The sequence below is a fragment of the Diceros bicornis genome, chromosome 26 (assembly GCF_020826845.1).
Source record: "Diceros bicornis minor isolate mBicDic1 chromosome 26, mDicBic1.mat.cur, whole genome shotgun sequence".
NCBI lineage: Eukaryota > Metazoa > Chordata > Mammalia > Perissodactyla > Rhinocerotidae > Diceros > Diceros bicornis.
This window is the reverse complement of record NC_080765.1, coordinates 22,695,491-23,269,448: the sequence shown is the minus strand read 5'-3', so window position 1 is coordinate 23,269,448 and position 573,958 is coordinate 22,695,491. Positions and strand designations below refer to the sequence as shown.

The 573,958-nt window shown below is 49.2% G+C and overlaps 6 protein-coding genes and 1 long non-coding RNA gene across 15 annotated transcripts; 5 read left to right on the top strand and 2 right to left on the bottom strand.

Moving 5' to 3' along the window:
* Positions 1-85,552: 85,552 nt before the first annotated feature.
* KDM8 (lysine demethylase 8) lies at positions 85,553-106,534 on the top strand. 6 transcript variants are annotated; one of them, XM_058569806.1, is made up of 8 exons: positions 85,553-85,681; positions 91,642-92,167; positions 94,149-94,315; positions 95,561-95,693; positions 98,623-98,667; positions 104,142-104,291; positions 105,253-105,345; positions 105,442-106,534. In XM_058569806.1, the coding sequence occupies exons 2-8, from the start codon at positions 91,673-91,675 to the stop codon at positions 105,604-105,606; spliced, it is 1,248 nt and encodes a 415-aa protein (XP_058425789.1). In that variant the 5' UTR covers positions 85,553-85,681; positions 91,642-91,672; the 3' UTR covers positions 105,607-106,534. The 6 variants fall into 6 exon arrangements, with proteins under 6 accessions (XP_058425789.1, XP_058425788.1, XP_058425791.1 ...); XM_058569805.1 differs by lacking the exon at positions 85,553-85,681 and adding an exon at positions 86,082-86,404; XM_058569808.1 differs by lacking the exons at positions 85,553-85,681; positions 104,142-104,291 and adding an exon at positions 86,082-86,404.
* A 5,528-nt stretch (positions 106,535-112,062) lies between these two features.
* On the bottom strand, positions 112,063-149,544 carry NSMCE1 (NSE1 homolog, SMC5-SMC6 complex component). Its single transcript, XM_058569811.1, has 8 exons — positions 149,465-149,544; positions 142,801-142,947; positions 121,193-121,314; positions 120,086-120,163; positions 118,714-118,860; positions 113,748-113,864; positions 112,811-112,931; positions 112,063-112,291 (listed from the first exon to the last, which is right to left on the bottom strand). Exons 2-8 carry the CDS (start codon positions 142,934-142,936, stop codon positions 112,212-112,214), a joined length of 801 nt encoding a protein of 266 aa, XP_058425794.1. The 5' UTR covers positions 142,937-142,947; positions 149,465-149,544; the 3' UTR covers positions 112,063-112,211.
* Positions 149,545-185,329: 35,785 nt separating this feature from the next.
* On the top strand, positions 185,330-224,257 carry IL4R (interleukin 4 receptor). 2 transcript variants are annotated; one of them, XM_058569802.1, is made up of 10 exons: positions 185,330-185,416; positions 204,999-205,080; positions 206,852-206,990; positions 208,551-208,702; positions 209,671-209,822; positions 214,466-214,622; positions 217,316-217,415; positions 219,308-219,386; positions 220,812-220,861; positions 221,667-224,257. In XM_058569802.1, the coding sequence occupies exons 2-10, from the start codon at positions 205,017-205,019 to the stop codon at positions 223,204-223,206; spliced, it is 2,433 nt and encodes an 810-aa protein (XP_058425785.1). In that variant the 5' UTR covers positions 185,330-185,416; positions 204,999-205,016; the 3' UTR covers positions 223,207-224,257. The 2 variants fall into 2 exon arrangements, with proteins under 2 accessions (XP_058425785.1, XP_058425786.1); XM_058569803.1 differs by lacking the exon at positions 185,330-185,416 and adding an exon at positions 201,540-201,773.
* A 12,720-nt stretch (positions 224,258-236,977) lies between these two features.
* LOC131422952 (uncharacterized) lies at positions 236,978-239,547 on the top strand. The gene is made up of 3 exons (XR_009224158.1): positions 236,978-237,311; positions 238,268-238,388; positions 239,465-239,547. It is a non-coding gene; the product is annotated as an uncharacterized LOC131422952 (long non-coding RNA).
* Positions 239,548-256,299: 16,752 nt separating this feature from the next.
* Positions 256,300-291,635, top strand: IL21R (interleukin 21 receptor). Its single transcript, XM_058569801.1, has 10 exons — positions 256,300-256,374; positions 256,715-256,859; positions 277,407-277,470; positions 280,319-280,421; positions 282,780-282,979; positions 285,603-285,748; positions 286,755-286,932; positions 287,395-287,494; positions 288,586-288,670; positions 290,411-291,635. The coding sequence occupies exons 3-10, from the start codon at positions 277,422-277,424 to the stop codon at positions 291,173-291,175; spliced, it is 1,626 nt and encodes a 541-aa protein (XP_058425784.1). The 5' UTR covers positions 256,300-256,374; positions 256,715-256,859; positions 277,407-277,421; the 3' UTR covers positions 291,176-291,635.
* Positions 291,636-298,649: 7,014 nt separating this feature from the next.
* Positions 298,650-378,167, bottom strand: GTF3C1 (general transcription factor IIIC subunit 1). The gene is made up of 37 exons (XM_058569797.1): positions 377,947-378,167; positions 375,239-375,448; positions 370,720-370,896; positions 369,942-370,085; positions 367,339-367,435; positions 363,373-363,496; positions 348,628-348,795; positions 346,884-346,999; positions 345,455-345,770; positions 344,623-344,840; positions 341,819-341,955; positions 340,296-340,449; positions 337,128-337,231; positions 336,130-336,314; positions 334,496-334,774; positions 334,095-334,240; positions 332,695-332,792; positions 332,087-332,183; positions 331,792-331,969; positions 328,808-328,958; positions 328,257-328,392; positions 327,724-327,805; positions 327,404-327,592; positions 325,259-325,416; positions 323,188-323,330; positions 320,969-321,050; positions 319,016-319,128; positions 316,676-316,738; positions 315,834-315,927; positions 309,446-309,618; positions 307,339-307,626; positions 306,314-306,573; positions 304,837-305,117; positions 302,765-303,320; positions 301,954-302,005; positions 300,835-301,027; positions 298,650-299,817 (listed from the first exon to the last, which is right to left on the bottom strand). The coding sequence occupies exons 1-37, from the start codon at positions 378,165-378,167 to the stop codon at positions 299,605-299,607; spliced, it is 6,396 nt and encodes a 2,131-aa protein (XP_058425780.1). The 3' UTR covers positions 298,650-299,604.
* KATNIP (katanin interacting protein) lies at positions 378,091-565,119 on the top strand. Of its 3 annotated transcripts, XM_058569800.1 has the most exons (29): positions 378,219-378,456; positions 398,691-398,746; positions 429,703-429,779; positions 437,529-437,698; positions 439,308-439,405; positions 451,076-451,207; positions 455,922-456,050; positions 474,875-475,142; positions 481,634-481,765; positions 493,057-493,235; positions 494,238-494,303; positions 495,831-495,937; positions 497,547-497,649; positions 501,368-501,583; positions 513,160-513,297; positions 529,696-530,575; positions 536,870-537,595; positions 538,403-538,608; positions 541,090-541,168; positions 547,556-547,733; positions 552,121-552,286; positions 555,486-555,643; positions 557,759-557,823; positions 559,076-559,186; positions 560,863-561,002; positions 562,900-563,001; positions 563,548-563,708; positions 563,817-563,905; positions 564,560-565,119. In XM_058569800.1, the coding sequence occupies exons 1-29, from the start codon at positions 378,450-378,452 to the stop codon at positions 564,616-564,618; spliced, it is 4,998 nt and encodes a 1,665-aa protein (XP_058425783.1). In that variant the 5' UTR covers positions 378,219-378,449; the 3' UTR covers positions 564,619-565,119. The 3 variants fall into 3 exon arrangements, with proteins under 3 accessions (XP_058425781.1, XP_058425782.1, XP_058425783.1); XM_058569798.1 differs by lacking the exon at positions 455,922-456,050 and having other exon boundaries at positions 378,091-378,456; XM_058569799.1 differs by lacking the exon at positions 429,703-429,779 and having other exon boundaries at positions 378,104-378,456.
* Positions 565,120-573,958: the final 8,839 nt, after the last annotated feature.

Below are 573,958 nucleotides of genomic sequence, written 5' to 3'. Positions count from 1 at the left end.
CGGAGCTCATTCCACTTCCCTCCTGCTCGCTTGTTGTGCTTTGTCACATTTGCCTCCTTCGAACTCATTGAGCACAGTCCTGCCTCAGGGCCTTTGCACTTGCTATTCCTCCATCCTGGAATTCTTTTGACACTCTCGCCTCCTTCAGCTCTCCACTCAAATATCACCTTCTCAAGGATGCCCTCTCTGACTGCTCTATTTTAAGTTACTGCCTCTCACCAGCTCTCCCATCCCTTAACCCGGATTTGTTTTACGCTAATTATTCATGAATTGACATCTATATCTTCCCCATTTATTTTATCCATTGTCTTTCCCACGAACTCCACAGGGGCAGAGATTTTAGTCTGTTCAGTGTGTTTGTTCAGTGACTAGAATTCTACCTCGTGCTTAGTAAGAGAACTCAATATTTGTTGATTACATGACTTAAGAAATGAATAACAGGTCATGCTTGGCCCTTGTCTTAGTCAGCTCAGGCTGCCGTAACAAAATACCATACACTGGGGGGGTTAAACAATTAAGACCCCACCCTTATGACCTCATCTAACTTTAATTACCTCCCAAAAGCCCTATCTCCAATTATGGTCACATCAGGGGTTAGAGCTTCCACATACGAATTTGAGGGGGACATGATTCAGTCCCTAGCAGCCCTAATCTTTTTCTCCTCACATCAGCCATTGGAGGTGGGTATTATCATCCTCATTTTACAGATCAGAAAACTGAGGACCCAAAAGACCGCCTGACAGACTCAACGGCACACAGCTCAGAAGGGCAGAGGGAAAATTCAAACCAGGCTTGGTCCCCCTCCACCCTGCTGCATTGGCTTGCACCTGCTGTTCCCTCTGTTGGGAACGCTCTTATGGCCAGCTCCTTCTCCAGCTCCATTGTCGCCTCCTCAAAGGGGCCTTCCCTGACCTCTCTATAGGTAACAGCCACCGCCTACTTCTCAGTTACTGTCACTTTGCTCCCTTCGTTTCCCTCCAACCCACTGGACATTCTGAGATTACCTCCTGCCTGCCTGTCCAGGTGCAGGCAAAATGGTGGAGGCCCAGGATGGGTGCTGTTTGGAGGGCAGGGAAGTCCCCGGAGACGACCTCAGGCTCACGGCAACAATGACCTCTCAAGGGACTTTCACAAGTGCATAGAAAATCAATTTGCCAAATGGCCAATTTACCAGGTAATTGATTCACTAAAAACTTGTTTCTATTCTACTCATGAAGCTTCATCAATGTGTGTCACAAAATGGTTTTGGCAGCCTTGGAAGATTTTTCGAAGTCCTATTGTAGCAGAGGGAGGGGATTTCCCTACGTGAGGCCCATCTGCCTCTGCCCTCAGAACAGCTGGGAATGTGCTTCGGAGGCCTCCCCTCATACGGCTGCTGAGGCCACAGCCCTGGGGCGGGGTGGTGGAGGGGCATGGCCTCCTGACCAGCACTCGGGCAGCTGGACTCATCGCAAACACATGCTCCTCAGCCAGAGAGCCACTACCACGCCAGGCTGGGTAGTTTAAAAGGCTGCAGGAACCAGGGCCAGAACTAGAGTGGGGCAAGTGAGGCATTTGCCTCATGTATGATATTTATAAGGCTCAAAAAACCCTCAAATATCAAGATACATATTTTAAAGCAATATTTCTTAAAAAACATCAAAATTAATGCAAACATCCAAGATGAACAAAATTAAAATGTTTTAAGTAAAGACAGGGCCAGTAACAACGCTGTGGCAAGCCATACTGGAGCATAAGGCAAAAGGAAAAGTCAGTAATACTGATTCTGTCTTTATGTAAAATGTTTGAGTTTTGTTCATCCTGGATATTTTTTGCATTAATTTTGATTTTTACAAATATTGCATTGAAATATCATTTATCAATGCACGCTTCCAGGAAGATGAAGGAGGTGTTCTCTTTCCTATTCTTCCTACTCAGTACAACTAAAAAGCCTGGTCATTATATACGAAACCATCCTGAGACTCTGAAAGGTGAATGGAAGGAGGCAGAATGGCTAAGGGCATTGGGACCCAAGGCACCACAAGACCGTGAGTTCCCTGGGTTTTCTTGGGCCTCATATATCCCAGACTTGGAGCTGAAGAAGCCAGCAATCCAGAAACATCATCAGCACAGACCAAAAGCCCCCAAAAGCTGGTTCTTTCTAGCCAAAGGAAGAGGAAACGGCAGCCTAACAAGGCAGAAAATGTGTAGACAATAACCACTCTACTCCAGCCCAATACCACAGAAAAGCACCAGACACTGTCCCCACCCATGCCAGCAAGGCCGAGTGGGGAGCCTAGACTACCACCCTCCCCAGGCTGGAACCGGGCACCCAACGGCTCCCAGGGACAAATAGGGAACTGTATATCCATGGGGTGGTAAAGAGCTCCTCATCACCTTCAGTATCAGTGGAGGCCACATGGAGAACTTGAACTTCCATCAGACAGTAATGAGGCACCTCTCACTGTCCCTATGTCAGAAATTTCACCACTGTCCAGTGATGATGAGGACACCACGCCCATGGTGTCAGTGGAGGCTAAGTGGGCACCAAAAATGAGGCACTCTTCTCCTTCCCATCCAGGGGGCTATCAATGGAGACGTAGTGAGGAGGTGGACTCCCACTCCTGCCCAGCAGTAACAAGGAGCCTCTCCCTTGGGTGTCAACAGAGGTCAAGTGGGGAACCTGGACCTTTCTCCCCACCTGGCAGTAGTGAGGTTGGGACCCCCGCATCCCCTGCTGGAGAAATGTCAGAGGAAGCTAGCTAAAACAGAAGGTTTAAAGAAGATTCAGAGTCTCATAACATAATACAAAAATGTCCAGGTTTCAATTGAAAATCACTCATCATACTAAGAGCCAGGAAGATCTCAACTTGAGTGAAAAAAGACTATCAATAGATGCTAACACCGATATGACAGAGATATTATAATTATCTGACAAAGATTTTAGAGCAGCAATCATAAAAATGCATCCAATGACATCAGCATCATGATGGAGTGCATTGTTCCCTTTGTCTCTCCCCACTAAGTTAGAACGAGGGGGACATCCATTGACCAACAGAGGACTCCTTGCACAGCACACCAGAATGTCTGAGAGATCCAGGCATCTACACATGTGAAGGTAGGTGAACTGGACCTCCAGGAGGCAATGGAACTAGAGGATCCTTCCCTCAGTAGTGGTGATCCAAAATGCAGATGCTCTCAGCAGGGGTGGTGGTGTTCCAACCTAAGGTTTCGAGGAGCACACCAGTGTGTACTGGCAGCCAGAGGCTGCAAGAGCAGACACACCACTCATGGCTTAGCCCCTGCTCTTCCCAGAGGTGGCAAGTGACACACATGACCTCAGGCTTCAGGAAACACAGCAGTGCAGGCAACCCAGCCCCTTCCACTCCTCCAACAGTGGCACTGCTCTTTCCAACAACGGGGACAGCATCCAAAATGTGGATATCCCCAGCAGGGGTGGTGGTGCCCCAACCTGAGCTTTCAAAAAGCACACAGTCGTGCATCAGCAACCAAAGGCTGCAGGAGCAAGCAGCAATGGAACTCGCAGCTTAGCCCCTGCCCCTCCCCCAGCAGTGGCACCTGAGACCTGAGGCTTCAGGAGCCACAGCAGAACCCATGACCCAGCCCCCAGTGGCAGCACCCCTGACACCAGCTCTACCAGCAGCAGGGGCTGCATACAAGAAACCAGGCCCCCAGCAGCAACAGTGACACCTGTTTACCCAGTGCCCCTGGCACTGGAGCTGCCAGCACCCCCAGATAACCCAGAAGCAGCAGTGCAGGTGGTGCACAGGGCAGCAGCACCCAAGCCTACGGAGAGCCTATGGAGAGCCAGTGGGGGAACATGAGACCCAGGTGACCCCAGAAACAGCAGAAGTGCTCACAGCCTGGTGACCTTAGACTGCAGTGACACTCTAAGCTGCAAGGCACCAGCAACCTTGGAGGCACAAGCAGCACAAGGAGGGCACTGATGACGCCTCTAACAGAGGCAGTGGAGGGTGAAAAGTGCAGGCTCTCACATACAACCAGAAGCAGCTCAGAACCAAAGTAACCAAAGACTTACTGAAATAAGAAAGGTGGTCACTACCACAAATGTGCTGGTAGAGGAACAACTCATCAAGCACCATGAAGAACTACAGTAACATGGCAGAACAGAAAGAAAATGACAACTCTCCAGAAACCAAACTTGAAGTCACCTAAGATTGTGGTCTGACAGAGAATTTCAAAATGCCTGTCATGAAGAAACTCAATGAGTTATAAGAAAACTCAGAAAGACAGTTCCATGAGCTCAGGAATAAAATTAATGAACAGAAGGAGTACTTCACCAAAGAGACTGAAACTGTAAAAAAACAAACAGAAGGGGCCGGCCCAGTGGCATAGCGGTTAAATGCACGCGCTCTGCTTCAGTGGCCCAGGGTTCACAGGTTCGGATCCCAGACGCACACCAAAGCACTGTTTGTCAAGCCATGCTGTGGCAGTGGCCCATATAAAGTAGAGGAAGATGGGCATGGATGTTAACCCAGGGCCAATCTTCTTCAGCAAAAAGAGGAGGATTGGCATTGGATGTTAGCTCAGGACTAATCTTCCTCACAAAAAAAGGAAAAAAAACAGAAATTCTGGAGATGAAGAACACATTAGTGACATGAAAAATAAAGAAGAAAGCATTGGAAATAGAGCAGAACATATGGAAGGGAGAATTAGTGAGCTCAAAGATAGAAATCCAGAAATGATTCAGGTTAAGAGGAGAGAGAACTAAGATTTTAAAAAACTGAAGAAATTCTAAGAGAAATATCCAACCCAATTAGGAAAAGCAACAAAACAATGATGGGTATCCCAGAAAGAGAAGATAGAAAGAAAGGAGCAGAGAGCTTATTCAAAGAAGTAATAACTGAGAACTTCCCAAACCTGGAGAAGGAGCTGGATATACAAGTACATGAAGGTAATAGAACTCCTGATTATCACAATGCAAAAAGACTTTCTCCAAGGCACATTATATTAAATCTGTCAAATGTCAATGACAAAAAAAGAATATAAAGTGTGGCCAGAGAGGAGAAAATAACTTGCAAAGGAACCTCATCAGGCTGTCAGCAGATTTCTCAGCAGAAACTCTACAGGCTAGGAGAGAGTGGAATGATAAATTTGAAATCCTGAAATACAAAAACTATTAGCGAAGAATACTGTACCATCAAAGTTATCCTTCAGATATGAAGGAGAAATAAAGGCTTTCCCAGACAAACAAAAGCTAAGGGAGGAAATTGCCACTAGACCTGCCTTACAAGAAATGTTGAAAGCAGCCCTCCTACCTGAAACAAAAAGGCAAAAGTATACAAATCTTTGAGCAAGGCGATAAATAGACAGAATCAGGAAATTGCACAGCTATATCAGAATAGGTTTGTAAACACTTAATTATAACATAAAGGTTAAAGGGAAAGAAAGCATCAAAAATAACTATAATTACTTCAATTTGGTCACAAACTCACAGTACAAAAAAGGATAATTTGTGACAACAAAAACATAGAAGGGTAACAGGAAAAGGATACAACCTGCATAGGCTAATGTAGATAAGATGCTATCAGCAGAAAAAGGACTATCTCATCTATGAGATCTTTTATACAAACCTCATGGTAACCACAAAACGAAAATTCAGAGCAGAGTCACACATCATAAATAAAGAGGAAACTGAGAAAAATGTGACAGAAGACCACCAAACTGAAATGGCACACAGAAATAAAAGGAAAAAGAAACAATGGAAATATAGAACAAACAGAAAACAAAAGATAAAATGGTAGTATTAAGCCTTCATTTATCAATAATCACTCTAAATGTAAATGGATTGAACTCACCAAACAAAAGACACAGAGTGGCTGGATGGATTAAACAACAAGACTCAACAATATGCTGCCTCCAGGAGACCCATCTCAGCTCTAAAGACAAATATAGGTTCAAAGTGAAGGGAAGGCAGATGATACTACAAGAAAATGGAAACCAAAAGAAAGCAGTTGTAGCCATAGTTATATCATAGTTATAGCAAGCCTAAAAAGATAACAAGAGACAAAGATGGACATTATATAATGATAAAATGGATAGTCCAACAAGAAGACATAACACTTATTAATATATACACAACTAACATAGGAGCACCAAAGTATATAAAGCAACTATTAACAGACCTAAAGGGAGAAACTAACAGCAACACAATAACAGAAGGGGAATTTAACATCCCACATATATCAATAGATAGATCATCCAGACAGAAGGTCAACAAGGAAACATTGTCCTTTAATTAAACACTAGACCAGATGGACTTAATAAATATATATAGAACATTCCATCCAAAAGCAGCAGAACACACATTCTTCTCAATGCACATGGAACATTCTCAAAGATAGACCAGATGTTGGGAAACAAAACAAGCTTCAATAAATTTAAGAAGATTGAAATCCTATCAGGCATCTTTTCCAACCACAGTGGTATGAAACTAGAAATCAAAAACAAGAAGAAAGCTGGAAAAGTCACAAATATATGGAGACTAAACAACATGCTACTACTACATCCAACAACTATTGGATCAAAGGGGAAATCAAAAAATACCTGGAGACAAATAAAAATGAAAATACAACATAAAACTTATGGAATGCATCAAAAGCAGTACTAAGAGAAAAGTTTATGGCAATAAAGGCCTACCACAGGAAGCAAGAAAAGTCTCAAATACACAATCTAACACTATAGCTAAAAGAGCTAGAAAAATGAAAACAAACAAAGCCCAGTCAGTAGAAAGAAGGAATAATTAAGAGCAGAAAAAAAATGAAATAGAGGCTAAAAAGGCAATAGAAAAGATCAATGAAACTAAAACCTGGTTCTTTGAAAAGACAAACAAAATTGACAAATCCTTAGCCAGACTCACTAAGAAAAAAAGAGAGAAGACTCGAATAAATAAAATCAGAAATGAAACATGAGAAATTACAATCAATACCACAGAAATACAAAGGATTGTAAAAGAATACTATGAAAAACTATATGCCAACAAATTGGATAACCTAGAAAAAGTGGATAAATTCTTACAATCATATAACCTTCCAAAACTGAATCAATAAGAAATAGAGAATCTGAATAGACCAATCACAAGTAAAGAGATTGAAATAGTAATCCAAAACCTCCCAAAAAAGAAAAGTCCAGGACCAGATGGCTTCTCTTGTGAATTCTACCAAACATTAAAAGATTTAATACCTATCCTTCTCAAACTCTTCCAAAAATTGAAGAGGACAGGACATTTCCTAACTCATTTTACATGGCCAACATTACCCTGACACCAAAACCAGACAAGGACACACAAAAACAGAAAATTCCAGTGCAATAACGCTGATGAACATAGACGCAAAAATCCTCTACAAAATATTAGCAAATCGAATACAACAATGCATTTAAAGAGTCATACATCATGATCAACTAGGATTTATTCCAGGGATGCAGGGATGGTTCAACACCCACAAATCAATCAATGTGACACACCACATTAAAAAAATGAAGAATAAAAATCACATGATCATCTCAATAAACACAGAGAATGCATTGACAAGATTCAGCATCCATTTATGATTTAAAAAACACTCAATAAAATGAGTATAGAAGGAAAGTACCTCAGCATAATAAAGGCCATAGATGACAAACCCACAGCCAACATCATAGTCAATGGTGAAAAACTGAAAGCTATTCCTATAAGGACAGGAATAAGACAAGGATGCCCACTCTTGCCACTCTTATTCAACATAGTATTGGAAGTCCTAGCCAGAGCAATTAGGCAAGAAAAAGAAATAAAAGGGATCCAAATTGGAAAGGAAGATGTAAAACCATCACTATTTGTGGATGACATGATTCTATATATAGAAAACCCTAAAGAATCCACCAAAAAACTGTTAGAAATAATTAACAAATATAGTAAAGTCACAGTGTATAAAATCAACATACAAAAATCAGTTGCATTTCTATGCACTAACAATGAACTAGCAGAAAGAGAAATCAAGAATACAATCCCACTTACAATTGCAAGAAAAAGAATAAAATACCTAGGAGTAAATTTAACCAAGGAGGTGAAAGACCTACACACTCCAAACTGTAAGACATTATTGAAGGAAATTGAAGAAGATATAAAGAAATGGAAAGATATTCTGTGCTTATGGATTGGAAGAATAAACATATTTAAAATGTCCATATTACCTAAAGCAATCTACAAATTCAACACAATCCCAATCAGAATCCCAATGACATTTTTTCATGGAAATAGAACAAAGTATCTAAAATTTATCTAGAACAACAAAACACCCCAAATAGCCAAAACAATCCTGAGAAAAAAGAACAAAGCTGAAGGCATCACACTCCCTGATTTCAAAATATACTACAAAGCAATAGTAATCTAAACAGCATGGTACTAGCAGAAAAACAGACACACAGATCAATGAAACAGAATTGAGAGCCCAGAAATAAAACCACGTAACTATGGAAAGTTAATTTTTGACGAAGGAGCCAAGAACATACAATGGAGAAAGGAAAGTCTATTCAATAAATGGCTTTGGGAAAACTGGACAGCCATGTGCAAAAGAATGATAGTAGACCATTATCTTACACCATACACAAAAATTAACTCAAAATGGATTAAATGTAAGACTCGAAACCAAAAAACTCCTAGAAGAAAACATAGGCAGTACACTCTTTGACATTGGTCTTAGCAGTATCTTTTTGAATATCATATCTCCTCAGGAAGGGAGACAAGAGAAAAAAATAAACAAATGGGACTACATCAAACTAAAAAGCTTCTGCACAGTAAAGGAAACCATCGACAAAATGAAAAGACAATGCATCAACTGGGAGAAAGTAATTGCAAATCATATATCCAACAAGGGGTTAATTTCCAAAATATATGAAGAACTCATACAACTCAACAACAACAAAAAAAAACCTGATCAAAAAATAGGCAGAGGGTATGAACAGACATTTTTCCAAAGATAATACAGGTCGCCAACAGGCAGATGAAAAGACTTTCAACATCACTAATTATTAGGGAAATGAAAATCAAAACTACAATGAGATATCACCTCATACCCATCAGAATGGTTGTAATTAACAAGACAAGAAATAACAAGTGTTGAAGAGGATGTGGAGAAAAGGGAACCCTCATACACTGCTGGTAGGAATGCAAACTGGTACAGCCACTGTGGAAAACAGTATGGAGATTCCTCAAAAATTTAAAAATAGAAATACCATATGATCCAGTTATTCCACTTCTGGGTATTTATCCAAAGAACATGAAAACACTAATTCAAAACAATATGCACCTATATGTTCATGACAGCATTATTCACAAAAGCCAAGGCTTGGAAGCAACCTAAGTGTCCATCAACACTTCGATAAAACATTTGGATAAAACACTTGGATTAAAAAAACACTTGAATGGGTAAAGAAGATTGGAATATATATACATATACATATATACATTGGAATACCACTTAGCCATAAAAAAGATGAAATCATGTCATTTGTGACAACATGGATGGACCTTGAGGGTATAACACTAATGAAAATAAGTCAGACACAGTCAGACCATATGATTTCACTCTTATGTGGAAAATAAAAAAAATACACATAGATATGGAGAACAGATTGGTGGTTACCAGAGGAAAAGGGGGTGAGAGGAGTGCAAAAAGGGTAAAAGGGCACATATATATGGTGACATATGGAAACTAGACTCTTGGTGGTGAATATGATGCAGCAGTCTATACAGAAGCCAAAATATAATGATGTACACTTGAAATTTACAGAATGTTATAAACCAATGTGACCTCAATAAAATAGAATAATTACCAAAAAATGCATCCAAGAGCAATTACAAAGTCACTTTAAAAAATGAATTAATAGAAAGTCTCAGCAAAGAAATAAAATCTCTCAGCAAAGATATAGAAGATACAAAGGAGAACCAATTGGAAATTCTAGAACTTAAAAGTACAATAAATGAAATGAAAGAACTTAAATGGACAGGCTCAACTTCAGAAAGGAGGACACAGAGGAAAGAATCAGCGAACTTGAAGATAAAGCAATAGAAGTTAACCAATCTGAACGACAGAGAGAAAATAGACTTTAAAAAATTAAACAAAGCCTCAAGGACCTCTGGGACTATAACAAAAGATCTAACTTTGGAGGTCCAGAAGAAGAGAAGGAGGGTGGCGCTGAAAAAGTACTCAAAGATTTAAGGGCAGGAAAATTCCCAAATTTGGCAAAGGACATAAACCTGCAGATTCAAGAAGCTCAGCAAATCCTAAACAGAATAAAACCAAAGAAATCCACAACAAAACATATCATATTCAACTTCTGAAAACTAAAGAAAAAAAATCTTGTAAGCAGTGAGAACAACAACACTTTACCTATGGGGAAAAGCAATTTGAATGACCTTGGCTTTCTCATTAGAAGCCACATAGGCTAGAAGGAAGTATCACAACATTTTTCAAGTGCTGTAAGAAAAAAATTGTCCACCCAAAATTTTATATCCAGCAAAAATATCCTTCAGGAATGAAGAGAAATCAAGACATTCTCAGATAAAGGAAAACTAAAAGAATTTGCCACCAGCAAACCTACTTTAAAAGAATGGCTAAAGGAAGGTCTCTAAACAAAAAGAAATTGATAAAAGAAGGAAACTTGGAGCATTTAGAAGGAAAAAAAGGCAACAAAAGAGTAAAGATATGGGTAAATGCTGTATGTTTTCTTCTCCTCTTAAGTTTTCTAAATTATGTTTGATGGTTTATTCAAAAATTGTAACGTTATCTGATGTGTTTCTAAATGTATGTATAAGAAATATTTAAGACTGTTGTACGGTAAAGGGATGTAAAGGGAGAAAAGTTTTCTACACTTTGCTTGAACTGGTGAAATATTGACACCAGTAGAGCATTAAAAATGATGTATATATTGGGGCCAGCCCTGTGGTGTAGTAAAGTGCGCGCGCTCCGCTGCTGGTGGCCCAGGTTCGGATCCCGGGTGCGCACCCACACACCGCTTGTCAGGCCATGCTGTGGCAGTGTCCCACATAAAGTGGAGGAAGATAGGCACAGATGTTAGCTCAGGGCCAGTCTTCCTCAGCAAAAAAAAAAAAAGAGGAGGATTGGCATGGATGTTAGCTCAGGGCTGATCTTCCTCACACACAAAAAAATTGATATATATATAATGTATATCCAGAGAACACTAAAAAAGGCATTTGAAGATATACACTCAAAAACACTGTGGATTAATCAAAATGGAATTCTAAAAATTGTTCAAATAACCCACAGGAAGGCAGGAAAAAGAAAATAGAGAAATGAAAAACAGAGAAAACCATCATAAAATAGCAAACTTAAGCCCCAATATAACAGTAATTACATTAGATATAAGTAGTCTAAATACATCAATTAAAAGGCAGAGATTGGCAGACATGCTGTCTACAAGGAACATCCTTCAAATATAATAATACAGGTACATTAAAAGTAAAAGAATGGAAAGATGTGCATCTTGAAAACCTTAACCAATAAAGTAAGGTATATTAATGGCAGATAAATTGGACTTCAGAGCAAAAATAATTACTAGAGACAGAAAGGAACACCATGTAAAGATAAAAGAGCCCAACTACCAAGAAGACATAGTAATCGTAAATGTGTATGCACCAAACAACAGAGCTATAAAATATGTGCAGCAGAAACTGATAGAACTGAAAGGAGAAATAGACAAATACACAATCACAGTTAGAGACATCAACCCTTCCTCTCAACAACTGATAAAGCAACTAGTCAGAAATCAGCACAGATGTAGAAGAACTCAACAACACTATTGACCAGCAGGATTTGGTTGACATTTATAGAACACTCCACCCAATGTCAGCATAATACATATGCTTTTGAAGTGCCCACAAAACATACACCCAAATAGACCATATCTTAGGCTTTAAAACAAACCTCAATAAATTTAAAAGAATTTAAATCATACAGAATGTGTTCTCTGACTGTAATGGAATCAAACCAGAAATCCATAACAGAAAGAAAACAGTAAAATCTCCGAACATTTAGAGACTAAACAACACACTTCTAAAATAATCCATGAGTCAAAGGAGACATCTCAAGGGAAATTTAAAAATATGTATTGAACTGAGTGAAAATGAAAACACAATATAACAAGATTTATGGGCACAGATAAAGAAATGTTGAGAGAGACTTTATAGCACTAAATGCTTGCATCAAAGAAGAGTAAAATTCTCAAACAATAATCTAAGCTACCATCTCAAGAACCTAGAAAAAAAAATAGCAAAATAAATCCAAAGAAAGATAAAAATAGAAATCAACAAAGTTGAAAACAGAAAAACAATAGAGAAAATCAATGAAACTAAAAGCTGGTTCTTTGAAAAAAAATTGATAAATTTGACAAACTTCTAGGAATACTGACAAAAACAAAAAGAGAGAAAACACAAATTGCCAAAATCAGGAATGAAACAGAGATATCACTACAGACCCTGCAAATATCAAAAAGATAATAATAAAGAAATACTACAAACCACACACACAATCTACACACACAAATTTGATAAAATAAATGAAATGAACCAATTCCTTGAAAAGCACAAACTACCACAACTCACTCACTATGGAATAGGTAATTTGAATAGCCCTATAACTATCAAGAAAAGTGATTTATAATACTAAAACTCCCCCAAAGAAGTCTCCAGGCCCAGATGGTTTCACTAAAGAATTCTATCAAATATTTAAGGAAAAATTAATAAGAATTTTACACATTCTCTTCCAGAAAATAGAAGAGGAAGACACTTCCAATTCATTTTATGAAGCTAGTATTTCACTGACACCAATATCAGGCAAAGACAGTACAACAAAAATGAATCTATGGATCAATATCCCTTGTAAATATAGATGCAAAAAACCTTAATAAAATATTAGCAAATAGAATTCAGCAATATATAAAAAAGGACACACCTTGACCAAGCATAGTTTATTCCAGGGATGCAAGGCTGATTCAACATTGAAAACCAATCAATGTAATTCATCATATTAACAGCATAACAAAGAAAAATCACATGATCATATCAAATGATAGAGAAAAAGCATTTGACAAAATCCAACACTCATTCATGATTAAAAAAAAAAAAAAAAAAAAAAAACCTCTAAAAAGAGAAGGGAACTTCCTCAACGTGATAAAGAGCATCTACAAAAAACTTATGGCTACCGTTATATTTAATGGTGCAAGACCTAACACTTTCTCCCTAGGATCTGGAAAAAGTCAAGGATGTCCACGCTCACCACTCTTATTCAACATAGTGCTGAAATATCTAGCAAGAGCAACTAGGCAAAAAAAAGGAAATAAAAGGCATACAGATAAGAAAGGAAGAAATAAAACTGTCCCTATTTGCAAAAGACATGATTGTCTACACAGAAACTTCCAAGGAATCTACAAAAAAAAAAAAAAACAAAAAAAAAAAAACTCTTAGATAAGTAAGTCTAGGTAGCTTGCAGGCCACAAGATAAACACCCAAAAATCTATGCATTTCTGTATACTAACAATGAACACATGGACACCGAAATTAAACACACCGAAATTAAAAATACAATACTGTTTACAACTGTCCCCTCCACCAAAAAAATGAAATACTTAGTGTAAATCTAACAAAATACATATAGGATTTTTGTGCTGAAAACTACAAAATGCTGATGAAAGAAATCAAAGATCTAAATAAGTGGAGAGAAATACCATTTTCATAGACTGAAAGAACTCAGTGTAGAAATGATATCAGTTCTTCCCAATTTGATAGACAGGTTTAACACAATTCTTATCAAAATCCCAGAAAGAGTTTTTGTAGAGATAGACAAGATTATTCTAAAATTTATGTGGAAAGGCAAAGGAACTAAGGATAGTTAAAACAATTTTGAAAAAGAAGAATAAGGTGGGAGGAAGAGCCTACCAGAATTTCAGCAATCAAGTACAGCAATCAAGACCCTGTGGTATTGATGGAGGAAAGATAGCCTGTCACCAAATGGGGCTGGAGCTGTTTAGACATTCATAGGCAAAAAAATAACTTTGGCATAAAACTCACACCTTCTACAAAAATTAACTCAAAGTGCATCACAGACATAAATGTAAAACATATAACTATAAAAAATTTTAAAGGATGATATAGAAGAAAATCTTCGGGATCTAGGACTAGGCAAAGAGCTCTTAGACTTGATACCAAAAGCACAACCCACAAAAAGGAAACATTTATAAGTTGGACTTCATAAAAATTAAAATCTTTTCCTCTGTGAAAGACTCTATTAAAGGATAAAAAGACAAGCTATAGATTGGGAGAAAGTATTTGCAAATAGTATATGCAACAAAAGACTAAGATCGAAAACATATAAAGGATTATCAAATCCAACAATTAAAAAACCAATCCAATTAGAAAATGGGCAAAAGACGTGAGCAGATATTCCATCAAAGAGGATGTACAGATGGTAAATAAGCACATGAAAAGATGTTCCATATCATTAGCCATTAGGGAAATGTAAATTAAAACCACAAGACTGCATACCTGTTTGAATGGCTAAAATAAAAATTAGTGACAAAACAAAAAGCAGGCGAGGATGTGCAGAAACTGAATCACTCACACACTGCTGGTGGGAATGTAAAATGGTACAGCCAACCTGGAAAACAGTTTGACAGTTTCTTACAAAAATAAACATGCAACGACTAGATGACACAGGAATTGTCCTCCTGGGCATTTATCCTAGAGAAATGGAAACATATGTTCTCACAAAAACCTGTACACAGATGTTCACAGCAGCTTAATTCATAATAGCCAAATAGCCTTCAACAGGTGGATGGTTAAACTGTGGTCCATCCACACCCACCATGGAATACTGCTCAGCAATAAAAAAGAATGTAACAACTTGTTACATGTACAAATACATGTAACAACTTGGATGAATCTCCAAAGAATTACGTTGAGTGAAAAAAACCTCAAAATGCTCCATACTGCATGGCTCCATTTATATAACATTCTTGAAATGTAAAATTATAGAAATGGAGAAAAAATTAGTGGTAGCCAGCAAAAGGGCAATACAAGAGACCCTTGTGGTGATGGAAATGTTCTGTATCTTGACCTTATCAATGTCAATACTCTGGTTGTGATTTGTACACAGTTAAGGAAGATATTACCATGTGGGAACCTGGCTAAAGGGTATACGTATGATCTCTCTGTATTATTTCTTACAGCTGCCTGTGAATCTACAATTATCTCAGAATAAAAGGTTAATTTAATTTTTTAAAATCACATTAAAAAGATTCTAAACTATCCTACCTCACCCTAGTTCTGGCCCTGGCAGGAGTTGTCCTAGACTCAGTTTAAGATCTTTTCCTCAGGATTTTAGCAAATTGACCATTATATGGATGACCGGTTTTTAGTGAATGGTTTTTGATGACTCTGCTTTGGATGAACTGACCTACACTCCAGTTGCTCGGGGGTAGAAGGGAACAGGCTGGGGTGTAAGTTAGGACTGGATACTATCAGGCTTCAGAAACCATTTTAGGGAACCTGGGCACTGTTCTTGGGGAATGGGGAGTATATCAGTCAGCTCGAGCTGCTATAATAGACTGCCACAGACTGGGCAGCTTAAACAACAGAAATTTATTTTCTCGCAGTTCTGGAGGCTAGGAGTCTGAGATCAAGGTGTCAGCAGAGTTGGTTTCTTCTGAGGCCTCTCTCCTTGGCTTTTAGATGGCCGTCTTCTCCCTGTATTCTCATATGGTCTTCCCTCTGTGTGTGTATGTGTTCTAATCTCCTTGTATAAGGACACCAGTCAGACTGGATTAGGGTCCACCCCCAACGACCTTATTTTAACCTAATTACCTCTTTAAAGACAGTATGTCCAAGTACTGTCACATTCTGAGGTACTGGGGGTTAGGAGTTCAATATATGCATTTGGGAGGGAATGCAGTTCAGCCCATAACAAGGAGTTATTAATGGGGTGAAGCAGGGGTTGGTGAGGTGGTTCATATTGTGTTGTTTGGGTTGTCCTCTGGATCCAATGGGAAAAGTGATAGAAGGTAAGAGGTGAGGCAGGGAGACTGGTTAGGAGGCTGTCACCATCATCCAGATAAAAGATGATGGGAGTCTACACTGAGGCAGAAGCACTAGAAGTGAAGAGAAATTTACAAATCCAAAGGTCTCTTAGTCAGGGCTCCCCTAAAAGCAGACAACAAGATAAGGACTTGGATGCAGGTAGTTTATTTGGGAGGTGATCTCGGGAAGAACTGTGAGGAAGTGGGGAAAGTGAGACAGGAAAGGGAGATGAACTGATAAAGGGTATCTCAAGGAGCAAATTATCCCCAGGGGCACCTGGAGCTCAGCCCCACTGGGGACCATCTGAACTGGTCCCACTGGAGACAGATTGGCCGATGGGAGGACAGGGAGCCTGAGGAAGTCCCCTCCTCCATTGGTTGTAGGTAGCCCCTGGGGGTGTTAGCTCCCCTGTACCTCTGCGTAAATATGTACACACACAGCTGAGTGCCCCTTGGAGGCTTTGGAGCAGTGCTGTCTAATAGAACTTTCTGCGATGATGGAAATGTTCTGTATCTGTGCTGTCCCATATGGTAGCCACTAGACACATGTGGCTACTCAGCACTTGAAGTGTGGCCAGCCGGTGTGACTGAGGAATTGAATTTTTAATTTTAATGATCTTAAATTTGTATATTCATATGTGTTGGTGGCTGCCATATTGCAGAGCACAGCTTTGGAGAAAGCAAAGCAGAAACCTCACAGTGCGCTTACAATAAGGGGCGCTGGCAGGAGCAGAGAACTGTCCACCATGGCAGTGCTGAATCGGGCGGGCGGAGTGTGTCTGCCACAATGAGAGACAGAATCAACAGGACTTGGTGTTTAATTAGATGTGGGGGCAGGTGGCTCCAAGTAGGGTCAGCTAGAGATGGCCAAAGGTTATGCAGGTGATGTTTCCGGGGGCTGAGCTAACCAGCGCCATGGGGCACACTTTGGGCCCTTAACTCTGCTGTTAGGAAGGGTCCAGAGCAGCAACAAATGGTTCCCTCTCTACTCTTCCAAACAAGACTAAGCCTCCCTCGCAAACGGCAGAGCAGTCAATTCTATAGAAGGCAGTCTAAGGGGAGAAATATTAGTGCATTTGCGTCTCTCGTTTATTTCGTGGTGCTCTAAAAGTGAACATAATTAAAAACAGCATTTCTTTCAGAAAAGCAAAACAAGGTCCCTACCTAAAGAAAGTGATTTGGGTAGACTGTGCTGATAATAGACTAGGCAGTCGTCTCACGGTGCCTACATGCTGACATGTTATAATTTTTTCTTGATAGTTAGACACACTCTATTGTTATTCAATCCGACTCCTCTGAAACTGTTGCCAATAGCCCAATTAAATAGTTTGCTAAATATATTAGTGGCACATTGCTGTGTATTTGGCCCTAATGAGGTTTATGGGAAACGCGTTTCCAAGACAGCAAGGGTTCCAAAGGTGGAAATTGCTGGTGGCTTGGCTCTCCACGGCCGTAGCCACTGGCCCCAGGCCAGCGATCCCTGAGGAAGGCTGGATATGTCTATAATAAGATAATCCAGTTGATGTCCTTTGCCATGTGGATCATGGTGGGGGGCAGGAGGTTGGGAACCACTGGTCTAGACTAACCAGCTGTGTTGATTTGGGGACACCCTCTCTCAGGACCGAGATGACAGCTTGAGGTCCACCAACCCAAACCTGCCTCTTCACTCAGGCCACAGCCCAGCCTCTAAGGGTGCATCTCAAGTACCAGGGTCTCCACACACCCCATACACGCACATAAACACACACATACACACATATGCCCACATTCTCCCAAGACCCCTGGGTATTTCTGACAGTGCCAGTCAATGGGCAGAGACTGGGATCCTGGCTCAGGCCATCTGGACTCCTTGGGGTGAGGAGCACTTTGTTCTTGCACAGGCTCATTCTACCATTCAGTTACCCATTTTTCTCCCAAATGCACCCCTCCTCTGTGCCAGGCCTTTTGCTTGGCACAGGGGGCCCAGAACGAATGACTACCGCCCAGTGGAATGATTGCTCACAGCCCAGCAGAGCAATCAGTCATGGGAATAAGCAGTGCTGTGTGATGTGGTAGGTGCCAGAGGAGAAGAACAGATACAAGTCTACGTTTCCAGAAGCAAATGCCAGGACTCACAGTCTCACAGGTACAGCCTCACTCATGGGAACATGATCAGGGATGGGAAGACTTTGAGGGATGGAATATGGCCAGTGATGAGGGTGGTTACAGACAAGGGCATGGCTAGATATGGTCAGAGATGGGAATGTGGTCAATTTGAAAGTCTTTAGGGTTGTTCAGATATATTCAGTTTCTCCACTTTCTGGTTATGTGGTAGGATTGCATCTCCTTTACATTAGCTGTGTCCACATGACTTGCATTAGCCATGATGTGTGAGCAGAAGGTATATATGTCACTTATGAGTGGGCAACTTGGGATGCCCCAGACGGTGGAGGATCTGTCCACTGGGGTCCCTGAGTGAGGAGGAACCTATGAGGGACATGAAGCATGAGGGAGGATGAAACCTTTGTGGTTACAAGCCGCTGAGACTGAGATGCAGGGGGATGTTTGTTACTGCAGCATTACACAGTCTGCCCTGACTGATACAGTCAGGGAGGGAGATGGGGACACAACACTGAGCAGGGATACAGAAGGGGAAGGACTGGGATTAGTAAACTGTGCTTCTCTCCTTTGCACCTCCCTCCTCCCCGGCCTGGCCCCACAGAGTCGCTACCTAAGCCACAGCCACAATCCAGGTCCCTGACACTAAGGAAGACAGACAGGAAAAGATGTCAGCTGTCTGCATCTTCATTCCAAGAATTTCACTTGATTTCCCTAGAAGGGGCCTGGGGAGCGCTCTCTCTTTCTCTTTATTACATTCCAAGGATTCCTCACCCCCTCCGTGGAGCCTGCGTTTATCCTGAATTCTATCCGCTCCACTAAGCAGCCATAAACCAGGAGCTGTCAGAAAGAGAATCTGCAGAGAAGAAAGTCAAAGCCAGGTTCCTGGGGCACAGAAGGGGCTTCTGAGAATGGAGCCCCCAGGATGGTGCCAGCTCCTCCTCACCAGCAGGCTCTGCAGGGGGTCCAGGCCCCCCCCCGAGGCAGCTAACAATGGTAGCAAATTTTGCCTCCTGGGATCCACGGGGACCATATTTCAGCAAATCTAAGATGCCATTGATTGTAAGGCACATCTTTATGTACCACTAAGAAAGAAAAAACACTGCCAATTAAACCAAGACACGATGCTTTATTATCACTTGGGATTTTTATTTTATGTGTATTGAAAGGGCTCTCTTAGACTTATTTAAACATAGATTTTTATCATAGATCACTATTGTGCACTATAAAATGGAAAATATCAGCAAAATAAATTAGTCAAGTTATCCTAAAACATCTTCACATTCAGAATTCAACTCTTGTGAATCTCTTGTCAACTCAGAGTCATCGATGTTTGTGTTTTTCACACAATATCATCTTCTGGGACATCAAGAGTGTAGGTCATGCAACATTCCTTACAAGGGTGTTCCACCATTGTCCCTGAGATTTTATTTCAAGTAGATACTCATTCTTCAAATTTTGATGCTGGCACTTTTTTTTTAATCTTGCCAAAGGTTTCAGGCAAAGATGACTGTGTCACACTGCCACCAGGCCAACAAGGATTGTGAGATGCCACTGATTATAAGATGAAACCTGATTCCAGAAATGTTAAAATGTGTGAGTGGATGGGGGGAAACCCGTGTCTCTGAACCAATGGAATCTGCACCCCACTTCCCTGATTCTGCTTCTGATATAATAGATAAGAGGCTTTGGTCAGAAAGACATGGATTCAAATTCCAGCCACTCCACTTCCTAGCTGTGTGGTGTATAAACCAAAGTGGGCTAGGGTCTGCCGCAGTAACAAACAATCCCCAAATCTCAGAGACTCAACACAGTAAAAATCTGTCTTCATGGAAATCTACTCAAGATCAGGCCACTCAGCAGGGATCCGCCCTCCAAGTGCTCACTGCTTAGAACTGCGGTTTCACCACCTCAGCAAACCCACCTGGGTGGGTGGGGGAGAGAGAGCCTCCATAACTACGCAAGGGCTTTCTCTCCCTCAGCCCGGAAATGACGCTCAGTACTTCCATCCACGACTCATCGGCATTGGCCAGAACTAGTCACGTGGCCCCACGGAACTGCAAGGGCTGGGAAATGCACTTTTCTGTGTGCTCAGGTAGGGGAAAAGACAAAAATGTTCATGACAATAGTAAAGTCGAGACAGTGACACCAGGCAATTTGCTAAACCTCCCTGAGCCTTCGTTTCTCGTCAAAAGGAGGGAGATGACTGTGCCCACTCTTGGGCTGTGTGATGGGTGACGCATGGCACACACTCTGCACTGGGCCTGGCACATGGGAAGGGCTCAGTGGACACTGGCTGTGACATCCCATGACCTCCTGAGGTCACGTAGAACACCATTCCTGCCTGGAAACAACTATTCTTGCCCCACTGCCCTCCCCAAGGCCTCTCTTCTCTCAGCTCCCCAGATCCTTCTCATGATTGTCAGACCCTCCCCATTCAGGTCTCTCTCCGAAGAGACTCTCATAAGAACTAACCACTCCTTCTCTATGTCTCTCTTATCTGACAGCACTGAGTCCTGATCCCAGTGTCTCCAAGCACATGCTGTGTGACCCTTGCCAAGTGCATAGCCCTCTCTGGGCCTCAGCTTCCTTATCCATAAAAGAGAGTCTCAGCAGAGCTCCCCACCTCAAATGTGCCCAAGGCCAGAAGTAACATCAGTGAGGAGACAGGGCCAGGAGTCTGAGAACTGAGGGGGCTCACATCCTGTATAACGGAAGGTCACTCCTTGCTTTAGCCCACTGGTGCCAGGTACCGGGGGACCCATGTTGCCATAGCTCTCCATTTTTCAAGAAAGGGTGAAAATCCCCATTTTTGTTTGAAATCTGCCAGTTTTTTAATGCTGACAACTACTTCTTAGGAAAAAAATTAACTCTATGAATGCCAAACAAAACGTTTCGGTAGGGGGTTTGGCAAGTCGACCAGCTCTGGGTACAGCCTGGGTCTGTGAGAAGCTGGAGGTAGGGCCTTCTCCTTTTGAATAAATGTCCCTGGGCCCACAGACCTGACTATTTCCCTTCTCAGGAGAGGAGGAAGCAGTCTCACCCAGAAGGGCCACTGGACAGCTGGAGGGCTGAGCCTGGGGGAAGGCGGATAAGTGGGTTGGATTTGCTGGTGACCATGTCAGCTGGTTTGAGGGAAACCCAGCCCTAAGAGCAGAGACATCAGTGAATAAACCTCTATCAGTGTCTACTCCAGGCCAGGCTTGGGGCCCTCAGAAGAACCCCTCAGGGGTTCCAAGCCTTGCCCTCAGGAAGCTCCCCCACACAGCAGAAGACAGACAGGAAAACAGACCACTGCAACAGTGGATGTGGGTGCAGAGGAGGGGATGCTGGCAAGTGTGGCCAGGGAAGCGGCGTCAGCCCAGGTGCTAAGGTGTTTTCCAGGCATCGGGCAGAGGGGACTGCGTGTGAAAAGGCCTGGAGGTGTGAATGTGCTCGGTTCCTTGAGGGAAAGACGAGCACTGCACGGAGGCTGGAGTCTCAGGGACACTAGGGGAGTGGGAGGAGGGCAAGGTAAGTCCCCACTCCCCTGCATTCCGCTGGCACAGAGCCTGGCACTAATTGGTTTCAATCAAACAAAGTTTTCCCAGTGGCGAGTCTCCATCCCAGCTGCCCATTAGAATCACCTACAGAGTTTTCAATAATTCCAGTGTCTGGGCTCCACCAGGGTTTCTGGAGAGGCCCAAGTAACTGGTATTGTTTTAAAGGCTCCTCTGAGCGATTCTAATGCAGAGTGGGGGAGATGCAGCTCCGTGCAGCCGGCGCTCACTAGGTGCCAAGTCTTGCGCAAGATTCCTCTGTGGACCACAGAGCATGGCTCCATCCTCACAGCAGCCTCGTGAGGCTGGTCCTGATGTCCTCATGGCCCAGATGTGGAAAGGACGATGCAGAAAGTTCACAACTTGCTCAGAGACGCTTGGCTGGTGGTGGAATGTGAAGTTAGTCCGACTCCAGAATCCAGAAGGAAGGAAGAGACGGAGAGATGGATGGGTGGATGGAAGGAAGGAAAAGGAAAGGATGGATGATGGATGGACAGACAGAAGAATAAAAGAGTGGTGGGTGGAGGGGCCGGCCCGGTGGCGCAAGTGGTTAAGTGCGCGCGCTCCGCTGCAGCAGCCCGGGGTTCGCTGGTTCGGATCCCGGGCGCGCACCGACGCACTGCTTGGTAAGCCATGCTGTGGCGGCGTCCCATATAAAGTGGAGGAAGATAGGCACAGATGTTAGCCCAGGGCCGTCTTCCTCAGCAAAAAAAGAGGAGGATTGGCTGATGTTAGCTCAGGGCTGATCTCCTCACAAAAAAAAAAAAAAAGAGTGGTGGGTGGAAAGAATGAGAAGGAAGAAGAAAGGAAGCAGGAAGGGAGGGAAGAAAAGAGGTGTGGGAGTTGAAGGAACGAAGGAAGAAAGGATGGATGAATTAATGAATTACGGGGGAGATGAAAGGAGAGAAAGCGGCGATGAGCTGCTGCCCACGGCGAGCTCTGGTCATAGGGTAGCAGGGGCAGCCAGAGCGGAGGGTCGGGGGAGGCGGGTCCCTGCAGCCGAGAACCCTGCTCCGGTCGCCGCCGCCGCCGGCTTCTCCACCAGCCGCCTCTGCGCGGACGTGGTGGGCATACGCGACGCGGAGCGGGCGCCGGGCATCCGCGGGGCCTTGCTGCGCCCTAGCGGCGGCGCGCGGCACTGCAGCCCGGGGCGGCGGCCGGACCCCGCGCGGCCACCCTCCCCGGGGACCGGCCGTGCGCGCCGCCCGCGCGTTCCCTAGCAACCACGGCCCTCGCTCCCGCCGCGGCGCGCCGACTGCAAACTTGAGCATCTCCAGGTCTGGCGTCCGCCGGAGGGAAGCGAGAGAAGCGTCTCCCGTAGCCTTTGCTGAAAAGATTTTCTCTTCTCTCCTCCGTGAAAAAGGATAACGAGGTGGGGTGGAGAAGGAAATGGCTTAAGTTAATTTAAACTGTGTCTGCCGCAGGCAACAATCCGGGAAAGGTTTTTCCGTTTTTAAGAGTCAGGTTTAAAGCACTGAGAGAAGCTCTTTGCTGCAGCCCAGCGGCCGCTGCTAGACCTTAGGAAGTGGAGGCGGAGGCAAGGCTTAGACAGAGTCTCAGGGAGGGGCGCCACGGCCGTCGTGGAGACCGGTGGAGTAGTCGGGACTCGGTTGAGGACCCTTGACAGGGCGAGGCTAACGTTGACTGAGGGCTTCCTCTTTGCCAGGCGCTTTCCTATGGGGGCTCATTTTATCCACCGGAAACCAAGAGGTTGGTAATCTTCATCCCCACTTCTCGGAAACTGAGGCCCGGAGGAGTTAAGGACAAAGAGCCAGTGAGTGGCAATGCCCAGGCCAGCCATGAAGGCCGATCCAGACCTCACAGGCTAAGGGGCTCCGCCACACCGCTAAAAGTGGCTGCCGTGCCCGTTCCCACCCTACAAATAAAGACTGAGGCCTCGAGAGGCTTATTCAAGGCCACTTGTCTGCAGTCTGCTGCCAAGACACGCCATCCCACTCTCACACCTGAAATTCCCCCTGGACTCCAGGAGCTGACCTCAAAGAGCTGCCACAGCTGGTAGGGAAGTGTTGGGAGCCAGCCTCCAGAGTGGCTTGAGGCTGTGGTCCCTGCTGGGGGTGGGGGGTGGGGGGTGGGGGCGGTGCTGAGCCCACCTGTCTCCTACCTTCCTCCTCTCTGTCCAGAGGCACCACACTGACACATGGGGCTTCGTTTCACCCAACAGCTCATTCATACATTCAACCAGTGTTTACTGAGTGGCTACTGATGCCAGGCTCTGTGCTGGACAGCGAGGGGACAGTGGTGGACAGGGTACTTAATGATGAAGACAGGCAGCATACAAGTCAACCAATGAAGGCACAAGATGATTTTGGATACTAATAAGTGCTGAGAAATAAATGGAACAAGGTGATGCACTGAAAAGGGCTGAGTGGGAGCCACTGTTGTCATCGCTTTTATTTGAACCCACCTTGAGAACTGCACCTGTTGCATTCTGATGTGCGGGCCTCTGTCTGCACCTGTCTCCCCCACCAGGTGTGACAGCTTGAAGGCAGAGTCTGTCCTCCCAGCCCTGAATCCCCACCCCCAGTGCCAAGCAGCATCTCAGGGAAGGGAGCAGAGCTGATCTGGTACTTGCTGAGTAAGGAGCCCAGAGGTGGCTGAGGAGTCTCCCACAAGGCTTTGAGCTTGACACTGGTTTCAGGAAGAGAGATCATGGTGATGGTCAAAGGCTCTGAGCCCTTGCTCTGCTCAGTCATTTGTGTGCCTCATCTCCATCAATCTTTGTTAACAGCCTTCAGATAGATACTATTACTAACCCCATTGTACAGATGAGGAAACCGAGGCCACACCTCTATTGAAGGAGAGCCAAGATTTGAACGAAGACAGCCTGGTCTCCATGCCATGCTTCTCATCATGGCACCCCACAGTCTGCCACCAGCGGGCCTTACACTCAGCAGGAAATGCTTTAGGGAAGAGAAGCCGTGGGTGTTACCATGAGCAGTCTCTTCCTATCCTCTGAGCCTCCATTTCCTCAGGTCTGCACCACACAGGGGAAGCACGGTGCCTACCTTGGCTGGATTGTTCATTTTAGGGATTAAACGAAATAATGCAAGTAACCTGCCCAGCAAGAAGCCTGGAATTCAGGAACAGGTTTGTGTGTGTGTGTGTGTGTGTGTGTGTGTGTGTGTGTGTGTGTGTGTGTGTGTGTCTGAGGAAGATCAGCTGAGCTAACATCTGATGCCAATCCTCCTCTTTTTGCTGAGGAAGACTGGCCCTGGGCCAACATCTGTGCCCGTCTTCCTCTACTTTATATGGGACACTGCCACAGCATGGCTTGACAAGTGGCGCATCGGTGTGCGCCTGGGATCTGAATCTGCAAACCCTCGGGCCGCCGAAGTGGAGCACGCGCACTTAACCGCTGCGCCATTGGGCCGGCCCCCCAGGAATGGGTTTTTGAATTAAAGAATGAATAAATGAATGAATGAGCCTCATAAATTTAGTTCTCTTCCTTGTGCCCCAATTCTATAATAATGAAAAAAAACTAAAAAACTTCTGCAGGGGCTGCTCTGCCCAGATGCCTGCAGGCCACAGATGGCCTTGTGTTTCCCTCAGGCAGCCCCAAACATCGAGCACACGCTGGTGACGTGCTTGCCTGTCTCCAGGGCGGAGCTCACTGAGCAGCACAAGCCCCAGCCTGTGGCTGCAGCGTGAGGCGAGAGACCCCATCCAAGTCCCTCTGCACAGGCTGTTCTTAAATGAGACGGACCCGGGTCCAAATCCACATCTGCCCCTACCTGCTGTGCAATCTTGGGCAGATGTCTTAATCTCTCTGATGTCTGAATTCTTCACTTGTTAAGAAGACACCCGCCACATAGGGTTGTCCTAAGGTTGTCATCCAAATCCCTTTCCCTGTGAAGCGGCGAGGGCGGAGGAAGGGGACAAGTCCAGAGGGTGAAGTTTTCACAGGCACATAGCCGTGAGCTTCCTGAGCTTCAAGTGAGGCTGAGATTGCGTCGTCCATTATTCTCTTCCCCACGCCCCTTTCTCACGTGGCCTTACCCCTCCCCGCGTCCAATCCAACAGCAATTGCTGTCAGTTTCACTGCAAAATATAACCCTGAGCCCACGCTCTTCTCTCCACCCTGGCTGCTCCCTCTCCGGTCCCCACTACCTTTCATCGCCCCCCTGGACAACTAGAACGGACTCCAGACTGCTCTCCCTGCCTGCCCCTCCCCACCCAATCCATTCTCCAGGCAGCGGCCAGAGAGGTCAACACAGTTCCCGATCAGATCACCCCCCAGCTCAAACCCTCCACGGGCTTCCCACTGAACTGAGTAAAATGCACGCTGCTGCCACCGCTGCCACCACTGTGTTGGGTATTCCGTTCGTCCTCCAGTTCACTCCCCATCCTTCTCCACCTTGCTTAGTGCCCCAGAGGCTGACCTGAGGGGACCACATCAGCCTTTGCTCTCTGGCTTCTGGTGGGTTCAGCCAATAGGAGGTGCCAGTAGGAGACTAGGGGGTGGGTGCAGAGGGGGTGGGGGTATTGCTCCCCCAGCTTCCTCCTGGCGTGTCCTGGGTTGGCAGTGGCCGGGTCCCTCTGATGAAAGCCACAGGTGGGCTCCCAGAGCCATCACTCTTTCTGGGTTCCCCTACGGCTCCTCCCTGGTCCCATCAGGACTAGGGGTGGCAAAAAGGGGCCCACAGCAGCTGGTGCCAAGGTGTTTTGTCACTCCTTGTCAGTCTCCTTCAACCCCACACACACCTGGAGAAACAGTTCTTTCATTAAACTTTCTTCAGTTACTCCGAGCGTGTCATCTTTTCCTGCCTGGACAGTGATGGATACCAAGACCCCCTGGCCTAGCCCCTGCCTGGCTCTCCAGCCTCTTCTCTGTTCACTACGCCCTGGCCACACCTGGCTCCTTTCTGTCCCTCCAACACACTAAGCTTGTGGCCTTCTCTGTGCCACCGCACTTGCTGTTCCATCCAGCCTAGGACGCTGTTCCCAGATCTTCACACCGCTGGTTTCAACCCAAATGTCACTCCTCAGAGAGGCTCTCCCTAACCGCCTGTCACACACGCTCTAAACTGTTTTCACTCCCAACACTTTGGGCACCAAGATATGTGGGGTTTTTCCACATCAACAACCAACTCAGCTCTCCAGATGCCAGCTGGTGTCCCACAATTCAATTCAATTCTGACACTAAGCACCCGGGGTTGGCGCAGACCCACCAGGGTAAGGACCTAGTCCCACAAGACCGCACCCACTTCAGACGCCAGTCTCGAGTGATGGGCCTCCGGTACTCTGACAGACCAGCTATAAATCAGGGGTCCCCCGACCCCCACCTCAGGTTTCATAATTTGCTAGAATGACTCACAGAACTCAGGAAAGCACTTTACTTACGATTACTGGTTTATTATAAAGCATACAACTCAGGATCACTGGAATGGAGAGATGCACAGGGCAGGGTGTGGGGTGCACGGAGCTTCCACGCCCTCTCCAGGCACCTCGATGTGCTCACCAACTTCGAAGCTCTCCAAGCCCCATTGCTGAGGGTTTTTATGGAGGCTTCATTACACAGGCACGGTTGATTAAATCACCAGCCATCAGTGATTGCACTCAACCTGCAGCCCCTCTCCTCTCCCTGTGGGTCAGGGACTGGGGCTGAAAGTTCCAACCCTCCAATCTTGCCTTGGTCTTCCTGGTGGCCAGCCCCCATCCTGAAGCCATCTAGGTCCCCCCCACCCCCGGTCATTCGTCAGCATAGAAAATGCACTCATCACTCTGGAGATTCCAAGGGTCTTAGAAGCGCTTGCATCGGGAACCAGGGACTAAAACCAAATATTGTAACAAAAGATGCTCCTATCAATCCCATGACTCAGAAAATTACAAGGATTTCGAGAGCTCTGTGCTAGGAACTGGGGACAAAGACCAAATATATATATTTCTTCTTCTATTACAATATCGCACCCCCTAATCCATTTCCTTTACTGGACTTATACCAGTCCAAAATTAGGCCCCTCATTTATTTGTTGGCTTGGGTTTTGGTCTATTTCCACCTGTAAAACTGTTCGTTCCACACAGGCAAGCTTTCTGCTCACTGCTGTAGCCCCAGAGCCTCATGCCATGCCTGGAACATATGAGGAACTCAGTAAATATTTATGGAATTAATACAAGAGCTGCCTGTTCATTTAGAGGGAGAGACTGAGGACACTCACTCTGGAGCCCTTGAGGGCAGAGGGAGCACTTGGGCATCTTCCAGGACATGATCATGGCTTTGTTGCCTCAAACTTCTCCACGAGTCCGCTCCGGGCCCCAGAACTCCTGCAGTTCAGGAACATTCCCAGGTGTGTTTCTGGAGAAGTTGGTGGATTTTGATGAAAGAGTCTAAACTCAGAAGTCAGACACCTCTGGGTTTAAATCCTGGCTCGGTTATGCCTTTCACTTCTCTGGACCTCAGTTTCACCATCTACTCAAAGGAAATGTAAACAGTACTCAGGCTACCCGGGGCCACGACGAGGAGGAATGAGGTCTGTACGTGAGGCTTCCAGCACCGCCCTGCCCCGGCACCACGACTGGGAAAGAGGGAGAATTGACTGGAAGGGAAGCAAAGGGAATATGATGCTGATGCGTCCCTGAGAGAGGGCCCCTGGGCTGAGCCCCAGCTCTGCGCCCCCACTCCTGGGCAGAGTCCGAGGGCACAGCTGGGTGGGCGTCTAGACCGACACAGCAGAGCAAGACTTACAGAGCCCTCCAGGGTGCAGGCACGGAGTGGAGTGGCAGGATGGGTCCCAGGCACCAGGGCCATAAGGGCACAGTGAAGGGGCTTGGAAAGGCTTAGAGGGGCTCCCTGACTTCCCAGTGGCTTCTCACCGAACTTAGACTGGGGCGCCCCCCTGACCCAGCACACCCAGGAGCTGGCACATAAGGGTAGCAACAAGCATTCCTCAGACTGGGACGGCAGCAGCACACGTGCCAACGCAGCACAGGTACCCTGCCCTTCAAGGACTTGAGGAGAATCTCAGGGGATGATGAGTTTCCCTCCCCAACACCACGACTCCCCACAGAACCTAAAGGCAACTCCAAGGAAAAGAAGAAACCCTAAATTAATTGAGACCTTTTTCCCACCACCCAGAAGAATGTGGCTCAAATCACAAATTATGATGAAGTGAATGAATAAAGAAGGTAGCATCTCTTGCACACCCGAGTCTGGACTGGGACTCATTCCCTCCACACGGCACACTGCCAGGAGCCTCCAAAGGGCATGTGTCTTCTTTGCACCTTGAAAGAGCCAAGCTGGAGAAGAGAAGTCTCGAGAGGTCCTGGGCCTCTGAGGGCTGTCCTGGGTCAGGGACTCTGGGAGGGGAAGCATGAAAATGGCCAGAGGGGAAAGTGTCATCTGATTAATCACAAGAAGAAGCTCCTCATAGACAGAGCTGCCTAGTGACGGAAGGGACCACTTTGAGAGGAAGTGAGCTTCCTGTCCCTGCAGGTATTTATGTAGATACTGTCAGAGGTGTGGAGAGGTGACTCCTTCCTGGGGAGTCAGCCTGACCAAAATAACAGAGACTCCTTTGAAGTTTAACAGACTGTGAGTCTATAAGCCCAGAGTGATGGTGAGTTATCAGAGTAAGAACATTAGTTGAATGCACGGGGAAGTGAGGAAGAGAAGGAAGAGGCACAGAGGGGGAGAGGGAGGAGGAGAAGGAGAAGGAGAAAATAAGGGCCTCACTGGGAAAGTGACGTGACTTTGGAGATTCAATATTGATAAAGAGTTCTTCAAAGACAGTATTTCCCCAAGTGTGGGCCACGTGTGCACAGTCAGAATGGCCTGAGCTGTGCTGTAGTAACAAATAAACCCTGAAATCTGAGTGCCTTAACACAAGTTTCTTCCTCACTCATGCAAAGTCTGGATGTCCCCGTGGCTGTGACCTCCAAGCAGAAGGGAGATGGAGGAAGTACACCAGCACTTTGCCACAGCCCAAAAGTGACAGATGACACTGGCACTCACAGGCCCTTGGCCAGAACTAGTCACATGATCCCAATCATCTGCAAAGACCACTGAGAAATTTCGAACAGTACATGGATATCTGGAGAGCACTGATCTTCTCTACCACAGACACACACCCATAAAGGGACACAAGATAATTTTTGGTGCAAATGGACAGAGCATTAAGTAACACTGAATTGCATAATGTAAAAATAGTTCCCTGTTCCATTATCTCAAAAGCCTTGTAACTATAAGAAAGTCTCAGTTTGGTATTATGTCTTTAACTCCTCCCTGACACTGCTCATCTCTTTCCTCAATAAATCAGGGGCTGGCCTTAGATTCAGAGCCTGTAAGAGAAAAAAAAGGTATCCTCTTTAGTTTACAAAGTTAAGTTTTTCCCGTCACATTCATTTTCGTGATTATCAACTCTATATGGCAAATGACACCAATTTTCCTTTTAGGATGGCAAGTTTCCTTCTCAATAAATCCATCTATTTTTTAAAAATTGAGGCTATTTAAAGAAGAATATTAAGATAATAAGAGGACAGGTGGTACATGAAAATGACAGAAAATGTTGAAGATGGAGTGTGAATGGTTGAAGTTTGGGAAATTCTGTTCCAGGTCAAACTGTGTGGCACATACATTAATATTTACTTTAGAAGAGGTAATACACACTTTAAAATTCAAAAAGTATTCAAGTATCTGTAGCGAAAATTTTCCCCGTCAATCCCATTCCCCAGCCACACAGTTCCCCTTCCTGGAGGTAAGCAGTGTTAATACTTTTTGTGAATCCTTCCAAAGATATCTGAAGGACACACAAGCTAATACATAGATACATTCCCTACCCCACACTCATACCCCTTACACAGCAGCAACTGTATTAGTCAGCGCAGGATATGCCATGCTGCAGAAACAAGCAAATCTCAATAGTTTAACTCATATATTTGCTCACACAAAGCTTGCTGTGAGTTCAAGGACTCCCCAGGCAACTGCCCTCCATGCAGTGACCCAGCGATCCAGGCTGACGGAGGAGCCACCCTCCTGCAGCCAGACCATCTGCAACACAAGACCCCCCTTGGTCAACATGGCAGGGAAGAGGGCACTGACAACCCCCGAGACACCGATCCAGTGACACACAACACACGCACTCCCAGCCCACTGGCCAGACACGCTCCTGTGACTCTCTAACTGAAAAAGAGACAGGGAAGCGCAATCCTCCCATGTTCCCCAGAAGAGGGGAACCAGATATGGATGCCCCCTAGAATCCTGTACCACAGCAGTACAGATATTATTCCCCTGTTATCTCTTGTCTCTTCCACTTAAACAGCATATCTTGGAAATCATTCAACACCCTTACATTTTTCTTTTAGCTGCATACTCTACCAGAATTCATTCGACCACTCCCCTGCTGAAGACATTTAGATTGTTTCCAGGCTTTTGCTCTTGCAAACAACACTGTGATGAGAAACGCTGTGTATACTCCATTCGGCATGCTCATGGGTACCTAAAAGATAAATCTCTAGAAATGAAAATTCTGGTCAGGCATATGCATTTATAATTTTTTTTTGGTGAGGGAGATTAGCCCTGAGCTAACATCTGTTGCCAATTCTCCTCTTTTTACTGAGGAAGACTGGCCCTGGGCTAACATCCGTGCCCATCTTCCTCCACTTTATATGGGACGCCACCACAACATGGCTTGATAAGCGGTGCGTCCGTCCTGCCCAGGATCCGAACCTGTGAACCCCAGGCCGCCAAAGTGGAGCTTGCCAACTTAACCACTACGCCACTGGGCCAGTCCCTACATTTATAATTCTTGTAGCCGGGTTTGGTACATGACTGCTGTGTTAGTAGGACAGGTTTTCAGCAGAGCTCCTACTCAAGGCAATTTGGACCATACACAATTTCATTAGTTTACTCAACAAACATTTGTAAGCACTTGTTCTGGGCTGGGCCTTGTGCTGGGACCAGGGAATAGAAGGATGAAATTGAAGGAGATAGAAGGAAAAATCTATCTCAACCTCAAGAGTCCACTACCTAGTGGCAGGAGACAGACGTACAAGCCAATTGTTCTGGTTTTCTACTGCTGAGTAACATACCACCCCAAAACTTAGAGCACAGCAACTGTTACGCTTATGGATTCTGTTGGTCAGGAATTTGGAAAGGGACACAGCCAGGATGGATCTTCCCTGCTCCCTGATGTCGAGGCCTCATCTGGGGTGACTCGAATGGCTGGGGCAGAGGATCCATTTCCAACTTGGCTTCTTCACTCTCAGCTCAGTTGCCTGGGCTGGGATGATAGAAGGAGAGGCTCAGCTGAGACTGTCAACCAGAGCACCTAACACACGGCCTCTCCAGCAGCGCAGTCACAGGGTAGTGGGGTGTCTTACATGGCAGCTCAGGGCTCCAAGCGCAAGTGTTCTAGTGAGCACAGCAGAAGCTGCACAGCCTTGTATGACTCAGCCTGGGAAGCCACAAATTATCATTTCCACCACAAGCCAGCCATGATTCAAGGAGAGAGATAGAGGAGTGTTTCAAAGTGGCCACTCTGCTAATCATAAGATAACACAGGATACGTGTTGTAGTAGAGACAGGGACAACAGCACAGAGAGCCTAGTACAGGAGTGACAGCTTCATTCCTTCTGAGGTGATAAGAAGAGACTCAGGGAAAGCCACTGAAAGGAGGTGACACTTGAACCGAGTATTGAAAAATAAGAGGGATGTTACCAAATGCTAAAATGGGAGTGAGAGGAGGATAAGAGCATTCCAGGCAAAGGGAACTACATGTGCAATGGCTTAAAAGTGTTTTTAAAAGGAGTGTGCGTGGAAAGGTGAGCAACTTAAAGCCGAGTATAAGAGGCCAGATGTGGAGTCATTGACCAGAGTTGAGATCTTCGCTCTATCACTTGCTATCTGTGTGATAACAAATGAGCCTCAGCTTCCTCACCTATAAAAATCCCAGGGGTCCTGAGGCCCACAGGATGATTGTGAGAAATAAGTGAGATAAAACAAGGCCTGGAATAAAAGTGCTGAAGGCATGTTTGCTATTGAAGTCATTACAAAAGTTTGGCTGCACATTGGAATCACCTAGGGAGCTTTAAAAAACACTGATATAACAAAAGTGCAAATCTCATACTCTAAAAATTACAAAAGACTGTTGAAGGAAATTAAGGAAGACCTAAATAAATGAAGACATGCCATGTTCATAGATCAGAAAACTTAATCGTGTTGCCATCTTGGCAAGGCTTCTCAAATGGATCTACAGCTTCAATGCAGTCCCTATCAATATCCCAGCCGACTCCTTTTCAGAAACTGATAAGCTTATCCTAAAATTCATATGAAAATTCAAGGAACCCAGAATACAATCTTACAGTCTTGAAAAAGAAGAAAATGTTGGAGGACTCACATTTCCCAATTTCAAAACTTACTACAAAACTACAGTAATCAACACAGTGTGGTACTGACACATATATCAATGGAATAGAATTGAGAGTCCAGAAATAAACCCACAGGTCAAATGATTTTTGGCAAGAATCCATTCAATGGGGAAAGAATAGTCTTTTCAACAAGTGGTGCTGGGACAACAAGATAGCCACATGTAAAAGAGTGAATGAAGTTGAATCCCTACCTCACACCACACACAAAAATGACTCAAAATGGATCAAAGGCCTAAATGTAAGAGGTAACTATAAAACTCTGTGAAGAAAACATAAGAGAAAGCTTTTGTGACCTTGGATTTGAATCTTAGATATGACACCAAAATCATAAGCAACAAGAAAAAAACTAAATAAATTCAACTTCATCAAAATTGAAAACTTTGTCCTTCAAAGGACACCAACAAAAAAGTGAAAAGACAACCCACAGAATGGGAGAAACTTTTTGCAAATTATATATCTGACTTGTATCTAGAATATATAAAGAACTTTTACAACTCAATAATAAAAACAAATAACCCAATTTTAAAATGAGCAAAGAATCTGAATAGACATTTCTCCAAAGAAGCTACAAATGGCCAATAAGAATATGAAAATGATGCTCAACATCATTATCCATCAGGGAAATGCAAATCAAACCACAATGAGATACCACTTCACACCCAGCAGGAAGGCTATAATCAAAAAGACAGATAATAACAAGTGTTGGTGAGGATGTGGAGAAATAGGAACCCTCTTACACTGCTGGTGGGGATGTAAAATGGTCCAACCACTTTGGAAAACCATTTGGCAATTCCTCAAAATGTTAAACTTTGCCATGTGATCCAGCAATTCTACTCCTAGGTGTATATATATACCCAAGAGAAATGAAATCGTCCCCACGAATCTTGTACAGGAATGTTTATAGCAGCATTATTTGTAATAGCCAAAAAGTGGAAACAACCCAAGTTTCCATCAGCTGATAAATGGATAAATAAAATGTGGTATAACTATATAATGGAATATTATTGAGCAATAAAAAGAAATTAAGTACTGATACATCCTACAATATGGATGAACCTTGAAAACATTGTAGTTGGTGAAAGAAGCCAGTGACAAAGGACCACATGTTATATGATCCCATTTTTATGAAATGTCCAGAATGGGCAAATCTATACAGACAGAAAGTAGATTACTGGTTGCCTATGCCTAGGGGTGGGGGATGGAGAAAGATAGGGGGATTGGGGAATGACAGCTAAGGGGTGCATGATATCTTCTTAGGGTAATGAAAATACTTTTAAATTGATAATGGTGGTGGATGTACCACTCTGTGAATATACTAAAACACATTGAATTATTTTAAAAAAGAGAGAAATGAAGGAAGAAAAAAAAGAAAAAATGCTGATGGTTGGGCTCCACTCCAGGACAGTCTGCTTTAACTGGCCTGGAAGGCGGCCTGGGCATCCGGATTGTACAAGGTCCCTGGGTGATTCTACTGTCCGGCTGGTTGAGAGCCACTGGTCCAGAGAAATGAGGAGCCGAGAATGGAGAGAGATGAACAGACTGGTCAACAGAGCCTAGCTGTGCACTCACTAAGTTAACAAACAGGCATCAGGTGTTGACCAAGTGGTGGGCGGTATTATGACAAGGGATTCCCTGTGAACATCAAGCACAGCCACTGCATGCAGGCAGCCCTGCAGGTTCCCTCCTACGCTGGAGGACGCGTGGCTGAATCCACCCAGGCTCTGCTCACCAACCCCGGAGCCCACAGGGCTGATCCTCCCAGGCAGCTCCTTTTTCTGACTCTCACAAGGCCCTGCGAGGATGGGTGATGCTCCCGCACTGGCTGAGTCCTGCCCGCACAAAGCTAGCCTCCCACCTCGCGATCCATGAGCCTCTGGTGGGGCTGACCCTCCCTGGTCCAGGAATAAACATATTACCCAAGCCTGGCCAATCAGAGTGCTCCATCCCCTTGGACACAGTGATTGGCTCAAGGATAAGAATGTGACCTAAAATGATCCAATAAGATTCTCTCCCCCAAGAACTTGAATCTCGAAAGAAGTGACACAAGAATGGAAAGTGGTTCCAGGGAATTCACCCTGATGGTGAAGCTGCGAGGAGAGTGCCGCCGGGCCCTGCCTCCCAGACCCCCAGGCCAGCGGTGGGGGTTCAGCAGTTCCTCCAACAGTGAGCCAGCCCACCCTTCCGATAAAGCCTGTGTTTGCTGCGTATGTTGCCTTCTCTTGCTTGCAAACGTGCACCGCACCCTGATGCTCTGTCTGCTCTGCTGTGGGGTCTCCCCAGCCAAACACCCCCAGGCCCAGCCAACTGAAGCTTCCTCTCCACCGCCTAGGACGTGTTTGTCTCTATGCGCTTCTTGGTACAAGGTCAATAGCGCTTTTTAGCAGTAACTCCGCCAACTGGCCGGAAGCACTTCCTGGTCTTCCTCTCCAGAGTCCTGAGGTTGACCTGATCCACAGTGCCTGCCAGGGAACAGACCCCGCCGGGCGCCAGCACTCTAGTGAATTGTGAGATTTGGGGCAAGTCATCACCCCTCTTGGGTCCTCCGTTTCCGAATCAGAAAAATGAGATGCTCGGACTGGACCTCACAGATCCCATTACAGAGACAGAGAGGGGCAGGATGGCAGAGTGGTTAGGAGCTGCAGACTGCCTGCTTAGAATCCCAGCTCTGCCCTCCCTCACTGGGTGGGCCTTGGGCCAGTGACTTCCCCACTCTCTGCTTCAGCATCCTCCTCTGTAAATTAGCAATATGTAGAAATAGGAACCACCTCATTGGGTTGTTCTGAGGATCAAATGATTTAATATTTGTGAAGTCCCTAGAACAGTGACCGGCATGTAGAAGCCTCACCAAATAAGTGCTACTAGCATTACCAGGCACTTTACATTATATTAAGAGCTGTGTGTACATTGTCTATTTCAAATATCACAAAAACCTGGGAGGATGGTTCTATTATTACTATTTTATAGATGAGGAAACAGCTCAGAAACGTTGAATGACTTACCCAAAGTCACACAAGCAAGAAGGGGAGGAATCTGGATTCTTAGAGGGACTGTTTGACTCCAAATCCTGTGACTTTAACCATCATGCCCTTTAAGCTCTGACGTTCTCAGCTACTATTTCCCAACGTGTCGCCACTGATGGGACGCACGATGACTTTAAGTCATATATGAACAGTCTTGCTTTTTAATATTATGCATTATTTTCATGGTGACCTTCTGTACATGGCAAGGGAATATAGGCTTTCCATTTACTGAAATTTATTTAAGTAAAAAATTAAGTCCATTGTTTTAAAAGTAGTGTGATAGACACTATTATTGTTGAAAACATTTGCTGTTCTTCTCTGGGAGGAGTGTACGTTTCTGCCCGTTGACATCAAGCTTGGCCCCGTGACTTGCACTAGCCAATCTAGCCAGTGGAATGTGGGCAGAAGTTTTAAGAGCAGACACATAGTTCACCATATGCTGTCTTCCCTCTTCATCAATGTTCCCGATGGAGGCTGCTCCTTCAGCCTGGGTCCTGGAGTGAAGATGACAGACAGCAGGGCCACAGCCAACCCACGTTGGCCACATAGCTTGGGGAGAAATGTACTCTTTTACTTGTGAGGCACTGAGATTTCAGGATCGTTTGTTACTGCAGCATAACTCGGCCTATCCTGACTGATACAGATAGTAAATAAACCAATGTTCAGGTGGCACGAAGAAATGATGAAAATCATGAAGATGAAACTGAAATGAATGATGGGTGTTTAGGACTCTGGATCTACCAAGTAAGGAGAGTGGAAAGCTGCCATTATCCTGCCCTCACAACAGCCATTCTGCAACCCTCATGACCCACTGCCCCCCCCGGCTAAGGGCTCCTCTGGCCCAGCTTGGGACAGAGAAGAGCAGGATCTCACAGGCATGTCACCCAGGTGTCTGTGTTCAGGTTACTCACTTGGTCCTCTGTCCTCGGGTCCTACATGTCTATGAGGGGGTAGGGAAGGTGGTTCTGGGTCTTTGGGCTTCCAAGGCGGCAGCCATCTTAGACCTTCCGTATTTTGCCCCTTCCTTCATTTGTGCCCATCTCCAAGGGCTGCAGGATGACAGAGTGGGAGTCCTGGAACCCCCCCAACAGCTTTTCTGGAATGATGAGGGAGACTTCTGGAAAGGGGAAGAAGGCTCCAGGAAGCAGTTAGGTTTTCCCATGGAAAGTGTACGAGTTTTGGAGGCAGACAACCTGAGTTTGAAATTCTGGCTCTGCCACTTTCCAGCTGTGTGACCTCGGGCAACTTCAGTTCTCTCATCTGTAACCCTGGGAGACCAACGCCTTCCTGACAAGTGCAACTTGTGTTTTCACTCCTTTCAACTTCATGTGGTGGCAGGCATCTCCCCCTGGCCTGGGTGAAAACTACCCCAGGTCCCGCGGCTCTTCTGCACATCATTGTCCTTCTCCAAGGCGCCAGCACTGGAACGGTGGCCCCACAAGACCAGGCTTCTGCATTCCATTTGCCAATGTAACCCAGCGGTCAACAAGTATTTGTTGAAAGAATAAAATAGAGTCTCAATTCAATAGACAGAGTGTCCAGACCAAAGTCTTCATCAGACTCTGAACTTGATTTGCCACCAAACCTTGAGGTTCTCCCAGGCCAGGCCTGTGTCTGACAGGAGCTCAGCCCTGAGAAAGGAACATGACGGGCTTCTCCTGCCTCCACTCTGCCTGCCCCTCCTGGCACGCCAAGACTTCCCCCTGCTGGGACCAGTGCATGGAGAGGGAGGAGGGCAAGGTGGTAGGAAAGGTGTTTCTGGAACTTCTACTGTGCCAGCTGGCCTTGCCCCCTCTAGACCGGGCTGATGCTTAATACTGGTGCTTCGACAGGGGACTTGTCAGTGCTTTGGAGTTCCCTGCTGGCGCCCCTCCAGCTGAAGTCTCCCTGCACCTGTGTGGACACATCTCTACCACCAGTGGTCTTCCCTTAGCCCCAGGCGTTCACCTCCCTGTTCCAGGAGGCCCTGTCGGATGGGACCCACCATGATCCCATGTCAGGTCTCCCTCCCCTGGCTCGTCCATGGGAAATAGCCACACACTTCTTGTCCTGACAAACTCTGGGAGTGCAGGCTGAACCCAATGGGGCTGTCCTGGTGCCATTGGCTGCTTTAGCTTTCTCAGGGGTAAACAGTCAGGCACTGGTGTCCGTGTCTCCTAACTGCATGGAGTAAACACATTTCAAGCTCTCCTGGAGTGGGTAGTGCTCACCAAATATCTGTGTGCTCCTGTGTTTCCCAGGCTCTCTTGCAGTTGGATTGAAGCCATGTGATAAGTTCTGGCCAATGAAGTGGACAGAATTGCCATGTGTCCCTTCTGGACTGAGGCAGTTAAGAGCTGGGTAGATAGATGGTGCTTCCACCATCTATCTCTCCTGCCTTGAAGGCCATGTTCCAGACAGCACTGCTGTAAGACGAAAGAGGACAGCATGAACTGTGCCAGACTTCAGCCCGAGCAGGACATAAAGCTTCGTGGAATTAAGCCACTGCGATTTATGGGTTTATCTGTTACTGCAGCAAAGCCTGTCCCGTCCTGACTGATACTCCCCACACACCAGTCTTACGGCTGTACTCTGCACACCCGTCTCTAGATGGAAGATGAAGAGGGCAGGCATCATCTACTGCTTAAGACAGGGAGATGATAAGGCTCTCAGGACAGATTTCTGTAAAGATCTCTTCCTCATAAATCCTTTGCCATCCTCTTCACTCTCAATCTTTTTCTATTTCTGAAGTCGGTAAAAGGGGATTGAGAGCTATGGTACATGTTTCCCACTATTTCATCTGAAAGTCTGCATACAGTGAATTGGCACCTCGCTTTGAAATTGCACATCTGTCTTATCTTGGTGCCTAATTGAAACCTCAATTTTAACATCCTGTTACACGAGACCGTTGTGCAGATAACAAGATTGAATAAGATTCATTACCATTCTACAAGTGAAGTTATGCTAAGTAAGGAACATTCGTTATCACATCTAATCCTTACCGCAACTCTTGGAGACAAGCTACTATTGTTATGATCCTCATTTTACAGAAGAGGAAACCGAGGCTTGGTGAGGTAAGTGTCTTGCCCAAAGGCACATACTAGGAAGCAGCACAACAGAGATTTGAACCCGAGTCAGAGGCTAAAACCCTCGCTGTCGTGAAGTTCTTCAGTAACAAAGTCAGGAGACTGAAGTCCCCTGGCGTCAAGTGTCTACCTGATGGTCAGCCGTGGTAATGCAAAACTAGCATTTGTACCCAGGTCCCTGTCACCAAAGCTGGTGACTACCTTGCCTCCGTGTTTGTTAGGCACCTGTACATAGTAGGGACATGATAATGTCAGCACCCCCTTCCATCCACAGGAAAACTAACCTAGTTAATTAGCCAAGTGACTTTCCTTTCCAGAAGTCCCCATCTCCCTGGCAGACCCAGCAGACAGATCCAAGGTTTCTTAGGATTTGCACACACACATACCCATTTCCATGACCGTCCCTTAGGAAGCCCCATCTGTTTCACTCCTCAGTATCCTCAGAAAGACCTCATCCTGCTCTCCCTCCCCCCAGCGCCCAACAGTGCCATCCTCCCTGGGCGCTCACTCCAGACGTATTATTCATGGTGAACTCATTTGTCCTGAACGCAGATGTAAGATGTAATTCCCCAAGAATTCAAATGTAATTTAAAGTTATTTTCCAATATCTAATTTGTCTTTTATTTATTTCAGGCAATATTTCAGCAGGAGCCTCCCAGCCAAAGTGCCAGGGTTTGTTTACAGTGCCAGGCCCAGCCACGGCGGGAAGCCACACGCCCCAGACACAGACGTTACCGATTAAAAAAGTAATTACAACACTGAACACGGCCTTAAATAAAAGCGAAAATGCAGGAGACAGGAGGGGAAGCAAAAACATAAATTGGGAACAATGCCGTTTTCCCCAGACGTTCTGTAATATTTGCAGCCTGCCTGGTACTGGCTCCCAGCCCTGGCTGCTTCAGACGTGAGCAAAGCAACCGGCAGGGAAGGATGGGGTGGCTCTGCCCTGTAAAGAGGTGGAAAGAAGTTCCTAATTATCAGAGATCATCTGTCTGCCTGTTCACCTGTCTGTCTTGTAGTTTAATGTCTTTCTCTAGTGAGAAACTTCTCACACTGGTTGTCAGGGGATGAATTAGTAGACTACATTATGACAAGTGACTGAAACTCAACTCAACTCAAAATGACTTAAAGAGAAAATGGGTATGTTCTGGCTCATAAAAGACCATCAGTAATGTTAGCTTCAGGGACAGTTGGATCCAGGTGCTCAAAATCTTCAAGAATTTCTCTGTCTCTATCTCTTGGCTCTGCTTCCTGCAGAGTTGACTTCATTCTCAGGCTTTCTCCACCTGGTGGTTTAAGATAAAATCCCGGTAGCTTCAAGCTTACATCTTACCAGCTCAGCATTCCCAACAGAAAGAGAGTGCTTCTCTTCCCATAGTTCTAGCAAAAATCTCAGGTCAGGCTGTCATTGGCCCTTCCTGGGTCACATGTAATCCTTGAACCAATCACATAGCCAGGGAGTTTCAGTCCTCTGACAGGCCAGGGCTGAGTCAGATTCCCACCCCTTGAGAACAGAGGTAAGACCAGTCTTGCCCAAACCATATGGACTGAGAGTGGGGGAGGGGTGGGTCCCAAAAAGAAAACGGAGGTTCTGTGAGAGTTGAAGGAGCAACAGGACACTCGGCCGGCAAACACAACAGATGTCCACCACAGATGTGAACAATTTCTGTCTGTTTCCAAGACCTTACTCCTTCCACATTATCTCTAGACCACATTTTCAGATTTGTGAGCATTGCAGGGTACTCTACACTCCATTGTTGGGAGTATAGTAGGACTCTCCTGTAGAATATCAAACTTGTGGATTCCTCCCTCAACTTCACCTAAAGAAGCCATCCCTTACAGCACAGCGTGACTATGAATGGATGACAGCTTGTAATCACCAAGGGTAGTCTACAGTATAAGGACAGGCACAAAGCGAGCAGCCCTTCAAGTGGATTTCCTTTAAGATGGGTATAACAAGAGCGTCGAGGTTTGAATGAGTGAAAGAATTGCTATATAACTGTCCAGTACTTAGGTCACAGGGAGGCAGGAGGTAATAGTTCTATGTAAAGGGCTCCTGGGTCCAGCTTGTACCCCAGGAGTGACCATGAATGTGAACTGACAGAGCTGACCGTAGAGATGTAATCCGGGGGCCAAATGTGTGTAACTCTTGGCCGAGCGAAGCTCTGAAGGAGTCAGATCATCCTCTCTCAACAGACATCCAGAAACTGGATCTGGCAAAGACAGACCAGCATCCACAAGACTGTGCAGAACTTGGCTCCAACGGCAACCCCTTGGGTAACAGGAGGCAGCTGCAGCAGTGGACCAGCCAGACTCCTGTTCCTGCTGTGTCTGCATTGGAGGTGGACAGATTCCCTTTTAAACTAAGAAATCCTTTGGGCTTCAGATCATTCAAGGGAGGGGAGGCCTTGAGGGAAAGAACCTTAAGAGAAAGGTGATGAATGTCCTACTATTAAGGCAGGTGAGAGGTGAGGGTTAAAGCAATTGATCAGAAAACAAAAGTCCTCTGCCTTCCTTATGCCCCAAGGTGGTGGAGAAGTTCTTGCCAATCACACAAGAAATAAATGAGACCAGAGCTAAGTTGCCCTTCCTGGTACAGAGTCAATGCTATTATTATCGTTGCTTGCCGGGTACCATGAGCCTCTCTTACCAAATACTACCTCATTTCATTTAATCCTTTCAGAAGTTCTATGAGGTAGATAGTCTTATTATTATTCATCCTCACATGACAGACGAGAAAATGGAGGTTCAAAGAGATGAGACGATCTCCCCAAGTCACAGCTTGCTGGAGCAGGGGCTAGAACCCAGGTTTCTTGCTTTTCCCTCTAGCACTTTCACTAACAAAAGGCTTTTTGTTTTTGAAGGCAGTGGGCAGAGGGAGATAAGAAATCTGTGTTTACTGAGCACCTATTATGGCCCGGTGCTGTCCTTAGCACCTGCACATAGTCCTGTGGGGAAAAAATAATAACTATGTTATTATTACCCTGCTTTATTATGGAAAATGGGGGCTCAACGAGGTGAGGTGCTTTGTCTGCGTTACTTTACCAGTTTGGGTCTCTGAAGGGATTCAGAATAAGAAGAAACCTAGAAATTCTCCAGGAAGAGAGGAGTCTCATCCCTTCCCCTTCATCCCGAGACACCATGGGGCTGCCCTTCGCTTCCCAGGAAATCGAGTCTATGCACGCTCCAGGGCCCTCTGCTAGCTGGGTCCATCCAAGACGAGAGATGTCTGGGCTAAAATTGTGATGCCGGGGGATTCCGGGGTAAAGAGAGAGACAAAGAGACAGTCAGAGACTGAGAAAACTGACAGCAAGCCTGGAAGGAGAGGAGGACCCGTAGGGAGAGAAGGGGGAAGATAGGAGAGAAAGGAAGGAACGAAGGAAGAGAAAGCGAGGAAAAACGAGAGGTGGGAAAGGAGGTGGCAGAGGAGGAGGGGAAGAGAAGGAGTTTGGGTGTAAACATACATAACTTTTGTAATAAAGGGAAAGTTACAGTTCTTTGCTAAACATATTCAGCCCCTAATCTGTATCTGTGTCTGTACCAAGCATTGCAAAAATAAGGTCCTTACTCTCGAGCGTGTATGTGAAAAATTGTAAAATGGTGCATAATCAATGCTCTGATGTAGAGGAACCAGATTCCCCCAAGACATCAGATAAGTCTTCACTGAGCTGCGGGGGGCGGGGGGAGGTGCCAAGAGCGTGGAATAATTTTCCACATGTATGAAGGGAGGAAAGGCATTCCAGACAAAGGGAACAGTATATGCAAAGACCCAGGAATGTGAGAGAGTGCGTGGAGTCCAGGAACAGCAAGGAGCTAATTAAGGCTGCAGGGAAGAACGGGACAGGGCTAGGAACAAGGCAGGGCCAGATCAGGCTAGAAATGGGATTTGATCTTGAAGACCGCATCTAAAACTGCCATTAAAGGACCCCCAAGAGTTTGCTGATTTACATTTAGGGTTTTATGAGTGTTCAGCAAGAACTTTCAAAATTCTGGTGTGTTCACCAAATACTAGCACGTTCGGGATCGTCTCCCTGACAACCAGCACAGAATGTCAGTGACCATGCAATGCTTTTGTCATATTACTCTGGGGTCTAGTAATAATGTTTTAACTGTCCCGGGACAAGGGGAAAAGAAAAGGGGTAGACTGATACATAAACGATGTGTTTGTGCCAGATAAAAGCCAATTGACGGCTTGCTATGACAATTAAAGTTCTTAGAGAGAAGAGGGTAGGAGAGTCGAGTCTCCACACCACCCAAATAATAAAGGCAGTGGAACCCAAAAGAACCTGCACTAGAACAGCAATCCATTTTTAGTACATGGCAGTTTAGTTTCAGCAAAACATCATCTATCATATTAACTAAATAATATTAATTTGAATTTTATCACTTTTATTTATACTTTGTTTCTAATTTGTTTTAGTCGTATAGTTGTTTATGAACTTCTTTTGTCATTAATTCTAAAACGTAATTTTTGTCATGTTTTGACTCTGAAGTTGGGCTGCATCTTAAAATCTATTGCCTCTTGCAATTACAATTGACAGTATTTTCTCCCTCTTATTGCTACATAAAATAATAATGCATCTTACAAGTGATGGCATTTTAGATTCAATGAAACATAGGATATGCAGAATGAGTTGATACCTAGTTTTGTTTGCAAACAATGAAAAAACATTAAAATAAATAATGTTTAAGTCAATATAGGGTCCATAGAATATTTTCCATAAAAACAGTTTATGTCGTACTCAAGTTGGAGTATTACTGATGCCGATGCAGCAATGAAAAAACTTTTAATCACAGAAGTCAGATTTCCATATTAGAAAGATACTCTAGCGCTACCTTGGATAGAAATAGAGAGACCAGTTTTGCAGTAGATCAACTGAGGAATTATGAGGACCTAAACAGAGGAACTATAAGGGAAGATGAGGACATAGCTTGAAGAGACATGCAGGAGGTGGAACCAACAGGATTCGGTGATTGATTAGATGCGTAAGGGCAAGGATGTGTGGAGAGGGAAAGAGGGAAAAGGAAGACTCAAGGATGATGCTGGGGGGCCGGCCCCATGGCTTAGCAGTTAAGTGCGCGCTCCGCTATTGGCGGCCCGGGTTTGGGTCCTGGGCGCTCACCCAGGCACCGCTTGTCCGGCCATGCTGAGGTGGCGTCCCACATACAGCAACTAGAAGGATGTGCAACTATGATATACAACTATCTACTGGGGCTTTGGGGGAAAAAAGGAGGAGGATTGGCAATAGATGTTAGCTCAGGGCCAGTCTTCCTCAGAAAAAAGAGAAGGATTGGCATGGATGTTAGCTCAGGACTGATCTTCCTCACAAAGAAAAAAAAAAAGAAAAAAGGATGATGCTGGGTTTCTGGATGGGAGGGAGTAACAGCCCCAAGGTACAGAAAGGTAATGAAAGTTGAAATGGTGCGGTTGTGGTAGTAATGATGGTATTGAAGGCTGTGGTGATGAAGGGGTGGTGGTGGTGATAAGGGTGATGATGGAAATGGTGATGACAGAGGTGGTGGTGACAGTGGTTATAGTGTAATGGTGGTGGTGATGGTGATGGTATGTGATGGTGGTGGTAGTGATAGAGATGATAGAAGTGGGGATGACAGAGGTGGTGGTGACAGTGGTTATAGTGTAGTGGTGGTGGTGATGGTGATGGTGGTGATAGAGATGGTGGAAGTGGTGTTGATAGAGGTGGTGATGGTCATGGTGGTGATGGTGTAATGGCAGTGGTGATGGTCATGGTGGTGATGGTGGTGGTGGTAATGACAGAGATGATGGAAGTGATGATGACAGAGGTGGTGGTGGCAGCAGTGATGGTGTGATAGTGGTGGTGATCTTCATGGTGGAGGAGGTGGTGATGGTGGTGGTGATGATAGAGACGATGGAAATGGTCATGACAGAAGCGGTGGTGGTAATAGTGATGACGGAGATGATGGAAACGGTGTGGCGGAGGTGATGGTCACAGTGTGAAGGTGTGACGGTGACAAAAGTGGTTTAAGTAGTGATAATGGTAATCGTGATAGTGGTGGTGGTGTTGGTAGTTATGATGATGATTAATGTAGTAGAATTATAATCATGTTATCACCAGGAGGCCTAGATATAAAAGTGGCCACACTGGGGATTGGCCCCTCCAGTTGCCCCATCTTGATACCAGGCACCTTCTGGGGAAGATCCTGCCTTCTCCAGACCTCATCCATGAAGTGAAAATCACACCTCTCTCCTCCTATCATGACAGTAGGTATCACTCTCGCTCTTTAATCACTCAATGGGAAATAAATTATAAGTGAACACTGGAACCACCGGATTCCCCCCACAGCAGGGAATATCCATTATTTACCCATAAAAATATTTCAAGGGTTATTAGCATGCAAACTGCCATTAATTAAATTCACAACAATTATTCCTGATGCATGCAAATGAAGTGGTTCCTGCTGGGTGAAGTTTCACTCTCTCTGCAGCTGCTAGAGGAGACAACTGGGGTAAGTTACTCAACTCATCTCTTTCTCCAGAAACTTTGGAAAAAATAAAACTATAGGGTCCATCTCAAACACAGTTCAGCCCTGAGCTCTTCTAGACTCATCCTTCTAGGTCAGGTCTACACAGTTAAGAGGATAAGTTTGGATGCTGGTTTTCCTATTTGGGAGTTTATTCACACCCGTGATCCCTGAAGGGGCCTGAAGGTCATAGAGCTTCAAGGAACTAGAAGGGAGAAAATCAGCTCTCTTTTAGTCTACTCTGACTACTGAATCCAGGAAAAGGCCTAGACTAGCTCAAAGTTACATTGACTCCTTTCCAGGGCTTTCTGTATGCAACCCTAAATTCTTACAGGATTTTCATGAGATCAACAAGATCCTGGATTGCCCCCTCAAAGACCGGTGGCCCAGAATCTGTGGCCAGAAGAAAGGGGCAAAGGAAGATAGGGGGCCAGACTGAGCTGCGTGTAGTGACCTGCAGAATTCAAATGGTTTGCCCATCGTCTCTGCCTTTTAAGCCTCCCAAGATCCACCCGGCTGACTCTCTAGGCATTTGATGCCACTACGGGCCCACAAAGGTTTCAATTATCCAAGAACACATCCAGTGGGTCCCCAGTGCCCACCCTGGTGCGGACAGACCTCAGCAAGGGCGGCTCTCCCTGCAGCCTCTCCATGAGTTCAGTCTTCATTTCTCCAACCCCAGCAGTGCCCACCTCTGCACAGTCATTTGCCCCCATCGGGTTGTCTGGAGAAGAAAAGGACTGTGTGTGCCTAGATGGAAGTCCCAGTGAGGTCTGCATCTCAGAGAGGCGCTCTCTCTTACTAGGACCCACCCATACCCAGATGCAGTGAACACAACTGCGGGAGGCCAGACACTCTGTTGTGCATTTTCACATCCAGCCCTGAGGGTGATGGCATTACTCAGCTTTCCCAGATGAGGAAATGGGGTCAGCCATGCCTTGAGGACACCAGCTGTACCAGGTGCGTTGGACAAGATGCGCAAACTCCCCAACACAGGCCACAGTGCCCCACCCTGTGGCCAGCTGCCAACATAACAAGATGAGGCCAGAGTTTCACTCCCCTGCAGGGTACTTCCTTAATTATTGAGGGTGGCCTTTGGCCCAGTGTTCTGGGATCTGATTGTTAATCCTCTGCACCATTTCTCCCAGAAGCCCATGAGACTGTTTTGAGGGGGACAACCTGGAGGTTCTCAGACGCAACTGAATGGGAGAGGCCTTCTGAAGGGATGGACGGAGCCTTGGGTAGGATCAGGACGGGGAGACGGAAAGACTGACACCCGAAGTCAGGACAAGGGAGTCAGGGAGTGCAGAGCCTGGCCCAAAAGGGGTCACAGAGACATGACTGTCCCTAAGTCTGGGGACCTCAAGCAATCTCAACTCATCTCCCACCCAACAGGCCTGAAGAGCAGTGCACCCACATACCGGGAACCTCCGACACCAAGGAACCTGCCAGGGATGGCGTCTGGACAGCTGCAGGGTCTGTGAGGGGGAAGTCTTGACAAGTGAAGGTTTCAGGGGCCCGAGAATAACCACAGAGAGGCCTAATGGTTAACAGAATGGGGAGAAACGAGACAGAACACCAGCAGGAAAACTTTCAAATCTCCTTTGTGTCTAAACCACTCCATGACGCTCTCTCCATGCAGAACGAGCCTGAACAATCCTAGACTCGCATCCCCAGGTGCCTTTTGTCCTTCTGGTGTGCAACCAAGCTCTTTGAAAGACTCCACTTCTGCTATTTCCCCACATCATTCCTGCCAATAGGGTTCTGGACTTCTCTTATGGGAACCCTGCCCTGTTACTTCATAAATAATGTGTAGGTAACCTGGGATCTTCACAAACTCAAGGCTAACATTGCACTTGACTGGGCTGGTGTCATGGATGGTGGTGGTGGTTCCAAAACCTGGTGGGCCATCCAAATCACCTGGGGATATTTTTTTTCTGTTATTAACGAAAAGTTATATGTAAGAGAGATACATGGTCATACATGGAGGCAGTCAGAGGGCATATAGTCAAAAGGTAGTTTTCCCACCTAATTCAGTCACCCTGTCCCCATTTTTGGCCCCCATGGGTGACACTGTAACAATTTTAGGGGTCTCCCTTCTAGAGAGAGTCATGTATAAACAAGCAGACATGAGGCTATCCCTCAACTTCCCCCCTTCAAATGGAGGCATGCCATAAAGATTTTCACCATTTTGCTTTTTTCACTTAGTAAGTTATTGGAGAATATGCCATAGCAATATGTGTAAATCTGTTTCATAATTTTAAACAGCTCTGGATAATCATAATTTATTTAACGGGTGCTTTTCTGATGGGCTTTTAATCAGTTATTAAATGCATCACGTTTAATCCTCACAACCACCTCATGAGGCACAGGGGTTATTCCTACCGAACAATTCAAAGCAATTGAAAGGCCAGGTCTTTGTACCACCTACAATGATTTGAAAAGGAGTCCTGTGATGTTGTGATTTATAAGAAATATACATTTGGTCTTCATCCTCATGAAAAGATTGATAAAGGTGTCTTGATATTCACAACAAACCCCTTTCAACCACACCTGAGTTTATGCTAATGAGGTGACATTTGGAAAGCCTTAGGTCACCTAAAGATGAGGGCTGGCTGCCAGGGGAACCAATCATGTGATTAGAGGGATGGAACTGTCAGTATCAGCCCCAACCTCCTGGGAGGCGAGGAGCTGGAGGTTGGATCAATCCTCCAATGGCCAATGAGTTCATCAGTCGTGCCTATGTAATGAAGCCTCCTTGAAAAACCAAAAGGACGGGGTTCAGAGAGCTTCCAGGTTGGTGGACACGTGGAGGTGCTGGGAGAGGGGTACAGACAGCGTGAAGTTCCACGCCATTCCCCATACCTTGCCCTGTGCATCCCTTCCATCTGGCTGTTCCTGAGTTACATCCTTTTATGGCAAACGAATAATCTAGTGAGTAAATGAGAACTAGTTTCTCTGAGTTCTGTGAGCCACTCTAGCAAATTAATCGAACCCGAGGAGGGCATGGTGGGAACCTCTGACTTGTAGCCAGTCCATCAGAAGCACAGATGACAACTTGGACTTGCTGTTGGTGTCAGAAGTAGGGGCAGTCATGTGGGACTGAGCCCTCAATCTGTGGGATCTGATGCTATATCTGGGGGGCATAGTGTCAGAATTGAGTTGAATTGTGGGACACCCAGATGATGTCGCAGAGTTGCTTGGTGTGGGGGAAAGAACCCACACACTGGAATTGCTGTCAGAATTGTAAATCCCCAATCCTGGCAGCTCCTTAGAATTCCCCAGGGAGCAGACTGCCCCTCACGGGTTCTGGTCCTGCTCCCCACTCTGGCCTCAGCTGCTGGAGTCTGACAGGCCTGGCCAGGTTTTGCGGTGATCAGTCAATCCATTTTTATTTTGTATTAAAGTTGCTATTACTGCCTGCCGCCACTGTCTCCAGGCTATTTCTCAGGACATTAACCTTTATGGCTGTCCTCTGCCACTGTTTCTCAGGGTGCCATTTGACTTCACCCAGGAGACCTGGAGACATAACAGCAACAACAACAGTAACCAGGCAGCTAACACTCCAGGACTCCTGACGGCTGCCCTTCCCAGCTGGGACTGGTGGCCTTTGGTTCAGTCCCCTCAACTGGGATTTGGAACCTGACACAAATGCAGAAAAAGGCACCAAGAGGGTAGAAAGAATGGAGACAGATACCCAGAGAGGCAGAGAGACAGAGAGCTATGCCCTCATCCTCTGCTGTACAAAGATGACTTACATGAATTGGCTCAACAGCATTTTCAACCAGATAAATAAATCAATCATTTATTAAGACACTGCTATCAATAAAAAGAGTTACTATTACTGAATGCCTACTGAATGCCAAAGGTGACAGACATTGTAACTGCGGGACCAGCTCAGACCAGTCCTGCTGCAGCATAACAGGATGACCAGTTGTTTTGCAGATACGACAGAGCCGAAGGTGCAAGTCATGTATCCTGTGTGTTACAGGTTACATACATGTAACCAAGGCGTGTGCAGAGGAGGAAAATCTTAACCTCAGATAACACCTGGAACCAAAGATCTTCCCCCACATGGGACATAAAGGACCAGGACGTGACCAGAGCTCAAAAGACAGACCCTTTTCAGAAGCTAGGTGTCCGTTGTCCAGGAAGATCGGTGTTAAAGCCGATCCACCTTTCCACACCTCACCATCTTGTCTTGTCTGGAGTCCTACCAATCAAAGCCTGTCCCACCAGCGCTTCCACATACCAGCCTGCCCTCCCTAATCACTTAAATTTTACTCTAAACCCTGGGTCAAGGAGAGAGGTTTTAGAGCCTTGCCTCCTGTCTCCTTGCCAGTCGACCTCACAGTAAAGCTCTTTCTTCTCTCAAAAGCCGGTGCAATAGTATTGGCTTCCATGCACATTGCGTAGCGAGCCCTTGCTCCGTAACAACCTCATCTCTGCTTCCGTCTGAAACTCTAGAAGGAGTTATTATTGTGAAGAAGCTACAACCCAGAGAATTAAGTGCCTTAGCCCAAGTTTTTCAGTCAGGTATAGGTAATAAACAACCCCAAAATCTGTGGTCATAAACAATCCCAAAAATCTAAGTGGTATAAAACAACAGAGAGCAGAAGATCAGCTCTTGCTCAAGCTACATGTCCCTGGAGGGTTGACAGTGACTCTGCTCCATGTCACCTTCTTCTATGGACACTGTGCTCCATCATAAAGACAGCCCATGAAGGATGAAGACCTGCTCCCCAGTAACGTGCAGGTAAATGTTTAATAACGGTTGTCTGGGGGAAAATGTATGTGTATATAGAGATACAGGTACAGAGAGAGAGATGGAGATATATAGATATATATAAAGATGCTTATATTGATTATAAATTTTGCTGATATAAAGGATGTGTAGTGTAGAGTTTCTATATAATAATAAAACATCTACTACTCTTTATGGGAAATTCCATACAGCCAAATGATCCTCACACAAGGCTTTCACTGATTTTTACTGAACTCTTATACCCATAGTCCCCCTATAGTTGCCATGCAAGTATGACTTGACAATTTATTCTGCTATTCACAATAGCAGCTACCAATATGACACTTTTTAGATTAATTTGCTTTTTCTCCATCACTGTCTCAAGTCTAGACAATCAACCAAAGAATGAATAAAGCCCTGATGTGTAGTATTTGCCAATTTCTGTGGTATAAATGCTTCCACTGTGGCCAATTTCAAGCTAACGAAGGTCACTGAATGCAGAGGTGGAGACGTGTGACAGCACAATATTGTGTAGCATTTCCCCCATACAGATACAGCCGACATAAGCTCAAGAACTTAGGTAATAGTGAAATGTAGTAAAACCATTAGGAAGTGATGAGTTTTGGGTATTCATTACCTTTGTTTTTAATAAAATGTGTTTAACTATAAGTTTACATAATTTAATTTTTAATGATGACTGTATTTAATAACTGGCTCACAGCATCTCTGAACATTTAATAATCGGCTCTCGCGGGCTGATAGAAGCCAGCTCCAGCCCCACAGCCACTCCCCAGCTGCTGAGAGGGCTGCCCTCAGCTGTCATCCTCCTCCAGGAACTGCTCTCAGCTGAAGAGCTCCGTCTCACCCAAGATCACATCCCCTTCCTGGGGTAACTCACATCCAATGAGTGGTTGACACAGGGGTATGAAATCTCCAACCACTGCTCCTACTTGGGACATCTCTGAAGGACCACCCAGCTTCAGAGCTCTCTGTAGAGCCCAACTTCTCCATCCACCCAATCCTGCTTCCTTCCCTTCACCCTGAGTGCGGATTCTGAGACCACCTGGTGAACTCCATGCATGTTCATCTCCATCTCAGAGTCCATGTCCCAAGGATACCAACCTTCACTCTGGGGTCCAAGTTGATGGGGCAGCACCATCTGGAACATGTGCTGGTCATCATGGCAGAAGGAGAGAGAGGTCTTTGAGGGTCTCACTTCTGCTCACAATCCATTGCTCAGAGCTAGTCACATGATCCTACCCAACCATCCTACCTAGTTCCCCTAAAGTGGGAGATCCAGAACACTTGGCAAACAGCCCTGGTGATTACCACTGCACCATCACACAGCTTTGGGATGGAACTCCAGGTCTCTGACCACAGAGTCTACGCTCTTTGCTCCAGGACATTTGGGAACTGAGACTCCTTGCTAGGTCCTGAAAAGATGAAGATGAATAATATTCGTTCCCCACCCTGAGTCCACTCTGAAGCACCTACAACGCTAAAGCCGATGCACAGATTTGTCAGGTTAGATCTCCACCAGGAGGGGACAATGTCAGTGTGCGAGTGCTGTGGGCATCGTGTTTGCCAGCATCCTGCTGGCCAAAGGCCGTCACACGACCAAGCTCAAATCCAAGGTTTGGAGACTGAGAGTTCCCTTCTCAATGAGAGAAGCGCATTGCATACAGGGATGGGAAGATTGTGCCCGACTTTGTTGCAATCTACCACAGTGGCTGAGTCAAAGAATAGATGAATGAACACAAAGGCAGAAAGGGCCTAACGGAAAGGTTATGTCCAAGTTGAGCAGGTCCACGTGCTTAGCTGAACCTGGGCCTCTGCAGACTCTCCTCCCCAAGGCCCATGCCCCGGCTAGCCCCAGGGAGGAGAGACATGCTGTGTGGTCTTCAGGCCTCTGTGCACCCCCTGGGCTCCCCCTCCCCCAAACCTGCATGCCTGCCCCTTGCCCAAACCATCCCTCTGCCCACCTGAGCATTCTTCCAAACCCCTGTAGTGCCCCTTGTGACGCACAGCACAGGGAGCGTAATTGCTGTAGCGATTGCTTACAGCCATTACATTGAGTTTTTAAACGCTCCCTTCAAATTGAACAATGTTTTTTCAAAGTCAACAGCTGGTTCACAGCTTGAATGCAACCATTAGGATAAATTAAATAAAAAGGGTAATAAAATCACAGTCTAAATTTAATTTCTGAAGAGTGCATAGGCTCGAAAAAAAAAGCATTTAAAAAATGTCTCTAAAATGCAGCCAGGAAAGCAGAAGTTAATTCACTCCCTGATTATGTCAGCTAATGGGCACACTGGTGCAATTAACCACATAATTGCCCTGGTGTGGACAAAGCCCCGAGCTCACTCCCCGGGTTCTGCCGTTCAGACCACAGGCTCCACGTGGGAAAGGGTTATCAAACAGGGGGCTTGTCTATGCAGGTGTCCCCACAAACAGGCTCAGAAAAGGGTCCCTGTCCCTTGAAGCAAAATAACAATGAGGATGATGTCCATGGCAAGCCTCCATCCCAACGCATCTTCCCATTACCTGCAGCTCCCTGGAGCCACCTGCCCTTACCTGTCAGGATGACTGGAGCTTCTTTGCACTTGCTTGTACACAGCTTGCAAAATTCAGCCACCGAAACCCTCTGCCTCTGAAGGGTAGCTGAATACACCGCCCCAAAACATGCCACTTTGGCATAAGGATTATTTTGTACTAAAGGCAACTGAGAAAAAATAGATACGAGAAAAGCTCTCTGCCCTCCCCCTATTTGCCAAAATGCAGGACATCAATTTGTAAAGGTGTCCCCCCTCCCCTCTCTACCAGAAAGGACAGAAGTTAATCACTGGAGACAAGTCTACACCCTTATCCGCAGAGAGAGGCACCAGAATAATCTACATAACAAACCTTACTAACTAGCCCTTATCTTCCATTAATTTCCCCATATAGTTACCTTCCCACAATTCACCCCCTAGAGACAAAAAGTCCTTTTCCTTTGTGAGGTCACTTCTCTAACAATGTATTGTTCTTTTGTTAAGATGCTATGTAAGCCAAGTTCTAACCCCTCTTTGAGTTACTCAGCACTGGGTGCTCCCATGTGTGTACTTGATGCACATGTTAATAAACTTCTGTTTGGTTTTCTCTTGTTAATCCGGGTTTTGTCCGTCTATTCACAGGGGCCCAGCCAATGAATCTAAGATGGATAGAGGGAAAAAGAATTTTTTCCTCTGCTTCTTCTCGAAGGCAACTCACCTTGTGACCCACCTAGAAAGACCTGTCCAACACTTCCCCCGCCTCGAGCCTGGACTCCAATGCCACCTCTGCCGTTTGTTTGCTATGTGACCTTGGACAGTGACCAGCTCATTTCTCGGAGCCTCAATTTCCTCCTCTGTAAAAACGGAACTCATTCACTCTTTCCTAGAGTCAATAGACAGTTACTGAGCACCTAGTCGGAGCCAGGCCCTTCCCAGGTACCCGGGAGACAGTGAGCCAGCCGGACAGAAATCCCTGCCTGAAGGAGCGTACATCCTAGTGGGCGAGACAGACAATGAACATCATCAGGAAGCAGTATGTAAAGAATGGGAGAAGATAATTCGAGTTTGGGGAAAAAGAAAGGAGGGGAAGGAGGGAGGGGGGTTGTAATTTTAAATAAGGGGTTTGGGGAGGGTCCCACTGGGGAAGGCCGATTGGGGTGAAGGCCTGAAGGAGGGCAGAGAGCCAGCCCCGTGGATACTGGGTGAAGAGTGTCTGGGCAGAGGGAAGAGAAATGCAAAGGCCCAGGCCAGAGTGTGCCTGGAGGGATCTGGGAACAGCAGGAAGGCCGGTGTGCCTGGAGCAGAGGCAGCAGGAGAGTTGTGGGAGATGAAGTCAGAGAGCCAGAGGGGAGTGAGAAGATCCTATTCAAAGGACAAGTCATTCTTTCAACTAGCGTTTCCTGAGTGCTTAATACAAGGCAGACAGACCGGATGTTGTGAGGATTAAATCGGATACAGTGAGGGCGGTTCCTGGCACACAGTAAGCTCTCAGTAAATCTCATCTGCTCTTTCTGCAGAGAAGTGGACACCCTGCATGCTGGGCAGGTGGGTTGGAGATACTGTCCAGGAGAACCTGGGTCCTGGCTCTGCGGTGAGGATGTGGCCTCACTGCCAGCGAGGCTGGTTCCAAAACCGTCAGAGTCAGAAGGTGTAAACTGCCCTTTAATGGAGTGCCCAGGTGGTTAGGGCATTTCTTCCCAGCTCTGGGTCCAGCCATGGAAAGTCTGTGTCACAGCAATAACACGGCTGTCCTCTCGGCTCTCGAAGGATGGAAGCTGCATGGAGGGGGCACAGGCAGCTCGGCCCCATGGAGGGAACGGGGGAGGGCATGACAAATAAGCAGAAGGGACTCCTGCTCTGGGGAACCACCCGGTGCAGCCTCAGCTAAAGAAATTGGTCATAGCAAGGTGTGCATGTGCGCATGCATGCACACAGCACACACGCGTGTGGTCTCTCTCCTCCAAATCCGCAGCCCACCTGCAATGCTACAAGGATTTACTCTTTTTTCCGTTGTTACCACTCAGCCTGGGCGCCCCGTTCCAGTCACTACCCAGGTCGGCCACAAGGGGGCACTCAATGCTCTCCTTTCCCCTCCCATCAACTATCAGGCCAAACACACACACACACACACACACACACACACACACACACACACACACACACACACACACACACTCCTCCCACTCCATCCTCTCTCAACTCTCATTCTTGAAAGTCCTGGTCCCAGGGTTGGTATGGTAAGAGGTAACCTGGGGTCTCCTGCTTTTTAAGGACTTGCACGCTGGAAGGCCTGGTGGGTCATGCAGAGCAATTCCACGTCACCACTGGGGCAAATGCTTCCTTGTCCACCACTGCGGCCTAAGGTGGTCTTTCCTCACCTGAGTGGTAAGATCTTAAACAAAGAGCAGCAAGTGCTTCCTGCTTTTAAGACTGGAGATTGGGATAGACGAGGCCCCCAGGTGCCCTGGCCCCCACCTGAGGCTGCGGCACAGAGAAGGCTGTCAGGGAAGCTTCTCAAACACAGGAGCCATCTGGGCGTCTTGTTAAAATGCAGACCCCGACTCAGTAGTTCTGGGGTGGAGCCTGAGAGTCTGCATTTCTAACAAACTCCTGGACATGCTAAGGTAGCCACTCCAAGACCACACAGAGTGGTAAGGGTAGGGGCTTATGTGCAGTGTCCTTCCTTGTGGCTGCCACAGCTTCCCTTTTCTCTCCTTCTCAGGGCAGGTAGCAGGAATCCATTGAAGCACCAATTATAAAAAAACAAAAAACAAAAAATAACAGAATATTTGAAACAACTGCACTATCCACGTATAGGAGACTGGTTGACTAAACCCTGACACAGCCGCACAGTGGGTAGAGTAGTGTGAGCGTTTAACCACCAGCTGTCTGAGAGGGGATGTCCTGACTTATAGAGTCGGCCCATTTCTGTTGTGCAAACACTTCCTCCACAGCCAGTTTCAAGCCACCAACACAACACGAATTGGCTCAGAAAATTTCCGACAGTTTAACAGTCAGTTCTTCAGAGCCAGTACAAGCTGATTCCAGCAACCCCACCACGCAGCTGTAAAAAAATATTAATAATAATGAGGAAGCTCTCTCTGTGCTGATACGGAAAGAGCTCCAGAATAAACTGGAAAGTAGAAAAAAGCAAGAGAGAGAACAGTATGTATAGTTTGCTACCTTTTGTGTAATAGAGGAGGAGTGATAACACACACACACACACACACACACACACACAGACGTGCACGTGATTGCTTATATCTGCATAAAGAACTCCTGCAGGAAGACACAACAAAAGTAATAAATGTGGCCATCTAAGGGGGAGGGAATGCAATGCACAGACAAGGAGTGATGCTTTTTTGTAAATATCTTCTTATATTACATTGATTTGAGAACTATTAAATACAATACAGGGTCTATTCAAATCATTAAGAAAGAAAGCATATCAAAAGTGCAAGCAAGTGACTTTGACACTCTTATTGGGGCCACAGGTATGAACTACTCTACAACTCCTGAGGTGCAAGATATGTCTCATTCTTACACATTTCTAAATCAAGTTATACCCCTATTAGTTAATGTAGATAATAAGTTCAATAGTAGTCAATTTCCAAAGTCTGTCCTCTCTGTGGGTCTTATAAGCATCCCAGGGTTTGGTCCAAAATAATCAGAAAGGATTCAGTCTTCATTTCATGAGCACCAGGACCAAGAATAGACTCTATAGCTTACTGTCTAAATTTAAAAACCAGCTCTGCCTTTCACTGGCTGTGTGACCTCGGACAAGTTGCTAAACCTCTCTGTGCCTCAGTGTCCTCATCTGTAAAATGGGGGTAATAACAAGACCTGTGACTTAGTGTATTTAATACAGTGAGACCAGTGCCTGGCACTAGTGAGCGGCTGATAAATGTTGCTACTGACATTGTCACCATCATGCACAATGCCCCATCAACAACTGCCCTTTGGGGTGGGTGACAGATGCCCCTCGAGGGTCCTCTCCACTGAAGCAGGCCTGTTTTGGGCACCATGGACAACATCCCCAAGGCTTCAGGACTGGGAATCCAGTTTTCACAGGCCTCTTGGACCACTGCCGTTGGAGGCCCCTTGGCAAGGGAGCCCACCCGCAGGGCCTCCACCTTCAGAACCTGCAACAGCATCCCCTCACCCAGTCCCAGATGCCAGAATCCTCCTTCCCCTCCAAGCAGCAGCCCCCTTCCCCTCCGCCCCGCAGGTGAGGCAGCTACATTCCCCCTCAGGAACACCCAACATTCTTACCTCCCACATCAGAGCCCCTGAGGTGCCTGTTAATAATGCAGAATCCCAGGCCCCCTCAGAACCGGGGGCAGGACCCCGGAGTCTGTATTTTCAGCCAGCACCCTGCATGTGCACTTCTGCACTCTGGGGTGGGGAAACCCCCATGTTCTCAGGAAGGTTCTGGGGAAAAGAGAGGAAAGATTTCTTTCATTCCTTTCTAATGAGCCTAAAGCCATGAGAACAAAGGAAAAAAGACACCAATTAATTTTTCAGTAACTCACATTGCTCCTTAGAAATATCTCTGAATCAGCTCTAATTTTGTGAAAGCAAATCCTTCCTCGACCTTGGTACTTTAACTGCTTTTAATGTCAAATGATTATGACCAAACCTCACCTCTGATCACAACCCCACCACAGCCTAGAAGGCCAGGAGCAGGGCATGAACTTTTTATCCTCAGAAAACTTTCTGCCCACCAAATCATGTCCAGAACCCTGACACAACGTGTCCCATTGTATGCAAATTTGCATTATGTGACTTGGAAATTGGGCAATTTAAAAATATTAATAAAGACTCACCGTATGCTCAGATTTTGAAGCAATGCAAATCTTCCTTTACGTTTATCCCTCTGGGAAATTTTGTCCTGAATAATGCATAGCTTCAGGAATGAAACCCTTGCATAAATCTGATAAAAGCGATCTGCTGTGATGGGGGGAGGTGGGGGAGCCCCCCAGTTCATCCTTTCTCCTCCTGCACATGTATCTCACAGGGACTGTGGCCTGGGCCCCCTCGGGGGTTCATTTAGCTTTGTAGCTAAGATTTCTTGAACCGGTCACTCGGCAGAGACCTGCCCACTCACCCACTCCATACAGATCTGTGAGGCACCTACTGTGCGCGCATAGGTAACGTGGGCGTACCATCGTCGTGGAGTTTACACTTGGTCCGGCCCTCCCGACAGCGTGAGAAGCCGGGATTTTTGTTGTTCCTGTTTCAGGACGAGGAAACTGAGGCTCGGCCTGAGGTCACACGATAAGGAAGCTGTGCAGAAGTCACGTTTGAACGCAGGTCGTCTGACTGCAAAACAACCATTCCATCTGCTGGTTGAGGAGGAGGGCGTGTGGGAATCCCAGTGGGAATACCATCTCAGGTCAGCTACATGTCTGCTGGAAGGTCACTGTGACCGTGATCACAGTCATACGAGAGCCCTGGAGAGGAGGGTGACACCCACGTCACACGACCTCCCTCACTGCAAGGGGGAGCACCCTGCCGACTCCCCCCAAGCTTACACACATCAGAGTTCTGACCTCAGAAGGGGGGTGGATACTGGTAGGTAGCCTCGAGTGTCTGCGCAGACAGGAAGCTTGAGGAGGGCGCTGGAAGAATGATAGGAATGTTCCAGTTAGCCAAGGGCGTGGAAAAAGGCAAAAAGCTCCAAGATGTTTAACATTCCGAGGCAGGAGAAGGCATCCATTGTCTTTGGAGACTCAGACGGAAGAGGGGAGGCCGGGGGCAGAGACCAGGAGGGATGACAAGGCTGGGGGCGGCTGCCCTGAGTAAGCATCTCCACTGTCTCCCCTTCCCAGCAGGCAGGACCCCGACTAGAAGGGCCAGGTGCCTTTGCTTCTCCCCACACGTGTATGGACTTCACAGATGGACGGGCCATCCCCATGCGGGGGTGCTATGAGCTCCCAGGAGTTAAGCCTCTTATTTATAAGAGCAGGGAATTTCCTCCCTCAGAAAATGTAGATTCTATGAAACACTACATTTTACTTTGCTTCTGTAAAATCAACCCAAAGTCTTTCTTGTTCTTCTCCCTTTGAATTCTGCATATGTTTAGAGCGGAGTACGCTCCCTTAGATAAAGGAAAATAGCAAGCTACCTGGGATCCTGGTGCCTGGGAGGGTGGGGTGTCTCCGTTCAGGCCTGGTACTCTGCAGGTGCTGAGTACAGGATCTCGGGACCTGCGGTTGCAGGGCCCAAGCGCCTGATTGCAGCAGTGACCGGGATCTACCTGCTTTTACAAGAACTTTTGCCCTCAAGGATCCTATTTTTCCATCAGTGGTATTTATAGGATGACCCAAAGAGTATTCCCGTGTACTCCCAAATAGACCTGAGCCCACTGGGAGTGGCTGCCACCTCGCCAGGCACCAATGTCCCCACCACCCAGACCTCCAGAGGTTGCTGCCGTGTGTTCTGCAGTGGAGAGGGAGAAGGGGGAGAGCAAAAATTGATTTTTTTTTAATTCACTGTTACAACAGCCTCACGTCAGAGCCACTTGGGCCCCGTGTGTTCCAGAATGAAACAGCTCTCTCTCTTTTGACTTATAGCCTCTCCAACCCCGGAGTGAGAGGCGCCCACAGGGTGGGGCCACCAAAAAGATGAGTGGCCTCTTTGGCTTCGGCCGCAGAAATTTTCTTGACTGTGGTCAATCTTTGGGGATATCTGCCCAGCTCACAATGAATTCTCCTTCCCGAGAACTGCCAGCGGGAAGGGACACAGCGAGAATGTGTGCACCATGTAACTCCACTCCCCGGACACAGCGGTGGGACTGGCACGGGCAGCTGACCCATGCGGGGCCATTCAGATGCATTTCTCGCAAGAATTTGGTGCTGGGGCCAGGAGACACGGGGTCTACTGCTGTGAGGGGTGGACCATGCAACCATGGCCCCAAAATGAACAGAAAATATGAGAAACCACACCCGTGTGCATGGACAGAGAGACATAGAGATGAGAGGGAGAAAGAAGGAGCCTGTTGCTGCCTTCCACTTCCCAGCTCCAGGCCTTTACTGCCCTGGACTTCCATGAGGCCTCGTGTGGTCTATGCTCACCCCCCACTATCACAGTTCAGTTAACAAAAGCAGTTCTTTCTTTTTTCCTCTTTTTTTTTTTTTTTTGGTGAGGAATATTGGCCCTGAGCTAACATCTGTGCCTATCTTCCTCTATTTTGTATGTGGGACGCCGCCACAGCATGGCTTGATGAGCCGTGTGTACGTCCGCACCCAGGATCCGAACCTGTGAACCCCAGGCCAGCGAAGCAGAGCACGCAAACAACCACCATGCCACCGGGCCGGCCCCTCAAAGGCATTTGTCAAGCGACATTCATGGAGTCTCCAGAAAAGCCAGAGAATCAAGCTTGGAACAGTCCCCAAATCATGATGCAAAAATATTACAGCAAAGACCACGACCACTCAGGCCACCAGGGCTGGGCCCATGGCACTCCTGCCAGGACCCTCCTCCCATGGTCCTGAGAGCTTGGCCTGCACCCCAGCGGCAAGGGAGACTGCCACACAGCACTCCTGGCTTCTATCTAGGGAGGCAGGGCGACTAAGGCAGACAATTTCCCAAAGGGGTTCAAAAGAAACGCCAGCGCGTGACAAACGTCTGCTACCTCGCTGTAGTAACGTCTGTCTTTTTGCTCCTGTTGGTGGCTGCAGCAAGGTCTTCGGATGGAACTCTGTACTCAGCATCCCAGCCCCGCTCTGACCCTCTTCTCAGAGTCAGGACAAGCAAAGCGCTCAGGATGCAAAATTGAAGGAGGCACTCACTCTCGGGCTTGCGGAGGTGCAGGGCCAGCACCTGAGGATGGGATCCTCCTTAAATTGGGCGTCCTGGGAGTCCTCCCTTGCCTCACTCTAGTCCAGGCCCTGCTCCTTGCTGCTCCTGAGGGATTTGCTCTCCAGATGTCTCTCAGGCCTTAGGCAAACACGGATGGGTGACTCACCCCCCACCGGTGTTCCTGGCACATTTCAACATGTTTGGATCCACTTCGAATCCACTGGAACCCCTAATACATTTGTTTGGTTGACTGACTAATTAATAATAACAGGAAGCACTTACTGCATGCTGACCCTGTGCCAAGCACTTAAGTACTTAATCAGCACCACAGCTCTACAAGGTCGTCACAACGATTATCCCCCTTTTATAACTTCTGAGGCACAGAGAGGTTAAGGGGATTGCTGAAGGTCACACAGCCAGTAAACAGTGGAACCAGGATTTGGACCCAAATCTCTGCACTTCTTCTGTCAAGCCCCCTTGAAGCAGAGCAGCTGCCTGGCTGTGAGAGCCACAGGAGCGGTGGAAATGACCATTTTTAACTCACGCAAGGCATATTAGAATGGCCACGGGGCTATTGAATCCTCGGCCTCTAAATCCGCTAATTATTGTCATAACTAATAGCCCCCGTGTCAGCGCCTGTGCTATTACTATTACCATGACCTTGACTGTGGAGCAATTACTCGGCTTTGGGTGGGTAACCTCGTGCCACCCTCCGCACAAGCAGAAGTACAAGCAGAAGAGGTGTGATTATCCCTGTTTGACAGTTGGGGAAACCGAGGCACAAAAAAGTCCAGTAAGCTGCCCACTACCACATACCTAGGAAGTGTTGGAGCACATCAGAGTACAATGCAGGTGGAGGTACAGGGGCTGGGGGAGGGTGCAGACGGCCAAGAAGAGCTCACCAAGCATATCCGATCCACCAATCACAGGCTCTTACAACGGACTGAAATCTGCCTCCTTCTGACCAGTCGTTTGGGGCCAGACCGACGCCCCGGGCTCGGCGCCTCTTCCCTCTCTGCTGCCTGGATTGGAGGAAAGTTCATTTTCCTCAGAATCCCCAAGCAGTCCTCAAAAGACAACAGGCTTCCAGAGGCCCCACATAACCTTGGCGATGGGAAGTAGATTTCTCTCATCTTCTGCTTTCAGCCAAGTGACGTTTAATTAAGGCTTATAAAGCCCACTTAACATGTGATATTAATGATATCACCGTATTGGGGCTGGGAAGCATTCAAGTCCAGCGTCGAGTTGGTCAGACAGGCACGAAGAGGCCTGGAAAAGGGTGGGGGGGGGGGAAGGTTCTATCTGGTGACCCCCAGAAAGCCAACAAGAAATCTGCGGGTTGGACTGGGCGGGGGGGATGGGGGGAGGGAAAGCTGGAGCTGAGTTCTGGGGCATGTTGTGGATTAGATGCACTCACAAATTTTAAAAGATGCTATTCTTCTCAAAGCAATTATTGAGGCAAGGATAGCAATTAATATGGCATTAACAAGGTTCCACTAATAACTGGTGATGGTAATGATGGTGAACATGAATTATAGTCCTTTATTTAGTCATGTTTACATCTTGACATCTTGGCATTTAACACAAGCTTAAAATACAGGAGAGACTCATAAAATATCTATGACTTATACTGAGTTGTATTGGTGGTGATGAAAATATTGGTGATGGTGGCAATAAAGGCAGTGGTGGAGGAGATGGTGGTGCTGCGGGTGACGGTGGTGGAGGTGGTGGTGATAGTGGTGGAGGTGGTGGTGATAGTGGTGGTGGTGGTAAGGGGATGGTGGTGATGGTGGTGGTGGTAGTGGTGGGGGGATGTGGAGGAGATGGTGGTGGTGGTGATGGTGGTGGTGGAGGAGATGGTGGTGGTGGGGGTGACGGTGGTGGAGGAGATGGTGGTGGTGGTGATGGTGGTGGTGGAGGACATAGTGGGGGGGTGACGGTGGTGGAGGTGGTGGTGATAGTGGTGGTGGTGGTGGAGGAGATGGTGGTGGTGGTAAGGGGATGGTGGTGATGGTAGCGGTGGGGGGGTGGAGGAGATAGTGGTGACAAGGAAAGTCAACTGGTAGTGACAGTAGTGGACTATGGTGAATGATAACAGTGAACAGGCTCACCGAACGGGGGTGGTGATGAGGACAGTGTTGGTGGGATTGATGATGGTGATGGTAGTGGTGGTGATGGTGTCATAATGATGGCAGACATGGTGGCATTGATGGTTTGGTGATGGTTGCAGTGGTCTGGTGAGGGTAGTGTGTGGTGACGATAATAGTCCACAGGCGATGGTCATCACCGTAGTCATAATGTAACAAGGACAGTGGGCCGGTGGTGATAGCAGTGGAGCGTGGTGAACAGGGATGGTTATAATAGGATGGTGGTGCTTATGGAGGCTGTGACAATGGAAAGTGAGGGAAGATAAAGGAGGATGGAGAACGGACGGGAGGGAAGAAGAATCCCAGAGCATTGATGTCATCAGCCTTGCTGACAGGAGCTTAGTTCCATTTCTTACTCTTTGGCCACTGGATGTCATTGTCCCCCAGGCTAGAGAGCTCCTCACCACTGCTTCAGTTGGAATGTACAACCTTGATATCTCCCTGTGGAATACGCTTCCTGAGGGGAAGACTGGCCCAAACCAGGTTCCATGAATGCATAGATGCCCTCCCTGTCCCCAGCCGTTTATTGTCTGTATCACCAAGCATGTTCCCAAGAGAGTAGAGACAGAAGTATGATGTGGCAGTCAAGAATCTGGGCTCCGGAGTTCACTTGGATTTGAATTCTCTGTTGTGCTGTGTGACCTTGGATAAGTTACCCAACTTCTCTGAGCCTTGGTCCCTTTGTATTGAACATGAAGCTCATAACAGTACCTGTCTCCCAGGATTGTTGTGAAGATGATCGGAGACAATGCTGCAAAACATGGCCCAGTGCTTGGTGTCCTGCAGGACTCAACAATGTTAGTTATCAGTATTATTATCCACCCCTGCTGTTAGACAAGCAGAAGAGGCTGCAATAAAGGGTCTGGTCCCCAGGATTCTATGGGGCAGGGAGAGGGAGGTTGGCATCGAGAGGCTCCCTCTCCCAGACTCTGCATGCTTTCCAGGGCCGTCTGTCTGTGGGAACACGCCCACCAGGACAGGAGAGGCATCCTGCTTCCAGAGTAGCCGCTGCACTGGTTACGGCAGGAACCCCATAGGACTGGGTTGCCTCTGGCTGGGGACGGCAGGGAGAGGGTGTCCACCAGAGCCATCTGATGGTGTAATTTAGGTTTTCCTCCTGCCTGTATAGCTTCCCCATCTGGGGGTAGCCCTCTGGAAATTCTGTGATCTCTTGAATCACTTTTTATTCCTCTGCTACTTAAGATTGCTGGAGTGGCCTCTGGTTTGCAAGAAAGAGCCTTGACTGACACAACTGAGCTCCATGGCTTACAGCCCGTCTCCTCCAAGCAGGCACTGCTTGGGCTATGTGGCTTCACCTTGGTCCCCAACCCTCTCCAAGGCACAGCCCGGGGCAGCGTATGCAGAGCCTGCATGCCAAGCCCCAGAGGACTGGGCACCAGCCACCATCTCACTCATTCACCTGTCCACGGTATACTGAGAGCCTGCTATGCATCAAGCATCTCACAGCGCGCTGGAAAAGTGCCGTCATGAAGGGGCGTGGGACCTGTGCTGGGACAGGGGCAGCAGTAAGAATGGGGGTGATAGTATCAGCTAACGTTCCTGCAGCCCTTGCCAGGTAGCACACGTTTTTCTAAGCACTTTGACTCATTTAATTTCCACAAAAACAACACTATGAGATAGATGGTATTATTCTCGTCTTATAGCTGAGGAAATTGGGGTACAGTGAGGTTAAGCCACTTGCCCAAAGTCTCACGGCTTCTAAGTGGCAGGCCAGGACTTAAAGCCCAGCGGCCTGAGTTCAGCTCACAACCACGCCACCATACTGTCCCTCTAAGGTTATTTCAGAGCACATGACAGAGGCACCTGACCTCATCTTGGGGGACACCGGAGGAAGGAACTGCTGCCTGGAATCAATGGTGGCTCCCTTGAGGCCTGGAAGATTAGCAGGAGACAGAGAGGTGAAGGAATGGGGAAAGAATGCTCTTGGCAGAAGGGTTAGAACAGCCTGTGCGAAGGCCTGGAGGTGAGAGGAAGCCTCAAGTAAGCCCCACTCATTTTTCCGAGCTTTTTCAAATTAAAAAAAGCTGTTGTTTGCTTACCGTGTACTAGGCATTGTGTTAGTTAGGATAAGTGGTTAGGATAACTCTGCCTGCGTGAGCGCAAGGAACATCCTCCCAATGGGCCCTCCTGCTTCCCCTCCAGCCCCTCACTGTCCTTTCTCCACCCAGCAGTCAGAGCCTACTGTAAAATGCAGCTCCAATCCAGTTACTGTCCTACTTAACACCCTCTAGTGGCTGCCGCTGTTCTTAATACACCATCCAGAGGCCTTGTCACAGCCACGTTCATCTCCTGCTCATCCCCTGTGACTCCTCAAGCTCTTGCTGGTCCTGCAGCAAGCCAAGCCTGTTCCTACCTCAGGGCCTTTGCACTTGCTGTCCCCTCTGCCTGGGTCATTCTTCCCTGGATATCCACACTTCTTGTGACTTCAAATGCCAGCTGCTCAGAGATGCCCTCCCTAACTCCACGATCTGAAGGTGTCTCACCTCATTCCCTTCAAAGCACTGTCACAGTCTGAAAGTATCTAGTGTATTTGTCTAATTGTTTATTGTCATTCTCCCCCCAGGGGGATGTCAGCTCCAAGAATTCAGGGGCCGCGTTGTTGTTTCTGCTCTCCAAGATGGCGCCTTGCATATTTTATTTCCAGGGTTGAGAATAACCTATAAATACTGGTTGAAGGAATGTTGATAAGGAGGGAGCTTCCATCTTCATCGTCAACCATCTTCCATCTTCAACAACACTTCGAGAAGCATCCCAGCTAGGATGACCCGCTGTCCCAGTTAGCCCAGGGCTGTCCCAGTGTCAGCACTCGAAGTCCCACCTCCCTCCTGGGACGGACCCTCAGTCGCAGGCAAACCAAGACGCCAGTCACCCTAAGCACAGGACAGTGGTTGGGAGCACAGACGCTGACGCCAGGCCACTTGCACGCACTGAATCTCAGCTCTGCCGCTCACCAGCTGTGGGACCTTGAGCCATTTACTTAGTGCTTTGTGCCTCAGTTTCCCCATCTGTAAAATGAAGATAATAGTGCCAACCTCATGGCGTCGTGGTGGGGATTTAATTAACACTTGCAAAGCACTATGGGAAGTGTGAAGTGTCAGCACAGTGTAAACGTCCTGTTGAATAGATAAATGACCTGCTGCGCAGGCCCCACTTCCCCCCTCGTCCCCAGATGAATCACCAGAGTCAGGAGCTTGTAGCCCTTCCTCTCTCTCTGAGAGTAATAGCCCTGAGGTGGCACTGTCTCTTGCTGGTCCTGCAAGGCAGCCTGTTCAAATGCCCACTGCCACGTGTCACCTTAGCTGGGGGAAAGTTGTTTTACCTGGTAACAGCCCAGAAATCATGATGCTTCTCTGTTCTACACGGAAGTACAGGCCGGGGCCATTTGTAAGTTTTGGCACCTGCCAGTCTTGCAGAGCAGATGGCAGAGAGAAAAATCCGGGGCCGGGAGCCGGCCTCTGGTCCACAGCACTTCTTCATGCTGTTTGTAGGCCGAGACGTGGGCGAAATGCTTCAGGCCTTTCCTGCTGCAGACCCGTCTGCTCGCTCAGTTGACGTGCTGGCTCCCCAAAAAGGGCTCAAGGTCAACCCCAGCCCAACCCTAAAGGTCGTCTCCCAATTAGAGACCCTGGACCCCTTCACTCCTTAGTAAGGAGGAGATATTAGTCAGTCCATTCTGATTGAAAGTCAGTGTCATAGAAGGCGGTCTCAAGCCCGGCTGCACAGGAAAATGACCTGGAGACTTTTAGAAAATACCTCTGTTCCAACCTCACCCCCATACAAATGAATAAGAACCTCTTAGGGTAGGGACCTGGCGTGGGGCATTTTTTAAAACTCCCCAGGTGATTCAAATGTCCCGTCATGGGTGAGAACCCCAGATGCAGATTTTAATTCAGATTGAACTAACACGTATTGAGTGCCAGCCCGGGCCAAATGTGTTATCTTATTTTACCCTCACAAATAACCTGGCTAGACAGGGGTCATCATCTTGGTATTACAATGAGCCAAGGCTCACAGAGAAGTGACTTCCCCAATGTCACACGGCTTGAAATGGCAGCAAATGTCTTAACACTGCATTCTTGGGCTCCAAGCCCTGCCTCTGCCCACTGTCCCTCTAATGTAGCTCCCCATTCCTGGATTATGGGGGCCCGGTTGACAATATTCACCTCACTGTTCTCAGGCTTCCAGTCCTATCTCTCCCCTCTCCTTCCATGGGAAGCTGGGTACCACTGTGCTTAGGAGCCAGGAGCCCAGGGATCAAAGTCCAATCCCACTGCTGTGCAACTATGTTAATAACGTCTCCTTCTGGGGTGTAAATGGCATTAATGCACGAAAGAACCAAGGCAGAGGCTGCTTGGAAATCAGCAAATCCCATTTCCACTTTCCCCTGGGTGCATAGACAGACTATCTCCCAGCCTCCCTTGCAGTAAGGTGTGATCACGTGACCGAGTTCTGGCCAGTGAAAGTGAGCAGAAGTGATGTCATCACTTCCAGACCCCGCCCATTAAAGCCCGCCAGGTGAGCTCACCCTCTTCCCCAGCCTGCTGCTGGGGTGGAGTGGAACTGGTTTCCTCACCTATAAAATGGGGTTGACGAGGATGACGGGTCATAATTTAGCGGGCTGCTGCGAGGACTGGAGGATGTAAAGCTTAGAACGATGCATGGCACATGCAGACACTGTGAAGTGTAAGCTACGACTAGTAGTCTCTCCACCTGAGTGAGGAGTCAGGCGCAGGCACTCCCACCTCCCCCCCACCCCCCTGCCCCCTCAGATACATCACCTCTGCAAGGTCAGGGAAGCGTGCGCTAGTGGCTGGCTTGGCTTCACAGGACAGGCAAACGGAGTGGGCAGTGGTTAGGAGCTCAGGCACACAGACCTGGGCCCAAACTCTTATGACCCTGAGCAAATTAACCCTTTTTGTCTTCTTTAAAAAGGAGATGCTAGACTCCACCTAATAAGATGATGAGAACTTATGAAGATGATTCTCTAAAGAGTGGTTCTCCAAGAGTGTTCCCTAGCCAGCAGCATCAGCAGCTGGGAGCTTGTTAGAAAGGCAAAAGTTCTTGGGCTCCATTATAGATCCGCTTACTCAGAAACTCGGGCTGAGCCGAGCAATCCGTGTTTTAACAGGCCTTCCGGGTGATTCTGATGCACACTCAAGTGTGAGAATAGAAAGAGGTCATTACTATGTCTGTCATGTGATAAAGAACAGGATTTTTGTCTTTGGGGGGATAAAAAGGACCCAGTGAGTCTGTGTGGCGGCAGCCTTGCATCTCATCCACAAATTGAGTCGCTCAAGAAATATACCAGTTTTTAAAAATCCTCTGTAACCCACTGAATCTCTGCCTCTTGCCCTCCATTTTGCTGTGCCAGCATAAAAGTAAACGTCTATCCTTCCCTCTCCTTTCTGGGGTTGGGCCTCGGTTCTTGGGTTTCACACAGTGCCGAGATGTTACAGTGGGTTTCAGCGGGGTGTGAGTCGCCTCCACGTCTGCCCGTGGACTGAGATGTCCATCCTTCCCGTCCACATGACCCCTTCTTTTTTTTTTTTTTTGTGAGGAAGATCAGCCCTGAGCTAACATCCGTGCTAATCCTCCTCTTTTTGCTGAGGAAGACCGGCTCTGAGCTAACATCTATTGCCAATCCTCCTCCTTTTTTTTTTCCCCCAAAGCCCCAGTAGACAGCTGTATGTCATAGTTGCACATCCCTCCAGCCTCTGCATGTGGGACGCGGCCCCAGCATGGCCAGAGAAGCGGTGCGTCGGTGTGCGCCAGGGATCCGAACCCCAGGCGGCCAGTAGTGGAGCGCACGCACCCAACCGCCAAGCCACAGGGCCGACCCCACATGACCCCTTCTGAAGCAGAAGCTCTCTGTTGCTTTCGGAACATGCTTGAGACCCAGAAACTTCACTGAAACTGCCTCTGGCACCATCACCCAGAGCTCAAGAACTCAGATGCCCACAGGGGCCAGGCCAGTCAGGGAAAGGAACCAAGTGGATTGGCTGTGACCCAGTAGCAAGAAGTGAGGGCTGTGGGGCAGTAGCAAGTTCATGCCAGGCCCACAGTGGGCAGCCTCATGGGAGGGCACACCCACTGCTGCCAGATCTCTTGTTCAAGCCAAACTGCAAAGCTGGATCCGAATTTTCAAGAGAAATTTGAAATATCTAGTCATCTAATCTCTTAAATGTTGGCAACTAATTAAAAAAAAAATTAAAACACTGCATGGGGCAAACCAAGCATAGCTATGGGCAGGATTCAGCCCAAAGAGGGGCTGAGTTAGGGTCTCTGGCCTTAGAGGCAGCCTCTTCTCTGGACCTTGCTGCCTCCTCAGGGAGGTGCCCGGAAATAGAGCCCAGGCTCACGGGTCAGGCCCCAGCATACCCCCCTCTCCTCGCCCCTGCCCCAGCATGCCCCCATCTCCTCTCCCCTGCCCCAGCATGCCCCCTCTCTGCTCACCCTTGCCCCAACACACCCCCTATCTCCTCTCCCCTGCCCCAGCATGTCCCCTCTCTGCTCACCCCTGCTGCAGCACACCCACTCTCTGCTCTCCCCTGCCCCAACACACCCCCTCTCTCCCTTCCCAGGGAAGGGGAATCTCTCCACAGTCTGGGAGGGGTCCGTTCTCCCCACTGTTGCTCCAAGACGTTCCATGATGCCTTGAATCCCCTGCAGCCTCTTAGTTCTTCCAAGAAGCTCTAAGTTCTCCTAAAAAAGAAGAAAAGCCAGAAAGACTTATGGGCTATTTCTTCCTCCCCTTCTGCTCTATCCCTCCCCTGAGGCAACAGCTGCCTTCTTTGATGAGAAGGAAAAGGGGGAACCGGAGGAAGGAGGAACAACAAAAGAGATAAAGTAATATATCAAAATATGGTGCTGCTTCCTGAACAAAAGCAGATGGGAGGAGGCAGGGGAGAGGCGGGACAGAGCGCAGTCAGGACACAGGGACCCAGCTGGGACTCAGGCCACGCCTCCTCCAGCCATGCCTCTCTGTGGGGCGGGGGGATGGACTGGGTTCCTGGTCTACATGGGGTGGCCAGGGAAGGCCCCTCCGAGGAGGGGACATTTGAACTGACACCTGAAGGATAAAGGAGCCAGTGTGGAACCAACCAGGGAGAAGGCCTTCCAGGAAGAGCAAGCGCAAGGGCTCCCAGCGATGCTCAAAGGAGGCCAGTGTGGCCCAGTGCAGTGAGGGCGGGCAGATAAGCCAGGCCCGTGTGCAGGACCAGGTGGCCGCAGGGAGGAGTCTGGATGTTGGCATAAGCCCCTTTGGGAGAGTGGTCAGCAGGAGACTGGCACCAGCTGACTGACAGTTTTGTGAGCTCACTCTGGCTCCTGTGTGGAGAACAGACCGTAGGGGGCGCAAGAGTAGCAGCTGGACAGGCTAGGAGCTGTTGTAGTTGCCTGGGTGGAGGTGGTGGTGGCTCAGGCCAGGGGACTGATGGAGGAACTGGAGACTGGTGCTCGCACACAAGGCATGTTTTAGAGGAGCTGCGGGTCAGACTTTCTGGTGTTGGGCAAGGGAATAAAACGAGTAGTCTGGGGGCTGGCCCAGTGGCATGGTGGTTCACGTGCCCTGCTTTGGGGGGCCAGGGTTCACCAGCCCAGATTCTGGGTGCAGACTTACACATGGCTCATCAAGCCATGCTGTGGTGGTGTCCCACATAAAAATAGAGGAAGATGTTAGCTCAGGGCCAATCTTCCTCACCAAAAAAAAAAAGAGGAGGAGTCTGGATGGCGCCTTGTTTTTTGCCTTGGGCGTTGTTGAGTGTCAGCTTGGGTCTTTTAATCATCTCTTTATTCAACAACTATTTATTGAACACCTACTGCGTGCCAGGCTCTGGGCAGGGCCCTGGGGAGCTACAGAGATCAAGAATACTTGGGGGGCCAGCCCGGTGGCACAAGCGGTTAAGTGCACGCGCTCCACTGTGGCGGCCCGGGGTTCGCGGGTTCGGATCTCAGGCATGCACTGACGCACCACTTGGCAAGCCATGCTGCGGCGGCGTCCCATATAAAGTGGAGGAAGATGGGCATGGATGTTAGCCCAGGGCCAGTCTTCCTCAGCAAAAAGAGGAGGATTGGCAGATGTTAGCTCAGGGCCGATCTTCCTCACACACAAAAAAAAAGGAATACAGGGTTGGTGTCCCCAGAGAGCCACCCTAAGTGACCTGAGCTTTCTATGACCCATCCCCAAGTTGCAGAGAGGGAGAGTAAAAAGGGGCAATGTGTTCCCCCAAATGAAATCCTTTCATTGAGTCAGCAAATATTTCCTGAGCACCTACTGTGTGCCAAGCACAATTCAGCAGTGAACAAGACAGAGGAGGTCCCTGCCATCATGAAGCTTCTATGGAGTAGACAGAAATAAACGTTAGAAAGGTTGTGAGGGCTCAGGAGAGAATTAAACACGGGAAGAGAGGAGAGGATGCTCGAGTCGCAGAGTTAACTGGCAGGTTCTGAGAAGTGACATGGAGCACGGATTTGAAAGAGGAGAGAGAGCAAGCCCTGCGGAGAGGAGAGGCAGGAGGGCTCCAGGCAGGGGAAGCCGGAGCCTCAGGGGCCCTGAGGAGCGGGAGCACCCAGCACGTTCTAGGAGCAGCAAGGAGCCGGGAGGCTGGAGCAGACCGAGTGGGCTGGCAGAGAGCAGAAGGGGGTGAGGGCAGAGGATCATCAGGGCCCACATCCACAGGGCCTTGAGGACCATGGTAAGGACTTTGGGTTTCACCCTGAGTGAAATGGGGACTCATCAGAGGGTCCAACTCACTGAGGTCCACTCCCTTCAGCTACTCTGCTGCCCTCCCCCACACATCCGTCAGCCCCCTTGAGTCCCAGGGCGAGTCAGACACAGCCACTCACTGTCACAGGATTTTCCGGCTCACCCAGCTCGCCTGCCGTCACTCTGGGGCTGGCAGCGTATGTGATTTACAAGTCCCTCCCCAGGCTTGTGTATCTGGGGACATCTGTTCCGTTTTTATTGCTTCTGGCCAGGGCTTTGGTATTCCTTCACAGATCAAATCCCTGCCTCCCTTCCCCGCTAATTCAAACAGCTGGGTACCGCTCGCCAATTCTCCCTCTCTAATTGCCAAGGGAAGAATTATAAATAAATGTGTACAAGCAAACAGATGCTGTCATTTAAAAAATCGATCCATCTAGCAAAAATGCCCCACTTAGGACTGAAGTGGCATACTGCGGAGCATGTGTCTTGGTGGCGTTTTTGATGAAATCAGAAAAACAACGGCGGAGCTCACTGATAGATTCCAAAGGAGCAAGTAGCCAAGGACGGAGGGAGGGAAGAGGGGGTGTGGACACACTCTGGGGGCTCCAACATCCGGGACTCAGAGCCTTAGAAAAGACGCAGGGCTCCATTGCTGTTCTGTACTTGCTTCTCGCCTTTCTCCTTCTAACCGACCTTCCCCTGCCTCTTCAACCTGCTATGACATCAAGCCAGACTCATTCGTTATTATTTTGTGAGTCTGAGAAGTGGTTGGTGAACCTCACTTTGTGGTTTCTAGGAACCTCAATCCAGGGGGAAGTGTCATCCTCTTTGCCTCTGGGCACACAGCTAGACCATCTCCCAGCCTTCCTTGCAGTCAGGTTTGAGAAGCCGCTCGAACAAGAACAGAAGTGACCACTGTCAGGCCTGGACCATAAAAATCTCCCACACGAGATCCACCACCATCTTTCCCATGCATGGGCTGAAGGAAGAGGCCTTTGAGGGCCCTGCAGAGGGTAGAGCCTCAGCTGGAAGGAGTGTGGGTCTCTGAATGACTGCATGGCGCAGAGCCTCCTGTGCATCTACATTGGGATACAATGGCGGCGAGAAATAAACTTATTGTCTCAGGCCAAAATTCTGGGGTAGTTTGTTACTGTAGGAATCCTACCCTGGCTATAAATAATTAGTCCCAGAAATCACTCATTCATTCATTCACTGAGCACATAATAAAAATAATATCTAATGATCTCCTTCAGATGTCACAACAATCTGGTATAAGAAATGGCATGAGCCCATTTTTCAGATGAAGAAACTGAGGTTCAGAGAGGTTAAGTAACCTGCTAAAGGACACACAGCTGATAATAATAATAAGAGCTATCAGGGGCCAGCCCCCTGGCGTAGCAGTTAAGTGCGCGCTCCGCTGCTGGCAGCCCGGGTTCAGATCCCGGACGCGCACTGATGCACCGCTTGTCAAGCCATGTTGTGGCAGCATCCCATATAAAGTGGAGGAAGATGGGCATGGATGTTAGCCCAGGGCCAGTCTCCCTCAGCAAAAACGAGGAGGATTGGCATTGATGTTAGCTCAGGGCTGATCTTCCTCACAAAAAAAAAAAAGAAAAATCTTTAAAAAATAAAAAATAAAAGCTATCATTTACTGAACACTTACTATGTGCCAACCACTGTGCTAAATGCCTCATATGCAGTATCTTCTCTATTCCTCATAAAAACTCTCATGAGGTATTGTTATTATCCCTATTTTACAGATAAAGAAACTGAGGCTTAGGGAGATCAATCAACTTGCTCAAGAGAGGGAGAAAGGAGGGAAGGAAGGCAGGCAGGAGGGAGGGAAGGAAGGAAAGAGACAAGGAAAGAAGGAAGGAAAGTAGGGATGGAGGAATAAATGAAAGCAGTAGGATTCAAACTGGAAAGCTCATACTGCCTGTTCTTTTAATTCCAAGAAGTCTCTAATAATAAGTCCACACTGTATCTTAAAATACCAGCTTACCTCAAATCAGGCCAGCCCTAGAGATCTGGAGAGCTACACACACACACACACACACACACATGCACTCCATAAAGGTTAAACCATTACATCAAAATAAAACATATGGCCACGCAAATCTGCATTTATTACATCTAATTGGAAGAGACACAGTCAAGTACATGAATATTTTAGCAGTTTCCAACATGCAAATCACTGTGCCAAGACCCAATTACTCACTAATCGGCACATGCCCGGCTTCGGTACTGGGTTGGAATGACACTCCACCCTCTTGGCTGCAGTGTTTGGTGGTCTCTCCTTTTGAGTCAGTTACCATTTGCTTCTGCCTTCAAACGGCTCCCCGTGAGCAGAAAGACTTGAAAAGCTCCCACTCACCAGGTTTATACCCTTGATCAGCATCTGGGGAACACTATAGGCAAAGGCAAGCTATTTGGCTCTGAAATCAAATAGCAAATTCAGATCTTTTCATGTAATCTCTGACTAATTAGCTTCAATGAAGAGATTTTGGTGATTGTTGTTTAAGCCACAAGACATCCAGGAAACAAATGGGAATTAACAGAGATTGACTTTCTGGCCAATTCCAAAAAAGGCCAGAGTACTCATGCAGAGAATAAGATGAGAACACAATGACAGTATTTCCCCAAATGGTAGTCATTTGATCCCTTGCCCTGAGGATTTTCCCCATGTCTGATTATGACCTAGCAAATTATTCACCTAGTATTTTTCTTTGAACCAACTCACTTTTTTAAAAAAAATAAATTTTATATTACTGTGTAACTGAAAATTCAGTATCACTTGCCTATTTAAAAGGCATATTAGGAAAGGCCAGGCAAGGCAGCCATAACAGTTGATCCCAAGAGTTCAAAGGTTTAACACACAAATGTTGCATCTCCAATGTTGGCAGAGGGCTCACTCCATTCAGCCAGTGAGAGTCTCAGGCAGAGGGAGGCAGTGCCATCTTAGAACAGGAGATGAGAGAGCTGGAGGGTCTCTCGACGGCTTTTAAATCTTTCACACACAGCCCATTGGTCAAGGATAGTCATATGGCTCTGCCCAACTGCAGCGGGTCTGGGAAACGTGGGGGAGCCCACACACACTGGTAACAGTAAATGTCTCTGCTGCAGAGGGGAACTGCCTAAGTAAATAAAACAACATGAATAAATTCTACATAGAAGGCTGTGCTGTAAGAATGCTCTGAGCCAGAATGTTAAAAAAAGAAATTAGTGAGTGTTATAAATGTGTTAAAGACATTTATAGCACCAAGCCAAGACTCTCTCCTTGACTCCAACAAAAGGATTAGGAGAGAATTGAGAAGGAAATGGTTATCTTACAATGTGATTCAGTGTTACTTAAAGTGTGTCCCTGTATCAACTAAAACCATCTTCAAGAAAAACCAAACCATGGAAAGAGTTTCTTTGAGGCAAAAGAGAAACCAACAGGGATGAAAGATGTTTTAAGTAAAATAAGAATCCTTGGGTGTGCAACAGCATCACTGATGTGACAGATGGTATTGTCCAAAGATGATGACACAATATATCCCATCTCATAAGCTCTTACAATGTGACAATGACAGACCCCCATCAAGAGGTGAAGGAGTCTATGTTGTCTCCCTTTCATTCTGAGTGGGCCTGTGATTACAGGAGAAGTGAACTCCATGACTTGCAAGACTATGTTTAAAAATGTGACACACCCCGGTAGCAAGGAGAACACCTAGCCCCCAGATCTTGGTTTCTAATACCATTCTCCAATAAAAGGAACCAGTGCTCCTCAGAGAAATGGCTGATTCCAGACTGGGGCAGGAAATAAACATGATGAGTCTGGAACATCTTGTAGTGCCAAAAGGTAAAGAAGTGCCCAAACACACACACACACACACACACACAATGATGGGGGAGTGGAAGGGACACGGAGCCAATCTGAAAGAGCTCCCAAGGGCCAAAGCTGGAAGCTGTCAAGCAACATAATAAATAACATACTAATGGATTATTACCCAAAGTATAAAATAAATAACCATGAGTCAATACCGATATAAACCAATGATTGCATAAATAAATAAATGGAGGAGAACAGACAAATCTCCCATGTAGAAGAATTCCAAATAATTTATATAGAGACTCTACCCTCAAGACAATGGAGCATAACTCTCCACTCCTGAAGTGTGTGGGCTGGGCAGTTAGTGACTTCCTTCCAGAAAATACAGTGTGAGAAAGGGGGCAATAGTAATTTTACAGTGGAGAAACCTAACAAACACCACCTCAGCCAAGTGATCAAGACTGACACCAGCAGTGATCAGTCACGCTGATGGTTTGCACCCTCAGTATGATCTGAGGAGAAGGGCACCTCACCTCTGTGGTCTTCTTCCCCCAAACCCATAACCCCAGCCTAATCAGGACAAAAACATCAGAAAGATCCCAACTGAGGGGCATTCTACAAAATTCCTCAGGAGTACTCCTCAAAATTGTCAAGGTCATTAAAAATAAGGAAGGTATGAGAAACTGTCACAGCCAAGGGGCCCTAAGGAGACACGATGACTCACTGCAATGTGGTCTCCTGGATGGAGTCCTAGGACAGGAAAAGGATGTTAGGTAAAATCCAAGCAAATCTGAATAAAGTATGGGCTCTAGCTATAAAAATGTATCAATACTGGTTCATTAATTGTGACAAATATACCACACGAACCTAAGATGATAAGGAAAACCAGATGTGGGGTACATGGGAACTCTCAATATTATCTTGGCAATTTTTCTATAAATCTAAAACTATTCTAAAATTAAGTTTTTATTTTTTTTAATGTGATACAGCTTCCTCCTGGTACTCTCTTTCTTGGGGCATACACCTTAGGCACCCTGTGCTGACAAATAGAAGTCCAGGTCCCTGACACCACCCTGTTGAAGAGACCATGTAGAGAGACCACATAGAGATAGAGATGCCCAAGGAGTCCCAGCTGTTCAACCCACAGCTGCCTGAGTCTTCCCAGCCCAGGGGCCAGATAGGTATGTGAGGGGCCTTTCAGATGTCTCCAGCCCTGGTCTTCTAGCTGCCCCAGCTGACAAGTGGAACATAGACAGGCCGTCCCCACCAAGCCCTGCTCAAATTGTAGATTCATGTACAAAGTAAACAGTGTCGTCTTAAGTCACTAAATACTGTGGTGGTTTGTTATACAGTGTTAGATAAATGGAACACCTGGTCTGCAAAACTGACTTTGGTGATTGATTGATTGATTTCTTCTACACATATGTATTGACCTCTGCTAGGTGCTGGGCAGCGGAAACAGCGATTCACAAGACCTGGTCCCTGCTCTTGAAGAACTCTCATTTAAACGGAAGAAACTGAGCCCCCTGGGAATCAGAACAAATGATGACAATAGCAGATTCAAGCAAAGGAATGGATGCAGTAGTTTAGAGACAGAGAAGAGAGTGAACGACCCCGGGGGATCCTGGGGATGTGAGAAAAGAGGAGAAAGGTTAGGCATTCACTGAGCACCTAAGATGTTACACTATTCTAAAGGTGTCACAATATCCATATGAATATATCCTTCTAACTAACCCTATGATGTCATTATTATAAGCATTTTACAGACGAGGAAACCAAGGCACAGAGAAGTAAGAGGCAGAGATGGGACTGGCAGGTTCTCTCAGTTTTCCCATTTATAAAATGAGGGCATTAGATAAGATGCACACCAAGGTCCCTTCTGCCTCTGAGGCTTGTGTGATGCATGGGCTTTGCCTGCCAGCATCTGTCTCCCTTCTTCCAGTAACAACGCCCCAATTTTTGTGAGCAGTGCCCAACCTCCACTCTCAATTAAGGGGGAACACAGACCCCATCTTGGCCAATCACGGTATCACATCCACCTTACACAGTGATTGGCTCAGGCATACGCAGGGGGTCTCAAGCCAGGCCAGTGGGAGTATTCTCAGGAACTTTTGCCAGAACTCTTAGGAAAGAGGCACTCTATTTCCCCTGGAGCTGCTAAGCCTAGGATGTAAATTGGGAGCTGCCAGGGACCATCATAAGAAGACAGTCCACCTGGAAATAAAACCAGTTCAAAGGTAAAGAGAGGCCAAGAGATGATGCATCATCTGAGCACCTAGGTCCAGCCTTGCCTGAAGTCAAGTCCATCCCTGGGATTCTCCGTCATATGAGTCAATAAATGTGACAATTCGAGTTGGAGTTCTGTAATTGATAACCAAAAGACGTCTAATAAAATTCAATGACGATGATATGTGACAAGGATTGTGGCCTTATTTTTATTCTCCCTGTTAAATGTTAAGTTCCCTGAGGACATAAAATGTGCCTTTTTCCTCTTTGTAGCTTCACCCCCACCCCCACCAGTGAGGGCTTGGGAAAATATTTGTGGAACTGCACTGATGGGCATCCCTGATCACTTTCACCCCAAACTTCCCTGGCTCCTTCACTAGATGTAAGCTCTGAGGTCTGAGCACCTGAGCTTTGGTCTGATTCCCAAGGAACACGAGGCTCTGAGTAATTAAAGTGGTTTCCTGCAGTTTCTTTAGGCTGCGAGGACTAGAGGGTTGGGGCATGGACAAGACAGTATGTCAACGCAATAGTTTAAGAGCATGGGTTTTGAAATCAAACTTTTCTGGGACCATATCTCTTCCCACATCTTACAAACTGTGTGCCCTTGAGCAGGTTACTGCCTGAGCTTCCGTCTTCCTTATTTGTTTGTTTGTTTATTTATCTATTTATTTAATTTATTATTATTTATTTACTTATAAAATTGGTTTATAACATTGCATAAATTTCAAGTGTACATCATCACACTTCCATTTCTGCTTCTCTTATTTATTTATAACATTGGTTTATAACATTGTATAAATTTCAGGTGTACATCACTATACTTCCATTTCTGCATAGATTATATCATGTTAACCACCCAAAGACTAATGCATCACCACACACACGTGCCTAATCATCCCTTTCACACTCCTCCCTCCCCACTTCCCCTCTGGTAACCACCAATCCAATCTCTGTCTCTATGTGTTTGTTGTTGTTTTCATCTTCCACTTATGAGTGAGGTCATATGGTATTTGACCTTCTCCCTCGGACTTATTTTTCTTCTCATCTTTAAAAGGGAGTTTTACTATCAATGTCTCCAGGACCACAAGCAAAGATAAAATGTGACCATGTATATATATAGCACTTAGTTCACAGTAAACACTCAAGAAATGGTAACTATTTCCACTGTTGAAAACAATGGTAACCATAATACTAACAATGATGATGTTAAAGGCCCCTTCCAGTCCCTGTGGAAAATCTGTCTGCTAAGCTCTTTGTCTATATTCGCCCCCTCACTGATGACGGGGGGTGGACACAGGGCGAGGACAGGACATACTGTTCCACTCTTCCTTCTGCCACATCCTCAGAGGCATTAACACACCAGGCTGGGCTCAGCTCCCAGAAACCTTCTGCAGCTGGGGGACAGCAGAACACAGAGGCAGCCAGGCTGAGCTATCTGGAACACTCTGTGAGGAGCAGAGCCCAGGCTCTTCCCTCTCAAGACAGCTCCGAGTCGCAAGCTTCCTCCCTCCCCTGCTTTCAGTCTGGACTGAAATTCCTGGAGGAAGACAGAGCAGTGGAGGCTCCAAGATCCCAGGCCCATTCAGGTTGTCAGAAGGAGCCTGGTGGGCCCTGGAGACGTGAAAAGCACAGGCCGGGGGTGGAGGTACCGGGACCTGGTTCATGGCGCTTACTGACTGTGGGGCAGTTTGCAAGGACGGCCAACAGGCCTCCCCAGGCAGCGCCTCCCTGCCCTCTTGCACGTGCCCTCTCCCAAGCCGTGCATCTGTGAGTTCTTCCCAAGCATCTCCTATTCGCCGCCCCCCTGGGCAGCTTTTGCCATATTCTGCCAACCCCTGATATTAGTATTGTTTTCTTACCCCTCTTTATTCTAAGATTCTTTCCACACTTAACGTGTGAAGTCAGGATGCGTTTTGCAGACAATGTCATCCTGTAATTACTGTAGACCAGGCAGCAGTTGTGACAAAGATGTCATTGCCTACACACGTGCAAACTGGGTGGCTATTCTTGAAGGAATGACTCCAACAGCAACGCCCCAACATTCGCCCAGCATGGAAGAAGACGCCTCCCCAGGCACCCCTCGTACCACCTGTGGGAGCACCCACACTTTGGGAACTTTGCTCTAAGTCACCCCCGTGGTCTCTCCTGCCCCACCCCCTTGCAGAAGGCTGTGTTCTCTGCCTGGAACACCCCCCTCTCACGGCAAGGTGTCCGAGTTACTCTTCTTCTGGTTATTGGATGCTGAGCTACCATAAAGCTTAGTAGCATACGATAATTCATGATATCATGCTTGCAGATTCTGTGGGGTGGGAAATGGTGTGGTGGAGACAGCTCGTCTGCTTCATGATGTCCACAGGGTTCAGCTGGGAAGACTCATTTGGCCGGGGCTGGAATCTTCTGAAGGCTCATTCACTCAAGTGCCCCGTGCCTGGGCTGGGATGACTTGAGGACCAGGCTTCGGGGTGGTCAGACATCTTACGTGGCAGCTCCAGGCTCCTGAGAGTTCCAGTGAACAAAGCAGAAGCTGCACGACTTTCTAAGGCCCAGCCCCAAGAGTCCCAAAGTGTCACTCCTGCCACATTCTATCGGTCACAGCGGTCAGAGCCTGCCAGAAACAAGAGCTGGGGCACACACTGCACCTCTCCAAGGCAGGAGTGTCAAGGTCTGTGGCCATTTTTAAAAACTGGCAGGGCTGGCCTGGTGCCCTAGTGGTTAAGTTGGGCGTGCTCCACTTCGGCAACCTGGGTTCAGTTCCTGGGTATGGACCTACACCACTCCTCAACAGCCATGCTGTGGTGGTGACCCATATACAAATTAGAGGAAGATTGGCATGGATGTTAGCTCAGTGCAAATCTCCAAGCAAAAAGAGGAAGATTGGCAACAGATGTTAGCTCAGGGCCAATCTTCCTCAGTAAAAAAAAAAAAAACCTGGCACACTCCTCATGTTTGACTTGAATCCGTGCCATGTGCTCGTGGCTCCCTGTGCTTCCCCTACCGTGACTCTCCTCACAGTTATTGCTGTTTATCACTCCTTTAATTGTCTGGCTTCTCCTCCAGGCTGTGAGCAACTAAAACCTCACCCAGATCATATCACTTGGATCACGTCACTCCTCTGCCCAAAACCCTCCAAGGGCTCCTATTTCACTCCCAGTAAAAGCCTAAATCCTCATGACAGCCAGCACTCCGGCCCCCACTTCTCTCTCTGACCTTGGCTATTCCCACTCCCCCACTTCACTCCCTGACTCCAGCCACACCAGCCTCTGTGCTGTTCCTTCTGCCTTGGAACTCTCTTCCTGCAGATGACCACAGGGATTAATCTCTCACTTCTTTCAGGTCTCTGCTCAGATGTCACCTTATCAAAGAAGTCTCCACTGTGTAAAACACCCCACACACATCTGGCACCATAGTTTTTGGGCCAATAGAATGTGACTTGACTTAGCCAATAGAGGTGATCTGTGCCACTTAAGAGCCTAGGCCTCCAGAGCCTGGCAGCTCCTGTACCCTCTCTTGGAATCCTGCCACAGTCCTGTGAACAAGCCTAGGCTAGCCCCTGGGTGATGACTGACTACTAGTCCAATGGTCTCCACTGCCCTGGCCAACAACTAGCTAACCACCAGACACGTGAGCCAGGCCATCTTCACATGAGCGAGCCCCACCAAGATCAACCGAGTCTGACCCAGATAAGCAAATCACCCAGCTGATCTGTAGTCCTATTGTTTTAAGCTATCGAGTTTAGGGCTGGTTTGTGACACAGCATTATTTGCGGTAATAGATAACTGATACAAGCATTGAGCCTAATGCCTGCATGGAATATGTGCTCCTTAAACATTTGCAGTACAAATGAATCAATGAATGAAAAAAAGAAAACAGTTGTCTTGTGGGCCATTAGTACTCCAATACTGAGCACAGTGCTTGACATATATTGTTGAAGGAATGAGTGGAGGGTGACAGGTCCTCTTATCAGGACAAAGCAACCAGACAAGACCCTTTGTCTTCCAACGACTTAAAAGAAAAATCTATTGGGGCACACTGAGGGAGGGAGGGTAGTAGTGTTTAGTCTATGAGGGAGTGATGGGGTTCAGGGCAGGCCACCCCAAGATGTGCCATTCTGGTGTGTGGATTATTTCAAGCCAAAGACAATAAAGGCTCAGAAGACTCTGAAAGAAACTTTGACACCCGCCCCCTGACTGCCTAAAAGGATTTAAGACAGACAGCCTGTGGGGACAGGCCATCACCATAGATATCTCTGGGTATCAACAGACTGGGAGGGTCCTTGCTAAACCCATTCTTATCAAAGTTCTGTTTACCAAACATTTACATTCATAAGGGAAATCTCCATTAGTAAAGGTATCTCCCTCTCTGTACTGGGAAGAGGGGGGGATGACCTCATCTCTCAAAACTTGTCAATGCGGAAGGTGAGGTCTTAAATCGGCATAATAACCCTACTCTTGTTTACTGTGCTTTTCTGGTAATCTCCCATAACTGACTCCCCCCAACCCCAACACCCTCCTTTGTCTTTAGCTGAAGATATTATTTAAGAGGAGAAGCTCTGCCATTTTGTCCAGTTACCCAGTTTTTCCAGGTCTCTCCCACGTATACGTGTAATAAAGCTTTGATTTTCTCCTGTTATTCTGTCTCATGTCAATTTAACTCATATCCCAGCCAGAAAGGACCCAGAGTGGGTCAAGGATAGTCTTCCTCCCCTACAGGATGTAGGTTCTCATACCCATTTCACGGAGGAGAACACTAAGGTAAGGGAGGCAGTAAGTGTCCCAGGCTGCCTGACTTCACACTGGAGACTTTTTGATTCCACTCCAATGGCATCTACTCAACAAAATACTTTGTTTTTTTATTCCCAGTCTTTTAAGGTCATTTTAGGCACACTAGCTCCTTGCTGAGGTGGTGAAAGTCAGACACTGAAGTAGAATGAAGGCACAGAACAGGTAAGTGACCAGCTCTAGGTCACCCAGTGAATCGGTGGAAGACCCAGTATGCGGGAGGTTTTCACACCACCTTTAGGCAATTGGAGTCAATTAAACATCTCTTCTGTGGCCTAGCTAATGTTGTTTTCCAGCTTGCAGTTTTGTTTGTACGTGCCTATTTTAAATAAATGTGATAATTAAGTCACAAATGTTCCCAGCACACTTGGATATATTTAAATTATAGGCTGGTGATCAAATGGAGAAAAATCATAAACACGGACATAAACAATGCCTTTTGTTTGTTTGTTCAGCACCTTTTGCAGCACTCAAATGGGTCTGTCAGCTTAACAGCCAATTCCAAGGCTGCTGGGAACGCAGGGAGGTGGGGAGACTGGCAGTGAGACCACAGGAAGAGAAACCCCATGGCGAAAGACTGTGGTTCTTTTCTTTTATGAAAACATTTCATCTGCGTCTGTAATTCATCTCAACGAGCCAGTTCTGAAAACACAAATGAGCTGGCAAAGAGGGTGTTTGTCTCCGCCTGGCTCGCGGCACTCCCTACTCACTGCAAACGGCCAGAACCCTACTCCTGATCATTGTGGAAGAGAATCAGGGGCTCCTTCTGGAATTAGAGGGTCCTGGGTTCAAATATCCTTTGGCCCCTGCTGTGGGGCCTGTCTGGGCTCCTAGAGGCCAAGTGCCCACCCTACTGTGGTCTCTGCCCATCCACTGTTAACTGAAAAACAAAACCGGACTTCAGGTTTTGTAAGGGGAGACTTTTACTTGAAAGGATGATTGCAAGCGGGGAACGGGACTATTGCAACAGAGAGAACGCTGTGACCATAAGGTCTGCAAGTGTCTTAAGGGCTAGGCAAAAAGAATTTTTCTTTTATAGGGAGAAGAAAACAAGGCTAGAAAGACGAGCGGCCCCATGGCTTAGCGGTTAAGTGCGCGCGCTCCGCTACCAGCAGCCCGGGTTCGGATCCCTGGCGCGCACCGATGCACCGCTTCTCTGGCCATGCTGAGGCCGCGTCCCACATACAGCAACTAGAAGGATGTGCAACTATGACATACAACTATCTACTGGGGCTTTGAGGAGAAAAAGGGAAAAAAAGGAGGAGGATTGGCAATAGATGTTAGCCCAGGGCCAGTCTTCCTCAGCAAAAAGAGGAGGATTGGCATGAATGTTAGCTCAGGGCTGATCTTCCTCACAAAAAAAAAAAAGGCTAGAAATAACTGGAAAGTGGGATGAAAGGGTGGTATCATGGGACAGTAGGTCAGAGAATGTCTTACCCCGAGGCCAGCCTATGCTCAGGAGGGGTTGTCAGCTGGCTCAGGCTGAGGGTGGGCCAAAGTTTAGAGGCCTGGAGGAAGGAGAGAATTTAACCAAAGTTTGGTTAATTTTGCTACAAGTGATCAGCGGGGACAAGCAGTTCAGCTAATTACTTATGAGGCAAACAATGGGAATTTAGGGTCTGTGGCTGGCCTTGTCATAGGTAACAAGGGGGACACACGTGAATCTTATCTAAGTCACATGGGAAAGGGTGTCTCTTTGCAGGAAGCTGATTTCTACAACACAAAAGGGTGAGGGGAGTTCCATTAACCTTCACTGGTAAAACTCAACATTGTCACCACTCAACTGAGGATGATAATCATAATAGATATCTATGATTATCTATGATAATATTTTTCAAGTGCTCTGAAAGTGCCAGGTGTGTAGTAAATGCTCAAAAAATATTTGCTAATCTCATTTACCTGCGAGATCCTTGAGGGCAGGGGTTGAGTTTATCTAGCATGTTTTCTCTGGTGCTAGCCTAGCACCTTGATGTGCTAGGCAGACAGTCCTTTGTCTGTAAATAAGACATAATCATCTCCACCTCACCCGGTTGTTGAGAGAATTAAATAAGACTGAGGAGTCTAAGGAGCCCAGACCATGGCTGACACATCCCTGGTGACCAGGGATCTAGACCCTTTTCTCGACCTACTCTAGTCAGGCTATTCTGAGTCTTCTTTCTGACTAGGCCTTGCCCTTGGGCTCTGTCCTTGGCCTGTTTAGACTAGTTTTAGCAAGAATCCCGCTGGGTCAGTTTAGCAAAAATCCCCCACCCTTGATATCTGATCAAATTCCCTATCCTTCCCCCTTGATATATTATCCCCCTGGCCTGCCTTCAGCAAAAGTCCTGTGAAGTCGGTTGAGCAGAATTCCCCTTACCCCTGATGTTTCCTCTTAATACTCGTCCATCCACTGACCCCCACCCTGCTCCTTGGCTACAGAAATCGTTACTTGTCCTTGTTGTATCCGGAGTTGTGCCCCATTTCTCTCCCCTATCACAAATCCCCACTGCAGCAGCCCCCTGAATAAAGTCTGCCTTTCCGCCTCTAACAAGTGTTCTGAATAATTTTTTCTTTAGTACCAGCAGAGGAATCCCTTCCCTTTGCTACCCAGACTCCAAACATAGTATGAGCAGAACTGCCTCTGTTCGACGCTTCAAAAGCCCTGCGTCCTTGAGGCCATAGGGGGTTTGCTCAAAACTAAGCATCTGGGTAGCGGCGGCAGGAGCGGGGCTCTGGCCTCCGCCTGGAAACCCAGTGCCTTCTCACTCCCACAGGCCGTGGATGCAGCATTTCGGAGAGCAAGTTCAGAATCTGTGACTTCCAGCAGTACGAGCATTTGCCCTCTTTATTTCACTGAGCCTCAGTTTACGCCTCTGTAAAATAGGCACACTAATAATCTTAGTGGGAAGGATTAGATGAAACAGTGGATGCGCAGCCCCCCCACCACACGAAGTTATCGCCGCAGAAGGAATCGTTACCCACGCCGAAACACAAAAAAAGGAAAAAGCTCAGCGCTCGCACGTCGCCTCCTCCCTCAGGCCTTTCAGATGGGCGGGGCGGGGCGCGGCATCGATCACTCGGCGCTCCTCCAGGCCCTCCGTCGTGATCGGACGAGCCGTGAGTGATCGAGACTCCTCGTGCAGGCCTCTGACTGTCACTCGGAGAAGGAGAAAGCTGGAGTGTTCGACCAAAAAGGAACAAGTCGTCGCCATTCCCCGGGCGACTCGACACCGCCCACACGTGACAGGTTAGCTCGAGCAACTCAAGGGGCCACGCCTTCTGGCCCCTTAGAAGCGGCAGGCAGGACAGCGCAGGCGTCGTGTTAAGGCGCGAGGGAAGAAAGGACAGCCTCGCGCGTGCGCCTTGGAAAGCCCGGGGCGGCTCTTCAAAGAAGCAAAACTGAGGGGTGGTGGGGAGGGAGAACGGAGCCAGCGCATGCGCTCTGAAATCGCCCTGTAGCCGCTCTCAACTCTCCTGCGCAGCCAGGGATAGGAGTAGCTCCGCGCGTGCGTAGTGCTCGTCTTGCGCAGTAATTTGTGTTGCGCATGCGTGAGGCCAGGCAGTGGTGCGCCTGCGCAGTTCTTGGTGTCGCCTTGGTGCAATTCTAGTGCGCCTGCGCAGCCCCCACCGCCACCCCCACCGTGAATGAAGTGGCTGGTAGCTGCCGGCTGTCGCTCCCCGGCCAATTGGCTTTTGTTATCGCCGTGGAGCTAGGCCGGCGGGAGACTCTTGAGCCATCGGGTCCCGAATATGGGCCGCGAGAAATGAAGCCCCGGGGAGGGAAAGGGTGTGAGGCCTCGGGGTGGAGGGTTGGTGTGGGTCCGCAGAGCCCGCCGGGCCGCCGGCCCTGAGGGCCCAGCGGGGCCTGTGCGTGGCCGCCTGCAGGAAGAGTTCTGAGTGGATAGGAGTTCCCTCTGAGCACCGCACCGCGGTAGCCCCTCAGGGTCTCTGCCCCTCGGGGTCCGGCCAGGTAAGTCCGCGCTCAGCAGGGTGACCGCCAGCCGAGGTACCGAACCCACACTGGCCCTTAGAAAGCGCAGGGTGCCCGTGCGCCCGCGAAGAAAGCTTCCCGGGAAGTTTCCAGACCTCTGGAAAGTTGCTCAGAGCTCTCTGGAAAGATCTTGTTTTTGTGGACTACTGCTACAATACAGAATACAGGCTTGTCCGGGCAGCCTGTTCCCAGAAAGCCGGAGAAGGGGGATACGCCGTGGAAGCCCCCTGTGGAAGGCGTTCTGGCGACCGGCGGGGCGCTCTGGGGGTCGCGGTGAGGCTCCCAGAAGCCGCTTGGCCCAGCCGGTTTAACGGCTGCTCTGGGAGGTGCTGTAGGTTTCTAAGGATGGTTGAAGAGAATTCGGGGGTGATGGGTGCGTCCTGGACGGTTTTATGTCAGACCGTCTCCTGACGGCCACCCGCGGGCCAGCTTACACAACGTGCTCTCTCTGGAGGGTGACTTATCGGCTCAGGACCCGAGTCCATCCCGCTGTCTCCTCCAGCCTGTGCTGAGCTCCTCTGTGTTCAGTGTCGCCAACAGGAAGCCTTTTAGAAGGTTCACGTTGGCCGGTTTATGAGCCGAGACAAGAGCCGCTCCGAGAGGTTGGCTGCTGCGACCTCTGACTGACCCGCTTTCCAGGAAGATCACTTCCTAGGCCAGCAGACGGGCCTTGATGTGAGCAGCCAAGAGAGTGCCCTGGGAAAAGCTACTTCGTGCGGCCCCGACCTGACCTTCCCCGGGAGTGGTCCCGTGTCGTGAGGTCACTAGCTGTGGCACTCGAGAAGGTCCGCTTACAAAGCCGGGACGCAGCACCTCCACCCTCACTCCCTTCAGGAAAAAGCCTGTGACCAGCAAGAGGTCTTTAGGGCCCGTGCCTGGTCGAGCTCTAGGAGATGGACTTTAAAGTGAGGACAGAAGGCCACTCAGGCTTTTCCACATGGCCTATGATTAGGGTGACCACAGGTCTCCGTTTGCGTGGAATAACCCCAGTTTGTGTCTTGTCCAGTCATAAATGTTAAATATTATGTTATGAAATATTATATATATGTTAGCCCTGAAGGCCGCTAACAGCACTCCCAGTATTCGGTTTGTGCAGAAGTGAAAGTTCCAAACAATGAAACACATAAACGTTGGAGAAAATGATGAGAATAAAGAAACTTAAAAAAGAAAAATAAATGTATACTTTACCAAACAAAAAAAAAAACATAGCCTCTCTGTAGCATCCTAGTTTGTATCATAAACTCGGTAGTTAACCCACCCGTGCCTGACCACCCGAGGGCTGCTTACACAGCCTGCTCATGCCCTTTGGTATGGGGTTCTGGTAGGCCAGTGTAAAGACCAGGCTACAGCGCCCCTCTGAGAGGCTGTTTCACACACTATCCTTGACTCCTTCCTCTGAAAGCCTGTTTGTTTAATACAACGTTTTATGAAAGGCAGTTCAGTGAGGACCTCTGGGAAGCCAGGCCACAAGGCTACTGGGTTTGATGCCTTCCTCTGGAAAAGGAGGCAATTGGAGACGATTATCAGGAAGCCTTTTTATGGGACCAATACGTGGGGAATGCCTGAAGGCTGATATGTAAAGCCAGGACGTGAGACCGTTCAGAAAGGCAGTTGCATGTAGCCTTTTCCTGACCTTCACTGGAAGTCCCTATCGAATGGTAGGCTGTGTGAAGGCGGCTGCTTACAGCCCACGTGAGGCCAGCTTCTCTGGAAGATTGTTTCGTACAGCCAACGAGAAGGTGTTTCACCCGGCCCAGGGAAGGCCCTCTCTCTAAGGCCATTTCACATGGCTAAAAGGAGCTAACGTGAAGCTGCTCTCTGGAGGGTTGGTTGATAGAACAAACAACGCTGTTCTGGCCCTATAAAGAAACCATGGAAGATTGGTTTGTAAATCTCGGACAAAGTCTCAGATTCACCTTCCACTCAGACAAGGGCCCAATATTCAATGTTGTAAGGGAGCCTGCTTTTGAAACAGGTCATAAGGCTACTTTGGAAGACTGTTTCATATAGTAGGGTATGGCGCCTCCCCCAAAGGCTGTTTGATATGGGAACTATTGAAAAGGCCAAATAAGTAAAGGTTCTGGGAAGCCTGTGGAACCAGGCTGTAAGGTTACTCAGATGGATAATGGCCAGCATGCCACCTCACCAGGTAAAGTTGCTTCATGCTGCCAACATAAGACCCTCTGGGAGGCTAGTGTTTTGAGATTCAATCATGAGGTCCTTTGAGAGGCCATTTGAAGGGGCTAATACAGACGCAATCTGAAAAACCCTTTTGAAAATGAACTCAGCTATCCTGAAGCTCCCACCTCTGGAAGACTATGTCATACAGTGTCAACAGAAGTAACTCTGAAGGTGTTTTTGTAAGGCCGTTCACTGAGGAACTCTAGATTAAAAATAAATTACTAAGGGGGGCTGGCCTGGTGGCATAGCGATTAAGTTCGTACACTTTGCTTTGACAGCCCAGGGTTCCCAGGTTCGGATCCTGGGAGCAGACCTATGCACCACTTAGCAAGCCATGCTGTGGCAGTATCCCATATATAGGAGAGGGAGATGGGCACGGATGTTAGCCTAGGGCCAATCTTTGTCAGCAGAAAGAGGAGGATTGGCAACAAGATGGTAGCTCAGGGCTGATCTTCCTCTAAATAAATAAGTAAGTAACCAACTAACTAAGGCTGTTTTATGTGGCCAAGAGAAGACTGTTTTGTACAGCCAACTTGAGGCCCTCTTTCCCAGAAAGCTATCTCACATGGCCATCTGCATGAGGCCCTCTCCAAGGACAGTTTGCAAAGCAGCACATAGGCTGCCTTAGGAGGCTGGTTTATGAAGACCAAACATGAGACCACCTTGGGAGGCCGTTTTGTGAAGCAGCATATGAGGCCACTTGGGAAACCCAGGTTACGGAGCAGCACATGAGGCCACCTTTAGAGGCTGGCTTTCTAAGGCCTTTGTGAGCTCTATGAGGGGCTATTTTGTAGGGTGACCCTGGGACGCCAGTTACAAAGTCCATAATCTGCATCTCTGGAAACTTTTATAGTTTATAGCCCATTTAAAACCCTCTGGAAAGCTGTTTTATAAGGCCACTAAGAGACCAATTTAGAAAGCTGGCACATAAGGCCCCTGTGGAAGCCATTTTTATAGCAAGGCAAATAAGTGGTCTTCTGGGAGGCCTTTTTATAGACCTTGGTGAGAAGCTGGGATATGAGGCCTCTGAGGTCTTTTGGATGCTCAAGATGAGACTTTTCGATGTTGCTTTATAAGACATGTGAGACGCTCTGAGAGGACGAGCCGTGTAGCCACCCAGGGAGGCCGGTTGATGGGTACACATGCTATTTTGTGTGTGTCTAGCGGATAAGGCCAAGCTGGAAGGTTGGGCTGTGAAGCTCTCCAAGAAGGCTGTTAATGAGGCCAACACAAGACATTAGGAGGCTCGAGATAGAAATCATCCTGGCAGGCTAGGGCCAGGACACTCAGGCCCTCTGAGTCCCATCGTTCACTGAGCCAACTAGGAAGGATATCCATAGTGAACCAAAGACTAAGCTAGGATACAATGGTCCAACTAGTTTCTTCATCAGCAAAAGAGGGTGAGGTTGTAGGGAAAATGATCACATACATCTTTATCCATTTCACAATATCGTGAGGAACGAATAGAATTAAACGGAGAGGAATGGTTGGGAAACCATGGTATAGATTGTAGAACAGACAGCAGCTCTAAATTATTGCTATTACTTTAGGACAGGCCTGGAAAGAGGTACTTCAAATATAGTGACAAATGGGAAAGATATGTCCTTTCCTTATGTGAAGTGATAGGGTTTTCTCATCTGTAGAATGGAAACAATAATTCCTTCCTCCGAGTTTTCTGAGAAACAACCTAAATTTCCAGCTTCATCACATGCTAGCTCAAGATCTTGTGGCTCAGTTCCTTCATCTATAAAATGGATTTGAGGGCCTGACTACCTGAGTTTTAAATCTCTGCTCCACCTCTTACTAGCTGAATTGCTTTGGGCAAATCATTTAACTTCTCTACTTTAGCTTCCTTATCTGTAAAATGGAGATGATAATACTTTTAGAGTTTCTGTAAGAATTGAGTGATGCATAAAGTGCTTAGAGCATTCCTGGCTTACAGTAAATGCTTTGTAAATATATTATCAGCTTCCTAGGGTCATTGTGAGGATTAAATGAGGTAATCTATGTAATACTTCCAGTATTCTGACTGCTATTATTGTTATTCCTGAGCGGGGGGGGGGGGGGGGGGGGGGGGGGGGGGGGGCTAAAATGGAGCCCAGAGATAGGGATGAGGTTGTCTAGCCTACTTTCAGAGACTTATTTCTGGCGTTCTTAATATGTCTTTGCTTTCCTATCTACTGCTGACTTCTTCATACACGTTGGAGCTAAAGGAAGCCATGCTTTCTCGTGTTCTTTTGCGTGAGTTATAGTTGAGTCCCAAGGTGTCCAGGAAATCTGGATAGGGGTGTTTATTAGTTATCTTATCTATTACTGCATAACAAATCACCATAAACTTAGTGGCTTAAAACAACACACATTTATTATTTCAGTTTCTGTGGGTCAAGAGTCTTGGTGTGGCTTAGCTGGGTCCTTTGCATCAGGATCTCTCACAAGGCTCCAATTATGGTATCAGTCAGGACCAAGTTCTTATCTGAGGGCTCAACTGGACAAGGGTCTAAATTCCTGTGGCTGTTGGCAGAATTCAGTTCCTGGAGGGCTGTTGGACTGAGGGCCTTAGTTTTTGGCTTACTGTTGGCTCTAAGCCATCCTCAGTTCTGTGCTGTGTGGGCCAAGTTGGCCATTTGCTTCATCAATGCATACAAGCCAAGGGGCAGTAGAGTCTTCTTGTGCCAGGCCCTGAAGATACAGTGGTGACCTCAGACAGGTGGGGGCCCCTGCAGAGTTTATGCCTAGTAGAGAAGACCGTGGTTGAAGAATCGTTACAGATGAGATGTGCGTTACAAAGGACACCTATAGGGAGCTGTGGGAACTTAGAGGGGTCCAAGTCTGTGCATGGTCTCACTCTTTTTTTTTTTTTTTTTTAGGAAAATACTTTATATATGTTTTAAATCTCAGTGGTTGTCGCTGGCCACTGGATGTCATCACAGATCTAGCTTTTCTCCCCCAGTTTTATCTTATAAAAATCTACAATTATATATATTTAGGTGTATAACGTGGTGTTTGGCTATAATTTTTATTTCTTCCCCCACCAGCACCTGTCAGACTGAGCTCACGGTGGGCCTGATGGCAGAAGATATCCACCGAGACCCCCTGGCGGGAACAGGTGCTCTGTGGGAGACCCTCAGGGCACTCCTGCCCCCCACTAAAGAAGAATTGAAGTTGGACCTCGGTGAGAAAGTGGAGAGGAGCGTAGTGATGCTGCTGCAGCAAGCCACCGACCTCTTCTATGGGGACAGAAGGAGCGAGTGTCTGCAGATCAGCGAGGCGGTCATTGACTACTCCTGGGAGAAGCTCAACACAGGGGCATGGCGGGACGTGGACAAAGACTGGCGGCGGGTTTATTCCTTTGGCTGCCTTCTGAAAGCTGTGTGTCTGTGCGAGGCATCTGGGGACGCTACCACTGTGGCCGCAGCCCTGAAAGTCTGTGACATGGGCCTGCTGATGGGGGCAGCCATCCTTGGGGATATCCTCATTAAAGTCGCTGCCATCCTCCAGACTCACCTTCTCTCTAGAAAAAGGCCTGCCCAAGGCCCGACCCAGGAGCAGCCTAGCACAAAGGTATCTGGGTAGGATTGTTACTGACCACACCTGACATAATCTAACGGGCCTGTTTTTCTAGAAGTAACGAGTCAGCTCTCTCCTGAGGTGAGGCCTTGTGGCATGCCAGCCTCTCTGGCTGAAAGTAGCATCTCCATTGATTTGGAAGTGGAACAGCTCAGTCTCTTTTCTCGATTTTTTTTTCCAGTTTCTGCAAAAGCAGTGCCCTTTCAGGAGAGAGGGAGGGTGGAAGCTTTGTGGTTACTGAGAGAAGCAGCTCAAAGAGATTGTGTGGGTGAGAGCTGCTGCAGCTGTAGCGTGCCTCTTTCAGCTTTTTCTTGGTCAGCTGGTTGAAGTATCACCCACTTTTCTGGCTGCCTGTCTCTGTGCTGCTGAGTTCAAATGAGATACTACAACTAGCTCTCTTCTGTTCACTGGGCTGGTCTGTCCACCCTTTAGATCCTCGCATGTGTCCTTACTGGTACTTAAGTGCATGTGCCAAAGAATACCCTTCAGACACTGAGGGTGACACCGAGAAGGCTTCAAATCCCAGAGCTGACTGACGCGCAGACCTCACTTAGAATGCCTCTGGGCCAGTGTTCACGACGAGGAAATGGATCTATTAAACATGCAGGAAAATGTTCAGCCTCACTTCTGGTTTAAAAAAATTGCAAAATCAGTGAAGCAGACATTTTTTGCTATGAAATTATCAAACGAGGTTTTATACAATACCCAGTTTTTCCAAGGGTGCCATGGGGCCAAGGGCATGGTGTGTTGGTTGACCTCTTAGAGGGCAAGGTAGACATGCAGATCAAGGGATAAATACCTGTCCCCTTCGACCCAGGGGTTGCACTGCCCTTTCCCATGTGAAATCTGTCCCAAGGGAATATGGAGGTGGCTTCATGCCCATGGTGGTGCTCATGGTGTGGGTGGTGGTGGGCAGTGTGTAGCTCGGGGTAAGAGCTCGGGCTCTGGAGTCAGCCTGCCTGGGTTCATGTTCCTGCACTGCCACCCACTGCCTGTGAGTCAGGCAAGTGTGTTGGCCCCTCTGTGCCCACTCCATTCCCACTCTCTTCCCTTGCCTGTAAGAGGGGCTTTGCTTGCAGCTTGCAGCTTCACTGAGCACCGGTGGTGCCCAGATGTACAGAGGGCCTGGACCCTGTCCTGGAGCTTACATTCTAGTGAAGCTCTAAAAGAATGTCTTCTCTTGGGTGGTGAGAAAAGCAAGGAGAGGCAGCTTCGTGTAGGGTGGTCAGGGAAGGCCCCTTGGATGAGGGAGTTTGTGAAAGTAAAGGTCTGGCGCATTGCCTGCAGGGAAGTATGTTGGCTGCTGCTGCCACCACTGCTGCAAAGGTTGAGGACTGGTCGGGGTCCAGCAGTGGGGAGCAGAGGGAGCTGACGTGTGCCAGGCAGGAGTCCTGGTACTTCACAAATGACATCTTGTCTCCCAGTAGTTTAACAGTGAGGAAACTGAGGCTCAGAGATAGAAACTTGTTCAGGTCACTCAGGTGGGAGATGGTCAAGTCATTTATGATGCAGACAGTCATAAGACATTGCAAGGAAGAGGGACACTGCTTTAGGTAAATTATTGGATAGATGAGGCAGAGTTGCTTATTCATCGTGAATATTACTACCAGTGGATCAGAGCTATGTATGTGTGAAAGATGGGAAAGAAACACACAGTAGTGAGAAAGAATACTTAGACCTTAGATGGTGGAGTTTGGGATAGTAAGTTTTCCTCTATTGCAGAATTTCTGTGAAAGCAATATATTACTTTTATAATTGAACAAACATTTTAAATGAACTGGTAAAGAAAAAAGCAATATCATGAGGAGTAAATGGTAGTAGTAGCAGCAGTAATAATGATGACAAATATTAACTACTATTATTGTTATTAATGACACCTAAGCTGCACTACCATTGATGCAAATTCCTAGCAGAATGCCTCAAATTTTGACTTTCTGTAGTTGTTACCATTTTGTTTTGTTTTGATTTTAAACAGAAATCAAGGAATGACCATGTTTGGATTCCAGATATGAAGTCAGAAAGAGCAGTCCCCCGGCTTCACTGTCCATCCCTCCAGTATTTCAGGAAGCACTTTTTGGTTCCAGAGAGGCCTGTGATCTTGGAAGGTGTGGCCAACCATTGGCCGTGCATGAAGAAGTGGAGGTGGGTGGCTGCTGAGGGCAATGAGGTTCCTCTTCCCACTTCAGCATCCTCAAAGACTCCCTGAATTCCTCCCCCATCATCCCCAGGTAAACGCAGCCTCACAGACTCTTCACTACCAGCCCCTGGGATGGATTGCCAGGGGTTAAACAAGAATTAAAACTACTATACTCTGAATTTATGGCAAAGGCCCTAAGATTCTCACCTTCTATAGCTTGCTTGCCCTAAGCAATTTTTTAATGATTGCTTAAGTGTCAGTGTAATGTTAAGTCTATTATGCAGTTTTGCAAGATCTTAGGAATTCTGTGGACTTTCTCAGCGGCCCTGAGGCTTAACAGTAGAAATAAGAACCCAAGACACAGCTGCCTGGCCCTCTCCGTGGGGCTCTCTGGGCTCTTGTGTTTGCTCCCTCCTCACGTCTTCCTCCAGTCCTTCCTCAGATTCATGGTGGAGAGATCAGATCAGGCAGCTGGACAGTGGCTGTAATGGCACAGCTGTGCATAATTTTGGACACAAGAAGGTGTATCTAAGGAAGCTTGATCGAGTCAGCTTGTCTTGTGGTGGTAGTTTCATGGAGAGAGTGGTTCCCACTAAGACTTGTGTGAGGAGGAATTCCAACTGCAGGAGCCATCGCCCCAGCAAGCATTCATTGTGTGTTTTACTATGTATCAGGCATATTACATGTTTACTACATACCAGACACCAGGAAAGGCACTTGCCATGTTTTCTCTCTCTCTCTCCCCCCTCCCTCGTTCCCATGAGACAGGAGCTGTCATCATCCCCATTTCCCAAATGGGGAACAAGGGCTCGGAGAGGTTAAGTAACTTGCTAAAGGTCCCCTGGTCTGTAACAGGCAGGGCCTGGAGTCAGTGCCTGGCCACTGGAGTTCAGAACCCAGGCACTTCACTACCTGCTGTGCTGTCCGCCATTTCCTCCAAGAAGGTTTTTCAGCTTAGTGACAAGGTGAGCAAAGAGAGAAGTTGGCAAGCAGGGAACTAGAGCCACCCAGTAAGAACTTTGGCAAAGCAAATTTATTGGGTCTCTCTGCAAAGCTACACAGCGCCAGGTGGGCAAGTAACCTCACCTCTCTGTGCCTGAGTTTCTTCGACAGGGAAGTGGGGGAGAACAGTAGTCTCCATCTCGTGAGGTTGTGAAGATGAAAGGAGACTAGTGCAAAGCACATTTAGCAGAGTGCCCAACAAGTCTTAGCAAAAATGATGATGGTGACGATACCTGTTTTTCTAATAGTTTGGCGTATATCCAAGAAATTGCTGGCTGCCGAACTGTCCCAGTGGAAGTTGGTTCTAGGTACACAGACGAGGAATGGTCCCAGACACTCATGACGGTCAATGAGTTCATCAGCAAATACATCATGAATGAGGTAGGTCATTTGACTCCTTTCCCTAATACACGGGAGAGAACACATGACATTTGGGCAAATAACCTCGATGCATTGCAGTGGGAGGTTTTGGAGGAGTCATTCTTTAGGAGCCTCTGGTCAGTAGGCTGACCAGAGTGAGGAACGCAGGCAGGTGGGCAGGCAGGACGTTAGGGACTCATTTCAGGTCTTTTGTTTTGATACAATTCAGTGGCTTTTTAGTGTATTCATAAGATTGTGCAACCATCACCACTATCTAATTCCGGAACATTTTCATGATTTCCAAAGAAACCCCGTACTCATTAGTAGTCACTTCCCGTTCCCCATTCCCCCTGTCCCCAGGCAACCACTAATTTGCTTTTTGTCTCTGTGGATTTGTCAATTCTGGACATTTCATATAAATGGAATCCTACAAAATGTGACCTTCTGTGTCTGAATTCTTTCACTTAGCATAATGTTTTCAAGGTTCATCCATGTTCATCCATAGCATTTATCAGTCCTATACTTCATTCCTTGTTATGGCTGAATAATATTGCATTGAATGGATATACCACATTTTTTTATCCGTTGGTTGATGGCCATTTGGGCTGTATCCACTTTTTGGCTGGTGTGAAAAATGCTGCTGTGAACATTCCTGTATAAGTTTTTGTGTGGACATATGTTTTCATTTCTCTTAGGTATATACTAGGAGTGGAACTGCTGGGTCATATGGTAACTGTGTAACCTTTTGAGGAACTGCCAGACTGTTTCCAAAGCAGCTGCACCATTTTATCATTTCAGATTCTTAACAGTAGGGACAGTGGGCAGCTTCCTCTTCCTGAGACCAGGGTGACAGAGAATGTAGATTGTCTGCCCTAGAGTGCCTGAACCATTCCTGTGGGCTGGGGGCAAGGGAAGCCTGTAAGTGGGTGCAGAGACCCTTCAGGGGGGACGATGTCCTCCCAGCATCTGTGATCCCAGCCACCTGTTCTGGCCCAGAGAGCAGAGTCCTTCACAAGGTGTGCGAATTGAGCGTCAGTGGTTTGCAGTTCTTCCATGCGCTCCCCAACAACCCACACCCCATGGCAGCCCCAGCTCCAGCCACTGTACAGTTCTGATCAGATTTAATCGTGGATCTGCTGCAGTCAAGGGGTCCAGGTTGGCGACCGTGCTGGCTAACAGTTTCTTCCATTCGCCTTCTCTGTATTGTGACTGTGAACCCCTGAGGGAGCGCCCCACCCCGCATCTCTTTCCTTCCTGAATTTCCAGCCTGCTCCACAGGCACTCAGTGCAGTTCCCCTGGCTGTGGCCTCCTTCGTCAGTGCTCACAGACGTGTTTCCCTTCCTGCTCCTCCTGCGCTGCTCCCCTACCCCCACTTCCACTCAGTTCACTGTCACCTGAAGGCCTGGAAAAGGGAGCCGTGAACTAGAGATGCACCACGTTGCCATGTCCACCTGTGCTTCTGGGAATAAACCCACTGGAGAGGCTTCATGCTGTCTCCCTCGGCTGGCAGAAGCCTGGTTCCCAGAGCAGAGAGGAATAACCAGGGTCTGTTCTCAGAGTCGGCAGGAAGGTGGGCTTTGGATTGAGCGGAGCAGTGTTGGATCCAGCACTGTCGCTTCCTGGCTATGTTGTCTGGGCTGGTTACTTAGCCTTTCGGATCCTCAGTGCCTTGACTTTTGGTTAGTTAGTGTTAGTTGGGGTTGGTTAGAGATTACTAACGCCTATTTCCTGGTGTCATTGTGAGAGTAAAATACATCAAGCTCTAAGCACAGCGTGGCCAGTGCTCAGTTAACGTAAGCAGTTAGTGACCTACGGGCCAGAATATCTGTGAGGGTGGAGATCACATCAGATCTGGCTGTGCCCAGTGTGTAGCACAGGGTCTCGCATTTTGTAAACTCACAGTAACATTTGTCAGAAAGAAGAGGAAATGAAGGAGAGGGATGGAAAGACGGAGAGATTGTCGAGGAATCCTAGGGAGGAACCTTCATCTGCTTCAACACTGTTTTAGCCTCAAAGCCTGTTAGACCGAAGCCGACTCTGCTCTGGCAGAGTTGGAGGGAGTGGTGGCCCGCGTCCTGCCTGCTCCGCCCCCATCTGACCCTTACAAAGGCCCTCAGCCATCTTCAAAGAACCCCTCAAGCGTTGTGGAGCCCAGTCTTTAAAGCACTGGTGTTTTCACCCATCTGATTGGCAAAAATTTTCACAAAATGATAATCTCCAGTGCAAAGATGTAGGAAAATCAGCACTCAGATTAATTGCTGGTAAGAGTATAAATGACTTGACTTTTGGGAAAATAACCTGGCAGAGGCTTTTGAAAGTGCATATACCCCTTGACTCAATTGTTATACTTTTAGAAGCAGATAGATGTAAGGACCAGAATGTTAGGCTGTTTTTTGAAACACTGTGGCAAAACAACCTGAATGTCTACCAGTAGGGCAATAGTTGAATTAATCATGATGTATCCTGTCTATATAACATGTTTCCATCAGAAGAATGAGTCACATATGTATGTATTGATCTCAAGAGATATTCGTGATATATCATTAAATGAAAAAAGTGAATTTCAAAGTAATACCTATAGTATGATGCCATTTTTATTAAAAAAAAAAATCCTCCTGAGTGTGTAGCCCCTTCATTTTTCATTTGAGGAAACAGCCCTGGGGCACGGGGTGACTCACTCAGGGCTACCTCAGTGGCAGAGGCAGCACCAGATCCTTAGTCTCCTTGTCAGCCCAGTTCTGCTCAAGAGGGAGCTAATCGCATTAGCCCCTGGGTCAAAGGAGGGGAACCAAGCAGGACAGAAGGGGGGCCTTCCCGGGTGGCAGCCCAGGGCTGGGGCGGGGGTACACCAGGTGCTGAGAGCCAGCTAAGCAATAGCAGCCCCCAGAGGGTGTCCGCCACCACTAACCGGCCTTTCTGTGTTGCCTCTGGTTTTTCTCCATGCATTAGCCGAAGGACACGGGGTACCTTGCTCAGCACCAGCTCTTTGACCAGGTGAGTCTGCGACCATGCTCCTGTGTCCTTCACCCTCTCACCTTCTCGCATCCCTTCTTGGGCTCTGACCCCCGAGGGCAGGAAAGGGTGGAGCGGCCTGTTTCCTGACCACTGGTGCTGCTCCCTGCAGTGAGCAGGGAGGCGCTCTGTGCGTCGTCCTGTTCCCTCCTCACCAGTGGGCAGCAGGAGGGGGGGCGAGGCCACCGGGCCTGAGAGGCTGGGTGTGCTAAGTCCAGTGTCCCAGGACTGGGGGCGGGGGAACGAGGAGGCCACAGGCATCAGGGTGGCCTCGGGGGATGGAGTCAGAGGTCCTGGTGTGGTCAGGACTGATGAACGGGTCCTGGGGAGCCAGGCGAAGGTGGCAGAGTGAGTCCCTGCCTTCCCTGATGCAGAGTTCTCTGGGCAGGTCCTGGTACCATTCTCAGCACATCTCAGTTGTCCACTTATGAGGCTGTGTCCCCATGCTTGGGCCTATCCACTTCTGGCAGAGGCCAGTTTCAATTTCTCAGGGTACCCAGCCCTGGCTGGCCAGATGGAAGACCCTCAGGACAGACTGGTTGAAGACTGAAAGAGAGGGGGACTCAGGCTGTTGCTGAGAGGAAGAGGGGCCTCTGTGAGGCGGGAGGCAGGAGGACACTCCCAGTGAGCAGCGCCTCACGCACCGAGGCTCAGAGGGCAGAGTGGAACGAGCCCCATGGCAGCCTGGGAGGGTTTGTTCAGAAGAACAGAGCAAGGAGAAGGAGGCGAGGGCCAACTGAGGAGGGCCATGAAGGCCAGGCCAAGAACTCGGATTCATCTGGAAGACGGCAGGGAGCCCTGGGAGGCTTTGAGCAGGAGCGTTCCCAGTAAGAGGTGGTGTTCCCGGAAGAAGCCAGCAGGAGCGCGAGGGTGCTTGCGAGGGAGAGTGCCCGGGGGGCAGGAGGAGAGACGAAGCTGCAGGGAGCAGAAGTGCTGTTCCTGCTCTTTCTCCTTCACAGATCAGCCCCCTAAGAAGAGCCCATCAGAGTGTGGCCCTGGACCAGCACTGGCGGCACTGGGAGCTGTTAGAAATGCAGTCTCAGTCCCAGGCCCCACCCAGACCCACTGCATCAGCGTCATCTGTCACCCAGGGCCCCGGGCTCCACCCATCAAACACGGAGCTCACAGAGGGGTCGTGGCAGCTTGTGGACTGCCTCCCTGGCTTTTGGGAAGTGAGGAAATCAGGATGCGTGACGATATACAGAAAGATCTTAGCACTGTTGAGAAAGGACAGGAGGAGATGCCACAGAAGATTAACAGTGATTGTGGTGGTGGTGAGTTGGGGAGTGATTTCTCCTTTTTTCCTGCAGTTTCCACATCATGTGGAATAAGTATGTATAATCATAATGAGAAAAAATAGGCTATTTTTAAATGCAAACAAAGCAAGAGAACAAAGTGAAGTGTAGCAGGAATCAGGGGGCGTTCTGCATTTTCAAGGCCGTCTAGTTAGGACGCTGAACAGTGAGGGGAGGGCTCATCCTGGGGAGATAATGGAGCAGTGTGGCTTTCTATCCACCCCTCCCCCGGCCCCACTCGCTTCTTCACTCTGTACTCGGGTGGCTGGGGCTGTGACCACGGTGCACGGCGGGAACACTGCCCCCGCGCGTGGGCTTCTTTGTAGGCCCCTCGGCACCAGGCCCTGGGCTCAGCCCTAGGCACAGGGATAAAGAAGACCTCCTCACTCCTCTTCCCCAGTGGACCTGAAAAGCAAACACATCAGACGGTGATGAGGGCCTGAAAGAAAATACAAGAGGCGGCCTTACAGAAGGTGGCTGAGGCAGGCAAGATGGCTCTTTAGATCAAGTGGGCAGGGAAGGTTCCTTGAGGAGGCGACGTATGAGCAGTGGCTAGCCATGAGAGGAGACGAGAGCAGGGGCGTGCCAGCTAGGAGAGCAACACAAGTGAACTGTCACCTTCAAAGGGCAGAACAGTTCAGTGTGGGGTGCATGAAGGGGAGGGAGGTGGCAGATGGGGCTGAGAGGGAGGTGGGGGCTAGATGAGGAAGAACGGTTTTCTTAATGTGATGGGAAACGTTGGAGGGTTGTGTTGCCAGGAAGGTGGTGGCCACTTTCTGGAGATGAACTGAAAGTGGGCAGATGTGGAAGCAGGGGGACCATTAGGAGGTCCAGGGAGAGCTGATGTACATGGACTTGCAGAGGTTTTAAGATGAGTGTGAACTGTTGGCACCTGACACGGGCAGATATGTGGAGGTTGAGGGAGAGGAAGCAATCAAAGAAGACTCGTAGATTTGGCACCCAAACGGCTCGTTAGATGGAGCTGGAGTGTCCAGGGGGACTTTGCTGGTGTGGTCTTGGCCAGGACAGGGACACCCACGGGGAGCTCAGCAGGAATGCCCAGGGAGGGCAGCACTTGGCAGGAGGCCAGGACAGGGGCAGAGTGCGTGCCCTGAACAGCGGAGACCTGGGTGAGTCGGGTCAGGACCACAGCCGCGAGGGGGCTGGGCCCTGTCTCTGCCAGCTCTGCCATCTCTACTGCTGAGGCTGGGGCTTCACTCACTGCCTGTCCCAACGGGGGGACCCAGGTCCAGTTGGGGCTGTACCAACTTCCAGGAGCTGCATGCATGAAGTTAAAGGGGGCTGGGGAAGATGGGGCTGGTGGCTGTGGTCTCCTCCCCAGGCCTCCCTGTAGTAGGACTTGTAGATCCTGCCTCCTGTCCTCCTCTCTTGCTAAGTGAAGAAAAGGGGAATTCTAATTGATCAGTCCCCTACTGTGTGATTCCAAGAGACCAGCCTATCCCCTGATCTCAGCCATGCTGGGCACAGCTTCCCCACCTTGAAGCCACAGGTGAACTTGGCTCCCTGTCCTGGAGCAGCCGTTTTCCATTTTACTCGAACAAGAGGAAGCAGTTTTAGTAGAAGGCAAAGTTCACAATTGTTTTTAAGACGAACCAAGACTTGGAAGACATTTTGTCTATTGGAAGGCCACCTGGGTCTTTATCTCTGGTCCCTAGAGGTATGTTTTCACCTCTGGTTGAGAGTGCCTCAGGGGGCATGTCGGAGCACCCAAGCAGCCAGCAGAGGGGGGAGGCCCGGCAGGCCTCTGCACTGCTCTCTGGGGCCTGGTCTGCCTACACGAAGTTCAGCGGCTCCCAACCAAAACCTCTTGCCCAAAAACCTCTTAGTGGCTCTCCTCCCAGGGCCCCTATGTTTTAGAAGATTTTGGCCACCATGCTAGACCTGCCTTGAATTATCAGTCACATCGTGGGAGCATTTCTTACCTTGGGGTCTCTGAATCCTTGGCCAGTGGCTCTGATTACACCATCTAGTCAACCAGTCACCTTACAGAAATCCCAGTGATTTCATGAGGAGCCAGTCAGCTTCTCAGCACTCCACAGGGCCGGGGTCTGGTGTAATTCCAGTCAGGAGCTGCGTGTGGTGTGACAGTGAGCCTGGTGGTGGAGAAGCAGGAGGTTCCGAAAGGCCTTGTGGGATCTCGCACATAGCTTGAGGGATCCCACAGGACAGGAGACCTCGGATTGTGAACTCTACTTTAGCCCAAAGCAGTGGACACAGCAGCAGTTCTGCGTTTCTCTGTAGGCTGAGACAGAGTCTCCAAATACAGAACAGCAGTATCGGGCGGGGCCCAAGCTCCCTGCAGGAGGGCATTCCAGCTGGTCTTAGTGATCATTGGTTGGTTCCTTAACCAGCAACCTGAACTTAGAGTAGCTACTACTGAAGGAATGGCAGGTCACCTGCAGTGTCCCATCAGCCCTGGGCGTGCTTCCTCTGAAAATACCTGAGTACAGTAGCAGGCAATCCTGTTTTCCTACCTCTCGAGCTTGAAAAATACTGCTGGATTCAGGGATTGTCCAACCAGGAGCTTGTGAGTTCAGGTGCCCTGTGGGTGGGGCTGGAGGCCCGCTCTGGTGGGTTCAGCCCTGGGCCTGCCTTCTGAAGGTCGGTTCAGGAAATGGTTTCAGTCAGGGTGAGCGGTTCTTCAGTGTGAGACGCTGATTCTTTCCAGGTGAGGCTGGACCACCGCAGCCACGCCCAGCCCCAACCTTCAGGATTGCCCACTGTGCTGGCAAGTGGCTTGGAGGCTTTGGGAAATTAAATGGAAACTTCAATTTAGTCCCTAAGAGCCATAAGAATAGATCTGATTGCGAGCATCAGTTGGGCTGCACTTGAAGTGGAAATGTCAGTGAGGTGGTCTCCCCCTCGCTGCACTGTGCACATCTCCAAGCACAAACTCAGGCCCGTGCCTGCTTTCTCATCGGCTGTTTCTTTGCCCAGCCCATTTCTGCCAGCTTGGGAAACAAAGGCTTTATGCCCACGCTCAGCTTTTTAAAGTGGGAAGCCAAGAGCCCACGTCTTGGTTATAAGTTTCCTATATCTTTCCCAGAGGCCAAGATGTCGGAAGGCCTAGCTGTCCAAAAGAGGGTGTGTGGACTGGGACAGAGGTGGGGGATAAGGAAACACCAGCGAGTCACAGCGCTGGCTGTTTTGAGGTACACCTTATCAGACTCGTTCCCTGACGGTGCCGGGGCAAGTGAGCCCACAGCGCCTGCTTTCTCATCAGTCCGTGAGCCCCAACATCACAGCCTCCTCGAGGCCCCAACAGCTCTGACACAGGAGCAGAGCACAAGCTCACTTCCAACAGGGTCTGAGCCTGAGCACGGTTGAAGACTTCCACACGTTGCCCCATTGCTGTCTAGGTAGTTTCACCCCTTGATGCCTCCAGCAGCCCTGCGTGAGGCTGCCCCTTTCACCACAGCCTCACCACCACTGTGCATTATTGTTGTTAGTCTGCTAATTTGATTAGCAGGAAATGATGACACTTAATTTGGATGTCTTTGCTAATGGGACTGAAACCCTTCTGTGTATCTAATTCATTTTTATGTATTGCCTGGTTTTTGTCCTTTAATTATTTGTGTAATTTAAGTGTTGGGATCTTGGTGTTTTCCTTATTATTTTGTATGAACTTTGTACGTTAATCCTCATTTACCACAGTTAGTTCAAGTAAGTTTCCTACTTTATTGGTCTTTATACTAATTTATTTAAAATGTACCAATTGTGATTTCTTTACCCTTAGTAACTTTTGGGAAATCTTCCCCTCCAGAGATGTGATAAATGCTCAATCCCATTTTCTTTTTGTTTTTCTTTAACTTGATTTTCTAAAATATTTAACTCTTTAGAAAATTACAAGCTGGTTTATTTATAAGTACAAAGTAGAGGTATCAGGTTTTTAAAAATGGAAACAAAAAATGCATATGGCATGGAAACAAATCTGAAAATAAAATTATAACTCTTCCCTAGTAATTATATATATTTTTAATTGATTTTTAAACTCCTATACAGTAAAATGTGGATATAGTCATTTTATTACACAAGAAGACAGTGTGTATTTGGCGTTGCTGTCAGATAGTCAGTTGACTTCTAGGCTGGGGTGCCCACAGGCCTGCTCTTGACCTTCCGCGTCTGCTCCGACACCCACAGATCCCAGAGCTGAAGCAGGACATCAGCATCCCTGATTACTGCTGCCTGGGCGACGGGGAGGAAGAAGAGATCACCATTAATGCCTGGTTTGGTCCCCAAGGAACTGTCTCCCCACTTCATCAGGACCCCCAGCAAAACTTCCTAGTCCAGGTTGGAGTTGCTCCAGAACGTCGGCCTTCCCCTTTTCCTGGTCCAGCCCGTGGCCTGGCCACGTTATCCACATGTAAACACCAGAGAAACGAAGCCCTGACGGGCATGTGGACAAAAATGAAAACAGAGAACTGGTGCCGGGCCTCGGGCTGGGGCCCTCTCCCTAGTCGGGGCTGCTTCCAGGAGTCGTTCCTGGATCCTCTGGGATCCCGGCCACCTCACTCGGGCAGAACAGGGCTGGAGCACCATCTTGGGATGGAGAGAGCACCCTCACGGCTGCCTCTCCTCTGTCCTCCCCCTGCCTGCCATTCCTCAAAACCAGGCCAGCTTCTGCCTGCCAGAACCCTCTCTCCAAATAAGGAGAGGTTTCTCAGCCCTTAGACAGTTTTTCTGAGACCCAGACAGAGGAGCATGTGTGTGTTGCAAGAGGTGGGGTTTCTGTTGTAAAACCACCTTATTTTTCATAGGCAGAGGGGTCAACAAATGACAATATTCTTCTAGCCAAGTGGACCAGTCCACAGAGGCAGTAGAGAGGCTGAGAGCTGGGGCTTGGGAGCCGCACTGCCTGGTGTGAACACCAGCTCTGTCACCTAACAGCTTTGTGAACGTGGGCTTAACCTCTCTGTGCCTCAGTTTCTTCATCTGTAAAATGGGGGTGATGACAAACCACCTCAGAGGGTGGTTGTGAGGCTCGGAGTTAATACACACAGAGCAGTTAAACAGTGGTTGCCACAGTCAAGTCCTTAATTATTAACTACAGTAATGAAGTTATTGAGGAGGAACAAGCTTGGCACTCTTAAGCACATGTGTGGTGGGGATGGGGCAGACTGGGTGCAGGGAACAGCATGTGGAAAGGCATGGAGAGGCGAGGGAGGGTGTTGGGTTCAGGGACCTGCAGTCAGTGAGGGTTGCAGGGGGAGGTAAGGGCAGCAGTTGGCTGACGGGGTCACTCTCTTCCCAGGTGATTGGGAGGAAATATATTCGGCTATATTCCCCACGGGCGTCAGAGGCTTTGTATCCGCATGATACGCACCTTCTTCATAACACAAGCCAGGTGGGCATGCAGGGCACAACCCAGTGTGACGTTGCAGATTCTCCCCCACCCTACCCGTCTCGAGACTAGGCAGGTGACTTCCTGTGCTTTTTTCAGGTTGACGTGGAGAATCCTGACTTGGAGAAGTTCCCGAAGTTTGCCGAGGCCCCCTTCCTGTCCTGCGTACTTTCTCCTGGAGAGATCCTGTTTATCCCTGTTAAGTATTGGCATTACGTGCGGGCTCTGGACTTGAGCTTCTCGGTCAGCTTCTGGTGGTCGTAGGCAGGATGGAGGAGGGTAGGGCCTGAAATGCATGCGGCACTCCCGGATTCCCCCAGTCACTGCACTGTGCCCGGCTGCGCTGGGCCTGGAATCCAGAGACGAGCTGACCAAGCCTATGCCCTGAGGAAGCCTTCGCTGAGGCCTGAGCTCGGGCACTAGGCAGACACAGGGCGAGGAGCGCCGGGGCAGGGGCATGCTCCAGGCCAGGTGTGTGTGGTAGAGGCAGGTGGGCAAGACTCCAGAAGGACATTCCAGGCCCACAACCCACATGGAGACTTGTGGGTTGAGGTTGGCTGCCTGGATTCAAACCTGGCCCCATCGCTTAATTGCTGTGTGATTTGGGGCAAGATACTTTACCGCATGTGTCTCCATCTGGAAAACAGGGCAGTGCTAGTCCTCACCACAGAGGGTTCCAGAGGTGGTGCATATGCAGAACTGCTCCCCAGTGTTAGCTGCTGACCCTAATCTTAATAATTATTATGATTTTTACATACTTTTTGTCATGACTGGGCCTGTCAGGACAGCCACCACCTGCAGACTCTGGAGAGAGGGGGACGTGGCCCTGGTCACAAGGGAGGGTCCTTCTCTCCTTGCTCAGTTCAGACCTCTGCTGGGCAGTGGGAGTCTTGGGGAGATTTCTGTTGTCATCATTACTGAAGCATAACCTGCCTTCAGAGAAGTACATGGGTCTTCTAGCTTGATGAATTTGCAGCTGTACCCCCTCCCTGTGACCAGTTCCCTAGTCAACGGAACCACCACCTGCACCTAGAAGCCCCCCTCCTGCCCCTCACTGTCTCCATCCCGCTAGGGGTCACTACTCTCCAGAAGAGGGTTTTAGGCCAGGACAGGCCAGGCTTCAGGCTTTCCATAAACTTGTTTGTTGTGTTTGTATAAAACGTGGTTTGTTTTGTTTGTGTTTGAACACGAAGACTTTTCCCTCGACTGAAGACAGGCAGGCCTACCCCAACAGCTGGCACCGAAAAAGCCCCCTCCCCCACTGGCTGGGAGGATCACAAATTGGTACACATTGTTTTGGTCTTCTCTGGGTTTTGACAACATTCATCACACCAAGTGACCATGAGGTAAAAAAAAAAACTACAATCTTACTCAAAAATAAGCAGGTTAAAACAAAGATAGGCACTAAGTATGCAAAGATATGTAAAACTCGTGCTCGATGTTGAGGAAGGTAGGATGTCCTGATGGTGGGAGTTCAGCTTGGCAGAATTTCTGCAGACATCAGGAACCTTCAACACTCACGCACACCTTTGGGTCTGGTGATCCCACTTCTGGAAGTCCACCCTGAGGGAATGTCAAAAAGGTGGGCACGGTGTGTGTACACAGATGACCGTCATGGCTTTATTTGTAATAGCAAGTGTACAGGAATACTCTGTGGGTTTTCTGTGGGTTTTCTTTATACTACACACAACACTCTGACTACTACTGGCACTTCTGGTCACTGTGTGTGTGTGTGCGCGTGTGTATGTGTGTTCCCCACAGCAAGCAATTGTGCAACTCCGGCTGGGTGTCCCACAATTCAACTCAATTCTGACACTATCTACGTGGAGATGGCGTCTGACCCCACAGGTTAAGGGCTCAGTCCCACAAGACTGTTCTGGGGCAGGCGGCGTACGAGGCACCAGGGAGAGAAGAACAGGATGCCCCCAGTTCTCGGGGAGCAGGCAGTCTCGGCGGGGAGACCCACAGGTCGGCAGTAATCGCCGTACTAGCCGTGGGAAATGCTGCGGGTGGTGGAAGCCATGTGAGATGGTCACACCGAAGAAGGATGGGATCATGGTGGTAGAGGCCAGAGCTGGATCTGGAAGGACACACAGGAATTGCCAAGAAACTGGGAGAGTGGACCTGGAGGCAGAGGGAACAGCTGACTCAGGGACTGCAGGAAGCTGCCATGAGGGAGGTGGTACAGGATGAAATGGATGGTGTGGCAAGCATCTAGGTTGTGCAGGCCTGACCCCCACGTGGGCTGGGACTCACTTGGTTGTGATAGAAACACACCTCACACTAGTTTAAGTGAAAACCAACAACAAAACAGGTATCAGCTCCCTGGCAGGAAAGGCTGCTGAGGGAGGTGGGGAGGGGCGCACAGACCTGCAGGAAGAGCTGCGGGAGGAAGCCGAGGTCAGGCTTTACCCGCCAGGCTTCTGTCCCTCCCCGGCCACTTGTCTCTGCTGGGCTGCCCTGGTTTCCTTCTCTCCCCTCTCGCAGATAGCCTCCCCACCAGGGGAGATGGTGGCCCTGGCCAGCCAACTCCATATTCTCCCAGCACCAGGACCCACAGGCTCAGAAACCCCAAGGAAGATTCTGACTGGCGGGCCTGGGACCCATGCCCAAGGGGTGATCCTTGAGGGGCAGGGGAGATGGCTGCTCTGATTGGTGTGGCCTGGCTCACACACCCACCCTGGGGAACGAGGAGAAGTGGGGATGGGAAAGTATTGAGCGGCTGGAACCAGCTACTCGTGTCCTCTGCAATCAGGCCAAGGAATCTGAACTGTAACACGTAGGTCTTGCAGCTTCAGAGCTGTGAGCCGAGACCGTTAGAATGTGCATTGAGAAAGCTGACGGGAGGCAGGGAGGAGGACAGGCAGACATGACCCCTGCAGGGAGGCTGTGGAACTCATCCAGTGAGTGAGCTCGGGGCGGGCAATGGGTGTGGAGGACAGGGGCAAACACAAGAGGTATTCAGAAAGTGGAATCGAGGGCTCTGTGAGCAACTGCTTGCAAGGAGATTGTTTATTCCCCTATCTGGCATTATTAATAGTTATTTACCTAATTTTTCACATGGAAAATTTACACTAGATATCAATGCTGCTGAAGGTAGTGACGCATAAAATAGGAACGCCACCATGCCTAGCACGCTTGCCATTTATGAGGAATGGCGGCTGCCTAGCTGCAGAAGAGTTATAACTCAGGGGCCCGCGTGCATAACTTACAGCCCTTCCCCAGCTGAGGGATGGCTGTGGCTCCAGCTGCCACCAGCGGCCCCGCCTTTACGATCCCATCTATCCCAGCTGGCAGGTCCCTCCTGCTCTGGCCACTGTTGAAGAAAAGCCGTTCATCCGTAATGTCGTGATTCTGAAGTTAGTTAGGGACTAGAGGAAATGTTCATTAAAACGTGACATCGAGGACTGGCTGCCTCAAGCAAACCTCCCTTGTCAGAAGAGGAGGACAGCAAAAGAGGAAATCTTTATATGCCATCTGGGCAAGGCTCCAGCGTTGCTGGTAATCCTAGCTAGAGGGCTGGCTTTAGCTCTAAGGAATGTGGGCTGAAGTCAGCTTGGAATAAAAGTGTTAACCAGCTGACCACAGAGCCAAGGAGAGGTGCGAGCACGAGGGCCCATCGGAGATGCACAGAGGCCTGTTCAGTGCGCAGCCCTACGCTAGTCACGGCATATCTGAGCCTGATGAGGGCCCTGCAGTCATGTGTCACACTCTCTTCGGGGGCGGTGAGAAGATGGACAATAAAATAAGATGTGCAGACAGTGATGAGTGCTATGAAGGCAACAGAACAGGATAACAGGTCAGAATAGGACAACAGGAGATGGGTTGGTGGGGACATGACTTTTTGATAGTAGACATTTGAATAGAAACCTGAATGACAGGAGTCGAGGTTTGGCCGAGATTTGAGGAAGGAGCTCCCAACAGCAGGCACAACAGCCCTGAGGCAGGAGGGCCTTGGCCTCAGGAGAAAGGAAGGGGCCCATGCGGCTGGAGCAGAGGGAGCCAGGAGAAGGGGCGGAGGCAGGCGGGGTCGGCAGGGGCCTGGACCGCGCCAGTGGTGGGAAGGATCAGGGTGCTAAGCTGTGAAAGGCGAGGTCTGATGGTGCTGCTGCATGAGAAGGGCCTGGAAGGGGAAGACTGGAAGTGGGAAGAGCGGTGAGTGTCACTGGTCCAGTTAGTAATTCTGGAGTGACAGTCGGGCAGCAGTGGGAGAGCAGAGCAGAGGAAGGCTGTGCAGGGACGCGGGCAGCGGGGCACAAAGGCCTTAAGTGCGAGGCAAGGACTTTGGAATTGTGTGTAAGGGTTTTGGTTGGGCCATGCCTAGGAGCCCTCAGGAAGTTCACGGTGGTACCAACACAGGGGAGACTGGTTGCCAGAGGGCCAGTGTCCCCAGCAGCAAGGTGCTGAGCTTCCTGGGTCACAGCTGGGACTCGCCTGCACCTGCACAGTATGAGCCTGCCTCTCCTTGACCACAAACCACTCCCCGGACAGGTGGGAAGCTGGCTGTGTGTAAATTGCAGTGTTCTGGTTTGCTTTTGGCCCCTTGGTATCCCTTCTCCCTTCTTCCGGAACAGTATCTTGGAGCATTGCCTTCCCCCAGGGAGTGCAGTCTTGGAGAGTGTAAATCAGGGCCCCCTTGGTAGAATTGCATCTTGAGAGCGCACTGGGAGGATGAAGGCAACAGCTGGAGTTGATCTCCAGGGCAGCAGCGCACGTTGTGACTGAGGAATGGGACTTTCCATCCAGAACCCCCGAGTCCGAGGTCCGTCTTTTCTAGACTGGTTCTCCTGCCTTTCCGTCATCTCTACAAGCTTCCTCAGACCCTTCCCAGAAGCCCCTTCTCTGGTGAAGCCAGCTGGGGATGGTTTCTTGTGCCTACCTGACACACCACAGACCTTCCCACCCAGCTGGGCGTGCCCACAGGCCTTTATCAGGGGGCCTGCATTTGCCTTCAGAGGCTGGGCCAGGATCCCCGGCTGGCTCCCGGAGGCTTCAGCCAAAGGCCTTCTCACCGCTGAGGAGGTGGGCACAGGGCTTGGGAGCCAGACCTGAGGCTGGAGGGTGAGCCTCCCAGAGCAGGTGTCACTCATTCACCATGCCCTAGGCGTCTGCTCTGCACTGGGTTTGTGGAGGTGAACCAGGCAGAGCAGCCCTGCCTGCACGGGTGGAGGCTACCCCCCCCCCCAATTCGGCACCCACAGGTCAGCCCCCCTCTGCCTGGTAACAGCACCTTCAGTTTGCTTAGGGGAACCCCCCCCCCGAGCCACGCGGCTTGGGAGGGGCTGCCCACCCATGGCTCAGAGGTGAGCCCTGATGAGCCAACGCCAGTTGGACTGTTCCCCTCCCCACCTCCACAAGTATCCAATTGGAGCTGTAAGCCATGAGCATGTTTGCTGGGGCAGGGGGAGCCACTAAATGAAACGTGCCCTCCTCCTCCTGACACTGGGGCATGGGTCTGTGAGGCCTGGAAGTATGGCAGCCATTTTGCTACCATGAAGAAAGTTGCTAAGATGTTTTGGGAGACCATCTTGTAGGCCCCGAGCATTGAGGCCAGCCTGATGGCAACAGAGACAGAAATATGGATGCTTGGTGACATCACGGGAACCACCAGGTCAAGCCTCTCCTAAAGGACCCCCTCTGGCCAAGTCCTTCCTTGTTTAGGCCAGTTGGAGTTGTGTTTTCTGTCATGACTGAAAGGGTCCTGACTCATTGGGGTGGAAGAGAGTCGGGGAGACAGGAAGTTAAAATAGTGGGGCAACTGTGATGATCAAGGAAGTGCGGTGAGGTGGGGGACCGGGAGCCCAAGATCTAAAGTGGGGACAGGTGTTAGCCAGCAGAGGCAGGACACGAGAGGGGGGAGTACGCAGGCAGAGGGAACAATGTGTGCAAAGGCCTAGAGGTGAGGAACAGGACGTCTCGTTCAGGAACTGAAAGAAACGCTGCAGTGCTGACAAGGGGGGCAGCGAGAGGCGGTGAGCCGCGCAGGGGCCTCGCTGTCCGGCCCTCGTGACCCCTACGTGTCCAGACCCGAGCCCTTGTGCAGTGACGGTCACCAGGGTCTTCACAGGGGCTCGCCGTGCTAACTGGCACGGTGGGAAGATCGCTGTGGCAGAAGAGATGGGAGCAGATGGGCAGGTTGGAGCCAGGAGCAGTGGGAGCCGGTGCAGAGGTGGAGGGGGACCTGGCCTAGGGCAGCGGCTCTGGGGCTGAGGGCCATCTGGCAGGTGAGCTGCACAGGATTTGGTGACTGGTGTGATGCAGGAGGGCCAGGGAGGAGGAGGCTTCAGGCTGACTCCCTGGCTCCCGCTGGGGCAGCTGATGGGTGGGGCAGCCAGTCACCAAGACGGGGCAGAAGGGCCTGTGAAGAGAGCACGCCTCCAGCCCAGCCTGCGCCTCCTGCCCGTTCAGGCCAGTGGCATCTTGGGCCAGAGCAGTGTTGGGACTGTGGAGTTGGGGAGGCCAAGGCTCTCACACGTCCAGGCTGGGCTGGCCAGTGCGGGTGGGACAAGTGACCGAGGCTGGGGACTGAAGGCAAGGCGGCCCAGAGCAAGGACAGTGAGCCGCCCTGGGCCAGTGCTGTCAGGAGGAGCTCTGCCCACGTCACCTGCTGGAACCCAAACCAAGGGGCTCCCAGGCACCAGCGAGCTCCGGGAAGGAAGGGAAAGGCCAGGCCGCGAACCACTTGCAGAGGGGCGCATGACACAGACTGAGGCCAGCCACTCCTTGGTGAGCTTTATTCTACACCTGTCGGTAAGTGGACACAGTGCACAACGGAGCGTCACGGGCACCTGGAACACGGACGCCGCTCTTCCCGACAGGGCTGCAGCAGTCGTCCCCCGAAAGCAGTGGCCCTGCACAGCGCGGGCCAGCTAGTGCTGCCGGGACCGCAAGGACTTTTTGTTCGATTTGGAGATGCCAGCCTCCCTCTCCTTGTCAGGGTCGAAGACTTCTGCACACAGAAAAGGCCGAGAAGAGACTGAACGGCAGGTGGTTGCACCCATAACATCAGCCCATCCGTGTGCCGAGGGCCTGTCCCATGTCCAACACTCTGCAGTGGAACCCTCCTCCCCTACCACAAGGAAGGCAGAATTAGCCCCAGTTCACAGATGAACTAACTGAGGGGGCTGTGCACGCTGCTTTCACTTCCCCCTCCTGAGATGGCTGCCAGGGAGACAGCCCCATCTCGACCAGAACCCCGATACTTCGGAATTTCTCCTGGGTTCTAGAGAGCCTTTTAGAACTGTGTAGTGAGGTCAGCCTTCACTTACTGCAGAAGCTGCATCAACTTGTGGGGTTCAGGTCCTGCTGGTGTAGACCTGCACACGTGTGGAGCCCTTGTCTGAGCACTCCCTGTCCGCAAGTGCCCCCTTAGTGCCAGGGCCTGGTACTCAGGGACATGCGCTCAGTCTCGCCAGTCCAGACCCTCCCAGAAGCCAGGAGAGCTCGTGAACGGCTCAGGGACACGCACCTGGTATTTCATGGGGCCAGTAGTCATTACAGTGGGGGCAGCGTGGTTCAGAATTCGACTGGAAATACTTGGCCACGCAAGGTAAGTGCATCCTGATCCCACAGGTGTCGCAGCTTTGACCCTGAAACAAGAAAGGCGACAGCTGTGGAGCCTTGTACACACCTCCATGTTCACAAACCTTCAGGAAATCGCAAGGAATATGGCCAGCAGGCTATATACTTTTGTCTTCTAGGCCCCAGATTGATAATGATAATAATCCCAAAGTCCTCAGTGCAGTGGGTTTTATTAAAGAATTCCGACAAATGAACAGAGGTGGAAGCAGCTCAAGACTCCCAGCAGAGCAGCCAGGCCGTCTCGAGTCTCAGCTCCCTGCTCACGTGGGCCCTCAGATCCTACAGGGAGAGCACGTGGACGGCGACAACTTTTCAGAAGGCGATGTGGATCAAAACCTTTAAAAAACGTGCACACTCTGTCCCAGAAATTCCACTTGCAGGAATTCAACCCAAGGAAATAATCACCAGGTTGCCCAAGGACATCTGTGCAAAGAGGCTCATCCCAGTGTAGCTGACAACTGCAAAAAGATACAACTTAAAGACGAGGGAAAAGACAAGTCCAGCACCGGCCCAACCACTGCAAAGCCTACAAGTACGCAGTGTAAACATGCTGCAGGAAATCAGTGGTCAACACAGAGACCTTCACCACACCACTGCCGACAGTGCGGGCTACGCACAAGGCTGCAGAGAGTCTGTCTGGAGAAAAAGAGAATAAAAAGAACCCATGGACTAAAACAGAGAAACCAGCAAGGAGAAAAGGCAGGCATTCACGTGGTCGTCCCGGACACTTCCGAGGAGGTAAGGGAGTGCCAGAGGCCCGGGCCAAGGGGAGAGTGCTAGGAAGTGCCTGTGGAGCCCGGGGGAGCGGGTGCCCCACTTGGTACCTGGATGAGGAGGCTGTGGCAGATGTTGCAGACCTTCATGGCGTCGGGGTACGTCTCCCGGATGTACTGCTCCATCTCCAGGATGGCCCGGCTGTGCAGGGTGAACTCCCCTTCCTTCTGCAGGACAGAACGGGAGGCGATAAGCTCTCAAGCTACTGGCAGGCCAGGCCCTTTCCGCACTTGCACCTCTGTTCCCTCTGCAGGCCCACAGCCCAAGGCCCAGGGAGATGCAAAGGTGTGGACGCCCCTTGCACTGCAGACTTCACCAACCTCAGCCAAGAGGTGTCCACACTGGCCCCTTAGCAGAGCCTTAAGCAGGGAAAACGCAGGAAAAGAGGGCCGACCCGGTGGCGCAGCGGTTAAGTTCGCGTATTCCGCTTCGGCGGCCTGAGGTTGCCAGTTCGGATCCTGGGCACGGACCTACTCACTGCTCATCAAGCCATACTGAGGCAGCGTCCCACACAGAAGTAGAAAGACCTACAACTAGGATACACAACTATGTACTGGCGGCTCTGGGGAGAAAAAAAGGAAAAGAGGAAGACTGGCAACAGATGTTAGCTTAGGGCCAATCTTCCTCAAAAAAAAAAAAAAAAAAAAAACTTAGGCAAAGACCTAAGAGGAAATCGAGGCTTCTCGCCGCCCTGCATTTTCTCAGCACCTTACTGTGCCTTCACACATGTGGAGGGTGAGTCTGCACAGCAGCCGCATGCACGAGGCACTGTCCCAGCCCTCCTCAGATGAGGCCTCAGGCCAGGGAAGGGAGGCAGTCTCCCCAAAGGGCGAACCCAAGACAACCCCTATCGAGGCGTGCACTCCTTCCACTCTTCCCCCAGCCCACCCCACCCCCAGAAAGCAGCAGATCAAGTGCCCCCCGGCACTGCAGCCTGGAGCCCCTGCAGGGACCATCCGAGATCACTTCTGGTTACATCATTTTACAGACAAAGCTGGAAACGGTTCAGAGGAGGCAGGGACAGGCCCCAAAAAACACCATGGTGGTGTGGGTGATGGGGCCTCCTGGTTTCCACGTCTGGGCATAGTCCACACACCACGTGACCCCAAAACCCTGGGAAAGCCAGGAAGTGCGTCAGCAGCTCAGATGCGAGCACTGACCCTATCGCCAAGTTACGGGAAAGAGGCAGGGTGAGGGAGACCCAGCACAAAAGGCAATGTCACAGAGCCAGGAGTTGATTCATCAAAGTCAACTGATGAATCAGGATGTGAACCTATTAGCCTTTCTGTTACCATTGATGGGAGGAGGGAGGTGCCCTGCCAGGACACTGCAGCCTGCTGAGTCTCCCCGAGTGCTCTTTCCCTTTTCTCTTATCTTCTATCAAATTCCTAGAACAGGCAAGCGCTGTTTTTCCCATTTCTGACAGATATACACCCCCTCCCGCTTTGTTCTTGCCTCCATCCCCACAAGGAGTGTTGAGGCCAACAGTGCTCATGTAACCACGCCAAGGGTCACTCTGGGCCACCATGGCAGGGCCAGGTGACCAGCCGGAGGGAGAGATGGGGCAAATGGGCACGGAGAGTCAGAGAGCCAGGAGAACTGACTGCAGGGGAGGGCAGGCGGGAGGCAGCCCGAGAGTCTCAGAAGTGGAGGGGGGCTGCTGCACGAGGCTCCCAGGCTGTCCTCGGGCCTGTGGCTATTACCTTCTCCAAGGCTCACAAATCCATAATGGCACTCCATCTCCATGGCCACCAGCCTAATCCAACTCACCCCCTCCTAACTGCACTCCAGCCCACTCCTGCCCCTCTGTAACACTCTCCAGCAACCTGGTCTGTGCAAGCCTCAGCACTGTCACTCTGCCTAAATTCTCAGGGCTTCCCACCATTCACAGGCTGAAGAACCAAGTCCCTGACGGACCCACCTCCCAGGCTCACCTGTTCCACTCTCCTTGTGCTCAGGGCGCCCTGGCCTTAGCTCCTTGAGCACACCATGCTCCCTCTAGGCACAGAGGCTTTGCCCAGGCTGCTCCCTCTCCCTTGGGTAATCTTCCCCACTCAATTCCACGTGCCTCCTACACAGCCTCGAGTGTCACTTCCTCAGTTGAGGGCAGTTTCCTTGGTTCGAGTTGTTATAAAATCATGTTTCCTTTCTGTCTGTAATTCTGCTTCAGTGAGATGTCTGACTAATCTGGCTCCTTCACCAGACCATGAGCCCATGAGAGCAACGACCAGGTGTGGCTTTCCTCACTGTTGTGTCTCCAGCACCTGATGTGGGGCCCAGCACTTGGAAATCCTAGAAGCACCTGAGGGAAGATTAAGTAGACCTCGCAGTGATCCCAGGCCCCAGCGAACAAGTTCAAGGTCAGAGTCAGGCTCAAGCTGTATTTACTAAGCATCTACTGTGCCCAGTGCCCAAGCTCTGAGGATCCACACTTTCTCTGAGCCCTCCTCCATTCTAAGGCCTTCTCTCACTGACCTTGGCCACTCTCCACTCCAGGGCCTTCTGACAGACCACGCAGCTGACTCAGCACCTCCATGCCAGGACAGAGTCTTACACAGAGCACAGGAGCAGGGCTCTCCAGGCACTGGAGAGTCTCTCATTATCCTAATGAATCAAGTGCCGTTGGGGTGATATGCCCCCATGCTATTACTTCTGTGGAAAATCCCATTTCTGGGAGGCAAGGATCAGACTCAGATATGGTCCCTCTGATCACGCTGCTGCCCCCAAGGAGGCTGGTCAGGGGGCCAGCCAGCACTTACCCCACAGTCCCTCAGCTGTTCCTCCAAAGTGCCACAGAACTCCCGGCAGCCCTCACCAGGCCGCCCCCTTCAGAAAGCATTTGACCCTCATGAAAAAATACCTGAGGGCAATCAATACCCTCATTCTTCAGATGGGAAACACAGGCTCAGAGACGAGAAGCCACTCGCCAGAGGTAGTGGCAAGGCCAGAGGAGAAACGTGGACGTGTCTCTCACCTCCCGCTCCAGGTATGCTCCTTCATCCCCATGAGGCCAGAGAGGGTCAGTCAACAAGAGGACTCCCACAAGGGCCGCAAGGGCGCCAGAGCTTTGGGAGGCTGGCATGCTCACATCTACAGTGCTCGTCCCCTCGGCCCCCACAGAGCCTGTCTCACTAGAGCTCAGAGCCGCCCCTGAAGAAGGTGGTACCAGCATCCCCATTTTACTGAGGAAAAAGCAGAGGACAGGAGCCTGGACCCGAAGCTCAAGTCCAACAGATCCCAGAGACATGTTCTTTTTCTCTGTTGCCCAGCTTCTCTGGGCAGCAAAGGGCTGAGGCCAGGGGAGAGTCTGACGATAAAGTCAGGTGCACAGCCCTGCTACCGTGACGTGACGGTGCCAGCACAGGCATCGCACGACAACCCTCGAGTCCCAAAGCCTGGGGCAAGGGTGTCCTTAGAGTGGTTGAGTGGTCAGCTCTAGCGGGTGGGTAACAGGTGGCTTCAGCATGTTTCTTTATGACTACTGATACTTCCTAATCTTCCTAGGAGGAGCAAGTATTTCTTATATCACTTTTTTGTAAGCTTTCAATAAATTCTGTTCCTCCAAAACTTGATCCACCTGCCCAGTCATCCATTCAGCAAGCATTCATCGAGTGCCTTACAGGTGGGACAAGTACAGTGATGAAGAGGTTGTAGCCTCTGCCCTTAAAAAGCCTGGCCTGAGGAGAGAGTGTGGTCAGTTATAACCTAAGCTGCCCAAGAACGCTCCATACTGCCAAAGCCTCCCCAGAGAGGAAGAAAAACTGTGACAAAGCAATTGATGGGGAGCTGCAGTCACCCAAACTGGGGCCTGCACATGGCTCTGCCATGTGCCGAGTGCGGGACGTCACCCAGACCACAGCGTTGCAGTCTGTTCAGCTAAAAAAGCAGAGCTAAGGGGCTCTCCGTCGGCGCTGGGAGGGCCCAAGGATGTGATGGGCATCAATGTGCCCAGAGATCCTGGTGCTCACTAGGAGCATCCTGCTGCCCTGCCCTCACCCCGTTGTGACCTCTCCAGCCATCTTCCTCCATCAGGAAAGTACCTCAGGAAGTGAATATTTCTGGTCTGACTGCCAGAGACAGCCCCCCCCCGCAGAGGTCAGTAACTCAGAAGACTGTAACTCTGACTACCAGAGGCAAGCGCTCCCTGAAAAGGAAGTGAAGAACCACGTCAGCCACAAGCAGCAGCCTCCAGCCATGAGTCTGACCACCAAGTGAGGAAATGGAGGGTAGATCTGAGCACGTCCTACACGGACACAGGAACTCAGAGGGGCAGAGCTGTGGTAAACCGGGCAAAAGCTGAGCCGCCTTGGCTCAGGGTTCTTGGAAACAGTGGTGCCTTTTGTGGAAAATGAACTGAAACATCTGTTCGGCTCCAATCAGTAGAACTAGACATGGGGCGTCTAAAAACTTGAATCTGCAATCTGGCCCTTTCACAGATTTTCACAGCTCCTCTCCAAACGTGGGTCTATTCTTCCCCTTTGCTCCTTAAGGGCCACCATCTAAGTGAAAGAACCCAAGAGCTCTGGCCCTGAGTAACACAATGCTGACAATAACCACGACCAGGACAGCAGTTCCTCTGGGCGCCCAGCACGAGGCACCTCACATACGCGAATTCCCACTCACACAGGTGCACCCGTGAGGCGGACACCATTACTCCCCTCGTACAGGAACACAAGGCCACCTGGACTGGGATTCAGGCTCAGGTCTGACACCAGAGCTGTGCTCCTAACCACTGTCCCCACTGCCTCGCAGTCTGTGGACCAGAGGCTCGAATCCTGGAGCCCACAAACCTGGGTGCGACTCCTGGCTCTCCACTTCCGGCTGTAGCTCCCTGGACAGATCCAGGGAGTGAGTGAACAGGAGGTTGCGAACGCCCTCACAGGGTCACTGTGGGCATCCAAGCAGATAAGAGACATGCTCAACAGACATCAGTTGGATACAATATGGTTTTGGAGGAAAAATTGTTAATTCATTCTAAAAAGTGAGGCAAGCAGGGGAAATCCTGGGACAAAGTACCTCAATCAGCCATTTGTGTTGTACAAACTTCTGCAGCACTTGCTCAGCCTCCTTCTTCCTCATCTTCTTGCCTTTAAGTTGATCAACCAGGTTCAAAATATTTGTGGAAGATGCAAAGCCAGTTTCTGAGTCAATAATCAGTTCCAACTGGAAGAAATAGCAGGTACCACGTTCATCTATTAAATCAGCAAAAACAACTTTTAAGCAATAATACCAATTCTGGCAGGGGTGGAGTAAAATTCCTCATATCACAGGCAGAATTGCACACTGGTACGATCCTTCAGGAAAACAATTTCATAATAGGCGTCAAAAGCCATAAACAGATTCAGTTTTGACTCAATGGTCACCCCTGTAACAGCATCCCAAATGGATGATCTTAATGCACCCAAATTAAAAAGGGCCACCTCGCTTCTTGCGCCCCCACCTCCCTGAGATAGAGAAGCTGCGAAATGAATGAAGGAATAGATGAGGCAGCACCCCTCCTACTCAGAGGCGGGCAGGCCGTCAAGGCTGGCCTGAGCGGCAGGCTGCAGCCTGACAGGGCAGGAGGCAGGCGAGCTCAGCAGCCACCGAGGCTCTGTGGGCCGAGGGCCGGGGAAGGCTGACAGGCCAGCTCCCTTGAAACGTCTGCCCACAGCAGGGTGCAGCCACTGGGAAGACGGGCTTCCCACACACACAGCCGCGTGGCTGGCATCTTAGAGCTTGCTTCTCAACCTCGGCTGCTAATCATCCCCAAAGGAGGCTTAGGAAGGAAAGACTCTTAAGACTTCATGCCTGGAGACTTGGACCCGACAGACCTGGAGTGAGGCTGGAATGCCTGAACTGTTTTTACCTCCCTGGTTATTATAATATGCATCCAGGGCTGAGAAGGACTGTCTCAGCCAGGTGAGTGACAAGACGGCTGAGTGAACAGCTCTGGAAGCCAGGTAGGCAGAGCAACACCTCTCAAAAGTGACCATGCAAATGGTTTAGCGGGCACCTTGTTAAAAGGCAGACTCGGATTCAACAGTCTGGGTGGGGACTGGGATTCGGCCTTTCTAGCAAGCTCTCAAGCACTGCTGCTGCTGGTCTGGACCGCATCACAAAGTAATACTTGTTCACCTGCATCGCACATGCATGAGGCCCACTGTTGCTCAGCCAGCTGGGGTTCAAACCTGGACCAGCCCTCCTTTCCCAGGCAGCCATGGCGACCTCCCCAACAATCACTAGGTGGCTGTGAATTCCAAGTGAGGCACTCAGTGACATCCCCCTGCAAAGGGCTTTCTCAGGCAGCACTGGTGACGCTGTACGACTGCAGTTTCCATTCTAATGGTGAAGACAGAAGTTCCCATGAGAAGCCTGGCCGACGGGCAATGGGAGTTACTGTACTTACAGCTTTTCTAAACAGATCCAGTTCATTCTCCGCAAAATCTGAGGCCATTTTGGAAACTGAAGTTGTTGCAAGATTCACCTAAAAAATAAGTCAGCAGGAGGGTCAGGTGTGCCCTTCACTTGTCAGTTAATTCACCTGTTGGCACTCACTGAGCACCTATGCTCAGGTACTGCGGCTGCAGGGATGGATCTGTAACCAGTCCCACATCACAGACTGAAATCTTAAGCTCAGTCGACATGTCTGATTCTCAGACACTTTAGAATTCCAAAGGCTGGGCAGTGTTCTCCAAGCTCAGATAAATTTGAGAAACCTGTCTGCATGCTAATGGAGCTTCAAATGCAAAAGGCACTGAGAGATCAGGCAGTAGAGAAATCTGATCTACCTGTTTAATCCAGCTTTCCACAGTGATATGACTCTATAGCCCTTTCTTCCCAGGAACAGAGTTTGAGAAACCCTGGGCTAGAGCCCCTCTCTGTGCGGGCCTGGCTGGACGGAGCCCGACCTCCTCTGATGGCTTAAAGTGGCTCCCTAGCCCAGGATGCGGAGCCAGTCAGCTCCTCTCCTATATTTCCCCTCATTCCCTAGCATGGAGGGGAAGTCTGAAAACAATAGGAGGCCCCATATGGGTCTCAATCCTTAGTGCCCCCACACGTTTTTTCTTTTCACAGCTTCTATGTCTTGTTCCAAATGAAAAAGCATTTTCTCCCTTTAATCCTAATATTCCATCCATTTGGGGTGACTTCTTGCAGAGAACCATCAACAAACAAAACAGAGCCAAACGCTGCCATGTCTCGGGCAGCGGCTTCGTGTGGGCCAGTGAGGTGAGCACTGAGGGTGAGAGCCCAGGTGCAGGTTCTGGTCTCCACAAACCAGTAACCACAGCGGATACCACAGATACTGCAGGCCACAGAGGCTGCGGCGCACAGAACGGGGCCGGAACGGGGCCGGGTCAGGGCGGCGGGCCTGGCTCAGTGTCTCCTCCCCCATCTCAGAGCCCTTGCTGGGGTGGGGGCACCTTCTTTCTCTCTCCACAAATGAGGGCACTGTGTGGTTGTCTCAGTCCCAGTTCCTCACAAACACCACTAGAGGGCTCTGTCTTGCACTTACCAGGGCATAGATGGGTCTCCCGTCATCTTCTGTGACCCCTTTCTTTATCTCAATATACAAGGACTCCAGGACACTGTTAATGTTGTTGATGAAGTCCTCCAACTTCTCCACAGTAGCATTGCCTGGAAATAAATAGGCAAAGAAAAGGGTGGGGGAGACTTCATGTAAAAAGTGTAGCTTGTTTCAATCATTCCATCAGCCTCAACATGTGACAGCAAAGCCAGAATCACGCGAAGGCCCCGGCCCTCTTGGGTGAATGCCAATACTGTGTGGCTTCTTTCTTCCTGGAGTCTTCAAAGAGACAAAGGGTGCTGTGAGGCAGAAAGGCCCCGGGAGATGGTATCTGAGCCTGCTGTGGTCTTCCTGTCTTTGCTCGCAGCCCCCGCCTGCTTCCCCCTTCACACTCCCTGCCGCCCGATCACCGTTCCACACTCAGCACCCTCGGTGCACTGCTCGAGTGCTCAGTCCCTGCAATGAGCCCCCACTGCACGCACCAGCCCAGCCCAGCCCAACTCCTCCACCTCGTCCCTACTTCCCCACGCAAAGCCTCAGTCCCTGCACATCCTCACACATGAGTCAAGTCTACCTCTACTCCTGTCTCCCTTGATTTGGCATCCAAATGTACTGAACACTTACCTGCTAGGCCCTGTGTGCTGGGCCCTGGGGTGCCACAGTACAAATACCCACAATCAGGGGAGGGCAGCGGCTCACACTGAGCACTCACCCCCAGAGAGGCCCTGGGTGAGCGCTTTTCACACAGCAGTCATCGATCCCGCCAAGAGCCTCCCAGGCAGGCACCAGCATCCTCCCCAGTTTCAGGGGAAGAGGCCAGGATGCAGAGAGGGGTCTGACTCCCCCAGCATTACACCACCAGACACAGTGAGCAGTGGTGAGCCCCCACAGCACGGCTGCAGCCCTGTGCTCTCACCAGCACACTAGCCCACCTCCCCACTGCCCCTGACAACAGGAGGTGCACAGCCCAGAGACACACACTGTCCGGGGCCATCAGTCCATCAGAGGAGGTGGTATGTAAGAGCCCAGGGAGGGGCCACCCAACCTAGTACTGCAGGGAGCCGGGGTGAACGCACCGCCGACTAGCCCGGGAGGGCAGGAGGACCAAGAGGGCCGATGAGGCTGCAGTGTAGGGCGGGAGTCAGACTGCACAGGGCCCTGTCAGCCAGGGGAGTGGTGACCTTTCTCCTGTGAGCAGTGGGGAGCCTTTCAGAGTCGGAAGCAGAGGAGGGCCATGGTCCGCTTTGTCTTGGAATTACCCTCTGTACTGTGATACTGGTTTAAACCAAGAGTATGTATTACTGTGTGCACTTATTAAATAGTTTAAAAAGATTTGTGCCTTAGAAAATCACTGAGAAAAAAAACAGCAGAAAAACAGAAAATATGATACCACTTATGATAAAAGCAGTAAGAAAACAACATTGCAAGAAAAAGGCCTGGAATGTTACCAAGAAGCTGATGACCAAGACCATCACTGGGAGGGGCTCATCCCAGGGCACCTGAACTCTATCTGTCTGATGTCTTACAGAGAAAGGCATTTCTAAGCTCCTGCATACCTACAGATTATTACAGTTGAAAGAATAAAGGATCACACTGGTGGCAGTAAGACACGGCCGCGTAGGCCATGTGAAGGAGATAGTTCCAACACAGGTGCAGAAGCACTATCAAGGGGCTTCTCAGTACTAAGGGGCCCAGAAAAGCTAACGACAAAGATCACAACAGTAATACTAATATGCAAATCACGGGGGATCTAATCTTCCTTTTTAAGTAATGTTCTTTAAGTTAGAAAAAAGCAATTTAAATAAAAATCAGTAATAATAAACTGGTGGTACATGGACATGGAAAAATCGTGATGGTGGTATGACAATGAAATTTGGCCACAACTGCTGAAAAACTGTGATCAGAGGAGCGAGACACGATCGTGTTTCCTGCCCCTGTGCCTCTGCTCACAACTCTTTCGTTTCTGAACTGCCCTCCCTCCCTCTCACTCCCATTTCTGCTTACTAGTTACAAAAGCCAACTCAAATGGCACTTTTTTCCATGAAATGTTCTCTGCTGCCCCCAGTGCAAAGTGCTTTCGTGCTTTCTTCCTCTTCCACACCATGCAAAACATCTCACGGCGGCGCGTGGGCCTGCCCGTTGTGTACAGGCCATGCCCTTGGCTGCCGGAAACCCTTTCTACCCACAGGGTAGAAAACTCGGGGAAACTGGGGCACATGGTAATCAGGCCTCAAGAACCATCTCTCACTGACTGACTGACAGGATTCTTCATGGGCAGGAACCACTCCTGTCCACCCAATATGACACAGTGGCAAGTCCCACCTCCCTCTCAAAGTAATAATTCATAATTTCCACTGAAAAGGCCTCTCCTGGGGTGTCATTCAGAAAAATGTACTCTGTGGGCAGATCAAAAGCATTCTAATACATCGGACTTTCCAGATACCTCGTCCGCATAAAGATGAGCTAATAGCCACTCGGCGCTTTCCCCTCTTCCCACCACCTCTGGTTTGTTGTCCAGTCTCATTTGTCAGAAACATGAATGTTTTCACTGTATTTTCATTCAAGAAAAAACAAACCCACTTCCTACCGCTGTCCTTACTGACTGCAGAAACCAGCCATCTGCTCAGTTGTTCACGTTCTCTTGGGTCGTCCCCTCTCCTACCACACAAGCTTCCTGTCAGGACACATCCACGTCCCTCTCCATTGCTGACTGTCCATGTCTCTCACAGACGCCCCATGCTGTACTGTCTCTATTGTAATCACTACCTGAGAATAAACTTCTCTTCTGTGCAGCAACACCCCCACACACACACACTTAACTTTTTGGTGACAACAGAGGCAGCGTGGGGCCAGCAGCAGGGTTTCGTGGCTCCAGCCCAGTCCTGCCCCACCTCTCTGTGGGACCCCAGGCGAGTCTCCCCTTCTTTCATCTCTGAAGACCACCCAGCACCTTCCCTCCAACTTCACACATGTCTAGAACACTTCCCTCTGACCCTCTCTCTCCCACCACCCCTGGCCCCAACTACCCCACCTCCCCATCTCTGGCGCCCTGGACACATGCCCTCCCGTACAGGCCTTCCCTGACCAGACTAGCTGAGGTTCCTGTGCTGTCCCCCCACAGTTCTCAGGCACTGCCTTCCCCATCAATGACACTTCGTTCCAGTCCCCAAATCTGGCTGCCCCACTGCCAGGGTCATCTGGTCATGTTCGGCTGCCCAGCAGCCATTTCCACCCCTAACCACACCCTAGCTTTAAAAAATATTTTTTTAACTGTCTTTCCCCTATACGTTTGGTTTTGGTGGGAGAATAATTCCCATATCTAGAGAACTAGAGGGCGCGAAGCTGAAGGGGCCAGATCTTAGGTCAGCCAGGAGTGGGCCCAGAACCCGTGCTCACCCTACCAGGCACTCTCAAAGGGACGGCTGGAGGTGGTGGCAGCCCAGCCGCTACAGAGGGAAGGTGGCTTTGGCCATGAGGTGCTGCTGTGCTTCCTGCATCCTGGTGCCCCTTGGTTCCTGCCCATTTCCCAGCCAGGGCCCTAGTTGTCAGTCAGGCCTCGGTGTCCCTTTCCCAATAGCCTCCCCACACGTTCCTTTTCAAGTTGGCCAGCACTGGGGTCTCTTTCTTGCCACCAAGATCCCTGACCTGCCCCTTAAGTGTCAAGGTTACACCAGATTGGTGCTTCCCAGTATCAGGTCTTCAGACAGGTGAATTTTCACAGCTCTGCCCACTCCCTCCGCTGTTCCTGAAGCCCATAGTGAAGAAGCTACACTTGGCAAATCTGTAGGGACAAAATGCACTAAAAGAGTGTCTGAGAATCCGTTTGGCCCCAAGATCCTGAGTCCACGTTCATGATAAAATGCGTGAGACAAAGACTGTATTACACGATGGTTCCACACCTTGAAGGACTTAAGAGAACTAATTAATAACATCACTACTCCCTTCAGAAACCTGAACCAATTGAGAAAAACAGACAAACTTGATGTAAGTATCAAAATACCAGTTTTTTTACAGGTAGAGCTGGATCAGAGGCTGGGTCCCTTGACACCACTGACCTGCAGTCAGCAACACAGGATGAGCAGCTACAAGAAGTGAGGAACGAGGCCCTGGACCAACCACAGCTGCCTCTTCTCAGAGAGCAAAGAGACACCCTCCCAGGACACTTAGCACCATGTTTGAACCAAGCAAGGCTCTATCGATCTTAGGTGCCACCTGTGTTCTTGTAAGCACGGTCTACCTGTGCATTTCTTGTGGGCTGCAGTGAAGCTGCTATTGTTAGGCTGAAAACAGTGGGCCCACAAACGTGTGGCTGGAATTCACCTTAGTATGTGCTGGGCACTATTCATTAGCTTGATTCATCTCATAATTCCGAGAACAATAACTCCATAAGGTGAGTTATTAATATCTCTACGTATAAGAGGCTTGGAGAGGTTAAATAACTTGCCCAGAGTTCCCATAGCTTGGAAATGGAGCCCAGGCCTGCCCGACTCCAGATCCTTAGTGCTCCTGGGCACTAAGCCACATAGCCTCTGTAGAAGAGTGAATGTTCTCTGAGAACATTCCCTATACCAGACCCTACCAGAGCCATATGTCCATCCCTCCTGAACCTGGCACTGTGCCTTCAGCGTCACAAAGAGAGACTCGGCCAATATAAAAAGATGGAAAGTGCTTGGGCAGTGCCTGGTAAAGACGCCAGAGGCGGTGCTGAAGACAGAGGGCTGCTCTCAGAGGACACGTACCGGGATCTGGGCCCGGCCGACATCCATCATTCCCTCGGCAAAGAAAGGAGGTCCAGCCCTGAGCACTGGCCAGGTCACGGGGGTCAGCACACACTACTGCAGGAGGAGCTGAACTAAAGGCCAAAGACCCAGGAGAGGATGGAACGGCTCTTTCTTAAATAGGAAATGCCTTTCCATCGGGGCAATTTAAAAACAGGACTCAGGGCAGTTGACAGGCTAGGCAGCACTGAACAAAACAGGACCCTTCTCCCCTGAGGAGCGGGGGCTTGTTCCGTTCATTTTGAGGGATTGTTTCTCCTGACCACCTCTGTACATATTTATCTCCTTTTGTTTTAAAATTACATTTTAATTTAACCAACAAACCTCTTCTTGCTAATCAGGGTCCCTGCTTCTCAGCAGGATACCAGAACCTGGGGCTCACTGCATACTTGGGACAGCAGGCAATCAGGAAGTCTGCTGCCCTAACTTCTGAACAACAAATAGCTCTGTTCCAAACTAGGCATCACAGATAGGAAATACTATTTTGGGGCAGAGGAAATAACAGCAAAAAATAAGAACCCAGGGGACCAAACCACTTGTGGGCCAACTTGCCCTGTGACCGCCCTCTCATCTGATGGGGCCGCTGGGCGGTCCTCCTGAGTGCAGCGAGGATGGGGCAGCCCAGGCCCTGGCTCGGACACAGGTGCTGGGGCACATCAGGCCTGAGAGAGCAGACTCCTGGGCTGGGAGAGCCTGGCAGGCAGGGACACTGGGCTGGAGAGGTGTGTGTGTGGGGGGGTCACTTCTCTGCCTCCAGCTTCTGCATCAGTTGTCTGGGGAAAATGATTCTCTTGATGTTTAGACAAGGGAGTAGAAAGATGGGAGCTGACAATGGCACTTCCAAAGTATGGCTAGTGAAGAGTGCTGAGAAGAGGAGACACAGAAGGAGAGTTGTCTTTTACGTGGCAAATACATTAGACAAGTGCTTCTCTACATCTGTACATCAATTCACCATGTGCTACAGCTCTGCTCCCTCAGGACCTCTCAGACCCTCATGAACAACCACCAAGGTGGGCAAGGATGTGGTACAGTCTGTTTTTCAAAAGAGGACACCAGGGGTCACGGTTAAGGACGTACCCAGGATCACAGGGCCAGTAAGTGACAAAGTCCAGACCAGAAATCAGACGTCTGGCCTTTAGTCTGGTGCAGTGACAAAAGGATTCAGTATTCATTAAAAAAATAAAAAATTCTTATGGATAAATTCTTAGACTTATACAACCTCCCAAAATTGAACCAAGAAGAAATGGAGAATCTGAATAGACCAATAACAAGTAAAGAGATTGAAATAGTAATCAAAAACCTCCCAAAAAATAAAAGTCCAGGACCAGATGGCTTCTCCAGTGAATTTTACCAAACATTCAAAGAAGATTTAATACCCATCCTTCTCAAACTATTCCAAAAAATAGAGGAAGATGGAACACTTCCTAAATCATTCTACGAGGCCAACATCACCCTGATACCAAACCCAGACAAAGACAATACAAAGAAAGAAAATTACAGGCCAATATCGCTGATGAACATTGATGCAAAAATCCTCAACAAAATATTGGCAAACCGAATACAACAATACATTAAAAAGATCATACACCATGATCAAGTGGGATTTATACCAGGGACGCAGGGATGGTTCAACATCCGCAAATCAATCAACGTGATACATCACATCAACAAAACAAAGAATAAAAACCACACGATCATCTCAATAGACGCAGAGAAGGCATTTGACAAGATACAACATCCATTTATGATAAAAACTCTCAATAAAATGGGAATAGAAGGAAAGTACCTCAACATAATAAAGGCCATATATGACAAACACACAGCCAACATCATACTCAACGGGGAAAGACTGAAAGCCATTCCTCTGAGAACAGGAACGAGGCAGGGCTGCCCACTCTCACCACTCCTGTTCAACATAGTACTGGAGGTTTTGGCCAGAGCAGTTAGGCAAGAAAAAGGAATAAAAGGAATCCAAATAGGTAACAAGAAGTGAAACTCTCACTGTTTGCAGATGACATGATTGTACATATAGAAAACCCTAAAGAATCTGTTGGAAAACTATTAGAACCAATCAACAACTACAGCAAAGTTGCAGGGTACAAAATCAATCTACAAAAATCAGTTGCATTTCTGTATGCTAATAATGAACTAACAGAAAGAGAGCTCAAAAAGATAATACCATTTACAATTGCATCAAAAAGAATAAAATACCTAGGAATAAATCTTACCAAGGAGGTGAAGGACCTATACAATGAGAACTACAAGACATTATTGAAAGAAATCCATGATGACATAAGGAAATGGAAAGATATCCCATGCACATGGATTGGAAGAATAAACATAGTTAAAATGTCTATATTACCTAAAGCAATCTACAGATTCAATGCAATCCCAATCAGAATCCCAATGACATTCTTCACAGAAATTGAAAAAAGAATACTAAAATTTATATGGGGCAACAAAAGACCCCAAATAGCTAAAGAAATCCTAAGAAAAAAGAACAAAGCAGGAGGCATCACAATTCCTGACTTAAAACATACTACAAAGCAATAGTAATCAAAACAGCATGGTACTGGTACAAAAACAGACACACAGATCAGTGGAACAGAATTGAAAGCCCAGAAATAAAACCACACATATACGGACAGCTAATTTTCGACAAAGGTGCTAAGAACATGCAATGGAGAAAGGAAAGTCTCTTCAATAAATGGTGTTGGGAAAACTGGACAGCCACATGCAAAAGAATGAAAGTGGACCATGTGCTATCGCCATTCACAAAAATTAACTCAAAATGGATCAAAGACCTGAAGGTGAGACCTGAAACTATAAAACTCATAGAAGAAAATATAGGCAACACACTATTTGACATTGGTTTTAAAGGAATCTTTTCGGATGACATGCCTACCCAGACTAGGGAAACTAAAGAAAAAATAAACAAGTGGGACTTTATCAGATTAAAGAGCTTTTATAAGACAAATGAAACCAGAATCAAGATGAACAGACAACCAACCAGCTGGGAGAGAATATTTGCAAAACATACATCTGACAAGGGGTTGATCTCCATAATATATAAAGAACTCACACAACTGAACAACAAAAAAAAACAACCCGATCAAAAAATGGGCAGAGAAAATGAAGAGACACTTCTCCAAGGAAGATATACAGATGGCCAATAGGCACATGAAAAGATGCTCAACATCACTAATCATCAGGGAAATGCAAATCAAAACAACACTAAGATACCACCTCACGCCCGTTAGAACGGCTATAATCACCAAGACAAAAAACAACAAATGTTGGAGAGGATGTGGAGAAACAGGAACCCTCATACACAGCTGGTGGGAATGCAAATTGGTGCAGCCTCTATGGAAAACGGTATGGAGATTCCTCAAAGAATTAAAAATAGAGATGCCCTATGATCCAGCCATCCCACTACTGGGAATCTATCCAACGAACCTGAAATCAACAATCCAAAGAGGCTTATGCACCCCTGTGTTCATTGCAGCATTATTCACCATAGCCAAGAAGTGGAAGCAACCTAAGTGTCCCTCGACTGATGATTGGATTAAGAAAATGTGGTATATATATACAATGGAATACTACTCAGCCATAAAAAAAGACAAATTCGTCCCATTTGCAACAACATGGATGGGCCTGGAGCATATTATGTTAAGTGAAATAAGCCAGAAAGAGAAAGACAAACACTGTATGATCTCACTCATATGTGGAATATAAACCAACACATGGACAGAGAAAACTGGACTGTGGTTACCAGGGGCAGTGGGGGTGGGGGGTGGGGGCTGGGGGGTGGGGGGTGGGCACAAGGGGTGAAGGGAGTCATATATATGGTGATGGACAAACAAAAATGTACAACTCAAAATTTCACAATGTTAGAAACCATTTAAACATCAATAAAAAAAAATTCTTACATAGATATGCAATGATGTCTGAGAATTACTTCAAAATAATACAGGGACAAGTAGGTAGGAATACAGGATAAAACAAGATTAGTCCTGAGTTATCATCATTTTAATTGGGCAATGGGTATATGAGGCTTCATTTTATTATTCGCTCTGTTTGACTTTTCCAAAACAAAAGGTTAAAAAATATTTCAATGTTCAACAACAATATAACTTGACTCCTTAACCCTCAGGAGTCTGAATCAAAAAAGAGAAAAATGACAGTGTCCTGTGACAAGGTGGATTAGCTCAGGGCTCTGACGGTACAGGGACAATGGACTTTTAATAACGGACTGTTTTTAAATCTATTGTTCAGAGATCTGTTTCCAAGTACATAAAGATCATTTTTTTAAAAAATCAAGAGATTATTTCAGTTAGAAGGTCTACTCTTTGGCCTTCCTTCAAATGACAGTATAAAACTTATTTTACAGTACTTGGCATAGTTCCCGCATCTCAGCCACATGCGTTAAGCACTCTAATACCCATGATAACATGGCTGGAGTTGTGACAGGGACATACGCCTACTGTCCCCATATGTGCAGTAAACCCACCATCGGCCATTCCCCTTGCCAGAGTTCTACTGGTCAGGACTCCAGTGGAGAACAGAGTGGCGCTGACTCCATCCCGATGGTACTGAGGCAGGGCCAAGTCCTGCATTACAGTGTGAGTCATCACAGAAGACTAGCCCACTTTCAGCAGAACTTCACTGCTGATACTATGCATGTGCATGTCATTTTCATCTCACCCTTTGAAAACAGGTGGTCCATCTATCGTTGAGATGAGTGGCGGCCCCCACTCCTCCTCACGCCAGGGAACCTCAAGGAGCCGATGAAGGTGCTCTGCAGGCGATGGCTGCCTGCCCTCTCTGAAACCAGAGCAGCTCTGCTTTATCCCCGGTGTGTAAGCTTCTCCTCCTTAGATTTCATCTGAGCAAAGCTTGATGAGACTGACAAATCCGATGCCCACAGAGGCCAGGCAGGAAGCACAGATGTGGACAACAGCAGGTGAAGTGGAGGACACGTGTCCCATCGAAAGAGGCAGGGCTACTCTGCTCCAGCCATGTGCCTAATCTTCAGATTTTTATGCAAAATCTCCTGTTTTTTTTTTTTAAACATGGTAATTAATTTTTAAAAATTAAAAGCCCTGTAGGCATGCCTGTAAGCTAGACACCACTGCCATTCCACCAGTTTTCAAACGCTGTTGTGGGCCAGAACCCTGCTGTAACAGGACACAGTGACTAACGAGGCCACTCTGTTCCCTGACCCACCAGATAAGTGGTTGTGGTTTCTCACACAGGCTGTGCTGTGAACAACTCAAAGGAACAGACTGTGTCACACTGTTCTTCTGGAGACTGAATATGCAAATGGACAATGGACGGACCATGTATAGAAACAGGGCTCTGACCCACAATCTGCAGCAACCAGCCCAGGGAACCAACCCATTACCTACAGTAACCAGCCCAGGAAGCCAGCCTGCTCCCTATAAATCAGACTTGTAGCTGGTCAGACACTATCTCTAGCAAACTGTCCAGGAAGCCAAACAATGACCCCTGTAATGATCGGCTCAAAATGACCAAGACTTGATTAATAACTGATAGGTTCTCTAATTTTTGTCCCTGCTGCCAAGTTTGGACCAACTAAAGAAAGCCAAATATGCTTCCCTAACCAATCACAGGGCGTGCTGCCTCTGGTTGGCCCGCCTCCAGCTTCCCCGTGCCGACAGCCTCCAATCAGGGCACACTGGAAGCTTTCCATTGTCTCCCACTCCTCTGCTTGCCGTTGAGTCTCTGCCAAACACAAGTGAAAGTGGCTGACTCCCTTGCTAGAGCAAGCTCTGAATAAATAGCCTTCGCCTGCTCTCATTTGGGTGGTCTTCGCTTATTTCCATACTCCTAGGTGCAGGACTTAGCCTAGGGCCCCGTTCCAGGCAGGGGTTAGGAAGGCAGTTGAACGGTGTGAGCAGGCCTGTGGTGCTGTCGGAAAGATGACTCCAGACACTTTTCTCCAGTTCACTACAGCCCTTTTCTGAGCCCCCTCCACCTCGTTCCTGGAGCATGGAACAGCCTCCTTCGGTCTCCCAGCATCTACTCTAGCCCCTACACCTGTTCCACATGCAGCCAGAGCGGGGCCAGATCTGGCACACACACCACCCCCCCCCCCCCGCCCCTAACAAAGCCACTGGTGGCTCCCATCACCCTTAGCCACACTCCTGCACGCCGCCCTGCTCTACACTCCAACTGCAGTGGCCTTCTCTCTATTGCTCACACGCGCAAAGCTCCTCCCCACCTCAGCACCTGCACTCGTGATTTCCCCCCACTAGGAAATGGTGACCACGATTTCTGGATTTCCTGAGAAAATCCCAGCATGAGAAGTTCAGCCCTATGGTCTACATAATAATTCCTTTCACACTATTTACCTACATTATGAATCTTCTGATAGTCATACCCCCACTCCCAACCCCAGGACCTGGGATTGCGTGACACAGAGAGGGACACAAAAGGAAGGAAGGGGCAGCAAGTAGCACATACTAAACATGTACCAGGAAGGACTCTGTGCCAGGCACTTAATAAGTTGCTTTGTTTAATCCTCACAACTTTTCCATGAGGTAGATAAGATTTCCTTTATAAAACAGAAAGCAGAGACTCGGAAAGTATAAGAACTTTCCCAAGTCCCTCATTTGAACCTGTCTTCAAAAAATGGCTTCACTATTCCTGCCAGTGGTATTTGTAGTAATCCTATTGAATTCTTTCCCAGTCCTCCCACAACCACACATAACCTCCCTCACGCTTGGGATCCAGTACTAAACACATTCCAAAACAAATGGTGTCCACACTCGGGAGAGGGTGGAGCACACAGGAGAACTGGGTTGATAAGTCTGTGTGGGCCTGAAGGGACTGCTGGGGATCAACCCTACCCTGAGTGCCTGTGCCGCACCAAGTCCTCAAGAGCGGGCTGGGATTGGACACATCTCCGCCTTCAAGTGCCAGAGACGCAACAACATTAGTTTCCTCATGGTTCCAGCGCTTCCTGAACCCAAAGATTCCTGTCACAGCTCATAACAACTGCCTGTTGTGAAATTCTGTATGTTGAAAAAGTCATCAAGTCACATTTTAGATGGCACTCTTCATGCTAATTTTATGCCCCTTTTCAGTTATGATCACAGACCTAATCCCCCTTGATTAACTGGAAAGGCAAGCAGGCTCCGACAGGGGTAAGCTTATTAACTCTTCTTCACAGCCACAGGGGAGACATGTACAACGAAATCATTACAGTAGGAGGAAAATTTATTTGGAGCCAGCTTCTAATTATCACTGAGTGCTCCTTGGAAAGAGAAGGTGCTTACAAATATGACTGCAGATACAAGATGGCATACTAAACCCTAATGTCAACACCATAACTGTGACTCACCACTAATGCACGCCGAATAACAACGTGCGGGACTCCCAAAATATACATCGAGACAACAAAGCAAATATAGTCATGCAAATCAGCAAGAGAAAAACCAACCCAGGAGGAAGGCAGACAAAAGGTGTGACAAAAATGGAAAATATCTATCATACCCCAATGTTCCTCTGATACTGTGTTCACGGATCTATTTTTGATACATGCATTTCAGTTAACTGGTTTTTTGCCTGAATACCATATTATTTATTTTGTTCACTGAAAGAATGTCAGATCTTAATTTTTTAATCTAAAATTTTAGATATTTTACCTAATTTGTCCTTAGGACAATAGATAATTTTAAAATCCACTAAAAATGAGCATAAAACATAGTAATATAGCATAATTAATTACAAAATGTTAGTGCTAGAAAGTATAGAATGATACCTCACAGCAATTTGGCAACCATTAAAGAATGAATGAATTTAGGGAAGAAAGACCAATGGATGCAAAATCATGGGTAAAAGTGGGATATTGAACCTTGTCTCCAAGTATTTCTCTGTAAAATACTTATTAATCACATAGGAAAAAGAGTAACTTGTAGTAGAGAAACCTGGCAGACACCACCTCAGTTAACACTGTATACCACCAGATAGGAGGCAGAGAGAACACACCACCATTTCTATATCATTTCTGCAAAAGTAAAAAGTATAACTTGAATCTAATCAGGAGGAAGCATGAGACAAACCTAAACTGCGGGACACTCTACAACTGTGCTGTCCACACAGCAACCACGAGCACACGTGGCAACGGAGTGCTCGCAATGCGGCTAGTCCCAATTAAGATATGCTGTAGGGGTAACACACGGGATTTCAAAGATGTATTATAATAAATGTAAAGTATCCCATTAATAACTTTTTATATTGATTACACGTTCAAATACTATTATTTTGGATATTCCTACCCGTTTCTTTCTACCATTTTTAATGTGGCTACCAGAAAATTTTAATTACATGTGGCCCCCACTATATTTCTATCAGACAGCACTGTTCTACAAAATAATTAGCCTGTGATCTTCAAAAATGCCAGGGTCATAAAAGTCAAGGAGAGACTGAGGAATTACTCTCGACTGAAGGAGCCTCAAGAGACGTATGTAACAACTACAGGCAATACGTGACCCTGGGGTGGACCCTTTGCTTAATAAGACAATGCTGAGCCAACTGGAGAAACTCGAATGGGGTCTGAGGACTGGACGGTAGTAATGTATCAGTGCTAATGTCCTGATTTTAATGGTTATCCTGTGGTTATTTAGGAGAGTGTCCTTGCTAGAAGAAAACGCTTCCTAAAGAATTTACTGGTGATGGAACTTCAAATTGGTAACTTACTCTCAAATGATTCAAGGGGAAAAAAAGTTCTTTGTACTATTCTTACAACTTTCCTTTGAGTTGGGAATTAATTTCAAAATAAAAAATAAATTTAAAAGCAACCCTAAGAGCTTCAGGCAAGGAAGCCACTCAGTGGATCCGGCACTGATTTGGAAGGCAGCACTTGGCAGTGGTGGGGCCCGGAGCCACCGTGAGAAGTGACTGGACAGGGAACCAGCTCCTACGGGCCTCTGCTTCCCAGTTTGTAAGATAAGGAGGCTGGATCCAAGATTCCCTAAAAACCCAACTTGTTCATCCAAAAAAACAGACCAGCCCCCAAACATTTTAACACAGCAAATAACTTTGAGGGAATCATTGCCATGTAACTGTGGACTATGGAAACTTTCTGCTTCTGCTCAGTAAAGCCACATGATAAATGAAATAGGTTCCAACCAAGAATCAGGCTCAGGTTTGGGGCACCTTCAAGCCCCAAGCTGGGCAACACCATTCCCAAACAAAATCATCAGGCTTAAGCATCTACTCCCCAAGGGACCTTGCTTCCATGTTTGTTTTGTTTTTAGGAAACTGAACTAAAGAAACTTTCCATAACTACTTACCAACTCTCTTGTGAGTCAGACTTCAAAGAAGGTGCCTCTCCAGGTAAGCCCTGGATACAGGATAGAAAGCATCCTTTCCTGGACGCTGCATCTATTTTCTCAGAGTCCCACAAGACGACACAGGGCCTTACCAGACCAGGAGAATGAGCTCTATTTTGTAATTCCCCCTACCTTTCACCATTTATTGGGCACTTACAGGCTTGAAGCACAGGCCACACAATTACATTAGCAATCTGTACTAATCACCCTGAGTGGCAGATATCTCCAGTCCCACTTTAAAGCTGGCAAAACTGAAACTCTGAGCTTCAGTGACTTGGCTAAGGTTAGACAGCTACCAGCCAGCCCTGGTGGTTTAGTGGCTAAGATTCAGCGCTCTCAAAGCCGAGGCCCAGTTCGTTTGCTGGTCAGGGAAACACACCACCTGTCTGTCAGGTATCATACTGTGGCGCTGCGTGTTGCTGAGATGCTGAAAGCTATGCCATTGGTATTTCCGATACCAGCTGAAGATGACGGGGAGAGGTTCAGCTCGGCTGTGCACAGGGCCACTAGGAGTTAGAATTGACTCTGTGGCACTAACAACAGGACAGCTACCAAGCAGCAAAGCGGGTTTAAATTCAGGTCTTTTTTTTAAACAGCCTTGTTGAAATATAACTGACATACAATTAACTGTACATATCTAAAGTGCACAATTTAATAAGTTTTGACATATGTATACACTATTGAAACCATCACCACAATCAAGACAATAAACATATCCACTACCCCCAAAAATTTCCTCATGCCTCTTTGTAATCCCCCTCTCTAACCCCTCGAAACTCTCCCTTTCGCCATCCCCAGGCAACTAGTGAACTAGTTTATCTACCACTACAGCCAAGTATGTGTTGTCCAGAACTGTATGTAAACGGAGTCATACAGTACACGCTCTCTTTTGCCTGCTTTCTTCCACTCAGCATAATCATTTTGAGATTCGTTCATACTGGAGCACGAAGCAATAGTTCATTCCTCTTTATTGCTACATAGTATGCCATTGTATGGATAATAACCACAGTTCATTTATTGATTCGCCTGTTGATGGACAACTAAAGTGTTTGCAGTTTGGGGACATTACAAGTGAACCTACTCTGAATACTTATGTACAAGTCGTTGTGTGGACAAATATCTTCCCTTCTCTTGAGCCTAAAAACACATACACGAGAGAGGACCGGCTGTGTCATGAAGCTGCCACACTCTTTTTCAAAATGGCTGGACCATTTTTCATTCCCAACAGCAGAGGAGAGTTCTAGCTCCTCCGTTTTCTCGCCAATACTTGGTATGCACGGTCTTTTTAGTTTTAGCCACTCTAATAGATGTGTAGTGATATCTCACTGTGGTATTAGCCTGCATTCTCTAATGCCTAATGATGTCGAGCATCTTTTCATTTGCTTATTCGCCATCCACATAACTTCTCTAAGTGTCTGTTCAAGTCTTTGCCCATTTTCTAATTGTCAAGTTTTGAGAGTTCTCTATACGTTCTGGATGCAAGTCCTTTACCAGATCAAAGATTTGCAAATATTTTCTAGCATTTGGCTTGTCTTTTCATTCTCTAAATAGCATATTTTAAATAGCATAAGTTTTTAATTTTGAAGTCCAATTTATCTTTTTCTTTCTTTTATGGATATTTTTGGTATTATATCTAAGATATCTTTGCCTAACCCAAGGTCACAAATGTTTTCTCCTATATTTTCTTTTAAAAGTTTCATAGTTTTAGGTGTTACGTTTAGGTCTATGATTCATTTTGAGTTAATTTTTGTATATGGTACAAAGTATGACTCAGGGTTCATTTTTTGTGAATATGGACATCCAATTATTCCAGCATCATTTTTTGAAAAGACTATCTCCACTGAATCGCCTTTGCATTTGTCAAAAATCAGCTGTTCATCTACATGTGGGTCTATTTCTAGACTCTATGCTATTCTATTGATGTTTATCTTTATGCCAATACCACACTGCCTTGTTGTGGTAGCTATAAAATAGGTCTTCAAATCAGGTAGTTAATATTAATTGACCTTAATTAACAGGTAATTAATCAGTGTTAATCCTCCAAATTTGATTGTCTTTTTCAAAGTAGTTTTGGCTCTTCTAGGTCCTTTACATTTCCACGTGAATTTTGGAATCGGCTTGTCAATTTCCACAAAAAGCCCTCCTGGGATTTAATTGAGATTGAGTTAAATTATAGATCAATTTGGGGAGAACTGATATCTTAACAATATTGAGTTTTCCAGCCCGTGAACATGGTATGCCTCCATTTATTTAGATCTTCTTTGATTTCTCTCAGCAATATTCTATAGTTTTCAGCGTATAGGTCCTACAAATTTTTGTCAGATTTATTCCTAAGGTTTTCATATTTTTGATACTATTATAAATGGTGCTTTCTTAAAATTTCAATTTCTAGTGATTCACCACTAGCATACAGAAATACAACTGATTTTTGGATACTGATCTTGTATCCCGCAACTTTACTAAATCCACTTATTATTTCTAGTAGCTTTTTTGAAGATTCCATCAGATTTTCTACACAAATGATCATGCCTGTCAACAGACAGTTTTACCTCTTCCTTTCCAAACTGGATGCCTTTTATTTTTTTCTTGCCTGAGTGTACTGGCTAGAACAGAAATGACTAGAATGCCATTCTTGTCTTGCTCCTGGTATTAGGCGGAAAGTATTCAGTCTTTCACAGTTCAATATGATGTTAGCTGTTTTACATAGATACTCTATATTGGGTTAAGGAAGTTCCCTGCTTTTCGACTTTGCTGAGGGTTTTTATCAGGAATAGACGTTGGATTTTTAACTGTGCAGATAATTGTTGATTCCTCTCCCCTGCTCTAAGCCCCGAGGTCCTGTTTACCTTGCTTATACTCTGCTTCTTAGGATCTCTTTAGTTTTCTGTAACTTTTGCTGCATCATGCCAGGGTAGATATGAGATTTTGTCAAATGCTTTTTCTGCACCTACTGAGATGATCATATGGTTTTTCTTTTTTAGTTTGTTAATATGGTGAATTACATTGATTGATTTTCAAATATTAAACCAACCTTGCATTCTTGGGATAAACCCTACTTGGTCACATCATATCATCCTTTTTATATATTGCTGGATTAGATTTGCTAAAATTGTGTTTAGAATTTTAGCATCTATACTCATGAAGGATCTTGGTCTTTAGTTTTCTCTCTTTGCAATGTCTTTGTCTGGTTTTGGTATCAGGACAATGCAAGCCTCACAGAATGAGCTGGGAAGTGTTCCCCCCCCTTCAATTTTCTGGAAGACTTTGGGTGGAATTGGTATTACTTCATCCTTAAATGTCTGGTAGAATTCACCAGTGAAGCCATTTGGGCCTGGAGCAGGCACTATTCCCAGCCCTGTGTGAACATCCGGCATTGTTTCTCTCTAATCCTTTCAACTGGTTCTTTCCTTCGCCTCAGGTAGCTCCCTTGGTCATCAGTTCTCAGCTGGATCTTTGATGCAGCGTGAAAGAGGTGGTACTAGTTTTCTCTCTGTGTATCTCTATTCTCCACTACTCGATCCTGCAAAGTCTGGCTGCTTTCATCTCCTTGAACTTTCATCTCCATCTCCTCAACTCAGACAGTCTGTCTAGCTCTGGTTGGGTTTCCCCTGTGCCATGGCCTGAAAACTCTCTCAAGGCATTGAGCTGAGGCAATCGTAGTGCTCACCCCACTTTTGCCTGTGGTATAAGAAAGATACTAGGGTCTTTGTCCTCAGTTCCTGGCACAGAGTTCCTAAAACCCTTGGAATTTCCTGAGTGATAAGGGTGATAAGAGTGTTTTTTGTTCTAATGAGGAGACTCTTGGCAGGTCCCTAAATAACTTCAGGATAGGGGCTAGTTGCCAGAAAGACCAAGCCTTGATTAGAAACTTGGAACTTTCAGCCCTATACCCCAACTCTGGGGAGGGGAGTGGGGCTGGAGATTAAGTTAATCACCAATGGCCAATGATTTAATCAATCATGCATATGTAATGAAATGTCCATAAAAACCTTTAAATGGTAGGATCTGGAGAGCTTCTAGGATGGTGAACACATCAAAGTGCTGGGAGGGTGAAGCACCCAGAGAGGGCATGGAAGCTCCATGCCATCCCTGCTCCCCATACCCTGCCCTATGCATCTCTTCCATTTGGCTGTTCCTGAGTTGTATCCTTTCTAATAAGCCAGAAAATGTAAGTCAAGTGTTTTCCTGAGTTCTGTGAGCCATTCTAGCAAATTATTGAACCTGAGGAGGGGGTCATAAGAACCCCTGATGTACAGCTGGCTGGTCAGCAGTAAGGCTGGCCTAGGACTTGTGACTGGCATCTGAAGTGGGGGCAGTCTTGTGGGATCTGATGCTACCTCCAGGTAGAGAGTGTCAGAACTGACTTGAGTTATTGGACACCCAGTTGGTGTCCAGAGAATTGGAGAGGTGGTATTAGAAAAGACAATACATATTTGGTTTCAGGAGGGAAAAAAACCCTCACTGCCTATCTCCCAAGACATCACTGTCCTTCACTGACTAATGTTCAGTGTTTCATATATCTTGTCCATTTTTCAATTGTTTCATACAGGAAGGTAATTGGTCCCTGTTACTCTATCTTAGTCAAAAGTGGAAATCCTCAAATCCAAGTCTAAACCATCACTCCCTAGGCCTCCTATACCTACTTCCACCAAGGGGGCTTATACTTATCTGATTTTGTGTCTGTATGATTCGTGAGACCCAAGGCAAAGCAAAAGCTTTATCTCTGTGTCACTGGTCCCTAGCACAGAGGACTGACCCACATGAGATCTTAGGAAGTTGTGCTGGATGAGCACATACATGGACACAAGCTCTGGCTCAAAATCTAAGGTAATCTAAAAACACAGGTCCCCAGTGCCATTCAGAAAGGCCAGACCCAAGGCTTTACACCAGGACATCAGAACAAAATCAAAACTCTTTGCTAGCCAGGAGAACTGGGGAATTTGTTTTCCCCCTAATGACAGTAAGAAAAGAGCCCAAACCAAAGCCCAGAATAGGAAGTGCTTTAATAAACTGGACCAACACTGTGGGAAACTGCAATTGGAATAACTTGCAGTTTCAATGACTCCTTTGTTTCATAATTCTCTTAGAAGCTAAATATTTTTCCAGTTGGTAAAAGGGGACTTTCCTCGGCATCTTTTCAAAAGATAGGAGATTAATGAAATTGGGTCTTTTAAGTATTTACTTAATTTGAGATAATTTCTTTTCATCATTTCTTGTTTTAAAATCTCTCAAATAACAATAATGCTTGGGAACAAGGTTTTTTTTTTTTTTTTTCTCATTTTAATGAAGGGTAGGGGAAAACAAACTACAGTTCTAACCTGATTACCCTAGCCATACCACATCTTGATGCACAGAAATGGCACATAAAGTGTGAAGAATAAATCAATTCCTAGACACATTCTACAGGACTTTCCTAAATTAGATCATAACAACTTTAAAGGTCAAATAAAGGCAAAAACACTTTCATTTTTAGTATTAAAGCATCATATGGCTCCTTGCAGTGAGCTATGAAACTTCCCCATCAACATTAAAGATCACACTCAGGACTTATACATGAGAAACTAAAAGGGAGAAGGAATGAATTGTCATATAGATAAAAGATTAAGAAAAGCATTCTTATGCCCATCATTGGAGGATACTGAAGGGTAGGTTTCAAGTCCTGTTGTGCTTTTTAAAGAGCAAGAGAAGTTAGCTTAACAGGTATAATACTCCCTTTCCATAAAGGAGGCTCCCACCAAAGACCCCTATCCACCGCAGTGCAGGCAATTCGAGCAAATGTTTTCACCAGAAGGAAAGTTCTCAAACACAGCACCAATTATGTCACTTCCTGTTTCAGATCTTTCTAGAAGTCCGCACTGTCTATGGAATTAACCAAAAAAAAAACACCAACCCACCACTATGGTGTACATACTATGGGTTCTTCATGATCTGTAAACCTACACACCAAAACAACCTATTTTCTTCCCACACATCATATATTCTTGTCTAGGCATATATTCATGCCTTTTCCAAGGCATGTTATTTGTAAGTCAACTAAGTTTGGATACACAGGATTAAACCAAGTTAAACAAATTTCCTTACTGTAGGACCCCTCCAGACCTTTAATTTGTTAACATGCACCATTAAGCTCCCAGAGTCTCCCATGGGATGCTTCAATGGACCAGCCACTTCAAACCCTGCCTCTCCTCTAACATGCCACCCTCTTTCATCTTCCTTCTTCTGCACATCACAAAAGAATATTTGTTTCTGTACTCACTGTCTCCCCCTTCTTACTGCCACTCATCCCTCAGCTCTCTGGGATCTGGCTTCTGCCTCTATCATGCTGCAGACTGAAGCTGTCTACAGGTGGCACCTTTTCTCGTGTCCCCTCACCTGTGTACTTCGCCACCCTCCCATACCTTTCCTCATCCCTCTGGGCTTGGCTCACCTCGATGTTTTTTCCGCTTTTCTTCTGAAAATTAAAAATATATAGAAAAAGACAAAAACATAGAATAAAACCTATATTCTCATTAATCAGAAGTGACAACCATTAGACTATACTAATAATGTCATGTTTGCTTTAAGTCTTTTTTTTTTTAATAAAAGAACAAAACAGGATAAAGTGTCCTTTGATTTCTAGCGAGAAACCAATCTGCCCCTCTTCTCCCCAAAGGCAAGCACCTCACAAGTGTGCTGCGTATCCTTCTGTTCCCATTTACGTGTAAAGGTATGTATTCATGAACAATGAAAATCGTTTTGTACTTTACAAAAAGCTTAACACAATGACATCATACAATAAGTATAACTTATCGACTTTCTTTTTCACTTAATATCTACCCATACTGACACACAACTCAACAAGATCTACCATACTGATTTTACTGATCTATCAACATTGATCCTACTGCTTCTACCACTACCTTCAGTTACTGAAAAACAGTATGTTCCAGATCCTGTCTCTAAGCGTTTCACGTGTACCATCTTATCTACTCCTCCCAACAACCCACCAAGAAGATGCTCCAAATGCCCACAGCTGGCACAGGGCAGGGATGGCACGTTCTCTAGCTTTGGCAGAGTCCAAGGCTATCCCCTTAACCACTATGCAAGCTGCCCTCTTACTATCAATAGCCAGCTGAGCACCTTCCCTGTGCCAGAGGTTGTGTATGTATCATGTCTCCTAATCCTCTGACTCTGTGTGTCAATTTCAATTAATTATCCTCATTTTAGAGACAAGAAGCTCAGGCTGGAGCCTTGGTGTGAACCACAACTATACAGCTCTAGAGCTGTATATGAGCTGAATGTCAGATTTACCCAAAAAAACAAAAAGTCGAAGATGAGAGTAGAAAAACGGGCTGGCGTGAGATTGTGCGAGACTTGAATGCCTAGCTCAGGAGTACTGGTTGACTGATACTATACCAATGTCAGCAGTCTCTGATCACACAGTACCCGAGCATCCTGGGAACAGGGAGACGATACTCACAGTCATGGACCTTATAGCAATGCTTCTGCAGGCGCTTAACATCCCGCTCCTCCAGCACTCCGTGAGTCATCAGCAACTGGAGGAATCGCCGGTGGACATCAGTCATGATGCCCATTCTTCTTGTACTGCCCTGCATGTACGAAGCAACTAAAAAAGGAGTCAATGAAACCTAGTCACCTCTGAGCACACCAAAAGCAATGTTCTAATTTACATGAACACATATTACTTTGTTATGGTTTTTCAAATCAAGTTCAGCGTGCTCAATAGTACAAATGTGAAAAAGACACAGTCAGGGGCTAGGCAAGTCAGTACTCGGCAGTGGTGAGACGTGTAGGTTCTGGAGCCAGCCAGAACGCCTGGATTCACAGCTTGGCTCCACCACTTAGGTGTGTGAAATTGGGACACACCCTCCATCTGCTTCAGTTTCTGATCTGTAAAATGACAGCAATGATTGAAACGTCCTGCAAAGAATTATTACAAGGACTAAACAAGTTAATACATATAAAAGCCTGGTAACATACCACGCACCAAATACGTGTTGGCTGTTTTTACTATTAGACAATTCTGGGTCTGAACCTTGGCTCAGCCAATTACCAGATCTACGGCCTGGATAAATTAAGCTGAGGCCCCATTTTCTCACTATAAAAGTAGAATAACGTTCGTTGCTTAGAGAACCGCTAGTAAGCACTTAGCAAATGCTGGCTTCCTTCTCCTCTCCCAAACCACTAATAAAATAACTGTCATGGTAGGCCTGTAGGGTATTTTTAAATCTCCTGCTCTCTACTAAAACGCTATCTTTCCACAAACCACAAAGATCAGAGCCGATAAAAGTATTACACAAGCCCTGATCAAAAAGCCTGCTCCTGCCACAAGAGGTGGCACAGTGCGGGGGCTAAGAGCGTCAGTTTAGAACGAGACAGGTGGCATTGAGACTAGTGCTTGCCAGAGCTGCCTGATCTGAAGAATCACCCAACCCACGCATGAAAATACAGATTCCCCAGTCTCTTTCCTGGAGGATCTGACTATAGAGGGGCCTGGAATTCTAAGGTTTTGACATTCACTTCAAGTAATGCCATGATCTGACAAGAAATTCACCGTTACCTTAGGCAAATACAGCACAAAAACATTTTTAGCTAACATGTTTAATCTCCCCAAGCCTCAGCTTTTTCATCTATAAAATGGGGATAATAATAACTATCTTAAAGGCATAGGATGAAGTTCTTGGGAAACCAGCGGTTTCCCAAGAACCTGGCACACAGGAGATACATACGGGAGAAAAATGCTGAAAAAACCTGGCACACAGGAAAAAATGCTAGTTACTGTTCTTTTTAAACAGCACCATCAACTGGACCTCAGAGCGGGGAAGATGCACTATCTCATGCCCCGTTTCTCTGCCTGCTAGATAGTCTCGAAAATACCTCACCAAGCATCTCAACCTCAACAAATCCTGAACTGGACTCATCTCCTTTACCCATTCTCAATCCTTTTCTTCCCCAAGTCCTCTTCTCGAATCATCTGGTTTAGGTGATACGGTCCATGCAGTCAAAAAAAACACCGCAGACCTGAGCGTCAAACTCTGATCCTCCTCTCCTTCAACCTCAGACCCAGCCAGTCGTCGAGTCCCGTCAAATTTACTTCCTGTCACTAGGACCAGGTATCTCCGTTCATCTACCTCGTTTTTATGTATAGAGCACCACTTATTTGCCAGTGGTTGTTCTGGGCACAAGGACAGAATGTGCCAGGCTAAGGAATTTGGACTTTTATCCTAGAAACTTTAGAGACTAAGGCTCTCCAAACTAAGGGTCTTTAAGCAGATGACACAGCCAGACTGTTTCAGATAAAAAACTTGTCAAATTGAATAATGAATAAAATGTAGCTATATGATTATAAGAGCTACTTCTAAAACATAAAAACACCAAAAAATTAAAGGGATAGAAAAATATATACTCTGCGGACTAACCAAAATAGAGCTGGTATGGCTATATTAATATGACACAAAACAGACTCTAAGGCAGAAAGCATTACTAGAGATAAAGACAGTCACCACAAAATGATAAAAAGGTTCAATTCCCAAGAAGATATAACAATTCTAAACGTTTATGCACCTAATAACAGAGACTCAAAACAGTTAAAGCAAAAAATGATCAGAACTACAAAGATAAACATACAAATCTGTAACCAGAGTGGGAGTTTTTAACATATCTCTTCCAATGATTGATAAAATGAACAAAACAATCAGTGAGGTCAGAAAAGATTTGTACAACATAGCAAAAAGCTTACTCCGATGAACATGCATAAAACACTGTGCCCAAGAGCTACAAAATACAGAGTCTTCAAGCATATCCAGAACAATTATGCAAATTGCCACATGCTAGCCCAGAAAGCAAGTCTTAGCAAAATTTAAAGGACTGGCCTCATATAGAACATGTTCTCTAACTACAATGCAATAAAGTTGGAAACCCAACACAAAAAGATAACTAGAAAAATTCCATTTAGAATTTCAGAAACACATTTCTAAATAATCCATTATCAAAGAGGAATTATTGGAAATTAGAAAGTATTTTGAACTGAAAATAACAAAATTTTATACACAAAAACTGGTGGGAGACAATTAAAGCAGTTGAGGGAAATTAATAGCCTTAAATATTTATATTTTTTAAAAAAGGGAGATGCGGGCCGGCCCCATGGCTTAGCGGGTAAGTGTGCGTGCTCCGCTACTGGCGACCCGGGTTCGGATCCCGGGCGAGCACCGATGCACCACTCTTCCTGCCATGCTGAGGCCGCGTCCCACATACAGCAACTAGAAGGATGTGCAGCTATGACATACAACTATCTACTGGGGCTTTGGGGGAAAAATAAATAAATTAAAAAATTAAAAAATAAAAAATAAAAATAAAAAGGGGAGATGTGAAAATTAACGAGTTAAGCATCCATCTAAAGAAGCTATAAAAAGAACAGCAAATTAAATCCAAAGAAAGTAAATAATGAAGAGCAGAAATTAATGAAACAGAAAATAAATGCATACTTGAGGAGATTAACAAAATCAAAATTATTCTGTGAATAAAACAATAAAAGTGACAAACCTCTGACAACATTTTCCCAGAGAGAGAAAACTTACACATAAACTATTGGGAAGGAAAAAGGGAAACGAATTGCAGATACAAACTGCAAATTTAAAAAGATATTATAAACAACTTACAACAATCTGAAGTTTTAAATATGTGCAAAGTCATAGGAAATTCATTCAAAACTCACTACAGAATTATTTGAAAACCTAAAAGTTTCTTAACCACTGAAGACATTTTATGGGAAATCCATCTTCCCACAAAGAAAATTTCAGGTCCGGATGGATTTATCAGGAAATCCTACCAAACATTCTAGAAACAAATAATTTCAAATGTTACACAAACTACCCCAGAGCCACAAAAAGAGCAAACCGTCCCCAAATTATCTGATAAGGCTGACACAAGTTGGGCACTAAAACCTAACAAAGACTTCAGAAGAAAGAAAAATAAAAGGCCAATATTTTACACAAACATAGATGAAATCGTCCAAAGCAAAACATTAACAAACCAAAGCTAGGAATGTAAAAACGATGATAAATCATCATCAAGTTGGGTTTATCCCAGCAATAGATTATCATTTTAAAATCATCCAATGTTATATGTCAATAATATCTCATGAAAGCTGGGGGGGATCAATCAATGTGAGTCACCACATTAACAGAATAAAGAAGAAAAAGCATACAATCATCTTAACAGATGCAGCAAATACAGTTGACAAAACCCAACATTTAATTCGTACTAAAAACTCTTAACAAACTTGGAATAGAAGGCAACTTCCATTATCTACTAAATGACATCTACAAAAACCCAGAGCAAACATACTTAAGGATGAAATGTTGAAAGCAATCATTTTAAAATCCAAATTGATCCAATGCAACTGAATCAATGCAATTCCTATCAAAATCCCAACAGGCTTTGTGTGTCTGTTTGTGATTTGACAAGACAATTCTAAAACTTACATGGAAAGTGTAAAGGCAAAACAGCAAAGGCCTTCTTGGAGAAGATAAAGGCAGAGGACTTGTCCTAACTCATTCTAAAGCTAGGGTAACGAATAAAGTCTGGTAATGGTATAGAAATGGACACACAAGACCAATGGAACAGAACAGAGAACTCAGAAATGTATGCATATGTAGATACTTGACATGTTGGAGAAATGGAACTCCATTTCAAAGCAAACTTTTCAATAAAATGTGCCAGAACAACTGATTATCCATATGTGAAAAAAATATATATAAAACTAGACCCTTTCTTTACACTATGCACAAAAATCTATTCTTGAGGATTAAGGTCACAAGAAAGGAAACAGGACAAAACTTTTGGACAACAATATAGGAGAATATCTTTACGATCCCAAGGTAACGAGGGATTTCTTAAAAAGACAAAAAAATTCCAAACCATAAAGGAATATCAGTAAATTCAACTTTGTTAAAATTAAGAACCTCTGTTCACCAAAAATACCAGAGAGTGAGAGAGAGAAGACAAGCTACAAACTGGAAGGTATCTGAAAAACATTTAAGCCACAAAAGATTCATATTCAGAACATATAAAGAACTCCTACAAATCAGTAAGGGGAGGACAACCATAAGAGAAAAATGAGCAGCAGAAATTTCACATACAGGATACACAAATGATTAATAAATACAGAAAAAGATGCTCAATCTCAATTTCATCAGGCAACTGAGTATTCAAACCACAGTGATTAATGTCTTACCCATCACCAGATAGGCAAAAATTCTTGAGAATGGCTGAGCCCGCAACTTTCATCCACTGCTGGTAGAGTATAATCTCTTACAACCACTTGAGACAATTTGATATTACTAGCAAATTTGGATATCCCCAGAAATCCACTACTAGGTATATAACTTAGAGAAACTTTTCCACATTTGCCCCAGGAAATATATTTGTAAAAGCACCATGTAATAGCAAAAATCTGGGAACAGTATAAATGACGATCAACTGAAGAATGCCTACATAAAGCACTTATAGTCATACCATGGAATTCAAAACAGCAACGAAGATGAAGAAGAGCTACTCACATCAACATGGGTGCATCTCATGTACATAACCTTATGTGCAAAAATCAAGTCACACAAAATATATACTAGGATCCTATTTATACAAAATTCAAAACCTAGCAAAACTGTACATTGCACTCATCAGAGATACAGGGCGAGTAAAAACTACAAAGAAAAACAAGGGAATGAGTAACCCAACATGCAGGGCAGAGGCTATCTTCAGCGAGGGGAGACAGGATTCTGTGGGGCTTTGAGGATAGACAATGTTCTATTTCTTAACTTGGTGGTGGGTATATGGGTGTTCATTCTAATTCTTCAAACTTACATTTTCACACATTTTTATCGGCATGTTATGTATCTTGATAAAAAATAAGAAAATGATATAAATATGTTAAGTAACAGCCAAAATAAATGTCAGTAAGAACACCGTATAGAACACTCTAATTTGGGGACAAGAGAAGGGAAATAGCGTGAAAGATACAGATAGGCTTGTTAATGCATAGAAGTCAGTTGTCTTTATGAAGAGGGCCAGGGTAGGAGAGACTGACCATGGACATGTATTGTCTACTCAAATAACCATAAAATAGAAATGTTTATGGAATAAGCAAATCTCAATCATAATCGTTTGAGCTATGTGCTAGATGCAGTGTTAGTGCTTCACATGCACAGTTGCATTTAATCCTCATCAGAACCTTATGAGGAAAGCATTACTGACCCCATTTTACAGACGAGGAAACTGAGGCTGAGAGAGCACAAGGTGACACACAGTTAGTGATGGAAATAGCCAGTGGCCATACAAAAGCAGAGTTCAGGAACCGTGGCACCTCCAGTCCAGAGAAGCGAGAAATACGAGTGAACAGTACAATTATGATCCAGGTCCCTTATCTGCAATTTTCAAATCTAAAAAGGTCTGCAAACCACGTCTTTCAAGTTTGAAAACCTGATCTGACCTAACGTGAGGCTATTTATGGCTGTTCTTTATCCCCTTTCGTGTAAATGTGCACGTATGTAGCTGCGGAAATATTAATGTATTTGATTCCAGGATGCTGCCCTAGACCCCACGGAAGGCATGACATAACGGAGCATATATGCACCATTTTACCTTTCGAAAATTCGAGAAATTTGGGATTCTGCACACATCTAGCCTCAGGGCTTTAAAATAAGAGGCTGTGGACTTGAACAAAGTAATTAAGTTCTGCACACAAAATAGGGGTGAAGCACAGAGGAGGGCGAGAGTAACTGAGAGTGGGGTCAGCGAAGGCCATAGTTACGTACTGTTTTGATAACATTTTGTATTTTGATTTTTCAACTCCGATGATTAAAAGTACTTTTTCACCTAAGATTACGATTTTAAAATGTCTGTGTGCGTGAGGGACTCGGTGCCAGCCCACCTGCCTCTGCCGCCCGTCTTCGGGCCTCAGTTTCCCCACCAGGAAATGCGAAGTCCGGAGCCCCCGGGCCCCAGCGCCACACTCCTGCCCAGCACGCGGCAGGCCCCGGGGCCTGACCCCCGCCTCCGTCCTCCCCTCTCATGCCCGGACAACACTCCCCCTCCCCATCAGCCCCGCGCCCCGGGGTACCCACCGAGGCCCCCAAACGCAGCCCACACGGTCCCAAGCGACGGCAGAAAAGCGGCCTCGGCTCCTCCTTCGGGGCGGGGCGAAGGCGGACGCGGTGCTCCCATTGGTGGCCGTCGCAGGTTCGTCCCGCCCACCAGTGACGCACTTCCTGTTCGCCGGCCCGCGCGGTTGCCATGGTGTCGCAGAGTCTGTTGGTGAGGTCCGGGGTTACGAGCTTTCCGCGCCGCTCTCGGTACCTTACCGGGAAGGGCTTCTCCTTGTCGCCTGCCGCTTCCTGGCCCGCGGTGGCGCCCGGCGACCCGAGAGAAGAAGGGCAGGAGTGCAGCGTGCCCCCCCACCCCGGGCCGCGATCCCACGGGCACAAGCTAGTGCCTCAATTTCCCCATCTGTAGAACTGACAGTGTGACCTCAAGGTCAAGAATGAGGGTCTGTTGTCACACAGCCTGAGCTAGAATCCTGGCTCTGCCACTTGCTAGTTGCCGGAAATTGGGCAATTCCTGAGCTGCGCAGAGCCTCAGTTTCTTCTTCTGTTAAATGCGGATAATCACAATCCCTATGAAGTAGTGTGTTCGTCAGGTTTAAAAGGTAACGCGCGTGGAAATGCTGATTGAATGTTAGCTAGTCTTACCTAGGGATTGTTGTGAGAAGTAACCGAAGTTACCAATAGAAGTGAAGGGACTGTTTTTGAGTCTCCAGGGCACTCCTTTTACAAACATTTGTACTCCAGTCTCGTCTGAGAGCTGGGTATGCAGTCTAGCAGGGGAAATAGGTAGCTAATTATAGGGACAGTAGAAAGTGCAAGTATCTATCTCTGTGATGAAAGTTTCAAACCCCTACTCGGCGGGTTACCACTCCTGTGAGCTTGGACAATTTCTCAACCTCTCTGGACCTCAGTTTCCTCCTCTGCTGATGGGGAAAGCAGTAGAGTGTAAGGGTTAAAGGCTTGAGCTCCTGAGCTGGACCATGTGGATTTGCATCCTGGTGCTTAAACTCAGTATCTCTGAGACCCAGCACAAGGTATTGAAGCTCTCTGCCTCAGTTTGCTCATCTATAAAGCAGAGATAATAATAGCACATTGTTGATAAGATTAAATGAGTTAATACATGCAAACCACTTAGAAGAGTGGCACATAGTAAGCCCTCAATAAGTGTGAGTTACCATTCTAATAAAGTACTTTATAAAATGCCTTAGGGGGCAGGCAAATAAGAGAAGAACATCCCTAAGGAGGACCATCCATGTTTTGTTTGCCCTGCACAGTTTTATAACGTTTTGAATTCATTATCAATATTTAAAGTTGAGGCATTTCACATAAAACCCTAGGGTATTTGACAGCTCTTGAAAAATGAGGCAATCTGGTGACAATCAGCCAGCATTCTCCCACTTGATCAGAGCTTAGTAAAGACTATGCCCCTTTGTAACAAAATGTGTGCTTGCCTACTGTGTAGTGAAATAAAAACTGAGGACCACGAATAGAAAAAGCCGGGACACTGACATGTCAGGATCAAAGGGCCAAGAAAGGAGGTAGAAAGAAAAGAAAGGGATTCAAGATTGGGTGGTATCGGAGGCAAACAGGTAGGAGAGAGTGTTGAGAAGCAGAGTGTGGTCTGAGTTGTCAGTGCTCTGGGGAGGTCAAGAAAGACATGCCACCGATTTGGAATTTGATGGCTGGTAAGAGCCCATAGAGACAGAGGAAGCTAGATCAGCCTCCAAGAGGAGTGAATGCAGGGAAGCCGAGGGAGTGGAGAACGAGTGCTGACTGCTTCTAGGAAGGATGGTTTGGGAAGGCTAGATGTGAAGACTTGGGAACAAAGGGAGTAATCAATAGAATAAAAACAGGAGACAGGAGAGGACGAAGTCGAGGGCATATGGAGACAGGATTACTTTTATCCTAGACAGAAAGAGAGACACTTCTGAAACAGGAGGAAAGGAGGCGAAATGGGATAAAGGCTCACCCCTGATGTTTTCTATTTTCTCTGTAAAGTAGCAAAGTATCATTCTGCTGAATAAAGTGGCCAGGGAGATGCTAGGGGATTTGAAGGGAGTCAAGAGGTTTGGAACAGATGCGAAAGTGAGGTTCTGGCTAAGGCTGAAACCATCAATGTGTAGAGAGGACAGTCGCTCACCTGATCCCCCCACAATCTCCCATCCCCATGCCAGGGGCCTCAGAGCAGAAGCTTGGTGTGGATTCATCCTGGGGTGGGGCTTGGTTGGGCACATGCAGCTGTGGCTAGAAGGCAAAGCAACTGGAGAGCGTTGGTGGGAGGGTCTTTGAAGTGACCCGTGGTGGTATGGGCAGGCAGGGATAGGAAGTAGGGACGGTGCTGAGAAATTAGCATGGAGGGATACAGCAACCAGAGGTCTCAGGGAGGTGGATCGGGCTCAGTAGGAGCAAGTAGTGAGTAAAGACTGGAGTTCATGACTCTACCCTCAGAAGACAGCCCATTCTCTAGTTGGTTCAGTGAGTATCTATTAGGACCTTTGATGTGGCAGATATTGGACTGCCTGCGACAGACAACTTTGACAGTTCAAACGTTCTTCTGAAAGTTGACCCTGAAAGGTACAAGAGCTATGTGGACATAAATTTGTTGTACATAAGGGAGGTGGCTGAGGCCTTGGCTAGAGAGGAAGCCTGAGGCCAAATCATAGGCTAAAGGGGTTGGTCTTTCACCTGAAGACCATAGACGCTATCAGAGAGGAAGTGATGGGATCAGGTTTGTCTTTTAGAAAAAGAACATCAGCACCTACGTTCTTTTCAAACATACTTGAAACATTTACAGAAATTGACTATGTACTGGCCACAAAGGAAGCCTCAGTGAATTCCAAAGAATCTATAGACCACTGTCACGAACCGCAACGAAGTAAAATTAAAAGTCAACAACAAAAAGAGAGCCAAAAGGAAACCCATACAACTCACAGAATACACCTTAAGTTAGTAACTGCAGTTGCTTCTAAGGAGGGGCCAGGAAGACAGTATGATTTGTTTTTTATCATGTACATCTATTACTTATGAAAAATAAAAAAATTAAAAGCATACATTTGAGTCTTATTTCTTAAGCTAGGTGTTCATTATTTTAATTTTAGATCTTTTTTATGTTAAAAGATTTTATAATACATTTTTTTGTGTGTGTGTGTGAGGAGATCAGCCCTGAGCTAACATCCGCCAATCCTCCTCCTTTTTTGCTGAGGAAGACGGCCCTGGGCTAACATCGGTGCCTATCTTCCTCCACTTTATATGGGACGCCGCCACAGCATGGCTTACCAAGCAGTGCCTCGGTGCGCGCCCGGGATCCGAACCAGCGACCCCGGGCCGCCACAGCGGAGCGCGCGCACTTAACCGCTTGCGCCACCGGGCCGGCCCCTATAATACATTTTTAAAAGAAAAAGAACATACCTTTTGGAAACTGAAAAATACGTACGCATGAAAAAGAAAACCAATATAGAAATTACAAAATATTTAGAAATGAATGACAATAAAAGCCTGCCATAACAAAACTTGTGGGATCCAACCAAAACAATAACCAGAGGGGAATTTATAGCCTGAAGTGTACCTATTACAAAATAAGAAAACAAAATTTAAGTGTTCAATTTAAGATGTAGAAAAATAACTAAATAAGCCCAGAGAAAACAGAAGGAAGGAAATAACAATAAAGCAAAAAGCAGAGATAAGTAAAATGAAAAACGAAAGAAAATGGAAACCTAAAGTTGGTGTTCTGTTAAAGACTAATAAAATAGACAAATTTTATTTGATCAAGAAAATGACACAAACAATATTATGAATGACAAAGGAAACATACCAGAATAAAAATGTTAGAAAGCATAAGAGTATACTAGGAACAACTTTATGCCAATACATTTGAAAACCTACATAAAAGGGGTAATTTTTGACAAAAATACATATAAAACTTGGCCCAAGAAGAAAAGTAGACAAATATCCATCAATGAGATTGAAAAGGTAGCAGAACTTCTTCTGCTCCAGCTCCCCAAATGCCTAGGCCAAGACAGTTTTACTGGAGTGATACACACAAAAAATGCAAAACCCAAAAAAACAAAACTATATCATGCAAACTGCACAGGAATATGAACAAGACAGAGAAATCCAACACATTCTGTGAAACTATTCTAATCTTGATACCAAAACGAGAACAGCAGAATTAAAGAAAATGCCAAGTCTGTCTATATCACAAACGGATGCAAAAATTGAGTTTCCCAGGGGATCAAAAGACTGTATCTTCCAGAAGAGGACATTCAAATGGCTAAAAAAATGTGTGGAAAGCTGTTCGACCTCACTGTTAGTTGGAAATAAAAAGAAGACACCAATTTTCCCCATAAGAATGACAAAATGTTGCCAAGGGGGCCGGGAAACCTGTATTCCTACATGTATATGGTGGAGTAGTAACTATTACAGCCGCTCTGGAGAGCATTTTAGTGTTATCAAAATTGAAAAAGCTCATCTAGCAATTCCACTTCTAGGAATTTAACTGGAGAAAACCTTCCTCGTGCTCTTGAGATCTGCTGCAACAGTGTTGGCAATACAGGAAAAAATGAAAACATCCTAAACATCCATTAATAAGGAAATGAAAAAGCAAAATATTCATTTACAATGGACAATCATATAACATTAAAAGGGATGAATTAACTCACAAATATCTACATGGATGAATCTTAAAAGCATAGAGTGGAGTGGAAAAAAGCAAGATACAAATATGATGCAGCAGAATTACCATTTATCCAAAATTGAAGACATGCAAAATAGCAATATTTTATATTTCCAATAGATAAATATATGCACATAGAAGTATTTCCTTTTTAAAGTTGGAAATATTGTCACAAAACTCAAACTCAAGGACCTCTAGAAGGAGGCAGGGGGTTGGAATGGGATCAGAGGGTAAAAAAGTCTTGATGTTTATCTGTGGTGTTCTAATTTTAAATTAAAATAATAAAACTATATGTTTATAGAGTGTGTAATTTTTCAAATATTAACTTTAAAAAAGGGGATAGTGTTAAAATGTTAACAGTGGCTAATGTTGGATGGTGGGAAAATGGATGGCTGTCATCTTTTTCACTTTCATTTTCCTGAATTTTTAAAAATTTTTAATAAGAAGAGTGAAAATATGAAAAAGAATGAAAACCATATTTTTAATTTTTTAAAAAGTATATGGCAATAAATGGAGAAGAGAGTGAAAAGGGGAAGATTCGAGATCAGGTTTTGCCACAGCCCAGGTCAAACCCTTTCCATTTTTTCATAATAGTCCTCTGTGGCATCTATATACTCACACAATTTTTGGATTCATTACAGTTGAAGTTTGATCCGGTGGAGGCGATGGGTATGAGTTGGTGGAGCAGAAAAGGAAAGTGATTCCCCTCTACTCATCCCTCATCTTACAGAGCCCAAAGGTCAACTTTAAAAACGGTTCCTGTTTCAAGTCCGGGGAAGGCTCAGACATGGGACTGAGAAATATGCACACTGCTAGAGGCAGTTTAGACTGTTCAGTCTTTCTCAAGGGCAATTGGCTGTGCTCATCAAGAGCCTAGACATGTCATGTTCTTTGACCTCATAATTCCACTTCTGGTAATCTAGCCGAGGAAATGATCAGAGATGCACACAAAGGTTAATGTACAAAGAAGTGCATCATAGCCTTAATTCTATCAGAGAAAAATGGCAAAAACTTAATGTCTCCAAATAGTTAAAAAGCAGAATGGTTGGAACAAGTAAAAATTCTGCAGAATATTATGTAGCCTAAAACTCATGTTTTCAAAGAATACTTGAGGTCAAAAAAAAACCCAGAATGCAGAATATTTTAAGAGAGAGAGAAAACTAGAGGAATATATACCAAAATATTATCGGTGGATATCCCTGATTGGGGAGATTATAGGTCAATTTTCTTCTTGTCATTTTCTTATATTTTCCACCTTTTCTCCAAAAGCATGTCATTTTATAATCATAAGAAATATTACTTTTCAAAATAAATTGAGTCTGTGTGATCATAAAGATTTTAGATATAATGAAATTGATACTATATAAAATTGAGTTATAGTTACAGCCATATTTATCCAGCATCATCAGAGAATTGTTATACATCAGCGAATTTTCCATTTAACTAGATAATCCCTTTAAGCACCAATATTTTAAAACATTTTTCTATTTTCTGAATAATTCTAAAATATATACTTATCTGCCATCTTAAGCAAACAATGACTTTTCTTGATGAGTACAGGGAGATCTTCGAAGACAAATATTACATCTAGGGCTTTTTGCCTTTAAACAAAACACCCCAAGACTATCTCAAGTTTTTAACTATAGCATCAGCTTTTCATAGTATTTCCATTCTTCCCTCTGTCAAGCTACCAGCAGTCCTAATCTCTTCTTATAATTGCCTTCTTTTAGTGCCTCCTGCCTGTGCAAACAAATGGGGAGCCTTGTTGGAAAAGTGGCAAAAAAAAAAATAAGCTAAAAATCAGTAAAGCACACACGTTTTAGTGTGTAGAATTTGTTACACCTATTTTCACTTCTCAGGCCTCTGTTTTGCCTGCTTCTGTGTACACAACTACTTTCTAAAGAGATAGTGAAGTTACCAGAAAAGTGATTTCCAGATAAGATACAAGGTCATGGTGATTTCCTAACCGACTTAAAGAACACTGATCGAAGGTTGAATTCAGGGCAACTTGATCCAACCCCAACATTCATTGTGGTCCCAAGGAGGCCTTTTAAGAGCTCTTGAATTGCAGTAGCTATTCTTAGCACACAAGGAGCATCCTACACTTGCTCTTCCCAGGGTGGTCCGTGGACTAGCAGCATTGGCATCACCTGGGAGATTGACAGGCCTCTAACAAGATGAGTCTGAGGCCCCACCGTGACCTACTAGAACAGAGTCTGCATTTTAACAAGACCCCCAAGTGAATCACATGCATGTGTAAGCTTGAGAATCACTGACTTAGAACATACTTAAATTTATTCATACATCCCATGTCCCATGCCCTTAAAGGTTATTCCAACAAAAACATTTTCTCTCTCTTTCTCTCATTGGGAGCAGGTTGTAAATCATTTTCACTTCACGTATGTTCCTTTTAAAACAGACAAAAATAGAGAATTCCCTCTTCTCCATGGTTCTTCTTCATTGGTCCAGCAGCTTCCCAGGACACTTTTTTTTCTGATCTGAAAATTATTAATTCCCCTGAGAACAAAAGACAAATAGTTCCAAACTGCAACTTCTCCCTCTGTCTACTATACGATGTTAAATATCAGGATTGGGAGGGCAGTGGGAAGATGACAAAATTAAAACTCTACATGTAGTGTCTGTCACGAATGAAGAGCTCAGTGAATATTATCATTCTGATGTTTCAAAAGTATTTTACTCTTTTGCATTTAATAAAGTTTTTTGAAGTTATGACAACCAATTATATGATTGAAAACATATATACATATATATTTGTATATATATACGTGTATATGATGCCATCATCATAAAAATAGAGGTGCAATCATATTTTTAAATTTCTTTTAATTAAAACTCACTTGAAAATAGCTTTGGAAACCAAGGCAAAACAGCAAGTATCTATTTGACTCATCAAATTTTTCATTTTCATTCCGTTTTTGCATTCATCCTAACCAATAATTACCAAGAGCCTTATAAGTGTGCGGTAGTGTGATAGCAAGCAAAGATGAATCTTAACAGTCCCTAGAGTCAGGCTGCTCTCAGCCGATGAAAAAAGTAAGATAGATGGACATTAGTAAGTGTAATCAAAGAAGAAACTGCTAAGTTCTAAGAATTTATCAGTTATGCTATTTTAGGTGCAAGAAAATGACTCTGGGTAATTTAAGCAAGAAAAAGTTTACAGGTAGGATATTGGGTATATATTATTCAGGATAGGCTCGGTTACGGTGCTGTAACAAACATCCTCCAAATCGTTATTTCTAGGTCATGTGACATATCCCGTGTGGGTCAGCAGAGGCTCTGCTCTGCACTCACTCAGGGACTCAGACTGGCAGAGGGTCCAGGATCTTGTAGCCATGTCACCTGACACATGAAGCCTCCTTGGTGACCAGACAGGGTCTCTAGAGATTGGAGGTTTGCAAGGGGCTTTTTACTGCCTCAGCCTGAAAGTGACATGTGTCATTTCTACTCTAATGTCATCAGTCAGAACTGGTCACATGGTTTGCCCCAACTTCGGGGGGCTGGGAAATGTAAGGGGACAAATGGAATAAGGGGTGAGCTTACCATCTCTGCTACAGGGGGCTTCAGAGATGCAAAGGAAAGGTGAAGCATCAGCTCTTGCTCTGAACAGGGATCAGAGCAGCTTGGGAGACCCGCCCAGCAGGAGCTGATGGAGATGTGGTCAGAGGTCAGCCATTTGCAGAGCCATCTCCCATCTCAGGAGTTGCACTGGAGGGACAGGACAGCTGATTGGCCCAGTCTGGTTTTAGGTCCCACCCAGGTCAGAGGTAAGTGGACAACTTGATTGACAGTTCCACCAAAAGGGAGAGGGACCATTCATCCAAACAAAATTAGTGTGCTGTTACAACAGAAAGGGAGGGAATGCAGGTGGGCAAAGACACAGACCCGCTCCAGAGCTGGGAAAATACCCAAGGATTCAGAGTTGACAGAATGGAGGTTTAGAGAAGAGGTGGCTTTCAAGATGAGTCTTTTTTATTTCTTGAGGAAGATCAGCCCTGAGCTAACATCCATGCTAATCCTCCTCTTTTTGCTGAGGAAGACCGGCTCTGAGCTAACATCTATTGCCAATCCTCCTCCTTTTTTTCCCCAAAGCCCCAGTAGATAGTTGTATGTCATAGCTGCACATCCTTCTAGTTGCTGTATGTGGGATGCAGCCTCAGCATGGCCGGACAAGTGGTGTGTCGGTGCGCACCCGGGATCTGAACCCGGGCCGCCAGTAGTGGAGCACATGCACTTAACCGCTAAGCCACAGGGCCGGCCCCTCAAGATGAGTCTTGAAGGGTGGGATAAATTTGAAGAGAAGGAAAGCTAGTCTAAGCTGAAAGGGCAATATAAGCAAAGTGGGGACACAGAGGAGTCATCTGCAAGGAAGAGAAGACTAGTTGAGTTTGACTGGAAGAAGTAGTTTCAGTTAGTTTTCCCCCGATGTACCCAGCTTGTCTTTGCTCCGCATGGCATCAGCTCAGAGGACACAAGCAGGAGGGGCCAGCTGGAATGGCTCAGCCTGCAGCAGGAGTTGGGGCCTGGGCCGCCGTGCTGGCTGAGATTCTCGCTTCTCCTCCCCTGTGGTTAGCTCACACTTCCTCATGGCACAGGGGCCTTGGCGCGGTTGGACCGCTCACCTCGCGGCTTATGGCTCCTGAGGGTGCAAAAGCCACGTCTGCTGGGTCGTCCTGGCCCAGACTGGCACAGCATCAGCCTGTCTGCATTCTAGGAGTCAGACTACTCCACAGGACCAGTGTGGATTCGGAGTGGGAGGGGGCTGTGCAAGATGATGAATCCTGGAGGACGGGGTTAATTGGGGCCATCTTGGGAGCTCAGCCACCGTGGAGGACATACCTGCACTTGGGCTTCCTACCCACAAGCTCCAGCGAGAGGTATGTGGTGGGCAGTGGGCAATGTTGGAGGAAAGAGAAGTTGAGGGCTATGTTGTACAGCCTAAAGAGTTTAAACTTCTAAAACAGAAAGGAAAATGATGGTAGTGTGTATGGGGGGATGGGCAGAGGTCTTTTGCTTCATGGGCCTCTTTCCAGATTTCCCCCGGATGTCTTACTGGCCAGAACTGAATCACATCAGCACCCCTCCTGCAAAGCAGCCTGGGAAAGTGAGAATCTGTTAAAGGGAATGGGCTTGCTGGCTTCAGTCAATCACGATTCATTCTCCAGGCGTGGGCCACTGCAGCCTGAACGCAGTGGGAGGGCAGAAGGGGTACAATGGTCCTGGGTAGGCTTTAACAGAGGCTGCCACCAGCAACAAAAAGCAGGGAAGGACGTTACTTTAGTTCAGGTGAGAGGGAGTTAGGGCCTAGACTAGGGCAGAAGCAGCAGGGAAAGCAAAATAGGCCAGATGTGAAAATGAATACAGAAGTGGAGTGGACAGACTATGGTGGCTCATGGCCATCTTTCATGAGGGGGGGGGAAAGAAAGAGAGACAGAGAGGGAAACCAAAGATGACAACATCGTTTCCAGCTTGCTTAACTGGATGACATTATTAATGGAGGCTGAGAACACAGAAGGGGAAGCAAGGTGGGAGAAAGATAACGACCTTGGTCTTGGGCATTTGGAGTTTGAGGGGTCTGGGAGATAGCTAGGGGGAAATGGCCACAAGGTGTGGGTCGTGAAACACTAGGACATGGGAGGACCGGCAGGGCCAGTGTGGAGACTGGGAATTATCAACAGTGAGCCGTAGTCAGAACCGTGCTATCGATTTACGTCTCAGCTTGTACAAGGTCTGAAAGAGTGCACATCTAAATACTCAGAGAGGTTCCTTCTGGGAAGAGGGATTGGGCAGAGGAGGTTAGATCCAGGGGAAAATGTTCACTGACTTGACATACTTAAATATTGTTGAAGCTTTGATAATAGACATGTGTCCAATACGGAAAAGGTAATTTATAAATGAGCTGAACAAGAAGGAGAATGCTCCAGGGAAAACAAGAGGACGAGGTGAATGATTCCATTTAGAGGAGGATGAAAGGTAAGAGAAAAGGTGATCAGAGAGTCAGTACTGAATCTTGTAAATCAACGCACGAGAACATCTCATGAAGAATGAGCGGCTGCAGAGGTGGAGGAGACTGGATGAGAACTGGAGAAAAAAGCCTTTGTGTGTATGAAGCTGTCATGTTGACCCTGGAAAGTGCAGTAAGTATGGAGATGAAATATGGTCATAAACACAGAGATATGGTGACAGGAGGAGAGAACACAGCAGCTCATGAAAGCATCGGGGCAGAGATATGGTATTTCTTGGCTCCAGGGGAGCAATCATATCCTTAAAATGTATTATCTGACCACTCCTCACTTTTCAGCTTGTTTCTGACCTGCCATGGGACCAGCAAACAAGAAGTGTGAAGTCTTACATGCACCTGTACAAGGAACACACAGTTATTCCTGCAACATCCTGCACCACCATGGGACCGGTAGTTGTTGTGGTAAAAATATGTTGTGCATGTATCTTTCCCACGAAATTTTTTCTAGCCACAAAATTCACTAGAAACAAGAGAAGCCTAACCCCTGCCCGCCTTTTCTCAGCAACAGAGAGACAGAGCCTCTGATACAAGAGAATGAATAACGTACCACAACTAGGTTAGAAACACCGGGGAAACAAGGTCAAGATGATATGCACTGGTTTCAGACTGAACCCCATGTTGCAGCTTAGATTACAGGATGCCCCAGATTAAGTGAACGAGGCTGTGTGATAAGACCGAGCAAAAACAAAGCCTGAGGATTTTGGATTATTCACTTGTGAGTGATCGCTTCCAGCACTTTCTTGTCGTGTGTTCACTTGCTTTCCTATGGACACACCGAAGAACAGCCCATGAGGCCAATGCACGCACTGGTGGCCAACAAGCATTACCCATCTACGACCTTAGCTGGCAGCCAGCTCTTGTGTTAACGTGAGTCTGGGAGGGAGAGTGAGGGCTGGACAGTAGGGGCGCTCATCAAAAGCCCACTTCCTGGGACTTTGGAGTCCAAGATTTCCATCCTGGCATTGCCACTTTCTTTCAATAGTTACTGAGTATAAATTTTTGTAATAATGTATTCAATGGAGTACTCTCAGCTGCTAATACCAGAATGCCCGACTAAAAGTGGCCTTCATAATAAGGACATTTTATATCTAATTTAACAAAGTGTTCTAAGGTAGGAGGTGCCAGAGTTGGGGCAGCAACTCAACAATGTCATAAAGGCCCCTGACCCTCCCATCTTTCTGCTCTGCCATCTTCAGCATGTTGACGTTCATCCTTAGCTCTGCCCTCATGATCACAACATGGCTGCGAAGCACCACCTCCCTCCATGACAACATCCAAATTCTCTATCTCTCTGTCTTTTTATCAGAGAAAAAAATCTTTCTCAGAAGCCTCTTGCACACTTCCATTCAAGTCCTATTGCCCAAGACTGGGTCACATGCCCATGGCCAGCAAGGCTGTGAAGGTGAGTACTTTGCATTTTCAGACTCTATAGTGGAAAAAAAGAGCTGAGGATGACTGTTGGGTAGACAACCAAACATCCACTGCAAGTAACAATAATGAGAATAAAAAGTAATAATAGCAGATAATATATATATATTTTGTGTGTGTGAGGAAGATTAGCCCTGAGCTAACATCCATGCCAATCTCCTCTTTTTGCTGAGGAAGACTGGCCCTGGGCTAACTTCCGTGCCCATCTTCCTCTACTTTATATGGGACGCCACCACAACATGGCTTGACAAGCGGTGCGTCGGTGCACGCCCAGGATCCAAATCTGCGAACCCCGGACCGCCACAGCGGAGTGTGCACACTTAACCGCTATGCCACCAGGCTGGCCCCCATAGCAGCTAATATTAATTGAGTCATTGGTACGTGTCAGATACTGTTCTAAGGGATTAACATGCATTAGCTTGGTTCATCCTAACCATACTGCTATGAGATTGATATTATCGCTGTCCCCAATTTACAGGCAAGGAAACTGAGGCTCAGAGATGTTTAAAAACTTGCACACAATTAGAAAGCCCACCCTTGGCCTTTTGGACACCAAAGTCAGTAAGATAGTCCTTGGCCTCAAAAACCTCATAGATCAGAGGAAGGCCCAGGCAGAGAAATAAATCACTGCCACGTGGTGAGGTAAGTGCTAATTGATGTGTAGCAGAGTGTGAGTTAGTAAGAAACCGGCTGGCCTTGGCATCCCTTGCCCCCTCCTCTAGGCAAGCGAGACCAACATTGTGTTTCCAAGGAAGCCTCCCAGGGAGGAAGGGACCAGAGAGAAGTGCCCGGGAAGACGGGCAGACGCAGGCGCCTCGGGAGGGGGAGGGTTCCCTAAACTGGAAGGGGGGGTGGGGGTATTTTGGGGTTGTGGGACAATGCCATGCTGCCTCATGGTGCCCAGGGAGGTGACAAGACCCCAGTGGGAATGACTGCGAGATGCTATAAAGGGAGGCTGCACCCAGCCACTGCTCGGTGGTGCCTTTTTTTTTTTTTTTTTTTTTTTGTGAGGAGATCAGCGCTGAGCTAACATCAGCCAATCCTCCTCTTTTTTTGCTGAGGAAGATGGCCCTGGGCTAACATCTGTGCCTATCTTCCTCCACTTTATATGGGACGCCGCCACAGCATGGCTTACCAAGCAGTGCGTCGGTGCACGTCCGGGATCCGAACCAGTGAACCCCGGGCCGCCGCAGCGGAGCGCGCGCACTTAACCACTTGCGCCACCGGGCCGGCCCCTCGGTGGTGCCTTTTGCAGATCAGAGCTTAGAGGGCTCTTCATAAGCGTCTGTACTGCATATGCTCTGTTTCACCCTGGAGGCAGGGAGAGACTCCAGCAACCACTGAGAATAATTTATTATCCTCTGGGGCATGAGGACTTGGCATCAGACTTAATTTTATTTGGAACAACAAATTCCTATGGCATTTCGTACATCCAGAGAGAAAGCCAGCCTGACTTTACAACTGCAGGCACAGATAGGTGGAAATGCAGGTAAAGGAATCACTGCCTCTGTCATAAAAAGAAGCAATCCAGGGAAGTCTCTACAGATGAGGTGCAGCTTAAGCAGGGTACTGAAGGATGAATAGGAGTTCACCAATGGGACAAGAGAGGGAAAAGGTCTATGCAAAGGCAGAGAGGTATGAAAGACACTGCTCCTTCTCAGAACTGTGAGTATCCTGAGCATTGGGTAAATGGCACAGGAGTCAGGAGATGAGGCTGGTAAAGAGGACACTGAGGTTTTATCCTGAGCTCCAAGACCATGGGTAGGTAAGACCCATATGCAGAAATACGTCTGAATTGCAGACTTAAGACTGCAGAAATGAGTCTGAATGAGAGGCTTCCAAACTTGCACTTTTAAGTAGCAGAACATTTCTTATTCATGAACCCCTTTATAATTTGAAATTAACTGTAACTCCAATATATAAATCAGATATAATAGAGATAAGTTTTTCCCGGACCACAGTGGGATGCAGGAAACATGATTTTACTATTAAATTAAATTAAGCCTGACTCTGTGTGCCCAGTGACAAGGCTGGTGGGAAAGCTGATCTCTGCCATAACGGGAGGACCCGCTCCCATCCAGAGTCGAGTGAAAATCCCAGGTATGACCCAGAGGCTCGAGGAGGGCCTGCAGTTTTCACCCACACAGACGATTTCCAGAATGTCAATTGTCCTCTGCTGTCACTCCAAGCTGGCTCCATGATGCCGGACACAGGATTCTTTCCCTAGTCCAGCGCCCCTGGGGACACCAGGCAGCTATTTCCCTCTGGGCTAGGCACAGCTCCAGCTACTCCTCAGAACCTTCCACTAGCCCTGGTCCCAGGGCAGGGAACCCGCCCAGCTCAGCCCACTTCTGGAGGCGCGATCTCCCCAGGCTCTCTTAGTTCAAGTTCAAGTGCCTAACATGGCCTAAAGCGGTGTTTTTTCAAACTGAAGGTCATGGCCCATCAATAGCTTGCATAATCAATCTACTAGGTCATGACCTGTAATGCTTTAATTATTATATTTATGATTTATTATTGCTTAAGACTTGAAGAGCGAAATGATTCATTATTTTTAATTTAATTAATTGTTTGTTTGGGTTATGCCTACATTTATTTATTTTTATCAACCAACCTAACATCTTTTTGATATTTTTTGCCAAACAACTGATTATGAACATGTTCAAACATACCAAAAGGTTGAAAGAATTGTATGGCAAATTCGTATATTCCCACCATCTAGAGTCTACCATTAATATATATTTTTTAATTTTTTAGATTAAGGTATAATTTACATACAGTAAGAGTCACCCTTTTTAGTGCACAGTTCTACGAATTTTGACGAACAGTCAAGTAGCCACTACCACAGCCACAGAACACGATATAGAACAGTTCCTTCAATCCAAAAAGTTCTCCCCTGTGTCTTTGTACTGGCCCTTCTGCCAACCCTGGCTCCTGGCAACCCCTGGTCTATTTTCTCTAGCTATAATTGGTCATGTAAATATGAGTCATACAATATGTTACATTTTGAGTCTGGCTTCTTTCATAATGCACAGGGTATTGGAGATTTTTCCACAGTGTTGTGTGTATCAAAAGATTGTTTCTTTTTGTTGCTGAATAGTATCCCATCTTGTGGAGGTAACAAGGTTTGTTTATCCATTCACCAGCTGAGGGACATCTGGGTTGTTTCTATTTTTGGCAATTACAAATAAAGTCACCGTCAACATTTGCAGACAGACTTTTGCGGGAACCTAAGTGTTCATTTCTCTAGGGTAAATCCTAGGAGTAGAAAAGTGAGTAGTGTGGTAAAACATATGTTTTATGTTTATAAGAAACTGCCAAACTGTTTCCCAAATGACTATATCATGCTTGCACTCTCACCAGCGATCTGTGAGAATTTCTGCTGTTTCCATCCACACCATCACTTGGTATTGTTGGTATATTTTCTAAATTTTAGCCATTCTCATATGTGTGTCGAGGTATCTCATTGTGGTTTTTATTTGCATTTCCCTAATGACTAACAATGTTGGGCATCTTTTCATGTGCTGATTTGCTCTATGTCTATATTGCTGAAATGTCTGTTCAAATCTTTTGCCCATTTTTAAAAATTGATTTGTTTTCTTACTACTGAGTTTTGAGAGTTCTTGATATATTCTGGATACAAGTCCTTTATCAGATATTTAATTTGCAAATATTTCCTCACAGTCTGTGGCTTGTCTTTTTATTTCCTTAATAGTGTCTTTTGAAGAGCAGAAATGTTTAATTTTGGGGAAGTGCAATTTATCATTTTTTTCATTTATATCTACATTAACATTTTTGAACAACTCTATTGAGATATAATTCATAAACCACAAATTCACTCATTTAAAGCGCACAACTCAGGGGCCGGCCTGGTGGCGCAAGCGGTTAAGTGCGCATGCTCCGCTGCGGCGGCCCGGGGTTCACCAGTTCGGATCCCAGGCGCGCACCGACGCACTGCTTGTCAAGCCATGCTGTGGCGGCGTCCCATATAAAGTGAAGGAAGATGGGCACGGATGTTAGCCCAGGGCCAGTCTTCCTCAGCAAAAAAAGAGGAGAATTGGCAGATGTTAGCTCAGGGCAGATCTTCCTCTCACACACACAAAAAAAGTGTACAACTCAGTGACTTTAGTATATTCACAGAGCTGTGCAACCTTCACCACAATCAATTTTAGAATATTTTCATCACTCCAAGAAGAAACCCTGCAGCCCTTGACCGCCAGTCTCCTACTCTCTGTGCCCATTTTCAGCCCTGGGCAACACTAACCTACTTTCTGTCTCTATAGATTTGTCCACTGTGGACATTTCATATCAATAGAATCACACAACATGGGATCCTTTGTGGCTGGCTTCTTTCACTTAGCAGGATGTTTTCAAGGTTCATCCATGGTGTAGCATGTATCAGGACTTCATTCCTTTTTATTCCCAAATAATATTCCCTTGTATGGATATACCCCATTTTATTCCTCCACCATCAGTTGATGGACATTTGGCTCGTTTCCACCTTTTCGCTATGATGAATAATACTGCTATGAACACTGTACAAGTTTTTATATGAACACATTTTCATTTCTCTTGGTTACAGTCATGAGTCATTTAATGACAGGGATACATTCTGAGAAATGTATCATTAGGCGATTTTGTGGTTGTGCAAATATCATAGAGCGTACTTACACAAACCTAGATGGTATAGCCTACTACACATGTAGGCTATATGGTACTAATCTTATGGTACATGATTATGGTATAACTATTGTATATGCGGTCCATCATTGACACAAACGTTATTACGTGGAGCATGACTGTATATACCTAGGAGTGGAATTGCTGGATCATATGGTAACTATGTTTACTCACTTGAGGAACTACCAGACTGTTTCCCAAAGTGGCTGCACCGTTTTATATCCCCACCCACAGTGTATGAGGGTTCTAATTTCTCAACATCCTCACTAACACTTGTATTGTTTGTCTTTTTGGTAATAGCCACCCTAGGGGGTGTGAAGTGGTATCTCAATGATTTGTATTTCTCTGATGATGTTGAGCATCTTTTCACGTGCTTGTTGGCCACTTGTATATCTTCTTTGGAGAAAAATGTCTATTCAGATCCTTTACCTGTTTTAAAATTGGATCATTTGTGTTGTTATAACTGAATTGTAATCATTGTTTACATATTCTAGATACAAGTCTTTTATCAGATATCTGATTTGCAAAAATTTTCTTCCATTCTGTGGATTGTCTTTTCACTTTCTGGATGGTGTCCTTTAAAGTGCAAAAGCTTTTCAATTTGATGATGTCAAGTTTATCTATTTTTTTCTTTTGTTGTTTGTGCTTTGGTGTCATAGCTAAGAAACCATTGCCTAATCCAAGGTCAGGAATATTTACGCCTATGTTTTCTTCTAAGAGTTTTATAGTTTAGCTCTTACATTTAGGTCTTTGATCCATTTTGAGTTATTTTGCATATGGTGTGAGGTAGGGGGTCTAAATTCATTCTTTTGCATGTGGACATCCAGTTATCCCAGCACCATTTATTGAAAAAGGCTGGTCTTTCCTCATTGAATTGTTTTGACATGCATCAACATTTTATTATATTTGCTCTATCACATATCTGTCAATCTTTCCATTCCTCTATCCATCCACCAATCTATCTTATTTTTTGATGCATTTCAAAAAGTGAGGTGCAGACACCAGAATACTTCCTCCTAACACTTCAGCACACATATCATCAACGACCGTTCAATATTCGGCCAAAATTATTTTCTTTTTGATGTAAAATTTACATACAATGAAATGCACAAATCTTAAGTGTGCTATTCGACAAGTTTTGACAAATGCATTCACCTATGCAATGCAAATCCTTTATCAAGATATAGAACATCAACACCACCCCAGCAAGTTCCCTCCCATGGATTTATTTTTATGTATTTATTTTTGACAAATGCATGTGCCCACGTAACCACCGCCCCAGTCAGGATATAGAACATATCCATCTCCCAAGAAAGTTCTCTTTCATTTCTTTGCAGTTAATCTTGCCTCACCCTGTCCACACCCCAGGCAGCCACTGGTCTCATTTCTACCACTATAGATTAGTTAGAATTTCATATAAATGAAATCATATATTTACTATTTTGTGATCAGCTTATTTTGCCCCTGACCAATATTTTAAAAACAAAATAGAACAGAATAGAAAATACCAGACTGAACGGCAAGTGGCAGGGTGAAATACTGCTTTGTTGATCTTTGTTTCAGACATACACGTATAGACGTGTGTGTATGTGTATGTGTGATTGTACCGTGCCAAAATAGAAAATGCTTTTCTTATTGTGCACTGTAACAAAAACCATTTAAAAGCTTCTGTTCTCCTGGATCAGGACCCTGTGTTCCTTTTCTATTTGTTTTCTCACTCCCCTTTTCCCTTCAGCTTCCCTGATCTATATCAATTACCCCAGTGATTCTTCTCACCTTCATCCCTTTGCAAATTCTGTTCCTTCCCTGAGGTCACTCTCCCCACCTCGTCCCACTCACTCTCAAACTGGAGAACTCCTACTCGTCCCTCAGATGCCTGCCTGGTTGGCCCTTCCTCTAGAAAACCTTCTCTGTTCCCATGCTTCCCTCTAAGAACTGGTAGCATGTTGTACCCCAATTACTTGGTCACTCTCTCTTCCAGCTGACCACAAGCTCCTTGGGGACAGATGTCTTGTTCACCTTTGCAGTCTCTAGCTCCTAGGATATGATGACACATAATAGGCATCCATAAACATTCATTGAATGAACCCCAGAGTTCTGGGTGACAGGGTTTTAAATAAACCAGCCTGATTCTTTCCCAAGGCTCCATTCCTGCTTATTTTATTGTCCCAAATGACTCTGATTTCTTAACCATCATGTTTTATAACCTCCTTCAATTGCCCCGAGACCTCAGCCTTCATTCTCCTCTCTCCACACCCAATACTAGTCCTTTCCATTGTTGTTACTTCCTCCCAGACCAGCTGAGGCAAACAACTGTCATTACGAGGCTGACATTAAACCTTATCTCTATGGCCTTTGCCTCCACACCTTCCCCCATCTTGCCAAAGTGACATTAGTTCTGTGACTCTGGATATGGGAGGAGGTGTGTATGACGTGTGTGCACTTGCACATGGAGAGATGTTCACCAAAATGTTACCAGTGGCTACCTCGGAGATTTCAGATGATTTCCACTTAACTCTTTATGCTTTTCTGTATGGTTTCAACTTTCTGATTAAGAACTGCATCAATTGCCTACTGCTGCAGTAGGTGCTGCCACAAGACCTCCGTGGGCTACAACAGTAAGCATTTATTGATTACGCTCAGTGGTTGGCCAGGAAGCTCTGCTGATCTTGGCTGGGCTCTTTCATGTCTGAGCATTGGCTGACCGTTTGCTGACCTAGACTTGCCTCAGCCGGGACAGTTGAGGCATCTCTGCTCCACATTATCTCATCCTGTGGGTGAGCTCAGCCCAGAGACACCCTCGTGGTGATGGCAGACGTGCAAATAAGTCCAATTATGGAAGCTAATTTTAAGCTTCTGCCCCCATCACATCTGCTAACACCCCATTGTCCAAAACAAGTCATGTGGCTGAGCTCAGAGTCCAAGTGACAGACGCTTATAAGTTACATGGCAAGGAGTGTGGATACAGGGAGGGGTAAAGAATCAGGGCCATCACTGCAATCTCCTACAAAATCTCCATCATTGCAATCTCCTATCTTCATATTCAGAAAGAGCAGAAAGGTGGTTTCAAGCAAGCTGGCTACCAGAGCTCAGCCCTATATCCTCCAGGTGGTATAGGTGAGAGACACCTGTAGAAAGGGCAGGCGACTATCTCAGACCTCATTGGCTCTGATGGGTCGCATGCCCATCTCTGACTGAATCACAAGGCCCAGGGACCGCAGTGTTCTGACTGGCCACTTCTGAGTCACCAGCCCACTTTGGGAGCTGGGACGGAGTCAGTTCCACCTGATTTATATGGACCGAGAGCTGGGGAGGGTGGTTCATCCGAGGAATGTCAAGGAAGCTCCCAGAGGGGGCTGACTTAGACCAGACAGTCCCAGAAGTCCCTGGGCCATGTTGTTTACATGTGAGGTGACCCCAGAAGGTGCCGTGAGAATGGGGAAGCGAAAGGGGGAAGGAAGGAAGCCAGCGCAGGTTCACGAGCAGGTTAGTGCTGGGGGCCTGGGGCTCAGTCTCTCTGGACCTCTGGGAGACGGATGAACATGCCTCAGAGTTGTCCCCCCGACATTCTCTGAGAGGAGAGGAGACTGGGGTATTTCTCTGCCGATTCCAATTGTCATTGGCTGAGGGCTGCTCCTGTGGGCAGTAACTCTCTGGCACTTCTGCCTCCCCTCTGCACAGGTTAACCAGGCTCCTGTGGCCAGAGAATGCCTGGGGCAGAGTCGCGGGTGCTTGCAGAAGAAGTTGGGAGCAGTAAATGCTGACAGAATGGGGGGACGGGGGGGAGGGACAGACAGCATCTGCTACAGGGAAAAACAGGTCACAACGCTAAAAAACTGTTAGGACATTGGCTCATTTTGGTCTGGGTCCTGCCCTTGAGGCAAGGAAGCCCAGAAGTGCAGCCTCCAGACAGAAATCCCAGAGAGGAAGTACAGCAGAGTGGGTAAGGGCACAACTGTGGAGTTGGGGAGATACAGGGTGCGGTCCGCTTTTGCCACTTACTAGCAGTGAGACCTCGGGCAAGTTACTTAATCTCTCTGAACCTCAATTTCCTCATCTATAAAATGGGAATATACAGGGTTCTTTGAAGATTAAATGAGACGATTGATATATGGCACTGGGCATGTGGTAAGTTTCTAAGAAAGGAGAGCTACAGGGCTCAGTCCAGTCTGGAGCAATGACAGTTCTCAAGAGGTATGTCCCAGTGTACTGAGACAAGGAGAAGGGAGAACTGAGCCAGGGGTAAACTGAGTTAAAAACCAAAGACTTGGATGGCACTAAAGGACCAGCAAAGGATGTCAGCAAGGACCAGCAGCACTGATGGTGCCAGAGGCTGTGAGAAGACCCAGGAATAAAATCTGGACCCAGGAGGCCACTCCATCTGGGAAATGTACTCTGGGAATGCAGGGCACCTATTGCCATGTCCCTTGTTCAGAGAATCGGGTGCTATACTGCCCGCTGTCTTCCTGCAAGACAGCCAGCAGGCAGGATTAGGGTACCATCCTGTTGACAGCTTTGCCATGGTGCATTCCTACTCCCTTCCATTGGAAATGGAACCAGTACAAATATTTCCTCACCACAGGTTGAGCATGCAGTTCAGCATGGCAAGAGTTAAGATTAAAAATCCAACAAACTGGCTTGAAGAAATAACCAAAATATCCAGGGTAAGATTCTTCTGGCTTCAGGCCTGGCTGGATCCAGGAGCTCAGACAGCGACCTTGGGACCTAGTTTCACTCTCTCTTTCTCCATCTCCTGACTCCACTCTGTGGGTTTCCATTTATAGAAAGGCCATCTCCTGGTGGTGGTATAAGATGGCACCCAACAGTAATGAAGTTAGAATCCCACATCTTCCACACTTAAATCCAGTACAAAAGGGTGTAAGTGCTTTTGTACCAGCAGTCCCACAGAAAGTCTTGAGGTTCACCCTAATTGGACAGGCTGAGGGTGCTTAGGTCACATGCTTGCCCCTGACCAAGCTCTGTGGCCCTCTAGCCACATGGCCAGTGGAACTGAGTGCACTGACTAACTTAGGCCTGGGCCACACGCTCCAATCCTAGGCTGGCATGGAGCCTCATGCAGATATGTGGATGGAGGGATGTGTAGAGTGGGTAGGTCCCCAGAGGCAAAGCAGGGCTGTTGCCTGGCAACAAAGGGACAAGTGTGTGTGGGTGTCAAACCACCCACATCCACTACAAACATATCCACAGTCCCCATAGCTTCGGCCAACTAGCTGAAGAGGCAGAGCCACGCCGGCTGACAGGTGGTATCCTGCGGACAGGAGAGGCTGCTCTGGGAAAACCTCATAGAAAAGCATCCGGCGTGGAGCCTCTTTGTGCCAAGAGCTGGTTTCCATGTTCCTTAACTGTCTAGGCTTCAGCTCCTTCTCGGCCACTTCCTGCTGGACAGTCGTGGGTGACCCACTGAACCTGTCTAGGTCTCAGCCACCTCAACCATCCCACTGTTCATGCAATCATTCATTCATTCATTCACTCACTCGCCAGGCCCTCTGTGGGTGCTGTGGGTACGAGACAGCTGTTCACGGCTATCTCAGTACCTAGCATAGTACCCAACACATAGTAGGTGCTCAATAAACACTGGTTCAAGGAATAAATGCACAGGACAGACAAAGCCACAGCCCGCACAGAGCTCGCTGTCTAAGAGAGAAAACAAGCACAAAATTACAGTGCGCCCATTGCACCCATCCAGGGAGCCTGGATACAGAGGATGGGGCCTGTTTGGGAAGCTCGAGAATTCTCCACTGAGGAGACACCGGGCCTCTCGAAGAAGAGGGTGGTTCCACGGGCTAAGGAAAGGAGGAAGGGCACAGCCAGCCCAGCGAACAGTGTGAACAACAGCACAGAGCTGGAGGGGGAAACTCATGTTATTAATCACTTACCATGGCCGGAAATGTTATATTTACCTTTACTCTCTTGGAGAGGATTGAATTTATCCACAGTGAAATAGGATGCTGCCTCTTGGCGTGCCTAGCATCCTTCTGCCTCTTGCTGTCCCCTCTGCTGGGCTTCTGCTCTCACTTGGATTATTGTGACACCCGCCAGCTGGTCACCAGCTGTGTCTCTCTCAAGTTCACCATCCAAGCAGCTGCCAGAGGGACTGTTCTAAAACCCAACGTTGAGCCTCTCGTGCCTTGGTTTGGAATCCTTCCACGTTCCACATCACTCGAGGCTGGGGTTCAAGACCATTTGTAATATGGCCCCAAGCTGCATCGCTTGCCCCACCCTGGCACTCCCCCAGATATGCTTGTATGCCTCCAACCTTCCTCGTGCTGCTCCTTATGCCTCGGATGCCCGTGTTCCCTTCCGCCTCGTCAGCACGCTGCCCTCCCTTCACCTGCAGCTCCCTCCTCTTCCCGATGCCCTCAGAACCCACTGCAGAGGCCTCCCTCCTTGGTAATCCCCATGCTTCCTGTTTGTATAGTGTTACACCCGGATAACAGTCTGGTTGTGTTCAATTTGACAACTATTTCTTGAGCCCTCACTGCTATGAGCTACAGATCACCCTTGGGGGAAGAGAAATGAGAAAAGTAAGGCTGGGTCTCCACCTTTGGGGAGCCCACTGGCTGGTGGGAGAATCTTCTGAGAGCACTGTGGTCAAATTACCTTTTATAGGTTGGAAGCCTATTTCCTTTAACCCAGTAGTTCTAACCTGGGGGCCATTCCCCCTCAGGGGATACTTGGCAAAGTCTGGAGATATTTTGGTTGTCACACTAGGGAGATGCTTCTAGAATCTAGTGGGTAGAGGCTAAGGATACTGCTAAACATTGTACGGTGCACAAGACAGCACCTCATGACAAAGAATTATCCAGCTCAAAATGTCAATAGTGCTGAGGTTGAAAAACTCTGGTTTAACCTTTAAGCAAGAGAGTCAGCTCTGTGAACTCCGAGAGCCGACTCAGTGGTGGCCTGAAGGAAGGCAGCCCTGGAGACCAGTGCAGTTCAGGACTTTACTTCCTTTCTCCTAGGAAATCAGTGACATAAGCAGGCAGGAGTCTTTTGATCTTCACCTAGAAACACTAAGCGCTGTGTACATTCCTCCCAGATGGCAAATCATACATATCGCAACAAGCAAAGTGAGCGCGTAATGTCTGTTAGGTTCCTGGGTGAAGATTCCTCTCCTGAGAAAGGGTGCTCACTCAGCACTCACCAGCAATGGGATCTTGAGCAAGTTACTTACCCTCTCTGTGCATGTTTCCTCATCTGTAAAATGGACATAGTCACAGTAACTACTTCCTAGAGTTTTTGTAAGGATTAATTAATACATGACAGGAGCCTACAACAGGGTCTGGTACATTGTGCCATACTGCTATGTAAGTGTTAGATCTTAACATCATCCTATTACCACCACCACAACCACCACCATCAGCATCCCCATCATCATCATCATCAACATCATCATCCCTATCACCATCATCATGATCAATATCATCATCCCTACCACCATCATCATCATCACCACCACCACCAACATCATCAACCTCGTTATCCCCACCACCATCATCATCATGACCACCACCACCACCATCAGCAACATCGTTATCTCTACCACCATCATCATTATCAACATCATTACTAGCACCATCGTATCATCATCATCATCATTTCCGTTTAGAGACAGGCTGTTTATTGCACCTGCCTTCCCTGAGGTATGATTGGATGTCATTCTGTGCCAAGGGTGGTAGCAAAAGGGATCGACCCTCAATCCCTTTGACACAGTCTCCTGGCTATGTCCAGAGAGTTTGGCTCAGGGTTGTTGGCAATCCCTCTGTCTTCACCTGCCAAAACCAAGTGCGCCTGCCAATTTGGAGGTCCTAGATGGCGCCAACTCTTGAAATAAGCCCCTGGGTCTGTTCTGTTAAACTGCAAAATAACAAAAAGCCAAGCAACAGAAGCATAAACAGAAGTTAACATTTCTCCTATTCCATGGAGTCTGGAGGTTGGCCCCAGCTGATGTGGTTCAGGTGCTCAAAGACGTCAGGGCTCCCATGTCTGGAAAGTTCTTCTCACCTTACAAGAATTCCAGATGTTGGCTATCACTGGAGTTGGCTCAGTAGTTCACAGATGTCAGGGCTCCCACACCGCAGTTGTCTTGGCCTTCCCTCGTGGGGGCAAGAAGGCCTGTGTTCACAGCAGGAAGACTCCTTCTATCAGGAATGCTCACATCTCCCCAGAAGCACCCACACACAGACTTCCATTTGTGCTTCTCTGGCAGAACTGGGTCTCTCAGCCACCCCCAGAACAAGGGAGGCTGAGCAAGCTGGAATAGGATTGTCATGATTGGCTGAGACAAATCATGATCATCACCTTGCACTGGGAACATTGCTGCCCCAGATGAAGTCTTCCATTGGCAAGGAAGAACACAGGAGGTGAGTATTGTGGGCACACAGCACTTCAAGGTACTGTGGCTGAAAAAAACTATCCCCAGACTTACTGGCATTTATGTTGCTCATGGATCTGTAATCTGGCAGGGCTCAGTGGGGACAGCTTGTCTCTGCTCTGCGTGGCATCAGGTTAAAACAACAGCGACATTTATTTTGCTCATGATTTTGCAATTTGGTCAGAGTTCAGTGGGCTCAACTCTTTCTGTTCCCCTTGATGTCAGCTGGGAGGACTCTGGAGCTGGGGGCTGGAACCATCTGAATGCTCACTCACTCACATCTGGGCCTGGGCTGGAAAGTCTCAAACAGCCAGGGTTCCTTGGGCTTCTCTCTCCATCTCCACGTGGACTCTCAAGGTGCTCTCTCCAGCATGGTGGCTTCAGGGTAGCTGGACTTCTCATATGTCAGCTCGAGGATCCCAAGGTGTGAATGGAGAGAGAGAGAATTCCTGGTGAAAGCTGTATCTCCTTTTTTAATCTAGCCTTAGAAGTCACTGCAGCATTTCTACCACATTCTGTTCATTAGAAGATAGCTACCGAGGCCAGGCCACAATGTAGAAGAGGGGAATTAGACTCCCTCTTTTTGTGGCAGGTAAATAATTGGATGTGTTTTAACAGTTAACTGTGTCTGCCACATCCACCAACCATTGACAGACAGCTAGAAATACAATGGACTGTAAAGCGTTATGTTGGATGGAGAATTAGGGAGTGGTTGAAAAATTACTTGAAATACCTCTCTCTCTTCAGATACTGAAACTTATATCTCTTTGACTTTAGAAGAATCAGGTTTTATTCAGAAAAGGAAGTAATTCATCATTTGAGAGGCAGAACTCCCCTGTCACAGTTAGTTCCCTGCCCATGTTCCATCAGCCTTGCCATCTCCATGCAAATGCCTGACTTCCAACCTCCAGCACCAGCAGCTCTTGGCCTGAGGGCTTGTCTCCTGGGGTTGTTGGAGCCTGCTCTGCTCCCCCTACCAGTCCCTGTTCCCACACAGCCTGCCTGGAGGTGCTGGGATAATAACCACTTCCACTGCAGCAGCCCTGACCAGTGACTGAGAGAAGTAGGTGTATAAATACCCCAGCTCTCTCCCCTTGTGGGATAACTCTCAGGTGCATGTTCTCCACTGTGTCCCAGAGTTCCCCAGCAGAGTTGAGGCCCACTTGACTACAGTAGTTACCTGCTCGATGATGCAAACTGTATTAACTCTTTCCCTTCCTAGTCTTACCTCCCCATACCTCTCCTGGGTTTCCAGGGATTACTGACCAAACAAGCTGCTTGCATTAGAGTCCTAGTCTCAGAGTCTGCTTCTGGGGGAAACCAAACTAAGACAACCAGGTTTAAAACTTGGAAGACAGGGCTTCCAGTATCAGCTCTGACATGTAAAGAGCATGGAACGCATCACTCCCATACTCACAACAAAGGAAAACAACAAGACAAAGCAGCTGTTAGGACCAGACTCAGATATGACATGCATTTGGGATTATCAGATAGGAAATTAAAAATAACTACAATTACCATGTTAAGGGACCTAATGGGAAAAGTAGGCAACATGCAAGCAGAGAAGTTAACTCTAAGAAAAAATCAAAAGGAAATGCTAGGGGAAAATACATCATAACAGGTATGAAGAATGCCTGTGATGGACACATCAGTTGACTGGACACAGCCAAGTGAGCTTGAAGATATGTCAATATGAACTTCCCAGACTGAAATGCAAAGAGAAAAAGAATGAAAAAAAAAAAAAAAAAGGAACAAAATATCCAAGAACCGTGGGACAATTACAAAAGGTGTTGCATATGCATAACGGGAAAAGCAGAAGGAGAAGAAAATGGGAAAGGAACAGAAGAAATATTTGAAGTAATAATGGCTGAGATTTTTCCAAATTAACAACAAACACCAAATAACGGATCCAGGAATCTCAAAGAACATCAAGTAGGATAAATGCCAAAAAAATCAATACCTAGGCATACCATACCATACACCAAAGACAGAAAACCAAAGACAAAGAGAAAATCTTGAAAGGAGTCAGACTGGAAAAAAAAAAACACCTTACCTGTAGAGAAACAGACTTCCTGTCAAAAAACATTCAAGCAAGACAAGAATGGAGTAAAATATTTAAAGCATTGAAAGAAAAAATCACCAACCTAGAATTCTGTATCCAGTGAAACTATCCTTCAAAAGTTAAGAAGAAATAAAGACTTTCTCAGACAAACAAAAACCAAGGGAATCTGTTGCCAATAAACCAGCCTTCCAAGAAATGTTAAAAGAACTTCTTCAGAGAGAAGGAAAATAATGTCAGAAACTCAGATCTACATAAAGAGAAGTGTCAGAGAAGAAATATATTAAGGTAAAATAAAAATTAAACTGTAAAAAATTCTTAACTGGCCTAATAAATAACTGTTTGTTCAAAGTAATAGCAGTATTGGGCGATTATAACATGGAGAGGTGAAATGAATGGCAGCAATGTTATAGGGTGTGGGAGGGAGGAATTGGGACTACTCTGTTATGAGGGACCTGCACTACACATGACACAACACAGTATTAACTGAAACTGGATTTAGATTAGGTTGTCAATATATATTGCAAACTCTATGACAACCCCTAAAACTTTTTTTAAAGAAATATAATTGATATGCTAGAAGAGGAGAGAAAATTGAATCACATAAAGTGCTTAATTAACGCCAGAGAAAGCAGAAAATGACAATTTTTTTAAAAGAAGAAACAGAAAAGCAAGTGCTGTGAATAGAAAACAGTTACCAACATAGTAAATATTAGCCCAATTATATCAATAATCACCTTAAATGTGAATGGTCTAAATACACAAACTAAAAGACACAGACTGTCAGCATGGATTAAAAAAACAAGACCCAACTATATTTTGTTTATGAAAAATCCATTTTAAATACAAAGATGCATTTAGATGAAAAAGGGATGGAGAAAGATATACCATGCTACCACTAATCAAAGGAAAGCTGAAGTAGCTTTATTAATTTCAGATAAAGTAGACATCAGAACAAGGAATATTAGCAGGGATAAAGATGGGCATTACATAATGATAAAGTGTCAGTTCTCCAAGAAGACGTAACTATCCTTAATGTGTATGTGCCTAACAACAGAGTGTCAAAATACATGAGGCAAAAACCAGTATAATTGTAAGGATAAATAGACAAATCTACTATTATTTGTTTAATAATATTATAGGATAATAATAATATTGGAAGTTGGAGACTTCAACACTTCTCTTTCAGTAGCTGACAGATCAAACAAGCAGAAAATCAGTAAGGATATAGTTAAAGTGAACAGCTAACTGAATCTAATTGACACATAGAACACTTCATCAAACAGCAGATTCTTCTCAAGCTCATTTGTAACATTCACCAAGACAGCCCACGTTCAGGGTCACAAAACAAATCTTAACAAATATAAAACATTAGAATACATACAAAGTATGGTCTTAGTCCACAATGGAATTAAACCAGAAATCAATAATAGAAAGACAGCTGGAAAATCCCAAAATATTTGGAGATGAAAAAGCACACTTCTATCTAACACATGAATCAAAGAAGAAATCACAAGAGAAATTTAAAAAATATTTTTAACTAAATGAAAATAAAAACGTAACTCATCAAAATTTGTGAGGTATAGTGAAAGAAGTGGTTAGAGGAAAATTTATAACATTGAATGCAGATATTAGAAAGGAAGAAAGTTCTAAAATCAATCATCTAAGTTTCTGCCTAGGAGATTAGGAAGAGAAAAGCAATATGACCCTAAGATAAGCAGAAGAAAATAAAAAATTATAAAATTAGAGCAGAAATCAATGAAATTGAAACTAGAAAATTAATGAAGCCAAAAGTTAGTTCTTTGAAAAGGTCAATGAAATTGATAAATCTCTACACAGGCTAACGAAGAAAAAACAAGAAAAATAGAGAGGAGACACAAATTAATAATACCAGAAATGAAGCAAGGGTTATTACTACTGATTCTATGCATATAAAAAGGATAATAAAGGAATATTATAAATAATTCTATGCCCACAAATTTGATAACTTAGATGAAATAGACCAATTCCTTTTTTTTTTTTTTTGGGGGGGTGAGGAAGATTGTCCCTGAGCTAACATCTGTGCCAATCTTTCTCTATTTTGTGTATGGGACACTGCCACAGCATGGCTAATGAGCAATGTGTAGGTCCATGCTGGGGATCCGAACTGGTGAACCCTGGGCCACTGAGGCAGAGCGCACGAACTTAACCACTACATCACTGGGCTGGCCCAGACCACTTCTTTGAAAGACACAAACCAACTCTAACAAAGGAGAAATAAAGAATCTGAATATGGTTATATCTATTAAAGAAATTGAATCAATGATTAACAAAAAAAAAAAAAAAAAAAGAAAGTACCAGGTCCAGATGGTTCCAATGATGAAGTCCACCAAATATTTAAGGAAGAAATTATACCAATTTTCTACAATCTCTTCCAGAAAATAGAAGCAGAAGGAATACTTCTTAACTCATTCTATGAGGCCAGTATTACCCTAATACCAAAACCAAATAAAGACATTACAAGAAAAGGAAACTGCACTCATATCTCTCATGAACATAGGTGCAAAAATTCTCAACAAAATATTAGCAAATCAAATCCAATAATGTATGAAAAGAATTATACCCTACAACCAAGCAGAATGTATTCCAGCTATGTAAGGCTGGTTCAACATTCACAAGTTAATTAATGCAATCCATCACATCAACAGGTTAAAGAAGAAAAACCACATCCTCATATCAATAAATGTAGAAAAAGCATTTGACAAAATCCAACATCCACAAAAAACCTACAGCTTACAATATACTTATGGTGAGAAGCTAGATGCTTTCTCCTTAAAGATCAAGAACACGGCAATGATGCCCCCTCTCACCACTCACCCAGTCAACATCGAACTAGATGTCCTAGATAATACAATAAGACAAGGAAAAGAAAATAAAGGATAAACAGATTGAGAAGGAAGAAACAAAACTGTTTTTGTTTGTAGATGACATTATTGTCTATTTAGAAATTCCCAAGGAGTCAACAAAAAAAAATCTGGCACTAAGTGTTTGTAACAAAGTTGCAGCATACAAGGTTAATATAGAAGAGTCAACTGCTTTCTTAAGTACCAGCAATGAACAATTGGAATTTGAAATTAAAAATACAATACTATTGGTGCTGGCTCGGTGGTGTAGTGATTAAGTGCACGCGCTCTGCTGCAGCAGCCTGGGGTTCAGATCCCAGGTGCGCACCAACTCAACTCACTGCTTATCAAGCCATGCTGTGGCGGCGTCCCATGTAAAGTAGAGGAAGATGGGCACAGATGTTAGCCCAGGGCCAATCTTCCTCAGCAAAAAGAGGAGGATTGGCATCGGATGTTAGCTCAGGGCTAATCTTCCTCACCAAAAAAATTAAAAAAACACCACACTATTTACATTAGCACCAAAAAACCCAACGACACTTAAGTATAAATCTAACAAAATATATACAGGATCTACATGAAGAAAACTATTATACTAGGATGAAAGAAACCAAAGATCTAAATAAACAGAAAGATATTCTAGGTTTTCATGAATAGATATACTCAATATTGTTAAGATGCCAATTTTTCCCAACTTGATCTGTAGAGTCAACACAATCCCAATCAAGTCTCAGTAAGTTAATTTGTGAATATCGACAAACTGAAGTTTATATGGAAAGACAAACGACCCAAAATAGCCAACACATTACTGAAGAAGAAGAACAAAGTTGAAGGACTACACCCAACTGCAAGACTTATTATAAAGCTGTAGAGGGCCGGCCCCGTGGCTTAGCGGTTAAGTGCGCGTGCTGCGCTGCTGGCGGCCCAGGTTCGGATCCCAGGCGTGCACCGATGCACCGCTTCTCCGGCCATGCTGAGGCCGCGTCCCACATACAGCAACTAGAAGGATGTGCAGCTATGACATACAACTATCTACTGGGGCTTTGGGGGGAAAAAATAAATAAATAAAATTTTTAAAAAAGCTGTAGTAATCCAGACAGTGTGGTATTGGTGAAAGAATAGACAAATAGATCAATAGAACAGAATAAAGAGCTCAGAAAAAGACTCATAAATATAGTTAAATGATCTTTGACAAAGGAGTAAAGGTAATTCAATGGAGAAAGGATAGTCTTTTCAACAAATGGTGCTAAAACAACTGGACACCCATTTACAAAAAAAAAAAAAAAGAAAGAAAGAAAACAAGAATCTAGACACAGACCTTCTACCTTTCATAAAAAATAAGTCAAAATGGATCACAGACCTAAATGCACAATGCAAAACTATAAAAATTCTAAAAGATACTATAGGAGAAAATCTAGGATCTAGGTTTGGCAATGAGTTTTTAGATACAACCAAAAGCATGATCTATGAAAGAAAAAATTTGATAACTTGCACTTTATTAAAATTAAATACTTATGCTTTGCAAAAAACACTGTCAAGAGAATGAAAAGAAAAGCCACAGACTTGGAGAAAACCTTTGCAAAACACATATCCAATAAAGGACTGGTATCCAAATATACAAAGAATTCTAAAAACTCAACAATAAGAAAACAAAACACCCAATTTAAAAATGGGCAAGATTTCAACAGACAAAAAAGAAGACACACAGATAGCAAATTGGCAGATGAAAAATGCTCAACATAATATGTCTTTAAGGGAATCGCAAATTGAAACAATGAGATACCATTACACATCTACTAGACTGGCTAAGATCCAAAAAACTGACAACACCAAATGCTGGCAAGGATGCAGAGCAACAGAAACTCTCATTCATTGCTGGTGGGAATGCAAAATGGTACAGCCACTTTGGAAGAAAGCTTGGCACCTTCTTACAAAGCTAAATGTAGTCTCACCATGTGATCTAGCAATCATACTTTGCAGTATTTACCAAAGGAGTTGAAAACCTATGTCTACACAAAAACCTGCACACAAGTGTTTATAGCAGCTTTTATTCACAATTGCCAAAACTGAAAGCAACCAGGGAGTCCTTCAATAGGTGAATGGGTAAATAAACTGTGGTACCTCCAAACAATGGAATATTATTCATTGCAAAAAGAAATGAGCTATCATGCCACAAAAAAAACATGGAGGAACCTTAAAAGCATATTACCAAGTGAAAGAAAGCAGTCTTAAGAGGATATATACTGTCTGATTCCAATGAAAAGAAAGAGTGAAACTTAATGTAAACTGTGGACTTTAGTTAACAAGAATGTATTACATACCAGTTCACAAATTGCAACAAATGTACCACATTAATGCAAGATGTTAACAATAGGGGAACTTGTATGCAGGGGAGGGGGGTTTATGGGAGCTCTCTGTACTATCAATTTTTCTGTAAATCTCCAACTGTTCTAAAAATTTTTAAGTAATTTTTATTAATTTTTTCAATCCTGAAAGATAGGCTTGAAAACAAGTAAGTGTGTTGTGAGGTCACGTATGGAGGCAATGCTTGGGAAACCCCTGGGTTGTGAGCCTGAGTTTTATTATTTGAGGGCCTCCAGGTCCCGCCTGGCGCAGAGCAGTTGCCGACAGAGTTTGGACCGCTTGGGCAGGAACTTGAACAGTGGAATGTACACGAGATGACACACTTCACATTTATTACCTCTCTGGGGCCTCAGGACAATGCCCTGTTTTCTTTAACTTTTATGTTGACATAATTTCAGACTTCCAGAAAAGTTGCAAGAAAAGCACATAGAATTCCCGTATTCACTTCCTCCAGATTTCCCAAATGTCCTCACATCTGACCACATCTGCTCTATCCTTTCCTGTCTTCAGCGCTATTTTCAACCCTATTTTACAACTAAGCAAACAGGCTGATGGCCCAGACTCTGACTGGGCTTCTCTCTCATCTTTTTTTTTTTTTAATTTAATTTTATTTATTTTTCCCCTCAAAGCCCCAGTAGATAGTTGTATGTCATAGCTGCACATCCTTCTAGTTGCTGTACGTGGGACGCGGCCCCAGCATGGCCGGAGAAGCGGTGCGTCGGTGTGCGCCCGGGACCCGAACCCGGGCCGCCAGCAGCGGAGCGCGCACACTTAACCGCTAAGCCACGGGGCCGGCCCTGGGCTTCTTTCTCATCTTTGTTCCAGTAAGAACAACAGTGACCATGAACTGAGCGCCTAGCAGGTGTTGTTCCAAGCCCTTTTCGTGGATGTCCTCATTCACCCTCACACGGCCCCACGAGGCGGGGGTCTATCACATCCCCACTTTGCAGATGTGGAGGCTGAGGCACAGTGAGCCAGCCACAGTCAGTAAGTAGCAGAGCTGGTCTGCAGAGGCAGGCGGTCCCGGGGCAAGTGATGAAAGCGTGAAGAATGACTTAAAGATGCAGAAAACAGGGTGGGAGCCCAGTCTGGAGGCCAGGAGGGCAGACAGCCCAGGCCACACATTCCCCAAGCGTGACTTCTGCTGTCATCTCCAGATGAGACTGGGCGCAAACTCAGAGACACCAAGACGGCGCAAAGGAAGGTTTCGTCTTGACAAGGGGAAGCTTGTGGCATTAATTCTAAACTGCCCCGGTTCAAACACCAACTGTGTGTGGGTGTGTGAGGGAGTGTGGGTGTGTGAGGGAGTGGTGCGTGTGCAAGTCGATGAGTTTGAGTCCGTGTGTGTGGTGTGAATGTGTGAGTACATGAGTGTCAATGTGTTTGGGCAGGCGAGGATATGAATATGAGTGAGCGGGTGGATGTGTGTGGGTGAGTGTGAATGTGGGTGAGCTTTTCCAGGCAGGAACAAACCTTTCTTAGCGAAGCAACTCGCTGCAGCCGCCCGGCGTGGTCTTTGTGGAATTCATGTCAAATGCAGAATTCCCATCTGACCTGTTGGAATTCACACCTTGTCTGGACAATTCCTACTCCCTTTTGGAGCCCAAGCTTCTGGGTCCTTCCTGAGGCCTGTCCCCATGTCGGCCTGTGCTCCCTCTCACAGCGTTCATTAGACTCAATTGCTTGTGTCCGTTTACTGTCAGGGCCCCAACCAGACCCCCAGGGCTAGGAAAGCGGGGCCTGGGGCTGTCTGTCTCTCACTCTCTACAGCCCCCGGCTCAGGACCTGGCGCATGGAGGCATAAATAAACAGATGCTGAATAACTGTAGTTTTTCCATCCCCCATGCTACACTGACCTCCAAGTGTTTGCTCACGTTGCCCCCTCCACCGCCTATCCCCTTTTCCCCACTGACCCTTGGAGGCACCGTCAGAGGCCGCCTCCTCCAGGAAGCCATCCCTGACTCCTGGGGACTGAGTCCACGGTACTGTCATGTACTTGAGGGTCGGTGGCTGTCTTGCCCGCTTGGCTGTAAGGTCTCAGAGGGCAGGGCCCATGTCTGTTTCATGTCTTCATATCTCCGTCCTCACCACTGTCACAGGGTTGGGCGCACAGCAGGGCCAAGAAAGAGTGAGTGAGTGAAGAATAATGAAAGGTAATTGAAGTGCTGTGTCCCCTCCACTAGGAAGCCAAGCCTTACCTGCCACAGGCCTGGTTGCTTCCCTGGCTCACCCTCCTCTGCAGCAACACTATTGGGCTGTCCTTGGCTCCTAGGAGTTTGCCTCCACTCTCAGAGGCTCCTCGAGGGCAAGGTGGGGTCAAATTACTCTCCCGGTCCCCAGCACCGCCCAGCCTAAGTCTGCACATCTCCTACCTCATCTCTTTCTGCTCTGCCCTCCTCAAGGCTGTCCAGCCAACCTGGCTGTCAGGCAACGCCTCAAACATGCCAAGTCGGTCCCCATCCCAGGGCCTTTGCCATTTGCTGCTCTCACTCCCTAAACTAGTCTTCTCCCACATCCTCTGCAGATTCTCAGCTCAAATGTCTCTTCGGGGAAACCTTCCAACCACCAGCCCCACTGGCCTAACAGGCCCCTCTCTGTTTCACTCTCTTCTTGGAACCTCTGGTTACCTGAAATACTTTATTCCTTCGGTAGGTTTCCCTACCTTCTGGCTGCATCAAGGGCTTTCATGGTGTCCAGTGGTTAGTGGTCTACGAAGCCTGGGTTCCAATGCCACATCTGCTGCGTGATTCTGAGCAACTTTCCCCCAGAGGTTCTGTGCCTCAGTTTCCCCGTCGGTAAAATGGGCGATAGTAATATAGTTCCCGCAGAGCGGAGTCGTGAGGATTAAATGAGTCAATAGCTGCAGTGCCTTAGAACAGGGCCGTCAGATTGTATTAGTCTTTGGTTGAAGGGTTGCTATCAACATTTTCTGGAGCCTAGCATCGAGTAGGCGCTCAGCAAACACTTGTGGAGGGACCGAGCACACTGGCATTTATCAGCAGCTGGGCTGCTGGGGAACGGGAGAAGGATTAAAGTTGCCAACCCATCAGCCCCAAACGCACCTGGCCCCCGCAGAGCGAGGCCAAGGGCCCGTGGGGCGAGGCGGGGAGGCCGGCCCGAGCGCAGTCGGGGAGGCTCTGTCCGGCGCCGGGCTTTATGCGGAGAGCGAGGGGAACCACTGCGGCCTTCTCCGCGGGGAGCCAGCGAGGCGGGGAGCCGGGGTCGCCCGCAGGACAGGACTGCGCCCGGGCCGCGGAGTGCGCCCGCGGCGGGGGACGGGGCGCGGCGAGGGGCGGCGCATGCAAATCGGGGCGCGGGGCGGGGCGGGCGCAGGAAGCCGGGGCGGGCTGGGCCCCGCGCCCAGGAAAACCCCCGCGCGGCGCGGCTGGGCCTGGCTGCCCGGGGTCCCCACTTCCCGCTCGGGCGCTGGACGGCGAATGGGCCAGGGGCGCGCAGGTAGGATCCGGGGCCGCGCGGATCGGAGGCGGGGGGTCGCCCCGGGCACGCCGCGGGCGCCCGGGGAGGGCTGGGCCCCCGAGGGGACCCCGGGACCGCCCCGACCCGCACGGGGAGCAGCGGCCGGCTCGGGCCGTGTCACCGGCAGGCAACCGGGGCGCGGAGCTGGGAGGCGGGCCCCTGGTGATCAGACCCCCGGCGCGCCCCCGACACTCGTGCCGTGCCGGAGAGATCAGCGGGGACGGCCTCTGAGGGACTTGGGGACGTCGTGAGCGTGGGCAAGGCAGTCTGGGGCCCCCTGTCTGGGCAATCCCCCCTGCCCCGCGCACAGGAAGTTGGTGAGGATTAGGGGGAGAGGAAGGGTGGGGAAAGTTCTGAAAACTGACAAGTTGGATACTCGGTGAAGGCGTCTGGGGAAACAAGACCCTTTCGCCCTTTGGTCTCCTCGTCTGAATATCGGATGGACCCAATAATAGCGATCGATTACTGGGACATATTTTGGGAGGCTCGGTCCTGAAAAACATTGAAGGTATTCTGAGTTAAATCTCAAAATAACCTCTCTGGTCGGTGCTGTGTATGTATTGTGGCCATTTGGCAGACGGGGACGCCGAGGCATAGGCAGCTTAAATAACTGGAAGGTTCGGAGCAGGATTCGAACCCAGGCAGTCTGCTGCCAGAGCCGCTGCCCTCCATCTGTCAACAGTGTTTGTCAAACTCCCCCCATAAACTAATGCTCCAAGGACTTTGATTAAAATGCAGATTCCCAGGCCCCCTTTCGTGAGAGTCAGATTTAATAAACCCAGGAATCTCTTCTTCCCTTTTTTTTAAAAAACAAAATTTATATTTCTTACAATCAGGAGACACTGGGGGCCAGCAAACTCCGTGGCCGCTGCTGGACTCACAGAGTGCCCCGGGCCAGCACTAATCCTGCTTGAGTCCCAGTGTCTGCCCTTCCCCAGCCCTCTGCCAGGTGTGGTCCGCTGCAGCTCCTCCCCTATGGGTGGCCTTTCAGGAGCCAGGTCATTTGCTGGGACATCAGCATCTTTAGTAAAATCCTACAGTCCAGTGGAGAAACTGAGGCTCGAGTGTGCATTTGGCCGGGGTGTCCCGCACAGTCAGGGGATTCCGGAGTCCTGCAGAGAATTCAGCTATCCCCACCTGTGATGTCAGATGAGGATGCGCAGGTGTGGAATAGGAGGTGACTTGCACCGGCCGTTCGTCCACTCAGTGGCCCTCACTGGCTCCTCCTGGGTGCTGCTCCAGTGTTGTTCGGGGCGCTGGTGTTGCCCTCAAGGAGCTCTCCATCCTCGGGGAGTTCTGAGGAGGGAAGAAGCACAATTGGGGGTGATCAGCTCTTCACCGGGCAGCGGGACAGGCTTCACGGAGCTGGCATCTCTGAGCAGCCTTAGGAGTGGAGGAGCCTGGCAGATGGAGAATGGGAGGGAAGTGCATGCTGAGCAGTGGGAACAGCATGGATGAAGGCTGGGAGCTGTGAAAGGGTGCTGCTTGTGGCGCCTGGGGACGGGGGAGAAGCTGGAAAGGTGGGCCTGGAAGGTCTTGAATGCTGTCCTGAGGAGCTGGGCTAGTGTATTTCAACTTTGCCTAAGCCATAAGAATCACAATGCGGATTCCTGGGCCTTACCCTGGACCTCTGGAGGGAGGCTATGGGAAGGCAGCATGGAGGGAAAACCACTGGTGGGTTGGCTTGGTTACAACACACCCAGTTACCAGCACATCTGGGATGACCTGAGAATTTCCAGATTCCAGGCAGTGACTCAGTAACTGGTAGGTTTTGTACGACACAGTCCCAGGTTTGCAGAAAGCCCAGGCCGGGTGGGGAGGCTGTCCTCTAAGGCATTCAGTTTCCTGATGCTCAGATTTAGAAAAGGAGCTGAACCGATGTGTCAGACAAGTGAGAAGAAAGAACCTTTCCTGGACCTCCTCCCCTTCCTATGCCACCCCCCACCCCCAGGATGGAGGAGAGAGTGTGGGATCCAACCACCCACGGCCCTCAGCCGCCCTTGATGGCACCTAGGAGGGGGCAGGAACAGGAGCCCCCGGGTGCTTTGCTTCCTCACGTTGGTAACACTGGGCTTTCTTGAGGGTTAACAACATCATGTTTTGTAAGATACCTAACATAATTTCCACCCCATGGTCTGTCCGCGTTAAATGTTCCTGTCTGTTCTTACCCATGGAGAAATAGAGCTTGGAGGTTAAGAGCATGGGCTCTGGAGCCAGGTCGTCAGGTTAGATGCTGGCTTTGCTACTTACCGTGTAACTAACTTCTCCGGACCTCAGTTTCTCCCTTTGTGAAATTGTAGTGACTGCTTTATACCGTTGTGGTGATGACTGAATGAATTAATGAGTGTCAGGTGTACAGAACAGTTCCTGGTACGGAGTGAGCCCTGTGTTGGTTAAATAAGTAAATGAGCCCCATTGGGTGGGATTTAGTCTCCCCATTTTGCAGGCGAGGAAACGGAGACGCAGAGATGCGTGCAGTGGCCTTGCCTGAGGTCCCACATCTAGGAGTGACAGATGGAGGGATCTGACCCTGCTTTCCTTCCCAGCCTGTGTTCTCCCCACTGTGCCAGTTTGCGGAGGTGACCAACAGGGACGTCTTTCCCAGCATTCCCTGTGGCTGGCTCTGTGGAGACGTGCCCAGTCATGTTCAGCCAGACTTCGCTTGGCTAGGCTGGAAGAGAGGCCCACGGCTTGCCTGGATGTTGTATGAACTTGCCCGTGTAAGAGCGTGGATCGGAGAACTCCAGCGGAGGCTGGAGGGCCCTGCGGGGCCAGGCGGTCCAGCATCAGATGGGCCGGCTCTTCCTGCATCATCAGATGGGCTGTATCCCCGATGCTCTCTGTGGGACTTCCAGCAAGTCATTCTGCTTCTCTGAGCCTGAGGCAGCAAGAAGGGCACAGGCTTGGAGACAGGGGCCCCAGGTTCAAATCTGGGAAAAGCTTGCTGCTTCCTATCTGTGTGATCTGGAGGAAGTTGCTTAACCTCTCTGAGCCTCAGTTTGCTTGTCAGTAAAATGGGTATTGGGGGGCGGTGTTCATGAGATACTTTTTACGGACACCTTGCGCGCGTCTCAGTGATTGCTGTTTCTCTTCTCACTGAGGACAGAGTCACCTCTCCGTACACAGCACCTGGCTGCCTCATCCACTGAGCACCTGTGTGTGCCGGGCACTGCGCCAGGTGCTCTGATGGAGCGTGGAACAAAGTCCTCGCTCCCCTGGAGTTTCGATTGCTGGTTGAGAAGACAGGCAAAGAAGCAAGCAAACAAACATATTCGGCTACGCCCCTTTTCTATAATTTTGAAATCCACAAGCTCTGGAAACCGAAAATGTTTTCCTAACTCAGTTGGAAGGGAGACCTGCTGTGACCGGAATGTGAGGCTCGAACGTGAGGCTCTTTGGAGGCTCTGTCCTCCTCGGCGTGGACGCTCCTGTGTGTCCCCGCAGAGGTGTTCATGTGACAGGCTGCTCTGGACCCGTGGGCGCGGGCTGGTTCTGTCCGGCCGTGTCTTATACAAGATGACCTTTCCTGGACCCCCTCCCCTACCTACGCCCCCCACCCCCACCCCCAGGATGGAGGAGAGAGTGTGGGATCTAACCGCCCACGGCCCTCAGCCGCCCTCGATGGCACCTAGGAGGGGGCAGGGACATGAGCCCCCGGTGCTTTGCTTCCTCACGTTGGTAACACTGGGCTTTCTTGAGGGGTAACGAGAGATTCTGACCCTGAAACCGGCCTGGCCCGGATTTCACACGGGGGGAGGCGGGCCCTCGGGGTCGGGTCGGGTAGGGAGGTGCTGGAGGAGGAGTGGGCGGGGGACGGCCGAGTCGGGGAGCCTCGCTGTGGGGGCGTTTACAAAGACAAGGGGCGGAGGCTGGAAGCGTGTGCCCGTGGAGGGAACTGCAGAGCGTGTGGAGGAGGTCTCGTCCACCCCCAGCCCCACGTCCGGGCCGCCGCTGCTCCCGGCCCTGCGCGCACTGTTCTGTCTAAGTGTGCGCGTCTCCGCCTTCCAAGAAGCCACGCTGCCTCGGAGGTTTCGGGTCTGTCTCCGCCTGACTCGTTCTCACTCTGGGCCCCCACACGGCCTCGTCACGTCCTCGAGGTCGCTGAAATCCAGGGTCTTTGCCAAAGCAGCCCGGGCGCTGGGACTCCGACGCTGGGGACCATCACCAGCTGGGCAGCCTCAGAGGCCCCCCCCTTCCTCCTCCAGCGAGAGAGGGAGGAAGTGGTCGGGGGAGCGAGAGGAGCTTGGCCCTAGAGGGTTTGGTGGAACAGGTTTCCTGAGCGGAGGGGTGTCGTTCTGAGGAGCGCGTTTATAAAGGAATCAACAGAGGCGCACGTCTTGAGTGCCAGCACTGGGCTCACTATTTATACTCACTCAGCAAACATGCCAGGGGCTGGGGGCATGGCAGTGAATAGCACAGAAGAGAGTGTCCTGGTAGAGCTGATGGTCTAGTGGGGGAGGTGCCTCTGAGGAGGTGACTTTTGAGTTAAGACCTGAAGTAAAAAAACATTGGCTATCCGGGAAAGAGTGATCCCAGGAGAGGGAACAGCAAGTGCAAAGGCCCTGAGGTGGGAATGAGCTTGGTGGGTTTGACTCACAACAAGGAAGCTGCTGTGGTTGGATGGAACTGAGCAAGGCGGAGAGGGCCCGGCACAGAGATCAGGGAGGTAAACAGAAGCCAGACACCTGCATTATCTCATTGGACTTGTAGAATAACCCTGCAAAGAAGGAACTACTCGTATTCATGTTTTACCGATGAAGAAACAGGCACAGAAGGTTCTGCCTTTTCAAAAGAGGAAACAGAACTTCTCTGGAGAGGAGAGATGCCAGATCTCTGGGCCTGCAGCCCTCTAAGCCTGCAGAGCCACAGAACTCCTGACAGTTTCCCTCTAATGATGGAGCACAGTCCTTCCAGAAGCCAGATTTCCACACTTGGACAGCTTTAACCTCTTTCCTGCGGTTTAGCCAAATTAGCTTTCCAGGAGCATTTACTTTCTGGCTCCGGGTCTGTCCCTTGGACGTAGTAACCATCTCCTTCCAACTGCAGCCCAATAGTTCTTGCAGTCATTCTTCCTGACTTGGGGAATTGTCAAGAATTCAATCTGGCTTTGGACATGATCCGATTGGTCAGAGTCCCACATAAAACCCATTGCCTCCCCCAGAGCCTGCCTAATCGGAGAGGAGGGAGACTATCATCTCCTTGGATTTGGAGCCAATACCTCTATTGATGAAACCTGCAGTCATATTTCTTAGTGGCCACATCCCACATGAGTCTCATATTGGACTTGTCAACTAAAACCTCCAGATCTCTCTTCTACCTGAGCTGGTGTCAGTCAGAGTTTCTTCCATTCTGAGATTCCTTGTTTGAGGCTAACTATTGTTCTCAGTCTTTCTTGTTTTCTAACAAATCTACTTCAGGGTATAATTTTTTTTATGAGTACTGCTTTGGCTTTATTTCACAGGTCTTGTTACACAATGTCGTTCACTGCTAAAACAGTTTATAATTTCCTTTTTGATTAAAAGTGTTATATGCTTTAAAAAGTTTTTAAGGTGGATGTAATTTTTTAAAGTTATCTTTTTATTGTTGATTTCTAAGTTTATCGCATTGTGGTCAATATTTGTGGCTTCTGTGATATCAACAGTGGAGAATTTGTTGAGATCTTTGTAGGGTTTTCTGGTCAATTTTTCTATATGTGCATCTTGTATTTGAAAAGATGTATATTTTCTGTTGGGTGTAAAGTTCTAGAAATGTATCTATTAGATCAAGCTTGCTAGTTATATCGTTTACCTTCTCTGGTTTTTATGTGTTTTTCTCCATCTGATTGATTTCCTACTATGATGGAGGATCTGTTCGTTTCTCCTTGGCCTTCTCTTCTTTCTTAAAGAGTTTTTGAAGCTGTGTGGTTGGGAGCATGTGAATAGGATGGATGATGAAAAGAAGGGTTCGTGATGTTTATACCTTCTTGGTGAATTGCTCCTTTTATCCGTACAAAGTAGCGACCTGTCTCTCTCTTAATACTTTGATGTCTTGAATTCTATTTTATTCTGTATTAATATCCCTATACCTATTATCTTCCTTTGCATTTTTCTTGACTAATTTTCCAATTCTTTATTTTCTTTTCTTCCACCTAAAATTGTAGGACTTTTCTCTAACCCAGTCTGGTAGCCAGATGAGTTTAAAAAAAACAACAACTCGCATCTCAGTCTCAGTTCTGCAACCCTCTTGTGTGGTAACCTTGAGCAATCATTTTCCCTGTTTGCGCCTCGAATTTCTCATCCATTACATGGGGTTATGACTCGCTTTGCCCTTCTCTGGGGTTTTGTGAAAATAACAATGATAGTGAATATGGAAGGCATTGCAAGCATCCCTGTACGGATGTTAGTCACTGGGTGTACATGTTGGCTCGAATTCCAGGCAGCCAGAATGGCATGTGCAAAGGCCCGGAGGTGGGAAAGCACCCATGATGAGGCGACTGATGACTGCAATTTGACCACCGTTGGTTGGCTGCCTCCTCTGTTCGCAGTGAAACATGAGTAAGACAGAGTCCGTGGCCTGGAGGAACTTTCAGTATGGAAAGGGGGAGAAATGAGAGACGCAGCTCACTATTCCCAAATATGTTGGGACAGAGGGACAGGCAGAGCCGTGAGGGGGGCTGAGGAGGGAGCAGGGCTTGAGCGGGAATATCCGGAGGGGTGGCATAGGAGGAGAGCCCCGAGAGGCAGGGCAGACAGCCCCAGTGAAGTGCGTAAGTGGGGCCTTCTGGCGTGTTTAGGGTCGGCTGGGCGGGGCTGGAGAGTGCAGGGTTTGCAAAGACTGCTTTTGGTCCCCTCGCCCTCCCCCTCTGAGGAGGGAGGCAGTGGGGCTTGCAGAATTCTTGGAGTCCTCACTGGCGCAGGATGCTGCTCAACCACAGGAGCAGGCGACGGGGTGTCTCCAGCCCTGCTCCCTTCTCATCACCGTGACAACCGCATCCCGTCAGGAGCACAAGGGAACGGGGACAGAGGGAGGGAACGGGTGAGAAGCAGCCTTACCCCTTGGGGGTGCTTGGGAGGGTGCAGGGTCTCACCTGTTGCTCCCTTCCTCTTCCTGGTGTCTCCTGGCATCTCAGGTCACCCACCCACCCAGGGGGACACAGCTGGTGATCGTAAGCCCAAGAAGGACCACAAATATGGGATGAGGTTTTAAAAAAACAGAACTGTTTCCCAGCATTTAGAAATCAGGGTGACACGCAGAAACATCTGGATCTCCAAATGATGAAAAGTCAAAAGACCTAGCAAGGCCCAGGCTTTCACTTTCATGTGGCAAAGAGCAGCTGAAGTGGAGTGGCGGCTGCAGGGGCGGGCCGGCGCTCCCCCTCGCCCCTCTCTGCTCACTGAGGGCGCACACCTGAGTTCTCTTGGATGTCTGCGTTGACTCTGCGGAGTGGCCGTGAGGGGCGGCTGTGAGCTGTCCCAGCAGCAGTGGGTGCCCTGTTGCTGGAGGGGGGAGGCAGGGGGTAGATGGCCCCTCGTAAGGGCCCAGGGGACCTGAAGTGTCCTTGCAGTGGACTAAGGGTCTCTGGGGTCCTCCCAGCCCTGAGGATCGATGGTTCTAAGATCTTTGCTGATGCACCCCAACAGCCTAGATTGCTCACTCCACCCTCTGCCTTCCCTCTCATCCATCTTTCTTTTCTTTTCCTTTTTTTTTTAAAACAGTTTTTTTTAATTTATTTATTTTTCTGTGAGGGAGATCAGCCCTGAGCTATCATCCATGCTAATCCTCCTCTTTTTGCTGAGGAAGACCGGCTCTGAGCTAACATCTATTGCCAATCCTCCTCCTTTTTTCCCCCAAAGCCCCAGTAGATAGTTGTATGTCATAGTTGCACATCCTTCTAGTTGCTTCTTTTCCTTTTTATTGCAACATACGTGCAGACAAGTGCACGGCTTCTTGCATTTTCACAAAGTGAACACGTGTATTACCTAATCAGGGCATGACCAGCCCCCCACAAGTTTCCCTCCTGCCCCCGCAAGGACGCTGTCCTGACTTCTAACCCCAGGATCGGTGGGTCTCCTTTTGAACTTTATATGAATGGAATCAGCGTTGTCCTTCTGAGCCCAGCCTCCGTCATTCAGCTTGTCCTGTGGGACCTGTCCGTTCTGTTGTGGCAGCCGTCATGGCCTCAGGATGTCAGAGTGTCTACTTGGAGGTGAACTTTTGCCACCTGCTCTGTCAACTCTGTCCCAGTCTCTTCCACCCAGCGCTGGTCTCTGCCTCCTCACAACCATGCTGAGAGGGAAGGGGTCCTGCCCTCACTTCACAGATGAGGAGACTGAGGCTCTGAGAGGACCCCAGCTTGCCAAGTTCTCCCAGCCGGTCAAGGTGGGGCCCGTACACTGAGGCCCAGAGTTATGCTTCCGTGTCTTAGATGCTCTGGGATCCCTGCCCTCGTGAGTGGCCCACCAGGTCTGTGTGTCCCCGACCGTGCCAGGAATGATGTGGGGTGAGACACAGGCAGAACTGGAGGGAGAGCACCTCCCCCCATGCCTGTCTGCAGAGAGTGAGCAGGCAGCTCTTATCTGTGCTGTTGTGTCCCCGGCTTTGGGTTTGCCCAGAGGGCAAAGTCCTGGTCACTGTTGAGACAAGTTCACTGGTGAGGGCGAGGCAAACAGGGATGGACGCCAAGGTCTAGCTCGATCACTTCCTGCCTCGTCACTGCGGGTGATTTCTGGACCCCTCTGAGCCTCAGTTTCCCCTTTGTGCAGGGGGCGTGTTTGGCCACATTGTCCACACGGGGCTTGCCAGGAGGAACAAACAGAGAGGCATATAAAAGGAGCAAGTTTATGACAACCTCCTCTATGCCAGGTGCTGTACCGCGGACTCCAGAGCCAGAAGTTCCAGATTCAAGTCCTGGCTCCACCAATTACTAGCTGTGCATCCTTGGGCAGGTTCCTGAACCTCTCTGGGCCTCAGTGTCCCCATGTCTCCAATGGGGATGATAATAACTGCACCTGCCGTGTTCCTTGGGTCTCTGTCAGGGTTAAAAGAGTTGGTGAGGGTCAAGTACAAAGCAGAGTCTGGTGCAGCTGAGACTGAGGCTGGTCTGTTTGGGGGCGGGGGTGGTGGGACCCATGGGCAGAAGGGCCCAGGACATGGTTTCTATTGGCTGGAGGAACTGGGGACACGCGGGGGCAATGATGGTGACCTCTGCGGACCTCAGGAAGGAGGCCCACTGAGCCACTGCCGGTCACTAAGACGGCCCAAATCTAATCAGCATTCTGGGGCCAGACGTCATGCGTCTGCTGCTCAGGGCAGAGAGAAGTAATCGTGGTAATGCCCCAATTACCAGTGCTCTGGAGGTCAGCTCCCCGGGGTGGCCGTGGTCGGTGCCTGCATTAGGGTATTTAAGGAGACTCTGAGGCAGAATTGGTCGTTGTTTATCCAGCAGGGAGAGGTGGAAAATTCCAGTTCTTGGGGCTGTATCCCTGCCTCCCTCAGGGGCGGCTGACACAGCCAGGGGGGTTGTTCATTCATTCTTCCATTCGGCAGGTATCTGCGGACCGTGCGCATGTGGCGGGCACTGTGCTAGGCTCTGGGGCTACCGCCGTGGACGGGGTGGACACGGCCTCTGGCCTCGCGGGGGCTGGCGTGCGGGTGGGGCACTGGGACAGCGAGCGGGACCCGTGCGTGTGATGTGCTGCAAGGAGTAAGTGCTGGGCAGAGAAGTAAGACGAGGAGGGCTGCAGAGTGACGGAGGGCGGCAGCTGCTCCTGAGCGGGGGCGTCTGGATGCCGGTCCCTCAGCCTCAGCCTCCTCCTCAGCCTCCTGTCCCTTCCGCAGGTGGGCGTGGCTCCCAGGACCCCAGATGGAGTCGCCTGGGTGCCTCCCCAGGGGCCCCATTGGTCACTTGGACTTAGTGTGTCCAAAGCCAACACAGATGTCCACATTGCCATGAAGTGGCCATTGGCACAAGATGCTAGCCTGTCCCTGCGATGGTGCCCCTCCAGGGCCTCTGGCCCAGCCGTGTCCCGTGAAGGACTCTGGTCCTCTCCTGTCACTCTCAGACAAGGCCTTGTCTTATCTGCACACCCCCTCCGGGCTTCACCCACAGCTGATGACCCTCGAGTCTGTCTGCTGCCTGAGGCTTCCTTCTGAGCGCCTGCCTCCTTGGAGGCCCACGGTGGAGCGCGTGCTCTTCCCCAGCAGGCAGTCTTGTCACAGGGAGGGGCACCACCCAGTGCCCCCGCCCAAGGCCACCTCCCCCCCTCCCAGCTCCCCGCCAAGTCCTGCCACGTCCGCCTCCCAGACAGGGCTGGAGTCTGCCCCTCCAGCTCCAACAGCACCTCTCTTCTTTCCCCCGTGCTGTGCGGTCGCCTCCTGACCCGGCCTCCTCCATCTCATCCCTGCGGTCGCTCTCCCCACAGTTGGAGTGGGCTTTCTGGAAAGCAGCTCCTCTCCTGCTTATTAGCCTTCAGTGGCTCCCCATTGCCCTGGGGACGGAGTCTGAATCGCTTACCATGCCTGGTAGACAGCGTCATCTTGTGGCCCTGCCGGCCTCTCCTCCCCATCGCTGCAGCCAAGGCCTCCCCTTGTGGGGTCAGAGATGGGCTGTGCCGTTCACTCACTCTTCACTCGTCCCTTCCCTGCATCCTCCGTCTCTGAAGATCCTTCAGAGTCTGTAAAGTGGGTTTAGTGATTGTGCTCACCTCACAGGGAGGACTTAAGCATCTAGAACAGTGCGTGGCACTTAGGAAGCACTGTCTAAGTGTGAAAATAAGAAGAGAGGAAAGCACGAGAGATCGTTTATTGAGTGTCCGCGCCGTGCCGGGCGTTCTGGTCACAGAGGATGGGACACGTCCCCTGCCTCTTGGAGCCCTCACCGCCTCCCGTGGGACATTCCTCCTCCCTCTCCACACACTGCCCCTCGCTGCCCGAAGGATTCTCGTTCATCCCCCGGGGAGACTTGACCCTGTAGGACCGCAGTGTGGCTGTTCCCCGCCCCTCGTCACAGACGGCGGCCTCCGCACAGCCTCTTTCAGATCCGAGGATGCTGTTCCCGGGCCCCTCCGCCGCCTCTTCTCACGTGGGCCCCTCACAGTCCGTGCCCTCTTGGTAAATGGCAGCTCCATCTTTCAGTGGCTCAGACCAAAAGCCTGGAGGCCTTCTTGACCCCCTATTCTTTTTCTCTCACCACCCCCCAAAATCCATTCTGCCAGCAAATCCTGTTGGCTCTACCTTCAAAACAGATCTGGAATCCAGCCAGTTCTTCCCGCTCCTTCCCTCCGACCCTGCACGAGCCCCGCACCTGTTGCCTGGACCAGTCCGGGCGCCTCCTCACTGGTCCCTGCTTCTGCCCTTGACCCCATGGGCCAGAGGGATCCTTTGAAAAGTCTCGTTATGTCACTTCTGTGCCCCAAGCCCTCCAGTAACTTCCCTTCTCACTCAAATATCTGTTAAAGGAAGGAAGGAAGGAAGGAATGGCCTTTTTCGCCTCTGCAGTAGCTGGCACATAGTAGGTCCTCAGGAAACACCCGCACCGAGAACACAGGAGCGCATGAGCGAGGGCTGAGCACACAGTAGGTGTACAGGGAGCCTGGTGGGCTGGTTGGCTGCGGGGGCTGATTATTGCTACTGGTGGTGGCAGGACCAGCCTGCGATCACCCACCCCTCCCCTCGCTGAGCTGGGGTGGGGCGGGCAGGCAGCACCCAGGCCATTTTGGGGCCCTGGCCTGGCTGCCTCACCCTTCTGGGCGGGGCTGCTGACGTGGCGGCTGGTTCTGGGAACCCCAGCCTGGCGGCAGTTCTGGGAAAGCTGCCCTCCCGGGGAGAAGAGTGTCCCTGGGCCGCTGCCAGACCGGCCCAGCTGTCTGGAGGAAGCTCCAGGCTGGCTTAAGGTTGGGGAGTTTAGGGGTCAGCGGCTCCCAGGGGAGGCCACCGCAGCCCTTGCCCTTGTGGCTTCCCCTCGTCTCGCCTCTTGTCACGGGATGGGCTGTGTCCTGTCTGCAGATCCAGTCCCCCCGCCCCCTTCCAGGCGGTTTGCCGCCGAGAGAGGGCAGAGGAGCAGGAGGCCCGTGCACCCCGCGGGCTCAGGAGGCCCGCTTCCTCGCTGCCAGACCGCCACTGGCTTCTGACCTTTCCAGACACCCCACTCATCTACCCCAAACAAGAAGAGTGAGTCCCGCGTGTCTCCCCGCCCGCAGGACTGTTTCCCACTCCTAGCGCTTCTGCTCTCTCCCTGCTCCGGCCTTCATCCGCTTTGCCACTTCCGACTCCTGACCGTGGACTTGCCCTTTCTGGGCTTTAATTTTCATCTTTGGCAAGAACACCACATCCCAGGGTGGCGGGCACGGCATCCACGGTGGTTAGGCGTGTGGACTCTGGAGTGAGACTGCCTGGGTTCGAATCTTCTCTCCGTGACCACAAGCAAGTGCTCCGACCTCTCTGAGCCTCAGTCTCCTCATCTGTCAAATGGGGGTTTTAATGGCACCTGCCTCAGAGTTGTTGTGAGAACTGAATTGATTCCCGTGTTGTGAGCACTTAGAAGAATGCCAGGTGCCTGATAATCTCTACATACGTGTAGCAATTATTATGGGCAAAAGCTGGGTACATACTCCATGTTAAAAAATAGATTATTGAATTTGTTATTGTTAAATTTTAGCCAATCATTCATTTAATAGGCATTTATGGAGCAAATATTATGTATGTGTCGGGCGCTGTTAGGCACACGGCAGACATAGAGCTCTGCCTTCCTTGCGTTCTCTTGGGGGAGCGGGGAGAAGATAAACAGTGCATATATAGACAAAGAAACAGTTTAAATGTTACACGTTCTCTTTTACACCCCTGACTTCATGAACCAGCAGCAGTGGGAGTGGCTATTTCATATCTTGCGGACACAGACTACTTCTTTGGCGAACCAATTATGTCCTTTGCCTATTTTTCTTAAAGCAATGTTTTTCTTATTGATTTGTGAGATCTCTTTATATATTAAGGCCATTAACCCTCTGTAATGTAGATTGCTGCCTTTTTCTACCTCTGCCTTTGGCTTGCTTTCTTTTTTTTTTTTTATGGCCTGTTTTGATCTGGGGAAGTTGAAAACATTTCTGCAGTCAAATCTTTCTATCTTTGCCATCTACATCCTGAAATAAAATAAACATTCACACATGTAACCTCAGTGATAAGATTAGAGATGGTGATAAGTATGTGACAGAAATAAACAGGTGCTGTGATAAGTCACAGGGAGCCCTCATTAGATGGCGTTTCCGGGTGTAAAGGCTGTGAGGGAGGAAGGGGCCGGGGTGTGTCAGGGTGCTAAGGGGCCAGTGGGACCCACGGCTTGTGGGGGAGGGAGGGTGAGATGAGTGGCAGAGGCCAGATCATCATGGGGCTTGTTTTTGTTGTTGTTGTTTTGTTTTTTTGCATTTTCTTAAACTTTTAATTTTAAGATAATTGCAGGCTCACATGCAGTTGTAAGAAATAATGGGGAGAGATCCCCTATACCCTCAGTTTCCCCCAAGGGTAACATCTTACAAAACTACAGTACACATCACAACCAGGATATTGACAGTGATACATGCCGCTGGTCCTGTTCCATTGCCTGTGTGGTACTTGGACTTGTGCGTGTGTGTGTGTCCGTGTACTTAGTTCTGTGCAGTTTCATCGCGTGCACAGGTTGTGTCTCCACCACTGCAGACAGACAGAACAGTCCTGTCCTCACAAGGATCCCGTGTTGCCCTTTTATAGCCACACCTCCCTCCCTGCCCACCCCCCTTCTCCCCCGCAACCACTAACCCGTTCTCCATTTCCATAATTTTGTCATTGCAAGAATGTTGCGTAACTAGAGTCACACGGTGTGTGCCCTCTTGGATTGGCTGTTTTATTCGGGGGCTTGGATTTTATTCTGAGTCAGAGATGCTCCTCTCCGATGGGCCGTGAACCCCGGCGATCTCTGGCCCCCCAGTGAAGATGCCTTTCAGGAGCGTGAGCAAGCAGCTCATGGGCTGGATTCCAATTTTTAAATGTCTGGTGCAGCGTGGAGAAGAGATGGGGGGATACGTTTGCAGCGACTGGTAACTGGCCCCCAGGCTCCCTCTCATCCGTCATTCTCTCAGCCCTGGACGGGGTTTTGGAAAATCTTGCCACGACCCTGTTCGGAGACCCTCAAAGACTGCTCATCCCCTGCCTTTGACCTGGAGTCCTTACTTGGGCTTCGGGGGATCTGTGAACCCCAAAAATGGAATGCAAAATTAAATGTGTGCACTTTTCTAGAAAGAGGGTTTGGGGTTTGCATCAGATGTTCAGACAGGTCAGTGACCTCCAGAACATTCAGGACTCTAGCTTCTAGACACACTTGTGGTTAAGAGTCGAGGCCCTGGAGCCTGACTGCACCTGTTCAAATCCCAGGACTGTCACCACTCTGCAGCCTCAGGCAAGTCACTTAACTTTTCTGTGTCTTGGTTCCCTCATCTGAAAGTGGGGAATACAATAGTACATACTTCGTGGGGCTGTTTTGAATATTGAATAAATTAATATATGTGAAATGTTTAGAAGGAGACTTGGCATGTGGCCAATATTGTATGTTTGTTAAGTGAAGGATGAGGATGCAGGATGTAGGAGGGCAGAACCTGTCAGGCAGAGACCTTCTAGGCCCTCTGGGGTTTTGGGGCCTTCTCTGTGTCGGTTGTCATCCTCTCAACAAGCCGCAGATCAGCAGTATTTCTTCCAAAGTGATGCACAGGTGTGGTTGGGCACCGTCACCTCCCTTGTCCTAGCTCTCGCATCCCTGGTAATGCGACTTCAGCTGACTTTTTGGGTTTTTTTAAGCTGCTGCTTCACCTGTGGCTCATGGGGAGTTTGCAGACAGTAAAAAAAGCCCTGGGTCTTTGCTGCTGCTCAGTCAGGCTGTGCAGTCCTGTGTTTGGACAACTGATGTTTGCCATTGACAAGCAGGATGGCCAGCTCTTCCTAGCTCATTTCATTTGAGCTGTCGGGTTCAGTTTGTGGTTCTAGGAGGAGAAGTCGAGGAAGTTGATATATCGGAATGTACCTTGGGCTCAGAAGCCAGCACACCTGCATTCTGACTCCAGCTCTGCCCTCTCGCCAGCTATGGGACCTGATGGTCAGGTTATTTCATCTCTCTGGCCTCTGGGGGGAAACCCCATCGAGAGGGTGTTGGGCAGATTCAGTAAGGTAATGCTTCTAAGGCACGTAGCAAAGTCTCGAGCCCAACGTGAGTAACTGACAAGCAGGATTTTGTTTACGCAGATCCTTGGCTCAACATAAGGAGGCTGTTTTCAGTGGTCAGGCTCTGCTCAACCACGGCCTGGGGGTGAGCGCCCCGTCTGTGGTGGGGTGCAAGCAGAACCTGGATGACAACGTGTCAGAGACGAGATATTTGCAGGGCGTCCCTGTGCCGTTGGAAGTTGAGACAGGCAGGCGACCCCTGAGACCCCTCCCAACTCCAACATGTCAGGAATCCCGTGACTGAGGGTGCGAACCTGAAATGATTTCCTCTTGCCACATGCCTGCCCCTGATCACCTGGGAATTATTCTTTTTCATTCCTCTGCTTGTCTGCACCTTGTCCTCCGTTCCCTGTGATGTTCAGGGAGGCCTTTTCTCTCGCTGTGTCTCTGCCGCGGTTTCCCCTGCAATGCAGCACCCACACACCCCTGTGAAGCCAGCTAGAGTGTCTGTGGGTGTGCGCGTGCACAGATGCACGTCAATGTGCCCTCTGAAACAGATCAAAGATGACATCCCCGACTGCCATGGACGTGATGTTTTAGTATACCCTGTGGGGTTGCTGGACTCGTCCACCCTCCTTTCGAGGACTTTACCACGATAGCCCGTCTGTTCTGTGACCTTGGACATGCATCTTGACCTGTTTCTCTTTGTTCAAAATTGGGGCTAAAGCGACACCTTTGCCTTTTCTGCCACAGGATGCTGTGGGCATCTGTGAACTTGTGAGAGGGAAAGTGACTGGGACTTTGCAGAAGAAACCGACGTCATGGACCCACCAGCCCACGCCCGCCCGTCCTTCCTTGATCTTCACTAGACTTGCAGCGAGGAAGGCGCCTTGGGGCTTCAAGTGGATATTGAGTCTCCTCCTAGGGAGAGCTTTCCAGCCCTGTGCAGGGCCCCACATCACATCCAAAATGACTTTATGCGACAAACGTACTGAGCACGTGGGATGCGCCCGGCGTTGCTGTGGGAACGAGGAACTCGGCCGTGAACAGGACACACACCAGCTCCCAGCCTGACGGACAACTGAGAAGAGCCCACTTCTCCACCATCCTTGCCCTCTGCCCCCGGGGGACTTTTTGAAGAGGACAGGCCAGTTCCTTTAGAGACCACCCCTCAGTTTAGGTTTGTCGACGTTTCCACGTGATTTGGGCATTGGGGGCAGGAACACCAGAGAAGCAGTGTTGTGTTCTTCTCAGGGCATTGGTTTCAGAAAGCCTGTGACCTTGATGTATCCCATTCCTGACGATGTTAACTCTGACCACTTGGTTAAGGAGGGTGTTGGCCAGGTTTCTGTATCATAAAGTTAATTAGTAAGTATTTTGACTCATTAATTAATGGATAATTAATACGAGTTTTGTGGGGATACTCAGAGGCTGCCGTGGTGGAAGGGAGCTGCCCCCCACTTAGCGATCTTTTTCTCTGTAGACTCCTGGACCCCTACTTTAACGGCAAGGGTTACCGTTGGTTACTATAGTATTTGTTGTGATGCTCCAATTTGCCTATTTTGGCTGGAGGGCACCTGTCAGGCTGGTTCCTGTGTCTTTGTGACGTGTTCCCCTCATTCTTGGAGCGCTCCCCTACTTTCTGGCACAACAAGAACTGCAGGCGTCTTTTGTACTTTCCTGCTCCTGGAGTGAGTCATTTCTGCAAGGAGCCCTGCTTCCTTTCAGTGCAGAATTGTGTTTAGAAGCCAAGACCCGGGTGCTGGGGCGGCATGCTAATCAGATGCAGTGCATGGTCCCGGCCTGGATCCTGGACTTATAAGGGCATCATTGAGGCCATCAGCAAAATAGAAGTCGGGTCTGTGGATTAGAAGGCAGTAATGCATCATTGGTAATTTCCTGATTTTGATGATCGTATTGTGGTTACGCAGGAGAGTGTCCTCGTTTTTCTGAAATATACACTGGAATATTAAGGGGTAATTTATCCACGATGAATAAATTAGAGAGAGACTGAGAGAGAGGGAATATGAATGGAAGGACCGCAAGAGGAAAGTCTGGAGGCAGGATGAGTTCGGTGTGTTTGGAGAGCAGCAGGAAGTGAAGATGTGCGGGTGGCAGCGGCTCCGTGCACAGGTGCTGGGCCAGGTGGGGAGGGAGGCAGGCTTGGCTGGGCAGGACCTTCCAGTGGGACGAAGTCACTGGAGAGCTTCCAGCAGGGGTGTGGGCTTCTGACGCGGCATTACGCCCTTACCGCGCTCCGCACACCGTGCAGGGTGCTTTAGGTACCCGCCGCCTGTCCTCCGCGGTGCACCTGTGAGGGCGATCTTGGTGTCATTCCCGCGTTGCAGGTGGAGGAGGCCAAGCAATGAAAGATAGGGTAACTGTCTTACCAGCACTTGGATACTCAGTAGCCAAAGGAGGCCTGGACGCTGCTTTTCTGAATATGACCCCAAGACAGAGACCCCAGCGGGGACAGGGCGAGGGGGGTGCTGTCAGCATTGCCAGGGGTGTATGCCTCGGGACACTGCTTCTTAGAGGGCATTTGGCCTTATATGCCAGGAGTGTGGGGGGAGAGTGGACACTCTCTGACCCCGTGGGAGTCTGCTCCTGAGCATTTTCCTTAATGATAATTACTGGTGACATTACTCGAGTCGTTACTGTGTTCAGGCCACTGTTTGGGGACTCTACGTGTGTTAGCTCAGTTGATCCTCACAACACCCCAGCAAGATGGGGCTGTTAGCCCCACTTTGCAGATTGGGAAACTGAGGCACAGGGGGTGAAGCAGCTTGCTCAGGACTCACAAGGAGTAAGTGGCAGAGCAGGTGTTTAAAGTTAGGGGACAATCAGAGAAATGTGTGGGATGGCTCTCCAAGGACAGGTGCATAAACCGAGCTGTGTGTAATAACAGAGTAATAAAAGTAATAAATCCGGGCTAAAATCCAGTGGTAGGCACACAGTGGAAGACTATTAATTTCATGCTTTGGATCTAAATGGAGTGGCATGGAATGACATTAATGGTATAATAAGTTTAAAATTTAAGTTTTAGTATGGAGAGGGTGCTGCTATTTTGGTAAATAAAATTCGTATTTATCTCCTTATTTTTATGGAAATAAATCTGGAAGAATAGATTCCAGTGTGTAAGTGGGCCTTGATTTTAGGGGGATTTGAATTGTGTTTTCTTTCTGGATGTCTGTACCTTCTAATGTGTATTCCTCAGTCGCATTATGGGATGTCGTTAACACAATAGGAGCAGTGCACGATTCCATTTATAGAAACTGCAAAACAGCAAAGGTAGCCTGTGGGATTAGAAGTCAGGGTGGCGGGGTAATGAGGGAGGGGAACAATAATAACGCCGTGTGACAAACAGCATGAAACCTCAGGGGCGTACAGCAGGTGACACTTATTTCGCTCTAGTTTTGGGGGACAGTTTACCTGGGCTTAGCTGATCTCGCTGGGCTCGCTCCTGCATCTGTGGTCAGCCTCGGGTGGGCCACACAGCCCTGCTGATCTTGCACAAGCTCAGTCACATGATGGGGGTGGGGTGGCTGCCTGCTGCCTGCTGCAGAATGAGGTTGCTGGGGCTGTTGCACGTCCCCATCCTCCAGCAGGCGAGCCCAGTGTTCTCAAGGTGGTGGTCATGCCAAAGCGGGCTCTGCCTGCATCACTTTTGCTAATGTTCTGCTGGCAAAGCTAGTCTCTGTGGCAAAGCTGGTCTCTTGAGCCAGAGACCAGGGGGTTTGGGGGGGGAGGCAGGGAGAATGCCCTGGCCGGAGTGGTGGTGGGGGGGGCACTGCAAGGTTACATGGGTACAAGAGGAGTGAAGAATCAGGGCCATTAATGTGGTAGGTCTAACACACTCAACAGCATCATTTTATACTGCATTGCATAGGTACAGCATCGTTTATTTAACCAGCTCTGTATGGCTGGACCATTAGATTAGCATTTCTGAAGAACATTTCAAGGAATTGTAAATCCTTCCAGGGATTAATTGGGGTTTTGACACACACACACACACAAACTTGAAGGTTGGGTATGGAAATAAATTTGGTAAGCATTGGGTTAAATGAAGAAAAATAAATTTCTTTACTGCAGGACTTATCAGAACCTTTACACACAAATGTGCGTTATGAACTTCCGAAAGTCTGAGGGGTTGCTCACACTTAGCAGACCATGGGATTTTTTTCCAGAAGCATCTCTTGGGACAGGTGTTCTTGGCTCTCACTCTGGGCTTTGAGCATTTGGGTTGTGTTTCGTGGTTATAAACAGCTCTGGGGAACATGGAGGGCTCATTGTTGGCCGGGGGAGGATTGCGTCTGGAGGAGATGAGCCCTACAAGCTGCACTTGGGGTGACGGGGATGGTAGGAACCCTGGGTCCCACTAACTCGGCTCACTTTCTCTTGGCAGGTGCCGTTGGATCTCCCAATGGGGCGGCTCTGCTCTGGGCTCGCGCTCCCCATGAGCTGCCTGCTCCTGGTGTGGGCGGCAGGTAAGCCAGCACCTCTCCTGCCTTCAGTCATTCAGCAAACGTGCGTTGCTTGTGTCCGCACCAGGCTCCCGGGATAATCCGTGAACAAAATGATGGCCCCTGGCCTTGAGGAGATTAGACTCTAATGGGAGGGGACGGCCAATGACAGATGCTCCTAATTATAAGTAAATTCTAAAGACTGTTGGAAGATGATGGAAAAGACCGTGTAGAACCCGGTAGGGAGGAGTGGGGAGGCTGGGTAGAGTGGGAGGATTGCAATCGAAAATACGATGCTCAGGGAAGTCCTCACTGAGTGACAGTTGAGCAAAGACTCGAAGGAAGTGGGGAGCCATGCAGATTTCGGGGTGGGGGGAGGATCTCAGTGGAGGCCCTGGGGCGAGAGGCTGCCTGGAGCGTTCGAGGGACCGAAGGAGGCCGGTGTGGTGGAGGCGGGGAGCAGGAGGAGGAAAGGGATGAAGTCAGAGGAGTAACAGGGTGGCCAAGTCAAGAAGGACTTGGCAGGTTTGAGCAGAGGATCCGTCTGGCGGTGCGCACGAGGGTGGAAACCAGGGGCCAGGGAGGAGGCGCCATGGTGAGCCAGGGGGGCTTGGACCAGCAGAGGAGATGAGAGGGGATGGGCTTCTGCATCCATCTGGAAGGTAGATTTGAAAACACTGGAACGGAGGTGAGAGAGAGGTGTCAAGGATGACTCCTGAGTGACTGGGAAGGAGGTGGTTGTCATTTCTGAGAGGCAAAGGAGCGTGTGTTTTGGGGGCCAGGGAATCGGAGTTAGTTTTGGACATGAGGTGAGTTTAATATATTTATTAAATATCTAAGAGTCTCCTTGATATGGTAGGTCCTGTATCCAGCGACCAAATGCAAATGGATGCCAGTGGTGGTGGGGTCTGGCGCTGAGGTGCGGGTGGCCTGGAGCTAAAACGGCTCTCAGAGGATTTGGCAAACTCAGTATACATCCCGCCCGGTTCCAGTCCTAGCTCTGCCTCTGCCTGGCTGGAAGGAGTACCCCAGCCTCTCATCCCGCCCTTCAATATTGGCCGAACCCAACAGGAAGCCAGAGGACGAGGGGTCAGCATCATGAGCACAGAGAAGGGTGGGGAATAGGTGGGGGCAGGGAGCGGGCAGGTGAATAGCAGCGCCTGCCCCACTCCCACCTCCGCAGGGCAGACACATGTCGTGGAACAGCACCCCTTAGACTGTCACCATTTTTCCTTTCATTTTCCTTTCGTTTGCCTCAGATGAGGGTGCATTTGGTCCATCCCCACTGACGGACCCTGCACCCCAGGGTATTTCTTCAGCCTCAGGAGTCACCCCAGTGCCAGCTGGGGAGCTCCAGGAGCTGCGGGCCCGGCCCCTCTCTGTGAGGGCCGGGGACTGTGGTTTCCTTGTTTACGGTGGGCCCCTTGGTCTTGTCTGGGCTGATTTACCGGCCTCCCAGAAGATGTGGAGAGGTGCCAATTCAGCTCCACCCGTCCTGTCTGTTGTCAAATGCTCAGCTTGGGTGGAAGTCTCCTCATTTCTGAATGAATGGGAGGAAAAAAAAATAAAACTGGCCCAGCCCTCTGTAACTTCTGCCTGGTAATGGTATGCAAATGATGATGCAAGTAATTAGCATTAGTAATTAGAAAAAGTGTTGGAGATACTGACGACCTCTCCCAGAGAAGCCATTCGCATCCCGAGCATCGGAAAGCTTTGTTTCTTTGCGACTGGCTTCCGACGTGTCCCTCTTGCTTGTGGGGCTCCGGCTGCTCAGAGTGCTCCTGTGTCTCCCCAGGGAGCGTTAAGGTCCTGCGTCTGCCCACCTGCTTCTCCGACTACATCCACACCTCCACCTGTGAGTGGGAGATGGACGGTCCCACCAACTGCAGCGCCCAGCTCCGCCTGTCCTACAAGCTGAATGACGAGAACTATGAGTAAGCCTGGGCTGGGGGCGGGGGGCGGGGGTGGGTGTCCGGGGAAACTGTGCCCCGAGGGTTTGCCCCAGGAGTTCCCCTGGTCTGGGTGGCGCCCTGCAGTGCGTGATGCTAATGCAGTTTGCTGGGGCTCCCTGGCACAGGGTCAGAGGCGAGGCGCCCTGGGGCGCTGCGTATGTAGGAGACCACGAGTATGTCACAGTGCCCCGAGCACACTGTCCCCGAGGTGTATGGCATGTGGATGTGGATGGAATATTGCACTAGACCAGCAGTTCTCAAATTTTTGGTTTCAGGACTCTTTTGCATACTTAAAAATTAGTGAGGATCCCAAAAGCTTTTGTCTAGGTAGCTTATATCTATCAATATTTACCCTCTTAGAAATTAAAACAGAAATTTTAAATCGGAACAGCACACAAGCCCGCGTTCAACAAGCCATCAGAGCAGTGACCTTGTCAGGCGTCATGTAGCCTTTGGAAAACTCCGCTGTACTCTTGTGAGAGAGAGAGTGAAATGGCAAATAATGTCTTAGGATTATTTTGAACGTAGTTTGACCTAGCGGCCCCTGGACCACACTTTGAGAACTGCTGGGCCAGACCATTGTTTGGGGGTACAGTGTTAGTGGTGGAGTTCACTGTGATGTGGGCAGACCATGGAACGTGGGGTACATTGTTCCAGGTGGGTCACTGGGATAATCGATGGCACACGAGGTGCTGTTACAGGTGGTGATCGTGGGTACATATTCGGGTACACGAGCGTACACACTGGGATAGACAGCACACCAGAATATAGGGTACACTGACAGAGGTGGCATTCCAGCATATACTAAGGTGGATGGGCTGTGCTTCTGCATGTGGTACATTGGCCTAGACCAAGGATCCCCAAACTATGGCTCTTGGGCCACATCCGGCCCACTACCTGTTTTTATAAATAAAGTTTTATTAGCACACAGCCATGCCCATTCGTTTATGTACTCTCTGTGGCTGGCTGCTTTTGTGCTACATCAGAAGAGTTATGTAGTTGGGACAGAAATGGTATGGCCCTCAAAACCCAAAATATTTACTATCTGTCCCTTTACGGAAAATGTTTGCCAGCCCATGGGACGCAGGGTTGACTGTTTTTGGCGGCGTATTAGGATTATGCTGTGGTGCACAGGGCGTGTGCCTACAGGCAGCGTGCAAGTCATGCCATAGTTTGCTGTACCCTGGGATAAATGTGCCACCCAGAGGTACGCTGGGACAGACACATAGGTCCTGATCAATTCTTTAATGCCACGGGTTCTTCCCTTTCACTGGCTTTCCGGGATGAGCTGAGTCCCGGGAGCAGGGCTGCAGCCCAGGGCGTATAAGAGTCCATGGTGGATGTGGGAGGGGCGTGGCCAGCAGGGAAGGCGGTCCTGGTCCACTGTCCCACCACACCCTGGACACTCTGCCCCCAAGTGTCCAGATCTGGTCCTTGAGGCAGGGTGACCAGGAAGCTGGAAGAGCGTGTGGCTCCTTGAGGCATGTCCCCGGGACCCCTGTGGGTCGCCTGACCAGACTAACACAGCACCTGTCTCGGCAGCAACCTCACGTGTGTCCCCGAGAACAAAGAAGGCGCGGTGTGCATGTGCAGTATGCTGATGGACAGCATAGTCAACGAGGACATCTATCAGCTGGACCTGTGGGCGGGGAAGCAGCCGCTGTGGAGCAGTTCCTTCATGCCGGGCAAGCGTGGTGAGCGGGCAGGGCGGGGCGCAGGTGTTCCCGCAGCCTTCTACCTATTCCCAAACCTGGTGGAGTTCTTGCTGCTTTCTGGGGCGCAGTCCTCTCATCTTTGAAATGGGGTTGGGCTCAGCAGTATATCAGGCTCCCTTCAGTAGACAGTCTGGACCACGGAAGGCTGACATTATCCTGGTACCCAGAGTCCCCACAGGAATTCCCCATGAACTTGCTGGGGTATAGTGACAGGAGTTGAAAACAACGTTTATTGCTGTGTGACCTTGGGCAAGTCACATTACCTCTCTGAGCCTCAGTTTCGAGAAGAGAGTTATTATTCCCGTTTTGCAGTTGAATCAACTGTAGTACAGAGAAGGCAAGTAACCTGCCTAAGGTCACACAGCTCCTAAGTAGCAGGTGCAGTATTCTCGCAGAGCTCACATCTTCGCCCCACCATCAGCAGTTCCTGAAGGGCATACTCATCCCGCTGGTGGTCGGAGCGTTATTTAAATCGACCCACGAACGAATTCATGAATGAAAATAATTTTTACATGTGTATGTTGATTTTAATGCAGATTATGTACCTGTGATCCCAAGGATACGATGGCTTAAAAAGAGACTAAGTTTTAAAACACATGAATCAAAATAAAGAAAAATCCTTAGTAAATAATATAATATACAGGTATGGCCACAAGTGTGAAGGATGAGAGGAAAGAAGCCGGAGTTTGGGTTACTTTGGCTTCTGCATTTTGCATTCACTGAGGAGGGTAGTTAATAATCGCTAACGTGCTTAAGATGAATTTTAGCAACCTAAGTGTCAGTGTTGTGATTGTAATTCTCTGTTATGACTCTAAATCTTTGTGGTACCCATACATGTCCTGTGGATGTGGTGTTGGCTGACAATCCCAATGCCCCGGGGTCTGCAGGCCGGGTGGGCCGCCTCCTCTGCCCAGCCGAGCCCCTCACCAGGCATTGCTTCTCCGCAGTGAAGCCCAGGGCGCCCAGAAACCTCGTGGTTCACGCCAACGTCTCCCATACGTGGCTGCTGACGTGGAGCAACCCATACCCTTTGGAGAATTACCTGTACTCTGAGCTCACCTACCTGGTCAACATCTCCAATGAAGACGACCCCGCGGATGTGAGTGGCTCCCCAGGGGGTTTCTGCACCACCTCTTGGGCCTCCGTCGAGGGAGAGACTCAGCCCTGGGCCAGAGCCCTGGCTTCTACCCTGCCTCTGTGCAGGGCCCTGATTCCCAGTGTGCAGAGAAGGGACGTTATTTCTGGGCCTTGCCCCTCATGTGTAAAGGAGAGTTCTGGGCCAGCTCTGTGTTTCCCTGAGACTTGAGGTGGTACCTCCAACAGCCACTTAAGTCACCAAGTCCCAGAGTGAGACAGTTCTTCCTCGTGGGCTCCCCCTACCCTGACTGGTCATGAGAGGTGTCTCAGCTGAGCTGGTCGGTTTACTAAGCCTGGATGATGTTTAACAGAGAGAGGAGACCGCAGGCTCAGAGCCTCCCCCAGGAAACAAGTTCAGCTGTAATGTAACATCGTTGCTTCGTTCCTGGTTCCTGTTGCATTTACTGTTATGTGATACTCAGGGCACCTGATGCTTACTTTCCAGTCAAAGCAGTGACAGCAGGTTCCTTTTTATTTATTTATTTTTTTAATTTATTTATTTGTTTTTTTGAGGAAGATTAGCCCTGAGCTAACATCTGTTGCCAATCCTCCTCTTTTTGCTGAGGAAGACTGGCCCTGGGCTAACGTCTGTGCCCATCCTCCTCTACTTTATATGGGACGCCGCCACAGCATGGCTTGACAAGTGGTGCGTTGGTCTGCGCCCGGCATCCGAACTCGCGAACCCCGGCCCGCCGAAGCGAAGTGTGCGAACTTAACCATTGCGCCACCAGGCCAGCCCCAGGTTCCTTTTTAAATAAATGTATTGACATTTTAAAAAAGAGTGCTGATTGACAGGAGACTCGCAAGTAAATCATAGCAGGGCAGTCCCTAAGGGCTGGCTTGGCCCCCTCTATTTTAGTTGCAGGTGGGGGTAGAGGTCATTCCCCCCCACCATGTTCTCCCCTCAGACATTCCCGTTGGGGGAACATTGGAACACCGTGTCCCTGTGTGCTACAGAGCTGGGTTCCAGTACGTGCCCTGCCATGTGCCCACTATGTGACCTTGAGCATGTCGCTTAACTTCCTTGTACCTCTGTTTCCTCAGCTGTAACGGGGTAACAGGAGTAGCTGCCCCTCGGGCCTGTTGAGAGCGCAGGGTGTGACAGAGACACGCACCCCTGCCTGGCACAGAGAACGTCGCCAACGTCCTCCTCCTCTCTCCTGAGGCCCGCAGGCCTCAGAAATCCCATCCGCCTCGCCCCCATGCCCTGGTCTGTAACTTGCTCGCTCAGAGTCATCAAGGGCCTACTCTGAGCTGTGTCGTGTCCTGGGACCCAGGCTGCCTGGCCTCGGCCACCGGGGAGCAGGCCCCAGACGTCTTAAGCTCCCACCTCAGCCTCTGTCGCTGCCCCCTCTCTTCCTGGCCACCAGAGGAGGTGTGGGTGTCGATTTACATCTCTCAGGTGTGGTTTCCCCCTGGCGCTGGGCCAGGACGTGGGGTTTGGGACAGGAAGGGGGCAGCCAGGCTGACAGAGTGGAGGCTCGAGGCGGCTGGGGAGAGCAGGGTGGCACAGACGCCAAGGCAAGAGGCAGGTTCGGTTTTGTTGATAAATCTCTCTCCCATGTCAGGGCCCGTGCAGGGCTTGGTTCAGGGGATAGGCTGGAGGGAAGAGAGGGGTATGAGCCGTGGGGTCCAAAGAAGTGGTATTTGTGTGTGTCATGGCTGGATCCAGGTTCCAGGCATCTCCAGCCCTTGGCCCTGCTGTATTCTGTGCTGGCTTCATTTAGGCGGGCTTTTCCCTCAGGTCGTGGCCGATATGCCCACTAGCAGCTCCGGGCCTACATCCCAAAGCCGCAGAGGGAAAAGTTTTTCTTTCCAGGTAGTCCCAGTAAAAGTCCTGGGGCCAGGGCTCAGTTGCTGGCTTGCGTCACGAGCCAGTCTCTGAACTGGTCGCAGGCTGTGGGCAGGGGAGAGGGTGCAGGTGCGGTGCTCTGATTGGCACCTCTAGAGCGGCAGGTGGGGTCAGCTCATCTCAAACCAGATGGGCTGAGAATGAGGGAGGGGGGCTCCCCAGAGGGAACTCTGAGGAAGAGGCGACAGGGACGGGGCTGGGGGAAGCACAGCCAGGTTTAGGACCTAGTGCTGAACTCCAGCCAGTGGATAGCATGGGTCAGTGTGCCCGGGCTGTGGCTCACTGGTCGTGTGGGTGCTCGGGGCTGGCCCAGGCAGAGGGAACTACATGAGCAAAGGCTTGGAGGTATGAAAATTCATGGCATATCTGAGGATTATGGGGATGTGGGAATGTGTGCAGTGAAAAAGCAAAAACTGAGGCCACAAGTCTATTCAGGGTCATGAGTGCCATGCTCCTGATGGTAATGTTTACCATTTCTTGTGTGCCCACTATGTGCCAGGCATGGCATATATTATCACCAGTGGTTGTGAGAGTCCTGCGGGTAGGAAGGTGTTCGTCTCTCCGTTTTAGTGATGAGGACGCTGAGGCTTGGAGAGGTGGAATGCTCGCCCAGGGTCCCACAGCTGAACATGGCAGAGCTGGGATTTGAACTCCAGAGCCTGCGTTGTTTCCTCCCCTGGATCTTTCTCAGCGGTCTCCCGAACACCTGGCCTTTTGGTTAAAAAACAAGCAAACTGAAAGAAGTTCCTGGCAAGCTCTGACTTCTCTTCTTTTCCTTAGTAAAACATTTCCCAGTCTCCTGCTCCAGTCCAGGGTATCTGATTCCTTTGGTGAACTAGGTCCAGCTCTTGCTTCCTGCTTACCCATATTTGGAAAGAAAGGAAGACAGAAAGTGCAAGTGTCCTCTGCCTGCCCTGGTCTCCCCCCGCAGCTCCCGCCCCATCCTCAACTCCGCTGGAAGCCCCAGCTGCCCTCCACTTCTCCAGCAACCTCGTTGTGCAGACCTCCCCTCAGCTCTCTTGACACCATTTCCCCAAACAAGCTTCCAACCCGCAAGCAGAAGCAGAGCTGCCAGGAGCTGGGAAGGGGCCGCTGGGGCCAAAGGAGGAGGGAGGGCTGCACAGGGATGGACCCTGCTGGGAGAGGAGCACCAGGCAGAGGATTCAGGCCAGTCTTACCTTCTGTCAGAATCAATCTGGAACACAAATTTTACTTCATTTTTTATTTTTTAAAGTTTTTTTTTATAAAAGTAATATTGACATACAGTAAAAAATTCAGATGGTACGAAAGGACTTAGATAGGGAATATGTTTCTCCCTCAACCCTAACGTCCAATCCCTCTTCCAGATGTTGACCTCTGCTCCCATCTCTTGCCAGGAGGGAAAGGAAGGCCAGGCTAGAGCAGGCAGAGGCCTTGGAGGCAGGTGTGTCCTTCCAGAGAGTGTGTGCCTATACAAGCAAACGTGTGTTTGTGTTGGTGCTACACAATACAAGATACAATAGAAAAGTAATCACTGTGTTACTTTTCTCTTGCTACATAATAACATTACCACAAACGTAGCTGCTTTGAATGGCACACACTTATTGTCCCACAGTTCCTGGGGGTCAGGAGTGTGGGCACAGTTTAGCTGGGTCCTCTTCTTAGCATCGCACAAGGCTGCAATCAGGAGTCGGCCGGGGCTGCGGTCTCACCTGAGGCTCAACTGGGGAAAGGTCATGTCCAAGCTCTGGTGATGTTGGCAGCATTCAGTTTCTTATGGGCTGTTGGACTGAGAGCCTCAGGTTCTCGCTGGCCTTTGGTGGGAGGCCGCCCTCACTTCCTTCCTGGTGGCCTTCTCAAGGCCAGCAAGAGAGAGAGTCTCTTAGGAAGCTGGAATTACAGTCTGACCTGGAGTCATCACATGTGTGTAATCCCTATGCACTTGTGACCTTTGCCTTGTTCTGTTGCTTAGGAACAAGTCACAGGGCCCGCCCACACTCAATAAGAGGGGTTACACCAGGTGGGGTCACGGGGCCATCTCAGAGTCTGTCTGCCACCGTCACTGCCTGCTCCCTTTTTTTTTTTTTTAAACATAAAAGGCAGCAGACAGCACACGCTAATCTTCATGTTACCTTTTCCACCCAACAACAGATCCTGGAAGTCCCTTGCCCTGGGGACTAGGTTGGATGGGGCTGAGATTCTAGGCCAGCGAGTTTGGGCCTGACTGTGGAGGCTCCAGAGAGCTCATGAAGGAAAGAGAGGGACGCGGTGACCCTATCTGTGCTTCAGAAAGGTCACTCTCGTGCTCCGCACATGCCGGGCCCTGTCCTAGGTGCTCACCTGTATTAGCCCCTTTCATCCTCACAGCAGCCCCGGGAGGTAGGCACTCTTATTATCGCCGTTTTACAGAAAGGACATTGAGGTGCAGAGAGGTTACGTCACTTCCCTAAGGTCACGCAGCCAGAAAGTGGCAGTAGGGTGTCTTATCTTCGTTTTACAGATGAGGAAACTAAAACTCAGAAAGGTTGCTCCGGTCCTGTCACGTGGCTGATCAGTGGGGGAGCCAGAGGGAAGGCTGATCCCCTGCCCCATCTCGCTCAACTCTGGTCACAGTAGTGGAGGCGGCACCATAGGCCTGAGTGGAGGGAATAACCAAATACCCAGGCTGGTGGCTCTTAAACCCTGCGGGGTCAGCTCAGAACGGCAGCCAGGGTGGGAGCTGGTACTCCCCTCCCCCATAGCTGGTGTGCTCATGTCTCCCTTTCCTCTACCAGTTCAAAATCTATGACGTGACCTACCTGGATCCCGTCCTCCGCATCGCAGCCAGCACCCTGAAGTCTGGGGCTACCTACAGCGCACGGGTGAAGGCCTTTGCTCAGAGCTACAACGGCACCTGGAGTGAGTGGACCCCCAGCGTCAAGTGGCGTAACTGTGAGTATCTCTCGGTTAGAATCTCTGCTCCCCATTTTTACTCTGTGGCCAGACACTTCCCAGGGCTGAGCCTCTGGGTTTCCGTATCCTAAGATGCCTCTAACTGCGGGTAACAGAATTACCAGCTGACATGGTGTACCAGTCAGGGTCGGCAGGGTAGGCTATAGTAACAAATAAGCCCACAAGTTCTGTGGCTTAACACTGTAGAAATGTGTTTCCTGCTCCAGTAACAGTCCAACGTGAATGTTGCTGGTTTGTGAGTGGTTTTCCTCCCTGTGGAAATTTGGGCACTGGGGCTCTGTCCATCATGTGGCGCCATCATTCTCTAGGGCAAAGATTCTTAACCTTTTTGTATCCTAGATCCCCTTTGGCAGTCTGGTGAAGCCTCTGGATCCCCATCTCGGAATGTTTTTAAATGCATAAAATAAAATACATAAGATTACAAGGGAACTAATTTTATTGAAATGTGGTTATAAAAATATTTTTAAATATATTTGTTATCTGGGAATATATACTTCTTTATTAACACTAAAAACAAGATCTAGTGGTAGTTCTCATAAATACTATAATTTCAGAGTAGGTGAGCATAAATGCTGTTTCATGATACTGCAGCTGGAATGCAATATGAGAATAGCTGCGATTTCTATTGGGGGCTGAGGGGCTGATGCTATTGCTATGGTTTGCTCCCTGCATTCCTAGTGGGAGGAAATGCAAGGTGGCAGAGGTTAGTGAAAATAAAGTCATTTCTTTCCCATCCAAGTTCCCAGACCCCTGAACTCTCTCTGCAGCCTTGTTGGAGGTCCGTGGACCCCAAATTAAGATCCCTGCTGTAGGGCCCTGCCATCGTCGGCCTCCAGCCAGCAGAAGGGGAGCGAGAGCAGGGAGACCACACCTGCTTCTTAAAAGCCTGAGCCCAGAAGTGACACACATCACTTTCTCTGGAGTTCCATTGGTGAAACTGATAACGTGCAGACACGTGGCTGCAAGGGATTCTGGGACATGTAGTCCCTCTCTTGGTAGCTGCACCCCCCCCAAACAATCTTTACAACTCTATCACACATGGCTTTTACAATAAAAATATTAAATTATCTCACATGACATGATGTCTTACAGGTGGGCCTTCCCAGCTTTACACAGCAGCTCAGTGATGTCACCCAGAGTCTTGTCTTTTTTCTCCACCATCTTTAGCATGGTGGCATTTTATCCTTAGACTTGTCACCTCCTGGCCCCAAGTTGGCTGCTGCACACACCCTCATGCCCCAGGGCCCAAAGGAAAGGAAAGACTGCCACGAGAGAGTGCACCTCCCGAATCTTTCTCTTTTATCATGAAGCAAAAATCTTTCCGGAAGCTTCCCTAGCAGACTTCCCCTTGTGTCTCATTGGCCAGGACTGCCACGTGGCCTCTCCTAATGGCAAGGGAGGCTGGGGACTCAAAAGTCTGGAGAGGGGAATAGGGTAATCATGAGTGGCCAGACCTCGGGGTGGGCACCTTGCTGCCTGGCAAGGAGGAAGGGGAGATGGCTGGTGGGTAGGGGCGGCTGCCCCCATCTGTACGATGGGGAGGAGTAAGGGCTGCCGTGAGCATTCAGTGGAAGAAGGATTCTTCAGGGTGCTGGACACAGTGGCGGTTGGCAGTCACCCTGACCCAGCCTGCGACATGTCCCTCTCAACATTGCTCATTTGTCCCATAGATATCTCTTGACCCGTCTGTCTCCCGCTCTGGGCTGGGGCTCACAGGTAGGATCCACCCTGTCTGCGTCTCCAGTGCCCAGCACAGGGCTGGGCGCACAGCGAGGGCTGGGGAACGTGTTGTTGAACTGATCTGGTTCTACCATTGACCTGGGGAAGGGAAGAGAAGCAGCTTGTATGGAACAGATACCACGTGCTGGACGTGCATTCATTGTCTCCACCATATTTACTGAGCTCCTACTGTGTGCTTAGCCCTGTGCCAGACACTGGGGAATCAGCAGTGAACTAGACGAAAATCTCTCCTCTCATGGAACTGACGTTCTGGAGGGGGAGACAGAAAGTAAACGAGTAAACAAACAAATCAGTCAGTGAGATGGAGATCTGGAAGACAGCCTGGGAATAAAATAGAGCAGGGTCAGGGGATGGAGTGATGAGAGGGGCGACAGTAGAGAGGGTGTGGGGAAAACTTTTTGGACCAGGTGACAGGGAGGTGAATGAGGAGAAGGGGCCAGCTGTGCGAAGATGAGAACAGCAAATGCTTACGGACGTGCGGGCGCTGTCCTGTGTGCAGTGTCTATAAATCGTGTAATCCTCACAGCAGCCCTACGAGATGACCCCATGGTACAGATGAGGAAGCCGGGGCACAGAGAGGCTGAGGGATTTGTCCGGGGTCACCAGCAAGGATATGACAGAGTCGGGCTTAGAACTCAGGTCGCCCAGCTCCAGGGGCCCTGCACATGACCTCTGTGCTTCAGGAGAGAGGGAGCAGCAGGTTCAAGAGCCTCAGGTGGCGCTGAGCTTTGGAGGAGCAAGGGACAAGGAGTATGATGAGGGCTCAGTGCAAGAGGGGGAGAGTAAGAGGGGATGCGGCAGGGGAGCTTGGTGGCCGCCAGACCACGCAGGGTGTCAGAGGACACTCTCCTGAGGCCTCGGTCCCAGCTCTGGGAAATGGAGACCAGTGTACGTAGCCCGATGCAGGCTCACAGCTTCCCTCCTGCTTGCAGACTACCAGCAGCCCTTGGAGCAGCGCCTCCCGCTTGGCGTCAGCATCTCCTGCATTGTCATCCTGGCCGTCTGCCTGTCCTGCTATTTCAGCATCATCAAGTGAGTCCCGGGTTCCGCACGGGATGCCGCCAAGCGAGCCCCTCTGGGGTGTGGGGCGGGCGAGAGTTCTCCTTCTGATCTGTCGGCTTACAGTCCTTTCGTCCAACAAGAAATATTTATTGAGCAGCTACTGTGCACGAGGCACTGAGGCAACAGCTGAGAACAAGACCGACCAGGACCCTGTGCTCCTTGTGGGCAGACAGAGGTGCCAGGCCAACCAATAACGACGACCGTTTTCCATGCTCTGAAGGAGATGTGCCAGGGCGAGGGGAGCTATGTTCTGGGGTGCTGTTTTGGATCGCGAGGCGATATTTGAGCTGAGACCTAGCTGGGGGAATGAGCTGGCCAGGGGAAGAGCTAGGAAAGGACCTTCCTTTGGCGGAAGGACATCCCCCTGGGTGTCCAGGGTACAGTCCAGAGGCTTGGGGGCACATGGCCATAGACAGAGGAATTCTACACTACTGCCCTGATGGAGTCAGGAGTCCTGGGTTCGGATCCTGGTCTTGGTCTGGGTTCGGATCCTGGAGGTCGGTAGCTGTGTGACCGACAGGTTGCTGAACCTCCGTCAGCCGTGGATCCCTCCTTTGCAGGTTGAGAGTAACGGGGAGAACATATCTCGTCAGTCCTAAGAGTCCTAAGAGAGTCCTGGTCACGGTGGGTGGAGGTAGAAGGAGCCTTGCTTCCAGTGAGTTCGAGCACTTGGAATTGTGGAGTCTTAGAGGCTCAGGCCTCCCATCTCTGAAATGGGACTAGCAAGTCCCAGCTCCCCACATGAGGATTGGCGATGGCCGAGGATTGACGTGGGCATGTGTCCCGCACTTTGCCGTGCACACAGTAGGTGTCAGGGAATGAAGTTGCCCTCTCCACGTCTTGTTGCTGATGCCTCTGAGCGACCCTCCTCTGAGCCTCAGTTTCCCCCTCACCTGTCCCTCTCCCACCCCACTCCCTATGTTGCAGCCCTCCAGCCTCCTTGCTGTTCCTTGAATGCACCAAGCAGGTTCTTCCCTCAGAGCTTTTGTGCTTGCTGTGCCCCTGCCTCAGAAGCCCTTTCCCTCCTCCACCACCTTCAGTTGCTGTTCAGAGGTCACCTCCTCCGAGAGGCCTTCCTGGATCACACTCTCCATTCCTCTCTATTCCCTAATCTTCTTTATTTTTATGCGTGATACTTATTGCCATGAATGAATGATGTCATATAAGCATTTCTATATCTGCTTGTCTGTCTCCCTCTTCTAGAAGGTCACATCTGCGAGGGCAGGGTTTTTGTCTGTCTTGTTCACTGTAGTGTCCCTGAGGCCTGGCACAGTGAGTGGTACATTGTAGGTACTCAATAAATGCGTGTCAACTGAGTGGAGCAGGCGGAGGCTCATCCAGAGATGATCGGAGAACCTTTCCTCCCAGCCTGACGCTCTCTGGCTCCAGGCAGACCCAGGGAGAGAGAAGGAAGCTGTTTCCTCCTGGGTTCCCTTAGCTTCTCTGGCCACCCCAGGCCCCTGTCTGGTACCGTGCCCTCCGCTGCTCCAGAGAGAGGGGAATTGACAGGGAAACCCAGAAGTCTCTTTCTGCAGCTTGAGTCTCTCCTAAGTCCCTGGGGCTTGTTCCCACTGAGGACAGAGGTGGCCACGGTAGGAACTCCATTCTGGGCAGCAGAATGCTGGAGCGTGACCCTGGCTCTTCTGCCTGCCAGCTGTCACTTTACCTCTCTGGACCTCAGTCTCCTCATCTGTAGGAGGGGGTTAGCAGTAGAAGCTGCTGTGTGGAGTTAGGGAGACATCCAGAAACAATCAGCATGGTCTGTGACCTCTAATAAGTATTGGCGACCATGATGATTTTTATGGGAGGAGCATCAACCTGTCAATGATTGAAGACCAACACGTTTTCCTTTCCTTTTTCAGGATTAAGAAAGAATGGTGGGACCAGATTCCCAACCCAGCCCACAGCCCCCTCGTGGCTATTGTCATCCAGGATCCTCAGGTAGGAGAGTGGGTGGGTTAGGACGCTTTGGACTGCACGTGTCAGGAAATATGATTCAGACGTCTGAGATGTTCAGGATATTCATTGGCTTTTGGAATTGCGCGTGAGAAGTCAGGACGGTTTCAGGGTAGGTTGATTCAGCAGCTGAATGTCGTCACTGGGAACCCAGAGGCCTTCACTCCCCTCCCCTCCGCTTCCATGGCTATTCTTTCAGCCTGGGGTTCCTCTGGGGTTGGTCTCTTGGTTTTTTTCCCTCCCTTGGGAGGAGGTCATCTCCTGGAGGGAGGCCTGGACCAGAACAGGAGGTCGAAAGGAGAGGGAGAGGGGACAGGCTTCCTGTGTCTTCCTCTTGAGAGCAGGAAACTGTCCAGAAACACCAGCAGATCTCTCCTCAGTTCTCTTTGGTCTGAATTGCTCTACATGCCCTTTTCCCAGACCTATAAAAGAGTGAGAATACGTTGAGACCAGCCAGGTGGTCCCCCCGGAGCTAGGGGTGGGGTCAGCTTCCCCAACTCGATGGCCACGTGGGGTTGCCTGAGTAGTATCAGGGTTCCCTAGGAAGGAGGGAAGGGGAAAACAGGCCCTGTCTAGAACAGAAGGTCTGAGGTCCTCCGTTCTCCAGGGACCCTATGGCAGGCTCTGGAGTCCAGTGGGGCTGGCCCTGAACCCCGGCTCTGCCCCTTACCTGCAGCATGGACTTGAGCAAGTTGCTTAACTTCTCCAAGTCTCAGTTTCCTATGTGGGTTAAAGTAGCGTTTACCTAGCAGGGCTGATGCTGGAATTCACTGAGACAATACGTGTAAAGCGTATATTACAGGGTCCTGCACATGGTAAGTGCTGTTTATGTGTCAGCTAGCTTTGCCGTGTAACAAATCGCCCTGAAATTTAGAGGGTGAAAACCACCATCATTTATGTAGCTCTTGCTGCTGCAGGTCGGCAGTTTGGACTCAGGGTGGTGGTGTGGGTAGAGGGATCCTGGGCTGGGCTGGGCAGACCGTGGCCGGGCCCGTCCCCAGTGGCCTCACTCACAGCTCTGGCAGTTGCTGCCTCTCACCTGGGGCAGTGGAGGTGACTAAGCCACGTGCCTCTCATCCTCCAGCAGGCTGGCCCCGTTGGTGCAGTGTCACTTCCACCACGTTCTGTGGGTCAAAGCCAGTCACGTGGCCAGGCCAGATTCAAGGGTGGGGACCATCAGAGTACTGTGGCCATTTTTGCCGTCAGCCACAGCAACGCAGTATTAGGGCAGTCTCGTTCGTTCTCAGGACACTGAGGCTCGGAGAGCTAAAGTGACCTGATGGGACCTCAGACCTGGTGACGTCAAGGCTCACAGTCTCTCTGCAGCAAACACTGACTGCGCGCTGCTGTCCGCCAGGCTGGGCTAGAGGGCCACCCGGCTCTGTTTCATGGGCTGCCTCTGTGTTCTAGGTGCCACTGTGGGGGAAGCGGACCCGAGGCGAGGAACCAGCCAAGTGCCCGTACGTATATGCACTTAGGTCGTAGCCCACGTGGATTTGGAAGGTGGTGGAACTGGGGCAGCGGGCCCCACCTGGAGTGTGGAGTCAGAAACCCACCTCCACGTCTGCCTTCTCTTTCTTGGCATTCAGCACTTGTCCTGTGATGCTGGGCTTCAAGGGGTGGCAGGAGGAGGGGTGGTCTGGGTAGGTGGGCTGCTGGCTGGGCCCCCTGAGGTTCAGTGCCTGAGCGGGGCTGATAGAGTTTACAACAGCACAGCTGTGCCAGTTGTTAAAATGCTGACGTAATTGCATACTGGTTCGCAAATGGCCACTATCCTCAACCCTTGAGTATCCTACCATCATCCTGGCCTCCTTAACTCCTCCCTCAGGTCCTCCTGGACTACCCACAATCCAGTAACTAAAGGGTCTATTCTCAGCACAGCAGGGGACTCAGGACGCTGCCTCAGCCCTAGGACTCCACAGCCATTCTAATTGGTCATGACTTATGCTGTGGTCTTGATAAGTATTTTAAATATCATCCTTGACAGACTTTTCCTTATTCAATAGACTGAGTTTGTATTAGGTGACAGGTTATGCGCCAGGCTCCAGAAATCCCAAAGTAAGACACAGGCCCTGCCTTCAAGGAGTCCCCACTCCAGTAGTGAAGATAGACTGATAGATTATTGATTATAAAGTCAGGAGACATGTCTGCAGTAGATAGATAGATATCAGTGCAGGGCGATTTCAAGCTGGGCTTTGAAGGATGAATAGGAGTTTTCTAAGTGGAGAAACTGAACCCTGACCAAACTTGTCTTTGCTTTTGCAGACGCTGGAAGACTTGTCTTACCAAGCTCCTGCCCTGTTTACTGGAGCACAGCCTAGAAAAGGATGAGGATTCCTCCAAGGCTGCCAGAAATGGGCCTTTTCAGGGTCCCGGAAAGTCAGCATGGCACCCTGTGGAGATCAGCAAGACGATCCTCTGGCCAGAGAGCATCAGCGTGGTGCGGTGTGTGGAGCTGTTTGAGGCCCAGGTGGCAAGTGAGGAGGAGGACATGGAGGAAGATAGAAGGAGCTTCTGCCCATCGCCTGAGAGCAGCGGGGGCAGCTTTCAGGGGGGCAGGGAGGGCATCACAGCCCGGCTGACAGAGAGCCTGTTTCTGGACCTTCTCGGGGGTGAGAGTGCCGGCTTGGGGGAGTCCCGCCTTCTTCCACCTTCCGGAAGTGCTCAGATACCCCAGGCCGAGTTCTCAAGTGCATCGTCCCAGGGCAAGGAGCAGCCTTCTAACCCGGAGTCGAATCCTCCCGCGACTCTGACCCAGAGCCCAGCCGGCCTGGCTTCCATGGAGGCGTCTGCTGTCACGGCAGACAACCCCGCTTACCGTAGCTTCAGCAACTTCCTGAGCCCGTCCCCCGGTCCTGGAGAGCTTGACTCCCAGCCACAGCTGGCTGAACACCTGGGGGACGTGGACCCCAACACCCCCTCTCCCCCCCAGCCCTCTGAACCACCCCCTGCACTCCAGCCTGAGCCGGAAACCTGGGAGCAGATCCTCCGCCAGAGCGTCCTCCAGCACGGGGCGGCCCCGGCCCCCACCCCGGCCCCCACCGGCGGCTATCGGGAGTTTGTGCAGGCGGTGAAGCGGCGCAGTGGCCAGGATGGCGGGGCGGCGGGCTTCGGCCCTTCTCGAGAAGCTGGGTACAAGGCCTTCTCCGGCCTGCTGGCTGGTGGTGCCGTCTGCCCAGGGGCGTCTGGGGTTGAGGCCAGCAGCGGGGAGGGGGGCTACAGGCCCTTTCAGAGCCTCACTCCTGGCGGCCCTGGGGCCCCTGCCCCAGGCCCCATGCCCCTGTTCACCTTTGGACTGGACGTGGAGCCACCTCCCAGCCCTCAGAACTCACGCCTCCCCAGCAGCTCCCCAGACTGCCCTGGTCTGCAGCCCGTGGGGAAGGGGGAGGACAGACAGAAACCCCCGCTCTCCCCGGAGCAGGCCACAGACTCCCTCAGGGACGACCTGGGCAGTGGCATTGTCTACTCAGCCCTCACCTGCCACCTGTGCGGCCACTTAAAGCAGTGTCACGGCCAGGAGGAGCGTGGCGAGGCCCACGTCGTGGCCAGCCCCTGCTGTGGCTGCTGCTGTGGAGACAGGTCCTCGCCGCCAGTGAGCCCCCTGAGGGCCCTGGACCCCCCGCCAGGTGGGGTTCCCCTGGAGGCCAGCCTTTCTCCGGCCTCCCTGGCACCCTTGGGGGTCTCAGAGGAGCATAAATCCTCACTGTTCTTCCAGCCTGCTCCCAGCAGTGCTCAGAGCTCAAGCCAGAGCCCCGAAATGGCAGCCCTGCTCTCCACAGGGCCCCCGTGCATGAGCACTTCCTAGGTGCGTGCCCCCTGGTTGCTGAGGCCGGCAGGTGAGGACTGGGCCTTACCCATGCCTGCGAAACGCCCCACCCCGGAAGGCAGCGGGCTGCCAGAGAAAGACTCGGAGAACCGTGGTATGAAGCTCTGAGGCTGTCCCACCTGGGGCTGCAGAGACCTGACCCCCCTGCTCCTGACCTTGGCCTGAGCTCACCACTTCCCGCCCGGGTGGAGAGCACCGGGCAGCCACGCCCACAGCAGGCGCCGTGGGGGTCGGGAGGTCCCTGGGCACCTGGGCTTGTGAACGAGCCATTGGCCACTTCATCCGTCCACAGCTTCTCCAACGTGCTGTCCCTGTCGTGCCTGCCCAATGCGCACTTTGTCCACCTTATACTCTGGTACCCATTTCTGGCCCCATCCCAGGATTAGCTGCCGCCGTCTCACTGGATTAGACACTGAGCCTAGAAACTGATCACGCTAACGGGGGAAGGACTCAGGAGGCCTTGGGAAACTGATGGGAAACTGAGGTCCCGGAAGGGTGGCTATTTGCCCAGAGGTGCCCATTCATTCAGCAGAGCTTCATTAGGTTGCACCTAGGAGGCAGGATCTGGGCAGGATCAGGGGTGCTTAACCAAGTGGGGGTAACAGAGAAGGACACGAAACATTGTGATTAGCACGTCATGACAATCTGCTGTCAGGTCCCCACACAACTGTAAGGCTGGGGGCTCCTTTTAGGTATGGGATCCCCAGAGTGAACCTGCCCAGCTACCTTGGGGCTGGTCCGTGCCCCCGGGGACACCGTTGCTGGCAGCCACAGAGACCAGAGGGCGTGGCTCACATCCCGTGACCCGGCTGAGCGGGGCATTCCAGACAGCGGACCAGCACGTTTCGCCGGCACGTTGGCCCAGACCTCAGGTCGAGGAACACTTGTTTGTGTGCGTCTCAAAGATTGTTTTGTCTCCTGGTATTTGTGTTTGCTGAGGAGGGTGGAACGGGAAGGGGTGGAGTTTTGTGTGAATGAAGGTTCTTTCTCTCCTTTTGTTTTTCCATTTATTAAACAAACACACTGCTGGGTTCTGTTGTGGGCACCTCATCTCTGCTAGCTCATGGAAACCTCCCGTCAAGGGAACCAGGACCAGGAGGTTAAGGAACTTGCTGTCTCTGGGTTCCCCTGAGACAGGGAATCAAGTGCAGTTAGTTGATTCGGGAGGTGATCCCAGGAAACCCTGCCTGGGAGCGGGGAAGGGAGGCAGGGAAGGGCGGGAGGCAGTAAAGAGCGTTACCATAGTGCCGGCGTGCACAGCTGACACTCAACCCCCCTAGGAGCTCTGGGACCATGCACAGCGCATGCCTGGAGGTGTCCGCACAGGTGGGGTGCTAGGGTGCTTGTCCACCAGCTCCCCTCTGTCTGGCTGAGGGCTGCTTCCAGGGGCATTAATGCCCTAGCACTTCCCGCTGCTCCAGGAAATAGGCCCTCAGACTGGCAGTTGCAGATGTTGGAGCAGCCTTTGGTGCATGGAGGAGATGCAGCTGTGGCACTGGCAGCAGCTGCTACACTTTGCCGAGCGTCAAGTTAGTTTTCATGCAGCTAGTTCGTGGCAGGCTGGTAGCTGAACCCAGGCAGTGTCTCCATTGCCAGGCTCTCCGTAGGTGATCTGTGCTCGACATCCGGGCAGACAGCGTGATGGAGTGGGCCTGAGACAGGCAGGCAGGAGACCTTAAGGTCTTTGTCTGTGATCACTCTGGTCTCTGAGTAGCTGCCCTGACGGCCACACTTGCAAAATGAGGGGCGTGGCTGTTTGAGGTTCCTCCCTGCTCTGCATTCTCCACAGTGCACTAGAAGTGATGGGGAGCTCACTACCTCACATGCAGCCTGATGTTTGCTAGAAGTGCCTCCTTCGTGCTGAGCCCAAATCTATCCCGTTCACTGCTGGGGTCACCCTCTCCACACGATTTTCAGATGGGGAAACAGCGCTAGATAGGAAGAGGGACTTGCCCAAGGTCACACAGTGAATGGCAGAGTCCGAACTAGCCCTCTGGACTTTTTCCTTCAAGAGCTCTTTATAATAAAATATAATAATTTAAAATAAAAATAACTATTTATCTAGGGCTAAGCAATCTGCTAAGTGCTATACATCCCCTATGTCGTAGCTCTAGTGGGCAGGTTCAGTTATTATCCCAATTGTGCAGATGAGGAAGCAGGCCCAGAGAGCTTGGGGTTTAGCTTAGGACCACACAGCTAGGAAGTCCTGGAGCCAGGATTTGAACCCAGGTCTCCCAGCCACCATGGACAGCACGGCACCTACTAAATGTCAGCTCCAATCCACTTTGGGCATCTCAGAAAATCACATTTTAAAGTTAAGCAACAAACAGAGAAAATACGTTTGTGGGAGGGGTGGAGAGGTGGGTGGGTCGGAAATCCAACACAGAACTGAGGCTGGACTCACTGTTCTGTCCCCAGGCTCTTAGGAGCAAGAGACCCCAGCTGTCAGCCGAGGCTCACGTTACAGCACTGGCTGGGCTTTGGGAGGCTAGAACGGAGGAGGAGGCAGAGACACCTCCCACCTCTCGCCCCAATGTAAACCCACACTCCCAGGTTCAGGGAAGCTGGAGAAAGGCCACTGCTCTTGCTTTCCCAACCCCCTTCTCCAGCTTATCACAGGAAGGAGGAGGCAGAGAGGCAGAAAAGGCAAAGGAAAAGTTGTCGACACTGAAGGGTGCTATGAAGAAAATAGGGGTCTGAGAGTGGGGAGCTAACAGGGAGGTCTTTAAGGAGGTGACATTTGAGCCGAGCCCTCAGTGACTGGAGGAAGCCAGGACAGACAGAGGAAGAGCTTTCTGGGCAGAGGTTAGAGCAAGTGCAAAGGCCCTGAGGCATGAGGAGCTTGGCATGTTCACAGTTCAGAAAGATCAGCTACGGTGCAGTGAGCCAGGGACAGTGGTGGGGAATAAGGTCAGGCAGGATGGGGGCTGGAGTGAGCAATTTACATTTTGGCCTAAATGCACATTAGCCCCAGCCACTGAGAAACACGGTCCAATAGAAACCAGTCTCCCTTCAATCTCCCCAATCCTCAAACCTAAGCCACCCATAAGCAGGAGCCAATGAGAGGAGCCACTGGAAATGTTCCTCCAGTAGGGCTCCCTCCCACCTTGCAGAAGTGGAGGACCAATGTTCCTCCTGCCAACAGTGACTGGGGTGGTTGAAATCCTCACTGTTGGTATTCTCACTCAGGACTGAATCGACTCCCACCAGGAGTGAGCTGATTCCCACGGGGGAATGGCTGGCTGCCAGGGCCTGTCTTGGAATCTCTTGACAAAAAGGACTTTTTAAAATCCCCTGAAAATCTGGTCCTCAGCCTCCCAGGCACTAGCCTCCAAATTAGGCAAGGAATCCCAAGGCTCTTTGGGGCGTGAAGCCCCAGACCCCTTCTCTGTGTCCCCTTTATCCTTAGCTTTCTCAATTGTAAAACAGGAAGGATAATAAAGCCTGCATCGTAGGGTGGTCCTGAAGACAGTCTCCGTTACCATCATCTCCATCATCCCTTGGGTTTCTTCCAGACGGGCTGGGGCACAGATGACAAGAGTGAGAAGGTACACACAGCCCAGGTATCTAGAACTCTCAGCTCGGCCAGTGCTCTGGCTTCCTCCAAACCTCCCTGGTGAGCCTCTGAGGGCTCCTCTGCTGCCGGCTCATCCCCACGGGGAAGCTCCATAGCCCGAGCCTCCCTCAGGCTCTGTGCTCTCTGGCTTACACCACGTTCTCAAAGTGTGGATCAAAGCTGTACTTTAGATTTGCGGGAAGGGAATCAGAAAAAGAAAGAGAGAAACGTTGGTTCAAAGAGCAATTTTAGGACAGGATTTTAAAGCAAGACCAATGTCTAGAACAGCGCTATCCGACAGAACTTTTCTCTGTGATGGCAAGGCTTCACGCCGGCCAATACAGTGGGCCAGTGTGACTGAGGATTTTTAAATTGTATCGACTTGATTAACATTTAAATTTAAACACCCACATGTGACTAGCGCTTACAGTATTGGACAGTGTGGGGCTAGATCATTTTAGTGCAAGGTACCTTTCTCAACTGCCACAGCCTGGAGGGAAAGGAAAAGACCCCGAAAGATGAGAGAGGAGACTAACACACTGCGCCACGTGTTCGTCCCAAGAGCCATGAAGGGGCGGGGGTCTGGCGGATCAGGTGGGCCCAACTCAGGCCCGCCCACTCAAGCTGGAAGTAGGCAGTGGGTGTGGGCGGAGCGAGATGCTGGCGGCGGGAGTTTCCCAGCGCCCCCCGCGGGGCTGGACCAGACAGCAGGAGGGGCGCCCGAGGTAGCAGCGCGGGAGGGGGCTGGGCGTGGCAGACCCCGGCGGCCTCCAGAGACGTTGATTTCGGGGTCCCTCCGCCCCAACCCCGCACGCCCCCAGCCTCAGTTTTGCAAAGATTTTTCCCGGGAGACTGGGTGGTGGTTGCTTCCGTTTTAGTTGTTTTTCTGTTTTTTAACGAAAACCTGTTTATTGCTTTTCTCTGATTACTAAATTGGCACGTGCCGGCCTTCTCCGATTCAGAGAAAACCTGAAGTTATAAGGAGGAAAGTGAAAGCCACCGGAAACCCCATCCCCCGCCCCAGCACCTGGCGCCATGTGGGCAGTCCCAAAATGAATGTTTGTTTTTGAAGGTGTATCTCGTTAACATCCTGTTGAATAACCTTTCTGACATTGTTTTCCCACGAAAGTTATTGATTAAAAAAAAAACCCGAGACGTTTTTGAGCCCCCACTGCAATGGAGACATGACCTCACTGGATCCCACGGCAGCCCTATAACGTGTGGGGCTTCCTGTGGTGCACCCTGGCTCCTCGCCGCACCTGTCCACCGCTTGCCCGTGTTCTCATACCCTTTCACTCTGAGAACCCTGAGGCTCCGAGAAGCAAGGGCTCTGCCCTCCCCCCGCCTCGGTTTGCACCGGCCTTTGCCATTTTGGAGCTGTGTGACTGTGGGCAAGGCACTTGACCCCTCTGGGCCTCAGTGTCCTCCCCCATGAAAGACAGATAAGTACCCAGCAGCCTCCATGGTGGGGTGAGGAGCAGATGTCACGATGGTGAAGGCCAAGCGGTGCCCAGCTGCTCTTGTGATGAACTCGCCTAAGATACCTGACAGTGGCAGGACAGCCCAGTTCTTCCTCAAAATCCCACCCTTTTCCCCGATGTTTATTGACAAGCAGAGGGCAACTGGCCAGCGGAGGGACTGGCTGCCTCAGATTGGCCGGAGGCCAGCTCCTTGGTCCCTGCTGCCCCCTAGGGGCCTGCCCTGGCCCCAGCGCCTGCCTCCCTGGCAGTGGCTCTGGGTCCAGGCCCAGGTCCAGGGCTTGGGAGATCCCCACCCACCTGACCCACCCCACCCCCCGCCCCCCGCTCTGTTTCACCTCTGCATTTCTCCCCCATCCCCTCCAGCACCTGGCCAAAGGGCCTAACCTAACATACGTCAGGACTCAGGGTGCTCCAAGGACCGGCTGTGTTGCTCAGGGCCAGTCCCCTAACTTCTCTGTGCTTGCTTCCTCATCTGTAAAATGGGAATGATGATAGAATGGACCTCATGGAGCTGTCGTTAGAATTAAATCTGTTAACACGTCAGGCTTATGTGTAGCGTGCCTGCATACAGTTAATCTTCTTCCTCTTATACTGAATGGGTCTGTGGATGCTGTGGAGGTGAGGGTATAAAACATAATTAAAGGAAATAATGACCCTCTAAATTTAATGTTACTTTATCGCAAGAAGGACAGACTGGAACAATGAAAATCCAAGACAAAAATGGTCCCAATGGCATGATCCCACCAGCTCATGTTTGCATCTGTCCACGTCACATCTGAATGCTGTCCATATCCGGAGTCAGTGTGTGAAGGTTTGCAGAGGTTTCAGTCATGCATTTCTCACCATATATCCATGTACATTATACATATATTTTCTCCCTCCTGCACCCTTCTGAGGTCCCCTTCTTGAAATTCTTAATTTTATCTCTGAATTTGTGTTTGGTAAGGGAAGTCCAGTGGGACGATGGTGCATGCACCAAGGGCTTGGAGCCTCAGCTCACACGCGGTCCCTCCTCCCACCAGCTGCCTCCCTCCCTGGCGCAGGTTCTTGGCCACCTGCTCCTCCACTCCTGGCACTTTGGACCCAGCTCAGCGTGCCCCTGCCCACCCCCAGCCAGTGGCTGTGCTGCCCGCCGCCCCTGGAGGGAGCCCGGGCGCAGACACGGGGCAGGGGCAAGGTCAGCTGCTCACCCCGTGGGGTCTTGGGCAGGAGTGTGGCATTGGCCGTCCCTTCCCCAGGCATGACTGCCGGGGGCCAGAGGCCACAACTCAGCTGAGTCAGCGGGTCGAGCCTCTTGCCCACTCCCATCTGAGTACCAAGAGTCACCATCTTGAATTCTTTATACTTTTGAACAAGAAGACCTGCATTGTCATTTTGCGCTGAGCCCCTCAAATGATGTTGCTGCTCCTGACTTAGGGTCATTCCTTCTCTCCAAAGCTGAGCCCGTCACTCCCTCTGGACCCCAAAACACCATCACTCCCCTGTGTTTTCAGCTGCCTCCTTCTACGGGCTGCTTCCCAGCACCGTGTCTGTCTGTTCAAGAAGCTCCATCTGCAAACAAGCGAAGGTTGCCACCACCCCACCTCCTACTTCTCCCTCCCTCTCTCTCCTTCCCACCCCGGCCACTGTTCTCGAAAGCTGTCTCCTCTCTCTCTCCACTTCCTCCCTACACACCCACTCCTCAACCCTCTCTGTGCAGAAGCTGCCTGCACTGCTGCCATGAAAGGGCTCTTGGGGACACCAGTCCCCAAGTCGGGTCTGTTTCAGGCTGTATGTGGCTGCAGCCCCAGCCTCTCCGGGTTCTGACACCTCCGCCTCTCCTGGTTCTCCTGCGGCTGCTGCTTGCACCTGCGCAGGCTCCTTTCCTAGGGTCTTCTCCTCGCCCTCCCTTAAATATTGGGGGGCCTCGGGGCCCATCCCCAGCCCTACACACACACACACTCCACGTGCAATCTCATCTGTTTCATCAGAGTTGACTCCAGCCTTTACTGAATCTAGGCGGGAGTTTCATGAGGCAGGGGTGTCGCCCAGCACCCAGTGCAGTGGGTGGCACATCGAGTGTGCTCAATGAATGTTTGTTGAATGAATGAATGATGTCTTCTAAATATATCTCCCCAGCCCCAATCTCTTGCCTGTACTCCAGGCCCATGTATCTATCTCCATCTCCACATCTCCACCCAGACACGTCACATGTCTTAGCTGGTACACATCACTACCTAATGTGACACATATTATGATTTATTGTGTATATTATTAACTCCTTCATTTCTCATCAAATCTCCCACATCTCCCCCTCTAGAAGGTAGGCTCCATGGGGACAGAGATTTTTGGTTAGTTGGGTCACTGCTGTATCCCAGGGCCTTACAACAGTATGTGGTACCCAGTAGGTGCTCAATAAGTACTTTCTGAACAAATGAATGGCTCTCCACATGGATGTCCCCACATCTCAGACTCACTGTATCCAAAACTGAGCGCTTCATCGTCCTCCTCACACCTCCTTCTTGGTCTTGGTCTCAACGCCCTTGGGCTCCCGTTAGCCAAAAATGTAGGACACATACCCCCGGGGTCACCCGGGTGGGGGACACAAACCCCTTGGGGTTCCTAAGGTGATCTGAGGTGGCACACAGGTGTGGTGTAAAAGGGCATTAAACCAAGAAGCAATTCCTTTTTCAATTGTCTTTCTCTTCTTCTGACCAGCCTTCCACAGGCGACAGCGTCTGGCCAGGATTGAGAGCTCGGTTTTGGTTTCACTGTTTTTGTGTTTACAGTTCCCTTCTATTCATGATAAAGGAGGCTGTTTTTTCATTCCTGATGGTGACAATGTTTCTTTTTAAAATAAAGTTACTTAAATAAAACAAGTAAGTCAATATAAAGGAAAAATTTAAGTAAATTAATGATGGAGAAAAAATGTAAATACAGAAGAAACGATTTGTGGCAGTGCGCACGCAGGTGAAAGTTTGGGAGAAGCTGGTCGACGGGCCTGAGTCCAAACCCTTTGCAACCTGGCTCCTGGCTCCCTCCCTGCTCATCTCTTCAGCCCAAACTACTCACTAGACACTGTGACCTGTCACCCCTAGACACCATGACCCGGGCACCCCAAGAATCCATGACCAAGTGTGATATTGTGATTTATAATAAGAAATATATATTTGATCTTCCTCCTTGTTCCTGGCACAGAGCTCTTAAAACCCTTGGGATTTCCTAAGTGATGAGAGCAATAAGCCTCTTTTGTTATGTTAATGAGATGACCTTTGGGAAGCCCCTGGGTCACCTAAGGATGGGGCTGGTTGCCAGGGGAACCAACCTTGTTATTAGAAGGTTGGAACTGCCAGTCCTACCCCTCAACCTCGGGAAGGGAGAAGGGTAGAGGTTCAGTTCAGTCACCAGTGGCCAATGATTTGATCAACATGCCTGTGGAATGAAGCCTCCTGTGGAATGAAGCCTCCGTAAACACCGGAAGGATGGGATTCAGGGAGCTTCCAGGATGGTGAACATTTGGAGGTACTGGGAGAGTGGCTCACCTGGAGAGGGCACAGAAGCTCCGTGCCCCTTCCCCACACCTTGCCCTGTGCGTCTCTTCCATCTGGCTGTTCCTGAGTGATATCCTTTTATAACAAACCAGTAATCTAGTAAGTAAAATGTTTCTCTGAGTTCTGTGAGCTGCTCTAGCAAATTAATCGAACTGAAGGAAGGGGTTGTAGGAACGTCCCATCTATAGCCAGCCAGTTAGAAGCACAGGTGACAGCTTGGACTTGCAAATGGCATCTGAAGTTGGGGGGGGACAGTCTTGTGGGACTGAGCCCTTAACCTGTGGGAGCTGCTGCTGTCTCCAGGAAGATAGCGTCAGGATTGAGGTAACTGCTTGGTGGTGTGGAAAAAAACCCAACCACACGCTTCAGAATAGGTGTCAGAATCATACCTGGGCACCTCTAGCCAGCATGACCTGGCACCCCTCGACACCATGCCCTGTCGCCCCTCGACACCATGCCCTGTCGCCCCTAGCCACCGTGACCTGTCACCCCTAGCCACTGTGACCTGTCACCCCTAGCCACCGTGACCTGGCCACAGTACCCAGACCATACTACGCATCTGCAAACCCCCAAGCCTTTACCGTGGCCTCCCTTCTCCCAAGCGTGCCCTCCCCAACTGCTCCATCAGGCTCCTCCATCCTCCTGCAGAGGGACTCTGCTTCTGCCCGCCCAGCGTCCCCTCCTCCTTCTGATAACAGTACCTGGTCTTCCTTGGGGACAATCTCTCCCTCCTTCTAGTTCAGGTCGTCTCCATGGAACTGATCTCACGCCCCGCTTTCCTGTAGGGCACCCGACTCAGGCTTGGCATTCCTTCCCCAGTCTATATAGTGACTGGTCCAGGGGCAAGCGTGTGATTAAAACTGACCAGTGAGAGCCGCCCATGGCTTAGCGGTTAAGAGCACGCGCTCCGCTGCTGGCGGCCCGGGTTTGGATCCCGGGCGCGCACCAACGCACCGCTTCTCCGGCCATGCTGAGGCCGCGTCCCACATACAGCAACTAGAAGGATGTGCAGCTATGACATACGACTATCTACTGGGGCTTTGGGGAAAAAAAGGAGGAGGATTGGCAATGGATGTTAGCTCAGAGCCGGTCTTCCTCAGCAAAAAGAGGAGGATTAGCACAGATGTTAGCTCAGGGCTGATCTTCCTCACACACACACACACACACACACAAACTGGCCATGAGAGCCTTTCCCAGTATGATCATTGGTACCATTAGAAAAAAGGCCTGTCCTTTCCTTTGTGCTTCCAAAGCTGGTAGGTTATAACCCTGGACTTCTGAGGGCCATTTATTTGTTTATTTATTTTGCTACCAATGAGTCTCACTCAGCCTGTTTGATAATGAAGCCAACACAGAAGAAAGCAGATCCCAGAGGTGGAGCCTTCCAATCCAAAGAATTCCTTTGAGCACCTTGATCCATCCATACCTGAACTATATTCTTGAACTAAGAAAAATTTTTTGATGAGCCAGTAAACCCATTTAAAAAAGCTAGTTTTGTCACTTGCAACCACAAGGTTCCTGGTTGAAACAGCTTATTTTTTTTATTGAGCTAGAATTCATATAACATAAAATTCTCCATTTTCATTTAAAATATACAATTTAATGGGTTTTGGTTTATTCACAATGTTGTACACCTATCACCTCTATCTAATTCTGTTACCAATTTCCCCCTACAGAAAAAACCCTGACACATTACCAGTCACTCCTGATCCCCCCCCAACCCCCATTCCCTGGCAACCACTAATCAAACATCACCTTTCAAGGCCCAGTTACAGTGGGCATTTCTCTGTGAAGCTTTCCCTAAACACAGGGCAGAATTGTTCTCTCTTTTGTGCACATCCTTTTATTATCACTTATTGTAATTGTCCATTTTATTTTTTGTTTCTAATGATGGAATACTTCAAACATACAGAAAATCACCACTCTTGTGTCTCTCCTACTAGACTCCTGGAAGGCAGGGCCTATAATCTATTTCTTCTTGTGTCTCCCAGCCCCCTGCCAAGGACCTGGCTCAGACGAACTATTCAACAAAAAGAAACAAAATAAAACGAAACAAGACAAAAAGTGAGCAAGGGCTCACTCAAACATCCCAGCCCTGGGCCGGGCCAAGACATGAAGATACCGGCAAATGTTTGTTGACTGGCTGATTGACTGACAACAGCTTCCACCAGGACAATAGTCTTGCTTTGCTTCTGTGTGAAGAGGCGTGGGGGAATATGCATTAGCTGAACTGATCACTTCCCACACTCTGACATTTAATTAAACCCAAAACTAAACCTACAGCTGGTTGCTGTGTCTGGGTACCCCCTAAAATTTCCCCAAGCCGCACCCATTTCAGATGCTTAAAGGTGGCATAATGGGGAGGCAGAGTGAACCAGCGATTGTGGGCACGTTGACTGAATTCTCCCAGTCTCGGTTGTCCCATCTGTGTGATGGGTTGAAAACAGCAAGGGTCACCTGAGGATTAAGTGTGAAGACTGGTACAGCACTCAACGTTGCTGGTTCATTCAAGCTCATTGAAGAAGTCCGGTAAACAGGTTGCTTTTTCTGGGCTAACCAAGAAGTGCATGAGATCGCTAACCGTCGCACATGCTATTTCCTCTGCTTAGAAATAGCTGTTTTCTACCCCTTACTCACTGCCTCACTCCATTACATTTTAGCTTAGATGCCACCTCCTCCAGGAAGTCCTCTGGTTCTGCAGGCCTTGGTTAGGTGCCCTCACCCTGGGCTCCTCAGCACCTGTGCTTCCCCATCAGCACAGGCGGCGGTGGTCTGAGACACCTCGGGGTGCCCGGTGTCCAGCACAGGGGGGTGCTGAGTTAATGAAGGCACAATCAGAACATGCATTGAAGGATGAACAGTGTTTTGTTCTCGTCCCTGGCCCTTCTACCTGGGACTCTTGCGCTGCCCTGGGCACCAAGGCTCTGGCTCCGTCCTCTGTGTGTCCCTGGGAAGAGAGGGTCGTGTATCAGTGGGGTGCTGAGGCCGGTCTGCACCAGCTCTGGAGAGCCGACGTGTGCGTCTTTCTCAGCTCTGCGTGCCGTGACATTGCGTTGGTAGCTTGGAATTGGCCGTGGCGGGAGTACTAACACCCAGAAAGCAGCAAACACCACATATAAGTTTTTTGTTTTTTGTTGTTTGATTCTTGGCTTACCAGCACACCACCAGCTGTGATTTGGGGGCCACAAGAATGCTTGTTTTGGTCTGACCGGGGCATGCTTTTCCATCACCAGGTTTTGTGCATGCAGCTCTCTCTGCCTGGACACACCCCACCCCCCACCCCATGCTAACCACAGCTCCCTCATGGCCCGTGGTCTTTTGTAGGACAAGGCTTGAGCTTATTCTTGCCTTTTCCCTGCTGCGCCCAGCCCAGGGTGCAAGCAGCAGCTGTCAGTAAATGCTTGTTGACTGACTGACAGACAGTTCTTGGTAAATATTTTTGTGAGTTTGACCTTTCGCCCATGTGAATGCAGGGAAACCACGGCAGCCTGAACTTTCGGTAAAGAGGAGCCTCTTTGAGGAAGGGAGTCTTTGCAGAAACTCACCACAGCTGCCTGGAAGCCAAGTCATTGTAGCCCTTCCTCCCTGTGCGTGCAGCCTCTTGGAAGACCCAGGTGTCTCTGGGCCCTGGCTCCTTAGAATGCAAGATGGGGGAAGAGGAGGCAGCTGGGGACATCGGGGCAGGGGCTCTTGACGGGGTGGAAAGCCCCGGGAGGCCTGGGGGAGAACTGGGGGGCTTGCACACACACGAGCATACGTGGGAGTGTGCATATGTCTGTAAATGCACGTGGCATGTGTCACTTGGATCGTGGTCTGGGCTCCGGGTTGACGGAGGCTCGGGGACCCTCAGACTACGGGGGTGCTGGAAATGGCACTGATCTCTGTCCCCTGACCCCCGCCCCCGCTAAGACCCAGGCTGTATTCTGAGGCTCCTGCAGATGGGGAGGTGTGTGCCCGTCTGCACGGGGGGACGGTGCTCGCAGGGCCTCTAATGCACGGGCGGGCTCAGCTCGATAACCAGGACCCGTCTGACGGGAGGGACCATTGTCCGTGTGTGTTTCTGCATGCATGTGCCCCGCTAGATTACACGCCCGGGAGCGTGGGAGCTCTCTTCTTCCTCTCTGCCGTATCCCCAGCACAGTGCCTGGCACACAGTGAGTGGCCATGAAGATGTGCTCCTATGCAAGTGTGCACGTGTCCACACACGTGCCGGTGCTTACATGACAACGTGCGTATACCTGTGCTTGTGTGAACTGCGTTGGATGGGGATGCTGCACGCGCTCTATGCAAACGTGTGAACGGGGACGCGCAGGCCCGGGTGGGAACGTGCTTGAAGAGCATGTGTGAGTGAGCGGGGGAGTCCACATGACCACGCGTGATGAGTCTCCTCTACGTGGGGGCCTGTGTCCATGTGCTTGTTGCATGTACACGTGGGGGCATGAGTGAGAGCGTGGCTTCACGTGCACATGTGTGTGCCTGTGATGTGCTCATAAGTACACAGGGGTTTGTGTGGCCATTTGCGGGGAAGATTCTTGTGTAGGGGTCAACAGCTCGGGCTCTGGAGCCAACTGTCCAGGCTCGGATTCCAGTCTCATTTCTTCCCATCTGTGTGGCCGTGGACAAGCTACTTCAACTCTTTGTGCCTCAGTTTCTTTATCTGTAAGGTGGGGATAATCACATCACCCGCCTCCTAGCGCTGTTCTGGGGACTAGATAAGATGCTGGCACCTGACACACAGTGAGTATTTCTATTTGTGTGTTGCACAAGCCTGTATATGCACATCTGTGTCCCAACACGCCCCCACTCCAGCCCTAGGGAGATAAGGAGCCTCTCTGCTGGGCGCCAAGATTTGCCTGTGGGTTATGGGGAGATAATCAGGCTCCTGAGAGTCTGAGATGACTGGGGTTGCAGGTGGGGGAACTGTCTGGACTCGGAGCATCGCAGCCCCATCTCAGCCGTCCCTCCTCCCCCCTCCCGGAGGAGAACTCGGTCTTTCCTGGGTCGCCTGACTCCACCCTCCCACCTGGAGAGGTCATTGTTTGCCAGGCCAGCTCCCTGGGCTCTGGGGGGGTGGGGGTGGGGGTGGGGAGGGTTGGGGGGGGATGCAGAAATGAGACCAGGGGTGAGGGGCTCACTCCCAGGATGTGCCCATGGTGAGTCCATCTGGGGGTGGTTCTGGGTGTGCCCATCAGAGGCCCATTAGGCCAGATTCTTCCACAAATGCCCATAGGACGAGAAGAGCCAGGTGCCTTTGAGGAGTCTGAAAGGAAGGAAACATCGTGCCTCGGAAGAGTCTGAGGAGACTGGCGCCTACCAGGGGGACTGAGGAGGACTAGGGCCTCCCGTCATTCCTGCCCGGGCCCCGGGAGGGGCTGGAGGACAGACAGAAGTGACCACGCAGGCTAATTCAGAGTGTTCGTTCATCCACGTGTTCACTCAAGTCCCATTCCTTGAGTCCCAGCACTGCTGTAGGGCCTGGGGGCTACCAGATGGGTCCCTGCCCTCGTGGAGCTCGAGGTCAGTATACAAACACCAGGAATGCAGCGTGGTTGTGACGGGATGAGGAAGCACGGGCCCAGCGGAGGCACAGCTCACCCAGATTTGGGGCATCAGGGAGAGCTTCCTGTAGGAGGTGACATCTCCACCGAACTCGGAAGGGCCAGAACTAGTGTTCCAGGAGAGGGCAGGGGAAAGAGTGCCCCAGGAGGAGGGCACAGCACATGCAAAGGCCTGGAGGAAACAGCCTGAGCTGGCGGGAGCACGTAACACGAGGGGGTGAAGGGGGACGCGAAGCAGGATGGAGAAGCAGAGCCGCGTGGGCCGCACGTGGCGTTTGAGACTGAAAGGGCCTTGTCCTGTGTGGGCTGGCCTGAGTCGTGCTAACGGGGAGACTGTCTCCTGAGTGGGGTTGGGGGGCGCGGTGGCGCTGACTGTGGAGAGGAGGGATTGAGCTGGCCATCCAGTCACTCAACAGCAGTTGGTGAGCGCTCACTGGGTGCCCGGCGCTGCCCCAGGGCTGGGGCTCTGCAGGGAACAGAACAGACGCACCCCCGCCCCAGGGAAGCTGAGCGTCTAGAGATGTGCACGCAACCCCAGCACAGTGTCGGGCAGCATTGAGTGCTGTGCAGAACAGGCAGGGTGGGCGAGGGACGGAGGGGACAGCGGCTGCAGGAGAGCAGGCTGGGCCTCGCTGAGCAGGGGACGTTTTGAACTCAGCTTTGCGTGAAGTAAGGGAAGGAGCCATGCAGATATCTGGAGAGCCATGCAGATATCTGGGAACGGGGAGCCTCCCAGGAGGAGGGAAGAGCTGGTGCAAAGGCCCTGAGGAGGGGACGGTGTGAGAGAGAAGCCACAGGGAGGCCAGTGTGCCTGGGGCGGAGAGCAAGGGGGCAAGAAGGAGATGAATTCTGAGTGGGGGGCCCAGCATGGAGGGCCTTGCTGGCCACAGGGAGGACACTGGGTTTATTCTACAGATGATGGGAAGGCTTCGGTGGGCTCAGAACATGGAGGTGATGTGATCTGATTGCTGTTTTAAAATGACCACCCTGGCTGCAGGAAGGAGAACGGGATGCTTTTGGCAGAGGAGGCCCGAAGGTAGAAGAGGGAAAACCAAACAGAAGTCGGCTGTAGGGTCCGGGGGGATATGCTGTGGCTCGGGGCAGAAAGAGGTGCTGCTGGCATCTGGTGCGTAGAGGCCGGGATGCAGCTCAACATCCCGCCAGGCAGGGGACAGGCCTGCAGCAGAGGATGATCCAGCCCAAATGTCAACAGTGCCGAGGATGAGGAACCCGGCTCACAGCTCTAAAGCAACATACCTCCACAGCCTCCTCCCAGCCTTCTAGGGCCTTCTCAGAGACCACCTTCAGTAGCCCCTTCCTGAAAGGGAAGTGAGCCGGTGCAGGGGTGGCCGTGGGCAGCCGGCAGCTGCGCTGGCCGCCGGCCCCATGACAGAGGCTGGTTCCTGGAAAACTGAACTTGGCTTCCTTGTGGCTTTTCTTCTCCTTTTCAATCAGCCCAGGCATCTGGGCCCCGGCCCCTCGTCTGCAGACGGTCTCCAAGGGCCCGGCCTGTTCCCAGCCCACTACCCTACTGAGAACCTCCCATGGCTCCCTCCGCCCATGGGTGGGGTCCTGGGCACCATCCTCCCCTCCAGGCTGTGGTCTCCCCACTTCCCTCTTGCTCTCGTGGCCTCCTCTGCCCAGCCCGCCACACCAGGGCCCTCATTCCCCGAACAGGCAGAGCAGCCACACCCCTGTGTCCCTGGCTTACCAACCACCAACGTGGGGCCATGTTGACCCTCTGCAGGGGACACTTCCTTCCTCTTTCAATCTGTTCTTATCAGGATGATTTCCCTTCTTTTACTTTCTTCTGTGTTTATTTTGCTGCTCTTTTTCTAACTTTTTGAGAAGGATGTTCAGAACATTCGTTTTTAGCTTTTCTTCTTTTCTGATTTACAGATTTTAAGGCTACAAATTTTTATCTACGTATCATTTTAGCTGCAGCCCATGAGTTTTGCTGTGTACTTTTCATATACTCAGTTGAAAATGTTTTCTAATTTTTCCAACGTGATTTTCTCCTTGTCCCTTGGGTGATGTAGGAGTGTCTTTCTTGGTTTCCCCACTCAAGTGTTTTGAAAAGTTTTGGAACGGCCTCTCCTTTCTTTTCAACAGGGTGAAGTGCTCTTCATCCTTCGAAGTCCAGTTCAAGCGGCCCCTCCTCCGTGAAGCCTTCCCTGGACACTCCCTCCACACCATTCCAGGTGCATAATTGTAGCTGCCTCCTCTCTGTTCCCACGGCACTTCGTACAGACCATCGTTATAGCATTTTCAGGGCACACAGCAATGTATCTGTGAAGATGCTTTCAGTTTCAACTGAAAGACTAATCTCTGGCTGAAACCAAAAGGGAACTTACCGGCTCATTTCACTAAAATGGCCAGCTTTCAGGTGCAGCTGGATCAAGGGGTCCTGATTCTTGATGACTCAATTCACCTCTGAGGTCGTTTCCTGTATGTTGGCTCCATTCTGAGGCAAGTTCTCAAATTCTGGCCACGAGACATCTGCAGTAGCTGCAGGTAGCACATCCTCTCTGCTCCTGGTCAGGAGCCTTTGCCCCAGTCATCCCATCAAAAGTGTCATGGAGTCTCATTGGTTCTGACTGGGGCACATACTCCAACCAGGTCAATTCATATGGCCTGGGGAATCCAGTGGACTCGCTCAGGACAGGGTCATGCGCTCCCCCAGGGAAAGGAGAGAGAGTGGAGGAGTGGTGACATCCCAGCAAAGATCAGGATGCAATTTCCAGAAGAGAAAATCAGTGCTGGAAAGACAAAAAAAAAAAAAAAAAAAAAAGGGCAATATTACTACTGCTAATAACAACAACTATAAGTCACTCTCACACTCACGCACGCCACTGTCCCAAGTGCTTTACGTTTAGTTCTGTGTGTCCCTTCCCCACTGGACCTGAGACCTTCGAGAGGTAAGAGAAGGTCTGTTCTATTAACAGAAAAACCAGAGGCGGCTGGGGAGGGAGGAGATGGCAATTCCTCCTGGACCCTAGTCAGCCGCCCTCTGCACCTGGAGCCCAGGATCCCTGGGGGGAAGCTGGCAGGGCGCCTGCTCAGGGCGGCTGCTCAGTAACTCTCTGCCTTAGTCAGCCCGGCTGCTGTAACGCAATATACCACAGACCGGGCAGCTTAAACACCAGACACTGACTTCTCACAGTGCTGGAGGCCGAGGGTCCGGGATGAAGGTGCATTTCCTGTGTCCTCACGTGGCCTTCCTTGGTGTGTGTGGAGAGCCAGAGAGCAGGTGCCCCAGTGTCTCTTCTTATAAGGACCCTGATCCGTCCTTAATGGCTTCCTTGGAGGCCCCGTCTCCATATACAGCCACCGTGGGGGTCAGGGCTTCAACATGGGAAGTTTGGGGGGATGTGAACATTCAGTCCGTAACGCTCTCCTTCCAGGGTAAGCCCTCCCACGTCTTTCCAAAAATCAGAGCCGCACAGACACTCAGCATGAAAGGAGCCTTCGTGGCCCTGTGGTCCAACCACACACTCAATCAACCCAACCATGCACCCACATCGGCAGGTGGCCAAGCCTTTGTTTGCATACCACCAGGGACAGGAAGCTCACCTTCTGCTCCAATTAGGCAACCCTGACTGCACTGGTCTGGAGCTAAAGGTCAGCTCCCACGTCTTCCACTCTGAATCTTCTCTTCTTCAAGCTAAATACCTCTGCCTTCTCGTGGTTTTCGGACCCTCTTCACACCCTCTCCTCTCCCCTTCTTAGTTGCCTTTTCTAAATATGCTTCAGTTTGCCAATGCTCTTCAAATGAAGTCCAGAACTAGACATAGACTGCACGTGTGGCCACTGCAGTGAGGCTCACCTCCCTCATTCTGGGCACTATACCTCTATTAATGCAGCCTCAGTGAGCTTCAAGTTTCTCTCGGCCATGACACGCTCTTGACTTTGGGAAAAGTCCCCAAGCACATGTCGCCTCAGTGGTTCTAAGCCTCATACATGTGAAAGAAGTAAAGAACATCACACTTGTCTTTGGTCAGTGTCTTTGGAAGGACCAGCACTCACGTCTCTATAGATTTTTAATGCCCGCCCTTTTGCTGTGCCCTTTCTGCAGCATGCAGGTTCTTTGTGACCTTCTTTTTTTTATTATTTCTAAAATGGAAATAGCTTTATCATTTTTCTCAGATTCTAGAAGGAATATATCACTTAAAAAATCAATAGAGAAAAGTTAAAAATAAAAACAAAAAAACCCTTGGAACTAGACTGCCCAGATTCACATCCTGACCCCACCACTTACTAGCTCTGTGGCCGGGGCAAGTTGCTCAGTCTCCTGCACTGCTGTTTCCTTGTATCTCAAATGGGGACATAAAATGTGGTGGGGATGGCTTAGCACAGTGCCCGCGAGATGGTAACTTCCTTAAAAATATAAACAATTTTGTTATTTTTGTTATTAATAATTATTCAGTCAGGATTCTGTTTCTCTGGAGAACTCTGACTAATACAGATAAATCTGTCTTAGCTGCTCAGGCTGTCATAACAAGATACCACAGACTGGGGGCTTAAACGACGGGAGTGTATTTTCCCGAAGCTCTGGAGGCTGAAAGTCTGAGATCAAGACGTCAGCGTGGTCGTTTTCTGGTGAGGGCTCTCTTCCTGCTTGCAGACGGCCGCCTACTTGCTGTGCGCTCACAGGGCAGAGAGCGAGCTCCGGTGTCTCTTCCTCTTCTTATAAGGCCACAGTCCTGTCAGGTTAGGGCACCACCCTTATGACCTCATTTGGCTTTAATTATCTCCTAAAGGCCTTATCTCCAGGTACAGCCACATTGAGGGTTAGGGCTTTGACATATGAGTTTGAGGTTGGGGGACACAATTCAGTCCATAGCAGTAATATTAGTATAAGTAGCAGCTGCCGTCTTTGTGCAGCATGACCCTGTACCCTCCCTCCCCCCGTTTTGTGATAACCACAGGGATGGGTGGCAGTGACCCAGTCATACCTCACCCCCCTTCCTCTGGCCACAGCGGCTGGTGCAGAGGTTGCCAGGGTGCCCAGGCTGAGCCACCATTGATGCCAGACTGGTGCACAGGTTGGCCTGTGATCCAGTCCAAGCCGATGCAAATAATTCCCCAGGACTTTTCTGGTTGGAGCCTGTGGGAAGAATTCCTTTCCTTTCTGACTGCAGAGCTGGTGAGAGGGGAGTTCAGAGAAAGTCCGCCTGCAGTGGGAGAGGATGTGGCTGGTGCACAGAGAGCTGGAGACCAGAGGCGGGCAGAGACGGACACGGGGGTGTTCGTCGCATTCTGAGCCCCGACGGTGTGCCCGAGCAGCTCCACCCTTTCTGAGCTCCGGCTTTCTGATGCAATAAATTCCCAGTTTTGCTAAGCTTGCTTGACTTGGTTTTCTACAGCTGCAACTGACATGATCGTGTTACTAATGGGCCCTGAATAATAAAATTTGTTTTGCTTTATTTTCTGGGAGATGACAGATTGTTAGCTGCCCACCCAGAGTCAGTTTCTTCCTCTTTCTGGGTAGCAGGCCCTGATAGCCATCTACCCGCCAGTCAGGATTGCATCTACAGCTATATCTTCCTCTGCGTCTGCATCCACATCCGCATCGAAATCTGTATCTGCGAGTATTAGTTCAGTCACAGATAAGGGAAATCCAGGCTGGCAGTGGCTAAAATAAGAGAGGTTCCTCCCCCATGTCACAGTGCGGGGGGAGGTGTCCAGGGCTGAGAATGCCCCACAACGTCACCCAGGGACCCAGTCTCCCTCCGCCTTGCTGCTCTGCCACCCCTAGGCTATTGCCCTTGTCTGCGTTGTCGGAGATGACCACCGCCATGCCCATGTTCCCGGCAGCAGGAGAAAGGAAGAGGGAAGAATGGAAGGTCACGCTCTCTCCCTTTATTTATTTTATTTTGTTATTATTATTTTTGAGTGGCTTTAAACAACCATTTTGTCATGACCACGGATTCTGTGGTCAGGAATTTGGACAGGACAGAGCAGGGCTGGGTTGTCTCTGCTCGGTGTGTCTGGGACCTCAGCTGGGGAGATGTGAAGGCTGGGGTGGCTTCACAGCCAAGGACGGGAATCATCTGAAGGCCCACTCACCTGCATGTCTGGCACCTGGGGCGACAAGGACAAAGACAGCTGACTAGAGAACCTACACGTGACTCTCTGCGTGGCTTGGCTTCCCCACAACGTGGCCGCCTTAGGGGCCTTAGTCTTCTTGCGTGGCGGCTCAGGACTCCCAGCAGAAGTGTTCCAGTCGTCTCTTATTTTTAAAAACTTAAAAAAAAAAGACCAACTAGTCAAATATTTTATCACCTATCTATATTTATTTACTTTATATTTAAAATACAAGGCACCTCTGTATAAAGATATGACTCTGAATTTGCACGTGGCTCTTCCGCTCACATAACCTGACTTTCTCCATTGACATAGTACACCTTTTGGTTTTAAATGATATAGGATATGGATTTCTTTGTTTTTTTGGTGAGGAAGTTTGGCCCCGAGCTAACGTCTGTTGGTGATCTTCTTTTTGCTTGAGGAAGATGGTCTCTGAGCTAACATCCGTGCCAATCTTCCTCTATTTTGTAATTTTATTTATTTATTCTTTTCCCCCAAAGCCCCAGCAGATAGTCGTATGTCATAGTTGCACATCCTTCTAGTTGCTGTATGTGGGACATGGCCTCAGCATGGCCGGAGAAGCGGTGCATCGGTGCGCGCCCGGGATCCGAACCCGGGCTGCCAGCAGCAGAGCGCGCGCACTTAACCGCTAAGCCCCGGGGCCGGCCCTCTTCCTCTGTTTTGTATGTGGGATACTGCTGCAGCATGGCTTGATGAGTGGTGTGTAGGTCTGTGCCCTGGATTCCCCAAACCCGTGAACCCTGGGTTGCCAAAGTGGAGCATGTGAACCTAACCACCATGCCACCAGGCTGGCCCCAGGATATCTATTTCTATATCATCTATGTTTATACACAAATTAATTATCCCTTATTAATATCTGCAGATTATTCAATTTTATGAATGTTTTATAAATTTATTATTAATTTATTAATTCAACCCCTTCTTCATGGTTTGTTTTAACTTCGTCAGTATTTTTATATGTACCTGGCATAATTTGCTTCACCACTTTGGGTATAAGAATAAGCCCCTTTCTCTTTTTGATAGTTATTCAAGCTGCTTGTGTGACTAGAGGTTGCATTTAGATGCTATAACAGACCAACCACAGTGGCTGAAATACTTAAGGGTTTATCCTGTGTAACGTGAAGTCTGGAGGCATGTACCTGCTGACATTGGTTCATGGCCTGTGATATCAGGGCCAAGTTCTCTGTGATTCTCTCGGTCTTTCCCTTTGGTTCCAAACGGCTGCTTGAGCTCCAGCCATCACAAACACTTTAGGCAGGAGAAAGGAGGAAGGGGGAAAGTTGAAGGACCAAAGGATGCTCTCATAAGCTCCATCTGAACACTCCCATCACTAGCTGCAAGGGAGGCTGGGAAGTGGTCTGTTCGCTGGGCGTATCGCTGTCCAGAATTACACTGTGGCTCAGATATGAGGAAGAAGGGCAGGATGGAAGCTGGGAGACAACCACAGGCATATGCCCTGTGGCGGGTGCTGGAGCCTCACCCGTCTCCTCTCAGCTCTACGCACCGAGGCCTTCTTTCTGCGAACACCTGCAGCTCTCCGCCTGAGGGCTTGGTTTGGGCTGCAGGTGCACACATTTGGCCAGCTGGACGTGCCAGAGAGTTACGCCCTGGAAGCGGCCCTCTACTAACGACAGATGGTCTTGGTGAGGAAATACCCTAGCCTCTTTGTTCCTCACCCGGAACAATTTGGAGGGACGTTCTACACAGTCTCCCAGAAGCCCTCAGTGGAACTAAGCTCTGGTTCCCACAGCAGTAACCTGCTCCTTAAAGCACCCCCTTGTTTTCTTTCCATGCCCTGCCTCACTTCCCCTCTCCCCTACAAGTGTTTCCTGGGATCACCTCCCAAATCCACTACTTGAATCTTTGTCGTAGAAATTGCTTCTGGGGGAACTCAACCAAGACTCCCTTCATGCCTCAAACATCAGTCAATGTGACCAATGGCTGGGGGATCTAATCAGCCCAGCAGGAAGCCTGATTTGGGGAAGAGATTTACAAAATTCTAAGACATTCTTATCATCTGCTTGAATGACACACCTATTGGTGCAGAGATGATACAAACCAAGGCGAGTCTTTAAAGCAGGATAATCATATCCCTCCTGTGTTGCTCGTAACTGAAGGTACTATTTACTAGTTTTTCCTTTATATTAAGCCATTGCTCTTGAAATAAATCCACTGTATCAGGGTAACTGAGTGAAAAGGGGGTTCCCAGTCTCAGCCACACGTGTGTGCAACCCAGCCCTCCTGCCATGACCCTCTAGATGTCGCCTTCCTTTGCAGGGAGTTCCCAGTGAAACGCCTCCTGCCCTTCCTTGGCTGTGGTCCTCAGCAAACTCTTTGATCCAGCAGAGGAGGCCCACAATGTTGGATCTCAAAAGGGAGTGGGTGACAAAGGAGGTGTCTGAGAGAAATTTTGAAAGATCTAAACAAATGGGGAAATAGTCCATGTGCATGGATCGAAAGACACACTATTTTTAAGATGGCAAGTCTCTCCTAATTGGTCTATAGATTCAATACAATCCTCGTCAAAATCCCAGCAGGTACTTTTCCAGAAATTAACAAGCTAATCCTAAAATTTATATGGAAATGCGAAGGACCCAGAATAGCCACAACAATTCTGAAAAAGCAGAATAAAGTTGGATGACTTTCTCACTTCCCTTTTGAAAACTTACTTGAAGCTACTCTAATCAAGACAGTGTGGTACTGATTGGAATATGGACAGACATAAAGCCATGGAACAGAATAGAGAGTCCAGAAATAAACCCATACATTTATAGTCAATTAATTTTCAAAATAGGTGCCAAGGTAATTCGGCAGGGAAAGGACAATCTTTTCAACATATTATGATGGGACAATTGGATATCCACACTTAAAAAGATAAATTTAGATCATTATCTCACACCATACACAAAAATTGACTTGAAATGGATCATAGTTCTAAACATAAGAACTAAAATGATAAAACTTTTAGAATAAAACATAAAGGAAATCTCCATTACCTTGGGTTAGGCACAGTGTTCTTAGATATGGCACCAAAAGTGCAATTCACAAATGAAAAAAAATTGGTAAATTGAACTTTGATAAAATTTAAAATATAGGGAACTCCAAGGATTGGTCTGTCCATGGAGGCAACCATTAAGCTGGCAAAAAATGTCAGTATCAACTTTTTTGGAACTATGGAATCTATCAAAACTGTACAGCAACCAGGAGAGTGCTTAATGAAGAAAGAGACTGCTAATCATCAGTAGAAGGTGTTGTGGCAATTTTTCTTATCCGCCTGCCATCTACCATTCCCCAGCTCAGTGGTGGCTGTGGGAACAGTGGCCTGCATTCTTGGTGCAACTTGCTGGTGCCAGAAAGGGCAATACAGACCTTGTCCTCAAAGAACTGTGGTTGTGCATTTTGATCTGTCTGGTAGCTTCTTGACGGACTGGTTAAGGCATTGCCTTTGCTTTGCCCCCCTTGAAACTCTCTCAGGACTGGAGCTGCTTCCTAGGCAGTGTCTGTTGAAATAATGTAAAGACATATACAACCCAACTAGGGCAAAGGATGATGGACAGAGCAAGCAGTTGGCAGGCCAAAAAGCCTGGGAAGGAGGAGGCTGAGGAGGAAGATACAAGGGCTTTGAAAGGTTTCCACATAACAGGGAATCTGGAGTATGATACATATGCCCAGGGCTGACTGCACGCACAGAAAAGATCTGAAAGGAGCCTCGGCTTGCACCTCTGGCTGATCTTCGGGCTCTTCACAAGCAGGCGAAAGCTAAGACAGAGTTGTAGTCAGCCTGGTTAAGCATTGAAGAAGTGTCCCGGCTCAGAGTCAATCTGTAAAGACAGAAAATATTTTTTGTTTTGTTTTCTTTACATTTTGGTTTCACGTGTTTAAGGAAATGTTTATCATATCACCAGCTGACACTGAGAAAATGGAACAGAGACGTCAGCAAACATACATGACAAGAACTACAGTATTTGCAAAAATAGATCAGAAAAATCACTAAACAAATGAATGGCTGCAGCCTACAACAAACAACAAAAGCAAGCCGTGTTGGGGCAGAAGGGCAGGGGAGAATGTGATTTCCAGAGTTATCACATTATAATATTCAAAATGCCCAGTTTTCAACAAAAACTTTTAAGCCATACAAAGAAATAGGAAAGCATGGCCCATTATTAAGGGAAAAAAAAAAGAAACTCTCTGAGGTAGTCCAGACACTGGACTCACTAGACAAAAATTTTTAATTTGTTGTCTTAAATATGCTCAAAGAGCTAAAGGAAACCATGGATTAAGAACTAAGGGAAACCAGAATGATGTATGAGCAAGTAGAGAATATCAAGAAAGACAGAAATTATTAAAAAAAAAAAAACAAATGCAATTCTGGAGCTGAAAAGTAAATACTGAAATAAGAAACTTACCAGAGGGGTTCAACATCAGATTTGAGGCACACAGATGAAAGAATCAGTGACTTGAAGAGGGACAAATTGAAATTATCCAGTTTGAGGTGCATAAAGAAATGAGTGAAGAAAAATGAACAGAGTCTAAGGGACTGTGGGGCACCATTAAGTATATTAACATATGCATTAGGAGAGTCCCAGAAGGACAGGAGAGAAAGAGACAGAAAGAATATTTTAAGAAACAATGGTTTAAAACATCCCAAATTTGATAAAAGATATGAATCTACACATCTAAATAGCTCAGCAAACTTCAACTAGGATAAACGAAAAGAAATCAACATCAGGACACATTATGGGGCTGGCCCAGTGGCATAGTGGTTAAGCTCGCGCTCTCTGCTTTGGCAGCCTGGGGTTCGCAGGTTCGAATCCCGGGTGTGGACCAATGCACCGCACATCAAGCCATACTGTAGCAGCGTCCCACATACAAAACAGAGGAAGATGGGCATGGATGTAGCTCAGAGCCAATCTCCCCCCCCAAAAAAGAGGCATTATACTCAAACTGTTGCAAGACAAAGACAGAATGTTGAAAGCAGAAGAGAGAAGTGACTTATCACATAGAAGGGATCCTCAATAAGATTAACAGCCAATTTCTCATCAGAAGCCATAGAGGCCACAAAGCAGTGGGATGACATAATTAAAGTGCTGAAAAAAAAACTGTCAACCAAGAATTCTCTCTCTGGCAAAACTATCTTTCCAAAATGAAGGGGAAATTAAAACATTCCAAGGTAAGTTAGAGTTGAGGGAGTTCATCACTAGTAGACCTGCCCCACAAGAAATGTTAAATGGAGTGTTTCAGGCTGAAATGAAAGGACACTAGGCGGTAACTTAAAGCCATATGAATAAAGAACTCCACTAAGGTAAATACACAAGGAAATACACAAGCCAGTATTGTATTTTTGGTTTATAACTCATCTTTTTCCCCCACAGTATTTAAAAGATAAATGCATAAATAAATGTTAACGGGCACATAATATATAAAGATGTAACTTGTGACAGTAGCAACGTAAAGGGGTTGAGGGACAGAGCTGTATAGGAACAGAGTTTTTGCGTGATATTGAAGCTAAGTTGATATCAATTCAAACTAGATTATTATAAATTTAGTATTTTACTTGTAATCCCCAGAGTAACCACTAAGAAAATAGCTAAAAATAGACAGAAAAGGAAATGAGGATGGAGTCAAAATGACACACTAGAAAACACCAAACACAAAAGAAGGCAGTAATGGAAGAACTGAGTAATAAAAAAAGATATGACATATACAAAACAAATAGCAAAATGGCAGAAGTAAGTCCTTTCTTATCAATAATCACTTTAAATGTAAACGGATTAAACTCAACAGTTAAAACACAGAGATTGGCAGAATGAATAAAAAGCATAATCCAACTATATGCTGTCACTTTATATTTAAAGAGATTCACTTTATATTCAAAGACACAAATAGGTTGAAAGTGAAAAGATGGAAAAAGATATTCCATGCAAATCATAACCAGAAGAGAGCTGGAGTAGATATAATAATATCAGTAAAATAGGTTTTAAATCAAAATTGTTACAAAAGACAAAGAAGGATATATGTGTTGATAAAAGTGTCAATTCGTCAAGAAAATAATTATAAACATATATGCACTAAACAACACAGCCCCAAAATAATAAATGAAGAGCAAATATTGAGAGAACTGAATGGAGAAATAGACGGTTTTACAATAATAGTTGGAGACTTCAATACTCTACTTTCAATACTGGATAGAACATCTAGATAGGAGACTAATAAGGAAATAGAGGATTTGAACAACACTATAAACCAACTAGAGCTAACAGACCTATATAGAACATGCCACCCAACAACAGCAGTGACTTCCAAGTGCACATGAAACATTCTCCACGATGGACCATATGTTACCCCACAAAACAAGTCTCAGTAAATTTTAAAAGATTGAAATTCTACTAAGTATCTTTCCTGATCACAATGGAATGAAGCTTAATATCAATGACAGAAGGAAAACTGGGAAATTCACAAATATGTGGAAATTAAACACACACTCATAAACAACCAATGAGTAAAGGAAAAAATAACAAGGGAAATTAGAAAATACTTAGAGACAGATGAAAATGAAAACACAGTATATCAAAATGATGGGATGCAGTGAAAGCAGAGCTAAGAGGGCAATCTGTAGTTGTAAATGCCTTCATTAAAAAATAAGAAAGATCACAAATCAGTAACCTAACCATACATCAAAAGAAACTAGAAAAAGAAGAGCACATTAAATCCAACACTAGGAGAAGCAAGGAGATAATAAAGATTAGAGTGGAGACAAATGAACTAAAGACTAGAAAAACAATGGAGAGGATCAACAAAAGAGAGAGTTGTTTCTTTGAAAAGATCAGCAAAATTGACAAACCTTTAGCTGGACTAAGCAAAAAAGAGGGAAAAATGCAACTAAAATCAGAAATGGAAATGAGGACATTACTACCAACCTTACAGAAATAAAAAGAATTATAAGAGAATACTATAAACAATTGTATGCCAGCAAACTAGATAACCTAGATGAAATGGACAAATTCCTAGACAGACAGAAATTACCAAAACTGACTCAAGAAGAAATAGAAAATCTAAACAGACATATAAGAAGTAAAGAGTTGAATCAGTGATCAAAAACCTCCTAACAAAGAACAATCCAGAGTCAGATGGCTTCACTGGTAAATTCTACCAAACATTTAAAGAAGAATTAACATCAATCCTTCTCAAACTCTTCCACAAAATAAAATAGGAGGGAACACTTCCTAAATCATTCAATGATACTAAAGCCAGATAAAGACACCAGAAGAAAGGAAAACTGTGGACCAATATCCTTTATGAATATAGATGTAAAATTCTCAACAAAATACCAGCAAACTGAATCCTAAGGCATCTTAAAAGGATTATACACAATGACCACGTAGGATTTATCCCAGGAATGCAAGGGTGGTTCAGCATAAGAAAATTAATCAATGTAGTACACCACATTAATAAAATGAAGGAAAAAAATACATGATCATCTCAATTGAGTCAGAAAAACCATTTGACAAATTTCAGCACCCTTTCCTGATAGAAACACTCAGCAAACTAGGAATAGAAAGGTAATCCCTTAACATGATAAAGGCCACATACGAAATACCCATGGCTAACATCACACTCAATGGATGAAAGACTGAAAGCTTTCCCCCTAAGATCAGGAACAAGGATGCCCACTTTCACTGCTGCTATTCAACATTGTGCTGAAAGTTTTAGCCAGAGCAATTCAGTAAGAAAAAGAAATAAAAGAAATTGGAAAGGAGGAAGTAAAACTACCTCTATTTATAGTTGACATAATATTATATCTAGAAAATCCTTTAAAAGCCACAAAGAAATTATTAGAGCTAATAAACAAATTAAGCAAAATGACAGGATACAAGATCAACATGCAAAAATGAGTTGTGTTTCTATATGCTAGCAATGAACAATCCAAAAAGGAAATTAAGAAAACAATTCCATATGCAATAACATCAAAAAGAATAAGATACTTAGGAATAGATTTAACCAAGGAGGTGAAAGACTTATACACTGGAAACTGCAAAACACTGCTGAAATAAGTTAAAGATCTAAATAAATGAAAAAACATCCCATGTTCATGTAACTGAAAAGTTAATATTGTTAAGATCGCAATATTCCTCAAAGCAACTTATTGATTCAATCGCATCCCTATCAGAATCCCAATAGCATTTTGTTTTTTAAGAAATAAGAAAAGTTGATCTTAAAATTCATATGGACGTGCAAGGGACTCAGAATAGTCAAAACAATCTTTAAAAAGAACAACAAAGTTGGAGGATTCAAACTCCCAATTTCAAAACTTGCTACAAATCTATAGAAATCAAAACAGTGTGGTACTGGCATAAGGATAGAAATAGAGATCAACGGAATGAAATTGAGAGTCCGTAAATAAGTCCACGTATGTATGGTCAATGATTTTCGACAAGGATGCCAAGACAATTCAATGGGGAAAGAATGGTCTCTTTAACAAATGGTGGGACGACTGGATATCTACATTCAAAAGCATGAACTTAGATCCTTATCTCACCACATATACAAAAATTAATATAAAACGGATCAGAGACCTAAATATAAGAACTAAAGAAATAAAATTCTTAGAAGAAGACATAGGGGTAAATCTTCATGATCTCAGGTTTGGCCATGGATTCTTAGATATGACACAAAAAGCATGAGCAACAAAAGAAAAAAGAGATAAATTGTACTTCATAAAAATTAAAAGCTTTTGTGCATCAAAGGACACTATCAAGAAAGTGAAAAGATGACCCACAGAATGAGAGAAAAGATTTGCAAATCATATATCTGATAAGTGTCTAGTATCCAGAATATATAAAGAACTCTTTCAACTCAATGACAAAATGACAAACAAACTGTGTTAGTCCGTTCAGAGAGCTATAACAAAATACAGCAGACTTAGGTGGTTTATAAACAATGGAAATTTATTTCTCACAATTCTGGAGACTGGGGAGTATAAGATCAAAGCACTGGCAGATTCGATGTCTGGTGAGAACCCACTTACTGGGTCACAGTCCACTGTGTCCTCACATAGTGGAAGGGGCAAGTTATCTCTCTGGGGTCTCTTTTATAAGGGCACCAATCCCATTCATGAAGGTTCTGCTCTGATGACCTCTCAGAGGCCCCACCTCCTAATACCATCACACTGGCAGTTAGGATTTCAACATATGATTTGGGGGCAGGGGGACACAACCATTCAGTCTACAGCACAACCCAATTTAAAAAGGGGCAAAGGACTTGAACAAACATTTCTCCAAAAAAGATATACAAATGACCACCAAGCATATGAAAAGATATTTAACATCGTTTGCCATCAGGGAAATGCAAAGCAAAACCACAATGAGATACCACTTCACAACCACTAGGATGGCTATAGTAAAAAAAAAAAAGGAAAATAACAAGTGTTGACAAGGACGTGGAGAAATTGGAATTCTCATACACTGCTGGTGGTAACGTAACATGGTATAGCCGCTGTGGAAAACAGTTTGTCAGCTCTTCAATAAGTTAAACATAGAATTACCAGATGACTTAGCAGTCCACTCCTGGGTAACTACCCAGAAGATTTGAAAACGCACCTCTGCACAAAGATTTGCATGGAAATGTTCGTAGCAGCGTTATTCATAATAAAGACAAAGTGAGTACAATCCAGAGGTCCGACAGCTGATGAATGGATAGACCAAAAATGGCATATCCATGCAATGGGATATTATGCAGCAGTAAAAATGAATGGAATACAAGCTACCACAAGGATGACCCTCACACACATTATGCTAAGTAAAAGAAATAGACACAAAGACCACATGTTGTATGATTCAGTTTATATGAAATGCCCAGAAAAAGAAAAAGGAAAAGCAGTAGAGACAGAAAGGAGGTTAGCAGGGCAAGGAGTGGGAATGAAATTCACGGCAAACAGGTATGAGGGATATTTTTGGAAATGTTCCCAAACAAGATTGTGGTGATCTCGTAAGTCAGTCTTGAGTCAGTCAGTCAACCTACTCGAAATCATTGAATTGTACGCTCACAATGGCTGAATTTTATGCTATGTAAATTATACCTCAATAAAACTGTTACAATAAAAATAAAAAAGAGGAAATGAGTTGAAGGAGGAGTTGTCTTAATTATTTTTTTTCCCAGTAGGCCCCTTGGCTAAAATGCAAATTTAACCACTTCCCATTGACCAGCTCTGAGTACTGAGGGGTGTTGGGAGGGTGCAGAGAGATCCTATTACACCCTCCTCATGGGACCTTGGGAGCCACACTCATGAGACGTGCACAGACCCAAAGGGCCCCCACAAGGACCCTTCCCTCAACACAGATCTATTCTGAGGGGACTCGCGTTCACCCCAATGGACGTGGCAGCTGTTAACTTCCACCTCCAAAAGCATCTCCTTTCTGCACAGGGGGGCAGGTGGCCCCTGATACGTCCCACCCACCCCCTAAGTCCTGGCCCCAGCACGCTTTTGAAAATGTAAACTGGATTAAGCCACTCCTCTGATGGAGACCTCAGATGACTTCCAGTTTCCCTCGGAACCAAATCTGCCCTCCTCACTGGGTCCGGCGAGGTCCCATGTGCTGTGCACGTTGTGTGCCCTCCCGCCTCCTAGCGTTCCCTCGCTTAGTCGCTCTGTTCCGACACACGTTCCTGGAGCCAGTCACACTCCTTCCCACCTCAAGGCCTTCACCTGCGTTTGCCTAAAATGTTTCCCCTGTGGCTGGGTCCTTCTCATCATCCGGTGTGCCCCTAAATGTCACCACCTTGACCTCTCCTCAGTTTTCGATGACACTTAGTACAATTTGCATCGAGTTTGTCCGTCACATCTTTTTGTCTGTCTCTCCCCGCTAGAATACAGGCTCTATGCGGTCTGCCACTGTGTACGTTTCTGTGGGTAACCCCAGTGCATAGCTGGGGGCCTGCTCAGTATTGGCGGGTAGAGGCAGGAAGGAGAGAATGGATGGGTGGGTGGGTGGGTGGAGAGAGAAGGGGAAGGAGGGAGGAAGGCAGGCAGACGGGAGGGAGGGAGGAGGGGTTGAATGTCCTTGTGTTAACATACATCCAGAAGCAGTGAAGTGAGTAATGGAGAACATAAGCTTAGGAGCCCAAATGATGAGTTCAAATCCCAGTCTGCGACTCACCAGCTGTGTGACCTTGGACAAGTCATGCAACCTCTCTGAGCCTCAGTTTCCTTACCTGTAAAACAGAGATGATGATGATGATGATAATTGTAACTATCTCCTCGGGTTATTCTGAGGTTTAAGTAAAGTGATGCACCTTCAAAGTCTTTAAAACCCTGGCAGAGAGGAAGCGCTCAGCAAATATTAGCTCTTTTTTAGCCCTTTTTTCTCTTGATCTTTCAACCACCACAAATTTCTGATACACAATATCAGGAAATTCACCCTGAAGATCAAGAGAAAGAAGAAGAAACGCTGGCTTCCTGCCAAGATCTGTTCTCCAGAGAACACGAGGTATTTTGATGGTGGGGAAGAGAATCTCTCCACCAGCAAACATCCTTCAAATCAGCCGTAGGGGAATTTGAACCAAGTTCCTCAAAAACAGCCAGAAAAAGAAAAAAAAAATAGAAAAAAAATAAATAAGATGCTTTCTCTTTTTCTCTGGAGCGGTCATGTGGGTTAGCTGCAAATTGTTTCCCAAAAATGAGTCAGCTGGGGAGAGATGGCATGTTTGTCTGAGCCGACCAGTGTCATCAAAACAGCCCCATCTGCCCTGATAACATTTCATCCTGGTTTGGGCCTGTTTCCACAGCCTGGTGCAGGCTTAGGAATCAGGTTCAAATCCCAGCCATGACACTTCTTCCCCCCACGGAGCCTCGGTTTCTCCATCTGTAAACTGGAAATAGTTTTGTCTGCCTCCCAAAATTTGTGGGATAAAATGAGATCCTGTGGCTGCCTAAAATTTGCAGGATAGTCAGTAATAGTAACAGCAGCAACAATTTTCTTGCTCTTCTTTTGAGGCTGCGGGGGGTGATTTTGCTGAATTTTATCCTCTGGCTTCTTAAGCATATGCTAGAGACATTTGACCCTCTCCTGGGCCCCTGACTTGTCTGCAAGATGAAAACTCTCTGGAGGATTTCTTTGCTCTATTTTCTTCCTGAGCTCCCATGTGTTCATGGCTGCCCTCTCCCTCGTGGCCGGTTGTCCCCATTTGAGAGATGGGCAAAGCGAGGCATTCGGAGAGGGGATGGGACATACCCGAGGGACTCTCTTTTCACGGGCATGGAGACGAGGTCTTGCTCCCTGCAGCACGGCAGCAGGAAGCTGGATCCAAAGGAAAGGGGGGCAGAGGAGGCTGGGAGGGGGTCCCAAGCTGAGACCCCGCCTGGGCCAGGCAGGCAGCGTGAATGAGTGAAGCAGGCTAGTTTGCTATGGTGGGCTCACTGCCACTGCCTCTCTGGGGACCTGGGGCAAGGCTCTGGCCCTGGGCCCTCAGGCTTCTCTGGGAGCTGAGAGTTGGACTTGGCCACTGTGGGCCTCCCGGGTCCAGTGATGCCACCTCTGCACCCCTCTGAGCCTCGGTTCCCATGTCTGTGAGAAGCAGCGGCTTAGGGCCACCCTGCCTGCCTCATGGGTCATAACCGTGAGGCCTGTGGGGATGATGTCACCCATCTGCAAGAAGCAGATGTCACCCTGGTAGCCTCAAATGTCTTCCCAGCAGGTGACCTTTGGCAGCGGTGGGCCTGCCAGGGGCCGGGCCCCCTCCCACCTCTTTCTCACTGGCTCCGGGGAGGAGCCAGCTGCTCTGTGGGCGGGGCTGCCTGGAGCCCTCACCACATCCTCCTCTTCCTGCCCACCCTGCACACGCGGCTGGGGCAGGGATGGCAGCCGCCACCTCTCACAGACCCGCCGGCGTCTCTCTGCCCAGTGACCGACAGGCTCGGGGTCTGACTGTCTGCCTGCTTCTCCCTGACTGTGACTGACAGCCACGCGGCTGTCTGCCTGCCTGCCTGTCTGTCTGTCTGTCTGGGTGTCTGCCTGGCTGGCCACCTACCTGTCGTCTGTCTGTCTGCTTGACTGGCCCCCGTCTGCCGTCTGTCCATTGCTGGTGCAGCTGATTGGGCCCGCCCCACAGGCTCTGTCTTCTGTCCGTGTGTGACCTCTCTGGGAGGTGACTGACCGTTGTCTGCGTCCCACTGGCTCCCTCTGTGAAGCCCGCCAGCCCGGAGCCCAACTGCCGACTGTCCAGGTGACAGGTGGTATGCTTGTCTGGTTGGTGACTCAGGGCAGGTGGTAGATTCCCACCCAGACCTCTCCTGTTGTCAGACCCCGTCTCCCACCCCACGCTGAGCCCAGCTGCACCCCTGGGAGCCCACTCGTTTGCCCCGAGCACAAGGAATGGATTTCTGAGGGAGCAGCTGGAACAGCAGGTAACTCGACTCCAGGCACGGTTCTCTGCAGGGGCCAGGGCGCCTTCTCCACTCAGGAGGGCTCATTCCGTGCCCGAGGTGGGGGGACGCAGAGGGGTCCTGCGCCCTCCTCGCAGGGGAGGAAGTGAGACCAGCAGAGTCGGAGCTGGATTCTCTGCTTTTCTGTGGGTCTGCAGAAGGCCTGGGGGCATGGAGGCAGGGGCATGACTGAGCTGCCCCCATGAGCTGTCGGTGGAAACCAGCTTCCAAGAGTCGGCGAGCTGGGAGGGAAAGCTGGTTCCAGACCGAACAAGACACGACAGTCCCCGGGGTTCTGGGCAGCCGAGCAGGTAGGGACGGGCATGGGTGAGACCGTGTGATGCTTCTAGGGGTCCCATTTGCGGGGGAGGGCATCAACTTTGTGCCAGGTTCTGTGTTTTTTCTCCTTTATTTCATCCAATCCTTCAAAACAGGGGCTGGTGTGCCCACTTCACAGATAAGGAACTCACGCTCAGAGAGGTAGAGAGATTTTCCCAGGGTGACTCAGCCAGTACGTGGCAGGGCGGGCGGGTGACTCAGGGGCTGGTCCTGCCCTCCACACACCATCTCCTCATCTTGCTCGTGAAAGCACAGGGGACGGGCCCATGGCGAGAGGCAAGCCGGTTCTGTGTGTCGGTGGAGGAGAGGGAGCGCATGAGATGGGGGGAGGCTGAGCCTTGAAGGATGGGTTGAATTTTGATGTGTGAAAAAGAGGGGACAGGAAGGAACAGGCAGACACATTCCTGGCCGAGGAGCCAGGTGAGTGAACGCCTGGAGGGGGAACTTGTGGAAGGAACAGGCAAGCTGCTGTTCAGCGGGAGCAGAGGACCCAGGCAGGCGGGCGTTACAAGTCAGGGGCTGCTCCTGGGCAGACATCTGCATTCCCCTGAGGGGAAGCTCGGGGGTTTTAGAAGCACATGGCGGAGTGGGGAAAACCTGATGAGTTCAAAACCCAGCCACGAAACCTCTTAGCTGGGCGAGCTTGAGCAAGTCTCTGTGCTTCTTCTCGCCTCGTGGAGCCTTGGTTTTCTCATCTGTAAAATGGGGAAGAAGACAGCTCATCCTCGTGGGGCTGGCTGTGAGGGTTGGAGGGCATGAAAATGTGAAAACTGCTGGCCGGAGGCCTGCCCAGGAAGGGAGTTGGTGTCATGAGGAAGCTTGAGCCCGTGGAGGAGCAGGGCCAGTCTCCAAGAGCGGCAGAAGGTCCAGGGACATGCTCGGGCACCTGCAGCCCTGCCCCCTCAGTCCCCTGGGCTCTGGTCCTCCTGGCACCAGCCTTCAGCATGCTGCAGGCACTTGAGGGTCTCCATGATCCCCCAACACCAGATGAGGCTGGTGGCCCCATTCAGCCCATTGCACAGACGAGGAGACTGAGGCTTAGGGGGGAGGACCTCGCCCCAGACCAACTGTGACTGTAAAATGCCGAGCTGAGGTTGGACCCCCAGTCTGTTTGGTGGCAAGGCCACAGCCTGCTGGACAGGATAACGTAAAAGCCAGACTTCTAGTTGTGGGGCACCTTCTGAGAGGGGACGTTGGATCACCCAGAGGGGCGGCCCTCATCACCTGTTCCCTGTGGTGGGTACAGCAGAAGCCCTGGTCCCGCCCACCTGGCACCTGCCAGGGTGTCTGGATCCTTACAGCCCCGCAGCGGAGGAGACTTAGAGCCCCTATGTCAGGAGGTGGGCAAGATCCGGGGCCAGGAGAGGTGGGGCGAACAAGACATGGCTGAGCCCTGGGCTCTGTGGGCTCCCGCCTGCCCAGCAAGGAAGAGAAGGGGGCCGGAGCCCCTAAGGGGCTTGTGGGCAGTGGGTGGGGGCGTCTTGGGGGAGGAGGCCAGTTCAAGAGAAGATGGGAAGGGGAGAGCAGGCCACCAGCAGCTTGGGGAGGCACCAACTTCTCTGCAGCATCAGGACCGCCCCGGTGCCAGATAAATAGATGAATGACAGGCAGGAAGGGCCTCCCTTTCTTCCATTGCCAGGGAGGGGAGCCAGTGCCTCCAGAATCCCAGCAGGCGGGAACTCAGCAGGCAGGAATGATGGCTCGTCCCTTCTCCACACAGCTGGGTGGTCTCCGTGGTCAGCTGGGGGACGCGGGCCCTGGCTTACCAACACACTACCCGCTGTAATTAGGGGCTTTGGAATCAACCAGACCTGGGTTCAAGTCCCAGCTCCACCAGTTAGTACCTGAGTGATCTCGAGGGAGCCACTTAACCTCTCTGAACTTCAGTTTCCTCATCTGTCATGTGGAAATAAGGATGCCCGTCTCGGGTGTGTTGTGACGTTTTATCCAACCTGTATTTATTGCATCAAGCACTGTCCTAGGTCCTGCGGATTCCGTGGGGCACAGACAGGCAGAGCCCGAGCGACGACGAGGGGAAAAGACCTTAGTGGTGGCTCGCAAGAAATAGAAGCTGTTGTGTTTTACTTTAAATATTGCTGGTAATAATCTTCTTGTTATTAGTTAGAACACCGGCACGGCTTCTGGCGTGGACCAAGCCCTCAATAAATGATAGCTCTCACGAGAATTCTACTCCCCCTTTCACAGAGGGGGAAACCGAGGCTCAGAGAGGGGTAGGGGTTTTCTAGGGTCACCCAGGGAGTCATTTACAAGCAGAGGGAAGGACCCTGTGAAGAGAGGGCACAAACACTTCCTCAAGGAGGAAGGTCTTCCCCCCACCATAGCCCCTTCCCCACGTGCTTGCCCTCAGTGCCCCCAAACCTGAGGGGTGGGGGAGGGGGAGCTGGGTGGAGCCCCACCCGCACCCCACAGCTCACAGGTGCCGCCGCCCCCACTCTTCACCCTGGCGCCTGGCCAAAGGGACTTTTTACGACAGCTCAAATGAGAGCTCTGAGTAAACTTGGAACTTCTGAAACGACCTGAGAATATTCCCCAGGGTGTGGGCAGGGGCCCCATGGAGGGCCCCCGAATGGTCAGGGCACCTGCAGCAGGGACCCAGCCAGCTGGAACTACAGCCCCTGGGGAGAATCTGGCCACCCAAATTGTCCCCGGGGAGGTGGGGCAAGTGTACCAGCCTGGCTCCCTGCTCAGGTCCTGGCCCCTCCTTGCCGTGTGACCACAGGCAAGGCTCTGGGCTTCTCTGGGCCTCTGTCTCCTCATCCGCCAAGAGGGCTTGATGAGGTAGACTGGGATGGGACCTGCAAACTTTCTCCAGTACGAATCAGTAACACTCAGTCTACTTTCAGAGCCAGAGCAGGCTGGTGGGGGCCTGCCGGGCAAAGAGGGGACGAAGGGCAGGTTGTCAGCTCTGCCCCACCCCCCACCTCTTGGCCTCGAGCAGCGGTAGTTTAAAGCATCCTTTCTTTCTCTACCTTACAAACCAGCCAGCCCTGGTCTGGGGGAAATGGAGCTAAAGCGAGGTGTGACTGCAGAAGCTGAGAGAGGCTGCACTGTCTGGGCGAGGTTGACCAGCGTGGTGGAGGTTGCAGGGCAGATAGAGATTGCACAGGAAGGGAGCGGATGCTGGGAGCGGGACGTGCTTCTCAGCTAGGAGAGGTTGCACAGGTTGGGAGAAGTTCTAGTAAGGAAAGGTTGTTCAGGCTAGGACAGGCTGCATGGACAGGTCCATGGCTCTGCTGAGAGGGAGAGACTGAGAGGTTCCATGGGCTCAGAGGTTGCACAGGCTGGGAAGGGTCAGGCCCTTCCCCTCATGTTCAGCTCCCACTGACTAAGCTATAACCCCAGGATCGTGACACACCTGTCCTCAGACACCCGCAACCCCGCCTCACCACTGGCAACTAACACCACCCACATACCTGCAGTGTGCCTAGCACCTGCCTCACGCTCCCTCAGCCAGGGAGGCCACTGCGCCCATTCCACAGATGAGGAAAACTGAGGCTCAGAGAAAGGAAGAGAAGTGCCCAAGGTCCCACCACGAGTTAGTGGCAGAGCCTCCTTTCTGATCCAGGGCCACTGGGCTGGTTCTTCCCCAGCCTGAAAGCTCCGCTTAGGTAAGAACTCGCTGCGTGACCCCGGGCAACCCACCGTCCCTCTCTGAAAGTTCCTTGTTACTAATCTGATGACGGCAGTCACGATCACTCAGACCCTGGGAGCTGAGGGTGCTGCCCAGGGCGGGGGGAAGTTCCTGGGGACAGTGACGGTGCTGGTAGGGAAACCAAGACCTCTCAGGGGCTGCCTCAGGACCCACTCCTGTATGACTGGACACAGCAATTCTGAGCCCCGTTCATTCATTCCCCGTTCTTCCTCAGCTACTTGTTGAGCACCTACTGTGTACCATGGCCTGTTCTATGCACTAGGGGTACTGTGGTGAACAAAACAGGTAAATTTCCCAGCGCCTGGGAGCTTATGCTCCAAGACAGAGACAGGTCACAAACACAAAAACAGGCACATTTACTATAGTAATCCTAATATTACAACTGCTAAGAAGGAGACAAACAAGGGGCTGTGTGGTGCGGGCAACTGCAGAAAGACCCATTTCAGATGGAGTAGATTGCTTCTTTGAGGAGGCAATATTGAAGCTGCAACCCGAGGACAAGGAAGCAAAGAAGCAAGAGAAAAAGTGTTCTAGGCAGAGAGAATGGCATGTGCAAAGGCCCTGCTGTGGGGGGGGGGAGTTGGAGCATTGCAGCTTTTATCCTGATCAAGTACAAAAAGATCCTCAATGCACTGAATTTAAGAAAGAGGAGTCAAAAAGAGTAAGATTTCAGTTTGGAGTGTAGGGTCTACACAGGTTTTACCATTGAGAGTAAGCTTCAAAATCTGTTATGATAGAAAGCGTTCTCTTTCATTTAGTCACTCATGTAACCAATGTTTTGAGTACCTACTGTGTGTCAGGCACTGGTTAGCCACTGGCGATTCAGCAGTAATCAGAAACACACGGCCCCTGCCTAGATATTGCTCAGAATGTTGCTAAAACACCATGAGCAGGGTGCTCTGTGGAGGGATGGACCCCAGAGGAAAGAGTGACTCATGCCCCTTGAAGAGGTCAAAGATTTACAAAGGAGATGACATTTGAGCTGGATTTTGAAGACTGAGTAGGAGGCTGACAGCCAAGGAGGTAGAGAGTTCCGGTGGCTGAAACAGCACGTGTGAAGGTGTAGAAGCCTGAGGAATGGGGATGTGGGTGAAGCCGTTGGGAACCTGGTGTTCCTGGAGTCCAGGATGAATGCCAGGGCAGATCCTGAAAGTTCTTGAATGCTGGGCTGAGGAATTTAGGGTCTTCTCTGAAGGGTAATGGGAGCCGCGGAGAGATATAGATGGAGTGACGACTGGGTTGGAGGGGCCACAGCTGGAGGCGGGGAGACCTGGGAGGGGGCAGTAGGAGGACAGGTGGGCAGGAGTCCTTGAAGACCAGGGATAAACCAGGAGCCGTTTCTTCTGTGTTCCCTCTCGGGAAGTCCCTCAGTCTCGACACTTCTCCTTCTGGCGACTTGTTGGCTCTTGTTTCTGGCATCTCTGGGGAGTCCCTCTGCACCCTCCTCAGTTCTTCTTGGTCCCCGTGGGAAACGGGCCATTTTACTTTCACTACGACCTCGCCTTTCACTTTCAACCCCTCCCCACCTGTCACACTGGAGACGATGACCAACTTGAGGAACTAAGAGGATCCCATTCCTGAATTATCGGTGAGAGAAAAAGCGTGCAGGGAAACCAAAACTTGGGTTCTTTCCAGTTTGGGGAGGTTGTAGACGATGCTGCTCTGAACTCTCCAGCACATGTCTGCTTGTCCACATGTGTACATTTCTCCTCGGTGCAGGACCTAGAAGGGGAATTGTTGGGTCTCCTGTTAAGCAGAAGCTTTCCAAAGTGGTTGCACCGATTTACACTCCTACCAGAGAACTGAGCAGAGATTGAGAGTTTCAGTTACTCCATATCCTTTCCAGCACTTGGAACTGTCTTTTTCATTTTGGCCATTCTGGGTTCATGAGACTACACAACCGCTGTGTAGGGTATCAGGGTGTAAATTTGCATTTCCTTGGTGAGTAATGATTTTGAGCACCTTTTGCTATCTTATTGGCCATTTGGATGTCTTCTTCTGTGAAGTGTCTGTTTAAGCTTTTTGTCCATCTTTTAAAAATTGATTTCCATGTTATTTATTTATTATTGTTTTGTAGGCGTTCTTTATATGTTCTGGATACAGATATATATAAATAATATAATATATATAATTTATAAAAAGTTTATAAATTATATATAATTATATAAAAGAAACTGTTATATATAAATAGATATAGATATAGATAGATATAGATATAATCTCCCATTTCAGTTTCTTTTCCGTTCTCTTAATGGAATATTTTGATGGACAAAACTTCTTAATTTTAATGAGGTCCAATTCATAAGCCTTTTGCTTTATGGCTAGAGCTTTCTATGGGCTGTTTAAAAGGTGTTGTCTGCCCTCAGATCATGAAAATATGATCCCATGTTTTCTTCTAGATGATTTATTGTTTTGTTCTCACATTTAGGTCTATGATCTATCTGGAATTCATTTTTATGAATGATGTGAAGTAGAGGGTCAAGGTTTATTTTTTTCCATACGAATATCCAATTAATCTACCACCATTTTTTTTAAGCATAGTTTCCTCACGGCTTTGCTGTGGTGCCTTTGTTGAAAATCAAGTGGCTATATATGTGAGTCTGTTTCTGGATTCTCTATTCTTTTCCATTGGCCAGTTTGTTTTTCCTTTCAACAATGCCATATTATTCTTCAAGGTTGCCTAAACTATTCTCAGCCCTTTGCATTTCTATATAACTTTTAGAACCAGCTTGTCATTTTCGACCATTTGAACCTTGGCATTGCTTCAAAACTTTAGCTCAATTTGGGGAGAACTGACATCTTTAAAATATTAAGTTTCCCAATCCATGAACATAGTATGTCCCTCCATTTATTTATAGTTTCTTTCATTTATCTTACTACTGTCTTGTCGTTTTCTGTGTAGAGGTCTTGTGCATCTTTCAGGAGAGTTATTCTTGGGTTTTTGATTTTTTATGCTAACATAAATTGTATAATTTTTTAAATGTCATGTTTGTTCTTAGTGTACAGAAACATGATGGATTTTTTCTCACACTTTATTAACTTTGTTAACACACTTTTTCAAGTTGGAGTTCTAGATGTAGGAAGAAACAGCTTCCAAACCCAGCCCACTTCAACTGGCCACCAGTTGGAGACTTCCTATCTTTGTTTTTGTAACATTTGAAGACCTCTTCCTCTGCTAATCCCATCAGAAAGGGTATTGTGGTGTAAAGAGAGCATCCCAGCCTTGGACTTCATAAACCAGTAGATATGTTTTACCTTCTTAACAATTTTTAAGTGTACAGCACAGAACAGAACAGTATTGTTAACTATGTGCACATTGGTGTACAACACGTCTCTAAACTTTTTCATTTTACGTGTTCTATACACATTGAACAACAACTCCCCGTTATCCCTTCCCTCCAGCCCCTGGCAACCATCATTCTACTTTTTTTCTGCTTCTATGAGCTTGATACTTTAGATATGTCATATAAGTAGAATTATGGAGCATTTGTCTTTCAGTGATTGGCTTCTTTCACTTAGCATAATGTTGGAGCATATGACAGGATTTCCTTTTTTTAAGGCTAAATGATATTTCATTGTATGTCTATATGACATTTTCTTTATCCATTCATCAGTCAATGAATTTAGGTTGCTTCCACGTCTTGACAACTGTAAATAATGCTGCAATAAACATGGATGTGCAAACATCTTTTCGAGATCCTATTTTCAATTCTTTTGCATATATACCCAGAAGTGAGACACTGGATTACATGGGAGTTCTATTTTTAATTTTTTGAGGAACTTCTATACTGTTTTTCATAGCATCTGCACCATTTTACATTCCCACCAACTATGCAAGAGATCCAATTTTTCCGCATCCTTGCCAATATAGTAGCCATCCTAACAGGTGTGAAATGATAACTCATTGTGGTTTTGATATGCATTTCCCTGATGATTAGTGATGTTGAGCATCTTTTCATATACCTGTTGGCCATTTGTTTGTCTTCTTTGGAGAAATATCTATTCAAGTCCTTTGCCCATTTTTCAATCATGCTATTTGTTTTGTTTTGTACTGAGTTGTAAAAGTTCTTTATATCTTCTGAATACATCCAATATATGCTTTGCAAATATTTTCTATCATTCCATAGGTTACCTTTTCACTCTGTTGGTTGTTTCCTCTGCTGCACAGAAGTTAATTAATTAATTTAATTAAGTTTGATGTAGTTCTATTTGTCTATGTTTGCTTTTTCTTGTGCTTTAAGTGTCATAGCCAAGAAATAATCTCCAAGGCCAATGTCGTGAAGTTTTCCCCTATGTTTTCTTCTAGTTTTATAGTTTTGGAGCTTACCTTTAGGTCTTTAATTAATTTTGAATCAATTTTTGTGTGTGATGTAAGATAAGAGTCCACCTCGACTTTTCTGCATGTGGACATCCAGTTTTCTCAATACCATTTGTTGAAGAGACTATCCTTTCCCCTTTGCATAGTCTTGGCACCCTTGTCAATGGAACAGTTTATTTCTGGGGTCTCTATTCTATTCCATTGGTCTCAATGCCTGTTTTTATGCCAATACCTACTTTGTCTGTCTTTATGCCAATACCTATAGGTCCGTCTTTATGCCAATACCTACTTTGATTACTGTAGCTTGGTAATATGTTTGAAATCAGTAAGTGTGAGGCCTCCAGCTTTGTTCTTTCTCAAGATTGTTTTGGTTATTTGTGATCCTTTGAGATTCCATATGAATTTTAGGATGGTTTTTTTCCTATTTCTGCAAAAAATGCCATTGGGATTTTGACAAAGATTGCATTGAATCTGTAGATTGCTTTGGACATTTTAACAATATTAAGTCTGCCAATCCATGAACATGAAATTTCTTTCCATTTATTTGTGTCTTTAATTTCTTTCAGCAATGTTTTATAGGTTTCAGTGTACAAGTTTTTTGCCTTCTTGGTTAAATTTATTCCTAGGTATCCTAATCTTTCTAATGCTATTGTAAATGGTATTGTTTTCTTAATTTCCTTTTTGCGTTGCTCGTTGTTAGTATATAGATATGCAACTGATTTTTGAGTGTTAATTTTATATCCTGCTGCTTTGCTGAATTTGTTTATTAGTCTAACAGTTTTTTTGTGTGTGTAGAATCTTTAGAGTTTTCTATATATAAGATCATGTCATCTGTGTACAGAGATAATACTACTTCTTCCTTTCCAATTTGACTGCCTTTTATTTCTTTCTCTTGCTTAATTTCTCTGGCTAGGACTTCCGGTATTGTGTTAAATAAAAGTGGTGAGAGTGGGCATTCTCGCTATGCTCCTGATCTTAGAGGAAAAGATTTCAGTTTCTTGTCATTTAGCTGTGGGCTTTCATATATGTCTTTTATTATGTTGAGGTAATTTCCTTCTATTCCTAGTTTGCTGAATGTCTTTATCGTGAAAAGGTGTTGAATTTTGTCAAATGCTTTTTCTGTGTCAATTGAAATGATATGTGATTTTTGTTCTTTGTTCTGTTATTGTGTTGTATTTTTTGTATGTTGAAACATCCTTGCTTCCCAAGGTTAAATCCCACTAAGTCATGGTGTATAATCCTTTTTAATGTGCTGTTGAATTCAGTTTGCTAGTATTTTGTTGAGTATTTTTGTGCCCATTTTCATCAGAGATATTGGTCTGGAGTTTTCTGTGTCTGGCTTTGGTATTAGGGTAATACTGGCCTCATAAAATGAGTTTGGAAATGTTTTCTTCTCTTCAATTTTTAGGAGAGTTTGAGAAGAACTGGCACTAATTCTTCTTTAAATGTTTGGTAGAATTCTCCAGTGATGTCAATTGGCCCCGAGCTTTTCTTTGTTGGGAGATATTTTATTACTGATTCAATCTGCTTACTAGTTATAGGCCTATTCAGATTTTCTATTTCTTCATAATTCAGCCTTGGTAGGTTATATGTTTTTAGGAATTTATACATTTCCTCTACATTATCAAGTTTGTTGGTGTATAATTATTCACAATAGTCTCTTAAAATCCTTTATATTTCTGTGGCATCAGTCGTAATGTCTCCTCTTTCTTTTCTGATTTTAGTTATTTGAGTCTTCTCTCTTTTTTCTTAGTATAGCTAAAGGTTTGTCAATTTTTTTGATTTTTAGAAATACAATAGATTTTTTATATTGATCTCATATTTGGTGTCCTTGTTTAATAATTATTATTCTAATAGTTTATCTGTCGAGTATCTGGACTTGTCTAAATAGTCAATCGTTATATCATTCCAATCCTTATAGTTTTCTAATCTTTTTAAATTTATTTATTTTTCTTGCCGTATTGCATTGACTAGGACCTCCAGTACAAGACATTCTTGTCTTTTTCCTGCCTTCAAGGAAAAAGTGTTCCAAATTTGGCCATTAGGGATAATATTAGCTGCATATATATTGTGTGTGCGTGCATGTGTGTGTGTGTGTGTGTATTTGTGCTCCTTATCATATTAAGGAAGATTCCTTCTATTCCTGGTTTTCTGAGAGTGTTTAAAAAATCATGAATGGGTGTTGCAATTTATTAAATGTGTTTTCTGAACCTATTAAATCACCATATAAATTTTCTTCATTCTGTTAATGTGATGAAATACGTTACTGATTTTCAAATGTCAAACTAACCTTGCATTTCTGAAATAAACCTTCTGTGATAATGATGTATATCTACTTTTGTATATAGCATTAGGTTTGATTTGTTAATATTTTGTTTAGAATTTTTGTGGGTCTATTTAGGAGAGAGATTGACCTAAAATTTTACTTTTTTTTAATGTCAAGTTTTGATATCAAGGTTATGTCTTTAATTCCAGTATTTAGTTCATTTACGTTTAATGAAAGTACTGATGTGTCTGGGATTAAGTCTGCCATCTTGCTATTTGTTTTCCTTTTGACCCATCTATTCTTTGTTTATTTTTTCTTCTTCTTTGTCCCATTTTTTAGAAGAATAAAGTTTTAAAAATTATTATTTTATATTTCCTGTCTATTAGTTTGTTATTACTCTTTCTCTTATAGTTATTTTAGTGCTTATCTTAGAGATTATAACATGCATACTTGATTACTTTGGAATCTACCTTACATTAGTACTTTTATCGCTTTCCAGACCATACAGTGATCTTTAACTTTATTCACCCCTTCTTACCTTTGGGGGATCGTGGTCATGTATTTTAATTCTTCATATAGTTTAAATTTCATAAGACATTGTTACTATTTTAAGCAATTAATATTCATTTATATTTATAATACTCTCTATTGCTCTTCACACCTTTCTACAGTACTTTGCTTCCCATCTGGGATTATTTTCCTTTTCCCGGAAAAACTCACTTTAGTATATCTTTTGATGCAGGTCTACCAGTGACAATTTCTCTCAGCTTTTTTTTTTTCTGGTCTGAAAAAATACCTTTATTTTGCCTTCACTTAAAAAAATTTGTAATTCAGATCTAATTCACATATCATAAAATTCACTCCTTTAAAGTGTATAGTTAAGTGGGTTTTAGCATATTCACAAAGTTGTGCAACCATCACCACTATCTAACTGCAGAACATTTTCATCACTCCAAAACAACCCCATGCCCAGTAACAGTCACTGCTTATTCCCCCCTCCCTCCAAAGTTCCAGCCCCTGGAACCACTAATCTACATTTTGTCTCTATGAATTTGCCTATTCTGGACATTTCATATAAACAGAATCATAGTCAAATTTCTTGGTCATGTAGTAACACTATGTTAACACTATATTAACTTTTTGAGAAATTGCAAAACTGTTTTCCATAGCAGCTGCACCACTTTACTTTCCTATCAGCAATGTATAAGAGTTCCAATTTTTCTACATCCTCACCCACACTTCTTATTTTCCTTTTTTTAAAATAGCCATCTAGTGGGTGTGCAGCGGTATCACATTGTGGTCTTTATTTGCATTTCCTTAGTGACTAATGATGATGAGCACCTTTTCATGTCTTTATTGGTCATTAGTATATCTTCTTTGGAGAAATGCTTATTCAAATCTTCTGCACATTTTAAAGTTAGGTTGTTTTTTAGATCTTGAGTTGTAAGGGTTCTTTACATATTTTGAATACTAGACCCCTAATACTATGATTTGCATATATTTTTTCCCATTTTGTATATTATCTTTTCACTTTCTCAGTAGTGTCTTTTTTTTTTTTTTTTTTTTATGGAAGACCACCCCTGAGCTAACATCTGATGCCGATCCTCCTCTTTTTTTCTTTTTGCTGAGGAAGACGGGCCCTGGGCTAACATCCGTGCCCATCTTCCTCTAGTTTATATGGGACGTCGCCACAGCATGGCTTAACAAGTGGTGCGTCGGTAAGCGCCTGGCATCCGAACCGGCCAACCCGCGCCGCCACAGTGGAGCACGCGCACTTAACCACTTCCGCCACCGGGCCGGCCCCCTGTCAATAGTGTCTTTTGAAAGACAAAAGTTTTAAAATTTGAATAGTCCAATATATCTATTTTTTCTTTGGTTACTTGTGCTTTTGGTGTCATATCTAAGAAACTATTGTCTAATATAAAGTCACGGAGATTTACACCTGTATTTTATTTTAAGAGTTTAATAGTTCTACCTATTACAGCTAGGTCTTTGGTCCATTTTAAATTAATTTTTGTATGTGGTGTTAGATAGGAGTCCAATTTTATTCTATTGCATGTGGATATCCAGTTGTTCCAGCACCATTTGTTTTAAAGACTATTCTTTTCTCCCATTGAATTATCTTGGCACCCTTGTCAAATATCAATTGAACATAAATGTATGAGCTTCTTCCTGGACTCTCAATTTGATTCCATTCATCTATATGTCTAAAACATATAAGCCAGTATCCCACTGTGTTAACTAGTGTAACTTTGTAGTAAGCTTTGAAATTGAGAAGTCTGTGTCCTCCAACCTCATTCTTCTTTTTCAAGATTTTTTTGTCTTCTCTCGTCCTTTATATCTCCATATGAATTTTAGGATCAGCTTGTCAATTTCTGCAAAAGAGCCAGCTGGGATTTTGATAGAGATTACTTTGAATCTATAGATCATTTTAGGAGTCATCTTAACAATATTAATTCTCCCCATTCATGAGCATGGTATATCTGTCTATTTATTTACATCCTCTATCTTTCTTTCAAACATGTTTTGTAGTATTCAGTGTACAAGTCTTGTATTGCTATTGTTGAATTCCTATTTTATTCTTTTTGATATCGTTGTAAATGAAATTACTTTCTTAATTTCATTTTCAGATTGTTCATTCTTGGCGTATAAAAATACAACTGATTTTGGGGGGCCAGCCCAGTGGCACAAGCGATTGAGTGCGCGCGCTCCACTGAGGCGGCCTGGGGTTTGCCAGTTTGGATCCTGGGCATGCACTGATGCACCACTTGGCAAGCCATGCTGTGGTGGCGTCCCATATAAAGTAGAGGAAGATGGGTATGGACGTTAGCCCAGGGCCAGTCTTCCTCAGCAAAAAAGAGGAGGATTGGCATTGGATGTTAGGTCAGAGCTGGTCTTCCTCACACACACAAAAAAAAAATACAACTTATTTTGTATATTCATCTTGTATCCTGCAATCTTGCTACACTCACTTATTAGTCCTAATAGTTTTTGTTTGTTTGTTTGTTTTGTTTTATTTTGTATCCTTAGGATGTTGTATATATGATATCATATCATCTGCAAACAGAAACACTCTACTTCTTCCTTTCAAATCTGGATGCCTTTTATTTCTTTTTCTTGACGAATTTTCTTGGCTAGAACCTAGTACAATGTTTAACAGAAGTCATGAGAGTGAACATCCTTGTCTTGTTTGTGATATTAGAGGAAAATCTTTCAGTTTTTCATCAAGTATGATGTTAAGTGTGGGATTTTAGTAGACCCTTTTATCATATTGAGTTTACCTTCTTTTTTTGAAGGATATTTTTGCTGGGTATAAAATTCTAAGTTAACTTTTAAGTATATCTTTGTCTTTATAGTTTTAAATAGTTTTTCTATGATGTGCCTAGATGTGGTTTTCTTTGTATTTGTCCTTTTTGAGGTTTGCAGAACTTCTTGAATCTGTGATTTACTGTCTTTTGCTAGTTTTGAAAAATTCTTAACCAGTATCTCTATTGTTGCTTCTGAGTTGTTCTCTCTCCTCTCTTTCTTAACTCCAAATACATGTATTTTGGACATTTTCACAAAGTCTCATCTGCTCTTTTCTGTATTTTTTAAACATTTCTCTCTCCGTGTGCTTCAATCTGGGTATTTCTTCTATAGACCAGCCTTCCAGTTCACCAATCCTCTCTTCTGATGTTTCTTTCTTTTTTTTTTTGTGAGGAAGATCAGCCCTGAGCTAACATCCATGCCAATCCTCCTCTTTTTGCTGAGGAAGACCAGCCCTGAGCTAACATCTATTGCCATTCCTCCTCCTTTTTTCCCCCAAAGCCCCAGTAGATAGTTGTATGTCATAGTTGCACATCCTCCTAGTTGCTGTGTGTGGAACGTGGCCTCAGCATGGCCGGAGAAGCGGTGCATCGGTGCGCCCCCGGGATCTGAACCTGGGCCATGAGTAGTGGAGCACGCACAGTTAACCACTAAGCCACAGGCCAGCCCCTCGTCTGATGTTTCTAATCTGTTGCTAAATCCATCGACTCAGGTCTTATAAATTTCAATTATTGTATTTTTCAGTTCTAGGATTTCCACTTTTAATAATTTTATTTATTTATTATTTTCCCCCAAAGCCCCAGTAGATAGTTGTATGTCATAGCTGCACATCCTTCCAGTTGCTGCATGTGGGACACGGCCCCAGCATGGCCAGAGAAGCGGTGCATCAGTGCGTGCCCGGGACCTGAACCCGGGCCACCAGCAGCGAGTGCGCGCACTCAATCGCTAAGTCACGGGGCCAGCCCCTAGGATTTCTACTTTTAAGTAGATTCCATATTTCTGGTGGAAGCCTTGAACACACTAATCATAGTTATTTTAAATTGTGTCTGATAATGTCATTTTCTGAATCACCTATGTGTCTGTTTCTATTGTCTTTTTTCCTCTTGGTTTTTGGTCAATTGGTACTGTTTCCTGGTTTGCCTTGTCAAGTTAATTGAATGCTGGACATGTGAATGAAAAATATAGAAGCTTTGGATGAAGCTAACTTTTTCCAGATAGATTTTAATTTTCTAGCATAAATGTCTAGCAGATATACAGCATATAGGCAGGTCGCCTCAATGCAGTCAAGGCTGAACTATTTCTGATTTTTCCTTCTTCCCAGGGCATAGCCTTTCCTGTATAACTGGGTATTTACCAGGACCCATCTTTCTTGCCAGGCCTTAAACTCCAATTCTTCCCTTAGCATTGTGAAACTGCCAACATCTCTTCTTAGCCTTTTTAGCCTATCACCTATGCTTTCTGCTAGGTTTCTTGGTATGCAACTCATTTGTAATGACCTGACAAATCATTTGAGGGGAAATTGCATGCAGAATTTCGATGCATTTTCCTTCTCTCTGGCACCTTGGCCTCTCAAGTACCATCTCACTTGATTGGTGTCTCATGCTTGCTAACAGTTTTTTCTTGCTTAGTTAGTAGTTGTTCTCGGTAGGAAGGTTAGTCTGACACCAGCTCCTCCATCATAGCCAGAAGTGAAAGTCCCCCTCCATATTTTATCTTACAAACTTAAGATTCACTTATGCTTAAAATGTTAGGAAATAGTCTGGACATACAAAAAGGTATAAAGAATAATATAATCAACATGTATGGTAACTTCACTCAGTTTTACCAAACTATTGAGACCCTGGAATACCCCCCACCATTACGTCGCCTCCTTTTCTACACTATTCAAAGCTTGATGTTGTTCATCATCCCCTTGAATTTCCCTATACTTTCAGGACACATGTATGTTCATCTAAACAATACATAGAGCTGTTGTACATGGTTTTAAGTGTGACATAGAGGGTGTTATTATGCATATGTTCTTCTCTCATTTTTTTTTCACTGTACATTTTGTTTGTAAGAGTCATTTGCTTTGTTGTGTGAAGCTATGATTCATTTTCACATTGAGTGATTACACCACAATTTGTCTTTCCATTCTCTCACTGGTGGGTATTTAGGTTGTTTCCAGTTTTTCAATATTAAAATCAATGCTGTTATAAACATTTCTGCGTATGCTTCTTGCTCACATGGAGTGTAGTAGTGTACACAGGAGTGAAATTGCTGGGTCTTAGGGCAGGCACTTGCTCAGGCTTCTTAGACCATGCCAGACTATTTTCCAGACCAGTCGTATTAACTTACATTTCCACTAGCTGTGAATGAGAGTTCCCATTACACCACGTCCTCAGCAGCATGTGATGCTGTCAGACTTTTAGTTTTTGCCAATCTGATAAAATTAAAATGGCATGTCATTGTGGTTTTTATTTGCATTTCTCCGTTGACTGTGAGGTGAAGCACTTTATAGTCTCCACGGCGCCTACTTCAATCTGATTTCCTACTCCTAAGCTTCTCCTCTTCCCCAGAACCTCCCGAAATTTTGCCGACTTTTGGTCTGAATTACCACAACCCCAGAAATCATTTCTCAGCACTGGAGCCTGGTGGGTAAACACCACTGCAGGGCTCCATCCATCCAACCCTGTGCTGGAATGCTCCACATGCAATGATGCCTTTAGTGCTCACACAAACCTGCAGCAGAGTCATGAACCCCTTCTTACAGATGAGAAAACAGAGAATCAGAGGGGTCAGGAACTTACCCAGGGACACACAGCTGGGGCCTGACAGACTCCAAGCCAGGCGCTCTTCACTCCTCTGTGCGAGACTGCAGAGGTAGGTGCTGCTGCAGGGGCTCCCATAGCAGGAAGGCCTTTGGGGCACTTCTAGCCTTGGCTCAGGAGGCACAGCTTGTGGTCTGGTGTGCGTCTGGGAAGTAAGTTTCAGTTGCCCTCAAGAGTCAGCCTGAGTGGGGAGACCCATAAACGGGTAGATTCAGGGCAGGGAGGACGGTGGGACAGGGAGGAGTCCCCACTTGGTGTGCGGGAGCACGGAAGACTTTGTTGTTCAAGGATGATGCTTCCTATAATTGAGTGGTTTGTTTTAGATGATAAATATCGTCATCTGTGGAGGTAAGATCCATTCTATGTAGACATTCAGCATCACGGAGCAAAGACTGGGTGGGCCCCCTAGTGAGAGAGCTAGACCCTTTTCAACCTTCTTTCAATCCTCTGATGGTGGAGGAATGAGACTGTTTGGTCCTAGGATGTCTTAAACGCCTCTCTGACACTCTTTGATCCTGCTTTTTAAACAAAGGCAGACCAGGTCCCCAAGTCCTAAGAGTCCCAGGCAGGGGATAATATCTCCCTAAAAGTCAGCTACTGTCTTCTGTTTTCCTTATATTTAGTTTTTACATTTCATTGTATTTAGTTTTATGGCAAGTTGACTGTTTTGCTTAAGAAACACTTATATAACCTCTACTAAACTCCAGACACTGTTCCAAATGCTTTACAAATACTGACTAATTTAATTCTCCAGGGGACCCTGTGAGGTAGACGCTGTTATTATTATCTCCCTTTTACAGAAGAGGACCCTGAGGCCCAGAAAGGTTAAGCGAACTTCCTGAGGTCACACAGCCTGTAAACAGTGGTGCTGGGATTTGAACCGAGGCAGGCTGGCCCCAAGTCTGTTATAACCACGGTGGTACACACTGCCTCTCCATTTCATACTAGCTGTCTGTTGATGGCAGTGATATTATATTTTCTTTTGAGACATGTTATTGGGGCAAAAACTAGGAGATAAGATAAAGATAAATAGCAAGTAGATAGCACCAGTGTAAACCTTGAAGGCAATAAGTGGCAGGAGTTCTAGAACATTCCAGTGTGGCTTCATGGTGCAAGGATAGAGCAGGTGGGTCAAGAAGGCTGAGTTTAGAGTGATGGGAGGGGGAAAAGGTGGTCAAGGAGAAGACTCAGCATGAGAATTTGCCTCACGCAAAAGCAGAGAGGCATGACAGGGCCTGGGGGTCTGGGGGCTGGTGAGTCATTCAGAGCCACTGGCCAGTAATAGCAAGAATCCAGTATCTTCGTGTAGTATTTCACAGTTCACAGAGCACTGTCATCTCTGCTTTCCCACCGACTCTTCTTAACTGCCAGCTGCAGTGGGCACTGTGGTCCCCATTTTAGAGATGATCACTGAGCTCAGAGAGTAGCAGGGCCAGAGAAGAGCTGTTATGTGCTCCAAGATCTTCTGGCTTCAACTTCTGGGCACTTTGTTCTATTTCACTGTATCAGGTATCTTTGGCAGCAAGCAACAGAAACATAGTTCAACACCGTTGAGCAAAATAGGTGTTTTTTGACTTATGTAAATGAAAAGTCTAGGTATGGACATCCAGTATGGCTGGATCCAGGTCCTCAAATGGTCCCATGGGAACTCTGGATCTGTATTTCTCAGTATTGACGTCATTCTCATGCAGGCTCTCTCTAAGAGGTGACAAAGAGAGCTACCCACTTCCAGCAGGCACCCAAAAAAAGTATCTCTTTACTAGAGTTCTAGAAAAACTCCCAGGCTGCTCTCATTGGCTGTGCCTGGGTTGGTGTCCACCTCTGATCCATTCACCGTGGCCAGGCAGGTGGGGTGCATTACTGGCCAGGCCTGGGTCGGGTGCCCGCCCTATGGAGCAGGGGTTCGAGTCAGCTCCATTCAGACCATATAGGGGCAGCTCCAGTTTGAGGAGCTCTTTATATGAAGGCAAGGGATGCCAGGAAGACAGAAGCAGCAGATGCCTCCTCTCCGTCCCCAGGGGCCTGTGAGTCATTTGTGCAGAGCTGAGGAATTTGGAGGGATGAGGAGCCTTGAATCTGGGCAAAGGATTTTGTGCTTTGTTTATCCTGTGGTCGAGATGGACCCGCTGGGGAGGGGTGTGGCCAGAGCTGTGCCAGGCCTTGTGCTGGGGCTGGGATCACAGGGCGGACGCGCTAGGGAGTGGCAGATACGGATGGGAGGCTGAGTCCTCAAAGTGTGATGAAGGGCTCCTGCAGGGCTTGGGGCCAGGCGAGATCAGTGTTCCTTAAAGCAGATTGAAGTGGTCTTTGCCCCATTATTTTATTTTAATAGTGATGTTATTCATTTTAAAGTGTTTTGGGAAAAAAAAATACACAATAATGGATATTATTGCTTAGGACGAGGTTGGAGTTAAATTTTTAAGTGAATTCATTTATAGGGAACCCATTAAATAAATAACAGTACACATGATCTACAAATATGGCCAACATTTAGAAAGGGAGAAATTTTGGGACCTCTTGGCTAGATCACTCTGAGGCCCCTCCATTTCTGATGCTCTGAGTGCATGTCAATCACGGCTGTTTCTTGAGTGTGTACATGTCAGGGGTCATGCTCAGAGCTTTCTGCAAGTCGCTGCCTTGAATTCTCGCAAGAATCCTGGAAGTGGGCTTTACCATCTCTGCAAGGCTCAGAGAGGGGAAGTGATGGGCCCGGAGCCACACGGCTGGTAATCTGAACCTCTCTGTGCCCTTCCCCGCTGCCCGCTTGGTGACTTGTCAGGGAGCTCAGGGGGAGCTCTTGATGGGGCCAGAGCAGGATCTGGGGGAACCCAGGCCTTCCCACGTGGGCTCAGGGATGGTATCTGGAAGAAACCGTGCGTGTGACTTGGTCCTTGGGTGGGTCATCCCACTAGGCTCCAGTTCCAGCTACACCCCTGTCCGTGGGGGTGGTCTGGAGAGTCTCCGGGGCCTGGGCGGGTGGACCCACTGGCCTGTGGTTGGCACCTCCCCAGGCAGCCACAGAGCTGGGGGTGTAGCAGGCAAAGTGCCAGCTAGAGCCTGACTTTGCCACGTGATGGGTTGCTCCTCTGCCCAAGGCACCAAAGTCCACTCACCCCAGATGGGCTCATTCTGTTCTCCAAAGACGTCTCTTCTCCATCTCATCCAGAATCGGCAAGTCCAGGTCACCTTCATTTGTTCGAGCCGGAGTTCCCAGTGTGCTCCCTAGTGGGCTAACCTGGGCTTTGGATTGAGTAGGAAGGCTCATTATTGGGCTAACCTTATCTTAGTCTTCAGTAGGGGTCTCCTTTGTGCGCTGATCTTGAATTTGTTATTCAGTAAGAAGCCAATTTATTGGGCTAACGTCAGCACGAGTATTTCACGGGAAGGAGGACTCAAGATTGCTGCTCGTCAAACACCACTTTCCAAACCAGCTTCCCCTCCCGCCCTCCTCCCCACTCCCTCCTTCTCTTTTAGATGGATAAATGCCCACATTTAATTCCACACACGAAGCTGCTTCAGTAGGCTTGGGAGGGGCAGAGGAGCAGCGAGCTCCTCCCTCTCTGAATTCACCTCTCATTTGTGACTGTTAAGGGTGACAGGAAGAAGGTGGGGGAAGTGGGGAGGGTCCCGAGGGGCAAATCAGCCACGTCTAGGGGCAGGAATCCTTAGGAGTGTCCATGGGCTCCTCAAACTCTTGTTTTTCCGAGACAAATCCAGGAATCTGAGGCAAGTCTTCCAAGGAGGGAGTGGGGACCAGAGGGAGGCTGTCCTTTGGTCCCCAGGCCTGGGCCCACCCCTCGCTGTGCGTCTCTTCCAGGCCCCGGGAGTCAGCATGCTTCGTGTCTGGGCCACCCCTTGGATCCTGCTGATGCTCCAGGGTGGTGAGTAGCTGCCCCACCGTCCACAGATGGGGAGGGGCCGGGCTGGCCTGGGGGCTCCAGGGCACGGCTAGAGGCCACAGGGTGGGGGTCTATGGCGTCTGTCCACTGGAGGCCGACACAGGTTGAGTAGCCAGCTCTCCATTAACCAGAACCCCTCCAACCAGAGAGCTCCATTAGCCAGAGCGCTTCACGCGAGTCTCAAGTGGCCCAGCCCACTGGCCTAGGTCTGCACGGCTCAGCAGCGGGATGAGAGACTTCATCCTTCAGATCCACGGCTCTCTGCCTTGGCTGGTTCCCGACGCTCAGAGTGAGGAAGTCCTGCCTTTGGTCTAACCTCAGTTTGTCCTCGTGGAATGACTCTCCTACACATTTTTCAACAATCCCTGGATCCTCAGCAGGCACTGAGGTTCCTCAGAGGGAGGAGACAGGAGGTGCAGACAAAAGTAGCCAAAACCTGGGAAGGTGGCCCCTGGAGGACCAGATGTTGCAATCAGAGGGAGCGATGTTAGAGACCGAGCTGGGAAAGGCCGGGAGTTAGACTTTGGGGTGCAGCCAGGGCCGGGAGATCCAGGAAGCCTTCCCCAGCAGAGGCTCGAGCCAGGCTGGACCGGGGCAGGGGCCTCGGCCGCCCCTCTGCTGCCTCATCAGCATTTCTCTCCAGTTTTTGCCAAAAGCCCCAGAGCCTCAAATAGCTCCTCCAGGAAACAGATGTCGGGCTCCTTTATTTTCCCTTTCTGAGCGACCAGCATCCCGTCCTGGCTCTGAAGGGCCTTCAGGTCACCCACCATGGTCCGCACTTCGTGGGCACAAATAACAAGCCCCTGCTGTGTCCTGGGCACTGAGCATCATCTATTCCATTCCCCCGACGGCCCCGTGCAGTCCAAGCTGCAGTGACTCCCAGTTCTCATTGAGGAAACCGAGGCTCAGAAAGGATGAGGGACAGGTCCACGGCCACACAGGCGGCCAGTGGCAGAGCTGGGACCCGATTCCCATGGTCTTAACTGCCTTGCTTTGCTGCTGTTGTGGAGTGAGTGCCCCGTGCAGGCAGCGTGGGCCGCATGGGGTGACATCACTCAGCACCCCACACCCTCCGATCTGGACAGTGTCCCCAGCTTACAAACAGGGGCTCCGGGCAGTCGTGAGTTGTGTCCTCTGTTCGTGCCTCTCACTGCCTCCTGCGCTTTGACGTCCCCAGGCAAGGGACGGCCCTGGGGCTCTCGGCCGGGGGATCGGGGTCCTGATCAGGTAACCAGGTTGTTACTCCCTCTGGTCCCTGATGCCGCCTCCATGCTAGTTCAGGGGCTGCTGTCCCCTCCCCAGTGTTTCATTCCAAGTTTGGGACACTTGCTGCCCCTGGTGGCCTTGAGCCTAGCAATGAATGGCAGGTGCTCTCGAGTTCTAGAACCCCGAGAGAATGACCAGGATATGAACTCCGAGAAGACGCAGCCACACGGTGGCTCCTGCAGCCCTGGGTTCAGGTCCTGCCACAACCAGTCCTCTATCCTCCCCAGAGTGTCTGAACTAGCCCCTCTGTGCCCACTGACAGGCCCAGTGTTCCTCCCTGAGGGAAACCTCCTCCTAGAGCAGGGCTCATTTCCGCAACTCAGATTCTTGGTAGTGTCTGCCAGAAGATCTGTGTTGAGAAGGATTCTGAGGCCACACCCAAGGGAGAGAGTGCCACAATCGATTAGCAATGTCTGCCACGTGTGTGCGGATGTGAAGAACAAGCACAGACTAGATTCGCCTTTCCTGGGTGAGGGTCTCAGCAGCCCAGACCACGAGAGACAAGAGATGTGGTGCAGTCTCAGAGCCTTGGGGTTCTCATCTATAAAATGGCAATGACAGTGGACTAAAGGATGTTTCCAGCAGCAGTGATCTTGGCTTCGAATCCAGCTTCTGAGCTAGAGTGAGGCCCAGGAAGGGAACACACCACCACCCCCTGGACCTTCATTAGTCAAGGAAAAATAAGGAAAAGCCACTAAAAACGAATCCACTTAAAAAAGGGAACAAATTTCTGGTAAACACTGGGGGGCGGGGGATAGCAGAGTTGGCACTTTATCTTACAAAACAAGACTAAACTAAAACTTCAATTTATTTTATCAAACACTTAAACAAAATTTAGAGTATGATTGTTCCATTATGTTTTTAGAACAAAGAGGGAAGTGATTAAGGTTGCGGGTGAGGGAGCATTCAACCTTCCAGCAGAACTGCTGGGCGGGCGTCACGCGTGTCACCGGGTGGTTTGGGCAGCGGGATGATACAGACATTTCTGCAAAAGTATTCAGGGCTGCTCCATTTTCTGATGTTTCCCTGCTCCCTGGAAGCGCTCCCGGCTTCACTGAGGTCCACGTCCTGTCTTGGACCAGCTGCCTTGGAGCCGAGGGCCTCTCCTTTCCCATTCCGGGGCATTTTCGGCAGAGCTCTCACTGACTTCGTGAAGCCCGACCTCCTCCCGGGATGTGCGGGTTCGCGCTGCATCGAGGGGGGTCGGGACGCACCACGCTGAGAGGGAGACAGGCCAGGAGGGATGCTGACCTGGCCGCTGGACACGAGGCTGGCGGGGAGAGCGCTGAGCGGAGGACTCACTTAGTTTCTTATGCTTCGTATTGCAAGGGTCTGGTCCCATAGCCAGCCTTGAAACTTTGGGGGCTCAAGCAAGGAATTCTCAGGTGGCAAGGACCCCTTTGCCCCAGGCCCACATCTTAGTGGCCTGTGGTCCCCATATTCATCCTGGGCCCTGGACCCCTGCTTCTACTCATCCTCCACCCCTCGAGGGGGTGAGGGAGTGGGGAGCCCCGGAGCCCCAGGCCAGCCCCTCACCAAGACCTCTGTCTCCCTGACCCTCCAGCCTGGGGCTGCTCGGACCTCGTCTGCTACACCGATTACCTCCAGACGGTCACCTGCATCCTGGAGACACGGACCCCCCACCCCGGCACGCTCATCCTCACCTGGTGAGTGGTGAGGCCTCACCAGCCCTGGGGATGTTACTTGGGGTGGGGTGGGACCGTGGGAGCCCGCAGACTGCATTGGACTTACTGTGTGCCAGGCAGGTGGTTTAGCAATAAAAATAATAGCTGCCACTTCCTGGAGGCTCACTCAGTGATTTCACCAACAGCATTTGGTTTCACCCCAAGAAAGACTGTGAGCTGGCAATCACCGTGCCCTTCTTACGGGACTTGCAGTTGAGAGGCCTCAGGGTAGCTCTGTCCAGCTCCAAAGGCCGTACACTCTCGTCCACACAGGCCTGACTGTGGTTTTGAAACCCCAAGACAGCCAGACTCCCATGTGATTTTTCTGAGTACTTAGTACATGCCAGGCACCCTGCTATGTGACTTCCAGTGCTCACAATTACTACTCTCATTTTACAAATGAGGACACAGGTTAGGAGAAGTTATGCAACTTGTCCAAGGTCACACAGCCAGTGAATGGTGGACCTGGGATTCAAACACAGGCAGCCTGACTCCAAAATCCATGGGCCTGTATTAGTCCATATTATTAAAGAAAAAGTTATTCATGACACTTGTTAGAGAGTGGTGAGGCAGACTTTATTCAGGCCATCATGATAGGTGCAAGGATCACTGCATGGGGTTTTGCAGTTAGGGGAGGGATTGAGATCAACCCCAATTACAACAAGGAAAATTGGGAATTTATAGCCAAGTGGCAGAGTGGGGGTCAGTGGATGGAAAATTACTAGGAGGAAATATCAGGGTGAGGGGGGTTCTGGCTAAAGCAACCTAACAGGATTCTTGCTGAAGGCAGCTGGGTGATCAGGCATCACCTGGGGGCTGGGGGGGGATGAGGGACCCGATCGGATATCGAGGGTGGGGGATTCTGGCTAAACTGACTCAGCAGGGTTCTTGCTAAAATTAGACAATGCAGAGACCAGCATGGAAGCCCAAAAGCCAGGGCCTAGTTGAAAAGAGAGCTCAGAGGAGCCTGCGTGGAGTTTGGTCAAGGAGAGACTCCGTCAACATGCTGCTCAGGATAAAGAGTAGCTGGCTTTCATTCAGTCATCATCAATTCATTCATTCATTCATTCGTTCGTTCAGAACACATTGATTAAGCTCCTACTAGACACTTGTAGTCACTGTGGGCTCAGCAGAGCCCAAGACCGACAAGGTCCCGGATGTCCTGGAGCTGACGTACGGCAGTGGGGAACGGCTGGGATACAGACGATAAACATGTGAACGAACGACAGGATGCTTTCTGATGTGGATGAGTGCTGTAGAGCACCGGATCCTGGACCATGGGTAGAGAGCGAGTGCCAGGGGGAGGGTCTGTCTTAGCCGGGGGGCCAGGGCAGACCTCTCTGCACGAGAAGCAGGCACCAGTGAGCTGGGGAAGGGTGTTCCAGGCAGAGGGCACTGCACGTGCAAAGGTCCCGAGAGGGGAAGAGCTGGTGAGCATGAGGAATAATGAGGAAGTCCGTGTGCCCGGAGCCGAGTGAGTCAGCATGAGGGAGAATAATAAGCGAAGACGGCGGGAGGTCAGCAGGGGCCAGATTTTATCGTGTGGATGGTGAGAATCCACTGGAGGGTTTCAGGCATGGGGGTGACGGGGAGTTTTTAAGGTCCCCCTGGCTGCTGTGCAGGAGGGATAGATGGCAGGGAGGGCAGGCAAGGCAGGGACACCACCAGACAGCCATTACAGCAGTCCAGGCCCGAGGCTTGGAGATCGTTTATTCAGCAGAAGTTTCTAGTCCAGCAAATATTTAGCAGAGAACTGAGTCCACACTCATGTTGGCCCTGGAGGGTGGTCATGTTCAGAGCCTGAAGATGTAGGTAGGGAAATAAATATCTGATGGACTCCTATACATACTTCCAAACCCATTATTTCTGCCCAGTGGGAGTTACAAAGCCAGAGCATACCAGTAGCCTCCTGGGAAGTTCCCCTAGAGCAGGATGAGGTTCATTTGGCTCTTATCTTGGCTCTCAGCACAGGCACTTACTAAGTATTCAGTGAGTGTTAGACAGAAGGAGGGCAGGAAAGAGACCTGAAATGCTCAGCCCACTTCCTCTAGGCCAGTGATCCAGTTGATGAAACTGACAGGGACAGATTTAGTCTCGGTTCAGGCAAGAATGGCCCAAATTTCAAAAGTTGAGAGTTGCTGCCCTAAATGAGGTGGTGAGTTCCTGGTCCCTTGGAGGCATGCAAGCTGAGCCAGGACACAATCCATCAGGGATGCTCCAGGGAGGGCATACCCACCCTGCCTCAAATCCCTCCTGGCCCCATGATTCTGGGCTTCTGCCCTGGCCCTGTGCCCTAAGCCCCTCGGGCCTCCAGCTATGACCGCTGTTCCGTCCCTGAAGGCAAGACCTGTACGGAGAGCTGGAGGACGAGGTCACCTCCTGCAGCCTCCGCCCGTCCACCCACAACGCCACGCACGCCGAGTACACGTGCCACATGGAGGTGTTCCACTTCATGGCCGACGACGTTTTCACCGTCAACACGACAGACCAGTCCGGCAACCACTCCCAGGAGTGTGGCAGCTTTGTCCTGGCGAAGAGCAGTGAGTACCCCGTGGCCCCCAGGGGCTGGGCCCCGTCTCCCTGGGCCACCAGCCCCCCATCAGAGTTGACCCCTCCTCCGCCCTCACGGCTCCTAGAGTTCTGTGCTTCAGATGCTCTGCTGCTCCCGAAGGTGACGGGGTGACAGCTAGGTTTGGCCTTCCCCAGAGAGGCAGCAGAGGTGTGAGAAGAGGCTGGACGGGCACCCAACACCAGTGCCTGCCTGTGACCTCGGACTGGTTCCCTATTTGTAGAGTGAGGGCCCTTTGAACCCTGACCTTCTGGGATTCTGTCTCTGTTACGAGGTGGGTGGGGACAACGAGAGTCACAAGAGAAAAACCTCTCTGAGCTTTCTCCCTTTCCTGAGCTCCAGTGAGGCCCGGAATTTCCCTCCAGGCTGGATGGAGGGGGAGTCCAGGGGCAGGAGGGGCGTGGCTGGTGGAAGCCGTTGTCTCTGGGGGTCCAGAACCAGGGCAGGGTGCAGCCTTTAGTGTGTGTGTGTGTGTGTGTGTGTGTGTATGTGTGTGTGAACCCAAGTGGCGTGTCCAGCGAGGGGGTGAGAGGCCGGTGCCCAGAGGCATGCAAACACAGACTGCAAAGAGAGTCCTGCCCCTGGGAAGGCCCAGCCCTGGAGGTTTGGGAGTTTCTGTCCCTGAGTCCCAGCGGTGGGGCAAGCAGATATGAGAGTGTCTGTCATTCACACTCTGGGGGCGCAGGTTTGCACCCCTTTGCTGAGGGGGTGTTGCACCACAGAGGGTGTGAGTGAAGCTTCACACACACCTATGCACACTCAGACTCTCTCACACACACACACTCATAAATACATCTGCAAATGCATGGATGTCCCATCACCGCCTGGCCTAGATAGCACGGACACTGATGCCCACGTTCTCTCTCACACACCTGCACACGCACACACATGCATGGACACAGGCTCACTCAGCCGTTTGGATCCCAGCGTGGCGAGCTCACGGGGCAGGCAGCACCCTTGCCCTTATCCTGCAGGGAGAGCGCAGGGCAGAGAAGGGGCTGCTCCAAGCCACATTTCTCTCTGGCCCCACCCCCAACCCTCCCTGTCAAGGTCCGAGGCCAGGCCTGTGCCCAGATGGGGCAGGAAGCGGTGTTCTGCTCCCCCAGCCCCACCCGGGCCCTTCCTGCTCCTGGCCCCGGGCCTCCCTGGGCTGCGCAGCCCCCATCCCTGACCTGGGCTCCCCAAACGTCTCCCAAGTTCCTCCCAAATTGGTCCTCACCACCAGCCAAGGCCACACAGGGAAGCGGAGAACCAGGCCTCCAGCGGCCTGGGGAAGAGAGAAGCGCGCTTAGGAACTATCCAGAACAAAAGGACCCATCGCTGAATCAGCAACAATAACACACTGACCAAGGCCCCCACGAACCTCCCCCTTCAGGACACAGTGCAGGGTCGGGAGCAGCTGCAGAGTTCCTTTCTGGAACCCCTGAAAAGTTCATTTGTTGATTTAAAATATTCCTGAGGGCCTACTGTGTGCGGGCTCTGTCCTAGGAGCTACGGGCGCAGCATTGACGGCGGGGGGTGGGGGGGTGGGGACAAAACCTCTGCCGCCGGGACCTAAGATCCCAGAAAGGGGCGATGGTGAAGAGGACCACAGCGGGAGATGCAGAGAACGTGAGATGGAGGCACACAGAGCAGAGAAAACGGGTGGGGTGTGGGGCCTGTGCCTTCTCTCTAATGCTAACACAGCACAGTTATTTGGTTCCCTGAAGTGACCTCCTTCTGCTACTTAGTTTCGTTCCCGGGAATTTTCACCCCACACGATAGGAACGGGGGCCCTTTCCAGGAGAGAGAGTGAAGACTCATAACACGTCGTGTCCTGCTCAAGTTCATAAACAAACTTGGGACGGAGCAGAACAAGCGGTTGTGACCTTTGCCTGGGGGTCCCCAGAGGGCGTGGTGTTGTGGCTCTGGCATTTTCCAGAAGATGTCTGTGAGAGGAGAACCGTAGCACCAACCTCACAGGCCACTGCGGGCTGTCAAACTGCTCAGTGCAGAGTGGCCCAGCTGGCACTCACTCGTGGCGGCTTTCATCATTGGCATTAATTAATGATAAATCATCGGCATGAATGCTAATTAGAGTCTTTTGATGTCTCTGGGAAGCTGGAGTTAAAAAAAAATGATGCCATCATTTAGAACAGAAACAGAGAACAAGTGGGTCTGGTTACACGTTGCTTAGAAAGTTTCTGGATTAGTAGCTGACTTGAACATTTGAGAGATTTCCCACAATAATCTGGATTTCCAGGTTGTCGGTTTTTGGCCCTGGCCGCCCTGCTCTGCGTTCCTGCCCGGCCTGTCTGGCGGTGGCCCCCTTCAGACCGGGAGGGCTCTTTATTTCCTCTGTCCCCAAACCTGCTCACCAGCTTCTGTTACCTGCCTGCCCCTGATTTGCAACCCCAATCTAGTCTAAATCTCTCGTTTCTCGGATGAGTAAACTGAGGCCCGGAGACACGGGATCCTCGCCCAGAGTCACGTGGGGTTACCAATCCTGATCCCATCCACGGTGGGTCGGGTGAAGGGGAACTTCCTGTCACTGCGTCCTTGTCAGCTGCTGCAAAATCTCACCCCGTTTTATCTTTCTGGCTTTTTCCTTTAAGTCAAGCCATCTCCCCCTTTCAACGTGACCGTGACCTTCTCGGGACGTTATAACATCTCCTGGAGCTCCAACTACGATTCCTACGCACTCAAGGGCAAGCTCCAGTATGAGCTGCAGTACCGGAGGCGAGGAGAACCCCGGGCTCTGGTGAGGCACGTGGGGAGCAGACGGGAGGGCAGGAGGGGCCGTGCAGAGCGTCCAGGTTGGGGGGTGGGTCTGAGAGACAGGTGAGCTTGTAATTCACAGCCAAGAATGCAAACCAAGGACACACCAAGATGGAAGCTCTCCCTTACACTAGCCCACTTGGCGCTGCCCTCTCCCCTTTTCTCCATGGGGTAGGAGACCCCTTAAAATTCTTTTCTTCCTGTCCTGTTTCCTCCCGTCAGCATGCCAGAGAGGAAGGGATTGGCACCTCGCCAGATGCCACCTCGAGTCTAGTACAGTCACAATAGAGGAAGTTTCAGAAATGGCCAATCTGGAACCTTCCCACTCTGCTTAGAATGGCCAGCGTTAAAGAGTTCCAGAAGTAAACCAATAACTAAGAAAGTCTGATGTTAGAGGGGCCATTGTTTTAAATATGAAGTCTTCTGGAGGTGTCCTTTGTTTAGAGTGTTGGAGAGTTCCTGAATGCCCCACTATTTAGAACAGTCTCAGCTGAAGAGTTCTAGAATTATCCATCCTTTAGAATGGCTGCAGTTGAAGATTTTATTAAATGCTGTTGTGTAGACTGTCCCCAGTGGAAGACTTCCAGAAACACCCACTATTGAGAATGCCCAGTGGTAAAGAATTCCAGATGTGTCCACTGTCTGGGATGCTGCCAGTTCAAGATTCCCAGGAGTGTCCATTGCTGCTTCTGGGACATTCCCCAGCCCAGCAGGGAGGGTCCCCTGCCAGGACTGTGCGTGGGTGAGCTGGGATGAGAGAGAAACAGAACAGAGCACTCATCATAGACAATGCTGAGGCAGTGCCCATGGCTCTGTGCTGCCCACACTGGGGTGGCCGGAACTCAGGCCTGGGCCTGATTCTTGTGGAGGCAGCAGAGACTTTCAGGAGAAGCTCAGCCCCGTTCATGGGGGCTGGTAAGGGGTGGTCCTGCTGGAGGCGGAGGCTGGCCTGGCTGATCCTGACCCAGGGCATCCTTCCATGTGCGCAGAGTCCAGGGAGAAAGCTGATCTCGGTGGACTCGAGCAGTGTCTCCCTCCTTCCCTTGGAGTTCCAAGAAGACTCGAGCTACGAGCTGCAGGTGCGGGCAGGGCCCCAGCCCGGGTCCTCCTATGAGGGGACCTGGAGTGAATGGAGTGACCCAGTCATCTTTCAGACCCAGCCGGAAGGTAGGTGTGGAGCTGGGGTGGACACCCCACTCCTTGTACCAAATCTTGTCCTAGTCCAGCCGCCCTGAGCCCTGAGATTTCCCGCATGGCTGAAGGTATCCGCTCGGTCCGCATCCCCGGTTGTAGCCATTCCATGACTCCTATGGAGCCCCTGCTGACCAGCCCCTGCGTTGGGTGCCAGGTGCTTCTCCCGGCAGGGCATTGGATCCTCCTGATAACTCTGTGAAGTGGAGATCATTACCCCCATTTTGCAGATGAGAAAACGGAGGCTCAATGAGATGAAGTCGCTTGCCTGGGTGGGGGTGGGAGCAGGATTTGAACCCAGATCCATCTCACTTCAAGGTACCAGCAGCCTTCCTACCCCTGTCCACTCTACCCTAGACCCACTGCCCACCACACCCTCTCCCCGTGGGCTCTAATAGAGGCTGGTTCGACTTGATCCAGTGTTTGCTTCCTTCCCAGAGAGAAAAGGAGGCTGGCGCACTGACCTGCTGTATCTCCTCCTGATCCTCGTGCCTCCCATCCTTGTCTTCTTAGGCCTGAAGATCCACCTGCCTTGGAGGTAAGGCCAGGGATTCAGGGAGGCAGGGAGGGGGTCCGCCTGGGCCACAGCCCCTGTATGACCCACCTAGGGTTGGGGGACACAGCTGTCATCGTGACAGTGATAGTAACAGTGACGGTGATAATAAACAGCTCCCGTTTGCCACGTGCTGGGCACAACGCAGAGCACTCACTTTACCGTCACAGCAGCCCTATGAGCTGGATACACACCAATTACCTCCATTTGACAAATAGGGAAGCTAAGACACAGAGCCGTCGAGGAACTTGCCCAAAGTCACACAGCTGTGAAATGGAGGAGGTGGCTTTGAAGCCTGCGCTCTTAACAACCTCGGCTATGATCGTGTCCAGTGAATTTTAAGCTTTGAGTCCCCAGGGGCACGAGGGGTCCCAGGTGGGGGTGAAGGGGTTGGTGTGATAACCCCCGTTCCTTCTGCTTCAACCGGAGGTTTTGCCTTTATCTGTTTATGTGTTGGGTTTCTCCTTAACATTGCCATTGAGAGAAAGAGCGCTGCTGATTAAAAATAAAACGTGAACTCCCCTGGCCTTCATGAGTGCTGCTGGCTGAGGCCAGAATTGCAGCTCCTGTGTGCTGAGCCCCACTAAGTGGCAGGTGCTGGGCAGGGGCTCTGCATACCTGGCTCATCTCGTTCATCTTTATCCAGAGACTGAGGCAAAGACAGAGAAGCTTGAGGGGCGAGAGAATTGCGCTGATAACAGAGATATTGCGAGCACCCTGGTGTCGGGTGCTGGTTCCCTCCCTGGTCCTGCCCACAGCCCTGTGGAGTCTTTGCCCATCCCCTGTTGTAGAGCAGCAAGTCAAGGCTCAGAAGGGGCAGAATTTGCCCTGCACAGCATAGGCAGCCAAGCCCTTAAACTCCGTGCACCTTTGGGAACCTGTGGGCGAGCCTGGCTGCTCCTATTCTACAGATGTGGAAACTGAGGTCCAGGGCAGGGGGTGGGGTGGAAAGGAGGTGTCTGGGCGTGTCTGGGAGGCGCTGAGTCTCTTGCAGGACAAAGTTGGGGAGCGTCTGAGGGGGAGGCCAGGTTGCCCTCTGGGAGGTGTGGGGGCTCACCTCCGTTCTGCCCTCTCAGGCTGTGGAAGAAGGTGTGGGTGCAGGTGCCCAGCCCAGAGAAGTTCTTCCAGCCCCTGTACATGGGCCACAGCGGAGACTTCAAGGTGAGTACCCCCACTCGGTGACGAGCCCCCCGAGCCTCTTAGCCTCTCCCGGAGCCCACCTCCAGCCTCGCATCAGGACCCCAGCCCCCCTACAGGCCCGAGCACCCAGGTCCCAGCCAGGCCTGCGCCAGCCCTCATTCTCTGTGTCTGCAAAGTGCAGGACATAATCCCCGTGGGGCAGGGTTGGCATAAGAATCAAACAAGATTGTGCAGCATTTCTCAACCTACGGAGCCAGACTGGGAGAGGACGTGAGCCAGGTGGTCCCTCGAGCCACAGACTCGCCTCCTTAGAAGCCCTTGATATGGGGCAGAGAGGGGGTGGGTTCTAGGAAGGATATGGCCCTGCCTGCAAAACACACCAAGCCCCTGCCAAGTCCAACCACCGCCACCACCTGCTGCCACCCACAGGGTTCTCTGTGCCCGACACCCACCCAGGGGCGGGAGGGGCTGCTACAGAGAGGGTGTGGTGACGGCCAGGAGTGGTGGCCCACCTGCTCCAGCCGAGCCTGGAAGTCAGGAAATGTGGACTAGAGCATTGATTGAGCTCCTGCTGTCTGCCTGGCGCTGCGCTGAGCGCCATCTGCCCCTCCACCCCTTCCATCCTCGCAGCAGCCCCTGCGGGCTGGTTGCTCCCTCGTCCCCAGGGTGCCCACGAGGAGATGAGGCTCAGAGCAGGGAAGTGGCTTTAGTGGGGCTGGGGAGGAGCCTGGACTCCAGCCCACACGGGAAGGACCCTTTCCTCTTTCCTCTGCACCTTCCCTGAAGCTCAAATAGCACATCTATTTTGGTTCATTTTACCAATACTCACATGGCATTTGCTGTGTACCAGGCACTCTGCCGGGAGCTTCATAGATATTAACTCATTTAGTTTAAGTACCTGTGGGTACTACTGTGGAGTGGGTACTACTAGCAGGCCCATTTTACAGATGAGGAAACTGAGGCCTGGAGAGGGTAAATAACTGGCTCAAGGCCGCACAGCTAAGTGACTTCAAATCAGTGGTGTTGGCCACTTCAGGGTTCTGAGATGAGCTTGCCAAGGAGGATGGGCCCAAACTGGGCGAGTCTGGTCCTCAGGGATTTTCTCTGCTGATCGGATGGAGCCCCTGTGTAACCCCTGACAGGTGAGGGCACGGGGACCCACTGCCTGGGTCCATCATCCCCCCACATCCCAGGCACGTGGGATGCAGAGGCCTTTCCAGGCGGCTTCCTAATTCATTTCGTTAATAAACATTGACTGGCACCTCCTGTGTGCCAGGCACTGTGGGAGCCTCTGGGGATCCAGGTGTGACCAGGAGAATTGGGCCTCTACCCTGGCCGAGTGTCCCTTCTGGTGGGCACACAAGCAGGAAAATTCTGGGCTTCAAGAAACGTCCTGAAGGAAATAAAACAGGGGATCTGGTGGGGCCTCTGTCACTCAGACCTCAGGCCCTCCTGCCCCCGTGTCCCCACAACTCGGCAGTCTCGGCCCCTGTACCCACACAGACCCCCGGCCATGGAGCCACCCATTGTCTGAGCTGGCAGGCTACTGAGGGCAGTGGCTCCCTGCTACAGGTGGGGAAACTGAGGCCCAGGGAGGAAGGGACAATGGTGGGGACCGTCCCTGATCCCCTCATCTCTTTTTATCTTCTGGCGTCTTTCTCGCTTGCTGTCTCTTTGTCTCGTCTCTCCATCTCTGTCTGTCTGTTGATACCCCGCCTAGCCCCACGCCCAATCCATGACTCTCCCTGTTCTCTCTCACAGAAATGGGTGGGCTCGCCCGTCACTGCCTCCAGCCTGGAGCTGGGACCCTGGAGCCCAGGGGCGTCCTCGTCCCTGGAGGTGCACAGCTGCTGCCCACCGCAGAGTGCCACCAAGGGGCTGCAGCCCACGTCGCTGCCGGAGCTGGCAGACCTGGTGGAAGCCGACGGGGTGCCCGAGCCAGGGTCCTGGGGCCCAGCGCCCTCCATGGCCAGCAGCTTGGGCTGTTCAGTTTACAGCCAGGAGAGGGACCGGCCGTACGGCCTGGTATCCATCGACACGGTCACCGTGGTGGACGCAGAGGGGACATGTGCCTGGCCCTGTACCTGTGGGGATGACGGCTACCCAGCTCTGAACCTGGATGCCAATCTGGAGCCTGGCCCCAGCGCTGAGGACCCGCTCTTGGGCACAGGTGCCACAGTCCTGTCCTGTGGCTGCGTCTCGGCCGGAGGCCCTGCCGGGCTGGGTGGCCCCCTGGGCAGCCTCCTTGACAGGCTAAAGCTGCCCCTTGAAGATGAGGCAGGTTGGGTCCCGGGGCCGCCCTGGGGTGGCGGGCCACCCCAAGAGGTGTCTGACAGCGAGGCGGGCTCGCCCCCAGCCGGCCTGGACATGGACACGTTTGACAGCGGCTTCGCAGGCTCTGACTGCGGCAGCCCTGTGGAGTGTGACTTTGCCAGCCCCAGGGATGAAGGGCCCCCCCGGAGCTACCTCCGCCAGTGGGTGATCATGGCCCCTTCTCCTGCGGGACCCGGATCCCAGGCCAGCTAGTGAGCCGGCTGTGCCACTGTGGGGCCCCTGAGCCTGCTGTTTACCACGTGCAGGTGGGGCTCAGGCGCACACCAGTGTGTCTGCACGTGTGAGCAGCACACGTGCTGGTGGACATGGAGCATGCCCATGGTGATGCCATGTGCCCAAGGCCACCCGTGGGCCTGGCCTGTGAGAGCTACCGTGGCCCGAAGGTGAGCAGCGCATGTGCCTGTGTGCACACGGCGACGGCCTCCCTCCCTTCCAGCCACATGGGTCGCTCCGGGCCACGTGCTGAGAGGCTGGTCCAGCGCTCCCCACAGGGCCTGCTGGGACCTGGGCGCTGCCTGTGACAGACACCAAGCCCAGCCCTCCAGTTCCTGTGCCCCCAGGAGCTGCAAGAAGTCCATGCTGTTCCTTGTCACCTTTCAGGGGGAGGGGAAAGGGATGGAGCAAGCCCACGGTGACCCTAGGGGTGGGAAGATTTGGGGGGCCCCGTGGACCTAGATCTGAATTCTGACTCTGACACCTCCTGGCTGTGCCACCTGGGGTGAGTCGCTTCCCCTCTCTGGGCTGGGACTTCCTGTCCAGACAGTGGGGATGGCCTGACCTACCTCGGGGAGAAGTCGGCGAGGTCGCCCACATACAGTGTGCAGCCCAGAGCAGACCCTCCATAAACGTCAGCTTCCTTCCTTCCTTCCGCGGCCAGGACCGAGGCTCGTGCTGGAGGAGGGCGGGGCGAGAAACCAGCCACAGCCTGGGTGCCCGTGGGCCCTCCCGCCCTGCAGAGGGACACTCAGGGGGTTTCCGGGCTTAAAATCAGTCAGCCTGGTCTCTTAGAGATGGCCCCCACCAACAAGATTTCTTTTTCTGGCTTCTGCTGCCCGTGGTTTAATTCCCTTTCTGCACCCAAGAGATATTTATGAGCACAAACGTGTCGAGCATTGTGCTGGTGCTGCGGACACGGAGGGGAGTGCGACGCCCGTGTGACCCTCCCCTTGGCACCTCTGGGGGTGGGGGGCAGACAGGAGTCTGCAGTAACAGCATAGCCCTCCAGTCCCCCGGCATCTTATCTACACGTCCTGGGGAGTTAGGGGGAAGTCAAGCTCTTGTTGATGATTTCTCAGAAAGCCTGCTGAAACGCAAACTAAGAAGCAGAGAAAATACTTGGTGATGTTCTGAAGGCCCCTTCCTCAACAGCAGTTTTGGACAGGAGCTGGATATAAATGCTACATATTTCAGACAACTCATACTTTTTTTTTTCTTAAGAAAATAGATTGTTTTCCCCCAAAAGGTATTCACCTTTAGAGGCGGCTTTTCCAAGACCACCAAGCAAGGTTAATGTGGCAGACAGCCTGATCTCAGAGCCACCTGGCCCGGAACCGCCCAGAGGCTGGGCTCAGGGCAATGCCTGAAGGAGACAGCTCTGGCTTCTCTCTTCTTTTGCACAGAAGTCAGTCCTGCTGAAGGCTTCTCCGTGACTCCTCTGTAAAATGGATTGGTTGAGAGAGGTCACTGAGAGAACACCTGAGTCCTTGGTGTGGAAAATTCTAGAACATTGATGGTTTTACTAGTGGGACTGTTGACTGGGATCACGGTGTATGAGGCTGCGATGGGAGCACGAGCGTGAAACCACAGCTCTGCACCTGTGAGCAGCCCACCCTCCCCCAGCGTCACCCTGGAGACACTTGGGCCAAGGTGTGCTGTGGTTTTCACACCTTCCTGGGGGCAACAGGTTCCAGGAGCCACCTGGGCCACAGGCTGCCCGGGGAAGCAGTTCAGCTCTCCAGCACACAGAGCTCTGGGGGGGGAGGGACACCTGGGAGACTGACTGACGCCAGGCCTGGGGGTTGGACGGGGCTCTGGCCTGGGCCAGACATGGCTCTTCACAGGCTCAGCTCATAAACGTGGGTGCAAAATGGAGGCAAGCACTGACCCACTAGGGAGGCTGGATGAGGAGGAGGCGGGCAGATGGATGACGGATGGATCAGTGGGTACACTGGTGGGTGGATGGATGGACAAGTGGGTGGATAGACGGATGGTGACAGGTCTGAAGGAAGAAGAGTTGGATGGATGGAGATAAACAGATGCTAGAGATGAAGATGATAGATCGAACATGAGTTCCATGAGGGCAACGACTGCATTTTGTTCACTGCTTTATCCCCAGTCTGACGCAGAGTAGGCACTCAGTAAAGCCTGATTTGTAGTGCTTGCTTATTTCCATGGTGTAAATACTTCCATCATGGCCAGTTTCAAGCTACCAACTTGACTCTAAACACAGAGTTGGGAGGAGATGCACACAATCGACTCCTAGCTGGTAGGAGCCAGCCCCAGCACACCACTGACGGGAGCCCAGAGCGGGCATCAGGAGGGGAACGGAGGGGGTTCCAGGGAGGAGGTGGTGTCTGCTGGACTTTGAAAAATGAATAGGCATTGTTAGGTACACCGGCTATTCAGGCAGAAGGAAGAGCCTGAGCAAAGGCCTGGAGATGTGACCAAGCCCTGAGCACCTAGAGGTGTGACCAAGCCCCCAGCACCTAGAGGTGTGACCAAGCCCTGAGCACCTAGAGGTGTGACAAAGCCCCAAGCACCCAGAGGTGTGACTAAGCCCTGAGCACCTGGAGCTATAACCAAGCCCTGAGCATCTAGAGGTGTGACCAAGCCCTGAGCATCTAGAGGTGTGACCAAACCCCAAGCACCTAGAGGTGTGACCAAGCCCCGAGCAACTAGAGGTGTGACCAAGCCCCAAGCACCCAGAGGTGTGACCAAGCCCTGAGCATGTAGAAGTGTGACCAAGCCCCAAGCACCCATAGGCATGACCAAGCCCTGAGCATCTAGAGGTGTGACCAAGCCCCGAGCACCCAGAGCTGTGACCAAGCCCTGAGCACCTAGAAGTTTGACCAACAAGCCCCAAGCACCGAGAGGTGTGACTAAGCCCTGAGCACCTGGAGGTATAACCAACCCCCGAGCACCCAGAGATGTGACCAAGCCCTGAGCACCTGGAGGTGGGGAAGGTGGTTCCTTGTCACCCAAAGTCCAGGCCAGAACTGCTAATGACCCACTCTTAAGAGGCAGGAGGATTGATAGCAACACCCTTTCCACAGTTGTCACATTCTGCTCCTGGCCCAGCCATTTACCATCTGCAGGCTCTGAAGGGGCAGGGGTGTCCATTCGACAAACGAAGTGAAGATGCGGAATGGGCAGGTGACTTGCCTGAGGTCACATCTTGGATTAAAGGTCAGAGTTAGAACTTGAACTCTGGTCTCCTGATCCCAAGTCCAGCCCTTCCTCACCTTGCTGTGCTGGAAGGGACCTAGGGAAAGAGGTGAGAAACTCCTAGCAAACACATGTGGGTGTCTGTTGCTTCTGCCCGTATGGCATCCTGTAGGAGTGGCTGACCCCAGCTCCAGAAGGGGCTACGTGACGCAGGCATGGCCAACAGAGCATTCCATCCCCCTGCCGCAGTACTGGTTCATGGACAGACGTGTGACCTGAGCTGGTCCATGTGCACTTTTGCTGGGATTGCTCAGCTGTAGGGATGGACTAAGCCTGCAGCTGCTGGGAGGCACCAGGAGAGAAGCGCTTGCTTGTGATGAGGCCAACACACAGGAAAGCAGAGCCAGGAGATGGACACATATTCCTGACAATATCTTCTGAGCTCCTGGATCCAGCCATGCCTGAAACTACATTCCTCCTGGACTTTTGAGGTACATGAGTATGGAAGTCATTATGTTGTTCACCAAATATTTCCAACTCTTGGCCTTCTGGTGAGAAGGCTTTCTGGCAGGATTGTACTTACTTGCCCCTTTGTGGTCAGGTGGGGCCACATGACCTGGACTGGCCAATGAGTTGTGAGCAGCAGTGATGAGTCTCAGTTCTGGACCAGAGCTTCTGACTGACAGTTGTGCTGCCCTCTAGAGCGTTGTTGCTCTCTGCCATGGTGACCAGTGATGTTTGAGATGGTGGCTGCTCCAACAGCCTGGGTCCTCGAGTGAGGAGACGCAGAGCAGTTCACCTGTGATGGACAAGTATCATGAGCAAGAGATAAACCCTTTGTTCTAGCCCGCTAAGGTTAGGGGCTGAGTGTTACCCCAGCACAAGCGCCCATCCCGACTGGATCAGCGAGCTGTGAGCTTCCCTTTGTTGCTTAAGTGGGTTTGAGATGGGTTTCTGTCCCTTGCAGTGGAAAGTGTCCAGCATTATTCTCATCTCGCCCCTGCGTTGAGGACTCTCCTCCCATCCTAAGGAAGGACCACAGGCAGAGGGACTAGAGCACCAGCCTCCATCACTTCTCATGAATGACATTGGGCAAGTGGCTCGCTGTCTCTGAGCCTCAGTTTCCTCTTTTGTGAAGTGGGGCAGGAATCAGCCTCTGGGCTCACCCCGGGAGTGAAAAGACAGGATGAGGACAGGAACATTAGATGTGCGTTTGCTTCTTCCTCTGTCTTCACCTTGACTGGCCTCCAGGTCAGATGAGGGTCCCAGCCCCTCCCCAATCTCCTCCCCAGAGAATTCAGGAGCGCTTCCAACCAGGATGCCCTGAGGCTTACAACGCCCTCTGCCAGGATTTAAAGAACCCGAGAACTCCAGCTTCCCGACCATTCCCCACCAGTTACAGCGAGGTCTGGGCCTGGGTGCTGTCGGGGTGTCCTGGACAATCTACTTTGGGGAGGAGGGAGATGGTGCAGATCAGACCCAGCCCTTCATTTACCCCTGGGAAATGGAGGCCCAGAGGGGAGTGACTTGCCCAGAGTCACCTGGAGTCTGTGCACCCCACGCCACGTCCTGGGCTCCTTTTGGCCTGCTGGAGGGAAAGCCTCTTCCTTCTCTCACCCAGGACCCAGTTTGGCCACTGGCACCAGGGACAGCACATCCCCTCCACAGCCCATCCCGCTGCAGCCGCCCTGGATGCGCCATCAGAAACTCGGGAATGAGCGGTGGCGCAAGCAGTTAAGTGCGCGTGCTCCACTGCGGTGGCCCAGGGTTCGCCGGTTTGGATCCTGGGCGTGCACCGACGCACTGCTTGGCAAGCCACGCTGTGGTGGCATCCCATATAACGTGGAGGAAGATGGGCATGGATGTTAGCCCAGGGCCAGTCTTCCTCAGCAAAAAGAAGAGGATTGGCAGCTGTTAGCTCAGGGCTGATCTTCCTCACAAAAAAAAGAAAAGAAACTCGAGAACCGCCTTCCCCGGGAAGACGCACTTCCCCTCCAGAAGCCCATTCCACCAAGAGTAAAGGAGGCAGGAGTCCAAATTCTCAGCAAGGTGGGAAACGGGAGAGGGTCCACTACAGCCAAAAAATGTCAACACAGGAAGGGAAAACGAGGGTCAGGTCTTTGCTCAAACGTCACCTTCAAGATAGGACCTGTCCTGGCCCCTGCTCACAACTGCAGCCCCCACTCTCCCAGTCTGATTTTGTCCACAGCATTTACTATGCTCTAACACACGTCTCTTACTTGTTTATCGTATTTACTATCCACCCCACCAGCATGGGGATTCTGTCTGCTTTAGTCACCGGGCTGTCTCAGAGCCTGAACAGCGCCCGGCCCCCAGCAGACGCTCAACACACGCAAATGAATTGGTCAGTCATCAATGAATGAACGGATCAATCAGTGGCAGAGTTGTGGCTGACAAAGCAGTGGGCAGAGAGGAGGGAGGAGAGCCATCTGCCCCCCAGACCTGGAAACGCCACAGAAGGGGACATGAAGACAAAGCCAGGGGTCTCCCCTGGAGTCGGTAAATGGCGCAGGAGACCCTGCCCCTGAGGCAGCTAGGGGTCTTCCCCACCCCTACCGGCAATAAACTTGGGTTTTTTTTTTTTTTGAGGAAGATCGGCCCTGAGCTAACATCTGCCAATCCTCCTTTTTTTTGCTGAGGAAGACTGGCCCTCGGCTAACATCCATGGCCATCTTCCTCTACTTTATATGTGGGACGCTGCCACAGCATGGCTTGCCAAGCGGTGCGTTGGTGCGCGCCCGGGATCCGAACTGGCAAACCCCGGGCCGCTGCAGCAGAGCGCACACCTAACCGCTTGCGCCACCTGGCGGGCCCCGGGAGTTTTTCTTTTAAAAATTGATGGCCCCAGAGAAGAAACCTTTGCATTCTGCAATTTAAGGGGTCTCCCAGCATAATGCTGGCTCCCCACCCCAAAGCAAACCCCATCCCTGGAAAGTGGTGTCGAGGGGGAGGGCTCTGAGGTGGACAGCCTGAGGCGGAACGCGAGCAGATCCACTTACTAGCTTCCAACCTGCAGACACTATTTTACTGCCTTGTGCCTCAGTTTCTTCTTGGATGAAATGGGTATACCGGTCAGACATATTTCCTAGGGTTGTTGTGAAACTAGTTCATACGTGTGAAACACCAAGGACAGGGTCTGGCGTGTCGCAAGTGCTCAGAAAATGTTATTACTTGATCATCATTTTCGTGGACAAGTGTCCCTCACCTACGTAAAAGTAAGCTTTTACGACTTCAACCTTACATGAGGATGAACGAGCTACGGACACCTGGAGACGGAGATGAACCAGCAGGAAACATAGATGTTGGGCTGCTGCTGCCACCTGCTGGTGACACTGGAACGTGGCTGAAGAGTCGGCTGAAGGCGGTGCCCCCCATTCTGCTGTCCAGGGGGACTCCCCTTACACCTGCCAGGCACTGTGTCAGGCAGCTTACACAGGCGGCCCTCAACAATCGTCACAGCAACCCTCTGTGGTGGGAACATGGTGATGAGGACACGGGGGTGGGACAGTGGTGACTGGGGGGGCATGTTCCAGACTTAAGTCACAGGCCGTGTTGTCAGATCTCTCCATTTTTCAAGAGTAGAAATCTAGATTTTAGGGGCGGCCCCATGGCTTAGCGGTTAAGTGTGTGCGCTCCGCTGCTGACGGCCTGGGTTCGGATCCCAGGCGTGCACCGACGCACCGCTTCTCCGGCCATGCTGAGGCCGCATCCCACATACAGCAACTAGAAGGTTGTGCAACTATGACATACAACTATCTACTGGGGCTCGGGGGGAAAAAATTAAAAAAAAAAAAAATCTAGATTTAAAAAAAATGTGAAACCACCGGTTTTTAAAAAATGTTGGCAACTAACTAAAAAAAACGAAATATGCATTAAAGAGAACTTCCACGGACCAAATCCATGCCACAGGCCTTGTGACCGTGGCGGCCTGCCGGCCTGGTACGGGCCATGCCGACCGGCCGTAGGCCCAGCACTGAGCTGGGCGCTGCCTGACAGACCTGCGCGAGCGCCTGTGTCAGGCCAGCGGGGGCTGGCTGAGTCCCCGGGGAGGGGCTGTCAAGGCAGAGCAGGCGGGGGGGCTGCACCCGGGCTGGCAGCGCACCGCGCAGCACCTCCCTCTCCTTCAGTTTTACGGGGAACAGCCTTGCCGGCCTGTCCTGCAGCTGAAAACAAGGCATCTCCTTGGGGATCAAAGATTCTTTAGGAAACACACAAAACTAAATGCTTTTTACTTCACTTTAATTAAAAAACAAATAAATACATGCCAGGGAATTTTTTTTTTTTTTTTTAATGAGGAAAGAGGCTGAAAGAACAAAACAAACAAACCCTAAATCTACAGGACTCCTGGTTTCTCGCCAGCAGGAGGGAGCGCCCGTCCCCGCTGGAGGCCTGCCAGGCAGCTTGCCAGGCTAAAAAGGGAACCGGCAGGCTCCACTCTGGGTGGCTCAGTCCCAGCCTCGGGGGTCAGATGTCCCGCCTGGAGAGGAATAAGCCTGTGGGGCCCTTGGTGGTGGGGCACACAGACCCCATTCTGTGACATGTCCCCCACAAGGCCATGCCACTCAGGGGTACTTGGGCTTTCTGGGGAGCCAGGAGTCTGCTGTGGTGGCTGGAATCTGGAATGTGAGGTGTGCACAGATGGGGCAAACCCCAGAGGCCCAGAGCTGGGCCCCTCACTGGCCCACAGACAATGCTGAGGTCCGTACAGAAGGCTGGGGGGCCTGGGCAGGCAGCTCTGTTCCCAAATGGCAGCCACATCTTGGAAGCCTTTAGAGGACAAGCCCATTAGGGCCTCTCAAACGCACCCCAACCCAGGTTCCAGAAAGAACGGCTGGCAGCTCCCCTAAGAGCAGGGAACATGCCTACAGCAACGGCCGAGCGGCCCTGGCAACAAGAGGAGGAGAATGGGTGGGGACCAGAGCCTCCGTGCAGCTGCCCCCCACAACTGCCAGTGTGACGACGCAGGGTCCCCAGGGCCAGCCTGGGAAAAGCCCAGGAGCCGGTGGGCTGGTGGCCCTCTTCCTAGAGTTCTAGGCTCGAAACCACGGTTGCAGCTGGGGGCGCAAACCAGTCCTGTCCCTGGCACCAGGCAGGTGCAGGGCTCTCTGTGCCCGGACCACACCAGGCTGCACACACAGGCAAAAGGCCCACCCCCAGGGCGTGCGCCGGCCACGGGAGCTGGCGGTGGGAAAGGAGGGTCGTGATGACCACGCGCCTCAGAAGTGGACCCACTTGTTCCAGTTAACCTCGTGGGGGAACACGCGGCCCAGCCGGAGGGTGCAGTCCAGCGTGGGCTCGTAGAACACCGTGGGGCTCTCACTCGGGCTGGTGGGCGCCTCTGCCTCTTCAACTGCAGGCTGAGAGAAGAGCGAGACGGCCGCTGGCTTTCTCAGCACGCGCTTTTTAATGCAGCCAAGGAATTCCAGGCCCTGCAGACACCAGAGACACACAGGTTCACAGGTGCGTTTACAGACCACGTCCTCGTACCGGAGCTGCTTCCCAGGGCTAGGAACACCTGGACTAGGCCTTGAGCGGCAAGTAGTTTACTAGGAGGGTTTAGGCAAAAGCCCAGGGCAGGAGAGAGCGGTGTGACCAGCGTTTGTACAGCGGCAGCGTCTAGCAGGGGTCGCAAACTGGCTTCCCACGGGCCAAAACCAGCTTCCAGATGGGGTTGGGTTAGGCCTATCTGTGCTTTCAAGTTCTGGAAATTCCACACTGAACTTTAAGCTTCTGAGAGAAGCTGGAGCCCCCGGGCACACGGGGCGGTGGGAGTGCAGGGCGGCAAGCAGACCGAGCTGGGAGCCGTGGACACATCCCCAGCTCTTCTCGTCACCCACGAGGGCTCGGCACTCATTTGCCAGCCTGCCCCTGTGGGCCTGTGAGCTCACGACCCCTGGTCAAGAGAAACTGTCCGAGACGAGACCCTGGGAAGGCCGGTCTGTAAGCCTGGCAGCAGCACGGGGCTGGTGAAGGATGCAGGGAGGGACAGCCCGGGGCAGGAAGCGAGGGCAGGCTTGACAGCTGCAGGAGGCTGAGGGAGAACAGTGCTGAGAACCAAGGCTGGGGGCCGACCGTGCTAAGGAGCAGAGAGGCCAGAGGCAGGAGGATGGAAAACAGGCGTGGGGCTCATCGGCCGGGTGTAGCTGCCCCAGAGGGCAGTGGGGCAGACCTCTCTGTGCAGGGCTGAGAAGGGAGGTGACATAAGCAATATGGAGAGACACCTGGCTCTTCTGAGGAGCCTCTCTGTGAGGAGGCCAGTGAGCCAATCTCTGTGTCTGCAGCACCCCTGTTGGTCGAGCCTATATGCAGCGGCCATCACCTAGAAATCACCGGTGCACCCACCACCCCCAGCCCTCTGAGACTCAAGCCCCGGGCCCAGAAAGAGGGAGCTGTGGTGGGAGCCGGGGAGCCAGTGTGGAGCCCTCCCCAGCCCAGCCTGGCCGCACCTGGAGCAGCTCGAGCACGGCGACGGGCTGCAGGACACCCTGGTAGTGCTGCAGCAGGCAGCTCTCGGGCACGCCGGGCCTGGTCATGATGTGGTACAGCACAGCCTCCATCATGCCCTTGCACACTGGTGTGTTCAGGTGGCCATCCACGATGCGCCACGGGCGGCCGATGAAGCAGATGCTCTCGCAGGCCCTGCAGGGGAGACAGCTCGCTCACACGCTCCACAGATAGGACACGGAGGCTCGGGGAGGCCCGGTGTGCCCAGCCAAGGTCACAGGGCTGGGGACCATCTGCCTTCTGCTCTTCGACCTCCCCTCTCCGCTCCCACCTGGATAAAGGGGTCTCAACTCCAGGGCCCACGAGCGCCGGCTGAGGAAAGCCACGCCACGGGGACCTGCTCCGATTCAGCCATAACTGAGGCTGTGATAAGCTAACAGCCCCCACGTGCACCCACACTGGCAAGGGAGGGAGAAGGTTGTAACTTCTGGATTTACCCGCTCTATCTGGGACGCTAGGCCAGTGGCTGCCCCTACCCTTGGGCCAAGCTCCCAGAGGTCTCTGCAGAAGCTCTCCTTCTGTGTCATACGTAGGTGTTCCAGACACACTTTCCTTAGAACAAAGGTTTCTGCTAAAAACTAAACCAGCGACTGGTCTGCCACACAGGGCCCAGGCGTGGCCCACGCCCTGGACTAGCTGGACATGGCTCTGACTGCCATGATGGGGCCCTGGGAGGGCTGGATCTGAGCCGGGAGCACACAGCCCCACCAAGTGAGGGCGGTGTCCACACGCGGGAGGCCCTCTCACCAGAAAGGCTCCTGTGAAACCCACTGTCCAGACAGACCTAGGCACCGCAGGGTCTGGCACTTCTGGCCCTCGCCCTCCACATGCAAGGAGCACCTGCCTTGTCCTCACAGTGAGGGGGACAACCGAACAGTCCCACACATTTCCAAGCCCCCTGGCCGAGAACCACTGTGCCGGGCAAACCATCCAACACCGCACCTCTGTGGAAGATCTTCATGTCCTAATTAACCCTGGGTCCCTTCTGGAAACCCTGAGGACAAGCTGCCCACGCTCACCGCCCCCACTCCAGGCCTCCTGCATCTGAACCCCACACTCACCTCTCCCGTGCTGCCTGGGAGAGGCGGCCAGCCACAGAACTCTCGGCAAAACCTGACAGAAGAGGGAAAGGATGTAAGAGACTTGAACAGGTGGGAGCCCACTTCTTCCTCTCCTACTCATTCGACAAGTACTTCTGGGCTCTGGGGATAAAGCAGCGGACAGAAGGACAGCATTCCACTCCTCACGGACCTTCCACCCTCGAGTGGTGGGGTCACGGAGGCCGAAGCCAGCACACCCAGAACAAAACCAAGACAGCGGTGTGCAAGTGCGGGGTGCTTGTTCCAGGGCCCAAGGAACCCCCACACCAGGGGAAGTGAGTGAGCATCTCACCTTCCATCCAGAAGCCCCCACATAGTTGTGCGTGTAAAACTCCTGGGCAAAAACTCCCCAGAGAAAACAAAAACGCCTTTAGAAACCACAGGAGGAGGCACTGCTGAGACCAGAAGGCAGGGTTTACACGGGAGGAGAGGAACATGGCAGGGCTCAGTCAGTGCACGTCTGCCAGTCCTGACACAAGGTGAGCCCCCCATTCCTGCCGCTGCTTCCTTCCGCCGGACACGCCAGCAAACACTGCCCTCCAGGACCACCGCTAGTGTCTGCGCTTGTAATGCACAGATCTGCATAGCAGTGTCTGAAGCCTCCTGCTCTCTAGTGGAAACACTTAATGTAAACTGGCAAGATCCACCCCTCAGGGTTAGGCTATGAAGAGCTGAAGGCCCCTTCTGTGGCCAGGGGCAGGTTCCCAGTCTCAGAGGAAGGTGTGAGGCCCGGGGACAGAGAATGGGCGGGGTGGCGGACAAGGTTCCATACCTCTGGCGTCTTCAGAGCCCTCTGGAAGCTGGGCCTGACAGCTCAGCTGCTCTTGGCCAGGGGAGCTGGGGACTGCGATGCCCTCTTGGTCCTCCTGCCCAGCCTCCGCTGCTCCTGGGGGAGGCTCCCTTGCACCTGTGTCTTCAGGAGCTACCGGGAGAGCAGGTGCCTGGGCTTCTGGCCCCTCTTCTGCTCTGGGCCCGGGGCTAGGGGCCAAGCGCACATCCTGGAGCGTGGGCCTCTTTGCGGGGGGATTCTGGGCACTCTCGGAGTCAGTCTCCCCGCTCTGACTGGCTGCATCAGTGCTGGCCCAGCTGGCACACCTCTTGGTGCTCCGGGGGCCCTGAGGAGGCAGAGCCTGCCTCTCAGCAAGGCCGTCCTTGCTGGAAGGCCCCTCCAGGGGTCTAGCCTGAGGGTCTTCTCTTTGAGCATCAGAGTCCTCCTCCTTGCCTTTTAGCTGCACCGAGTGCAGGAGCCAGGGCTGGGCAGAGGCCATGGTCACCAGGCGAGTGGTGTTGCCGCCGACTTCCAGCACCTGGTTTCGCTCCAAAAGGTCCTAGGAAAAGGAGGAGACACACCGGGTCTGGGCGGGACCACAGGAGTATGCGGGTTTGCTTCCCCTGCCTGATGTGTTTAAGCGTCCTGAGCAACGGGCAAGCCCAGCTCCCTCGACAACTCGAGGATGAGGCCTGGCTTCCAGCCCCGGGTGGGCCACCAGCTAGCCGTGTGGCCCTGGGCAGTCCTGTCCCTCTCTAGCATCAGTTTGCCTACATGGAAAATAAGCCAGATGTATAAACTTCTTGGAACCAGGGCTGCGCCCTCGAAGCTGACATGACTTCATGAGTCTCCTGCCCAGCGAGCATCCCCCCACAGCGCTCAACACTCCACTGCTATCAAGGCCCTCTGCAAACGCCGTCCTTATTCCCACACAAGCTACGACTCCTGCCGTCAGATCCATGCCACACCCTGCTTCCAATGTCCTCGTTCTTTCTTTTTTTTGGTGAAGACTGGCCCTGAGCTAACATCTGTGCCCATCTTCCTCTATTTTGTATGCGGAATGCTGCCACAGCGTGGCTTGATGAGCGATGTGTAGGTCCGTACCCAGGATCTGAACCCATGAACCTCGGGCCACCGAAGCAGAGCACATGAACCCAACCACTATGCCACCGGGCTGGCCCCCCGATGTCCTTGTTCTTATCTAGGAGCCGTGCCAACTCTGGTGGCACATGGGTTCACCATCATTTTCTGTTTATTTTTATATTAAAAAACCCACAAGTCAGGGTTCAAGGAAATTGCCTGGAACCAGGACTCACATCCTGATTGTGTGGTTCTGGGGAGGGTTTGCTGTGGGCACTCGCCCTCTGGGGCTCTGGGCCAGGCACCAGGGAATAGAGGGAGCTGCCGGACCCATCGCCTCTTGACAGTCAGCGGGATCTGCGGCCTGGGCTCCAGCACTGTCCCTCGCTGAGGCTTGGCTCGCCTCCCAGGGCTCCAGCTGCACTGCGAGTTTTACGAACCATCTAACACCACGTGAACGGTAGTCGTCACCCCCAATGACTTCCTGCCCTCCTAAGGACTCGTCTGATAACCACAAACACTGGCCTCCCTTCTCTTTCCTCGTGAACACTGCCAGGCAGCGTCTCCACAACATCACTAACACCTGACGCGCATCCTACTGCCTCTAACTAGAGACACGCAGCACGGGAGGGCAGGCCAGGGCCCCAGGCGCTCGATTTAACAGGTCCGTCTGTTGTTCCATTCTTTAGGTTCTGGGTCGGGGACGCAAATGCCCAAGCAGGTGAAGTGGTGAGTGAAGGGGGCGGGACAGCCCTATTCGGCTCCGGCCCATTGCACTGAAGGAATAGGGCCCAGCGTGGCGAGACCATCTCACATTCAGGAGAAGCTGGGTTTTAGCCAAAACCTTCTATTTTTAAATGTTGACAACGAATTCATTTTTTTTTTTTTTTAATTATACTGTATGTCCCAAACCAAGCCCATCTGCTGTGTGCATCTGGCCTGTGAATTGCAGCTTCTGCTGCAGCCACTGCAGGCAACCTGCGAGCAAGGCTCACCTGGACGTAGTCCGTGAAGGTTCTGCTGCGCTCGCCGTCTGTCCTCTCAAAGGCGGGGAACCGTCTGCGCAGCTCCACCCTGTCCACCCCGAAGCACCCCGCCGCTGCAATGGCGCCCTGGACCTCCAAGGCGGCAGCCACGTCTCCAGGCGTGTACCCAGACAACTCCACCTGGTGGGCAAACTCCTCCAGGCTGCAGGCGCCCTCTCGGCTGCTGATCAGCCTGGTGAAGGTGGTGGGGAGGCAGGAGGCTCCCACTGTCAGCTCCTCTAGAGAAGTGGCTGTGAGGACAAGAGGCCCAGAATCAGCCCTGACAGGAGCCCCCCCGACCAGTGCACTGGTGACCCCGAGGCGGGACATGCTCCAGCGCCAACTCACTGCTCCCCAAACAGCAGGCGGTCACCTTCCGGGTGGACATGGTTGGGCCCCTGACTGCAGCCAACTGGGCTGGATTCCCCAGGGCCAGTATGATTCTCCCACTCAAGACTCAAAGGGAAGGGCTCAGAGGCGGGGCTGGGGTCTGAAAACCGTAACCCCAGAGATCTGGGAGGTCCTCAACTCGGCCTGCCCCGGGCACACCCTTCCTGACGCTCCCGTGTTCACTGCTCCTCAGACCCTGTGAGGCACCCACAAACTCCTGCTTTTGCTTACACTGGCCAGGGCTAGCTTCTGTGGTCCCTGTAATGGCATCTCTGCTCAGACCACAGTCTTAGGTCATCACTACATTCTGCTCGGGTCAAGCGCCAGACAGAGCACAGAACACTAACTGTGGTCACAGCCAAGGACACGCCATCCACTTCGACTTGTAAAGACAGAGGTGATCAGACAGAGGCAGGAAAGGGGTGGGATGGAGGAAGAGAAGTGCAGGGAAGGGAAGGGGCCTGATGTTCTCACTGTATGCAGCGGAGGAGAGACTGCCTAAAACGGAAGGTACGGGAAATGGAGCGTTAGGGAAGTTATAGTTTCAAAGGTGATCAATACAAGAACTAAAAAAAGTGTAAAAATTGAAAGTAAATGAGGTGAGAGAGAATGAATGTAAGCTGAATACTCATCTTTCATAGCAAGAAGTCAAAAGATAATACTTAAAAATGTCATAAAAGGGCATAAATCAGAGTTCGGGAGGAACAGGCATGAAAAGGCTGTCCCCGGAGAGCCGGCAGGGTGTGGGGGCGGCGAGGGCCTGCTGCTTTTCCCTACCCAACCCCACCTGCCTGCCAACACTGCACGGCTGACTGACGAACAGGAAAAGGACGCCGCGGTAAGCTGGACCATGGAGCGCGAGCACGGCAGGGGCCTCCCCAGGCGAGTGGGCACTCGGGAGGCCCCTGGGGATGTGTGTCCTCCAGCTGGCTGCCAAGGAGGGGAGTGTTTTGCCTTGCTTCTGTTTTAGCCCCGGCCAGCTGTGGCTCCTGCGCTCGGCCTGCAGAGCAGGAGGCGAGCATCAGGGTCAGGGCGCAGGGCAGCGGGGCAGACTCACCAGCAGGCCCGAGCCTGGTGGGCGCGGGGCTGCGGCGGAGCCCGAACTTGACCTGGCAGGAGTTGACCACGATGCTGTCGTTGGGGTTGAGGTTGCGGGTGCTCACGATGCCGGGCGCGCAGTAGCCCCTCATCAGCAGGTAGTTGGTGTGGGACGCCTGGCGGGCTTTCACCTCGATGCCCCGGCGCTTGCCCCCTGAGCCTTCGTCCAAGTCTTCCTCTTCGTCCTCGTCCTCTTCCAGGGCCCCGTCCTTCCCCAGGCTAGGAGAGGAAAACTGACTGAGATGACTGAGCACAGGCCGAGCCTCTGTGCTCCACTGTCCCTTCCAGTGCACACCATCTCCCTCAGAGAGGACCCTCTGCGATTCGGCCTGAGCCATGGCCTCCGGTCACTACGGACACTCCCCTGGCACCTGGCTGTGAAGGTCAGCATGGACTGCTGCAGATTCATCTCCTTCATCCACCTTCCACACACCACACTCACCTGTTCACATACCTGTGTCTTTGCACGGGCTGTTCCTTTTGCCTGGAAACCCTTCCTAGTCTCTGTACAAAAAACACCTACGCTTCCACTAAATCCCAGTTCAGCTACTATGCCCTCAAGGAAGTTTGCCACTCCTACCTTCTCTGGTTACCCCTCCTTGCCGCACTGCACCACGTCCTTCTCTTTGGCACAGCCAAGTCACTCCCTCCCCTGCTCCCCCAGCACCGGAGGCACCAGCGGAAGGAATTGTACTGGACACGGTACTGGAATCCCTCGTTCACAGATGTTGAGGGCCCGTCCCAGGAGCTCCCCAAAGGCTCTGCTTACGCCCTGCTGTCTTTGTAAAGCAAATGCCCGCACAGCGCCAGACACAACACCGAGAAACTCAGCACGTGATTGTTGAATGAATAAAGACGAGACGACTGAGTAAATGAAATTACAGCCATTGAGAGGAAACGATGACGTCTGAAGCCCCCAGCTGCACTCAGAGGAGAGTGCTCGGCGTCTGACATGGGAGTGGCTGCTGACGGCTCGGCTCTCACCTCTTAATGACCTCATTCTCCACCATTGAACTGTCCACCACTACGATCTGCTCAGGGATCCTGACATCCACGGAAATAAGGCCCAAAGAGAAGAGGGTCAGGGCGGCTGCACAGTGTCCTCCAGGGCCGTCCAAAGAAAATGCCACCAGGTCACTTGGGGAGTCGTTATTATCCTGGTCTTTGAAGGAAAAATTATCAAGCTGGTCGAACTTGCCGGCAGCCCGGATCCTGTCGAAGAACTGGAATGATTCTGTGCAGACGGTGCTCGGAAATCGCCATGTGAAAATCCTACACAGACAAAGAGAAGGTGAGGGCCTTTCTGAGGACAGGTGTAAGGAGCCTTCATCTGGAGGGGCTACGGACTCCTCAAACCACGACAGTCAAAACTGAACACACCAGCGTCTCCTTCCAGCCCACGTGACAGCGCTGCCCTTCAGCCTCACTGTATGCGTCTTCCCCTCACCCAAGCAGAGGCAAGATCTTGTTATCTAACTCTACGCCTTGCAGGCTCTCACTATAAACAGGTGCTGAATTGGGGAAGATGAATGTCCTTTTTTAATAATAATCTTTACACAAAGCCAGCCCTGAACCCCTACAGAGATGGGAGGACGTGTGTGCTCAATCTCACTGTCTCCATAAGGCAACTGCGAGACTCAAGCCCTCACCTCTGTCTGAAAGTCTAACTTTCCAGGACCCTGCAGCAACAGAGACAGAGGGACCCAAGAGGTCAGAGAGAGGGACCCAAAAGGTCTTCCTCATCTGCTGACCTCCCCCGCGTGGCTCACAGGCGAGGATGCCACAGTCAGAGAAGTGGCTTGAGGTCGAATGGCCTTGTTGGACTTGGACCCATGTCTTCTGCTTCCCAGGCCAGGGCTCTTTTTACTATACCAGCCGCTTCCCAGGAAGGCAAAAGAGACTGAGGGTCACTCGGGATGGGCGTTTAGGAAAGGAGCAAGTGTGCGGAGTCAAGGGCAAAGAGATGGATAAGAGAAACCAAACAATACTCATTCTGTTGTCTCTGTTTCTGAATGCAGCCTCAATGCAGGCCTAAGGGCTGGTAAAGAGGTCAGCATGGAGAACGGGAAGCCGGCCAGGGCGAGGGCTGTCAAGGAGAAACGCCTGGGGATATTATAACAGATCTTCTCCGTGTGGTTAAGGAGGCTGGTGGTACAAAATGCCAGACTTGCAACAAAGACCAGCCACGCCTGCTGCTGGTGTGAGGCCACGCTGCGAGGGGCGTTCCTTTCACGAGGGGCCCCAGGAAGGCGATTCTCAACATTCCAAACCACGCTCAGACTCCCATGTGCTGCAAACTGAGTCTGAAAAATCCGTGACGGCTTCACAAGGACGTGTGTGAGCATGAGCCTGCAAGACAGGCACTTGGTGCAACTCCGAGCTGAGAGGCTGAGGTGGTGCCCAACGGGGAGGGTGCACTTTTAACTGGACCACTTATTAAATTAGAAACCTAGGGCCGGCCCCATGGCTTAGCGGTTAAGTGTGCGCGCTCCGCTACTGGCGGCCCGGGTTCAGATCGCCGGCGCGCACCGACGCACCGCTTCTCCAGCCATGCTGAGGCCGCGTCCCACATACAGCAACTAGAAGGATGTGCAACTATGACGACGTACAAAGATCTACTGGGGCTTTGGGGAGAAAAAAAAAAAAGGAGGAGGATTGGCAATAGACGTTAGCTCAGAGCCGGTCTCCGTCAGCAAAAAAAGAGCAGGATTAGCATGGATGTTAGCTCAGGGCTGATCTTCCTCAAAAAAAAAAAAAAATGTGGAAAAAAAGAAACCTATTTTACCCGATTTGACAGGAAAAGGGAAACAAACTACCTGCAAAAATGGTAAATGCCCCAATGCAGAACACCTCAAGCATTAACCTTATTCCCACATGAGGAAGGACAGGTGTTGACAAGGAAACAAGTTCCCAAAGGCTGCACCTCTCACCCGAGGTCACAGGAGACCCAGCCTTGCACTCTCTGATGACGGATGTCTGGTTCATTCCACTCACGTGTGCCACTCTTCGCAGAGCGGGCCTGGCTCACCCTCTGACCTGGGGTTCCTACCTTTCCCCAGCCCAGGCCCAGGCCTCCTGGGTGGGTGCTCACCTGTAGTAGGTCTGGGACAACTGGTAGGACATTGGCACAAAGGGCAGAGCCCGGTTTTTCTTTGGGCCCAGCATGTGGTTGACCCGGCGCCGGTTGACCAAGCTCCTTTTCTGGTACTCCATGAAGGCCTTCACGAGAATCTGGTCCTTATACTCCTGGTACAAGCGGAAAGTCTGCAACACAGCAAGTTGTGGGTGAGCAAGGTTCTCCAGCTGGCTGGAGGAAACAGCCAGAATGTGTGGCTTCTGAAGCTACAGCTGATCATCTATGGAGGAAGTAACTGATACAGGACGAGGAGTGGGAAGGCCAGAGCAGACACCTGGGGGTCTGATGCGGGAGAGCCTGGAGGAAGCCAGCAATCCCGTCAACCTTCACCCCTACCGTCGCATCACACCTGAGACCACAGGGAAGGACAGGCAACTGGAGGGAAAGGAAGGCTCTGCCCCATGCCTTCGTTTTTGGATGTGAAGACAACAGGAGTCAACGCAGAATCATCTCTGGTACCACTGTCTCTCTCTCTAACCCCTTGCCCAATCCATCACTATGTCTGGTTGGCTCTCCTCCAAATTAAGTTCCCAAATGCATCTGGTTCATGCTGTCTACACTGCCACCATCTAGTCCACACCACCATCGTTTCTCACCGTAGCCTCCAGCTAACTGCTCTCCCTGCTTCTACACTGCCACCTGTCCCCAACCCTTGACCATTCGCCACAGCAGCCAAAGTAATCCTCTTATGCCTAAATCATACCATAAGTTCCTTCCCCACCTCAAAATCCCATGGCTGCCCTCCACAGGGAGAACATTCAGCCCTTACTATGCCCGACAAGGACCCCTGTGAGCAATACCTTGCCCACCACCCTGGCCTCGCCTCCTACAAGTGCACCCTTGGCTCAGCCCGCTCTGGCCTCATTGGCCTTCTCATTTTTCTTTTCTTTTTTTTTTTGGTGAGGAAGATCAGCCCTGAGCTAACATCTGTCGCCAATCCTCCTCTTTTTGCTGAGGAAGACTGGCCCTGGGCTAACATCCACGCCCATCTTCCTCCACTTTATATGGGACACCACCACAGCATGGCTTGGCTACACCACCGGGCGGGCCCCGTTCTCACTTTTCTTGAAAAAGCCACAGCTTTCCTTCCCACCTCCTCGGGGCCTCTGCATATGCCACTCCCATTTCTTGGAAAGCACCTCTCCCAGATCTTTGCAAGGCTGACTCCTTCTCAACATTCAGCTCTCAGCTCAAATATTTCCCCTCAAAAAACAAATCCTTCCCATCCTACTCCTCTGCGGTCAACTGTACACATTATCCTGTTTTATTCTCTCCATAGCGACTGTCTCCACCTGAAATGATCTCATTTGTTTATTCGCTGTCTGTCTCTCCCACAGGAGTGGGAGTCCCATAAGAACAGAACTTTTACTGCTGCCACAGTAAGTACAGCCTGGTACCCAGCCTGGAGCAGGTGTGGAGGGTGGGTCTGGGCCCCCGCCGCAGAGGCTCCTCCTGCTGGCCACGCCACCACGGCTCCATGGCCCATGATTTGGACCTTTCCCAGAGGAAGAGCAGCCCACAGGACTGCAGGACCAGAGGGGTCTCTGTTACTCCAGTTTTCTGAAAAGAGTTGGCTCAACCAACCAACCAACCAACAGTTACTGAATGTCTAGAATACGCCAGCCTCTGAGCAAGTTTCTGCTACACTGTCTCCTCAAAAGCACCGGCCAACAAAAACCACACTCACGGGCTAAGAATTTTAGGCTTAGAAGGTTCTCTGCGACACTGACCCCACGACCTCTGAGTGACAGAGGAGACAGGCTCACAGATGTTAGGTGATCTTCCGAGGCCTCACTGCTGGGCAGGGGTGGGACCAAGAAGAGAACAAGGCCTCGTCCTCCACTGTGCCACTGCAGAGGGACAGGAGGGACTGGGAGCCAAAGCGGTGGTCAGTCAAGGTCCTGGGGCAGCACCATGTTCTCCCAGAGCTGGAGAGGGGGGTCTGGGCACACATTGCGTCTCGTCGGTCCGAGGCCTGCACACCACCCTTGATTTCTCCAGACAGAACTTCTATATCAGTCCTGGGGGCACAGACTATCAGGCCTGACAGGGGAACACTCATGGCACAGACAGAAAGAAGCGGGGAGCAGTCGTATGTCATCATTGCTTCCCCCCAAGTGGAAGTGGAAGCTGGGATCCAGCTTCTTGTGAAACGCCTTCTGTCACCTGCTCTTCTCCTCCACGTGAAGACGGTTACAGGATGGGAATAGCCCCAGACAACTGCTGACGTGCAAGAGGAGTGCCCAGTCCATCCACAGTGAGTGGGGGAACGTGGTCCAGCCCGTCAGATTTCCCAGAGCCTAGGCTGTCACAGACCCAGTGCACCATGGCCGCCTGGGATGCTCATGACTTCCCTGCAGTGTGCTTCTTGGAAGCCTGGGGCTGCAGGGGAGCCTAGGGGGTCCCGAATGACCTCTGATCTCATCCCTAATGGCCTTCCAGTCCTCACTGCCAGACTGGAGGGAGTCACCGAAGAAGCTCCCTGCTTCCTGCTGTGGGCCAGGTGCCCTTGCTGCATGCAACTTCCCACTCCCCTAGGGGACAGGGAGAGTGATGAGCCCTGTGGCACCATCCACCAGAGCCTGGACGCCACGTGGAAATGGAGCTGAAGGAAAAGCAGTGGCATGAGGCAGGGGACAAGGCCCCGGCTGCGACGCAGGGACCTGGCTTTTGTCATTAACTTTGGGCCTGGGATTCCTCGTGTGACGGGTGGTTGAACTGACCCCTGAGGTCCTGTCCAGCTCTAACCCCTGCTGGGCAGGAGAGCTGAAAGGTCTACTCTACAGCCACGTGGAAAGTTGAAAATTTGAATTTTTATGTGCAATGTTGGGAGTAAATTAAAGTTTTTTTTTTCTTTTTAAACAAGCGTGGGCCCAACCAAACATCCAGTGGTCAGACTGTGAGCTGGCTATCCGGGACTTCTGCCCGACTACCCTTGTTCTCTGCCTGTTCAGGCTCAGACAAGGCTTTACTCTTCATCTGTAAACTGCCGGGGTGGCAGAGGGCATGGCACCGTGACCAGCCTCCCTCTCTGAAAGGCATACACTTGAAGAGCGTCAGCGGGTTAAAGTGCTACATGGCAAAGGCGTGTCAAGAACGGATGACGGGACTCTCCGACACAATGCACCTCATGGTGATGAACTAAAACAAGACACGTGGCCCACTTCCATTCTTCTGCATGTGGCTGTCCAGTTTTCCCAGCACCATGTATTGAAGAGACTTTCCCCATTGTATGTTCCTGGCTTCTTTGTTGAAGATCAGCTGTCCATAGACGTGTGGTTTTATTTCTGGGCTCTCGATTCTGTTCCATGGATCTGTGTGTGTTTTCCTGCCAGTACCTAGCTGTTTTGATTACTATAGCTTTGTAGTATATTTTGAAATCAGGGAGTATGACATCTCCAGATTTGTTCTTTTTTTTTGAGTAAGATTAGGCCTGAGCTAACATCTGTGAGGAAGACTGGCCCTAGGCTAACATCCGTGCCCATCTTCCTCTACTTTATACGGGACACCGCCACAGCATGGCTCGATAAGTGGTGTGTAGGTCCACACCCAAGATCCAAACCCGCGAACCCCAGGCAGTTGAAGCGGGGCATGTGAACTTAACCACTATGCCACTGGGCTGGCCCCCAGATTTGTTCTTTTTACTCAGGATTGCTTTGGCTATTTGGAGTCTTTCGTTGTTCCATAAATTTTAGGACTCTTTGTTCTATTTATGTGAAAAATGTCTTTGGGATTCTGATTGGGATTGCATTGAATCTGTAGATTGCTTTAGGTAGTATGGACATTTTAACTATGTTAATTCTTCCAATCCATGAGCATAGAATATCTTTCCATTTCTTCATGTCTTCTTCAATTTCTTTCAATAATGTCTTATAGTTTTCAGTATACAGGTCTTTCACCTCCTTAGTTAAATTTACTCCTAGGTATTTTATTCTTTTTGTTGCCATTGTAAATGGGACTGTATTCTTGATTTCTCTTTTTGATAGTTTGTTGTTGGTGTATAGAAACACAATTGATTTTTGTATGTTGATTTTATACCTCTATGTTCATTGCAGCATATTCACAATAGCCAAGATGTGGAAGCCACCTATGTGCCCATCAGTGGATGAGTGGATAAAGAAGCTGTGGTATACACACACACACACATACACACACACACACAATGGAATACTACTCAGCCATAAAAAAAAAAGATGAAATCTTGTCATTTGTGACAGCATGGATGGACCTTGAGGAAATTATTCTAAGTGAAATAAGTCAGATGGAGAAAGACAATTTCCACATGACTTCACTCGTAGGTGGAAGATAAACAAACACACAGATACAGAGAACAGACTGGTAGTTACCAGAGGGGAAGGGGGCTGAGGGAGGGTAAAAGGGGTGAAGGAGCACATCTGTATGGTGACAGGTGGCAACTAGACTTTTGGTGGTGAACATGATGCAGTCTATACAGAAGTCAAAAAACAATGATGTACAGCTGAAATTTATATAATGTTATAAACCAATGTGACCTCAATAAAAAAAATTTTAAAAAAGTGATAGAGTTAACACTCAGTCTTGGGTTTGCAGAGGCCTGGCCACTGCTGCAAAACCACTTGGCCTAAGGCGATGCTCTGAAGCACTATGTTTAAACCTGGCCACTTGTTATCCTTAAATAGTTTCATTTCGGGGTCAGCCCTGTGGCGTAGCGGTTAACTGCGTGCGCTCTGCTGCTGGCAGCCCAGGTTCAGATCCCGGGCGCACACCGACGCACCGCTTGTCAGGCCATGATGTGGCAGCGTCCGATGTAGAGTGGAGAAAGATGGGCACAGATGTTAGCTCAGGGCCGGTCTTCCTCAGCAAAAAGAGGAGGCTTGGCCTGGATGTTAGCTCAGGGCTGATCTTCCTCACAAAAAATAAAAAATAAAACTTAAAAAAAAAAAAAAAAAAAATAGTTCCATTTCCCCCAGCCCCCCTCAACTCCCCTGTGGCCAAAGTAACAAGTACCCGCCTAGGAAATATTTGTCATACCCAAGCTGAGTCTACACCATTGTTTCCCCAAGGTGGTCCATGGAGCCTTCATCAGAACCCTGGGGATGGGCAGCACGCACTCGTCAGGGTCCCAGGCCCTCTATTCTTGACTGCAATCTCTGGGGGCGGGGCCTGGCATCCACGTGCTAAAGAGCTCTCTAGCTGACTCCCAGGCATCACAAGTAAACAGACCAGTGGGATTAGAAATAACACCAGCCATTGTTTAATTTTTTTTTTCTTACGTTCCAAACTGGGTTGATTTGGCAATGTAAGCCATGGGAGCTAAGTTTTAGGTTTACAGATTAAACACAAAAGCAGAAAGGTTCTACTTGGAATACACTTGTGTGATTTTATACTAAAAACGAGGGGGCTGGCCCCGTGGCTTAGCGGTTAAGTGCGCGTGCTCCACTACTGGCGGCCCGGGTTCAGATCCCAGGTGCACACCGATGCACCGCTTCTCCGGCCATGCTGAGGCCATGTCCCACATACAGCAACTAGAAGCATGTGCAACTATGACATACAACTATCTACTGGGGCTCTGGGCTGGGGGGGGGAATGGAGGAGGATTGGCAATAGATGTTAGCTCAGAGTCGGTCTTCCTCAGCAAAAAAGAGGAGGATTAGCATGGATGTTAGCTCAGAGCTGATCTTCCTCACAAAAAAAAAAAAAAAAAGAAAAATGAGGGAAGCCCTGGCTTGGGGAGCAGGGAGCAGGTCCCTCTTAGGACTTCCCTGCTGGGGCCTTGGAGCCACATGGACTCAGGTTTGATGAATGAGCTGCGTGATCTTGGGCACATGTTTTATCATTTCTTTGAACCTCAAGTTTCCATATTTGTAAGAGTATTAATACCACCCCCTTCTCAGGCTCAAGGTAGAATTAAAGGAGATTTGCCTTCCCGTTTCATCCTCATTCAGCCACAATAGAGCAGCATTGTAGTTCTAATCAGTTCTCAGGAGATAGATAAGACTCATTGCCTGCAGAAGGCAGCTTCCCATGTGGTGATCCCTAACAATCAGAACACTTTGATACTTGTAAGTTAGAACTTGAAAAGTTCTGCTGTATAGCTCAACACAGTCTCAGTTCTTCTGTCACGTCTCAGTTCCTCTTCTGCCTCATTTTCTGCCTTAAACATGAGCCTCAGAACCTCAGCACTGGGAGGGATTTTGGAGGGCCCTGGACCTTGCACCCACACTTCAAAGATGAAAGGAGTGAGGGCCCCCTGACACTCCACAGCTGAGAAGAGATGAGCAAAACCTCACACAGCACCAGGCTCTGAAGGGCCCCAAGTCCCGCAGTGTGACCGCGAAGCTGACGCTGGGTCTCTGACACCCACCTGAAACGACTGGCAGGACTTCATCTGACGGTCCGAGAGGGCCAGCGTGCTCTGCATCAGGTTCTGGAGCACGAGAAAGTGGACGTCGTCCACGCTGGAAGAGAGGGGGTGGGGGAGAGCAACATGAGGCCACGGGCTGCAGGCCGCCGCGCATCTTGGGTAGGTTCAGTTCTCCTTAAAAAAAAGTTTTCAGTCTCACGACAGTGCCATGAGTGCCAAAACTATTCATACACCAAAACAAAATAAACAACGTTTTTTAACTGGTCAATTTTTGTAGGAAAATAGTTACAGTCTAGTGGGTAAGGGTGTCAAAACCTGGACAACAAGTTTTCATAACAACTGACAAATGTGGTTAGTGCTTTTATTTTCTTTTCATCCAATTTTAAACAAGTCTTTCTTCAAAGAGAATCGGCTTCTCACTGAAATAGAGCTAAAATCAAACTGAGTATTGATTATCCAAGATGGAAAAAAAAAAGCTGAGCTTTCCAACCAGAGTTCTGCTAACAAAGCTCATGGGCTGAGTTCCAACCCTCTCCACCACCTTAAGGCTCGGCCAGTGGTATGCAAGGTTAGGGGCCAGCAGACTTTTCCCGTAAAGGGCCAGACAATAAATAATTTAGTCTTCATCGGCTATATGGTCTCTGCGGCAACCACTCAACTCTGACGTTACAGCAAGAGGGCAGCAGAGGTAAGACACAGAACGGACATGGCTGTGTTCCAATAAAACTTTATTTACAAAATCAGGTGGCAGGCTAGATGTGGCCCCAGATGACCCCTGTGCTAGGCTGCAGGCAACTCAATTAAGCAGCTGAGGAAAGCACACCCCGTATGTCAGTACTTGCCTACTAAGTTCATCCTCTTTCCTGAGGTGATCTTTTTCGTCTCCAATCGCCAAAACTCGGTATCTATAGAAGAAACAAAAGAAGAGCATGTCAGTGCAACAAGGCAGACCTTCACTAACCAAGCTGCTGCTTGCCCAAGATGCCATTTACTGGCTAAAATGTTGAAAAAAATGTTAAACTCACTAAAAATTCAAACATGTTGATGTAAATTAAAATGAGAAAATACCATATTCTGCCCATCAAATGCATATGTTAAAAAAAAATGAGGGTTGAAAAAATGAGAAAATGTTCCTTTACTGGACACTTATGAAGCAACAGGGAAATGTGGTAACTGGCAGGGAGCTACTGTTAACTGTTAAGGGGGGAGGACATAAAATTGTGGGCTCATTATGACTAAAAACAAGCACAAGAAAGAAAACTGGAGGAAAACCCCCAAAAGGCAGTAGCTGTGTTAGGTGTTGGGATTGCAGATTACTGCCCCATCTTTTTCTCTGAGCTTCATGTAATGCTGTTTTATTGTGCTCATACAAAGCAAATAAATACAAGAATAAATCGTAGAACTGACTTTTTTTTTTTTAAAGACTTTTATTTATTTATTTTTTTCCCCCCAAAGCCCCAGTAGACAGTTGTGTGTCACAGCTGCACACCCCTCCAGCTGCTGTACGTGGGACGCAGCCTCAGCATGGCCAGAGAAGCAGCGCGCCGGTGCGAGCCCGGGATCCGAACCCGGGTCGCCAGCAGCAGAGCGCGCTCACTTAACCACTAAGCCACGGGGCCGGCCCCGTAGAACTGACTTTTTAAAAAACACGGCCATTTATTTGTAAGACATTGCTTTGGTTTCTATAAAACTAAAGACAAAATTCATCTTTGCAATAGTAAATTCAAAAAAAAGTACCTTTTCAGAGAAACATGTGAACTATTTTTAGTAAACAAGGAAATATTTGGAAACATTTTCTTTTTTGCCTTGCTTGCCAGAATGCTCAAAATCAAATTTAAACTGTTACAACTGAAATTTTTTTCTTCCTTCTAAATGGCTCATGAACTCTCCTCTAAAAATATTTCAACTGTCTTCTTTTAAAACTAAAAGTTGCCCCAGAACTTTACTGAAAATATGTGCAGATGTAAATTACAGACAGGTAAACCAGACCTTTGAAACATTTTTAAGACTGAATGTAAACCATGCCATTTGGGAATTCTGGGGAACAGTTTACTGCAAAACCAAAACCCAAAAAATAGCTAAAGAGTGTCAGATCTGAAAATGACTTCAAATTGCTCCTCAGGCCTGGCACAGCGGGCACTACACAAATTATTTGTTGGATGAATGAAAGAATGAGATCAACTAAAACACAGAGGGCTAACTGCAAAGGTACTGCAGAGGTCACAGATAGAAACTAATCGATGAACGTCATTAGGAAGAATTCAGAAATACGGTGGCTAGAGGGACTTTTTGTTTGTTTGTTTGTTTATTGTGGTAACATTGGTTTATAACATTGTATAAATTTCAGGTGTACATCATTATACTTCTGTTTCTGCATGGATTACATCATGTTCTCATGTTCACCACCCAAATACTAACTACAATCCATCACCACATACATGTGCCTAATTATCTCTCTTTCGCCCTCCTCCCGCCCCTCTTCCCCTCTGGTAACCACCAATCCAATCTCTGTCTCTATGTGTTTGTTTGTTGTTGTTATTATCTACTACTTAATGAGTGAGATCATATGGTATTTGACCTTCTCCTTCTGACTTATTTCACTTTGCATAATACCCTCGATGCCCATCGATGTTGTCCACAGAATGACTTTTTGATGAGGATGGTGAAGAGAAGGGTTTCACGTTTAGATTAAGCAGAGGAAATAGGCCTGGCTTACAGAAATCAAGATTTTAAAATTTTACAAGTTCTGTGCTCAAACCCATGTACATTCTTCAAGACATCGAGTGGCTGAGTTGGAAAGAGCTAGGGCTCTGGAGTCAGACCCACCTATGTTCAAATCGTGGCCTGCTGTCCACAAGCACCGTGACCTTGGGCAAGTTCCTTATATCTTGGAGCTTCCTCATATGTCAAATGAGCAATCTTGGCAAAAGCACACCAGCCACCTGAGAAAGCCTGAACTAAGTCAGCAGCAGGGCCCAATGGGAGAGTGAACACGAGTGCCTGGTGGGTATGGGGATGGCAGTGGCCTCCCCATTTTCAAGCTGCCGTGAGAGGAGATGAGGTGGACCAGAGTCAGGAGGGACAGCAGGGTTAGCTGCAAGGCCAAGTGGAACTGCTGACCAGGGCAGACTTTTCCTCTTGTCACGCAAGGATCACACAGAACCTTCCCAGAAAAACCTTACTTGGCAAACAGCTCCTGGAGTGTGTCTGGGATTTCAAGGTTCGGATTCCTTAGGGCTGAACTGAACTTCTCTTTAAGCTTCTCCACGAATTCTTTAAACTCGTTGGCGCAAACCTTTTAACATGAGAGAATGAGATGTTAAGCTCTTTCTCTCCCCGAAGGGAGGTATCGCTAAGAAACATCAAGACACATCTTGTAACCAGCTCCCGGGGCAGCGAGCTCCCAGGACCTGACTGGGAAGTGCCACCTCCTCTGCCCTCCTGCCTCTGTAGCCCACCAAGTCCATCCGGGAAGGAGACATACGCTCACCGCTCTGCTCAGGGATTTGGAGCACCTGCTGCCAAGCAGGCACCCATACGCCGACGGCCCTCACACCTGCACCGCCAGCTCTCTCTCCAGAGCCCCGGGGGGAGACACAAACATGTCCCACACAGGCCCCAGAATGCCCACCGCACGCCTCCAGTCAGCAGGCCTGGGCTCCCATCACCTCCCTCCTCCCAGGTCTGCTCCTCCCTGGCTCACCCTGTGAGTCCCCCTCCTCCTTCTCCTGCAGGGCCACACTCAACCGTGCACCCCAAATCCTCCCCCTCGTCTACACCCACACTGCGACCCTCCCAGTCCAGACTCAGATCACAGCGCAGCCTCCTCACTTCCCCACTGCCTCCAGTCTCACACCTGCAATTCACCCTCCACAGTGTGGCCAGCAAACCGACCATGTCACCTGGGGTCCAACACAGAATTCTCGCTCCTCCTCTGCTGCACCTCACTACAGCTGCCCATTACTGCGCCCACAGGCCACCTCCCCTTCTTTCACTGCCTTGGCCTCAGCTGGTGCCTCATCTCTGAGTCTGGGTTCAGTGCCGACACCTTTGAAAAGCCCTCAGAAGTAGATGCTGTGGGTCGCCCACTTTCTTCATCCTGGTCTTAGTAGCAGAGCCAGCCCCGACTTGGTTTGGGGGAAGCAGGCCCAGCCCCCCAGGATGAGTCAGGTCGGGTCTAAGCTGATGACGGCAAGCTCAGGGGCTTCTAGGAAAGGCTGTTTCCTCTATGATACAAGGGCCCGGTGGGCCCAGTGGAGGCCCTCTCCCCACTTCTTCCTGCCCTGGGATTCTGCTGTGAAGACCTGAGCTCCAGCAGGCAACTGGCAACCATGAGGTGACTGGCATGAGGATGGACAGGTGACCACCAGGGACTGGGAGTGAAGTGTGACGGTATGAACCTGGGTCCTTGATGACAGCTCTGCTCTGCTGCAATTGCCTGGGACTGCCTAGCTCCAGGCTGCTTGGCATGTGGGAAATGGAAGCCTTAAGCCCCTGTTAAGTTGTTTTTCTGTCACTTGCATCAAAAGCACTCCTGCTTTCCCTTGGTGACCTCCGTGGGCCTACACTTTCCTCTCAGGGTGACCGTGCTGTTCTGAGGTGCCCATTTACTTCTCTGCCCATCCCTCCGCCCACAGCTCCCTGAGGGAAGGGCTGGATCTCCACTTTGATTGGCCTCGCCTGCTGCAAGTCCCGACACACACAGTGCAGACCAGTGTTAGCTCAACGGCAAGGGACGAGCGGACTCTGAGCCAAAGGGAAGAGAAGTCTGGGTCTGAAAGACAGCTTTCTTCCTTGTCAGTTACCGTCCCAGCCCCACCGGGACAGAAGACTCAGAGAAAACACATACCCTATCCATAAGCTTTCCAGGAAGTCTAGTTGTCTGTAACTTCTGAAGAGCTACCCTATTTTCTTAACAAAATAGGCCCAAGGCACAGCAGCACTGCAAATTCTACTCGTCTTTAAAAACTGATGGGGGAGCCACAGAACCGACAAGTTGATTTCCCGAAAGAGCAGGAAGAAAAGTCCATGTTTGTGAGGCTGGCAAAGGCACCATGGGACCCAGGGGACCAGACTAGAACCTAGAAGCCCCTGCCTTCAGAGCAGGCCAAACTCAACAATTGCACGGGGCCTACCTTCGGGTTGTCATAGTCACATTTTCGACTCATGAAATCTCCAACAAGTGCCTTATCTTGGTACACCTCGGCTAGGCAGACCCTGCAGAGAGAGACCAAAAGAAAGGCTGGGAATTGTAATGATGTCTCGTTCAGAACCATCAGAAGGTTTCTGTTCTAACACGTCCGGCTTTGCCTAACCCTGAGGTAGGATTTACTTATATACCTGTTGGGTATAGCTTTTAAAAATGAAGGATTTGGGGTCAGTGAACCTGATCCAAGCCAGGCCTGTCACTGCTCACACTTTACATGCTGGCTTCTCTGAGCTTCTGTCCTCCACGTGTAAACTGAGAACAGTAACGCCCACCTGCCCCTCACAGAGATTTGGTCAGGACCAAACGAGATGACCTATGTGAAAGTAGACTGTAAGTTTAAATATTATCTAGGCACTGGTGTTTATTATTACTGAGAGCTCTAATCTCCTCCAAAGCACTGTTTGTCCACTCCACAACTCCTCATTTCTCTATGACATAAGGAGAGGCTGACCTGGCCAAAAGGACACATAGGGAAAGACAAGTGTTTGCTGGGCTCCTAGGAGCTGGGCACTTCACCCTGCAGAAAGACCTTGCAAGGTAGAGACTGTCATTCCATTTTGTAGCTTGGTGAGAAGAAGGGGACCCTGAGGCCACACACGTGCCGAGGGCCGAGGCAGGTGTGGTTATTATAGGTATTAGCATCCTGTTCACAGGTGAGGAAACAGCCTCCGAGGGGACAGATGCCCTGTCCCAGGTCCCACAGCTCTGAGCTGCACGAAGACGGAGTCCCCGGCCTGTTAACCCCGCAGCCCCATGTTCCCCTCCCTGGCTGCTGCGGGACAAGAGGAGGAGCATCAGGCGGGGCCAGGAAGCCCAGCTTCCAGAGCTCACTTTACTGCCAACTCACTGTCACCTTGACCAACTCGTGGCCTCTTTCTGGCCTGTTTCCACTCTGAGAAAGGAGGAGTTTGGACTAGGTAATCATAGCCCTTTCAGACAGAAAAGTCTAAGATTCTATGCACAGGGGAAAGTGGCTTCACACAGGAAGGCCCCTTGGTATGTGTAACCCAGTGGTTCTCAACTGGGGTGATTGGGCCCCCCAGGGGACTTCTGAAGACATTTTTGATTGTCACAACGAGGGCGGAGTGTGCTACTGGTTAAACATCCTACAGCACACAGGACAGCCCCCACTACAAAGAATTATCCGGCCCCAGATGTCCATAGTGCCCAGGTTGAGAAACTTTGGCTAGAGTCCAGTTTCCTCCACAATCCAAGGCTGGGCCAATTTCTCTCTACAGTCTGGCTGACAGCAGCAGCCCAAGGCTCAGAATCCACCCGGAGCCAACCTCTCCTACGGACCCATGGCGTGAACGATCAGTTGGTGGAGGTGGTTCTTCCCGACCCTGCCATGTGTCCCCTCCCGGCCCCACTCTTATGCTGGCAGCTACGCCTGGGCACCTCCCTACACCATTTGGATGCTCTCTGGTCCTCCCCACTCAAGCCCAAGCCTGTGGAGGAGTTGTAGGAGCCTGACGAGGCTGACAATGGCTTTATGTCCTAGCCCTGCGAGAAGGAGGGGAGTGGAGCAGCCTCGCTGGCAACAGGCAAACCACAAGGGGATGCTCTGCAACTCCCAGCCAGCTGCCATCCCACACAAACAAGGCCGTGGTCAGGAAAAACGTAGGGAACACCCAGCTCTGCTGAGGACACGGCTGAGTGCACTTGGTCCAATGACTGCGGTCCTGTCTAGCTTCTTCCTGGAGGGACCCATGTGACAGGCCACCGACACAGAGATCAAGAGCTGCTCTGGAGGGCTAAACACAATAGTGACACTCAGCAGATGCCTCTGCCTCACCACATGCTACAGATGTGACATCCAGTAAGTCATCTAACCCGTTTAGCCTCCGTTTCTTTATCTGTAACAAAGGATAATAGCATCTACTTCACAAGGCTGTTCTCAAGTCCAAACAATACCCTGCGTGTGAAAGTGCTGGAATCAGGCCCAGACCTCCAAAAACCAAGGACAATCTGACTACCAAACTCCAGCACTTGGACGGACTGTGGGTGTGCCACTGGGCGACTCAGAGTGCCCTCTCTGGATTTACGCTGGGCTCCTAAGTAAACGGGGTGAAAGAAGAGCGAAGAATGAACGAGGAGCACGCAACCACCTTGTCCTGGAGTCACGAAAGTTCAAACAAAGCTTACTTATAGTTCAGATAGGCTTGTGGGTTTTTGACTATGTAGCGAGATCTTCGTCCAACCGAATGCGATGTTTTATCCAAAGACTCTTCAAAGGTCGCGTGCAAAATGTCCCGCACGACCTGCCAGGGGACAAATGGGCCCTTCACCTGGATCAAACAGAGCCAAGACGGACAATCAGTATCCTCAGAGCCCACCTTACGGGTCATTAACATAAAGGAGTGGGGAAAAGACACACTGTGGAGCCTCTTTCCTCAAAGATACTCAAAACTGTCACCTCACACATGTACTCCATCACATTTTCTGGGCACTGACCATGTGCCTGGCACTGAGTGAGATGCTGGGCAGAGAAGAATAAGGCAAATCCTCTAAGCCCCGTGGGAAAAGAGTGCCTTTTGACAAGTCATGGAGGTGCTCGGAGGGTGTCGGGGACTATGGACTGGAAGGGCAATATGATAGGGTAGATTACGAGAATATAAGATGTGTTCAGTTAGAGGGTTTTACAGGCTTCATTATTTTATGTGTGCTCAGAAACATTCTGTGTACTGTCCCTGTAGCTCATACTAATGGAAACAGAATGTACTACATTAGCAGACTCAGGAGAACGTCACAGTCAACACACACAGGAAGGCAGAGTGGAGATAAGGAAGGGGCTTGATGACAAGATTATTTTCTTATAGCCCCAGAACGAGGTGGCCCAAGAATATGGTGTAAGTTCACGTGAGGAGTGGAGGCTCTGCTGACCCTGACCCGTGCGGGACTCTCCTGGCTTCTCCAGCTGCATCAAGGATGGGTGGAGGGAGGCACACCCCTCCCACCATGTTGTGATGAAAAAGCCATTGTAGAGGCAGGGAATGGAAATCGGGGACGGCAACACATCACCTTCAGGTTCTTCTCTGGAGAACGGACTGGGTTGGAATTTAGGAGGGAGTGGAGGGGTGAGAGAATCCGGGAAAATGGTCAAGAAAAGGGATCCAATGAGCCTGCAGGCAAAGAGCATCCGGGGCTCAGGACCTCTAAGTCGGTTTCTCGTGGCTGGTATGGTTGAGAACAGGAAACACAAATGGGGCTCTTAGGAAGCTGCCTCACCGACTCTACTTGGGGTATCACCACCTGGCAGGGGCCCTGGACTGGACGATGGCAGAGCTCATTCTCCTGGGGGCTTCTGTGAACCAGTGTGACTGGACACTTGCCCACCTGGATTGCTCTCCTCATGCCTTGCTGCAAACTGAGACGATCAGAACAGCACAATGTGTGAGAACAGACAGACTAGGAGTCAGTGAGGCTGCTTTGGGAACGTGGTGAGGAGATGAACTCTGGCTTGGGCTGTGGAGCCTTCTTGGATGCAGTGACATCAGAGGAAAGGGGAAGAGTTTGCTAGACAGGAAGCAAGTCCCTCCCCGCTTGCTGGGGATCCAGGGACACAGGCCGGGAGGACACATGAGTATGGGGACGTGTGGCGCAGAAGGCAGGGGAGAGAACCATGAGAAAGCTGGGGAGCCAGGCCAAGGCCACGTCACCGTTCCGCACTGACTCAGTGAATACTGACTGTGTGACCGTTGTGTGGCAGGCACCGTGCTAGGGGCTGCAGCTATGAAAACAAACAAGAGTCTCTTTGCCTTGAGGAGCAGCCACTCCAGTGGGCCAAGAGGTGCCAGAAGCAACAGAAGCAGCATGAAAAGTTTATGTCCAAGGGACGGAGAGAGAACACAGTAATTACTTCCATTTGGCAGGATCAATGAAGCCTTTCCAGAGACAATATGCAGTTACTGAAAGATAAATAGGAGTTTTTCAGGCAGATGAGGGGAGGGGGGGAACAGGAAAGGGTCAGATTCCGGGTGAAGAGAGAGAATGCTCTGAGCTCTTTTGCCTGCAGCTGGCAAAGCTTGAAATGTCGTAGCTGAAGGCTGGAAAGAAATGTACAAAAACGGGAGTGGCCTGTAGGGTCCTGGGAAATGCCTGGGAAGTGAGATGAGCCTCCCTGTGCAGGTGGGACGGGAAAGAGCTCCCCCGAGAGGGACAAGCCGATCCGCTGGCTGGAGGCTGGGGAGGAGCAGGGGCCCGGTGGGCCGAATACCTTGGTGTTGAGGACGTTGCTGGCAATGCGGCAGAGAATGAGCAGCCCGTCCTCCTGCATGGACCAGGTGACGCGCAGCCGGGTCATCCTCTGCAGGGCGCTCTGGTCGGCCTCGTCGTGGTAACGCAGCTTTTTGCTTTTCTCTTCTGGGAGCTCTTCTAAGAACACCGGGGGAGAGGAAAGGGCGCCTCTAACAACTGGTTTGGAGGTGTCACTCTGAAGAGGGGAAGGGTCCCCACCCCGCTGTTAGATGTGACCAAGGGGATCAGTTATCAGAATCTCATTGTGTTGGAAACCATGTGAACTAACCACAGACTCAGCCCTTCCTGACGGACTTTTTTTACCGCTTTCATCATTTCTCTTTGGTCACATTTCATGGTGACAGCCTGAGCAGCCTGAATGCAGTCTCTTGTTAGCTGTCTGCCAATCTCCAATCCTTCCCACGGTGGCGCTCAGCCCTTTGAAGGCGCCTTGCACAGAAGCTTATGGAGAGTGCTCAGGGCACGTTTGCAAATGAGCAGGCCCCCACCATTCCCCTGCTCTGTGACCTCAGAGACACTGTGCAAACTCTGGGGCACCGTGGGGACAACAAGGCCCATCCTACAGGGCTGCCTTGAGGATTGAATGAGACTGGGTATAAAACACCTCGTGCAGTGCCTGGTACAAAGTAGCTACTAAATAAACAGTCGCTAACATTATGGAATATTTACTATGTGCCAAGCACTGGTTTAAGCTTTTTACATGTATTATCTCATAATTAAAATAATACTTTGCAACAACTCTATGAGAAGGATACAGTTATCATGCCCATTTTGTAGTTGAGGAATCTGAAACACGGCGAGATAGAGCACCTTGCCAAAAGTCACACAGCCTAGAAAGCAGCAGACTCAGGATATGAACCCTGAGCTCTTAACCACCGGGTTTTCCGAGGTCTCCTCCCCTCAGGTGAGCTACCGATGGCAGTTTCACAAGGTGGCACCATATGCTATTGCCAATTCCAGAAGACTGTCTGCTTAGCGAGTTTCTCCCAAATTAAGGCAGAAGAAGAGTAGAGCAAGAACACTGGGATTCCAGGTGGCACCATCACCATATTTCACCTTGTAATGAATTCAGGTCTTTGTGAGCCAATTGATCTTACACATATCTGGATGGGCTACACTGAGGGGCCCTTCCAATGACGCAAGGCTATCTGTTGTGAACACCAGCCAAGGGAACCACTGAAAACAGGTTCCAGGGCCGGCCCCGTGGCGTAGCGGTTAAGTGCTCGCACTCTGCTGCTGGCAGCCCGGGTTTCGATCCTGGGCGCGCACCGGTGAACCGCTTGTCAGGCCATGCTGTGGCGGCGTCCCATTTAAAGTGGAGGAAGATGGGCACAGATGTTAGCCCAGGGCCTGTCTTCCTCAGCAAAAAGAGGAGGATTGGCATGGATATTAGCTCAGGGCTGATCTCCCTCACAAAAAAAAAAAAAAAAAAGAACAGGTTCCTCTTGAAACATTCTGTCTTCATCTGAAACAGCTGTAGCCGTCAGATCGTGGTTAAAACACACAGACCACTTAGGGGATATAAAAGTGGTTTAAAACACAGACACTGGTCTCCTCACTGCACTCCTTCACTATAAATACTGCCCAGATGAAGAAGCCAAAATGGCAATCTAACAGGCACCACACCTGAGGGGTTCATGAGATCTGAAGAGATTCTGTAGGCTTAAATGACTCCCGTCTTTCCTCTAATTTAAAAATACAACATAACTTTGAACTTGGGCCTGATTAGCATAAATGCAGATGTTAAAACGTAAACCAAAAAAATAACAGGATTTTGGCTGGTTGTGATGAGGAATTTACTAAGGATTTTTCAGTTGAGATGAAATTAGAAATTTGAACTAGGGAGGGAGTTACTAAGTAAAAAGCCTCTATGGAATACAAAGACAGAGAAAGCAAGGGAAGCACAGAGGAAGTTCAAGGATCTCTCAGTCTGCCAGCTGGATTTGGAGAATAAAACAGCAATCACAAAGTTAGCACCACGAATCAAGGGAAAATGGAACCCCGAGTCTGAGGGCACAGCTCAGGCCTGGCGGCAGGGAGACGGTATATCTCCAAGCTGGACGTGCAAAGAAGGCCTAGCAAATGCCCACGATCGTGACGGAACCTTTTTTCTTTCTCTTGTTCTTCTTTCCAGGGTCCTTCTTCAGCCGTTTCCGCTTCTGGCTTTTCCCACCCCTCACTCTCCGGTTCCTGTCCAGCGTGGGCTCTCGGCCAATCTCAAACTGCTCTTCCCTGCCAGCATAGAGCTCGGATCCTGCTCTGGCTTCTCCCCAGAGATTCAACCGGCCATTGCCTAGAAATAAGCACAGGAGATAAGCGTTTCAAGATGAGCTCTGTAAGGGCCAGAAGCCAGATTAAACGTGGTGGTGTTGGCCCCGAGCTGGGACCAAGTCTATTTCTGGGGTGAACCCCCAGCACACATACCTCCAGCACCAAGTGGCAACGGGCGCTTGGACAGAAACGTCTGGAGCCTCACTGTGAGCCCGTTCTCTGAGGTGCTGTTCTCCTACAAGACAAGTACATCACCGGAAGGAAGCTCCCACAGACCCCCAGGAGCCCAGAGCGACAATGCACCGAGGCGTGCAAGTCTCTGCGGAAGAAGCTGAGGATGGCTGTGCAGTGACCGCCAGGAAGCTGGCCCAGCACGCCTCAGGGGGTGGGGCTCTCCAGTCCTGCCACTCTCTCACTGCACATGCACTCCCTCTTGTATGACCTCTGTCTCGCAGACTTTCTCTCCTTCTTTAACAGGAATACCTGTTCACCTCACAGAATTGACAAATAAATAGGCCAGGCAGATACTGAAGGGGCCTGACACACTTGCAAAGCATATGGAAGTAAACATTTGCGTCTCTGGTCAATTTTGGTTTGACCAATTCAGAAACCACGAGCTGGGAGAGAGAGGAGGAGGAGCAGCGAAGGCGATCCCTCGCAGTGGTGGTCTGGGTGTGGATGCCCACCTTTTTGGCGTCGTTGATGATATAGCTGGTCCAGATCCAGTTGCGCTTTATGTGTCCGTAGAAACTGGAATCGAGCCCAGCAGCTCCCAGCCCATCTCCAGGGATCAAGCCTTCATCCACAACCTCACGGCTGCCCCTGAGAAACGGGAAATAAACAGGAAAAGAGCCTTCCTCGGGAACTGAAAAGAGAGCCCATGGAGTGGGTGGGGGCATTTTTTATAAGTAAATTTTACCTTCCTAGAAAAACACCTGACAGGTAGAAGTGAAGAACTTGTCAAAAGCCCAGATTTTTATGTAAAAATCCCAATTTGTGAATTTTGGCAACTAATTCATTTTTTGTTAACAGTATGTTGGGCTAACTAAAATAGGGCTGGAGCCAGATGTGGCCTGTGGCCACTAATTTGCAGCGTCTGCACCAGAGACTCTGGCCCTCCGGGTCCAACATCCAAGGCACGACACGGAGGAGCTGGAGTCTGGGACGAGGACCCCCACGGCCTTGTACTGGGCCAGCGTGTCAAGGGATGGGAGCACGTGGAGGGACGGGGACGCACGTGGTGTACTGCATCATGGCGCTCTTGCGCTCCAGAGCGTGCTCCAGAGTGTGCTTGTCGATGGCGCTCTCCTGCTCCTTCTGCAGACTGCCCTCCTCATCACTGCCCTGATCGGGGCTGTTCTTTCTGACACGTGGGTAGCGCACCACACCTAGAAAACCAAACACAAGCTGCACTGGTGACGCCTCCCTGCTGCAGTTCTGGCAGGCCACGGTGGGCTGCTGGGTGGCGAGAGAAGAGTGGACTCTGTTCTGTGACTAGACTCCCCCAACCAGAGGAGAGGGTCTGAAACCGGCAGAACCTCTTTGTACAAAATGCCTTTTAACAGGGTGGCTGAGGGAGCAGAAGGAAGAGAGTTAAAACCCTGGTGGGTGAACCCGAGAAGAGTCTGCATGCAGGCTGAACTCTATTAAAGAGGGAAGGCAAGCAGGCACCCGGAGAGCCCAAGAGGCTCGGGGAGTCACGGGCAGAGGAACCTGTGCCTTCCTTCCTGGGGGAAGCCCCATGGAGCTCCCGGGTGCCAGCACAGAGGAGCGCGAAGTGACAATGACTACACTTAGTGGCGGTGGCAGGGGTCAGGGTTGGCAGGGGTCAGAACAGATAGTTCGACACAGCGTCACAGTTTCCCTGGACTCATTAGGCTCCAGAGCAGCCAGATGTTTCCTGAGTGCCCAAGAAGCGTATTAATTTAGCTGAGAAATTATGTTTAGTTATTCCACAATAAAGAAAATTGCATTTCTTGCAAGAAAACATAAAACACTACTAAAACCATTGCTTGAATAAGGCAAAGGAAGGTTATAATTTGCAGACTATCAAAGACCTCCTCAAAACACACTCAGCTGGAGACTTTGGCCTGGGTGGGGGCGAGGGGCAGTGCGGAGAGCTCACGCCCTGTGGCCCTCAGCTGGAACTTACATAAGACATCTGGTTCAAGCTTTGCCTCAGCCCCAGAAGGCAGCGGTGGTGGTGTTTCCAGTTTAGAAATGAAGAAACTGAGGCTCAGAGGTTACAAAGAGTTTGCCCAAGGTCATCCATTTGAGTGGACAATTGAACCTAAGAGGACTTAAGGCAATGCTTCTCATGTGCACCACCAAGCTGACTGCTAGAAATGCAGAATTAACCCGTCCCCAGGTCTGCTGAACCCAGATCTCTGGGCAGGACCCAGGAATCCACATTTATTTCAGCACGCTCCCAGGTGATGCTGTGCACACTCATGTTCCGGGAGCCCCTGCTTTAAAGGATGCTCACGTGTTATTTACACTATGCTTTTCCCTAAGTCCTCGGGGCAGAACCCCTCAAATGTTTGCTGAATGAAGGGACAATCAATGCCTGATTAACAGACTCAATAAGCCTTCCACATTTTTGCTCAGGAACACTAAAAGAGATGGAAATTAGCCAGCTGTCAAGCCTGAAAAACTCTGGTGCAAATAATATACTGGTTCACAAATTTTTATCTAGGTATAAAATGCAGGGGAATTAGGGCACTTTAAAAATCTAAAATGGTAAAAGCCTAGCTCACTACTGAATGCCAGAGGATTCTATGAAACACACTCTTCTAAAATTTGTGTGGACCCATTAAAGGTTCTATACAACTGCTCATTACCCTGTTGGCATTAAACAATTCTAAATATACATGGGACTCTTGCTTTGCAAAAATCGAAGTGTAATTCTGATCTTTCAGCTCTGTGACAGGAGAAAGAGAACAGGATTCCTCTCCCAGGTGCAAATTGAATGCAGCATCCTTTTTCTCCTGGTAGAAGTGGCAAGAAAAGGCCAGATGGAAACTGGCTTAGAGGAAAAAAACACTGGACTGGAGATTCTCTAGTCTTCTACAAACCCTCCATTCATTCGATAAACATTTATGGAGTGTCAACTGTGTACCAGGCACTTTGAGACACCCTGGGGATGGAAGCCAAATTTTCTGTGATCAAGGAAATCACAGAATGAAGTCAGACGACTGTAAAGATTCTGGAAAGGCTTTCTCGAAGAGGTGATGGTTGAAGCAGGAGTGGCCATCAGTGAGGTGAACGTGGGTCAGGGGACATTCCAGAGAGGAAAACGACACAAGCAAGGGCCTTACCCAAAAGCCCAAGTCATCCAACCCACTGGCAGGTCTGGTCGGTTCTTCCTCCAAAATACCTTCCAACCCGCCCCTGTCCTTTACTGTCACCAGAGGACCTCTTCTGCACAGTCACAGCCCTTAACTGGACTCCCTGCTTCCACTCTTGTGCGCCTCAGACCGTTCTCCACATAGCAGCCAGGGTGAGCTTTGAAAGACATAAGTGACCTTGCTACTCCTTGCCCACAACCATCCAATGGCTTCTCGCTGCTCTTAGAACAAACCCAAACTCTACCATGTCCTGCAAGGCCCCCAGAGTCGGACTCCTGCCTGCTTCTCAGTCTCAGCTGCCATCCTCCCTCCCACCCACATCGGCCTCTTCTGTTTCTCCACCACCACTCGGGGCCTTTGCACTTGCTGTTTCCCCGCCTGGAATGTTCCTCCCCAGCTCTGGGCACGGCTGGCTCAGCCTCGTCCATTAGAACTCAGCTCAAATGTCTCCTCCTCAGAAAGGCTGCTCCTGACCACCCATTAAAACATCCTTGACTCATCCCCGGTGTATCTCCTCCACAGCACCTATCACACTCTGGATTTCTCTCTGTGCTGTGTGTCTTCTCCACAAGAATGTCAGTCTCACTGCCGCATGGTCAGGCACAGGAAAGGACACAAGGTGTTCAATAAATACCTACTGAATGAACAAATGAAGAAAGACAGAAGTGGAGCTGCTTGGGCTCACTGGGGTGTGGGCTGGGAGTCCTCCCCATTCCAAGCCCACCCCTCTCCTTTCTAAGGGAGCCCCGAGGACACTCTAGACCCCTGGGGAGCAGTATGAAAACAACAAGGTTGGGCGACTTCTAGTCTCTATATTCCAGTCAACCCCCAGAACGGAGCGAAAACACTGAGGTCCAGCAAAGACAGACGATACCTAGCGGGGTATTGAGGCAGACGCACTGCAGATCAAACCAATAGTTTTCCACATCCTGCATTGAGTTCAGGACATACAGACGCCTTTCAAAGGGCCGGCTGCTGTGGGCAAGGTTGTAATGTGGGTCACAGATGGTGGTGTCAACGATAACGGCATTCTTCTTCAAGAAAATAAAGACCTGCAAGAGAGACGTTGGATGGGGCGAGGCGAGAACCTCAGCATCAGCAGCGGGGTAGCTGGCTGGAAACTCTGCTGAACAGCAGGACCATCTTCATTTGGCCTTGAAAGACGTTACCTGATCTTTATCCTGAAACTTTTCTGTGGGACCAAATTGGAGCAGCCCCATGTAGCACAGCTTCTGAAGGTTTTCCACCACCGAGAAGATGTACCGTCTGCAAAACAGGGGGGAGTGCAGGCTCCAATCACACCACACTCAGCTGCCATTGGGGGTCTGCATCTGGGGCGCAAGGGATGCAACTTGTTCATTCTCCCCTTTCTACCTGCGCGGACCTGGAGGACTGGCTTGGCCTGCTCTGTACTGAGCCCCAGAACCACCTTCTCAGCACCCAATGAGGGCAATGGAGCAGGGATCCTACACCGGGGGTTTGGTTTAGAAAGCAAAAGAAACAAAAGGAAAAAACCACTCCGATACTGTAGTCTTTACCAGCAGATTTTACTTTAAAAGAACCTTGAAATCAAGTACTAAAATGTACCAGCCCACACTTCATTTGCCCCTGAGCTTTATTCAGAAGGCTCACAGGTGGCTGCGTTAATGAAAACCGAGTCTTTACAACCCGGAAGGCAGAAACCTTCCCTCTTCCCGGTGAGCGATTATTCAGAACTCTAACTTTAAGGGGCTTGCTGGGACCCGCGGCCACTCTGCGTCAGTTTCAGGGACCTCACCTCTTGTACAGAAGCTGCTGCCGGATAGGCCTGGGGAGAAAGCGGATGAGCGTGTGCTTCTTCAGAGGGTCATTCAGAAACTCCTCGAGGTTGTCCACCTAAGAGGTGATTTTCAGGTTCAGCTCACCCTCAAGGCCAGGGTGAATTGCAAGAACCGTGAAAAAACACTCACCTCTACTTTCTGAGCTATGGTCTCTCTGAAGCTGCCCATCGGCCCCCTGGTGACAAGGCCCCCTCCTTCCTGCCCCCCTACACTTCCCACATCTCTGCCTTCAGTCTCATCACCCCTCCCTTCTAGCCCACCTGCCACACTGCTGGGTGCAATAAATAGGAGCCCTCATATACTGCTGGTGAACATACAAATTGCTAAAACATTTCTGGGGGACAATATAGGAATATATTTATTTATATTTAAAAAAAAGAAGAATGCTCATTCCCTTTGAAGCCAGTGATTCTACTTCTATCCTTACCTTAAAGAAAAAATTTTGGGGTTTCCCTTAAATATGTCTACCAAAAGGTATTCATCAACATGTCATTTAATACAAGAAATTGGAACCTAACAGAGTACTGGTTAAATAAATTAGGGTATGTGCATAAGAAGAAATACTAGGAATTTACTTAATATCAAGTTAAAATTTGATGTGGAAAATACAATATATCGTTCAGTGGAAAGAAGAGATAAAAAGAGCAAATACAGTATAGCCTCAAATTAGTTTTAACAAAGGGCAGATCTCACATACACACGCATGATGTACACACAAACATGGCACAGGAAAACAGGACCAGAAGAAAATGTACCAAACCACTAGCAGTGATATCTCTCTAAGTGATGAAGTTATGGATAAGTTCTATGATAATTTCTGTTTTCTTCTTTTTCTGTATTTTCCAAATTTCTAAAAACATATTTTACTGTTACACAATAATTATTTGTCTTTCTGTCTATTTGTCTGTCTATTGATTGATCTACCTGGAAGAACAAGTCTTTGAAATATTACCCTTGACCCACCAACCATCCATCCATTCAATGTATTATCTATCTATCTATTCATCTATCCAGAAGAACAAGTCTTTGAAGTATTTTCCCTTGACTGACCATCCATCCATCCATCCATCCATCCATCCATCCATCCATCCATCCTATCCATCATCCATCCATCCTATCCACCCATCCATCCATCCATCCATCCTCCATCCATCCATCCATCCTATCCATCCATCCATCCTATCTATCCATCCATCCATCCATCCTATCTATCCATCCATCCATCCTATCTATTTATGCATCCATCCATCTAAGCAACTGCAAGTCTTGAAGTATTTTCCCTTGACCAGGTGATTGTAGGCCCTCCAGCCTGGAGCTGAAGGACCAGCCCTCATGATAGCCTGGGAGTTGCCAGTACCTTGTAGCTGACTTGCACAATCTGGACAAAGATGGAGAGGGGCAGGCAGAGGAGAAGGTCACTGACGAGAGCCCAGCCGAAGCCAAAGTCCCTGTGGACTGGGAGGGGAGGGATGTAGCGCATCCATGAGGCTTCATCCACGTATACTAGGAGAAAATCAGAGACAGGGGCCCAGTCATGATGGTGATATCATCTCCCAGTAGGTCTTGATTCCCTCTCACCACAAACTCAGGCAACCCTACTTATCAGGCAGGAAGCCCAGAGGTTCAGGAAGTTTGCATTATGTCTTTATTTTGATCAGGGCAGTGTGGGGATTCAGCCAGTTCAGATGATGAGGACAAGGAATCATTGTGATTCTCCCCTGGATCCCACTGTGGCTTGCCTGCCCCGGGGCATCTTACCTGTCTCCGAGGCGAGCTCCACTTCAGCCTCCCGGCTGGCTCCATCTAGGCTGTCCTCGGGTGGGGCGTCGGAGGAGGCCTCCAAGTCACCTGCGGAGCAGGGCTGGGCTCCCACCCTGCTCGGCTCCTGTTTTCCCGTTCTCCTCTCACTGCTGAGGCCCAGCTTCTCCACTGCGTTGCTGGCAGGGTGCCCGTAGATCAGGTACCACAGGAACATGTGGACCCTCCGGAGGCGAGGCATTTTGGGCAGAAACCCTAGAGAACGCCCAAGTCCAGGAACTGAGGCAAGAAAGGGGAAGGATGGTGCTTGAGAAATCCCAGATTCAACCCAGTTCAATTCATTCAAAAACTACTGAGTGCCACTACATCCCAGCTGCCAAGGAGACAGCAAATGTTCTTACTCTCATGGAAGTTACTTTCTAGTGGGAAAGGACAGACAATAACAAAATACCTAAAATAAGACCTTAGAAGGAAGATGCTAGTGCAGAAAATAAAGCAAGGAGGCGGGGAGGAGGGCTGTAATTCCACACAGAGGCCAGGAAAGACCGCACTGGGGAGAGGCCTTGAGTGAAGTCCTCAAGTCGGTGAGGGAGCGGGCCATGCAGATACCTGGGGACGTGCATCCAGGGCAAATGCAAAGTGCTTGAGATGGGTGTGTGCCTGGTACATCTGAGGAAGGGCCAGGAGGCTGGAGTGACGGGGTGCAGGAAGGAAGGAGAGCACAGGAGATGAGCCAGTGTAATGGTGAAGGGAGCCACCATGGAGGGTCTGATAGACCACTGCATAAGGACTCCTGGCTTGATGGGGACTGGGCAAAATATTCCAAAATCTAGGTTCTTTTAAGAAGCTTATTTCTTTGTTGACACCAAGTGTTCCTTGGCTTTCCCAGTGAGGGAGGACAGCTGAGAGACAAAGGAGACATAGGATCAGGGCAGCAAGGACAAGTGACCAGAAGACCCCTCTCCACCATCACGTGGTGCCCATCTGAGGACCACCCTCGCTGCCTTTCATCTACTCAAGAGCATGTGTTGTTCAGCTGCACACACCCATGCCCGTGTTTCTCCTTCAGTCTGTACTTTCTACTGTGAAACCTTGGGAGAAAAGGCCACACTGCGTGACTGGAACCCTTAGAAAGGGCAGTCACAGAAATGACCTCTCCTGCTTGCAAGCCCCGGGTCTGCTGTGTTCCCTACCAGGACATTTTCTGCTTGACAGCGGTCTGTGCCCTGGTGAGTCACCTTTGCCCTCCTCCACCAACATGCACGTTTATGGCCAGGAGAGGAGCAAAGCACCTCGATTAGAAGGCCCTGCCAGCTGCAATTGCCCTGCACAGGTTTACATGAGAGCGGCTTGGTGGGGGATGAGGGAGGAGGCAACGCTCTTAGAGACCTGACTCTGGGAAAATTCTATGAACACTCAAACTTGTCAATGAAGGCTTGAATCATCCCCGTTTTGCAGATGGGGAAATTGATGCTGGCAGAAGTCATGTGACCAGCCCCCCATGACCCAGCCAATAATTCAGACCCGATTCCCTGACTGCAGCCCAGTGCTCAAATGTAGAACAAGTGACTCAAACATGATCACGCAAACAACAAGTGACAACAATCAGACATCGACAAGAAGCTGCCTTTTACCTACAACAGGCTTATAATTTTTAAGCTGGGTTATGCCCATTTTCTTATCAGCTTTTTTCACCCGTCCACTTTCTGGTTTAGAGGAAGCGTTTGGCTGAGAGTCTTCTGATCCACTCGGACCCTCTTTTCCTTGACTTTCTTCTTCAGCCTCCTCCTGAGGCACTGGAGGCTGGGGCACTTTAACTCTGCAGTCCAAACACGAGAGCAATACTACGATGAGAAACCCGAGGGCTGAGAGAAAGGACAGGGTCTGTCCTCATGAGTCAGATGAAGCCTTCCGGCCCCAGCATTTCAAACTCAACTTCCCACGGGGGCCAGGCAGATAATGTAAACAAAAAAAATGTGTCAGGCCACCAAACATCTGAGGATGGTGGGGACTGTGTTGAACTGGAGAGTGCACTCCCACCTACGGGGCAGCTGCTACCTTGTGAGGAGGAGAGCCCACTATGTGAGGTCCTCGGACACTTGCACAAACGCCAGAAATCAGGAATTTGATGTGAAATTAATCGGCAACTGATTCAAAGTATATGTGGCCTTCGCTTGGTAGGCCACACAAACCAACATCTGCAAGTCAGATCCAGCCCTCTGGCCACCATGTGGCACCGCTGGTTTAAACTCAGCTAAGAATTTTCTCCCGGCCCTCAGTTTCCTATCAGTCCATGAGGTGATTTAGGAATAAAATTAGAGAAGACTTCAGAAAGGCAACTAGAATCATTCTGAGCTATTATGAGACTGAGCGAGTTTCATACATCACAGGGCCTATGATTTGGAGCAGTCTGTCCACAATTAGAATAGAATTAAAAATGTTAGGATTTTTTTCTTAAAGAACCCAGAAACTGATCCTTGTACAGAGTAGAGGATTGTGAACCACAACCCCAAACCAGCAAATTCACTGATCTCACACTGTATAAACAAAGGGCTTCTGTGAAAACTGCTTCAGGAGTGAACACGCAGACCCAGGCACTTGCCTGTGGTTCTTATGGGGTGTTGCCACTTGCCTGTTGGCTGTGCTTGAATTGGAGATCCGGAAACGAACCTGCTCGATGGCACTTCTCACGAGAGGGTCGTTCTGGTCCATGGATGGGTGCACTACCAGATCCACCTGCAGAGAGGGGTCAGAGTGTCCCAAAGGGCAGGGGAGGAACTGAGGGAGACTGAGTTCCACAACTTGGTTCCTTGGTAGAACACTCGTTACACCTGTTTTCACTGACATTTCCAAAAGACAGTTCTGAAACTAACATAAAATGTGTTGCTGAACAGTCTGTGGTTAGTTACTGGCATCTGAACCCCTCAAGTAACCGAGCATTAACGCTCTGCCAACAGTAACACGCTACTTTGCCCAGGTGAGGCATTCTGGCCTGGACACAGAGGGTCTGCCCTGCAGTACCCGTGCTGGGCTGTCACAGCCCACAGCTGCTCCCTGGTGGGCCGCTCCCGACGCCCTGTTCCTGCTCTCTGAGAATTTCCCACAGTTGCTCATGAATCCTGAGGGCTTCCATCTGGAAAAGGTGAGCAGTTTTCATTAATCTCCCCTCACTGAGTGCCGTCGTGGGAAACCTGCCAGGCGTGCTTCTGAACAAATGGGCAGAGGATTTAGAGCTGCTTTTGTTGTTTTACCTTTTCCAAGGTACTGAAGCTGAACAGTTAGGGTGGTTACCATTCCAGGAGAGATATCTAGGATGACAAATGGAAATAACTTGGTGGAGGTGAGCAGAACGGGCGTGAGTGTGACAGCTGTGCAGTAGAAGGCAAGGCATGCCAGCCTGGGCCCCTGGAGAGCCAGGCTTCTTTTTTGTCTCTGTTACTGGCAGGACAGAGCAAGGTAAGGTTTTCTAAATGTGTAACTCTGGCCAGCAGGCTTCGTGCCAAAAATGGCCTGAGACAGGCCCAGGGAACAGGGAACAGGCAGCAACGCCTGGACAGGGGCTCCACAAGGCCACACTTGGCTCAGTCTCTTCTGCTCCTCATTTGTCAAATGGGGACCCCTCCTCCCTCCACGCCAACTTTTTTTGTGGTTTTATCAGGCTCAAATGAGATACAGTTAGGTAACACCTCAAAGAATTTAAAAGCACGGTGTAAAGACAAAGCATTCCTATTTCCTCATTTCCCACAGCCAAATGGCCCAGCCAACTTCCCAAAGGCCCAACGGACAGGGCCAGATGCAGGAGCAAAGGCAAAGCCTGTGGGCACAGCAACTCCAGCCAATGTGACTCCAATAGATCAGAAGGCTGCCTGCTGGCAGCACGTGCTCTGGGAGCCAGAGACCATGCTGCCGAGAAACTTAAGCCTGGTCTGGAGGCAGATGTGCACTACTACAGCCCGTGCCGGCTGGACAAATGGGCTGCCGTTCAGCGGTACCGCTGCAGTGGTCCCCTGTGGCACGAGGCCCCAGTCCTGGGCACCTTCAGTTTTGAGGCCGTGTGATCCTCAAGGTTTACCTGCGGCACTTTCTCCCCACCCCCAACCCCTGCCTGCTCCCTCCAGTACAGCCTGCTGGACATGGGGCTAAACAGGAGCGGGGACACAGCAGAGACCTCCGCCAGACTGCCCTCTCCACTCCTAGATTGGAGGAGATCTTGCCCTCAGCGACTGCCCTGAGAAGGCTGCATGCCAGGAAGACCTGCTCTGTGAAGATCAACAGAAACCAGAGGGGTTGCTGCTGATGGGTGGGGGCTTTGTTGTTCAGTGAGAGAGACCAGCACAAGGACCTCACGCCACTGCTCAAGGGGATGGGAGGGGGGCAAGCTCAAGGGCACTCACAGCACATGTAAAATCTGAGGAGAGCTGCCAACTTGGAATAGTAGAAACTGTTTCTTCCTTTTTTTTTCTTTTTTTTTGGTGAGGACGATTGGCCCTGAGCTAACATCTGAGCCAATCTTCCTCTATTTTGTATGTAGGACGCCGCCACAGCACAGCTTGACGAGTGGTGTAGGTCCACACCTGGGATCCAAACCTGTAAAGGAGGGCCGCCAAAGCGGAGCATGCCGAACTTAACCACTATGCCACTGGGCTGGCCCTGAAAATGTGTTTCTTTCTTTTTTTTTTTTTTTTTTTTTTGGTGAGGAAGATCAGCCCTGAGCTAACATCCATGCTAATCCTCCTCTTTTTGCTGAGGAAGACCAGCTCTGAGCTAACATCTATTGCCAATCCTCCTCCTTTTTTTCCCCAAAGCCCCAGGAGATAGTTGTATGTCATAGCTGCACATCCTTCTAGTTGCTGTACGTGGGACGCGGCCTCAGCATGGCCGGAGAAGCGGTGCGTCGGTGTGCGCCCGGGATCCGAACCCAGGCCGCCAGCAGCGGAGCGCGTGCACTTAACCGCTAAGCCATGGGGCCAGCCCCTGAAACTGTGTTTCTTAAGTCGTTTTTTGTACTGCTCTATGTTTTTCAAATTTCAAATGTCTCAAAAAATAAGATAAAGTAAAAAAAAACAGAAATGACCTTGACAGCTTATTAAGAAAACAAAACATCAAAGCAGAGCTTTCTTAAGGCAGAGATTTAAAACATAGAAAAAAACGTCAGGAAATGACAAGTGACTGTCCCCACAGCACCGTTTCCTTTCGGCCCAGTGCTGGCTGGGCTCTCTCAAATTATTCCAACCCTGAAAAATTTATGCCTTAGAATATGTGCTAAGCCGCTGAGCTACAGTTGCTATGGGAATGGCCCCAAACTTTAAATTTTACAGAAACAGATAAATTGAGACAGAAGAGATATATTGTTCCCCATTGGATAACCCCAGCAGCATACTCTAATTGAGTCGCTGCCATCATTTCCTCTGGGATACGTTTCCTCAGCTCTCCACGGAAAATGTTCTTGCTGCTGAGTCTAAATTTTCCACCTTCTAAATGCTGCTTAATTTCTCCCAACACTACTCTGCTGAACTTCAGCATGCCTTCCTCTCTTTCAAGGCTGGCTACAGGGCTGGACACTTGCCTTGAGCTGTACCTGCTGCTCTAAGATCCAAGCAAGTTATTCCCCTTTTCTGTTTCCAGCTTCCACAGAAAGCTGGGATGATCCCTGTTCCCCAAATTAGGAGGCCTAACAGGAAATTCCGAGTTATTGGCAACAAAGGAACAACCAAGATACAACAAGGACACGAGAAGCCAGACCAGAAAACGTCCAGCAGCACGCGGTTGGCTTTGTGGGCGTCACGAGAGCCAAGGTTACCTTCTTCTTGATGCCATCTTGAATAACCGTAGTCCGAAACAGTCTCAACAGACCCTCCTCCGACAGGTTCCGCACCAAGCGGACAATGGACTTCTTACAGCACTTGGTGGACACGCCCTCTTGCTTCTCCTGATCCATGATCATTTTCTGAATCCTGGGGCATCACAAAATAAGCAGTTAATATTCCCAATCTCATCGTGGAAGGCCTTTCTCAACCCAGGCAACCGAGACACGCCTAATGGTATCCAGTAGAAACTAGGGAAGAATTAAAGTGGGTTTCACCACTGAAAGGTTGACTTCCTGAGATATTAAAGATCATCTCTCTTTGTGATAAATGAGTTAGCAAAAGACAAGCCATCATTCACAGCAGCTTCACATTCTGAGCCTTTCACCAGGAACTAAACAGATTACATGATTTGTGACAATGATGACAGGGAAAGTGCGCACCATGATGGAAATCTGTCTTCGCTAAGTCGCCGTGCTAATTTAACATCCAGCTAAAGAATGTTCCAGTGTACCACTGTCAACACCCACAGATCTGAAGCTCTTCTTGATTCCTCTCTTGACACATCTCACTCTCCAGAGAGTACTGAGACACTATGGTGTTGTTTCTAGATCACCAATCATTGAATGGGAGAGCCAGAGGGGACATTAGGAACACCTGGCCAAATCCCTCACTGCCCAGAGGAGGAGACCGAGGCAGCAGTACCTGAAGATGGTCTCCCATCCCCTAGTTAGGGAACTCACATCCCAGGCTCCAAGGTAAGCTCCTTCTAATTGAGTGGCTCTCACACTGGGTGTCTAGGAAGCCTTGAAGATGCTGCCCAGGAGGTGGTGGTAACAATGGGTTAGAAGGACCAAACCAGAGTTTAGAGCCTGTGCTCCACCCCAAACTCAGAAGTTCTACTTGTGTCTCTTGTGTTTTTGCTTTCATATAAGACATTGTTTAACAAAAGGCTCCATAGGGCCGGCCCTGTGGCTTAGTGGTTAAGTGCGTGCGCTCCGCTGCTGGCGGCCCGGGTTCGGATCCCGGGCGCGCACCGATGCACCACTTCTCCGGCCATGCTGAGGCCACGTCCCACATACAGCAACTAGAAGGATGTGCAGCTATGACATACAACTATCTACTTGGGGCTTTGGGGGTAAAAATAAATAAATAAAGTTATAAAAATAAAAAATAACAAAAGGCTCCATAAAGAACCCAAAACAAAGTTTGTAAGTGGATGCTATTATCTGCCTGAGTTTCTTCTCACCTCTTCCTTAGCACCAAGTTTCCAAGGAAGAAGAGAGGCAAATGCACTTTCCCCATGACTTCCATTTCTTGCTCAGTCATTTTCTCCCTGTCTAGTGTACTGATATTCCTCACTGTCTACACTTTCCAAATCACACAAACAAACGGATACTACGAGAATCTATACAGCGGAAGAGAGATTCAAATGCCTCTTGGGCATTTCTGCTGCTTGGGATGACTAACTGGCATGAGATTTAGTCAGTCCAAGACAGAGAGACAGACTACTCCTTACGTGAATAAGCTCTCAATTAAGCGGAGGTTGGTGACAGCTTCTATGATCAGATTCCTGCGTTTCAGCAATCGGTAAGTTTCATGGGGTTTGTCTTGGCCTGGGCCGTGCTTCCCCGTCTTCTGGGAACCGCCACTCTCCTAGAACAGGGACCAAGAGCACATGAACACCATGGGCTCAGCAAGGTTGGGGGTCAGACACCACTCCTTCAGGTGCACTTTCCCTTTTTATGGAATTTCTACACCCATGTTTCAAGAAGTAAAGTCAAGAGGACTATTTCCCCTACTGGATTCCACCACCCCACAATTTCAGTGCTTTGAAATAGCAAAGACATCTGCCAGCAGAGGATCCTAGAACTTTATGAAGATCAGCTGGTTTCAGAACACAAATTAGAGGCATCTACTGCAGCACCTCCTGAAGATGTAGAAAGCCTTCACTCAATCTCCTCTTGGTTCTTCCACAGTGGAAGGGAAGAAACCAACTTACTGAGAGACTACTCCATGCCAGTCACTCTGTTAGGCTTTTTTCATCAAAAACTCTCAAACCACCTTATTATTATGGTTCCCACTTTACAGAAGAGGAAACCAGGGTTCTTGTAGATGATGAACAGGTGAAGTAACTGTCCAGGGTCACAGAGTATGACTGTGCAACAGGATGGGCTTCTGCCTCACGGGCTTCTGCCTCCAAATAGAGGAAGCCCATGGAAGGCTCTCTGGGAATATAAGATAGAAGCAGAGGCAGGCTTCTGAGTTCGGCACAGGTTGTCCCTAGGTAAATGAGGATGAGTGGGGAGAGAAAGACAATGAGAAGAGAAGAGAGATCAACGCTCTCGCTCTTACTCCTGCCAAAATGCCCACTTCTCTCTTCATGGCTCCTTTCTGTCTTCCAGGAGCTTAAAATGAACTTGTCCATCTGCCCTCGGATCAAGTACGTTAAAGCCCAAATGTGCACCCTGAAGGGAAAGGAAATCCTAACTCTAACATATTTCTCGCAAATCACTTGGCACAAATCAGCACCACATGGCAGCCCAGGGCCTGTTTTGCTGGACGCCCTCCTCACTTGGAGCAGTGCTGTCAGGGAAGGAGGCTACTCGGTGCTGGTGTCAGAACTGCCAGACTCCAGATCACCTCCCTGCTGACTGATGAGCTCTAGGGAGGCACAGTTTCTTTCTTGAAGGGGGAAGGGCTCAAGGGGTGAAAGATGCAAAGAATCGAGAAGGGGCCCAGAAGTGGCAGAAAGACCTTTGTGTCCTCTTGCATGTCAGAGCACACATTTTGGAGGAAAACCGTCTGGCTGCTTTCCATAGGGCTGCTGGATAGCAAAGTGCAAACGTGCTTGGCCAAGCACCCTCCAGGTAGTAGCTGATGCCGCTCTTCTCCGCAGGTATTTGAAAAGAAGGGCAAGCTTCTGCCATTACTTTGGGAATAGATTTCTAAGAGGAAGAGAAAGAGCTGACCTAGGAAGCAACTGCAAGGAGCTCACTGCTGGAGACATGTGGACCTGATTAGAAGGTGCAAAGGGGGTGGTGGGCCAGAAAGACAGGTAAAACCCTTGAGAACCTGCTGGGCTCTAGCCGCCAGCAGGCCCAGGTTCTTCAGTTAGAGACAATACCAATCATGACTTGATATGATATGAGTTGCAGCATCCAAAGAAAAAAGGCCCAGAAGGTTCTAGAAAAACCCACAGAAAACCTTCCCCACCCCACGCCCCATCACTCTTGCTGTACGGATAGTACCAAAGCACAGGCCTCCATACCAGAAAGGGAGAAGCAAGGCAGGGTGGGAACTCCACACATGTGGGTTCTAATCCTGGCTTTGTCATTAACTGAGCAGGCAAGTCACTCAGTCCCCAAGGGCCTCACTCTCCTCCACCCCGACCAGAGCTGACATTTACCTTACAGGGCTGCTGTGAAGCCTGAACAAAACAGCAGCGATAGCGTCAAAAGCCACCCCTGACCACAAGTCTGCTCTGTGCTGGGTGCCTCATCCTCTGACTGTGTTTCTCAAGTGCAGGAGGTGCCCCTGGCAGTATCAGAGGCACTTTCAAGTGACAAAGCACAGCATTACTGAACTGAATCATGTAATGAGAAAGGCGTTCCTGTGTCAATTGTCTTCTAATTACACTGATGAAAGAGTACTGATTTGATTCTACTGTGTACATAACACTGTGACATACAACAGAATCTGGCCAGGATGTTTTATTATATCTATTTTATGATTACCTTCTTTTTACGGTAAATGATGTTGGCCTTTCATTTAAAGTAGGGTTCCTCAACCTTGGCACTGTTGACATTTTGGGCTGGATAATGCTCTGTTGTGGGTTGTCCTGCCCATTTTAGGATGCTTAACAGCATCCTTGGCCTCCACCTACTAGATGCCAGTAGCACCCTCTCCCCCGAGTCATGACAAGCAAAAATGTCTCCAGACATGGCCAAATGTTCCCTGGGGGCAAAACTGGCCCAGAGTGAGAACCACTAATCTAAACTAGCCATATAAATTTTTCCTCCAAAATAAATTTATGTAAAAAGAGTAAGTTGTTGGAAAAGAAAATATTGTGTAAATAACGGTGCAGGTGATTTCCGGCAGGGCATGATTCCTGTGTGACGGTGATAGATAAATGAGCACAGTGTTACTTCTCATGAGCATCTAGCCCACTGCCTGGCACGGAGCAAGCACTCAGCAAGTGGCGCTTTGACTGTTACTGATTTTGTTGTTGTTGTGATTCTTAAGCACCGAACTGATAAGGTTGACATCCACCTGCCACAGGCTCCTTATTAGAGAAAGTGCATTCCCACTGTGAGCACTCACCTTTGGGTTTTCAAGCCTGACCTCTTCGATCACAGCTATGTCACCACTCTTATTCTCCATGCGGCAGGAGCCATAGGACACGCTGGGGTCTGTGGAGCTGTTGGTATCCAGGAGGCTGTCCCTGCTGGCAGAGCTCCGGAAGGCTTTCCCCTCAGCAGCTCCTGGGCAGGATGCTGACTGCTTCTTCAATGGGTGTAGGTTTACGACTTTCCACCCACCTGCGGTGGAGGGCAGGAGTAGAATGAATGAACCATGGCCATGTCAAGGGGGAAAGCGACAGGGGCATTTATGCTCGGCAGCCAAACCAGACCCATGCCGGCCGAAGGATTCCATGTGGTCATTTTAAAGACTAGTGTGGTGGGTCAAGCAAGCAGCATGGTGCCCCTCCTCTTAGCGGGATTCCAGATTTGCAAATCTGTCTTTGGTACCATCCTTCACACATTTTTAAAAAGTCTTCTGTAACTAAACTAAAAACCTGCAGGGTTCTTAAATAGATTGTTGGAGGGAAGAGACTAGAGGAATTTTATGGAATTCCACCCCTTTAATAGTAAAAACACAACAAAACAAACAAAACACATTTGCCAAGAATTGACTTGCAAGCAGCCAGGAGACAGACCACATGACTGTCTCCTCAAACTTATGATTATGTGATGCGAGTGACACCAACAGGTCCCAGATTAGGACATACCAAGGAGCTCCTTAGGTGTCTGCTGAACTGAACGGGTGTTTTTACTGAAGATATCCAGGGCAAGGCGGGATCGGCAGCAGCTCAGATTGAGGGCACGCACCCCCTGCCCGCTCTCCCCCAGCCCGCCCCGAGAGCACCGCCTACCCTTGGCTGGGGTGGAGTGATGAGGCCGAGTCCTGAGACTGAGGCTGGAGGAGGACCTCACATTGCCCCTCGGTCCTCTGCCTCTCCTCTTGCTGCTGCTGCAGCCGCCCTCCTCCTCACTGTCCGACTCGGACAGGAAAGTGTCCTCCCCTTCAGGCAGCAGGGACTCCTCCTGCACGGAGGCCAAGCTCACAGTGGTCAGGAGCTCATTCCGGGCCTTCTCCCTCTCGTACTGCCGGCTGAGGTCGCTCTCTTCTGCAAACACGCAGGAGATGTACTTGGTGGTCCGCTGCCGCCCTTCATCTTCCATGAACCCCTGGAGGGATGAGAGGTGTTTAATCACACTCAAGAGGGCGCTGTAACACACAGGCATTCAAGCGACCCCTGGGTCTGCAGGGTCTACTTCCTTATCACTCCTGCGCTGACCTGCGTCTCTTCCCTCTCGCTGCCTGGGCCCCAGGTTAGGCCCATCGATGTTCCGTCATGGGTCTTCCTGTCTGTCATCCCTCAAGTCCCGCTTCCACAGCCATGTGGGAGGTGGTTTTCTAAATTGCAATCCTGACTGTGTGTCTACTTGACAAGACGGTGAGCTCCTTTAGGGCAGGGCCCTCACTTGGTCTTCCACATGTCCCCAGTGCCTGGCACAGCACCAGGCCCATGAGAAATGGTCAGTGAACAGAGTTTTTGCTACGCAGAATTCAACGGTTCATAACTGTTGTCACAGACTGGTGAGTCAGGGCCTGGAGGTCACCAGCTCCATTCAGGCCCTGCCGTGGGGACTGATGACAGGTCATCACCAATCCATGCCCATTCCATCTTCTAGGACAGGGGAAAGGGGCTCTCCCAGGGCCCTTAATGGCCAAGAGTAACACCTTCTATATAGCACCAGACGCCAAGGACAGTGCTAAGGGCTCTGCAATCATTAGCTCGACTATAATACTACCTTTCAGCAAAATGGCCAAATAGTTGACAAGAAGAAAATGACACACAAAGGGCTGAGACGGCAGGTCTGAGTTCCAAAAGGGGAGTGCCAGACATGCATACTTAGCCAACTTGATGTCTCTAGGAGCCAAGCAAGTATATAAATGAGAGGGAGGGCCAAATGGGGACCGTGGAACCCTGGAGAGCCCCCACTTTGTCTCAGAGGTGGTGAGATTTTAGCCAGCTTCAGCTGACTGTCCCCCCATGGCAGTGTGCTCCCCATGCTGCCACGTCTCCTGCTGACTTTTCAATGTGGACAACTCATTCCATTTTTAAATTGTGAAAACCACAGTGAAGGGGAGACTAGCTATGCCCAGGGGCTGCTTTCAGGCCCCGGACAGCCATTTGCCTCCTTGACAGAGACGGGAGGCCATCTGAGACATTCCTTCATAATCACACTGCGTGCAGGTCCAAAGAAAAGAACTGTGCGGGTGACTCACGGCGTTACCTTGACAATTTTGAATCTCTGAAGAAGGCGACACAGCATTCTTGCTTCCAGTTTCCCCACATTCATGGCCACTCGGATTTCAGCTTGGGAAATTCCTTTCGTGCCTCTGCGCTCAACTGTGTGAAACAATGTACTTGAACCCCAAGCTCCGCAAAGGAGCTGCTCTGCATAAGTCAATTCCCACCCACCTTTCTTAAGCACAGACATTTCAACGCAGTGAAACCAACAGAATAAAATATATGCCTCCTCTCTCCCTCCCCTCCCAAGAATCTCTGAACACTGCTACTGATGGCTAATTTTTAAGTGCTCACTGTCTGACTCCTCCATGTTAAAACAGTAAATGTCAAGTGATCAACTGCTGATCTGCTAACATTGTTTCTACTCAGCAGCAGGAAGTTAGCTTTTTCACATGAAAGGACTTTTTCAGATAAATGAAATTGACTCTTTTAAAAAGCATCAAAATAATTTTAAGTTAAGAACTTTTTTCATGTCCCTGTCTTTCTCGGTAGCCTTGAAGGCATTATGGACACTGATTATCGCATTGTCCTGTAACAGCTGTCAGCCAGCAGGGGCTACGGCAGGACACAAGGCTATCTGGCCCCGTACTAAATGACCAGCGGACAACTGTGCTCCACTACGTGCTCTATCTGGTTTGCTGGCTCTCGCCCTGCCACACGCTGTCATTGTTCGGTGCTATTAGCGTATGTGCCTCTAAGAGGCCCTTTTAAATTTATTGGACTGCTCTGGGACTGGGACTCCAGGAAGGAGCCGGGTGGGGTGGGGTGGGGGTTGCAGGGTGTCCCTCCGGTAAAACACACGAACTACAGGGCGGACTTTGTGGCAAGCGTTGCAGCAAAGCCCTTTGATGGGTCAGAAATATTCCCCCCTTTATTTCCTGCTGCATCACACGCTTGAGGCTGCCAGGCAAAACCAAGCTGGATAAAGGCGGTTTTGCTGCCTCGGACATGCAGAAAAGTAAACAACAAAATGAAAAGAGGTGACCAGGATGTGCTCTCATATTGAACTAATAACATGCTAAAAGTGGGGATGAAAGGGTTAAGGGCAGCTTTTCCCAAACTGTGTTCTAAGGAACCCATTCTGAGAGATATTACGAGTTGATAAAGACTGCCACACAGCCCTCCAAAAACGCTGTGCCAATTCACCAGTCTAGTTTTGTACCTATTGGCTGAATCAGACTTGCAGCCACCTCACCTCTACTCTGTCCTCCTCCCCACAGGGACCTGCGGCCACACCATCTAGGGCACTGGGTCACTGCTGTCTTACATAGATGTTAGCAGATCTAGGGGAGCAGGGAGGCAGGGGGAGACAGTTTTTCCCCTCTTCATCACTAGAATTCCCAGCCTGCTCTGACTCCAGACCAATTTTAGAAGACAGTAGGGGACTCAAATCTTTGAGTGACAATACTAACAGCTAATTTTTGTGAGTGCCTTCTAAGTGCCAGGCACTACCCCAACTGTTTTAACCCTGTTCCTCAATTAGCCCTTATCACACGTGAGGGTGGACATTGTCCCCATTTTGCAGATGAGGGAACTGAGGCTCAGAGACCTTGTTAAAGTCACACAGCTGGCAGACAAGGGGCAGAGCCAGGATTCAAACTCAGATCTGACCCAAGCCTAACCCCTCAAGGGAACCAGGTGCTTGCCATTGCACTACATTCACAACAGCAGAGCCTCTTCTAACACGTGGGCAAAACGCTCCTCGACTCAAATGCTCAGGAACCTACTGAGTTCATAGGTCTGCGTGAGCATGTCCCGCTCATACACAACGTCCACCGGAGGCACGGCCTTGGAGATGACCTCCTCATCCTCGTCGTCGTCCTGGTCGTGGTCGTCCTCCACCTTCCGTTTGAATTCCTTCAGCAGCTTGAGACAGCGCACCATGACGTCGGTCCCTAGGACACAAGCACATGTTCCCCAGCCGTGAGAAAACCAGGGCTGTGTGGGAGGAGCTGAGGCTCCTGACACGACACGGCCGACGTCAGCAGAGACACAGACACACAGAAAGGTCACACACAGCAGCGAGTCTGGAACGTTTAAAACTGCACACCTCGAGGCACAAGACCTGAAAATTTTCTCCAAAAAACTGCTTTTTAATATAATGAGTGAACAAAGAAATGCAAATGACGGGAATAATAAGGTGCCCTGTTAGTCCTATTAAATAAACAGCAGCCTTCTGCTTGAGACAAACTCCATGACAACAGGCAACGTGCCTGTCTTTTCACATCGTCTCCCCAGCACTCAGAACAGAGCCCAGTACACGGTAGGCACGCAAGCAGCATTGCTGAAAGAATGCAAAACATCTTTTTCCTTTTAGGCCAATACCCACCACCAATAAGGTGTGGCAGCAGTGTGCAGACATTCCACACCCTTCCAGAGCCTTTCAGGGGCCCTTTAACCCACTGATTCCAAGTGTGGGACTTTATTCCAAGAAAATAGCTCAAAAAGACGTGAAAGCTGCCAGTCTAACAGGCCTATACAGCACTCTTGACAGCACTAGCTTTTACGAATAACATAAAACAATGACGACGGGGACAAAGTGGTGGTACAGCGACAAGCCACCACACTCTGGACTAGCACCTCCTTCAGACAATCACACGCACCTACACTCAACCTACGAAAGCAGGAGGTGGGAAAAAGGACAAGCTGTGCCTACGGCTGGAACCAGAGACAGGCAGAAGAAAGAGCAAACACATCTCGACATGTGATGTGCTAACTCATTTGATCCTGGAGGCATTTTACAGATGAAGAAACCGAGGCACAGAGGGGTTAAATAACTTGCCCAGACTCCCAACAGCTTCTAAGTGACAGGGGCAGAGTTCCTTAAGCAGGGTGACAGGTCCCCAACACGAAAGAGATGATTCTGCAATAAGAAGTCCTATCATATATGACAGTGTGCAGCAGGACGTCTACACCCTACTCCCTAAAACCTACGAATATGTTACCTTCCGTGGTAAAAGGGACTTGTAGGCGTGATTAAGTTAAGGCTTTCTGTTGTGGTGGTGGTAGTCAAGGATTTTGAGATTATCCTGGATTATCTGGGTGGGCCCAGTGTAATATCACAGAGTTCTTAGAAGAGGGACAGAGGTAGGCAAGAGGATCAGAGTGAGAGATTGGAAGATGCTATGTCCCGGCAGTGAAGATAGAGGAAGGCACCACGAGCCAAGGAATGCAGGTGGCCTCTATAAACTGGAAAAGGCCAGGGAATGGATTCTCTCCCAGAGCCTCCAGAAGGAACACAGCCCTGCCAACAGCTTGATTTCAGCCCAGTGAAACCCATTTCAGACTTCTGACCTCCAGAATTATAAAATATTAAATTCGTGTTGTTTTAAATCACTAAGTTTGTAGTAACTGTTACGGTGGGGATACAGACAGTTTCTCCACCAGCTCTCATCAGCAACCGGGGTCAGAATCCTTGGGTACCACCGTAAGGAGGCGTGGCAGTAAAGCTGGTCTCTGCAACTCAGTGCCGCCTGTGCAGGCACTATGGCCACTGAAGGCCTTCCTGTGGGATGAGAAATGCCCACACCAGAGCACCGCAGATCGACGTCCAAGCAAGTTCTGGTCCAAAACCCCAACTCGAACAGGGGATTCTCGTGGGGACAGCACGTGGCCTGCAGGTGACGTTCACAAAAAACAGAGCATCTCAGGGCCCTGAACTCATCAGAGACTTACCCACCAGAGCCCTCCCGGAGGGCAGGCCTGGGGCAACAATCAGCAGAAATGCAGGCAGCCTCGGCAGTCCCCAGGCCCAGCCTGGTGCTGATTCCCTCCATTCCTCACAGCGACAGAAAACCCCCAGTTCATGACTTTTCAACGGAAGAAACAGGAAGCCCGAGGCCCGGCCCAGGCCTCCTCACACCTCGGCTCCCTGCCTGCTGGGGCCTCTCAGCTTCTCCGCAGCTTTGCCCTTTGCCCCTCTCCCTGTTTCTCCCTCCCAGGACGGCAGCCTAAACTTAGCACCCAGGAGGGGGGACATGGGGACGAGGGGACTCTTGGGCCCATCTGTATGCGTGAGAACTATTTCCAGGCTCCAGTGACCAGGACTGGGTTCTCTGTGAGCATTTCCTTCTAGCGGCTGCGGCCAGAGGCACCTGGTGGCCAGCACACCAGCACGCGGCAGAACACTGACCGCCAAGCCGTTCCCCACTGGTCCTCCTCTCTGTCCTCTACTCGAGCCCCCTGCCCCACCCCCCTCAATCCCCATCTTACCCCTAAGCTGGTGCTCACAGAGCAACCTGCTGCTCATAATAACAAAACTACTACCATTCCTCGAACGTGGGCAGGTCCTAGACGCAGATCTAAGCTCTCCACAGCCTTAGGAGGTGGGTGCTACCATCTCCCTTTCACCCTTGAGAACACAAGGAGCTGAGGAATTTGCCCAAACCCCCACCTCTTAGCAAGTGAGGAGCTGGGATTACTGGGATTACTTTGATGACCTATGGCCCCTAATTGAAAGATGTCATGTGACAGAGAACAGTGGGTGACATGGGGCCAGGGACTCTGGCTTCACATGAGTGGTGGCACAATGTAGCACTTAAGGGAGGCAGACTCACAAACTCTTAGCAATAGCCTGACATTACCTCTTCCACTCCTTTTTAACTTCTGTAAGAGGCTAATTAGCCAAGAAAAGATACACAGACAGCCCTCAAAATAAGCACAAGAAGAAGAGGAGAAACGTTACTAGTACACTCCTGGACTCAAAAAGCAACCAAGGAGAAATGCTCTTAGCCTTGGCAGCCTCTGCTCCTCAAGCCTCGGAGATGACTGTTCTCACCTCTACAGCACTTGACGCCTGTCGTCCGCACCCCCCCCCCCCCCCCCCCCCCCCCCCGTCAGAGCCTTCTCCAAATGACAGAGCTGCCTCCTCTGCTGACAGCCAGGACAGACAGACAGTTCAGAGGGAGTGTGGGGATAAAACGGGCTCCAGGGGCAGGCAGAAGTGGGTCAATCTCAGCTCTACAAGTTCCCATTTCTGTGACTTTGGGGAAATGACAGTGTAGCTCTGTTTTCCGCTCAGTAAAATGAGACGACAACGTTCTCTACCTCATGGGTCAGTGTTCAGATGACCCGAAATAACGTCTGTACAGAGGCTGGCACAGAGCAATCATTTGACACCAACACCCAGCACTTGTTGTGGGCCAGGCATTGTGCCAGGGGCGTTACAAGAATACACCCATAAAATCTCACAATCCGAGGCTGGCAGGCCCCTGTAGGCCCCATGGTACAGATGCAGAAGCTGAGGCACAGAGAGGTTACGTGACTTGCTCAAAGTGACAGAGCTATGAAGCGGCAGAGCTAGGATCTGAGCCCAGGCTATCCGAAGCTCTCAATCGGTATAGCAATTATTCTTCCTGGTATCATCAGCACCTAGCACGGTGCAGAGGCCTGACAAACAGCAGTTGAATTAAAGATAGTTGGTCCCTTCTTGCCAGGTAGGAAAGCCTCATAGCTGGCCTAAGGTCGTGGTAGCCTGGCTCCTAGAGATGTGTGAGAACTCGCCCCTGCTCTGGCTCTGAGCACGGGGTCAGGAAGGCTTCTGGACAGGCAGGTTGTTGGCCTGGGGAGACTGGGGATGATGCATGAGGACTGAGCTGCTCCCTGCAATCACAGGGGGCACTGCGAGCCCCAGGACTGACAAGGAACTTGTGAACCAGGGGAGGCGAGTCTCTAGTACACCTTGAGCAAGCAGTGGGTGATCTCAAGCACCTGAGGCTGGGCCTAGTATTAGGCTGTTGTGCTTCCAGAAGGCCCAGCATGACTCACTCAGATGGCTGCTGGTGAGGTTTCGGGCCATGGGGTCTGCAGCTCGGCTGGTCCTAGAGCATAGCTGATTTCTCTGCCATGAATCCCAACTGCATGGACTTTCTTCTGTCTCCAAAAGACAAGGAAACCTGATCATGTACTCAGATTCTGTCTGTGTCTGATTCTCAACATACTGACCATGGAAACATCTCCCTTTCCCCATGTCATACCATACGCACCTTTACTTTGGAAAACCTTGTGTTAGACAGGTGTGCACAGTGGTTACGAATCTGGACTCTCCCGCCAGAGCTGGTATGTGAACCTGGGCGAGCTGGTTGGCCTCCCTCAGTCTCAACTGTTTTGCCTGTAAACTAGGGCTAATGACAATGTGTAGCCTCATGGGGTTATGGGGAGAACTGTAAGAGGTAAGGGAGGTAAAGGATGGAACACAGCGCAGTCTGTGCCTCATGATCCCAAGAGTTTCACTGGCCCTTTATTGCTTTCCCATAGTTCTAGGGTTTTACCAGACTCAGAATTTCAATTTTTATTACTAAAATCCCTTCAGCTCATACTTGCCTTTTTAAAGGAGCCTGATCCAGACCACAAGTCGGCTAAAGCCAAAGCAGAAGGGGCCAGAGGGAGGCCCCCGCACACCCACGCAGGCGAGTGCAGCCTATCACTCCATCCGAGCTGCCTCCTCGGTTACCCGCAATACCCCTGGAGGAACCGGGGGCCTATTACAGCAACCACTGACCGCTGAGTACAGGGCTTTCTTTCCAGGGACAAAAGGCAGGAGAGAGATGACCAGCCAGATCACTGCACAGGCTCTCAAGCACATGGAATTTTAGGCATTTTAAAGACACGGCACATGCTAATGGCAGCAGTTCAACACAAAGGAATCACACAGTTCTTTTGTGTCCGAGATCCAGGACAGGCTCCACCTTATGAAGCAAGAATGGCTTAATTTAGACATTCTGGAGACCCAGAAGAGAAGGGAAGGAGTGAATTCTTACTGAGCACCTTGGATGAGCCAGGCACTGTGTTAGGTATTTTCAGAAGCTATTTTACTTAATCATCGCATGGATTCTGCAAGTTATTATTGCCATTTTAAGAAAAAGGAAGCTGAGGTTCAGAAGGATCGAGGGATCTAACGGATGTCTTAGATCTAAAAAGTGGCCTTTCCTCCACGCTAGGCTACCTGGCTAGGCCAGTTTCAAATTTCTACCGGAAAGCACTGTTCATCATGAAGGAAAACCCAGAGTGGCTGTGAAGTGGAACCAACAGCCTGTGTTTCTCACATTCCCAATGAAAAATCTCATCTGACCTCCTAGCAGAATGGTACTCTCAATTGCGATCAATCTGAGAAAGAACAAAAGCAAGATGGGAATAAACGAGCACCAGAACAGACTTCCTCTTGAAGAGTCACAAACACAGGGCAAGTTCTACTGGTGAGCCAGGCAGATGTCACATAATTCAGTTACTCCCCTCCCCCCACTAACACACACACACACACACACACACACACACACACACACACACTGGGCTGGTCAGCGTTAGGGAGTCATTCAGATGGTCTGGGACTCCGAAATGATAAGCTAGCAAACAGGACAACCTGAGCAGGTTAAGTGCCTCAGTACCTGCAGAGGCCTGAGCAGAGGCTGGAAGCACAGGACTCAGGGCAGCACCCAGAATGATGGAGGTCACCGCAGCCCACGCCCCAGGCCGATGACGTCAGCCCGCCTGGTATGAACCTGCCTCTGCCCCTCCCCAGCTGTATAACCATGGCTGAGACATGACCTCTCTGTGCCTCAGGTTGCTCAGCTGTAAGATGGGGACAGGAACAGTCTCTTCCCCATGGAGTGCTCAGGACAGTGCCTGGCATACAAGTAGCACTCAGGAAGTAGTGCCTGCTACTGCCTGTGCCATCACTACAGCCTTGGAAAAACAGCTCTTGAGGATCAAGTGTCATATCAAGTTGCCCCAGCTGAAAACCTCAGGAGATTGCTTGAGGCCTTTAATTCGGTTTCACAGCCTTGGGGCCACATGAGTAAGACAGGGTCCCTGCCCCTGGAAAGGGTCATGTCTGAGAGAGGCCAGGGAGCGTAGGAGGACGGTGTGCTTAGGCTTCACATGAGCCTGGGTGTGAGTCCTGTCTCCACCATGGGTGACTCCTAACCTCTCTGAGCCCCAGGCTCCTTCTCAATACAACGGAGGCAACCCTAACCGCATGTCCAGTCTGACCCGGGGGTGAGGACTAAATGGTGATGCACGTACAGGGCTCAGCATAATGCCTGAAACAACACTGAATGCTCAGCACACGCCATCTAGCTGGATGCCTACCGAGAAACAAGCTACTACTTCCAGTGCACAGAGCTGGTAAAGGAGAAAGACGCAGGATGGGGCTGGGCAGGGGAAGGTAGTGAGAAGAGGTGACATTTGGGTGGGATATATTCAAGGATACGTAAGAACTGTAACAGCACAAGAGGCCAAGCATTCCAGGCTGAAGGAAGGGCACCAGCAAGGGCACAGAGGTGGGAAAGGCCAGGTCCATTTGGGGAAGTGGGGGTGGGGTGGGGTGAAGAGGAAGGTAGATTGCAGAAGGTTTATATGCCAAGCAAAGGATATTTCCTTTTTTATTTGGTAGGCATGTTTGCCTTTAGTCTATAGGCATGACTCCAAGCTATTTCTGTGCCGGAAACGGAAGATGGCCTGAAGGAGGAGTCCAAATCTTCTCCTACCTCAGGACTCTCCTACCTCAGGAGTGTCCTAGGCTGGCCTCACCTGCAGCCCCCGCCCCTCCCTCAGACCCCAGGCCCTTGCCTACCCTGCTTCCATTTCCTGTTAGTTCAGCCTAGTCTCTGCGGGAGGCTGCGGAGGGGCCTGACTAACAAAGAGGCTCCAGAGTCACACTTCCTGTGCTCAAACCCAGGCGCCAGCACTCCCCAGCTCTGCGACCTCAGGCCAGAGATTTCTGCTTCGGTTTTCTTACCAGTGAAATGAAGAAAAACAGCAGTACCCATGTGATGGGGTGGATAAAAGGATCAGAATCAAAGAACTAGCGCTTGGCACAGCATCTGGCACGTTACCTCCGTGGTTCTTCTACCTCTCCCCCACCCCCCCCCCCAAGACTGACCACAAAATGGGATACAAAATGGTGCAATCTCCTCCAGTTCCTTCCTCTTTTTACGCCCTAAGACAAGCCCTGTTTCCTCCCAGGAGAGAGCCTAGAGGGAAGGAAAGGACTGCTCCTCGCCAAGGGTGCTCCCCTAACATGCCTGCGCCCCTTGGAGAGCTGCCTCAGCCCCTTGTGAAGTCACTCTGGGCCAGGAATCTACGCCATTGCAGATCTGACCCCTTTCTCTACTCTTTTAGGTTCTTGCCTTTAATAGTTTTTGCCTAAATATTAAAATGTCCCTTTCTTTTATTTATCTTAATTATTAATGATAGTAATTACTTCTCATTTTTTAGCTAGTGTCCTTTAGTCACCTCTGTTGCTTTTAACTTAAAGAAATCTTGCTTTTTTGTGAGGAAGATTAGCCCTGAGCAAACACCTGTTGCCAATCCTCCTCCTTTTTCTGAGGAAGATTGGCCCTGGGCTAACATCCATGCCCATCTTCCTCTACTTTATATGTGGGACACCTGCCACAGCACGGCCTGAGAAGTGGTGCATAGGTCCGTGCTCAGGATCCGAACCTGCCAACCCCAGGCTGCCAAAGCGGAGTGCACGAACTTAACCACTACGCCCCCAGGCCGGCCCCTAAATCTTGCTATTTTTAACTGTTTTCCATTTATCACCATTGATTTTCTAGGTTTTAAACTCTTCTGACAATTTTTTTTTATTCTTATGTTTATGCTCACCTTTTACCTTTTTTTTTTTTTCCTGAGCAAGATTTGCCCTGAGTAACATCTGTTGCCAATCTTCCTCTTTTTGCTTGAGGAAGATTTGTCTTAAGCTAACATCTGTGCCGATTTTCCTCTATTTTATATGTGGGTCACCGCCACAGCACGGCCAACAACAAGTGGTGTAGGTCCATGCTCAGGAACCAACCCCAAGCTGCGGAAGCAGAGTGTGCCAAACTTAACCACTAGGCCACAGGGCCAGCCCATCACCCTTTATTTTTTTGTGTTTCTGATTTTCAGTCTTTTTAATTCCAGGTTTCTGGTTTTAAAGCTCTTTTAAACCTTTATATTTACTTTGCATTTTAATCCTTCCTATTGTGGCTCATTTCTCTTTTCTCTTAGCTTGTATACTTTAATCCTACTATAAGTTTTTAAATGTCCCCTTTTGCCATTTCAATGATCTTAATTTAGCTTATTGTACCCTGTTCTGTGTTCCCTGGTTTTATTTTTCATTTTAATTTTTAACAGCTTTATTGAGATATAATTCACATACCATACAATTCACCCATTTAAAGTGTACATGTGAATGGTTTTCTCGTATATTCACAGGTATGGGCACCCATCACCAGTTAATTTTAGAACATCTTCATCCCCTCAAACCCTTTACCAATCAGCCCTCTTTGCCTGCCTCCCAGACCTAAGCACTCTCCAATCTATTTCTAGATTCCCTATTGTGGACCTTCCTATAAATGGAATCCTACAGTAATGGCCTGTTGTGATTGGCTTCTCTCTCCATTGAATGGTCTTGGCACTCAGTGGAAATCAGTTGACCACAGACGAGTTTATTTCTGGACTCTCAGTTCTATTGCATTGATGTCTAAGTCTATCCTGTGCCAGTACCACACAGTCTTGACCACTGTTGCTTTGTAGTAAGTTTTCAAATCGGGAAATGTGAGTCTTCCTACTTGATTCTTCTTTTTCAGGACTGTTTTAGCTTTCTGGGTAGTACCTTGCAATTCCATATGTATTTTGGAATCAGCTTGTCAATTTCCACAAAGAAGTCGGCTGGGACTCCAATAGGGATTGTGTTGAATGTGAAGATTGGTTTGGGGAGTATAGCCATCTTAACAATATCAAGTCTTCTGATCCATGAGCAGGGGATGTTTTCCCATTTACTCAGACCTTAAGTTTCTGTCAACAATGTTTTATCATTTTCAGAGTATATGCTTTGTATTTCTTTTGTTAAATTTATTCCAAAGTACTTTATTCTTTTTGATTCTGTTGTGAACAGAACTGTTTTCTTAATTTCATTTTTGGATTGTTCATTAAAGCGTATAGGAATACAACTGATTTTTGTATACTGATCTTGTGTCTTGCAATCTTGTTGAATTTGTTTTCTATTGTTTAAGAGTCATGGGGCAACCGCTGTGGAAGAGTCCACATCATAAACAGGGAGGTAGAGATGCTAGAACCCCTCATCCTCTTCAGTGCTGGGTGCACCTTGTCACTGAACCTAGAAAACCTGCTCAAATTGAGACTGCCTCAGTCATTAGCCTCAGGGAGCACGACTTCTGTCAACTGCTCCCGCTGGGGTCTTTGTCTGAGGGATTGCAAAGTTAAACTTCTACTTCTCTTCCCTTCTGTTCTCAGCACCATTTAGTTAGCACAGAATGACTGGTAAACACTTGAAGAAAATAATCAAAATTTGCAAAACAGATCAGTTCAGGGTGACTGTTTTCATTACCAAGGTTTTTTTTTTTTTTTTTTTTTTTTTTGCTTTCTGCAAAACAGATCACTGCCGCTTTCTATAACGCATTTGAAATATGCCTAGATCCAAACTCTTTGTTTACAGGCTTTTAGAAGCAACTCATATATCCAGGCACACCTGTAAATTTACACAAAGTAATACATCATCTTTATTTATTATTTAAGCCTTGTCTACTCCATAATGCCTCAGAGGGAAGGTTTTATGTTAATTTTGCAAACTGGGATGACAAAGCTCAAGGCAAAAAAAAGACAAACTGTGCATTCATCCCTTGTCTCCTGCACAAGGAGAGTAACTGAAGGGACACCTAATTAAATTAAATTTGCTAAACATTTACTTAGCACCTACTCTGTTCCAAGCAGACACTGCACAGGCATTAAGGAGAGAAAGTATGAGGTGTGCTGCCACAACCCTTGAGGAGCTCATGACCTAGATGGAAAAAGTCACACGGACAAATAAGGGGGACACCGTGTGACACGGGACATGGACAAGGGAAGCCTAACAATGAGCTTGAGCAGCAGAGGCGGGAACGAGACGAGCCTCCTGAACAGTCAGAATGGGCTCACTGTGTGTGTGTGCAACAATCTAAAAATTCTGATTGTCATCGTCTTGGGTGACAATCCCATAAGGAGCCGATAAGGAGCCCAAGCCTCACTACCCTTAGTACCCAGTCTGTGCTCTGAGTCATCCTGACCCTTCTTGTCAAGAGCTTCTCTTCCCAGCACAGGCCTCAAGAAAACTAGGATGACTCACTGTGTGACATGGACACACCTTCAAGGGTCAGGCAGACGACGTGCCAGGTGAAGCCAGCTGTGCGCTACAGAGCAGGAAGAAGCAGGGTGTCCTTGGTCAATGGGGAAGGTGGGCTCCATAGAAACAGGGCAGCACCTCTCTGCCCAGCCAATTGCTATTAAAGAAATGCAGCTCAATGTTGCCTAATTTCATTTTTACAAGTGGGAAGGCTGACTTTTTAGGTGAAATTTCTGACTTTTTCTTCCCTTTTTTTTTTTGTGAGGAAGATCAGCCCTGACCTAACATCTGTCGCTAATCCTCCTCTTTTTGCTGAGGAAGATTGGCCCTGGGCTAACATCCATACTCATCTTCCTCTTCTTTATATGGGACGCTGCCACAGCATGGCTTGACAAGCGGTGCATGGGTGCATGCCTGGGATCCGAACCCGGGCCACCGCAGCGGAACACGTGCACTTAACCACTACACCACTGGGCCGGCCCCTGAAATTTCTGATTTTTAAATATCAGCAACTGGGCCGGCCCCGTGGCTTAGCAGTTAAGTGGGCGCGCTCCGCTACTGGCGGCCCGGGTTTGGATCCCGGGCACGCACCGACGCACCGCTTCTCCGGCCATGCTGAGGCTGTGTCCCACATACAGCAACTAGAAGGATGTGCAGCTATGACATACAGCTATCTACTGGGGCTTTGGGGGAAAAATAAATAAATAAAATTAAAAAAAAAAATTTAAATATCAGCAACTAATTCAATGAAAACAAACACTGTGAGCTAAATAAAATACGCTCCTGATGTGTCCATCACCAGTGTGTGGCCCTGCTCTGTGCACACTGTCTCCTGAAGCCCCACAACACTCTGCAAAGTTGTATTATTATCCCCAGATAATCCTGAGGAAAACACTGAGGTGTAGAGAGGTCAAAACGTGCTGAAGGTCACCCCAACAGGAAGTGAGAGGACAAGAATTCTAACCCGGGGCTGTCTCATATCCAAGTCCACTCCCGGGGACTGTTAGTGTCAAGTGGCCTCAAGCCTGGGAGGAGCTCTGCTCCATGGCTGCCTGCCCAGCAAGAAGCGTTCTTGAATGGTATTTCCTTCTTAGTTTCTCTTTACTTTAAAAATAAAATTACTCCAGCCTGTTTATTTTTAATGCCTTTCTTCCAATAAATCGGGAAATAAAAATGACTAATAGATCCCCAGGTCATTACTATTTTAAGCATTCAGATAATCATACTTCCAAGTCAAATGCTGGGGAGCCTCTAATAGTCAAGTCCCCAGGACACCCCTCAGTTCCTGGAACCTTTTCTTCCCGCCACAGCACCCAGCAGCCTTTAAGTCGACAGGAAGTTGACTTAACTTGGTTAAGTAAGTAAGCCAAGTTTACCGGCTTCCTGTCGACTTAAAGCCTGATGCCACCCACTCTTTCCCCTGAGGAATTCCAGTCATTCAACCAGTTAACGCACCTACCCAGCACTGAAGGGACTCAAAGACAGGTCACTCTAGGGGGGCGTCCCTACCTCCCAGGTGCTCCCTCCTTTCTTTATACACTTGTCGTATGGTAAGATCTGTGTGTTACCATCTTCTCCACAAGACTTTTCTCAGACACAGGGAAGCCAGACAGGGTGGGCAGTGATTCCATCAGCTAAGTGAGGAAATAAAGTCCCTCAGACCGACGGTTCAGTCACTCAACAAACACAACTGCCCACCTCCTGTGGGCACTGAACTATGTCGTGGGTACAGTGGTCTGTCCTCATTCAGCACACACTCTCCTGAGCTGTGGTAATGAAGCCAGTCTCCACAGGTTACCTGCTATGCCCACAAAGTCAGGCAAACAGGCCCTAAGCTTTTTTTCTTCTACACCTTTTGGTGTCCCTTGGAGTTTATAACTTCATTCTTTTCCATTTGCTTGGTTTTCTACAGATCTATCACTAATTCACACTCAGACTCTCTGCCAAAGTACAACTTTCCCTAGACACATTCACATGCACTAGGCAACTGATGCTTTGCGTGGACTTCCATCCCTCCTGGAGGCCTCTTCCCTACTCCCATCTGGACGGATTGCTCTTGGAGCCTGTCATCATGATCTCTCTCTCCACCGTCATCTGCCCAAGGTTTTCCTTGTCCTCTCTGCTTCCTGGACCCGATGTTTTCCTGCCTCTTGGCTTAGTCTGTCATTTGATGGTGTCCACCCCCCTGTAGCTTCCTAAAAGGGAACATGGGAGATGGGAGATGAACTGTTTCAGAAGAAACTGTCCTTCTTCTCACAGCTGCTAAAGGTGGAAAAAGAATCCCAGACTGAAAGTCCATTCCTTTCAGAATGTTGATGGCGTTGCTCCAAGGTCTTCCAGTGTCAGGTACTATTGGGAAGTCCGATGTCTCCTCTCTTAGCCCCAGATGTCTGGAGTCTCAGGAATTTGGATCTTGATGTGGTTTCTTTACATTGATCATGCTGGGCACTTGATAGGTCTTTTGATCTAGGACTTATGTCTTTCACATCTGGGAAAATTCCTTGTGTCATTTCCCCTCTTCTCCTCCTATTCCTCTGCACACATTCCCTCTCCCCCTGGGGACCCTACCGTGTGGATGTTGGACCTTTTAAGCTCAATCTCTTCCTTTCAACTTAGCTTTCCTATTTTCCATCTCTTTTGAGTTTCTGTTCTTTCTGGGAAATTTTCTCAACTTTATCTTACTATCTTCCCTTCCACTAAATCTTCTCTTGTGATCGTCATATTCCTTTGATTTCTAAGAGCTCTTTTTTATTTTCTGCATGTCCCTCCTGTACAGCCTTTCTCTGATTTCAGGGATACAATATCTTCTCTTCTCTCTTTGAGGATTCTTTTATGTTTTCTTCTGCTTCTCACTTCGTTTCTATTTCCTAAATTCGTTTGTTTCTCTTACATTCATAACAGAGTTCTCAAGTGTTTGGTGAAGCTTTAAAATGCTGCTGCAAAGCCCTGTGTTTTGGCTGTTTTGCAGGGTAGGGACGAGGGAAGGAGAGGCTGCCATTGTGTGGGCTTCTATGAAGGGTGAGCAGGCAGGGGCCAGCTATTGTGTTGGGAAACCCCCAAGTTTCAGTCTCTAGAGGACTTCTCTTGGACTAGTCAGTTTCTGCAGAAAAGAAGCCTCCAGTCTCTGGCCTAGGGAACTGTACGCCTGGCTGCTAGCATTCTAGCAGCCAAACCGAAAATGTAGCGAGGGGACCGTCACCTTTTAGTGTATGGAGATTGTCACATAACCCCCATTTTCAGCTCAGCACCCTGTCCCCAGCTGGATCTCATGTCTGTGAGTCTAGAAACCCTCCAGCGCATAGCTTGAGATAAACCCAGACTTCTGTCTTTGTGCAAAAGGGCTTCTTCCCCGGCTATGCAAAGCAGGGACAGAGACTCAGGGGTGCAACGGTTTTTCACACAGACTATCAAGCAATCCTCTTGTCGCCAGCCCCACCCACACATGTGCTTTCAAAGGTAACTGGAACCTCCAAATTTCTAGTCTATTTCAGGTCTGAGGTGTCAATTCTTAGCTATTGCCCTCACTGGCATTTAGCTTTCCCAGTTTGCTCAGTCAGTTACCATTTGTCCATCCGCCTTTGAGCACCAAATTGTTGCTGACGATGCTCTCTACTGACATTTCCTGTCCTGTTCTCTTTGTACTTGTGGATTTGTTCCTTTTATATCCCTTATCATCACTAAGGAGGAGCTAGGGAAAAGTGCAGACAAATGCACATATTCCATCTATCATCTTTTACTGAAAGCTCTGACCCTCAGCTTTTCAAATGACTTTGGCTAATCACGAGGGGGTAAACAGCATGAGATAAAAATCAAGAATTGAGAAAAACAAAGGACTAAGGAAGGTTTTAAAGTTTCAGTCTATTGCCCTTAGCTTAACTTCTTTTGCAGGGTCAAATCCAACCTCTGCCGCTTACTGATTGCTTAACCTGTGTAAGTCACTTGGCATCTCCTAACTTTAACACTCCTGCGGGTAAAATGGTGACACTACCACCCACCTTGCAGGGCTGGATAAGGAGCTCATACAACATGGTTTAGGGACTTAAGAAATGCTGGCTGAAGACTGAATAGTGGCTTAGCATAAGGAGGAGAAGATGAACTTGTGTTTTGGGATACCATGAATCTGAGATGTTGGCGGGCCATCCACAGAGAGACGTCTGCTGGGAGGTAGCACAGCTTTCGTTCAGCAAACACTTCCTGAGCACTTTTTATACACAAGGTCCTGAGCCAGGCACTGAGGACTAAGGAGTTGACAAAATACGTGAAACCATCCCACTGCAAGGCAGAACGTGATACGGGAGACAGGCTGGAGCTTAGTGGGGAGAAGTGAGGGCCGTCCGTGCAGCCCAGGGACAGAGGCTGAGAGCGCCCTTACCTTTCTTTGTCTTACAAGGTCCACATTCAGGGTGAATCTCCTGTAAGGGAAGAGACACCACCTTTGCTAGGCCAGCATTCAGCATGTACTGGTACAGACGCTTAAACGTTCTCTCGCACAGCCCCTGCCAAACAAAACGTACAGGCTACTGTTAGGTAAGAGCAAGGCATCTGAAACTACTCAAGAGCCATGCAGACGAACACAAGCTCAGGATCCGAGTTCACTGATTATCTTGAATGAGGAAACACTGAAGGTCCTGAGAAGGAAAGACCGCTAAGCTATGCTGTCACGGGAACAAAACAAGGTCCAGAGCAATATATAAACGATCCTGCCTTTTGATTACGAGAGGGGGAAAGAGATTTGCCTAAAAGAGATCCTGAAAGACAGGTGAAAATGAGGCAGATGGGGTACAGACAGAAGGAGACTGCCCTGTACACCTTTTCTGGTTTTTTAACCAAGTAAGAGTATTAATTATTAATACACACACACGCCTCTCCCACAGGCAGTGGCAGAAATAGAAAAAAAATTGAATTAAAAAAATTTTTTAATTTAGTCTATCTGTGAAGTTTCAACAAAATGATGATGGGTACATCCACTCTGTCACTCATATTGCTGCAAGGTGATACAACCACAATGATAATAAGTACGTCCTAACTGCAGGAGTTACCAAAGAGCAGCCTCCAGTGTGGGCCATATTTTTTCACCTACATGTTTTTTTAAAAAGTAATCTACTTGCCAACACTGTAAAGTGAGAGATTTCATATAAAAATCCAGATTCTTGCTTCCCTTGAAAAACAAGATCTGGCAACAAATCCTAGGACTGCAGTTCCTCCTAGCAGCAGTCAGCAGGAGCGAGGACCAGCTGCTCCCTCCAGATAGCACGCCCGTCTCCAGGGTGCATGGCCTTCATGCTCCCATCAGACCCTTGCACATTGAGGCTGAAAGTCAGTGTCCATTTATCACCATTTTTGTGCTGCTTTTCTCCTCTGGTAGTTAAGAGGAAAGTTAAATTATTTCTTGAATCCATACTGATATCAAAAAAATTTTTTTACGCCCGGCCAATGTCACTCATGTATGTCCTGGCCACTGCTGGCCATTGGTTCTGCAGCCCCTGGAAGAGTGAGGCAGTTACTGCTGCCGTAAGTCAGTTATGGCCTGAACAACAGGAGGCACTCAGGACCACGAGTTATTGAGTCCTCTTACACTTTGGGGGAGGGAGAGCGAGTAAATGTCCGTGGGCTGCTGCTGCCACGTATGTGTGATCAGCTCTCAGACTAGCCAGCACTCTAGCCACTGGGCAACAGAACATACGGCTATCATAGAAATACAGATGACTCACTTACTGCACATTCAAACCCACTGGCTTGTAAATAGCATCTATGGTTAATCTAGCCATACCCCAGGATCACGGAAAGACCCTCTGGAAACTCATCCATCAAGCCCCTCAACATATGGTCCTAAGCCCTGGACCAACCTAAGCAGGGGAGGAGGATGTAGTCCTGCCTTCTGGGGGGCTGCCATCAAAGACTCGCACAATCTGCCCAGCAATAAGAGAAAGAAGCAACAGGAGACCCCCTTCCTCAAAAAAGACAGCATCTGTATTCATGGCATCAGTCTCATCTATAGGCTAATTATTCACCAAATCCTGCTCAGTCTCTCCGCTCCTATTTCCAGCTGCCAACTGAACGTCCCAGAAGATCTTCATACTCAATAAATCCTAAAATCAGATTTGTCGTGTGCCTCGTCCTCACCCAGACTTGTTCCTCTTTCTGTACTCTCTCCTTCAGTCAAATATCCATTCACAAATATTGACTGAGCGTCCACCGTGGGCCAGGCACTGTCCTCGTGGTGGGGGTTTGGCAGTGCTTGCTCTCAGGAGCCTGCCCTCAAGCTCAGTCCACTTCAGGGAGGGGCAATCACTCGAGCCAGATGACAAGACCCCTTCTCCTTTCACCTCTACGGCCTGGCTTCAGTCACTCACCAAGTCCTGCCAGTGTCACCTCCAAAAGAGCTCAAACAATTCAAGCCCCGGTGGTCACCTACCCAGCCTGAGGCAGGAGCACCCACCCTGCTGCCCCACCTCCAATCTCTCTCTTCCGTCCACCAGTTCATTTCCTAAACATTCTTCTCTTCTTGTAACTCTGGCTAAAGACTAAAGTCCCAACTCCTCAGCCTAGCACTCAAGACCATTCGTATCTGGCTCACCTTTCTTTGCAGCCACATTTCTTACCACTCCCGCCCAAGCACACTGCCTGCAGGACTACTGCCGACCTGTAAAGCGTCCCACGGACTCCCACGACTCCATGCCTTTGCTCAAGCCATTCTCCTTTGCCTGAAATGCCTTCTCTCCTCTGTCTGCCCCGGGCACACTTACTCTTCAAAGCCCAGCTCAACAGTAACTTGCTCTATAAAGCTTTTCCCAGCTCTCTGAAGAAAGCACCATCTCTCCCTTCATGGAGCTCAGACACATCCTCTAAGTAGCAGTCTAGCCTAAGTGTGTTCACACAAACGTTTGCCCCTCCAATTAGATGGCTCCACGACAGCACTAGACTTGTCACCTTCATTAATTTTTGTCATTGTAGTGCGGAACACAGTTCTGACTCAAACTAGACGCTCATTAAAGTATTTGTTGAATAAATAAACAAAACAGTGTCCTGTAACAGTCAAATCTTATTCCTTAGCTAGTCCACAGTGCTGACATGAGACCAGGCCAGCATGGTGTTCCCACGCCTGAGTGACTCAGTAGGGTGGAGGGTTTCAATCTCCAATGTCTGCATGGGCTTGACAGGCAATATAAGAACAAAGTAGGCAGATATCTGTTTATCTAACATGTAGGAATTTTCTTCATTTCTACTACGGTCTCTCAAGAAGAGGTCGTATCAGCAAATCTTTTATTTTCTACTTTTGATGAAGACTCAGATAAATATTTCTCTTCTACAGCAGTGCCCACGTAATAACAAACGGCACTGACCCTCTGCCTCAGTGTCTGAGAGGTGACAGAAGTAAGGGGTCTGGGGGGAGCTGGCCAGTGCACAGCTATCTCCAGCTAACTGTTGTCATGAGAGACTACAGGCCCAGGCTTGCCAGAGCTTCTGATATTTCAAGGCAAGCTGGAAACCTAGGTTTTTATGCGAATCTCAAATTGTAAAAAATGCTGGGTCAAATTTATTAACAATATACAGGCTAAACCTGACCCAAAAGCCTCGGTTTGTAACCTCTGCTTTAAAGAGACTTGGGCATGCAACGAATCTAGCAATAGGGAAGAGACTCCTTCCCCTCTGCACAACGAAATCAGATGCAGCACAGGGTGAGGGGCAACAAGGATTATTCTGGTGTCTACAATCAGACTCTAAACCACATTCCTTTGGGGACAAATTACTATTATCCAAAACGCTTAACCTTAAATTTTAAGGTTTAATTTCTACTTTAACCTACAGGGCAGTTTTACTTTGCTCCCATTTCCAACGCTGGCTCTCTCCTAACTTCCCCTGAAGACTGTTCAGCTCAGACTGGAAGCAGCGCCACCTCCATGCTTTCTTCCTGTCATGCTCACTGCATCACTGCCCTGTTCCTGGGCCCAAACACGCAGCAGGTCAATAATTGTTTTTCTCTCTATGTTGTCTCACCTCCTTCTCAGTGCAGTCCCTGTCATTTCAGTATAAAACCAGTGGGAACAAAATTACAAGCTCGATTACAAAAGTATTCCACATGAACTTTTATAGCAGGTCCTAGAGCAAACGCCAGAGGACAGTGGAAGGCAGTCAAGAGCAAGAAGGATTTAAATTAAGGACTGAGCACTTTCTCATCCTGTAAAACAAAGGAAAATCCCCCTTGTTTCATGGTTAGGGATAGTCAAGTCCATAAAGGGCTTTCAATCGCAATTAATTTAATCTGCCCTTGACCAAGACCTCCACGCTGTGGTACAGATCAGCTCAGCCCTGCACAGGGGGAGCCCCGGCAGCTCACCAGCTCTTCCCTCAGCTTTCCCAGCGTCTCGATCTGGTTACTCCGCGTGCTCAGCACCACAGAAAGCTTCTCCATGAGGATGTCGTATTTGCTCCTCCTGTGAGAAATACACAAGAGTTCATTTTTTCAAACCTAGTGCAGTCGCCTGTTTTTCAAAGATGACAAGGTAAGACTTAAATGACAACATCAAGCTACAGAACCTTGGTCTTAGGTCTCAGAGATTGTCCAGCCCAACTCCTGCACCTTACCGCCAGAGACACTGAGCCTCTGAGCATTCCATCATACAGCCAAGGGCATCTGACGAGTGGCAGTGTACAGACTAGACTGGCTAAAACTTTAATGATTCTTTAAAATGTCTTACATTTTTACAACACCTTAAAGTTTAGGAAGCACCTTATATATTTCCTTATAAACCACTGGTGAAGAAGGATGGGGACTGTTTCATAAAGTTAATAGGCTTCTCTAAAACTCAGGTCAAGACGTGAACCTGGGTCTTCTGAATCCAGTGCTCTCTTCACTATGTCATGATGCCTCTGCTTCTGAAGCCCTGGTCTCTACTCTGACTTCACTGGTGTGATCAATCCCACCTTCCATCTCATTTTTATTGTGAAATGGATATCATAACAAATGCTTCCAAGCTAATGGCCCCCCAAGGAAGCTACTCAAGAGAGCAAATGGCTCTTGACTGTGTGTGCCTGGGGGAAACTGGGGGAGGGACGCAGGGAGGAGCCTTGTTGCCAGTGCGGCTGGGGAAGGCGAACCTGGCTTTAACTGCGCACAGGCCTAGGGGCAGGGAGGGCATATGTATGGGATCCAGAGACTGCACCCACTTCTTCATTTTTACCACTTCTCCATTTTTACCACCTCTCAACGCATGAAAGAATAAATGAAGGCACAGGTATTTACCGTGTAGGACCTAGTACCAAGTACCAAGCTGTGTCATGGCTATTTATTTATTTATTTATTTAATTTTTTTTAAGTCAAATTTCCTAATTTATTTTATCTATTAGCATTATTTATTTATTTATTTTTTTGGTGAGGAAGATTGGCTCTGAGCTAACATCTGTTGCCTATCCCTCTTTTTTTGCTTGAGGAAGATTGCCCCTGAGCTAACATCTGTGTCAATCCTCCTCTGTTTTGTGTGTGGGACGCTGCCACAGCATGGCTTGATGAGCGGTGTGTAGGTCTGAGCCCAAGATCTCAACCCGCAAACCCCAGGCCACCAAAGCAGAGCACTCAAACTTAACCATTATGCCACCGGGCCGGCCTCTATGGCCTTTTATAGAGGAGGAGACAGCGGTTCAGAAAGGTCAAGTGACTTTGCTCAAGTAAGGGGCAAAAATTTAAATACAGATCTTGACTTGGTCCATTGTTCTCTCTCCTACCCACAGCTGCTACCCTATGTTCTTTGTAGACCACAGGCTACACACCAGTCATGACTTTGGTGATAAAGGTATTTAATCAATCGACAGTATGACTAAATAATTAAAATGCAAATTCTTGAAGCATCATTCTAACGTAGTATTTCTGAAACATAGCTTTGAAGACAAATTTGGAGATTTGACAGGAGTACAGTGACATTTTCACTCCTGGAAATCCTTAGTCAACAGTCAGTCTACACAAGTATATCAAGGACTTTCTTTGGGCTAAGCCCTGTGCTATGTAGTGGGCACCGTAAACTTTAAAACTTACACTTAATCCTGAGTGTTCAGCCCACCTCCCTTTTGGAGGGAGTGCCTGGCCACTGCGTAAAGAGCAAGGCCTCTGTCACTCGACCAGGGGAGAACTGCCAAGCTGTTCCCACTGGTCCAGGGAAAGGGTCTGCTCTCTGCCTCCCAACTCTCCACCTCCACCACATAGCACTGTGGGGCAGGCACTGGGGGCCTCCCAGCTTACTCACCTGAGGGTCATTTATCTTAGGCTCTGCACCAGCTCAACTCTTCCCCACCCTGGTCTCTGCCCCTCCCACAAAGGAGGACATGGGGTGTGAAGTGCAGGCTGAGACCTCTCTGCAGGGTGGTGGGTCATTTCTTTCCCCCATTCCTATGCCAGGTAATTAGTCACTCCCACAGGGAGGATTCGAGTCAGAGACTCACTCCCAGAGATTCCCTGGTCCTCAGAAGGGAATGTGCATATTTCACCACATTGCTATATTGTTTGGACTACAATACACAGCTAAATAGCAACACCATGCACAGTAATCTTTTAGCACAACTTCACCATCTCAACCATATAGATTGATTATGATGGTTACATGTTGGAAACACATGCCAATTTTAAATTGATACAACTCCATCTCAACTCGGTCACCATAAAAAATCAAATTTGACTTATTTACTTTTATTTTCACACTCTTCCTAGTTTTCACCAAAATGTTAACAGTCTCTATTGCTGTGCTGCAGTTATAGGTATTTTTCTTTTCTGTATAATTTCCAGATTTTCTAAATAAGCATGACTTATTTTCATAATCAGAAATAGACAGAAAGTATTTTTTTAAAAAAGCTATAGTCATATTCTGATTTGGCCTCTATGACTTTTAAAGGCATAACACACATGGCTGAAACACAGACGTAATAAAGTGTTCTGATCTCTGCACACTGTACCTGTCCGCATGAAACCGGTTCAGGAGCAGGAGGATGGAGTGCTGCTGTGCCCCGGTGGGTAATCGGATCACGTGTGACTGCATCGTAATGAGCCCGTTTTTGTTCAAAATTTTCCTATGATAGTGGAGCTTCCCAGCATCAACCCTGCAGAAAAGGAAGAGTGGGCTGTCATTTGGCTTTGCTGGTTGCTCTCACCCCACAATGTGAAGAGCCTCTCACCTGGACATAAATACCAGAGACACACACCTCCTATCCAGCCAATCTCAGAGAGCGGTCGCTATGAGACAACAGCCTTGGAAGGAGCAGCCGTGCCTCAGCCTAAGAGCACGCCCCAGGCCTCCAGGAGAGGCAGACGGGGAAATGAGGGAGAGGTACGGGGAAGTGGAGTGGGAAGGGATGGCTTGGGTGGGAGACAACAGGGGTTAAAGAGGAGGTGATCAGATATGGATCTCTAATCCTGCTGTGGCCAATAACCAGGGTGACCATACACCCTGCTTTGCCAGGTGGTCCCGATTTATGCCCATTGCCTCGGCACCCCTTCTGGTCAGCTCCACCTTCCACTCTCAAATGTCTGGTTTGGACAAGAAATGATAGAGGCACCCAAGGGTCTCCTCAAAAAGAAAGCATTGCACTCCCAATCACCATGGATTGTGGCCTCCTAGGCGGCAGGGATGAGAGGAACGGGAAGGCCAAGCCAGCAGACCCCTGTGTCTGCAGGCAGGGCACAATGATCAGGGAGCCCTATCATTTAAAGCAGAGAAGCAAATAATCCCCTTACTTGAAAGCAGTGCTGTGGAGGTCTCGCTGGAGCTCTCCTTGCCACCGGGACCGGCCTAATCGCTCCAAAATGCAGTAGGAGAAGTCAGGGAGCTTCAGGTCGGGGTCGCCCTCCAAGCCTATCAAGGCCCGATACCGCATGTCCTGGGAGGCAACAATGATCAGCTTCTTCCCCCACCTGCAAATCAGAAACAACCACACGAAGAAGAAACTTCAACTGATTTTAAGAAAATAGAAATATGAAAAAGCAGAACCTTGGAGAATCATCATTTTCTGCTGCTTCTGAGAGGTTAAGAGTCCCCCCATTAAGGAGGTTTCAGTCTTAGAACTGCACGGTGCTCAGGGTGAAGAGAGCCCATTTCATCATTTCTTTGCTTAAAGCGCTCCCAGGCCTCGCCAGGCTACTCAGCCCAGAACCCAAACGCCCCAGCAGCGCCTGGAATGTCCTACATACCTTCCAGGACTCTGCCCCCACCCATGACGGCCCTGCTGGTCCTGAGACAAGCTGTTTCCTCTGCCCAGCTGCTCTGCCCCCAGGACTTCAGGTGGCAGATTCCTTCTCATCCTTCAGGTCACTGCTCAGACATCAACTCCTCAGGCCTTCCCACAAATACTAACCAGAGTCCCTTCCCCACCTATGAGCATATTCCTCACAGACGTAGCACTCTCTGAAATGGCCATAATTTTTTGTAGACATTCCTGTCTGTCTCCCCTCTTCAAATACCAGCCCCGTAAGAGGGGGCACATCGTCGACTTGTTCACCAGGACATCCTCAGTGCCTAGAATAATTTTGGTGCACAGTAAGGGCTCTGTAAACATTTGTTAAGTGAATGAACTGGCCTACTGAACTGGACAAATAAACTTCGGAGTCAAAAGCACTGAACTGTGTAATCAGTGGACCTGCAGCCTGTTGAAGACCAGGCCTCGGGCAAATCATTAGTTCCTCCTACTGACTTGGTGTGCGAAAAATAATGCCTGAAAAAGAGGCCAAGGACAGTTCCCAGCAAGGCACTTCAAGACACCCTGGCTGAGAATACTGATCTTCCTGCTGAGGACTAATAGTCTGCACCACTTAAGACTGAGACTCCCCCGCAGTGCCTTGCCTGCTAACTTAAATGGACACCTTGGGCAGATCGGCCCACTCCATTCACACACTCTCAGGGTCCAAGCCTTGCAGCAGAGATCCCACGAGGGTGTGCTGGCAGAGAACCCATCACTCACTCACTCACTCCTTGGCATCGAGATACACCCACTTGGAAGAGCTCCTTTTCTCGGATGAACGAGTTACCCACGGTCCAACCCCTCCCACCTTGAGCCAGCATCTCCTCTTCCCAGCCTGTTGTTTATAGACACCTGGCACGAGGTCTGTCTTCAGTCACAACACTCAGTCGGACTGTTCTCCTTCCTCCTACCCCACTCAGATGTCTTGGCTTCTCCCACCAAATAGGCAAAAAGAAAAAAGAAGAGGTTGTCTTCCTTTTAACTTAACTGCAGCTTCCTTCACATTGTTTTTGACCTATAATTAGTCTTTCGCAGAGTCACAGAAGTGTGTATAAGCCATCTTCAAAAAGAACGTTAGGTTGTGAATACCCGTGAAAGAGAGTCAGTCCACTTTCTGTGTCTGCAGGTCAGAAACTTAGGACCTATGCTCTCCTGTCTCAAAACAGCTCATTAAGTTAAATTGGAAGAGGTCAGTTGGGAAAAGAAAGTTTGAAAAAAGAGGAACTGGTTTGCTGCTTTTTAAATTTACTCAGATTCATTTACTACCTTGTACTATCATAACTCCAAGGTTTCCAATTAGCTGACTCAATGACTCCTGCTAGGCCTAATCTGTTGACCGTGGTCATCAGACAGGTTCTCAAGTACCGATTAAGCACTACACCAAGTATCAGAGATACCAAGATAAATAAAAATGGTGTATACCTTCAAGAAGCTCACGGTCTACCAAAAGAGAAAGACAAGAAAACAAACAATTATGCTGTGGTTCACTAACTGATCTGACAGAGAACAGCTCTGGTGGCCGAGGCTATGAAATGACACATATGAGGAGACCCAATTCAAGCCTATATGTGTGACTAAAGCCTGTGCATAGTAATTAGGGAAAACTCTCATGGGAGGTGATTCTTGAGTTAGCAGTAAGCTGGATGGGAGAAGGGGGGCAGGGCAAGGAGGCAGAACCTGTAAGGTTCCAGGTGCTTGAAGCAGCATGCCTGCTCTGGGAGGCGAGTGGTGTGGCACAGCCAGGAAGTCTGGTGTGTGGTAGCAAACTAGGAAGCAGAAGGAAGAAAAGTCCAAGGGGTCAGGGAGAGCCCACATCCTCAATGGCCTTGTGATGCCATGCTGGGAAGTTTAGACTCCATGACATAGGTTGGGGGTTACAACTGCAAACCCAACAGTACAGTCAACCAGTCAACATGCATTTTTAGGAGCCGACTTTGTGCCAGGAACATTGCAGATCCTAGAGGTACAGCTATGAACAAAACAGACAGAGCTCCTGTCCTCAAGGAGTTTACAGTCTGGTGAGGAAAGAGTGACATAAATAAATACTTAAGATCATTTTTGTACCGAAAAGAGTAATATGATGGTGCCTGGGCAACAGGGGACACTTTTTGAGGAGCCAAGTTGAAGGCTGGATGAAGAGAAGGAGGTGGAGACGTGAAGAGCTGAGGCAGAACATTCTAAGCAGAAGGAAGAGCAGGTGTCATTGCCCTGAGACAGAAACGAGACCAACACGTTCAAGCCAGCGCATAGTGCAGAGTCAGGCAAGTTGAAGGGGCTGAGGCCAGAGAGCTGGGTGGGCAGAGGCAAGGTCCTGAAGAGCCTGAGGGGCCACAGTCAGCAGGGCGGGACATAGCTCATGGCTCCAACCTACATCACCTAGTAAAAATTTGGTCCCAGTGCTGCTAGACCTTGTGATGTTTCAAGAGAAGCTAGAAATCCAGATTTTCAAATAGTAGCAATGACCAAAATTAAAAGCAAACAAAACACCATGCTGGTTAAACAAAGTGTGTCTGTGGGGCAGATATGGTGAGTTTGAAACCTCTGCCCTGAGGGACCAGGGCACCTTCCATCACAATTCCATCTGAGAAAAAAACCCTCCATGTAGCATGGAAAGTTAGAAATAGGAGAGACAGCAAGAAGGGGGGCAGTCAGGAAAGTAATATATTAATTTCAGGCCAAAGGGGGTTTAAGAAAAAGTTAGAAGCTCAAGTCCACAGGACTTGGTGGCCAATTGAACTCAGAAGTCAGGGAGAGAAGGGGCCTAGGAAGAGTCCCAAGTTCATGGCTTTTAGAGCCAGGGGCATGGGAATACCTCTTACCAGATAAAGAAACAAAAGAAGAAAAGAAAAGGAAGAGAAGGCAGGTTTAGGGTGGGAGAGTGACGCTCTAACTTCTGGGCACACTGAATAAGAGCGGGGGAGGTTATTAAAATATCACACATGGCCCTTGGGATGGGGTCTGGGGACTAGACAGAGCCCTTGGGAGCAGCCAACATTTAAGAGGTGGAAGGAAGTGGGGAAGTCCACAAAGGAGCTGGTGAGGATCAGCTAGGAGAACAGAAAAACAAAGCGGGAAGCCATAGGGACAAAAGCTTCAAGAGTCCCTAACAGTGTAGAGGGGTCAAGGAAATGAAGGGCCTAACAGTGTCCACAGGCTTGTTAATAGGGATTGTAGAGGAGGAGACTTTGGTGAATTGATAAAGGCAGAAATTAGGACTGCAGTGGGCAGAGAAGTGGACGGGAGGTGAAGAGGGAGAAAGAGTGAGTATAGCTATTTCTTCCAAGAAGCATGGCTGCAGCAACAGAGAGAAAGCTATAGTTACAGGGGATCCAAGGTCCAGAGAAGGTCCTGTTGTCAGACGGGTGAGTCACACTAACGTGCAGAGGAGAAACCACCAGTAGACAGGCAGAAATTGAAAATAAAGGAGAAAGACGAGCTAACTGACAGGGGTGGGAGCTGGGCTGGGGAGGAGGGGAGAAAAGGAGGAAGAGAAGCATCCAGACCACAGCCCTAGACAGGGCCACTGTTTCTTGTTTCCTCTGCGATGAGGGAGGGGGAAAGAAATGTGGAAAAGTCTGCATGTTGAGGAAGAAGGTGGAAGTCAGGAGAGTTCACTCGGGTAGCTTCTCCCTGCTCTGTAAAGTGGGAATGCAGGTGGGAATGGGGGCAGGGGCTTGAGACCCTCTGGGAAATTGGGACACTGACTGAAGACTCACAAAAGGACTGCTGGGCAGCATAGGGCCCAGCTTGGACAAGAGAACAAAAGGCACCAATCCAAATAACGGCTGCCTGCTCTGCCCCACTGTGCTAGCACTGGACACAAAGGAAAGAGAAAGGCAGGATCCCAAGCAAATCAGCCCCAACAGGAGTGGAGGGAAGAAGGCAGAGGACTGGCTTAGCGCATGGCTGATGCACTCTGACAGACACTGAGGCTGCGGACCAGTCCTGATGCTCTGACTACACCCCTGACTTCAAAGCAGGAAGATACCCATGAGTGTCTGATGGTGCAAATCAGTTACCTGCCAAAGGCTTCCACCATTGTACAACGGGGCTGCAAAGACTTGGTCCTGATGTCACTGGTGATGTTTTTCCTCTCCTTAAAATACCGGCATGAGCCCTGGATACCATCCTTATTCTCTAAGATCATATGAATGGGGTAGACATCCTCCAAAGGGACCGGGTCCCTCCTGGACTCCAAAATTCCAGTTTCCAAATCGATTTCTTCATACCTAAGGGAGAAAGCACAAATATCAAACCACAACTCAGCTTCAGAAATAATGCACGCTTGACGTGTTCTTTTGACAACCTCTGGCGGAGATCAGAGAAAAGGAGTGAGATCACTCAGTCCTGCCTTACAGGTGCAGATCATCTTGACAAGCAGGGTTCCTGCCTCTCCATCCCAGAGAACACAGACCTTTCCAGGATCCCCCAAATCCACCCCAGAAGCTGAATGCTGGAACCAGAACCACTTTACTGGCCCAAGTCATGGCCTTCTGGTTTCCCTCCAAATCTGGTGTCTGCATCTCACCTTTGAATCCTCAGTCCTGTCTTTTTCCCCAAACACCAATCCTATGTCTTCAGTTGTCCACCAAACACCTCAAATTCCATGAGATCAAAACCAAAGTATGACTGCCTCTCCCTACCTCCAATAAAGGCCCTCCTTGTGCTTCCTTGGTACCACATTCTCCCAGTTGCCTCCTATCAACTCCACGGCGACATCTTGGACTTCTGTTTCTTCTTCTATCCAGTCAGCCAAGTTTGTCAAGTTTCCTTACAAATCTTGCTCACATCCTGCTCTAGTCTAGTTGATGATAAATCCCGTATACACTTTTCAACCCCTTTCTTCCTTGTTCTTTCTGTGACCTCTGTACTACTTAACCCTCCATTCTCAAATCACATCTTCCTCCAGCTTCCAGGACACCACTCTGGACTTCTGTCCTCTACCTCTCCAGCCATACCTCCCCGGTCTTCTTTAGAAGGCTCTTGGTTCTCTATCTCGCCTTTACATGTAGGGCCATGTCTAAGGCTTCCAATCACACTACACTCTCAGGGATGATCCTAGCCAACAGCTTTAATTACCAACCATATGGGATGACTCCACATGTCTAGTTCAGTCCCTCACTCTGGCCTGCGTTCTCTTCCATGAAACCAGATGTTTACTAAACAGAATCTCCACTTGCATAACTACAAGGAAACTTGAACTCAGTGTGTCTCAAAGTACATTCAGCGCCTTCCCCAACTCCCCCCAGACTCAACCACCGTGCTGCTCTTGTGTTCCCTACTACAGTGAAGGGCATCAGTATTCACTCAGGTGCCCAAACATGAGGAACCGAAGGGCATCATCCTGGTTCCTACCTTTCCTTATATCCCACATCCAATCAGTCACAAAATCCTCTTGATTCTTCTGCCTCTTGTCTTGATTCCATTTGCTCCTCCTCTTCATTCTTATCCCCACTATGGTAAGCCAAACCATAACTGGTTGGTTGTGACCAGATTACTACAAATCTCTCAACTTCACTCTTTGCCCCCACTCGATGGATTAAAACACCACTGATTACCTCACCAGTCCAATTTGGTTAAGGGCAGGGTGGATTTGTACCTAGACTTCCTGGATTCAAATTCTGGGTTCTGCCCTTGCTAGCTGATGATCTGGAACAAGACAACGTCTGTGCCTCAATTTTCTCTTCAGGAAAATGGGGATAAATGGGGATAATACCCATCTCCTAAGGTCGTCGTAAAAATTAAATAACTTGCTATACGTCAGGATCTTAGAACAGTCCCAGCTCACAATAAGCATATATACAAGCGTCGACTATTATTCGTCATTCTCTACCTCCAATTCTACACTTCAACTAAACTTATTTCTCTTCCTTCAAGCTTTCACATTTGCTGTTCTTTGTCCAGAATACTCTGCCAACTGGCCACCTAAATCCAAACTTTAAGTCTTGTTTTGGACACTGTTACCTCTGGGAACCTCTCCTCTGGAGAGGTTCATCCCAGAGCCACAATATGGCTCCAGATGCTGGAGACAGATGGCCTGGGTTCAAATCAACACTCAGTCACTTACAATCTCTATAACTTTGGACAGTTTACTTAATCTCTCTGTGACTCCGTTTCTTCCTCTGCAAAACGGGGAGGATAACAGCACCCACCTCGTAGGGTGACTGTGAGTGAGGATCAAGTGAGTTCAACCTCCTGAAGCTTCAGAACAGGATCTTAGACTAGTACCAGGCCAATAATAAGCACTCAATAAATGCTAGCTATTACTATTATTGCCAAACTTGCTGTTAGGTAGATCTCCAGTTGCGTTAGGCTCTCTAGTCTGGCACTGAATGAATGCTCCATAAAGGTCTGATGAACTCAACTGTCTCCAGTTTTGATCTCAACTGCCTTCCTGCTCTAATCGTATCCTCTACTTTAAAGGAAATATTCTTTGAAGCGCGAAGACTATCCCCCCAGTCCTGCTCACAACCACCCCAAACACACACACGGACTTAATGTGACATAACCAGATGACCCCCAACTCCATTAGACGCCGGGGCTCTGCCAGGCCAGAGGGACCCCAAATCAGCCTTACACCGCGCCGCCCATCAGACTTCCGGGCCTCCCTCGGCTCCACTCCTTTCCCTGGCCCCTCCCGTCAGAACCTGGTCCCCTCCTCCAGGCTCCACCAGACCCCGGGCGTTGCGCCCGCCCGCCCTCCCGCCCGCAGGGCCGGGCCGCTGACCGGTCCTGGAGCTGGAGGTCGGGTCGCTCCCGAGGCTCCTCATAGAAGCTGATGCCCGGGTGCGTGGCAAGGGCCCGCCACAAAAACTCCTGCGTGTGGGGCTCCAAAGGCAGCGGGAAGGGCGGCACCCGCGTCTCCAGACGGCTCCACAGTGCGGGCAGACACAGGCCATCAAGCCCCTCCAGAGCCACCTCGTCCAACAAAGACTCCAAGGCGTCCATGACCACTTCAGTTGGCGGCGCCCGGAGCGCCTGCGCGCCACGCCGCCCACGGCCCCGGCCCAGCGCGCCTGCGCACAACGATCGGCAGCCCAGGGAGGCGGGTCGGACCCGGAGATTGGAGGAGGAGTTCCAGCGTGCCGGCGTGACGTATCGCCCTTTGGGGGCGGGCTCAGTCCGTGGAGCTCCACAGCCATTGGTCCGGAACCCCGCAGTAACCAGGGGAACTGCAAACAGTGTAGGGGCCGCTTCCGGTTCGAACACCCGGAACCGCCGCCTCTAGGGATGGACGGTGAGTGTCTGTGGGCCCCTCCGGGAGGTCGGGCGGTTATTCTCTCATCCCTCTTGAGGCCCCTCCGGGCAGAATCCTAGGCTACAGACCCCTGGACCACCACTGCCTGACCCGAGGTGGTGTCCAGTCTGAGGGAAAGGGAGCCTTAGTGGTCCACGATAGGGAGAAGAGGCTGGGGGGAGTGGTCAGTGGTTTGGCCACGGTGCCGAGCTGTGGTCGTGTAGGAACCCGGTACTGGCCGGGGGCTCAGTGAAGGTGTTTAGGGTGGGAAAGGAGAGGTAGAGATGTGAGGAGGGTCTTGTGTGTCTTGGGATGTGGCACTGGTGGGATATGGGAGTTGGTATGGGGGTAAGCGTCATCATGGGGAGTGCGGTCATCAGCTACTGGGAAATGGGACTTGGGAAGGGGAGTGGGGGAGACCAGGGAATACTGTCTTTCTGTGCTTTGATGTTAATAATTAGTACTGTTCCGTGCCAGGAACTCTAATGCTGTCAAGCAACACCTCGTTAAGCTTCCTAACAGCCCTTTGAGGACAGTGTTGTTATCCCATTTTACAAATGAGGAAACTGAGGCTCAGAGAAGCTAAGTAACTTGCCCCAAATCAAACAGCCAGCAAGTGGCAGAGTGAGTAAGGAACACAGATACTCTGTCTCTGGAGCTGAATTGTGGAATTTGAGATTTGGAAGAGGTTTTAAGGCCCTTCATTCCAGAGGTTGCAGATCTCTGCAGGGGCAAGTCTAGTGGGCTGGATTGGTCTGTGACTGAAGATCAATTCCCCTTCAGGAAGAGAAGCTTCTCAGTCAGCAATAACCGTTTATTTTCCTGGGGCACTTCTCAAAATACCAAGATGGCCAATCAGTCTGCAGGCCAGATGCAGCCTGTGGGCCACCATTTAGGGGTCCCTGGTTAGAATCATGGAATTGACAATTGGAAGCAATCTAAAAATAGGCTACTCTGACATCTCATTTCCTAGATGGGAAGACTAAATTCTAGAGAGACTGGTAGGGTCTGTGCCAGAATCCAGATCATTTTTCTCATTTCACCACTGTCCCTCACTTCTGGGGAATTTGCTCCTTTGTAATATCCACTGAATGCAGTGTGGAAAAAAATTTTTTTAATTGAACAATCTGTTACTTGCTTAAAAGACATCTTTGCCCTTTGTACTTCAGAGGTACCATAAAATGTCGTTTGCCACTTGGCCCTGTGGAAAGGTCAAGGTAATGGTGCCATAGAGCAACAGTTGTCAAATCTTTTTGGTCTCAGGACGCTTTTATGCTCTTACATCAAAAGAGGTTTGTTTATGTCTATTATAGCTATGCTATTTACCTATCAGAAATTAAAGCTGAGAAAATCGTAAAACATTCATTTATCAATTCATTTAAAAATAAAAATAAACCCATCATTTCTGAACATATATAATACTTTTAATGAAAAACAGTTATATTCCTCCCCCAAAAAAATTAGTAGGAAGAGTGGCTTTGTTTTACATTTTCTCAAATCTCTTCAATATCTGGTTTAATAGAAAATAGCTAGACTCTCATCTCTGCTTCAACAACCAAACTGTTGTATTGTTATTTTGGCTGATATATGTGAAGAAAATTGGGCCTTACACAGATATATAATTGGAACAAGGAGTATTTTAATTGCCTTTTCAGATAACTGTAGACATTCTTCTTTGATACTATACCAAAACTTAGCAAGTGGTAGTTTCTTGAAGGTTAGTCACAATGTGGCATCTGAAACCATATTAGTGAACTTTTGAACTCTGTTACCTTAAAATCCATTGGTCTATCCTGCCCTTTGATTGGATATTTTACCCATGTATGATTTTATAACATTAGGCATTGGTCATTTGGAAAACGTTAGTTCACTGAGTTATGCAATCTATGAAATTGAAAATTTCATTACACAGTATCAAATGGCATGTCATTACACAATATCAGTGAAACCATATTCATTAATATCACCACCTGTCTCATTTTTAAAAAAGAGTTTAAATATTAGAAAGCTATTAAACTCCAGGTAGTGGAAACAAGTAGAAAACGAGTTTTCACTTGAAAGCTTGAATTTTATCATTGGCAACAAATACTGCCAGTTGCTTCCTTGAAGTGAAAGGCTCACTTCTTTCATATTTGAGAAAATGTCTGCCAAATACCGAAGTCTGAATAACTATAGTTTGTCTAATAGTTGTTTATTCAAGTAAAAATGACATTCTGTACAATATGTGGCTAGTTCAGCTGGCAACTCAAAACAATCCCACAGGTGTTTTCTAGGATCACCCATTGTGCTCTGTCTTGTTGCAGAAGTGCTTTAAGTGAACTTCCCATTTTTTCACACAGAGTATTAGGAAGATGCGTACTCATGGGCTGAGATTTAGTAAAATTAATTTTTACTGTTTCATCAGGACCTTCTTAAGTGAAAATGATTTTTTGTTTGTTTTCTTGTGTGTATATGGCAGTAAAGAATATAATGACCACTAGTACAGTTTGGTGCCACTGCCTTGTAGCCACTCAGGCCTACTGTTGCTTTTGCATCATCAGTGCAAATATCAACACGGTGAAAAAGTCTTCGTATTATGATGAAAACGATTTTGTCCTTGGGAACCCTTCTTCCTCCCAGGATCTGTGGAATACACTTTGAGAAACATTGGTATAGACCGTTTTCAAGAAGTCTGCTTGGTCACTTCTAATTGGTATCATCTCAGCACTCCTAGAGCATTGTTATGGCCTAATAGAGGATATCTTTGTTCTCTTTAAGAAAATATTTGCTCTAAGATTAGATTTAGCATTCAAAGGATCCCTTTCTCCATTGCAATTTTTAAAACTGTGATTTATATGCAATTTTATAGGCATATATCTTTTGGGTAAAGTGAAGCATACTTTGATGAATTGTGATTCTAGCCAGCGAGATAAGCCAAGCCTGGCCTTATTAGAAAGGTATTTACTTCCTAAACTCACAAAAGCTTAAATATCTACCAAGTATTGCCGGATTGGATTGTAGTTTGGTTTACTCTGCGTGTCCAAATCACCATAGCTTTTCACAACATATTTCCTGGCCCATTGGCTTTGACTTTGGGCAGGTTCTCTCTGGCTCTGCAATGCAACATGGTGTAATGCTTATGGGTTTGGGGGCCATATAACCCTGGATTTGAATCTCAGCCGTGTGCTCTGACCTTTCTGAGCCTCAGTTTTCCTGTCAATAAAACAGAAATGATAATGAAGCTTACCTTGTTTTGCTTGGTAATCCATTGGTGAATCCATCGTTGTGTATTCAGTGAGACTATGCATGAACACACTTAACACCAAGCCTGGCATATAAAAAGCACTCCTGTATGGTAGCTAATTATCTGCAAATGGACAGACTTCCTCCACATTGTTCCCAGAGAGGGAGGAGGGAATCTGATGAAGCTTTCTACCAAATAATAATCTTGGTAATTAGCTCACTCTTTGTTTAAAAGGAAACCCAACGTTTGACATTTTTATTTACGCGAAGGTAAATTGGCAATGTGAGAGTCTTCTGCCTATGAAAATGTTCACCTTTAGCTTAAAGTCGAATTTCCTCCAGTGCTTTTAAAATATTTCTACTCAGTTTTCGAGGAACATAATAATTAGACAAAAGTTCAGCACGTCAATATAATTAGAAAGGATTTTAAAGCTGTTCATTTGCTTTTGCTCCCCCCAGAGCAAATATTCAACATTTCCCCTGTATATACTGTTCATTTGCTTAACAAACTTTCTCAAAGAATTAATAATGCCAAGATGAAATTTAGCCTAGCTTGTCTAAATAGTCCCAAACTGCGAAACGGGTGACAGTTTGTAAGTTGAATTTGCTGAAAGTACACTGTCAGCATGGCTGGTCTCTTCTGTTCTTGTCTGGCATTTACCTGGGATCCTGGTGATTGGTCTTTTTAAGCCAAGCGAAAAATAACAATAAAGTAAAACAAAGCAAGCATTCAGCAGGCAAGATAAATGTGTGGTCCATATAGTCTCTGTATTGGTTCTGTTTTCCTTCCTTCTTTGCTCCCATCCTTCTCTCAGATTCATTTCTTTTCTCTCATTATTTTTCAGCACTCATTCCACCATGTCATTTTAGCTTACAAGAATTTGTCACACTGTGTTTTGCTTATTTTTCCTTAGGGCATTCATTCAGTGACTCCACAACATTTCAGTGCCTTCTGTGCCCTGAAGTCCAGAGATATCAAGATGAATTAGATTGAATCCAGGTGAATGGCAAATGGGAGTTCATTGTACTATTCTCAAAACTTTTCTATAAAGTTGATTTTTTTTTTTTTTTTTTGCTGGGGAAGATTCGCCCTGAGCTAACATCTGTAGCCAATCTTTCTCTTTTCTTTTTTTTCTCCCCCAAGTCCCAGTACATAGTTGTGTATCCTAGTTGTAAGTCCTTTTAGTTCTTCTATGTGAGCCACCACCACAGCATGGCTACTGACAGACGAGTAGTGTGGTTCTGCATCCAGGAAACGAACCCTGGGCCGCCGAAGAGGTGAGAGGGCTGAACTGTAACCACTAGGCCATCAGGGCTGGCTCTAAAGTTGATTTTTTTTTTTTAACATGTAAGTTAATTTTTTCTAACCTTAAAAAATAGAGATGTAGCAAATTTGAAAAAGAATTCTTTTTATCAGAGGTTACAAATCAGGAGCCTCTGGCCAAATCGGCCCACAGACATGTGTATTTGACCCATAATGTTTTGTTTTTTAAATTTTTGAATTAGTTGTCAACATTTAAAAATTGGGAGATTTCTCATAAATATCTGATTATGGTATTTTCTTAAAAATATCCGTAAAGTCTGTTAACGTTGAATCACAATTCTGCATGGCAGCAGTTCCCTCACAGCTGGTGCTGAGTGGAGAGGCCCCCTTTGGAAGGGAAGTGCACTTTCCAATTCGCCACAGCACCTACCTCACTGGCTACGCTCATTGTATCTGGTACTGCTGGGCCCCATGGCATTTGAAGTTACAATCCTGCTCTGGTATTAACTTGGACCATTTTGAAAATCCCTGTGGACTTCATTGTGTGCCATACTGTGCTATACTTGTTCTTTTAGTTTTTGGTTTTTTTTTTAATTTTTATTTATTTATTTCTTCCCGCCAAAGCCCCAGTAGATAGTTGTATGTCATTGCTGCACATCCTTCTAGTTGCTGTGTGTGGGACGCGGCCTCCGCGTGGCCGGAGGAGCGGTGCGTCTGTGCGCGCCCAGGATCTGAACCCGGGGGCCACCAGCAGCGGAGCGCGCGCACCCAACCGCTAAGCCACGGGGCGGGCCCATTGTTCTTTTAGTTTTAATCTGAAAAAAAAAAGAGGGAATATATTCTCTGCCCTTAAGAATGTCACGGTCTGGTGAGAAAGCCAGACATAAACAGATCTAAAATCCAACATGGGAGTCCCCAGAAGATCACATTTGTAAAGGTCTTCCCCTTCCTTTTCTGCCCTCTGCCTGCTATTGTAAATAAAGTTTTATTGGAACACAGCGATGCGTATTTGAATACGAATGCATACAAACAGTCTCAGGCTGTTTTCGTGCTTTGGTGGCAGAGTTGACTAGTTGTGACAGAGACCATATGGCCCACAAAGCCAAGGATGTTTACTATCTGGCCCTTCACAGGAAAAGTTTGCTGACTCCTACCGTAGAGGATCCAGTTTGGTTCTTCACACGGCTCAATATGATAATTACTATAATTGTGTCCATTTTACACCACACAGCTAGTAGGTAGCAGAAACAGGACTCAGCCGAATAAAGTCCACACTCTAGTATGTCATCAAAGACTTGTCTCCACCCTGTCCCTGCCAGTGTGGCCAGCTTCTTGCGCCTGGGGAGTGAGTCTGGGGCGAGGCCTGCCCATTAGGCCGCTGGAAGAATAAACACAGTTTAAAAGACACTGCCCTTGACTACTTTCTCAGCTCCCTCGGGATCTGACCCTGTGGCCGCTCCTCTGTTTCCACGGAGAAGAGGGCTTACAAAGAGCAATATGGTTGGTTGGAAGGAGCTTGGAGCTGTTTACAGAGCACTTTCTATAAGAATAAGAAAGTATCAGTTGTTCTCAGGGCCACTGGACTGACTACTGATGCCCCATGGGATTTTGAACAGCCTGACACTTGTAGACTTAACAATTGCCCTGTAGATATAGCAACTTTGGTTGGAGAATTTCCCTGGGGAAGCAGCTTCCCTCCCCTGCCCCATCCCTCGGTGAGTCTGCTGGTCTCCAGCCTCATCTTTAGACACTCACCCACCCACTCTCATGCCCAGAGGTTTTATACTTGGCTGAATTGGGTCCGTATTATAGTGATTTCCCAGGGTCAAGCCCGATGGCGTAGTGGTTAAGTTCACATGCTCCACTTCGGCGGCCCGGGGTTCGAAGTTTCGGGTCCCAGGCACGGACCTATGCACTGCTTATCAAGCCATGCTGTGGCGGCGTCCCACATATAAAGTAGAGGAAGATAGGCACAGATGTTAACCCAGGGCCAATCTTCTCAGCAAAAAGAGGAGGATTGGCAACAGATATTAGCTCTGGGCTAATCTTCCTCATACACACAAAAAAATGTAATTTTCCATAAAAACTTGGACTTTTCAGTCTCTTGATAAAAGGGTGCTTTAGCCTGACTGGGCCTGCCTTCCTACACAGCCCTGGTCCTCTAGCACTGAACAGTGGCCACCCCCTTGACCTTGGACATGTGATGATGATTTGACCGAATCTTCTGGCTGTTGGTGCCAGTCATCAAGTGCTCACTTCTTGCATTGAGAATACTGGCCTGACCCTCAGGCATCTGAGATTTCAACGCAGCCCAATCCACACCGGAAAGCTGGCCATCTCTCCAACACACCATATTCTTTCCCACCTCCCTGCCTTGCCCTTGCTGTGTTCCCTGCCAGCTGTGCCTTTCTTTCAAGTCACCTCCACACTGTAGATTACAGTGACTGCCGTCACCTGCACAGTTAACTCCTCTGCATCACAGGATCCCATAGCCCCTCATGCTTGGTGCAATATCACAGGTTTTGGGCTCCATGCCTTTCTCTCTCTTTGGAGGTAGAGAACCACTCTTGTTCCTTTGTATGCCCAATGCTTGGCCCAAGGACTGGCACAGGGAGATGCCCATGAGTGTTTGCTGGGTTGACTTTGTAACCAGGAAAGAGATGAACTGATTTGTGCCTTGGTGAATTGCTGGCTGGTCTCCATAAAGCAGACAGAGAAAAGAAAGGCCCTTGTAGGTGAGCCTCCAGGCCAGCCTTCCAGAGACCTCGGCTGGTTTCTCTTTCTCTAGTGGACAAGGATGGTTCCCCCAGACACTGTACTTTGGAGTGGTTCATCCCAGTCCTAGTAACACACCCTGGCCTAGCTACCTTTACTATACCCCACAGCCTCTGTTTTTCTTCTGTTCTCTCTCTACTTTCAGTTAGCATTCCCATCCTCCCCTCATTGCCAATCCCAGTGAAGTCCCTGTCACTCCCACCTCTCCTCATTCTGGAGCCCGATGATGCCTTGACCACCCTTAGCTGGTGGATTCTCTGGTGACAGCCGTGACTTAATCTGTCCTTGACTTAATCTGTCCTTCGGGGACAGGCAAGTTACGGATGAATGCAACACCCAGCAGGACGTTGGAGCACCACAGGTGTCTGGTCACTGACCCCAGGACCCCTTCAGGGACCACAACGCTTTTCTAAACTCTGAGTGAACTTGCAGTGCATTGTGTGTGTGTGTGTGTGTGTGTGTGTGTGTGTGTGTGTGTGTGTTCCTCTTCAAGGAATCCTAGATGAATTAGATACATTTTATGAACCCACCTAAAATCACTGAAGGTTAGAGCTGGAAGGGACTTGACAGATCTAGTCTAGGGTCCCATTTTGGGGACCCTGATATATCTCAGAACTCTGAGGATCCTGTGCAGGGGTCATAAGTTTAGAAGCCTGCCGGGACCAGGGACCATTATGTATAAATGGCTGCAGTGGCCAGGGTTTATTTCATTATGCTGTTTTGTGTCGGGTTCTTTCAACACCTAAATACACTTTGCATACCTGGGAATTTCATAAAGAAATCTGTTATCTACTACTTTCTTGAAGCATGTGGCCTCCTCCATATCTCTGTCGTCTATAAAATAGAGATAATAAATATATTCATCTCCTAGGGTGGTTGTGAGAATTAAATGCATTAATAGACGCACATACGTACATATGTAAGTATGTTACCGCACCAGGTCTGTTTTTGCCCGCTGCCCAGAAAGCCAGTCACCGAGACGACGAGATTGCAGAGAGAGAGGGTTTCATCACAAGGCAGCCCAGTGAGGGAAACGGGAGAACAAGTCTCAAATCCGCCTCGCCTCTCTGAAAATAGGGACTCAGGGATATTTATGGAGAAGGTGTTCTGAAATGATTGGAGGTGAGGAGAGATGAGGTAATTGATGATCTGCGCAAGCGTAGTCAGCCTTCAGGCCTCTTTGTAGGACACACGTTCACAGAATGGCGGCATTAGCATGCCCTGAGGGTGGAGTTCCAACCTCTTGCCATCAAAAGGGCCCAGTTGGTGGCCTCAATCCGGCCTGAAGAGGACAAGGGGTTCAGTTCCTGAAGAAGTAGCTCAAACACCCATTACCATGGTGACCCAGGCTCCAGGGAGATGTCATCTGTAGGAACCTAGTGGGAGTCAGATAGCATATTGCCCAAACAGCACAGTTAACAATGAGTAAGTTTATCATGCAGATTTAAGTCCTCGCCTTCCATTCTGATAAGTTTCTAGGTGAGGCCATCCCCCACTTCTTCCTGGTACAGGGAAGAAGATACCTTTACAAATGGAGATTTTCTTTACAAATGTAAATGTATCCTATAAAGGGTAGCAAGAACTAAGAATGGGCTTAGCCAGACCCACCCAGGTACCCGGAGATATCTATAGTAATGGCCTTTTCTGGGGACAGGCCTCCCATCCCAAACTCCTTTGGTCAGTTAGTGGGGGTGGGGGTCAAAATGTCATTCAGGCAGAGACATGTTTTGAGTTCGCAAATTCCAATCCCCCATAGTTACTAGCTGTTTAATCATCAATGGCTGTTTGCCGGTTTCAAGTACTTACCATGATGATGATGATTCTCACTTTTGCTGGAGTTGTGGACACATGAACCTTCACTTTCATCTTTGCTATGGGCAAAGATCTCTCAGAACTGCTGATAAATGGCAACTTGGACTTGACCTCAGTGGCAGGGAGACAACTGGGGGTAGGGAACCAGAGGGCACCATACCATTTGGCAGGCCACTGCCCTCAGCTCCTGACACCTGTTGCCAGGCGGGAATGCAGGCGCTGTGTTGCCACATCTTTCAGTTTTTCAAAAGAATTCAGAATTCAGGATTTTTAAATGTGAAATCTCTCAAGCTTTAAATGTTGGCTGAAAAAAACCTTTTTTTTTAACATTCGGGAGACCAGACAAACATCTGTGGGCTGGATTCAGCCAGTGAGTGACTTAGGATCTAGTCTGATCACTGTCCTGTATCAGATGTGGAGGCCAAGGCATGGGGAGATAAGCGTCCCTGATGGGCAATCCCGGGGTGGGAGAAGAAGGCCCAGCTCCCTTTCAGTCCAGCACCGCCCCTTCCCCCCACCACCACAAAGCTCCCTCCTAAGGAGCCCAAGCAGTGGGAAGTTCTGCCTCTTGCCTCCTTTGAGATGGAGATTTCATTTTAAGCCTGCAGATGGGATCCGTGAAAAACCAGGGCAAAGGATTAGACTTTTGTTTGCTCCTTGTCTTTGTGTTGGTGCTCACATTGGGAGCCTTCCCCATTCTGGAGAGGAGGGGAAGGAGCAGGGCTTGTGGAGTGGACGAAGGGGTTTGAATTCTGAAGGCTCCTCCTACCAGCTGGGTGACCTCAGGGGAAAGAGTTACTTCATCTCAGTGCCTAGACTCTTACACGGTAAAATGGAGATGAATAGTAGGACCTTCCCGTAGGGCTGCTGTGAGAATCAGATGAATTCATCCTTCTAAAGCCCTCAGAATGTTGCCCAATACTTAATAGGTTCTCAGTAAAAATTAGCTATCAGAGGCAGAAACACATTTTGTCTTTAGGATTCCTGGGGATTGTAGACACCATTTCCCAGGTTTTCCAAGGTAGTTTGGCAAATCATTTTTTAAGGGAGAGGCAAATACTCAAAAGAGTATTTGGATACATACATGCAGACACACGTTTTCACAAATGCACTGTCCTCACTTGTATTCTGTGGGGAGTTGGGATGGGAGGGTGGGGCTGGGTTGGGGTATGGATGGAAATGGTTCTGGAGCTTGTGTGAGGGATACAGAGGTAGACCAAAGTACATTTTAGCCTGGGAAGCATGTTGTCACCCAAGCCACTGATTAGATTACAGAAATGTGGCATTTACTTATCTTCACTATTTCAAATGAAAAAAAAATCAATATTTTCCAGTTGTCTCCAATGGTGTATTAAACTTACTTTGTCATATTTCGTTTCACCATCCCAGAAGGAGCTGGGGGAAGGGGTCAGGAAAGCACATTGTGAGAGAAGATGAAGTCCTTGCAGCAGTTTGTAATCATGCCTCCTGTCCCTTCCAGCATTGTCCATTCAGAAATTTGGTCATTCACTCATTCTTCAATTCCAACATGTCTACTGGTGCCTAGTTCACTCCAGGTACTGCTCCAGGTGTGGAAAATTCCGTGGTAAAAAAGCCAGACAGCAGCCTCTGATTTCATGAAACTGAGATTTAGTGGGCGAGACAGACCACAAACATATCATCAAGAAAAAGTGCTCTGCAGAAGAGTAAAGTAGGGAGGATGGGGGCTAGTCCACTCTGAGGAGGTAGGTCCTTTTAAGCTGAGATCTGATTGATAAGAAGGATCCTGCCTGAGAAGACCAAGGGGATGTGTGAAAGGCATCCAAGGCAGGAAGGAATGTGAGTCCAAGGAGCAGAAGGAAGACTGGGGGGCCGCAAGGGTGTGAGCATGAGCAGGGGGAGAGGGAAACACACTGGCAGGCCAAGCAGGCAAGTGATATAGTCTTCATTTTAGATGGCTGCTGTGGGAAAGGCCCAGTAATAGTGGAGGCAGGAGACCTACCAGGTGCCTATCGAAAAGATGACAAAGATGACAGGGCTCACAGAGGGATGATGCAGGGGAAGGGACAGGTTCCGGATGTTTGGGCACCTGAGTTCAATGGAACTCGCTGAGATCCACGAATAGTCAGCTGTTTCTGGGGGAGGGACCCACTAACTGCTAAGTACCTACTATGGGCAGGGCACTGTTCTAATTGTTTTCCATATACTAACTTAACCCTGACAATTGACTGAAATAGCAGTGGGACTATTAGGATTCCCAAACTGGTAATGAGTGGCTGAGCCAGACCGGCTGACCCAGAACCTACCCTCTTAGCCACTGCACAGTGTGGGAGATCAAGATTTGGCCACCCTGAAATCTCTCTCTTTACCTTGATTGTTTTCTCTGAGGGACATTTGACCTCCCCCACTACCTGCCTAAAGAATTTGACATAGTAACTCCTTCCTGGAACAGATCTTCTATCTGATGGCTGTAATATAATGTAAAATAGATGTTACAATAGAAAAGGCATCAACAAGCCCATCTTATATCTCTCTGGCCACATTCTCTGGATGGCCCTGCAAGGAGTTGCCGGAAGATCATTTATATTTATAAGGGAAATCTCCATTTGTAAAGGTATCTCCCTCTCTGTATAGGGAAGAGGGGGGATGACCTCATTTCTAGAAACTTATCAATGTGGAAGGTGAGGCCTTAAATCTGCATAATAACATTACTCTTGTTTATAGTGCTTTAGTGGTAATCTCCTGTAACTGACACCTCCACCCCCAAATCCTCCTTTGTCTTTAGCTGAACATGGTATTTAAGACGAGAATTTCTGCTATTGTGTTGAGAAACGCAGTGTCCCTACTTTCTCCCATGTATACATGTTATTAAACTTGGTATTATTTTCTCCTGCTAACCTGTCTTGTTAATTATTTGGCCAGCCATAAGAACCTTAAAGAAAAGGGCGGAGGGAGATTCTGCCTCTCTCCCAACAACAGCATTGACCCCAGGCTCTCATTTAATTATGAAGCTGCCAAAGGAATGCATGGCTAAGCATTTGTAAACCAAGCAAATGCTCGTAACAGTGTGCAAGTTATAAATAACCATTTCTAGCTGCCATCTGCTGTTTAGGTTTGGAAAGGAAAAGAGGATCTTAGCATGACTTGTTTATGTCAGGTAATTTGGCAGTAAACTGGGCCCCGGGAATTTGAGTTACATAGAAAATGCAAAGGAAGAGTGACAGGGACATTGTTTCGGGCTTTCAAAAGACAGACTGACTTAAAGGCCCAGAACCAACCTGGAGGCGCATATGGGGAATTGGAACAGGAAAGTGCGTCCCAGCGCCAACCTGGCTTCCAAACAGTCATGCTCTTTGTCTAATAAATTTCTGTTATTATGATGAGATTTCCTTAAAGAGGTCATACCCCCACCCCCAAAAGGGGTCCATGGTGTAGCGATAAAGACATAATGAGAGGAGCGTGAGATTCTGCAGTCTTCTGCTTAGTTACCTATTAGGTTGGAAACTAGAAGCCTGTTTTGTTGGGCCTGTACAGAGCTTTTAAAAAATCTCTTGGGGGCCAACCCAGTGGTGTAGAGGTTAAGGTAGCGTGCTCCACTTCAGTGGCCTGGGGTTCACGGGTTGGGATCCCGGGCATGGACCCATTCACTGCTCATCAAGCCATGCTGTGGTGGTGTTCCATACATAAAGTGGAGGAAGATTAGCACAGATGTTAACTCAGGGACAATCTTCCTCAAGCAAAAAAAGGAAGATTGGCAACAGATGTTAGCTCAGGGACAATCTTCCTCACCAAAAACCACCAAGCAAACAAACAAAAAGCAACACTTAGTTACTTATCAACATTTAAAAATTAGAAGCGTCTCATAAAACTGGACTTCTCTGGGGGCCGGCCCAGTGGTACAAGCGGTAAGTGCGTGCCCTCCACTGCGGCGGCCCGGGGTTCACCGGTTCGGATTCTGGGCGCGCACCAACGCACCTGCTTGGCAAGCCATGCTGTGGCAGCGTCCCATATAAAATGGAGGAAGATGGGCATGGATGTTAGTCCAGGGCCAGTCTTCTTCAGCAAAAAGAGGATGATTGGCAGATGTTAGCTCAGGGCTGATCTTCCTCACAAAAAAAAAAAGCAAAACTGGACTTCTCTGGAAAAATCTAATCCAACAAAACTGAGGTCACCTTCCTGCGTGGAAACCAGCGGCTAGAGCCACATCGTGATTCTCCGTTAGGGTGGCGGGTGCTCTCTAGGCTGCCCTGCCCCACCCTGCCACCTTATTCTGCCTCATGTGTCTTTGCAAAGGCTGTAGGTGGAAGCCAGGATCAAGGTTCAGGAAGCTGGGATGCGGCTGAAGGTGTGTGGGGGTGGGGGTCGTGATGACAGTGGGCTGGGGTGCTCCCATCCCTGGACTTGATGAAGGGCGTGCAGGCAGGCAGGCAGCAGGGTGTAGTGAACACTGGATTAGCAGCCAGACTGGCTGGTTGCTAACCCAAACTCTTCTCCTTCCTTGCTCTGTGTCCTTGGGCAAGTTACTTTGCTTCTCTGAGCCATGTGGCTTTGTTGTTGCACATGATAATGGATCCCAAGAGCTCTGCCCTTGGGAAGAACCTGACAGTGGTAGGTGCTCGGTAAGCAGTAGGAAACCACAATTTCCAGACAACCCATCTGGACAAGTTTCAACTTTCCTTTCCTTTCTCATCTTGTCTAGCCATTTCATAAAAACTTTGCCCTCAAATAAATGAACAGGTCACCAATAGCCTATTGCCTTAGCTAAGAAACTGTCGTTTCAATTTCCAGAAACTATATTTTGTCATCATTTCATTCTTATCTCTCACACATTACACATTGATCTCTTAAAAGAAGGCAGTTTGTCCTCCAAAAATATTGTGTTCTCTTTCTGGCAAGCTTAGGGGTCCCGAGGTTCATGGAGGCTGCTCCATCTCCCTGCAACAGACCATCCCTTCTTGGAACTCCGATGGGAAAGTCTACAGCTTTTCTCATTATATTATATTTTTTAAAAATTTGAATCAGCCTTTTGGACATTTAATGTTTTAAGTTTATTTTAGTTTCTTGAATGGGAAATAGATCCAAATAAATCATTCAAAAATAAAAATGATGTAAAAAGTGTAAATTGAGAAGTCACTCTTATGCGTGTGCCTCTGGCTGGTTAGAACCCAATATGAGTGTATAGAACATAGAACCAATGTGAGTATATATTCTTATGTTTTCTCTTTCTTAGAGAAAAGATTGCATACTACATGTACTTTGTGCCCCTTGACTTTTTTACTTAACGCATGGCTGTCTTATAAGGATAGATAAGCAGCTTGCCCATTCTTTCTTCCAGCTTCATAGTATTCCATTCCATTGTGTGGGTTCACTGTATTTATTCAGCCAGTGCCTACTGATAGACTTATGGGTTATTTATAATATTAGATATTGCAAATTACGATACAGTGAATACCTTGTGCATGCGTTTGTTTCCTGTTTGTGGAGGTGTTGCTTCATGGTAGATTCCAACAAGTGATAGTGCTAGCCCAAAGGGAAAATACATTTGTACTTTTGATGATATTGCCAAAATACCTTCCAAAGGGGCTGTGTCATTTTGTCCTCCTCCCAGGAATGCTCAAAAGTGCCTGCTTCCCCGCTCTTGCCAACAGTATACTGTCAGACCTCTGGATTTTTGCGAGTCTGATAGGTGAGATTAAGTGGTAGCTCAACGGGGTATTTGTCATTTAAATTAAATTACGTAGATAATAAAATGAGAGCGAGCCCTCGTGTTTGGACAACAGAAGAAGTAAGCTCATTTTAGTCACCTAGTGGAAGCACCATCACCCAGTGGGGAGAAACACGTTCTTTGTTCAAAAGTCCTTTGTGGGGCCGGCCCCGTCGCTTAGCGGTTAAGTGCGCGCGCTCCGCTGCTGGCGCCCCGGGTTCGGATCCCAGTCGCGCACCGACGCACCGCTTCTCCGGCCATGCTGAGGCCGCATCCCACATACAGCAACTAGAAGGATGTGCAGCTATGACATACAACTATCTACTGGGGCTTTGAGGGGGTGGGGAAGGAGGAGGATTGGCAATCTCAGAGCCGGTCTTCCTCAGCAAAAAGAGGAGGATTAGCACGAATGTTAGCTCAGGGCTGATCTTCCTCACACACACACAAAAAAAAGTCCTTTGTGATGGGGAGGTCCCTGCACAGGCCCTCTTTGCCTGCAGGATTTCCACTGAGTCACTTTTGTTCCCCAAAGTCCAACCCTGCCTGCCAAGGCTGAGCATTTTACCCGAGGAGATGGCAGTGAGTGTCCAATGCCGAGTCTGCCTTTCCACATTTGGCATTGTATGGCGTTTATCCAGCTAGGAGGGAGCTCCATTTTCCTTGACTCTTGAGGAATTATTTTCTTCTAATTCCCTCCTTAATTGCTCTAGGAGTCCAAACTACATTAAAAAGCTACATCACAGAAAGAATTCTTTAAATCAAACTCCCTCTCCAGCACATTCTGGCCTCTTGTCTTTAACTACCTGACTGAGGGGCGGTGTAGCCTAGTGGTTAGGAATGCAGGCTCTGGAGCCAAACTGCCCAGATTCCAATCAAGGCTCTTCTACTTGCTAGCTGTGTGATATTGGGCAAATTTCCTAACCTCTGAGTCTCAGTGCCCTCCTCTGACAAGTGGGATAATAACAGTACCTGTTTTGTGACTAAATGAGTTGATAATTGTGTAGTTGGCCTGGAGCTCAGTGACTGGCACCATCACGCTAATGGTGATGACGATAATGATGGTGGTGGTGATGGTGATGATGATGATGGTGGTGGTGGTGAAGACAGCGATGCTGATGCTGGTGATGGTGATGATTATAATGATGGTGGTGGTGAGGACGGTGATGATGCTGGTGATGGTGATGATGATGGTGGTGGTGATGATGATGATGATGATAATGATGGTGGTGGTGAGGACAGCTATGCTGGTGATGGTGATAATGATAGTGATGATGGTGATTAGGAGCACACTGAGCCCTACCACTTACAAGCTACATTTTTGTGACCTTGAGCAAGCAACTCAATCACTCACCCTGTTTGTTTCTCGTTTCTTCATTGGTTTGTACCAATGAGAATAGTACTATCCATCTAAAGCAAATGTCAGCAAAGTACATCCTGCGGGCCTAATCTGGCCTGCTGCCTGTTTGTTTTTGTGAATAAAGTTTAATTGGAACACAGCCACACCCATTTATTTACATATTGTCTGTGGCTGCTTTCACGCTACAATGGCAGAGTTGAGTAGTTTGACCAGAGACCTTATGGTCTTTTTTTTCTTTTTTTCTCTTTTTGGTGAGGAAGAGTTGCCCTGAGCTAACATCTGTTGCCAATCTTCCTCTTTTTGCTTGAGGAAGATTGTCGCTGAGCTAACATCTGTGCCCATCTTCCTCTGTTTTGCATGTGGGATGCTGCCACAGCATGCCTTGATGAGCGGTGCGTAGGTCCAAGCCCAGGATCCGAACCTGCGAACCCCAGGCCACCGAAGTGGAGTGCGCCAACTTAACCACTATGCCACGAGGCTGGCCCCGACATTATGGTCTTGTGACCTTATGAACTATAAAGTAAAAAATATTTACTATCGGCCCCTTTACAGAAAAAGTTTACTGACCCCTAATCTAAAGGAGTGGTTGTGAGGATGCAGGAGATGAAGCCTGTGCACAGAACTTGGCACATAGGAGGTGTCCAGTACAGTGAAGTTGTATCAACCAAGCATCTAACTTTCGTGAAGTTGGTCCCCGGCTCTTGCCCCCACCCCCATCACTCTCCTCCTACCCCAAGAGGAAAAATAGAGTAATTACAATATGAATAGTTTAATTAGAAATACCATAAAATTATGTTTTGCATATGTATTTTTATCGTCTACCATACATTTCCATATGCACCGAGTATTACACATGCATATTAGTCTACAGCAATGGATATAAAAAGCTGTGTCCTATAGACTGTACTTTACAGGCGGTTTAAGACTCTTTTTCAAGGGTAATTTTAACACTGATTTTCCCTTCTCTGATGACTTCAGAAGCTAACATCCAAGGAAGATGCAACTCCCTCCTAAATGATAGCGATGAATATTATTATCTGCATCTAGAGCAAAGTAAAAGTGAAGTGTCAGAATCTTCTAACCGTTGAAAATAAATCCCAAGTACAGATAAAATCTCTCTGAAATCATAAGTGGGAGAATAGTATTATATTTGCAAAAAGTCAGTGCATTCACTTTTTTTTTTCTTTTCCCCAGGCACACATCTGTTTTACAAAGTGAAGTACACACGAATCATTTACATTTGGCCTTATTTATTGTTTCATGGCTGAAGCTGGCAGGTCACCTTGCAAAATGCAGAGGAACACCCCCTTAATTTTGCAAGCAGCGTATATTGATATTAATGTTACCTTCCTCCACCTCCCCGAGTTGTTGTGAGAATAAAATGAGGTGTAGGTGGGAAGATACTCAGAGATGCTAAGTGCAGTAGACAGGCGCAGTGTAATCTGGTTCCTTCCGTCCTTGGCGAGAAGGAGCTGTCTCCACATCGAGCTACCTGGAGGAGAGAGGGCCTCAGTGGTGTGAGGACGGGGGCGTTGATAACAAAGCACATAATTAGAGCGAATTATCTTCTTTGGGAAATAAGCAAATTATTTTCCAATTTAATGAATAAGAAGCTTCTAATTAACTCCAGTAGGGAGATTTGCTTTCATATTTTAATAGTTTAGCTCTGTGTTCTTTGTATTAATATTTTGTTTTTATGTCCCACTCTTATGTGTTCTTTTTTACTGTTCTTTATTGGTGTAACAGAATTTTAGAGATGAAAAGCAAACCCAGAGGTGATTCAGCCTAACTCTCATAAAGAAAAAAAATAGGAAGAAAATATGGCGCGGAGAGATCCTGTTGGATCCTGTGACTTATCCAAGGTCCTACAGCGGGTCAGCTGTCCATTGGACCGAATCCCCAGGGGTTGTCTGACCAGCACAGGGAGGGCCTCAGCCAGACGCGGGTCTGCCATGTTCACCCCTGACTAGCCCTGCTTCCCTCCTGCTCCTGCCCTTGCCCTGAGCCCTGCTGGGCCCTGCTGGCATCTTACTTGCCTCAGTGCTGCTTCCACTTCTAGAACACCGTGGTCTGTCAGCACCTCTGGCCTCCAACCTGCTCTGTCCCCTTCCTGCCCCAGGCCCATCTCCTAGCTCCCGTCTCTGCGTTACATGGCCTCCTACCTGGCATGTCATCCTCTCCGGCTGGCCTTTAGAGCCAATTCTCAGTCCCTCGACTGACAGCCAGAGCAGGTGTGGACAAGGGTTTGTGGGAGCCGTCCACCTTAGCTCCTGCCCGAGAGCATCAGGGGGCAGGAGGTCGGGATAAAATTGGCCCAACAATCCAGATCACCTGATCCCTAAATCCTGGGCTCTTTTTTTTTTTAATTAGTAAACTTTATTTTTTAGAGCCCTTTTAGGTTTATAGCAAAATTGAGTAGAAGGTACAGAGAGTTCTCATGTGCCCCCTGTCCCCACACATATACAGCCTCCCCCACCGTCAACATCCTGCACCATGGTGGTACATTTTCCTGGGCTTTTTTTCACCGTTAAATCCTAACTTCTTTGTCTAAAGGCAAAAAAAAAAAAGAAAGAAAACACACACACACACATATGCAGTAGTCTGTCTAAGTGGGTGTCTGTGGAACACAAAGATAGGCCTGCAGCCAGTTTCAGATCAGTTTATTCTGTCTTGACATTCTCTGTTAGTCTGTCCCCAAGGCAGATGGCTGGTGGCTGCTCACAGCATCAGAGCTCACACAGGGAGACAGCCCTGCTCTGGACCTCTATCCTCTCTGTCTCTCAGAATCAGTTCCAAGTTCCTGGGGCTGGGATGCTGACTGGTTGTGGTTGGGTCAGGGGCCCATCCCCAGTGCAGCATACTGAGGTTTGGGGTATGGGGTCATGTACAGTCATGGCTGCCAGGGGACCCATCCTGGGGAAGGGGAGGAAAGAAAGAGAGAAAGGGGCAGTTTAGGGTGTCATTACGAGCTGAGCAGATAACCCAAAAGAGGTTTACAATACCATGATACTGTATAATCCAGGTCTCCTACAAATTCTCCAGCTGCCTCTTTTCTAAATCCTTTTATGTATTGGCCCCACAGTTTGGCCGTTGCCAGAGGTTCATCTTTGGGCCTTTGCTCTTCCCCTTATTCTCACTTTCTTGGAAAGAGCATCATCCCTTGACTTAAGCTTTATCACCAGCTGTGGGCCCCCTGCACCCCACTCATGTATAGACCCAGTGGAAGCAACCACATCCAGAGACAAATCTCTTTCCTCTGAAACTCGGTCCCCATCCCTTTCTTGCCTATCAAGAAGTCGTCACTAAGCCTTGTTTCTCCTGCTTTCAGAGTGCTCTTGGCTGATGGAACATGAGGTTGTGGCATTCTCACGATTGCCACCTGAGGGTGAAGTCCGACAGTTTGTGAGACACATTGATAGTGTTCAGGGACTCACATTTTATATTTTAAAACCAAGGCAATCCATTAATTTTCCATCAAAGAATCCTTTTATAATGGACATTTCCATAAAAGTTGTGAAAACTCTATTTGGAACAGCATATTTAAACGTTATGATGTCGATCTGTTGAATTTATACATACCTTCAAATGTTAGTCTTCTAGTTTTCCGAAAAAAGCAACAATTCTCTCTGAAACTGCCCATTATGTGAAATGCGAGTGATTACCACTAATTCACATCTGTACCATCACCTGTGTGGCAAGTTTGGGGTTTGATGCAACGCACTGGTATGCACTCATCAAAGGTTATGTGTATGCGCACGGTGGAAGTCATTTTTGTGGAAGGCATTTTATATAATTCCAAACAATTTAATAAAAATGTAGTTCGACTGGGAAAACTACAGTCTGTCAGCCCTTGCAGAGTGCAGATAATGTTCCAGATTAAAGAGCTGAGGCTTGCTTCATTATAGTCAAATAACGTGAGTGTGTGAATTACCATTTTCTTGCCATTGGTCTATTTCAAGAGTATGCCATTTTCCTATTATACTAATAGGCTACGTTTTCTTAAAATCATTTGATTATGATGAGTCCCATCTATTCGGTTTGCAAATAAAAAGCTTTTGCGGTGATGAACTAGCTGTTTTAAAACAGCCTTAATCTCTGATTCTGCTTTTGAACTGCTACAGGTCAGACTCTGCGAAAGGCTGAGAGGAGCCGGTCTTGCTCACGGGACAAATATGAGGTAAATGTGTCACTGGTGAGGGCTGGTGGGAGGCAACTCTATTTGAAGGGACCCCGAGGGAGCAGGCTGGTGAGTCAGTCTTCCTGGATCTCCTGCTCTTTTCTCTCTGAGTCCCAAGCTTGAATCCCTGACCAAATGATAGCTGGCAACTAGGGTTATCAACCCACTGTCACTGGTAGTAATAATCACTTACTGAGTGTATCAGTCAGTTTTGTCTGTGTAACAAATCACCCTGAATTTTAGTGACTTAAAATAACAACCACGCGTTTCACTCATGATTTTGTGGGTCAGCAGTTTGGTCCAGGTTTCCCTGGGCAGCTCTGCTGATGGGCCAGGCTCTGCGGATCTCAGCTGGCCTTCACTTATGTGTTTGCAGGTAACTGCTGTGTCACCTAGGGACCGGCTGAGTATCAGTTAGAGTGCTTTAGTTCTCCTCCAGTGTTCTCCCATCCTCTAGTAAGCCAGCTAGTCTTATTCCCATGGTGGTTCAGGGGTTCAAGAGTATGAGAGTGGAAGCTGCAGGACCTCTTGAGCCTTAGGCTCAGAACTGGCATGGGGTCACTTCTGCCACTTTCTTTTTCTTTTTTTTTTTTTTGTGAGGAAGACCAGCCCTGAGCTAATATCCGATGCCAATCTTCCTCTTGTTGTTGAGGAAGACTGGCCCTGGGCTAACATCCGTGCCTATCTTCCTCTACTTTATATGGGACGCTGGCACAGCATGGCTTGACAAGCAGTGCGTTGGTGCGCACCTGGGATCCGAACCTGTGAACCCTGGGCCACCAAAGCAGAGCAGGCAAACTTAACTGCTGTGCCACCGGGCCAGCCCCTGCCATTTTCTATTCTTCAAAGCAAGTCACAAAGTCAGCCCAGACTCAAGGGGTGGGAAATAGGCCTCACCTCTTGATGGGAAATCTACAAAATATTGTGGCCATTCTTGAAACCTACCACACTGAACCCATCTGCTATCTGTGCCAGGTACCAGGGCCAGGACTAAGGGACCAGTGAGGCACAGTCCTGATCTCAGGGTATGCACAGGATAGTTGGAGGGATGTGCAACAAGATTATTACAATACAGTGTGAGAAGTGCCAATACAGTGTGAGAAGGACAAAGAAAGTAGAATTTCAGTAGAGAAAAGGGGGCACCTGACTCTGCCAGTGGTATCAAGAAAGGCTTTGCAGAAAAGCTGACGTGCAGGCTGCCTCTAGAAGGCTGAGTAGGAGTTTTCCAGGCCAAGTAAACAGCATGGTCAAAGTCAGAGAGACATGAATAAGGGAACCTGCAAGATCATCGAGCCTGAGGTGGGAAGGGGTAGCAAGGACCCACAGGTTACTGCAGGGAGGTCTCAAGCTCATGAGAGTTTAAATCTGAGTCTTATTTAGTGGCAGATGGGTGCAAGGGTGTGAAGGTGTGTAGTTCATCATGAATATCAGCCAATCCTGAAATTCATCAACACTTCTATACTAACACTCTTGATTGTAAAGTGACATAGTTCTAGTGAGGAAAGGGAATTAGCTGGGTCCAGGGGCTCAAAAATGGCCACAAGACTTGGTCTTTCTCTTTCCATCTTTGGCTCTGCTTCCTCTGTGTTGGCCTCTCCTGCAGCAAGCTCTGAGGGGTTAGGTGGGGGCTGGACTGCAAAGGGCCTCGTGTGCTTTGCTGTGACTTTCGTCCTCTCCCCTGTTGTCTCCTTTCTCAGTTGTAGCCACAACAGCCACTGTGGGTTTTCTTCTTATTCGTCGACTTACCTGGGATGAGGGCTGGAGATGACTTAGGAACTTTGATGCTGCTGAAAGGATCTAAATGTCAGCCCCAGTGGGCAATCTAGAAGCTGAGCTCGGGTGGGTTTTCCCATTCCTTTCTGGCAGGGACATTTTTCTAGAGGCAGCAGCAGGTGTGCCTGTTTCCCCACAAAGTCCTTCCCGAGACCTGGGGCGGAGGAGCCAGAAGGGGAGTGAGCACAGGCCTGCAGGTGCCTGGCCTCCCTCGATCAAGTGACCAAGCGTGGAGACCAGCCCCCCTAAGCCAGGAATGAGCTGTTTAAACATAATCGAGACCTTTGGTCACAGACTAACAGCATCCCCCTGGTCCACATGAAGAAATTGGGAATCTATGGAGCAGGGAGGCAGGTAACTGGTTGAGATCCTTTCCTTCTCTCTCTCTCTCCTTGGCAACCTGGCTCCCCTAACTGCTGCCTTCCTGGCTACTGCCATCATGCCAGTCGCCTGAGAACATTTCAGATCACTCCTCTTCTGAAAAGTGCTTGAAGTGAGAAAAAACAGAGTGGGCTTGTTTATTACAATATCCAAGGTTAACCCTGAAAGATGTTTAAGATGGTTTCAGGCCCTCTGAAAAAGAGGGTGCTGACTCTCTTAACAGGGCTTTTGTTTGGTTAGAAAAACAAGAGACAGAAACTAATAGCAAGCTGCCAGGTTGCTCATCTTGATGTATTATAACGTGCCTCTTCCGTGTACCTCCTCTTTCTGCCTCCCTCCCCACCTCGCCTGCGAAATCTGTGCTTCCTAACACCCTGTGCCTTACACAGGATGCCAGGTATAGATCAAGCTGTATCCCTATGTCCCCATGAAAGGCAAGGAAAAGACAAGCTGGTTAGAACAAAGAGATGGGGACACGCATCATGTTCGTGGTTATGTGGGCCAGCTCACAACTTGGCAGGTGCGTGGTTTCCAACCTGGGTTGGGATTAGGTACTTTGTGTGGCCGTGGGCCCACACGGCAAAGGGAGGAGGGGAGGCTGTTCTCAATGAGCTTGCCAGGCCACATTCAGCCCAAAGCTGTGTTTTATTTGGCCCATAGCCTATTACAATTTTTAAAAATTAGGTGTCCACATTTAAAAATTGAGAGATTCCACATAAAAATGCAGACTTCTGGCTTTATTGGAAAAAATGGACAATGACAACACCAAGTGCTCATTCCTATTAGGCAACAATGGGCACTGGCTGTTGTGGAGGATGGCTGTCCCCTTCCGATGGGGCCTCCAGTCTGCCATCCCTGCCCCCCCAACAGCGCACAGGTGTTGGCCACTGGGCTGTATTGGGCCCTGTGCCGAGTGCTTTATGTCCGTGGTTCACAGACGTTGCTGCACATTAGAATCACCTGGGAGCTTTTAAATACCCCCGATGGCCAGGCCTCTTTCCCAGCCAGTTAAATCAGAATCTCTGGGGATGTGACCCAGGCATCAGAATTTTTTGATCTCCCGAGGGGTTCCAACGTGCAGCCACAGACGACAACCAGTTCTTTACACGTATTAAAGTGGCTCTCCACCCCCGTGCTTCCCTGCACACTACATGCCCGTCCAGCCCCAAGGACGCCTCCATTCTCAAGCCCTCTCACAGACACAAACAGGCACAAATCACGGGAGAGAATGACGGGCTTCATAGAGGAGACCCAGATACAGCCCCCGGGGGGCCAGAAGATGGAGAGAAGACTTCCTGGAAGAGGCTGCTTGAAACAGGGCTTTGGAAGGGTTATCACTTCTGAAAAATGTGTCTTGGATGGTTGGCTTGAAGTTGGTAGACACTTTTGGTTTAGCTGGTAAAAAACGTTCTCAGTCTCATCTCTAACAAATATTCATGGTTCCTGCCTGTGGAGGTTATATAGTGTTTATGGGCCTTGGTCATGAATTATTAATAATTTTGAAATTGTGGTCATTGTAGTTTACTCAAAAATCATTAGGAAGTAAATTTATCATACAGTGTTTAAAAAAAAAGGCAACCACCCAGACTAGGGAAACTAAAGAAAAAATAAACAAGTGGGACTTTATCAGATTAAAGAGCTTCTACAAGGGGCCGGCCCCGTGGCTTAGCGGTTAAGTGTGCGCGCTCCGCTGCTGGCGGCCAGGGTTCGGACCCCGGGCGCGCACCGGCGCACCGCTTCTCTGGCCATGCTGAGGCCGCATCCCACATACAGCAACTAGAAGGATGTGCAGCTATGACATACAACTATCTACTGGGGCTTTGGGGGGAAAATAAATAAATAAATAAATCTTAAAAAAAAAAAAAAGAGCTTCCAGAAGACAAACGAAACCAGAATCAAGATGAACAGACAACCCACCAGCTGGGAGAGTATATTTGCAAAACATACATCTGACAAGGGGTTGATCTCCATAATATATAAAGAACTCATACAACTGAACAACAAAAAAACAAACAACCCGGTCAAAAAATGGGCAGAGGAAATGAACAGACACTTCTCCAAAGAAGATATACAGATGGCCAATAGGCACATGAAAAGATGTTCAACATCATTAATCATCAGAGAAATGCAAATCAAAACAACACTAAGATATCACCTCACGCCTGTTAGAAAATGGCTATAATCACCAAGACTAAAAACAACAAATGTTGGAGAGGATATGGAGAAACAGGAACCCTCATACACAGCTGGTAGGAATGCAAACTGGTGCAGCCTCTATGGAAAACGGTATGGAGATTCCTCAAAGAATTAAAAATAGAGATGCCCTATGATCCAGCCATCCCACTACTGGGAATCTATCCAATGAACCTGAAATCAACAATCCAAAGAGCCTTATGCACCCCTTTGTTCATTGCAGCATTATTCACTATAGCCAAGAAGTGGAAGCAACCTAAGTGTCCCTTGACTGACGACTGGATCAAGAAAATGTGGTTTATATATATAATGGAATACTACTCAGCCATAAAAAAAGACAAAATCGTCCCATTTGCAACAACATGGATGGGCGGAGGGTATTATGTTAAGTGAAGTAAGCCAGAAAGAGAAAGACAAACACTGTATGATCTCACTCATATGTGGAATATAAACCAACACATGGACAGAGAAAACTGTATTGTGGTTACCAGGGGCAATGAGGGTGGGGGGTGGGCACAAGGGGTGAAGGGAGTCATATATATGGTGATGGACGAACAAAAATGTACAACCCAAAATTTCACAATGTTAAAAACTATTAAAACATCAAAAAAAAAAAAAGGGCAACCACAGAGGAGGAAGAAATCTTTATTCATCACGGCCCCCCGCAGCACCCAGACTGGTGCCCACGGGGCTGTAGGGCTCACGGGGATGGCGCTGGTCACGTGTCCTCCTACTGCACAGACACAGAGGCCCCAGGCTACTCCGTGAATTAGTACCCGCAGTGTGCTTCTGCCTCAAATCCCAGTCGTGTGACCGTGGACGAGTCTCTTGACCCCCCTCACCTCGTTTGATATTACCCACTTTGGAGACCTGGTGTACGGAATACAGGCAGTAATGTATTACCTAGCATAGTGCTTGGCCCATAGTAAGCTTTCCATAAATGTTAGTTGTGACATGATTCCTTAGAGTGTCTAGCGTTTAACAGGGATAGTCATGCCCCTGGACGGAAAAGGAGCACTATTGCACTTCTTACTGAAGGGGTCTCCCTTGCTCCCGCTGGACTTTAGGCTGATTCCAGCCTTCCAGTGTCCTGGCTGTGTGCCCCTGGCAAGGGGGCCCCAGGCCGGCTAGCTCCAGGGCCCCCACTGTAAACTGCTCTGAGAGCCTCCTATTGTAATGGACTGCCTTCTTTTACAGCTAATTGGAGATCTGAAAAATGCTGGTGACAGCACGCTCATCTACTGAGCTCGCTTTGTAAAGGACTGCAAAAGTCCTTTAACTCAAGCACCCAGAAAGTGTTAAGCCTTCCCTTTGCATGCACGCATAAGCACACACGTGCACACACACGCAAACACTGTCTGCTATTAAGCAGAGCCTTTTGGTGCAAGGACTAGAGACTCCTTCTGTCTTTGCCAAGCAAAGGAGGAGCCTGGGATCTCAGGGGAACCCAGCAAAGGAGGGAGTCCAGGATCGAGGGTGCCTCCAGGGACAAGGATAGCTGGACAGTCCTCTCTGTGTGCCACCATGCTCTTCTGCTCCGTTCTGGTCTCCTCACCTTGTTGTTGTCTTCATGCTCCTCTCTACCAGCTGTTCCTTCTCTCAGTTCAGAGGTCAGAGAGAGAGTCTGGTCGACCTGGCTAATCAATACTAAAGGGCATTTAGAGGGCTGGCCCCGTGGCTTAGTGGTTAAGTGCGCGCGCTCCGCTGCTGGCGGCCCGGGTTCGGATCCCGGGCGCGCACCGATGCACTGCTTCTCCGGCCATGCTGAGGCCGCGTCCCACATACAGCAACTAGAAGGATGTGCAGCTATGACATACAACTATCTACTGGGGCTTTGGGGGAAAAGTAAATAAATAAATAAAATTATAAAGGGCATTTAGAGGATACAGTGCCTCTGACATCAGCACCCCCCCCGTTGCCCTCTCAAGAGGCAACTGCTGTAATCAGTTGCTTGTGTGTCCTTCCAGAAATATCCTATGCAGAGCATATCTATCCTTCTCTGCCCCTCCCCCTCCCCCCATTTTTTTAACACAATGATAGCATGCAATATATGTTGTTTTGTTCCTGGATTTTTTTTTCCATTTAATAACATGTCTTGGAGAGCTTTCCAGAGCAGGACGTATGCACAGACCTCATTCATTCTTTTTTTCCAGTTTGTCTCTTAACAGTGCATGAGAGGGGCAGAGCTTTCTGTTCCAGGCCTCCTTGTAGAGTACTGGCCAGATTCAAGTGTGGCTGCCCTTGGCTGCAGTACCCACACCAGAGTTTCCTACTCCATTTTTCTCAGCAGGGAGTGGGAGCAGGGCAGTTGTCCTGAGATGGACCTGGGGGCATGTCCAGCACCTCGATTTCTGAAAGCTCTCTCTCCTGGGCCCTTAGCTCTGAGCACCTGTCTTGGCTAATGCAGGAGGCCAGTGGGTGACTCTTAGCAGGAGTTTCAGACTCGAGCAGCATGCAAACAGCAGACCCTTCCCTTTCCTCATTTCAGTTCCCAAGGTTTTTGCAAGTTCAGCCTTGGGGAGATACCCCTTCCATATTTACAGATCTCAACTGCTTTGTTTAAAAATTTAAAAAATAACAAAAAAAGGAAGAGAGAGAGAGAGAAAAAAGACAATGCAAGCTGATGGTGCCGCATTACAAGAGCCTGCCTGATATGACAGCTGACATTCCAAATCTGCACTTTTCCCAGAATGAAGCCTTTCAGTTCACACTTCTGGGCAGAGAAGAACTGAATCCATTTTACTTCCAACTGCCAAATGCATTCCCAGTTGTGAAGTTATCGTTGTCAGTCCTGCTGCTGCTTGAGGTCTTGGTCTCTGTAGCTTTGAGAACTTGCAGAGTGGGGCCCCTGGTGACACTGACGACTTCTGATTTCTGCAGGGCAAATAAGTCACATGGCAGGATTAATTAGAAGCAGCTTAGCAAAGTAGTTGAGCCTGTGAAGCCGGGAACTAAACAGCCTGGATTCCTAGGCTGGCGCCATCACTCAGACGAGTTACCTATGCTGTCCGTGACTTGACTGCCTCTTCTGAAGAGTAGGGATGATATTGAACCTGCATCATAGGGTTGTGGTAAGGATTCAGTGAGTTACTACACATAACGTGCTAAGAACAGTGCCTGGCATATACTGGGAGCTCAATAAATGTGGAGTATTATAATTTAGGACTGGCAGTGGCAAAATAGCCTGTTTAAAAAGCTAATCCCTTCGGAGTCAGAGGCAGATAAAAAGTCTTGCCAAGGAAAAGCTGGACATGGATTGGGCCAGAGTTCCTCACTCCTTTGGTGCGATGGAACGGCACCTAATCCCTCGCATCAGAATTACCTTGCACCTGGGCCAGCCCCGTGGCTTAGCGGTTAAGTGCGTGCACTCCACTGCTGGCGGCCCGAGTTCGGATCCCAGGCGCGCATCTACGCACCGCTTCTCCGGCCATGCTGGGGCCGAGTCCCACATACAGCAACTAGAAGGATGTGCGGCTATGACATACAACTATCTACTGAGGCTTTGGGGGGAAAAATAAATAAATAAAATTATTAAAAAAAAAAAAATTACCTTGCACCTGAGTCACCAGCCTACTCCGAGACCCCTGCACTCGGGCTGGGAGCTGCAGGAAGCGGGTCCTCAGATGCAGCACCCGTAACCCAAGTTGAACAACAGCAAGGCCAAGACTCGCGCCTCGAAAAGCAGAGAGAATCAATTTCTGATAAAATGCCAGGAAAGAGATTGACATATCTAAAACCTTCCTGGTATCAGCTTAGCGTCCAGCACAAGATTAAACTCTAGGAGAAACCCATCAGAGAGCTGCAATTTGTGACCAGAAAGAGATAGTATTGACAGCTTCCCTTTCCCGAGTCTGTTTTGGATAAGCAGTGTGCCCTTCAACGGAGCATCATCAAAATTTTCTATATCCTCAGATCTTAGACATGAAATTGCCTTGAAAGTGTCTCCCTTTATGTCCCCACCCCCTAAATCACTTTATAGAATACAGAATATGGTTAGAAAAAAGAAGGATACTAAGAGAAGGAGGTTCCTGTGAGTTACTCAGGAAAGGTGTGTCTCCTGTGGAAAACAGGCCCGTGAGCACTGTCCCTCGGTCTGGGGACACCACTGGAGGAGCAGGGCGAGGGCCATGCAAGTGCCAGGCCATGTGGGCTCCAGTCCTGGGTCACCACTGCTGATTGTAGGCACACTCACTCTCCCCTCTCTGGGCCTCCGTTTCCTCTGTGGTCCCCCAGGTCTGACAAGGGCCAACGGTGCTGTGACTTCATTAGGGTCCACAAGCCATGTCTCTCAGACTGTTCAAGTGACAGAAGCCCTTCTCAAACCAGCTTCAGCAAAAAGGAAATTTGTTGCCTCACCTAGCTGAAAAGTTCAGGGGTGGTCCACACCAGGCATGGCTGCATCCAGGCACTCTGACTCAGTTTCTCTCAACTCTGCCTTCTTCCGTGAAGGGGCTACCGTTCCCTCTCAGTGCCAGCTGGCCGCCAGCAGCCCCAGGCTTGCTGCATAGAAGCTGGATAGCCTGTGCAGGGGAAGCACAGGCAGTGGAGCCGGACGGCCTGGGGCTGAATCCTGGCTCATCACCTACCCAAGTGCTTAACCGCCTCTGAGCCTCAGTTTCTGCATGTGTAGAGTGGGGATAATAGCGGCACCTACCTCATCGGGTCGTCAGGTGCTCTGAACATTGCCTGACATGTAGTAAGCCCCAAGTAAGTGACAGGTGCTGCTTCTTTTTCTTCTCCTTCTCCTTCCTGTCATCATGATAATTCTCTCAGTGACTCCAGCAAAATTGAGCAGCTCCGTGACCACAGTTCAGCCGAGGGTCCAGATTGAGATTCATGGCCGGCCCAGGGTTGTGCACCCACCCTGGAGATGAGGCTAGGGTGAGGTGGCCCCGTGTTAAGCACATGATGAGGAAGGGGTGTTTTCCCAAAGGAACATCAGGATCTTCTTAGCAAAAGAAGTGGGAAAGGACAGTGGGCAGGCAAAAACAACAGCTGTCCACCACCGGGCCATTTTGTGTCAGGAATGGTAAAACTGACAAATAGCGCAATTGTTAAACATTGCTTTCACATGCATCCTCACAGTACCCCAGTACCCCATGAGGTAAGCAATACTATCCTCCTCCTGCACATGAGGGAAGTTCGGCGGAGACCCATGAGGCGACTGCCCCAGTTAACACAGCAAGCGCAGGGCCCAGCTGATATTCCATGCTGTGTGCACTGCGGCAAGGTGGTAAGAGCGTAGATCTCTTTTGGAGGCCGGGGGCCCTTAGGCAAGTTCCTTAACCATTCCGAGGGTCACTTTCTTCATCTGTAAAATGGGCGTTATCAGTCGTTCCTCCCCAGGTATCTGAGGACTCAGTGAGGTTGAGGAGATAAGCACGTGAAGCCCAGCCCCACTTGGGACACCGCTGGCTCTCATACAGGCCCCTTTCCCTCTTCTCCCACGGGCCCTGCTGCCAGTTCTGAGCTAGACAGGAGGACCTCGTCCTCCTGGGACCACAGGGCTGGGCAGATGAATAGGAAGGCAGGGACAGCGACTGCCAGATCAGTGGAAGGCTCAGTTTCCTCGCCTGACAAGCCAAGATAGTGTGATACTCACCTCCCCCAGCTAAGTGTAGTTAATGATGCGTGGATTTCATTAGAGGCCACTGAAGAGATTACGCCCCCCACAATGTAATTCAGAACAAAAACTGAAATAAATGTAAAGAGGTTCAACAAAGTTCTGAATTTCTTTTCCCACGATGACTACTTTGAAGCCCCCTCCCCTTTTTTTAAAATATAGAAACCCAAACTCTTTCAAAACATATTCTTTGGGCTGCTTATGCTTTGTTGATGCCCTGGGAGATGGCTTGGCACCTGAGAGATGGAATGGCAGAGTGGTCAAGGGCAGGGGTCTGGGTCGGACTGCCTGGGTTTGCATCCTGGCTCTACCACTTAATAGCTGTGTGGCCTTTGGCAAATTACATAACCTTTCTGTGCCTCAGTTTCCTCATCTGCAGAATGGAAGTAAATATATAGTACCAGCTCATGGGGTTGTTGAGAGAATTAAAGAATAATACATGTGAAGTACTTAGAACCACGCCTGGAAGTGCTGTTTCAGTGTATGCTGTTATTATTCAAGCTCCACCACTGGGTCCTGTCCACCTCATGTCCCATCAGCTGGGGTAGCTGGGGAGGCAGGGCTGGTATAATTGACACCTGCAGGCACCCATCTCCATGTGGCCTGTGTTAGACATTTTTAACCTCTTTCTGATTCCAGAATTAATGCATGCTGATTGCAGAGAAATTAGAAAATACAGCAAAGTACAAAAATAGTCATTATCCTACCACCTAGGTAATCATTATTACTTGTTTTTATGCTTCCTTCTAGTTTTTTTCTATGCAACTACATATATTTCAGAATTAGGATCATACTAACCAATAATTAAAAATACCTACCTTCCATTATTCTTTTTTAGTTTTTTATTTATTGAGGTATAACTTACATACAATAAAGTGGACAATCCTAAGTGCACAGTTTTACAAATTTTTATATATGAATACACCTGTGTTAGCACTACCCACATCAAAAGAGGACATTCCTAGCATCCCATGAGGCATCTTCATGCCACCTCCCAGTTAACACACTTCTCCACGGGTAACCACTATCTTGACTCTAACAGCATAGATTCGTTTTGCCAGTATTTGAACTTCATATAAATGGAATCACAGAGTAAGTACTTTTTGTATCTTTTTTAAAACATATCTGTGAGATTTGTCCATGTTTTTAAGTGTATTAGTAGTTCACATTTTATCACTGTGGTGTAGACCTTCAATTATTCTTTTATTAGAAAAATTAAATTGCAAAATAATTTGAGTTCATTGTCATTATTTAAAAAATTCCAAGTTTGTGCATTAAGTAAAAATTCCCCTTCAAATTTACCCTAATCTCATTCCCCTCCCTATAAGTAACCAGTTATTAATTGGATGTTCATCTTTCTAGACTTTTTCTATTTATACAGTTCTGTTCATTGTTTCAGGTGGGAGTGCATTGGGCTGCAAATAACAGAGAACCCAACTAACAATGGCCTCAACCAAGGGTCAGGAAGCTTTTTCTGTAGAGGGCCAGATAATACATATTTTAGGCTTTGTGGTCCACATTGTCTCTGTCACAACTACTCAACTCTGTCACTGTAGCATGAAAGCGGCCATAATCAATACGTAAATGAGTGAGTGTGGCTGTGTTTCAATAAAACTTTATTTATAAAAATAGGCAGTAGGCCAGATTTGGCCTCCGGGCTGTAATTTGCTGACCCTTGGTTTAACAATAGGGGTTTGTTTGGCTCACATGGCAAGAAATCTGGAAATAGCCTCATAAGAAAAACCTAGTAATTTACACTCCTATCGAAAATATTTGAGGATGCCTGATTGCCTAAAACCTTGCCAATAGTGGATGTTAACAGCTGTTTGTATTTTTGCCAGGACTCTTTGTCTTTATGCCTGTGTTCTGAATAAATGCCTTTGCTTGCTCTTCCAGCTCACCCATTTTCTCTATATCTGTATCTGTTCTGCTCTTTAGTATCTTTTGATTTTTCTATTTTGATGATTAAATTGTTTATTTGTGATTTCTAATTAATTCTTTCCCATAAGAGGCTGTTCTTGTTTGATGGAGTCAATGTCCTCTCCTATCCCTCTGAGAATATTAAATATATTTTATTTATTTATTTTTCTTTTTGTTTTTTGTGAGGAAGATCGGCCCTGAGCTAACAGCCGTGCCCATCTTCCTCCACTTTATATGGGAAGCCGCCACAGCAGGGCCTGACAAGCAGTGCGTCGGTGCGCGCCCGGGATCCGAACTAGTGAACCCCTGGCTGCCGCAGCAGAGTGCGCGCACTTAACCGCTTGCGCCACCGGGCTGGCCCTTAAATATATTTTAAATGTCTCTGCATGCATTGTTATCTCTGTTTCTCTGGTTGTTAGTTCTTCTGTTTGTTGAGTTGGCCCCTCTCTTTCATGATGGTAGTTTTCCTGGAGTGTTTGCTGATTTGTGAGTATGTACTCTTCTCTGTACTATGATCTCCTGTTTTCTCCTCTGAGGATGCTGTTTCTTTTTACTCTAGTTTGCTGCCAGTGATTGTGGGCAGATGGACAGAACTTGTTGCCAGAAGTGTGGTGCTAATAGTTTCTTTTCTGAACACAGGATCTTCCTTTTCCTTCTGGATATGTCCTGCCTTTCTGTCCCAGGGACCTACAGTCACAGCTCCTGCCATCTGGGTGGCTCCAAGGGTCACCTCCTGGTATCCCCACAGGAGTTCTCAATCAGTCTCTTTGACCTTTGCCCTTGGGCCCTCGCCTCTCCCTGGAGAATGTGTTGCCTCTAGGTTTGGAACAGCCGAGGACCACCTTCACCTTTCACAGCAGTCCTTCCTAGCTTCTTATTTGGCCTGTGTTTCTTTTCATTCATTCAATTCTGTCTGCTGTCCATTTCTCAGGGATTTCTCAACATTTTTAACCTGCCCATGGCACCCCGCCTTATTTCCCTGTGCTGTTATAGATTTTACATGGTGTCATTTCTGTGGACTTGTGTAGGAGAGGCTGATGTGTGTACTTGCTCTTGGTCTTCCCAACTTGATCCAGTCTCAGGGTGACTTCTTGTTAGAGTTTTCACCTTCTTGTTCACCTTCATCTGACTAGATCATCTTTCTCTAAAAATCCACTATCTCAGAACCAAACTGAATATTCCAACTATGAACTAGTCAATGTAGAATATAGGGATGGAGTGTACTTTCTAATGAGAACCGGCTCAAATAACTCTGCTCTCAACTGCATTGGTCAAGTCTCTTCACTTCTCTAAGCCTTCACTTCCTCACCTGTCCAATGGGAATAATAATTATAAGACCTATCTCATAGCTTAACGAGAGTGTCAATTGAAATAGTGTGTCAAGTGTTTAACATGGGGCCTGGCACACAGTAGGTACTAAAACACGTTAGTTCCCTTCTTCTCTCTCGTTCTGACAAAATTTCTAACACATTCATTGTGTGTGCTGTGGTGGTGGTAGTTTTTGGCAGCCACACCACACTGTTAGCTCATACTGAGCACATTAGCTAACAGCCCTGTCTTTGTCTCATGAACTTTTCTCAAGCCAAACTTTCCTCCCAGTGCCTCTCCTTGCAGAGGACCTTTACCTTGACTGTGATGCATTTTATCAGGCTATTCTTGATCGATCTGTAGCCTGTAGAAATTGATCTGAACCCAGATTTCGTCATCCAGTTTATTCTGTGTGCCTCCCGTGTGAATGTCATCCGCAGACTTAATAAACAGCTTTCAACAGCCAAATCCAGCCATTGATAAAATTATGACCTGGGATAGGACCGAGGACAGAACCTCATGGCGTGCTACCCTTAGATGACTGGGCAATATGATTAATTTGTCTAGTTCCTGTAATAGTATGTCCTTGTAGCTTGATTATAGTAATAATATTAGCAACCATGTACTGGGTGTTGTTTACCATGGGCCAGGCACTAAGGTAAGCGTTTTTCATATATTACTTTTATTTCTTATAACAAGTCTGCAAGATAAATACTTTGTTACTTAGGACTTAGTTAAAAAAAAATAAACTCAATCTAACTTTAGCAGAAGGGAGACTATGTTACTTCGTTACAAGGATCTAAAGAGTGGGTACTTCACAGAAGCCAAGGGCAAGGATGCATCTGGTTGTCAAGATGTCAAGAATAGTGTCAAGGATGGTGAACCGGTGCCCTCTAGGGTCCCAGAAAATCCCCTCTCTCTGGCTCGTGTCTTTATGTCTGTGGGCATCTGTGTCATTCTTCTCACTTGGTGCAAACTAGCTTTCTCTGTTTCTCAGTTCACTTGGCAGAAAATAGTCCCACCAGCAACTCCTGAGTTGACTTTCCCCTTTTCAAGAGAGCAGCCAGATCTTCCTTGAACCTTTTAGTCCAAATTCCCCAGGATTATTGGCCCTGCTTATGTCGGGTGCCTGCTCCTGGGCCAGCCACCTGTGGCCAGCGGTGGAGTCACACTGTCTGGGCATGGCCTCCAGGAGTCTCATTGCTGTAACCCTGTGGCCATGGGGCAGGGCAATGTCCAGAGTCCAGCAGCATGTTTTATAAGTGAAAGGGAGGCCCAAAGTCACACAGCTAGTAAGTAGAGGACCCAGGACTTGATCCAGATTTTGTCTGATGCTGCAGCTCATGTTGTAAATGCTCTGCTCCTTGGGCTGGGCCACATTGTCCCAGGGTGGTTCAGTGGTAGTGTCAGTGAGGGCTGGCCAGTGTCTTAGGCCCGGGAGCTCAAAGACCCACCTTGTGCCATCACCATGACCAGGGCTCTGAGATCCTCGGTTGGTTGATTTGCTTGTTTCTTTGGTGACTCAGCAGATGCCTCAGCCCTGGCCACCACAGAACCCACAACTTCGTGGAGGGACCTGATACATAAGAGCATAAACACAGACTTTGGGGTCCAGTAGAGGTAGGTTCCAATTCCAGCCCTGTCGTCTTTTCACGGGCGACTCTCTGTGCCTCAGTTTCCATACCATAAAATGGAGATAATAATAACAACCACTTTACTGTTGTTGTGATGATTCAATGAGATAAAACACGTAAACCACATGTGGCCAGCATAGAGAAATCGATTCTGTAAATGGCAGCAGTTTATTAACTCTGGAACAGTGGGAAAAGTACAGGAGTCCAGAGGAGAAAGCCTTTTACTCACCCACAGGGAGTGGGAGGTGAATCAGCCAGGGTCTCAAGGAGGAAATAACATTGAAGCATGAGTAATGGAGGAGAGGACTGGAGTAAGGGCAAGGCAGAGAACAGGCTCAGACACCTGAGTACACAGGAGTTTGGGGGACCAGTGTGTAGTTCATTGCGATAGAAGCAAAGAATAAGGATTGGGAGCAAATGGGGGTTGCTGAGGCTGGTAATGCAGACTGGGGCCTGCTGGGGAAAGCTTTGTTTGCTCATTCATGCACGCACTTAGCAAATATTTAGCAAGCACCTGCTGTGTGCCAGGCACCGCCCTGGGCCTGTAGATTCCACCGTGAACAGAACAAATCCACACACATCCACGCCCTCGTGGAGCTTATGTCCTAATGGTTAGAGGCGGACACAAAGCAGATAGATAAGATATAAAGGGTGTCAGAGAAAAAAATAAAGCAAGGAAGGGGGTAGGAGTGCGGGGAGGGTTGTTGTGTTCAGTAGAGTCCTCAGGAAGGCCTCCCTGGAAGGAGCAGCTGCTGAAGGAAGTGAGAGGGAAGAGAGCACTTCCGCAGAGGGACAGCAAGGACAGGAGTGCTGAGGGTAGAGCCCTTGTGGCTGGATCAGGGGGAATGCGGGGCAGTGAGGTAGGTGGTGAGAGGACCGGGGGATGATGGCCAGGTTATGTAGGGCCTTGTGACCATTTGTAAGGACTTGAGCTTTTGTCTGAGGGAGGCGGGAGCCACAGGAGCATTTTGAGCGGAAGAGGGCAGGACATGCTCTCCAGCTGTGTGCGGAGAATAAACTGTGGGGCAAGGGCAGAAGTGGGAGACCAGTCGGGGCTATGGCAGAGTCCCTGTGATGATGGTGGCTCAGATCGGGGGGCAGCAGTGGAGGTGCAGGGAAGGCACCGGATTCTGAGCATCGTGAAGGGAGAGCCAACTGGATTTGTCTTGGGATTGGATACAGGCCAGAGAGAAAGAGAGGAATCAAGAAGCACTTTAAGTTTTGGTCTAAGCAACCAGAAAGAGAGATTGGTCATCTCCTGAGATGAGAAAGAGAGTGGGAGCAGGTTTTAGGGAGAAGATCAGGAATTAAGCTTAAAACCTGTCAAGACCTCTGGGAATCTGGTATTCAAGAGGAAAGCCACGTCAAGCTGTGTCTGTCTGGCATGTGGAACCATTGATTTTTTTTCTTTTTTGAAAAGGGTTGTAGGGTGGGTGGAGGTTATTAGTCATATAAGCAATACATGAAAACAGCTTCCTTGAGAAAATTGTTTTTTAGCCTTCTAGATAAGGCTAAAATCCCTTTTGCCAATTCCCACCCCTCCCTAATCCCCAGTCTTCCCCTCCTGGAGTAACTGTTGTCGTGAGCTTGGCATGCCTCCTTCCAGACCTTATTCTGCATTTATATACCAGAGTGTATCCATAAAATATATGTGGTGTCTTTTTGTGTACGTATTTTAACATAAATGATGTCATAATGAATATGTTCTGCAGCGTGCTTTTGTAACTTGTAACTTGCCTATCCTCCGTGAACTCTATGTCTTGGAGATCCATCCTTGGTGTTACAAATAAATCTAGTTCTCTATTAAAAAAACGTGTTACAATATGGTATGGACTTTGCAAGTTATTTAGCTGTTTTCCAGCTGGAGGGCGTTAGCGTTTTGTACATTCCTCCTCAGGCACCTGTGTGAGTCTTTCTGGTAGATTCCAAGGAGTGAAATGGCTGGGTGAGTAGATTGAAGCTATGCGGGGTTTTGTTTTGTCTTGTTTTAGTGTTACTGCCACATTGCTCCCCAAAATGTCTCGGTCACCTTACTTACCAGCTGTTGCAGGTTTTTAATGAGGGCAGCTCGGAGGTCTGTGTCTTGAGAGCAAAGCACAGCGGCGGGCTGTGGGTTGGAAGAGACCATGGAATTTGCGGGCTGCTGTTCTGCTCTTAAGAATTCACCTTCAGAGAGGACACAGGTTTCTTTAGGGGCTGCAAGAGACTCTCCCAGTCCCTTCCTTTCCTCTTGAAAATAGAGCAGCACAAATGAATGCTGTCTCTTCTGCAGCCTGCATGCCTGGCTTCTTCCCTGTCAGCCGGCTTCTATTCCTAGACCTCCTCACCATCCTGAAGTCATCCCCTTTTGACAAACACCAGTTGAGACATTATGAAAACGCTATTATTAGAGCAGACCAACTCGTCTGTCACCAGGCCCTTATTCTGCCACCAGCCTGATAACATTCTTTGCTTGCCACCCGCGACAGCACGTTCAAGGGTTGGTGCACAACCGAGATTGTGATTGTCACCAGCCCGGCGCCTGTTCGGAAGGTGTGATAGCAGCCCCTCTCTGGAGGCAGACAAATCCTACTCCCAGCTGCTCTCCCCAGAAACACTCTAGCACAGCCGCTTCCTACATGGGCAAAAGGAAGTTGCAGCCTCAAAAAAGTTATGTCATCTCTTCTTTGCATGAATTTCAAGTTGGCTTTAACTTTATGGTATAAGATGCCTTCAAGATTAACTCAGGGAGCTGGGTCTGGGATCAACTATGAGTTCAGATTTTGTATCATCATAGTTAAAAACTTGTAAATGTTTCTAATCAGCATCATCTTAGTTGCTAACATTTATCAAGCGTGTATTATACACCAGGTAGTATTCTAAGCATTTTTTGTTTATATGGTGGATGCTTTTAATCATCACCCCAATTTTTTTACATTTTTTAATTAGATATAATTCAGGTAACAAATTTTTTTAAAGTGTACAATTCAGCGGTGTTAGTATATTCACAACACTCTGAACCATCACCACTATCTAATTCCAAAACATATCACCCCAAATAGAAACCCTGTACCTGTTAGCAGTAACTCCCAATTCCTCCCTTCCCCCATTCCCCGGCAACCACTACTCTACTGTCCATCTTTGTGGACTTGCCTCTTCTGGACATTTCCTATAATTGGAGTCGTACAATACCTAGCCTTTGTGTCTGGCTTCTTTCACTTAGCATAATGTTTCCAAGGGTCACCCCTGTTGTGACATGTGTCAGTGCTTCATTCCTTCCTATGACCAAACAACATTCCATTATATGGACATGCCACACCCTGCTTATCCATGCATCTGTTGATGGACAGTTGTGTTGCTTCCACTTTTTGGCTATTATGAACAGTGCCGCTAGGACATCATCCCAGTTTGACAGCTGAGGACACTCAGGCACGAGTGCCATTTCCCACTCACACAAGTGGAGTTCTTACCCAGGCGTCTGGCTCCACAGCCGAGCCCTGACCAACCTATTCTGCTGCTCAGCTGTTGAATCAAGACACAGGAATTGAGAGCGTGTGTCACATATCTCCATGGCAACCATATTTCGGAATTAAAAATTGGGCCCTGTGGTTCGAGGAGTTCCTTGTACTTTTGGGACTTGAGTCTGTCCTGTTTGAATTCAGGACCATTGTGGAAAGTCATGGCTGAGTCAGGATTGTACATTCAGTTCAAAATGCATTTATCAGTAGTCTTTAGAGTAACAATACTCAGCCCTGCCCTGGGAGCTCATGGTCCGGGAGGAAAGACGTGCTGTCTTAGGACCCCAGGAAGCAGACTCTGGGATGCAGATGTGCGTGCAGGAGTTTGTGGGGAAAGCTCTCAGGAACAGCACCTGTGAGGGGTGAGGGGGGCAGAGGGAGGAGATGAACTGCGATGCAGGTCTCAGTGATCTCCCGGGAGCTCTGGGCATGGGTGGCCCTTCAGTGATGTTCCAGTTGAGGCAAGGAGCCTGAGTCTTTGTACCCTTGGCATCAACCAGTATCAGAGAGTGGGCATAATCTGGGGCAAGCACAGGCTTCTTCCTGGGAAGGGACACAGCTGTGAGCGGCCAGCCATCAGTGCTCCCGGCAGCTGGGGTGTGAGTGAGTGATCTAGGCCCGTAGCATAGCATCCATTACACGCGCCTCGGCCCCTGTCCGTGGGTGCTTGGGTAAGTGCTCCGACAGAGAGCGGTCTGTGGGAATGCTTCAGGGACACATCTGAGGGATGGGGGTGAGCAGAGAGGAAGGGGCATCATACCTGTGCCATGAAGCCTTGAACCCCAAACCTGTACATCCAGGAACTGTGTCGTGGGTGCCTCAAAGACTCCTCAGCCCAACTGCCCCAAACCAAACTCAGCCCAGCTCCTCCTCCAGGCTTCATCTCTGCAAGGATCGCGCCGCCGTCCCTCTAGTTACACAGGCCAGAGACTGCGGACCCATCCCCAGTACCTCCTTTTCCCAGCCCATCACTAAGTCATACACCATGGCCTTGAGAATATCTTCTCCCTGCCTCTTCCGTGTCGCTGACACCTCTGGTCTGAACACCCGCAGCACCTGCCCCCCAGCGCCCACTCCTAGCCACCTCCAACCTCGTATTCCAACGTCTGCTTCCTACCCCAGTAACCCACTGTGGCTTCCCCTTGGTCCGGAAGGGCGAAACTCCCTGCTGTGGCTTTGGTGGTCTGGACTGCTCAGTCCCCTGTCATCCTCTGCTCCCCTTGCCCCCCGGCTCCAGCCCCTCTGCCATTCCCTGTCCCTCCTACTCTCTGCTCACTCTCGCCATGTGGCCTTCCCATGTGTGTCCACTTTGCTTAGAGCACACTCCCCTCTCCGCCCCTAAATTCACTTGTTCGTCCCTCAGATTTTGGTTTTTTTGTTACCTTTCACGAAGCTTCGCCTGACCTCCCTGCTGAAGCCACGCTTCCCTGTGGAAGCTGCTCAAGGTGCCACACACCCACCTCCAGAGCACTTGAAATGATTGACGACGTACATTTGGTGGTGGGGTTATTTGTGAAAATTGGCCCCTGTCACTAGACTGTCAGCTCCATAAGGCAAGGGAGCTTGTCCTGGTGTGGAATAGGAAGTGCTCCGTGAACCCGAGAGAAGGCAGGAAGGAAGGGAGAGGGGAAGAGGGAGGGAGGAAAGGATCTGAGTCCCGCATGGTCAGGGAGGGGAGGAGGTGAGAGGGAACTAGCATGAACTGTCTCCTTTATCGTCCTAGATCTATGTGACCTCGTATGGCAAAAATCTTGACTGTAGAGTGTGAGAGAACATCAAATTTGGGACCCCTGAACCCCCTGCACGGCCGTAGACTTGAGCGTGAGGTTTCACTCCCTACCTAGGGTTTCCCTGCCTCTCAGCACCTGTCACTGGCACAAACAGGCTTTGCCCCTCATTGGGCTTAAAGCAGGCCTGGAATGTTGGAAGCCAGGTCCCTCTGGCTGTCCCCTGGGATCAACCAACGTGCTCTGACGACTCTCCATCCCAGCCCCAAGACAGGCTCCTGGGGTCTCCTTGCATTGTGTTTTTGTGCACACTGTTCCCTGCCTGGATGCCCTTCCTGTCCCTCCCCTGCCGACCCCACTCCACCCGGTGAGCTGCTTTATGGTTCAGCACCATGACCTCTCCCCTGTAGAGCCTGCCCAACCCCCGAGCGATGCCAGGCACCTGTCCTCTCTACCCACCGCTCCTGGCACTGGTGCTTCCCCCGATGGCATCTACCTCCTGGCACTGGAGCAACTGTCTTTCAGTGGCCGCCTCACTGAGTTCCTCGAGGACAAGGATCTTGACTTCCTGCCTTCCTTTCCTCCTTTTCCTCCTTATTCCTTCCTTTCCACAAATGATTTGTAAGCTTCTCGTGTGTGCCAGGCTCTGGTCTGGGGCTGGGAGATACAAACAGTGAGAGTGGGCACTGGCCCTGCCCTAATGGGTCTGGCATCCCAATGGGGGAACCACAAGGAGGAAAGAGAGAGTTTCCGAGAGGAGAAGTGCTGCCACTCTGTGGAGGTCCAGGAAGCCTGGGGTCATCGGGAGAGGCCTCTGGAAGGGCTGCACATGCCCGCAAGCAAGGAGGAAACCTTCTAGGCAGGGGAAACAGCAAGTGCCCCGGCCCTGAGGAGGAAGGGGCCTGGCTTCTCTGAGAAAGAGCTAGTACGGCTAAGTGGCTATTGGGCTGAGGGATTGGGGGAAGGTGGGAATGAGGTCAGGGAGGGTAGTGGAGCCAAATTACATTCATCTCTGTCTGTCTTTAGCCCTTAACTCAGTGCCCAAGCCAGAGGAGAAGCTCAAGGAATATTTGTGGAACAAATAGGAAGAGGCCCCTGCCTGTTCTCCCCTCTTCAGGGGTCTGGAGCAGCCCCTGGGGGGTGAGCGTCTGTTCAGGCAGCCCTGCTGGACAGGTTCGGTCCAGGTGACAGATGTGCTCTGTGGGAGCTTCCTTCCCTTAGAAGGAAAAGTTTGGGGAAGCAGAGATTAGTGGAGGGAAAAGTCCACCTCTCCCCCTCTCTCCTCCTGTCAGGCCAAGTGGCTGGTCCTGCAGGGTTGGGAGGCTCTGACAGGGAACAGTCGCCCTCAGTCAGTCTAGCACCCGCCTGGGAGTGCGGAATTGGCTGTGCCTCTTTTCCTCCTTAATAGTCAGAGGCTATTTAAGCTGCAGACCATGCTTCCAGGGGGCCTTGCCGGCCTCAGTCCCCTCCAAGCTCTCCTCAGGGAGAAGGGCAGCGAGGTGAGGAGGGTGGGGGCAGCCTTAGCCCATCTTGACTCACTTAAAACCTAGGGGAAATGATGTCAGCTCTGCTCAAAACCCTCCCTCAGCTTCCTGGCCGCCTCAGAGGAAGACCCGAGTCCTTCCCGTGGCCTCTGGCCCCTGTCCCACCGTTTCACCTGCTTCCCTGCCTTGCTCTCTCTGCTCCGGCCACACCGGCCTCTGTGCTCTCCTCAGACATGCCAGGCACGCTCCCACCTCCCAGCCTTTGCACTGCCCTTCCTGCCACCTGGAAACCTCCTTGGTCCAGATTCCCGATGGGTTCTCCTTCACTTCCTTCAGTCCTCACTTGAATGTCATCTCACAGTCCTTCTCTGCCCCCTCTGAAATAGCCTCCCCCCCAACACTCCCTCTGCCTTCTCTGCCTTCTAGTCTCTGTGGCACTTAGCACCACCTAACAGACTTCCTATCCTGATTTTTTATCGCCTGTCTTCTCTCACTAGGATGTGAGCTCTTTGATAGCAGAGACTTTGATGTGCTCCCTGTGTGTCTCCAGAGGAGGTGTTCAATAAATATCGAGTGAACGAATGAATTTGTAACACGAGGTCAGCACCACCCACTTCGCAGTGTTGTGCGGACAGGAAGTTCCAGCACCGAGTTGCCCAGTGTGTGGTTTGCATACTTCTATGGCGCTGTAGGTGGCACGTAAACGTTTACTATTTCAGTAGGTGTGTATTTATGTTTGCAACTACCTTCTATTTATGGCAGGTGATAATGATTTTCCATTTATGGTATTAATATAAAGTTTCCTTTTTAAAGTAAACTCATTCAAGATTAAAAAAAGAGAAAATCTGTATTTGCCGGCCTAAAAGCTATAATACACATCGCAATCTTACAAGAAAACTTCTCTGAGAATAAAAGGAAATGCTAATTATTTTCTATCAGATGTGTATTAAAATGTTTTTTTAGATAGCTGTGTAAGAAAAACATTTTCATAAAGATACAGCAATTGTGTCCCAGAGTCCAGGAGGAAATCTTAGATTTTGGATCTGCATCAATATTCTACAGACCCTGAAACTAAGTATAAAATCTCAAGGTATGTATTGATAGCAGTAAATAAAGGTACATAGCAGGGTTGGGTAGTAATAAATGTAAATCTGAGATATTTGAAAAGTAACCCAAACTCTCCCTTTGATTATCCATCTAATGTGTGCATAGCATGTGATGTTGTTAGCACGTCTACCCCAGGGCATGAGAGACTCATTTTTGCTGCATTGTTTGTTTTGCGTTGCTTCGTTCCACCTCTAGGGGGTAGTATTAGCCATTGCTCTAGGCCTTTGTTGCTTGGCTTCTGTTTGCACTGTGGGCGCTCTGAATGCAGAGTATTTGTTGTTCCTGGTTTGAGGATGGGTGTACATCTGATAAGTCAGCAAATGCGGTAAAAGGCAATCTCAGAACTATACTTTTTCATTCAACTAATATGCACAGGACTTACTACTCAGCACTGGGACACAAAGGCAGAATCACTGGGAGAACAGAGCAGTTGGCGCTTGGTGTGGGTTTTGAAGGGAGAGTAGGAGTCTTGTACTATACGATACATTTGGATAGTCTCTTAATGTGGGTTTAGGGCCATCATTAAGAACATTCATTAAGGTATCATTTTAAACTTCACCTAGGGCCGGCCCCGTGGCTTAGCGGTTAAGTGCACGCACTCCACTGCTGGCGGCCCGGTTCGGATCCTGGGCACGCACTGACGCACCGCTTCTCCAGCCATGCTGAGGCCGCGTCCCACATACAGCAGCTGGAAGGATGTGCAACTATGACATACAACTATCTACTGGGGCTTTGGGGGGGAAAAAATAAATAAATAAATTGTTAAAAAAAAAACTTCAGGGGCCGGCCCCGTGGCTTAGCGGTTAAGTGCGCGCGCTCCGCTGCTGGCGGCCCGGGTTCGGATCCCGGGCGCGCACCGACGCATTGCTTCTCCGGCCATGCTGAGGCCGCGTCCCACATACAGCAACTAGAAGGATGTGAAACTATGATGTACAACTACCTACTGGGGCTTTAGGGGAAAATAAAATAAAAAATTAAAAAAAAAATTATAAAAAAAAAAAAAAACTTCAACTAAATGCTTCTCTGAGCCCTAGGACATGGCACAGTCCTCGGATTCAGACACCCTTAAGTATTAGCTCTACCACTGTACCACCCAGAACTCACTGAGGCGTGGATCTCACACACATACACACACACACAATTCAAGCTGGCTTGAGTAAAGAAAGGAATGTATTAGCTCTTGTGACTCAAATGTCCAGGATAGTGCTGGCTTCAGGCATGGCTGGATACGAGGGTTAAACAGGGTTAAGAGGATCTAATTTCTGTCTCTTCTGTCTCTCTCTGTCCTCAATTCTGCTGCCTCTGTGTTGGCTTCACACTTGGGCAGATCTCTCCATGGAGCATACAATGATGCTCACATTGGTGAACCTAATCAATTGATAAGAAAGGACTTCTTTCTTTGCGGTGGCCCTAGCAGCTCGGCTCATATCAGCTCGTAGTTCCAGGGGAAGAGGGATAGGAACTTTCTCAGCAGCTTCCACCAACCCCCGGGTTGAGTCTGCTACCCTGGCTTGGGGTCCATGCCTGACCCTGAACCAGTCACATGGTCAGGGAGCGAATACCCCGATTGGCCAGGCCTGGGTCATTGCCCCCCTTGCAGTGTGGGAGTGTTATTTCCACCCACACCACACGGACTGAGAGTGGAGGAGGGGTGGTTTACCAAAGGAAAATCAGGTGATGTCACCAGGAGAAAATGAACAGATGCCAAGCCGACAGAAACAACAAATGTGGCCTTCAGGCAATTTGCTTCAGCTTTCAAAGCCTCAGTTTCCTCCTCTGTAAAATGGGGATCATGATCCTAGAGCATAGAATTATTGCAGGAAGTAAAGCAGCACCCACAGAGAACATAATCAATGGCAGTTGAGGTGGCCTGAAGAGCTGGGCCCCAGTGACCTGGAGCATTTCACTCGTCACGCATACGTTGTCCCTCATTTAAGATGTGGAGCTTGGGGGGAGGTAACTTAGGTGTGTGCAGGTGCTCTGTGAACTCTGCAGTGCCCCCAACACGGTGTTTTCCCGGTCTCATTATTAAACTCTTTAAAGGTCCTATTCTTCTCTGCTGGGCCCTGACACCTACAAGGTTAGATGCCCAATGTTCTCAAGCCCTGGAAACCATCACTGTGGCTCTCAGCTGCTCGTTAATGCAGGCCAGGCTCTGGCACTCTAAATCAGCCCTGTTTAGGAGAATTCCAATATTCTGGCCTCAGAGGAGTACGTGATCCCTGAAATATAGACTCTGTCGAGCTCCTTTAAGCATAACTGGTTCTTGGCGTTTCCTTCCCATTCCATTTTTTCCCCCAGGGAGAATTAATAATATGGCCATTGATAAAATTCACCATCTCTGGGGCCAGCATTAGGATAAAGATGATAAGGACAACAGAAATAGTGATGTGACTTTGCTTTCATGTCACATCCAAATTCCGTAGACCCTTTGCCGTGCTTAACTTGCACCTCCTCGGGACCTGTCACTTGGTACCCGTCACTCTAGGCAAACCCAGCATCTGCTCAGTCTGTGAACGTCTCAAGCTTTCTCAGGCCCCCAAACCTTTGCCCATGCTGATCCTGCTGCCTGGAATGCCCTTCTCTTTTCTTGTGGCCTAGCAAAGCTTTCGGCTTTCAAATCCCAACCCAAATGTCTCTTTATTTATTCATTCACTCAACTAGTATTTAGTGAGGGCCCACCGTGTGCCAGGCGCGTCCTAGCCTCCAGGACGCTAGGAATACACAGGTGATCAAAACAGACACAGTCCCTGCCTTCATGGAATTTCCATTCCAGTGCAGGGGACAGCCCAATAAATAAGAGGCATAATGAATAAGGTGAAGTAGGTATTATGTTAGTGGGGGATTGGGAGTGGGGGTGTGTGTGCACAGCTTGCAATTTTAGGTAGGGTGGCCGGGGAGGACGTCACTGAGAAGGTTAGATCTGAAGCAAGCCTTGAAGGAGGTGAGGAATCTGGGCATTTACCAGGAGAAGAGAACTCTGGGCAGAAAGGAATGGTGGGTCACAGGCCCTGAGGTGGGAGCGTGCTGGGTGTGGAGGGTATTGGAGTGAGGATGACAAGTGGGGGGCGGGGGTCAGAGACAGTGAGTGGAGGCCCAGTGTGCAGGGCCTGGTGACCCCTGAGGGTTTTGTCCTTTTCCCTGACTGCGACAGGAGCCCAATCAACATGATTCGACTTACCTTTCATCCGGACCTCTGGCTGCAGTGGGGAGAACAGATTGCAGGGGGGAGGGCAGGAGCAGGAGCCAGTGAGGGGCCTGGACCAGGGTGGTAGGGGGAGGAGGGGAGAAGTGGTCAGATTCTGGATACACAGGCGTTTTCACGTGGAGCTGATGGATTGGATGTGGAGTGGGAGAGGGGCGAGGCTTCGAAGACCATCCCAAGGGTTGGGACCTGGCCTTGCCTGTGGAGGCCTTCCCAGGTCCCTCATTCAGATCCTTGGCATCGCATTTTATTATATCATTTGTCTCCTTTTTTTAGTCTCAGATGCCTTTGGTAATCTGATGAAAGTTATGGACTCTCTTCTCAGAAAAATACCCTTGTGCATTCAATGGAATGGGTATTTCCAGAACCCCCTGCAGGCTATCCCCCTTGTCAGGGATGCCACCCAGTGTGTGTTTCCTTGACTGGATGCACAACAGCTGGGGGCGCCACTAACACCACATACAACATGAACGGGGCCAGAGTCATGCAGAGTGGCCCCTGACTGGCAGTTGAGTAGAGCCTACAGACAACTTGGTATCCGAGTATACACTGGGTCAGAGCTTTTGTTCAGCCCTCACGGTAGGGCTGAAGCCCTCAATGTAGCAGCCACACAGTGAGCACTTGATAAATGTTTGCTGAAAAACAATGATAATAAACTTGGCGCTTGACACAGGATCTCACACCTTTGTGGGTGCCTTCAGTATTAATGCCTCTATTTTATAGACAGGCAAATAAAGCCTCAGCAAAGTGAAGTGTGCTAGGCACAGAGAGGCAGTGCCTCGGGTCTGACCAGGGCTGTGGCGAGGGTTAACTGGGTTAGTTCTTAGTTAACTTGAGCAGTTATCATCAGAGAGCTGGATGGCGGTGAAGCTGAGACCGGAGCCCAGGACTCCAGGCTCGCCATGTGGTGTTCCCCCTGCTGCCCGATGGTTCTGCCCTCCAGGAATTGATAATCCAGCTGGGGAATCAAGAAGAAAGAAAAAGATCCTAAATTTCCACTTTTCTCCTTTAATCCTTAGAGCAGCCCTGTGAGGTAGACCTTATTAATATTCCCTTGGGGCCGGCCCGGTGGCGCAAACAGTTAAGTGCGCGCGCTCGCTGCGGCGGCCCGGGATTCGTGGGTTCGGATCCCTGCGCGCACCGACGCACTGCTTGGCAAGCCATGCTGTGGCGGCATCCCATATAAAGTGGAGGAAGATGGGCACGGATGTTAGCCCAGGGCCAGTCTTCCTCAGCAAAAAAAAAGGAGGATTCGCAGATGTTAGCAAAGGGCTGATCTCCTCACAAAAAAAAAAAAATTCCCTTTTTACAGATGAGGAAACTGAGGCTCAGGGAAGGTAAGGAGCAGAGTTCAGGGCTCACCCCCAAGTCTCCAAATCCCCAGATAATTAGTGAGCAATATATCTAGTTAAATGCTAACAACTTAGCACTTAATTATATACTATTTCACACTGTATTGTGTATAATTTAATACTAATTGCAGGGTTTCAGAATGAGCTGAAGTGAGCCGTGGGGGTGGTGAGAATGGCAAGGGAAGGCTTCATGGAGACTTTGGGAACTGAGCTGGGCCTTGGAGAGGATTTGGAGGCTGGAGGGGGATGGAGTGGATTTCAGGTAAAGGGAATAGAATGATCAAGGCATCAGGGTAGGAGTGAGCATGGTGGGGTGGGGAGGGGCTGGGCTAGTGCTAGTGTTTAAATAACGGAGTGCTATGAATGCAAACGTAACGTTCTTTGAGAACTTTGTAAGTGCCAGGTCCTGTGCTAAGTCCCCTCCACTGTTATTGTATCCCATCCACATCTAACCCGGGAGGGAAAGGAGAATGCGACCAGACAGTGCTGTGGTCACCTCTCTTCTACAGATAAGGAAACTGATGGCAGTGTTGTGACCTGGAGCCAGGCCTGGACTCCGGCGCTCATGTTCTTCCCAGCTGGAGTTCAGGGACCATCTGATTAGAGTGGGCGTGGTGTGAGTAGTGCAGAATAAAGTGGGCGGGTTTAGGGCCTTGCTACTCAAGGAGTGGCCCACAGGCACTGCCTGGGAGCTTGTTAGAAATGCAGATTTGGGGCCCTCCCCAGTCCTACTGAGTCAGAACCTGCATTTCAACACAATGCTCAGGTGATTTGTGTGCACATTAGCATTTGAGAGGCACCGGGCTGGCGAGAAGTTTGGCTGGATATATGCCTGTGCTCTTCAAGTGTTTCTGATGACATCTCTCCCCTGGCAGAGGAGAATAAATGCGTTCCTGGAGGAATTTGAGGTGAAAGCCCAGAGCAGCCCACCACAAGCTGAGATCTCTTTGAAGTCTCATATTTCATCTAAAAATGTCATTGAGTGTTTCATTCCATACCATAATATATCAGTGGTCATTTTAATACTTCAAAATGGTTATGTAAATTGCCACAGAGCAGGATCCGTGTTCCCGGAAGATGCATGGGATGGGTTTCCTTGTATCTTAAATGGGGTAATAATAACCACTTCAAGGGCTGCTGTGAAGATCAAAGGAGGATCATGTATATGGAAATGCTGCGTAAACTGCATGATACACGTTCTGTTATTCTGGAAGGAACTGAGAATCCTGCCCAGACCCAGTGTCCTGCAACCTGCTCCTGAGAGCTGAGGTTGCACATGCCTTTCTCGTGCTCAGGGTGAGGCAGGGCTCCATTCCGGGGGGGGACAGTTCCCTCTCTGGGTGTCTCAGGAAGCCGGGGAAATAAGAGAATAAGGACAGATATTGCTAGTTTGTTTAAATTTCTTATAATTTCATAATATCACCCTTTCTCATTATTCCCCACTTCCTGATTGGCCAGATTAGCTAGTGGGAAAACCCCAGTAAAACTTGCAGGTTTCAGAGATATTAGGATAGGAAAGAAGATGGGAGTACTGCATTCTGTCCCCAAGTGGGCCTAGAAAGAGGGGAACCTGGGAGGAAAAGTGGAGGTGACAGGGAAAGAGGTAAGCAGATGGCAACAACTTGGAGTCCTACCGGAAGAAGGAAGAGGAAGGAGGCGTGGGCTGTCAGCCTTGGAGTAGGAATGACTGTCTATGTTCCCCATCAGAGGGGCCGTTTCCTTGTGATGGGAAGTAAAGACAGAGGGAGAGAGACCCAGAGAGGTGAGATGGACAGAGACAATGATCATCCACATCTGAAGCCAAAGGAGGAAGGGTAGCCAGAGAAGGCACAGGCAGACAGCTGCGAGGGAAGGGAGGCTCACTCAGAACTGCAGAAGCTGATGGAGGAGAATTTGGGGAGGGATGGGGGGTCAGCAGCTCCGCATGGCCCGGAGCAATGGAAAAGAATGAAGACAGGAAGAGCTATTATATTTGGTTAAGGAGGTTCTGAGTCACCCTTGGACAGGGTGCTGGTAGGATAATGGAGTTAAAGCCAGATTTGAGAAGTTAAGAAAAGAGTGATGGAGGGGCCGGCCTGGTGGCACAAGCAGTTAAGTGCGCAAGCTCCGCTACGGCAGCCTTGGGTTTGCCGGTTCGGATTCCGGGCGCACACCAACGCACTGCTTGTGGAGCCATGCTGTGGCGGCATACCATATAAAGTAGAGGAAGATGGGCATGGATGTTAGCTCAAGGCCAGTCTTCCTCAGAAAAAAAAAAAAAGAGGATTGGCATCGGATGTTAGCTCAGGGCTGATCTTCCTCACAAAAAAAAAAAAAAAGAAGAGAATGATGGGGATTCTTTTTTTTTTTCTCTTTTCTCCATGATGATCATTAGGATTTTCACACAAATTGCATTTCTATTACAAATGTCTTACTCGCCATTTAAAACTTAATCCCTGTAATTTGTGACTAGAACCAGGTTGATACTGTCTCTTTAATCCTTTCCTTGGCAAAAAGTTAAGAAACATAGAAAATTACAAAGCATTGTTTATAGTATGATCCTATTTTTGTTTAAAGGAATGTGTTTGTGTGTTTATTTATAAATATGTATATATGTATATTATAAACAAAGAAAAATATTTAAAGGAATATATATCAAATTATAATGGGGGTTTTACTGGCATATACATAGGTCATTTTAAATATATGTAGTTTATTATACATTAATTATCCCTCCATAAAGCTGTAAACAATTTTAATAGAGGTTATCTCTAATGGTTAGATTATGGTATATGACTTATAATTCTTTCGGCTGCAAATGATAGAAATTCAGCTGAAACCTCTAAAGCAGTAGCTAAATCATCCAGATACTCCTTCAGGCATGAGTGGATCCAGGGGCTCAAATGCTGTCGTTAGGAGTCCCTCTCCATCTCTCGGATCTGCTGTCTTCCTTACTGCCCTCGTTCTCAGGCAGTTCCGGGCCTGCATCTCAGCAGCTTAGCACCCCAGTGGAAAGAGAACAGCTTTTTCCCAGAGTATCAGCAAGGTCCCAGGGCCGACTTCAAGGGCCCGGCATGGGTCACGGCTGTCCCTGGACCAGTGAATCTTTGTGGCTGGTGAAGCGCTCTGTTGATTGGCAAGGCCAAGGCCGAGGTCATGTGACCCAAGCGGAGAACAAAGGATCTTTCAAGGGCATCTGAGGAAGCTAGGGAACTGAAAGGAGGAGCTGAATGGTTCCCCAAAGGAAATCCAGAGCCCTGCTGCTGGAAGAGGAGGTGCAAAGCTGCAAATGTCTGCTCTAAATGGGCCTTCAGTCTCTGTGTGATGTATTTTTGAAAGGACTGAATTGTTTATAAAAAGCATGCATTTCTCTTGCAATGGCAAGAGAAAAATGAGATCCCTCTTAAACAACTGATTTGAGTTGCATCTGGTTATCATAGTTGAGATAACTAAATAATGAGTGTGGGGAAAACAGGAAGCCCAAATCTGGTTAAAGCCCTTGATTTTATAGGGTGTGGGAGGAACAAATAGTGGTGCGACTGGGGAACGACCTTCTCCTTTTCGTAGATTGTTAGTTGTGTATGATTAAGACCCACTGGGCCGTCAGACAATCTCTGGGGCTCTGGGTCGCCAGAGTGATGGGCCTGGGGAGCCGGGCCTTTGTCAAAATCAGCCTCTGCCTCTCGGCCTCCTGCGCGCTGTGTGCCGTGCCCCGGCCTCAGTAAGTGCTTCCCTGCATTCCGATATCACACTGCTCTGTTTCTTCATTTCAGGCTTACACTAAGGACATGGTGACAGACTTTGATGAGAAACATGATGAGTATTTAATATTGCTTCAGCAGAGGAACCGGTAAGATGAAGCCGCTTGACAGCAGCCCTTAATATTAGCCAAATAAAAATCCTATTTAGATTTATTAACAGCATGCAGACTCTGTTTCACATAGGAATGGGAGGCAGTCTCCCTCCACTCGGAGGCTTGGATATTATCTGCAATCCCAGCTGCTATTTCTCCATTCACTGATTTAATTGCACCTTTTGATTGAGCTGTAGCAAACCGTTCGACGTGTAAATGCCGCCTCTTGCCTCCCTGTGTCTGTTCTGGGAGAAGGTGGGTTTGTCATGAAAAGCTAGAATTTGGCAGGGCCTGTGCATGAGTCACCTGGATAGCCCGGTCTGTGATCTTCCAGGCTATGCCGGTCCCTTGAAATCGGAGCCTGTCATCATGCCTCGTTACGTAAAGGTGGAGTCGTTTTACATTTGTGTTTGAAGTTGGTCGATATGTCATTTAAAGTTTAGTACCGATTTTGACTCTGGAGTGCTGGTTCTTGAAAAAGCCTGCAGTAGATGCAGTGTTTAGTGACCAAGGTCAAAGCAACACGGTCTGGTTTGAAAGAGGCGTCATCTCCTCAGCGCCTTTGCAGGGCTGCGGAAGGTCATTTTCAGCTCACTGTGGTTTGCCTGCAGGCCCGGAACCTTGCAGGAAGCTGGGTGTGCAAACTCAAATGCTAGGTGGGGCCAGACAGTGAGTGAAGCTGGCTCAGTGGGGCCAATGGGCACCTGCAATCCTCATGTCCAAGCTGCTCAACTCAGGCCAGTTGTCGTTTGTGGGAACACGGGCCCAGGCGTCCGTGTCCTCCTAGGTTGCCGGAGAAACTAGAAATCTGGATTTGTGTTGTGAAATCTCCTGAGTTTTAAAATGTTGGTAATTAATTCAAATTAAGGCACAAAACAAATGGAAGAACGCTGCAGGCCCCTAAAACAGACCTGCAGGAGGGGGAAGGAGGGGGGCACTAATTTGGGCTTTTATGTTATGGGAATGAGCTTATAGTCTTGCAGGCAAGAGAGTCTGGAGGTTGTTATCCTGCCTGTGGATTCAGCCCTTGTCTGACTGGCAGGACTCCAGGTGGTTGTCGACTGGGGCCCTGGTGGCACGTTGCGTGGGGCAAGTTTTTATGATGCGGGATTGTCCTCCGTGTTGTAGGAGTTTAGCATCCCTGCCTCCTGGCCCCTTTACTGAATTCCACTAAGACCCCTGGTATCTATGACAACACCACTCACCCGCATTCCAGATGTGCCCTAGTGAGGTGGTTCCACCCCAGTGAAGAACCTCTGAGTAGACTAACTCTCCAGGACCAGCCGGAAATGCTGGGTGGTGTCCTCTGTGCCCAGCTGCTCTGCGCTCATCTCTCTCCATCCCAGGGGCGACCTCAAACTAGCATAGTGGAAGGCCTATGCTGATTAGACCAACGTGGGTTTTTATCATCATTAATGCCACAGAGAAGGGTTGTTTTCATTCAGTTTCTGGCAGGCTGGATGGTGCCACCAAACACCTGGGTGATCGTTTAATCATATACAAGTGACTTGTCTGGGAGGAGAATGTCAGAGTTCCTTGTGAGCAAATTGCTTCTCATTAATCAAGGGATCAATAAATGTGTGATCAAAGAGGTACAGCAGATAGCGTATATGAGAATATCCAGAGACAAGGTTGCAGCACAAAGGCAATTAAAACATATATCAAAACTGAGTTGCCATAAAATTTGGGAGACGTGTTCTCACCGAGAGGGAGCTGGCTTGATGACAGATGTGAGAAGGTAGAGCTAGAAAGAAACACCTCCAAATGGAGACATATGAAGAGTGGGAGTGTCCCTGAGCTATCATCAGGTCGAGCCTTAAAGGCACCTTTTCTGGCATGCCAGCCACGTGCCAGGCGCCTCACTCCCATTGATTCATTTTATCCACACATGACCCAATGAGGCGACAGTTACTGCACCCACTTTACACACAGGGAAGTGGAGACCCAGAGCAGTGGGCAATTTTCCCAAGGTCACACAGCCAGGACGTGGTGGAGCTGGGCTGTCCTTTCTTTTTTATGTTTTGTCTGACATTGTCCTACGTGATCAAGAGGAGAGAAACCTGCCAGGGTTGCCAGTGGCTCTAAGTTCACGAAGGAGGGATTTGTGGGAATGAACTGCAGTTTACCTGGAGATCTAGTTATATGACCGGGTAGAAAACCAGCCCTGAACTGTGCACTGGGCAGGAGAAAGGAGGGAGATGAAAACCAGGCTGCTTATCTGAGTTGCCTTATAACCTGAGAAGGGGGTGTTCAATCCCTGGGGCGAGTTCTTAGGGGAGATCTGCCCGGAACACAGCTGCCCACAAGGTGCTGGGTGAAGTTATTCTTTTATTCATTAGCAGGATTTCACTGAGTGCCTTCTCAGTGCCTAGCGTTACCACTAGTGTGAAGGAGAACATTGGGATGAGGAAAGCACAAGCTGTATTAGTTAGTGCTCCTTTGGTTGTAAGGGGCAGAAACCCAAGGTAAATGGATTTTAAGCAACAAGGAAACTTATTGGCTCATGAAATTAAGAAATCTAGGATGATACTCTGGCTTCAGGCATAGCTGGATCCTGGTGCTCACATTATGTCACTGAAATCAGTCATTCTTCATCTCCAAGCTGTTTTCCCATGTTGGATTCATCTCAGGCAGGGACTTCCCTCACAGTGGCCATGGCAGCCACTGGAAACCCCACATTTACATCCTACCTCAAAGGGAAGACTGCACTTCTTTCCTAATAGTTCTAGCAAAAGCACTGAGGAGGGCTCCCAGCGGCCTGGCTGGGCCCCATTCCTGTCCCTGAGCCCGTCGCCCCCTGTGCCCGGGGAGGGGGCGTGGTCTGACTGGCCGCTCCTCGGCCACCCCATGAAGCTGTGTTTGGAAGATGGGGGAGAGTTGCTGGGCAGACAAAAAGAACAGGGGTCCACCACACAGCCCTTGCCCCTGAGGAGCTCTCCGACAGTGGCAGGTGAGCACAGGCCACCTGTGACTATGCCAGAAGCAGCAGAGAGTGATCCTGTGCTCCAGGGGAGGACCTGGAAAGGGCAGGGGGAGGCTCTGGCGATGTAGCAGCCCTGGTTCACCCCTGTACAAACCCTCCCAGAGGATGCTTGGTGATTCCGGTCAGTCAGCTTCATGAATGATGTAATCATGGCCGACAGGACTCATGAAAGAGCGACCAGAGTGGTCAAAGGGCTGAGATATGAGGATCGACTGAACAGATTAGGGCCCTGCGTCTGAAGAGCTGTCGGCCGAGAGTGGCTGTAATACACCCCTCCAGATTGTGGAGGGTGGACCAGATCCAAGAATCCAACAATGGTATTATTTGTTTTTTGAAAAAGGTCATTTGAGAGAAACTTAAAGAAAAAGGTGCCCATAAGAGAGGTGAATCCACTGCCCTAAGAGGAGATTCAGGCAGACAGAAGGAAGGGGAGAACCAGCATGCAGTGGGGGCCTCGTCTGGGCCGGCCTCTGAGCTGGAGCTTCAGCCTGGTACCCCATTCCGTCCTCATGACAACCCATGGAGATGTGGGCGTTCCTGGTCTCGTTTTGCAGAAGAGGAAACAGGCTCCGAGAGGTTTAGGGACTTGCACAAGGTCGTGCAAGCAGGGGAAATGGCAGAGCCTCCAGGATGGAGCTGCGTACTCCATACTATGTCACCTCCACTCGCACGGATGGGGGGTGGTGACATCCTAGAGGACAAATGCCAGATCCCCTGGGCCACCCAGGTTCCAGGAGGAATGGCAGGCTTTTTGCACCACTGCCCTCCGCCTCTCCATCCTTCGAGGCTGGACGCAAATGCCACCACCTCCTCTGAGCTCTCCTTGCTGAGAGCCTTGTGGTGTGATACCTGGGGAGGAGATGAGAAACAACAGACTGGAGCGGCTGGGAGGCAGGCTCCTGGAATTTAAATCCTGGCTGCTTCCTTGGCTCTCTGACCTTGGGCAAGTTCCTCTACAGAACAAGCCGACGGGAGGACCTAAATCTCAGGGCCACTGAAGGGTTAAGTGAGACAGACACTTGAAGGTCCATAGTAAGCCCACCACCCAAGTCCGCTTTCTTCTTCCTCATCGTCATCATTTTAATGCTAAACGTGCCTTCTCCCTGAGCTGACGTCCAGATAACCTTGAATGCCTGACACTTAGAGAGCCCTTCAATTGACCTTGGGGTGGCTGAGGTCCAGAGGAGCCGTGTGCCTAGCCCACAGTCACACAGCACCCACAGCACTCACACACCGAGACAGTTCAGCCGTAAACCCAGTCACTGTTAGGCCCATGAGAACGCGGCTGAGTCCTCCCACCACCTGGGTCCCTGCTTGTGCCCCCACCACCCGGCTCTCAAGTGTGTCATGTCCCTCATCACACTTCCTGATGATGCCCTGTGCTCCAACTCACAGTGCCCCCACTTCCTCTTCTGTGCGAAAGAGCTCTCTGTACAAGTGACCACAAAGGCCAATACGGGATAAAACAGAAATGATGCCTGCGATGTGCATTAGACACATGATAGCTGCATTAGGATGCACATCCGTGTCTTCTCTCCCCTGCTAGACCTTGAGTTCCTTGGGGCCACTTGTTCCAGAAGTAGGTATGAAGAGCATTCCTCACTGTTCCTCGCACTCAGCATGGACCCCATGCCCAGGGGCTCCGATTCCGGTGGGGAGGGACGGAGAGTAAACAGAGAACAGATACTAGACTGTAGTGTGAGGCAGTGAGACACGTGCTGTGAAACAGACGAAACGAGAGAACAGAGTGTGACAGGGCAGCAGGTGTGCAGGGCTCCGTTTTCAACAGGGCAGGGACTGAATCTGATTTTTCTGAATCCCCTACACCTAGGGCAGCTTTTTATGCAAAGTAGGCTATCAATTAAAAAAAAAAAACCCACTTTGATGCCACGTGAATTTACTGATGTGCTCAGCTGCAGTAGGGAAGTTCCTTTAGCGATTCCTTTCACAGTCTGAATAATTATCTCCTCATTTATCAATTTCATAAATCCACATTTTCATAAATCATGCTGCTTAAAGAGCGGCACACGTGGAGTGCCGGCCCCGGATCCTGGTAAGGGGATGCCTCCGTAAGGTAGCATCAGGAGATAGGACGGTCTCCGGAGGGAGGCTGAGGCCGGCAGTCTCTGCCTGGGCGGTCAGATTTTCCACTCCTCCACCTACCGCCTGTCTCGGGGCCCCCTGGGGTCTGGGCTCCCTGCTGTCTCCCCGGAGACTGCCGGGCCTGCTTCGCTCTCTGATTGTTTTCTCCAGCGAGTGCAGCTATTGCCATGTTTGGAAATCGTCTCTTAGTTACTTGTGTTTTCCTTCTGTTTTGTGCTGTGGCCCAACAATCAGGCATCTCCCAGGCTTCCGAGGCTGGCGAGAGATAAGCAGTCTGTAATAAATGTTCCTGCCACGATTGTTGAAAAGATGGCTGTATCAGTAGCTAAAGAAACATTTAAAAAGCAAACAAAGAAATCACCCATAATGCCAGCACCCTACCTCAACAGCTGATTTAATTTCCACATTTATCACCTTCCACACTGGGTCCATAAACACGCTTTGTTCCCACTTTGTACTTACCACATATGTACCATTTTTATTCTGCCCTTTTCACCCCTACCGAACAGATCACAAACAATCCCTGTGTTTCAACACTCTTCATAATTATTATGGCTGCTTGAGATCCCAGGTTCTGCTTCCCAGGTGGTGGGCACTGGATTGCTTTCAGGGTTTGTTATGACTGAACACTGACCATTGTTCCTGATCAGGAATGTGCTTACTAGGCAAAGACCAAGCATATGGCATTGTCTACGTTTTTATATTTCTTCTGAGAAAGCCCTGTACGTTACCAGCAATGTCTGAGTTTGCCAATTTCAGCATCATCTCGCTGGCTTTAGAAGTTGTCTTTGTTGTGGTGAAGGCTCTGGAGCCCAATTGCTTAAGTTTGCATCCTAGCCCTGCTACCATACTAGCTGTGTGACCTTGGGCAAGTTACTTAACCTCTCTGTGCCTCGTTTTCCTTATCTATTAAATGGGGATAATAAAAGGAATTACCCCATAGGGTTGTTGCAAAGAGTAACGTCTCAATACAGTCAATCCTTGTTACTCACAGATTCCGTATTTGCAAATTCACCTAGTCACTAAAATTCATTTGTACCTCCAAAATCAATACTTGCAATGCTTTGCTGATCATTCAAAGACGTGTGCATAGTGGCAAAAAATTTTGGTTGCCTGACACACACGTTCCCCGCTGCGGTGAACAAAGGGATGCTCTGCCTTCTTGTTTCAGCTCTCACACAGTAAACAAGTGTCCTCCTCGCGGTCTACTTAGTGCCACGTTGTTCGTGTTTTTGTGCTTTCTGTTGGTGGTTTTGCTGTTGAAACTGGCCCCCAGGCATAGCGCTGAAGTGCTGTCTAGTATTCCTAAGCTCAAGAAGGCTGCGATGTCCCTCATGGAGAAAATGCATGTGTTAGGTAAGCTTCATTCAGGTGTGAGTTCAAGTGCTGCTGGCCGTGATTCAGTGTTCATGTATCAACTACGTACTAAGTAAAAAGTGCCTCTACACGGAAACACACACAAAGCAAGGCTATGTATTGATCAGTTGATGAAAATGTTGTGACCACAGGCTCACAAGAACCAAATCCCGTATTTTCCCCTAGCAACAATGGCTCAGTATTCACTAGTTCAGTGTTTGTGGCAACTTTATAGACTATAACTACCACGAATAACAAGAATCGACTATATGTAAAGCATTTAGAACAGAGTTTGGCACACTATACACACCCTTTATGTGATTACTATTAATTACTATTATTTTAAAAAATTTACATTATGCTAACTTGGTAGGAACTTATTTAATCCCTGAAGGGGATGCATGCTTGTGGCCATGGTGGTTGGTTCTATTTCTTCTTGTGCGGAAATAAATCTGGTTGAGGTGGGGTGTGGAAGGGTGTTTATAAAGACACTGAAGGGCTTGGTGTCAGATGGGAGCAGTTCTGAGGGGCCGAAGAAGACACTGTGCACTGTCTATGGCAACGCAGTTTCAGGAGTGGGGCGAGGACCAGGCCAGGTATGAGGCTGGGCCTTAGAGAAGGCTGATCTAGAGGCCCCGCATGCTCAGACTAAGACCTTTTCAGCCAAAGGGTGTGATAATCATATCATTAATCTTGAACAAATCTTGCATTAATGTGTTTTTCAACCTATCAATAAAAGCATTGGAAGATAAAATGATGGTGTTTGAGATGTCAGGGGTGAGAGTTTGAGAACACATCTATTTACTGAAGCAAAGAATCAGTCTGCCTGGTCAGAAGAAGCGGGTTTTCTGATTTGCAGATGTGTTACATGAGACCTCTCTCACAAAGGCTGAGACCCTATACCACGCTGCGTTCCACATTGAACAAAGTGCCACCATCACACAAAGTAGAAGTGCATGAAATCAGGGCTGTCCCCGGAAATCCAGGCCGTGTGGCAGCAGTGCACACGCATGCCAGCTGTCTGTCTCAGTCACCGTGGGGCGAGGGTGGGGGCCTACGTTTTGCTAACGTGCGTTTGAGCCTCCGAAGGAGAGCAGAAAGACCCCACAGGGCCCCCAGCAGTCTCCCTCGCTGCTCCTCCAGGTGTGTAATGGGCCTCTTGGAGGCTGTTTGTAGGCGAACAGCTGGGCACCCGCCTCCGGCCTCTGGTCGTCAGAGCCGCGGTTCTCTCTCCTTGGGGGTGGGGTGGGGTGGCGGCGGCGCAGGCTCGTATAATGAGGAGAAAGCGGTCATTTCTCTTGCAGGATATTAAAGCATTTGAAAACCAAGGACCCTGTGCAGCTGAGACTGCAGCACTTGGAACAAGGGTTCTCTGTCTACGTCAACGGGGCCAATTCGGAACCGAAGACGTCGCCTCGGAAAGCCGTCCACTGCCCCTTCTCCAGAAGCGCCTCCCACGCTGAGGGGACACACGGTGAGCACAGGCCCTGCCGGGCCCCCCAGCAGCTCTGTTCGTTAATTACGGACAGTGGAGCCACATCCTGTGCACATAAACTCACCAGCAGATAGCTAGTTAACCTATACAAGTTAACTGTACCCACTTGGCCAGAAAGAAGGAGCATGAGAGTGAGCAAGACAGAGAAATCCTTATTTATTCCTTGTTAAACTAGTCTCGGCCTCCACTACCCCAGGGCAGACCTGGCCAGAGCAGTAATTCCTGGCTTTTACATTTCCTAGGTCTCAAGTGCCAGTAATTTAAGGAAATGTCCAGGATAATTTTGATATACCTGTTGTCTTAACTTCAGTCCCTAACCCTGTGTGATATTTGATTCCACTGTTCGTTTCTGAATTCAGTTAATCCAGACTCTGCCTACTTTAGACGGATTTCATGTGTCCTGTAATAAAAGCACAGAAAATCTGTGAAGTGTAATAGAAAGCGCCCAATCCAGTGGCTGGCCCGATATAGGCACCAAAAATGATCTGGTGGTTGACAATGAAATGGCAGAGCTCATGGAGTCAGGTCCCAGTTTGGCAGTGTTACTTTGGGGAAGCCATTTTGTCTCTCTGTGCCTCTGTCGCCTCATCTTTAAAATGGGACTGATGAGGGTACCTATCTCCAGGGTGCCAGAGTGCCCTTCAAGGCAGGCCACTTTGTCTGAGAGGCCAGTGTGCTACCACATTACAAAAAGAGGATTTGGAACAAGGCAGAGCTGAGTTTGAACTCTGTTCTGCCACTTTCTAACTTGAGACCTCTGCCAGTTGGGTCCTCTCTGACCCTCAGTTTCCTCTTCTGTAAAATGGGAATAATTATGCCCACCTTGCCAGCTTTCCAGGAAGATTAAATGATGTAAGAAATGTAAAGTGTCTGGCACACAGTAATCTCTATTTGTGTTGTTCTGATTCATTGCTTCACAGGCATGGTAAGATCCCAAGCCATTAACAGACACTAAATGTCAAAATAACAACAGGGGAATAAAAGGAGAAAGTGATGTCCCAAAACCTTCCTCCAGGAGAGTCACTGCAGTTCAGCTTGGAGTTTAGCATGAGCTTCCCAGCCCCCAGGGCAAAGAGGGAAATGGGATGACTGTTCTAGCTTTCTTGGAGGAGGAGTTGGCCAGATCTGCTGCTAGTTAGGAGAAGCAGGCCTTTGCTGGTCCTGGTTTCAGGGAGGGGCAGATAACAGGAGTCTCAGTACTTGGGCCACCAGCAGTACATTTATTCATTCAACAAACATCTCTCCACTCTCCTGGCTTTTACACATATGCTGGCCTATCGTACACACTGGCCTGTTCCCTGTTTCTGCACCTCGGAGATTATTCCTTTCATAGATAGACCTGCCCGATTCAGCTGTGCATTATTACACCTATTATTGCATAGCATGGAGTTATTCCCCATGCCCTTTTGGCTGGGCATTGTGCTTGTTTTCTAATGCCTTGCTGCTACAAATGGTGCCACAGTGAATAGCTTCACATACAAGACTTCAGACACAGCGACGTGCGTTTTAGATGTAAGTTACAAAACTACCCTCCGTGTGAGCTTGTCGCCGGTGCCTCACCAGGTCTCCTCCCTCATCTCTGCTGCAGATTGCGGACGAAGAACCCTGTTTCGAGAAGCTGAAGAAGCTTTAAGACGAAGTTCACGGACAGCCCCCGGCCAAGTCCAGCGCCGGGGATGGCACCAGGTCTGGAAACCCTGGGCAGGGTCAAGACGATGGCCCAGCTCATGCTTTAGAATAAGGAGTGGGGTTATTGTGGGAACAGAAACATAATCAGAGCATTCAGAATCCCCGTGGGCAGGGCGTGGGTCTGGCTGGGCACCGCAGCGGTGCCCTCTCTGTGTGGTGCTGGCCTCTGGAGAGCGGAGGAGCCCTCAGCACCCTCCAGCCCTCTCCACAGCATGGCCCTCCCTTCTCGATGTGTAGGCGTGTCCACGGTCAGACTCGCAGCCCCGTCGTGATGACTCATTCATACAGCACCTACTGTGTGCCAGGCATGCACTGGGTGAGTAAGAGGAAGCCCCTGCCCCACAGACCTGAGATGCCACTTTGGGTCACTGCTGATGCTGCCCATGCCAGCAGCTTGTACCTTTGAGCACATCCCGGGCACCAGGCATGGGCTAAGCTCCCCCGTGACCCCTCTCCTCCGCCCTCACAGCAGACCTGCAGGGTAAGTTCCAGTGTCCTCCCTCTTATAAGGGCACTGAGGAGATGGATGCTCAGAAAAGTTAAGTGCGCTTTTCAAGGTCAACAGCTAAGAGGCAGAATCCAGTCTCAAACCCACATCTTTCGCTGCAAGCTCGGTGTTCTTGCCCATATAGTCCTTGTACGTTCCCTTGCAGTCCCTCATTCCTTACCTGGGACCAGTGTGTCTCAGCCCCACTGCACATTCGAATCGCCTGGGAGGCTTTAAAATACCGATGGTCAGGCCCACCCCCAGAGAACGTGACTCGCTTGGTCTAAGGTGAGGCTTAAGCAGTGGTGTATATATACTGCTTCATACTGTGGTCCCCAGGACTGGGGCGTAGTGCCTCCTAACACGTTGTGCTGTACCAGATGTGTAGATCCACAGTAAATACTTTCACACGCTCTATCAGCCCATCTTTGCAAAAGCCCTGTAGGTCTGTAAATATCCTCATTGTGCCGCTGGGGAAATGGAGGCCCAGAAAGTTAAGACAACTTGCTCAGCGTCACATAGCTACTAAGGGAGGCGTGTAGGCTGAGATTTGAACCCTGGACCTGTGACTCCAAACCCAGTGGTCTTTCGGTTCTCTGCACGGGCATTTATGGGTCTTGGATTACGTGGGGAAGGGTGTTCCTGCCTGCTAACTCCCAAAGCCTTCTCTCAGTGCTGATGAGCCAGGGCTGCAGGGCAAACAGCCTGGAGGCTCCTTTTGTCCCAGCAATGAATGTTAATTTCTCATTAATGAGGCCCTTCTCCACTTTCTCACTTCAGACAGTCCTAGTTGTTTCGAGTGCCTTCTATTATCAGGAGCCATATTTGTGTCTTAGACTGTGACATAATGGCTGGCCCCAGAGTCTGTGCAATTTAAAAGACTTGGCGTAAGATTAATTAGCATCCCTCCATAGTCTCTCCCTGTGGTCCCACACTTCACAGGGCCTAATCATGGCTAATTTCCTGGCTTCCTGATGCCATGAAGGCTGTAATTGTCCTTCTGCACCATATCAGTCAGGGGTCAGTCAGCGCCTAACAATAGAGACCTCTCAGGCTATTTTAATCAGAAAGAAAGTAATGCAGGGAATCAGGGGCTTATCAAATCCTTGGGCCAGTGAGAGGATGGGCTCTGAGCTGGGCCTCCAGGAGTGGCGCCCAGCATCCTAGCATGGGCCTGCCGGGAAAGCCGTTACCTAGGACACGGAGAGGAAGGCAGGAGATCAGTATCGGGAATGCATCACCTTAGCTGCAGTCCAGGTTCAGGAAGCCACTGCTACAAGGATTGGCCTCAGAGTGACGCTGTGCCTGCTAGGGCCAACGCTATGAAGAAAGACCCTGCCTGTAGCTTGTCCAGTCTGGGTGGGACATTGTTGAAAAACCCACTGTGCTCAGCACAGAAACAGCCAACCTGTGTCCCCTCCTCTCCTCTCCTCACTTCTGCTTTCCTTGTCCATGAGGCCATCTGATGGGCAGCACCTAAGTTGCCTCCAGAACCCCAGCTGAAGGGGAGTCTGGGAAATGCAGTGTCTGGCTTTCCGGCCTGTGCAGAAAGGCACCCTAGGGAAAGAGTGGAGTGGGTGCTGGGGGCCAACCATCCCCCACCACTACCACATCAACTCTGCTCCACCCACGTGCGGTCCCTTGGGGACCACCCCTCAGAGATGTAGACAAGCCGGGGAGCGTTCAGAAATGGTGAATGGACTAGAAGCCACGTCATGAAAGAAATCATCCATTCATCTAACACACGTTTATTACCATGGGCCAGGCACGGTGTGAGGCTGGGGTTACAAACAGAGAAATTGAGTAAGGCTCGGTTCCTGCCCTGGCAGATCCTGCTGTGATGACATGGATGCTGCTTAACCTGGGAGGAGGAGCCACAACTGTTTTCAAACACGAGGGGGACCAGCCTGGTGGAGTCCAAAAGTTAACAACTTGAAGCCTGTGGGCCGAACTTGTACCCCAAATAATGTTTTTTGGACATTTTGGACTCAGGGTTAAAGCCTGAGTCACTTGCTAAAATTGAAATTCAAAAGATTTTACATATTAAAAAAAAAAAATCTAGATTCCTACCTCACTGGAAAGATGGAAAGATCCGGCCCCCACACTGGGCTGCCCTCCCAGGAGGCAGCCAGTAGCAGAAGCCCAGGAGCGGTTGCCCACTTTAGACAGGGCACAAGCCCTCCTGTTTGCCACAGTCCCCACCACTCCCTTTAGAGCCCCAGAGCTGAGGCCGAGTGGCAGCTGCAGTTTGTTACCATGCTCGGGCTACTGTTTCTCTTACACCAGGTGGCTTCCCACCTTTCCATTTCCCTACGGGCTCATTGGGGCATTTGAACCTGAGGCCCCTGGAGAGTGGAAGGGAATGAGCTTTGGAGTCAGACAAACTGCTTAAGAGCTGTGTGCCCTGGAGCTGGCAATGTGACCTCTGAGCTCTGGGTTCATCATCAGTAAAACCTCCCAGGGCTGCTGGGAAGGAATGTGTGCACAGTGTGTGTCACAGATGGTCCATCAGCAGGGGCTGTCTGCTTCTTCAGGTTGGAGGACCTGGCGGCAGGTGACAGAGAAGTCCTGAGAAATGGCTAAGAGCACAGACTCCAGAACCCAGCGGCCCGGGTTCAAAGCCTCAACTCCACCACTCACTAGCTGTGCGGTCTTGTATAAGCTGCTGAACCTCTCGGTGCCCATTTTCTCGTCTGTAAAGTGGGGTTGATAATGGTACCTGCCTGATAGGGTAGTTACTGAGGATCCAATGAGCCAGTGTCTGTAGAGCGTTTCAAGCAGTGCCCAGCACAGAAGAAGCAGTTGGTAAATGGTTGTAACCACAGTTATTGGTGGAGGGCAGATGCAGAGGGCTGCCTGGCCTGGAGACCCCGGGCTCTTCACTCTAGTGTGCTCCTTCACTCATTCCGTCCCTCGGTCGCTCTGTGACCATGGACTGAGCACCTACTAAGTTCTGGACACCTACAGGTGCTGGGGTCAGAGCCCTGCTCTCCTGGAGCTCACGTTTCCGGGGCATGGGCGGGGAGGCAAAGGACCAGAAGCGAGCAGGCAAGTAAGTAAACAAGTGGTCTGAGGGAGAGAAAAGAGCGAAAGGAGATGGACAGTGTCTGGGGAAGAGTTATCTGGAGAGGGTAGGCAGCAAAGTCTCCCCAGGGGCCGCCTCTGAGCTGACACCTGGAGATGAGACGGAGCCAGCCCCGAGAAGATCTGGTGGGAGCATCTCCCAGTGGGGGGCACAGCGAGGGCAACAGGAAGCGGGATCAGGCTGAAAGGAGGCTGGGGTGGCCGTGCACAGTGGTGGAGAGGGTGGGCGTGGGGGTCAGGGGTCACAAGTCGGAGGGGCCGATCACACAGAGCCTAGAAGACCCCAGGAAGGAGTTTGGATTTCATTTTAAGTGTGAGGAATCTCCTGGAGGGTTTTCAACAGGAGAGTTACATGTTTGGGTTCCTGTTTTGGAAAAATTCCCCAGCTCCTGTGTGCAGAGGGCTGCCTACAGGGCCGAGTGGCTGCAGGAGGCCAGATGGAGGCTTTGAAGCCCGGGTGTGGCAGGGCTCCCTGGAAGCCTGCTCAGTGTTTTTCTCTCTGCCAGCCATCCCCAGCGCCCACCTCCGCACCTCCCTTCCCTCCCCCAGCTTCCGCTTACTCCGGGGCCCTGCCGCCTCATAGCTGCGGCTTTCCCCAGCCTTCTCCATGTCACAGTTTTTCACTCCCTCCGTATTCGTCTGTTGAAATTTTCCAAGAGAGACCATGTGACTCTCTCAGCTTGTCTTTGTTACTCGGGTCAAGGCCTGGACTCCTGCCCCAGTGGACTGTGACTGCGGGTGGGGCCCGGTCAGCAGATTCAAAGCTGCCTGCCCCGAGCTGCACCCTGAGCAGGGACTGGGTCCCCTAGCTTCTGTCGAGGAGGCTGGAGGCAGGATAGTAAATAGACTCCATGTGCCAACTGCACTATTGTTATTGTCAGGAGGAAGAGAGACTGGACTGGTTTCCTTTGTCCCCAGGAGCTGGAGTTAAGGAGACAGTTTCTCCATGGTAGAAAGCAGGTGGGGACAGATTTGGGGTCCATGGGTTAGAGAGGAAGGCAGTCTATCCTTACCTTTTTTGGATGGGCTCCACCTTCTTTGGAGGCAGCAGGGGTAGGCAGAGTGGTCAAGGCAGCAGAGTCCCCAGTGGCTGGTGGTGGCCAGTTGGGCCCTGTGGTGGCCCATCAGGGACCACAGCCCCATCCCAGCCCTGGGGTTTCTCCCATATGGCCGTGCCCAGCAGGAGGGACAGCTGGGGCCACGCAGTCACCCGGTGCATTCGCGCTGGCCCTGGCCAGGTCGGCAGGAGATGCAGCGGTCACAGTGCGCGGTAAGCCCTGTTGTCACAGCCTACTCCCCACAGGCGCCACTTCCTCTGCGTCGCCTCTCTGCACTCTGACTTTTCCTGCCGGTTTTCCTCACCATACCCCTAAACTCTCCCGAGTCGCACATCCCCTCCCTGCTGACCAAACCCAATACCTTTGCCTCGTCCAGTAGAACAGATTTCCGTTTGTAGGGTCTGGCCCAGCACCTAGGAAGCACTTTTGGGTAGAGCCGCGCGCGACGGAAGGGGATCCTGAGGCCCACAGGCCCGAGGATCCCTGGGCCAGAAGGTCACAGAGTCATCCAACTGCTGGCCGAGAGGCTGACAGCTCCACCTGTGAAACCCCTCCTGGGACTCGCCAGTGCTGGGGGGACCAGGGAGGTGCATGGCGATGGCTGGGTCGGGCTTCCAAGCAGCCGCCCGCTCTGTGGAGTGGGCTGGCGCTGATAAATGGGCTCTGGTTGGTCCTGTCCTTTCTCCCCCCACTTCTCGGCCTTAGATCTTTCTGCTGCTATCAGTGGATTAAGATTTATGGCTTCCTCAGCCTTGTAATACTTGGGTGGACAGCGGCCTAATCAACAGAGCCGTCGTTTACCAAAATGCTGTCAGATTTGATGAACGTCATCAGCTCTTAGCATTAAATTGGTAGTGAAGGGATTGGCCTTCCAGCAATTTACTGTGGGGTGGGCTTTCCTTAAAGGCCTGGAAGCAAGTGCATTGCAATTATTAAAGCAGAGGCTTTGCTCCCGCTCAGCGGCTGTATCCGGTTTCCTATTGAGGGCGAGGCAGCCTCAGCACCTCCAGGAAAGCTTGCAGTGAAAATGGGGAGGAGGGGGCCCTCTCCTTTGTTCTCCTCTTGTAAATTTCCAGAACCCCTGCAGTGAGGACAGTAAATGAAACAACCCATAAAGCATCGGCCTTTACGGTGACCTTGCACGATGCAGACTGTCAGTGTCGAGTGCTGTTATTTGTATGAGATCAGACAAATCCGGGAAGAACATGTCAAATAAGGTAGATTTACTCCACACCCCAAACCCGCCTGTCAGGGTTTTCAGAGCTCTCCCACCTCCAGAGGGAGCCATTTACATACCATACAACCTGTGCAACCATCCAGGGCAGCCCCCTGCCTTGCTCTTTTTTTGTAAATGACAATAAGCTTTAATGCACACCTCTTAGAACGCTTGCTAAGAGGGGTGGCAGATCCATACAAATAACTCTGGGCATGACACTGGGCTGAGTACAAAAGAAGCTGGCCTTGGGCTGGCAAACTGGAACACAGGTGTTTGGGTGTCGGGGCTTTTAAATCCTGTCCCGGTGTATGGTGATACTACGAGGATCTACTCAGGTCTGGGCGCTGCGAGCAGGCGGGAGAGAGCAGCCGCTTAGAAACGCCCACTCCAGGCAAAACAGCATGCCAAATGGGGAGCCAGCCAGGAGCTCGGGCATCATCCTTGCAAGGGCGTGAAGGTGGGAGGCCGGGAGCGGGCGCGGCTGGGGGCTGGGTTGGAACCTGCCAGCCTTGCGCTTCTCCTGGGGAAGTGGGCGTTCTTGTGTGGGCAGGGCTGCTTGCCTCTCCTCCCAGTAGTGTTAGAGGCGCCTCCCTGGGGCTGGGGCGGGGGAGCAGGCCAGATGGAGGGACTATTTATTCCCCTCTCTGGCACCCACTCAGCATTTAGAAACTTTCTGGACCACATTAATTTTGTCACATGTTGCTTCATAAACACATTCTTCCGTTATGTGTGGTGTATGAACTCCTTGAGGCCAGAGTGTTGGTTTTTAAATGTTTTATGTCTTGACATTTTTCCAGAATCTTGTATGCAGTCAGTACTCGCTAAGGACTTGCTGATTAAGTGCCTTAACGCCTGCTGCAAACTGTCTACTGACATCTTGGTGAGGGGAGCAGTTGTGCTAAGCTCCTAGGAAGGGAGAGGGATACTTCCGAGGAAAGGGAGGGTGGGAAAGATGCAGAAGAGGGAGACACACGTGGGCTCTCCTCCTTGAATGCTGGAGCTCTTTCTCATGTTTATAATTCGAGTCAGAGGCCAAGAGAGCTGTATTAATCCCAACTCTCTTACTTGCCAGTGAGAAATTCCCAATTCAGGCATGGCTGGATCCAGGTGCTCAGACAATGTAACAGAGCTCATTCTCCATCACTCAATTCTGCTTTTCTCCATATTGCTCTATGTGGTACCAAGAAGGCCACTAGCAGCTTCCAACTTACATTCTGTCACCGTGCTGTTGCATCTCTCTGGCTCCCCTGAACCAATCACTCGGTCACTGTGGGCATGATCTAGTGCTCAGATTGGCCAGGTCTGGGTCATATGCTCCACCCACCCCTGGACTCAGTTCCACGTGAACACTAGGATTGCGGGTGGGGAGGGGGAGAATTTTCCAAAAGAAAGCCAGGGTGCTTTTACCAGAAGGCAGAGGGATGCCTGCTGGATAGGCAGAAACAACAGCACCCACCACAAAACCTCACAGATCTCCTGATCTTGTGCTACTCAAACTTTAATGTGCATATAAGTCACCTGGGGTCTTGTTAAAATGTGGATTCTGGTCTGAGGCTGAGGTGGGGCTTGAAATTCTGCGTTTCTCACCAATTCCCAGGAGAAGCCAATGCTGCTGGTCCATGGAGCGCACCTGGAGTAGCAAGGCCCTAGTCTAAGCCTCTGTTTCTAGATAAAGGGATAGAGACCCGTGAGGGGCCAGGCTGCACCCCAGGCCTGGGCCCCCTCGCCCCCGCCCTCCTCCTCTCCTGCACTCTCAGTGTTTGGCGGTTATTGCATGGTTCCCGGGGAGGCTGGAGGTGCACGCTCTCCTGGAGGTATCGTGGAAGTCCATCTCTGATGAAGTCAGGGCCTTCACACCTTCATCCTGGCCTGAGGCAGAAAAGCCCCCAGGAGTCTCCTGGCCCAGAAGCCCAGGTTTTCTGTATTCTGAATAGTGCTTGCCCTCCACACACCCCGCTGCTGACACTAAGAAATGCTCTGAGGGCGAGTTGACGAAGCCTGGGAGGCAGCGAGGCCACACTTGGAGCTGGGGCCCAGGGCAGCGAGGCCGATGGTCCAGAGGAAGGCGGAGCAGACGTGGGGTTCTAGAAACAGCAGGGTGCGCTCCGAGTCTGGGGCGCATCGCCAAGTGCTGGGGTCTCCTCTGGGAGGAAGATGTCCCATGGCGCCTTCCTTCTGCACCTCCTCCTCCTCCCTGTTCTCCTACCGGGGGTACCCTAGCTGCCTTTTTCAGCCCCTTACTCTCTCTCTCCAAGATCTTTTCCTCAAATGATCTGTAGCCCAGCCCTGCCTCCTTTTTTTGAGTGTTAATGTCAGGAAATTCTCTAATTTCCCTCTGTTCTCGCCAAAGGCTACCATAGCCCAGGCTGGACACATTTATCTTCACATGCCTGTGGGGGGCAATGTAGCATGGTGGTTTAGAACCGGGGTCAGTCAGCAAACTACAGGCTTGGGCCAGATCCGGCCATGGCCTATTTTTGTAAATAAAGTGTTTTGGGAACCCAGCCATGCCTGTTTATTTAGGGTTATCCATGGCTGCTTTCGAGCTACGATGGGACAGTTGAATATTGTGGCACAGAGCGTGTGCTCACAAAGCCTGAAACATTTCCTCTTTACAGGAAACGTTGGCCCATCCCTGGTTTAGAGTAAGGCCTCTGGAGCCACCCTGCTGGGGTTCAGATCTCAGCTCTGCGGCTTCCCAGCTTGTGATCCTGGGCAAGTGGCTTACAGCCGTGTGCCTTGGTTTCCCCCGGGGTTCCCGTGAGGACTAAATGAGCAAACACACCTGAAGCACTTGGAGCTGTGCTCGCTCTGCGTTAAGTGACGTGCCACCTGGTGTGAGGGGCTGATGGGGGTGGGGCGGTGTGGACAAGGGTGAGAAAGGGGTTCTGTCCTGACTCGGCGAGTCCCGCAGGGCAATAGGCTCCGCATCTGGTTCACCATCAGGATAATAGCTCCGTTCACCAAGCTCTGGGGTAGCTGAGTCTTACTGGGTGAAGGTTCTGACGTGGGGCCTGGGGGTAATATGTGATCTAAATCACTGTCCCTCCGCGGGTCATCGATTCACACACACGGCTTGTGGGCCTCTTCCTTCTCTTGGTGACAGGGCCCTGGGATGAGGCCCTCATGCTCAGACTGGCACACATGCAGGGCACTGGAGAGGGGCACCTCCTTAAACATTGCTCCCTGGGCGTCTGCTTGCGCCACCTGGTCCCAGCCCTGCCCTCCAAGTCCAGCACTGGAACAGGTGGCAGTTTCCTTGCTTGACCATGTGACACCCTGGGTGTGCTTCTAGGGGCCCCGGGGATGAAACGTACACCTGGGGGGAGTCTGGCCCCTGTGTAGGGTTGATGCCACATAAGGTGGACAGTACAGCCCCCCCGTGCTGTGTGTCGCAGCCCCATGCCAAGGGCTCAGCCCGCGTCACTGTGGGTCCTCCTCACGGCAGTTCTGCAACGGAGGTGTCATTAGTGCCGCTTTAACACGTGGAAAGTGGTCCTCAGGGAGGTTATGTGACTTGCCCAGGGTTGCACAGGGAATAAGCATCAGAGTTCCAGGAAGTGAGCTGGTCTGCCTGAGTTTAGAACGCAGGTCCTTCTACACACACAAGCAGCTCTAATACAACCGCAAACCATGGCAAGTGCCCGAAGGTTACACGCACTTCAGCTGCGTGTGACAGACACTGGACCCCTGGAGCTTAAAGACTCCCACTGTTCTTCTCTCACATAAACAAGGCATTTGGGGGGCAGCCAGGCAGCCAGGCTGGTGGGACGGGTGGCGGATGCTTCCAGGGACCCGGGCTCCTTCTGTTTTTCCACTCGGCCGTCCTAAGCATGTAGCTTTCTTCCTTATTCTCACGAGATGGCTGCTCTGCTTCCAAACATCACATCCACTTTCCGTCAGGAAGGGGTAGAAAGATAAAGGGCAAAATCCCGTGTCACTGAGTGAGTCTGGTTAGCAGGAAAACAGCGGCTTCCTCAGGAGCTCCGCCCGAACACTTCCCGCCACTCACACCTGGCTCACGCGGCCATCCCTAGCTGCGAGGGCCTCCGACGATGTGACCATCCTAAGGGGGCACATTACCACCTCAGTGGAGTCAGGGCTCTGTTCGTAAGGGTGGAGAGGGCAGTGGATAGCTATTGGGCAGGCAGAGTGTCTCCAAAGCTTAGGTGGCATTTGGATATATGGGGAAGATTTGGGAGAATGGCAGTAAGGTTGGTAGAACAGCATGAGCAAAGGCACAGAGAGGAGAGAGTTTAGGGCACAGACAAAGGTCAGGATTCTGTCACAACACAAATCTTATTCACATTGGCTTAAGTGAGAAAAAGAAAGTTTTAACGGTATCTTGCTTCAGGTGTGGCTGGATCCAGGGGTTCTGAACAAATCCATCAGGACTCTGCTTCAGTCTCTCAGCTCTCTTTGTCTCTGTGTTAGGGGCAGGATGGTCCCCAGCATCTCTTAGCGTACCTCCCTTTAGTCTGGCACCCCTGCAGGAAGAGGGCACCTCCTCCCCACAGCTCTGGCAGGAATCCTAGGGCTACTCTCATTGCTGTCTTAGGTCATTCCCATCCCTGAACCAGCTGGCCAGGGTGTGTTGTGAGGGGTGGAGTGGGCTGATTGGCCAGGCCTGAGTCACGTTCCCGCCTGGGGCCACAGGTGGACTGAGAGTCGGGGAGGGAGATGGGGCCCGGAGGAAAATGAGGGAGATGTTTCCTGAAGGACTGGGAATGGACGCTGGACTGACAAACCTGCAGATACTCGGTACCGGAAGCAGTTCTGCTTGGCCCACTTGTCGGGTATGTGACCGGATGCACAGGAATCAGTGTAGGAGAAACGGGTGGGGCCAGATGGTAGAGAACTGCGCATGCCAGGTGTACTGTGTAGGGTACAGGTTTGGCTGCTAAAGCAGGGAGACCCAAATAACAGTGGCTTGAACAACATGCAAGCTGACGTCTCTCTGACACAGCAGTTCCGCGGTGCGCAGTCACCTGCTCCAAGAGGTCACGGAGGAACCCAGGCATTAACTCTTGTTCTCCACCGTCTAGATGTTGCCTCCTTCCCACAGTCCTTGGCAGCTCACCACCACCTCCGCCCGAAAGGGAAAGGGGGGCTCTCCGTTTCCCTTTATGGGCGCAGCCTCAAAAATGCACACACCCCTCCCTCCCACCCACTCCGTCTGGCCAGAACATGTTCATGGGATCCCTCCCAGCTACAGGGGAAGCTGGGAGCGCCAGGTGCAAATCTGGAAACGGGATACAGGAGAGGAAGGGAAATGAACACTGGGGGACAGCCTGTATTCTGCCACACCAGGCCAAGGAGTGGGTTCCCCAAAGAATGATCCAAGGAATGCTGGGAGGTAGAGAGGCACCCCCGCATACCATTTCCATGGCCTCAAAAGTTTGGGAAATGTTTCATGCTGTGTTTTATTTTAGGATATCCACAGTGTCGGGGGGCGGGGTTGGGGGAGCATATTAAAAGCCTTGAAAAGTCCTGAAGAAAAAAACCCCAGGGTTTCCTAAACTTATTTTATCGCAAAGTCCATTTTGGGAAGTTTAACACCTACTAAAATTCTACTGATAAGTCCTTTCAAACCAAAAAGTTACTAAAAAATTCTACTGAACACACTTTGGAGAGTAGGAAGCGGTAAAGACTTGAATGAGGTGGTGTGACCCGTCCAGGCTGGCCTGCGTGAAAGGATGGCGGGCAGCGTGTGTCGTGACACCACCGCTGTCGTTCACAGAGGTGCCACCTTGCAGGCCGCCCCTAAAGTGCTCGCTCCTCAGAGGAATCGTATCTGAAACGCTCTGAATCTTTGTGTACAGAAGTCTGTGCAGATCAGAACGGAAGCGGGCCCGCGGCTCCACATTGAACCTCCTCTGGACTATTCTGAAGACTTTGAGATGTGTGGGGACGTGACTGTCAAGGCAAAGGATGCTTCTGGAGATCGTCCACAGGTAGGACAGGCCTCAGCTCAGGGCTACAGCGGCTCTTGGGGGCGCTGTCTAGCAGTTACTTATCTCTTCCCTTACTCACGCCCCTGCCCTCTTTCAGTCTCGCATTCATTTCCCACACTTGAAGGAGCACACAGACCACATGCTAGACGCTCTGCTAGGCACCTGGTCAGTAAGGCTGGTGTCTGACCCGAGAGAGGCCACAGCATACCATCCCTCTACCGCCAGAGGGAGCTGAGAGGTGGGGCAAGGTGTGGCGGGACCGGGAGGGAGAGTATCCAGAAAGGCTTCCTGGAGGGAGTGACATTTGCCTGGGTCCTAAAAGCTGGGTGAGAGTGTGAGGGCAAGGAGGTGAGGGTAAGCAGGCAGAGCTGATACTCAGCCTGTCTGCACCTGTATGCACGCACCTGTTCTTAATTTTTTTTTTTTTGGTGAGGAAGATTTGCCCTAAGCTAACATCTGTTGCCAATCTTCCTCTGCTTTGTATGTGGGATGCCTCCACAGCATGGCTGATGAGTAGAGTAGGTCTGCGGCCGGGATCCAAACCCGCAAACCCGGGCCGCGGAAGCAGAGCACGCGGAACTTTAATAACCTCTCAACCATGGGGCTGGCCCCTGTTGTTAAATATTTTGAGTTTCACCCCTGGGGCAGCAGAAGCCACACATGGCAACACCCAGAAGCCCTGTGTAGCCGTAGCTCGGAGTGCATAGCCCTGCCGCAGCTGACGATGCTGACGACCGGGGCGTTTCACTCCCCTTCCGCAAACATCATTTCCTTTCTGAAATCCTGGGAACTGTAGTGGTACACCCCAGTCTTCCCTTTGACCAGCATTTGCCAGGCGCCTACTTTTGAGCGTCAGGCCCTGTCCTAGGCACCAGAGACACAGAAATGAACAAAACTGACGAGGGGCCTATTCCTCAGCAACTTAACGTTCCGGGAGGGAAACGGACAATAAAGAATAAAAAGATAAAGAATAAAACCAAGAAATGAATAATGAGATAATTTCAGGTATTGATACGTGTTCTGTAAAGAAAACAGAAGAGGGAGATGGGACAGCAGGTGGTGTGGGAGAGAGGGCAACATTAGACAGGGTAGAGAGGGAAGGAACGCTTCTCTCGGGTATGACAGTTCGGCTGAAACCTGACGGATAAGAAGGAGCCTGCCTGGCAGCGAGCAGTGGGAAAAGTATTCCAGGCAGAGGGAACAGCAAGGACAGATGACGTGAGGCTGGGCTTGTTCAAGGAGCACAGTGCAGGCACCGCGTGAGCGAGGGGGAGTGTAGAGTGAGGTGAGGCTGGAGAGGTGGGGGCAGACCCCCCACAGGCAGTGCGCAGTGACCTGGGCGCAGGCAGGGGTGGGGGCGGATGGTTGGATCTTATTCCAAGGGCATCATTTTTATACGTAGAATGAATGAGTAGGTCATCTTTGTGGTACGTACGAGCAAAATTATCGAGAGGTGGCTGGTCAAAGCCAGTGCTAAGCCAGTCCCTGCCCCGTTTGCCAGAATGCATTTGTTCAGCTGTGGTCCCAGGCTGCAGATTTGATAGCCTCACCAGAAGAACGGAATCTTGCTTCCGCATGTCTCTTCTGTACCAAAAACCTGCTCTCAGGAAATGAAAATCACGCATAAAGGCGATGGGAATGTTGTCCAGGAAACGTTCCTCTGATCAGTGTTGCATGCTGCTGTTTCCGTCTTTGCTCAGAGAGGAAGGACAGTTAAGGAGCAAGGGATCGCTTTATTTCACATCCCGCCTGCAAAAACTCTGAAAGTTAATTGGAAATGTTTGCCTTCCTGGAAAAAAAAAAGTCCTTTTCTATGGAATGACCCAATGACCTTGTTTCCTAAACAGTCCATAGAAATGGGATTTTACATAAGCAAAATTGTGGACTTGATTGCCTTTAACACATTGCCTCCCACATAAGACACACACACACACACACACACACACACACACTTGCCTTTGAATCAACCACACCGTCCCCTGCTCAGGATCAGTCAGTGTAAAGAGCCTTCAGTTTCTCTTGGTTTGGGAGGCTGGTTTTTAGCCCAGTTCAGTCTGTTCCAGTCCCAGCCCTGCCCCATGTCACAGGCTGTGTACTACCCTTCAAGCAGGAGGCGTGGTCCTTCCCTCTTCCCCTTTGGCCCAGCATTTGGCACCTCCTGTTAAAAGAACATCTCTTCCTTCCTTTGCAAGCCCCCAAGCTCCCTGCAACAAAAGGCAGCCTGTTCCTCACCAGCTATTAGGCTCCATTAGCATTCCTGTGTGCACGTGCTCCGAATCAGCATCGCCGTGCTCCGCCAGCACTTAATTTTCTCCACTATGAGTGCTTGATTGTATTTCTTTCTTTCCCTTTTTTCCCCATCTTGAGGGGGCACTCCTTACGGCTTCACAGTCAATTTCCCCTTGGAGTTATTTTCCTGCTAAGTGAAAGAGTAAAATAGCATCATCGCCAGTTTTCGGCAAAGGCAGAAGCCTTAAGAGATACAATCTGAACAGGGAAAGAAAAAAGTGCGCAGCTAAATATACTCGGCCACCTCGCCCTGTTTGCAAGTGCAGCCTGAAATGGAGCAAAAGGAAATGCTTGTCTGCGTGTGTACTTTTCATCTGACCTTCGCTGTTGAAACACACCAGCCTTTTCGCCTTCAATCATATCCTTAGTGAACTTCAATTTCTTGGCGGCTCTGGGTTCACAGACCGGCACACTGCAGACATGTTCTCTTGGCCTCCACCCTGTTGACTTGCACAGTGCTTTTAAAAGATGTGAATTACTAGCTGATATTTAAGAATCAGGAGACTCCATGTCAAAATCTGAATTTGGGGCTTCTCTTGAAAAATCGGAAGATTTGGGAACCACATTCTTACACAGCAGCAATGACTAGAGCTGAGGAGCAGCCGTACCCTTAGACAAGTATGTGCACTCCAATGTGCCATAGTCCCTACCAGGGGTCCCGGGCAGTGTTCTAGACACTGCAGATAGAACAGACAATAAACAAGTATATAATACACCCACAGGTGATAGGGCTTATAAGAGAACTAGAGCAGAGTAAGGGGCTGGAGAGAGATAGGCAGGGATGGGGCTCATATTATATGGGAGGGCAGAGCTTCCCCTTTTTGGGGCTACGTGAGCAGAGGCCTCGAGGAAGCCAGGGAGTGAGCCACATGGAGAAGAGCAACCCAGGCACAGGGAGCAGCAGGTGTGGAGGCCCTGAGGCGGGCGGACGGCAGGGAGGCCAGTGTGGCAGGAGCTGAGTGAGCGAGGGGAGGAGGAAGAGGAGGTGAGGCCAGAGAAGTAACCAAGGCTGAGATGGCAGAGGGCTTTGAGGGCCATGGTAAGGGGAGGGATTCTACTTGGAGTCAGAGGAGAAGCCATCGTGGGGTTTTGAGCAGCTGAGCGACTCCAGGGAGAGGAGGGCACCTCTGTCCAGAGAGTTCTGCCAAAGTGCCAGGTCTTAGTCCTGTTGGCTGTGCTTGGGCTCTGTGCTGCAATGGATGATAAAGCTCCATTTAAATGCTCTCACTGCATTTAAGTATCAGGACTTAAACAAAGTGTACATTTTTTTCTATTATTAAGATACCTTTTTTCCCTGATGATGCTCCATCAATATAAAAAATTCAAATGATATAAAGAAAACAAAAGTCCTTTCATAATCCCATTGCCCAGAGATCGTTACTGAAAATAGATGGGAATATAAGCATCCAGACTAAAAATTGCATATATTTATTCTATTTATTGTATGTATATATTAATTATATCCAAGAGGAGATAGTCTGGAATGTTCTGGTCCTGGCCTGTTCCCAGTGGGTGGTATTTCCTGAATTTAGTTATCTTATCAGTCCCTGAGAGCGTGACGGGTGATGGGAAGACTTGACCACCCCAACATCTTCTAGAATGCCGTCTCTGTGGTTTTCTTTCCATTGTGTGGATCCTGGAGTGGGGTGAATTGGATATTTGCCCACAATTACAATTCAGTGTTTTAAAGCATTGTTACTTGCTGACACATGTAAACAACTAAAGACTTGTCACAACCCGTGTGCCATCGGCAGATGTGCCACGTGTAGACTCTGCCGTGGCCCGGGACAGCTCGCTCACCCATCGCTACTGTGTAGATTAGGCGGTTGTGCCATCCAGGCCAAGCATCCCCCAGTGGAACACCCCGCCCCACCCTGTCCCAGGCAGGGCTCCTCAGCAGATCCACTCATTTGCCCTTCATTCATTTCAATGGCAAGACTTGAAAAATGAGGGATCATTTTAAGGCATTTCCATTGTCTGGGTACTTCTGCTGTTTTGGATTACCATATAAATAACCTTTGAGTGAGTGCCTTTTTCTTCTTTATTTTTTATTGTTATTTTCACATAAATGGGATGATACCATCTACAGTATTTGGTAATCCCACCTTTTTTACCCAGCAACGTGCCATGGCCATCTCTCCACACTGGTGCTCACTCAGCCATCTGAACTCGGTGGCTCAGAGCACTGTTGAGGCTGTTGGTGGCCTCGGTTGAGTCCTGGTCCTCTTACTGGCTGTGTTCATGCAATGGTGTTGGTAAAGCAGGGATGAGTTTGATCGGATCAGTGCTGGGAGCGAGAGCAGAGAATGACTTAGTGAGGAGAGACACGGGAGGCATGGAGACCAGTAGAGAGATCAAGGACCCAGCACATCTTCAGGGACAGAAGTTGCTTTTACCACGCCCAGTTCTCTCTGCTTGTCCCTAGGAGACCAGATCTCCCAGCAGCACAGCACCCTGTGATTCTAATTTCTCCCTTCTGAATGCACACGGACGCCCTGACCCTCCAAGCAGTACGGACAAAGAAAGGATCCTCTTAACTATTCAGGATATAATGGTAAGATCGATTTTCCTCATCCTAACTGTGAAGGGCCAGGGTCTTTTCTGTAGCCAAGCAGCTGGGCCATAGGCTAGGTGCCACAAGAGGTTCTTCATTTAGACCTAGGAAAATGACACAAATAACAACAGGATTTGGCTTTAACAAGAAGCCTTTGCCCACTCACCAGAAGGTTTAAAACAACACAAGAGAGATTCAACTGAATGAGATTATTTTGTTTTGATGATAATGAAAGCTCACGTTAAATGAACACTTACTGAGTGCCGAGCACTGTGTGGAGTGTGTAACATCCATCTCTGCATTGATCCTGTGAGTTAGATGCCTGGTATTTTTGTTCCCATTTTATAGTTTGAGGAATAGAAAAACGATGTTGCTCGCCCAGGCCTCAGAGAAACCCGGATTGGAAACCCAGACCCCATGACTCCTTGTTCCTCAGAATTAACAATCACAGGTTGGGACCTGTGCTGACCTGTTTTTGCTTCCCAAAGCGCCCAGCTCTCTGTAGGGGCACAGTCTGTTGTGAGTATTATTGATGTTCTGCCTGGGAGCAAGGTGTTCAGAGGTGGCCATCCATCAGTTATGCTTAACTGTTTTAAACAATGATCAAGAAGATCTCTCCTCTGCCAAATATCTCCCCAATGACCCCATAGCTGGGAAGGTTGATGAAAAATGTTTTTCAAAAATGAAATCCAATAAGGAAACAACCAGACAAAGCCAAATTGAGGTACAGTCTACAAAACAACTAGCCTGGAGTCTTCAAAAGTGTCAGTGGCCTGTGAGACAGAGAAAGCCTGTTCCAGATTAAAGGAGGCTAGAGAGATGCCACAATAATGTGATATGAGACCCTTGGGGAGGGGGGTTGCTATAAATTTAAGGATGGTTTTGGGAAATAAAATTTGAATATTAACTATTTTAGATAATAATATCATATTGATGTTAAATTTCCTGACTTTGACAATTATATTGTGGTTTTGTAAGAGAAGGTTGTTGTTCTCAGGTTTTCTGAGAATCAGTGAGGAATTGGTGAATGTAGGTGAAGGGTATTTTGGAGTTCATTATACCCTTCTATTATACTATTTTGATAAATTTTCTGTGGGTTTTACATTTTTTTCAAAATAAAAAGTTTTTAAAAAGAAGGATTAGATAAGCTGCTTCAATAGAGCTAAGCATCAGCAAAGGAAGAAATACAGAAAAGTAAAAAAGGAGACTTGGTTTAAAAAGCTTAATGGGATTGTATTCGTGTCAGTTTCCTGACTGTGCTATTGTGCTACAGTTGTGCAAGATGTTACCATCAGAGGAAACTGGATGAAGGTTGCCTGGTATCTCCCTGTATTATTTCTTATACACGGCATGTGAAATCTACAATTAGCTCAAAAAAAAGAGTGAAAAACTAAATAAATAAACACAAATGCCCAGGTCCTGCCACCCAGAGGTCCTGATTCTGATCCTGGGTTTGGGCTCAGGCATGGGTCTTTTTTTAAACCCGTGACTGTAATTTGCAGCAATGTTAGAGAACGACATAAGGAACCACATAAGGAAAAGATAGAACTGTGGATCTCAAAATTTGATATGCACGAGAATCACTAAGGATATTTGTTTAAAATGCATACTTTGGGTCTAACTTTTCAGCTGACAGAGTTTATACATAAGAGGTATAGGGGGAGTTTTTAACAGAAGAACTCCTGGTGATTCTCACTCAGAAGGTCTGAAGCTTAGTCTACCTCAAGTGGAAGGAGAGTCTTGGAAATAATTTGGACTTTGTGATTTGGATTTGGGGACTATAGAAGAAAGAAATTTAAAAATTCTAAGTTAAAATCTCTTCTACGTCACACAAAATTAAGATAACAGTCAAGTAAAAAATAAAATAAAACAACAACAAGAATCCACAGAGAATCACAAAAGCCAGAAGGGGATGGAAGGGGGCTCTGACCTTGTCTTCAAAACCATATCCTGCACTTCTGGAAACTCAGGTGGAAGGGGATGTCACTTAAAATAATAAACGAGGGCCGGCCCCGTGGCTTAGCGGTTAAGTGCGCGTACTCCGCTACTGGCGTCCCGGGCGCGCACGGATGCACCGCTTCTCCGGCCATGCTGAGGCCACGTCCCACGTACAACAACTAGAAGGATGTGCAACTATGACGTACAACTATCTACTGGGGCTTTGGGGGGAAAAAAAGGAGGAAGATTGGCAATAGATGTTAGCTCAAAGCTGGTCTTCCTCAGCAAAAAAAGAGGAGGATTAGCACGGATGTTAGCTCAGGGCTGATCTTCCTCACAAAAAAAAAAATAAATAAATAAACAAACGATAGGGAAGTACAATAGCTCCTGACAACATCTCCTGTGTCACAGATTGATTCCTATCCAGAATATTGACCATTAGTATCAAGAAAAGACTAAATTAGGGCCAGTCCCCGTGGCCTAGTGGTTGAGTTCAGTGCGCTGCGCTTTGGTGGCCCCGGTTTGGTTCCTGGGCGTGGACCTACACCACTCGTCTGTCAGTGGCCATACTGTGGTGGCAGCTCACATATGAAAACAGGAAGATTGGCAACGGATGTTAGCTCAGGGCGAATCTTCCTCAGCAAAAAAAAAAAAAAAGAAGAAGAAGAAAAGACTAAATTATATTCTACATACTTTTTTAGGAAGACAAGAAATCTTAATATATTTTAGAAATATTTTTATATAAAATTATTTTATTTAGGTTTTTGAATATTTAAAGAGGTGAATTTTAGATAAATAGAAAATTGATTTTGTATTAAGAATGAATATACACCCCTCATATTTGGTTTTTCTCACTTTGGTCACATTCAGAATATGTCTTAAACTTGAGAAAAAACAATCCAAAGAAAATAGGGATGTCTTAAACTTGAGAAAAAACAATCCAAAGAAAATAGGGGCGTGTAGGAGAGTTAGTTATGACTTGAAAAAATTATGCTCAAATTCAAGATAAGGGTAGGAACATAGTAAAGAATGGTAGAGGGTATACCTAAAGGGGAGGGCCTGGACCCATGACAGCAAGGACCAACTTTAGCTCACAGATGTGTTTTGTTGGCTGGCCTGATGTTGTGCTGTGGTTGTCATTGTTGCTGTCCTATTTTGAATTAAAAACTTTTATTCTGAGTGTGCACCCTCCAGTTTGCCCTGGTCCCCACCACTCCCTGTTGTGTGACAGAGACTCACATGGCCACTTTACACTACATTGCATCTTCTGAAGATGCTGGAGTTTGTGACTTCTGTTTTAGGGAGTAGAAAGAGCAAGTGACTGAGACCCAGCAAGCCTGGAGAGGGTAGTTTGGGCTTTTCCATAAACTCTATGGGGCCTTGGCTAAGTCACACTCTTTTGGAGCCCCCATTTCCTCCCCTACGACAAGAACGGTTAGATTAGGTATTTCCTGTGCCTGTCGGCTCTGAAATCATAAATCCTAGGTGGAGTTTATAGGTGTTCCCATACAGCCATACCTCAGAGATATGCGGGTTTGGTTCCAGACCACCGCAATAAAGCGAATATCACGATACAGCAAATATCACGATAAAGCGAGTCACACGAATTTTTTGGTTTCCCAGTGCATATAAAAGTTATGTTTACACTGTACTATAATCTATTAGTATGCAATAGCATTATGTCTAAAAAAACAATGTACGTACCTTAATTTAAAAATATTTTATTGCTAAAAAATGCTAACCATCATCTGAGCCTGCAGCAAGTCATAATCTTTTTGCTGGTGGAGGGTCGTGCGCCTTGGTGTTGATGGCTGCTGACTGATCAGGGTGGTGGTTGCTGAAGGTTGGGGTGGCTGTGTGATAAGATTCTTAAAATAAGACAATAATGAAGTTTGCTGCATCAATTGATGTTCCTTTCACAGATGATTTCTCTGTAGCATGCAATGCTATTTGACAGCGTTTTACCCACAGAACTTCTTTCAAAATTGGAGTCAGTCCTCTCAGACCCTGCCAATGCTTCATCAACTAAGTTTATGTAATACTCTAAATCCTTTCTTGTCATTTCAACAATCTTCATAGCGTCTTCACCAGGAGTAGAATCCATCTCAAGAAACCACTTTCTTTTCTCATCCAGAGGAAATAACTCCTCATCTGTTAGTTTTATCATGAGATTGTAGCAATTCAGTCACCTCTTCAGGCTCCACTTCTAATTCTAGTTCTCTTGCTGTTTCCACCACATCTGCAGTTACTTCCCCCACTGAAATCTTGAACCTCTCAAAGTCATCCATGAGAGCTGGAATCAACTTCTTCCAAACTCCTGTTAATGTTGATATTTTGACCTCTTCCCATGAATCACAAAAGTTCTTAATGTCATCTAGAATGGTGACTCCTTTCCAGGTTTTCAATTTACTTTGCCCAGATTCATCAGAGAAATCACTATCTATAGCAGCTATAGCCTTATGAAATGTATTTCTTAAATAATAAGACTTGAAAGTTGAAATTACTCCTTAATCCATGGGCTTCAGAATGGGTGTTGTGTTAGCAGGCATGAAAACAACATTAATCTCATTGTACCTCTCCATCAGAGCTCTTGGGTGACCAGGTACATTGTCAATGAGCAGTAATATTTTGAAAGGAATGTTTTTCTGAGCAGTAGGTCTCAACGGGGAGCTTAAAATATTCAGTAAACGTGTTGTAAACATGTGTAAACAGATGTGCTGTCATCCAGGCTTTGCTGCTCCATTTATAGAGCACAGGCAGAGTGGAGTTAGCACAATTCTTGAGGGCCCTAAGATTTTTGGAATGGTAAAAGGAGCATTGGCTTCAACTTAAAGTCACCAGCTGCATTAGCCTCTAACAAGAGAGTCAGCCTGTCCTTTGAAGCCTTGAAGCCAGGCATTGACTTCTCCTCTCCAGCTATGAAAGTCCTAGATGGCATCTTCTTCCAATATAAGGCTGTGCCATCTACACTGAAAGTCTGTTGTTTAGTGCAGACACCTGCATTAATCATCTTAGCTAGATCTTCTAGATAACTTGCTGCAGCTTCTACATCAGCGCTTGCTGCTTCATCTTGCACTTTTATGTTATGGAGATGGCTTCTTTCCTTAAACCTCACGAACCAACCTCTTCTGGCTTCAGACTTCTGTTCTGCAGCTTCCTCACCTCTCTCAGCCTGCAGAGAATTGAAGAGAATTAGAGCCTTGCTCTGGGTTAGACTGTGGTTTAAGGGAACCTTGTGGCTGGTTTGGGGATCTTCTGTCCAGACCACTAAAACTTTCTCTATATCAGCAATAAGGCTGTTTCACTTTCCTATCAGTTGTGTGTTCACTAAAGTAGCACTTTTAATTTCCTTCAAGAACTTTTCCTCTCATTCACAACTTGGCTAACTCTTTGGCACAAGAGGCTTAGCTTTCGGCCTATCTCAGCCTTCAATGTGCCTTTCTCACTAAGTTAATCATTTCTAGCTTTTGATTTAAAGTGAGAGATGTGCACCTTGAACATTTGTAGGCCATTGTAGGGTTATTAATTGGCCTAATTTCAATGTTGTTGTGTGTCAGGGAGTAGGGAGGCCTGAGGAGAGGGAGAGAGACAGGGGAGTGGTTGGTTGGTGGAGCAGAAGGAACACACACAATATTTATCGAGTTTGCTGTCTCATATGGACATGGTTCATGGCACCCTGAAACAATTACAGTAGCAACATCAAAGATCACTGATGACGGATCACCATGACAAATATAATAATAATGAAAAAGTTTGAAATATTGCGAGAATTACCAAAATGTGAGAGACACGAATGAGCAAATGCTGTTGGAAAAATGGCGCCAATAGACTTGCTCAATGCAGGGTTGCCACAAACCTTCAATTTGTAAAAAATGCAATTATCTGTAAAGCAAAATAAAGCAAAGCACAATAAAACGAGGTATGCCTGTATGGCAAAATCCACAGGAGTAGAGGATACATGATAGTTCATGGAGCCCCCACTCATCCAAGGACTATTTCTGTAGGTCATTTGCAAGTTACATATTTAGGGCTTGAAATACCCTTCCTCCACCCCAGACCAGATCTAAGCTTCATGATGGCAGAGATGTGCACTATCTCATTTCTTGCTGTGTCTCCGGTCCCTAGAAAAGTGCTTGGCATAGAGTTAGTTTGCAAATAAATCTTTGTTAAGCAAGTGAATTGAAGAATTGATTGACTCATTGAGGGAGGGAGTGGTGTAGATGTTGCTAGGCACCCTGGCCAGCCCACACAGCTGAGTTCAGTCATCACATCGCTGAGTTATAATTACAGTGACAGTATTTTCCAAACTATGAATCAGGACACATAATCTGACAAAGAATTTTTGTGCTGCTTGAGGTAGAAGAGTCAAGTTGGGAGATGTAGTTTGGATCCTGAAATACTGGATTTCTGGCATGCAGTGCTAATTAAAACGAGTGTTGTAAGTGACATGAGTGAGGCAGATGGGGTCACAAGCACAGCACTTGACCTGGGTGTCAGGGCAGGGCAGGGACTGGTCGGGATGTAGGGAACTGTCTCTGCACAGCTCGGCTGACTGTCATCCTGTGGAAGTAGGGGCCCAGTGGTATCAGGCTTTCTAGTTTTAAAAGAAGCCAAGTATATCTGGGTTCATATTCAATTTCTGCCAATTTTTTTACGTTGGTAACTAATTCACGATTTTCTATGGACCAAACAAAATATGCCTGCTGGCCAGGTTTGGTCTTCAGATCACCAGCTTGCAACTTCTGGCTTAGACAATGAAAGCTTTGTCAGTTCCTGACAAGAGAGGAGGAAGAGGTCTTTCTCCTTCCCAGTGGTGCTTGAATTAGCCCCTCTGGTACCCAGAACCATCAGGGGCATGGTGTCCTGAATGCACCCAGCGATGCCCAGCTGGACAGCTCAGACCAAAGGACCACCTGGCTGATGGCATGAGGCAGGGCCCTGGCAGGTGAGTCAGACAGCACAAGGGCAGCTGAGCAGGAATAATTCAGTGACGAGCGTGAATGATTCATGTGGAATGATGCTGAGCAAGCACTAAATGCCCATGAAATGCAGGTCCAGAAGTGAGGGATGCAGTGATCCTTTCACCCAATAGAGCACTTCTGTAAGTGAAGACACTGGATGGCATCTGACTTTCTAAAGCATCTTTTGCAATTTTAATGAAAATAAAGAATGACTTCTGAATCAATATTAGAATAAGTAATCTTTTTTAAGTAATCTTTTTTATTTCTTGCATTTATAGCCTACTTAGAATTTCTTTGGCGTTTTCACATTTTTTGTATCATTTTATATACTATCTAATGCATGAGTGCTTTCTCATCAGGAAAGATTTGAACAATTAAGAAGTAAACTGAGTAAAATATGAAAAGCTCTCTACCACCCAGCCAAACCATGCCCAGCTTTTAGTTCTATTGAGCATTTGTACTTTATTTTGTCATGCATTCATTCATTGTTTTCTATTCTGTTCATTTGTACTTTTATCTTGATCCTTCCCTAAACTTTTTGGTTTAATTTATCGCTTTGTTTCTCCCTCACCCCCACCCCATAACCTGGCTTCTGAAGTTAATTGTTTAATTCATTTATTATCAGTCTTGTTTTCTGATATTTCAATTTTAAGGCTATAAAATTTCCTCTGAATACTGCTTTGTCCTTATCTCAGAAATTTTGCTTTGTATGCAGTGTTTTCGTTGTCATTTATTTCTGTTGGTTTGTGATTTTAGGGATTTTTTTCTCTCTTTTTTTTATTTAGAAGAGTTTTTACAAATGTTCCACATAAAGAAGGTTTTTGTTTTGGTCTGTTTTGGAGGTTTTTCTGCTATCTCTCTATGTTAATTTTTTTTTTTTCCGCTGAGGAAGATTCAGGCTAAGCTAACATCTGCTGCCAGTCTTCCTCTTTTCGTATGTGAGCTGTGGCCATAGCATGGCCACTGAGAGGCAAGTGGTGTGGCTCCACGCCTGGGAACCGAACCTGGGCCACTGAAGCAGAGCATGCCGAACTCAACCACTAGGCCACTGGGGCTGGCCTGCTCTGTGTTAATTTTTAATTTTACTACATTATGATTAGAGATTGGACTATTTGATTTCTGTTTTTTGGAAGTTTTTGAGGTTTTGTTTGTGGCTTACCAGATCATTTTTATGAATGCTCCATGGTATTTCAAAAGGATAATCATTCTCTTTTTGGTATAAAGTTCTCAATATATCTATTAAACCAAGCTATTAATTGTGCTATTTAACCTGGTGATTGTGTATGTCCCAGTATGGTTCCAGGCCACCTATATCAGAATCACCTGGGCTTCTATTAAAATGTAAGTTCTCACACCCCCTCAAAGATACAGATGTGGGTTTGGAGGGGGTGTAATCTGCATTTTTAGTAAGCCTCCCAGGAAATTCTTATGCTTATTAGCAAACCACTGCAGTAGATCGATCCCTACTTAACTTTTGTCTATTTAATCTGGTTGATTTCTGTGAACTTGTTGATTTTCCCTTATGTTTCTCTGTTTTTGCTTCACATGTTTCAAATCTGTCATTGTGTGCATATAGAGTCCAAATGTTTTCTGATAGAGTGTACCTTTTATCCATATGAATATATCAGTATCATTATCTTTGTCACATTTAAAGTACTGGCTGGGCCTTTTCAGTCTAAAGGCTTGTCTCTTCTTTTAGCACTAGAGAATGTTCATTTATTATTGTTATTATTATTTTCCATTGTTTCTGTTCTGTCCTCTGGAGCTTCTGTTGGACAAATGTCGGCTAAGGTCTATCCTTCAAGTCTCTTAATTTTTCTTTCATATTTTTCTTTTTGTCTTTTTATACTATGTTCTTGTAAGATTGCTTGGCTTGAATTTCTAGCACGCTTAATTAGTCACTTTTTAGTTCTTTCTGCTATTTAGTTTATCTTTTTAAAAATGTTAATGGTAAAATTAAAACTTTTAAGATTTCTAGTTGTTTCTTTTTCATAGATGAAATGTCCTCTTAAATTTCTCCTGAGATATTAATTTTCAGTATTCTAAAGTCTTCCTTTATTTATCCTATTAACTCTCTTTCATTAGATGTTAGCTCTTTTGTTAATTAAGTTTGGTGCCGATCTTTCAGAGTTGATTTTCCACAAATGTTTGGTCATTCTTGGTTGTCTGCTCCTCTTTGTATGTGAGAATCCCTCTTCCTCTGCCTGCTCTATTTGATGTAACCTGACCCTGGTGATTGTGGGGTTGGGGCCCAAAATGCTCCTGGAAGCTGTGCACCTCAGCTTGTCTTCCAGGTATTGGATTTCCTAGCCTGTCTTGGGGATATTGACCTCGTGGGGCGTTGCCCGGCCTTCCTGCCCCAGTGCCCACACTCTGGGCTTCAGCCTGTGGGTGAGCACCTCTGTACTTAACACAGCTGGGGAGGTGCTGGTAGCCTAAGAGCAGCCCCCAACGAATGCCCCAGGGCTTCCTCTTACTCCACCTTGACTCTGGACTCAGCTATACACATACACGCTGTTCTTCCCATGGAAAATTTTACTGCCCATGTCTTTGATCTGTAGTTTCTTCTACTTTTACTTCTTCACAGATGTGATCTCTGCTCTCTGTCTTTCAGGAATTCCTCAAAATGCCTAGTCATCTGGCAGCGTTCTTTGCCGTTCGGTCTCTATCCCACCGTCCCTGTCCAATTTCCCTCTGTTGGTCCTTCAGCCAGCCCCCTGCTCTGGGCAGGCTCAGGTGAGGCAGCCACGGCACGCTGATGCCGAGGGGTTTGCTCGTGGCCTCACTGCCAGGAAATGGCTGGGCAGGCTCCAGTGCCCTTCTGCTTCCTGAGTCCGTGCTCTTTCTCTTCCGTTTCCTCTTCCATCCCTGAGACAAGGATGGCTTTTTTGTTCATAATAATGGACATTAAAGACTGAATTCTGAGGTACTTCACAAGTAAATTTAGCTTTGAATGAAAATTAATAATAAAAAATCCAAGGTTGAATGGGGGAAGTAAGAAAGTATCAGAAAACTAAAAATATTGCACAGGTATTTAAAGCTTAGGTATAACTCGAATTTTCTTAGCCATAGTTTTCATCAGAATTGATGTAGGGGAATGTGATTTTAAAAATACACAGTGTGAGGGGCTGGCCTGGTGGTGTAGTGGTTAAGTTCGCACGCTATGCTTCAGCAGCCTGGGGTTTGCAAGTTCAGATCCCAGGCGCAGACCTACACGCCACTTATCAAAGCAGAGGAAGATGGGCACAAATGTTAGCCCAGGGCTAGTCTTCCTCAGCAAAAAGAGGCAACAGATGTTAGCTCAGGACTAATCTTCCTCATCCAAAAAAAAAAAAAAAAATACACAGCATGACCCCTAAAGTTAGGGCTCAGATCACTTTATTTTGGGAAGTTTGTGATCTAGGAGCCACCAGGCTTGAGGCATGGGCTGGTAAGCCTTAGGTTTGGTTTCTTGACACTCTTTACACTTGTAATTTCTTATGGAATGGCTGTCTTTGTTGCCAGATTATAAATTCCATGAGAAAAGGGACTCTGTCTTATTCATCACTCTATCCCTAGCACTTAGCAACAGACCTGCTTGTGGGGACAAATATATTCAACAATAAATATTTGTTGAATAAGTGAATGAATGAAAAGAAGAACAATTAGTCAATTAACCCCTCAATGCAGGGTAAAAATCCTTTCTGGGCCAGGCAGGTTACTTTCAATGTGTAAAATGGCTCATATAAGGCGATAGGAGTTAGTGGGAATTATTGCAACTAACAGTGCATGCCAGACTAAAGGCATTCAAATCCCAATTTTATAAAACTGCCAACCAAATGAGAGCCATTATTGGGGGTTGGCGGGAAGGAGGGGACTTGGCTGCACATCAGTGACCTCTACCGCAGAGATTGCTGCTTCCTCTTGGGGACTATCTTAAAGTATCCATTGTGGCTCCGTGGTCTAAACATCTGATCTTCTTGTAGACAAAATCACTAGAGTCTGAGAAATAATGAAGAATATGCTGTCATCTGAATTTTAAATTTTCTGTAAAAACAAGACCCCTTAAAGCAATCACGAAACACTAATTCATAGCTATTATCTCATTGCATCTGTTCAACAACCTTGTCAAGTTGTCAGGGCACATTTTCCCACATTAGAGCTGGGGGCTTGAGGCTCAGAGACTTGCTTGGGGACACAGGGCGGCTGGAGTTGGGCCCAGAGCCCAGGCCCAGAATTTAGACCAGGCTGTTCCCCTTTCTAAGTGTAGTTAGAGGTTTAATGCTTCATCCACTAACACTTAACACACACTGTAACACGTTTAGTGGCCTCAAGGCAGCTTTGTGTTGAAAGCTCTTAAGGGCAGGTTTCATCAGTTCCATGCAGGCCAGTGGACAGTCGCTGAGCACCTGACTTTCATCCTGCTGTAGAGACCACTTACTTCCAAAGCACTGGTGCCAGGCAGGGAATAAACCTGGGCACATGGCGAAGAGCTTGGTCTTTGGAGTCAGACAGTCCTTCATCCAAACTGGCTCTGCTAGCCGTGTTGCTAGCCGTGTGACCTTGGGCTGGTCCTTAGGTGCCCTGAGCCTATAAGACAAGGATACCTACCAGGGTGGTGGGAGGCTGCAATGAGATAAGGTGCATAGAGAGGTTAGCTTGGTGCCCGATAGACAGCAAAAGCTTCGTAATTGGAGGCTGCTACTGCTGTTGTTATAGTTCTTGTTCCTATTATTGCACACATCTCATGTTTTGTGGTCTCTGGTTTCGCTCTTTTCCTAGCCCAGCAGAAAGAGACAGATCAGGCATGTAAGGCACTGATAGACTGACCCTCAACCTGCTGCTGCGTCTTAGTCAGTGGTCCGGCATCCGTCCCTCCCTCCACTCCTCCCCGGCTCTTCAGCAAGGATGCTCATTTGTGTTCAGTCCCATCATCAGTTCTTCACCTGCAGTGTTTGCAGCTTGGCCTCCATGCACAGGGCTTTCCGTGGAAAGGGCTTGGACTTAACATTTGAACACTGAACGTTGAAATTGCAGATAACAAGGATTAAAGCAAAGTTATAAAGGAAGTTTTCACAGAGACATTTCTGGGTGACAGCTTCAAAGCAACTGGTAGACCCCCCAGCGTGGCTTCTCTTTGAAGCATCGGCAAGTTGGCTTTCAAAGCTACCAACCCAAGGTCCTCGTCTTTCCAGACAGAAAGGTTTTGAATGGCTTTCTCGAGGGAGCATTGCTGCTTAGTTCACCTCCCTTTGCCCCTGGAACAGATGGTTTTAGATCACGTGGGCATTACAAGGGCCTGGGTTCCTAAAGTTTGCTCACCCGGTGTGAGCAAATGTATTATTTTCCTTTGTGAAGAAGATACCAGCCAGGCAGAATGTAGGCTTCCCTTTTATATATATTTTGTAAATACAATTATGGCATTTAAATTTGCATTAATTTGACAGAAGACAAACCAAATCGAAACAGGAGGAATTATTGAAATTCAAATTTCTTTATCACAAGCAATGTTATTTCTTAAAATATCTCATCAGTTTAATAAATAATGAAAAAAATATCAAAAGGTCAGAGTTGCCATTTTGTAAACGTGTTTTCATTTAGGATGGATTTGAATTGACTGTCTGCTATGGAGGATGAGGCCAGGGGGGCACCCACACTGCCTGCCCTCTTCTGGTTTCTGTCAGCTTAGCTAAGGGCTTAGGTTTAGAACATTACATTCTGGCCCATGACTGGAATGGGCACAATTGTCTAGTATTTATTCCGTCTCTAAGTGGCTGCAGTCTTCACCGTTAGACTTTTACTGGCTTCTCCGGGTCTGTGTTCTTTATTTGGATTTCACTATTCATTGTTTGAGTTTTGTCCTCTGGGAGGGTTTTTCTGAGAAGGGATCATGGGTGCTCTATTCCCTGAGTTTCTTGCTATTGAGATTGGTGGCCTGTTTTTTCAAATCTGGACCACGTGATCAGATACGCTAAGTTCAACAGATGCTGCTCCATCATCTTCCAGCATCAAGCTGCTGTTCGCCACTTTCTGAGTCACTCTTTTGGGGACAGGATGTATTCCAGGGCTAGAGATCAGTGATTTTCAGACAACTGGCTGTCCAGGGTCCTCCACACCACTATCCCTACCACTCCTGTGTGGAATTTATTTATTTGCAGGAGGGACAGGATTTAAACATAAATGTAAATATATCATTTTTTTCTAATTACAAAGTTGGAAACATGCTTATAATAAAAAAATAAGTGAAGCAAAGCGGAAAAGAAAGTCCCCATAGTGCTACCTCCAGAGAGAACATTGTTAATAGTTTGGTGTTTATTTTTCCAGGCTTTCTGTATGTATATGTGCATACATACATACATACATACATAGAAACTAATAATTATTTTTAAAATTGGGTTTATACTATATGTACATTTTTTGATGTGCTTCTTTTTACTTAAACATATACTTGCTATCTTTCTGAGTAAGTGCAGACGATCTTCCTCATTCTCTGTAAGGCTGCCTGAGGCTCCGTTGACTCCTGTTCTGTTAGTAAGTTAATCCATCTCTTATTGGTGAGCGTTTGGATCATTCTATGTTATAAAAGATGCCTCAATGGTCTTTGTATACCTAAGACTGGAGGATAAATTCCTGGCGGGCTGGGTTGGAGGGTATGCATATTGTTAATTTCTAGTCAGCCGTTTCTGTCATCTCAGCCTCCAAATACGTCTCAGAATACATCTCCCATCCCCACCTCTGCTGCCACCCTCATCTTTCACCTGCTACTGCAGCTGCAACTGTTTGCCCTGTTTCCACTCTGGCCCCACCTCTCAAAATCCACTTGGTATCCAAAAGCCATAGTGATCTTTACAAACAGAGATGAGTGGGGCCGGCCCGGTGGTGTAGCAGTTAAGTCACGTGCTCCACTTTTGGGGCCGGCCCGGTGGTGTAGCAGTTAAGTCACGTGCTCCACTTTTGCGGCCCGGGCTTCACAGGTTCACGGGTTCGGATCCTGGGCGTGGACCTACACCACTCATCAAGCCATGCTGTGGTGGCATCCCATGTACAAAAAAGAGAAAGATTGGCACAGATGTTAGCTCAGCGACAATCTTCCTCAAGCAAAAAGAGGAAGATTGGCAATAAATGTTAGCTCAGGGCCGATCTTCCTCACCAAAAAAACTCCCCCAAAACAGAGATGAGATAATGTTGTGTCTGTTGTTTCTCTGCACCCTTCAGTGACCTCTCATTGTGTATAAAGCAAAATCCAGACTCTGCCCTGAGGCCTACAAGCCCTGCCCGTGTGTCCCTCCTTGCTCCCTGCCCTCCCCTCATTTGGTGCGCACTGCCCTGCAGCCATTGCTGCCTCCTGGCCTTTGCCTCCGCTGTTCCTCCTGCCTGACTCACTGGTGCCACAGACACTCACTGGGCGGTTCTTCCTCACTCAGCCTTCCCTCACCAGCTTTCCTCGGGGGCTCCTTCAGCCTGGTCACTGTCTGTCCCCTCATCCAGGCAGGCTCTTGCCTTCACAGTCCTGGCCACATCTGAAATGCCCCGTTTCTTTTCCTTTGTGCATCGATTGGCTGAGGCCTTGCTATCTGTTCCCCACCCTTACGTCAGCCCTTAGCACAGTGCCCTTAGCACGCCTGCATGTATGAATAAGTTAACAGTAGTAGTTGCTGTATCATCCTCCCTGTTGGTTGGACCATGGCAGAATGCAAGAAAGTCTGTTTTACACTCGAATAATCTAGAAGCAGTGGCTGAGGGCAACAAGTCATGGCTCTGCCACTTAATCACTATGACAAGTTGAACCAGCTTAAAGGCTCTAAGCCTCAGTTCTCCAATTTTGGGGGACTCCCCAAATTCAGTCACTTAAAATGTGGGGTGGCAACATTGTGAAGGTAATGAAGAGGCTGGAGGGAGCCTGCCCAGCTGACCATGGTCTCAAGAATCCTAATGCCCCATCCAAATCCTTCCTGGAGCTGGCTGTGCTTGGTGGCTCCACTCTGCCTTGGACATCAGTGGGGATGATTCTGGGCCCCAGAACTGACTGGGATTTCCTGGACAGTGACAGTGGTCTCCCAGCTAGAAATCTCTCAGCTAACTGGCACCCATTTTATCATTCTGATCCACAATGAATGGGCAAGAACACTGGGGATGCAGAGAGAGGGATTCTCCCACCATCTTCCCACCTAGCCTTGCCTCCTCCTCTGCAGAACTTAAGAGCTAAAGCTGACCCCATTGGAGAGTGGGTGTTGGGCTGAGAGCAGGAGCCGATAGCCTATCCTGTTTTAATGGAGTTCGTGTTATCACCGGTTTTCACTCTACCCCTCTATCTTGCAGGGTTATTGTGAGGATCAAGGGAGAGAAGGAGTTGAAAATATTTTGTGAAGTATAGAGCAATATTCCACTGTAAAGGATTACTAGTTTTACAGTCATTGAAATTGCTGTTAAACAGCAGGCCACCCGGGAACTCCTGTCTCCCTGTGGAGGAGCAGTAAATCTGTTGACCCTTCAACTGCCCACCACAGTCTGATTTTGAAGACATGAGCCGTGACCTCAGGCTGGCTTCCATGGAGGTTGTATGGACCATCTCAATACCCTCAGTTAGAAGACCTTGTTGTTATCGTTTTTATATGCCATTGGTGAATACGTACTCACTCTAATACAGGGTTTCTCAACCTCACCCCTATTGACTTTTGACCAGATGATTCTTTCTTGTAAGGAGCTGTCCTGCACATTCTAGCATGTTTAGCAGCATCCCTGGCCTTTACCTACGAGATGCCACTAGCACCCTCTTCCCCCAGTTGTGACCAAAAACATCTCCAGTTATTGCCAAATATCCCCTGGGGGGCAAAATCCTCCCCAGTTCAGACCACTACTTTAATAAAACAATCTTTGAGGCAGGGACTTCTTAGCGCATTTTTATGGATGTCAAAATGCAGATCAGAGGAGTTAGGTAACTTGCTAAAAGTCACATCACTCATACCATCTCCAAGGCATGTGGGTGCTCTCCACTCCTGGTTACAGCCACTACTCAGCCACTGACATGATTTAGTCATTCAGCAAATATTGTCAAGCACCTACTATGTTCCAGGCAGTGTTCTAGTTGCTCAGTAAATACTCCATACTTGGTATTGGGCAGAGTGGGAGGGAGAGAGGGTAAAAGATAGACAGCTGTATTAGTTTCCTTTTGCTGCTGTAACAACTTACCACAAACCTAATGGTTTATCTTACAGTCCTGGAGGTCAGAAATCCAAATTCAGTCTCACTGGTCTAAAATCAAGATGTCAGCAGACCTGTGTTCCTTCTGGAGGCTCTAGAGGAGAAGCCGTTCCTTGCCGTTTCCAGCTTCTAGAGTCCACCTACATTCCTTGGCTTGTGGCCCTTTCCTCCGTCTTCAAAGCCAGCAGTGTAGCATCTTGTCTCCTCCCTGACCTCTGCTTCCATCCTTATAGCTTCTCTTTCTGACTCTGATCTTCCTGCCTCCCTCTTACCAGAAACCTTGTGATTACAGTAGGCCCACGTGGATAATCCAGGATAATCTCCCTATCTCAAGATCTTTAACTTAAACACATCTGTAAAGTCGCTTTGCCATATAGGATAACATATTCACAGGTCCCAGAGATTAGAATGTGGACATCTTCAGGGGGCTACTTATTCAGCCTATAAGAGTCTGCCCTCTGGTCCCCAAAGATGCATGTCCATCCCACATGCAAAATACATCCATCCCATCCTAAGTTTTCCAGAAGTCTCAACCCATTACGGTATCGACTCAAGTCCAAAATATGATCTAAGTCTCCTCTGCTCAAAACTCCCAAATCTCATCATCCATATCATCTAAATTAGGTATGGGTGAGAATCTGGGTATAACCCATCTTGGGGCAAAATTCCTCTCCATCTGTGGACTTTTGAAACTAAAAAACAAGTTATCTGCCCCCAAATACAATGATGGGTCCAGCACAGGATACCAGTTGTAGATAGTCCCATTAAAATAGGGAGAAAATGCAAGGAAAGAAGGAGTCACCAAACCCAAGCAACTTTGAAATTCAACTGGGCAAACTCCATTCGTTTTCAAGGCTTGGGAATAATTCTGTGGCTCAGGGCTCTACCCTCTGGGTCCATGTCTCCAGCCTTGGAGCCATCCTTTCTCTTTCTTGAAGAGTAGCAAGTGTTTACAGCTGAGTAGTTTTATCAGCCTGTTTCTTAACTGTAGAGTTCTGGGAGTCTGACAACTTTCTTTTAATTTGCCCTTTCTCTCTCCCATTCAGTCTGAGCTGGCAGTGTTTCTGCTGATATATCATTCTCAAAAACCATGTGGGTCTTCTGTGTATGTCTCTAGGATTCAATCCATTAGACAAGAGGCTTGTCCACACATCTTTTCTGGGTAATCCCATCTCTATTCCTGGCTTCTGCTGAGATGTCTCAGGGGACCCATGAGTCACACGTCTGATCTCTTCAAAGGGCCCTCAGTGGGATTGAATACTCTAAACTTTGGGTCCTTCTGAGGTACTAGCAAAAGATTGTCCAGCCACACCCTTGATTCTCTCTCCAGAGCATGCTTTTCTGACAGCAAATCTCCTAATTTTAGCGTCTTTTGCAACCTGGATAGGCTGAGAGTTTCCCAAATCATCAGATCTCAGTTTCTTTTTACTTAACAGTTCTCCCCTCAGTCTATCTCTTTCCTCTCACATTTAACTCTAAGCAGCAAGAAGAAACCAGACTGCATCTTCAACACTTTGCTTGGAAATCTCTTCAGCTAAATATCCAACTTCATCATTTACAAGTTCCACTAACCACATAACTGTAGGATACAGTTCAGCTAAGATTCTGCCACTACGTAACAGGGTTCCCTCTCCTCCAGTTTCCAATAACATGTTCCTTATTTTCTGAGCCCTCCCCAGCAGCGTCTTTAATGTCTATATTTCTATCATCGTTTTTTTTAGAATGATTTCTCTAAGATGATCAAAGCTTTCTGTATAGTGCTTCTCACTTCTTGATGAGCCCTCACTGATTCACAGGGTCTAGGGGTTAGAACTTGGACATCTTTGGGGAGTCATTATTAAGCCTCCCACAACAACTATTAAGTTTATTGGTCAACCACCAAACCTTTACTGATTGCTTCTCATTTTCTCAGAACGATGTTAGATACTACGAGGGCTACAGGGGTAGTGTAGCTAGGCTGACCAAACATACTGGTTGGCCCAGACAGTCCACTTTACACTATATCCCAAGGTAAATGTAGTAGTACCCTTTTCCCCTTTCAGAAGTACCCTGGCTTCGGTGATAAATTTTCTGGTCACTCTAAGTATAGATCCTCACGCTTGGCCTTAAAATTGGAAATCTACAATCTCATGGAGACAGAGCACATATGACAAAATTATCAAGCAGTTGTAGTAAGGGCTAAATATTATGACATTTAGGTGCTTCTAAACATCCTTCAGTACACAGGACAGCCCCCCACAAGTAGCTGCCAGACATTTTATTACCTGGGATTTCAGGATCGTTTGGGATTTCATATTCAAAGTGTGGTCCCTGGACCAGCGGCCTCAGCATCGCTTTGTTAGAACTGCAGATTCTCCGGCCCCGTTCAGAACCCACTGAATCAGAAACTCTGGGGGTGGGACCCCACAATCTGTTTTAACCAGCCCCAGACCAAAACATCTGTTACATACACACACACAGACACGCGCGTGCGCGCGCGCACACACACACACATACACAGTGTGGCATCCCAGGCATGTGAACACCACAATTAACACTGTAAACACTGCTCTGTCTGGAAGTTGCTCGTTTGTCTGTGCCCTTTGTTGTCTCATCTTCAAAGAGATGACAACACGTGGGCTGAGATGATTTTGTAAATGTTAGTTTGGTGGGAATAGTTCTTTGGTTCTAATGATCTATTTTCACGTGAGGTTTTTCTCAAAGTAACATATTTCATTTTTCACTTCTCTTCCTGACTCTTGGCAGGAGCTAAGAAAAAGCCTGGAATGTAGTATAAATCTACAAAGGACACAGAAGGACAGTTCCAGTGACGAGTATGACTCTATCGAAGAAGATGTACTCTCTGAGCCCGAGCCCGAGGACCAGGCGCTGGTGGGCCATCCCAGAGGTGACCCCCCTCTTTCCAGCGTGGACTTGGCACAGAAGGATGTTCCCGAGGACCGGGAGGCAGAAGGACGCCCTCCCCAGGGCCCAGACGCCCTTGTGGTGCTGGAATTTAACCCAGCTTCCAAAAGTGAGCTCTGTCTTATGTGGCATTTCTTTGCCTGTGATGTCTCTGAATCTAATAGTAGGACTTAAATTTCCAGCAGTACTTTGAATTCAGCTTTGGGTAGACTGTCTCACAGGCCGCGGAGGTGTATCAGTCAGGTCTCTGCTGATTGCAAGAGGCAAAGGCTCCCAAAGGCCTGCAAATGACGGGGAGACTCCAGACGAGCAAGGTCTAACAGGTAGTTTGGGGGCTGTCCTGTGTGTTGTGGGCTGTTCAGCAGCATCTGCGTGCCAACTGGCCAATGCAGCTGGCCTAAGCCAAAGGGGCCGTTTACTGGCGTGCGTAACCCAGGAGTCCAGGGCCGCAGCAGGACTCGTTTCTCTGCTCTCCTCTTCCCTTCCTTCCCTTCTCCTCCCTTTCTTCCCTCTCATCTCTGCTTCTCTTTGTCTTGGTACCTTGTCTGAGGTAGGCTCTCCACTTGCAGACGCAGAATTGAGACACTGGCTTTGCAATCCCTTCAGAAAGTGGATTTCTCTTCCTAAAAGCTCTAGCAAAAGTGCCAGGCCTGGCTCTTGAACCCACATTGGGTCACATCTCTGAACTAGTCACTGTGGCTCTGACTGGCCAGGTCCAACCAATAGGACTATGGGTGTGGCTGTTGTCATCCAAACCACGTGGAGCGATAGTGCTTTCCAAAGGAGAATCAAGGTGAATCTGAAGAAGGAGGAGAGCATGCTGGGTAGGCGGAAACAGAAGCTGTCCACCAGAGGAGGTTTTTCAGAAAAGACCCTGGAAAGTAGAGTAAATGAAACAACTGGTGGGGGGCATGGAGGGCACTGCCTGCTGCAGTCCTCGTCCCCTGGTCCCGAGCTTTGCCTCAGACTGGCTTGGCCTGTCCTTGTGCCTCCCTCTCCATTCTGAGCGCATTCTTCTCAAAGTTAGGTGTGCCGTATTTTCTGAACCAAATGTCAAGACTGGCCAGCTGGGAAGCATGAGTGAACCTAAGGAGAGAGACATGAGAGAGGGCTTGAAATCAGGCAGTTTCAGTCTACTTGGGCTATGAATGCAGACCGGTGCCACAGAGTGGGGGTGGCTTAAAAAGACAACAGACATCTGTTGTCTCCAAGTTCTGGAGGCTAGAAGGCCAATCAGGGTCTGCAGGGTTGGTTACTTCAGAGGCCTCTCTCCTTGCTTGTCCATGGCTGTGTTCCCTGTGTCCTCACGTGGTCCTCCCTCTGTGTGTGTCCCTGTGTCCTCGTTTCCTCTTCTTGTGAGGACACCAGTCTAACTGGATGAGGGCCTACCCTAACAGCCTCATTTTACCTTACCTGCCTCTTTAAAGACCTGTCTCCAAATACAGTCACATTCTGAGGTACTGGGCTGAGGACTTGAACATATGAATTTTGGGGGACGTAATAACAGGCAGCCTGGAAAATCCACACCCAGTGGTTGATATCTCCAGGGAAGAGAACATTTGACCCTCAAACCTGCTCTCACTGTGTTCTCTCTCACCTCCAAACCCTTGCTCGGGCTGTTCCCTCAGCCTGGATCACCGCGTTTCCTTTCCTCTCTACTCTGAACCCTGAAATCTGCCTCCCTGCTTTCTCCTCAAGACTGAGCTTAGAGGCTGCTTCCTCTGAGAAGCCTTCTTTGTGCTCCCAGCACAGCCAGGTAGGTGGGTGCCTCATCTGCTCCCGTAGCGTCATCGTGGCGCTGGTCTTGCTGACCCCAGTTGTCCTTCTTCCCGCCCCAGCCTGTGAGCTCTCCAGGGCACAGGCGAGCTCTTAGCCTCCACCGCATCCCCAGCATGCAGCACTCCCCTGGCACGTTTGAGCCACTCCGGGTATCTTTGTCAAATAAATGAAGGAGTTATGCCACCGGCTGCAGCGTCGTGGTCAGGGATATGTTAATATGCTTTTGTGGGCTTCCAGTGGATTGTGTTTTCTCCCAGAGGTGGGGAGGGAGGGGGAGGACTGAGGAGCTTGGCGGAGGAGCCCCTGCCCTGGAAACAGGGGGGTGGTCGGGGGGCATGCCAGTCACTTCCAGGTGTGAGGGACCAGGCCACAGAAGGAGAGCACTTGGACCCCAGGCACAGTTTGAGAGTGATACTGGAGCATAGAGTGAAAAGAGAGAACTTCACTTTCTTGACAGTTTACATTTTTAACAATTAGATAGCTTGGCAGGCCCTGCATGGACCGTGGTGATGTGCACCGCGAGCAGGGGCTACCCCATCCGCAAGTGAGCACAGAGAGGGGCAGCGCGTGCCTCCTGCTGCCGCTCTCATCTGCCCCCTTTCATCTCCAGCCTCTGGCCGCCTTCTTTAGCCCCAGCAGGAGACAGACTCCCTCTGCAGAGCAGGTGGGAGGCCCAGGGCCTGTTGTAAGGTCTCCCCAGACCCCAGCGTGGGATTGGAGTTCTGAACTAATCCTGAGCATTTACTTAAGAGCCGTCAGCAGTAATTGAAAAGATGTGCTTGGTTCTGGGCTCTCCATTCATTCATTCACTAGGCACGTATCATGCCCCAGGCGCTGTGCTGGGACAAGATGGGCCTGTCCCTTCCCCTACACTTAATCCTAGCAGGGAGAACAGCACATAAACACATAGATGGTAATGATTGCCAACATTTATTGAGCTTTTATTAACATGTGCCAAGCTCTATTCCAAGGGCTTTATGTATAGTCCCTCATTTAATCCTCACCACAACCCCAAGAGAGTCCTATCATTGTACTTGTTTTACTGATGGAGAAACTGAAGCACAGAGAGGTCAGAAACTTGCCCAAAGTCACACAGCTAGGAAGGAGCAGAGTGGGATCGAATCTCCAGCAGTCTGAGCCCAGAGCATGAGCTCTTAATCCCTAGCTAAATAAATAAACCAGATAAAGTTACAAAGGGATAGTTGGGCTGTGAGAAGCCAGTAAGTAACCCCACCTCCCCGATTTTCCCTTCTAAGTTGTAAAACAAATGAGAGATAGGCATGAGACTCTGATAGAAGGAGAGCAGATTATCACCTTTCCAACTGATAAGAGCTGGATTGGTGACTGTTCAGTACTGCCGCTCTGAAGTAGACAGACCTGGACCGCTGATGGCATCAGCATAATGGAAGGGGGCTGTGTGCCCTGAGGGCAAGCCCGCTGGAGGAGAGAGGGGGAGGGCTGGGGTCAGCCCTGATGGCCTCCTGCCCCCACTCTCCCCCATCCCATTTGCCCTCCTGTGAATAAGGGGCAGTGAGTGAGTGGCACAGAGAAAGGCAGAAGTTACTTTTCCAGTAGCTGGAAAAGGAGAAGGCCAGGTCATCAGCCAGGTTAGGAATTCAGGGAGGAGGAGAGAATGAGGCCCCTGCTGGTTTTAAAAGTCGTGAAGATTATAAAACAGGACACTTGTAGGCTTTGGGGGTCAGGGCCACTTAGCTGGAATGGTCAGGGAAGCCTTCTCAGAGGAGGTGATGCTTAGGCTGGACAGGAATGAAGAAGCAGCAGCAGCTATGGGAACAGCATTCCAGGTGCAGGGAACAGCAAGCACAAAGGGCTCGAAGAGGGAAGGAGCTTGGTGTCCCCAAGGACAAAGAGAGGTCCAGTGTGACCGGAGGCGAGTGAGCAAGGGGGAGCGCGGTACGAGACGAGGCCGGTGGTGACCCAGCCCACTTTCCATGAAGACCTGAGGGCTCTGGGGTTGCACCAAGAATCTGGGTCCTTTGGGGCCCGAGAAATATCCTTGCATAGACTTTGGATGGTCAAGGCAGACCTCCTGGCCACGGTTTTTGGAAGGCCGTCTTCTGGAGGGGAGGGGGCCAGTAGACAGGGAGTAAAGTGGTTGAGGGCAGGCCTCCGGCCAGACAGGCCTGGTCAGGTCCCAACTCCATCTCTTCCTGGCTCTGTGACCTTGGACGAACGACTTGAACCTCAGAGCCCTACTCTGTGATAGTATGTATTTGTTTCCTATTGCTGCTGTAACATGACCACAAACTTGGCGGCTTACAACAGCACAAATGTATTATCTTGTGGTGCTGTGGGTCAGAAGTTTGACATGAGTCTCACCAGGCTAAAATCACCGTGTCAGCAGGGCTGCGTTCCTTCTGGAGGCTCTAGGGGAGAATCTGATTCCTTGCCCTGTCCAGCTTTTAGGGGCTGCCGCGTCCCTTGGCTCGTGGCCCTTCTTCTGTCTTCAAACCCAGAGACGTTGCATCTCTCTGTACCTTCCTTCCATAGTCACTTCTCCCTCTGACCCTCCTATTCTGTGTGTGTGTGTGTGTGTGTGTGTGTGTGTGTGCGTGTGTGTGTGTGTGTGTTTCACTGTGGTAAAATATACAGAACATAGAATTGACCATTGTCACCATTCTTAAGAGCACAATTTAGTATTATTAAGTACATTCACATTGTTGTGTAACCACCACTACTATCTGTCCTAGATGTTTTTCATCATCCCAAACTGAAACTCTGTCCACTTTTAAGGACCCTTGTAATTACATTGGGTCCACGCGGATAATCTGAGATAATCTCCCCAGTTTAAGGACAGCTGATTAGCACGGTTAATTCCCCTTTGCCTTGTAACCTAACATATTCACAGGTGCCAGGGATTAGGATGTGGCCATCCTTGGGGGGCCTTATTCTGCGTACCCTAGGCTGGGTGGGGGAGTAAATGAGACAAGGGTGCCTAGGCACGCAGGGGGCTGAGCCGAATCCATGCTGGCTGTCACTCTTACCAGCCTCAGTGTGTTTTCAGCACTTGGGGAGCCAATTTGCCCCTCTCCATTCTTTGTCTTGTCCAGTTGGACATACTGGGTCCTCTCTCACACGCTGGTCTGCTCTTGGGTCCCGGATGTTAGGCCAACCAGGGAGCAGCTACGTCAGAAAGTGTAGAGAAACACGTGTCCTTCTTGAAGTCAAGACGGGATGGTGGAGAGGTTAGTGAGTCATACAGACCCCATACGAATCCCCAACGTCTACCACGCGCTCCCAAGAGCCCCATGGGGCCCTTGATCCTGGGACACCCGCTCTTTGGGCCACCACGGGCCCCAGGTTTTCCTCTGCATGTCACACTGCGCTTCAGCAGGCACTTCTGGGTTTTCTCCCTTCCGGGCCGGGAGGTCCCAGTCAGGGGCCTAACTGTTCTCCCTGCTTGTTCTCTACTCCCTTTAGCCTCCCGCCTCGTTGCCTACAGGCTACTCCTCTGCCTGGTGGTCCTGAACATGTCGTTCTCGTGCCCTGAAACCTTTGCTGGCTCTGAAGCCCTGGAGCCGTTTCCTCTGAGCCATTTGCAAACCTTCTTCACAATTTTTTGCCACCTCCACAAATCACTCGTACTATTTTTTTTTTTAATTTTATTTATTTATTTTTCCCCCAAAGCCCCAGTAGATAGTTGTATGTCATCCTTCTAGCTGCCGTATGTGGGACTTGGCCTCAGCATGGCCGGAGAAGCGGTGCGTTGGTGCGTGCCCGGGATCCGAACCCGGGCCGCCAGTAGCGGAGCGCACGCACTTAACCGCTAAGCCACGGAGCCGGCCCTCACTCGTACTATTTTGTAGCTATTATTTAAACCAGCACCTTTCTTTCTTTCCTCCTTTCCTTTTTTCTCTCTCTCTCCCCACCCCTTCCTTTGTTTTTCTTTTCTTTCATAATTCTAGGATTGTGCCAAGCAATAATATTCGTGAAATCAAGGGTTTGGTATGCTGGTTACATATTTTTTCCATACACATTAAGATACATAGTTGCTTAAAAAACATTTGCCCATGTAGCATCTGGCGTCATCTCCTGTTCCATCAGTGGTCCAGGCGCCCCACTTCGGGAAACATTGACTCTAAAGCCTGGCCTCCAGCCCTCACTGTCTGGCTCTGCTCACCAGCCCAGGCCCCAGCTGCTCGCCTGCCACATACCTGCCAGCTGTCAAGCCTGCACACATGCTGTTCCCTGTGTCTGGAATGCCCCCAGCTCCAAGCCCCTGGTAACATGCTCGTCACCTGTAAGGGCCCTCTTCACTGCTACACACCCGCCAGCTGTGTCCCCCAGGCTGCGTACTCCTCCGTGACCTGGTACCAGAACCCTTCTGTCCCAGCCCTACTCTCTTATCCATTCAACCGTCCTTTTCCTCGGCTAGGAAAAAGTGCCTCGAGGGCAGCAAATGTGCTTTACTGTGCTCTCTCCAGTCCAGTGTCCTTGGTTGCTGCACCATTATTTTATGTACCACGTTGCCAATTAAACCCAACACCTCATCGATTGTGAGACTTGTCTCTATTCAGAAATGTTAAAATTTGAAAACCTGGGTGTGTCCTAGAATATTTCATTTATTTGCCAAAATGTGGTACACATTGGTACACAATGGCTGTTAGCAAACTTGTTTTGTTGTCTGCGTTGTTCACATTTCTAATCCCAGGCTGGCATGGCGCCTGGCGCAGAGTAGGGGTTCAATAAATATTTGTTGAGTAAATATGTGAACGAACAAATAAACAGATAAACCTGAGCAGAGTGTCCCAACTCTGCTCACACTCAGTGTTTGACATATAAACAATTGTTTTCCTACAGGTAATAAAAAGGAAAGGAATTTGTCTGCTAAGCGGAAGGACAACGCTGAGGTCTTCATTCCCAGCAAACCTGAGCCAACCCTGAATCCCCAGCCCCCCACTGTGTTCCCCAACCAGGAGAGGGCATGCTCGAGTAAGATTCTGGGGCCCTGAGCAGGGCGGGGACAGCCTGGCTCACTCTCAGTGGGGTGCCGTGATGAAGGAGTCCTTGCTTCCTTACCCTACTCCCCGAGGCCTGAGCTGCCTTTTTTTTTAGCAAATGTATTGTTAGTCAAGGTCTCCAGAGAAACAGAACCAATAGGATGTATGTATAGAGGGAGAACGAGAGGAAGAAATTTATTATGAGGAATTGACTCATGTAATTATGGAGGCTGGCAAGTCCCATCTGCAGGCTGAATCAACAGGCTGGAGACCTAGGAAAAGCCAGTGTTCTAGTTGAAGGCCGTCAGGCAGGAAGGGCCAGTGTAGCAGATGAAGTCCAAAGGCAGTCTGCTGGAGAATTCTCTCTCCAGGGGAGGGTCAGTCTTTTTGTTTGTGTTTGTTTTTGAAAATCTATTCAGGCCTTCAACTGATTGGATGAGGCCCACCCACATTATGGAGGGCAATCTGCTTTATTCTACCAATTAAAATATTCTCATCCGAAAACACCCTCTCAGAAACATCCAGAATAGTGTTTGACCAAATATCTGGACTCCCTGTGGCCCAGTCAAGTGGACACATAAAATTAACCATCATAGCTACTTTCTGGTTCTACAGCCACCATTGTAAACTTTTACTTCTTATAATTTACATATATATTATATAATTTACATATATATTAACTCTATATGTAATTTAAATATATAAGTAAATTATAATTCTTATAACTAGCCTTTGAGGTGGGTTTTGCGATTGTCCCCATTTCACAGATGAGGAACTGAGGCAGAGAGCAGGTGTTTGCACAGCTGGGAAGCGGCAGATGTGGGCCATGTCCCTGACCAGCAGACTGCACACAGCCTCATGCCCTGGGTCGAATCCAGTGGCTGGAGTGACTCTGGGAGGGGCTACTTGCTTCTGATTTCTGTGACCCAAAGGACCTCAGAGAGCTCGAGGCATCCTGGTGTCTCGAGAATTTGGGACCCTGGGGTGCCCTAGGCAAAGTCCAGCCCCAGCCAGCCCGCCTTGTTAGACAGGCAATTGGTCTGAGCCACGATCACTAGATTTTCCATATCTGATTAGTGACATGAGGGGTCAGCACTTATAGAGCACTGAACCAGGTCCCAGCCTGTGATTTGTACCACATACGTAATCTGGCGTTTAATCATCCAAACAACTCTGTGCAGTAGTTACTGCTATTATCAAAACCATTGTACAGAGGAAACCAAGGTGCAGAGAGGTTAAGGAATCTGTCCAAGGTCACACAGCCAGTAAGTGGTGAAGCCAGTGTTTGAAAACCTGGCTGCAGAGTCTCTGCTCTTAACCATTCCACTGCATGGCCCTGCGTTTGCCAACTAAAATGTTATCTGCTTACTACATACCCACATCAGCCTAGTGCAGAGCTATAACATGCCTAAAAATCACAGGTTTGAGTTACTTGTTCTATGTTTTCCAATGTTCATTAATATAAATATATAACTTAATATTTTTAAAGTTAAACCATGTATCAACTAAAATCATGTTGAGTACTGTATTCGTTTCCTAGGGCTGCTGTAACAAAGTACCACAATCTGATTGGCTTAAACAACAAAAATGTATTGTCTCACAGTTCTGGAGGCCAGAAGTCCAAGATTAAGGTCTCGGCAGGGCCATGTTCCCTCTGAAGTCACTGGGGAAGGTTCTGTTCTAGGCCTCTCTCCTAGCTTCCAGTAGTTCCTTGGCTCGTGGCAGCGTAACTCCATCCTTCATGGGGCACACTCCTGTGTGCACGTCTACCTCTGTGGCCAAGTTTCCCCTTTTTATAAGGAGACCAGTCATGGTGGATTGAGGCCCACCCCAGTGACCTCATCTTAACTGGATCATCTGCAAAGACCCTTTTTCCAAATAAGGTCACATTTGGTACTAGGGGTTAGGTCTTCAACGTCTTCTGGGGGGACACAATTCACCCCATAATATCACACCTTCGTGTACAGCATTTTGAGAAGTAGAACTTAATTAATTAATGAGTTAATTCATAATCTGCCTTCCTCCAAAAAGTTATGACTTGTTCTAACAAATTACGTAGCGCAAGACTTTAACAAATGTGAGGAAATGAGGGTGAAGAGAAAACGAGAGTAGCAAGGTAAGAGATTTCAGGGGGCAAACAGAGGAATGCCCAAGGGGGTCACAGCTGTGACTCTGAGCTCCTGGCCACCATGGCAGAGAAGCACGCATTCATGTGAAAATACGGGTCACTGGGGCCATCTGATAAGAATCAGATTACTAGCTGTCCCTGCTACTTGGTTCTTAGAGCTATTTGTCCCATCAGTTCACTTAGAGAGGACACTGTTTGAGGTGGTGGAATTTTCATTTTGAACAAGTTTGGAACTCAGCCTTTATCTGTTAAATATACCTGGCCGCTACGTAAGACAAGTTGGAAGAAAGGAACCTTAGAAACCACGGCATTGTCACTGCCCTCACGCTGAAATGGGATTACAGTGGAGCCATATGTTACCAGGGGATTAGTTTCCAAAGGTCACAAAAAGTTCAGGTGGGCAAAGCTACTCTTGAAAATCCCTCAAACTGGTGATTAAGTGCAGCATAGATGGCTCTGTATAGACAAGCCCATACAGACAGATCATCTCTCTGTACACCCGTGAGAGTGGTCTCTCCTCCAGAGTGGGGGCAGTCAGAGCTTTGTGGCTGAGCCCCAGATGAAGCAGTTGACTTTGTTTAGGGTCTGGGTTGTAGGGAAAATGTGTGTTCTTAAACACTTGCATTATGCTGAGGGTTCTGGAAGGTTGACACCTCCAGAGGAACCTGAGACTTCCTGAGGGGACAGGGGAATCACAAACCAGCTCCCCTCTTCTGAGGGGGCTGTCTTTTGGGGGGCATACAAAAACCAGCCTTCTTATATCTTCCTAGTGAATTGAACTTTTTATCCCCATGTGTTGTGTCTCATTTGTTCTAGTAATGCTTTTTGCCTCAAAGCCTACCAGCTTTCTTTTGGTTAGTGTTTATGTGGTGTATCTTTTTTTTTTTCCTTCCACTTTTAAACTTTCTGCATCCTTACGTTGAGGTTTGTCTCTTGTAAGCAGCATGTAATTGGTTTTTATTTTTATCCTCTAACAATCTTTGTGTTTTAATGGGCACATTTAGTCCATTTACATTTAATGTAATGGCTGATCTATTTGAGTTTAAATCTACTATCTTATTGTCTGCTTTTCATTTGTTCCGCCTGTTTTATATCCCTCTTTCTCTGCTTTCTTGCCCTCTTTTGAACTAATTACTTTATATTATTCCTCTTTTTTCCTCTCTATTAGCTTGTTAGTTATATATTCTCTTATTATTCTTTTAGTCATTACCAGAGATTGCAACATGCATTCTTGACTTATTAGAGTCTACTTTAAATTAGCAAGTTTACCACTTCTCATTCAGTGAGGACCTTACGTCTCCATAATTCCATTTACTCCCCTCCCAATTTAAATGCTATTATTGGCATGCATTTTAATTCTCTTTAGGTTTTAAACCTCACTAGACATGGTCATCATCATTATTATTATTACTGTTATTTAAACAGCCAGTAGTAATTTGGATTTGCTCACATTGTTACCCTTCCTGTACCCTCCAGTCCTGGCTCTTTCCAGGTCACCCTGACTCTGTCTGTAGCCCCGAGTCTGTCGCCAGCTCCGCTCAGCTTCCCAGCCTCACAATAGCTCTTACCAGCATCAGCAGCACCTCGAGGGGAAACGCTTGCTGGGTGCTGGTTCACCTCTCTGAGTTTCCTTCTGCCTGTAATTCTTCACAGCCCTGTTCACTCTCCCTGCCTTCAGGCAGATTTTCATGATATTTGGTCACGGTGTCTAATTGCGCTCCAGGGAAGGGTTGGCCTGGATTAGCTAGCCTGCCATTACATAGTGTAACCTGTGGCCTGCACTCTTTAAAGTTATTTCTCCCCTTGCCCCTTTTTCTTTCACCAAGCCCATAAAATTGAATCTGAGTCAAGTAAATGCGCGTGTGGTGCGACTCCATGAGAGCCTCATTCCTCTCTATCACTGTAATTGTCCCTGGTTCTAATGAAGGGTCCTCGTGTGCTCTGTTACTCCGGTCTCTATCCATAAGCCTTCCAAGAAACTTCCAGAGATGAAATTTCTGTTGTCTTCTTGAGGGTGAAAGAACATTAGTCTTTAATGCAGAAAGTTTACTGTCCAAGTTGTCAGAGTGGTCTAAGGCAGTGATATATCTGAACCACTTTCCCCAGACAAGCTGCCAACCACAGAAATAAAGTAACACCCCTCGGCATGAGTGAATTAGAGGACCCTGACTGCCCTGCAGTTAGCATTTCACTCAGAAAAACTTGCAGCAGAAAGACCATTCTGCCCAAGTCCAGGGTCTCATAGCATATTAGTCAGTGTTTGTTATTAACAGCAAGTGGCATAAATTCAAACTGGCTGAAGCAACAAAGGAAAATGTATTGCTCACAGACCTGGAAAGTCCAGGAGTATAGATTTGGCCTCAGGCATGGTAGGATCCAGGTGCTCAGATGATATCACCAGGAAGCTGTTTCTTCATCATTTAGCTCTACCTGCCTCTATTCCAGTGGATCTCAAACTTGAAGTGTATCAGAATTACTTGCAAAGCAAATTAAAACACAGATTGTTTGGGCCCCAGCCCCAGTTTCTAATTCAGTGCATCTAGGGTGGAGCCTAAGTATTTTAATTCCTGACAAGTTCCCAGGTGAATACTGATGTCACTGGTCCAGGGACCACACTTTGAGAACCACATCTGTAGTCTCAGGCATGGCCCAGAGATGGCCCAGTGCTTCATGCTCCCTTTTACCTCAGCAACCCCAGGGGAAGGAGACTGCTCCTTTCCTCATAGTTCCAGCAGAGTCCAAGAACCAGCTCTCCCCTGAACCACTCTCCAGTCTCCGTGGTCAGGGATAGGCAGTTCTCTCATTGGCCCAGGCTGGGCCAGGAGTGGGGTCAGATCCATCCCCACCGTGTAGACTGAGAACAGTGGGGAAGGGGTGTTTCCCCGAAGGAGAACGTGGGTGCTGGGAAGATGAAAGCAACATCCATTCACTTCATATAAAAATTAACTACACAAACATTTTGCTATAAATTCCTCAGAGGCAGCATATAGAGCAAAGGACTGTAATAGCCAAGAGGAAAGAGCAGAAGTCATTTAGTCGGGGTGGCAGGAGGATCCCTGATTGCCTTCTGTGAAAATCATGTGCCTTCCTGGGCTGAAGAAGAGACAGCAGCAGCAGGATGACTGTTGAGTTACAGACACCTGCACCTGCCCATCCAGGGGCTCCAAGAGAAGCTTTGGAGATGAGAAGAACACGCCTTGACAAGCCATGTGTATCAGCTGTTTATTGCTGCCTGACAATCTACTCCAAAATGTAGTGGCTTACAACAACCCTTTTATTATTGCGCAGGAGTCTGCAGGTGGGCTGGGCCATTCTGTGGTGAGCTAGTGGGCACTGGGCTGGGTCGTCTCAGACAGCCTCACTTACGTGTCTGGCAGGCCAGTTGGTCCAAGGACCTCAGCTGGGACGACTCGTCTCTGCTCCATGTGGTCTCATTATCTAGCACTTGGTGGTCTCGGGGCAGCAAGAGAAGACACGCCCCGATGTGTAAGTGCTGCTTTAAGACTCCGCTTGGTCGTGATTGCCAACGAGCTGCTAGCCAAAGAAGGTCACCAGGCCAAGCCCAGCTGGAGAAACAGACTCCACTCTTGATGGGAGACGCTGCGACATCACAGTGCAAAATGGCACACATCGAGGGGCGGGATTTGTGGCCATTTGTCGTGGTCTCTCACACCGTGGGCAGCTTGTGGCCTGATGAGGCTGAGCCATCTTGAGATGGTGGAGGCACTGGAGTACTCAGGTGTAGACCATTAGCCCAGTTGGCTTTCAGAGGCGAGTGTGGGCATCTCAAGACAAAACAGGGCTAAGTCAGCTGTTTCCCTGGACCTTTGGCCACACAAACTGTGTACAGTTTCCATGCTGACAGGCACATGACAACTGAGGGGCGGGGTGCACTGTGACTAGAGGGCTTATGCCCCAGCTAAAGGGGGCCTCTACCCAGCTCCAGCCTATGATTGCCTCATGGGAATGCCAGTCCAGGGTTGCCAGATTGTATGATTTTTCAAGAGACGTCAGGAATCCCAACTTTCAGGTGGATTTTCTCTTTTTTTAAAGCTTCAAATCTATTTCCAATTTGAAAAAAAGTAAAAGTCACACAACACAAACTTTAGGCTGGTTTTGGCCTGTGGACTGCTGGCTTATGATCTCGACAATAGACCCTCGTTATTCCCAGACTTCATATTTGCCATTTCAGTGGATTCCCAAGTAACTTCAAAGGCCCCTTGCATATGGTAAGGGGTAATTTTGCTGAGAGTCTGAATTTGAGCTTTTCGTGTCACAGCTGGTGGGTGAGAACAAGTCACCTGCTGGTGAGCCGACCAGCAGCCCCATGTCCTTCTGTCGTCTCTGTAACATGTGTTGCATTCATGGTAAATCACTTGAATTGATACGCTCTTTGTTTCTCTGTAAGAGAGAGAAAAGCCGAGTTCTGATGAAGCGAAGATAAAGTGAAGTTAACAGAAGAGGGATGGTTTTCAACCAGAAAAGAGCAGTTTGGGATAAATTAAAATGTGCAATTTGGCTTTTGCTGGTGGCACAAATTTATTGCGTGAATAAACCCACCATTCTCTAGATCTGTGATGAGAATAAATCCACCCTCAATGTGTGGTGTTCAGGCCAGCGCAAAAGTGGCTCCCCCCAGTGAGCAATGAGGATGTCACAAAGAGTTAAAAGGTGGTTACCTCATGTGTTGTGAGGAAATACGCAAACAGGCCGGTCAGCAGAAATGTGATTCAGGAGAACGTGGGCACTCTGTACAGACATTTCTGGGAAAGCTCTGGTAGTGGAGCTGCTGAGTTGGCCTTCACTCCGAGAAAGGGCAACTTAATTTTTGAAACATCTTCTTAGCATGACATGACTCAAAGGGCACAGGAAGCGCCTGATGACCATGTTGCCGGTGGAGCATTCCTTCCCAAGTGAAAGACGCTTGGGGCAGAAGGGTTTGTGCAGACAAAATTGGACCGCGCCGGAAGAAAATGCCTTCCTTGATATCTTTTTCCAAGAAGAGGCAAGCATGGGATTGCAGCGGCCAAGGACGGGTAATTATCTCAGGCCCACTGTCCTGCCCCAGCCCAGACCAGTGAGGCATGAGAGGACGGGCCTCTTGCCCGCGGATTGGCAGTAGAAAGGCAGGGGTCACCACACAGCTGTTTGTAGACTGACGTTAGTAAGTGCTCTGTGCAGGAAATGGAGAAGGAGCTCGTGAATTCCAGGTTGGGCTTGTCCTGGCACTGCCCAAGCCTTCCACCAGCGCGGGGGTTTGCACCCCCGGTGTCAGTGCTGGCGCATTTGTCCAGCTTGATGCACGATCTTAGTCCCTTGTTTATAGGATCACCTCTAGGATCTGAAGGGGCTTGAATTTTCCAGCTCTGCTTTACTGCAGATGGTGGAGGAAACAATATACTTTAGTGATATTCACAAATACCCAAACTGACAAGGTTTAGGGTTGAAATCATTTTCCATCCATTCATTTGACAAAATCCATAATGGCGGGTGCCAGAGATGTAATTGTAAACAAGAGGGGCATGGCGTCCTCATGGAGCAGGAGGGCTTGCGTGGCCTTGGGCCCCACGAGAACTGAATCTGAGCCTCTTCACCCTCGCTGCCCACCACGCTTCCCTGCGCTCCCCCTTTCCAGCCCCCCTTGCCGTTCCTCAGCATGCCAAGCCCGCCCACCTGCTGTTCCTTGGCCTGGAACAGCCTCCCATTATGGGGTGTTCACAAGGCTCACTGCCTTCGGGTCTCTACTCACATGTCACCTTCCCTGACCGAGTGTCTCAAATAGTGACCTTCCCCTCCCGCCATCTATAGCCTTTAGCCTGCCTTGTATTTCTTCCTAGCACTCGTCACCACCGCCCGTATGTCCCATGTGCACCCGCCTGATCCGTGTCTCTGCCCCATGACTGTGAGGTCTGTGGGACGGGGGTGCCTGCTCCACCCTCCTCTGTACCCCACACCCAGAGCAGCGTCTTAGTCCAGAGAGTGGGGAGGTCGAGAGCCGTGTCATTACTGCCTGTGCCGTGCCGGGAACCCGCTTCTGCGTCAGCTCCCTTGGGGCGAGCGTGTGTTTGCGCTTCAGGATTTTTCAGTTGCAGCTCCCCTGTAGCTCGAGACCACATCCTTCGCTTCCTTTCACTCCTTTTTGCTGTCCTCCCAGCTGCTTCAGGGACCTGACCCCTGTTTACACTGAGTGAGAACGATCCCAGTGTGACCCTCACCACCCCTTTACCCATGGCGTTTCTAGAACAATAAGGGTCCCCACCTCCATGAGCTTGTTAAACAGGCTCATTCCAACTCGCACGTTCTCTGCCCCGTGTTGGCTTTACCTTCTCATCCCTCCAGCTGCAGAGCAGGCCAAGTAGCTGCTACGCGGGGCCAACAAGGCAGGCTCAAGCAGCCTTGACGGCTGAGCGGGATCTCGGGTCATGTTGCCAGCAGCTCCTGACTTTTCTGTCCCCAGGAGCACCAGTGGGGCCGTGACAAGAGTCTATCAAAGTCGGAAAATGTCCCGTTGCTGTTTATCACCCAGGCCAGCCATCTGTAGGCACACCAGGGTTCCTTTGGGTGCCCTTGACCCTCCTGGGGGAGCAGCCTAGACGTGCCTGTATCAGACCAGCCCTTGGGTTCTGTTGGCTTTCACGTTTCTTAGAAACTGGAATAAGTCATGAACAAATAAAACTCAGGGGACTTCACATAAATTTCAGATGCTAGCTTTTCTTGAAAAAGAAATTGGCAACAGTGGGAGCACAGCCCGTGTGGCAGGTGTCGTCTGGAGCCAGGCGGTGGCTCGGCCCCCGCCTGCCCCCGACATTCAGTCTCGCTCACCTCTAAGGCACTCTGTGCCTGTCCCTGGTCCCTGGGCGTTCGCAGTCACGGCCCCTCTCCCGGATGCCTGGTAGAAATTGGTGTCCCCTCGTTTTAGCTTAGCTTTTCCGTAGAAACCCATAGTGCCCATCAACCAGTGCCATTCTTCATGTTGTTCCTTGAACTCTCATCCAGACACAACATTCTAACAGAACATGCAGGAGGGTCAGGTGCTCCAACAGGAATCTAATAATCGACGGTGATGGTTTACTGAGGTCACGAGGATGGAAGGATGCTGTTTTTCAACAAGTGTTGCACCAGGCCATATGTATATATAACACCCGAGAGGTCATACCTGTACATTCCCAATTGGTTTGTTATAGACCATTAGTGTCAGTCTTTGATATTTTTGTGAAATGATGCAGTCCAGTTGATGAATTCACATTCCAGCCTAGACCTCCCTCCCAAACTCCAGGCTCGTGCGTGTACGTGCCGACATGACAGCTCCACTCTGATGCCAGAATCATATCTTGGACCCAACCCATCCAAACCTGAGCCCCTGTGCTTCGCTTCCAAACCTGCTCCACCCACAGCCCTCCCCAGCTCAGCTGAAAGCAACTCCATCGTCCGCTTCCTCAGGCCAAAACCTTGGAGTCATCCTTGGCTCCTCTCTTTCTCTCCTAGCCACATCTACTCTGGCACCTTTCACCCTCACATCCCTTCAGTCTGCACCTTGGTCAGGTAGTCATCCCCTGCTCTGACTCCTTTCGTGGCTCCCCATTTCCCTCAGAATAACGGCCTTACTGTGTCCTCCAAGGCCCTGCGTCGCCCAGCCCCTGTCAGCCCCCTCTCAACCTGTCCCCCTCTGCCCCGGCTCCCGGCACCTAGTGCTCGAGAACGCACCACAGGCCATCACTTTGTGCTGGTGCCTGGACCGCGCTTCCATGGTGCTCCCTGAGGCCCTCCCTGCCGCCCCACCCTCCCCATCTCCCCTCCCCTGCTCTGCTTTCCTTGTTCTTCCGTGTCATTTTCTGTTGTCCGACACCCTCTGCTCTATTGTTTCTCTGGCTATTGTCTCTCTCCATAAGGGCGGGGGTCTTGCTTTGTCTGGTCACTGCTGTGTTCCCAGTGCTAAGAACAGAGTCTGGCAGAGTGGCACTTAATATTTGCCAAGGGGATGAAATTCAGTAGGTAAAAGCCTCTTTAACCATCCCAATAGAAACATTTTGAGCAGTTCTATTTTTAAACAGATTTTTTTTAACATAGAATCCAAACATCAGTAATTGAGGGGATGTTGTAGTGGGACCCCGTGTATCCATTACCCAGCCTTGGCAATAGTCAGTTGCTGGCCAGTTTCATTTCATCTACACCCCCGCCCACTGTACACATGATTATGAAGCAAATTCAAGTCTTTATATCATTTTATCTGTGGCTATTTTAGTATGCTTTTCTTTTGACAGCTGCAAAGTATTCCATTGGGAGGATATACCATAATATATTTTATTCAACTAGTCTTATTGGGTGCTTTTTTCATATCACTTTATATTGTACAAAACCAGTTTTTCTTCCAGAATCGACTGTAGCTTTGCAATACTTTTTTTCTTAAGTTGAGGAGTAATTTCTTTGTAATTCTTGTGACCCATGCAAAACCAAAACAAAATAAAGCAAAAATATTCCAAAATACCCATCCTCCTCCATGATATTATATATTATTCTTATAAGTACTTTGTTAGAGGGTTAATGTTTTAATAACTCTTTATTTTGATACAGTTTCATACTTAAAGGAAAATTGCAAAGATAGTACAAATGACCTCCCATATGCCCTTCACTCGGGGTCACCAGCTGTTAACATTTTGCCCCAATTGCTTTATATTTGCATGTGTGTGTATGTGTGTGTGTGTATGTATTTAAATCATTTGAGATTAAGTTGCAGACCTCACTCCTCTCTACACCTAAACACTGCAGTGTGTCTCTCCTAAGAACAAGGGCGTTCGTTTGACATTGCCACAGTGCACTTGTGCTGGGAAATGCAGGATATTTAGCATTAACACAGTACTGTTATCTAAGCCGCAGATTATGGATTTCACCACTTGCTACAATAATGTTCTTTACAGCAATGCTTTCCTACCCAATATCTGGTCCCAGGATCGCCACTGCGTTCACCTGCCACGTCTGCCCAGTCTCCTTTAACCTGGAACGGCTCTCCAGGCTTTCTTTGTCTTTCATGACTTTGACATTTTTGGAGAGTACAGGCCAGTTGTTTTATAAAATGTTCCTCAGTTTGGGTCTAATAGATTCTATGCTGCACTCTGAGAATGCAATCTGAAGGAGTGTCCCCTGTTTTCTGCCCCCAGGACCCGGAAGCCGACGAGAGAGACCCCTGTCAGCCACCCGAAAACCCGTGCGTGAGGCTGAGGACCGAGAGGAAGATGCCTCGGCCGTGCTCAGGGCCATCCAGGTGGAGAATGAAGCCCTGCAGAGGGCGATCCTCAGCAGAAAGGCCGAGCCCTCCGCCAGCCCACCGCAGGTGCAGGTGCGTTCACGGGCCGGGGAAGGACCCAGGAGGACTTGGGCTGCGTGGGGACCAGGCGGTGTCTGAGCAGCACTTGGAAAGAGCATGTGGTGAGGAGGGAGACCTAGGCATTCCTGACCTCAGACTGATCTGCACGTCCACTGCTTGATGTAGTCGCACACTGGCCTGCCAGAGGCCCCATTTCCTCCACATTCTGTTTTATGTTTACTTCAGGAAGCCTAAGCTGGAGGCTAATATGCCCCTAGTCCTTGCTGATTTCTCTGCAAACCCTGGATACCTTAGGCCAGGATTGCAAACTGGTGGGTCAGAGAAAGCATGGAGTAAACAACAAGCTCTGGCTTCTCTGGAAAGATCTCATTCCCCAGAGCATGAGCCCTTCAGGCTTCCCCAGTCCTCACCGCTCCCTATTATCCTGCCCTTGGCCCACTTCACCTGTCTAGGCCCTACAGATGTTTGAGTTCGTGCCACTGCCTTCGGCTTTGAGCAACAAACAGGAGGATAAATGGTGGGATGGAGTAGGGCCCTGGGGAGCTGGAGGCCTTGGACGTCCCTCAATGTACACATTCTCTCTCAGAAGCATGTTCCTTGACTCAGCTGTTGAAACCCTTCATCTTAGCTCGTCCCACTTGATGCCACAGCAACCCGGAAACAAGCAGGGCTGGTTTCATTGCCCCGTTTTGTCGATGTGGCTGATGGCCCCCAGAGAAGCAAGGTGGCCTACTCGGGTCACGTCTCTGGCAGTGGCCAAGATCAGCCTGGCTGCAAGCCCAGGCCCCGTCCACACCACCAGTTGTTCCCCAGGCTCAATTGCGGGCCTGCTCTTTGGGGTATTCATCGAGCAGCACCTGTTTTGTTTTCCTGGCGCTCAGTCATTTGCCCCTGATGTTTGCATCTATGAGATCTCGAGACGGCCCCTACGCCTCTGTGCTCTCGTCTGTCAGTGAAGAGTATGCAGTGGATGGCTTTATTCTGACCTCAGACCATGTCATTACATCATTCCAGGACACGGAGGTACCGCTGGCAAAATCGTGGACCAGTCTGCTGAAGGAGAAGGAAGAGACCCCTGAGGTCAGTGGAGGCCTGAGAGGACCCACAGAGCCCCATGCCCACAGCACCTGACGGCGCCCAGAGGGCTGTGCTCACACAGTCCCCCCCGGGTCCTGCCTGTGGTTGTTCTGCTCATTTCCCAGATGGGGAGACTTGGGCTGAGTGGCTTGTCCACAGTTACAGGCAGAAGCCAGCACTCACTCAGGCCTGCTGACTCCACTCCTTGTTACGTTTCTGCTTCCTGACAAGACGGCACAAACACGGATCTTAGTATCCTGAGCAAATAAATGATATCTGTATATGCCTAGGTCAGTTAGGCCTATTTCAGCAGAGAGGGCTCAGCAAATACGGACGTGCATTAATAAAACTCCCAGGAATGTCCCTGTTAGACTGTGCACAGGTCCAGTCCGTGTGCTCAGCATACAGAGGTGGCTGTGTCGGGTCAGATTAGCCCCTGGCCTCATGCAGCTTGCAGCCAACAAGCAAATACAGCCATAAATAAACGAGGTGACTTCAGAGAGAGATGACAATCAGAGCTGCTAATGAGCGAGAGAGTGTTGGGTTGTGGGATGGTGGCTACCTCCGACAAGAGGCCCCTCGGAGGGCGTCCCATTTGAGCTGAGACCTGCCAGTTACGAAGGAGCCCGCCAGCAGCAGGGAACAGCGTTCCAGGTGGAGGAGCAGGGGAGAAGCTTTGAAGTGGAAATGAGCCTGGCTTCATCCGGGAGCAGGAAGCAGCCTGACTCTCCCTGGGGCAGGGGAGGGGGCGAGGGAGGGGGTGGGCAGAGGAGAGAGTGCCCGTGGGGTAGAGTGGTGGGCAGGATAGCACCCCAGAACACTGTAGTGGTTTTCTTTTTGTATCCCTCCTACTGGCTCTGTTATTTCCCACTCATCTTAAACTATCACCAGCCCATATTTCTGACAGGCCTGCAACCCTGCCCACCATGATCTGGAATTCCGGGATGACCTGACCCCGACCCACAGAGCCTAAAATCATTTGCGGATAGAGAGCTGAGCACGTTTCTAGTTTAGATGATAAATGAAAAAGAGGAGAAACAGGCTTGGAGGATTAAAAATGAAAGAGCCTAATGGTGTCACTGGAATTCTCCATGGAGTCCAGTTAGTTTGTAGCAAACAGAAGACAGGCTCAGTTGAGATGGAGAGAGGTTGTCAGCAGCCACAGCACCCTGAACGCGCCCCATCTCGTCTGATCTCGGAAGCGAAGGAGGGTCAGGCCTGGTTAGTGCTTGGATGAGAGATGGGGAAAGGTTTGGATGAGAGAAATTTCTCACTACCTCGTTGAAGCAGATGGTTTCCTGGGACCCCCCAGATCATAAGAAACAGATCTCTGTCTTTTGGCAGAGGTTGAGTAAGGGGATTCTAGATCTAAATAACCCTAGGCAGATACTGTTACTCTCATTCCTGTTCTCTGCTTCCTGCAACGGGACCGATGGCCGGCGAAGTACGTCCCTTTGACCGTGGCTCTGGGGTGGCTTGGGCCGGGTGCGTGGCCGCAGACATCTGTTTAATGAGCTTGTCCATCCTCAGCTGCTCCCCATCACCGTGGCGACCAGCGCGCAGGAGCCGTCCAGAGCAGCAGGGGGAGCCAGAGCCGTCAGCGAAGCCATAGACAGAGTCGGCCTTTTGGGAAGCAGGTACTTATCAAGAGGGCTGCAAAACAAAAACAAGAAGCCCATAGCGAGGCAGCCATGAGGACCTTATTAACTGAGGTGTTTCTTTGCTTTTCCTTTGTTATTCCAGACCATTTAAAACTGCTCCCTTAGACTGTACCCTCCCTCTCCCTCCCCTCAGCCCTGAAGCACAAAATTGACTTGATTTCTTTCAGGCACATGCCCCTTTGCTCGTTCAGCTCTGTCCAACCTGTGTAAAACTGCAGCCTCCTCAAAGGTCTCCGCCAAAGTTCCCCACGCTGCACAGTGGAGAAATTGTTCCCAGCTGGCCTGGGGGTGGGGAGGGGGACCCAAGCAGTGTCCTTTGAACCTTCTTTTCTTAAAAGTTCGTTCAAATGCAACATTCTGTTCCATTAACCTGTAGCATCAGTTATTAGAACTGTCAAGTTTTATTATAAAATAAAGGCTTTCCTCTAGTCTTCAGGCAAAACTGGTCTTCAGAAAGATGCGCCAGGTCGAGCCTATAGTTTGAAGCATGCCCTGGCACACAGCCATGCTCCCTGGGCCACCGCGGGGAGCTGTGTGCACTGTGGACTGTGCAAAATGCCTGTGCCTGGCTGAGGGGCAAGAAAGGGCTGAAGTCCAGCCTGCGGGCTGGTCACTAAGCTGAGGTCCTGGCCTGGAACTGTGTCAGCCCAGAAAGGGGGTGGGGTCTTTTTCTCTGTATGAAGGAGGAACTTCCTAGCCAAGCTTTGCACTCTCCAGGTCTGTGTCCACCCAGAGGGAGCTTCCTTTTTATAATCTGTAGGAAAACTCTGAATAGGCTGAAGGCAGTGCAAGCCATCCCTCTCAGAGTCTGCAGACCCCAGACTGGAAGCCATGGCTCTGTACCATCATGGCCATAAATAAGAACCCAGGGTTTCCCCTGCGTGCGAAAGTGCTGGGCCTTGAGGCTACTTTTACATCTGATAGAGTTTTATTTATAGGCAGCACACATCACCAAATGCTTCCTTCTTCATCATCGAGATCCTTGGTGCCTCAGGGTCTTGGGGTGGTACTCAGCCTTCAACAGCACATGTGAGATGCATTTGCAAATGACACTCTGCTGGGTTTGGAATGCCTATGTCTTCAGAAACAGGAGATGCAGAGCAGGTATCTAGACCAGGAGTCAACAAATTTTACAGTAAAGGGCCAGATAGTAAATACTTTAGATTTTGCATTTTCGGTTGGCTTGTTTGTTGTAACAACTCTTTGAAAACGCATAAAAACCATTCTTAGCTTGCAGGCCACACAGAAACAGGCCCCGGGCTGCGTTTGACCTGCGGGCTGTGCTTTGCGGACCCCTGCTCTAGACTCTTACAAGTTGTCAGTCAGCTTAAGGAGGTCGGCTGACCATCTTGCCCTAAGCACTTTCTTTCACTTGGCTCTGCTTTCATCACTTATTGTACAGATATTTCTAAAGGGAGAAAAACAGCCTGGGTGCGCCTTTGAACTGCATGTGGGGTGCATACTTTCTTCTCACCTTGTTACGTCTCTCTGAAATAGAAAGGTAATTGTGGTACCCTTGATGGGGATGGTCTCTTTTGAGGATCATTTGTTACTACCTGTTTGCTAAAACAAAATCACCTTTCAGACAACAGCAGAGGCTTCTGAAAGTCCTCCAGGCCATCGAAAGTGACTCTGCCCATGTCGGCCAGGTTGTTTCACCAACTGAGGAGCAGGTGCCTAACCCGGAGGTGAGAACCTCGACTTACGGGGATTTCCAAACGCGTTCAGTGTCTTGCCTGACAGCTGAGGCTGGAAGGGCCCCTTAGTATGATCATTTCTAGTCAGTGGGGATTGCTCTGACAGCGGGAAACTTAGCATCTTTCTGCCCAAGTCTCCAGCTCCCCTCCTCCTCAGCACATAGACGTACATGTGATGGAGCAAGAAGTTTCAGCAGAGAGAAGCCTGTCCACATGAAAGGAAATATAAATAGCATGTAAGGCCATAGGAAATGTCCAACATCGCTGGTAATCAAGAAATGCAAATTAGAGCAACCTTAATGTCCCACTTGATATCTGAGTTAACAAATTATTTTTGATAACTTCTAGTATTGGCAAGGTTTCAGTAAAACTGGCAGTCTTACCCTGCTGGCAGCATAAATGGGTGGAACTCTCTTGAAAAGCAGAAAGGCCAGACTTAGGAAGAGCCTTAGAAATACTTGTATCTTCCAGCCCACCACTCCCACTTCCTTACCCGAAGGGAATCACTCAGCAGAAATAAAAAGCTGTAGGCACAAAGATATCTGTTGCAGACTACTGAAGAAGAGAAAAATGAGGGAAAAAAAACGGCAGGCAGAAATAGCATAAATGTCTCATAATAATGGAGTTAATCAGGAGAGTATGATATATCAGCACAGTGTAGTAGTATAAAAGGACGGAAATGGTCGTTATGGAGATTATGCAGATAGAAAATATTAGGGATGTAAAGTTAACTGCAAAAGGTGATGTTACTCTTTGTTGAGTCCAATATGATTGCAACAACTATGCTAGCGTGCTGATGGAACTGAGGCATAAACTACAAAAGGAGGAGGGGGCACCAAGGTGTAGGATGACAGGTGATGATTTTTTCTTTTGTGTCGAAAGGTATGTGTCTGGCACATCCCTCGCACCCCTTCCTTTACCCAAGCCTTTCTTAGGATTATTTGGTACAGTGGTCACCAATGTTATAATTGGCCAATGAGGGCTTAACATGAAGCCCTCCCAAAGCCACATGTAAAACTCACATACAACAGAAGGAGCCCCAGCCAGGCTAGACTGGAGTTCCAGCTTTGAGTCTGGCACCATCATTTAGAGGTCATGTGACCTCAGACAAGCCTCTTCAGCTCTCTGGTCCTGGGAATATGTGGCTGTCAAATTGGGTAAGTAACCCACACCCCATGGCCCGCTGTGAGGTTGGAACAGGAAAGGCCTGTGAGGGCGGGCAGCTCAATGCCTGGTATGGGGCAAGGAGGAACCAGTAAATATCAGTTGAAGGTTTGCCGTCTAGAAAAATCTAGAAAAATCACAGCTTTGTTCCACCTTGCATGGAATAGTTGCTTTCTTAGCTGTGAAGATCCTAAGTGTGGTAAAACTTCAGCCACATTAAAAAGAGCCTGGGTTGATCAAGTCTCTTTATATTATAGGAGACAGAAAACCCAGGGGAAACTGACTTACATAACAAGGAGAAGAAAAAGGACAGACTCTTGTAATAAATGCCACAGTTGGGACCAGGTGGGGCTTGATCCAGCAGCTCAAGTGTCTCCTCAGTGTGAGCTCCATCCCCACCCCAGTGCTCAGGCCCAGCTCTGCTCTCTCCCTGCAACCCCTCGGGAGCTGGAGTGGTTCCCCGCTCTCGCCTCACGCCCTCAGGCCCCACAGTCAGGAGAGAAGAGCGGTTCCTCCACATGCGGATCTGAGGTTGGGTCACATGCCCATCACTGAGCCGCTCCCTCCCGGTGGCCCAAGGGACAGACACACTGGTTCTGTGGACTAGTCAGGCTCCTCCTTGGAGTGGGAAAGAGTCCATCCCCCTGTACCCTATGGCTGAGAAGGGGTGACTCCCCCAAATGAAAAGGAGGTGTTCTCTGTGGAAGAGGGGCTGGGACCAGGAGCTTCCCAGCCAGCGTTTGCCTCGGGGCCCTGTGAAGCATTCTAGATCAGGCAGCTCCGAGGCAGGAGGGGCCCTCAAGGTGCAATGCTGACAAGTTGTGACACTTCCTTGTTAATAGACCCTTCAGCTCCTTCATTTGGAAGCGTCACCGCAGGAATTTGCACATTTTAGATTGCATTGGGCGTGAGAACCAGCAGCCCCTCTGCTCCCATCTGGCCCTCCTCCCTCCTGCCAACAGCCAAGGTGAACAGTGCGGCTTCCGCACCCTCCCACACCGCTCCCCGAGCAGGACCGCTCCTCACAAGCCCAAGCTCGTTAACCTCCCAGTCCCCCCGCGTGAGCCAGGCCAGTTTAGGTTTATCACCATCCTGCAAGCCTGGGACTCAGGCCCAGGGCAGCTGAGGGCTTGGCCACTGCCCGCACAGCAGAGGAGGAGGAAGCTGTGGGGTGTGCAGGCCGAGCTAATAAAAACAGGCCCTGGGTTCCTTCTGGGAGCTATGAGCTGACCTCCCTTCCTCCCCATCCCCATCCCCATCGTGTGACAATCAAGGCTGGTCCAAACACATGCTGAGAGCGATAGCACGTCTCGCTGGCTATTAATTAAAAAAATAAGTAGGGAACAGTTGCTGTTCATTTGCTCAGCTCCCTGCTCACAGAACCATTGCAGATTATGAGTGCTAATTAACAGAGGGCATGTGCGCGTGGGGAATGCACCATTTTATGAGCGACTGATCCGTGGCGACCAGCACTGCAATCCGGGCCCAAAGGGGCCTCAGGAAGCCATTCCGCAGTGTGGCCGTTTATTGATGGCATTCACGCAGACTCGCAGACCAGACAGCCTACCCATGAAGGAGGCAGGCATTAAAATCAGTGAAGGAGAGAAATGGGAGGAAATGGACACGTCCAGAGCGCACACAAGCCGGGACTTGTGACAGGGTCTTCTCCATGTTGGTATCTCACTTCATCTCCGTGACAGGGTTGTCAGGTAGGTGGTGTCATCTCTTGTTCCCCAGCTAGGCTGAGGGATGTCCAGTGACTTGTCCAGGGTCCTGTGTTACCTACTGTATTCGCTTGCTGGAGCTGCCATAAGAAAATACCGCAGACTGAGTGGCTTAAACAACAGAGATTTATTTTCTCCCAGTTCTGGAGGCTGGACGTCCAAGATCAAGGCTTTGGCAGGGTTGGTTTCTCCTGGGGCCTCTCTTCTTGGCTTGCAGATGGCTGTCCTCTCGCTGTGTCCTCACATGGCCTTTTCTCTGTGCCTGCACAGCCCTGACATCTCTCCAGGCGTCCAAATGTCCTCTTCTTATGAGGGCAGTGGTCAGATTGGATTAGGGCCCACCCTAAGGGCCTCATTTTAACTTAATCACCTCTTTAAAGACCCTCTCTCCAAATACTGTCACATTTTCAGGTACTGGCGTTCCGGCTTCAGCATTTGAATTTTGGGAGGGGCGCAGTTCAGCCCCTGACACCTGCTCAATTCAGCAGAAGTTGTGACATGCCTGTAGGACATGAACACTTGGTAGTGAGGGAGAGAAGTGCACATTCAGGCAGAATCTGATGCCTTTTAAACGTTTTTGTTATTTGCAAACTCTTATAGAAAATATTAAGTGCCAGGGCTCACCGTAACTGTTTTAAATGCTTTACAAATATGAGCTCATTTAATCTTCATAATACCCATATGCAAGGCGTGCTTTTCTTATGCTTATTGTATGGATGAGGAAACTGAGGCACTGAGAGGTTAAGTACCTTGTTTAGTGATAGCGCTGAGTTCAGCCTGTCGTATTTTAATCCTTTGGCATTATTTTTCTCTTCGTTAAGGACAAATCGAGAATGAAAGCAGAAGAGATCAAAGATGCCGTCTACGTGACGATGGAAATCCTGTCCAACTGGGGCAACGCCTCGTGGGTGGGTCTCACAGAAGTCGAGTTCTTTGACCTGAACAACACAAAGCTTTACGTGTCCCCTCATGACGTGGATATCCGGAACACGGACACGCCCGGGGACCTGGGCCACCTGGTCAATAGGAATTTCGTTGTAAGTGGAGGCGGCACTGGAGTGAGGCTTGGCCTCGTGGTGGGATGCATTTGCTCTGCCCACGATAAGTCCCTGATAAGGGGGTGGGAGTGGGGAAGGGAAGAATGGGGAATGTAATCTTCCACTGTCATTCATTTGGGCACAGTGCGGGGAGGCTGAGGGGAAGGTGCAGGTAGAGGCCTCCACACTGTTGTCGTGTCCCCCCCAACCCACCCTGAGCCCTCTCACAGATCCCTGCTCTGTGGGTTTTTCTTGGGGGATGGCAAGGAGGAGCCAATTCACCCCCTTTTATCCACCTTGCAGTTTACCACACTCACCACCAAACATGGGACCTCAGGGGTCATTGAGGTCAATGCCCCCATCTTGTAGATGAAGCAACTAAGGCTTGGAGAAGGGCATTGACTTGGCCAAGGTCACACAGCTGGAAGGTGGTGGGGCCAAGTTCATATCCTGCAGCCTGGCCCAGAGCCCATGCCCACACCCTTTCAGAGTCCTGCCTCCCTAGGGCATGGAATATGCACCCCACAAACATGGAACGCTCCTTTCCTTTAAATAGCTAGCAGTTTAAAAAAAAAAAAAAGCACTGACATTCTTTTCCTGCCACTTGTAAGCTGGACACAAGAGACTCTGAGCTAACTGAGACAGACCGCCCAGCAGCGTCCTCTTGACTGTGCTGGGCTTTGCAGCCTGGGAAACCGGGAACACAGGTGGCCTCTGGGCCACAGACCTGGGTGGCAAAGGGACAGCGCGATAGGAAGACTTCCCCTCGGGTACTCTTTTGCACCTTTTAAATTTCCTGCCATGTACATGTATTCTCTATTCCACAGAACAGATTGTTAACTTTTTAAAAAGTATTGAAAATGAAAACCACATGTTTATTCTTGCCTTGTGCACGGTGCTCAGTGCTTCATCCGTATCATCATATTTATCCCTAACAGTGCACACCCTCGAGAAGCTGAAAGCCTGGGTTCACGGCTTACCACTTACAGCTTCGTGACCACAGGCAACTCACCTAACCTCTACTTTAGTCTCTTCCTCTGTAAAATGGGGATAGTAATAGTCCTTACCTTGATGCGGTGTTGTAAGGATCCAATGTAAACATAAAAAGCCTGCCACCACGCCTGGCTCTTCCTAAGGCTCTGAAACATCAGCTATTGTTTTCATTATTATTATTATTATTAAAAGTATTAATACCACTGAGAAGTAGATATTATTCCCATTTAAAGAAGAGGAAACAAGAAACAGGGGCTTTGAAATCCTCACTTCCAGAGACCCCGGTTCTGGCCTTGAGTCTGTAGCCTTGGGCAACTTACCTGCCTTCTCTGAGAGGGGGTTTTTCTGCCATCTGTAGAATGGGAGTAGAGGGCGTGGATAATCCATATGATTCTTATTTTGGCAGCAAAAGAAACAGTCTGGTTCACTTGAGCAAATTTGTTAAAAGGAAATTTGTTGTAAGTCTTTGGAGCAGCTGGTGAATTCACTGTCACTTGGGCCGGAAGAGGACAAGCCCCCGTGGTCGTGTTGGGGTTCTAGGTAGCATCCCGGGATGCAGGAGCACTGAGGGTTTGGTGTTTTTTGGGGGGTGGGGGGCAGGCAGCGTGCGTTGGTTGATTGGTTGGTTCGTTGGTTTGTCATCCTGTCGCTCTGCTGGAGATGTCCAGTCCCAGGAGAGGAGGGCTGATGGACCAACCTGGCTGGCAGGGCTGGGCACTGTGATGCCAGTTCCATCAAGATGCCCCAGCGGAACAGGGAGGGACTTCTTGAAGAAATTCAGGTTGTTACTGAAAGAAAGGCAGAATAGATGCTAGACAGCCGAGAAACACCACTTGTCTGCAGAGTTGGACCGGGTGGTGTCTGAGTCCTCATGAAGATCAGCAGCTCTGTGATCTTGAAAGAAACAGGTTCCATAGGCCACGGCTGCTTGGATGCTCTGGTCTTGTGTTCACTGCTCTGTGTCCTGCTCCGAGTCTGTGGGCTCCCGTGTGTGCTGCTGGGGCTTGGACCAGCCCTTGCCGCCCCCTCCCATCCCCCTTGTGCACAAAGCAGTGGCATCTTGGAAGCCTGCCGCACAGAACAGAGCATACCAGGGTGATAAAAAGCATCACTAGATTTGATGGGGACCAATTCTGATGATGACTCTCCCTTGTCCTCTGTTTAGCAGAGGCTGGTGCGCTTTGCCATGGGGTAGCAATGAAGACTTTGGGTTTTGGTGGGTTTGGGGTTATTTTTTGGCCCTGAGGTTAGGACATGAGGCGGCCATCTCACCCTGGGCTGCTGAATCTCTGGGTCCAGCTGTGGTGGGCTGGATTCCCCCTGCTGCCCTGGCGTGGGGTCCCCCTGATAGTTCTCCTGTGTGCCAGGTCTGGGGCTCCCAGGACACTCTGCCTCTCAGAACCGTCCAGTTTCACTGGGATTTATTAAAGACCCACGGTGTGCCAGCCAGGGCCTCAGACATCCCTCATTTAATCCTCGCATGAACCTTGGGATTACTCTCCACATGTGATAAACGAAAAAACCAAGTCTCAGGGAGCGTAAGTGACTTGCCCCAGGCCACACTCCATGGAGTGGTGGAGCTCGCTGAAAGCTGAACACGAGGTACCTAAAAGTGGAGTCTGGGTTTGAGAGAGAAGTTGCTTCAATGGAGGTGAATTAAGGGCATGCCGGAAGATGTGGGAGTGCCCCCTGCTCAGTGCAAACCCTCCTGCCTTCTGTACCCACGCCATCTCTCTTACTGGCCTCGCCCAGGCCTGTGGCTTCAAGATGACTCCAAATTTATACACCCAGCCCTGTCTGCTTCTCTGAGGTCCTGACTTGAATGTCAGCTTCTTGCTTGACATCTCTTCTTGGATGTCTACTGGACATCTCAGACTTCAGAGATCTAAAACCTAAGTTTTGATTCCCCTGCCCATGCCCACGTCTCTTCCTCCTCCAATATTCCTTTACTCCGGAAATGGCATCACTGTCTGCTCAGCTGCCAAGCCCACCACTTAAGAGTCTTGCTTGATTGCCCCACCCCCTCTCCGCCGCCTTCCAGCACACCAGCAAGTCCTGTTGATTCTACCTCCAACAGAGAGCCTGGATCTGCTTTTCCACTGGTCCCTCCCAAGTCCGATCAGCGGTCTTCTCTCCCTGGCACTATTAAATGGCCTCGTAGCTCGTTTCCTTCTTTCATTCTTGCCTCATCCACTCTTTTTCCACTCAGTATCCAAAGTGATCTTTTACAAGTATTGGCTTGCACCCCTCTCCTACTTAAAACCCCTGCCATGACTTCCCATTACACTTAGAAATAAAATCAGATGCCTCACTGTGGCCTGGGAGGCTCTCTGTGAACAGGCCTCCAGCTCCCTCTCTGCCTGCTTCTTACAGCCCCTACCTCCCACACAGGGCTCCAGCAGCCACAGGGCTTCCTCCTGCTCCTCTGACCTGCCAAGCTCATTCCCACCTCGGGGTTCTGCCCTTGCTGCCCACTCTGCCCAGAACATCCCTCCTCCAGCTTTTCATGTGGCTGCCTCTTTTTCCTCAGTCAGATTTCAGCCCAGATATCACGTTCTCAGCAAGACCTTCCCTGACTCTACATACTGGAGGAGTCCTGTCCCCTCCCCAGCCCAGTCTCTATCACATCATTGTTTTTGATTTTCTTCAGACCACTTCTCACTATAAAAAATGATCTTGGGGGGCTGGCCCCATGGCCTAGCGGTTGAGTTCAGCGCACTGTGCTCCAACAGCCCAGGTTTGTGGGTTCAGATCCCGGGCATGGACCTACACCACTCATCAGCCAGGCTGTGGCAGCAACCTATGTACAAAATAGAGGAAGATTGGAGAGAGATGTTAGCTCAGGGCAAATCTTCCTCAGCGAGAAAGAAAAATGATCTTGTTCACTTGTTTATTGTCTGTCTCTCCCCCATTAATCTAAGTTCTTATCTGTCCTATTCACAGTATATCCCCAGCACATAAAAGTGCACAATACATTTCTTGAACTTTTTATTTGGAAATAATTATAGATTCACTGAAGTTGTAAAAAAAATTTTGCAGAGAAGAGAAGAACAATAGAGAAAAATCAATGAAGCCAGAAGTTGTTTTTTTGAAAGGATCAACAAAATTAACACACCTTAGTAGGCTAAGTAAGAAAAAAAGGGAAAAGATCCAAATTACTAAAATCAGGCATGAAAGGGGATATTACTACCAACCTTACAGAAATAAAAAGGATTACAAGGGAACATTATGAACAATTTTATGCCAGCAAATTAGATATCCTAGATGAAATGGACAAGTTCTTAGAAAGACGCAAGTTACCAAAACTGACTCAAGAAGAAATGGAAAATCTGAATAGACTTATAGCAAGTACAGAGATCGAATTAGTAATCAAAAAAACTTCCCACAAAGAAAAGCCCAGGACCAGATGGCTTCACTGGTGAATACTACCAAATATTTAAGGGGTTAACACCAATCATTCCAAAATCTTCTAAACCGTAGAAGAAGAGAAAACAGTTCCCAACTCATTCTGTGAGGCCGGTGATACCAAACCCAAAGACATCACAAGAAAAGAAAACTACAGACCAATATCCTTTATGAATGTAGGCGTAAAAATCCTCAACAAAATGTTAGCGAATTGAATTTAGCAGTTTATAAAAAGATTTGTACATCAAGATCTAATGGAGTTTATCCCGGGAATGCAAGGGTTGTTCAACATGTGAAAATCAATCAATATAATACAACATATTAATAGAAGAAAGGGGAAAATAACCACATGATGTCTTAGTAGACACAGAAAAAGCATTTGACAAAATTCAACACCCTTTCATGATAAAAACAATCAATAAACCAAGAATAGAAGGAAGCATCCTCAACCTGATAAAGGGCATCTGTGAAAACCCACAGCTAACATCATACTTAACAGTAAAAGACTGAAAGCCTTCCCCTTCAGATCAGGAACAAGACAAGAATGCCTGCTTTCACCACTGCTATTCAATATTGTCCTGGAGATTCTACCCAGGGCAGTTAAGCAACAAAATGAAGCAAAATGTTGGAAAGGAAGAATTAGAACTGAACTTGCAGGTGATACGATCTTATATATAGAAAATCCTAAAGAATCTACAAAAATTACTGGTAAAGCTAAAATCAAGTTCAGTAAGTTTACAGGATAAAAGATTAATATACAAAAATTGGTTATATTACTATACACTAACAATGAACAATCTAAAAAGGAAATTTAGGGGCAAGTCCCGTGACGTAGAGGTTAAGTGCTCACGCTCCTCTTCGGCGGCCCAGGGTTCGCAGGTTCGGATCCCGGGCGCGCACCGACGCATCGCTTGTCAAGCCATGTGTGGCGGCATCCCATATAAAGTAGAGGAAGATGAGCACGGGTGTTAGCCCAGGGCCAGTCTTCCTCAGCACAAAGAGGAGGACTGGCAACGGATGTTAGCTCAGAGCTAATCTTCCTCACAAAAAAAAATAAATAGAGAGGAAATTGAAAAATAGTTCTGTTATAATAGCATCAAAAAGAATAAAATACTTAAGAGTAAATTTCACCAGAGAAGTGGAAGACTTGTACACTGAGAAGGACAAAATATTGTGGAAAGAATTAAAGAAGACCTAAATAAATGAAAAGATATCTGTGTTCATGGATTGGAAGAGTTAATACTGTTACTATGTCAGTGTTCCCCAGATTATCCACAGATTCAGTGCATTCCTATCACAATTCCAACTGCCTTTTTTGTGGAAATTGACAAGCTGATTCTAAAACATTATATGTAAGTTCACAGGACCCAAATAGCAAAACAGTGTTGGAAAAGAAGAACAAAGTTGGAGAACTCACATTTCCCAATTTCAAAACTTACTACCAAGCTATAGTGATCAAGCCTGTGTGGTACTGGCATAGGGACAGACATATAGATCAATGGAATAGAATTGAGAATCCAGAAATAGACCCATACATCTATAGTCAATTGATATTCAACAAGGATGCCAATACCATTCAATGGGGAAAGAATTGTTTTTTTCAACAATTGGTATTGAGACAACTGGATTTCCACATGCAAGAGAATGAAGTTGGACTCCTACCTCACACCATATACAAAAACTAACTCAGTGGATCAAAGATCTTAAAACTTATATAGTTTTAACACTATAAAATGCTTAAAAGAAAACATAGGTGTAAATCTTTATAGCCTTGAATTTGCCAAGAGAATTGAAAATATACATTCACACAAAAACTTAGTTTTAGTCTTAGTTATGATACCCAAAGCACAAGCAACAAAAGAAAAAATAAGTAAATTAGACTTCATCAAAATTAAAAACATTTTTGCTTCAAAGGACATTATCAAGAAAGTGAAAAGGCAACCTACAAAATAGGAGAAAATATTTGCAAATCATATATGTTATAAGGATCTAGTATCCAGAATATGTAAAGAAAAGAACTCTTAAACTCAACGACAAAAAGACAACCCACTGAAAATATGGCCAAAGTACTTTGAATAGACATTTCTCCAAAGAAGATATACAAATGGCCAACAAGCACATGAAAAGATGCTCGACATCATTAGTCATTAGGGAAATGCAAATCAAAACCACGAAGACATATCACTTCACCCAACAGGACGTTATAATTTTTTTAAAAAGGGAAAAAGTATTGGTGAGCATGTGGAAAAACTGGAACCCTCACACCTTGCTGGTGGGAATGTAAAAGTAAAATGGTATTGCAATTGTGGCAAACAGTTTGGCAGTTCCTCAAAAACCCTCATATGTAGAGTTACCATATGACTTAGCAATTCCACTCCTAGGTATACACCCAAGAGAATTGAAAATACATGTTCACACAAAAACTTGTACACAAGTGTTCATAGCAGCATTATTCGTAATAGTCAAAAGGTAGAAACAACCCAAATGTCCATCAACTGATGAATGGATAAAGAAAATGCGATATATCCATACGGTGGAGTGTTATTCACCCATAAAAAGAAATGAAGTACTGATACATGCTACAACATGGATAAACTTTGAAAACATTATGCAAAGTAAAAGAAGCCAGACACAGAAGGCAACGTATTGTATGATTCCATTTATATGAAATGTCCAGAATAGGCAAATACATAGAGTCAGAAAGTAGATTAGTGGATGCCAGGGGCTGGGGGAAGGTGAGAACAGGGAGTGACCGCTAAAGGGTACAGGGTTTCTTTTGGGGGTGATAAAAATATGCTGGAAAAAGATAATGGTGATGATTGCACAACTTTTTGAATATATTAAAAAACCACTGAATTGTACACTATAAAATGATGATTTTATATACATGAATTATATCTCACTTAAAAAAAAAAGTACAGAAAGGTCTCATGTGCCCTTGCTCAGCTTCCCCCAATGGTAACATCCTGTATAACCATAGTACATTATTAAAACCAGGAAATGGACATTAGTATACTGTGCAGACTTTTGTGCACTCGTTTGTGTGTATAAGTTCTGTGCAATTTTATCACATGTGTAGATTTGTGTAACCACCACCACATCAAGATACAGAACAATCTTATCACTGCAAAAGAATTCCTCTTTTAACCCTTTATAGCCACACCCATCCCTAAGATTGGTAACCATTGATCTGTTCTCTATACTTTTTGTCATTTCGAGAATGCTGTATAAGTGGAATCATAGTGTATGTAACCTTTTTGAGATTGACTTTTTTCACTCAGTATAATGCCTTTGACATCCATTTAAAGTGTTGTGTGTATCAATAGTTTGTTCCTTTTTTTTTTTTTTTTTTTGGTGAGGAAGCCAGCCCTGAGCTAACATCTTGTCAATCCTCCTCTTTTTGCTGAGGAAGATTGGCCCTGGGCTAACATCCGTGCCCATCTTCCTCTACTTTATAGGTGGGACGCCTGCCACAGCGTGGTTTAATAAGCGGTGCGTAGGTCCACGCCCAAGATCTGAACTTGTGAACCCCAGGCCACTGAAGCAGAGCACGGGAACTTAACCACTATGCCACTGGGCCGGCCCCCTAGTTTGTTCCTTTTTAATGTGATAATTTATTAAATTGGGGCTACTTCTGAGGGCAGTCCAGCATCTGCCTGGGGGTGAGTTAGTCGGTGTTAGGCGGATGCTGGAAGAGGACATCACCTTTGTTAGAAGTTAGAAAGTTCCCTCCTGAGAGGGGCCTTCTCTGACCATCCATTCTAAAGTTGTCCTTCCATTGGCCATTAATAATTCTCTCTTATTTTCTTCATCGAATTTATCCCTGCTTGATTTTTTCCTTGGCAGTTTTGCTTGCTTGCCTTCCCTACTACCACAAAGCTGGGACCTGGGGGGCCAGACTCCCCCGCCATTCCTGCGTCTAGCTCCACACCTGCCCCACGGGAGGGACTCAGTATTTGTTGGGCAAGTGGGTAGTAGATGCTGTCGGTGCCCCCCTAGCCCCTTGCCCTTCCCACTTCAGTGCATGCTGGCTGCTCTCCCCACTGCCAGCACCCGTCTTTCTCCGATGGAGGATTTTATTTCTGGCCTCCAGGGCCCACTTTGCCTCCCCCGCAGCAGGCCGTAACTGGTGGGGGAACTGAGCCCCCAGGAGCAGCCCACAACCTAGGCTGATGGGAATTGGGGTAGGAATACCCCAGATCCCTTGTCCCGCGGGTGGAGTCCCTCTGAGGCATGTTCCACACTGGCTGCCAGATTCCCTGGTGGCATTGCGCTCCAGGCGCCCACAGGAGGGTCAAGCTTGGTAACACACTCTTTATAGCATGCCTCTCCTCCCCTCACTTCCCCGTGCTCCAACTGGAGTTTCCTTCGCTGTCTAAATCAACTCCTTATGCTCGAATCCTTCCCTGGGGTCTGCTTCTGGGGGGATCCAAACTAAGACAGAATGAATTAATGAATTACAAACCTAGGTTTAAATTCTCACTCTGCTGCTGGGGCAAACCACACCCTTGCTGAGCTCTGGTCTTCCTTCCGTGACATGTTACAGCAATACTCACCCCCCAGGGCCGTGAGAGAACCAAGTGCAGTGCGGAGGTGTCCTGATTCTCCTTCTGCCATCTTTGTTACCACCTGCGATGGGCAGGCACAGCAGGTGCTCTGCCTGCTGGCATGGCACCTGGGGGTTTGCCCAGCATGCCCTGGGTCAGCCGTCGGCGGTTTCCCGTCGGCCTTTCTCTCAGAGACTCTCTGTGTGAAGGAAACATCAGAAGCTCGGTTGCTAATGAGGCACTGAGTTGCCTGCAGGTTGACGTTCTTTGACTTGGAACACCACGATTCCCACTTAGCCCTCCTGTTACCCCTCCTGCTGACAGAAATGTGGTGGGAAATCAATTACAGCCTCCTCTCCTGCGTCCAAGGGTCAGCTTTCAGTCTCTTCCTTTGTCAAGCAGCCACAGTGACCTATTTTAGGCCCCAACTTGGGGAAGGAACGAGACTCCCCCGCTGGATTCTGAGATGTGGTATCCTGACCCCTGGCAGCTGCCCAGAGCACTAAAAGTTCTTGCAGAGCTTGAGAAAGTTGCCAGGATAAGTCAGAACCCCTTGAACTCATCTCTCCCCCTTAACAAAAGCCACCTCCTCCCTCCTGAAAGGCGCCGTTGTCACTGGAACAAGCCATCTTTGTTCTCCCTCGCAGCTGGAGCCTGGGCCTTGAGTCTCCTGGGGGCCGGCAAAACCCCGTCAGCCAATCTCCTCCTTCCCTGGCTCTGTCCAGTAGCAGGCACAGTCCGGTGGCAGGAGTCTGTTGAGATTTGAGCATCTCAAATACAGGGAGATGCTCCTTTTAGATAAAAGGACAACTTCAGCCAGTGTCAGAGGTGCGGTGGTTGCTTATTGGCAGGTGGAACTTGCTGCAACTGTTCAGCCTCTAAGCAGGGACCCTAAACTCAAATGCCTGCAGGGGCCAGGCAGAGGCATAACCAGGGAAGTAAAGGGGGTGTAAAACAGTAGGGAATGGGGCACTGGAGAGCACGCGCCATGGCCACGGCAGTGGTGCACTCAGCTCCAGCCAACAGCTGTCAGGGACCCCATGTTGCCACGTCTTCTAAGTCTACAGACAAGACGGAAATCTAGCTCTGGAGGGGGAGGGGAAAGCTCCCCATCTTTAAGTGTTGGCAATGAAATTTTTTTTTTTTTTTGGTGAGGAGATCAGCCCTGTGCTAACATCTGCCAATCCTCCTCTTTTTTCGCTGAGGAAGACTGGCCCTGAGCTAACATCCATGCCCATCCTCCTCCACTTTATATGGGACGCCGCCACAGCATGGGCTAACAAGCGGTGCCTTGGTGCACGCCCGGGATCCAAACTGGTGAACCCCGGGCCACCTCAGCGGAGCGTGCACACTTAACTGCTTGCACCACTGGGCCAGCCCGTGAATTATTTTTTTTTTAACGGCACCTTGTGAGCCAAACAAAATAGCTCTGCGGGCCGGATCAGTTTACAGTCTCTCCTCTAAAGTTTCAATGAGAGAACAGATGTTAGGAGGCAAATTTCATTTATCCATTCATTTACTCCTTCGACAAAGATTCTTTGGCATTTACCATGTGCCTAGGAGCTGTGCTGAATGCTAAGGGTTCTGGAATGAATTAGACATGGCCGCTTCCCTTAAAGAGCTACAACTGAGTGGGGGGTGACATGGACGTGAAAACAGGTAATCGTGGGACACTGAGTAGAGGCTAACGTCAGGTGGTGCAGGGAACCGTGGGCGCCTGGAGGAGAGAGTATGTCGAGGGAAGGGGTGACAGTGGGGTGACAGCACGTTTGGGCTGAATTTCCCAGGGTAAGAAGGGCAGGAAGAATATTGCACACAGAGGCCCACCCCTGCAAAGGCACAGAGGCCAAGCCAGCCTGGAGATGTTTGGGAGCAGCTGGGAGCTTTGTCCAGACAGAGGAGAAGGGGTAACCGAAGAGACAGGAGAGAAGGCGACTAGAGCTGAAAAAAGTCCCCTGATTTGGCTTTTCCATCTGCATCCAAAGCACTCACTGCCTGAAATTTTCTTGGTGCAAATGAAAATGACAGCGAGGCTTCCCTGCGCCTCTGACCCTCTGGCCTTGAGCGGGCCCTGGCAGCCTTGCCAGCGGGCGGAAACTGCACACTGGGGTCCTGAGGCTTGGAAACCCTGAAAGGGAGCGGAATCAATCCCGAGGCTCAGTGCCATGGCCCTGTCCCAATGAACGCCTGAGCCAGTTTCTTTCTTTTCTATTTTTAAATTTTTAAAATTCTACAGGGCTTTACAAAAGAAAATCGAAGCCTCTGTTTGCCGGGTTAATCCAATAGCGCAAGTGGCGGCTCTTTCCCCGTGCTTCCCTCCAGTCCCTCCCCACCCCAGTGCTCTCCTCAAAGCCGATTAAGTTGATCAAAAGAAAGCCCACTGCATTTTAAATTCAGTCTCGATGGCAGAGCAGAGGGGCACAAGGGGCAAATTTGTGCCAAGGACGAGAGTCAGTGCCTGCTGCAAAGTGCAGTCCAGGCCGGTGAGGTCTAGGACCCCGCCCCGATTGTGTCGAGAAGGCGGCCTGACTCCCGCCCTCGGCCGTGGCCTGGTTGTCCTAGTCACTGCCCGTTGACTTGGGGGAGAGGCAGGAACGTGCCGACACCTTCCTTCTCTTGCTGGCGTTTCAGAGCAAGAAAGACGCTTCCTTGTGGACGTGCCCCTTCCACCCGCCGCTCCAGCTCTTCTTTGTTCTTCGCAACACGAGGCAGCTGCGTGACTTTGGTCTGGCCGAGATCACGGTTTGGAATTACTGGACGGCTGACGGCGTAAGTAAGGGGCTCTGAGTCCTCGCCGGGCGTTTGGTTGATGGAAGCACTTAGCGCTGTCTGATAGCCTGATTCCTGAAGTTGCGAAAAGGGTGCAAGGAGGCGCTGCTGCCCTTCCTCATGGAGTAGCAGGTGCCCGCCGGGGGACTTCACACTGCACTGTCGGAGCCTCCAGGGGCACAGCCTCTGCTGGAGAGGCTGGGAAGTGAAGTCAGGCCACCCTTTGGGGGACCTGGAAAAACAGGAACTGAGACTCAGTTTTAACCTATAAGGAAACACACACACAGAGAGTTTATGTAACGAGCCCCAAGTCACACAGCCAGTAAGCATCAGAGTGAGAATCTGAAACCGTGCAGTCAGATTCCAGGTCCATTCGCTTAGCCAGCACTTCTCAAACTTTAATCCGTGACAACGCACCTGGGATCTTGCTAAAATGCAGGTTCTAATACAGCAGGTCTAGGGCAGGGCCCATGATTCTGCGTGTCTAACCAACTCCCACGTGTGCCAGCGCTCCTGGTGTGTGGAGCCCGCTCTCAACAGTCTTAACCTGCGTGCTGGTCTGCCCCTCTCATGTCAGAAGCCCTCTCCTCCTTTCTCCTCTCACACCACTTCCTACACCCAGGCCCGCATCCTTTCTTTCTTCTCTGGACTATTGCATTTTTTACTGCATTCAGCATTTAGTATTGAGCACGTACTAGGTGCCACCAGGCTTCATGATCAGTTCTGAGGGTGCTGATGTAAAAGGCACAGTCCATGTTCTGGAGGTACTCCTCGTCTAAGAGCTGGCAGACAAGGAAACGTAGAAATAGAATGCAGTGTGATGAAGGCCTTGATAAAAGTGAGCCCAGAGCGCCAAGGGTTTCAGACGGAAGCCCCAGGGACTCAGCAGGGAACTCAGTGGATGAGGCAGGACAGGACTTCCTCAGCCCGTCTTGTTTTCCCTCTTGTGATAGACGTGGGGATGAGAACGGTTCTATCTACTTTCGAATCCGCCATAAGGGAAGGGGGTGTACGAACGAGAGGAGACATGGGAACTGGTCCTCAGCCTCAGTCTTGTTAGAGAGACGCTAGGGTGTGCTGGGGACTGTGGCAGAATGGCAAGCACATGCCCCAGGTAAAGGGAAGGCCCCTTTTCCGCTTCAACTAATGGTTGCTCTGTAGGAATGCTCGTCAGTGCCGCTAGATCTGAACATTCCCAGGGAGCTGGGAATCTGGATTTTGCTCTGAGCCTTTCTGGTTTGTAAATGTTAATGGCTAAGTTAAATTCTTTTCAAACCACCATACAGTTCAAACCGAACTCGTCTTTGGGCTGGAGCTGGCCTGCCCCAGACTGCAACCACTGGAGCGTGGAGGAGAGAGCCTGCCTCAGGCTGGGAGAGGTCAGAGAGGGTCCTTGAAGGAGCATACGCCTGAGCTGTAGTGGAAAGAGACTGTAGCACTGAGCAGAGGCAGAAAAGGAGGAAGGGCATCCCAGGTGGAGGGAACTGCATGTGCAAAGGCACAGAGGTGTGGAAGAGTACTGCCTCTTAATTGCTCTCCCTGACCCTAGGCCCAGGCCTCCAGTCTGTCTCCATCAGCCACTGGGGGGGGTCTGATCATGATTCTCTGCTGCTTCAAACCCTCGGAGGCTCCCCTTGATCCAGAGAATCCGGGTCAGACCCCTGAGTGTGGCATCAGAGGCCCTGACTCCCTGCGCCCCAGGGCCAGCCTCTCTCTCGTCAGCACCCGCGCCTTGCTCACACCACCCTCCAGAGTGCCAGCTGCCTGTGGCTCTCCACCACCCTCCATGGTAGTCACACCTTTGGTCCCTGGCCCCTCCCATCTCGCGCAATTCAAAATGTCGGCCTCGGCCTCAAATTCCTGGAAACCCCAGATATGGCTTTCTCCAGGAAGCCAGCCCTGACCCTTGCACTGACTCTGGACCTCTGAATATGTTCCGTCACCCCTGTACCGGGAATGACACTTGCCTCCCCCACAGCACAGTGGGCCTCTTAGGAGCAGGGCCTGAGTCGTCTCCACCATTGCCCTATTCAAAGCAGAGAGACATGGTTGTCAAATGAATGAGTTCCTTCCTTCCCCAAGAACCTATAAGCAGTTGTCTTATCCTCTCTCCAGCCGAGAGACTAAGAGAGGTGAGGGCGCTCACAGCTCATCCGGCAGGTTAAAGGCAGACCGGGAATCGACCGGGAGAGTCCATGCCCCCTCCCTGCTTCCCATCCTCCCTTCCTGTGCTTCTCCCACCCACCCACCTAGCCATCTAGCTACCTAGTAAACATCTCTAGGCTCTGCGGATCTGGAGGCTAATGTGGCAGACACGGTCCTGGCCAGCTCTGCTCATGGACGATGCTGCCTCAGAGAAGTAACAAAAACTGTCTCTGATTTCTGTTTTTTGAGATTTTTTAAACAAATGCCTAAAGTTTAAATTTGAGAAAAAGTCCAAACCGCTGGAATAAGTGAGGAAGTTTCTGTGGGCGTGCCAGCCTCCCCTCCCCATTGCCGGCCCTGGCCCCTGTGTGCTCAGGGCTGGCCCCCGGGCCCGGAAGCAGCCCTGGGCAGCCGCAGTGCACTCCCGGTGTGCAGGGCTATGTCCTCTCCTTCCTGAGTCCACCCGGCCCTTCCTGGCAGGTAGTCATCAGCATCTTCTGGAATGGGTGAGGAAACAGTGCTGGCTGCCCGAGCCCGTGCCCTGTAGCTCGGCCCTGTCATTGAATATATCTCAGGCCGGGAAAAGCGGATTTGATGTGCTGGATTACAAAGAAGATAAACTTCAGCTCTTTAGCCAAGACCCTCCTTTAACCTGCACCCAGCCTTGTGTGTGTGCTGAGAATAAAAGAGGAGGAGGAAGGCAGGGTGTCGTTGCAGGTGCCGTGGGAGCCTTTGGCTGCAGGGACTAGAGACTCGAGGTCTTTCTACACTCAGAGCGGAGGGTGGAGGGCTGCAGTCCCGGACGGGGGCACGCTTATGTCGCGCACACCCATCTGTTGCCAGAATTTACCCGGGGCAGAAGGCGCACACAAATGCAGCTGCAGGTCGGTGTGATTTAAGAGTCTCCAGAGAATGCTACTACTGTGTGTTTTAGAGGAGATAAAATGAGAGTTTATAGGAAATATAGCTCAGCCTGGTAGACACGGCTTGTTAATACAGTGTTTTGTGTATGGGAATCCGAGGAAGAAAAGTTAAATGTGGGCAGCTAATCCAACCACAGCTTATTTAGAACAGAAGAAAAGAAGGTGCCAGAAAAAGAGGAGTCTCTTTTATTGGAAAATATGCTGGCTGTTAAATCCTCAGTCTAACTTTTATGGGCTCCTTTCCCCCTCATTAGGTGATGTGGTGAGTGGGAGCCGGCCCAGAGGAGAGGGACAGCAGGGGGAAGTAAGGACACACAGGCACACGGAAGGCAGCAGGCAGATGTCTGTCCTTGTCACAGCCGCCATTTATCCAGTGCTGCGTGTATCAGGCTGACGTGAGGCACCCAGTAAATGTAACTGAACAAATGAGTCATCTCAATTAACCCCCTAGCCATCCTACAAGGTGGGTGGTATCAGTCCTCACCTCGTAGATGAAGAAGCTAGGGATTAGAACAGCAAGATCCTATGGGGCAGATAGACTGCGTCTCTTTTGCCAACTCTGCTTGGAAATGGCTGCCTGGAGTGCTGTCTTAGAAGGATCTGGAAGCTTCCTTCTGGTTCATCAAGAAAAGGGTGTGTGATTGATCAGTGATGTCTGCCTTGGGCTCAGGAGGAGGACATGATAATATGTTTGTCACATTTTTTGATGTTCCCCGGATTAAATGACTTGCCCAGCTAGCAAGCTGTAAGGGACAGAGCTGGGAAAGGAATGTGAATTCTGTTGGTTTTTCTCAGCCCTACTTTCCCCTGCAGAGCGATATCTGTTGAGAGGAAGGAACCAGTAGTCTCATTCTATAGTGGGTAATAACCCGTCCAAAAGCGGACTTGCTGCAGCTCCCCAGGGTCCATCTGTTTTCCTGTGTAAGACGCGTATTACTTATCTGCTATGTGGTACCACCCTTCAGTAAAAACAGGCACACCATTACCATCTTACCCAGAACATCACCATGCAGATGCCACCCCCAGCCTGGTCACAAAAGCCAGCGAAGCAGGACAGGCACTGAGGGGCATAGTTTGTACACGGAAATGGTGCTCATTAAGTAGTTTTTGAATGAATGAATGAATGATTGAATGAATGAATGTTAGATTTCCGCGGTGGTGTATTTCTGACATGCCATGGCAATCTAGGCCAACACTGCCCAATAGAGCTTTCTGTGATGATATTAGTGTGCTATATCTGCCCGGTCCAGTACAGTAGCAACTAGGCACAGGTGGCTATTAAGAACGTGAAATGTGGCTAGCACAGCTGAGAAACGGCATTTTATTTTATTTATTTATTTTTAATTGAGATACATAACATTGTATTAGTTTTAGATGTACAATGTGATGATTTGATATATGTATATACTGCAGGTGATGACCACAGTAAGTTTAGTAAACATTCATCACCAAACAGTTGCAAGTTTTTTTTCTTGTGATGAGAACTACTCTCTTAGCAACTTTCAAATATGCAATACAGTATTACTGCCAACTATAGTCACCATGCTGTACGTTACAGCCCCAGGACTTAGTTATCTTATTACTGGAAGTTTGTACTTTTTGTCCCACTTCCCACCTCTGGCAACCACCAGTCTGTTCTCTGTATCTGTGAGTTCAGGTTTTTTAGGTTCCACATATATGTGATACCATACAGTATTTGTCTTTCTCTGTCTGACTTATCTCACTTAGCATAATGCCCTCAAGGTCCATCCATGTTGTCACAAATGGCAGGATTTCCTTCTCTTTTATGGCCGAGTAACATTCCATTGTATATACACCACATTTTCTTTACCCATTCGTTTATCAATGGACCCTTAGGTTGCTTCCATGTCTTAGCTATTGTAAATAATGCTGCAGTGAACATGGGGTGTGGATATCTTTTCAGTATAGTTATTTAGTTTCCTTCAGATAAATACCCAGGTGTGGAATTGCTGGATCATATAGTAGTTCTATTGCTAATTTTCTGAGGAACCTCCATACTATTTTCCATAGTGGGTGCACCAATTTACACTCCCACCAACAGTGCACGAGGGTTCCCTTTTCTCCACATCCTCACAAACACTTATTTATTGTGAGAAAGTATGTTTTAAATTTTATTTCATTTTAATTTTAACGTAGGTAGCCCCATGGAGCTGGTAACTAGGTGCTGGACCGCCCAGGTCTTGGTGCGCAGGGTACTGTGGTGAACAAATAGACAAGGGCCTGTCCACACAGCCCTGTCCCTTCTCCTGGGGAAGGGACAGTAAACCAGGCCGCAAAGGAATCACATAATTTCACGTAATGCTAAGTATTCTGAAGATGACAAAATCGAGTAATGGGGGAAGGAGGCGGGGCTGTGTTGAACAAGGTGGTCAGAGGCCTTCCCTCAGGTGAATATAGAGAAGGAGCTGCCCCGGAGATAGCTGTGGGAAGAGCATTTGGCAGGGGGCGGGTGGGGGGGGGGGGTCACAGCAAGAGCAAAGGCCCCGGGGCAGGAACATGCTCAGGGCTTCCAGGCAGTAGTTTAGGCATTGGCGGGACCTGGGGAACAAAGGAGAGTGTAAGGGCTTCCAGAGGTAGGCGGGAGCCAGGTCACGTGGGCCTCGCTGGTTTGAATCTTATTCTGAGAAAGGCAGAATAGAGGGATGGTCAGAGCAAGGGCGTCAGAGCCAGCCCACCTGGCTCCTCCTCTTCCTAGCTGTGTGACCTTGGACATGTTACTCCACATCTTTCTGCCTCAGTTTCCCCGTCTGTAAAATGGGGTAATTATTGTTCTGGCTGTTGTGAGCTCTGTATAAGTGTCAGCTGTTAGTGTCATTGTTGGAGGGTTTTGAGCAGGGGGTGATATAATATGATTGAGGAATTTAAGAGATCATTCTGGCTACTGTTTGGAGAATGGATCAGAGGGAAGGGGGACCCTGAGAGGAGGCTCTTAGCATAGCTAAGGGTGATGGTGGCATGGATGAGGGTCATGGTGCTTGTGGGGTGCACCATGGGTAGACTCCATTCATCCCAGGACAATATTTGCATTTTCAGCAACGCCTTTTTTGGAGGGGAAATATTTGAACAAATGCAAAAGTGAAGAGAGTAGTTCAATAACGACCCGGGTACCCCTCACCAGCTTCAACAGTTATTAACACTCTACCTTTCTTGTTTCCTCTCTCTCCATAACGTATAAAAATAAACGGTAGCTATTATACCATTTTACTCATAAACTCTTCAGTGTGTATCTCTAACAGATAAGGAGTTTGTTTTTATAAGACCCCAATGCCGCTATCATATCTGACAATAACTTTTATGCTCTAATACTTAGTCCATATTCAAATATCCCTAATTGTCTCAAAATTGTTTTTTATAGTTGGTTTGTTTGGATCAGAATACAAATTAAGACCAAACATGGCAATGGCTTGAAGTCAAAGGTGTGACCTTCATTTGGCCAGCTGGGTCAGTGTGGCCTGACAGCTCTGCCCTGTGGTGGGGTCTGGGCTGCCCTCAGGCCTAGGAAGCATGATGGCATCTTAGCAGGGCGGCTGGTGGGGGTGGACTGACCCAGGGGCATGAGAGCTTTCCTGAGGTGTTGACCTCCGGAGAGTGCTGCCTGTTGGGTGTGCTGCAGCTACTGAGCTCTGTGGGTGGAGTCCATGCCCTGGAATATACAGCATGGGAGCCTCGAGGGTCCCAGGAGGCTCAGGTTTGAAGCAGGCCCCCAGCCAGCAGGGCAAGGGGAGGTGAGCAAGATTTCAGCCTTTGGAGAGAGGGCCCAACGAGGCCTTCAGGCCCCAACCCGAAGGCTGGGGTTCAGAGCCAGACTCTACTCCCAGCAGGAATAGAGCACAGGTGCAGAACCAGGAAGGAAGCTGAGGCCCCTGTCCTGTGCTGTGCAGACGGGGGACGGGCTGCAGCTGGGGCTGGACAGATGTCTGAGCAGGAAGGCCTGATCACCCCTATGCAGGTGCCAGCCTAGGGCAGCAAGATACATCCCAGACCCCCTAGGAGCTGGGGCTTCCCCTCTCCCACCTCTTGCCCACCTTGGCCAGCACTGCTTCAGTAACTAAATCTATTGCTTGAAGTTCTCGGTCCCAGGGCTAGTGTATCATCCAGGATTCTCTTGGTAGCTAAGGACAGAAAACCCAATTAAAACTGGCTTCGGCACAAAAGGGAGTTCTTTGGCTCGTGTAACTGGAGAGTATGGGGTAGCTAGCTTCAGGCATGGCAGTATCCAGGAGTTCACATGACGTCATCAGGAGTCTGCTTCCCTCCATCATGTATCTTTGCTTTCCTCTGTGTTGGCTTCATCCTCAGGTTCCAAGTGGTGGTCCCTGATGTCATCAGACTCACTCTTTATTTCAGCAGTCCTTGCAGAAAGGACTGTCCTCCTGAAAGCCCTAGGTCTAGGAGCTACAGGCCAGGCCTGGGTTGCAACCTGAGGTGGGGCCCACATTATGCCCATGCAGTGAGGTTAAGGGAAGGGTAGATTCCTCGAGGAAGATTGAGGTGCTATCTCTAAAAGAAGGAAAGATCACTGGGGAAAGTAGAAAATGATACCTGAACTAGGTTCTTTTCTTTTTCTCTAAGAACACAGAAGTCACGTGGTGTTGAATTTATTCATCAGCTCCCAAATCTAAACCCCCAAGGCTTAACTTCTAAACCAAGCATCAGTCCTGGCCGTCAGATACTTTCCTTTGGCATTTGCGCCCGGCAGTGCACTGACCCTCCAACTCAGCATAACCAAACCCAGCCCCTCTGCCCCACGCACTCCAGGCCCCCATATGTTCTTGCTGTCTGCAGCAGCGCCTGACTCCCGCCGTGGAATCCTCTCTCCTCGCTTTGCCCCTCACTGCCAGTCATCTCTAAGTCTACCTGTCTCCATCCAAACCCAGCTCCTCGTTCCCCTTCTGCCTGCCACCTCGCTTGGGACTCATCACTGTGAGCACCAGCTTCATCCCTCTCCCCACTCCACTCACTCATCTGCTCAGTCCCTCCGTCTCATCAGCAGAAGCTTATCGATCGCCCCACACTCAGGCATTGTGCTGGGCCAGGAATCAGACACGCTGTCTGCCTCCGTGAGCTCACGCCCTGGCAGGAGGGCCCGGGGGATCAACAGCAAACCACGGTTCAGTGGGGCCACTGCAGTGATGGGGGATGAGCCGAGAGCCTCGAAGCTGCAGAATGCCTCAGGGGAGCAGCCACAGTCCACTGCCAGTCTACATGTTTCCTGGTGCATCCTGGGAAGAAGGCCGTGATGTAGAGGCTATACCTGTCTGTGACCAAAGGCAGCTCACAGACACATTTCAGCTGGCTCACATTTTCAGAATTCTTTGAATTAATTGCCAACATTTAAAAATTGAGAAGTTTTCAATATGGATTTTGGGAGGTTTGAAAATATGAATTTTTGACTTTTATTGAGAAACTGGAAGATCTGGCAACACCGGGCCGCATCCACACCTGGGAGCTTTAGTGCAGCTGAATCACGGTGCCGCAGTCCCCACCACTCCCGCTCGTCTCCCCGCCACAGTGGTACAGTTGTCCTTGCACCACATCACCTCTCCCATTTGCGATCCTCACCTGGACCCTGCCTGCATGTGTGTGGGTTACCTCCTCCACTCTTGGACCCCAAAACTGGCTCTCTGGCTCTTCCATCCATATGCAACTTTTATCTTCCTCTGCCTCCTGTAAATCTCTTCTCTCCTCTGTGCCTTCGCGCCTGCCATTCCCAGCACATGAAATGCCCCACCTGTCTTATTACACACTTGTCTTTTGAAAGGTCAAGGTTCTGCTTATGTCTGTTTACACGCACACGCCTCCTGCACACCCCTAGCCTGCCCCAGGCCCCTTCTGGTGGCTTCCAGCCTCACCCTTCTGGGCACCAAGTCACAGGCTTCCCTAGAGTGTTCCAAAGTTTCCTGAGCCTCTGATGTCCCAAACTGGTGGCCCTGGCCAAATCCATCCTGCAGATGTGCTGTTTGGCCCTCACAGTGGTGTGCAGCTTGTGAAACATTTGACCGCATGTGAAAGTTGGCTTCTGATGAGATGGTAACATTCCCTACGTGGTGTCCGCCAGCTGGAGCCGAGTGGCCCCTGCCCTCTGGATGTGCGGGCGTGCATCCTCCAGCTCACCACAGTCCCCCCCAGCACCCCCAAGACTGTGGTGCCACAAGCGTTTGAGTTTGTGACCCCTTAATATACAGGCTTTCATGAACTCCTCAAGGAGAGGAGCCTTGCTTTCTTCTCTTACATCCCACACAGGCCAGGACCCTGCAAGGCCCCAACGTGGGCAGTGTTGGATTGAAGAAAATTGCAAGAATTTCATGCTGGGGCCTCAGCCCAGATCTGGGGGAGTCCTGACCTAAGTCAGCGAGAGTAATGCTAGGCCCCACCCTAGAATGGATGGCGTTCCTCCTGTGCCTGTGCCAGCCTCTGCCGGGAACAGGGGGATCACTGCCCTGGGTCCTAAGGGGGCAGGGAGTCTGCAAGCCACGCTAGCCCTGAGCAGCCAGCCTTGGCAGGTACACACGTCCAGGCAGTGGATTGGGTGCAAGACAATGGTGGTAGCTCATGTTTCTTGAGCACGTGTTACGTGCCGGGCAGTATTCAAAGGCCTTTACATATACCAGCTTGTTTATTCCACACAGCAGTCCTATGATGGGTACTGCCATGATCAGCTCCATCCTACAGATGGGGAAACTGAGGCACAGAAAAGTGGAGCACTTTGCTGTGGTCACTTGACTACCAGGCAGTCTGGCGCCCACCCCATGTCCTGCGTTTTAGTAGAGAGAGACTGTGGTCACTGGAGGGCGGAGCCCTGCCTCGGGCCACCATCACTCGGCACTTCGGCACTGGCTCTGTCATGCCAGATGGCCTAAACTTTCAAGAGAGGCGAGAAATGCACATTATTACGTGAAAGCTCCCAATTCTTAGATATTGTCAGCTAGTTCTGAAAATTTTAACTGCTCTGTGGGCCAAACCAGCACAGATTCGGCTGTAGGGCTGCCAGCTAGTGACCCAGTCTGTCAGGTCCCATTCGCATCTCTCGTCCTCTGAGTCTGAGATGTTGGGGGATTGGAAGTGGTTGGCTCACAGCCCAGCATGTAGTAGGTTAAATGTAGCTTGTTGAATGTCACGGTGTCCCACCATCTTCTTCAAGATTCTACATCACAAAGAATGGTTTTCCTTGATATTCCTCCCAAGGGATGTGTAAAAGGCCATTGAGGTCTCCTCCCTGATAAAACGTTCAAGGTCAGGTGCTCCAGGGAAGGAGCGAGTTTAGTTCCCAGAGCTGGGCCTCAAGATAGATAGGAATACGCCCGTCCCCCATCCTTGAAGGTCTCCGTGTGGGCGAGGACAGGTGTGCACATGTGGGCAGTCCCTGGGTCATGGGTGCAGGGATCTGGTTGCAAGCCCAGCCCTGAGAGCCCAGAGGAGGACCCTCGACTCAACCTGAGGAGGGGACCAGGTAGATGGGGAGGGCCAGGGGCTTCCTAGTCTGCTCCTGAGCCGGGTCCCAGAGCCCGCATGGTAGCTCTCTGGGCAGCAGCAGCTCCCTCCCCCAAAGTCCCCCAGGCCCTGACAACCTACAGTCAGGGTAAGCGCCCTCCCAGTCAGCCCACAGCCCCAGGTCCCTCCTGTTCTGGAGCCAGCACTTCTGAGCAAAGAGCGACGAAGGACAGTGGCTCGTGTTCTCCCCGTGTAGCGGGGCCAGGTGGACTCCCAGTCGGTGACAGGGCCACGAGAGTGCGGACACCTGCAGTGTGGCCCGCAGGCTGTGCGTGAATGAGGTCCGTGGTGTGCATCTGGGCCGCCTCCGGCTGTGCACCCACGCTGAGGAAGGGTTTGCCTTCATGGACACTCCCCGGCGTTCGGCATCGCGGCCTAGCAATGCTTTGCTCCCAATGTTTTTCTTCGCGAGTTGTCGGCTGTGCTTAAGGCAGGTATTCATCTCCAGGGAAGGCGCCTTGTGAGTGCGAAAGCCCACACCTCTGCTTGGGTGGTTGTCACAATGGAACCGCCACCATCAGTCTTTGCTGAGCAGTTCACGTGTTCATTGGAAGAGACGTGTCTTTCGATGCCGGGGCCAGGGAGGAAAGTGGCCTTGCCAGGTCAATTAAATTACTCAGCTCAAAATAACCTTAACGTTGTTGTATTAAAAATGCATTACAGTCTCAGCGTGGCTGGTTCTCACTGGCTGTAAAGAAGGATAAAGTCAGGATATGGACCAGGACAGATGTTCCCATCAGCTACGGGCCAGCCACAGAGCTTCAGAGGGTCCTTTTCAAATCCCTTGCAAAAGGGGTTTGAGGCAGCAACAACAAAAGGCATAACAGTAACTCTAGGTAAACAAGGAAGAGAATATTAGCACCGAGGAAACCACAAGGGCACACATGCACGCACGCACACCCGCACACACACACGCACTCACACACGCACGGGTGCACATACACACACACACGCAGTTCTAAAGAAAGGTTAAGGGGTCGGCGGTGGAGCTTTACCCTGGACCTCTTGGGCACCAGGGCAAAGGTGGCAGCAGGCGGGACTAAGGCCCTGCTGCCTGGGAGGGAGGCAGTGGGCTGTTCTTCAGGAGCGACAGGAATCTCCTCTGGGTCCATTCCCAAAAACGTCCTTATACAGAGCTTTACTGAGGGGACACCGAGGAATACAGACCTGCAAAATCCTCAGCCCTGTTTTCTCCACGGTGCACGTGTGCATCTCACACGGCTTCTAACGCACCCGTGAGGTGTGAGACTGTTCCGTCAATATTTACATAAATACGTAGGAAAAGTCTGGAAGGACACGTGTGTGCACCCTCCTCACCAGTGCCCGCCGTGATTGCCTCTGGGGAGTGAGGGGGGAGCCAGGATGGGGGTAGGACAGAGCTGGCCCACAGGGACTTATTAAAAAGTAGAGGTGGGCTCAGAGTTCCACCTGGTGCAGGTGGTCTGCCAGTGGTCCGGCTAGCATGGGCCGAGACTGAGGCCTTCTCTGGGTCTAGCTTGACCTGAAGGGAGACGGCAGTAAGACCTCGGGCGTGCCAGCTGGAGTGGCTCACCGTGCACCAGCTGTGTGACTCGGGGAAGGCTGACCTCAGTTGTTTCGTCTGTAAGATGGATGCTAATACCCACGTGGCGGAGTTGTTCCAAGGACTGCATGGGTCAATGCAGCCTTTTATTTGTCACATTTGGAATCCCAGAGAAGTGACTACTCCTTGTTCCCCGCCAGGGATCCCACTCTGGTGATCCTTGGGCCAGATCCACCCACGGATATGACTTGTGTGGCCGGCAGAGTGTTGGAAACTTTTCAGATTTGAGCACCAACAGGCAGGGCCTGAGCCTCGCAGCTCCCCGGGCCCCCACCACTCCCTGCGGTTTCCACCCTAGCCCGCTTCTCTCTCCTACCTGTCTGGCCCCTTTGGGGGTTGGAGGGTGCACCCCTGCCTCAGCCTGCTTCCCTCACTCTGTCCGCTCAGCCACACGTCTTGGAGAGAGCCGGGCAGCAGACAGCTAGAGGTCAGATGGTGCTCCAGAGCATTCATGGAAGGTGGACGAACACATTTTGGAAGCCAGACATCTCATTATGCAAGCGAGGATGCCCACCTCATGACTGTGCTGGACTGGGAGGCCTCCCCACCACCTCTTTAAATGAGAGTGTTTCTGTCTCGCCAGATGTTTCTATGGCAGTAATTTTGCGGAACCAGCCATTGGAAGCTGCCCAAGCTGTCCTTCTCGAATAGCTATTGCCTGATTAATTCACAGCGCGCACTTGCTCTGTGCCTCTGCTAAACAGAGAACACATCCATATAAACATGTAAAAGAGTGCTTTGAGAATCGACTTTTCTGACAGTCGGCAAATAGTAGCCTGCCATCCTGCAATTGGATGATTGAAGCTGAGTTCCTGTGGTGTAACACAGGCTTGATGGTTCTCATTCTAAATTGCTACGGAAACATCCGTAGCAATAACTTGGCGAACTAGAAATTTAGTTAGAGCTTACTCACTCAGCTTCAGGAAGGCTCAGTCTAGATGGACACCTCTGGGGTCTCAGATCCATATCCCAAGAGCAGATCAGAAGCCAAAGCAAGATGGAAAATGACCTGGGGGTGAAACCAACAGGCTACCATGTTTCTGATGAGGTTTGTTCTCAGAACATTGTTAGAGAGCAGTGCTGTGCTGGGCGAAAAATACCTGTGTTTATTCCCTTATCACTCCAGAGTCATTGTTGAGTATCAACTATGTGCCAGCACCTGCTGGGCCCTTGGATAAGATTGGTAGGGCCTCTGCTGTCCTGGAGCTTAACTTTGAGTGGGGAGACAATAACTAAGTTGAAAAGCTGATAAACAAGGCTTTTTCAGAGACCAGAAGGAAATAAAACAGAGCAATGGGATAGAGAAGGGACTGGATGGGACGGGGGCTGCTCTAGAGAGAGTGGCCAGGAGGATCTCTCTGAAAACAAGAAGGAGCCAAGCTTGCAGGCATCTGGGGCAGAGCATTCCAGGCAAGAGCACAGGTCTCAAGGTGGGAATAAACTTGACAGGGTCACGGAGCAGCAATCAGACCAGCGGGTGGGGAGCGGGGGGAGGAGGGGCTGTGAGGTCAGAGGGACCAGATCCCATAGGCCTCACTGGCCACTAAAGGGAGCCGGAATTGATTCTCAGTGTAGTAGGAAATCACTGGGCAGTTTTAAGCAAGGGACCACCGTGATCTGATAAGTTGTTTTGAAAAAAAGACTGGCTGCTATGTAGAAGATGAAGTGTGTATGCGTCGGGTGGGAGTGCAGGGACCGTGTGGAGTGGAAGCAGAGAGACCAATTAGGAGCCTACGGTGGTTGTTTCAGGGAGAGATGACGGTGGCTGGGCCAGGAGGCAGCAGTGCATTCAGGGAGAAGAGATCAGATTTGGGATGGGTTTTGGAGGGAGAGCTGTGGGACTTCTGATTGAATGGATATGTGAGAGAGAGAGCAAGAGGAATCAAGGACTCCTAGGTTTGGGGCAGCTGATTGAATGATGGAACTGTTTTTAAGAGGAGAAAAGACTAGGTGTGGAAAGTGAATTAAGAGTTCTGTACGGGGCATTTGGAGGTTGAGACGCCTATTAGATATCCAAGAAGAGAAGTCACTTGGACGCTTGGGGCTTCGTGGAGAGTCAGGGTTGGGGATTAAAACAATCGGAGTCATCAACACAAGGATGCTATTTAGAGCCTTGGGCCTGGATGAGACCACCTAGTGAGAGAGCGCAGGAAAATCAGGAGGCCCAGGATGGAGCCCTGGGCAGCCTAGCCGTTACAGGCCCAGCTGAAGAGGAGGAGCCGCAAAGGAGCCTGGGCAGGGCAGCGGCCAGAGCAGGGAGGCAGGAGGAAACCAGCAAGGGCAGAGCCCAGTGGCGGGGGACGTAAATCTGCTGAGGAGGTGTGGCCGACTGTACAGACACTGCTGAGCCGCTGCCCTGCCCGCAGAGTGTGAATTTCCAGGCCAGGATGCTGGAGAGTGGAAGAAGGGATCTATGAACGATGACCGGGACAACAGGAGTAATCAGGGTCGTCCCAGACAAACAAGGGCGTTCCATCACCCCAGTATGGGCGCCGTTGGCAGAGTGGGTTCCGTCTGGGGGGGGCATGGGTAAAGGCCCGACGGGTGGGGCAGGCAAGGGAGAAGGAGGGGACGCAGGGTGACAGTGACACTCAGAGTCTGCTATAAGGGTAGACAGACAGACAGACTGTGGGGCACCCCACAGTGGGCTGCTCCTCAGCCATCGAAAGGAATGAAACTATTAATTTACACGACATGGATGAATCTCTAAGTAATTACGCTGAGTGAAAGAAGCCAGGCCAAAAAGAGTTCATAGCGCATGATTCCTTTTACATAAAAATTCTAGAAAATGCAAAGTAACCTGTAGTGACAGAGAGCTGATGGGTGGTTGTCTAGGGATGGGGGAAGGAGGGGAGGGAGGGGTGTCAAAGGGGGACGAGGGAACTTTGGGGGTGATGGATGTGTTCATTTTCTTGATTGTGGAGATGATTTCATGTGTGTGTACATGTGTTAGAACTCATCACATCGTACACTTAGAATACGTACAGTTGACTGTGTGAGGTATGTATTGTATTCCTCGATGAAACTGTTCTTAAGAGTTGTGCTGTAAAGAGGAATGGACGGCTAGGGCAGTAGCAGGTGTGATTTTAATTTAATTTGATTGGATTTGATTTTAAGCCTGACTGAAGGAGCATTGAATACCTGTATGACATAGGGCACGTGTGTTGGGAGGAGAAGGAGACAGCAGGCTAGCCAGGGACCCTCTCGTGAAGGTTCCGGCGTGTCATGCCTGAGGGGTTTGGAGTTCATCCTCTCGGCCTGAGGGTCTCCACCCTGTGTGCAGAGGAATCATCTGGAGAAGCCGTTACAAGTGCAGGGCCACACCACATCCCCTCGGCTCCCTCTGATGGCCACTGCAGCTGAGGTGGCACAGCCAGGCCTGCTGACAGGGCGCCACCTCCAGGGCTCCTAGGCTCTCTGCCTGAAGCCACCAGGGCCTCAGCTTGTACATGCGGTCGGGAGCCCATGCCCCCAGGGGCGTGCTTCAACAGGGGGGAAGGGAGTTAGGGGATAAACGCCTCAGCCTCCCGCCTTCAGAGGGACACTTCTGAGGTGTTCTGCAGGTCCCTCAGAGTGCCCCAGTGGCCTGGAGCCCCAGCTGCCCACAGCAAGGACCAACTCAAAACCCTTTTGGGATTTTCTCCTGCCCTATCTGACTCTCCCCACTCCCTCTTGGGAGCACCTGTCAACAAGGTCACGTCCTTGTCTCAAGCTCTGCTTTCAGGGCACCCAGATTGTGACACCCGTGGAAGCCAGGGAGTCTGCATTTTCTGTGCATGCCGAGCTTTTCTGGCGCAGAAGGCCCGAGAACCACACTTCAAAGAACGCGGCTGTAGGCAGTGAAACAACATGAAGGATTTCACAAAGGGAGGTGGCTGGGCCAGATCTGCTCTTGTAGAGAATTAACTGTGGTGGCAATGTGAAGTTGAGGTTGAAGTAGCAAGAGACAGGAGGCAGGGAGACCAATTAGCAGGCTATTACCAACGTCCCAGAAGGAGGTAATGATGACGAAGGCAGCAGCGAGGCCGTCTCTTTGTGAAAGTCCTCTGATTTATAGAGTATGTAACGCTTCGCATAGAAATGAGATTGAGCCTTATTTAACATCCCCAGTGCTGTAGTTTTCTAAAGCTCATGTTTCTACGGGTCCACATTTCTCTTTTTTATCTTCTGCTTCCAAAATTTGATACATCGGTCTGACGCCACGTGTCTTCATTTTGTTAAATTTTGTGTTTTCAGGACCTTGACATTGGTGCCAAGAACGTGAAGATTTATGTCAACAAAAACCTCATCTTTGATGGCAAATTAGACAGAGGAAGTGGAGAGGGCCCAGCTGACCAGAGCATCCTGCTTGGCCTGAAAAATGAGAAGAATGAGAGAATGGAAAACACTGTGAATGCCCAGCCAGAAGAAAGCAAGGATGCCCACACAATGGCTGGCACGGATGGGGACAAGGAGCCCAGAGTCGGTTACTCGCCATCAGCTGCAGCAGTGGTGGATGTGAAGGTTTCTTCACGAGGAAATCAACTTGGTGAAGGGATGAACTCTCCTGATTGTGTGAACGACAATTTGTCCAAATCAGAGGAAGATTTCAGCTTGTCGGCAGCCCCAGCCTCGATGGTAGGCGTGCCCAGTGCCCCTCCCCTGTCCCCACCTGGAGGGTGCCCTTCTCTGGACCAGGAGCTCTCGCTGATCCAACAGCTGGAAAACCTCACGGGCAGAAAGGTCTCTGAGCCGCCAGGGAAAACCCCGTCCTGGTTACAACCTTCTCCCACAGGGAAAGGCAGGAATCAGGGGGGCAGGAAGCCAAAACCCCTCTGGCTGAGTCCTGAGAAGCCTCTGGACTGGAGAGGCAGGCTTTCATTGGATGACGTCATTGGTGAGGGTCCTGGAGAGATGGAGGCCGGGGACAAAGGCCCCAGGCGTGAGCAGAGGAGAGCGAGCAGCTGGAATGTCATCACCGACGGGAGAGCCCAGAGAGGGACCCCCAAACTGTGCGATGAGGACTTCGACATCTTTAACCAGCCCTCCGGCAGGGAGCGCCCTGCCAGCGGGAGGAGGGGCCTGAGGAAGGACGCCCTCAGCAGCAGTCATGGTGATGGCCAGCGGGCCAGCAGAGGTAAGCTCGAAAGGCAGTCTGGCTCAGGTGCCATCATCCCTGCACAAGGGCCACTGATGGGCACGAGGCCATTTTGCTCCCTGGACCTTAATTTCCTCATCTGCAAAATAAGGGGGTTCTTCTCAACCAGGGGTCACAAATTCACTGTCTCAGGGGCCACAGAGGTGACATCAGTGAGTGAAATGGGCAAGACACACTTTGCATGTTAAATTCATAGATATATTTGTCATTGCCACCAGGATATGTCCCTTTGCCCATTTTTCTTGCAAGACATGGCTTTTCCAATCTAGACTTGTTATTCCACCTCTGGTAGAGACATCAATCTCTAGTTACTTCACTTTATTCTTAACTGTACCTATAGAAAAATAACACAAGTGTGATGATAAATGGCAATTGACCCTTGCCTGGGTGTTGGAAGGACTATAGAGAGTAGTGAGGACTGTGGCAACCTGGAGAGCACAGGCCCATCTAAAGGGGGCAGCTGCTACTCCACTCAAGCTGCTTTTTGGCATTCAGGAATGCAAGGCCAATGTGCCAGATCTCCCTTTTCCTTTTATCAAGAGAAATCAGAAATGTAGAATCTTCTTATTTTTCAACATTGGCAACTGATTGAGATTATTTTTAAACCAGTGCGTGGGTCAGAAAAAAAATACACGTCTGCTGGCAAGACTCACCTGCTTCGTGAACTTTGCAGTAGATTATCTCTAAGGGCTCTGAAAGGAGGATGCCAAAGGCTGGGTTTCTGAATGTTTGCACTCAGATTTGGCTCCTGGGAAGGAGTGTAGCATAGCAACTAGGAGTCATGCCATTTGAATCCAAACTCTGCTACTTATAGATCTGAGACCTCTAGCCGGGCACTTCTACTTTCTGAACCTCACTTCATCTGTAAAATGGGAATGTAGCCCCACTTCTCAGTGTTGCAGGGAATGACTGAGACGACGGCTTCAAAATAGTAACCAGAGCCTGGCGAGTGGAAAGTGCGCCACGAGCGGCGGCCATTATTTCAACACTCGCTTGTATGTCCTTTATCGTCCACAAAGCACGTGGACCTTCCAAGGCAGGGCTCACTCCTAGATCCTCTGAATTTAACCCCAACCCGCACCACCCAGGAGCATAAGCCCTGGAGTGAAACTGCCAGGACATGTATCCGAGTTCCCCACTGCCAGCCTACACTGGGGGTGAGTTCTGAAATCCCTCTGAGCCTCAGTTTCCTCATCTGTAAAATGGTGCCGGTAATACCCATCTCGTGGGGTACGGGGAGGATCAAATGAGATCATACATGAGCAGCGTTTGGCACAGTTCCTGGCACGCAGGGGCACCCAACAGATGTTAGCTGCTGCTATTTATTGTTATTCTTGTCATTATCATCATCATGACTACCGCCACTCTGTGACTCTGCCTCTTGGGTTTGATCTGCGTGTGAAGTCAACGTATGTATTTTTTAGTGACTCAAATCAGCATCTACTCTATTATTGTCTAGTAGACAGACCCTGGCGGGGCCACTTAGAAATGTGGAGGGTTCGTGGCCTCTTTCAGACCCCTGTTATGTCACCTAGGACGCCAGAGCAAGTCCCTCAGACTCTGAGTGCCTTCCCATGGTGAGCGACTGGCTCCCTTCTCCCAGGCAGAGCTGCCCCTGCTGGCTCCCAGCCTTACAGACTTCTGCCCACTCCTGCCAGGACTTCACCCTGAGCCTGGGGGTCAGGGAGGAGAGCAGAGTGGAAGAGAACAACCAGGAAGCTCTTCGAGGGCAGGGACTGTGTCCTATCTGTGCTGGGACCCCCAGGACCCAGCTGCCTGGCTCATGGTGGGTCCTCTGCAGGGTGGGAGGAATGACGGTAAGAAGGGACTGCAGTGGCTAGATGGCGGCATGTTTGCTGTGAGCCAGGCTCTCATCCAGGCGCGTTACTCAGACGAGCTCAGTTAATTAAGCCTCATGTCAGCCCCATTATACAGATAAAGAAGGTGTGAGGTTTAAGTCACTTTCCTCAGGTCACACATCCAGTGAGGGTTAGAGCAGGATTTGAAGCCAGGTGGTCCTGCTCCAGCATCCGTGATTGGAGCCACTAACTTACAGCGCCCTGTTTCCACAGCTGTCCTCGCCACCCGCCCTGGGAGAGCCAGGCAGCTCTGAGCTTTCCTGTAAACAGACCCACAGAGCCTCCGGGAGCTCCAAGGTGACAGGCATTATTCTAACTTGTCCACGTTCAGAAGACTTTGTCTCATTTTAATTTCTTTCCAGACATTTCTTCTGCTTGGCTCCACGACACGTTAAGAACCGAGCCCTTGAGATTTAATGCTCGTTAAGCCAGTCATGCTAAAAAGGAAAGTTGCTTAGAAATTTTAAATTACCCGTTACATAGAACCAAATCCCATAGCCGTGCCCTTCAGGAAGGGTGCAGGCTGAGCCCCCCAATGATGCTTGTAGAATGCATGGCTGTGCAAGCTCCTCCCCAGCACTGGAATCGTGTTGTCACCATAAGACAGAGCCTGGTAATCCTCTTGTCCAACAGAGCATCTCATGGTAATGACGCCTGCATTTTGGAAGTGTCTTGGCTACAGGTGAATGAAACCTCATCAGCCCAGTGTGAGCAGTAAAGGGTGTGATTTGGAGAATGCTCGAGATGCTCCTGGACCCCCGAAGGCAGGAAGTGTCGCTGCTCATCACAGGGGTTGGGAGGAGGAACCAGCAAGCCGGCAGGCACCACAGAAGCTTCTCTCTGTCTCTCCAGGGTGCTGGGCCTGCCTCTGCCTCTCTGCAGGCCCACTTTCCCTCACTCTTCCCCGTGAGACCAGCTGTCTCTACTCTGTGCTCACAGCGGGAAGTGGCCTCCCAGCCCTAACGTGACACAGTTTCTCGGCTCTAGCTCCAAAGTCTCAAGGGAGAAGCTGATTGGCTGGCTTGGGTCAGGTGTCCACTCCTTGTCTAATCAGCTATGGGTGAAGGGCAGTTCACTGAGAAGAAACATGGCTCTGTTATATCTCACTGTGTACTTTTCCATTTCCTATTTTAGTAGCAATTAGCACATCCTCGTGGTGGTGCCGTTGATTTTTATAAACTCAAGTTCAGAACTTCATAGTTCACATTAGTCTCCACTGATGAGGAGTTTTGCATCTTTGATCCCATTGTCTTGTATCAGCGGTCCCTCCCAGACTGTGTTCACTGCAGATTGAAGCAGCAGCTTTCTGTGGTCCATTCAGATTTGTGGGTAGGAATGTTGACAAAGACAGGACAGAGCACCCCAGCAGCTCCCCCACTCCCAAGGACTAGTGAGAGGCGTGTTCTCCTGCAGACAGAGGGAGACGTGCGCCTCCAGCCTGCTGTCACATCTGGGAGGTCCAGGAAAAAGTCCACACCTCTCTGCTTTTAAAACTCAGCATGTACATCTCGGGGAGAACAGGTCAGAAAGCAGGCGCAGAATGCAAGCACAGTCCTGCCTCCCTTGCACACACCCAGGCAGAAGGACACAGGCTAAGTCCCTGACACATGACGTTTGAGGCTGTCTTCTCAGTGCACTCGCAGACCAACCCAGGCCATCCATTTCAGCCAGTGGGAATCACGTCACAGTAAACTGAAGTCACGATGACCCATATAGGAGGTTCCTTCTGCCAGATGCTAAACCTCACACCTGGGGGGAAGGATGGAAGAAGGTCCTGGTGCCTTTTTTAATGGCAGAAGAGGAGAGGAGGGGAAGGAGAGATGCGGGAGCGCGGACATGGAGGGGCTGGCCCGGAGCCTCCAGGCCTAAACATGGGTGTGTAGTGATGCCAACCAGCCATCTATTTACTGGCAAACATTTATGGAGCACATCCATGCACCAGGTTCTGTGCCAGGCGCAGGACACAGCAGGGAACAGGGCAGAGAAGTCCTCTCCAAGAAGGAGGGTGACAAGAAGAGCCAGCTACATGGGGATCTGGGGAAGAGCATTCCTGGCAGAGGGCACAGCAAGGACAAAGGCTCTGAAGCAGGCAGAGACTTGGTGTGTCCGTGGGACAGAAAGGCGGCTGTGGCTGGAGCAGGATGATGGTGGGGAGAACGGTGTGAGGTGAGGTTGGAGAAGGGGGCGGGGCCGCACTCAGGGCCCTGTGGGCATGGTGAGGAGTTGGATTTTCTTCCTTCTCAGCGTAGCAGAGACAATGCCAATTAGAGGGGTTGATGACAAACTCCATTTTAGGCACACAGAGTTTGAAGAGACAGCGTGGACATGTCTGGACCTTCCAAGGGGTCGTTGGAATCGGAAGATGGTGCCTGGGGAAAGACGCCAGAACTTGGCGTATAAAATCGGGCGGTGCCTGCGTAGGAGCCAGGAGCCGCGTGAGGGCAAAGAGGGGTGGCGGTGTTGGGAGAGGACTGGGTGGAGCTGAGGCCCTGGACGCTCCCAGACGTGGGGTGTGGGGAGGAGTGGAGGCCAGTGTGATACAAAGGGAGGAGCTTCGGTGGTGGGGGAAGTGGAGAACCAGAAAGATGTAATATCTCGTAAACCGCTGGGGGAGGGAAAGCCAGGTGGATGAGCCCCGCCTAGGACGTCAGACATGAGGACTGGGAAAAGATTGTGTACTTGGAGAAAGTCGTCGCAGTGGAGAGTTATGGGAATTGTAGGACTCAGAGAGCCACCAGGGATTTGCCTTCAGGCGCGGCTGGATCCAGGGGCTCAAATGATGTCATCAAGACTCTCCGTCTCTCCACTCACATTCCCTAGGTTGGCTTCATTCTCAGGCAGACTCCCCCGCCCCACAGAGTAGCAAAATGGCCACCAGCAACTCCACACGTACTCCTGCCAGCTTAGCAGTGCCAGTTTAAAGAGAGCCCCTCTCTCCTGTAGTTCCTTTCGTGAGCCCAGCTTGGAAGGATGCTGTCAGCGTTCACCTCCTCTGGGTGGCCTGAACGTGGGGGATCCCCGCAGGAACATCAGGGTGTTGTTCTAGGAGAAGGGGACATGGAGTTTGGGTGGACAAAATAATAGCTCTGTCAAGAGGAACCAGGTGGCAGGGGGTTGAACAGGTGGTGGTGAGGAGGATGCAGAGTGTCTGCGGTGAAAGGCGGTTGGAGGGAGCCACAAGATTGGGTCGGCTTCCTTTTCCTTTCAGGTAGGAGAGATTTATGCGTGTCTGCAGGCAGAGAGAGGGGAAGGTGCCAGTGGGGAAGGAGTGATTGAAGATTCTGGAGAGAGGAGATAATTGATGGAGCCAGGCCCCCTAGGAGACAGGCAGAAAATGGAGTGCAGGGCACAGTGTGATATGAAAGGAGAAAAAACAGAATGTCAGTGTCATCAGCTGCTGTTTTTCCAGAATGACACCCTTAGATGGCAGTTAGCCATGGCGTGGCTAGGAGGACAGGCCGCTGCTTGATGAGCACGCCGGGCTTTTATATTCTGCAGGGAGGGGAGTGGGGCCTTCAGAGGCACCCCTCCGAGAGCCGGGCCCCTGTTCTCCGCATGCTCGGGCTGCAGCTTCAGCCCTGGGAGCCCGTTAGCCACATGTAGAAGTTGATTCTTTACCTTGTAACATACCTGGGTTCTTTGGCTTTTTAAATAGCATTTTCCCTGATTATAAAAATAATACATGTAGGGAACTTAGAAGATAAGGTGACAAAGAAGAAAATAAAAGTCCTTCCTATGCACCACCCAGAAACGATCATGTGAACACGATGGTGCATACTGCCCATGCTAGGATACGCCGCATCTAAAATGGCTTATCTGGCTTTTCTCCATGTAGCATTCTTTTATGAGCCTTCCACCTGCCATCAGGCAGTCTTTGACAACACCGTTAGAGTCAAGTGACTGTGACAGTCTCCAGAGCAGACCCTGGGGCTGCTGACAGACACACAGGCAGCAGTGTTGCCTGGGTCTTGTGAGTCTCAGAAGTGTAGAGAATGACTTCTGGCCAAGGTTCTAACACAAGGTTCTTCCCTTGATTTGCATGGTAGTTGCATTCTTAGAAAATTCAAAGTACCTTGAAAAATACTTGGCTTTTTGTAAAACAACTGAGTTCCAGATTTAGGTAACCATAAACAATTTCTTTCCAACCTGAATGTGGCGTGAGACAGGAGACCATGCTCTGTGCCTGGACCATCCCAGGCAGTGCAGGATATTAACATCCCTAGTCCCACCCATCAGGTGCCAGTGGGGCCAACAGGCATTGAGACAGCCAAGAGCAACCCCACAGGTTTCTAGAATGTCCCCCTGAGGGCAAGCCCACCCAGCTGAAAGCCACTGGATGAGACAATCTCTAAGGGTCCCCACTTCTACATGAGCCACTAATGGGGCTTGACCCCTCCCGTGTCCTCTCTTCCAGAAGATGCCTGGTCCACCAGGATGCCGCCACGGTCGCGGTGGTGCAGCGAGCAGGAACACACGCTGCATGAGTCGTGGAACTCCCTCAGCGCCTTCGACCGCTCCCACCGGGGACGCATCTCCAACGTTGAGTTCCAGGGGGACATCCTGGACGAGTTCCTGCAGCAGCAGCAGAGCAGCCGGCACAGCGAGCAGCCACCGCTCTGGAAGGAGGAGAAGCCAGAGCCTGTGAAAGGGCAGGACAGCTGCTTCCTAGAGACTGATGATGCGAGCGACTTTAAAATCCCCGTCTTGCCTTATGGACAGCGCTTGGTCATCGACATCAAGTCTACGTGGGGGGACAGGCACTATGTTGGCCTTAACGGAATAGAAATATTCAGTTCCAAGGGAGAGCCAGTGCGAATTGTGAACATTCAGGCAGACCCCCCCGACATCAACATTTTACCAGCCTATGGGAGAGACCCCCGTGTGGTCACCAACCTCATCGACGGGGTGAACAGGACCCAGGACGACATGCACGTCTGGCTGGCGCCCTTCACGCCAGGCAAGTCCCACTCCATCTCCATAGACTTCACGCACCCTTGCCAAGTCGCCCTGATCAGGATCTGGAATTACAATAAATCACGGATACATTCCTTCCGCGGCGTGAAGGACATCACCATGCTGTTAGACGCGCAGTGCATCTTTAAAGGAGAAATTGCCAAAGCCTCCGGAACCCTGACAGGAGGTACCGTATGTCCGTAAGAATGTTCTCGAAGCCCCTGTCTGCTCCTTGCTGAGGCTCTGAGGAAAAGCTAAACCCACTTGTGAGCCAGCGACAGATAGGTCTCTCCTGTTCCAGAGACCGGGCCCCCTCCTCACCTTTTACAGCACGAGTGTGCAAGAGCTGACTTCATTTAAACTCCTCCCCTGGGCACCAGCCTTCTCAGCTTCCCTAGGGCCTGAGCCTGAGCAGGGGGTTCTCCGGCAGGGGTCTGGTTGAGCAGTGCCCTCAGGAGAGCCTGGAGGGCAGGGAGGGGGCAGGACATGGCAGGGGGAGAAGCTGGGCAAGGATATGGTCCGGGGGAAGCGGGGCCTGATCCAGAGGGGAGCTCTGGAGCATAAACTGCAGGGTCTGCCCTGCCCTTGGGCAAAGCTGCAGGGCTTTGGCACCCTGCAGGCTCCCCGGGTTGGGGTGTAACTCCCCCGCCCTTTCAGGCAAGGCCCCCAGTAAAAAGGATCAGCAGGGACCTGGGTGGGGCACCCACAGCGCCTGCTCCGGGGCCTCACCCATGCCTGAGAAACCTCACCTATTTCCTGACAGAGCACAGTGATTCTCCTCAGGTTAGGCCCCGTCATTAGACCTTGCAGTTCGTACTGTATGTGAATTCTGTTGGCAGATATGTGAAGAATAATAAGGCTCGCGTACACAAATCCAGACCTGTTAGTAGTTTGGGATTTGATAGCACAAAGGCTGATGGGTTTAGGTTCCTGGTCTACAGATCATTGGGATTTGCCATGAGCAGACTCTTCTGTCTTCTGGTAACCCCTTCAGCCCCAGAGCACTTCGGAGACACGATCTTGTTCACGACCGACGACGACATTCTCGAGGCCATATTCTGCTCTGACGAGACGTTTGACGTGGACGTGGAGAGCCTCTGCAGCCTGCGGGGCGACGAGGCACCGAGGAGGCCCAGCACTGCCGACAGCGACGGGGAGGAGAGACCCTACACCCAGGCCGGCTCGTGGGCTGATGACCGGGTAGGACTGGAGGGGGGTGGGGGCACCCCTGGAGAGATTTATTCTCCTCACTCAGAGCAGAGTGGGGAGAATGAAGATGGATTTCCTTTAAGCTGCTTGTGCTAGTGTTTTGACATTTCCCATTTTTCTCCTTCATTTTTGGTCCCATACGTCATATTTCATTCTCTAATTATTTTTATTTTTTTTAACCAAAGTGAAGAAAGTATTCAAATTTTAATCAAAGCGAGGAGAAATCAGTTCTGTCTCATCTCTCTAATTTACAAGTTGGCAGTCTCAGGGGAGTTTTCGCTTTCAGTTGCGTTTTGATCACTCGCTGCTGTTTTTGGTGGAAGGACTAGAAATGCTTTTAATAGGCAGACTTAGAATTAAAGTAATGACATGCCCGGCCATCGTCTCTTGCTCCCATGTGGAGCACTGTGTGACCGTGTGATCATGTTTAACCCTCTTGACACCCTGGGAGCAGAGACCATTAATACCCCCATTCAGGACACCAAGGTTCAGACAGGCCTGGTGACTCAGCCAAGGACACATAGTGGGAGAGTAACAAGGCTAAAACTTGAAAGCAGGACTCCAAAGTCTGTGCTTTTAATTGACAGGCAAATTTTTGAAAAATGAAAGATGACCTTCAGGGCAAGGGTCAGTCCAAGTTGAAGACCAATAATCAAGGTGAAGAGACCTCAGCGTCTCCAGGGATGTTCTTGAGGCCAAAAGGAGAAAGAGGAGATGGTTCAAGAGGGTGGGGGAGGGGAGTGGGACCAGTAGAAGCCAAAGGACAGAAGGTTCGGCCGTGGGATGGTTGTAACCAAGGCAGTGCAGCCACATGGGCTGTCAGTCCCATGGTGGTCACCAGGGTTGCAACTCACAGGGGCTGGGCAGACCATCGTGCAGGGTGGAGGGAGAATGAGGCCCAGTCAGCTGGTGGGGGGGCCCTCCCACTTCTAAGGAGAGCAGCTGCCACTCCGCCCAGACCGAGCAGGCTAGCCCGTGGCGATAGTTGTCCTGATTTTTTTAAATGAAGCCAGAAATCTGGATTTTTATATAAAATCGACCAATTAAAAACTGTTGGCGGGGCCGGCCCTGTGGCATGGTGGTTAAGTTCACACGTTCCGCTTCGGGTGGCCCGGGGTTTGCAGGTTCGGACCCCAGACACAGAATTATGCACCGCTCATCCAGCCATACTATGGAGGCGTCCCACATACAAAATAGAGGAAGATGGGCACAGATGTTAGCCCAGGGCCAGTCTTCCTCACAGAAACAAAACAAAACAAAACAAAAAACTGTTGGCAACTAATTTAAAGTGTTTTTAAGCCTTCTGTGGGCCACAAAACATGTCTGTGGTCTGGATTTGATCCATGGCCTCCAGGTGGGAGTTGACCTTGAGGCTTTCATTTGCCCAGCGTTTTCCACATGATGACGTCCCTCCTAAGGGACTCTGGTCAGATCCAGCCCTGTGAGGGGCAGGGAGGGATCGCTCTCTCCGTCTTGGGGACGAGGAACCTGAGCTCAGGGAGGCCAGTGTCATGTCAGGGTCGCACCCCTAGTGAGGGGCAGGATGAAGCTGCAACCTGCTCATCTGGGTGTCCAGGTCAGTGCATCCACCAGGGGCGCCCCAGGAGGCTCAGGGAGGGCAGGGTGCCAGGGAGGGTGAGACAAGGCACGTGGGCGCAAGGGCAGCACCATGTTCCCTGATGGCCCGAGGCTGCCCAGCAGCTGGGGTGCTTCTGGCAGGCCACCGTCCTCCCCCTCCTCCCCATAGCTGGCCAGGGGCCTGGAGAGGCTGTCCCGAGGGGCTGGGCCATGGGGTTCATCAGGTCATCACTGGGACTGAAACACCATCCCCACCAAGACTCTAGGATCCAGACAAGTGACTTCACTTCTTTCTACATCTCAGCTCTCCTATCTGTAAAGGCACTTGGACCCCACCTTACGGTGCAGAGATCTAATGAGCAAAGTTTACACGTGAGACCCGAGGAGCAGGGGGTGGCAGCCCACTCTGGCTGTCTGTAGACCAAGTGTTCTTTATCCTGGCTACCGTGGGAATCACCGGGGGAAGCTTTAAAATGCAGATTCCCAGGCCCCCGGGTTGAGAATCACTCTCTGTGGTTTGAGTTCTCCCTTCCTCCCTCTTTTTTCTCTCCCTCCTTCCCTCTCTCTCCCCTCCCTTCCTTCCTTCCTCCTGCTCACTAGATAAACGTGTATTGGGTCCTTCCCTGTTCCAGAAAATCAGAGCTTAGCTGGTAGTGTCAACTCCTGCCCTACCAATGAGAGCTGCTGGCAAGGACTCAGACTCATGTAGATTTCTGGGCCTGCCCATATCACCAGTCACAAGGCCTCCACAAGGACGGGAAACACAAGGAAAGACACAGGGCTTCCCTGGGCACAGACTGGCAGCAAGAGCTAGAAACACGGCCAGCCAGCTGTGTGGGTATACCCACCAACATCACCCCCTCTCCCTCTGCTTCTCCCCCAACCTGTGTCCAGGTCCCGGAGCTAGAGCTGCCACCCAGTCCCCCTGTCCCCGACGTCACCACTCCAGAGCCGGGCGTCTACCACGGGATCTGTGAGTACCTCTCCTGGGGCAGTGTCAGTGGAAGGAGGACCTTCAGGGGTCGGGGGAAGTCGTGGCCACTGGGACAGGGTTTCCTTGGACAGTCGGGCAGGTTGTACACTGCACAGAGAGGCCAGGTCATGGGGTGAGTGGCAGCTGAAACCAGCCTGTGCTCGGCCACCAGCCCTGGCAGGGCTGCATTACTTCCGAGCAGGGGCCCCTCTGCCGTTTGCCCTCCCGGAGGGGCACATGTACGTGCAGACGCCTCATGTGTTAGCTACGGCCCTGACCCGGGAGGCTGCCGCTGGAGCCCAGGAAGTGTAGAACAAGAAGACACAGGAGCCAGAAGAGACCTGAGGCATCTGTCAGCCCAGTGGTTCGAGCTGTCCCTTCAGACTGGACCGCAGAACAGACCATGAGCAAAGAAACCTGCGTCCTCCCTGCTCCAGGTGGGGCAGGGCGGAGGAGTACTGGCTAGGGTGCCAGGTCTTCTGAGAAGTCAGAAATGCAGATTTTTATGTGAAATCTCCAGATTTTGATGACTAATTTTGTAATATTTTAAAACACCATATGAGCCAAAACAAAACACGTGTATTCGGCCAGCTGGCTGCCAGTTTATGGCCTCTGAGCAGATCCCATCTGGGTGTCACTGTGTCTTGTCTTCTCTTTTCCTGTTTTCCCTTCCAGCCAGTTCCTCTCTTAGTCCGTGCATGTGCCCGCCAGCACCTGTGCGCGCGTCCTGGGGAATCTCCAGGCCCGAGGTCACGCTGACTGTGATCTCCTCCCTCCCGTTCCCTGTTAACAAGGCTCTGTCGCTCACTTGCTCCTGGCAGCCTCACCTCCTGCTCTTTCTTGCCCCCTGTGCATGTCATCCGCTTCCAGTTACCTTCTGACAACAAGGGATGTGCCGCGCTGTCACGTCCCTCTCCCCGTCTTCCCGCCGTCTTCCCGCCATCGTCCCCAGAAGGAAGCCTGAACGTCCCAGTTCAGCCTCATCCTTGCTCCTCTCCCCACACCACCTCCTGCGCCACCTGCAGGCTTCTCTGCCAGCCACACCCGCGGCCTGGTGTGCCCTCCCTCCATCCCTGCCTGTGAAGGGATGGCACTGGTCCCTGATTGGGTTCCCAGGAAGCAGCCTCTGAGAAGGCGTGCTCTTGGGGGAGGGCAGGAGGCAGGCCTGGAGGAGGGAGAAGCTGGGCCTCGTGCAGTCGCATCAAGGCCTCCGCCAGCTCCGCAGGGAGCTCTGGGGCTGTGCCGCCCCGTGGAGTTGTCCTGAGTTGAGTGAGGAGGCCAGGCCTTTATAGGCCTGTCTCGACATGTCCCTGGATACGGGCTGCCCCTGGGGAGGAGCATCGCCAAGGGCAGTCACAAGTGGGGACTCAGCTGTGAGCTGTGAGCACTCCCAGGCCCAGAGGAATGAGTCTTTCAGTCCTGGGGTGGGAGGTGGGATCTGGGCAGTGCCCCACAGCATCCTCCTCCCTAGGAAGCCTTCCCTGTTGTGCCCGGTGAGAATTCCTCTCTCCCTCACTCACTCCACAGAGACAAGTTATCGCTCAGAAAAGAGCAAGATGCCTTCCTTTGAATCCTCACAACCCCTTATATTCTAGGACACTCTGTCAATCACTTCAGTGCAACAGAGAATTTTAAAAACCAACTTAATGTAAGCCAGTGCCTGGTTTAGGGCTCGGTCTCGTCTACCATTCAGGTGCTGTGCAGGGACTTTCCCTGCCTTATCTCACTGAATACTCTCAGCTCTTATTCTCTCCGTTTTCCAGATTAGATTAGGAAACAGGCTCAGAGAGATTGACTAACCTGCCCAAGGTCACACAGCTAGTACAGAAGCCGAGAATGGAACCACGCATGTCTGAATTTAGAGCCCCTCTCCTCACCACACTGCCTTAGGGCTCTCACTAAGAGGCTGCCTCCCATCAGAGGTGTTTGTGAAGAGTCAGCATCCTGCACGGAGCTGTGAGGTCCTGGGAGACAGCAGTCATTTCTTGTTCAGTCTGGCCTCCCCTATATTGGTCAGGATTTATGTGTGTGTGTGTGTGTGAACAATGGAAATTGAATTCAAACTGAGTTAAGTGAAAAAGGGAATTGGTTGGCTTATGCAACTAGAAAGGTCAGGAGTTGCTGGTTTCCCAGACAGCTGGATCCAGGTGTGCACATGACGTCGTCAGGCCGCGGGGTCTCCCTCCGTCTCTCTGCCCTGTTTCGTGCTCTCTCGTGCTTCTCCCCTTCAGACTGTCCACCTGAGAGCTCCTGGAAGCTCTGGGTTTACATCCACCTCCTGCCTGGCAATCCGAGATAAAAGAGAACTTCTGTATCCCAGTGAGTCCGACAGTCCTCCCAGAATTGAGTCTCTTCAGCCTGGGTCATGTGCCCGTCCTTAAACCAGTTGCTGTGGCTCACTGTGGCAGGGAGGGAGTGGGGGTGTGAGAAGGAAAACACGGAGTAGCCAGCCTGGGTCAGAGGCCACCGCTGGAGCCAAGGGTGAGGGGTCAGCCACCCAAACAGTGTTCCGGAGGAGGTCAGAGTGCCGTAACCAGAAGGAAGGATGGAAGGCTGGCCAGAAGCAGCCACTGTCCCCTTCATCTGATGATTTCCCCAAAGACGCCGTCTGCAAATGTCTTTCCCACTGAACCGGCTTCTGACGTTTCTCAGAAATGTTATTTCAGTGCCTTTGGGAGTATTTCCCTGGAGTAGAGCTCAGACACCTTTTTGCTGCTAGAAAAGTATAATTTCTATGCTTCTCTAGTCAGTAGGAAGGCAGAAGAACCTTCTGGCCGAGCACCCTCTGCATGTCTTGAAGCCTTCGATTCCTGGATCTCTCTTCGCTGAACCTTTGGCTTTTCCCTCACTGTATCCAAGATCCTAGACCCACTTTACCAGCCTGTGCAAATGGAGAGAGCTTTGAAAAAGTGACCCAGGGGATGCGGTGGGGTTGGTAAATAAGGCCAATCCTATTAATGTTTTGAAAGGGGATATATGACTTGCTAATTTGCAGATGACACTAATTTTGGAAGTTTTGCAAATATCAGCAGTGATGAATAGGAAAGGAGCTGAGAGAGTTTGAAACATGGGAGAGAAATAACAAAATTAATTTCCATTTATATAAATACTAATTGATACACCAGAGGAAAATGAATATGGAACATGGATATTAGCTCAAAAAGGAGAGTAATTGTTTTCAGAGCAGCCCCAAATTAGATGGCATCCCAGTGCATCTTGCCAGGCAAACAAAGGATGGCACAGGCTTGGGAGAGGCTGGGGTGCTGTCTCTTGTTTTCCCAGGGGGAGGTGGTATTACTCGCTCATGGTGATCCCTCTCACCCAGATCTTCTCCCTCCTCTGCCCCCCCGGCCTTCTCTCCATCTCAGCAGCGGTATCCACAGCCACTCTGCCACTGGGGCAAAACGTCTTCTCTTTCCCTTATTCCATACAGGCCACTGAGGATCCTGGCAGTGCTGTCTCCAAAGCAGATGCTGACTCTGTCCACTTCTCCCCCATTTTCACTGCTACCACCCTTGTCCAGGCCCTCACTATTGCAACAGCCTCCTCCCTCATCTCCCACCAGAGTCCAACCCGAGAGTGCTTTCCAAGATGCAGATAAGATCATGTCACTCCCCTGCTTCGAAATCTAACCATCCGTAGCTCCCCACGGCAGAGAAGAAAATCCAGACCTCATGACGTGATCTAGCCCCTGCCCAACCCTCTGAGCTCATTTTCCTCCACCTTCCCCCTCCATCACTTGGTTCCAACCACAGGTCAAATTTGTTCCCAGCCCAGCGCCTTTGCCCTTACTGTCCTCTCAGCCTAGAATGTTCTTCTTCCAGAAATGCTGAAGAACGGTGGCCTCCTTCTCATCAGCCAGGTCTCAGCTCCAATTCACCTCCTCAGAGAGGCCCCCCTGCAGCCCTTACTCCTGCTCGGTCCCCACCTATCCCATCTCTTTTATTTTTTTGGTGATATTCATGACTGTGGAGCCATCGTGTTTATTCATTATGTGTTCACTGTTTGTCTTACTACAATAGAAGCTCCTAGAGTTCAGGGGTTTTGCTGTGTGTTTACCCCTATCTCCAGTGCCCAGAACAGGGCTTGGTACATAGTGGGTGACCAATTAATATTTGTCTACCATTGACTATGAATTTGGTGAAACTCAGTGGTTTCATTTTGGTTCCTTTAGCTGCAGGTATCTACTGACCACCTACTCTTCAACCCATCATTTATTTAAAAAAAGGGCCGGCCCCGTGGCTTAGCGGTTAAGTGCGCGCACTCCGCTCCTCGTGGCCCAGGTTTGGATCCCGGGCGCGCACCGACGCACCACTTGTCTGGCCATGCTGAGGTGGCGTCCCACATACAGCAACTAGAAGGATGTGCAACTATGACGTACAACTATCTACTGAGGCTTTGGGGAGAAAAAGGGGAAAAAAGGAGGAGGATTGGCAATAGATGTTAGCTCAGGGCCAGTCTTCCTCAGCAAAAAGAGGAAGATTGGCATGGCTGTTAGCTCAGGGCTGATCTTCCTCACAAAAAAAAAAAAAATACTTTGATTGACCATCTGTTTTTCAGGCACTGTTCTAGGCTCTGGGGATACAGCAGAGAACACAGCTCACAGTGTCCCTGCCCTCAGCGAGTTTCCATCTTAGTGGGGAAGATGATGAAAACAAATAAGCAAATGAGCATAGAGCACGTTGTCAGGTGGTAATAAGTGTTATGACAAAAAATGAAGCAGAATAAGTGTTTAGAAAATGATGGGGGTGCTATTTGAGCTTGGTTGGTTAGGGAAGGCCTCTCTGAGCACAGACTCATGATGAGAAGGAGCGTAGCAGTTAGCTTTTACTGCTGAACAAATCAATCCAAAATTTAGTGGCTTAACGACCACCATTTATTTGTGATTGGCTCATAATTTCAGCGGCTTGGCTGAGTAGTTCTCACCTGAGCTGGCTTGGCAGGCCTATCCTGGGCCTGCTCGTGTGTCTGGTCAGCTGGCAGATGGGCTGGCAGCTGAGTGTTCTAGGATGTCTTCACCTGCATGTGGGGAGATGATGGGGCGTGGGAGAAGAAGCCAAGCTCCAGGGAGGTTGCATGGCATGGCCTCACTTCCTAGCCACAGGGACGTCCTGCGACCTCCCTGGGCTTCCACCCCCTCCTCTGAGCTGAAATGGGTGGGGCCACACGACATCCAGTCTTCGTCCTCTCAGCACCCCAGGGCTGGCATTCTGTGAAAGTTGCAAAGATTGTGAATCTTTCAACACAGCCACCCAAAAGGGTGATAAAATTGGCTCCAAATTCTGCGAGGGTAGAAGAGTTCACTGGGCTTGGTCTTGCTTGAGTGGGAAACCATGAAGGAGAGAGACGTTCCAGCCAAATGTCTGATGGGGCCTGACGAGCAGATTCATGCAGTTTCTGGGCAAATGGATGACTCACCTGGGCTGTTTTGCCCCAGGATCACAGAAGATCACTTCTCAATGGTCTCTGATGGAGCAGGGGTGGGGCAGGGGCAAAAAGATGGAGGTGCCACCATAGGTCACTTCCTCTACCCTGAATCCACGTGAATCCTCACAATAGTGGCCAATTTGCACAAAATGTCCATTTGTGATGTGGCTTCCTGACGTAACTGCCTCCGTTAGTTACTTGTTTCATCATTCCATCTGCACTGAGCTCCTACCACGTGCCAGGCACTGTGCCAGCCTTTGGGGACAGGATGGTCTAACAAAACAGATGAGGTTTCTGCCCTCAGGGAGTTAGCTGTCTGGCAGGACCGACAGTTATTTACCGAATGATCACAGGATCACAGTGGGGACCCGGGCATGGAAGGCGAGGTTCATGGCAGGCTATGAATGGAGGTCTGATGTGGTCCAAGAAGGCAGGAAGGCTTCTCTCAGGAAGTGAGCTGAGATCTGAAGGATGAGCACAAGTTAACCAGGCCATGTGAGTGCCAGAGAGTGAGAACAGCATGTGCAAAGGCCCTGTAATGGGAGAGAGGAATGTAAATATGAGTGACCAAAAGATAATCTGAGTGGAGCTGGGGATGAGCTGAGAGAAATAGGTAGAAGCCAGATGGGTAAGACCTGTTGGCCAAGCAGCACTGAAAGCCACACTAGGGTGGTAAGCATGGGGTGAGGAGACATGATGGGTAAGCGGAGAAAGGATCCAGGGCTGTGTGCAGGTTTAAAGGACACTGGTGTGTTCATCCTACAGACATCAGCAGTGTCCCCAGCCCAAGGGCCACCAAGAGGAAACGTGCAGAGCCCACCCTGAAGGCACTTTCCTTTGAGTCTGGGTTTTCAAGTTGGTAAAATGCAGAGGCTGAAGGTCATTCCTCTTCCCGCCTCCATCTCAGGTTCCTCCTCTGGAACCTCTGCGGTTCACGGGCCGCTGGTCTTCCTGTTGCAGGCCTCCAGCTGAACTTCACTGCCTCCTGGGGAGACCTGCACTACCTGGGGCTCACGGGCCTGGAAGTGGTGGGCAAGGACGGCCAGGCACTGCCCATCCACCTGCACCAGATCTCCGCCTCCCCCAGAGACTTAAATGACCTCCCCGAGTACAGCGATGACTCCCGGACCCTGGACAAGTAAGTGTTTGTCAGCAGCTGCCTCTCAGAACAGCAGGGGCTCGAGGACCTGTTCTGCATCTTAAGACTTCAGACTCAAATATCAAATAGCATCTCCCATTCCCCCTTCTCCCAGCCACCCCGTGAGGTCTGTGGTCTTCCCATCTTATAGTCAAGGGAAATTGAGTCTCAGGAGAGGAAGGGTGACCCTCCCAGAGCCACACAGCTGGGGGTGGGAGACAGGATTCGAAACCAGGTTCTCCTGCTTCCAGACGTGGTTGTGCTTTGTTTTCTCCACATGCTTCACGTAGGGCCTTGAACACAGTGGCTGCTCGGTAAGCCTTTGCGGTGATGGCCTCTGTGTTTAAGCCTGAGGGACTGCATCTCTCAGGGCTGAAAGCTTTCTCCTCCTTGAGGTCGGAGGTGATTGCCGAGAAGTCTCCACAGGTGGCTGGGGCTGCACTGTCCTCTGCGTTTGTCGGATTTCATAAGCCCGGGTGGAGTCAAGTCAGTAAGTGGACCAGCCCAAGATATAGCATCGATCCCACACTCTGCAGATGGGCGCTCGGCCCCGCTGCTCAAGACAGCTGTTGGGCCTAGGCCCTGCCTGGTGGTGTGAACAAGAGGAGTCTAGGGGAGTCAGAGGGATGAGAGTTCAAATCCCAGCTCTGCCCCTTGCCAGCTAGTAAGTAAGTTTCTTAATGTCTCCAATAATAATAGTAATGAAAATAATAACTGAAATTAGAGCTGCCAGTTTTTCAGCACTTATTAAATGCCAGATGCTGGGCTATGTTAAACAGATTACAGATATTCATCCATTGAAACATTCAACAGCCCTAAGAGGCCCCCACTTTACAGGTGAGGAAACTGAGGTAGAGAGAGGTTAAGAACTAGCCAGAGGTCACCCAGACTGGTTGAGTGGCAGAGCCGTGATTGGAATGCAGGCCCACAGGAGATCAGCATCCATGCACTTAACCACTAAGTTAGATTGTCTTCCCCTGCCTCAGTCTCCTTATCAGTAGAAGGGGGACAATAAATCCCATGGCTGGGGGCAGGAAGGGGATTGTCACATCACAGCTGTACCCGCTGCCTGGCCCAGAGCACTTGTGGGGTCAGTGGTTGACTCCTCCCTGCTCTCCTGTAAGGCGCCCCTCCCCCGCAGCCCTCAGGCCCTGCGGTCATTGCCGCTCACGGCCACTCTGCTCACGGCCACTCTGCGCTCCGAGCCGTGGCCGGTCCCACTCCTGCACACTTATTCCTGGGGCCCAGAACCCAGCTACTGGCTGCGAAAGAGATCAGCTCGTGCTGCCTGGCGTGTTCATCCAAACCCCCACAGCTGCCTCTCCGCCCGGGTTATGTCATGGCAAATCCTGAGCCTGGTGGCGCTCCATCTCTGCATATTTGAGTGTATACTCTAAACAATGAGACTCTAAAAAGAAAACATAATCTCGGTACCACTATTACAACCAAAAAAATTAATGCTGATTCCTTAAATGACTGGATGCCCAGCCTGTTCCTGTTTCCCTGCCAGCCCCCGACCCCTTTTTAAACAGTTTGTTCCTTGACTTGAGATCCAGATAAAGTCCATACGTTGTGATTGGTTGATATGTCTCTTAAGCTTCCTGTAATCTCTAGATTCCCTTCCATCGTTTTTTTGTTTTTTCTTGTAAATTATGTGTGGAAGAAACCAGGTTTTTGCCCTGAAGAGTCTGGATCTTACTAGTTGCCTCTCTATGGTGTTATTTAACCTGTTCCTCAGGCCCCTGTATTTCTTGCAAACTGTTCACTGGATCTAGAGGCGTGATCAGATGGAGGTTTGACCGTTAGGACAAGATATGACTGCTGGGGCGTGGATGTCACTGTGTATTCCCTTCAGGATGTATAAAATGTCTGGTTATCAGGCTTTTGGTGATGTTGGCGGCGAATGATGCTCAGTGGCTAGATCCATTAATTTATTAGGGGTTGCAAAATGGTGATACACTGATCCTATCATTCTTTTTTCCATCAATAAAGAGAAAATTTCACTCGATTATTTGGTTACTCTAAGGTACAATTCAAACAGGAAAGGCAGTCTAGATGCTGATTCTTTTCCTTTATTTTTCAGTTTTCAAATTAATTGTTTCTCTAGCATCCTTTAAGATATTTATTTGTTTTTGACTATCATAAACTTATGGATTGAAACATACTGTGTTTGAAGAGTTTCAACGTATTGCAGTTTTTATCCTATTGATGCTCAAATTGTCCCCCTCAGATACTGGGAGCTTCCGAATCCTTTTTTTTTTTTTTGGTGAGGAAGATTGGCCCTGAACTAACGTCTGTCCCCAGTCTTCCTCTTTTTTGCTTGAGGAAGATTCGCCCTGAGCTAACATCTATGCCAGTCTTCCTCTATTTTGTATGTGGGTCACCACCACAGCATGGCTTGAGGAGTGGTGTAGGTCCACACCCAGGATCTGAACCCGCGAACCTGGGGCCACTGAAGCTTAGCGCGCTGAACTTAACCACTACACCACCGGGCCAGCAGCCCGAATCCTTTTTTAGTCGTCTTTGGCAGCTTCCCTGCTTTCTGATATGACAAGATATTCCAGGCTCATCTTGTATATTTCTCGTCCCAGTCGTGGAATCGGCCATTTCTCCAAGAAGCCCTGGTTCCTTCTAGTGGGAAATGGTGTTTAGAGACCATAATATAGCCACAAGGGATGCTCATTGCTACTGGGTCGGTCGTCGTTTCTAGGCTTTCCTGTGGACAGAGCTAGAAAATATCACCTTGGTATTCTTGAGGGGGGTCTGTAGGGACCTCCCTTCACCATCGGCTGTAAACACTTCAACCATTCTCTCCACTCTCAGAATTGGGCAACAGTTTTGCTATGGAGGCAGCCCCAGTACTAGGACAGAGAGGTAATTGCTTTTGGCAGGAAATAGAAGATTCTCTAGTGGTAGCCCCCAGCTTAATTCCACGAACACCCCTGTGTTAAATTGCTGAATTTCCTCAGTTTCAAGGTGCCAGCAATTGTAAGACACACCATCCATCAATTTAATAACAGCCTTTTAGAGGAAAAAAGAAACATTACCTCCTTGGATGAACACTTAGATTGTAAGATTTATTCCAAATCCAAAACTTTAAAATGTAAAAGGAAAAAATAAAGTTTATTTTAAAATCTAGGAAACGTGGCAGTAGCCTGAGTTTCTCCCAGTGCAGCAGCTTCAAAGTCACCAGGGAATGGGAGCGAGAGGGGAGGGGTTGCCCAAGTGGCTGAGAGTTGGGCCCTTGTCCCCAGGGCAAGGCCTCTCAGTGGCAGTGCCAGACACACGGGCCAGAGCCTTGAGGATAGGTCTGGGGTGTGGGCAGAGGCAGGCTGAGCAGTCCAGGGCAGTCTGTGGCAGGATGGTCTGGGACAAACACAGGCAGAGTTGAGGGGATGAGGCAGGATGTCTGAGCAGGAGAGCCAGAAACTGGCCAGGGTGGGCGTGCAGCGTGGGCAAGGTGACAGGTTCATTCAGAAGAGCGGCCGAGAAGAACACCAGGGTGCTGGGGGCTCCCTCCCAATGGTACGGGCTGCACCAGGAGACCCACGCTGTGTGGTTACAGGCCAGGCCAGCTCCCCCAACGGGCACCTGCCCCTTCTTGTACTTGTCCCCCGCCAGGAGCTGCCAAGTTCACCCGGGGGGCTCTTCTCTCTCTCCCCCAGCATGAGAAAGAAGAGATAGAATTCTTTCAAAATGTACCATCAAGTCAATACAGCATTTTACAGAAAGTTTGGAAAGTAGAGAAAAATAGTCACGTCCCATACCCTCTGACACAAATGTGGTTTTTACTTTTGCATAATCGCTCTGCTCCCTGTCCTCATTTGATAGCATTGAATCAGTGCCTCTGCCACCCCATAGCCTGCCTTTTCCTTGTCACTGCGTCTTCCTTGGGATTATCATTTTCACAACTGTACACATTTACTTAACCTTTTCCCTATTTTGAGGCCTTTTAGGTTATCCTTCTTTCTTTCTTTTTTTGCTAATATAAGTAATGAATATCTTTGTGCAGATAGCCTTTCCAACATGTTGAATAAATTTTCCTTAGGGGGAAAAAATTCCAGAAATGGGATCGCTGGGTTAAAGGGTCCTGAAAAATGGCACATTTTCCCCTTTTTTTTAAACCTTGTTGATTTCTTCACCGCACCTTTAACAGCATAGACTGTTATTTTTTCTCGTATTTTCTTATTTTGTCTAAGTTCACAGATGAGAGATGGCCCCTCGCTGTCGCTCTCATTAGTCTCGCCTCCCTGGATGCTCCTGATCCAGCCAGGCTCGTGCAGGCAGGGCCGCCGCGGGGAGATGAGTGGGGGCGGACCCTGTGCTGTCATTTCTCCCGAAGGACTGGGCCACCCCCATCTCACTGCTCCTTCCCCGCTGCGTGCAGGTTAATCGATGGCGCCAACATCACGACGGAGGATGAGCACATGTGGCTGATCCCCTTCTTGCCGGGGCTGGACCACGTGGTCACGATCTGCTTTGACAGAGCCGAAAACATCGCAGGCCTGCGCTTCTGGAACTACAACAAATCTCCCGAGGACACCTATCGAGGGGTAAGCCGGGGAACAGTGGCCCCGCTCAGTCCCCTGTCAGGGAGACGGCACCTTGATGAATGGCTGGCATGGCTGCCGGAGAGGAGCATAAATCCTCCAGAACTTTCCAAATGGAGCTGGGGGGCTACAGCCAGGGAGAGAGTGCGCTGCTGTTCCCTTCTGCAAACAGCAAATGCAGACTAAAGAGCAGGGCAGACTTGGGAAACCACAGCACCTTGTTCCTTCTGGGGGCCCAGGGGTCCTGAGCAGGCCCAGCCCCCAACTCAGAGTGGTCAGTTGTGGTCCTGTTCTTGGAGCACTTTGGGGGCCTGGCCCTGGGCTGAGGGCTTCACATGCATTTTGTCATTTCACTGGACTCTGGTCCCAGCCTCTGGGGTAGGTATTATTACCCCCATCTTTCAGGGTATTAAAAACTGAGGTTCAGAAAGGTCCAGTCACTGCTCCAAGGTCACAGAGCTGGAGCCCCACCCACATCTGCTGGGCTTGGAGTCCACACTTTAATTTCCACGTTGCGCTCTTCTTCTGCTGGGTGTGAAAAAGCGGGGGCCTCTTTTGCATCAGAGTGCCCCTTTCCTTGGGCTTTCCTGTCCTCACGTGACTGCGAAGTGTGAAACATCTGTCCCCTCCCACTACGTAGAAGGGATGATGATAAGGTCGTCTGAAGCACAGTGGTGCAGTTAGGGCCCTAAGACACAGGGCCCTGCATCTGAATCTCAGCTCTGACCCTAACCAGCTGCGTGACCTTGGCAAGTGGCCTGCTTTCCCTGGGCCTCAGTTTCCTCATCTGTAAAATGAGGAGGAGGAGGATGCCTGCCTCGGGGGGGTGGTCTTACCCTCTGCCACACGAAGTTGACAAAGCCAGACTCGGCCTTGGGACATGTGAGCCCCCGTCTGGGCACCCTTCATACATGCCAGAATCCTTCTGTGGGGCCTGTGGGGCCATCAGAACCGTGCTGGGTACCTTGGCGGAGTCGCAGCCCCCAGCACCCCAGGCCCCCTCCTCCAGAGCACCAGCTTCTCTGAGTGCGGTTTACAAACCCTCCCCAGGCTGCCCTGGTGTCTTTGTAAGTTGCTCTCAGTTTCAGCAGGTTTAAGAAGTCAGATATATTGGCGTTAAAAAAACATTCTTCTGCCTCAGCTCATGCCTCCGGGCCTTTACATTCCCTTGAGCCAATCAGTCTTTCCAGTTGAGCTTCCATGCCCTGGATTAACTGCCTGGAAATGTTGGGCTCAGAGCCCCTGCTTCCCAGGTCCACCCCCACCAGCCTTGGTGCCAGTGACGATGGCCGCCGTGGGATGAGGGAGATGGGGAGAGGGGCTCCACCTGAGAGGGCAGATCCCAGGGGGCAGTGTGATGGAAACTATGGCCCCTCCCCAGGAAGACGCATCGCGTGCCTACCCCGCAAGGCCCTGCTGGGCACCGTGGGGCCCCTGGCATGTGGTTAGAGCCAGGCCTTACACTCTAGGAGACGGGGCTTCAAATCCCTCCAGTGTGTCCTTGGGCAAATTGCTTAGCCTTTCTGAACTCCAGTTTCCTTAGCTACAAGATGGAGGTGATAATAGAAGCCCCCTCCGGGGGAACGAACAGAGGCCTGGGGTAGTCAAGGATGCTTCCTGGAGGAAGTGGTGGCGCTGACGAGGGACAAGGACTTCCTGGGCCTCTGCTTTGCTCTGTTGCCAGCTTCCCTTCAGTTGGCTTTCTCCACAGGGCAAACCTGGCAGCTGTAGGCTTACATCCTGCGTGCCCCAAAGTGGAAAAGAACTCCTCTTTCAAGGCGAGCCCGCAGAACCCAGGAGTCATGCTGATTGTTCTGGTCGAGTTCCATGACCCTGAACCAGTCACACGGCCCGTGGGTTACAGTTGTCAGTTTGGTCCGGTCTGGGTCACAGGTCCAGCCCTGGGGCTGGGCTAGGAATTCACCTAGGGGAACAGAGTGAAGATGTAGGGACAAGCTTTAGGTCCCCATATCCAGTCGTGCCTGAAGCCAGTCACCCTGAACTGTTAGGTTTATGTGTCCTGTGACTAACCGACTGACACAGAGGGGCTCCCTAAATGCTGCAGGAATGAAGGCCCCGGGGCCACATTAGTTGTCCATGAGACCCAAGGCAAGGCCCGTCTCTTTCTGCACAGAGGAGCCCCCTGCATCGCCCAGAGCTGATAGCCCACTTGGTCAGCCCCAGTCAGCAGCTGGGCCCGTGTTGCTACCACAAAGATGGGGTAAGGTGCGAGGAACCCTGATTCCAAAACATGTAGTCGGAGAGAGGGTGCTGGCTCGTCAGAGCCCCTCTCTGCTCCCCTACCCCTGCCCAGGGAGACAGAGCTGAGCTAACTCAGACCTGCCATTAAGGCTTTGAGATGTACTGGTAGGTCCTGGCCATCCGGCTGGTGAAATCTGGCCTAGAACAGGGGGACATGCTGACCCAAATCCCGCTGATTCAGCAAGCTCTTGGTAAGCACGTGCTGTGTGCCAGCCCTGAGGCCCATACAGCGACGGTCCAGCTGGGGTCCCTGTCACCGAGGGAGACCCAGAAACCACTGAGGACACTGCTAGGGAGTCCATGCCCTAAAAGGACGAGCTAAGGGCTATGAGAAGGAAAATCAGGAAGGGGCTCGTTCTGTCCTGGAGGAAAGTGCTAGGAGAGGTGGTGATGTGTGATCTGGGGTCTGAAGAAGGATCAGGACAGGCTAACACTTACCGAGTGCGTAGTCTGTGCCAGGCACTGTTCTGTTCTAGATACTTTATATAAGTCAACTCATCATTGAGCCCATTTAACAGATGAGGAAACTGAGGCTTAGGGAGCTTAAGTAACTTGCACAACCACTAATGGTGGATGTCAGAGCAGCTGAGTCCATGCCCTTGACCACCGTGTCATACCACCGCAGGCCCCTGCTGCTGAGTGGACCAGAGAATGTCTGTGTGTCCACTGTGGCAGGGCCTCACCTGCCTTGTCCCCTGCTTTCTGCCCAGCGGGCAGCAGAGCGCCTGACACAGAGTAGGGATGACCCTGGAAAGTGGGCTGGGCCAGGTGGTTCCGGTCTGGGAGAAAGGCCAGACCAAGCTCTCTCCCAAGCCTGGGGACCCTGTGAAGGCTCTCCATCGTAAATGCCAGCTGCCAGCAGCACCGGCCATGTCAGCACACATGGCTCTCCTCCACGCTGGCTCCTTTCCTCAGGCATATTTTTTCTTTTGTTTGCTAGGCCAAAATCGTCCACGTCTCCCTGGACGGCTTGTGCATCTCCCCTCCAGAGGGCTTCCTCATCCGGAAGGGGCCGGGCAACTGCCACTTTGATTTTGCTCAAGAAATCCTCTTTGTGGACTACCTCCAGGCTCGCCTGCCGCCCCAGCCGTCCCAGAGGTGAGGGGGCGCCGTGAACGACCCTCCCCGCCCGCGGCGCCGGCTTTGCGCGGTGCTCTGAAGTGTACACCGAAAGGGTTTTGAAATGATGATCAAACGCACTGCTTTTCAACTTGGCCGTTTTCAAGCTCAGTGGAGCCTCTCCGGAAGCCTGGGGGATGTACCCACCTTGTCTGGGGATGTTTGGGTTTCTCACAGTCTGGAGTGCTTGAGATTTTAAATGCTTCGTTGTGCTTCCTGCTAGGAAAAGAGGCTCCGGCCTGCCTTGATTCCAGAAATGCCTGCCAGCCGATTCGGGGAAGGCCTTCCTTCTCTGGTTTCTATGTTCCTGATTTAGAAAGATTCAAGGAGACAAATAGAGCCTCGCGTTTCGTGGATTCACTGGGATTTCTCGGCCCCAGTCTCCGCTGCATTAAGTTCATAACAATTTGTAAATGCCACGTTAAGTTTACTCATTTAAACCCCCGATGTCCAAACGCCAGAGGCCAAGCTCTCGAAACAAAATGAGTTTCCCTCCACTGACTGGGATCGCTTCTCGGGCCAGTCATGGGAACAGTCACTTAATTATAACATTGCCCCTGAAATTGAAGGGAACCAGGCCGGAGCAGGGGCCACCGGCTGTGGACCAGAGAGAGCAGCCCCGTGGGGAGGAGCGTGGAGGGGAGCTCTCCTCCCAGTGCTCCCTGGTGCCAGATGCCTTGTATTCACCCTTCAGGGAATCCTTCCACCTGCCTTTGGAAGTAGGCATTATTATGCCCATTTTGGAGATGAGGGAACCGAGGCCCCGGCTAGTGAAGCCGCTTGCTCAGGATCACGAAGCCAAAGCCTTCAGGGCACCCCCCACCTTCCAGCCTCCTCTCCCTGCCCTCCTCCCATCCCACCCTGCGCTCCAGCCCCTGGCTGCTTTCTGGACGAACACCAACCGCCCAGCCCCTTCCCACCTCAGGGCCTTTGCTCCGGCTGCTCCTGTGCTTGGAAAGCCCAGCTCTGGCTCTTCCCACGGCTGCCTCCCTGCCCACCCCAGGTAGCCTGCCCTGGCCCAGCACTCCACCCTGTCACCCCGTCATGGGTCTTGCTCGGCTCTCAGCAGTGTGGACTTGCCTTATTCATGAAGGGGCAGTGGAGTGGAGTGGTTAGGAGAGTGGACTCTGGAACCAGACAACCTTGGGTCACATCTCAGTTCTGCTACCTACCAGCTGTGTGACCTTGAGCAAGTGACTTCACTTCTCTGTGCTCCCGTCTCCTCATCCACAGCCTAGGGATAGAAGAGTACCCACCTCCTAGGGTTGTTTGGGGGTCACAGAAGAGTCCGTATCGGTGAAGCCCGAGAATGCCCTGTGCCGGCACTGGCGGTGACGGGGCCTCCCCCAGTAGCATGGGCGCTCCCTGCGCAGGGCCCCCCAGGGAACGGGAAACACCACGTCTGCAGTCTGTCGCCTGGGGAGCCACTGGCCAGCGATTCTGGCCTGTTGTGATCTTCTGCTTCTGTTACCAAACCAAACGTGCGTCCCTTCTTGGGAGTTAAATCAAACTGCACCAGTAGTTGTTTCACAGAGTAGAATTTTTATTTGCGGCATGCAGCAAAGGAAAACGGAGACCATAGGGAATAATTTCACAAAGCTATGGCCCCCCGAGCACAGGGAGGTGGGTAGAGAATGAATATTCAAGGGGAAGTTGCGTCAGCGCGTGTGGAGGTGGGCATAAGCTTGCAGGTGCGTGGTTTGAAATCACGCTTCTACATACATCGCATGAGCTAAAAATGGCTGCTGCGCCCCGCCCAGGGGAGGGGAATTTAGGATGTTAGTGAGGGCAGGTTGCTGAGTACAGCTCTCTACCTGTCTGCACTGGTGTCCGTCTTGCGGTTACGGTCTGGGCTAGGCTGGGCTGGTTCAGAGCGCCTGGGTCCAGGGCGGCTGTCGCTTAGAGCTTCTTCCTGGATCAGCTGAAAACCACGTGAGCTCAGGGTCCCAAGGTGTTAGATAAAGGAACACCTGCACCTTTCCAGAAGACAAGAGAATGAGGTCAAAGACAAAGGTCAGAGTTTAGGCAGGACAGGAGAAGCGGGTCAGGTGCGTGTCCGCTGACACCCCCTGGTGCTGTTTTGTGTCTCTTCAGGCTGGACGTGAGAAGCCTGGAGCGGGCGAGCATGGACTACGAGGCACCGCTGATGCCGTGCGGCTGTATCCTTCCGGCCGCAGCACACCCCGGGCCCTCGGGGGCCGGGCCGGGACCCAGCGGGAGGGCGAGGCCCTTGCCGGCGCCTTGCCAGCCCTGAGGCGAGGTCCAGACCTCAGCTGCTGGCCAGGGTTTCAGGCAGGCCCCAGCCGAGGTCGCTGGGGCGCCGTGCAGGGAACCTGAGGAGAGGAGGGGAGGACTCGCAGGCCCTCGGGCAGCTGAGTGCTGCTGGGACAGGCAGGGGCAGCAACACCGGGTCAGATCCCGCCCCCTGGCGGGCTGAGGGTGCAGGAGGGGCCCGAGAAGCAGGAATGGACCCGGGACTAGACTGGGGGCTCTCCTGGGAGCTGGGCAGGGAGGGGGTGAGGAGAGAAGGACTAATCGCTCAAATTTACGGGACCCTTGCCGCGGCCGGCACCGTTCGCAGTGGGTTGCCTGTACTAGCTCAGTCCTCACCACAGCCCCATGAGGTGGGCCCGGCCGGCACCCGCATTTCACAGCTGAGAAAACTGAGGCACAGAGGGGCTGAGTAACCTGCCCACGGCCACACAGCTGGGCAGGAGCGGGGCCGGGTTAGCGAACACAGGCAGCCTGGCTCTCCCACTAGCCCATTCTGGAAGCACCGCCTCTGGCTGTGCCATCGCCTGGGAGCCACCGTGCTGCTTCTCAGGCTTCCTGCCCTGCCTGGGGACGCCAGGAGCGAATGGGGACAGGGCTGAGGAAGGGTTGATGCCTGGGTGTGTGTGTTTGACTGAGGTAGCAATGGCGGGTCACCCTGCCACGACCCATCCCTCCTGGTGCTGCCAAGCTCATGCGTTCCCGCTCTTAACCCCTGCACACTTGAAATGAATGGAGGAGGGAACAGGTGCTCTGTTCTTATCATTCTAAGCCAGGGAAACTGAGGCATGAGATAGCTTGAGGCCTAGTCAACTTCAGCACCATACAATGAGTTTGTGACACAAATCTTTCCCCTGCCAGCTCCCTGGAGGGCACCCTCCCCTCCCCTCCTGTCCTGTCTCCCAGAGAAAGGTTTTGAAAGGTTCTTAAAGCACACAGAGAAATACGCAGTTGAAATTAAAGAAAATCTGATGCCACGTATGTTTTCATAGGCTTCGGTCTTAGTGAGAGGAAAACATGGTTTATTTCTCTCGTTCATCTCTATAAACCAAAACAATAGATATCTGCGTGCTCTCTTTGTCACTGTTTGACTTTGTTCTCGGAGAATTAAGCCTGTGTTTCCTGAATGGCGTGTCCCAGTCATCTTCCAGTTTCAGCTTCTGACCAGCTGGGGTGACCCCTATTACGTCGGTCTCACCGGCCTGGAGCTGTATGACGAGCGCGGAGAGAAAATCCCCCTGTCGGAAAACAGTATCCTTTCTGGGCAGAAAGGGGCTCCGCTCCGACTGCGGGAGCATAGAAGGGTCAGGGGAGGGAGCCCTGGATGTAGAGGGAGACGTCCCTGTGGGACCCAGACCCCGGATGAAAAATGCCGGTGGGTTCTGCTGACAGTCAGATGCTGGCCCTCGTGATGGGCACAGCCGTGAGCAGCTCCCAGCCACACCTGCCAGGGCACCCGTGACAGGAGTTCCACAAAACCAGGAGTCCTGTGGTGCAGGGAAGCAGGAGAGGCTACAGCTGCAGCCCCTCCCGGAAAACCACAGGCACTTTGGCGTTCTAGAGGCTCTGACAAGGCCTGCAGGGAGCACCCTGTTGCACTGCGTTCAACTCACTGCGTCCTGAATTTATTGACCATGGAGCCCTTTGCTCATGGAATGCCCACACCAAAATGTGGGAACTGTTAGCCCCGTGAGTTCTTAAATATTTTAAATTAGTTGCTAATATTTTTTAAAAATCGGGAGGTTTCATATGAAAACCCTGAGAAATTGGCAGTGTGAGGCCACAGTCAGTGCAGCGACGAAGGCTGGACCGAGTGTCCACTGGCCTTTGAGTTGATCTCAGTCCTCACTCATCGTTGTCTACTAGGCCCCGAAACACCCTGTTAATATTTACCAAGGGCTCACTCTGTGCCAGGGCCGTTGCAGGGTACCATCTGCCCTCATTGTGCAGGGAGTGCTGTTACCCCATTTTACAGATGAGGAACCGAGACAGAGAGGCTGGGTGACTTGCCCAAGGTCACACTGGTTCCAGAGACCAGGCTCGTGACCACTGAGCTGTCCTGCCTCTCTTCTGTTAACCTGCCTGACCCCTCCGGGCTCTTGATGGTGATCCCTGACCCACTACAGTTAGGGGACTGTCAGAACGGGTCAAACCCCAAAGCCTTCCTGGCATCGATTTGGGGTCCCTGGTTTCGTTTTCTGCCTTCTGCCGGTGACACTATCCTCCTCAGCCGGGATAAAGGATTCTTGGTGTTTTTGATGGTTCTTAGTGATTCCTGGGGTGGATAAGACTTTGTTGATTTTAACAAGAGCGCCTGCATCTGGTGTCCTCAGAGATCCTTCATCAATTCTGGGGCATAGGATGCTTCTACTCATTTCACAGATGAGGGAGCGGGCCCAGAGATGTCACAGGAGTGGCAGAGCCAGGGCTGGAGCCCGGCTCGCTGGATCCACAGCAATGCCCGTCAGTTGAGTAGCTGGGTCAGGCTGTCCTGCTCACATGCTGAGGCAGAACCCAGCTGTGACCCCGTCCCCTTGCAAAAGAAACAAGCCCTTGCAGAGTTTGCCCTGCGTTCGCCAGAGCAGCAGCAACATTTTTGTCCCTGCCCCCAGCAGTCCCATGAAACTCCCCTTTTTCAGCCAGCTCTCTGCATGGCTTCCGCCCCTCTCCGTGAAACTGGCCACCCCTCCACACACACCCCCCCACCCCCCTCAGCCTCCGTGCTTTCATTTTCCCCAAAACGTCTAATTCGGCTGTCACTTCTCCGGCGGCCCAGAGCAGCAGACGGCCGCTCTGCCCGCCAGGTCCACCAGCCCCGGCGTCCCCCGAGCCACGCCGTCAGCGTCATGGAGGCTGGCGGCCGCCAGTGGCACGTGGTGCCGGCCAAGCACACTGCTTCGGGTTATGACAGCTTAGAGGCCTCTCAGATATCGCAGCCTTCCCTGACAGCGTGAACTCCCTGGAGGGCGTGTGCGGGGACGTGCGGACCCCTGACAAGCTCATCGACCAAGTGAACGACACCAGCGATGGCAGGCACATGTGGCTGGCTCCCATCCTGCCGGGCCTGGTGGGTTCCGGAGCTCCCAGCCCTGGGGTGGGCAGGGGACTTTCTGTCCCTGGTCTCAGTGCCACATGTTTCTTCCAGGCCAAGTTAAGCTTGAACAAGTCAAAATGCCCGGGGGCTGTCAGGAAGGCTCAGGCCTTCACTAATGGGGCTGGCTCTTCCAGGCCACCGTTCTTTCTCTTTGCTCCAGGCATGGTTATTATATGGGGACACCGGGGAGATAAAGGGCCACGTGGGACTCTGAAGCCAGGAGCCCCAGTGCAGCAGGCCTGGGGGCTCGGGCATCCGTCGGTCCCTGCGGCCAGCCCTCTCTGGTTCTCTTTTCTGCCTCTGCTTCTCTGCAGTCCACCCCGTCCTCTCCACATTCGCTGTTTCTGCTCCTTCCTTGTGTCACAGCCGACCCTGCCCTCTCTCTGGCCTCACATCTGTCTGCTCAGCTCTTCCGGCCAACTGACTCAGTTTCCCAGATCTCGGACCCTGCAGTTGGTCCTGCTTATCTTTTTGCTCCATGGCCTGATGGTGAGCCTAGGGGCGGGCCTTCGCCCACCTGGGCCTGGTCAATGGTGGTCAAGAGGGAGAGGGGCCAGGAGATGGGACAGGTGGGTTTAGCACTGGCCAGCTCTCAAGACGCCTGGGGAGAGATGTGCAGCAGGGTCTGGGGCATCTGGGTGACCACTGGAGTGTCCCCTTGTCCACTCCATGTGATTGGACAGGAGGATAAGGGGGTCCATTTTCCTCTCAAAACACAGGAAGGGGCAGCATCAGCAGTTCTGTGACAGAAGTTTCCATAACCCACCCAAATTCCCCCCCACTGAGTGTCCGTCAGCCTCCCTTGAGCAGAGGCCAGCCCCTCAGTCCCCGTCCCACCACTGCAAAGGGGAAACTCAGAGCTCTATCAGCCCTCAGACCCGGGGCCGCAAACCTGTGGCCCCCTAGCCAGTCTAGCCGCTGCCATCTCAATCTTGGCCAGCCGGCGTTCATTGTCTCTTGTGTGAAGGCCGTTTGGTGCGGGGCAGATTCTCCAGCTGTCATTCTCCCAGCTAGACTCAAACATTTGTATCTGCAAGAGCCCCCTGGGCAACTGAGTTTGAGGACTGCCATCTAGACCTTTATTATTTCCATGGTACAATCAGAAGGCGGACCCTCCCCTAGCCGCACCCCCTCCCCACCTTGGGGCATTGTGAGGATGACCACAGGCCGAGACCCGGGGCCTGGGGCAGAACAAAGACTGCAGCCTGTGGCCAACGCTGAACACTTAGTGCTTTATCCTGTCTTGCGAGGGGCCCCTAATATCAGAGAGTCTTTGTTGGGTGAGGGAGGAGCTGTTGGAGGCTGCTGAGTCTCACTTTACCTGCTGATTCTGCCTGGGAAGCCCCCTCCCCACTCCCCAGCGAGGCTCACAGACCCGTGCTGGAGATTACCCAGCCGCTCCCTCAGGCCTGTCTGCTGCACTTTTCAGTCCTGACTGGGGAAGGACAAACAGGGGTCAGGGCTGAGCTGATTGCCGGGGGTGGTGCTCCTTGACTCTGGAGTTGGGGCCTGTCCCCTTGGCCCATGGAGCCCCAGCCTGTGTTTCTGGCCTGACCTGGGGAAGGGAAGGACGCACCCAGTTCTCCTGGGGTATTTAAATGAGGGCCACACCAGGCCCTCCAAGAGCCAGCTCAGCGGTTTGTTGCAAACGCAGCCACACGTGACCGGACTCAAGATGGGCTTTGAGGAGCTGAAAGGCGGCGGGAACACCACACACCGCGGCCTGAGCAGCCCAGGCTGGCGAGTCTGGGCCGGCGCTGCATCGGGGCACCCACCAGGCTCTCTCCGTGCCCACGCCCGGCACCCCCGGCCCAGCCCAGCGCCTCTGTTTCCAAACATGCCTGTTTTAATTAGTTCTTCTCTCTGACAGGTGAACCGGGTTTATGTGATTTTCGATCTGCCTACCACGGTGTCAATGATCAAACTGTGGAATTATGCGAAAACACCCCATCGAGGGGTGAAGGAGTTTGGCGTAAGTACTTATTAGCTGGGTTTTTTGAGATAATTATGCTCGTTGGTAATTAGGCCGCCGGCAATTATCATTTGTCGCAGTTTGATTTACTTCTCTCTGTTGCAACCTCAGACACAAACGCCTGGTCCTCGGATGCGGGGAAATTTGCCATCCAACTGTGAATCTAAACCTCCTCCCCCGAAAAAAGAGAAAGTGGCTTTTCTTTCATCTTTTCTTCCCAAAGCATACCGATTTAGGGAGTTCTTCATGCCGGGAGGCGAGTCTGGGGTGAGGAGAGCAGAGACCGTGGGGCTGAGACCCGAGTTTGCCTCCCAGCTCTGCCCCGTGTGCTGAAGGTGCTTAGGTCCTTTGAGCCTCAGTGTCCTCATCTGCAGCATGGGCTAATGGCATCACCTTTCTCGTGCTGTGAAGATTGGAATCAAAACGAAGGCCCGGCTCACACACGCCAGGCTCTGAGCAGGAACGCCCTTTGCCCGAGGTCACATGAGGTCACATGAGGGGGGCCCGTGGGCCACGCGCTGCAGCCCCTCCTTTGTGTCTGTCCAGCTGCTCGTGGATGACTTGCTTGTGTACAACGGGATCCTGGCCATGGTGGGCCACCTGGTTGGGGGCATCCTGCCCACGTGCGAGCCCACGGTGCCCTACCACACCATCCTCTTCACCGAGGACACGGACATCTGTCACCAGGAGAAACACACCACCATCAGGTGCGCCCGAGCCCGCTCACAGCCTCCCCCGCCAGCCCTAACAAGGACAGATGGTGAGGACACGCCCTTGGAGCCTGATCGAATCTTCCGTCTTCTCCCTCCCCACAGGAATCAGGTGGGGGATCAGGACGTGCAGATGATGAATGAAAACCAAGTCATTACCACCTCGAAAAGGAAGCAGAGTGCGGTGGACCCAGGTCAGTGTCCGTTCTCTGCCCAGAGTGTCCCCCGCTGCCTGCTCCTTCTCTGTTCAGACCAAACTCTCATCACACCTCCTCCCTCGCCCCTGTCTGCCCTCAGACGCCTCTTCTCCACCCAGGAGCCTGCCTGGGGGCTGAGGAGGGGCTGATGGGGGCAGAACCCCGGGAGCAACGTGCCGCCTTCTCCCTGCAGGCACCTCCTCCCTGCAGGCACCTCGTAGCATGATGCGGCTTCCTGAAAGCCAGGCCTTGCGGCTACAGAGGGAAAAGGCCGTTAGGGGCAGAAGTGCTATATCAAAGGGGCTGCCCTGTGCCATGGAAAGCCAGTAGAGGACACCCGAGGCGAGGGCTTCCCAGAGGAGGTGGTGTTTGGGCTGGATCCTAAAAGATGCACGGAGTTGGCCAGCAGAGGGAACAGCATGGGCAAAGGCCTAAAGGAGTGGCGTGGCAGAGCCTGCTTCAGGCAGAGGGCATGGGTCAGTGTGCCAGGAGTGCTGAGCTCAGAGGCTGCTGGGAGCTGCAGGCAGTGGCCAGGTCTCCAGGGGCCTTGGATGGCAACCCAGGCAGTTTGGATTCCACCCAGAGGGCATGGGACAGCCCTCAGGAACTGAGGCTGGCTAATGTTGATTCTTCTGTGCTCTCCCTCGACAGCCTTACGCCCCAAAACCTGCATAAGCGAGAAGGAGACGGCAAGACGGTGGCGGTGCTGACTGGCGGAGGAGGGAGAGCTGGTCCTCTCAGCCAGTGTGGGGCCCTGTCGCTGGCCCCCGCTCAGCACGCGTGTCCCCTGCCCTGTCCTCAGTGTCGGCCAGCCAGGACCCCAGGGCCTGAAAGACAGCTGCAGCCTGGAGGGGAGGCTGCTGGGGAGAAGGGGCTCAAGGGGTGGACGGCCCTAGAAAAGGCAGGAGTTATGACAGGAGGAGGAAGGGGCTGCTGCTGCAAGGTGTGGTGTGGCCTTCCCCTCCCCTGCAGCTCTGGGGCCCACTGCAGGGACCCCAGGATGCCTGGCTTGGTGCCTCCCCTGTAAGATCCAGCAGAGCAGGGCCCATGTCCACTCAGGCCTGTCATGGGATGCCGGGGCTGGGCCTGACTCGGGCCAGGACAGTGAGGTGGACCGGGGAGACCTCCTATCCAGCCTTCTCAGGGCCCAGAGAATGGCTGAGCAGGGCAGGGGGGCCCAGGCCTCAAACGCCAACACCAACACGTGCGGGTCTGCCTTCAGAGGCCCAAGCTGAGGCGCCAACAACCCTCTGCCGCACACCCCGGCTTCATTTGGGGGCTAGTGGAGCAGCTGAGAGGGTGGAATTGTTCTCTGAACTCCAGAACCATCTAGCCAGGACTGCTGTAACCCCTCAGTCATCCCCGTCCCGCCCAGGCCCTGTTGAGAAGGAGGGATCCCCTCGGGGAGCTGGTCCTGCAGGGGCCTCGGACCTCTTGTCAGACCTGAGAGGATTGGTGAGGGCATGCGTCCTGCTGAGGAAAGGCGGGGAGCTGTCCCCCCACCACCCAGATGCCCTCTGGACACACAGCAGGGGAGGCAGAGGCCCAGTGCCGCAACCCACCCTCGGGCCCCTGAGGCCACCTCCCTCCCCCTTGAGCTGTGTCAGAGGGCGGTGGCTGCTCCCTTGTTACCTGATGGCGGCTTTTCTTGCTCACTTTCTTCCTCTCTGGCCGCGCCCCGTGCCCTGGGAGTCGGGCAGTGAGGTTCTTGTTTGGGCCCCCCGACCTCCACCCGCTTCCAGCAGCTTACCAGCAAGTTGGAAATGTGCCTCGCACCCCCAGCTGAGTGAAGACCAGAACGCATCTATTTCCATCGATGTAACAAGCTCGGATCAGGGACCTAATTGGTTTCCCAGTGGTGGGTAATTTCTCGTTCCCAATATTAATCCGTTGTTTTCCTGGCGCCCAGCCCGGCCCGCCGCGGTACTGTACTCGAAGTACGTTCCTATGCAACCGAGAGCCCCAGCAAACACTTGATGAGCTTTGCAGCTTCGGCCAGAGCAGCTATGCAAATGCGCTTTTCATTTGGAGCCCTGGGCTGATGTGGAGATAAGGCATTGTTGCTCCGGAGATCCATCGTTTCTGTGGCTTCCAAGCCTCCGGCTTCTCTGCCCATCTCCCAGATGTGGGGAGCGCCGCGGGCCTCCGGGCTCCCAGGAGAGCTGACGCCTGGGGGAGCCGGGGGCTGATCAAACCAGCTCTTAGTGCCCAAAACCGGTGCCACTGCTTTAAAGGGAGCCCAGCCCTCCTTTCCTGCCCGAGGCTCGGGCACAGGTCAGGCTTGTCAGGAGATTGCACGAACACCACACACTCGCTCCAGAATCTCAGTTGATGTTCATAATAATTGTGTGTACCATGCAATTTAGGAGGGAAGAAAGGCTCCACAGGCATTAACTCTAAAATAAATTTCTATTTTTTTCTCTTGAGAAGTCAGTGAAGGATGTTATTAAGAATATAGTCTGATGCACTGGATCTGGGGTCAGACAGAGGGAGCACATACTACCTCCAAGAACTGAGTCAGTCTGCTGGAGGCCGGCTGAGTGACACGGGACAAGTCCCCTCTCTGAGCTTCCCTTTCCCCGCTTGCAAATGAGATCATAATCGTAAAACGGTTAATAGAAGCCCTTACGTATACAGTGGTTATTACGTGCCTGACTCGAACTCATTTAATCCACATAACACCCTAAGGAGTAGGCACTATTATTATCATCTTCATTTTACAGATAGGGGAACTGAGGCACAGAGAGGTTGAGTATTTTGCCTAAGACATAGCTTTGGAAGCTACTAGTCAATACACAAATTCTGAGATAACTGCAGGAGAGCTGAGGTGGGGTGCAACCCCTTGGGTCTTCCTTCAGCGTGCGTGCATCCTGGAAGCTGACACCCAGAGGCCTGGCTCCTGGCCTCGTCCCATGGTTCCCTACCCCGCTGCTTCCTTCCAGGGTGAGTGTTGGCAGCTCTTGGTGGCTGGATAAAGCAGCCCTCAGTGAGAAGGAGATTCAGTTGAAAGGGATCTGAACCGCAGCTCAGGCGCCAGCAGTGGCCTTGGTGCTGGGTAAGAGGGCCCTTTGGGTAATCCCGCCTCCCTCCCTGTACCAGGGACTGGGGAGAGTCCGTCTGTCCAGCCGGCCTGTGGGGAAAAGGGCAGGGCCTCTGGCAGCCCGCCCTGCCGCCTGCCTCCCTCTGAGTTCCTGTGAATGCAGGGGCCCTGCTCTGTCCCGCCTCCCTGGGGTTGCCCATGGTTTATCTCTGGGCCAGCCCCGGAGACCCTTGAGGGCAGGCGGGCCCGTTCAGCGGTCCCTCTGTGGGTCTAGAGGACAGGCGGGGCATCCCTGCTTCTCAGCCTCTTATTCAGGGCCAGGCAAGTGACATCAGGGAGCAAGCTGGCCCGCAAGGACCTGGTCAACAGGGCACACAGGCTTTCCTTGGGCGCAGCTGCAGCTCAGTGCCAGCGGTCCGGCAAAGTCCATGATTTTCAAGAGAAGCCAGAAAGCCAGGTGTTTTATTTATTTTTAATATGAAATCTAACTTTTAAATGTTGGCTCGACTTAAAGAATCAGACACCCAGTGAGCCAAACCAAGCCTGTCTGCAGGTAGCCTCTGGCCGGTTACAAGTCCTGGGAACCGACCCTCTGCCCCAGCTGCCACCCGCCTTAGCAGGACACCAGCCCCCTCCCGTGCTGCCGCCCCAAAGCTGCAGTCCCCAACCTGTGGCTTCATGAATGTCCCAGGGCTGGTTCCTCCCAGCCCTCTTTGCCTCTTCTGGGAGGAAAAGGAGGGAGGGGACCATTCCTGGACCCTCGGCTCCCATCCCTCAGCCCCCCATGGGCAGAAAGGCAGGGGTCAGTCGGGTGACCTTGGCATGCTGGAGGTGGCAGGCCCCAGCCTCAGCCTTGGTGGGACAGCAGAGGCCTCCTCTCCCTCCACACCCTGCTTCCCATCCCCTCCATCCCCCAGCCCACCCCATAAGCACCGAGGTGTAAATTAGCCCAAAGCTGCAGCTGTCAGGGCCCGGGGCTTGATGGCACCCAGGTGTGGGTGACTGGGACTGAATCTTGGCCACAGCGGACAAGAGGGTTCAGGAAGAGCAGGCACGGGCTCCCAGAGGAGTCTCCCCATCAGGCCTCTGTCCCCTTGGGGACCTGCACTCTGTCCAGCAGCGGGGGACCTGCCTCTGTTGGTTCAGGGTGGGTGGTTTGGCTCCAGACACCTCGGCACTGGCACCACAACCTCGAAGGGCCCCAGCGGTTCCCCAGCTCCTGCCAGGGCCGGTTCTGCAGCCAGACAGGTGGCAGGTGCCCCACGCCCAGGCACATTTGCCGAGACGCCCTGAGTCCCTCCCCAGGCCTCAGCTGCCACCCCACCTGGGCTGAGTGACACAGCAGGTCACAATATGGTAGCTCAGGCCACTCAGGTTTGGCTGCCTGTGCTGATCTGGACAACTCCCTGCTTCTCCCGAAAATTGGAAGACCTGGCAGCTCGGGGCCCATGTTACTCGAAGGCCTGGGGCCCGGGCAGGTGCTCCTCAGATCCCGGTCCCCACAGCCCCTCCGTCTCACGCTTGCATCACCGTCACAGGCCCACAGCCATTGGAGTTTGCACCCCTGAGATCGAGGCGGGTGATGGGCGTGCAGGAGCAGGAGGGGACAGGGTGACAGTGCTGTGGGGCCCGGGGGTGGGGAATCAGGTCCCACCCGCCCAGTGTGCGGAGGGCTCTCCCAGGGCCCTGGGACTCGAGCCTCTGGCGTCCAGTCAGGCAACAGGCAGGCAATTGGCTTCTGTCCAATAGGTCGTGTGTCCCTACGTGCCCACGGGGCTGCCTGGATGTACAGGCATGTCCCTAGACCCCTGTGTGACGTGTGGCATGCATGACACCACTTCCAGGCTCCCAGCCTCTGGGAAACTGCTCCACTCACAGCCCTTGTGGAGGGGGCAGCCTTCATCAGTCATATTTTGTGATAAAAACAACAAAAACACTAACACCAATACACACTAAGCCCTCGTCCCGCACTGGAGGCTCTGTGGGTTTCATCACTGAAGGTGCGTGTCCTAGACTCTGAGCCCAGACACCACGGGAACCCTTTCCCCAGCACGTTGGTGATGAGGAGCAACGGCCCTGGGGCCGGCCGGCCAGGTTCAAGTCCAGGCTCCACTGCTCCCAGCTGTGCGGCCTGGACTAGTGACTTTACACCCTGTGCTCCCCCGGCTTCCTCTCCAGGCGGCAGGGATGCTCTGGGATGGAGACATCCTCGCTGTTCCCCATCACCCTCGTGTTATAGGTGTGCAAACTGAGGCTCTCCCCGTGAGAGAGGGACCTGGGGCTGAGATGTGACTCCAGGCTGCCCGGCTCCAGAGCACCGGCTCCACACCAGAACTACACGGTACCACCTTCCACCCGGACTCCGGAATTTCAGGGGCGCTCTCCCAGCCCCAGCTGGGTGCTCTGAGAAGGCAGGGGCCTTAGAGCAGCTGAGCCCAGGCTGGGCGGAGACTGACGTCTCCTCCTCGGCCAACACTTGCCCCTGCTCCGCTGATTCACCTCATCCCCTGCCTCCTCTCCCTAGCCCACCCGCCCGCACCCCCCACCCCTGCCCACACAGGCTCACCCTGGAAGTTCCCTCCTGCCACGGAGCTTGTCCCATGCAGAGGCCCCTTCCCACTCCCCCTGGAATCCCAGGGTCCCCCATCCTAGCCATCGTGGCAGCTGCCCACTCCCCTGCCAAGCCTCCGGCCATCAGCCCAGCCACTGGCCTCCCCGAAGGCAGAGGCTCAGACGGTATTGGTCCAGGATGAAATGCGGCCCCAGAAGCAATTACTAGGGTAGCGTGGGCTGGGCCTCCCTGGAGACGGGGTGGAGGTCCCACGCCATGATTTCCTGTCTGTCGCTGCAGTAAATCCCCACGCAGAGGAGGTTGGCTCTTCCTCATGACTGATGGTCCCCGCTGGGCTGCGTCTGTGCTCAGTCCCATGGCAGGGCCATCCACTGGCACGGTGATCCATCTGTCACTGCCCCACAGCCCCTGGGTGACGAGCAGAGTGGGGCTGAGCTCCAGCCCCCCAGCTGTGTGCTCTCGAGGTTTGGGGACACGAGCTTGTCTGCCTCATTCACTCAGAGGACACCCTTCCCTGATGTCCACCAAGGCCCCGTGTGGCCCACAGTGTCCCTGCCCGGACAGCACCAAAGCCCAAAGAGGAGCCTCAGGGAAAGGCCAGCCAGTGCGGCAACCCCTCCCTCGCTCCCTCCCCGCTTGACAAGCCACACTGGAGCCGCTCCTCTCCAGCCCTGGTGCCAGCGCAGCCCAGGCCCCCGCAATCTCCCTCCAGGACCCGCTACAGCCCCCTCTCTGGTCTCCCTGCCTCTGCCCTGCACCCTGTGTCCCAGGCCTTCCCCACACACAGCCAGGATGATCTTCCCCAATGCAGAGCTGATCGTGTCTGCCTCTTAGAACCCTCCTGTCAACAGCTCCCTGTGGCCTTCAAGGGGAAGCCCAAACTCCTTGTTGTAACTCACAAGGCCCCACACACTCTGACCCCTGTCCACTGCTCAGCAGCAGACCTCGTGCCCTTGCCCCAAGCTCCAAGCTCTGTCCTGTCATAGGGCTGCACGCAACCACACGGTATTCCTCTCCACGCCAGGGCCTTTGCACATGCTGTGACTTCTGCCCACACTTCCTCGCTGCCTCCTCTTCATCCTTTAGTCCCTGCTGCGATGGCCCTCATCCCTCCTGGGTAAGTCGGTTTTTCCTCAGCTCGCCTACATAGCACTTCTCACAGGCTGAGGCGATACTTTCATCGCTAGGATTATCTGAGCCATCTCTGTCTCTGCGCTGGAATACACACTCCCTGAGGGCGAAGCTGGTGTGTCTGACCCACCGTGGCAGTCCCGGGGGGTGGCTCAGAGCCAGGCACACAGAAGCGCCTAGCAAATCGTTCTTGGATGCGGATGCCTCCGGCCCGGCGCAGGTCCGCGGTGGTCTCGGGATTTGAATCAACTCCGCAGCCCCAGGGGCTTTCCTCCGTCCCCACTTCGTCCCAAGCAAGGGGTCCGGCCCCGGCAGCCGCAGCTCTTCGCAGGGATGAGCCTCCCCCAGCTGGCCTCTCCTCAGGCCTGGCTGCCCGACGGACACCATGAATCAAGGTGACGTTTCCATTACCCACGGGAGACGCGCAAACACGTGCAGGGCTGTTGTGTGTCCTGGGCCAGCACCTGCACAGGCGAGCGTGGCGGGGCCGGCGGGAGCACGCAGGCGTGGCTGAGTGCCGGGCACGCGGTCAGCACACGTGCACACGCGGGCGCCAACTCAGCTGTGCGCTGTCCACACGAGGGCAGGTGGATACAGGCACGCTGGGCGCAGGTGCCTGGCAGCGAGGCTGTGGGGAACTCCTCGGGGCTGTGGGTCAGGCCAGCCTGCAGGCCCAAGACCGAAAGCCCGCCCCCAAAGCCACAGCCATTCCAACCGTCAGTGCAGGGGAGGGAGCTGGGATAGCCAACTGCAGGGGCAGGAGGAGCTGCCTTTGCTTCCCCACCTAGGCCTCTGTGTTCCCCCAGGCACCCCTGCCTGCAAACCAGGTGGTCCTCCCTCCTCCCAGACTTGGGCAGACAGCGGCGTTTGCTCCCCACATGAAGACAACCCTCCCAGTAATTCTCAGTAGTGACCCATTGGGATCACTCACCAGGCCTGCCTGGAAGTGCTTCCTTTTTTCTGACCAGCAGCCTTCCTGCTGCAGGCTCCGCGAGACTGAAAGACAGCTAATTCTCAGCCCCTGTCGGGGAGGTGCCCAGGAGGAGACAGGAGGAGACAGGAAGCCTCCTACCTCCTTCCCTTCCCCTCCTGGCCTGTGCAGGGGGTAAGAATGGCCCATGTTTGAGCCGTCCACATACCATAATCACATACCAGTTGCGTGACTATTTATTTAATATTTTTCTTTAAGTCGACTCTTTCTTTCTACTTAAATGCCTACTTTGGTTTCATCCTAAGCAACGATGTCCATGAAATCATGGCACTCATGTATACATTTTTTTCCTAATACACATTTACATAAACACAACTATTAAAATAGATTAAAATTTTGCCCGTGTGTCAGCTGAAATCATCCCCTGGACCTCTGTGGTCCTCTTGCCAACTTCAGAAGGACCCGGGTGAGAATAAAGAGATGCCCGGTGCCCCAGGCGGGATTCCTGCTGGATACGTCCCTGCCTGGCCCCACATCTGTGTGGTTTCTTCCCGCCCAGGAGCCAAAGCCCGAACTCCTCGCCCTGACATTCAAGGCCTTGGTAACTAGGTCCCCATCTCTCTCCCAGACCTGTCTCCTGCCCCACACAGTAGGTCACAATATTTACTGAATGAATGGGAAATGGATTAATGAATCACTCACTCGATTGATCAATGCATGAATGAATGAATGAGCACGCACCTCCACCCGGGTGTCCCCCGGGCACCTGAGACTCAAGACCTCTGGCCCTGCCCCACCCAAGCCTACAGCCTGAGAGTCACGGCCAACTCCCCCCCGACACATCTGTCCACCCTCGCCCGCTGACTCTCCCTCCTGAGCAGCTCCCGAGTCTGCTCTCATTGTCCTGCCCCGGGGCCCTTTGCTGACCCAGACCACCTCTTCTCTCCCTTCAAGTGTGGTAAAGATGAGGAAGGGGGCCATGCCGCCCACTCTCTTCTCTGCCCACCTGCCTAGAAAGTACAGCTGGGGGCTTCCCCTCTGCCACTGGCCCAGGGACCAAGTCTAGGCATCTCAAGGAGGCTTCAAGTCCCTCTGGCCTGGCTCCCCCACCCTCCCAGCCTGGTTTCCCACCACTCTCCTCTCCACTCCTGCCATCTGTACTATTTCAAAGTTCTTATAATGTCCCCAACCTTCCTCTCCCTCTACACTCTTGCCTGCCTGACATCTAGATGACCTTCATGTCTTGGCTTAAATGTCATTTTCCCAAAGGAGCCTTCCCTGACCACCACTACCCCCACCCGGCAGGCCTCTGGGCTCCCCCAGCCCCCGACTTCCCCTCACTGAGGAAGAGCAAACACCAACAAGCATTTACTATGTGCCAGGCTCCGTTCTAAGTGTTTCACGTACATTAGCTCATTTAACCCTCAGACGAGCTGTAAGAGGTAGGTATGATGATTATCCCCATGTGCCCATGGGGACGAGGCACAGAGAGGTCAGGTAACTTGCCCAAGGTCTCAACTAGAGGAGCTGGAATCTGAAGGCAGGCTGCCTGGCCCCGGCACCGGGCACCACAGCACTTCACACGCTCTACCATACACTGCACTATATACACACACTGCACTGTAATCGTCTGTCCAGTTGCTGGCCCTGCCCATCTGTGAGCTCTGTGAGCAGAGGCACCCTCTCTGGATAGTTCAGTATCCTAGCTCAAGTGCCTACCACAGCGCTTGGCACATAGTAGGGGCACAATGATATATCATTGCAGAGATGGAAACAGATGTGTGGTTGATAATGAGGATGGGTGATGCATGAAAGAATGATGGATGGAGGGATGGATGGATGGACGGATGGAGGGATGAATGGATGATGGAGGGAGGGATGGATGGATGGACGGATGGATGGACGGATGGAGGGACGAATGGATGGATGGAGGGATGGATGGACGGATGGAGGGATGAATGGATGGATGGAGGGATGGAGGGATGGATGGACGGATGGAGGGATGAATGGATGGATGGAGGGATGGAGGGATGGATGGACGGATGGAGGGATGAATGGATGGATGGAGGGATGGATGATGGAGGATGGATGATGGATGAATGATGGATGGATGATGGATTTATGGAAGAGTGAAGAACATTCTCTACTTGAGGGAAAGCTCTAGAAATCCTTCTGGGAAGGGATGAGGCCTCTTGGAGTCAGGAGTCCTGGTTCAAACCCCAATTCTGCCATTTGCTGGCTCTGTGATCTTGGGCAAGTCACATCACCTCTGTGACCCTAAGTTCCCTCGTCTGTATAATAGGAATCTGAGCCCTAGGGGTTGATGTAAAGGTGGCTCTAGACAGAGAGTAAGGGTCCCCGTGGGGGTCAGGGTGG

Bases quoted from the DNA above. Each gene is read 5' to 3' on its own strand.
- GTF3C1 (XM_058569797.1), bottom strand. From the start codon at position 378,167: ATGGACGCCTTGGAGTCTTTGTTGGACGAGGTGGCTCTGGAGGGGCTT. The intron at 341,956-344,622 runs GTGAGTGCTCAC...TCCCTGTTCTAG, and splicing joins TCAGGCTTGAAAACCCAAAG to GAGAGTGGCGGTTCCCAGAA. The intron at 301,028-301,953 runs GTGAGTGTGGGG...TCTCCCCTGCAG, and splicing joins TCCCAGGCAGCACGGGAGAG to GGCCTGCGAGAGCATCTGCT.
- IL4R (XM_058569802.1), top strand. From the start codon at position 205,017: ATGGGGCGGCTCTGCTCTGGGCTCGCGCTCCCCATGAGCTGCCTGCTC. The intron at 209,823-214,465 runs GTGAGTGGCTCC...TTCCTCTACCAG, and splicing joins ATGAAGACGACCCCGCGGAT to TTCAAAATCTATGACGTGAC. The intron at 214,623-217,315 runs GTGAGTATCTCT...TCCTGCTTGCAG, and splicing joins CAGCGTCAAGTGGCGTAACT to ACTACCAGCAGCCCTTGGAG.
- KATNIP (XM_058569800.1), top strand. The intron at 493,236-494,237 runs GTGCGTTCACGG...ACATCATTCCAG, and splicing joins CCAGCCCACCGCAGGTGCAG to GACACGGAGGTACCGCTGGC. The intron at 541,169-547,555 runs GTGAGTACCTCT...TTCCTGTTGCAG, and splicing joins GGGCGTCTACCACGGGATCT to GCCTCCAGCTGAACTTCACT.
- IL21R (XM_058569801.1), top strand. From the start codon at position 277,422: ATGCTTCGTGTCTGGGCCACCCCTTGGATCCTGCTGATGCTCCAGGGT. The intron at 282,980-285,602 runs GTGAGTACCCCG...TTTTCCTTTAAG, and splicing joins CTTTGTCCTGGCGAAGAGCA to TCAAGCCATCTCCCCCTTTC. The intron at 288,671-290,410 runs GTGAGTACCCCC...TCTCTCTCACAG, and splicing joins GCCACAGCGGAGACTTCAAG to AAATGGGTGGGCTCGCCCGT.
- KDM8 (XM_058569806.1), top strand. From the start codon at position 91,673: ATGGCAGAAGATATCCACCGAGACCCCCTGGCGGGAACAGGTGCTCTG. The intron at 92,168-94,148 runs GTATCTGGGTAG...GATTTTAAACAG, and splicing joins AGGAGCAGCCTAGCACAAAG to AAATCAAGGAATGACCATGT. The intron at 104,292-105,252 runs GTTGGAGTTGCT...CTCTCTTCCCAG, and splicing joins AGCAAAACTTCCTAGTCCAG to GTGATTGGGAGGAAATATAT.
- NSMCE1 (XM_058569811.1), bottom strand. From the start codon at position 142,936: ATGCAGGGCAGTACAAGAAGAATGGGCATCATGACTGATGTCCACCGG. The intron at 120,164-121,192 runs GTAAGTGCAAGA...CTTATTTTTTAG, and splicing joins GGAGACCCATCTATGCCCTG to GTGAATCTTGCAACAACTTC. The intron at 118,861-120,085 runs GTAAGTACAGTA...TATTTCTTCCAG, and splicing joins TGGATCTGTTTAGAAAAGCT to TTGGAACTGATTATTGACTC.